General features: G+C 41.1%; 6 protein-coding genes and 1 pseudogene across 13 annotated transcripts; 3 read left to right on the forward strand and 4 right to left on the reverse strand.

The window, feature by feature from the left end:
* Positions 1-9,132: 9,132 nt before the first annotated feature.
* On the reverse strand, positions 9,133-42,959 carry abhd17c (abhydrolase domain containing 17C, depalmitoylase). The gene is made up of 3 exons (XM_078258789.1): positions 42,105-42,959; positions 32,719-32,898; positions 9,133-13,109 (listed from the first exon to the last, which is right to left on the reverse strand). Exons 1-3 carry the CDS (start codon positions 42,587-42,589, stop codon positions 12,890-12,892), a joined length of 885 nt encoding a protein of 294 aa, XP_078114915.1. The 5' UTR covers positions 42,590-42,959; the 3' UTR covers positions 9,133-12,889.
* Positions 42,960-53,982: 11,023 nt separating this feature from the next.
* On the reverse strand, positions 53,983-54,931 carry LOC144521604 (uncharacterized; annotated as a pseudogene).
* Positions 54,932-96,889: 41,958 nt separating this feature from the next.
* cemip (cell migration inducing hyaluronidase 1) lies at positions 96,890-365,989 on the forward strand. Of its 3 annotated transcripts, XM_078258910.1 has the most exons (30): positions 139,600-139,776; positions 170,321-170,493; positions 217,791-217,978; positions 236,176-236,313; positions 239,197-239,335; positions 240,499-240,735; positions 242,803-242,982; positions 248,497-248,567; positions 248,830-248,925; positions 249,594-249,715; positions 253,536-253,683; positions 262,217-262,408; positions 270,992-271,161; positions 279,525-279,734; positions 281,487-281,692; positions 299,696-299,765; positions 301,004-301,132; positions 306,297-306,382; positions 308,204-308,335; positions 311,797-311,832; positions 322,834-322,989; positions 331,044-331,224; positions 332,119-332,334; positions 334,038-334,249; positions 340,503-340,688; positions 342,852-343,047; positions 350,393-350,479; positions 362,303-362,460; positions 363,202-363,302; positions 364,925-365,989. In XM_078258910.1, exons 3-30 carry the CDS (start codon positions 217,894-217,896, stop codon positions 365,050-365,052), a joined length of 4,068 nt encoding a protein of 1,355 aa, XP_078115036.1. In that variant the 5' UTR covers positions 139,600-139,776; positions 170,321-170,493; positions 217,791-217,893; the 3' UTR covers positions 365,053-365,989. The 3 variants fall into 3 exon arrangements, with proteins under 3 accessions (XP_078115115.1, XP_078115036.1, XP_078115193.1); XM_078258989.1 differs by lacking the exons at positions 139,600-139,776; positions 170,321-170,493 and adding an exon at positions 96,890-97,020; XM_078259067.1 differs by lacking the exon at positions 170,321-170,493.
* Positions 365,990-372,895: 6,906 nt separating this feature from the next.
* Positions 372,896-379,641, reverse strand: mesd (mesoderm development LRP chaperone). The gene is made up of 3 exons (XM_078259184.1): positions 379,458-379,641; positions 377,804-378,036; positions 372,896-373,395 (listed from the first exon to the last, which is right to left on the reverse strand). Exons 1-3 carry the CDS (start codon positions 379,611-379,613, stop codon positions 373,125-373,127), a joined length of 660 nt encoding a protein of 219 aa, XP_078115310.1. The 5' UTR covers positions 379,614-379,641; the 3' UTR covers positions 372,896-373,124.
* A 4,955-nt stretch (positions 379,642-384,596) lies between these two features.
* tlnrd1 (talin rod domain containing 1) lies at positions 384,597-388,564 on the forward strand. Its single transcript, XM_078259316.1, has one exon. The coding sequence runs from the start codon at positions 386,313-386,315 to the stop codon at positions 387,375-387,377; it is 1,065 nt and encodes a 354-aa protein (XP_078115442.1). The 5' UTR covers positions 384,597-386,312; the 3' UTR covers positions 387,378-388,564.
* A 21,773-nt stretch (positions 388,565-410,337) lies between these two features.
* il16 (interleukin 16) lies at positions 410,338-488,168 on the forward strand. Of its 3 annotated transcripts, none has more exons than XM_078259445.1 (26): positions 410,338-410,508; positions 422,938-423,193; positions 424,516-424,783; positions 428,958-429,097; positions 430,871-430,988; positions 440,186-440,329; positions 440,628-440,733; positions 442,939-443,087; positions 444,193-444,303; positions 446,437-446,551; positions 447,836-447,909; positions 450,692-450,935; positions 454,255-454,372; positions 455,672-455,804; positions 457,555-457,642; positions 460,481-460,704; positions 460,901-461,038; positions 461,901-462,053; positions 467,273-467,366; positions 468,786-469,912; positions 472,020-472,156; positions 473,135-473,300; positions 475,443-475,589; positions 479,156-479,381; positions 481,858-481,986; positions 484,093-488,168. In XM_078259445.1, the coding sequence occupies exons 1-26, from the start codon at positions 410,496-410,498 to the stop codon at positions 484,257-484,259; spliced, it is 4,785 nt and encodes a 1,594-aa protein (XP_078115571.1). In that variant the 5' UTR covers positions 410,338-410,495; the 3' UTR covers positions 484,260-488,168. The 3 variants fall into 3 exon arrangements, with proteins under 3 accessions (XP_078115571.1, XP_078115659.1, XP_078115748.1); XM_078259533.1 differs by having other exon boundaries at positions 450,695-450,935; XM_078259622.1 differs by having other exon boundaries at positions 410,340-410,508; positions 475,443-475,544.
* A 13,203-nt stretch (positions 488,169-501,371) lies between these two features.
* stard5 (StAR related lipid transfer domain containing 5) lies at positions 501,372-513,660 on the reverse strand. 4 transcript variants are annotated; one of them, XM_078259756.1, is made up of 7 exons: positions 513,125-513,660; positions 511,792-511,841; positions 511,329-511,388; positions 508,473-508,605; positions 506,941-507,058; positions 502,399-502,492; positions 501,372-502,263 (listed from the first exon to the last, which is right to left on the reverse strand). In XM_078259756.1, the coding sequence occupies exons 1-7, from the start codon at positions 513,212-513,214 to the stop codon at positions 502,113-502,115; spliced, it is 696 nt and encodes a 231-aa protein (XP_078115882.1). In that variant the 5' UTR covers positions 513,215-513,660; the 3' UTR covers positions 501,372-502,112. The 4 variants fall into 4 exon arrangements, with proteins under 4 accessions (XP_078115882.1, XP_078115966.1, XP_078116102.1 ...); XM_078259919.1 differs by lacking the exon at positions 501,372-502,263 and adding an exon at positions 505,094-505,194 and having other exon boundaries at positions 502,407-502,492; XM_078259840.1 differs by lacking the exon at positions 511,329-511,388.
* Positions 513,661-515,954: the final 2,294 nt, after the last annotated feature.

Genomic DNA, 515,954 nt, shown 5'->3' on the forward strand with positions numbered 1-515,954 from the left:
GGACGTAGTAAACAAATCAGAATGCAAATTTAAACAGCCGCAACGCATATGCTCGAATGCCATCAATTATGATTTATTTTTTGTAATGGAAATAAAGTACATTTATATATGTACAGTATATATATATATATATATATATATATCACAAAATTATTTATAATTATGGTAGGCCTACAGTGGCTGATATACTTTAAAATAAACCTTTATTATTTAAACCCCATACATGATTGATTTTTGTTTCTTTTTGGGGGGGTGGGGCGCCCAAATTGTTGCTGCATACCCCTCTGACACTGGATAGTTGCGCCCCTGCATGAAGTAGTGCCTTGTTGAGGGAGAGAGAGAGATGGAGGAGGCAAGAAAGGGAAGAAAGGAAAAAATGGCAGAAAACATAAATAAATAAAGAATAATAAAAAGCAATAAATAAAATAAAACCCTGTGGGACCTAACTCCCAAATTGCCCGAACAGAGGGCTCTCAAAACGGAGAACCAGAATTTACACCTAACTATTCCTAAGCTTGTTCTTAGAACTAGAACTAGCAGCAGGATCCCACAAACTGTGTAGCTTCCATATGATATAGACCTAAACCAGCAGTCCTAAGCTGGCAGGGCTCCAGCGTCTGCATACAGTGGGGCAAAAAAGTATTTAGTCAGCCACCAATTGTGCAAGTTCTCCCACTTAAAAAGATGAGCGAGGCCTGTAATTTTCATCATAGGTACACTTCAAGTATGAGAGACAAAATGAAATCCAGAAAATCACATTGTAGGATTTTTAATGAATTTATTTGCAAATTATGGTGGAAAATAAGTATTTGGTCAATAACAAAAGTTAATCTCAATACTTTGTTATATACCCTTTGTTGGCAATGACAGAGGTCAAACGTTTTCAGTAAGTCTTCACAAGGTTTTCACACACTGTTGCTGGTATTTTGGCCCATTCCTCCATGCAGATCTCCTCTAGAGCAGTGATGTTTTGGGGCTGTCGCTGGGCAACACGGACTTTCAACTCCCTCCAAAGATTTTCTATGGGGTTGAGATCTGGAGACTGGCTAGCCCACTCCAGGACCTTGAAATGCTTCTTACGAAGCCACTCCTTCGTTGCCCGGGCGGTGTGTTTGGGATCATTGTCATGCTGAAAGACCCAGCCACGTTTCATCTTCAATGCCCTTGCTGATGGAAGGAGGTTTTCACTCAAAATCTCACGATACATGGCCCCATTCATTCTTTCCTTTACATGGATCAGTCGCCCTGGTCCCTTTGCAGAAAAACAGCCCCAAAGCATGATGTTTCTACCCCCATGCTTCACAGTAGGTATGGTGTTCTTTGGATGCAACTCAGCATTCTTTCCCCTCCAAACATGACGAGTTGAGTTTTTACCAAAAAGTTCTATTTTGGTGTCATCTGACCATATGACATTCTCCCAATCCTCTTCTGGATCATCCAAATGCTCTCTAGCAAACTCCAGACGGGCCTGGACATGTACTGGCTTACAGCGGGGACACATCTGGCACTGCAGGATTTGAGTCCCTGGTGGCGTAGTGTGTTACTGATGGAAGCCTTTGTTACTTTGGTCCCAGCTCTCTGCAGGTCATTCACTAGGTCCCCCTGTGTGGTTCTGGGATTTTTGCTCACCGTTCTTGTGATCATTTTGACCCCACGGGGTGAGATTTTGCGTGAAGCCCCGGATCGAGGAAGATTATTAGTGGTTTTGTATGTCTTCCATTTTCTTAGAATTTCTCCCACAGTTGATTTCTTCACACCAAGCTGCTTACCTATTGCAGATTCAGTCTTCCCAGCCTGGTGCAGGTCTACAATTTTGTTTCTGGTGTCTTGGCCATAGTGGAGTTTGGAGTGTGACTGTTTGAGGTTGTGGACAGGTGTCTTTTATACTGATAACAAGTTCAAACAGGTGCCATTAATACAGGTAACGAGTGGAGGACAGAGGAGCCTCTTAAAGAAGAAGTTACAGGTCTGTGAGAGCCAGAAATCTTGCTTGTTTGTAGGTGACCAAATACTTATTTTCCCGAGGAATTTTCAAATAAATTCATTAAAAATCCTACAATGTGATTTTCTGGATTTTCTTTTCTCATTTTGTCTCTCATAGTTGAAGTGTACCTATGATGAAAATTGCAGGCCTCTCTCATCTTTTTAAGTGGGAGAACTTGCACAATTGGTGGCTGACTAAATACTTTTTTGCCCCACTGTATATGTCTTAACTAAGCACAGCAAAAGGGGAGGGGAGAGAAAAAGAAAAGAAAACGAAACAAATAAGTGGAGGGCAGCTACCCATCCATAACAACCCCTGGATCAGAAAAGAAAAATCTAATAATACTACAAATAGTAAGCATTGAATTGTAACCACCACCCACCCAGACAAAAATCACGAAAAGATGACACAGTAACTAAATCTTTCCAGACTATTCAACAAAATAGTAACAAAATAGACAATAAACCATAAACCAAATAAACATATAAATGCCAACACCATAAACCCATCATACACATCTCTTCCTAGCACAAAGCTTCTTAGGAGACCTCCAGAAAGATTGAATTTGTTTATGTTGCACAATAAAATCAAGACAACAATAACACAAAAAATTCAATAATAAAAAATAAAGATTGTGCAGGTGAGATTAAGAAAACCCCTAGGGGTTTATAGAAGGAATCTCACCTAAGGAAGAGAGGAATAATATAGATAATGAACAATTACAATTCCAAGTGTCCTAAACAAAAAAACAACAAATTGAACACAAGTAAGCTCTGAATTAAAAAAATAAAAAATAAAAGCACAAGGTTGGCTACATAAACATCAAAGGCATAACATATAATAAAGAGTAAGTAAACATTTCTTTCTTTTGAACTTCTTTTTATTTCTTTTGCAATCAAGCAGACAGTACAGTCAACTGTTCAGGGACACAATACAGGCAAAAATGTCTTAGGGGGTCAGTCCAAGATTAAGTAAACATTTCTGATGAAATCTTAGAAATCTTACTGCAAACAAAATGAATATGTTTCTTCCAGCTTAGACTATCATCTATCGGAATTCCAAGGAAACTTGTAGATGAAACCTGGGTAATTGAATCATTTCCAATGTAAAGACAAGAATTATATTTGCGATACTTTTTTATTTTTTGATGTACTGTAAATATGATGAAGTTAGTTTTTGTAACATTAAGGGATAATTTGTTTAACTGAAACCATTTGGAAATATTTCCTAAATCAGAATTTGCTTTGGCCATGAAAATAGAAAATTCAGAATGGGGAAAAAAAATGAATTGGCATCATCAGCAAAAATGATTGGAAACAAGGAGGATACTGCTGCAGACAAGTCATTTATATAAATAAGGAACCAAAGTGGTCCAAGTTCAGGTACTTTCCCCATTTTCTAGTGTAGACATCCAATCTGGCAAACCGTTTTTTCAAACACCACCACCCTAGCCATCTCACAAGCCCACTCCTGAATTGGCGGCACCCCTTCAGTCTTCCATCCTCTATAATAATCTGTCTGGCTATCATTAAACTAGTCTGGACCCTGCTTCTTATGTGCTTATCTATCCCGTTTAGGATTGACCCATCTCCCAGAACAAATAATCTTGGGCTGAATGGAACCTGGGTCCCTGCAATCAGACATGTTATCATGTATCCCAGTCCAAAATTCCTGGTCCTCATCACAGGACCATAGGACAATAAGTAATTGGCTGTCCTCTGTCTTCCATTTCTCCTTTGTTATTCTTATGGATGTTTTTTGTTCTAAGCTCTGCGTCGGACCACATATCATGATCACAATGAGACTGACTAAATAATAAATAAAGAGGAACATTCACCGTATCAAATATCTGTCCGAGCAGTAATTTTGGAGCCTCATCCTCAATCTAACAATCAAACACAATATTTTCACATGGCAGTGTTTGGATTCTGGCTCCTCCCTCACAGACATAGCAGCGGTAGCTGGGACTTGGGGGATTTAATCTACAATTCAAACGAGCAGTGAGAATCAGAAGCAAGATGAATGCTGAAAATAAGCAGAATATATTTCCATTCCTCTGGATTGAGGAGCTTGAAGTGTCAGCAGTCCCATTTCACAGTTGAAGGATTTCATTACAGTCGGTGTTTCAGTCCTCCTGCATCAACACATGCACTAAAGCCAACTTCAGGATTCAGAAGTTATGTGGACATAAACATGACCCTGCTATCATCAGAGTGAAATGTGTTTTCAAGTTGTCTTTCATTTCAACAAATAAACGCAAGAGTCTAGGGAACAGTGATACTGTTAGACACCTTTTTAAGCCAAGGACCCCTTAGTTGAAAGAGAGACAGAGCAGGACCCCTCATTACATATAACGTATAAAATTGGGTTGCATATTAAACTGAGCCTACAATAACATGTAGGGTGGCCTAGAGCCTTCAGATATACCTTTTTATGGTGCATACAATACTATGGTGTTAATAATAACATATTTATACATCATGTTTTAATGTTAAAATGTGGAACAGTAACTGTATCTGTTGATGGCTACCTTACCTATAGGCCAGTAATATGAAGCTAAATCAGGGCCAAATGTTTTGTTAATTTGAAAAAAATATATATAGTTGAAAAACTAAAGCTTGAAATTGAAAATGTAAGTTTTGGTCTAAAACTTGAAAAATAGAACCATGTATTCAAACTAAAAATAAGTGTAAAATTTTTTCTTTCAGTTTGAATAAAATTTAGATAAAATTCTGGAATTATTTTGAATAAATTATTCATTTTCATTTTTCACTTTTATATTTGTTTTCAGTTCCACATTTCATGTTTTCAGATTCAAAACTTATTTTTTTACGGCTTAAAATCTTTTTTTACAGTTTCAGACTTTTGGCCCTGATTTTGCGTAGGGGGCGTGGCTTCAACTCAGAGGGGCGTGGAATTATGAGTGACAGCCTAACAAAGAAGGCAGAAGACTCTCCTCTTAGTGTGGCATATTTTTTTGTCATTAACACATAAAGGGAAAATAGGTGGACAGGTGGACAAAGCTGGAAATGAAGCCTAAAGTTAGCACTAAAGTTAGCATTAACTAATGTTAGCTTTACACTAGCTGGTGCTTTTACACTAATTTCAGTGTCCAGCTCAAGTTTTTTTACTTTAACGTGTAGTGTCTTTGTTAACCTCTGTTTGCCAGAATAACCATAACTCGACAGTGGCTGCGATGCTTCATTTTCGGCTTTGTCCAGTGGTCCACCTATTTTCCCTTTATGTGTTAATGACAAAAAAATGACACTGCAGGGATAATGTCCCAAAGTATCTATTCAAAAATGCTAATATCTTTCACGTCTTACCTGTGCACTGGCGCCAGGGTTGCCTTGGCGGAGCGGACGTCATGCTGACTGCCGAGTGAATACTGTGGCGCACACATTCAAAGTCGTACGTGGAAGTGAGAGAAGTCATTGTTCCTGCTGAACTGCACAATCTGGCACAGTTTATTGCTCTTATAGTGTAATTGGTACAACGTGTTGTCCAAAACAGTTTTGTCACTTTGTCATTGGCATCAGTTTGTTTAGTAAAAATCACATGTATATGGTAGATAGAAAGCATTCAGTCATAGTTCTCGCAGTAACAGAATTTCCTGAAGGCAACATGACTGAGGAGAGTCTTCTGCCTTCTTTGTTAGGCTGTCACTCATAATTCCACGCCCCTCTGAGTTGAAGCCACGCCCCCTACGCAAAATCGGGGCCAAAAGTCTGAAACTGAAAAAAACTGATCTGAAACTGAAAAACAGATCTGAAACTGTAAAAAAAGATTTGAAGCTGTAAAAAAGTTTTGAATCTGAAAACATGAAATGTGGAACTGAAAACAAATGTAAATTGTTGTGAAAAGTGAAAAATGAAAATTAATAATTTATTCAAAATAATTCCAGATTGTTATTTTTAGTTTGAATACATGGTTTTATTTTTCAAGTTTTAGACCAAAACTTAAATTTAAATTTTCAAGATTTAGTTTTTCAACTATATATAGTTTTTTCAAATTAACAAAACATTTGGCCCTGATTTAGCTCCATACAGTAAGCCTATCATCAATGCTGTGTAATTTAAAAAAAAAGATTTATTTATTGACAAATAATATTTTGGATGCAGGTTAATGTATATTTTCAGACTATCAAATTTAAACTATCAAACAATAATTTAGTGCCCCCCCTGCAGCAACCCCCTGTTGAAGATCTCTGATGTAAAAGTTGTTGTTAAAGCGTAACTCTTGCCAAAATGCAACCTAGGGTCTTTTTGTGAATGTACTCGAGTCAAACTTTCGTTTACAAGCATATTTAGGACGGAATCGCCACTTTTAAGATTTACCGTATTTTCATTTTTCGGTCAAATGGCCTTTTGAATGAGAGTCCTAGGGGCACTTTTATGCTAGCCTCAAAATAGCTATTTTTAAAACACTAAGAGGCTCAACACAACATGAAACTTTGCTCGAAGTATGACCAGGGGCTCTACACCTTAAGAAAAGCATTGACAACATTGTTTGTGTACACAGAGTTTACTAAAAAGAAAGGTTTTGAACAACTCACTGTAGCTGTTGTTCTTCCGGTCGCTGTCTATTGAGCCAGTCAAAAATAGTCGAGGGAGGAGAGTAAAGATGGAAAGCTCCAAAAGCTTAGTTCCATATAAATGCACGAATAATTCGTTGTTTTGTCATTAGTGAAACACAATATTGACCTTGTAGTTGAAAAAGGAGCCTCATATAAGAATGCCATTTCCTCCTATGGAGTCTGTTCATTCGCATTCGGAGATCGCCTATTTTTGACTGGGAAAATGGCGGATAGCGTAAACAACAACTGCTAACGTGAGTTGCTCAAAACCTTTCTTTTTAGTAAACTCTGGGTACACAAACAATGTTGTCAATGCTTTCGTTAAGGTGTAGAGCCCCTGGCGATACTTCAAGCAAAGTTTCATGTTACAGTACAGATACAGTAAATCTTAAAAGTGGCGATTGTGTCCTAAACGAAAGTTTGACTTGGTTACATTCACAAAAAGACTCTAGGTTGCATTTTGGCGAGAGTTACGCTTTAATTTCAGATGCTTTACATTAAAAACAGAATACAGTAGGCCACATATTAATGGGTGTATACTAACATGTCCTAATGAGAGAACATTAGGTAAATATGAACAGCTGTGAAAAGTAATTCACTCTCAAATCAGTTGGGAATTTAATTATGCATGGATAAATATAATGTATGTGTATAAGAAACAGTATGTACTGTATAGAAAAGGCAATGAGTCATTTCCCCCACCTGCTGGCAGCAGAAAAAGTGTGGTGGTACTGAATAACTTTTTTATTATTATGCATGACATAAAACATCCTTGGTTGCTGCTGTATTATTTTTCTGCATTTTAGGGATAATGGCTTATACAATAGTTTTAAAACTGTGTTTTAATTGTGATTGGCTTGAAAGGTTGCCGTGTGGGGGTCACCCCGCGCTCACAATTCAAGTGCCCCAATTGTGGGAAAACAATATGCATGCGGCATGAGCGATTGGCCCCCCTAAATTTCATCTCACTCCCCCTAAAATGTATAATAATTTTTTTAACTTAATTTTAGTGTTTCAAGTGAGAGTTTGTGAACTTGTCTGTTAGTGACAGAGGGCAAACAATTACCATTATCAGAAACATAGTGTTGGCCAATCGGAGGTGGTTGTGCCAGACTCCCACCTTTGGTTGAGTCTCTATCTAATCTGTCAGAGGGAGAGCAGGAGTGCGCTTGGGAAGTTTAATGTTAGTAGTTGGTAGTTAGTAGTAATTTCATGGCGCAGATTAGAACCCAAATTGAAACGTAAGCAACTAAAATTGCTGAATGTTAGAACATTCAATTCAATTGGGCGTTATTACTGTGACTTATAAAGTGTCAGATTTAGTTCCAAGTGTTATCAATATATATATGATTTAGCGGGGGGTTTAACACTTTTGCAAGGCACTGTATCCGTGTCACATTCTCATTAGGGGCTGAGCCCCCCTAAAGGTCTGATCCTAGAATCGCCCCTGCCCATGCCCAAAGCCTTTGGCAAGTGGCTGTTAACCAAGTACTGTTTCTTTAAAATAAGATAACTGTAGTCACCATGAATGATGTGGATTATCTTCAACAGCACACATTTGAAGAAATACTTAAGATAACTTACTCAGCAAAATATGGTGGCAAAGACGTAGAAAAAATGGCTTTGCCAGTTGTCTAAGGTCCGGGTATCTTAAGTAATCCGTAATTCATTGGTAATTAGAAAATCAAAAAACTGTAAATTTGATATTTGTTTCAAAATTAAAAAAGGAAAAAACATTTCTGGTGTCAGAATCAAAAAACAATCTAAAATGGACCCTTTTTGTTTTTCCGTGTACACTTTGTTTGAAACTAAAAACGAAAGTCACATGGGTAATGAAATAATGTGGTCTGTTCATTTTTTTTTTTTTAGCAAAAAATGAGAAAACCCAATTTTTTTTTATTCATATCATTTATTCATTGTTCATTTGGGCAAGAGGTCAATTTTTAGACGTTACTGCAATTGAAACCTATGGTGAAAGAGGATCATGTTGTCTTTATAACCCTTGTATTTCTCTACCAATACATCAATGCTGTTCTTTATTCAGAGTAATGAGCATAGGACAACTACGATTTTGGTAGAAAGGTTGGTCCAGCCAATCGGCTGACACTTGGTTTTGGCTTGACTTGGTCACAGACTCTAATCTTACAGATAAACTCTAAAATATGTTTCTGAAAACATTTGAGGAGAGAAATAGGCAATGCAGTAACAGAATCTTGATTCACATTTGACCAGCGCTGACTAGTTTTATCGCAGTTCGCAAGCAGTGAGACCGCGTAAGAGACTCCTTGGCTGTGATTGGTTGTTTTCCTTCGGGCGTGTGCAAATGCCATTGGGAGCACTAGGGAGATGCAAAGGAACTTGATTTTTACTTTTTTTTTTTTTATGTGCCAATGTCAGGATATAGTGACAGTTTGAGCAAATGTGACAAAAAGGATTTCTTTCAAGTACCAGTCAAAAGTTTGGACACACTTTCTAATTCACTTGAAGTGTGTCCAAACTTTTGACTGGTACTGTATATAAGTTACCTACTGAACCTTTAATCTTTCTAACACAGAGAAACACAAGTCAGACAGACACTTCCATGCATCCTTTATTCCGTTATAATCATTAAAACATCCACTGTGCTGCCTTCTTGCAACTACCACATGTATGACAATCTGTTTCACAGCATGTTTAAGGCTTATTTAATCTGCTTTACACATTATTACCAAAGTCTGATTCTACTACCGTCATCTGCCTTTCATTTGCATATTGTGATTCCAGTGTTAAAAGCAATGAGACTAGACTGCCCTGTGTAAGAGCTCATATTTATAGAGAAGATATTGGAGTATACCATTACAGAGGATTATCGTACAAACCAGCCTCAGAGACAGTGTAAATATATCACCATTTAGACTGGAAAACCTTGTAAAAAATGTCAGTATCAAAACAATAATCAAGACTAAAGCAGGGTCTTCATTCCCTTTAAAAAGAGGAGCTAGAGGAAAAAATACTAGAGATGATCGAGGGATCTTTATCCAAAAACATCGGCCCGGCATTAGCTATCATCAGAAAACACTAATACTCAACTGACAAACCACTTTACAGCAATACACGGATTAATCATACGATCATCACAATTTGCTATGCAAATAACCCTCAAACACAACCCTTCTCTGAAAACATGTTCAGCATTTACTTCATTTTTTTTGTGTTTTATCCAAATGTGATTAACTTATTTTTTAGTTTTTTACTAGTTTTTAGCATTTGACTTTGCAAAGGGGGAAAAGAACAAATTATTGAAATACAGTTGACACAAGTTAAAATGTCCACAACTATGAGAGGCGATTTGCATGCGTTGCTTAATTCCACAGCATTCCGTTTCCCCATCTTGGTTCTGTCAGATTGTCTTTGGAGTTTGAGCTGGGATAAGAGCAAAACTATCACAGGGCTCAGCAGAAAACTGTTGGTAGTAGCCCATGGCTGACAAAAGGGGATGAGAGTTGTCAGGCTGAATTTGGTTTCAGTACCTTGCTGTCATTTCAGTCTTCCCCAAACTGTCTGGCTTTCACAGTGATTGACTAGGAGTGTCACGATTTCGATTCAAGATCGAACATTGATCAAATTTCAACTTTTGAAATCAAAAGCAAGATTGGCGATTGCCCCGAGATTTTTTTTCTCTCTCCACCCCTACCTACTCACGCAAATCCAAAAAAACAACAGACACTGTAGCTTACCAGCTGGTAGCATACAGCTAAATACACAGTAGTTCACCGGCTGGTAGCATGCAGCTAAAGACACAGGGTAACGTTAGCTTACCGGCTAATAGCATGCAGCTGAAGACACGGGGTAACGTTAGCTTAGCTGCTGGTAGCATGCAGCTAAATACACAGGGTTACGTTAGCTTAGCGACTGGTAGCATGCAGTTAAAGACACGGGGTAATCTTAGCTTAGCAGTTGCCTGCAGCTGCCCGTGAGGGAGTTATGGAAACAAACGACGACGGTAAAGCATGTGGGCTCCGACCATGGATGTATTATATTAACGGGATACTGGATTGCCTATTCAGTTTAATAGAGTTGCTTGTCTGGCTCATACGCCAAAAAAGTTTCTACGCTTCTGGGTTTACTTCGGTGATCTGCAGCCCACTGAATATGTGCAGTAGTGTTTCTCCTACTAGCCCCGCCCGGCCCATAGACTTTACATTGTAAGAGGGAAGTTTTTCAAATATAAAAAGTCCATGGATTAAAAATTCAAAAAAGAAAGTCATAATCGACCTTGTTTACAGTTCCAGGTGTCCTGGCAGCAGATTTACAGACTCCTCTTTTACAATGGTGGCATATCAGGGAAAATCTATTTTGGGGCTGCAAGGCTGAGCACTGTTCAACGGGGCCTGGCTCTGACGGGAGTCAATGAATCATTTATGTGCACCCTGTTAAACTAATGGTGCATTCAATTATACCTACATAAACTCTGAGAAACTCAAACTGTTGTTGCAAAGTACCCTTCTGTGGCTCTTATTGTGGCACTGCTGCCGTTTCTGTTGGGAAAAAGTCTAAATAAAAAAAACGGGGTTAAGAAAATGTAATTGAATCTTGAATTTGGAGAATCGTGACACCCCTATGATTGACTGATTGATTTCTCTGATGAATAGCAGCAGTTATCAGTCCCCGTGAAGACCACCAAAGCTCTGCTGTAGTCAACAGGACCGGGTGAAATGTTTACGAACATAAGGCTTTATTTGTAGTGTGAAGTAACTAATAACACCCAGCGACAGCACAGTTCTGTGTCTTTTGTCTACAGGTAGATCCAGCACCGTGCTCCATGGCTTCACTTTACAGTACTGAGTCAAATGTGTTTCTTTGAATCAGTTGTCAAGTATTATTACCATATAATCTCCAGTTAACTAAAGTATAGCCCAGATACCTGCTGCTCTCTCTTCTACTGAGGTAAGCTTCTGTATTACCCAACATTGGGGATATTCATTACTGTGTTGCTTAGTGACAAGGTACACACCTGGTGTGATACACTATTTACAGAAACGATAAGTGAGAATTTTGATGCATACACAATGTGCACAAAATGACCACGCTAATTAGACTGTGGGTTATGGGGCAATATATATTTTTTTTTTTCCAACAATGGCTTCACCAGATGTCTAAAGGTTTTTTTTTTATAGTATGCAACACAGGTTGATAAAATCAGTTTACTCAATGACCTGTTAAAGCATTTTACAAATCGTTTGGGTCCTCTGGTAAATTCAGCATTAGATTTTGCATATAAATGTTCCACTAATCACAATTTATTTTAATAAACACTTCAGGTTCACATTGCTGTTTACCGCAGCCTTTCAAAGTGTATCATCTGTGCAATTATTGTGAACAGGCAAAATCTGTAAGTAATGAAAGTGTTGTCTGTATGCTGAATTTACCACTGGCTCCAAAGTATTCAAGGATGATTTCTCAACAAAGTTTGGCATTATTGTCTTCCTGTATGAGAGAGTAGCATGCATGAGGACTAGAAAGATCACAGCTACAAAGGCCAGATGTGCAGGGGTGCACTCTGGTTAACAGCTTCTAAACACACACACACACAGAAAAAAGTTCTACCTGCAATTAAGAAAAACATGGAATGCAGATAAACTTAATCAACATATACATATCCAAACAGAAAAAATCATTACCTGAAAATATCTGCACATTAAAAGTGCAATTGGTTTGTAACCCCTGAATGGTAACTTAAAAATACAGAAAAAGTAAAAAACTTCAAGTGTATCTCAAGGTGCAAAATTGATACTTCTTCACCTGGTATAAAAGAATACAAAAAATCAAGCTTCAACATTGCAGACTTGGTCAAAAGAAAAGCAAGGATTGTGGGCGAAACAGAGAAAAAGGAGGAAATGTGACAGAAGTTGATAGTGAGAGACTCTGGCACAAAAAAGCTCAGGGAGACGGAGTGAGTAGAGGAAGGGAAGGTGAGCTGGAGTTGAGAAATGAATCCAGATTGAGCTGTGAGTGCAAACGCTGCCTAGGCCTTGGCTCATTGGCAAACTGTGTCCTAGTGTAGAAGCACCAGCCAGGTTTTTGGGGACAGTACATGTTAAGCCAAAGCTTCACTCCTGGCCAGTGACGGCCACTGACTCTCAGCTGCACCTCAGCAATCTAAACCCCCCTCCTCTTCCGGTCCACTACACATTTCTACCCTGAAATGGCTCCGAGGACAGGGCAGAACAGTGATCAGCTGACTCTAGGCCTGCCCCTATGCTAAGAGAGGAAGTTAGGAGATGATAAGGAGGCGGCTTTTGTGTTGAGTGTGTTGAGATGAACCCTGGCCTGTGAGTGCTGAGCTCCCCTCAGGAGGTGGGAAGCTCAAAGGAGATGAACTGCTTGAGTCTCTCCAGGTACTGGGCGTACAGTTCAATGTCGTTGTGGCCGGCTCCCTCCACCCACAGGGGCTCGACGGCACGGGGGCAGCGCTCGTACATGGCCAGGCCGTGGGAGAAGTCGATCACCTCGTCTTCCGTGCCGTGGATCACAAGCACCGGGGACGCCACTTTGGACACCTTGTCAATACTATGGAGAGCGAAGAGACAGAAAAAGATTATGGGTATGAATGGGTTAGAAATTATTCCAAGGGACATACATGAAGGGGCACCTGTTATATTCTCAAATAACCTCTGGTCTAGAGGGCGATAGGATGCTCCAGGCATCTCTGGGCATGTCAAACCGAAATAAAAATGTTTAGTAATGGCGCAGCCTCTGGCTTCCCCAGTAGAATGTTCGCCCCATGTAGGCTGAGTCCGCAACGGCCTGGGTTTGAATCTGACCTGCAGCACTTTGCTGCATGTCATCTTTCTCTCCCCTCTTCCTGCCTACCCACTGTCACAATCAAATAAAGGAAAAAGCCCCACAAATAAAATTGTTTAATCATCTTATTCAAGCTGCTCTGTGATTATTTACAATGACACGGCGGCCTTTACAGGCGCTCTAATGATGTTCCTGATGGAGACCTTTTAGTTCCTGACAAATGTTATAGACCAAAATTCAAAATGAATAGAACAACTGGCGAATGGAAACTAGGGGTCGACCGATACTGGTTTTTCAAGGTCGATATCGACACCGATTATTATTACGATATTAAAAAGACAAATACATCTGATTGACAAAGAGCTGTGACACTGTTCACACAAAAAAGCTGGCAAACGTTTCAATCCTGAAAACAGAATAGCATGCATCGAGACTCAGTCAGCTTCTCTGCTGATCACAGATTCTTCCTTTATAAGTAGTTATGCATTTACAGTAAAAATTAAAATTTTTTAGTCAAAATTAACATTTTAAAATGTTACAAACCTCAACACAGAAGTTTGTTTAAATGTTTTAAGCAATTATGTAATTAAACTGAAACTCTAAACATAATACAATGTAGCGGGCATTTAAGTGGCACAGAAATGAGGCACCGAAATCCGTGTTGCTATTCCGTCAGGTAGATACTGGTCGTTTAGGCACCGGTGCCATATTAGCACCAGGTTTTACCTGGAGGTGAACAGAAAAATTGCATTGCCTGTATCTTTTTTATTGCAACCCTCCATAGAGATTTATCAGCCTACTTTAAGTAACAGACAGTAAAAATGTACTTCACACTATTATTATGGTTAAACTTTGCAATTGATCCTAGGTTCACATGCATTCCAAACCGTGAGTGCTGATCCGTCACGGACCACGGATCAACTACGGATCCGTTACACCACTAGAAATTATGGAGCAGAAGTTATCCAGAACATTTTGGCAGAACACTAGTTCTGTATCAGCGGTAGGGCTTTGACTCGAACTTCACTATTCGAATATAATTCGAATATTTAAAAAAATTGTTGATATTCGAACGAATATTAGGCAGCCCTTAATATTCAAACCTGTTATGGGCATTGTTTTTTTTGTAAATGTGTTTGCTTGTAAACGTTTTCAATTCGGATTCGAGGCTTTCATGCATTTCAAAATGTAACTCTCGCTCGGCCGTAGCGTGGTAGCGTTGCATTCCCCCGACTCATTTCCTGGTTCTCCTTCTCCATAAACAACGTGAAATCAAGGAGAGGGTTAACTTTTCCTGCTACAGATTTCCCACCGTGGTCAGAAAGCACAGGGGAGACACTTTGTTTCTCTCACTATGACTCTAGAGTCGCTACTCGCTCTGATGCTACCGGTAATCACCGTCACTCTAACACACCCCCCCCCCGACGCAAACAATGGCGCAAACGTATAAACATCAGACCACTTACGTAGGCTACGGTGAAATATCCGAACTTCCTGTTGAAAGCATACTGTTTGTGTTTAATCCAGGGTCTGACTTTTAATAAAAAAATTGTTGTGGCAATGTGTTTTTCTTCTGAAAACATCATTGCACGCCTATTGACTGATACACTGCCCTCTGGTGGACAGAACATATACGAAGTTTGATACCAATACAAGTCTTACTGAAGGCATTTAATGGTCAAAATATTATTAATAAATATTCAAATATATTTGAATATTAACGTTAATAAACAAACAAACTTCGAATATGATTTTTGGGCAAAAATCAAAGCCCTAATCAGCGGTAGCATGTCAGTCGACTTAGCCTGGTTAGCCGGGTTAGTCAAGCTCAATAGACAACCATTTGTTTTAAACTGTATGCCGACATTGTTCAGCTAAAGTCGGGTCTGTCTGTGGAAATACTTCAAACATTTCATTTACGACATCACCACCCGAATGTGTTGATTAGCGGAACGAAACAAGAACTGACTGACCCCTACCTACTCACGCAAATCCAAAAAAACAACAGACACTGTAGCGTACCAGCTGGTAGCATACAGCTAAATACACAGTAATTCACTGGCTGGTAGCATGCAGCTAAAGACACAGGGTAACGTTAGCTTAGCTGCTGGTAGCATGCAGCTAAATACACAGGGTTACGTTAGCTTAGCGACTGGTAGCATGCAGTTAAAGACACGGGGTAATCTTAGCTTAGCGGTTGCCTGCAGCTGCCCGTGAGGGAGTTATGGAAACAAACAACGAAGGTAAAGCATGTGGGCTCCGACCATGGATGTATTATATTAACTGGATACTGGATTGCCTATTCAGTTTAATAGAGTTGCTTGCCTGGCTCATACGCCAAAAAAGTTTCTATGCTTCTGGGTTTACTTCTGTGATCTGCGGCCCACTGAATATGTGCAGTAGTGTTTCTCCCACTAGCCCCGCCCGGCCCATAGACTTTACATTGTAAGAGGGAAGTTTTTCAAATATAAAAAGTCCATGGATTAAAAATTCAAAAAAGAAAGTCATAATCAACCTTGTTTACAGTTCCAGGTGTCCTGGCAGCAGATTTACAGACTCCTCTTTTACAATGGTGGCATATCAGGTAAAATCTATTTTGGGGCTGCAAGGCTGAGCACTGTTCCTCGGGGCCTGGCTCTGACTTTGTTTCTCTCACTATGACTCTAGAGTCACTACTCGCTCTGATGCTACCGGTAATCACAGTCACTCTCTCACTCTAACACACACTCCCCACACACACACACACACCCACCCACCCACCTCGCAAACACCAGCGCAAACGTATAAACATCAGACCACTTACGTAGGCTACGGTGAAATATCCGAACTTCCTGTTGAACGCATACAGTTTGTGTTTAATCTAGGGTCTGACTTTTAATAAAAAAATTGTTGTGGCAATGTGTTTTTCTTCTGAAAACATCCTTGCACGCCTATTGACTGATACACTGCCCTCTGGTGGACAGAACATATACGAAGTTTGATACCAATACAAGTCTTACTGAAGGCATTTAATGGTCAAAATATTAATAAATATTCAAATATATTTGAATATTAATAAACAAACAGACTTCGAATATGATTTTTGGGCAAAAATCAAAGCCCTAATCAGCGGTAGCATGTCAGTCAACCATTTGTTTTAAACTGTATGCCGACACTGTTCAGCTAAAGTCGGTCTGTCTGTGGAAATACTTCAAACATTTCATTTATGACATCACCACCCGAATGTGTTGATTAGCGGAACGAAACAAGAACTGACTGACATGCTGCGTTCATGCCACCTGGGAATAACAGGGGATGCGTGTTCTTCTTCTGTTATATTGGCGTTTCGCATAACAACTTGTTGCATGACTGCCACCAACGGTAGCCTAGAGCAGTGGTTCCCAACCTGGGGTCCGGGGACCCCTCAGGGGGGCAGCAAAGATTACAGGGGGTGCGCAAGTCTTTATCTAGTTTGAGGTTGAGGTAAAAAAAATATATATATATATATATTTGCATGTTAAACAAATGATGATAATACACTAGAATATATAATGTATACAAAAGTCTGAATAAGAACTATATATTTTTGTTCTCGCTTAAAATTGTAGGCAGGATACTTAGTAGGCCAAACCTCCGGGACCTCTTAACCTGTGACCCTTGCTGTCATCAGGTCAGCTGCTAGCTGCCATCATCCTCATTTTTCCTGCCAGCACAGCATCACTATTTTATGAATGAAACATGGCGGAGAAACGTAAAAGTGCTGATAACTCCTCTGTATCAAAAAAGAAAGTAAGGCTGTATCTCGAGAGTTACCTCAACTTCGGTTTCGGAGGGGGGGGGGGCTCAGCTTTTCTTAGACATAAGTAGGGGGGGGCGCCAAGGAAAAAAGGTTGGGAACCACTGGCCTAGAGCATCAGGAGCGTGAAAACATGGAGGCCACAATAACAAAAGATTTGCTGCTGTTTTCTTATACGAGCATAGAAACAGCACATGGACAGGTGTTTGTTTTATCTGCAGGACAACAAACGGGAAAGGACACAGATAAGGTGTTGTTTTTTTTATACATTGGCCTATTTATGAATAATTTGAAACATGTTATGTCTGTGTATGTTTCTTGGCAGAGGCATTTGTACACAATAAACCGTTTACTGTCATTGAAATATGTTCAGTGAACCAAAGTCGCCTACATCAAACGTCCGTTGTCAACAACGCGTCATCAACTGGGAAACTCGGTTAGCAAAATCTACTGTGTAGTTTCCCACCTCTGATTCTAACCGGAAGGGACGTGAATGATGACGTTTTCACTCGGAAAAATGTTTTTCCGATGTCGAACGCAGCATAAGGTGAGTCCTTCTCCCCACAGTGTTCAGGCAGCCTTCCGCTGCAGATTCAGACTGTGTCGAAGTAATAATAAATGCTATATATTGCTGCGGATATGATGAGAATACTTATTAAAGCATATGGTCAAAGTGCTTGAATGCCTTTTATTCAGTTCAATGTGCCTGCCCAGTTTAGGCATTATCAACAGGTCAGAGGCTTATGATGGAGCATTACTGAAATAAGTGGGGTTTCTTTTTCTTTTTGACAATATGCCACTATGTGAGTGCCTTACACTAAAGCCACTAAATGATTATTTTTATTTTCTGCACTTTTAAAAAAAAATGTTCCCCCTTGTACTGTAACCTGGAGGTTTATGCAAGGAAAAGTGTGCTCTAAAAATGGACCAATAATTTAGTCAGCCTTGTTTGGGGCCTTGAAGCACGTCATGCCTCTGTTCCAAGGCTTGGAACATAGGGTGTCCAGAATAGAAGAAACTAGCTATTCATCCACAGCCTGTTCACCTTGAAAATAATCTCATTCTGAGATAAACTGTAAAATAACAGCAGAAAAACAATAAGTATCACTTGTGAGAGGTCTTAATTCAATGGTATTTGAGTCAACCCTGAAAAACAACCCTGAACAACTCTACAACTGATGTGTAATATACGGAAGAAAAAAAAAAAAGGAGGCCAAACCCCAGCATCCCGCTTGATAGGAGGACTGCTGCTATATGCTGACAGAGGGCTCCTGCTGGTTTCTATAGAGGTCCAGCTGGGAAGCGTTGACACCAGAGATCTTATCTTCCCAGTCACGCATTATAATTCAGAACCAGGAAACCTTGACAAAATAATGAATAACAACAGTAGTTAACATGCAATGGTAAAAGTGGCCCCACCAAAATTAGTTGAGGGTAAATGAAAATTAAGATATTTAATTGGCAAGGACATGCACCCAGTAAGCATTGTTAAAAAATGCTGGATTTCAACGCTTACTTTTTAAAGTGGTTGCCAGGCTTGGCAACCATGCATCAGCTTTTTTGCTTGCCAAAACTCGCAACCGTTACTGTTGAACCCTGGTTGTGCTGCATGTGCCAAGAATGATCACTAATTTATCTTGTTCCTAAATTAGTTATTTTTTTCCTGAAACAAAGATCAGAAAAGTAAACACGGCTAGTTTTCGTTAGAAAAATGTACCAATTTAGCTAACTGTTTACTTGACATTCAATAATAAAAAAACACATACAATTAAAATCTGTCAAGTCTGGCAATAAAAGTCTGGCTGTGACGGTAGTTTTTTTTCTTACCACTGTGAAAAAGCAACGTATCACCACGGCATGGCGGTTAACTGCAACCCCCTTATGAGAGTAGCGTATGTTAGAGCGAGAATGGCAGGGTGCCTTAAAGCGTAACTCTCGCCAAAATGCAACCTAGGGTCTTTTTGTGAATGTACCTGAGTCAAACTTTCATTTAAAAGCACATTTAGAATGGAAGCATCACTTTTAAGATTTACCGTATCTTCGTTTTTCGGTCAAATGGCCTTTTGAATGGGAGTCTTATGGGCACTTTTATGCTAGCCTCAAAATACCTATTTTAAAACACTAAGAAGGCTTGACACAACATGAAACTTTGCTCCAAGTATCACCAGGGTCTCTACACATGAACTCGAGCATTGACAACATTGTTTGCGTACACAGAGTTTACTAAAAAGAAAAGTTTTAAACAACTCACTGTAGCTGTTGTTCTTCCGGTCGCCGTCTATCGAGCCAGTCAAAAATAGTTGAGGGAGGAGAGTAAAGATGGAAAGCTCCTAAACCTTAGTTCCAAATAAATGCACGGATAATTTGTTGTTTTGTCGTTAGTGAAACACAATATTGACCTTGTAGTTGAAAAAGGAGCCTCATATAAGAATGCCATTTCCTCCTATGGAGTTTGTTCATTCGCATTCTGAAATCGCCTATTTTTGACTGGGAAAATGGCAGATAGCGTAAACAACTGCTAACGTGAGTTGCTCTGACTTGCTTTTCGGTCAATCTTAAAAGTGACGCTTCCGTCCTAAATATGCTTTTAAACGAAAGTTCCATCTCGGGTACATTCACAAAAAGACCCAAGGTTGCAATTTCCTCGGCACCTGAGTGTATATAGAGTTGTTCTTCACTCTAGGTCATGGCAGCCAAAATCCATTCACACACAATTACTGTACAAATAGAAATATCAAATTGTAACTTAATCTTACCTTAATACACTGTCTAAAAGAGAAAGACAAGCATCCCTCAGCTGATACTGATTTATTGGCAAACCGATTTAAAGAGCTCATATTATTAGAGATGCACCGATTACAATTTAATTTTTTCTAACCACTTTACAGCACACACAAATATTTATTTTCTATCTTTTCTTTAATAGAAAATTTACCATTTTTCATAGAACATTTTTTGACTAGATAACCGATCACTATAAAATAGAACTATATAAATTACTACTGGTGGGGGAAATTCACACACATCTAAAGTGCAATGTTATGGAAGAACCATTTCCTTCTTTTCACATCCAATATCTAACTACATTTTTTTTTATATATATATTTAGCCAACTAAACTTCTGTATGTATGAAAACAGGGAAAACAGGTAAGGGCAAGAAAATAATATATAAATAACAAATAAAAATAAAATAAATATAGCCTTGCAGTATAAAGATATTTCTGAAAACACACACACACAGGCCTCTTTGAACGTCAACAGTAACGTTACCTGAAAACAGCGTGTAGTTCCTTTTTTAGCAACTTTGCTTTATTTGTCATTGTGCATAAATATGAACAATACCGTTGCTGTCAACAGGCTTATCTGCTGCTAACATTAGCTACCTGCGGTAGGTTTTTAATGTTGGTTTTGAGCGCTATGCACCCCACTAACCTGGAAAGCGTTTTAAACAGTAACGTTAATACAGCGTGTCGGAGGAATACAGCGTCTCTTTCTTTTTTTTTTTTTACACAGTGGCCAGCGGGGTGTCAGAGGCTGAGGCACCACAGTGTTCGCTAACGTTAGCTTCTTGTCTCATCTGGGGTCTGATAAACAGTAAGTTCATCAAAGTCAGCGTGCCCAACGCTATTTTCCGATAAACTGTAGCTGTCATATTTCACGGGACCCGTGTGAGTGCAGTTTTCATGTTCCAGTTCAGCCTCAGAGGGGAGAGAGAGCAGCTGACTGTTCGCCTGAGATCAGTAGAGCAGACGGCTCTGCAGAGCTGTGTATAATTACGACTTTATGACATTTCATAAACAGCTGATTGAGCGGCAGTGCGCTGCTGCTACATGCATATAGCGAAAACCCTGCATGTGCACGTGTGGTGCGGATGTTGCACGATGTAAATCATGTGCCTCCTGAGTGAATTTGACCGGCATAAAATCGACATATGCCAGACTGACCGGCAGGTCGCCGGTCATGGCCGATGACGTGAAAAACGGCCAATTCCGGTCAATCGGTGCATCTCTACATATTATCCTCATTTTCAGGTTCAGATGGTAACTCCATTTGGGGGGGGGACTTTGGGCTTTTTCACTTTGTAAACCTATTACATGCACAAAAAAGATATATATAACACAGGAAAGGGAAAAACGCCGTGGCCGGGTTGGGTCAGTAGGTAGAGCAGGCGCACATAAACTGAGAGGCTCATGCCTCGACGCAGAGGTCCAGGGTTTGAGTCCGACCTGTGACGATTTCCTGCATGTCTTCCCCCTCTCTCTCCCCTTTCTCACCTAGCTGTCCTATCCATTAAAGGCAGAAAAGCCCAAAACATCTTTAAAAAAAAACATCCCTCAGCTGATACTGATTTATTGGCAAACTGATTTAACACCAACGTCAGACAGCGTCTGGTTGTCATGGCTGAGAACATTTGTGTGCCTTAGTTATATAAAAGCCTGACACACCAAGTCGACGGCCGCTGACTACCGCCTCTCGTCGGCCCTCATCGCCTTTGAATGGGCCAAAAATTAGCACTGGAGCACACCACACATACTACAGCCGATTTGCTCTAGCCAGAAGCGGCAGAACCAAACAGAGCCTACGGTCCCCTCTGCTTCACTCCCCACCGGGAAGACAGCGGTATCGGGAGATGGCTCACTGGACTGTGCCTCTCCCCATGAACAAACGCTGTGTCGGGTGGGCAAACTCATGTGATGCACATATTTCTGTTACTCTAGTCCTATTTACTATTTCATTATTTCATCCATGCGTGGCGCAGCGGATCCGTGCGCACTGTCACCTGCTGTGGAGACGCTGGCCTCACTAACCTATCCTCCTCTGAGTCGGATCTCCCTCGCGCTGGACTCCGTTTCACTGAGCATGCTAACACTTAGAAAATAAATAAATTGCATTACATCAGTGAGTTCAAACTGCTTATTCTGCGTAATTTGGACTGACACTGAGATGCATGTTGTTCTGTAACTGGTGTGGCGCTACCACTATTATCTTGATTTCCACTTCGACATTAGAGCAGCTCAAAGACTTGAGACTCGACTTGGACTTCCAAAAAATGACTTGTGAGCATCTCTGCAAGCTAGCTTGCTTGCGATAGGGCTAATTGTTTAGCGGTGCAGAGGGCGCAGAGAGAGGTCTATTACGGTTGTTATATTAAATATCATGGTTTATTAACGTTAGCTTATTTTGTAACTTGAAGGTATATAGAGATCTTTTAAAAGACATGTTATGTTGGAATAAATATGCTTAAACAAGTAGTTATGTACATCTCGTTGTATGCTACTTTGCCTTTTATGGACGTGTACAAAAATAGTTATTCCAATAGTTCGAACCTGTGTTTTCGGAAGGAACATTCGAAAGTAATCTTTGACCCGTTTTGACAGCTCTGTGTATTGGATTGATCAGATTAAATCAAAAATGTAAGGAGCCTTGTGTGCCCGTCACAGTCGTTTGTTTGTTTTCCTCACTCTTGTTTCCAAGCTGAACAGCCAATCAGATGAATTGGCCAAAAACAGGCCGACAGTTGGTCGTTGGCGGCTTGGTGTGTCAGGGCCTTAAGTGCTAACATATTACACCGAAAATACCGTCTTGGTGAACTGTGTGGCACTGGAGCAATAACTGAACTTGATAAGGATCATAAAATAATTATCGCCTCGCTCTCCTCTCACAGCCCTGACAACAGTGGACTGCTTTAACACCACTCTGCACACACACACCTGTAGATCATACACACAGATAGCACGTCCCAATGTGCCGTCCAATCTTACAACACTTTGCGGAAACCTACACTTAATATTCCTCACCATGCTACACTGCAGACTACAAATCTGTGGAGACAGCATACTCATTAAATTTTAACATTGACTGTTGTAATTTGTTCACACAAGCAGTGATCCCTTGTGTGACCAAATGATGAACCCAGTGAGGTGGCATGATATTACCACAACAACACTGTCATAATGGCACTCCTTGGCTCTAAAGTAGCCACCAGTTTTTGGTCAAAACAGAACAGTGGCTCATACTGACACCGCAAGTGTAGCAGTTGGCTTCCTACAGACACCAGGTTGAGCTGTGTGCAAGATTTCTCAACATGTATATACAAGACAAACACTCGCCACTCATTACTTGACTTATCAGTTAGATTACATAAACTGCACTGACATATGACTATAATTAAATTAAGTATACAAGATATGGGCGGAATATTTCCACATCAAGTTGCAGATAAGGAATGCAGCTTTTGTTGAGCTGTTACATGCTGTGTTCCAGTTTGATGCTTGCTTTTTTCACCTACCTAATATTTGTTTGTTAAAGACGGTGTTACTCGACAAGAAAACAACTTTTTAGGTGATTCAACAGCTCCTTCATTGGCATTCAACAAAAAGACTTGCTGAGTTTACAATAACAGCCCCCACTTCGTCACAATTTGTAAACGATCATACTGGTAGTTATATTTAGACAGAGCATATAATACACATAGTATGTAAATAGTCAACAGTCTTTCCCACAGGTTGAGAGTTTAATTGTGGCGGTGCGAGATGTGACGGCACGGCGTGTAATGGCTGCGTTCAGTATTAAACTAGTACAACAAAGGTTTATTAGCCTAATTATATTGAAAACAATGACTACAACATCAACATAATTTAGAAAAAAATAACAAAAAAAACTAGAAGATGATACAGATGAAGTGTAGCTTATAATGTGCTTTGTCAATTAAATCAGGTTGGTTTTTCATAAATGTTATGGTTCATACCGGATTATCCGGAGCCCAAATGTATTAACTTAAAACCATAGCCTACTATGATCCATACAGAAAGTTGCTTACGTGTTATTATAAATCTTTGGGCACGGCATGTCTCCTCCTAACTCCTGTTTAATCATATTACACTAAGGATTACAAACTTAGTTCTTGTTCATTTTGTTTGTTATAGATCATTGTTTTTGAATAGGAAATGAATGTCTAAAATGAAATTTTGTAATGTCGCTTTTTTAGTAGGAGTGTTGTCAAGATCATGATTCGTTTTTGAACGTGTGAGGATCCTAATAAACACGCTGTTTTGTATTATAACGTAATGTGTCCTGTTGCACTGAATATATCATCTTAAAAGATATCCGTCATTCAAAAAACTCTGGATTGTAGTTTAAAACTTTTACAACCAACTTAATAAAATGCTGGATTTTATTTGAGCTTGAGTCTAAAATTAAAGTTAATGGGTACGGGCACAGAGACCAAGCAACGATTAGCTCCGGTTTAGCCGTTAGCTCTGGTTAACTTCATTAGAAAGATCAGCTGGAGCGGAGGAGACTGCTGTGGGGAGGGTGAACAACCAGACACTGAAAAATGACGTTCGGGAAGCTTTCACAGCATTGTGGCCGCGGCGCTTTTACCGTTTATCAGTACAGTCAAGGGCCAGCAGTCGTATAGGACCTGAACATGTGTGTGTATTTCAGGCCTGTGTGTAGAGTGTAAATTGTAATTTCCCCACTGGGGATCAATCAAAATTTAAATAAAATGTTTAGCCAGGATATGAGTGATTCCCTAAGTTAACACTTAACTTAACAAAAGTTGATTAAAATGATAAAATACTTTCACTGATGGTCCTAAAAGCAGGACCAAAAATGTGTCACTCACTGCAATAGCTGTATGAGTGATGGCTGATCCAGGCATTTTGTATGGATCGTATTAGCTATACATTTCATCTCATTCATCTCTCATTCATTTCTGATCCTTTGTTTACTGTAATCTGTTGTGCTCCTGGTTCACCAGTTCCCCCCAAAAAATAGCACCCCAATTCATTCTGTTAAAACACTTCCTAACACACAGCACTGTGAGCGACTGAACCGTGCAGATGGGTAGTAATTGCTGCTTTCCTCCTAAAAAAAAGTGGGGTGAGACATTGATAAAAAAAATTGCTACATTAGGTTGTCGAACACCCATTGTTTTATTATCACTAATTTTACAGATGGTTTAATTGATGTAACTGATTAAAATGATCGATCCATGGCAATATTCTACTTTGAAAACACTTAATATGCAGAAACAGCATGCTCCCTTTGCTGACTCCTAAGCAGTAGCGATAAGACGGGCCATCTGCAGCGAGATAGATTTAATTAAACAGAAGCTCTGTATAAACTCTGTATATTAAAAGCCATTACTTTGAAGCATGTGGGCTGGGAATTCCATGACTGCAAGTTGGTGCCTTTTTTCAGTCAACCCCGAAAAGATTAATCACAAGCCTGCAGTTTGAATAAGGTACAGAGTTATTTAACCTAACACTATGACAAAAGTCTGTTTTTCTGTTATCACAATTGTCACAAACTTGCATGCGTGTAAGGGGTGCATATCAATAACGTTCTGACAAAAGGATAAAGCAGTGCACTTCAAACAAAAGCATGGTGGGTTAGGAAAAATATGAATGAAAGGATAAACAATTGTTCAAAATCTGTCATATCATTGCAAGAAAAGAATCATGCAAGAAAAAAATAACTGAGGATAGAAGACTAAGAAACATGGGGGTAATAACAGAACCAACCCAAGGTGTGTCTCAATTTGGATACTTCCGTTAGTACACTTAAATGTAGCCCACTGGGTACACCGTGTACTCACTGTGTAGTGTGGAAATTTCAACAGGGTAGTGTTGTCTCAAATCACAGGAGGCCGTTGCACTGACTGGAAATTACTCTTATTCATAGGTTAAAATGTAACTGGGCAGAGCGTTTCCCCCACCTATTGGCGCCTGCAAAAAATCTATACAGGCTTGTTTTCTCACTATCCGACTACAGTATAGTGGTACTAATTGAAATAAATTACATTTGTATGGTTCAGTGTTCACTGTTTCAATCGCAACCGCTGCAGCTTCCTCGCCGCCATTTTCACAAGTTAATACATCCTACATCTCCGTGGTCAAACCAGCCTGCCGCTAATAATTGGAGTGCACCTGTTAAGAATAATGAAATAAGTTTTGGGGTAAACTAAAACATCAATAATGCACAAAATATATCACAAATATCAAGCGAAATCGGTATTGAATTGTATCGAATCATGACTCAAAGTGTTGATATTGAATCGCATTGTCACTGTGCGATTACATAACCGCAAAAAGTGTGCGATTTCAGTAAACATACATTGGGGCAAAAAAGTATTTAGTCAGCCACCAATTGTGCAAGTTCTCCCACTTAAAAATATGAGAGAGGCCTGTAATTTTCATCATAGGTACACTTCAACTATGACAGACAAAATGAGAAGAAAAAAAATCCAGAAAATCACATTGTAGGATTTTTAATGAATTTATTTGCAAATTCCTCGGGAAAATAAGTATTTGGTCACCTACAAACAAGCAAGATTTCTGGCTCTCACAGACCTGTAACTTCTTCTTTAAGAGGCTCCTCTGTCCTCCACTCGTTACCTGTATTAATGGCACCTGTTTGAACTTGTTATCAGTATAAAAGACACCTGTCCACAACCTCAAACAGTCACACTCCAAACTCCACTATGGCCAAGACCAAAGAGCTGTCAAAGGACACCAGAAACAAAATTGTAGACCTGCACCAGGCTGGGAAGACTGAATCTGCAATAGGTAAGCAGCTTGGTGTGAAGAAATCAACTGTGGGAGCAATTATAAGAAAATGGAAGACATACAAGACCACTAATAATCTCCCTTGATCCGGGGCTCCACGCAAGATCTCACCCCGTGGGGTCAAAATGATCACAAGAACGGTGAGCAAAAATCCCAGAACCACACGGGGGGACCTAGTGAATGACCTGCAGAGAGCTGGGACCAAAGTAACAAAGGCTACCATCAGTAACACACTACGCCACCAGGGACTCAAATCCTGCAGTGCCAGATGTGTCCCCCTGCTTAAGCCAGTACATGTCCAGGCCCGTCTGGAGTTTGCTAGAGAGCATTTGGATGATCCAGAAGAGGATTGGGAGAATGTCATATGGTCAGATGAAACCAAAATAGAACTTTTTGGTAAAAACTCAACTCGTCGTGTTTGGAGGGGAAAGAATGCTGAGTTGCATCCAAAGAACACCATACCTACTGTGAAGCATGGGGGTGGAAACGTCATGCTTTGGGCCGTTTTTCTGCAAAGGGACCAGGGCGACTGATCCGTGTAAAGTAAAGAATGAATGGGGCCATGTATCGTGAGATTTTGAGTGAAAACCTCCTTCCATCAGCAAGGGCATTGAAGATGAAACGTGGCTGGGTCTTTCAGCATGGCAATGATCCCAAACACACCGCCCGGGCAACCAAGGAGTGGCTTCGTAAGAAGCATTTCAAGGTCCTGGAGTGGCCTAGCCAGTCTCCAGATCTCAACCCAATAGAAAATCTTTGGAGGGAGTTGAAAGTCCGTGTTGCCCAGCGACAGCCCCAAAACATTACTGCTCTAGAGTAGATCTGCATGGAGGAATGGGCCAAAATACCAGCAACAGTGTGTGAAAACCTTGTGAAGACTTAAAGAAAACGTTTGACCTCTGTCATTGCCAATAAAGGGTATATAACAAAGTATTGAGATGAACTTTTGTTATTGACCAAATACTTATTTTCCACCATAATTTGCAAAAAAAATTCAAAAAGAAAAATTCTACAATGTGATTTTCTGGATTTTTTTTTCTCATTTTGTCTCTCATAGTTGAAGTGTACCTATGATGAAAATTACAGGCCTCTCTCATATTTTTAAGTGGGAGAACTTGCACAATTGGTGGCTGACTAAATACTTTTTTGCCCCACTGTAAAAGGTGTACTGTGCGTGTGACACTCTGTGTGCACTGCAGTTTCCATGTTGTAACAGACTTCACTTTACCGACAGTGTTCACAACAGATAAAGCCACCGTGTCTTAAGAAGTTTGTCGTTTACCGTTACTCACTTTACATCGTCTTTGCCATCTCCTTTTCCTCTCGCTTTTTTCCCCTCACACAGCTGCTGCAATACCTCCGACATCGCTCACCAGTGGGCGCTGCCCTTGCTTCACCACTCAGACACTGGAGTTTTCGCTCTCACAAATGTCTCATGCATGGTTATGTGTTGAATCTATGTGAATCTGCCCTAGGGCTGGGCGATATGGCAAAAAATATGATCACGATAATTTTTTCCATATTGATCAATATCGATATTTATCACGATATATAATTTGATAATGCTGCCAGTTTGAAGAGTATCCTGATAATGACGGAAGCCTGAAGAAACCAGAGGGTTCATTAGTTAAACTTTAGAATATAGTTAATTAACATTAAAAAAGAATAACCTAATGTAACATTTAACTGTGCAAACATGGCTTGGTTTAGAATATATTGTGTGATAAAAGAACATATTGAGTAACATCCAAATGTAAACATTTTACTTTGCAAACGTGCTTTATCTGCCTTAACAAAACAGTACAAGTAAGTAATGTAAATGCAAAAGCTGTGACTACTATCACATTCACTTTTCATATGGGGCAATGGTTGCAAAAGACGACACAATTGATTGTTGTTTTTCAGACCCACTAGCGCTGCTAACAGCAGAAGAACCACTAGGATGTTGGACAAAACTTGTGGGCAGACTAATGTTAACATGGGCCCGCATTTTCAAAATCTTGCTGCGTTTGCTGGGACGGTACCTTTTCCAAGTGACAGAAAAGATTGGTTGCGTTTCCCGTCTTGGTCGACACCGACCGGCGGCATATTTTGTGTGTTAATCTGCGCTTCGTCGCTTTTGAGATAACCACTTCCGTATAATTGACGTCGTGTTACCTTTTTTGTCAACAATTTCCTCAGCTTTGGAGGATGACGCAAATTCACTTTCACCGTCGCTTTCGTGCCCATGCCCCTCGGTTCAACTGATTTCTTACATTTTCTTCACTGCCGGTAGCTCAAACAATGCTCTGAGTAGGAAATGGGCGTGTACTTTGATGTGCAATCCAAAAAAACCTCTTCTATTGATGTTTTTCTGACGGTTGGCAAACAACTTTTGGTGTGCATTACCACCACCTTCTGAAATGGAATGGCGTATTTCTGCTGTGCGATAGGCTGTTAGATCTATCCAAATCAAGTAAAATACATCCAAAGTTAATCGTTTCATCGCCCAGCACTAATCTTAAACGCGCCCCTCAAAACAACGTCCACAATAGATATGACCAGTTAGTTTGTTTAGGCAGTAGTGCGTGTGTCGCGTAGTGGGTGTGTCGCGTATGGTCACATGAGTGTAGTATTAGAAGTATAGACCAGGGGTCTTCAACGTTTTTTAAGCCAAGGACCCCTTATCAGAGAAAGACAGAGCAGGGACCCCCTACTACATATATTTCATAAAATTAAGTTGCATATTTAACTGGGCCTACAATAAAAGCCTAAAGCTTTCATACCTTTTTAGTGCATAGAAAACTAAGCTATAAAAAATAATTGTTGATGTGAATTTATAAATCATGTTTTAATGGTAAACATTTAGGATGAACTGTATCTGTGAATGGCCTACCTTAATGACTACCTTACCTCGCCAGTAAGCCTATCATTAATGTGTTTTTTTTCACAAATAGGCTGATTTATATTTGCTAATAATATGTTGGGATAGACATTTTAATTTTTGAAAAACTTGCAGAAGTTGCATATAAACTCCATTTTGCCAGTTAGACGTGGGAGTTTCTCTGCATCCTTTGATCTACTTATCCCCCACGACGTTATAGGTGTGCAAAGTATTTTTCTGTAATGAAAACACTTTAAAAAAATGTACATACTAAGTAGTGTTCAAAGGGATCTAGCCAATTGGTCTGCGCTGCCGGCATCGCTACGGTCCAGGATTTCTGTGGTTAAAATGAACATAGTTCCTCGTGTGAATTTCTTAAGTACAATGATCCCCTTACCCCCACCAATAAATTTCTGGAAGAAACTTGATACCGTAATTCGGGAGTATATTTGGAATAATAAACAACCCAGGCTAAAATACTCTACCCTGCAACGTACCGCAAACATGGGGAGGCCTGGCCCTCCCTAACCTTAAAGTGTACCACAGAGCCTTTCAGCTACGGACCCTCAGAGTGTGGATGGACCCCTCATCTACAGTCCCATGGAGAGAAATAGAGCAAAACCTCACTGGAAGTCTAAGACTGCAAGACCTTGCCTTCACAGGTGTGTATCCAAAAAGGTGTATGCTCGCCTATGGCCCTATTATCACCAACACATTGACCAAATTTAAACAGGTAGAGGAGCAACTACGCTACACCAATAAGTGGCATTTGAACACCCCAATTTGGCACAACATACACTTAATGTCTGGTAACAAACCTTTTGTTTATAACCAGTGGAGTGACAGAGGTATTTATACTCCAGACCAGTTATTCAATGATGAAGGTATAAGTTTTGAAGACCTGAGAGCAAAACAATGGATTGTAAACACAGACGTTTGATGATGTAGGGAAGTTGCGTGGAATTATGGGAGTTTTTATTGCTAAACACTATCGTTGATTAGAATGCTGTTCACGGACGAGTTTACCCATTCAAGTTTATTCACGTTACGTTTAGTAACGTTTATTCATATCATGCTAATAAAATGGCTGCAGTTTCCCCAACATAATTACGTGTTTCTTGATTCAATCTGTATTGGTAGCTAACCAGTTAGCTAGTGAGCCGGCAAGCTAACATTAGCAGCTAACGTTAGCAGGTTTTACCACACTATCACAGTCTATTTCACATGCCAATGTCACCTTTTGGATTTTACTGGGCGGACAGGTTTGTTTTAACGCTAGCTAGCTACTCAACGAGGCTGACAGACAGGTGTGGGTGGGGATTCTCCGCGATGGCGATGATGTTCGATGCCTGTTGTGCAGCAGCAGAACATCTCCCAGCTGCCCGATCTCCCCCTTCACTTTTCGTTTTGGTGCTTAACACACGTGTTGTCGGGTTAATTTAGCTAGCTAACTGTAAAGACAGCTAAACGCGAAGGGGGGAGAAATTCGGCAGGGAGGAGATTTTCGGTACAAACACCGTTAGCGTTTACGGAGACGTAGCTAGCTAGCTAACATTATGGATGGACGATGTTGTGACTTGGATGCCTGGGTCTGATATTCTCTGTTTCCCGACGCTTCATTAAACTAGCGTTATCGCCGTAAGCACCGGCTGGGGTTAACGGTAACTAGCTATTGCTACATGTCCCGGCTGTGTTGTCAGCTATCATCCAGAATGATGTCTCTTTGTGCCGGGGGAATGAGGCAGGCAGAGCGGAGTGTGCTAGCTGGCTAAATTAGCATTAGATTGTCTATCTATACACGTTAACGTTACTAGTGAACTTATTCGTGGGTTAGCGCAGTGCTGCTTTTATCCATGGTCAAAACAATCATACTACTAATAACTTGATGAGAGTGTTGAACGATGTTGTAACCCTATGATGTTATCCACCAAGCATTGTTAGCTACTTGTCAACCAGCACATACATTGTAGTAACATTAAGCTGGATTAATATTGGTATCAATAAATAAGGTTTCAGCTGTATTACTGTGTTGCAAAGTGGAATGTTATTAATCACAAAATTATGCATTTTGGCAGAAAAAGCAGTGTTACCAGTATTTTTTTCTGTGACATTGTATGATTTACAATTACTCTCGAACGTATCATCTGGGTTTTCACGGTAGTTATGAGTAACTAGATGGTGAAAGGTTATGACGCCACTGACAGGCGACTAGCTAAATGAAACATGACGTGTCTGAAAATAGAATAACATTTCTCTGGGTTTGCCATTTGATGGAAACATTTGGGATAGTGTAACTACACAACTCAAAAAATATATATAAGTATGGTCGTTTTTAGACATTTTAATGCAGAAAAGCTACATATTGTCCCTTTAAGATCAGCCCTAAAATGTTATTGAGTACCATGGGGGAAAAGTCTTGAAATGCACCCAATCATTAAATGGCTTGTTGATTCTCCTGTGAGAGGATTATTGTCCGGGATTTATGCTAAACTGATGCAAGTATCCGTAGGAGAACTCCCAATAGTAAACAAATGGGAGCGAGAACTGAGCTCGGAGGGGAACGTAATTAATTGGGAGACAGTTTGGGACAACATTTCCCACTGTTCCAAGAACCCAAATCACCAGCAGATCCACTTCAACATATGCCATAGGACATGTTGGACGCCTCAGAAGAGATACGTCTCTAAAGCCATTCCTACTCCCTATTGCACGTTCTGCCAACCTGAACAAACTGGAACTTTCCTGCACATGGTGTGGGAGTGTGAACAGGTGCATGAGTTCTGGAATAAAACAACATCAATAATATCTGATGCGATTGGATGTCGAATTCCGACTGACCCGATTGTTTTGTTACTTAATGATGACTCTAAATTACACCTACTTGGGAGACAGAAGAAAATTTGGCTAGCCGGATCAACTGCGACCAAAAAAAATTATAGCTCAGCGCAGCCCCCCCCCCCCCTCAACACGCTTTGTGTAAAACAGTGTAACATTTTTTTTTTACAATAATTTGGTTCCCCCCCCCTGCAGTAACTCTGAGGACCCCCTGTTGAAGATCTCTGGTTTAGAGGGTTTCAGAGCATGCAGACGACAAAGGTTGTTGTCTTGTGAACGGTTGCTAGTTGCCCAGGTAACAGGTGTGTGTGTGTGTGTGTGTGTCTCACCTGGGGAAGGCATCAAAGCAGTAGGTTTTGCGTGTATCGGGGAAGGCCACCCGTAGCCCTGACATGAGTGGGGAGTGGAGGATGACAGCAGCACATTCATAGCGAGCAGCCAGGTCAACGGTGGGCACAGTGCCGATACTCTGACCGTACAGGATGATGTTCTCAGGTGGTACACCATACCTGTACAACAACACACAGAAAGGCCAGATTGATTAATAGTGATTTTACATAGAACAAATAAGACAACTTGATACTTAAAAAACCATAAATTAACAACAGAAATACCATTTTTCATTGGTAAGACTAAAAGCGTTTTCACACCTAAGGCCCAAACGCACTGAAAGCGATAATCAACGCGCCTCAATTAAAGCTTCTATGGCGCACTGCAGACATATTTAAAGCGCCAACACCACAGAACCAGCCTGGGCTCTAGCGTGTGACCAATTTGGTCGCAAATGCGACCAAAATTTGTAAGGGTGCGACTAAGATTTTTTCCTAGGTCGCACCGGTGCACCTAACGTCCTCGCATCCGAGTCGTTTATATCGATATGGTTTAATGTTGCGTTACATGACCCATTCCTTCTGTAAAGCCGTGCCTGTGTTTGGATCTTTCCTCCGCGCGGCCCCGCCCCATTGCAACATGGAGAGACACAGCGCTACCGGTCCAAACTGCTGACATTTGTCTACAGTTTTGTTATTAACACAGCTGTATATTGTTAAGTATGAGAGGGAAACCTGTATTGGTACCAGTGTTTCCGCTGGTAACTCTCTGTTATTGCGGCCGCCATGGCGAAAAACACAAAAGTTATTAGATGCAACTAACTTCAGTTCGTTGAGTAGCCTAATAGCGTGTACGACGGAGCCTGCTGGACCTGGGTGAGAGATGTGACCCATGGCCAGAATATCACAGTTCATAAAAATGCAGCGCAGTGATGATACAGACATTTCATAGCCTACACAAGACGTGTGTAACGCCGTTGACCCGCCAAAGTGCATTCGACCCGTGCTGGACCCATTCATAATGAGTCAGCCGTCACTCTGTGTGTAGCATACGCTTCAGTCCATCACACTCCCTCTGCCTTTTTAGATCTCGGCCTTTATTTTGATAGGAAAGCTGAAGACATGAAAGGGGAGAGAGAGGGGGGAATGACATGCAGGAAAGGGCCGCAGGTCGGAATCAAACTTCTATATTTACCAACTGAGCTATCCGGGCGTCCTCTCTCTCTGTTATTGTTGTTGAAAACAAGTCAATGAGCTTTCTCAGAGATATATATATATATATATATATATATATATATATATATATATATATATATATATAGATAGATAGATAGATAGATATATTTTATTTATATATATCCTAGGCTATTTATTTCATGTGTTGCAGCTGTATATTTTCAAACTGGTAAAGGAAACCCTGTCTTTGCATTTTATTTTAACCACAATCTGTTTTAATAAAAGAGCTTGTGAAAAGTGGCTTTGACTTAAAACTGAACATTTAGCCCACTTTGTAAAAAAATACAGAGCTTTATATATTGTGTATCGCCATTCAGCGCTAATGGCGACGCGAGGAAAAATTTGGGTGCACCTACATTTTGTGCTGGTGCACCTAAATAAAAATGTTAGACGCACCAGTGCAACCCAGGCAAAAAGTTAGTCTGGAGCCCTGCCAGCAGTATTTTAGAAAAGGTCACTATATTGCTATATACGCAATGAGTTATGAGCGTGATTCACACGATCGCTAACATCCTCGGCTCACTGTTTCACCGTAAATAGAAGACAGTTTGTAGAGTGCCGTATACACACCACTATCGCGCTGCTCTCACGCCTGGTGTGGCCAGTTTCACTGATTAACAATGAACTCAGTCAGTGAGACAGCGATGAGACAGAGACGGACGTGCAGCGAAAGTGCACAGCAGTTTTGGCCCGCCTGAACAGTAGCGCTGGCAGCAGTAATCGCAATGCATCTAATGACAATGCATAAATACGCACAGGAGCAGCAGCCGACAGTAGCTCTGCTCTGCTTCTGCTCTGTTCACAGTAATACTTTTTTCACATTAATTATACGTTATTTCACCAACAACCCATCCACTATTAATCAGAATGTTCATTTTTATGATCCGATCGATCCATTGATAAACTGGTTGCTGGACACTGAGCATTGCTAAACAAACGGACGAAGCTAGCATGTTGTTTGAATCGTGTGTTACATGCATGGACATAAATATTGCGGTTATGAGGCTTATCCCATTTTTGATCATATTAGGGATATTATGTTTACATGGCACACAGAGAAATATTGTTATTCATATCTCCGTACAGTGTCCCCTCCCTCTCTCATATGATAAAAGTATGCTAGGAGCACTCTCTCATACACATTAAATATTATAAGAAAAGCTGATTTCTGGCGCAGTTTTTGTGCATACTATGAAATAGTATACCCTGCTGGCGCTACTGCGCCTGAATACACATTAATATAAAATTTTGATTCGGATCACATCATTACATAGCGTATTACAGTAACTTTCTCCAAACATGTAGTGCAGCTACATGCTGAAAGACCAAAGCTGAAAAAACAGCTTTGGTCACCCTGGTCCTCATTTTGACGCTCCAAAATCGAAACAAGGTCGGAGTAGACAAAGCAGTTTGACGTCAGACGCTTTCAGTGGGTTTAGGCCTCTATAGTTGGTTTGCTCTGGTCCAAATCAGTTGAGGAGTTTGTAAACTTTGGGAGTGTTTTTCCCCTTTGTTCGGTTTCTTTCCACACAGAGAAAAAATCCAAGTAAACCAAAATGCATCACGACAATTGATGCGAGAATGTTCACTGTGCTTATTGGTCAGGGATGTCATGAGAACCGATAATTTGGTACCAAGAGACAATGCCACAATTCTAAAAACGTGACGCTACTCATTTTTCTACAGTACCACAGGTACTGAGGGATGCAATTCCTCTGGACCTGACGGGTCTGCATATACGCCTACAAGTGGCTAGCACTAGTCTGCCGCTAATGTTCCATGTTTCCACTAGAATTTTTTTTCTGCAGTGGGGTGAAGGGTGTTATGAACGTCAACAGTAACATTACCGAAGTGAAAACGGCGTGTAGTTCCTTTTAGCAACAGTTTGATTCATTTGCAATCGTTTCTCAAAAGCATCGTCTTACAATTACATTCCAGGATATAATGTTAGCGTCCCTTCTCTGTCCTTTCTCACACAGTTTGTGGATCAGAAGAAAATCAGTTTTAGCCTAATTTTACTACTGTGAGTCCATTAATCTTTACAGATATCACACATAGCTAATGAACAATTCCAAATACATAACACATTTTGCAATGCGCATCTCACATCATATTTTCACTCACTATAACCACTACTACTGTCATCATTAAACATACAATAACGTCGCCATCAGTGGGCTTATTCGCTAACGTTAGCTAACGTTACCTCCGAAAAAATCCAGCAAATAGACGGTACCCTAGGATACCGTTACGTTAAACAGTTGATTTAACGTCATCGCTCGTTTTCCACACAGCTTAGCAACAAAACAAAATGCTGAGGGAACATTACTTTGGCTTTTTTTATTGGGGTTTTGAGCGGTATGCAAGTTTTATACAGTAACGTTAGAGGCTTGGGTATACTCGTGCGCGAGCCCCCGTAGATGGTGCGCTGGCTACGAGCATGCACGGCGACGTTTATGCTCAACGCATTGTTCGTTGCAGTATTCTCTGAAACGGGACGTACAAACTAAATAATCTGTGAGTAGTAGAGAAGAAGAGGAGGGCGGAAGTAAAGGAAAGCAGGCTGCCTGGCAACAGTAGTGAATACAGTAATGTTAAAGACTGACGTACCTCCAAACAGATTTATCTTATCTTACATTATTAACGTGGCTGTCGTTCATCTCCAAATCAAAATGACTGTCTGCCTCTAACACCATTAAGAACACTTTTTCTATGAAGCCCTTTTTTTTTTTAGCTTTGACAAAATGATCTCTCATGTTTTTCAACACTCTCTAGCAAAATGATTTGACTAGTGGGTGGGCTGCACACTAATCTCTGTAACAGAGCAAACTAGGTTTGGGCCGGTGTAAACGTTTTTAAACCAGTTTGATTTCAAGCCAAACACCAGACCAGTATACTAAATTTTACCACTAGGTTTCGCACTTGTCTTAGCCACTCCCGAGTGAAACTGATCAAAGAGACCATAATGAGAGGAGAAGTTCACTATATCTGAGCTATTTTTTGATACATCCATGTACACGACATACACGCCCAAGTTTGGCATGATGTCAGTGATCCTCAGCAGTTTTAAGAGATGCACTAAAACTGAAATAATGTGCTTGAGCTTCAGAATGCTCGGGGAAATGTAGCTTGTGTTGAGCTACTGCACTAATTGATCGATAAAAGAGCTAAGCTACTGAAAAGCTATTTGATTCAGAAAAACAGCAGAGCTATTGAGAAGTAGTAACGCTACTGTCCAACACTGCTTGCAATACAAGTTGGATTTAGAGCCGTGACGGCATCGGCACATTGCTTATGTAGGCCACTTTTTAATTTGCCAGAAGGTGTCACAGTGACGAATGCCGGTTCATCTGATTAGCATAAAATCAAACCCAAACACAAATCAAACCAGTTTAGCTTCGAACACAGGATCAGACCGGTGAAACCCGGAAAATGACCCAACTCTAGCAAATATTGATGTACACTTGTATGGAATCTGATCTAAAGGTTACATCATAATTAGGCTTGTGGTGATAGTCAATAAATCAATTAATCGCACGATTAAAAAAAAAAAGAGCTCGATCATTTTTCCGGCCGCGATAATTTCAATTTGCATTCTCTCTCTCTCTCTCTCTCTCTCTCTGAGACTGGAGGACCACTCTCGGTTCCTTAGCGTAGAGAGGAGTGAACCCAGTCGCATGGTCTTTGTGTGGGGCGGGACTCCAGGCGGAGAGACAGAGAAACGCTAGTTGGGAGTTGGAGCAGGTTTTCCCGCAGCACTTTGCAGTTAAGGCGCCGTCAAAAAAAAACAAAAAAATATATGGGCGGTATCCGCCGTGTTACTCTGGGTCCTGTTTTCTCCCTTTCATTCCAAACCACACAGTTGACAACCTGCAGGTGTAGGCGGTGGAGACAGGCTCGGACATACACGCTGTGGACTTGTCTCTCAAGCGGTTTCAGGAAAGTCATCATCATCACCGGTATAAGCCTACAGCTGTCCGCAGACACTGAGTGCGGAAAGTGTGTCAGAGTTGCGCCAGTGTTTGTTTGTGTGTGTGTGTGTGTGTGTGTGTGCCCACCCCCGCGAAGCTCTGGTCTGCAGACAGCAGAAGAAAGTAGCTGCACCTTCGCCAAAATGAAGACTGAAAAACAGAACTATTTTGGTACATTTACTCACCATGTGGCAGATATAAATCGATAATTTATTAATGATATACTATTTAAATTTTATATTTAATAAATAATTGTTAAATGTAGTACAGAGTCTGCAGTCTATCGCACAAACACTCGAGGAATGCTGCATTCAAAGACATATTGTGGATATTTAAAATGTCTTCCAGTTCCAGTGTTGAATATTCTTTGGAAATAAAAGTGTATTGATCTTTGAAAAGGTGTACCTGCATTATTATTCCATTATCATTATATTGGATGGTCTCGGAAGGACAATATTATCGTTTATCGCAATAATTTCTGGGACATTATCGTCCAGCAAAATGTGTTATCGTGACAGGCCTAATCAATCAATTCAGGTTGAGAGTTCACCGTACACAATCAATGTCATAAAATGCAAGACTTCAAGATCACACTGTGGATTGTGTCATTAATAGACAGTCCTCAATGGTAGATATCCTATTTTAATAAAAGGCCAATATCTGTCTAACCATAGAGGCTGCACATGCATTTGCACAGATGACAGAGGAGAGCTCTATGGCAACACCGTGGCAGTCTGCAGGTCGGTATCATAACTAGCAGTAGAAATGTGGAACTAAGGGAAAGACTGGTGTGAGAAATACATAGACATAGACTAGGCTATAGACAGACATTTATCAGACCCATCGGTCTGATAACTGTCTTATAAAGAGAGTGAGGAGTGCAAACGGAGATGACTGTTGTATCACAGTGATGAGACTATTCCGGTGTTAGGATGAAGATGATAGTCCTTGATAATCTGTTCACAGACAGACAGAAAAATAATATAAATTGGAAGACACAGCCCTCACACATGGTTAGACAATATGACAGGTACTTCTTTTGAAGCAAGCAAAGGCCTGGAGGCACATTTAAAAGGATTTGGATAACTTTGTCATGTATTTAGCTTCACGAGTTTTGATCATACAAGCATGACAAAAACATTGACAGAAACCTTTAAATGTACACATTCCAATGTGTAAATTATAAGTGTTGAATAATGTGCCCAGCTCTACTCAGTGTTGGAGTTTACTAATAAAATCTTTAAAATGTTTTGTGCAAATGTATTCATAATATTTATCCATTGCTTAGTGAAACCACTGCATGTTGTAGTTGAGAAGGGAAGTTCAGTAGATTCGAACCGACATCAACTGGGTGCAGCATGCGTTAAAGCTAATAAACAGTCCATGCTCTATTAGAAGACATGAGACGGACCATACTCCATTCAGTACCAAAACTTGCAAAGGAGAATGACTATATCTGAATTCTTTAGAGCGCACTTGGAAAAACACTCTAGAGACCAAGGGGATACCTGGTGTCAGGTATGCACTGGGTGGTCCACTGTAGAGAACCATTTGAAATGTTACCAGACAGTGGTGGGTGGGTAGAGAGAGAGAGACACAGACAGACAGACACACTTTGGGCAGGAGGTGCTGGGCTGTATGTCTTGTGAAGTGATGCCATCATAAGAGCTCTTCAGATAACAGCTTGGGTGTGACCAATCTGTTGGCCTGGACAAATCCTGCCTCTGATAAGCAGCAACTAGGCAGAAGTGAGCAGTCGTCCTGATAGAGGATTATGACCCCACACATGGATGGACAAAGTACCCACTGGCTGCCAGCTGTCTCACAGAACACTGGACTTTGGTGCATCACACTGTTATGTTGTGTATTACTCATGCGACTTCTGATCGCTCAGGGTGAAATATTTCGACTCGCATGGATGCGACCATGACGCAAATTTCACGGCGCAAAAGCACAGTGTGGGCGCTGTGAATACAACATTAGGACAAGAGACTCACTATAAAACTTTGAGGATGAATTATATATATATATATATATATATATATACATACACACCATAACTGGGCATCATGACTGTAAAAGAAAATCTGAAATAGTCAGTGTCAGTTGTTCTGGTAGCAGGAAGCATTAGGACTTGAAAGGGCTGTAGCAAATAGTTTGAAGCTTCATTCATAACGTTGACATTCAAAGTCTCAATTAACATTCAAATGCTTTTTTCCCCCCATGTCTACTAATTCTGTTTAAACACGGTAATTCTACACAGCTGCAGATGAAGATTAGGCTACACTAATATTATTGTACTAATTGTAGAATTTGATTGGCTGTTTAGGATTGTTTTCAACTCCTGTGATCCAAACATTTACAATAACTCCAAAGTGTTGTTTCGGTCATGGCATAATGTTGTTAAGAACCTAAGAGTGCAATTATTGCATCACTATTTTATGCCCTTATTGGATTAGCAAGTATTTATGTTGACAAAACTGATGAGTTATATTCATGAAAGAAAGTTAATTTAATAAAAAAAGACTAACTCATTTAATCAAATGAATCACTATTCAAACTGAGTCATCTTTTAGGGTTGGTGAGGTCATAAAATACCAAAGCTTCTTTCAAGAACCTCAATAGAAGCTTCGAATAAAAAAAAATTAAAAATGTATTCAGTAGAGCCCCCAATCAATCATTACAAAATGTTTACATATGAGAATGAAGTTAAGCCTCAGCTTTATCACCAAATCCATTTATTGTGAGAGACACCACAACATAACAGTTCCACATAATTCTAGCCCTTAACGCAGCATGATTAATTGTATTTAAATGACAATCTAAATTCAGGCCTCTGTTCCTATTTCATTCTCACATGACATTGATTCTGCCACATTTGCTTGCCTTTAACAGGGATCAAACCAAGAATTGCAAATGTCACCCTAAGCTCTGTCCACAAATCTTAAGTGTGCATTAGGCTATGCAACAAACTGTGCATAGAGAGAAGAAGCTTTACAGGAAAAACAAACATTTAACAGAATTAAAAGTATCACAGTGATGGTGATACAGAACAATGCCATTATGAAAGCCCCGTCATGACAAAAAAATCTGCTGTTTGGAACCTTTTTTTGGATTCAAAAGATGTTGACAGGTTAAAACAAGCAAATTTCAAGCAAATATAACCACAAATATGTACAACCACCTGAAATAGCATCAAACATTTTAATAAGATGAAGCTATCAATGCCAGGAAAATCTCTGTGGCCCAACCAACCACACAATCCCCAGCAAGACCACAGAGACTGGGACTGAAGATTGTCACAAATATAGCTCTGGTCCCCGCAAAACAAGGAGTTAATGCTAAAATAGACAAACAGAAAAACTAAATGCCTGAAAAAAGATGAGGGAATGGGGTATGAATCAGCTAAGGTGGCACTAGGGCTACACAATATAGTTTTTTTTTATCGTTATGGCCATATCAACTTGCACAATAAACACATTGCGAAAGGATGCAACATATCATGAAAGACAAAGATTTTTTTTAATTAGTTGAAGGAGAGAATCAGTAGAAAACTACACTTTAACATGTAACTGTCATTTTTTTTAATGATGCTTTTTATGTCCAATTCAATGTTCAATAAAGTATTGTTGGAATTTTTCTTTTCAATTCAACAAGCAATTTGCTGTATCTTAGCACAATACTGAAAGCAGCAGAAAAAAGTACACTTTAATATCAGTTTATGTATCGCAAGTAATATCGTTATCGTGACGTTATCGCATATTTTCCTCTTATCGTGAAGCCCTAGGTGGCACCTATTTTTATGGTTCCGCCTGTTTCTGATTGCAAACGTAATTTTATATTCACTAAACTGTTGGTGCAAAAACAAGGGTTTACTATACTTGCTGAAAGGGTCTACTTCTTTGAGTACTTTTGAAGTTCTTATCACTTATTCTAAAAAAAATTGTTAGCTTTTTTCCCACATGAACATTACCTTCATGTATGTAGTGGGGTTTCCATCAACGTATTTTTATGCGCATTTTGCCCATGTTGACTTTTTAGACCACACAACTGGTTAAAAATGAGAAACCTTTAGCTTATAACTTTCCAAATATGAGCATGTATTGGGGCTAGTGTACTACATGAACACCAAACTGAGGTCATGTGCTGAACCATAATACTGTCATAGCGCATACTCACTTATTTCTCAGGACCTGCCAGGCCGCCTCGATGTCCGCATACAGGTTCTTCTCAGAGGGCTTGCCGGTGCTGACTCCGTAGCCTGAGTAATCGTAGGAGAACACGTTGCAGTTGATCCTGGAGCCGAGGCCGATGTAAAAACTGCACATCTGCCCAAGGTCCACGGCGTTACCGTGGGAAAACAGCAGCGTGTAACGACTGTTCGGGGCGCAACGCACAAACATACACCCGACCCGGTTACCCCGACTGCTTCTGGTGGTAAAAACTTCCACTGCATCGAGCTCTCGCTGAGAGTACTGCCAGTCCGCCCGTTCGGTTAGATGTAAGCTAGTTACCCCGTTAGCATCGGCGTGCACCGAGTACGTGGGCTCCGGTGGGAGGAAAGCTAGCTTGGCCGCGATGCGACTCGGACAAGGCGGACAACAGAACAGCCAGCATAGTTCGCCGAGAGAAAACCCATTCATCCTAGGGCCTTGTTCGGGCATTTAGGAGCGGGTCAATTAACTTCTATTGAAACAAAACGACAGTTCTCTTTTGGTATTAGGTCCTATTTATTTCTCATTAACAGACTCTAACAGTAGCTAGATGACCGATGGCTCGGTCTCTCGGCTTGGCAGCTAACGCGCTAGCGAGCTGGTAGCTAACAGCAAAACTAACGTAACTAACGTTACATATAAATTAGAGACCAACTAAAACGCAACCTTTAAGTTAATGTTATTGTATAGCACAAAACAGTGCAGCGACGAGTCTCGATAGAACAAATCCGCCCTTGAAACACATTAGTTGCTACACATCAAGAGTTGTTGCTAATGTAAGAATGAGAATAGCCATTTCTCTAGAATGGAGACAAGCCGGACTTCCGGTACAACTGGATATCCGGTTTGGCTTTTATTTAGTTGGCTTCTATTTTTTTAATTGTTTAGTTTAGATTACATGATTCCATTTTTGACCTTATTGAATATTTAGTTTTTTCTTATTAATTAAGGCATAATTGCCAAATACTTGTGTCTATCTATACATATATAGACAGTAATTGCAGCACCATCCTGGTGATGTGCTGAGCTTTCTTTTTTAAGATTCTTTTTTTGGGGCATTTTTAGGCCTTTCTTTCTGACAGGACAGCTTAAGACATGAAAAGGGAGCGAGAGGGGGAATGACATGCAGCCAAGGGCCGCAGGTCAGAACTGAACCCGCAGCTGCATTGAGGACTAAGCCTCTGTAGGGCATGCGCTCTACCAGGTAAGCTACCCAGGTGCTCATGTGCTGAGCAGTTTTAACCACCCTCTGTAGAGCCTTACGTTTGAGAGCGGCGCAACTACCATACCAGGCAATAAGTAAGTAAGTAAAGTTTATTTCCAGAGCACATTTAAACACAGTACAAAAAAGCACTAAGGTGCTGTAGAAAGAAAACACAAAAAGAACATGCCATGCAACAACAACAACAACAACAACAACAACAACAAGAAGCAGCAATTCACAAATACAGAATTATAGACATGATAACAGATTAAGAGATCAGTGAGTAAAAATGTGTCTTTAGCCTAGATTTAAAAACAGAAATGGAGGGAGCACTTCTTGATATCTAATGGCAGCTGGTTTCACAGTTATGGAGCAGCAACTGCAAGGGCTCTGTTACCTGGCAGTGATGCAGCCAGTCAGGATACTCTCGATGGTAAGTTTTGACCGTTTGACCGTCATCCGGGTGAGGTTTCACACCTGTAATTTTCGTTCGGATCAAACTGAAAAGTACGAAAGTCCGGATCAAACAAGATAGGTGTGAAAGCCCCCTTAATCCTCATCGTGGACTATACCTGTCCTCTGCACATTCTATATATCCTGAACTTTTGCATATACCGCAACATTTTTGCACATCCTGCACTAATCCATACAGCCTCTTTTTTTTCTCTTTCTTTTTTGTGATTAACAATGTTTTTTTTTTTAACACAACACACAAAACATACAATTTGCAACATGAACATCCCACATCCCCCTCATCATCATCACCACCCACCCAGACAAAAATCAAGAAAAGATGACCAAGGAACTACTCTCCCCAGTTTTTGTTAAACAGTTATATGTACATATTTGTTTCTGTATTAATTGTTTGTTTATTTCATATTAATGTTTAATATGTTTATGTATGCACAAACAACCAAGGCAAATTCCTTGTAAGTGTTACTTACTTGGCAATAAATCCCTATAAATTTAATAAATAAAGTTATCTCAGGACACCGTCGCTTCTTGTAGTCCACAACCAGGTCCTTCGAGATCCATCTCAAACTCTGTTGTCTTGGCACCAAGATGTCAGAGCTCTGACGTCCTCTCTGTAGACCGTCTGTGATCAGGCCGATGGCGGTCGTGTTGTCAGCAAACTTTATGATGGAGCTGTGTGTGGCCACGCAGTTGTGCGTAAACAGGGAGTACAGGAGGGCTAAGCATGCAGCCCTGGGGGGCGCCAATGTTAAGGGTCAGGGTGAAGAATGTGGTGATGCCTATCCACACAGCCTGGGTCTGCCCATCAGGAAGCTCAGGATCCAATCACAGAGAGCAGCTTGGAGGGCACAATGGTGTTAAATGCTGAACTCTAGTCTGTGAACAGCATTCTCACATATTGTTCCTCTTGTCCAGGTGGCAGAGAGCAGTGTGGAGGGCAAGGGAGATGGTGTCATCGATAGATATATTTGGCCTGTGTTAGAAGAGGTCTTTCAGGAACTTTATGTGGTTAGTTTTGATAGGGTCAGTTTTGATATAGTCAGGTAATGCACCCCCCTAACTGCTTGTTTGTTCCCCATCTGTTCGTCCAGATGTGTTGACCTTGGAACATGGCTCTAAGTTGGCTTGCCACCAAGGCGTGGCCCAGATGCAGGTGTTAATTTTTCGGCACTATTGGTGATCCTCCATGAAGGAGGAGGTGGAGTGTTTTTCTCTGTGACACGTGTGTCCAGAACTAGAACAGAAACCAACCCCCGGCTAGCCTCCAAAGACCTCTTCCTGTTCCGAGCCTGGTCGCACATTGCCCATGATTTTGTCATGGGACTACCAATTTCTAAAGGTAACATCTGCATCCTTATCAACAGATTCTCTAAGGCAGTTCACTCTGTCCCATTAATTAATTTGCCCACAGCCAAGGAAACAGCAGAACTAGTAATCACTGTAGGGCTGCAACTAACGCTTATTTTCACTGTTGATTAATCTGTCTATTATTTACTTGATTAAACGTTTAGTTGTCTGGTCTATAAAATGTCAGAAAATTGTGAAAAATGTACATCAGTGTTTCCCAAAGCCCAAGATGACATCCTCGTTTTGTCCACAACTCAAAGATTTTCAGTTTACTGTCAGAGAGGTGGAAAAACTAGAAGGCATTCACATTTAACAAGCTGGAATCAGAGAATAAAAAAAATATAAATAAAAAAATAACTCAAACCGATTAATAGATTATCAAAATAGTTGGCAATTAATTTAATAGTTGACAACTAATCGATTAATCTTTGCAGCTCTAAATCACTCATGTCTTTAAACTTCATGGTTAAACCTGGAGACTTGTAACAGTCTCCAGTGTATTTCACCTCCAAAACGCAAAAGCCTTGACAGGACATTCCTTTAAGTAACATCTGAAAGGAACTGCAGTGAAGTGCGGAAAAAAACAACAACACATACCCGGACTATTTGCACTTCCTCAAATAATGCTCCAAGGTGAAAGATTCTCCCCATCTACCAATCCACTTAGACATTATCAGTCCACTGACTGCCCATTTCCCATTTATGGTACGTTTACACGTAGCCGGCTATTTTCATAAACGGACATTTCAACCTCTCAGTTTTCAAAAATAACATCGTGCACAGCTGTCAGTTTTCAGAAAAGTGTTTGTTTACACGTACCCGTGTATATATGCCGTCAATGCTGTCAAGAGCATGCCAAGCCCACGTTAGCCAATCAGAATCCCGAAAATAGCAACAACAGCAACGAATCACTTCCTCTCTCTTCTCTTCCTCACTTCCTCAGCTGCCTAAACCTCTGTGTGTCTCAGTTTACATGCAAACGTGCAAACAACGTTTTCCAAAATTTCCACTCTGGCCGGAGTTTTTAGAAAGAATCGTTTTCAGAGGCGAATTCTTCGTTTGCGTGTAAACAAAGGGCACAAACGAAGGGAAATGTCTCAGTTTTTCAAAATAACCATGTACATGTAAAAAAAAAAGACAACCAATTTGGAAGAAAACCCCCTTCAGTTGACTTTATCACCAAATCTTCTTGGGAGCCAATGGTCTGCAGCTCTGTGCTACCGCATCTAACAAAGGGTCTGGCTTTCCACCAATCTTCCCCTGAGGGCCTATCCCTTTAGTTGGAACCCAGGTTTGTCAGCCCTTTTTTCCCATATCCAAGCTCATCAATGCCTCCACTGTAAGGCTTTCCCTGCCCCTAACCATGCAACACATTCACCCTGCAAGCATGTTGTACACTGTTGTGTTTGTGTGTACTCAGGAGCAGTGATGCCAGTAACGCGTTACTTAGTCTGTTACTCTAATCTGACCACTTTTTTCAGTAACGAGTAATCTAACGCGTTACTATTTCCAAACCAGTAATCAGATTAAAGTTACTTATCCAAGTCACTGTGCGTTACTATTTTTGTCATTTTCCTTAGTAAAAATATATATTTTTGCTTTCTTCTTGCATCTCGGGGAGTGAAGTAACGTATGCGACAAGTCACGTTTTCAGCATGAGGACAGGTCACGTTTTCAGCATGTGGACAGTTCACTTGTACCACGCAGCAACACAAACGTAAACAACAATGGAGGGAGGAGAGAGAGATGTGCGTTTTCTAGCTGGAAATACAGTCACTATTTTGAGTTTGTGTCAGCTAAAGACGGCAATATTAAGGTTCGTTGTACACTCTGTGCTGGTTGCGACAAAGTGCTATCTAGCTACAAAAACACTACGTCAAATTTGAAGAAACATTTGAAGTCGCAGCACTGCAGTCAAACTTACAGAGCAAGTCCCACCAGGTGGTGCGAAGCAGAGAGCAGGAGGTCCCCCACCACCCAAACAACAAAAGCTGGACCTCGGTGCAAAACCAGTAAGTGGGGGAGAGTTAAAGAAGTTGATCGGGCAGTATGTTGTAGCGGAAATGCTGCCCTTAACATGGTTGACTCGCTCTCTTTCGTGCCATAATAAACAAGATCCCTACTACTGGCAATGCCGAGCTGCCTCACAGTAAACCGGTTGTCTTTTTTATGTTGAGGCTGTGGGGATGTTGTCGGCAGTTGTTCAATGTAACTAATAAAGTAATCTAACTTCGTTACTTTTAAAATCAAGTAATCTGTAAAGTAACTAAGTTACTTTTTCAAAGTAACTGTGGCAACACTGTTCAGGAGCTGCAAACACGCACCTGCAAACAATCACTTGTGCAATCAAGCTGGTTAGGATTCCTATTTTAGCTTCATTCTTCCCCAAGCCTTTGCCAAATTGTGCGTTCATGCCAAGCTCTCAAGCCACTTGTTCGAGCCTTATTTTTGTGACCTGTTAGTGACTTTTTCCCCGTTTTCCAGATCATGAGGATTTAGCCTAGCCCTTGTCTGTTCCTCTGCCTCACTGCCTGACCTTTTAGATTTTTTTACCTCAGCCTGCCCCTGCTTCTGTGTTGTCCATTGTTTTGCTTGCCTTTTTGTGTTTAACACTCAATAAAGAGACTTTTGTGTTGTCTGCTCAAAGAGTCCTCTCAATGGTACCTGACACAAACTCTCCATGTACTTCCACACAAGGCAGAGACCAAGTGCACAGGGCAAACTGACAACAAAGCAAAAAGGGACGCCCTGACCCCCACAGTAATCTAGCCTATACTGTATACTGTGCATGGACATTAGCCTAGAAATCTATGTAATTTGCAGCCAGGGTCAGTCTAGCAACTCTCCGTTGGCTTGCGAGCTGGAAAAACCAAATTCTGGTCAGGCCAATCACATCGTGTTTAATGTCGGTGGGCGGGCTTAACATAAGGACGGCAGAGTTGCGACGGTTCCGCGTGAATTCCCTGCTACTTGAAAACAAAGATGATGGCTGCTACTGCTGGCGAACAGCAGTCTTTCGAATCAGCTTTGGCCGCGACTCTGGAAAACTTGGAGTTAAGCACTGATGTCATTCTTAAAAAAGGAAGATGTGTTCGGAGTTTTGCCGACCGGATACGGCAAAGGTTTAATTTATCAACTAGCATTGCTCTGGTTGGCTATGAGTGCAGAGGGAATTTGAAAGACAACCGTTTATCCCGCCCCTCAGATTGAGCCCTGCCAATGGTGAGTTCCCAGACCCAACATCTTGATGTGGGTCTGGCTTGTCAGGCTACATGGACATTGTAGAGCACATGAAAACTTGCTCTGGAAGACAAACAGAACATACAGAGAAGATGACAAAAGAGCAAAACCTTGTCTGAACAGGTACTGGATGTTAGTTATTAACTTTGGTTTTCACCTGAACATCACCCGGTGATGTTCAAGAAACCACTCATACTTTAAACGTTTTGTAGCATTTTATCGTCCCACCCCATATCACTAAAGCCTGTCAAGTACGTGTGGAATGCCAAAGCCCGGATCTGTTTTTCTCATAAACACAAACTGGCAGCTCTTGGCATCTCTCCTGCTTGGCACTTCCACACCTTTCTTCAGTCTCAGGCTCTTGAACAAACTGGTGGGTGATTTGAAAAGAAATAGTTTCCCACATTCCTTCCTGACATGACATGCACTCTGATTAGCCTCTTAAATTCCCCTCTGACATTTGCTAAGCTCTGCAGCATTCGTGATGGACTGGCAGTTAGGGAAGAGAGGAACATTTCATTCTCAGGATGTCTTCATTCTGCATCGACATGCTGCCGTCGTCTGGCTCCACTCCACATCTCCTGCCTGATTGTCATTAACTGATAACTGCCGCGATCGTGTTTATTTGAAAAAGACCCAACTCAAATGTTGTAAATAGCGTTCGAATGGCATCTGGTCTCTTTCCAGCACCTCGCCTCAGGCCTCAAAACCATCACCGAGACGCTCTGCTGTGCTGTGTGTGTCGGAGTTTGTGTGTGTGAGAGAGATAGTGTTCAATTTGCATAAGCCACTGAGATGTTATGCAGCGAGTGTATGTGTGTATGTGCGCATTGTGGTTGGCGGAGCATAGCTGCATGCTTGTCTGCAGTCAGTGTGTCTCCATGCTGACAGGTCTATCTTAAATCATGCTGCTGTGAATCTCCTCCTAACACAGTGATAACAGCATTCAAACCACAGAGAGAGAAAAACAACCCACTGTGCCCATCAAGCTGCTGCCTGTTTAGCTGCAGGTACACACTTAACACAACTTTATTATTTTTCACCAATCTCCATCCTCCTTTCATATTTCCATCATGTCTGGGTAGCTCTACAGCATCCTTTTAAGGGCTGTTGCAGTTGAGTTTAGCCAGCAAAAGGTGAAATGGCTCTACTTGTCGCCCCGTTGCCCGGGTCAGCTTGCTCTCCGTGCTCCGACACTGGTTAGTCGGTGCTCCATTGACATTTAACAGACGCGGACAATAACATTAACCAGCCTGGTGGCACAGAATTCCGTGAAATGATCATGAATTGTTAACAGCGCATTACGTGGTGGTGGCACGGAATGTGTGAAAAATCCATGTGGCCACCACAGAAAACAATACCAATGTAAAGTAAATGAGAAGATGACACAGCATTAAGAGCGACTACGGTAGCGAGTACTATGTAAGGCCAAAATTCTGCATAAGGAGGTTGGTTGGAGTGGTGGATGGGTCAAACACAGGACTGTCACCCAGGAGACCGGGGTTCGTGTCCCGCATGTCAAGTTTTCTTCTTTTCCATCCCGTTCTTCCCGCATGTCACGGAACCGTAAGCCCACCCATGACCTTTTCCTTAACTTAAGGGCCGTGTTTATTTAACGGAATTCTTCCGTGGGCCCATCACGGAATGTTTTGTGATTCTGTGAAACTGCCACAGATTTTGAGTTAAGGGGCCGTGTTCATTTCACGGAATTCTGTGAGATCAGGTTGCAATATTACAACTTAATGGGGAAAAGGGGATTTGACCGTCCTCTGCCGTGGCTAACATCCTCAAACTCTCCCAAACTTGCAGCTGCTCCCAATCTTCCTCTTAATTACTATCAATGACCTTGTGACTAGGTAAGCCCCTCCTCACCTGCCTGACAGCAATGCAATGCAGAAGATAGTAAGATAGGGTGCCATGACAAGAGGAATGTTTTGATGAAACAATCATTTTAAAGGAATACTTGATTTACACTTTGAACCATATGATCTGAATGACAGAAAGAGTCAGCAGTGGAAAGAAAAAGCCTTACAGCAATAATGGCACCAGAGAACACGTCGATATTTACATGTTAAAAAGAACCCTTCCCAATGCCTGCAAGCTATTAGTGTATATCAACAATGTTTCATTTCTGGGATGGTTCAGGTGCCGCCAGAAATTTCGCCGGAAGCCCCTCACCTTTCTCTTTCTTTGTGTTGGCATTCTGAACGCCGGTGCATTTATGAGGACTATGGTTAAGTAAGAGGTAAGAGTTTTCTGTTGCACGATTAAATCAACCTTTGAACGTACATATGTTCCACCAAAAGTTCCTTCCCGAGGCTATTTTGCAAAAGCACCATTGCTCCGTCAAGCACTTAGCGCCGCCCAAGAAGATTGTGATTGGTTTAAAGAAATGCTAAAAAACATAACACGTTTTTCTCCCATCCAGTAATGCTGTGTGGACTAGCCAGACCCTCCTCTGCAGCACATTGTAGATTAGTCTGGCAATTCGAGACTAGCAAGCTATTATAGCATATACTAGCAAGCTACCTAAAACAGCCCCATTTGAGTGTTTCCTTATAAATCCAATTGCAAGAGAAAGAGAGAGATTTGCATGAACCAGCGGCCACACTGAACTGCAGGCTGCAGACGTGTGTCTCCAGCAAGCGAGAGAGAGAGCGGCGGCGCTGTGAATAAGAGAAATATAACTTTATTTTCTGATTGTTTCACAGTGTAGACAAAAATCTATGTTTTTTAAATGAAACAGGCGCAGCTGCAGAGTGTGTTCAGCAGGCCTCATCATGGTTTGCCTACAGCTGCAGGGGGGAAGAGGTGTGGGGATAGATTGTGAGAGCAGGGCCAGGTGAGTTAATTGACACAACTGGCGCTTGTCTAATTACACTGTCCCTTTACATGCAGTCACACAGCACAGACAGAAGGAAGTGGTTCGGTGAGATATTGTTTATTTGAACTGGGTTAAAAATGCTGAGCAACTGGAGCCGGAAAACCAGAGGTGCGCGGTCAGGAAATGTGTGAACAGTCGTAAAATAAATGTTGTTTGTGGATCGTATGTCTTGGCTGTGGTTTGTGCCAAGGGTGGTAAGAAGGATGGGGAAAAAAAACAACAGCCGACCTGTGGCTTGGTGAAGAGTAACACACACACACACACCCCTGTAGAACGGCTGTAAATACACATGGTTGACCTTTCTTTGGGGGGTGTTGCACTCTTTGACGTAGGAACCTTTTTGACAGCTGAGTCCTTCACTATAGACCATGATTGCTGAAAAAAACTCATTAAATACACAAGAGCTTTACAAACGTCCTCTCATTGTCAGTGTCTTGATACCGAGCAGAGGTTGAGCTGCTTGTCTTCCTGGCACAGTGAGTCAAGCATATTTGTCTCTTCCCTTGCTGTTGATCTAATGCACTCTGATAACAAAGAAACGTTGTTATTGGTGTGTGTGACTGCTGTGAACAAAAACAGCCAGTGATCCTTGCTCTATTGTGATCATAAGCTGCTAAATGCTGAGCTGCCATTTATCTAAAGCTGCTTTTATTGCAGCGTATGGCTAACTTGGCTTTTATCTTATTATGCTTATATAGGAGGCTGTGGTTATAGCAATACACAATTTTGCAACTTTGCAATTTACTCTTATATTTTTGTAGAGTGATTTGGGTTTGAGAGGGGAGTGTCTGAATATGGAGATGGAAGATGACAGGGTTTCCTGCCACACAGCTGTTGACATTGGGGCTTTGATATTGATCAATACCACTATAATAAGATTGATACTTTAGTTTCAGTTTCTCTCCAGTGTGCACTGCTGCGGTTTCGTCAAAGAGGCAACCTGGCTGTCTGCGTCTGTGCTGCTGCTTTAAAGGGGAACTATGCAGTTTTTTTTAGCTTAATTTACCTTAACTGAACAGCTTCGGAGTCATTGGAATGGTTATATGACTTTTTTCAGGTTGAATGGTGGTCGTCTCGCTCCCCCCTAGCGCCTGTGAGCGGAAAAACCACCCTTGCAAATATCAGGAAGTATCGCGTGATATCAGGTCGCAACAACTGTAACAAATTGCTTCACGGCACTGCACACATACACGATGCTACACGCCCCCATCCAGGAACCGGCTAAGGTAGCTATGGAGTTTTTCACACTATCGTCATGGCTGAGCCAGCAAAAAAGAAGCAGAAAGCTAGGAAAGCATTGTCGGAGAAACAGAGAAAGAGGAAACGGCAGACTGACCGAGCGAGGAGTCAGACACGAGTAAACATCGGACCTGCGTTTTCAGAATGGCGAGAACTGAGACAAACAGAAGCCTGCAAATCCCATGCTGACCTGGCCATTGTAGGAAAAAAAAATAATGTTATGGACCCGGGAGAGAAGGGTAATATTCCGAGAAAAACCTCAGTGGACATGGCTCTGTGCGTTCGCCGGCTTCTTTGAAAACAAATGCACATGACCAGAGGGAGAAGATGGGAGGGGGGAGAGTCGCCAATGAGTTTTTACGACAGCGTTGCCAAATATCTATTCCGAAGCTGTAGGTGGAGCTCTATAGAGAAACCTGCGAGCAAAAAGCAGGGAAAACGGCGAAGAAATTGCCAAAACTGCATAGCGCCACTTTAAAGTGGTCAAGTCCTGGGCACCCGAATAGCTCTCTTGGTAGAGAGCAAACAATATATGGAGGTTTACTCCTCAACGCAGCGGGCCCAGGTTTGACTCTGACCTGCGACCTTTTGCTGCATGTCATTCCCCCCTCTCTCTCCCCTTTCTTGTCTTCAGCTAAATAAAATAAATAAAGGCCATGTCACGACGGTGGTTAACAACTAGTTCAATTAACCCAGGGTTTCCCAATCCAGCGGTGCGCGCGTTCACATAAAAGAGGCGGTGTTTGCACAGCACGACCAATCGCAAACATCTACCAGAGTCGCATATTGTATATAATAAGAGCAAATTATAATTCTACATAAACATGAAGAACACAGACACGGTTTTGCAGGCAAAACGCAATAGAGTCGCTGCTTCCTAAAACAGGAGGAAAGCTGGCAAAAAATAGCAGACGCTGTAAATGCGTAAATCACAACGCTTATCAATATCTTCCCCATCAGTCAGGCACAAGATCTGACCATAATTACACTTGTGCTTTCCATAAACTGTCGTTGCTTTAGCCTATTATTTCAGTTGCAACCCTGGCAGTGGAAGCGACCGAGAGAGCAAATAAAATATATAAAAACATAATTCAAACCAATGTGCGCATTGGCAACACACGGCTCAAGATGCCGATAGCCTATGTAATTCCCTCCCATTAAAATCTATATATTTCATAAAAATACCCATCAGGGAATGTTAATGGGGTCAGTCTCTAAATGTTTTAACTTTTATCAATATCAGTATCAGAATAGATCAATGTGATTATCTGATATCAAATCGTTTACTAGTACTGCTTTAGAAGACAGATCTAATATTTAATAGTCCACATCTAATTTTCCTATTCTGTTCTATCGTTGCAGTGGTGGTTATAATTCCAATTAGGTTTTTAAGTAAAACTCCTCTTTTGTTTACCTTTGATTTAACTGATTTGAGTCGGGGGACAGACACCGTGGTTATGGAACTATGAGTGGGTAACTGCTCCAACGAAAGAACAGAGAAGTGCGTAGGTGCAGTGCTAGGCACTCGGTCAGATTTCTTGATATGAGAGCGGCTCCGTCCAAAGTGGGATGAATGCTGTCTCTCCTAATCAGACCAGGCTTTCCCCAGAACGCCCTCCAGTTATCTACGTAGCCCACATCATTAGCTGGGCACCACCCCGACAACCAGCGGTGGAAAGATGACATGTGGCTGTACATCGCTGATCAGGTTTGGCAGGGGTCCAGAGAAAACTACTGAGTCCGACATTGTCTTTGCATATGCACAAAGTGACTTAGCATTAATTTTAGTTATCTCCGATTTGCATAATCGGGTATCATTACCACCTACATTAAGTATGATCTTATTGTATTTACGGGTATCTTTAGCCAGCAGCTTTAGATAGGATTCCACATCACCCGCTCTGGCCCCAGGGACGCCCACGACCCCTGGGGCCGCCAACTTCACGTTCCGCAGTATAGAGCTCCCAATAACCAGAGTTGGCTTCTCAGCGGGTGTGTCACTGAGTGGGGAGAAACTGTTAGAAAGGCGAAGATGTTGGTGGTTAGCCATAGACTCCGGTTTAGAGAGACCGCCGCCATGTGCGCTCCCTGGTTTAGAGCTAGCGCTACGCTTCCTTCGGACAGTCACCCACTCGCCCGGCAGCTCGGGGCCTGCCGGGGGACTGCTAACAGAAGCTACAGTATGTTGGCCCACACCATCTATGGAGCGCTGGCTAGCTACAGAAGTATATGATTTTTATTCCATGGTGCGGAGCAGTGCCTCAAACTCACTAAGCCTGGCCTCCAGCGCAGCAAATAAACTACATTTATTACATGTATCTTTATCACTAAAGGAGGCAGAGGAATAGCTAAACATTTGACACACCGAGCAAGAGAGAGCAGGAGAGGGAGAGGAATTAGCCATTGCTAATGGCTAAGCTAAAGTAGCTAACAGCGTTTTTAACAATTGTGAGATCAGCGAGGCAGTTGCTGTAAGAGAACAGTGTTACAGTTTGCAATTAATTTTGACCCCAGAGGCAGATTCAGACTCAGGCACCATGGATAGGAGGATATAGTTTTATTTTGTCCAAGTACTTGCAAGTGAAGTGAGTGAAACGATAAACAGGTGCAGTGGCTATCCTGGAGGAAGCAGATGGTGTCTGTGGCAGGCAATGGAAGAGGATCAGCAGGGGTGTCTCAGCTTAGGCAGGTGCTGGTAGAGAGGAAACACAGGTGAGGTTAGATTTAGCAGAGTCACAACAACATGTCAAGATCGCGTTCTTCACTGGCGTTAAAGGCTGGGAGAGTTACCATGTTGAGAGCTGACCAATCTGCCAATGAGTGAGTGGAGAGCCGGGTTTCTTATACTGAGCTTGATGGTTAATGGAAGTCAGGTGTGCCTGGTAAGGATTGTAGAGCCACGCCCCTGCTTATGAGCACACACACACACACACAGAGGAGGAGACACAGGGAAAGACAGGGAAACAAACAGGAAACACAGGGGAAGTCCAGAGGTCACAGACCGGGCTGTGACAAAGAGAACTATAAGTGCTTGAGTATAACTAGTGTAGTTTAAATGCAATCCAGGCAATTAAACACTAAATTAAACAATAAATTTTTGCTGGAGCAGCAAACTAGCGTCCGTGACACGGAAGCACCGGAAGTGAGACAATACGCTTACCGAAACCTCAGCACGTCATCCTCCGACCACCAAGGAAATGATGTGGCAGAAAATATCGTGGAGGACAATCAAAGTGCAGGAGTTTGACACCAGAGACTATGGCTCACATCATTGTCCCAGCTGTGGTAAAAAGAAGAGGTTTAATTAGAGCTACTTTGAATGACAATGGTATATATGCGTATATACATATTGCTACTATTACTAAAGACATATTGATCATATATAGTAAAGACCCAGGGTAAAGCCTCTTTAAGTAGCCTAGTTGGGATAGGGTCTAGGGCAGCGGTTTTCAATAGGTGAGGCGCGCCTCCCCTGGGGGGCGCCAAAGAGCCACAGAGGAGGCGCGACACGCAAAGAAAAAATAACTGTATGCAGCTCTATTGATATCGGTAATTGTGCGTGCGTGTATTAGCTTTAAAATGCATTGTTTCCTTGTCCCATGTCAACAGAAGTCAGCATTAAGGAGGAGCCAGGACCGTAGGAAAAAACTTAGGAACTATGATCCTGGGTTAAAGTTTGGTTTCACCTGGTCGGGGTCCGAGGCTGCACCTCTGCCGCAGTGTGACAGAGACTGGGAGAAATGCTGATCACGCGTTTATGGTTGTCTGTGGAGCGCGAGTTCCCCCAGATCTCCACTAAGGCTATATGAAAGTCCTAATCCCCTTCACCTCCACCTACTTGTGTGAGTGTGGGTTTTCCGCACTGACCCTGATTAAAAACAAAAACAGATCAAGGCTGCAGGTGGAGGACGACTTGAGTTTATTTCTCTCTACAGTGCAGCCCCGCATCGAACACCTCTGCGCTTCAAAAATGCGGCCTCACCACTGAATGTAGAGATCCATTTGACCGTGCAACGCTTTTGTCGCGCCCCGCTCTACTCTATTCCTATGGGTGACGTCAAGCGACTTCAACGTGCACGCAAAGCATTCCGGGAAGGCAGCGCTGCATTTGAAAAAATGCTGCGCGTCCAAAAGCTGGCCGATGCCCATCTTTATGCAAATGAATCCGTTGAACGCGACGCGACTATCCAGTAGAAGTAGACGAAAATCTTTTAAACTGACCTTTGGCAATCTGAAATAAAGACAGATTCAGCAACTGTATGGCCTATTTCTCGCTTAAAATGTTTTCAGAAACCTGTTTCAGTGAACTATTTTCGTAAAATACTAGATCGTATTCTCAACGAGCCGCCATGACACTCTGTTGAAATTCTCGAGAAGCCAAACCCAGCAATCAGCTGCCGGTCAAGGGTGTGGAGCATCAACCATGGATGTATGACGTCGCGACACCACGCTTCAGTCGTGTCGGACAAATCGATCTCTACAGTGACACAGACGCGGCGTCAGCTGATTTTGCCGGTGCTTCAGCCCCTAATGTTTTGAGTGTATTCCCGAATGTATTTTGAAAAGTTGACTGACAAATATGAAACTGGACGTCGCTTAGTGTCCACTCTCGCTGTAAAAAGCTGTGCAGCTTCAGGTTTATGGATGCGCTCTGCTGTCGACATGCTGAAGCAGATGTGTCGCGTTTGTGCTCTGTATTTCTGCCGTAGTTTCGGTTTTCCACCTCCGATGTAATGGTGTACAGCCACTTCCCTAAACTTTGTCTCATTCAGAGACCAGAGACCCAAACGGGGCTCTGTGTCTGTCAGAAGGTCTGAGATCTACCGTATCAGCAGAGCAATCATGTATTGCGGAGCAGGCTATGGTGCAGGTAGATTATTTTCTGAAATATAGTGACTTTATTCTTGTAATAGCCTGTTATAACTTTATTTTTCACAAAATATCATGACTCCTCCAAACCTCAGAGAACACAGATGGGATGAGTTATATTTTGAATGTGCACAAAGTTTTGGACATGAGCAGAAATCTTGCTCAAACATCTGAAATATTAAAGTCCAGGGGTTTATTAATAAATTAAAATGAATAATGTATAATTGAGGTGAATAATTGTCATATGCACATTTACGGAGGTTACTTCCCCAACAAAAAATGCAAAAGAGGAGGGAAGAGTAAATTATGCCTAGGCTACATGTGTGCTATATTCCATTATGTTTTTATATTTGGATTGTAACCTGTTTCCCTTTACATAAAAATATTTCCATCATATTAATTCAGAAAAAGGTAGAAATAGGGGCCCCAGACTTCCCACATCATAAGTCGGTTCGAAAGCGGAACCCAAAGCCCGGCGGCGTGGAGGCAAACGTCGGTAAATATCGAGAGGCGCGAGCCGCGACGTCTGCGGTATGTCGTCGTTGCAAACGTAGCGGTCAAAAGTTCACCTGCATGCATATACAGACTACCTTTAACAATTTTCTACAATAAACAAACTTCTTAATCCCCCTGACCGCAGGGGACAGCAGAGAGAAATGAGAGAGTGAACGAGAGGGTGGAGGGGGGGAGGCAGGTGTGGTGGTTAAAGGAGCAGGGGAGGTGGTCAAGTTGTTACAAATGGTGTCATAGGCGCCGATTTATGTTTTCCTCCGTGGATGCTTCGTGGGAAATTAAGAATCAATGACATCAACATAACCAATCACACTATGACAGACGCTCCACTTAGCACCAACTGCAATGTTTAATTGCACGGTATCGGCGCCTATGAATGGTGTTGATTTTGGATTGAAAAAGTGAGAGAAAAGAGTTGCATTTGTCCACTGTGAAGGTTGTAGAAACTTTGTCAGGTGGGTTAAGAAGTTTGTTTATTGTAAAAAAAGTGTGAGCTGCAAGGTCTGTGGTACATTTCCATTGCAAATATGCCATTAACATAGATTGAGTAAAAGGGCCAAAACTCGTCTGTTGATTATAGCGCCCCCTAATGGCCGATCTTCGACAAATTTGGTACAGAGCCTCAGAGCAGCATGCCGAACGAGCACCACAAGTTTCATGTTTTTTCTCAGAAATATGCCCGTTATCTGTTCAATACCACACCACTAGATAAAAGACGAGAATAAAATTGACAGTGCAGTATAAGAAATGAACAATTATTTAAAGAAAGAAATTATTTTTGAAAGAACTGAGAGTTGCGGCAGACCTGCAGTTTTCTGGGAGTTTGTTCCAGATATGTGGAGGATAAAAACTGAACGCTGCTTCCCCCTGTTTAGTTCTGGCTCTGGGGACAACAAGCAGACCTGTCCCAGACAACATGGGTGGTTCATAGTGTTGTAGCAGATCAGAAATGTATTTTGGCCCTAAACCATTTAGTGATTTATAAACCAACAGTATTTTATCTATTCTTTGGGGCACTGGAAGCCAGTGTAAAGACTTCAGAACTGGAGTGATGTGATCCACTTTCTTGGTGTTAGTGAGGACTCGAGCAGCAGCGTTCTGAATCAGCTACAGCTGTCTGATAGATTTTTTTAGGGAGACCTGTAAAGACACCGTTACAGTAGTCCACTGAAGATAAAAGCATGGACAAGTTTTTCCAAATCCTGCTGAGACATAAGTCCTTTAACCCTTGATATATTATTAAGGTGATAATAGTCTTAATGTGGCTGTTAAATTTCAGGTCTGAGTCCATGACTACACCAAGATTTCTGGCTTTGTCTGTTTTTAACATTGTCGTTTGAAGCTGAGTGCTGACTTTTAATCGTTCCTCTTTTGCTCCAAAAACAACCACCTCAGTTTTTTCTTCATTTAATTTAAGAAAGTTCTGGCACATTCAGTCGTTAATTTGTTCAATGCACTTAAGTCAGTTTTTGTATTGGACAATAGTCCCCTGGCAATAAGGTTATGTAAATTTGTGTGTCGCCTGCATAACTATGGTAACTTATTTTGTTGTTTTCCATGACCTGAGCCAAAGGAAGCATGTAGATGTTAAACAGAAGAGGCCCCAGAACGAAGCCTTGGGGAACTCCACACGTCATATTTGTATGTTCAGATGCATAATTACCTATATACACAAAGTAGTCCCTGTTGTCTTCCCGTCAACCTTGAAAAAAAACCCACTTTTTTTCCGACGTTTTTTACAACTTTTTTTCACAGTTTGTTTTTGCTTTTTCCAACGTTTTAAATTGTAAAATTTTTCTTCTACACATTTTCAGCGCTTATTTCTACGTCCCATTTTTTCTGATATAAAACGAAAATTAAAAAACGGACCAATGTGACCCGAAGTCAATACAAGGGTTAAGTAGGATTCAAACCAGTTTAGTACTGAGCCAGAAAAATCTGTTAAAGCTTGCTGACTTTTTGTACACAAGCATACTTATCAGTCTGGGGAGAAGGAGATAGCTCCCGTCCTTGAGGGGGCAGAGGTGCCTGGCGTTTTACTTTCAGTGGTTGAGTCAAAACGGGGTCAGTTTATTGCTGGGGACGAATGATGGGAGAAGGAAGTGGGGCAAACTTGATTCCAGCATCTACCAGCTGCTCCATCCAGTCAGTGAACCCCAACATGTGGCAGGGGGAAAGAGGGAAAAGGGTGAGTGGGAAGAGCGATGGATCCTCAAAGGCATCGGGGTTAGTAAGGGGGTTTGAGGAGTGTTGGACGGGTGAAAAGTGGGGTTGAAATTTCTCATCTCTGCTCTGTGGTCTCCCATGGTCAAATCTTTTCTCAGGTGGGGGCTGTGGTGGATCACTGCCGCACTTTGTTGTGTCTTCCTCTTGTTTTGATTAATGTTGTCTCGTGTCCTTGGCCGAGGGAGCAGATGTGTGGCGCAGAAAGTAAAGGAGGCTAGAGGTGAACAGCTTTACTCCTGGCTTGTTAAGGAAAAGTCCATCTGCTTTAAAAAGATGTCTGCGGTCCCAGAAGATGTTAAAATTGTCATTGAACCACAGAGAATGGACGGTACATGCAGATGAAAGCCATTTGTTCAGTGCCAACAGTCTGCTGAATCTCTCAGCTCCTCTTCTGACTGTTGGTATAGGGCCACTGATAAAACACCTCCGCGTTTAGAGAGTTGACTGTGTTCAGCAGATCCATAAAGTCACGATTCAGCACTTCAGACTGTTGCTTTACAACATCATGTGACCCTATATGCAGTATAATGTTTTTCACAGTTGGGTGTGCTGCCACAATATCTGGGATTCTTTGGGCCAAGTCAGACAACATGTCTTTGGGAAAACAGAGTATTTTGGTATTTTTACTGCTTTTTACATGTTTTACAGCAGTCACCCACAATCAGAGTTTGAGGCCCAGTCGTTAGCTTTCCCTGTAGCTTTTTACTTTTTAAATTGCGCTCAGTCCTTACCCTGCTGTGTGACGATGAGACGCAATCCAGGTCATCAGATGGATGTCCAGGGTCCTGCTGCAGTGGAGCAAATCTGTTATCCACATCGCATACTCGGTTGTTGGGGAGGCATTTTGTTGCTAATTCACATCTAACGTTAAAAACTGACATAATATGTAAAGACTGGGGATCTTGCAGGGTCACAAATTGCAAGACCTAGATTCATTATGAAAAATGTAACCAAGCTAGCTAGCTACCGCTAGCGTTAGCTGTTGACTTCAGGGAATGTTTGCCGATTTTCTGTTCTGCCCTACATGCAGATGAATGTCTTCAGTACCCGGAGGTCACTAGGTGTTTATCTGCTGGTAAATCTCTTGTTGGATGGCGTGCTTCAGAAGGGTTGAAAATCGGCACCTTTCCCTCTTTAGTGTTTAGCTTAACGCGGCGCCATAGCAACCATAAACAACCATGGTTCTAGCCGTTTGCTGTTTGTTTGTTGCTGGAGGGAGCACACACATTGGTTGTTGACAATGTTCACATGATTTAACTTCACTACCAAGACTTCAAACTTAAAATAATATCAAACACGTTTGAATCTGTCTGAACCTTAAGACAGGAAAAAGACTGACTCAGATTGAGTTTTATGACCACCTTACACCAAGCGATGGTGACGACGGGATCGCCCCAACTCAAGACTCTCAGGGTTTCATTCTGATATTGGAAAATAGTCTTCAACAGTTGAATCACTTGAAAAGTTGTTTGGTGTAAGGTCATTAGATAAAGAAATCTTTATCGATAAATCAATAGTGTAGTGAACTTGGGTTTTTGTTGTGTGTAAGGACTGTGATAGTAAGGACTGTGACAACTAATCAAAGACTAATGAGGTCCACCTGAGACTCAGGTAGCTGATAATTCTCAGCTGGACTTGATTGCTGAGACGCTCAACTGAGCAGAGCCGAGCGAGTGGCAGAGTGTTCTGTGGAGCGAAACTTAATGCAGGTTGTCAACTCTTGGTCTACCTGACCAAGCCAGCAGAAGTGCACTCATGGGAGGGGTGGGGCCCATTCAGGGCGGTTAAGACAGACAGAACAGGAATGGCATTTCCTGTGATAGGGCCAACGATGGTGATCGAACTACAGGAGTGCCTTCCCGTCCCCAAGCTCTGTTTTGCGGATGTCTGACATGCTGTCAGATGCTTTATTGTTCCAGTGCTGGACTAGCAGCGCCCCAACTAGCAGCACCCTAACCCAGAGCCCTGAACAGGCTTAAAATATAGGCCCTAGCTCCTGCTCTGGCCCAAAACGCTCAGGCCCTAGCCCGACCCGTGTCAGACAGCTTATCGGAATTCTTGGCCCGAGACTGACTGGAGCCTGTGTTGTTTTTTTCCTCCTCCTCATAACACAGCCTATAGGCTACTATTGCAGCCATGTAGTTATATTTATTTTCGTTTTTTCATTTAGTTAATTTAGAAGAAAAAAAAATTGTAGCATTTTATTTGTTAAATTAATGTTTTTGTGTTTTAAAGTGACGACCAAGCGGCCAGTAGCCAACAGAGTTTAACACGTTTGATCAATTGAGCCTCTCAAATCAACACATGACTTGCCTACAATAAAATCCATAGATATAAAACACTTGAAGCATATTCCAATGTTAGTTTAAACATATCACCAAAAGAGTAAAAAGGCATTTTTTGATGGACAATACAATCTAAAGATTCTAAACAAATCCATGCTACAGCCATCTTCAACAGAGCATCGTGGAAAAAAGTACAACATCCACAGTGGAGGGTATTAGTCCAGTTCCTGCACGTATACACCTGAAATGGAGTATGATCGGGTTAAGTGTGCATGCTCCAACTGTCCCTCCCCACTCCCCTGCAGTGTTTTTTGAACCGGAAAATAATCATACAGGATGTACACGTGTCGTAGTCGTTGCTGTGATACCATACAACAAAACAGCGTTGCCCGAATCAGCGGGCCCTCGGCAGCAAAGAGTCTGCGGCCCATCTGTTTTATTCCCCGCCGAGGCAGCAGCAGACACTGGGAGATGGCTGAACAGATTGTCCATCCCCGGGGCTGTCAAGGGTTAGGGTTGTGTTTGGCAAAAAAGTTGAGGGACCGAACAGCCAGCGCTGCGGCCGCTGACTAACGTTAATGTTAGCTAACGCTAACAAAGTTAGCTTGCTAATTCCAACCGGCACTGATTAGATTTAATGAGCCGAACAAGTTGTCATCTGACAAGAGCACGGTGCTTTCCTACGCTGTGACAAGAGTGTGTTCAAATGCTCATATTGTGCTTTTTGGCTTTTCCCCTTTCCTTTATTGTGTTATATATCTTTTTGTGCACATTATAGGTTTACAAAGTAAAAAAGCCATCCCACCCCAAGTCCACCCCAAAGGGACTTACCATCTTCCAGAGAAAACACTGTTCACAAACTGCTCCAAACAGCTCAATTGTAGTCCAGCCTTTACTTCCGTGACGAATGTGCGTCACTTTGTAACACACGTTATAATGCTCGCTAGCTGCTAGCATGGCACTCCCTCATGCTCTGCAACTGACAAGCTAGCAGTACTTACTGCATATGTGCGACTTCCAACAAAGATGGTACAGAAGTGAGATGTCTCACTCTGTAGCTAAAACAGAGAGCTCAACACACAGGGTGAAAAGAGGAGCTGCAGCAATGTGCAGTACAACAAAAATATGGCGTTTTCTGAAAATGAAACCATATAAATCTATTCTGGTACAACCTCTAAATACAATTATGAACCTGAAAATGAGCATAATATGAGCACTTTAATGAAACATTAAGTTGTTAAATTTTACTAATTTAGTGGTGGTCGGTGTTATTTTTGACATAGGTCAACCGGAGGTAGAGTTACTCTCGTCATTCTTCCCATTCTTCCCTGCTTATGTATACGGGAAGAACTGGAATAACCTTTATTTGTTATTTGTTATTCACTTACTGGTTACTGCTGTGCATGTAAACGCACTGAGTGATAACTTTCAGCTGAGTCTACTAAGACTAGAGTGGAAGAATGCTCATGTAACATTTTTAGCTAGATAGTCATGCGGCTTTGATACTGGTTATTACTTGTCTAAGTTAAGCATCTGGAATTTTCAGTAGCTCCCAATAGCAGACACAAAAGGTGCTGTGCTGTGGCTTATCACGGTCGACTGTGCCGGTCATCATCAGACAAACATGCAATGCCACCTCTTCGTCTTTCCAGACAAGCTTTTGTTGTTCGCTTCAACATGTTTTGGTTTCACGCTAGAAGTAGAAGGAAGGCTCTACGTAGGCGTGCGGCCTTGGTGGTGTTGTGTGGCAGTGCTACCTAGCCGTCTGGCGTGCATACTACATAGAATTTCACACCCTTTTGCGTCACCATATACACTCAGATTTCACCGACCAAAACTCTCGTCTAAACGCGGAATAAAAAGTGACTTTTGCGTTTTCTCTTCAGATCGTTTCTGTCCAAATATATCCTCAATGGCCAGCAGATCAGACTGGTTATAGTGGGCAGCTTTGAGGTATGAATGTGTAACTGTGTAAATGTGATCAGGGTGTTCCTGCAAAAGAGAAGCTTCGTCTCAGTGAACCTTCCCTGAATAAATAAAGGTAAATATAAAAAATAAACCAGCACATCAAATACATCCCAACATCACCATTGTGTAATTGTCACGTTATTTTTAATCTATTGATTGACACGTTTATTTTCGTTTTTTTCGTGGTGGCCAGCACAAAATGGGAACCATCTATTCAGAGGTTGGGTTTCGGAAAAACACAACGGGGAAAGGACGCCTCACACGCCGCGAGGCGGCCGCTGGGGACACGCAACAATAACGGGACGGTTGGGATTAGGAAGACTACGGGGAAAGGACGCCTCACACGCCGGGAGACGGCTTCTGGGGACGCGCCACAATAACGGGACAGTTGCGATTAGGAAGACAATGGGGAAACAAAACACTACATGCGGGATGCGATCCCTGGTCTCCCAGGTGAAAGTCCTGTGTTGTTTGACCCATCCACCACCTCGACCAATCTCCCTACGAGAATTTTCGGCTTTTCATACTACACTCTACCGTTTTCATGCTGTGATCACGAAATATGCTTCCCATTGAAATACATTACTTTACATTTTCGTGCTGGCCATCATGAAAAAAAATGAGAAAAACGTCCCCGTGAACACAAATCAATAGATTAAATAACGTGACCATTTCACGAACTGCCGTGAGACTGGGTTGGGACTCACGACCTATTGAGACATTGTCAGAATAACAAGAAAAACATGAGAAAATGAAATAAATAAAAAAAACAAATGAAATAAATAAGCATGAATGAAATTAAGAATTTAAAATTTAAACAAGCAAATAAAATCCCATCATTCATACCATTGGGAATGAGGGTCGGCAGATCCACCTTAGAAGACAGCTCGCTAGACTTGGCCATCTTCTTGGAGGGAGCACACGCAGCCTCCGCAGCCCAACGCTGCTCCCAACGGGCTGGAGTCAACTGCCCTGAATATGGTAGGCTGTACATGGCATGTAGAGGGCCTCCTTCTGAGAGGGCCTCCATCAGATGCCAGTCGGCAACGGCCGGCCTGGTCCCGAGATGGGCCGACCGACCCAATCAGAGGTTACTTAAATTGGGACGTTCAGTCAAAATCAAGCACGTCGCCTTCAAACGGGATCTCTGTTTGCAGTGTTCAGGCTGTATCGGACCCTCCCCGTGATCATGCTGCACTGGGGGACCGGCTGCGCAGTGAGAAGCCGCTGCTGACGGGCGCAGAGCTCTGCCGGAACTCCGACTGCTGTCTGTCTGCGCGGCCGTCTGACGGCATCAGTATTAAATTGTGACAGTTTCATTACCAGTTAAAAACGTATCGTTATTGCGTTAAGTAGTCTAATTCAGTACAGTTGGTTTTAACGCCTGATGCGAAGTGTAGGCCTATAGGAGTACACATGAAAGCCCTGAACAAGCAGCGTCATTCTGCTCCGTCTTTCTGCTGTGCCCCATTCATGTCGTAGTTTTACATGATGTAGGTTAAACTCTGCAATTAATCCGCGGTTCACATCTATGTATGAACTGTGGTGGTCCGTTACACTGTAGGCTATATTCAACATCACTGATTAAGTAGTCTAAGTCAATTCTACATTTTTCAACTTGGGAGCAAAACATGCTCCCTGGGGAAAAAATGTTACCATAAAGCCCTGTTCATGCTAATTAAACAACTGGACTTTGGGGTCAAGTGTTGTCGTATCTAGCCCATGTCCTGGATGAGAAAGCCCCCTTACTGGACTACTGAACATAATATTCCATTATATTTTGTATTTTGAATTGTTACCTGCCACCAGAATTTTGTGATTTCCTTGCAATAAATATTGACATTTTTACCATAAATTGGAATTGAAGTCTTTTACCCTGAAAATCCCCCCCCCTCCGCTTTATGTGTTCCCCCAAAGACCAATTCTGAGCAAGGAAAAACCCTGAAGTATAATCACAGACAGCAATAAAAAACATTTAAATTGCAGAGTTATAGAGTTAAAAACAGATGAAAAGATGGAGACCCAGACAGACAATATGTACAGTGTCAACAGAGAGAAACACGGACAATTGAACAGACGTGATCTTTAAAAAGTAGTAAGCATTGTTTGCCAGTTACATTAAATGTTTAAAAATCTGTTACATAAAAGGTACTGCTTATATTATTTCACCATCTGTACACAAATGCAATTAGTGAATGCACGTCCGTGGGTGGGGCTGCATGGGTGTGGTAGTGGGCTGGTGTAGCTTAAATTAATTTTCATTGCTGATGAGGCAGGTGATTTAAGGTGTGACGACCTGCAGTGATGGATCACAATACATTTTGCAACTTCCTTAATTCTGCCATTTTTTTTAAAGATGTTATTGATGCTGTGCCTTAGGTAGGGCTATTGTTGCTCTTTCAGCCCACTGGTATTCAGGTCACCCCTCCATCTCCTTCTGTATTTTCTGTCTACTGTATGTTGATTTCATGTATTCAAAATTGAAAAAAAAAAAATTTAAATAAAGAACACATCTTTATGCATTTACATCCCTGAGGAATATGGTCTACAGCTCCTCCCGGGGCCGCTCCTGTGCTTCTTGACCCTCTCCTGCGCCGCTACTCCTCGTGGATCGTTCTGAAGGTCCCAATTCCTTTTGGAAAACCTTGGACAGCCGTGCAAGGTGGGCCAAAACATTAGCCTGTAGATAAAAAGCAGCAACAAATCTGTAGGTGGCATAAAATGTGTACAGCCCTTTGGCCACTGGACACATCGTATGTCTGCCTCGTCTGCAAGCACAGCTGGTAGGTTCTTCTGCAGGTTCTGAATGGCTAGGTGCTGTAACAGAAGTGGAGCCAGTTCAGTTGCAAAATTCTGTTGTGAAGCCTTACCCGCACTCAGGGCCCCAATTACCTCTTTGATTTCCTCTATAGTTAAATCCACATCAAGGAGTTCTCTTTGCTCTTCTGTCAGGGGAAACCTTAGTGGCTCTAGCCCCAGGCTGTTTCATTCAAATGAAATGAGGTTCTCATTCTGATTGCTGTAATATCTCCAAATCTCTCACAACTACTTACTACAGTTCAATTCAACTTACATGGAAGCATGACTCAATTTTCTTGTCCCTCAATCTCCAGCAATTCCCAGATTAAATCCCCCAAAATGTACTACACTTCCTCCTCTTTTACCCTCGGGAATGCCCACAAAATGGACATTATTGTGTCGGGATCGATTTTCAAAATCTTCCATTTTTCCTAAAGCAAATCCACCTCTCTCTCAACTACATCCATTCTGGTGGTTAGGGCTAAGAGTTTTGACTCCATGGAAACAATGGAGCATGGACATTTTCTTTGGAGTTTGATGAGTCAACTTAATTAAGAAAATAAACTTACAGCTCAAGTCCAAAAACAGGCAGAGAACTGATCCAAAACAGAACAGAAACACGGGCAAACCAATCACTAGGAACAGGCAAATTTAAATTTTACAAAAAAATAAGTATTTGTACCTGTTATTCTCTTTCTCCTCTCTTATATTGATATAAATATAAAGAGCCTACATTTATGTAAAGGTAGGATGTGCAGACAAATAAATGTTGGACAATCAACTGATAAAAACATACCTTCCAACAGTGCATTATATAGCGTTTCTGTTTTTTGGACAATTGCCTTGGCCTGGTCAGGGAACGCCACGTCTCTCTCTTTTTAATCATTTTCCAAGCAGAAGTAGGGGTCGCTGACCAAGAACCTTCAGTTTTTCCACCTGTAAGAGTTTATCAAGTACTATTATAGAGTGTGGTCTAGACCTACTCCATCTGTAAAGTGTCTTGAGATAACTCTTATGATTTGATATTATAAATAAAATTGGATTTTATAGAATGTAACTCAACACAGTAATCACAAAGCACAGGTTAACAAAAGTTTGCAGGCCAAGGAGGAACACACTGCTGCCAACATCAAGCCTCAGCCAGGAGGCTAAAAACAGGATGTTATATAGCCAGCCTCCCAATCAGCCAATCTGCAACAGGTGCGTCTGTTGGGAACAAAGATCTTAAAGGAAAACAGAGCTCTCACTCTCCATGGGCCAGACCAGATGTCAGTACCATCTGAGTGGGCAAAACTGTACATAAACTGAATTGTTTATAGGCTCAATCTAAGTATATAAAAGTACAGTAAATTAACATATGATAGACTTTCCACAGGAGCAGCTTTTTTTTTTAAATATTTTTGGGGCATTTTGTTATTTTCAACTATTAGTGCTTTTGCATAATTTCCAAAAACCACACAAACTGCCAATATCATATTAAAAGTGATGCAATCTTAAACCTAAGGCAACTAAAACCCTTATAAAGGTTGTTTGTTGTTATAAAAGCAATGTGTTTGAATCTGCATGTACGTTTTGTTGTTTTTAAATGAAGAAATGCTGTTAAAGTACACCTACTTGAATACTGGTAAAGTAGGTCACTACAGGTGAATGGGCAACATATTTTAACTGATAGATATCATCATGAAACTTCCCCAGTTGATTACTTACAATAACACAATATTTTTTTGAATTACAAGTTTTCAGAAATATTATGTTTAAATATGCAAATGAGGCATTAACTTGTTAAATATGTACTCATTTGCATAAATGTCAAAGACATTTCTGGACATAAAGCCAGGTTCAAAATCTCTTTTTATCAATCAAGAAATGCATTTTCGTCATGTTTTAAGGTATACAACGTTGTATAATTTAGGCTGTGAATGATATGTGAACTAAGCATAATTCCTTTATGAAAAGTCACACAATTTTACTTTACTTTGTAAACACACTATGTAGAACAGCTAAAACACACATTCAGATGACGCTTCGCTGCCTTGTCTCCTCAAATCCCACGTCCTGGTCCTCTCAGCTGCCTTGGGTGGAATACGCCCACAACACGCTTCCTACCTCCGCCACGGGGATGTCTCCTTTCCAGTGGCTATCAACCCCCCTTGTTCTCCTCTCAGGAGAAGGATCTCGCGGTCTCCTCTGACGTGGCAACTCACGTTCCCCGCTGCCATCTGACCTGGCATTGTGCCAGGGCTGCCCTCATGAGGGTCGCCGATCAGTATCAGCTCCAGGCCAACCGTCGCCGTACTCTGCACCCTCTTATGCTGTGGAGGACAAGGTCTGGCTGCCAACCCGGGATCTTCCACTACGGACGGAGTCTAGGAAGCTGAACCCTAAGTACATCGGCCCGTTCATGGTGGAGAGGGTCATCAACCCCGCAGTAGTCCGGCTGAAGTTGCCTAGGTCTCTCAAGGTACATCCCGCCTTTCATGTCTCCTGCCTCAAGCCTGTCCTCCTCAGTCCCTTGCTGCCTCCTCCTTCTCGTCCTCCCCCTCCTCAGATGATCGACGGTGGCCTGGCCTACACGGTGCGTCGCATCATGGACTCCCGACGGCGTGGGCGGGATTCCAGTACCTCTGGGAGGGCTATGGTCCTGAAGAGAGATGCTGGATCCCTCGGCGTCAGATCCTGGACGCTAACCTGCTGCGGGAGTTCTACCATCTCCATCCCAGTGCGCCGGGTGGTCTGCCCGGTGGCATCCGTCAGAGGGGGGGCACTGTCATGAACACACCCCCTTGAGCTTGTTTTCCCTGTTTTTGTCTGTATGGTTTGTTTTTGTGTTTTGTGTGACGTTCCTGAACCCTGTTCCTGTTGCTAGGCAACGTGTGCAAGGTGGGAAATCCAGGATCACCTGAAACTACACTCACCTGTTTCTCGTCAGCAATCTACACACCTGGTCCTGATCATCATCACTACACTATTTAAGCTGTGACCTGACATCCAGTCCTTACCGGATTGTTAGCCAATACTCGTATGTTGTGCTTGCATGTCAGCCTAAATTTTTTGATAGTTAATCTCTGTTGCTTTGTTGCTAAACTGACTCTTGTTCCTCTGTCTGCAGTACCTTCACCCTGGATGTCCCTTCACCCCTGCCTGGCAACCAGAACCATCTACCACATCGTACCATCAAGACTCCTGTTCACCAGCACTCACCAACCAACCCGTTCGTCATCGCCATCAGCATTCCCTCACCTGCACTCACCTGTCCTCACCTGTCTTCACGTCTGGCATTACCTTTTTGTCAATAAATACTCACCTTTTTCACCACCTACGTTGTCCTAGTCCTGCATTTGGGTTCTGAACCTGAGAGTTGCTGACACCAAAAGCATGTAGCCAGGGAGCTCTACCCCTTTATTACTTATTTATCAACTATTTGATCAATCTAATCTAATCTAATATAAAAGCATAATAGAATGAGTTGCAATATTGCACACAATTCAACAAAAATGTTTGCTTTATATCATTCATAATAACATTTTATATTTATACCTTACCTACAGGAATAAAAGAAAAATGATACATCTTACACAAGACTACATTTCTGAATCTTAAACATTATTTTACCTTTTTTTTTAATACAACTGAAATACGGTTACGAAAGCATTTTGTCTACTACAAAATGTTTTTCTATTTCACTGGCAGATGTCGTCCAAGCCTTTGCATCCTGACATAAATGCAAACAAAACGCCAGTTAATTTTGTCATGTAGCTTCTGTCACATTCAGATGTAGCTAAGCTAGCTGTAGCAGTAACACTTTACAGTAACAGTTCACATTATCAAGAGCCATTTTCTGTCCCACTGCACATCCGACACCTCACCTAATTTGTGTGAGAGACTGTAGCCTACATTCTGCTGAATTCTACTGAATGACAAGCCTAAATATGGTCGTGGGTTTATTATGCATTGCAAACGCCCAAATATGCATTCTCAAATGACACTATGCTAGGTAAACTTTGCTAAATGCCTGACTATGGGACTGTTCGTTTTTTATTAAAGGCATACTATGTAACTTTTCCCTCTTCAGTCCCCCTACAGGTTGTCTCATTGGAACTACAGCTTGTGCGTCCCGCCACTTCGGTCCCCCTACAGCTGTAGTTCCAATGAGACAACCTATAGGGGGACCGAAGAGGGAAAAGTTACATAGTATGCCTTTAATGGGGCTACCGGAGGAGTCTTTAGTCTTAGTCTTTAGTCAAAATAGACTTGACCCTCCCTTCGCCATCAATAAATTTTTCTATGACCCTCCAAAAGGATTGGGAAAAAAGGCATGACCCTCCCCAACAATTTATCAACGCCTTCTGTACTGGTTTGCACATGGCAAAGATGTACAGATAACCACTGTTTTTTTACAACCATGACATACACGACTTAACCTCTGCTTTCTCATCTTATACACCACACTCTACTATTATGGTGGCCATTTCAGTAGATTTACTCACTAACATTGTTGTGGAAACACAATAAGCATGGAAACTAAATGCACACTTCCTGCATTACTGCATTACTTCAAATACTAAGTTACTCCTCTAGTAAACTTGTACACTGGGTAATAACCCATACTGACAGCTGGCCCGCCCAATCAGAAATTCCAAGTTAAAACACTAGAGAACTTTTCCCGCTTCGGCCCCCCTACAGGTTGTCTCATTGGAACTACAGATCCCCCTACAGGCTGTCTCATTGGAACTACAACTGGAAACTTTATACATTGTTTGTCTGCTATTTCATTACTAAATTCACTTCTGAGTTTTCCTCCGTGGGTCCTCATGGGGGCACGCCCTTTCAAAGAAAAAGTAGTCAGAACCTTAGGAAATGGACAGCACTGACACGAACACACACACCTATTAACTCGATAATAAAGCCGTAAAGTAGGCTTTCAACCCAGCGCCACTTCTCATAAATACAGATAGGACTGGATTGGACATGAGAAGTTTAACTGACACGTAACCGTGATCAGCGCTCACACGCTCCACTTAGCAACAACTGCAATATTTAATTTTAAATGAATGTAGCCTACTGGCAGTCGGGCACACGTGGATGCTCAGTATTTTCCGTGGGTGCTCCAGCTCGAGGCAACGTGAAACCTTTCAGCTAGTCAGCTTCATTATATTCCATCTTCATGTCAATGACGATATTTTGGCAACAGGTGGCGCAGTTAGCTATAGGATTGCATTCTCAAAGAAAGCAACTCCAAACTCGTGTTGCTGTCATGTTGCGATTTTTGTTGGGTCAGACCCATCTGCTAGCAATGGGGGTCCGAGACCGAGATCTACATGGAAAAGTATGCACCAAACAAGCCACTTTGTAATTTTACTGTTTTCATGAATACAAAAGTTGGGTGACCCTCCCCCCTAGACTTAAAAACGTTGTGTGACCCTCCCCATAACAAAGAATTAAAAGACATGACCCTCCCCTATTTTCCTCCGGTGGTCCATTCCATAAATACCGAACGGTCCCTAAAGATTATTAATTGCACGCTACATGGTAATAAATGGTTTGAAGCAAGAGGAATCGTTAGCCTACCTCATGCACTGACTGCTAACTGTTACTGAGAATGCATTGACCACCGTCGCATCAAAATAAACCATAAACTACTGTTCAATATCTAAAGTAAAGTAACAGCTAGCTGGTGTCAGTTACTTGTAAAATGCAGTGTTTAACACTAAAATCGCAATTTAGCTTGCACCTAAGTTATAACATATTTGAGTTTGCTAACATTAGCAATAACATCAGCTAGTTCGAGGTGTATGCATAGGCTAACCATTACATTAGCAGCACATTTCCCGTATTTGAGAATGATTAAACATGGACTTACCTGCAAGTGATGCACGGGCATCATCTCACATTTTCTTCTTCTTTCTTTTCTCTGCTCCTGACTCCTGCTGTCTTTTCGAGGCCATTTCCAAAAAAGTTGACTTAGCCTACTGTCAAACTTCGTCAGGCGCAATCCAACAGACCACTGAGATAGGCAACACTTGGTGCTCTACGCACAGCGCGTGATGTGCATGGTGGGAGCGGTGGCGCTGACAAAGCCCTGTAAAAAGGGGAGGAATGAAAGTGGAAAGTTTAGTGTATGTACGTGCTACTGAAGTGGAGATTTCTGGCTCAGTCTGATAAATACTCATTTTGAGAACACAGCCTTTAAAGATGTGTATTTTAAAATGCATGAAACTTTCCCAGTTGATTACTTACATAAAGACAATAATTTGTTTGTATTGAAAGTTTTCTGATATTGTTTAAATATTCAAGTTATGCTAACTTTTGGTTAATGTAGGAGAAATCTACGGACACAAAAAGACAAAGTGCAGTAAAAAATTGTTTTTCCACTAATCTGAAAGTTATGTATGCAAAATAGCCCAACAACACAAAATTAAAAAAAACTATGTTTTTGCTGTAGTGTTTCCTCTTAAGCGTCATACTTTTTTTTAATTTTACTTTACATGTATATACTTATTTTACTAAAAATCCACACTGAACTTATCATAAGCAAGTATGAGATAAAACATAGGGTCTGTGACTATGACATCACTTTTTTGGGGCGTGGCAAACCGCATCAACAATAGTGAACCTCGATGGTAAGTAAAATGATACATTGTCATCAGGATAGGTGTGTTTCACACCATTTGCAATCTACTTTCCATTCGGGGGAAATTATTCCAAGATGCAGGTTTAAAGGACCTCTGTGTGGAGTCTGGTGGTGTCACTAAAGGTTAGGTAACTGGTGTGATGAATCACAGAAATTACAACAGAGCAAATGAGGCTGGACAAGCATGCCTATGAAGCATCCATGAGGCTTGCCTGAAAAGGCTTCCTTCTGTGGCTAACGGACAAACATCCAACAGAAGTATTCAACCTAGAAGAAGCCCTGAGGAGCACTGCCAGCTTCCATGATGATGTCAGAGAGATGATCCCTTGGTGTTTTACTTACGACAAGCTCAACCAAGCCCGCTTCCTGTAGTACTGCTATGCCACAATGTAACAACTACCTGTCGATCACCCTGAAGTACATGCCCACTTAATGCAAGGAGGCTTCTCAGTCCCAACTGGCAGTAGAAATTTGGGCGAATTCCTGCTGGTCAGGCCACCGAGGAAACTGTCAACAAGGACACACAAACACCTGGAAGAATAAAAGTCTGGGGCTGTTTTCAAGTACTATTTGACATTGGAGTACCAAAGTGCCTACCTGAGGCAGCTGATGGTGTATCAAGGCATTACTCAGTTCAATCACCCAGACTTACTGCTGCCCAGGATCAGAAGAGATGAGGCTGACATAGACACCATTGTTGATCATGGAAAACTGCTGGGTAAATCTACTTAGTCCAGACCAATATGAGTTTGTTAGATTGTCAACTGCAATGGTTGTCCAGACAGGTGTGCCCAATGGCCTGCTTGATGCCTGGGGGATAGAATGGCCAACTACACAAGCCATGACAAGATGAAAAAGAAGTTAATAACATTCCTAGAGATCCAAAAGAATCTGTGCAGCAAAGGGCCAGGCAAGGAAGTAGTTCTGAAGGTGAATCTGTTTGGCCACATGGTTCTGGTGGCCCAAAGCCGAAAACTAGGCATGAGCGATATGTTGGTTCATTCCCTGGGACCTCTACCATGGGCCCTAACAAGGGATGTCACGATTTTAAACCAAAAATTGATTGAAATTCGCTTTCGATTTTGACCACTGTAATCAAAAGCAGGATCGGCGATTCACCCAGTATTTTTTTTTCTCTCCACAACCTCCTACATGTGCACGTCCAAAGAAAAAAACACTGCCATATGAAAAACTCGACTGGCATTCTCATCAATGACATCATTAATTGAGAAATTTCAAATAGGAATGTGGGTGAGCCATTTTTAGGCAGTTGAGTGCTGTCTGTGGGACAGAAAGCTCCATTTGGAGTGAAATGTTTTTTTTACTTTATACATCTATTACATACACAAAAAAATATACAACAAACAAGAACAAAACAAATTAAGGCTGCAAGCAGCGTTGGACGGGCCCTTGCTCCTCTGCATGCGTCGGGGTTACTGGCGGATGCCGTTCCTTGCGACCGTGGATTTGCGCGGCACTCAGACACTGCAAATCATCACCAATGAAATGGGAACTCTGCTGAGTTCAAGTGATACCTCACACAAGACTCTACGTCATACAGTTCATTAGCTGTGAAAGAGGGCATGGCTACAGCATAGGGGGCGTGGGCCAAACCATGACCAATGAAAATGGAACTCTCTGCTGAGTTCAATGATACCTCACACAAGACTCTACCTTAAATGGGTCACCAGTTATGAAAGGGGGCGTGGCTTAAGCATAGGCGGCGGGCCAAACCATCACCAATGAAGAAGGAACTCTGCTGAGTTCAATGATACCTCACACAAGACTCTACCTTAAATGGTTCAAAAGCCATAAAAGGGGGCGTGACCTGGGCACATGGGCGTGGTTAATGTATAGGGGGCTGCTCAGTATCACATGTAGACCACACATTATAAGTTTCATGTAAATCGGATGATGTTTGTCATATAAGGTGGATTTCCTGTTGCCAGCAGGGGGAGCTATGACCAAAAGTAAATTTTGGCCTGTAGATGTCCTCCGGCCTGGACCCTTGTCAAACCTGAGAAATTTCGGGCAGATATGACAATGTACACTCAAGTTACAACATCGTCTGGGTTTGCAGTATATTTTTTCTCCGGCCAAATCTTTACCCGTCAAATCAGCGAACAGAGGGAGTGGCTGAGAACGATGACGTTGAGGTCGTGCAGCTAGTTTGAGTTGTAGTTCCGTAATGGCGGTGGAGAAAGATGCGAGCGAAGCCATTCGGTTCGTTGTGGCAACGCTGCCGAATATCCAGAAGTTAAAGACCGAGCAAGAACAATCTTTGCTGAGTTTTGTTGGTGGCCATGATGTTGTGGCCCTCCTCCCCACGGGGTTCGGGAAAAGTAATTTTCCAGCTCGCTTCGTTAGTGGTGAAAGAGCTGGCTAAGACGAACGCTAGCGATGCTAAGCCAATAGTTGTTGTTGTCTACATCTCGACCAAACATTAGCGATTGGTTATGGCAGATCCAGAGTGGCTCTGGGCAGATCCAATAGTTTTAAACTTCAACAGAGTACCCGCCAAGGAAGTTAACACTCTCGTACAAATAAAATGTACGAGAGTCTGGTAGGACCAGGCTAGCCAATAAAGCCAATCTGATCAAGTTCTTGGTTGAGGAATGGTAAAGACCCAAGCAAAGGAGATAAACTACAAGACAAAACACTGTATATTACCTGTGAAGAAGTCTGCTTCAAAATCAGCAAGAACCATTGGGAGGAGGTAATACAGCTCAAATGCTCTCAGGAAGTGATGTCGTGAAAACTACCAGAGTGCACATGTCTAAACAATGGCCTAAAGTGCACAAACCTGTGTAAACTGCAAACCTTTGCAAACCAATGCTATGAGGTATGAGACACAGCTGGCAGACTCAGATGTGGATATTGTTGTTAAGCTAGTCGTGGATGGCAAGATACGTGATTATTGAGTAAAATTGAATATGAGTGAAATCAAGTGATTATTGTGTAATTAAATGAGTTGTTAGTAATGATTGTTTTTTTGTTTGTTTTGTTTTACCAGCTAGCACCTAGCCATTGTCCAATGTGCTCCAGGCACTGTGGAGTTTTGATTGGCTTCGTGAGTTTTTCTCTCCCTCTGACCTGCTTTCAGACCCCTTTCTGTGTTCCAAGACCGATATATAAATTACGCACTGAGTATAATAAATAAAAGGTACCAAACTCATACAGTAATGTAATTAATATAATATATAAAAAACGTATTTTATATATCTATTATTTATTTTTATTTTTTTTCTCCACAACCATCTGGTGACCCCCATAAATTACCTTGCTACCTCCTTGGGAATCCGAACCACAGATTGAGAACCACTGGCTTAAATATCCCTGTGTATTAGATAATAATTACTTTAACACTACTTAGGAGATATAGGTGCTATAGTTGTTCAGTAGTCCAGAGACACCCAATGGAGAGGATATATTAAGTGAAAGATGATTTCCTGGGAAGGCATTTTCACGGTTTGGAAGGACAGCAGTCCATTATTTTAAGAAGTGATAACCACTAATAAGCTGCCAGTCAGCAATGTCTATCATATCAAAATATAATCAAGGCATGTATAGCAATTAAAAAAATCACAACTAAAATTTGCCCATCCATATGTTACCGATATGTCAAATTTTGGGTCTTGACCCATGGACTAATCATTCAGGCAGACACAAATCAATGAACGGTACAATACAGAATACGGCGAGGGCCGTAACACAGTAAAATACAGTCACACTTTACACCTTTACAAACTTTGTGATTACATAACCACAAAAAATGTGCGATTTAATTAAACAAAAAGGTGTGCTGTGTGCCTGACACTGTGTGCACTGCCGTTTCCACGTTGTTACACCCTTCACTTTACCGACAGTATTAACAACAGATAAAGCCACCGTGTATTAAAGTGCTCATATTGTGCTTTTTGGCTTTTCCCCTTTCCTTTATTTTGTTATATATCTTTTTGTGCACATTATAGGTTTACAAAGTGAAAAAGCCCAATGTTCACCTCAAAGGGACTTACCATCTTCCAGAGAAAACACTGTTCACAAACTGCTCCAAACAGCTCTATTGTAGTCCAGCCTTTACTTCCGTGATGAACATGCGTCACTTTGTAACACACTTTATAATGCTCGCCTAGCTGCTAGCATGGCACTCCCTCATGCTTTGCAACTTGTACTTGTAGCAGTACTTATTGCGCATGTGCGACTCCCAACAAAGATGGTACAGAAGTGAGATGTCTCACTATGTAGCTAAAACAGAGAGCTCAACACACAGGGTGAAAAGAGGAGCTGCAGCAATGTGCAGTACAAATATGAATCTGAAAATGAGCATAATATGAGCTAAGAAGATTGGTGTTTTTATTGTTCACTTTACATAATCTTTGCTATCTCTTTTTCCTCTTGCTTTTCAACCGCATTCATACACTCTCACTCCGACACAGTTCACCACTCACTCAGGTGCACACAGGAGGCAATGTGGAAAATGGAAGATTGCGAGCAGGTTGACGGTGATGGACTGGCGAAATTCTGGATTCAGGCTCAGCGACATTGAGCACAAAGAGGTACCACTGCATGAAAAGTGAGATTTTCGTCCCTGTAAACGCCTGTAAATCTCCCTAATTTTCGGCAGTTAACGACAATTTACAGGCTGTGAACGTCGCATTCGTCTGTGCCACATATTGTCGGAAACGAACCATGAAGTATGTGGAGAGCTCCCGGGGAGGTGCGAATGGCTCTAATAAGCATATGAATAGCAGCGAAACCTCTCCTGGCCAGAGAGTGTCAGGCCTAATTAGCATATGAATAGCAGTGACAGACTTGAATTTCCTCACTCAGTATTGGCTGAAGCCACTACTTTTAAACAAGAAAAATCACTCCTGATATATATATATATATATATATATATATATATATATATACTATTATGTTGTATATTCATGTCATTGTTATGCTATGGACTATTACCATCAAGGACATGAATTTATTGAGGAAAGAAAAATTTGTCAGGAACGTGATGTTTATTTAAAAAAAGAGCTTTATTAGCACACAACAAACAGCCTACACAACAAATGGTAAACTGGTAAAAAATGTAATGTATATGTATATGGCATTCTGTCTTAATTCGGTCCGTTTTGCAGACGTCTGTGGTGCGTTTCCCTGTACTTCTGCTGGCTGCAAAAAGGACGCACAATCCATCCAGCACACTCTGTCTCGCTTCCAGCAGCTGTAAAAACAACCAATAAAGACAATCAGTACTGCACGATGCACAGTGTATGGACACAACACATCTATTAATTATTAAAAATAGTCACATTGACCAAAACGGATCTAATCTTACCCTCTTTCTTCTCGCTGGACTCCGAGCTGAACTCTTCACAGCTTCCGCCTGCGATGCAAGATCTGGTTGATTCTACCTGAAGCTCCTGCTTACTGTCTCGTAATTACAGGCAGCTGGAAAACAATTAAATGACAGTGGTATGAATAAAAAAAAAACATTTATAAGTCACAGTAAAATTAAACAAGGAATGAGAAAAGTTACTTACACACAATGCCGTCATTGTCAACATCATGTAAGTCTGGACTTGCTCCGAGCAAATATATGTCACGGCCTCGTTATGAGGCGAGGTTAATCTGTGAAAACAAAATGTATGGTTAAGATCGGTCTATTAACGTATCTATTTCCTTATACAGCAGAATGAAAGCATATTCTTTAAATCTTACCCTTGCTCCGGTTCGTAACGCCTACAATTTGTCTCCGAGTTGGGAAGACGGCGTACTGCTTCCTGTAGATTACAAGATCAAAAAAATACACTTTTATAAAGCAACTTACACTGGTCCCTCTTAGCTCTGCCGAATAATGAATTGCGCTGAAAACACAGCTATGCTGCTCGCGTTTACACTTGCATGCATGGTGGGGTTTAAAACATCAATGCCAAAGTCTAAGTTCAATTCAATTTCAATTCAATTTTATTTATAGTATCAAATCATAACAAGAGTGATCTCGAGACACTTCACAGATAGGTCTAGACCACACTCTATAAGTAGCCTGTTTAACATCAAAAGACTGTAAAGATTGTACTTCTCAAGAGTTAATAAACAGTACAGACTAGCTCACCGTTTCATTAATAATCATATACTTATGTTGTATTTTCCTTTTCTGTGGGCGCATCTTTAGCCCCGGAGGTAACATGGAGGAAAAAAATAAAAACGCTCCGTACATCTTGAACAACTCTTGTGTGTTTCCTTTTTAGGTGCGTGGTTGTACTCCCGTGATAAGCAAGTGAAGTTTGACAGAGTGTACAGACAACTCTTTTACCAGTTGACCTGAAATACTCCCATACTTTGGAAGCTTTTGCTCTAACTCTCGGAGGACTCGTCTCCCTCCGCTATTTTTCAAATCAGAGCAGTGAGGGCGGGGGTAGGGGCAGAGTGATAGAGAAAGACAAAGAGGAGATTAACCAGCAGGGGGCGAACAGTGCACAGACTGGTGTGGAGGTGAATTACAGTGAGCTTTAATGGAATACTGGGAAAGTTTAATAACAATAGAGGGTTTTCACCGACACCCACGTTCTGGGCGGTAACCTGGATGCACGGCCATATTGGAGGCACTCGGTGTAAACAACTGAATGGAGTAATGGAGTATTGTGCACTTTGGATACTTTAATACTTTATGTCTAAACAACAGAAAAGCTCATCAAAACGCGTCCAAGTTGCAAAGGCATGGAAGGACTTGGACCACAAAAAAAGGCACGATATTTTGAGAAATTACAGTTTACTGGCGGTGCAGATCCCTACAAGTTGGCTCCCTCTTCTTGGATCCATGGCGACAAACGGTGAGTCTATCTTCAGTTGCATATCCCGATATAGTCAACTACATGGTTTTCTCGCCGAGCCCATACACAGCGGTAGACCTTAAATCCTACAAAAGTTTAGAGGCTTATATCCAGATGGTGTGTGGATGGGTGAGGGAGACGCAGTACCAAGTCATTAACGACTGTTGTGTTGTGAAGGCCAAAGTAAGTAATGCAATAACGTCTTTAATCAACCTAACCTTAACTGTATGATATCATTGTGATACTCAAGGTGTAGCCAAGTGACTCTCAATAGTTTTTTTTTTCAATTCAAAGACCGAACAAGACAGAGTTTTCCCTCGTAGATCCTGGTTGAGCTTTGCCAACCACAAGCGCCTCCTTTCCTCTGATAACTTCTGGCATTCCTCTCCTTGGTTTTTAATAACTTTTGGAAGTCGATAATATTCCAAATGTTTTTCTCAGTCTGACCTATTGGTACAACCTAAAACATGGCAATAATTAACCATTTTCCTTAACGCCGTTGGGGATCTACTTCAATGCCTGTGCTTTGTTGTGATGCGGAGTACCTCCAATATGGCGACTTCGGGTCTGATGACGCGTCTAATGACGCGCCGTGAAAATCCTCTATAGGACAATTGAAGTCCACATTATGAGGCCATTTCAGCAGAGCCAACAGCTTCATATGCCATGGACATGTGAATATGGTGCTGAATTTGCCAGTATTTTAAGAAGACAAATGGTTAGGACTTTGTCATGCAATGACAAAGCTGATATGCTTTATGTGAAGCACAGTGTTTTGGTGTCAGCAGAAAGACCTCTCTTAGAAAACTGTACAGTGGTACCTCTGTCTCCATTTCACCAGACTATCTTGGATGAGCAAGACCAAAGAAAGGTTACTGTAGTCATGCCACTATGCACAGTGGATGAGCTCTAGGAGACTGTGATGTTGTTTGCATGGAATGCACATTTTACCTTTATGGCAAAGCCTGATAAAAACTAATTCTTGAAATAAATTGTTTTGTGTATCTTTTTTACACAACATTGGCCATTGCTAATTACATACACACTAATTAATCTAGCATACATTCATTCATTAAATAAATCAATTCAAGCTAAAATTTAAGAGTCTACAATTAGGCTATACTGAGCCTGATCTATTTATACCAGAGATTTTCTTAAAATGAAGTTAATACCTTTTAGAAAAATGTCACCTGGGGTAAAACTCCCCCTTGCTGCTACCCTGATTTGCATTTGTATAGCTCACAGCATTTTTATTTACGTGTTAAAGCCTCTCCTAGAATTAAGGGGAGGGGGGGTCATGGGGGGACAACTGCCAAGCAAGGCCCACGTCAATTTCCGACAATTCACGGCAGTTTTCGGTGTTGCCTGTAAATTGCTGTTTACAGTCGTAAACCTGAAATTCCACGACAATCTACAGTGCCGCTTACTGACAAAAATGCCACTTTTCATGCAGTGTACTGTGTAAAACATGCATGCAAACAGTAAAAGTCGCCATATCACGTGGCAACATGACAAATTTGTATCAGCCACAACTAGCAACGTTAAAGAGACAACTGAAAGTCGGTTTGAAAGCCAAACAAAACAAAACACAATTACAGATGTGTTTAAGAATGTTACGCCATACAGCAAGGGCTCACAGAGAAAAAACAAAATCACTGACTCCATAACACACTACTTGCCAAGAGACATGGTGCCTAGTGATCGTCAAATGAAGCTTTGCGAACCACTGTCTTTTTTTCTGAGCTCACTAGATGGCACTCTAGAAAAAGGTTAAAGGAATGGCAATTCAGTGTTTTTTCAACCCTTTGTTTAACAGAGAGCACCATCTAGTGAGCTCAGAAAATAAAGACAGTGGTTCGCGAAGCTTCATTTGATTACAACTTAGACAGGAGGCACCAGCTACCCTCGCGGAACAATTTCTCTCAAGTTGCTATCCCCAAGCTTTACAACAAATACTGTGGAGAGGTTCAGGTGGAAATGGCTAATGTGAGGTATTATTCAGCCACTATGGACGGATCTGTGGTCAAGCAGTACGACTGAACCATCAGCCTAACTGCTCACTTTGTCATTGATGACTTTGAACTGAAAAGCTGCTGCTTGCAAACCTCCACTACTCCACTCCAACACTACTGTTCAACATTCCACCATCACCTCTCCTGCCATGCACACCTGCCAGCCATCTACAATCAAGCCCAGTATTTGAACTCCGGATCCACTCACCATCTTCGCTTGATTGTTGTCTCAGCCACTCAGCCATCATCTCCAAACCTCTCTGTTGCCTCCAGTCAGCTGGCCTCACCATTCAGTCCCCTCCTCATGGCTCCCTGCTCCATCCTGCCTCCGCCCCTGCTTCCAGCTTTCCCCTCTCCTACTCCTCTGCTCCCCGGACTTCAGTGCCTCTTCCTCGGTCCCCTCGGCCCCAGTTCCCCCACGCTCCCTGAGCTCCCTCCTTCCCCAGACTCAGCACTCGTGCTCTCGCTCCTGTTCTTGGCGTCCGCCTCCCCACACCTTCTTCCCTCTTATTATTATTATTTAAATAAACCTGTTTTTGTTGAGCCTTGCATTTTGGTCCATTCTGTCTGTAACAAAAGATCAAGCCAACATGGACCCAGCAGGCTCAACCCCCCCTTCCGACCCTTCCAACCCCCTGCCTCAAGATTTGCTTTTTGCTGTGTCCTCCCAGGAAGTGTTGCTCGGCCAGCATTCCACTGCCATTAACTCCATGGCTGAAGCGCTTCGCTCCCTGACTGAGCAGGTCCGGCACCTCGGTGCTCAGCCCCGTCCCCACGACCTGCTTGAGTCCCCCAGTAATCCCTCTCAGTCCGTTTCTCCGCTGCTTACTTCCGCGGTTAATCCCGCTCCACTTGCTGTCGCCTCTCCCCACCTTGAGTCCCCTGTCTAACTCCCCTATGAGGCCATCTTAGATAATCGCCTCCGCGAATCAGAGAGACAGTGCGCGTCCCTTGGCTCCTCCTCTTCCCGGACCTGCCCTCCGCCATCGTGGGTCTCTGCTCCCTTGCCTTCCCAGTTACGCTCGGTAACAACTTTGGCACCCCCTTCCCCGACGTCACCTGAGCCCATGCAACTGGGCTGCGCCCGCCTGTCCCCCAAGGAACGAGAACGCTGCCACCTCGCAGGCGTATGTATTTATTGTGGCAATTCCAGCCACTTCATTTCTAAATGCCCGGTTCTCCCAAAAGACTTGGCTCGTCGGTAGTTATGGGGACTCTGGCGAGCCGTCCCCATCCCCGCCTCCTGCTGGAGGTCATCGTTACATGGCAGGAGGTGATTCTCCCTCTAGGGTGCTGGTCAATTCCGGGGAGGACGACATTTTTTTAGACCTCGAGATTGCCAAATAGCTCTCTATTCCTCAGATTCCCCTCGACACACCCCTTCATGCCACCGGTCTTGATGGCCAGCCCCTGTCCACCATAACCCACTGCACCCCTCCGCTCCGCCTCCTCACCTCCGGTAACCATCATGAATCCCTTTCTTTCATCTCCTCTCCTGCCACCACTGTTGTCCTTGGACTCCCCTGGCTCATTACACACAACCCCAACGTGGACTGGGCGCGGGGAAAGATCAGGAATTGGAGCACCCACTGTCACACGTCCTGTCTTTTGTCCACACGCGCCCCTGGTATGTCCACTCAATCCCTCGTTCCTCCTGTTCCCCCAGATTTGAGTACCATGACCTAGCCCAGGTGTAAGGCTTTGTACTTACCCCCCAACCGCCCCTACGACTGCTCCATAGCTCTCCTCCCGGACGCGCCCCTCCCGTCTAGCCGCCTGTTCAATCTGTCGCGTCCGGAGAGAGAGGCTTTGGAGCAGTACATCCAGCTGCCGGTATTATTCGCTCCTCATCGTCCCCTCTAGGCGCAGGTTTCTTTTTTGTGGCCAAAAAAGATAAGACCCTCCGTCCTTGCATTGACTACCGGGGGCTCAACTCCATAACCATTAAAAATAAGTATCCGCTTCCTCTGATGGATTCTCACCTGGTCCGCCATATTTACTAAGCTTGATCTTAGAAATGCTTACCATCTTGTGCCGATCCGTGAGGGGGACGAATGGAAAACGGTGTTTAACACTCCGTTAGGCCACTACGAATATCTGGTGATGCCTTTTGGCTTTGCCAGCTTCTACCATCGGTTTATCCGCAACTACAGTTCCCTGGCCGCCCCTGTCACCTGCTTCACCTCCGCTTCGGTCCCCTTTGTCTGGTCTCCGGAAGCCGCTGCAGCCTTCTCTCTCTTCAAGTCCCGGTTCACCTCCGCCCCTGTCCTCACCAACCCTGACCCTTCCCTTCAGTTCGTGGTGGAGGTGGATGCCTCGGACATGGGCGATGGGGCCACCCTGTCCTAACGCTCCCCCACTGACCATAAGTTCCATCCCTGTGCCTTCTTCTCCCAGCGCCTGACTCCCACTGAACAAAACTACAGCGTGGGGGACCTGGAGTTGCTGGCTGTAAAACTGTCTCTTGAGGAGTGGAGGCACTGGTTGGAGGGCTCCGAACACCCCTTCCTAGTTTGGACCTCTTCTACATTCAAACTGCCCAGAGACTCAACTCCCGCCAGGCTAGGTGGGCCCTGTTTTTTAACCGGTTTTCCTTCCTTTTAACCCTATCCTACCGCCCATGATCCCTCAACACAAGCCCGATGCCTTGTCCCGTCTCTACTCCCACGATGACCCGGTTCACCAGCAAGACACCATCCTTCCCCATTCCTGCCCGGTCGCCTCCCTGGTCTGGGAGGTGGAATCCGCTGTCCACCCTGCCCAGTCCACGAACCTAGGCCCTGGTACCAGCCCCCCGAATCGCCTCTACGTCCCTCCGAGTGTCCGCTCCCGGGTCTTCCAGTGGGCGCACGCCTCCAAATTCAGCTGTCACCCAGGAGTGGCCAGAACCCTGTTCCTGCTCCGCCAATGGTTCTGGTGGCCCACCATCGAGAAGGAGTGCTGGGACTTTGCGGCAGCTTGCAAGGTGTGTGCCTGTGCCAAGGCGTCCCATCAACCGCCCGCCAGTCTGCTCCGTCCCCGGTTGGCCCTGGTCCCACATCACCTTGGACTTCATCACCGGCCTGCCCAACTCCAACGGAAATACGGCCATTCTCACCGTTGTAGACCGGCTCTACAAGTCCGTCCACTTCATCCCCCTGCCCAAGCTGCCTACATTTATGGAAACTGCCCGACTACTGGTCCACCATGTCTTCCGCCTCGACCTCCCTCTCCAGACCACCTCCAAGAAGCTCACCCCCCTGGATGTCCTGAATCCCACCACCGTCAGACTCTAGCTCCCATCCCATCTGAGGATCCATCCGGTCTTCCATGTCTCCCAGCTCAAACCGGGCCGGTTATGGACCAGAAGAACGCTCTTGGATTCCCGCCAGCCAGATCCTCGACAACACCCTCCTGGAGGACTTCTACAGGGCCCACTCGGACAAGCCTGGCGGTATGTTGAGGAGGGGGTACTGTGATGGTTGGGGTCAACTGGCTGTGAGTTTTGTTTTGTTTTCTAGTTTCCTAGTTCCTATTTTGTTTCCACTGTCAGTTTCTCTGTTGGCCCCGCCTCTCTCTGTGTCTCCTGTGTTTTCCCCCTTCACCTCCTGCCTGCCACTGCCAGCTGACTATGCACACCTGTTCAACATTCCACCATCACCTCTCCCGCCGTGCACACCTGCCAGGCATCTACAATCAAGCCCAGTATTTGAACTGAGTGTTGGTATCTGACGCTGAGAGCCACTGACCAAGTGTCAGTATTTTATGAATTGGGAGTGAGAACAGGTTGGCCCTAATGCCACGTCCATGACTGATAAACCAAGGCCAAGTTGCTGCTGTCGCCTTGCCATCCTCAGTCCCCTGACCTGAGGCAAGACACTTCATTCCTAAACAGTGAAGATCAAAGCTTTGTTGTGATGGCAAAACAGAATGTATTACTACTATTGTACACAACACTGCATCTGAACGTACTGTCAGCAGGCCCAAGTTTGCCCGGTTTACATTCAAGGCTTACTTGACAATTACATTACATAAGTAACATTAATATGTGCCTACACAATTATCATGTCCATACAACTTATCCCACCTTATATTTTTCTTTGCTTGGGCGTGAGTGACACTGCCTTCAATCCCCATCTTCTCCAAAATAATGTGAATGAGGGGAAAAAGCAAAGCAGATAACACAGCTATTAAGATACTCCTTGAACATAATCACACATTGGTTTCTCACCAATCGATAATTATTTGCTAAGTAACTGTATTGTGTTTACTGAGTTATCAACAGTAATGTGTTACATTACTGCATTACACACAAATGTAATCTGATTACAGTGGTCAAATATGATAGAAATAACATGTTTGCGGGACCTTTATTTTTTAGCTTTTATCATCTATTACCAGTCCACTGGCAATATGCTAACATGCTAGCCTCAATAGAGATTCAGCTATCAGCATGCTAGACATATCCGAGTCTCTGTTGAGGATATTAACATGCTAACTTGACAGCTGTGAGTGGTAACGGTAGTCATGCAATGTAATTTTTTTTTAGATAGGGACAGTGCACAATTAAACATTAAGCTTGTATAGAATAAGCATTGTACCAGGTTTTAGCACAACTGCTATTTTCTGCCTGTAGTCCTTGGGCAGGTAGACATGACAATACATGAATAACAGAATGCAATGCAAATAGAATACAAAACACCAGATTTTACAATTACATTACATTCACACCTAATCTTGATAATTAGAAAATATGTGCAAAGTTGCAGAAATACAATTTCCATGGGCTCAGTCATTCCCACATCCTAAAACCAGTCCCCCACACCCCTTCCCATTCACAAATATGTGCAAAGTATGAAGTTAATGTAATAAAACTTGATAGGAACAAAGCCTGCCGAACGGCCTCGGCTACAAGCCCAAAGTGAGCCAGCTCAGAAAACAGTACTAAACTTCAAGTTTTTGAGGTTAATTTGGTTCACATTAGATTCATGCCACTGACTCAACAAGCCACGGCGTTGATTAGGTTACCCCTTTCAGACACAAAGTTGCAAGTCACCTCTACCTTTTCCCATTAGCCCATGTTACAAGTAAAATTCAGGATATATCGTCAGATAAATAACTGGATGTAATTTCATGCATTCTCTGGCATTTAAGCCACTGAAAGTTCGTGACAACAAGCTCCCTTTGCTAGTCAGCTAGTTGATTATAATAATATTAATCAACCGTGTTTGCAGTGTAGCCTGAAATAGAGTTTAAAGGAACGCGCCGACTTATTGGGACTTTCGCTTATTCACCGTAACCCCCAGAGTTAGATATGTCCATACATACCCTTCTCATCTCCATGCGTGTTGTAACTCTGCCACCGGTAGCTTAGCCTAGCACGGATTCTGAAGGTAATCGGTTCCAACTAGCCTACTGCTCCGAATAAGTGACAAAATAACGCCAACATGTTCCTATTTACATGTTGTGATTTGTATAGTCACAGCGTGTACAAATAACAAGGTCACATGAGACACAGCCATCTTCTAACCGTATGTAAACTGGAAACAATATTCTCAGAAAGGCGAAGCAGTGCTACTTCTGCTACTTTGGCGGAGTGATATGCTTGCAGCACCTCAGAAGCCCTGAGCAGAGAGTAGCAATGCTACGCATACATCCGCTAGCCGGGTAAGGTGGCATCCAAAGCGGTGTGCGGAAAAGCGTGATGAGGGCAGGAGTTCCAGCTAGGTGGAAAGCTAACGCTAGCCGGCCACTTGTGCCATCCATCCTGCTTGCAAGTGTTTGCTCATTAGACAAGAAATTGGACAACATCCAACTTCAACGAAACTCCCAACGCGAGTTCAGAGACTGCTGTGTTTTTGTTTTTGTGGAAACATGGCTGAACAACTACTATCCAGCTACCAGGCCTGCTAGCCTTCCGAGCAGATAGAGATGCTGCTGTGTCGCCGGATAAAACTTGTGGAGGTGGGCTGTGTTAACACAGACTGGTGCAGAAATGGGGTGCTTGTATCCAACTAACTGCTCACCGCTGGTGGAGTTTGTGACTGTTAAATGCTGACCATTCTAGCTATTCCACGCAAATTTATACTCTGTGTTTACACCAAGCGCTAATGCAATGCATTAGCTGAACTTTACGGAGCCTATAATGTGTGTGCACTAAATGTAGCCTGTTTCGTATGTCGTTTTTATATAATGTCGTTTTTACATATTTTAAATGTGTAACACCACTTGAGCCACGGTGAAACGTTGTTTCGTGTATATGGTTGAAATGACAATAAAGCACAATTTACTTGACTCAGTTGACTGCCTCTCTGTAAGCGGTAGGCGTGGCTTAGGGGGAGATTCTGGGATTTGGTGTCTTTCATCCACATGAGCAATAAAAGCATTTGCTGGCTTATCTCGGCCTAGAAGGCACCAGTTTCTAAAAAGAAATCACATTTCTACTACATAAGTGACCCAATTTAAAGATATATTCATCTTTCCAGTGGTGAAATATCCCTTTAATGGCATTCCCTTAACAACCAGCCAGAGGGTAAGTCAGATAGATTCAACAGTGTTCTTTCAGTCACTCGTTGGGAACCTGGACAGGTTGTTCAGCATTGGTTCAAGCAGACACCCTGGCGTATCAGCTGAGAACACCACTCTGTATACAGATTTGCTTGATCACTTTAAAGTTCTCAATCCAGAAAACTGGCCTGTTCCCTTACATGCATATATGGTGAAGCTTGCATCAAACAGCTCACACTAAGGTTCAGGCTTGACCAAAGGAAAGTGCTTGAGGAAAGCAGTGGGTCCTGATGGCCTCAGCTCCAGGCTTCTCAAATCCTGTGCAGATCAGTTGTGCGGGATAGTGGGACACATGTTCAACCTGAGCCTGAAGCTAGGGAGGGTGCCACAGCTCTGGAAGACATCCTGCTTGGTGCCTGTGCCAAAGACCCCGCATCCCTAGGATCTCAACAGCTACAAGCCAGTGGCACTGACATCCCACCTGATGAAGACCCTGGAAAGGCTGGTCCTGGTCCATCTCTGCCCCCTGGTGAGCACATCCATGGACCCACTTCAGTTTGCCTATCAACCTGGCACTGGGGTGGATGATGCTATCATATTACTTCTCCACAAATCTCTCTCCCACCTGGAAAAGGCTGGAAGCACTGTGAAAATCATGTTCTATGATTTCTCCAGCGCTTTCAACACCATCCAGCCAACGCTTCTGAGAGAAAAGTTGGAGCAGATGGGGGTGGACCTCCACCTCACTGGATGGATATTGGACTACCTCACCAACCAACCTCAGTTTGTAAGGACACAAGGCTGTGTGTCTGACACAGTTGTCTGCAGCACAGGGGCCCCACAAGGAACTGTTCTGGCCCCATTCCTCTTTACCCTCTACACTGCAGACTTCACCTACCACTCAAGAAACTGCCACCTACAAAAGTTCTCTGATGACTCCGCTGTTGTTGGCCATATCACAGATGGGGACGACAGGGAGTACAGAGAACTTAACCAAGACTTTGTGGACTGGTGCCAGCAGAACCACCTCCAGATCAATGCTGGTAAAATCAAGGAGCTGGTGGTGGATTTCCACAGGAGCAAGCACTCTCCACCTCTGCCGGTGAACATCCTGGGTATGGACATTAATTAAATCATATAAGTACCTGGGTGTTCACCTTAACAATAAACTGGACTGGACTGACAACACCACAGCACTTTACAAAAAAGGCTAGAGCAGACTGTATCTGCTGCTGTCAGACTCTACAATCAGCACTGCTCTCAGTAGACCACATGGACAAAATACACACACCAGGACTGATAAAACATAAGACATACAATAAAACATGTGACTTTGCAGTTACTGTAAATACATTTTACTTTTACTTTTACTTTTACTATTTACTATTTACTGTGCAATTACTGTAAATACATTTTACTATTTTAATATTTATTATTGTTGTGTGTTAACGTGTGTCCTCTACTTTCCTCTTATCTCTTACTGCTGCAACAGTGTGAATTTCCCCATTATTGGATTAATAAAGGATTTTGAATCTTTTTGAGGGCTTTAGGGATTACAAAGACGAATCTAGTGTGATACCTGAAGACTTGTCCCCACTCACGAACATTCTCAGCCTGATCCCTGTGAGCAGTGCAGAATGTGAGCGAGGATTCAGCTTAATGAATATCATTATGTGTCCACTGATATGTAGACTCCTGATCGAAAGTGTCTCATTGTTGATGTTTGTTAACCTGAATGGTCCTCCATTGTGAAAGTGGAACCCAATGGAGTATGTGAAATCTTGGCTGAGAGCTACAGACACACGGACACGCCCCTGCAAGCCATCACCTCAAGTGGACAAAGAGGCACTCTGGGCATTGTTGTGATATTAATTCATTATAGGCAGCTGTACAGGAGATTCAGAGGGAATCTAGCCTGCACCAGGTTGAAGACTTTTCCCTCTACAGGGCTACATACAGTATACCTTCATGTGAGATGTGAGCCCATGTTCAATTCAACATATTGTATTTGTTTATCACCTGTGAGAATGTACTTGAACATTCTGCTAGAAAGACAAAGACAGGAGCATAATGCGATATCATTATGTACAAGTGCATTGCATTGGAAGCCCTGGATATGAGCATCCGTCTCTCTCTCTCTTAAAGGGGTGATAGAATGATTATATAGGGTATTTTACACTGTTCCTTAAGGTCTCCTAATAGGGTATGTAACATTGGTTGGGCTGAAAATTGCCCGAATGCTATTTTATTAGGCCCTTAACTACCCTGTGAGTATGGCTCTATTTGGAACAAGAGCTTTTCTTCCAAATATGGTATGCCCATGAATATTTAGATGAGCTGTGCGCTGATTGGTTTGAGCGAACCACATAGAAACACATTGGAGACGAGACAGCAGGTCTCATATTTCAGACACTGCAAAGTTATACATTGTTTGTCGGGCTATTTCGTTATTAAATTCACTTCTGAGACTTTTTTAAGCGAGGAATCAACTATATAAAGCTCAAATATGGGCCGTTTTACGAAAATGTATGGCTAATTGCAAATTTGGTAAGACATGTTGATGACTTTAGCTAGAAGCTCCACACAGTCTGACGAGAAAGCGGAAACCTCAATACCCAGTGAGAGTCACCATTTCCTTGGGTACTGGACTACTGGAATACCACGGAGCTCCTGGCTGGCTGCCAGCTGCCGGCATAACTAGAGTAGCTATATTTACAGTTTGAATTTCGTCATGCCACTTATATAACATCTACCCCAAGGTCTTATAAAGCTAACAATGCTGTCCGATTTCAATTTAATGAATTTTTGCAAACATTAGGGGTTTCGTTAGCTGCGACTGTCCCTTCAATCCTATGTGTACAGATCGCGGCTAGTTAGCTTAATTTTCGGCGTAATTAGAGTATATTTACAGTTTGAATTTCGTCACGCCACTTATATAACATCTACCCCAAGGTCTTATAAAGCTAACAATGGTATCCGATTTCAATTTAATGCATTTTTGTGAATTTCAGAGGAATTCTAAGAGGAGGCTAGCTAGCTCTCATTGATAGAGCTCCATCCAGCCGCAGGCTCTATCAATGAGACTCGCGGACAAGAGGCGTTTATTTCCCCGATCGTTTGTTTAAATAACTCAACACATTATAATTACACACATTATAAGATTAACTGGAACCTGTGGTAAGAGATTGCTGGCCTAACAAGCTCGCTGACTACACTCTCACTCACACACACCGGCCATTTAGCAGGAAGAGGGGAGCTGCAGGCCCTGGAGCTCTGTCAGGGCAGCGCCGTTTGATAGTCCATTAACCCAAAAAACGGTGACTTTGTGCGGGTATGGAGTGCCGTGGGCTGCCAGCCGTGATGGAGCTCCATCTTCTGTGAAGGAAGGCAGGCCGGCGACGAGGCAGCAACCCCAACACACAGTTGGACAAAATTTGCAATTAGACATCAATTTTCGTAAAACGGCCCATATTTGACCTCTACATAGTTGATTTCTCGCATAAATAAGTCTCAGAAGTGAATTTAGTGGTAAAATAGCAGATTAACAATGTATACAATTTCTGAGATCTACACAACCTATTCAGAAGACTAAGCTGACCTCAGATCAGTGGTGTAGCCTATGTAAATGTTTGGGCGTGACAAAGATAGAGACTAGAGCCAAATGAGGAGGAGCCGCAACTCGGCAGCTCGTTGAGATTTGCCCGTTTTCAGAGGCAGTTTCAAATTGTGAGATTTCCAGAGGTGTCAATGGGATTTTGAGGTTCTATGTATGTCCTAGTTACCCACTAAACTGTCATTATTCAACTATGACAAGGTGAAATCGGTTTTGCATTCTATCACCCCTGTAAAGATTTTTGTTCTCTCTGTTTTGTCATTTAGTAAACTTTATAGATTTCAACCATATTATTCCTTCTTGAATCTTTTTAACAAGAACTTAGATTAATGTATGAATCGAATAGTGATTGTGTGACCTATGAGGGAACAACCACTGATACCCTTGGTACCATCAAATGATAGCCTATAGCGATGTCATCAGGATACACGTACACCGTCGCCCACCTTACCGGTGACCGCGTTGTGGTCCACCTAATCACAGAATTTATAGTTTACCCACCTCTTTTTACCACTACACCCCAGCACACACACACACACACACACACACACACACACACACACACACACACACATACTGTAAATGTGTACAAGTTTGTTGTGATAATATCCAACGTTTTGTCAAGCATGAAAAGGTTTGAAAATGTGTACATGTAAGTAGCTGTGCTAGGAAGTATTCCATTGACTTATGGCCACAAAAGAAAAGGATGATTGCCTAAACAAAGTCTTACGTTTGGGAATATTGCACTTTCCTCTAGTAGCCGACATAGAGTTTTTCTGGTTACCCATTTTTTAAAGGAGGAGCAGCAGCATAATGAATGATTTGAAAGAGTAAGCAAGCGTGCACACACACGCACACACACACACGCATGCACACGCACACACACACACACACACACACACACACACACACACAATGAATGAATGATGAATCCAGACCGGAGGTACTGCCATCCATCGCATGCTACTGCGAGTGGCAACCGATGACGTTCTAAAACCGTATAGCCTGTGGGGTAGAAAGGCAAAGAAGGCCTTCCAGGACCTGACAATCTGCAGGGTTATAACAGGCAGGTGTTATCTTATTATTTACATCAGTATTATGCTTAGCTTGGCTAATAAGAGGTTTTAAATTTGACTTGTAACTTTGCTTCATTTTGACTTCTACTCTAGCGGCCTCCCAGAAAAACTTCTCCGTGCTGACTGCAACAGACGCGGAGGAACCCACAGTGCTCCCCCCCCTCACAATATCCAACAGCCCAGTGTCAAAGGTGGACTCATTCAAGTTTCTAGGCTCCATCATTTCCCAGGACCTGAAGTGGGAGTCCAACATCAACGCCATCCTTTAAAAGGCTCAGCAGTGGATGTACTTCCTACGGCAACTGCGGAAGCATGGCCTACCACAAGAGCTATTGGACATCTTCTACACTGCTGCCATCCTCCTGCCTCGTCCCCTCTGGCAGGCGCTACAGATCCCTGCACACAAAAACAACCAGACACAAGAACAGCTTCTTTCCCACTGCCATCACTATCCTGAACTGCTGATAAGTGGGGTCATCCCCTCTTTGGCCATTCACCTACACATTACATACTTTATCATTCCAATATGCATCTTGCACACTACATTTGCACTTTTACTTTACTCCATGTGTACTTGTATTGATATTATGTCTTATTTGTATAGTTGTATTTTTTTGTATTTTGTGTTATAGGCCTATATGTATATTGTTGTCTCTATTGTACAGTATATGTCTATATGGCCAATAAAACTGATTCTGATTATTATATATATTTTTAAATTTTTGGTACTGGTTGTTAAAGTTTTTTAAAGGTTAGGGAATGTAAAGAAGAATGTTAGGGGAACGTTCCCTAAAAGGTTATAACGTTAGGGGAACATTCTCTAAAGGTTGCAATGTTAGGGGAACATTAGGGGAAAGGAACCATAAAGATTCTGAGAACGTTCGATGTAACCAAACGGTTCTGGGAACGTTAAACCGACTTTCCATTACAACCAAAACCTAACCATAACCTAACCAAACCTAACATTCAGGGAACGTTGCCGCAACCAAAGTTCTGGGAACCAAAAATTGTTAGCTGGGGCACGCACCTACATAATAAGCTTTTTTAAATTTAAAATGTGCTGATGTGACCGAGCCCGACCCAAACCCGAACATCATTTCTAAATATCTGTCCGAACCCGGACAGATATTTTGGCAAATGAAACCTCGCGCTCCAGACATATTTGGAAACTGCTTCATCACTGTGTCTGTGGAAGTGATAAAGGGACATTTTTTTCACATATAAAAGCTAAATTAACCAATGAAATCTTACTAACTCTTATTTTATGTGCAGTCTACAAGAGAAACATATTTTCATTTTGTTTCAAAGTTGCACACAATTTAAACAATATGGCACCACCACCTGGAGGGTGTTCCATCAAGGTGGATAAAGGAAAAGCCTGGCTTATTTTGATAAGTCTCGCTAATTTAAGTGAGAGTTCTGTTCCATTATTGAAGGCTTATGATTCCCTACTTAGTAACCATGGTAACTTATGACTCAGAACTAGCCTGCTGCAGCAGGATAACTGTCAGGCTGCGTCCAAAATTCCATACTAACATGCTATTTAGAAGCTAAAACAATATGTGAGGTTTTTAGTATGTCCGAAACCTTAGTATGAAACCAATAGTACGCAAATTATACTATTTCCAGTAAAATGTTATTTCTCATTTCTCCCCACCAAATTAGGCTAATAAAGTAATGAGTAAAAAAAAAAACAAATGCTTGATCAAGGGCCTGGCCTGGCCCGGCCCGAGGATAGCATCGGGAAATATCAGCCCGTAGGTCGGGTCGGGTCAAGTTCGGGCTTGGGCTCGGGCAGAGAATCTAAACTCTAATGTACTCATTGCAAGAGCACAATACCGCTTATACAAGCCTGGTTAGAGTTGGCGTCAGGGTGTGATTTGTGATAAAAGCAGAGGGGGAGATGCAACACTTATGCACTTCAATATCCAATGGAAAAAACTCAGAAGCCGGAGCTGGGAATGACGTCACACCCGAGTTGAATGTGTTTAATTTACAAGTCAGATTTTTCATTGTGGGGTTAGCTCTAGCCAGGTTAGCCATTGTTAGCAATGTCATTAGATAACAACGCATTACGCTGTTTTTTTATGCATACAAACAGCATAGCAACATGTCCACAGTACAGCAGTACATGACGTTCGTTATTAGTTAAGTTAAAAAAACTCACCGTTTTATTTTATAACTCAACTTTTATTTTCAAACGGGGCATGAATCCCAGTCTCCTAAAGTCCTGTGTTGGCAATGGCTAAGTTGCTAAACGCATCTTGTTGTCATGTAAGGGCCCTGTTCATGTTGCACAGACATTTTAATTGCATTTTGTGTCTTTTAAGAGGCACAAAGGCACTCTTTATCGTATGCCCCATAACTGCCGTTTTAGTTAAGTGGGAGCTCTTGACATTAACATTCTTCACCCACTCCCATTATTCACCGGGAAAAGTATTCTAAACCCAGAGGGATCCCAAAGTTTTAACGTTAACCTACTGTATTGTAAAGTTACGAACAATAAACCTACCACCAAGGAGAAGTATTTTCGTTGGATGAGCTGCCTCTGTGTATAAAATGTAAAAAACCTTGCCTTCTCTGTGTCGTCTGAAGCACAATACCAAACAATAGCCTATATTTTGTCCTTTAATTTGGAGGACTTATTTGGTGACTACAGTATATTATAGCTATTAACTGGTTGCAGAAGATCATATAAGAACAACTTGACTATTGTTAGGCCAACACAATAAATATTTACTATTTCTCCACCTGAATTATTTATGGCAGTGTGAAGAAGGCATTGAAAGCAGTCTTAAATAAAGGAATAAATAAATAGGAAAAAATGGTATATAAGACAAAGACTTATTTTCTTTAGTTTGCTATGCCCCTGCAAGGTTTTCAAGGAATCAATGAAATAGGAACACACACACACACACACACACACACACACACACACACACACACACACACACACACACACACACACACACACACACACACACACACACAGTGGGCGTGTCTTCCCTCCAGCTGGAGCATTGGAGGCGGCGCTGCACCGTGAGTCTGGACCAGGAATGGCCGTGTCTCTGCGCTCAGACACCGGCCGACTCACTGACAGCGCTTCGCTCCATCACTGCACTGCTCCGAGCTGCGCGTCTCTCAGCCTCCACACCGGGGACTAGAAACGGATTACACGCTATAGTTCGGTAGGTCTCCATAGACTCTTTAAACATATTTTTCAGTGGCATGGCTATGTTGTGTGTGTGGTGATATTGTGATGCATACAGAGTGGGTATTAGGGGTCGTAATGTGGCCGCTGTGAGCCACAGGTGTGCTGGAAGACATCCGTGTCGCTGAATGCGGTTACTGCGCGGGTAGCGCGTGCTACTGGGGACGGGAGCACACTTCATTCTGAGAGTGTGCTGTCACACCGCGGACTGAAGAGGGTCGCCGTCCGCACATCTGGTCAGAGTGTGGGTGCGGGCTGAACTGTTGAACGTACGCCGCCTGTCTTGCCACGACTTTAGGGGCAAAGGTAAGTGCACTCCCGGGCAGTGCGCGCTGATAGAACCGCTCTGTTTCCAGCACACCGTCCTTGAATCCCCCGGCTGGCTTTAAAAAAAACAGTTCATCTCGCCGTGCTCGCACCGTGTTTGCAGCTGTAACTGAAATGCAAAAAAACAAACACTGTAGCCTAAAACAAAGTACAGGTTCTGGGTATTTCTGAGGAGCGCAGTCTCCACCAGGATACATTGCGGGCATCGCTGGTGTTCTGTTGATGCTGCCAGAACCGCTTTTATTTGCGGGCAGGGAGATACGCCATGTATAGGCTAAGCTGGAGCACCTTTTAAAAACTAAGTAGAATATGTTGTGATCTGAAATAAAGGAAGATAACTATCTTCTTTTCTTTGAATGGAGCATGTTCAGATAGGAGCTTGCTCAGCAGCTGTTCGCCGCCAGTTTAAAGTAGCCGTGTGCCGGTTTCCGTTCTCCTCCGCTCTGTAAATGCTCCGCGGTAGTTCCGCGCTACTGTTCGGCTCCAGAGGAAACAAGTGCACTGTGCTCTCCAGTCTCCTTCCAACAGGTTAGTGGACATTTTCTCCTTAATATCCGCGTAGAAAATGTTTATCAACTGTGTTGTCTGTGCAGATGTTTATCAACTGTGCTGTCTGTGCAGATGTTTGTTCATCAGGGCTGTAGGCAGAATTTTTAGAAGTAACATGCAGATATAAAGAGTCCAAAGTCCCTCAGTCCAATCCAGACCTTAACCTTTCTTTCTGTCTATAGGCTATACATTTCTTACATAATTGTGTAAATGATGTGTCAAAGCCTTAGACATAATGGAAGCCAGGAATAGGCTATAACTGGAGAAATACTGACATATTTATGTTTTTGAACTTACACAGTCAAATTGTTTTTCAAATTTCAACTTTGAAATATATCAATATCAGGCTTAAAAGCTCAATATGTGTAATGTGTGGAACTTTAATATGATAACTCATACACAAAAATATATTTGTATTTAGTAATAGTTCCTTCCATGCTTTAGAGCATTTTTTTACAAGTACATGCAATTTTCTTCCTAACATCAGAAAATGATTACTGTTTACATATCATTAACTCCGCAGTTGCCCAGCACAGTATGAAAGTGTCTTGATGTCTCTCTTTAGCGTTCTGATTATAAATGTTGAAGTTACTTGGCAGCTCTCCTGCCTATAGTGCCTAACATTCGCTGGTAAACACGACTCATTTTGTCTCCATTTGCAATGCAACTCATCCCTGGTTGAGGCAGCTGACAGGGACTGTGTGTTTGTGACTGCAGAATGTGGGGCTGAAGTGGAATCTGCTTGTGCTGAAGGAATGATCAGCGCTGCCTCCAAGATGTCTGTGGCTGACTGCTGTCTTCATGTGTTCCCTTATCCCCGTCAGCATCCTCCAGAGAGGATGGCATGATGATGAGGAGCAGACTAGCTCTGTAACAAGCAACAGGAGAGGAGCAAGCTGGGAACAAGAGGCAGTTATGATGATGAGGAGGATAGCATTCCTGTGGTATACAATTTGTGTCTGAGTGACCTGCAGAATGAGAGAAAGAGAGAGGGATAGAGACAGAGAGAGAGATCCCAGGCTGTGAAGCTAGGGTTATGCAAGCTGAGGTTTAGTGGCATTGCCTTTCTTCTACAGCTGACTTGCAAATGTACAAGCTGTTGTAGAATTGTTGCAACATGGCATCATGACTTTGCGTAAACATACACGCCACTTTCCTAAAGCCAAATGGCGTGTTATCTGTATGCATTTTGAGCTATCCACGTGTATGTCTACGCTGTATACAGCGGATGTAAACATATATACAGCGGATGTAAACATACACACCACGACGTGACGTCGCCAGAACGTGCCGTACTATCGTGAGAACAACGTCACACGCGTGTAAAAAAGGTTGGGTTTAGGGAAAGAACATTGGGAAAGGCTTTAGTAACACTAAAAAACGACAAAAACACGACGGTGACCAACGTCACACGCTTAGGGAAACAAACGGTTGGGTTTAGGAAAAGAACATTGGGGAAGGCTTTATTAAAAAAAAAAAAAAAAAAAAAAAAAAAAGGGTTAATAAACGCTACACACGATCTTAGCTCTCCTGGGTGAAAGTCCTGTGTTTTACCCATCCGCCGCCCCAACCAACCTCTGTCCTTTCATACTACTCGCTATGATGGTAATTCACATGTAATGTAGGTCAATGGAGGCCAAACGGCGTTGATAAACACGCTAAAATATGATTACACGTCTTGATAACACGCAAAAACGGCATACAAATTGGCGTGTCATACATACGCCACTTTGTGAGATCAGTCTGATTGTTGTATGAGTGTCTGTACAGGGTCTTAAAAAGTCTCAAATTTAAAAATCTAAATTTTAGGCCTTAAAAAGTCTTAAATTCGCTGAAGTATTGTTTTCTGGGTCTTAAATCATTTTAAACAGATCTTAATTTTCCTACATCCATGCAACGCTACTTCTAATGCTTTTTAAAATGTATTTATCCTGTGGTGTATTACGACTACAAATGAGACCAACGTGCAACTTATATTTCAGCCAATCAGCTTTTGTGTTATTGGCGTGAGTCTCTTTTAAATTGTACCACAGACATGAAACACATTTAATTCTTTAGCTATGGGGAAGTGCAAGTTTAGCGATATTTGGCTTGAGAAAAATGAATTTAGGGCTTATGCTTTATGTTGTGATAAAGCTCTTAATTATTATTTATAATGGTCTTAAAACTGTCTTAAATGTCTTATTTGTCTTGGTGAAACCTGCAGAAACTCTGCAGTAAGAGGATAATTACTTTGATTGTCGATGTATCTGTTGATTATTTTCCCGGTTATGGACTAGTTGTTTGGTCTCTAAAATGTCAGAAAATGGTGAGAAATGTCAATCAGTGTTTCCCAAAGCCCAAGATGACTTCCTCAAATGTCATGTTTTGTCCACAACTCAAAGATATTCAGTTTACTGAGTGAAGAAAATATTCACATAGTAAAGTGGGAGATTTTTTGTATAAATGTTTTGCTCCACTGGATTACTGATTGATAGGGCTGTGACGGTATAGTTTTTTGTCTTATTTGACGTATCACAGCAATATGGCGGTTAACCTCTACTCCCCTACGAGTAGCATATGTTAGAGCGAGAATGGCAGGGGTGCATGACGTCAGTGCCCGTGTGGTAGCGCAAGGACAGCGAGCGGTAACGGAGAGTAGCGTATGAGTGCTAGTGTTAATTTTGTCACCTATTTTTTAATTTAGTCTTAGTCTTGTGCCAAATGTCCTTGTTAGTTTTAGTCATATTTAGTCATTCACATACCTTTTTTTTGTTAGTCAAGTTTTAGTCAACTAAAAGTCTTGTCAGTTTAGTCTAGTTTTAGTCAAAAGAGAACTCAAGGTATCTTAGTCAAGTTTTAGTCGACTAAAAGTCTCGACATTTTAGTCTAGTTTTAGTCAAAAGAAAACTCAATATATCTTAGTCAAGTTTTAGTCAAAACATTTTAGTCTTTTTTAAATAACAAATTATTTCTGAGATTATTTCTGATAACCATTTCAGTCAAATACTTATATAAAAATAAATTACATAAAGTTATATAAATATCGAGCCTCTTCCTTATTTCACCAGTAAATTCCTGTTAAACGACAAAAATAACCACTGGATGGGAAATGGGTATTTTACAATAACTTTGAATGCAGCACGAGGCTGGTTAGGCGAGTTTCAAGTGAACGCAACATATGTGTTGTTTTCAGACAACGGCAGCTACAGACTGTCGTACGTCTCGGTGTTGGAATCCTACACAGTGAAATACAAACTTTAAATACAAACTTTACACCGTTTAGCTGTCAGCATTTTAACCGTGTTTAATCCAGCTGCTAGCTAACGGTAGGCTAACGTTACCTGCTACCAAGTGTAGTGTTAACTACCGTCCCGTGCAGCAATGTTTCACTTGCTTCTAACGTCCGTTTAGAAGCATCAGAGAGAAGCGCAGGCATTTAATAAGTGGCACCGAAATCCACGTTGCTATTCGTCCGGTAGATAACGGTCGTTAAGGCACCAGTCGGTGCCGTAATAGCACCGGGTCTCGGTACTCAACCCTAGTAACAGCTGAATATTCTGTCTCATGATGAAAAATTAAAGACAATTGTAGACGAAAATGAAGAGAGATTTTATCTTAGGTTTTATTTTATGCAAAACATTTAGTCTCGTCTTTTTTCGTCAACAATAATGCATGTTAATTTAGTCTTAGTCAGCGTTTTTGGACATTGGCGCAGTCTTGTCATCGTCTCAGTCATGTAAAAAACGGTCGTTGACGAACATATTTAGTTTTGTCTCGTCTGACGAAATTAACACTAATGAGTGCCTCTGTGAGGAAGAGCGAGAGGAATAGGGTTAGATAGCAACGATGATGTAAAGTGAATTAAAAATAAACAATGAAACAACAAGCTTGAGCTTCTCAAGACACAGTGGCTTTATCTGTTGTCAATACTGGTGGTACAGTGAATGGCGTTTCGCCAGCAAAAAGTGAAAAGAAAAAAATGCAGTGATGGCGGTGATGTCATCACCGCGGTAGTGTGATGTCACTGCCGGTATTGTGGTGATGCGGTTTTCGTCGCAGCCCTACTGATTGATAGAACTGACTGGTGATCCAATTTAATCCAGGTCATAAAATAAAAGCTTTGACATAGGACTTTCCCAAACCTACCACAAATTAATGGCGAGGCCACAGCATTTTGTGTCTCTGAATGTTTTTAATTTGGCGGGGTATTTAGTATGACTGATAATTTAAATAAGCAAAGCTGCGGCTGAGTATATTTTAATGCACTGCTGCTAATAAGGCCTGATATTAGGCTGTTAAAGCTGCATCTTTAGTATGTCTGACAGCAATGGCAGACAGAAGAGAGTGTGGAAGTTCTCTGCTGCCAAACCTGAAGTATTGGCTGAAGAAACCAGGAACTGAAATTACACACTTGTCTTCCTGCTAGAAGGAAGGAAGGCTATTGGGGAGAAAATAACAATAAATACTTCTGCCGGCTCAAACTAGAGTATGGCATGAGAGAGCAGCCTGTAAAATGTTGTCACATTCTGCTGCTAATCCTCCTGACTGCCTGCTGCACAGGAGAGGATTCCTTCTTCTTGTTTGTTTAGAATAAGAGCTGTGTAGTTAGCATCAGCAGTGATGATGGAAACAGGGGCTTAACTGACAGATAGAACAGCATCACCTACAAAAACTTAAAGCTGCGTAATGTTAAAGGTGGTGCTTCTAAGGACGAACCCACAGAGCTCACTGTTTAGATTAGATCATATTAGATTCAACGTTCATTTCAACAAAATGCAGTTTGCATTTAACCAGAAGTGCAAAATAGCAGAAAAGTGCAATGTGATATACAAAGTATAGGCAGGTGGTGCATAGGCAGGACAAGAAATATATTGCAGTGTTATAACAGCAGAATAACGTAGCATCGGTGACGTTTGTGGACTGCGGTTTTGAAGCCTTGAGTTTGCATTTTGGCCGTTGCCATCTTGGTGTGTTGAATCCAGAAGTGACCATATTTGGACAAAAATATGGAGCTGGGGAGGATGACGCCTCTAAGCCAGTGTTTTGTATGGTTTTAATGGTGCTGCGCTAAGCTAAACGCTAAAAAGGGAAAGTCACAGATTTTCAAACCTTTACTGGGGGGTAAACGAGGACCTCCGGGTACTTATGCCGTTCGTCAGCATGTACGGTATGACACAGAGCTGGTGGAAAATCGGCTTGGTTGGCTTGGTTGGCAGAATGCTGAACAAGACATTTCTAGGTAAACTTTGGTTTCTAGGCGACCAGTATCACACAGTGAGATAGTCAAAGTTTACTACTAAAGTTTCACTACTGAAACACTCTCACATGAACAACTGGAAGATTATTTGCTCGCACACACTACTAAAAAGCTCTCACACATACAAGTGAAACGCTCTCACACATACAAGTGAAACACTCTTATAAACGCTACTGAAACGCTCTCACACATACAAGTGAAACGCTCTTATATACACTACTGAAAAGCTCTCATACATACAAGTGAAACGCTTTCACACATACAAGTGTAACGCTCTTATAAACGCTACTGAAACGCTCTCACACATACAAGTGAAACGCTCTCACACATACAAATGAAACGCTCTTATAAATGCTACTGAAAAGCTCTCACACATACAAGTGAAACGCTCTTATGTACACTACTGAAAAGCTCTCATACATACAAGGGAAACACTCTCACACATACAAGTGAAACGCTCTTATATACACTACTGAAAAACTCTCACACATACAAGTGAAACGCTCTCACACATACAAGTGAAACGCTCTTATAAATGCTACTGAAAAGCTCTCACACATACAACTGAAAAGCTCTCACACATACAAGTGAAACGCTCTTATAAATGCTACTGAAAAGCTCTCACACATACAAGTGAAACGCTCTCACACATACAAGTGAAACGCTCTCACACATACAAGTGAAACGCTCTCATACATACAAGTGAAACATTCTCACGCGCGACACTGTTGTCACTGTTCTCATAAACGCTACTGAAATCCGTTTCAGTATTGCGTGTGAGAGAATTTCAGTTGAACAGGAAGGCATTTCAGTTGAACAGGAAGGCGTTTCAGTTGAACAGGAAGGCATTTCAGTTGAAGAGGAAGGCGTTTCAGTTGAACAGGAATGCGATTCTGTGTAATTTTCCCAGCCACCTTACTGTTACACCGAATCGCCCTTCTGTTCAACTGAAATCCTCTCACACGCAATACTGAAACGGATTTCAGTGTTGCGCGTGAGAGCGTTTCAGTAGTGTTTATAAGAGCGTTTCACTTGTATGTGTGAGAGCGTTTCACTTGTTTGTGTGAGAGCGTTTCACTTGTATGTGTGAGAGCATTTCAGTGGCGTTTATAAGAGCGTTTCACTTGTATGTGTGAGAGCATTTCACTTGTATGTATGAGAGCTTTTCAGTAGTGTATATAAGAGCGTTTCACGTGTTTGTGAGAGGTAATTCTGAATGATGTCCCTGGCGGCCCCTCATATAAAACTAACATTGAGACCATAAACTTATGAAAATGTTTATTGGGGTAACAAATCAAGTGAGAAGTAGGCTCATTTTCTCGTAGACTTTGATAGAAACGGAAGAAACTTATTTTTGGAGCCAGTGGAGTTGCTCCCAACCAGAAATTAGAAAGAATGCAGGTTTAAGGCATCAGCATTGGCTTCACTTTTCAGACCCAGAAGTTGCTGCTTCGTTCAAATCAGCAGTATGCAGTTGTTTTCAGTGAAAAAGCTCTGATAAACACACTGTACACCACCTACTCAGGAACAAACTGCAGACAGACACAGTAGAGTGGCTGGTGAACATAGCAGAGCATTTAGCATCTTAAGAGCCAGATAGTTCTCTCAGGAGTTGGTGGAGACCAGACCTAAAAGTGTGAATATTGGGCTATAAAACACGACTCCAGATGAAAATGCACATTCAGTGTAATTTAAAATGGTGAAAAATGTTGGTGTTGTGTTATAAGCCAACAAAGTGGCCAACAAATCACATATTGCTACTTTAAACTTCCAAAGAAAGAAAAACATACCACTGTTAACATATGCATGCTGTACAATATTCCTGTTTGAGCCCACATTAAGTAGATACGTTTGTTCTGTTAGTTAGTAAGTGAAATGAAGATAGTGGCATGTGCTCTTGGATTACTTCAAAAAATCTAGTAAGCATTGCAAGTATGGAAAAGCTACTGAGGGACCTTTACATTTCTTAAAATACACACACACACACACACACACACACACACACACACACACACACACACACACTCTAAACCGTTTGGCAGTTCTTGTAATGTCTATTTAAAGCAATCGTTGGCGGAGAAATACCCTTTACTTTCCAGTGTAGGCTGGAGTTTCCACACATACAGTCAGAGGGAAGAACTGTAGAGAGCTGCCACCGTGGATGATTGGGCCGGCAGCCAAAGGCCACAGTTTACTTGAGGAAACCATCAGCTCTCTAGCCTCAAGCCTCAATTGTAAGAGTAAAATGTGTCTCCCCTCTGGCCAGGCCTGCCGGCTGCAGGCTGCTTTCTTCTCTGCTCTGCTTTGGAGAATAAGGGCTCCATATTCGTAGATGAGGTTGCCCAGACGGAATCTAGTACATTTGTATTTACCCATCCATCAACTCCATAATGGACTGTGAAATTGTTTAGAACAGTAGTTCTCCTGCCTGTACTTGCTACCCTGCAACAGAAGTTGCGCGACCTCCACCCAGTCCATGTTCTTAATTAATGAAATAAAATGGCAATGAGGCTTGCATGGATAACTGGGTGTAAATTGAGTCCAGGCACTGCCCTGGCAATACAACAGACAGCTGCTCATACTTTGTGTGTCTGTTGCTTTTGCGGATTGATGTGATCCAGACAGATATCCAGCCCTACCTGCATGTCCATGTGCCACTGCAGGCTTTACTGTAATACAGCAGCTGCGTTAACGCTGACGTTAAAATCACAGGAAGCAGCCACGTGTTTTGTTTGGATCTCAAGTGTCCAATTTAGATCAAAGCACTGAGGGGTGTAGTGTAGCACACACCCATGGAATTCTTCCTTATCCACTTTTTCAGTTTACCACCTTTTGCAGGCTAAGAAAAGACCCATGAGATATAAACAGTGAATGTTTTTAAATCAGCACATTGCCAGAAAGGGAAAAGATGACACGCAGATTATGTTGTAGAACACAAGAAAGAAACATATTTCCTTGCCACAAACGGGCACCTGTTCACCATGTTTTATTTACAGGCAACAACTTTGGTTACTGTTTTTGACATAACCTACTCTGGATTCAACAAGATTGGCAGGTTTCTATGTCAGATATTTCATTTTGTTTTGTGATGTACAGTTGATGATTGGTTATTTGATCTAATGTGCTTTTCTTTGTGTACCAACAAATTAAATTGAAAATACAGTATCAATCAAATTTCAATATTTGTTCTGAATTCACCTTATCAGAAGGACTATAGTTATGATACGGTAACCTGGTTTGGATTGAGTGTTTGATACTCAAAGGTTAGACCATCAGTGGAGTGCTGCTTTTTGAGGCAAAAATAGAAATTCTGTTCCGAAATATGTTTTGCTTTCTTTCTGTCTGGAGGTCATGGCTTCCCATTCCTTTCAGTAAGAGCACTGGCTGCCATTATTTTATGCTCTGAATTCAGTTTCCAGTCGGAGCATTCCTGAGATACATGGAGCCTGTTTGCAGCTGGATATCTTCTCTGTGAATTCTTCGTATTCACGCAGAGCAGACTCGGTACAGAGCAACAGCGAACACTGCCGGAGTTGTTTTGTTGCTTGAAGCGTGCGTGAAGTTGCTGCAGGGCCTTTATGCAACAGGCAAAGAATGCCTCAGCGGTGATTAGTAGTTTTTAAGCAGAATCAGAGCAGACATGGAGCTGTCGACGGCGATAAAAGAGCATGTCTGTGCTCAGGAAACAGCAAATCTCAACATGATACCTCTGCAATGACCCCAATAATAATGACCTAACACACACACACACACACACACACACACACACACACACACACACACACACACACACACACATACACACACACTAGTTACTTGGAAATGCTACTTGTTTATCAAGCCTTTCCTCAAATGTGCCAAGATATGTGTTTGAACAGGCATGTCTCATTATTCATGTCCTCTAAGGTGTGTGTGTGTGTGTGTGTGTGTGTGTGTGGGACTGTGTGTGTGTGTGTGTGTGTGTGTTTTGCATGATTTCAGTGATGTGATATGATTTGCAGCACATACATTACAGCAGGGAACACTGCTCAGGTTAACAAAAATAATTTGATTTGATTTGGAAAAACAAAACATAACACTGCACAGTAATTACATAGAGCAGCATTAAAAAATCACAGAGGATAAAAAACAATAAAGCTTAAAGGAATACTTCACAATTAAGCTTTGTATCAGTAGAAACCTGGTAGTATTTTCGAATGACCGTGCTTCCCTCCTTCATGTCCCCCTTAGACGAGAGATCTCTGTATTGTGTGTCTGGAAAAAACCCTCTGATGACGCAAAAATCGTCATTTTGCGTCATCGGAGGCTTTTTTGGCCAGAGGCATATAGACCACAGCCAGTAGCAGCTAGTTCCACATGTTTTCAACCCGCCCATAGGGGGTAGGACCAAGGGGGTAAGCTTCTCCTCAGACCGCGTATCTCCTATGGCGCTATTTTAATGCTACCAAGCCATCACCTCCTGTTAGCATTCCATTGACTGCCATTCATTTGGGCGCCACTTTGGCAGCGAATAACTTTACATCTGAAGCGTTTAAAGACTCTATTTGTCCATTGTTTATTTCTAAAGAAACATGACAGTATATAAAAGGCTCCATTACCTTGTACCTCACGTTATGGCTCTGTAGCAGGCGTTTTTGTAAAAATAGGCTAACGATTGTGTCATAACCACGTGACTTACTGTCGCACAGTAGAGAAATTACCGTACAGTACAGGAGAAGCGCACAGGCAGTTTTGTCTGTTAGCTGTTTCAGTGTAATTACTAATGTTAACTAGCATTTTAGTTAGCAAAAATTAGCCTGTGCCTATGTTATCCCCTTACATATTCCTACGTTCTCCATCTCTGCAAGATTCAGAATGATTGAGATTTCTCTTGGCACAGCTACCAGAATACTTACAACTTTCAGACAGGTTGCTCACGTCACATTTACGTCTTCGAGCTCAGTTGGAGGCTGCGCAGTAACGCTAGCCATCACCAGAAAAGTGCTTCTAATGGCCTTCATTGGTCTTCGTCCAAAGCAACGGGATCTGTTGGTCCATTATATATATGTCAATGGGTAGGACCTCACTCCCAGAATTCCCAAATAGTGTCAGCCATCTTGAAGCTAAGCTAACAGGCTATTGCTCTGTGGAGAAAGCTGAGTAATAAATTCATACTTCAGTATGCTAGCCTGCTAGCCTTCCGATCAGATAGAGATGCTGCTCTGTCGGGTAAGACTCGTGGAGGTGGGCTGTGCATATATGTTAACACGGACTGGTGCAGAAATGTGGTGCTTGTATTGCTCACCGCTGGTGGAGTTTGTGACAGTTAAATGCCGACCATTCTACATTCCACGTGAATTCACGGCTGTGTTTATACTCAGTGTTTACATCCCACCAAGCGCTAATGCTACCAATGCGTTAGCTGAACTTTACGGAGCTATCAGTGAGCTCCAAAGCGCACATCCAGATGGACTATTTATTGTTGCTGGTGATTTCAACCACGCAAATCTCAAGAAAGTTCTTATATTCTACCTTCACCTTACGGTGACCCTAACTTATAACAATCAGTGCTCTGTTACAAGTCTACTTATGACCTGTCTTTTGTTGTCTGTTGTCTGTCCTGTCCCTTGTCTGTCTTAAATGCTCTACTTTTAAGTAGTAATTGCACTTTATGTATAGTATATATAGTATATAGTCTATAATGTGTGTGCACTAAATGTAGCCTGTCTCGTATACCATTTTTATATAATGTCGGTTTTATATAATGTTGTTTTTATATATTTTAAATGTGTAACACCACTTGAGCCACGGTGAAACGTTGTTTTGTTTCACTATATACAGTGTATGTGGTTAAAATGACATTTAAAACCCACTTGACTTGACTTGACTGCCGGTAGGTGTGGCTTGGGAGTGGCCTCGTAGGGAAGCGAAGCAAGTGCATTCTGGGAGTTGTTGTCTTTCATCCACATGAGCCAGAAATACATTTTCTGGCTTTTCTCGGTCTAGAAGGCACCAACTTCTAAAATTATGTCACATTTCTACTACATAAATGACCCAATTTAAATACATAATCATCTTTCCAGTGGTGAAATATCCCTTTAATTCCATTTGGTTAAACTATTATCATTGTTGACGTGTAATGAAAGGTGCTATACAAATAATATTGACATTGACATTGACTTATCACGCCACAAGACAAAGCAGCACAACATCAAGACAACAAGTGCAGACAATACAATCAACATGTAATAGCAGGTGTCAGACGGCAGGGGTCAACATGCTCTTTCTTTCTTGGTCATAAAAAGTAAAAAATTTGAATTGAAATAGAAAATGGTACTTTGTAACCATTTCTGTAAGGCCACTTTAAACATTCTCAGTGAAACACTCAGTTTCAGATTCGTGGGTAGATTATTCTACTGTAGATGAATGTGTTTTTGCCCATTAGACTATGGAATCCAAAAGGAATTAAAGCTGCAAGCAGCGTTGGAAGGACCCTCATGCCTCTGCGTGTGTCAGGGTTACTGGCGGAAGCCGCTCCTTGCGACCGTGCATTTGCGCGGCACTCAGAAACTGCAAATCATCACCAATGAAAAGGGAACTCCCTGCTGAGTTCAGTGATACCTCACACAAGGCTCTACATCAAACATCATCATAAGTTATACAAAGGGGCATGGCCACAGCATAGGAGGCGGGTCAAACCATCAGCAATGAAGAAGGAACTGCTGAGTTCAATGACACCTCACACAAGACTCTACCTTAAACGGTTCAAATGTTATGAAAGGGGGCGTGGTTAAAGTATAGGGGGCGGCTCAGTATCACATGTAGACCACACATTATAAGTTTCATGTAAATCGGATGATGTTTGTCAAATAAGGCTGATTTCCTGGGCCCTATGACCAAAAGTCAATTTTGGCCTAAAAATTTCCTCAGGCCTGGACTCTTGTCAATTGTGAGAAATTTTGGCCAAAGTGGACAATGTACACTAAAGTTACAACAACTTCTTCGTTCATCGATAAATGCTCAAAATGTCCGCCACACCACGCCCACACCGTTGGACAAAAAGTTTTGCTTTTAATAACTTTTCATTGTTAAGACCGAATTTGAAGTCGATCTGATGGAGTTCGTTAAAGTATAGCACCTTGACTTTTAGGTCTACTTCCTGTTGCCACTAGGGGGCGCTATGACTTTGAGTAAATATCGGCCTTTATATGTCCTCAGGGTTGGACTCTTATGAATCCTGAAAAGTTTTGAACCAATTGGACAATGTACACTCAAGTTACACCCACTTCCTGTTTCGATGGCAAAACGCACAAAATGGCCGCCCCGCCACGGCCATGCCCTATGACGAAAAGTTTTTCTTTTAATAACTTTTCATCTTTAAGGTCTTAAGATGGCACAGACCAAATTTGAAGTTGATCGGATGAAATCTACGAGGAGTTCGTTAAAGTACAACATGTGGAAATGGCCCAAATCACACGTTCAATTAAAAACGTTTTTTAAAGACGTTTTTTGTACGTCTTGACATGCTACATACGTATACCACTTTTCGTTAGTCTACGTTAAACGTACTGCAGGGGCTCAATTATTTAAGTTTTGTAGGGGGCGCTAGTGAGCCATTTTTGTGCGCCTATGCCTGAAACCCTTAAAATATGTAAATTTTCACCAGACTTGATGCAAACGCCAATTTTGGTGAGTTTTTGAGTATGTTAAGCCCCTCAAAAAGGCGATTTATTTGCCGGAAGAAAGAAGGAATAATAATTCCTTCAGTTTCAATAGGGCCTTCGCCGCTGTCGGCACTTGGGCCCTAATAAAATCTGTCAAGCTACTTTTTGTAAAGCTATGGTTTTCTCTTAGTCGTCAAAAATATTGAACTACTTTGGTAGTTCAATATATATTATACAAATATGTTTGTCACAATTTTGTGAGCAGCATCTTCATATAAGTGATTCTCTTTATTCCATGTCAACCAGTTAAGAGTTCTGAAATGAACCGGATGAGATGTGCATGTGAGTAAACTTTTAACCTCTTAATGGTCACTGTACCATGTACGGGACACCTTGTGGCTGTGGCGTCGCTGTAACCACCACTCATATTTTTATAACTTTAAAGTATTAAATCTTCAAAATATACAGCCATGCAACACACCAATTGAAAGCTTAGACTCTCAGGATTCCATTACGCCCACACACAAAGCATAAGATGATTTATAGCAGTTATACAACTGCTACAAAGTTATAGAAAATAAAACGATACAGCGTAAACAGCGCAGCTCGTGTCTAGTGCATTTATACCTTTTTCCTTGTCCCTTTAGCCACTGCTGGGATTTTTTGCCCAATACTTTTTTTTCTTAAATCCCCAAGAGTCCAAGGAAATGGAATATCCAAGCCATTCTATCCAAAACGAGCTGTTCGCCTCACAATCTTGACGTTTCTGGCCGAATCACAACGGAAAATCGCTAAACTGTTTTTCATTTCCGTATTTGTATTGCTTCCTCGCGTCTCTCCTGAGTGTCCTACCAACTTAATGTGGGTGTCACTGTATTCTCTGACGTCTTAGGTTTCCATAGAGACCTGGTATAAGCCAATCGGTGCAGGTTTGCCTGTGATACACCAATGGAAAGCTGAGGACTCCTCTGATGCGATGTGAGCCCACGTGCAAATGATCGACATTTGCTCAGACTAGTTAGATTTAAATGCTATAAAACCCGTCTACATTTTTAGCCAATGAGCAGACAAGTCGATAGATACGAAATATGCCATTGAAATCTTAACCCTGTAATGGCTGGAGCTATGTCAAAGCAAAAACAGGGCCTCCTATAAGCATATGACACCCTGTGCAATGTATAATTACTTATTTCTATGTATTTATGTATATAGTTATTTCAAGATTGTGTATGATTGATGTGGGTGTGTTTGTGTATTTGAGTGTTTTATTTTGTACTTTATTGGCTTTTTTCTTTGCACTTTTCAAATGGAAATCAGAAAAACGCACAGACATACAGTGGGGCAAAAAAGTATTTAGTCAGCCACCAATTGTGCAAGTTCTCCCACTTAAAAAGATGAGAGAGGCCTGTAATTTTCATCATAGGTACACTTCAACTATGAGAGACAAAATGAGAAAAAAAATCCAGAAAATCACATTGTAGGATTTTTAATGAATTGGGTATGTCGTTTAGACCAAAAAGCTTGAAAATGCAGCCGTTTGTTAAGTTAATATAACCCATATCAATTTATTTTGAGATTGTTGGACTAGAGCTCCAGCTTATTGTGTGAGGAATTAGTCTGTCCATAAAGGTGGCTTTTCTGGCTAGCAACCTTATACTTTGATATACCTTGGAGATGGGCTTTTAAAGCCATATTATTACCTGATAAAAACCTGTCTAAGAAAATCAGTGGACCGGATGTTTTACTGCCCTGATACCCAACAAGACAACTCCTCCCTCAAACTCTGCACTTTAGAGGGTGCTAGTCTATATGCATGTTGTTTTATTAGAGTCAAACTGCCTCCATCCACATCATGGACAGCTAGAGAGGTGCACCTTGGGACATCCTGCAAAAGAGGGAAGAACTCTGCTATAAGAGCCTTAAACTCAGATTATCGGAAAATGGATCAGCTTTTCATCAAGTAACTTCAGAGCCTCAGAGTTCCTCAGGCAGAACCTAAGAGTTTCCACTTCTCCACTAACATACTCTTCAGATATATACACAAAATTACGCACTCAGATCAGAGGCCCTCTGTGGCAATAAGGCAAGGACCTGGTCCCCAACTGGAAAACAGCGATCCATGGCCTTCTGATCAAACTGAACTTTAATTTGTTTGCTTGCTGACGATTATCTTTAGCAACCTGACAAGCAGACCACAAATGATCTATAAACTCACAAATATACTGCAGCATAGTTGCACCTGGATTGTGTTAAACAGCTTCAGGGGATCCCTAACCTTATGGCCAAACACAAATTTAAACATTAAACGAAACATTATCTGCATAATGACATCTGAACCCAGATCTTTGCATTTGCATCTGGTATTATGTTTGACATAGTGTTGTATTGCCAGACCTCCACAGCACTGTGGAGTAATGTCTAGCTCCTAAATTAGCTGGATACATCATCATCATCGTCATTTCCTCTTACCAGTGTATCACTGTGTGTACTTCGTCCACAGAAATCCCACCGATCGGTCCTAAAACATCCCAGTTAGAGTAAATATTCTTTGTAAACCTTACAATCATTCCCCGAAATAACCAAGCAGGCCTGCCTTGTTTCACAATCTCAATTTTTTTTTAAACTTGCGTTTTCAGCTTGTACCTTGCTAGCTTGAAGTTTGTTGTTGTTTCCCCAAGAGAACGGAGTTAGACAACTGCAACACACATCGCTGGAACATCCGGCAATTATCCTGGAAATGAACTGTTGTCGATCAAGACTAGGTTTCACATACCCAAAAAGTAATTTGTCATCTCTAATATGCCATCACATTGATCACATCTCAATATGCAAATAAGTTAGATACCACTATGCTTGGTTTGGACCCATAAGATGCAGCAGCTAGTTGGCTTACTACAGCTAAAGGCGCTGACACACCAACCAGATTATCGGCCGTCGGACAGTCTGGCGAGGTCAGTGACTTGAGTCTGTTCGGTGTGTTCCGTGCCGTCATCAGTCGGAGGAGCCGTCGGCCTTCTTTTGGGCCGATTTGACTTGTTGAATTGAAAGGCGGGCAGTCGGACTCAATGACCAATCTGATTGGTGGAGTGCTAAACCAGAAATGACGAGCAGGATAAGCGTGACTAACGCCTCTCAAAATCTGACAAAAATCTATTAAAGTGACCTTTGTCGATCTAAAATGAAGACAGATTCAGCAACTGCATGGCCTATTTCTCGCTTAAAATGTTTTCAGAAACAAGTTTTGGTGAACTATTTTCGTAAAATATGAGATCATATTCCGAACAAGCCGCCATTATGGTCTGGCTTTGAAATTCGGGAGAAGCCAGACCCACGTGACGCGTTCGTCCAGTCAGCTGCCGGTTTTCATTTTTTGGGCGACAATACAGATTGGTGCCGCCTGCTGTTATGGAGGCATCTCATGCAGAACGTAAGTCGGCGTCACTTTGGTGTGTTCCGAAGCGCTTTTTTGACCAACTCGAGGAGGCAGTCAGTCCGACTGCCTTTTCTGCCAACGGTCAGCCGTCGTGTTGGCGTGTCAGAGCCTTAACTGAAAATGTCCATGTTCCTCTCTACCTACAGGCCTTAAACACAGTCTGTGAGTGTGTGACTATCCACACACTCACATCCAAACTAGTATAAAAGGTCCAGCAGTGTGTGTATGAATATACAGTAGACAGGCCATGTGAAGAGCACGTTTGCTGTAAAATTAGTTTCCCCTTTGAACTGGGAATTGTGTTGTGCTTCACTCAGGCAATCTGTAGAGTAGGATTATTGTTGAGGCATCGCTTTGAAGTGTCGCCCTGAAACACACGTCAGATACAAACATTTTACTAAGCATTTATTGTTGAAATGTTTGTGCAGCTAAAGACGGCAGACTTTTAGTGGGGCATTACCATTTGTCAATGGCAGAGAAGATGATGGCTCCGACATTTGACAATGATCTATTTAGGTAGAAGAGCATACAATTTCTTCTCACGTCTCTGTCATAGATTATATTTGTCTGATGCAGACATTTGCCCATTCAAAAGCCAATAGACAGCCATAGGATAATGGCCATCTCAGTGTCGAGCTGCTGCCACCTCTCCTCTCTTAAAGAGTTTTGTCAATAAACTAAAACAGTCAAATGGAGCCCTCAGGTCCCCTGGCTTATAATTCATTCTGATGTCAAATCAATGGCTTTAATGATGTGTATGCAGACTGACATGCAGGGATTTATGTGCATCTGTGTATTATTTATTTATGTAATATAGAAGCTGGTTATAATCCTGTTGTGTGTGTGTGTGTGTGTGTGTGTGTGTGTGTGTGTGTGTGTGTGTGTGTGTGTGTGTGTGAGAACAGTGTAGCTATGTTTTAGCAAATGAGTCAGCTACTTAGATGTTGGAGTTGCTACTCCAGGTGCTCATAGGCCAGGACTCAAAAAGGGTGAGAGACACAAAGTGACAAATGTTTATTATGTTGATGTGTTGATTATGTCAATAGTCTCCATTATCCAATCCTTGTATGTGGTAGAAATTCTGTGCATGCGCACATCTGCCAACACCTAAATCTGGAGTTTTTACTATGCTGTACAGTTGCATAAAAAGATCATTTACAATCCAAGCTGTCTGAAGGGCCTACTTAAAAACTCTGTAAAGCCTCTGTAATTACAGATTAACAGTAGATGAAGTCATCAATCATGTTGTAGGGCTAAGACTGCAGGGACCTGTCAGAGGCTGCTTCTTTAGCTACATTACACACATATATATATATATATATATATATATATATATATATATATCACACACACACACACACACACACACACACACACTGACTGGTGAGCGCCAGAGAGAGGAATATATGCCAATGCAGTGAGGAAAAACAGCTATTTTAGTAATTCCTCCCATATGTCTTGAGTTGAAAAAGTCACTGGCAGCTATCAAACCGTATGCTGTGTGAGTGGGATTGATGTGTTGGTATTAGACTTGATGGTTGGCAGCTGGAAGTAAGTGCATGCATACAAACTGTAGAAACTAGAGTTCCCTGATTGAATCAGAAACATTCTTGTCATAGTTTTTGTATTATTATGCCAAACACAATTGACTCTGGCTAAATGGCTCCATTAAAAACAGCGTTTATTTTCTTTTTTTTTCAGTCAGAGCTATCACATATTGAGCGAGCCTTTAGGTAAACCAATGCTGGGTAGAACACTGTTGACTTGTAAATGTACTAGGTGATGCATTATATGTTCAAATACCGGAAGTAAATTGACCAACAGTTCATCAGGCCTGTGATACAGTGGTTGCCACTGGACAGTAAAGCAGATAGACATCAGTTATGGAGCCAAATGATAAAGCCTGATTTATGGTTCTGTGTTGAATCTGTGCCGTAGGTACGTGCATAGGTACATGTAGATACAGACCCTATGCAGTACCCTGCACCGTAGCCTGATGTGCACCTCCCCAGAACTGTAGCTACACGTCGTGGCAACGTAGACTGCAACAACTGGGATTGGTCCATTTGGCCGTGGCTTGGTAGTGTTGCACATTCCCCACCGTGAATTCCCCCTACTCATTTGCGGGTTCTCCTTCTCCGTGAACAACTTGGAATCAAAAAGACGGGTTAATTTTTCCTGCTGCATCTTTCCAACCATGGTCAGAAAGCACAGGGGAGAAACTTTGTTTCTCCGTCTCCACTCCAAGAGTCGGTACTCTCGCCGAAGCTAATCCCTGTCACTCTCTCATTCGCTCTACCACACACTCCCCACACACACACACACACACACACTATTCGGTGTTGGCCACTTAAGTAGGCTACGGCGTAGGCTCTGCGTAGAGAAGAGTACTATTAAATATCAGCCTTAGCACTGTCTTTATCTTCTATTTTTCTTATTGCCAACAAATATTATGTAAAGACTAGTCTATATCCACGACGTTACACTTCCGGGATTGCTCCTTTGCCGACGAAAATTCCACCGGATTTCACTCATTTAGGCTGGATATCCGTTGCCTTGGGCTTCCTTTGTGTTGGCATTTTAAACTACGGTGGATTTATGAGGACTATGGTTAACTGCTCCTCAGCTCTCTGCAGCGTAAATCCCGACAGCTAGCTAGACTATCTGTCCAATCTGAGTTTTCTGTTGCACGACTAAAACAACTTCCACCAAAACAAGTTCCTTCCTGAGGCTATTTTGCAGAGGCGCTGTTGCTCCGCTGGGCCAAGACGATTGTGATTGGTTTAAAGAAATGCCAATAAACCAAAGCACGTTTTTCCTCCATCCTGGAATGCTGTGTGGACTAGCCAGACCCTCCTCCGCAGCGCTGTGTAAAGACCAAAACCAACGTGTTTACAGTAAATCAGTGGGATTATAAAGCGGACCAGAACTAAAAGGTAACAATGTATACTTTTGTTTCCATTGTCTGAACCAAACTACAGATGTGAAAGTGACCTAAGACATCATTGGGATATCTCTGGATTTCATATGCATTCCATTAATTTCCAGTCAACATTCAGGCATAATGATCAATACAGAAGGTATTGTAAAATTCTGTGTATTCGGCTTAATTATTTCCTACTAGAAAGCAGTTATATCATACAGGTGTCAGGGTGAGCCTGCTAGAGCACTTGCAAGCCTTTACTATTGGCCACTGTTGGTCGGTCAGGCAACACCACAGGTTAGAGATCACAATGAAACTCTGTGTCCCCGGTGTCTGGCTTTCTGTGCTTCCTCAACTCACTTAGAAGAGGAGGCGGATTTACTGTTCTACTAATGGACAATCATTTTTTAAAACCTAGAGGAAGAAAGAACACATCCAGGTAAAGCAAGCTTTTACTCGCTGGGACTTTCAATGAAGAAAAGGAGCTTTAGCTGAGTGTTTGCTGCAGGCCCCCAGACTCTTAAGCACTTACTTATGGCCAAACGATTAGTGCAATTCAATACTTGTCATTGTCATTGACTCATTCATTCTCTCTGTGCTCCATATTAACATATTGTTGTTCACACAATGACTGAAAAAAAGGAGAGAGATGAGTGGAGTGGGAGGCCAGGCCTGATTATAAACAACATTATCTGTAATATCTTACAGTAAAAGGCAACTGTGATTGGATGAGGAGCTCCAACAGGGTTTCTGTGCCTTCTTCCTCGCTGTCAGCTTAAAAAGATAGTCTTTTGTTGCAGTTTCAATAAATCTACCTAACACAAGGATGCCTGGTGAGGCTTTGTTCTCAGATAAATGTACTAACTGCATAATGAATGTGACTTTATGTTAGGTGCATTGATCAAAACATCAGACCACGGGTGAATACAGAAACCAGACTTGTTTGGATGTCTCTCAATATTTTTTATACTTAGATGACATTATGTGCACAGGACAGTTTGCTTATGTGGCCTGATAGAGATTTTCTGCTGATTTCCACACTTTTTCCATTCTAATAGTGAGCATTTTAAAGCCAAAATAAAACAGGAGAATAACTGTGTCAGTGTGTTCTTCAAAGTCTGGTCAGGGTGGGTAAAAACCCTCTGAAACAACATTTAAAAAAGCATTATAGGACACCAAAACTCCCCACTGAATCCCTGATTAATGAGCAACTACATCAATGAAATTACATAAATTAATGTCAGCTGCAGTCAGGTTCCTTTACTACACCCAAAAAAGATCCATCTGTAACAACAGTAGCCTATGACATCACAATCTTCTGAACATAGCCATACTGAGAAATACAGAGAGAGTTGTGTGGTGCTGATAGTCTTATGGTAATTAGCTTTGTAGCAACTCATTTGGCAATGGCTTGAATGTAATGGACGTTCATTAATATCAAAAAGTTACGCACTAAAGCTTTGAGGAAGACCGAAACAAGCTGCAATGTAACATTAATGGACAATTGTGCATTTTCAATTTACATCCACTGAAAGAGCTGTTTTTACCACTGAAAGGCTCAGATTATTATTCTACGTGTTTAACAACATAAGAGAAAGGATCCCTACAGAGATAGACCTTTTGTTAAAGAGTAAGATCCTTTTGTTTAACATGAAACATCCCTGAAAATCGCTTATCGTAGTAGTCAGACACTTCAGTCTGTCAATGGCAAAATCATCCTTTTTGGGGACGGAAATAGACGATGCACAATTACCTATTAATTTACATTGCAGCCAAGTTCACGGCTGCTGGTTACAGTGTTCTTGCTCAATACCGACCAATTTCAAAGATTTTTGTTCACATTAGTCACTTAGACACCAATGCATGGATACCCGACCCGATCCCGACGGATCCCGACGGATCCCGATGCTACCCGACGGGCCGGGCGGAATTGGACAGATATTTAGAAATTATGGTCGGGTGTGGGTCGGGCTCTTTCACATCAGCGCGATAAGGCATTTGTTGTAAAATGGTGCTGCAGCTCCTTTAAGAGAGATCAGTGCGTGTGGGTGTGTGTGTGTGTGTGTGGTAAGTGGGCAGAAGAGAGATAGAGAGCGAGGAAGCAGACGTGTTGTATGCAACCGGAGCAGAGTTGGTGGAATAAGTTTAACTTTGTACACAGTGTGTGCGGTGTCCGAAATAAACCCCAGACTGAAACCCAAGTTCATTCATTTGCTCACCAGAAACGGGATTTTAACCCCAACATTATTCATTTTATAACATCGGCCCTGGAGGTAACGAGTCTCCCCTGGTTTTCTGATCACGGTCGGAAACGAAGCAAGCAGGAAAGGTTAACACATTCAACATTTTAACAGCTTATTAACATGTGCTTGTTGCCCTGTGTGCGCTGATGCGCTCATCTGTTGACATTTCCGAATGCCTTCCTACAGTTGCTTAATAAAAGCGGGCTTTCCACACAAAAACGTAGCCTACGTGTCATTAGTATGAGAAAAAAAATTTGATTTTAACTGTGTCGGGCTTGGACACAAATTTCTTAATGCCTGTCAGGCTCGGGCCGGGTTCGGTCATGGCTCTGTCGGGCGCGGGCTGGGCTCGGACAGAAAATATCCAGAAAAAGGATATGACCCTTTAACGGGGTACTCCAGCAATTTACTGTTACATATTCATAAAGTTGTGGGACACAACAGAGAAGTAGCCGAGGCCGAGATATCCTCACATTTATTCCCTAGTATGGGGCATGCTCCAAAAACCATACTACATTTCTTTTCATTAGACACTTCTGCGTGGTAAACACCCACATCATTTAAACTCCACATCTGCAGTTTGTAACGTAGGAAATCTGTTTATAATCTGTAGTCTCTAAGCCAAGTCATCATATAACTAGTTAAAGGACAATTCCGGTGTAAAACAAACCTAGGGGTTATTAACAGATGTGTATCCACTCTGTCGCTCTCTGGGACATGTTTTCATGCTAATCGAATGTGTTTGTAGCTTGAAAGACCGGACCGCTGATTAGCTTACAGCGCTAGTATTCGGGCACCGGGAAAGTAAAAACAAATCGCTATTTATACCACTAAAAAGGCTCAAAATATCACCACACTTCAACGGTAGCATAATGAGGGTCCCTAAATGTTAACCAAAGCATTGAGAACTTTGTAAGTGTACAGACAGTTTATTAAAAAGATACATTATAAAGACACTGGCGTTCATGCAGTGGCGCAAAAAGTGGGTATGCGCTATATGCGGCGCATAGGGGCGCAGCACCATGGGGGGCGCCAAAGCAATGGTAAAAAAAATATATATATATATATATATATATATATATATATATATATATATATCTTTTTTTGGTATTTTCAATATGTAGCTGCTGTTGTGCGTTTCTAAATCATTTCTACATTTCCTCAATGTTATTATATAACATTTTAGAGGACTAACAGGCTAGAGTTGGCGCCCTGTCTCATAAGATTCCATCGATTGAATGTTGACATAGAAGTCGGAGGGGGAGGGGAGGGGAGGGAGCGGGAGTGTGCAGGTATGAGTGTACGAGTAGTAAGTTGCCGTCTATGGAAAAAGAGCAAAGCAAAACAGCTGTTGGGGCTAAAAATAGAAAAAGAAAGAGGGAAACAGATGACATGTCCAGGGATGCGACAGCAGTTAAATAAGTGGATGGTGAGAGGCAACAGGTAGGATTTAAAGTGTGACGTCTGTGCTTGGAGGCTTGCAAATATTAATGTTAACAGACTAGCTAGCGTTTGCTAACACTGGGAATGTAGCAGCCAAATGGGGGTTTACCATGGAATCATGCATAGATTTGTTACCAAACTTGGAGGCTTGCAAATATTCATGTTAACAGACTGTTGTCAGACTAGCTAGTGTTTGCTAACACTAGCAGCTAAAGTGGGGTTTACAGCTAGCTTAATGCAAACCAATGTTGCTGATAGCTACATTTAGATTTTGATTAAACCCTATGGTACCAATACCATGCATGACATATCTCAATTTTATTAAGGTAAAATAACAACTGGTAAATATAAGGTAGCAAGAACTGACAAGAAGAAAAATAAATATGAAAAAAAAAATATAAATATTTAAAATACAAAATGTGAATGTAATTTCAACAGCAGCACAACCTTACTGCATAATAGTTGTCTTATCGGATGGCATCACTAGGCTGATTTAAGAATTGAATTTAGGCTGCTATATTTAACAGTGAGTTCATTTCATTCAGGTGTGAGGATGGTGGATCAGGAAAGACAGGGGAAGGCAGCAGGTAGGTCTAACATTAGGTGGAAGTGTAGGGGGAGCAACAGATTCATTTCTTAATATTATTGATATGGAAAAACTAATGAAAAATCTATTACATAATTTTTGTTTGACATTATGTCTTAGTGGAGAAGAACACAGGTAAGGAGTGAATGAGACAGACATGAGGTCGGCAATGGCATCAGGTAGAGATGAGACCAGTGATGACATCAGGTAGGAGTTCTATTAGACCACACAAAACTAAATGTCCAGTATGGTTTGAAGTTACACACAGGAAATGTTGTCTGGGCCAGCAGCTTTACGAGCCTTAACCCTTTTAAAGGTTTTACTCATATCAGCCTGTCACCTGTAGATCAACTTCATCAGGTGGACGCTGTGCCACTGGGTCCAAGTTGTGAGCTTCAAAGCGGGCATAAAGCTCGTCCGGGAGGGAGGCAGAGTTGTTGGGCTTAGATTTGCCAATCACCTGCAGCCCGCTCCACACGCGCCACAAGTCACAGCCACTGCAGTTATTCTCCAGTTTGTCTCTTATGCCTTTTAGCGGCTTTGATGGCTCTCTGTAAGTCATATCTGGATTTGTTGTAGCATTCCTTAGATCCTGATTTTAAAAGCAGTGGTGCGTTTCCTCAACCTCAGGTGGATGTTGCTGTTAATCCAGGGCTTTTTGTTTGGGATAGGAGTGAGTAGTCCGTACTGGGATAAAGTTCTCAAAACAGAATCTAATGTAGTCAAGTACATATTCAGCATATTCACCCAAACTCGAGGTTGAATCCTTAAAGACCCGTCTGTAGATTCACAACATCCCTGAAGTTTGGATACATTTTTACTAGTCCAGCACTGTCCTCAGTGGGCTGCGCACACTTCACTTCACGTGGAATAAACCTGTAAGCTCCCTTCATCGTGGAGTAACAGTGGTCAGGTGTCTTATTGCCTCTGGTTGGCCATTTGACATGTTGGTAGTATTTTGGCAGTACAGCTTTCAAGTTAACAATTAAAATGTCCTCAGGGTGCAAGTTCTTCTGCCTGCTAATGGTTCATTCAGTGCCGCTGCAACATGCAGGGGATCTCCCATGGGAGATAGAAATGTCTACACTTTATTGTTAGTTGTTCCAACACTAAGATCATTTCCATGTCAGTGCACTACGAGTTGTTAACATAGAAGCATATGCCATGGATTTACGTGATTTCACGAGATCACGCGAGAATCGCATGGTTCACATTTCACATGAAAATTCGTCTTGTGAGGCTTCAAGTAATGTGTTTGTGTCCGAACCGCGATTGTTCGTTCAAGCAACAATGGCGGACATGATAGACAGATGGTTCATCCAATCACCTGCCAGGTATTTCTTGAAAGTGCCTGCCTTTTTTACAAACAGTTTCTCAGATATATCTGTGTAACAAACCATCATAAATAAATTAAGTTGTTTGAATTTAATTGAATCTGGCTCGTCAGTTTATACACCACCTCCCTTTACCTTGCCAGTAATTGCCTTGGACCGGTCCATGCAGTGTGTATAACCCAATAAGGTATATTAGGGCCCAGCCAAGTCTTCATGTCTTTTGAGAGTGGATTCTGCAATGTAGTTCGTCCTGCTTGGTTTTGAGGGACTGGACGTTGGCCAGCACTATGCTGGGAATCGTCCGCATAGCCTCACAAAGTTGCCACCTTGTTTACATCGCTTTGAACCATGACGTCTGCAGCCATTACTCCATGGTGGTACCTGTTTGTTGTAAACCATCTCTTTCAGTTAGCTTCTAGCTGTTGAGAACATCCAATCTTATGTCCAGTAAAATCTGGACAATCTGTCATACATGATTGTGCAGGACGTATTTTTCATATAAGACATCCCTGAAATATCAATATAATCAAACCGTTTTGTATGAGGAAATGGTCAAAAAAGTTCTCCTGTACTCCTTCGGACGACACTGGCAAATATGTAATAAACATCAAATCACATACAAGTACAGCTCATCATCTTTCTGGACAGAAGTTGTTTTTAAATTAAAAAAAACTTTTGATATTTTTAATCCAGAGGATTTGTCAGATCCCTGAGGCAGAACTGTAGAAGCTGTCAACAAATCTCAACTCTGTAGTTTAGCTCATCATAACTTTTGAGCTACCTCTGGTATTAAAAAATGTATCTACACTATGTGTTTATATATTGACACAATGCCATTCCACTTTTTAAATATATGTATAAAAAGACACACTCTGCAGCATATGGCATGGCATTAACACAAAATACTGCAGACCAAGAAGCATATATAGAAGTGGGCAGGAGAAAGCACAAAGCACTTCTAATTTCAATGATCTGAAACTATATGAAAAAATAGGTCAACAGAAATGCACTGAAATAAATGAGGCAAAGTAGAGTAATATGCATATTATCATGGACAAATAGACAAAAACATTATCAAAGGAAGAATCACATTAAAGACATTGACTAGCAAGAAATTTGTACTGAAACACTAATTAAATCAGCTCACACCTTCACACTTCATTGTTTTAATGTGCAAAACAGGATAAAATAATACAATGTGTCAACTTGATCTCTGCATTCAGCTCACAGCAGTGGAAACTCAGGGTGTCTGAAGGCCTACTGGGAATAATAGAAAGGCAGAGAACAAACACTGGAGCTACAAGCAGTCCCTGTAAAACGAAAGATTCAGGGTCAGCATACAAATGGTTGAGTGTTGTCTCTGGGAACAAAGTGTACAACAGGTGACCACAACAGAGGAAGGCTAATTAAAAACTCTCCACTTTGAAAATGGTTGTGTGCTACACATGTTTTTGCACTCAGAGAAATATTCTTTCAGATAAGAATGCGTATGTGCATGTATGTGAATACATATACACATATATGTTTATATGCACACACATGTATGTGTACCTACGTACATATGTACATATTATCACATGCTGGTAAAGTGCTGGTAAAGTACCAGCATGTGATAATATGAGCATTCAGCAGCATGCTGAGGTGAGATGTTGTAGTTGTTAAAATGAAACCTGTGCTGACTCCGAGACATGAAGCATGTTTGAATATGATCATTTTCTTGAGAGAAGTGAAGCATTATTTGATTGTCTTGGTGGTCAGAAGCACATAATACATGAACATAGCCATTTAAATAATTAGTAACAGCAACATAATGAAGCATAAGCATGCTTGGTGTCCGTAATCTGATTAAATGTCTCATGCTGGGATTAAATGGCTGGTTTCACAGAGATAGACTCTGACTATCGCTCATATCTGATGATAAACAGACTTGAGCTGCCTACTTGTCTGTCGGTCTGTCTGATGCAGGGGTCTCTTAACTCAAATTACCTTGGTCCATACTGTTAATGCTCCAGGTCAACCTTTTTATAGGTATTTTGGTGTAAAATGGTCCAAGTTAAATCCACTTATGGAATGTAACTAAATAAATTTACATAACAGGGTTTTCCCTTCCTATGCACAAAGGAGGGCCTGCCTTGGTTGGAAATTCTGAAAAAACACAAAGGCTTTTTTTTTATGCCCAAACTATTGTGCCTTTCATTTGCAACTGTTTGGAAGCGCTCATACCAAGCACGTGTGTTATGCGCAGCAATCGAGTCAAGAGGCAATTGTGGAAATTTGACGCTGTACACTAAAAGGAGAGCACTGTTGTTCGAAGAAATTGAGTCTTCTATTACTATATGAAATAACGACGAGGTTAAAGGACACACTGTGCTTGGCACAGACAGAAGTACTTAGAGTACGTTCTGCCTCTCCCAGAGCGTGGTGCTCTGAATATCCGAACAGTATATTCCAACAGCGCTCAGATTTCAACCACAGTCCAGTTGGTGCCAGAGTGCCCTCTGGTGCTCAGAGTGACTATTTACGGATGCACCCTTAAGCCGCCTACACACGATCAGCCTTAAAACTACTAGATAGATCGCAGAGCATCGTGCAGACACCTTAAAGGCACATCATTGGTTGCGCTTTGAATGGTCAGCAACAATGTCAAAGTTGAAAGAATTAGAAATTTGAGCGCTCGGTGGCAATTTGAAGCGGGACGCCACGCCAAGGGTAGCGTTTCCTCCTAGTTATCGCCGCTGCCTTTCCCCCCGATGAATTTCCGTTATAGGGTTGAAAAAAATTGTACATCCAGATGAATGTCTCCAGTACCCGGAGGTCTGCGTTTATCTGCCGGTAAAACTCCCGTTGGATGACTCGCTTCAGAAGGGTTGAAAATCGCAACTTTCGCTCTTTAGCGTTTAGCTTTGCCATAGCAAACATAAACAACACTGGCTCTAGCTGTTTTCAGCTTCCTGTTTTGTGCTGGAGGGAGCACACTCATTGGTTGTTGACAATGTTCACATGATTTAACTTCACTACCAAAACTTAAAACTTACGATAATATCAAACACGTTTGATTTTGTCAGAATGTCAAGACGGGAGAAATACTGACTGGGACTGAGTTTTATGACCACAAACAATGGAGACGACGGGAGCGCCCCAACTCTAGCAAGACTCTCAGGATTTTATTCCCAGTTTGGCAATTTGTCTGCATCAGTGGAATCACTTAAAACGTTGATTGGTGGAAGATCAGCAGAAATCAGACTGAAGCTTCATATTAACTAGTTGGAATATATTTTTACACTGAACGTGGACTGTGGATTTAGTCCACTACTTACAATAAAATTGTAAAACCATTACAATTCGGGGCGGCCTCTGGCTCACCCAGTAGAGTGTGCACCCCATGTAGGCTGAGTCCTTCGCAACGGCCATGGTTCCAATCCGACCTGCGACCCTTTGCTGTTTGTCATCCCGTCTCTTTCTTTCCCTCCTTTCCTGTCTATCCATGCTGGCATGACCAGGACTTTGTATATCTGCAAAACAAGAGCATAATAAAATGTTTAGCTTTTAATTATTTCCCTGAGTGAACCTAAAAGCTACATTCCAATTAGCACCCCCACATCCTTCAAAACAATGTGCCAGTGACTACTCGGAGGTTCAGTTTTATTTTTAAGGGTGATATTTGAAGAAGAAAGAAATACTTCATGTAGGGAAAACTGAAAATCTATGTTTTTTATACCAATAGGACTGTTTTATGTGTAAAGTGGAAGGAGGGGAGCACTTCAAGAGTTGTTAGTTGTTAGTACTTTTTATATGTCAAGTGATTCATTCACACAGGTATACAAAACAGGCATTGCCATGTTTCGTATAGACTATTTATTTATTAAATCGACAGAAAACATGTTTTATATCGGTATCGGAAATTAAGATTTTGGCCATTCCAACCAGCCATAAATACCATTCCGTTAAAACCCAAAAGCAAAGACAATTGACCTGCTTAAGTGAACAGCTAATTTGCATTTAAAGAAAGCGCTGGAAGAGTATCATTAGCACACTAAAGAAATGGCTAGCAGTAATAGCCAGTTGAGACATTAGTGATGCCTTGGCGATACATTTAAATTTTACATATATTTCAATGCCATAATGGTGAATAAAACTATTTCTATTTAAAACATTAAAATATCTGGGTGATAAAACTAAAACATGTGTACACTTCCCTTTTACACTTAAAGGTCCAGTGTGTAACGTGTTTAGTTGTTTATTATCAAAATCTGTGTTGCCCGTTCACAAACGTGTCCTTTTTCTTGAATATTTACCAACACCCTCAATTCCAAGTATTCCTTTTGGCTTGAAATTTTACGTTTGCATTCGTATGAACTGGGTTAGACGCTCCATAACATTGACATATATATAATGGACCAACAGATCCCGTTGCTCTGGAGGGAGACCAGTGAAGGACATTAGAAGCCCTTTTCCGGTGATGGCTGAGCGTTACTGCGCAGCCTCCAACTGAGCTCAAAGACGTAAATGTGACGTGAGCAACCTGTCTGAAAGTCTTCTGGTAGCTGTGCCAAGAGAAATCTCAATTTCTCTTATCTTTAGAAATAAACAATGGACAAATAGAGTCTTTAAACGCTTCAGATGTAAAGTTATTCGCTGTCAAAGTGGCGCCAAAATGAATGGCAATCAATGGAATGCTAACGGGAGGTGTTGGCTTGGTAGCATCAATCAGCGATCAGACCGGCTGGAGCAGCCTCGAAACACTACTGGCCCACCGGGAAAATTCCCGACTCTCCCGATTGCCACTCCGCCTCATGCACGTATCGAAAATCCAAGTTTCAGAAACAGGAGTTCTCTTCTTTGCCCAGAAAAAGAAAAAGGATATTGAAAAAAGCAAAAGACCGTCTTTTTGACGCGTGAAGGCTACCATAGCTGTAATACGTAATTTGAACTGCGTGGTGCGAGAGAGTTGATTGCACTATACGATCTCAATGCTAGATGGGAAAAATTCCTACACATTGGACCTTTAAAACCAATGCACCATTTGCATAAGAACAGGTGATTGAGGGCATGAGACAGACAACCTCAGTAAGTTTGAAGACTGATTGAAAAAGAAAAACAGTTCAGAGATTGCAGAATTTAGACTGCCTGAGTCAGCGGCTAGTTGCTGCCTTTATCTTGCATAAAGAAAGTGGTAGAAGGACCTTATACATTGCACTACAGTGCATATGTGGGAAGTCATGGTTCCCATCCAGACAACAGAGATATGGCTGTAAGGCAAACACTGTGCTCACTAAGTCACTCAAAACAATCTGAACCCAAAGGTTGCAGCTGTAGGAGGAGAGTGCAGCAAATGGTGACACACACACACACACACACACACACACACACACACACACACGCCGTCAGCTTTGCACTTTGATAAGCTCTTCTCTTCGACCATGTATAAAATGCTGCCTCCACAGGCTCTGTAAAGTATATTAATAGTTAATTGATAATAACTTAAACTCCAGGCAATACATAATTACTATCCTAAAACCTAGTACTGCAATAGTCTGTTCAAAATGTTTTGGTCTTGCTGTCTTTGATGATGCATTGCAAGCATTGCTCAATCAGATCCCCAACCTGTTGCATTCAGCCACCTCATCGTTTTGCAAATAAAATAAAAATCCATCGTATACAGATCATCAGAAACATTCGTTGGCAACGATAGATTGAGGGACATCCTGCCCACGTTTAGGGACCGATTTCTGTGGACGTAGTACATACTCTGATACACTGGTTAGAGCAAATTATGTGTGCACTATGTATCCAGCTAATTTAAATGGCTCATGTTACTGTATTGTGTGAACACTTCATTTAATATTGTATGTGGTGTTATTTTTTGTGAGCCATTCCAGAGCTTGCCTTCCTACGTGCAAATGTTCCACCAAAACAAGTTTCTCCCCAATACTATTTAGCACTCACCGATTGTAAGACTTGGCACGAAGTGGTTTTGAGTTGTGGTAGAGCAGTCGTTTAGCACTTTCATTGTTGTTTTTTTGTCTGTGTTGTTTCAGGATTCGGCGGCCAATTCAAGGCTGGAGTGGAGTTTTTGTGTGTCCAGTAAAGCAAGTTTATTGTCAATGGAATGGAAATCGCTTGTGTATGTGGAAGATTTTTATTTCTGTTTATTTGGCTGGGGTGTATCAGGAGTCGTATTCATTTAGCATTGGCTGAAGTGGTGATTGATGCATGCTTCTAGGTCTGCTAATTCCTCGTCTGTAAAATCTGCATTCTGATTGGTGTCTAGGTAGGTATCTATCTGTAGATAGATAGATAGATATTGTCCCATGAGTGAGGGAGATTTGTTTTCACAGTCTGTTTCATGCACATGGTAATATACACGGACAGATACATCAGGTAACATAAAGACAGGTATATAGACACATAGAAACAACCACATCTACGACGACACCAGTTCTACACAAAGTCAGTGAGATAGTTTGTTCAGCAGTGCTATGACAAAAGCGACAAAACTTCTGCCAAAGCGAGCCCTTCTATACCTCAGAGTCCTGTATCTGCGGCTAGATGGCAGCAGTGTGAAGCGTGGATATAAAGGGTGATTGGTGTCATTGACAATAGCGAGGGCAAGGTGTGTGATGGCTCCATTGTTCAGGACTGAGATATTGATTAATGTGTTTATTTAGTGTCCAAGGAAGTCCAAAAGTCATTGACCTGTTGTTTCTGTCAGTGACCGGGCGTCTCCATGTTGGATCTCACCTCCTTACGTAACATCTCGCAATACTTAATCATTGCTAACAAATATCTATTATATGTTTATGAATTCTACTTCTGATAATGTCACTGCATCATGCTAATGTCATTACTTGTAATTTAATTACCAAAATTCAGTATGAGTGCATTTTTGGTCAACTGCAAGGACTTTAAGGCCATGATCAATAAGATTGACTTCCAATGCCAATTTTCTATCTGAGGGCATTTCCTGTTAGAGAGAGAACTGGCAGATGGAGTTCTGAGGAAATGCTATAAATGGTGGCTGAAGTTTTCAGCTCCTGCAGAGGGGAGAGGAATAGGAATGAAGAGTGTGGGGGCTTTATTATGGAGCTTCTGTGAAGTGTGCAGTTCATTGCTCTTTGGGAAGATTCCTTAGAATCCCCAGCTCGTCTGCTAGGACTATAATGATCGATGGGTGGAATGGCTGCATATCTGTCAGGGCGGCTGTCAGTGTTAAGTGCATGTGCAAAAAAATGTGAAAAGTACAATCAAGTGTTAAAGTGATGAGGAAAGGAAAAAGGAACGTTCTGAGCCTCTCCGGCGTGAGTTGCCCCCGACGACCCGTGGTACCCAAAGCGCGACGACGGCGAACGCCAACAAATATCGCAAAGCGCAAACTGCAAGGTCTGTAGTAAATTGCCATTGTCCTATTTGTAAAAATGTATTGAATTACAGGCCAATCATAGCGCCCTCTAAGGGCAGATCTTCACCCAATTTGATACAGAGCCTCAGAGTGGCATGTCGAACAATAATCTCAAGTTTCGCGTTGATAGCATGTACTTTGGCCGAAATATGTTAATGTTCGTGTTTGGTAGCTAGCTACAAAATTTACCTTCAGGTCGGTCTGGAGATGCTATGTGCCAAGTTTCGTTCAAATCAGTCACACGGTCTAGGAGAAGAAGAATCTTTGCAATTACAATAGGGTTCTCAGCTCCGCTGGTACTGGAAACCGCATTGCCTTGCATACGCGGGTTCTCAGCCCCCTCGGGCTTGGACCCCTAATCTAGCTTCACTCTGGAAATACAGTATGTAAATATGGAGAGTCTGTAGGTGTAAGGAGGCAGCTGTGCTTTTAAATGCTCTTTTATCTGTCTATGACATTTCCGTCTTTATTCCGTTTGAGACACGTTGTACACCCGGAGGTGACCCCACTCTAACTGTTCTCGTCTCCCTCAGCCAGGGAGAATTTGGTTCACTTTCTTCAGGAATGTTAGGGTTCACCGTGGTTACACTGTGTTGTTGCCAAATTAAAAAGAACTGGCTTCAGGCTACGACCAGAAAGGACAGGATGATTTAAGGGACAATTGGAGTCAAAGATCCCAACTACGTGGCTTGTTTAGTCAGGGGCGCCGCCAGGAACTTTGGGCCCCATGACAAAAAATCTAATTGGGCCCCCTCTGCGCAGCTGTTGTCACCACATCTCTATTTGATGTAAGATTAAAAGCAACCATAACAAATGTGCTGAAGGCCATCTTTTACAGTCTCAATGTATTTTATTGTAAAATTTGACAAAATGGAAAATTCTCTTAACAAAATTATTATTATTATTATTATTATTATTAATTATTATTATAATTATTAATGAAAGACAGAGAAATCCCCACAGACTCCCTGCAATGATGCTAACTGGCATGTCATTGAACACAATGTTGCTCACCTTCTTCACTGGGACAGGGAGGGGCACAGTTAGGGGGAGACTGGGGTGCTGCTGACTCATCTGTTAAGTCTGCTAAAAGGGGCAGGGACAATGATTTAATATGAATATCTTGCTAAATGTTTCCCTGCACTGATTAAATGGTGATTAAATGTAGGCTAACACTAGTCTGTAGCTAGCTAGCTTATTTCACTATGGACATTAAGCCAACAGGTTAATACCATTCACAGACTACTACACAGATAGGCTACCCACCTTTCTTGGTGAAAAACTGGGTTACAGTTTGACACCCTTTCCTTTGTATTTCCTCTCTCTCTTTTCTCTCTTTCCTTTTTTGAAAACCAGATTTTGATTTAACGTTACTTGGTAACATCGTTGTCACTGTAGCTAGTTCTGGCGCATCAACTGACTGCAACTAAACACGTCACTGAGTGTGCTACAGCAGGACCAAACCATTTCATGCAGATACAGGGGGGTGGTCTGTCAATATGGATTTAAGTTTTACTTTTTGGTCAATGGGGATATTTAACTTTTACTGCCAAAAACAAGAAAAACAAAGAGATCATTAATTTTATTATTGTACTTGAAATATATATATATACTGAATGATGATGGTTTAATCATTTTATATTAGTTTTTACCCATTTGTTGGGGCCCCTGTCAGTCATGGGGCCTTGGAATTGTCCTAACTTTTCCCCCCTATACGGCGCCCCTGTGTTTAGCCGTATTACAGTGGTAAAAGAACTATTCAGATCCTTTACTCAGTAAGTACAATTTAAAAACGTAAACGTCCTATATTCAAAATATTACTTAAAGGAGCAGTTCAACACTTTGGGAAATAAACGTATTCACTTTTATTAACAGCATAACATAACCACAGGAGGCAAGGGGATTTTACTGATATATTTTTTAACTATGCATTGTAGTTTAGGTTGTGATTACAGGTATTTAAAATATGAATTAGGTAACTATAACTTAATTAATGTAATAGAGTTAAAAACTACAGTGTAGTAGCAAAATGGAGTGGAATATGAGTTGTACATTGTACATAAGTTGTACAGTACCTGAATCCTTAGTAGCTTCCTATTTAACATTTAATGACTATGTGGGTTATTTCATGTATAGCTGACTTGACTGCCTCATTGAGTATATTTATGTATGTACCTTCAGACTCGGACTCGTGGATGGAAAAATAAGATGATAAGTATATATATATAGGTCCTCATTGTCCTTCAGAATGTCCCTCAGAATACAAATCTCAAAAGAACCTTTAAAACTCATTTAAGTTAGGCCTCAAACTGTTTCTGAGAAACAGAAAGGAAGGATCTTTGTTGTAGATGAAAACAGTTTGTTTAACCCCCAGATAATGTGCTGCTGTCAGCTTTACTGTATCTGTGTAGAAACTGAACAGTATTCTCAGCCAGCGGACCAGTGAGCTGCGCATCCATGAACCCACTTGTTTTCCTTATATTTATCTATCTCTTCTGTCGCCTCCATTTTATTTTCTGATGGTATCGTAAAAGCCAGGCCGTTTTGATCTTTATTCCAAATGACAGATTCCTTTTATTTGCCAAGCACAAGATTGTTTTACAGCAGGAAATCCATCTTTCTCTCCGTCAGACCTGATGGATTTGGCGTGGGACGCCAGAGCTGCTCCAGGGAGTTGCTGGCTCACAGCCTTTATGGCCGTGATTGAAAGTGAATACCTTAAATCGTGGCATTTTGACATCAGCCCAGGATAAGAAGACTGTCTGAGCTGTCCCTTCATGTCTGGTGTCTTCTTCCTGTTTCTCTCTCTCTTCTCTGACACAATTATATCTCTATAATCTGTCTCTCACCTAAATGGAAACTTCTGTATTTTTCCCCTTGGACCCTATTTTTTCATGTTTTTGTGCCTAAGTGACTAACAGAGACAAAACACTCTCTGAAATTGGTCCAGTATTGAGAGAGAGCCCTGCTGTCGGCAGCCGCAAAACAGGCTGCAATGTAATCACCGTCAATGTACGTCCACTCAAAGTGCTGTATTTGCCACTGGAAGGCTTAGATTATTATAATAAGTGTCTGACAACATTATGGAAAGGATCCTACACAGAAAGAAAACATCTTTCTTTACATTTCACTTGATCTGGTCTGTTTGTTATCGTGTCTAACCAGGTCTAGTTCATGGAGAAGTCTTGTTCTGAAATATCGTGAGAGGTGACTTGTTGCCGTAGACAGCAGTACAGAAAGCATAGCTAAGTGTTACCTAAAATATTTTCAATGTCATGGCTGAATATGTAGCTGATTGCCACAATGTAAATGGGTCAAGTCAACACTTCTGAGACTTCAGAATGAGACTTCTCCTGTAAAAGGTTCATATAATGGCTCTAGCGCGATTGTCTATTTGCATCTTTGCATTGACTTTGTATGTGATTGGCCACCGAAAACGCCTCGGCCTGAAGGCACCATCAGACTTTCAATCACACATACAGCAGCCTATAAAACAGCAGTTAGTCAGAGATGTGACATTTCCATTTCTTTCTCCTACATTTTTGCACTGAACCCTGAAATATATATTGCATTTACTCAAGCAACAATTTTCTCGCAGTGCAAGAGCAAGAGTTTTAGCTCAAGAGAAAATAAGTGTCTTCTTCCTGCCTCTCCTTCTTTACCACACTTCTATATCCAGCGTCTGTCTCTCACTTGACTTCACTTACATTAATTTCACTTTAGTCACTCCTGTTTGAAACCCACTTGTGATTGCAGCAATTTGAACATTTAAGGGTACAAAATGAATTACATTCACCACGGAACAATAACGATTAAATTAAGACAAATTACCCACGTGCTAAACATCTAAAACTCCAAAATGCCCCTTGTGTCTTAGGTAGATATGTAAGTATATGCATAATAAAAGGTTCATTTCTTTACACAGACGTGTTATGGAAAAACTCAGCTCGACTCTGGATAGGTGAAGAATGTTCGGGAGACTTTGATGACTGAACTGTCAATCAAGCATTTCAGTTTAACCACAGTGTAGTGTCATGTAGTGCCATCCCAACTCTGAGTGTCTGTGTCTTTCCAAGAGGCATATATCTCCTGCTGAAGCTGCCAAGTTTGGGTTATCCAAAGATGGTGATGGTGCAATAACATAGGCACCGCAAACACAGATGCTCACCCAAATCTTGTTTTGCAAGTTCAGTGTATCCCTCTGGGGAAAAGGCTAAGGTGTGAGGCCCCTTTACCCTGTTTCCACCGACTTTCAAATGGAGACCGTCCCAGAACACAGCGTTCCCTTATCTTGAAGCAGCCTAGACTCGCTCCATCTCTAGAGACACATATTCATAATTGAACAGGTTTAGGGATGGAGTCTGGCCAAATAGAGCTTCTCTTCCCCTGGCCTATGACCCAGGAGTGACCTGATGTTCCTTAAGTCTTCCCCTTGTCTCATCTTACCACAACATGTAATTTCTGGAAATTCCACCACAAAACATACTGTCACACTTGGAACTCAGAAGCCAGTAGAGGCAAAAGACATGATAAACTCTAGAAAAACAAGGCTTAGACTGTAAAGCCCACCAAGGTTGTTGTCCTCTGGCAGCCTGGCCAAACTGGCCAGCTCAAAGCTACTATGCAAGGCGCTGGCCTGGCCCTCGGAAGCAGTTTTGTTCCTGGGGTTTACTCTTCATATTCTAAGATAGAGTATGTAGGCTTTGTTTATTGGCTTTTTAAACAAATACAGTGACATAATACAGTCCTAACAACTAAACATGCATACTCACACGAACATACATAAACGTGTAGACAGATCAACTCAGAAATAATTGCTTTACATACATACATAGCGCAAATCCTGTATACACAAACTACAACATTTCTTATTAGAATATAAGTTAAATAGCTATTAGTTTATTAGCATACAAAAAAACTACAACGCCCATGAATTTTCAAAAACCAATTAACCTAACCCTGAATTAATGATGTTAAGGTTTTGTATCACATTTGAGTAATAAATGACCGAATAGAAGTAAAACCCACTGATCATTTTTTTAGTTTGTAGATTGAGTCAGTTTATAATAATTATTATTCAAGTGCGTTTACTGTCATTGTCATTGCACAAGGAAATGCAGTTGTAGTAATTTATGCTATACACAAAAAATTGTCTATCAACTTGGACTACGTTTGAGCACCAAGCATCAGCGATGCAAATCGACTAGTCCTCCAAACCATACGATGGTATTGGTTGTTTATTCCTACCCCCTAATAGGGCTGCAGCTATCGATTATTTTAGTAATCAAGTAGTCTACCGATTATTCCATTGATGAATCGAGTTATCGGATAAGAAATAATTTTGCTTTTTGCTTTAGTAAACAGCAATAGTAAATTTAAAAAGGAAAGGTTTAATTTCTAGAAAAAACAACAATTGTATTGCCTAAATTTCATACAATAATAGGTATAGCACTGGCAGCATCGCATGGGCCACCAAGCCCATTATTCTGTCAGCAAAAGTACATTTTTGCTGGTCCAAATGTAAATCTTTTTGGCCCTTTCCCCTTCATGCCTCTGGCTCTTTACACTGGATATGCATAAGAGCTGTTCACTAAGCCCAGGTAAATGTGACTGTAACTAGCTTACAGCAGGGCTATACAACTACACTGTACTTGGGGACACATTTTCAGAAGGCTAATACTGAGTGAGGAGAAAGAATGAAGAATGCAGACATCACCAGTATGGTCCGATGACATCATTCACGTGCATATTAAGTAGCCACATGCAGGTGCCGCTGCTAGAGAGAGAGAAGGGCTGGTATGTCTCTGGTAGCAGCTAAGTTTACAAAAATGTGTCCAAATTTCAAGAATCGTTGCAAACTAATAAACAGTTAGACTACAAACCGACAGCTTTCGTTTTAGCTTGTTTATAAAACATCGCTATTTGCAGAGTAGCATGCTGTAGTTGGGTAAAACAGTGCGGTGGACGAGAGCAGCAGACATTAATGTTACCTTGTGTCGGGTTCGTTCCATGGAATGGATGAGTAGACTGGATGGTTTCTACTTGTGATGATGTAGCATTGACACCCTGCTATTGTGGTAAGCTAGTTCGATTTTACAATAGACACACTGTACAGTTTTCATTTTTTTGTAGCAAATGATCCACAGAAGCATCAGTGGCCTCAGCAGTTGTGCATTAGTAATAATCATCATCATCATTGATTTAAACGAAGCTTCGAGGCAAAATAAATTTGGTTTAGATTTTTTAGTAATCAAATTATTCAAGTTACTCGATGACTCGTTTCAGCCCTACCCCCTAATACGACCCACAGGAGCGTTTAGCCTACGGGGCTAACCGTTAGCATGCTAGCACTAGCATGCTAGCTCGTTCTCAATGGCAAAACACTGCTACAACACACAAATTCACCCTAATCTAGATTTTTTTTTATAGAACTACTTACATGTCCCTGTTCTGCAGGTATTCCACACAAAGTTGGAAGTGCGCCCTCATTTAGAAGAAGTCTCTCGGCTAATCCTGCCTTGTGCAGGCCAAAGTTGCAGAAACAGCTAGCTAGCTCATGTAATCCTTACCTAGCTACTGCGCATGTGCGACTGACAACAAAGATGTTACAGAAGTCGCGAGGTCTCACTCTGTAGCTAAAACAGAGACCTGACACAGGGTGAAAAGAGGAGCTGCAGCAATGTGCAGTACAACAAAAATATGGTGTTTTTTGAAAATTAAACCATAAAAACCATAAAAAACAACTTATTTGGCTGTTTTTGGAGGGAGTGGGGGTAGTCTTATGCAAACAGAGTCCGTCTTCCTGTGGCCGGACATCAGCCAGGAGCAGGCTGGGTAGTGGAACAGACCTAGGTCCAAGCTGGGCCAGCCTAGCTCTCTTCTTTCTCCTACCGGGTCAGTCACACTGCCTTCGGTAGAGCTTGGTCCGGCTGCTCTGGCTGGGTGGTCGTAGTATGTGGGAGGTTAGTATTTGTAGGAATAGGGGCAGAGCGTCGGAGAGCCCAGGTGTGTCAGCTTTAAACAGGCTTGGATAGCAGCCCCCGGGGTTTGCTGTGAAGAGCAATGTGTACCTGTTATGCAGTCACACATTCATCCACTGCCTGTTGTTTGTTGTTGGCAGTGAGCGCCCTGTGAATGATGGTTGGACCCCAGAATACGTCCCAGAGGATGCTGAGCTTGTTGCTGCTGGCAGCTAAAACTGTGCATCTCCGAAATGTCAGCTTCTCTGTGATGAAGGAAGTACAGAAGATGACAAACCGGTCTTTCATTACCGTGAATGTGATGTGTGTGTGTAAGCTGTTACTGTGATTTCTGAGTAACAATACTGTCATAATTTACACGGTTCATTTTCTCTGTTTTGGGGGCCAACAGCATTCAGCATTCTGCTGTGTTTAAATGTAACACACACAGACACACACACACACACACACACACACACACACACACATACACACCTCCTCAGAGACATCAAACGAGCCTGGTAAAAGGCTTTTTGTGTCAGAGCTTTGTGCAGTCAGAGATACAGCAGCCCCAGAGATACAGCAGCCCAACAAGGTATTCCCGTCTCAGTTTCCCATCTTCTCCAAAAACACAACCTGCTCCAAACATTCAGCTGCATCTTAAAGCCTTTAAATTTGCTCCTTGAGTCCTCCACTTGCCTCCCTTCCTTGTGTCTTAGGCTTGGTTTACACGTGGGCGGCTATTTTCATAAACGGACATTTCAACCTCTCCGTTTTAAAAAATAACATTGTGCACAGCTGTCAGTTGACAATGAACATTGTGGTAATACGCTGATTGCAATGGCATTACTGAATGTATTAATGGATCAAGGACAATTCCAAAATCATTGAGGTTTGTTACATATGTTTTTTTGGGCTTGTGACTGGAAGGTTCGACCCCTGGTCGTGCCAGATTAAATCTTGGCGGTTGAAGTGAATGGGTGCTTGCACCTTCCTTTGAGCAAGATCCTTAATGCAAGACTGCTTCGGTGTTTAAAGTTGGGCATTTTCAAGTAGGAAAACAAATGGCGTCCGGGTCACAAACCTTCTCAAATTACTAACAGTAAATTGCTAACAGTACACTAAAATGTGTTTCTGAAAACATTTGAGATGGGAAATAGGCAATACAGTAACATAATATTGATTCATATTTGATCTGCACTGCCTAGTTTGACAGTTTGATCTGAATTTTGTATGCTTGGTGCCTTGCTGTTGGTCTAGTCTTGCATTGCCAGACCTTCCTCCACAGCATTGTGGCTAGTCCACATAGCATTCCGGGATGGGAGAAAAACGTGCTCTGGTTTATTGGCATTTCTTTAAACCAATCACAATCTCCCACTTCAATGTCTTCAGCTGTCCTATCTAATAAAGGCCTAAAATGCATCCAAAAAAATCTTTAAAAGAAAAAAAGAATGACCTAGCTAGCGGTCCCTCTGCCACACTCCCCACCACTAGGAGACTACAGTTCGGCAGATGGACCTTCAGTTAGCGGCTGTAACAATTGCCATTCGCACTGCGCGCTCTACCAGGTGAGCTACCCAGGCACCCGCACATCCCATCTCTGCGCCTGATGTTACTGCAGTCAATGCATGCTAAGTGATTCATCTCCCCTATCGATAGACATCGAGGTAAAGGAAACTGATAGAGTTGAGGAGGACTTAGCAGTCCCCCTCTGTCTCTCTCTCTCTCACACATTTAGAGCTCCCTCGCAGACAGTTTGGAGCACTAAATCAATCCGGTGTCACCTTTTATTCTTTGCTCCTGATCGAGAACGGCAGATCGATGTTCACCATGCATTGTTCATTAATCAAAAAGGACGCTGCATTAATTTCTGGGTGTTTATTTGAAGGGCAGGAGAAGGAGTGCATTGTTTGTCCTATCCTGTTGGTCTAGTGTAAGATAAACTCAAGTTCCCCTTCACCCCACCATCTGACTTATCTGTGGGTCTTATCTCTGGCAACTGCGTCATGTCACGGACAAAGAAATAGACTCTCCAGGGGGGAAAAAACCCTGCTGGTGTTTCACTCTGGCAAACAATTTGTCTCGTCTGTCAGACCAGTGTAGGTCAGAGTGTATCAAAGGTAACACCATGTTGTTTTCTTTGCACTGTAATTAAATACAGCACTGGATGTTAGAGCCGTGATTGTTCCATTCTTTAGTGCTGACACAGCCCTACAAGACACACACACACACACACACACACACACACACACACACACACACACACACACACACACACATCAATTATTTCCAGGCCAAGTACTGTTTTTTTACTATATATTTTTCAGCATGTCCCAGCTTGTATAGACTGAGATGAAGCTCTGAATAATGTTATTATGATCACGTTGAAACTCGTGTTTGTGTGTTTGTCAGCACGAGTGTCGACAGGTCAGTGAAATGGGGATTAGACTTGTGAAATGCGGTGGAAGGTATTCGGAGCCTGACTGTATCCCAGTGGCAGGGAGGCAGTGCTTTGGGCTGGGCCAAGTGCAAAGCTGCAGGAGCATAATTACTAGTTCGGCAGGAAAAATGGTTGTTAGGGAACATCTGGATGCTGGTCCACATATGGAGGCAGCAGGTGTGTGGTGGACGACTTTACAGAGCTGCATGAAGCAGGTATTTATGCTTTCTCCTTAGAACCTTTCTACAGTATTACAGGAATGTGTTACAGGTTATGTTATAGCACAGTGGGGGAATTTCTGTAAAAGCACTGTTCATTTTCTGCATAGATTATATGGATTATATGTCAAAAATGGCTCATTCTTTGATTAAAAAAACCTATCAAAGCTATAACCCTGTACGATTGGGTTTATATTTAAAGCTGAAATCATAATTTCTGCAAATTATTTTCATCATCAATTAATCTGCTGATTGTATTGATGTCTTTTCATACTTTCTTTATTGATAATGTTGTCAAAAAGCCAAGTTTGACAGGTCGATAAACACACGCAACCAGACAGATGGATTGTTACAAACGTACAGTTTATGCAGACCTTACACCAAGCGACTTTTCAAGCGATTCCATTGTCGCAGACTAATTTCCAATATCAGAATGAAATCCTGAGAGTCTTGCTAGAGTCGGGGCTCTCTCGTCGTCTCCATCATTTGGTGTAATGTGGCCATAAAACTCAGTCCCAGTCAGTCTTTTTCCCGTCTTGACAGTCAGACAAAATCAAACGTGTTTGATATTATCATAAGTTTTAAGTCTTGGTAGTGAAGTTAAATCATGTGAACATTGTCAACAACCAATGGGTGCGCTCCCTCCAGCATCAAACAGGAAGCAGCAAACAGCTAGAGCCATTGTTGTTTATGGTTGCTATGGCGCAGTGCTAAGCTAAACACTAAAAAGTGAAAGTTGCGATTTTAAACCCTGAAGCAAGTCATCCAATGGGAGTTTTACCAGCAGATAAACGCAGACCTCCGGGTGCTGAAGATATTCATCTGCATGTATGGCCGAACAGAGAATCGGCAAACTTTCGCTTAAGTTGCCAGCTAACGCTAGCGGTAGCTAGCTAGCTTGGTTACATTTTTCAAAACAAATCTAGTTGTAGTCTTGCAATTTCTGTAGTCTTACATATTATGACAGTCTTTAACGTTAGATGTGAGATGTTGTCAGACTTTAGTCTTTTAGGCATTAGATGGAAGAGAAAAATGATTGTCAAACTGTCATCCCAGTTAACCATAGACAGTAAAAGCAATGGACCAACAGATCCCGTTGCTCTGGACGGAGACCAGTGAAGGCTATACACAGCAGGATTCGGAAGTAAAAATACAATGCAATTTCTTCATTGACAAATTGGAGTATAAGCCATAAAATCGTAACCGTCGATGATAGACGTAAAACCAGCATGCCGACATGACTCAGCGATTGTATATGCTCATATAGAGGCCACAAATCATGGGGCATTACCCTTGTTTTGAGATAAATGTCTTTTATTCACAATGTTTGGATAAGTACTTCATTACCCACAATCCTGAACAATTCCACAATCCCACAGTGATGCCTCTGATTGGTGAAACTCATGCTGGTGAGGAGAGGGGGTGTCAGTATCCGATCTGTGCTGCCTGCACGATCCATCATGAGGATTTACGACACTGCACGAATCACGATCTGTTCCACGCTTCTGACGTTAGCCTCTGCCGGGAAGCTAACGTTAGTTTAGCTAACAGCTAATTCGGCTAACCGCTAGCTGACAGCTTGATTCAGTCTAAAATAACGTTAACTTAAACTTAACACTGGGTAAAGCCGTCTACAGCTGACGTAACAGCCGTTATATATGTTAACAGTTATTTTCAGGTTTTATTTTGAGGGTCTTTTAAAGTTATTACATGCTGTCTCAGCTAGTGGTTAGCCGAATTAGGATTAATACGGATTTTTCCAGACGTCAATGGGAGAAATGAATGGGAAATTTACTTCCGAAACCCAAGGTCTCTCAGAGGAGGGGCGGGACTGTTGCGCTCTATTAGAAGCACTTTTCCGGTGAGGGCTGAGCGTTACTGCGCAGCCTCCAACTGAGCTTGAAGACGTAGATGTGACGTGAACAACCTATCTGAAAGTTGTAAGTCTTCTGGTAGCTGTGCCAAGAGAAATCTCAATCATTCCCAATCTTGCAGAGACAGAGAGCGTAGATATATATAAGGAGATAACATAGGCACAGGCTAATTATCGCTAACTAAAATGCTAGTTAACATTAGTAATTAAACTTAAACAGCTAAAGTAAGTCGAAACTGCCTGCAAGCTTCTCCTGTACTATAGAGATACAAGGTAATGGAGCCTTTTATACATTGTTGTGTTTCTTTAGAAATAAACAATGGACAAATAAAGTCTTTAAAGTGGCCATATTATGCTCATTTTCAGGTTCATAATTATATTTTGAGGTTGTACCAGAATAGGTTTACATGGTTTAATTTTCAAAAAACACCATATTTTTGTTGCATTGCACATTGCTGCAGCTCCTCTTTTCACCCTGTCAGGTCTCTGTTTTAGCTACAGAGTGAGACCTAGCAACTTCTGTAACATCTTTGTTGTCAGTCGCACATGCGCAGTAGCTAGGTAAGGATTACATGAGCTAGCTAGCTGTTTCTGCAACTTCGGCCTGTACAAGGCAGGATTAGCCAGGAGACTTCTTCTAAATGAGGGAGCACTTCCAACTTTGTGTGGAATACCTGCAGAACAGTAAGTAGTTTTATACAATTTATTTTGTAGATTAGGGTGAATTTGTGTGTGTTGTAGCAGTGTTTTGCCATTAAGAACAAGCTAGCATGCTAGCGCTAGCATGCTAATGGTTAGCCCCCTAGGCCCCTCGTCTCGGCTAGTTACGTAGAAAGCCGTGCAGATTTTGAACAGCTCACCTGGAGACTGAAGGCAGGACACATTCAGAAACCCGTATCTCACTCAGCATGGATGTTTTTTTTTCAAAGTTTGTATGCGTGTGGAAGCACCAGAGACACAAAATAACACCCCAAATCCCAGAAAAAGTGATTTTGTCATAATATGGGCACTTTAAACGCTTCAGATGTAGTTATTTGCTGTCAAAATGACGTCAAAATAAATGGCAGTCAATGGAATGCTAACGGCGGGTGAGTGCTTGTTAGCATCAAAATGGCGCCATAGGAGGTAGGCGTTGTGGAGAGAGGCTTATCCCCTTGCAGTTAACAGACCCACTTCCTGTTTTCATTTTGGACATACTGTAGCCTACTTACAGTAGTTGTGTTCCCACCCTTTTCATGTACAGTGAGGGATTATTAATGACATTTCAAGTGGGTTCCATTTTCAGTTTTACCTCCAAATAAAGTGGTTTAGAAAATCTGGTTAAACTGGTTTTCAACAGCTCTCAGTGTCTGACTGATCATTTTCTTGCCCCAATGGACCTATTTGTTCCCATATCTTAGTTTGGCAAATACAGTGTAATAACTAAAATAACCAATGGCCCGAGCTGTGAAAAAAAAATCTCAAGTTGTGAGAAATCGTTCTTTCCTTTAAGGAAAAAAGTCAAGTACAACTCCCAAGTAAGTTGCATTTTGGTAAGAAACAACCAATCACAGGGCCTAAAAATCTGTCCTGTGCACAGCTACGAAGAGTTGGATCTAAAGCTTGTGCTTTTTCTTTTTGAAATCTGATGAAACACCTGGTAGTTTAATTAATTTTCTTTTGGATTCTGAGTCAACTTTGGACTAACTGGTGTTTTGGTTCCAACTGTAACAACTGAGTGTCTTGAATAGGCTCTGATTCACACCTGTCTAGCTTCTCCTCCATAGAAACTGCAAGTGAGGGTCATGGGTATTGTGGTATTTAGAGCCATCTGCTATGCCAACTGCGAGAACCGAAAAAAACTTTAAATGAGACAGAGTTAGCCCAGGAGGCGATGTTTTATCCGTTGTTCCCTAGCCAGATGTTAAAAACACACCCTGGAAATGGGTTCCTTAATTAATTTGCAATAATTAAAACTGATGGCCATAGCATAACATAATAACCTATAAGCACATTACTATAATAAATTATCCAAGAAACGTTGCTTTCAGGAACATTGAAGATTTCATTAAATGAAGAGTTTCAAATCCTAATTTGCAGGCAAGAAAAATACTTTGAGAAACGATGACTTCTTCCACTTCAGAACTATATCCACAAAAGGGACATCCTGTTAAAGATTTCTGAGGAAGATTCAAGGCAATATACCTTATGAAAAAAATCCATTTTGTTTAACCAAACACAGCTCCTGGAACGCTATCGTCAAACTCACCAGACTCCATTTAAATAAACAATACTTTTAGCATGTATAGAGCCAGCATATTTACACATGTAAATGGGTGAACTAAGAGTTTATTTCAACCAAACCAGAGTGGTGATTGTTGGAACTGTGGAGAGACGAACCAAGACGGGTTTTGATAGTTTTATTTTCTTTCTGTCAACTTTGAATAAAGTGTATTTAACAATGATACAATTACTGATTATTTAAATGAAGTCTGATGGGTTTGGCAAAAGTGATTACAGGAATGTTATTATGCTACAAGAAAAAGGATCTTACTCTTTAAAGTGCTCATATTATGCTCATTTTCAGGTTCATGATTGTATTTAGAGGTTGTACCAGAATTAGGGTGACCAGATTTCCCGGAACTAAAACCGGGACACTTTGCGCGTGACCGTAGTGCTTGTGCACGCACACTCTTATTACGTGAACATGTGCCAGCCCAGGTCAGATAGACACAGACAGATTAGACACAATTTTGCTAACAGCACACATAGGTCTACTGCTCACAACATAATGGGGTATCTCAGTTAATATTCATTAATTTTCTTGGTATGTAGCCTACATATCTAAGAAATAATAGGCTATTAAAAGACATTGGAGTGAGTTTTGTGTGGGACCAACTTTATTTTTCAGAATTAAAGCATTGTTTTGGAAAATGCACCAACTGAACTTGTGACAAACTTTGTAAAAAGGTATTTTTCATTGCATGGCACTAAACGAATTATTTGGAACTGCTGTCACAGGCTTGAACTAAAGTTATGGTAACACAACATGAATTATGAATTCATGCATGAATTAATTCATGATTTGTGCATTACTTCATTCCTTTATATCTTATGAATCATCAGGAATTGACATGAGTTCATAGCCTCTCATTCATGACCTCATGCATGAACAACACATCAACTAAAGCATTAGGTAAGGTGGGTACATCATTATGCACAAGTTGTGTTCAAATCAGAATTTGCGCAGTGATGAACACATTTTTTTGCAGAAAAATAAATAATCATAAATTATAATTTATAATGATGTGCCCACATACCTAATGCTTTAGTTGTGTTGTTCATGTATGGTCACGAATGACAGACTATGAGCATGTCAATTCCTGATGATTCATTAAGGAATGCAGTAACACATAAATCATTAATCACATAATGCATAATAATACATAGCCTACATCAATTAATTCATGATAATTCATGTACCCTTTACCAGTGTTATTCTAACCAACAACACACACACACAAATGTAATCTCATTTGATAGAGCAGATAGCTTCCCTATTGGAAACATTCATTCTGTAAATTTGTTAGAGGAGTGAATTTGCTCAAGAATCAATTTGTTGGCTGAAAGCCTACTGTGAAATTATGCACAGGTGTCAGCAAAATTGGCCCGTGTGACGAATGTCTGCTTCACATTTTCAGCAGGGCAGCGGAGCGGCTGTGGGTTGACTCTCCACGGTTCTCATGGGCTTTATTTAAGTCCTAACGTGAAAAAGATTAACGTGGTTTAATGTACCTAAACAACGATCAGTGATCACCAAATTTCTCTCTCATATTGCTCCTCATAACCACTGAAAACTGCAAAAAAAAATCTAACCCAAAGTCCAATTATTATAGACGTTATCTGACATTAAGCGTTTCTGCTTCATTCAGGCTATTGTAAAGAAAAAGCTTAACGTGGTTTAATGTACCTAAACAACAATCAATGATCACCAAATTTCTGGTTATCAGAATGAAATGTGGTAATCATTGATCGTTGTTTAGGTACATTAAACCACGTTAAGCTTTTTCACGTTTTAGAATGTCCCCATTTCCACCCAGCGCTCGTCTGCTGACTTTCCAGCGGGCCCGGAGGGACTGGTTAAAACAAGACATATAAGAAGAGGCATTGCAACAATGTTTACAAATATAGCCTACATTGTAACGCTGGCTGCACAGATTGGACAGACACGATTGACTGACACACACACACACACACACACACACACACATTGTTAAAATCATACGCTGGACGCTTTATTAGTCTTTCTACATGGGTTTAGTTAATGATCGGGCTATAATAAGACCACGTCAGCTATGTAATTGCTGACAACCGGGACAATGTCATAATGGTTGGTGTAAACCGGGACATTTTCGCGTCCCGACAGGCTTTTGTCGGGACTCGGGACACGCAATTCAAAATTGGGACTGTCCCAGGTCAAACCGGGACATCTGGTCACCCTAACCAGAATAGGTTTATGTGGTTTAATTTTCAGAAAACACCATATATTTGTTGTACTGCACATTGCTGCAGCTCCTCTTTTCACCCTGTGTGTTGAGCTCTCTGTTTTAGCTACAGAGTGAGACATCTCACTTCTGTACCATCTTTTCTGTACCATCTTTGTTGGGAGTTGCACATGCGCAGTAAGTACTGCTAGCTTGTCAGTTGCAGAGTATGAGGGAGTGCCATGCTAGCAGCTAGGTGAGCATTATAACGTGTTACAAAGTGACGCCCGTTTGTCACGGAAGTAAAGGCTGGACTATAATAGAGCTGCTTGGAGCAGTTTGTGAACAGTGTTTTCTCTGGAAGATGGTAAGTCCCTTTGGGGTGGACTTTGGACTTTTTCACTTTGTAAACCTATAATGTGCACAAAAAGATATATAACACAATAAAGTAATATTGTTTCTCATCAACTGCAATCACATAATGACCCTCCCCCCATAGCTCCTCCCCCCACAGCCTGTCAAATGACTGTACCCCCCATGATACAGAAACGGCTTACTGGACCGATGTCAAAGATTGCTGTTCCCATCAGTCACTTAGACACAAAAACATAGAAAAATAGGGTCCAGGTTGAAAAATAAAAACGTACCCTTTAAACATTAACCAAATAATAAAACACAGAAATAAAATGCAAATATATATATATATATATATTAGGGCTGTCAAAATAACGCGTTAATTTCGATTAATTAATCTGAGAAAAAATAACGGGTCAGAAAAAATAACGTGTCAGAAAAAATAACGCGTCAAAAAAAATAACGCAGATTAATCCATTCCATATTGACGTTTGACCCAGAGCTGTTCTAGCCACCATTCGACTGTAAAATGAAGGAGGGAGACGAGAATGTGCTGCCTGGATCATTAATTGGAACATTTACTTGTAAAAATCTTCTTCCTGCCAAACCCTGGCTACCGATATATGGTGCCACTGACATGTCTGCACTTCTCTCTGATGCTCTGAAACAGACGATACCGGCAACACAAACACCGCTGCACGTGACGCTAGTTAACACTATATTCGACAGCAGCTAACGTTAGCCTACCGCTAGCTAGTAGCTGGATTAAACACGGTTAAAATGCTGACAGCTAACGCTAAACGGTATAAAGTTTGACTGTGTTTCACTGTAGAGGATTCAACACCGGTATGTAACAATCTGCAGCTGCCATCGGAGAAACAACACAGACGGTGCGTTCAATGAAACTGGTAAACTACAGCGTTGTGGTGCATTTGAAGTTATTGTAAATGTCCTTTACCATCTGGTGGTTGTTTTTGTCGTTCAATTTACTAGTGAAATAAGTTATTGTTATTGTTATACATTATTATTAATCATTTCATTTTGACCATATGACCTTAGGAATAAGCAAGCCGTTCTTTAATGTCACCAACTGTTGTTTAGTACCCTTTTTTTTCTTTTTTTTTTTACTTTCTTAAAAAGTATCGGTTCAGGCACCGTTAATTATGTATGCGATTAATTTTGATTAATTAATCACAGAGTATGTAATTAATTAGATAAAAGTTTTTAATCGATTGACAGCCCTAATATATATGCTTTACTGCCATGAAGGTTTCAAGAACAATGTTCCCAAAGCCTCAAAATACAATTTGTCCAAATATTTACAGTACACAATAACAGTATGTTATTCTCTAACTCTCTAGCACACACACACACACACACACACACACACACACACACACACACACACACACACACACACTTGCAATTACTGATTGACTTGACTTGAACAGCCGGACATAGAGGCGTGTGTCTATGTGTGTGTGTGTGTGTGTGTGTGTGTGTGTGTGTGTGTGTGTGTGTGTGTGTGTGTGCACGCCATGGACCGGCCTAGTTTTCTAGTTTTGAGCGAAGAGGTACCTGAGGTTTGCTGGCTGGCTGGAAAGCTGAGCCCAGTTGGCAGCACAGAGACAGCTGAATGAACAGATGTGAGCTCCAGAATACACTGTTGTAATATTCATCAACTCCATCAAATCTGCATGAACTTTCTCTATTGGTAACATGCAGGAGGAAATATTGCTAAAATGAGATTCACACCCAATGAGTTAACTGACAACCCATGAATAACGATTGCTAACACAGCATTAATATTTACAGTTTCTTTCTATTGCTAAACGACAGTGGGCACAACTGAAGCCACAAATTCAAACTACAGTCTGCACAGCAGCAGTTCATGTGGACCTGACTCTTTGAACTTTGTTCAAATGCTAACACACTGCTGTCAAAACTGTTAACCACACATTCAAAACAGAATAGATTTCAGTCTGGTGCCTATCAAACACTGCTGATGACAATTTTAGCTGAAAGCCTAAGCAGGTGTCTTGTTTTAGACTAGTAAGTGAACATATACGGTATTTATATAGAGAAAGCTCAGAAAGCCTTTTTTTGTATACAAACACCAAATAAGAACGAAACAATTATACACTGTACCGTTTGAGAGAAACAGGCAAAAGAGCAAAGATACCAAAATGTCCAGGTAAGATGTCTGAGGTTACATACACAGCTATGAAAAAAAAAGTGAAAAATATATCTTTACTATTGTAAAACAGCGTTCTTACTGTTTTTCATAAAGTAATGGAGGTGAAAGCAATGGAAACACAACATTCATTTGTATTTAGAGATGATGCAGAAGAAAACTTTCCACATGATGCTGGAGAGAGGCAGGATTAGTCACACCGTTCTTTGTTACTGTTATGCACCTTTAGTTTTTTTTCCAGTAGAGACAAAATACTATATTGAAGCAAACTGATGATTTTCATTCCTTCTTGTTTACCTTACTTAAAAATTGGTATATTACATACAACGAGTATGTGTGTGTTCTGAGTGACAGTGTGTGTTATCTCAGTGAGGGTTGTTGTTATGTCTGAAAACGTTCAGTATTGTGTCCTGTTGGACTCTGTTATGTTATGCACTGTGACTGACTTTAGTGACTGTGACTTTAAGGTTTACAGCAGTGATTTACGGCAAGGGTCGTAAATGTAAGGTTTGCGACAGTTCAGTAAACGCAACATGAGCTGAGCTACACGGTGTGGTTATTGAGTCCTACACAAACATAATAGTTGTTCATAGTGTTTGGCTGCACTGAGTCTGTTTTGAGACGTGTGTTAAGAGTTGTGTTGCTTTGAATGAGTTTTGCAGATGTGAACTGTTTAGTTCAGGTGACTGTTGGTAGTGCAGACTGTAGTTAGAGTTTTGCACATGTGGCTTCAGTTGTGCCCAGTGTCATTTAGCAATCGAAAAAAACTAACAGTGGTATCTAGCTGTAACTGATGAGTTTATTTGCTGATTTCTTTAGACATTCTGTGCTGAGACTAATGCTGCCACCCAAATACAAAATGCTCATTGAATTTAAAAAGGTGATTTGAAAATGTAACGCAAACAGCTCTTTCCAGAAAGAATTTTGCAGTTACTCACAGGATATTTCACAGAACACACTGCCACTGTTTTTGTTATATTAGGAACTATTTTCTTTTGAAGGCAGAAAATATTAAAGTGTTGGAGCAGACATGACCTGCAGGTTCCTCACAAAAGCAGTAAATGTCATCATTCACGCAATTTTGTATTGTGTGCATTCTTGCGGGAACTTTTGGGCTAGCTAACCAGTTACGTTCTTCTTTGTGGTTAGAAACCTGTCAGTGTGCATGTGAAAACACCAAATTCTGTTTTGTTTAGACAAGGGCTGGGCAATATATCAATATTATATCGCTATCGTGATATGAGACTAGATATTGCCTTAGATTTTGGTTGATCGTAATATTGGTATATGGCAAGTGTTGTCTTTTCCTGGTTTCAAAGGCTGCATTTCAGTAAAGCAATGTCATTTTATGAACTTACCAGACTGTTCTAGCTGTTCTGTAATTTGTCTTTAACCACTTAGTCATTATATTCACACTTTTAATAATTACTTATCTAAAATCTAATTGTGAAACTATTTTGTGAAATCACCAATTGTCAACCCTACAGTATCGTCGCAATATCAATATTGAGGTATTAGGTCAAGAATATGACTCTGATTTTATATCTGATTTTCTCCATACTGGCCATCCCTAGTTTAGAGTATGTGAGAATATATATTGAAATTCATATACATTTATTTTAAGCGCCTAAAGATTCAATTATCACTAAATATGTCATGCAACAGAGCAATAAAAACAAATGGAATGGCCAAAGTTGTCATATTGACATTTAAGGTATGTTGATTGGTTCATGCTGTCAACTCATGCATTGAGTAACATGCAAGAAAACATCCCACCTTAGAAGTTGCCGGTAGCTGCCAGTAGCTGGGAGAAGTTAGCCTGGCCTTTCTGCCAGAAATCTCCTTAGGTTTAGGAAACAGAACTACTTAGTTAGGTTTAGAAAAAGATTGTGGTTTGGGTTCAAATAGACCTTTCTGGCAGAAAGCCCTGAAGGCCAACTCCTCCCATGTGCTGCACAGAAGCCTTTGAGTGACAGTAAGTTAAATTCATTTGTCTCAGTCCATGGATGTTTGGAATGCGGCTTTATTTGCTCGGTATAAGTATGTAAATGAAATCATTCAAAACACAAACTACTTGAGTTACTACATCCATGGTCCGTGTAACATTTGATCGTATGGTCAGTAGTCGTTGAGTAATCTCGAAACAAGCCACAACTTAACTGTGCACGTGCGTCATTGATGCTTAAGGTACTTAAACAAATTAGACTACAACCCTTCTCAGAGTGTTGGTTTAGAGGGAAAGCAGACTGACCTAGCTGGAGAGTTTTGGTGCTGCGGTTCCTTGCAGCTGTCCGGAGCACTTGCATAAACTCTAACTGAAGACCATGGACATCCAATCACCCAATTATAAAGTGGCAACAGGGTAAACAGAGGACAAAGAGGGTTTTATACAACACCGGCTGGGTGAAAACATGTTGTTACGTGTGTGTGTGTGTGTGTGTGTGTGTGTGTGTGTGTGTGTATGTGTGTGTGTGCGCAAGTTAGTGTGCTGTATCTTTCCCTGGCATCGACAGTGCACATAAATCACAGCGAGGTATTGAGCCCTCGCCTAATGAAGAAGCATGTTGAAGTCAGGTTTTCCTTTTCTAGCATTCTATGTGGGTCAGTGAGACACACTTGGATGGACCTGACACCTCTTTTCTCTATCTGCTGGTAAGATTGCACTCTGTGATGCCTGGTAAAATAGCTTATGGACTTATTCAGGTAAGGCTGTGACTGGCCACAGAGGAGGGCTTATCATATTTGCCAGTGAAATAAATAGAGCCTCATGAAGTGTGAAATGTGTGTGTGTGTGTGTGTGTGTGTGTGTGTGTGTGTGTGTGTGTGTGTGTGTGTGTTTGTGTGTGTGTGTGTGTGTGTTTGTGTGTGTGAGTGTGTTGGTGCCATTGAGGTAGAATCTGACAGTTTTTTTTTTTTTTTTTTTAATCTCTTTTTCCAGGACAGAATCTGACAGTTTCCAGAGGAAACTACTGCTAGTCTCAAGTCTTAAGTCCACATGAAGAAGTATGGTTAAACACTCTTTTAGTCAAGATTTTAAAACCGTACGATCACATTTTCCATCCATCCATTCATCCATCCATCCATCCATCCATCCATCCATCTATCCATCCATCTTTTATCAGCAAATGATATGTGGTCTGATACGAGGAGGCAGCAGACCAAGAAAGACTATACTTAGAAAACTTTAATGTCCCAGAGAGGCAATTTGTTGTACAGCACAGGCATATTGACACATAATTTACAACACAAAAATTTACCAAACATCTACAGCACTATTTATCTAACACATAACATACACACATCAATAAATAGAATACAATAAAAAGGATTATGTTGCACTTCCCTAAAAGGCCTAATATCATAAATAAATGAAACTACTGCACAGTACTTCACATATATTCCTCCTCCAGTCTTACCCCTCCCCACATTTTATTTAATTGGGTTATTGCCATGGGAATGAATGAAGTTTTTGCTCGGTTGGTTCTGACGTTAGGGTATCTATATCTACGACCAGAAGGGAGCACCTTGGACTCCACTGAAAGTGGATGGGTTGTAGCCATGCAAACCTTGTCAACTGGGAGATTTCACACCAGTCAGCTAATTCATGCAACACTGGACCATGTTCAGTTTCATCTCGCTCCAGTAAACTAATCACAGCAGTATCGTCTGCAAATTTATTTATATGACGTCCAGGGTAACTACTGCGACAACAGTCAGTGTACAATATATATAGCAGTGGTGACAAGACACTACATTGTGGTGTCCTAATTGAAGTGAAGCGGACCCCAGATAGTGTGTTCAAAGCAGGTAAAATGTTCATTTAAGTTGTTGGCCAGAGCAAGGGATGCTGTGTCATCCATGAAGTACATTTTTTTCCCTGACTTGAAGGGGGCATTGGCCATCAACTTTATACCAGTCCATGCAGCCCTTGAATTCCCCGCAGCCAGGGTCCTCTGTACCTTGTTCTTGTACTAACACCTGGCCTTATAAATCTCCTTATTGACCTTCCTTTGCAAGTCTTTTCTGTTCTGTAAGCTTCCTGAGGTGAAGACTCTCTTTTTCTCATTTAGTATGTCCTTTAGTTCTTTCGTCACCCACGGTTTATTGTTTGGGTACACCTTTATGGTCTTAGTTGGAATGACCGCACTCACACAAAAGTCTATGTAGCCCGAGATAGCTTCTGTCTGTTCGTACAAGTCAGCTGAAGAGTCCTCGAAGATGGTCCAGGATGGACACTCCAAGCACCCTTACAACCTTTCACACTGTACTCATCCCACACCTGGATCTGCTTTTCCCTAGTCTTAAGCCTTTTCAAAAACCTGTTTGTAGGTGGGTCTTAGAAGGACTGTGTTGTGATCTGAGCCACCCAGGGGGGCCCTAGCACTGCATGAGTATGCCTTGGGGATGGAGCGTAGCATAAGTCGATTATTTAATTTTTTTGTGTTGGACAGGTGACATACCTACGTAGACAGTTTTTTGGAGGGTGCAGTTATTAAATTCCCCATTATAAACTTGGGCGCATCTGGTGAAATTTCATCCAAGTTTTGGGTGATATTAAAAATAAAGGGTCGCATAGAAACTGATAAAAGTTCAATATCAGGAGTGCAGATCTTTTTCTTACCACAGTTGTTTTGCACCATCTGTCATTTATCATGACGCACACGCCCCCTCCGTATTCCTTGCCTGTAGCCTTGCTGCATCGGTCCAAGCGTACGATACCAAATCCGTCCGGACAAACTTTGGAATCTATCATTAAGCCAGGTCTCAGAGAAGGCTAGGACACAGGCTTCCCTGTATTCACGCAGAGTATGCAGTGTTTGCTTGCAACTTCGTCTGCTTTCCTTTCGTCGATTGGACATTTGAAAGAATGATAGTTGAGAGTGGAACTTTGTTTTCCCTCTTCCTGAGGTCTTTGGCGCACTCCTCCCCTCTTCCCTTGTTTTCTCTTGTATTCCTTGTCATTGAAAGTTCTTGTTATCTCCGTGGGTATGTTTACATCGGTATCTACAGCACTATTTATCTAACACATAACATACACACATCAATAAATAGAATACAATAAAAGGATTATAGTTGCACTTCCTAAAAAGGCCTAATATCATAAATAAATGAAACTACTGCACAGTACTTCACATATATTCCTCCTCCAGTCTTACCCCTCCCCACATTTTATTTAATTGGGTTATTGCCATGGGAATGAATGAAGTTTTTGCTCGGTTGGTTCTGACGTTAGGGTATCTATATCTACGACCAGAAGGGAGCACCTTGGACTCCACTGAAAGTGGATGGGTTGTAGCCATGCAAACCTTGTCAACTGGGAGATTTCACACCAGTCAGCTAATTCATGCAACACTGGACCATGTTCAGTTTCATCTCGCTCAGTAAACTAATCACAGCAGTATCGTCTGCAAATTTATTTTATATGACGTCCAGGGTAACTACTGCGACAACAGTCAGTGTACAATACAGTGGTGTGAAAAAAGTGTTTGCCCCCTTCCTCATTTCCTGTTCCTTTGCATGTTTGTCACACTTAAGTGTTTGAACATCAAACCAATTTAAACAATAGTCAAGGACAACACAAGTAAACACAAAATGCAATTTGTAAATGAAGGTGTTAATTATTAAAGGTGAAAAAAAATCCAAACCATCATGGCCCTGTGTGAAAAAGTGATTGCCCCCTAAACCTAATAACTGGTTGGGCCACCCTTAGCAGCAACAACTGCAACCAAGCGTTTGCGATAACGTGCAATGAGGCTTTTACAGCGTCCTGGAGGAATTTTGGCCCACTCATCTTTGCAGAATTGTCCTAATTCAGTTACATTAGAGGGTTTTCGAGCATGAGCGGCCTTTTTAAGGTCATACCACAACATCTCAATAGGATTCAGGTCAGGACTTTGGCTAGGCCACTCCAAAGTCTTCATTTAGTTTTTTCTTCAGCCATTCGGTGGTGGACTTGCTGGTGTGTTTAGGATCATTGTCCTGCTGCAGAACCCAAGTTCGTTTCAGCTTGAGTACACGAACAGATGGTCGGACATTCTCCTTCAGGATCTCTTGGTAGACAGCAGAATTCATAGTTCCTTTTTATCACGGCAAGTCTTCCAGGTCCTGAAGCAGCAAAAACAACCCCAGACCATCACACTACCACCACCATATTTTACAGTTGGTATAATGTTCTTTTTATGAAATGCAGTGTTCCTTCTCATCAGATATACTTGGACACACACCTTCCAAAGAGTTCCACTTTTGTCTCATCGGTCCACAGAATGTTGTCCCAAAAGTCTTGGGGATCATCAAGATGTGTTCTGGAGAAATTGAGACAAGCTTTGATGTTCTTTTTGCTCAGCAGTGGTTTTCTCCTTGGAACTCTGCCATGCAGGCCATTTTTGCCCAGTCTTTTTCCTGATGGTGGAGGCATGAGCGCTGACCTTAACTGAGGCAAGTGAGGCCTGCAGTTCTTTGGACGTTGTTGTGGGGTCTTTTGTGACCTCTTGGATGAGTCGTCGCTGCGCTCTTGGGGGTAATTTTGGGCGGCCGGCCACTCCTGGGAAGGTTCACCACTGTTCCATGTCTTCGCCATTTGTGGATAATGGCTCTCACTGTGGTTCGCTGGATTCCCAAAGCTTTGGAAATGGCTTTATAACCCTTTCCAGACTGATAGATCTCAATTACTTTCTTTCTCAATTGTTCCTGAATTTCTTTGGGTCTCGGCATGATGTGTAGCTTTTAAGGATCTTCTGGTGGACCTTACTGTGTCAAGCAGCTCCTATTTAAGTGATGCCTTGATTGTGAACAGGTGTGGCAATAATCAGGCCTGGGTGTGGCTAGAGAAATTGAACTCAGGTGTGGACAACCACAGTTATAGTATGTTTTAACAAGGGGGGCAATCACTTTTTCACACAGGGCCATGATGGTTTGGATTTTTTTTTCTCCTTTAATAATAAACACCTTCATTTACAAATTGCATTTTGTGTTTACTTGTGTTGTCCTTGACTTTTGTTTAAATTGGTTTGATGTTCGAAACACTTAAGTGTGACAAACATGCAAAGGAACAGGAAATGAGGAAGGGGGCAAACACTTTTTTCACACCACTGTATATATAGCAGTGGTGACAAGACACTACATTGTGGTGTCCTAATTGAAGTGAAGCGGACCCCCAGATAGTGTGTTCAAAGCAGGTAAAATGTTCATTTAAGTTGTTGGCCAGAGCAAGGGATGCTGTGTCATCCATGAAGTACATTTTTTTTCCCTGACTTGAAGGGGGCATTGGCCATCAACTTTATACCAGTCCATGCAGCCCTTGAATTCCCCGCAGCCAGGGTCCTCTGTACCTTGTTCTTGTACTAACACCTGGCCTTATAAATCTCCTTATTGACCTTCCTTTGCAAGTCTTTTCTGTTCTGTAAGCTTCCTGAGGTGAAGACTCTCTTTTTCTCATTTAGTATGTCCTTTAGTTCTTTCGTCACCCACGGTTTATTGTTTGGGTACACCTTTATGGTCTTAGTTGGAATGACCGCACTCACACAAAAGTCTATGTAGCCCGAGATAGCTTCTGTCTGTTCGTACAAGTCAGCTGAAGAGTCCTCGAAGATGGTCCAGGATGGACACTCCAAGCACCCTTACAACCTTTCACACTGTACTCATCCCACACCTGGATCTGCTTTTCCCTAGTCTTAAGCCTTTTCAAAAACCTGTTTGTAGGTGGGTCTTAGAAGGACTGTGTTGTGATCTGAGCCACCCAGGGGGGCCCTAGCACTGCATGAGTATGCCTTGGGGATGGAGCGTAGCATAAGTCGATTATTTAATTTTTTTGTGTTGGACAGGTGACATACCTACGTAGACAGTTTTTTGGAGGGTGCAGTTATTAAATTCCCCATTATAAACGGTTTTGGGTGATATTAAAAATAAAGGGTCGCATAGAAACTGATAAAAGTTCAATATCAGGAGTGCAGATCTTTTTCTTACCACAGTTGTTTTGCACCATCTGTCATTTATCATGACGCACACGCCCCCTCCGTATTCCTTGCCTGTAGCCTTGCTGCATCGGTCCAAGCGTACGATACCAAATCCGTCCGGACAAACTTTGGAATCTATCATTAAGCCAGGTCTCAGAGAAGGCTAGGACACAGGCTTCCCTGTATTCATGCAGGTAACGAGTGTTTGCTTGCAACTCGTCTGCTTTCCTTTTCATCGATTGGACATTTGAAAGAATGATAGTTGGGAGTGGAACTTTTGTTTTCCTCTTCCTGAGTCTTTGGCGCACTCCTCCCCTCTTCCCTTGTTTTCTCTTGTATTCCTTGTCATTGAAAGTTCTTGTTATCTCCGTGGGTATGTTTACATCGGTATGATTCCAATTGCCTGCATAGGCGCTCAGTTGTAGAAGAAAGTCTCTGTTGTAGCGTACATGTGACTCCGCGTTGCTGGCCGGTTCACTTGCTACACTGATAACAAACAATATCAACCCGACTATTAAAACCAGCTCCCATACGCGACTCATAGTGGCTTATGATAATGGTCCGTAAGACAGTGCATCTAATGATGGTTTGTACCGAAAAATTTCGCAACAAACAACTAATTCAAAGTTTAGACACCAAAATAACTAGTTATGATAAGAAAAAATATTGTGGTTGGGATTAAAACATCGGTCCCGTTATGAAGTACTCCTGGAACACAAACACTTGTTTCCTGGGTGAAAGTCTTGTGTTTTTTCCTCTTCCTGGACACCAACTCTGCTCCCCGGCTTGAAAGCCCTTGAAATCCACCCCGATCTCCTCCATACGCCGATCTTCGCGCTCTTAACAGTTAACACAATCAACGGGGTGCATAAAGTCATAATTACGTGGAATACATACAAATTATAGTGCATTACTTTTGCTTAGCTATATGTACGAAAGCTTCATGAGAACAGCCTGCTGTAGTAGGCTTGTGCAGAAAAAGAAAGAATTTTTAAAATGTTGCCATTGAACATTACATTACACATAATTGAAAACAAATCAAAAGTTCTCCAGAATTGTCCAATATTTACGTTGTGTCTGCCGATAGGGTTGATAAAGTCCATGCCTAATGGACAAACCCGAACGTCCACGGTTTACATATCCTCTGCCAGTGAATGCAGGAAGATAACAAGAACTGTACTCCCTGTCCAGGTTGTTGCTATTATTTTTGACATTATGTTTAACGCCTCCTTTTTGCTTAATTATTTCTATTTTTTGGCTGTACAACTTTATGATGACTCAGTTTCTCATCATGGTCAGTAAAGATTAGTTTATGTAAATCAGTATATAATGCAAGCAGTAATTTACAGGAAACAGTCGGTTTTGTGTGATCCTACAGCAGTTTACCTAACATTTAATTTAACACCTTATCATTAGCTCTTGTCCTCTTTTCCCTGCTCTCGTTCTCTTTGTCTGAACTGATTCTTCGTCTTTCTCAGAGAGAAGGGGACAAAGGAAGAATGATTAGGCCAGATAAGTTTAATGAGGTCTGACTGCCCTCACACCACTGATATTTCACACCAGTGCTGTATATGTGAAGTGTGTTTGTGAACACAATGCCTGCTCTGAAAGCACGGTGCAATCAAAGTTAGATGGATTCTGACGTCTTGGTATTTACGTGACATTTACTGGCTAAATTATCTCATAAACCCTTCACTTTCTCTTGTTTCTCTCCACCACATTGTCTTTCAATGGATTTCTTTGCACTTTATTGGATTTCCCGTTTGGTTTTTCTCCTCTGTCCTCTCCGTCTTTGCTCTCTGTCTGTCAGCCCTCTCGGCTACCTGCTCATCACTTAACTTGAACTTCCCCGAACTGCACAAATATGAATCTCTCTCTTACATAGTCTCGCATTGCCAGACCTTCCTTCACAGCGCTGCGGAGGAAGGTCTGGCTAGGCCAGACAGCATTCTGGGATGGGAGAAAAATGTGCTCTGGTTTATTGGCATTTCTTTAAATCAATCATAATCGTCTTCGGCTGCAAAACAGCCTCGGGAAGGAACTTGTTTTGATGGAACATTTGTACGTTCAAAGGTTTGAGTCGTGCAACAGAAAACTCAAATTGGACAGATAGTCTAGCTAGCTGTCTGGAAGGCACTAGGATTAGGCAATGGTTATGGTTACGGTTAAGGTTAGGGTTAGGTGCCTGGAAGTCAACGGTCGCAGCGCTGCCTTGAAGTCAATTAGGCAATGGTTATGGCTATGGTTACGGTTAGGGTGAAGGTTAGAGTTAGGTGCCTTGAAGTCAACGGTCGCAGCGCTGTCTGGAAGGAGCCTTTGGGGGCAAAAAACACCAAAGACCCTTTTACATCTCAGGTTCCTTGCAGTGCATTAGAAAGCCTCTCATGAGGAAGGATTGATAATAATGTATCATACCAAATGGAGTATTTACATCAAGCCAAGCATGCAGGATTGAGAGGCTTGCAGCATACAACATGACACTGAGCAGTTTTCCTTTTTACCAGATATGAAGCTCACAGCACTTTTGTCTAATACAAACTACAAATTCACATACCTGCTTTTGTATTTGCACATTCAGTAAGACCTCAACACACTTAAGGAAACTTGAGCAAATGAATCAAATATCCTCACTACTTTGACAAAACATACACAGCTTTTGGTTAAAAAAAAGCACTACAAATAACAGACAGACAAACAAAAGAAAATGTGAATTAAATTCACCAATTTGACAACCCATTCATGACATAACAGTACATGAAATAGGTAATTATGTTGTTGTATCCAGTCGCTAGTACCAAAGCTTTAAATTGACACCCGCCAACCCGTAATAAGTCTGTTGCTCAAAACAGGAAGTCTCTCTTTAGATGAAGTGTGTGGCTCTTAAAAGAGCCTTTGTTTTGTGATTCAGGATCACAATCTGAAACCGTACAGGGTGCAGCCATACAGGGTGCAGCGTACACTACATCCGTCGTGATCACCATCTTCTTAATGCCATGTTTGGTGACAGCATCACGAATCACTTCCTTCCTTCAGCACAGTCTCTTTATAGATCAGATGGGAGCTGTGCTTCACTCCGCCGCGGTGGATTTTATCACGGAGCACTTTACAGTTTCTGCTAGCCATCCACAAAGCATGAATGTACAACGTTACTGCTCAACGCATTCTCATGAACGTATATCCGTATGATATCCCTACGAAATTAGGAGACCGCCAGCGGGTCACGTGATGACGGCTGGCTGGAGGGAGCGCACCCATTAGTTGTTGAAAATGTTCACATGATTTAACTACACTACCAAGACTTAAAACTTACGATAATATCAAACACGTTTGATTTTTGTCGGAACATCAGAGGGGAAAAAAGACTGACTGGGACTGAGTTATGACCACCTTACACCAAACGATGGAGACGACAGGAGCAGGATTTCATTCCGATATTGAAAATTACATAGTCTGTGACAGTGGAATCACTTGAAAAGTTGTTTGGTGTAAAGTCGGCATAAGACACAGGGTTGCACACACACATACTCTGTGTTTGTAACATAGACAGAGCATATGTGTGATGTCTGGACTGTAGAAGACGGATGAGGAAAGAAGGACATGGATTTTATCTTTGAAGAAATAGACTGAGACAAGCGTCAGGTTTTCACTCAAGCAACCATTCTTGCAAATATGAACACTTACTGCTGTGTGTGTGTGTGTGTGTGTGTGTGTGTGTGTGTGTGTGTGTGTGTGACAGCTGACAGAGAGAATCAGAGCAGCAGAGGGACAGCGGAGCAGCTCGTACAACATAAAGACACTGGGGCTTGTTGAAGCACAGCCAAACATCTCGGCACATTTTCCTTTCAAATGCCACTCCACTAGAGATTTATGTTGTGTCTGCTCACGTGCCTTTTTTCATTCTTTTCATTCTCATAAGATACCTTAAGGAGACAAAAATGTCAGAATGAGTACTGTGGAAAGAAAAGACATCCATCATGTAAAGAGAAGTCTGAACTGTGGATTCACAGTCACAGAGAGGAAAATTGATTAAAGTGTTAAAGCACAAAGAACCTGAATCTGTAACACAGTTTGTTACAAGTATGATGCAGTGTTTCCCATGTAATTGTACAGGCCAGAAAATATTTTTTAATGCCAAACATTCAGCTCTGTAATGTTTTCCATTGTCACTACAAATATATAATATACGTTACACTTCCGGGATTGTTTCGGTGTCACCGGAAAGTCCCTCATTTTCAGCCGGATGTCTGTCACCTTCCGCTTTCATTGTGTTGGCATTCTAAACTCCGGTGGATTTATGAGGACTATGGTTGACTGCTCTTCAGATCTCTGCAGGGTAAATCCAGACAGCTAGCTAGACTCTCTGTCCAATCTGAGTGTTCTGTTGCATGACTAAAACAACCTTTGAACGTACACGTTCCACCAAAACTAGTTCCTTCCCGAGTCTATTTTGCAGCGGCACCGTTGCTCTGTGGCACCCAAGATGTTTGTGATTGGTTTAAAGAAATGCAAATAAACCAGAGCACATTTTTCTCCAATCCCAGAATGCTGTGTGGACTAGCCAGACCTTCCTTCACAGCGCTGTGGAGGAAGGTCTGGCAATGCGATACTACTACAAATATTACATTGAAAGGTCAGTTCATCCCACATAACAAGAAGGCATATGTTTCTCATCGCCCTTAAATGGCTTTTTAGCAATGCTTGGTTGTACTTGCTGTAAACAGTTTTTTTCTGGCAAAGAAATTGTCCCAGTAAAACCTGATGGAAGTGTGGTTTGTGGAGTATCCAGAATGACTAGGATGACTGACTGACTGACTGTCTGATATTGCTGATGATTTATTTTTGAATGTTGTAAATGCTCACAGCATTGAACATTTTAATTATATTCTTCTCCATTGTATTGGGATTGAGGCAGGAATCTCAGACATATAGCCAAACCTGGACAAACCAAACCAGAGCTATGTACATGGCGAGAGTCCACTAGAGACAATTAAGATTGATTTTTGGGAATTTGGGTGAACATACCTTTTAACACCCTTTACACACACAGTGTTATAAAAAGAAAAAATCATGTATATTAGGGACCGTTCGTTATTTATGGAATGGACCACCGGACCAAATAGGGGAGGGTCATGTCTTTTTATTCTTTGTTGAGGGGATTTGTTGGATAACGGCAAAATACGGATTTTTTTCTTAACGTGTCTTAATGTTTTATGGTGTGATTGCGCTTCGTTTCTGAGTTTGGAGAGGCATCTCAACATACTGTAGGTTGAACACTGATTGTTCACTGTTACATTTTAGTTGAATTTAAGTGTTGGGGCATTCCGCCACCGTCTGTCTATTGTGTTCCAAGACAGCCGTGCTGCGATTGGATTTCATAAGGGTGGATTGTTAAATTGTTACAATGTAATTTAAAATCTGCTTTAAAAATGAAGCTATATGTTTTGGAATATAATGTTCAGCTTCGGCAGCTTTACCTATATGCTAAAATATACAATGACTGAGGAAGCCTAGTGACGAGTCGTTGCATTTGTTACCCAGTGTGCTTTGCTTAACGGTCTCAATGTTTTATTTCATGTGAATACTAGTTTACTAGATGAGTAACTTAGTATTTTAAGTAATGCAGTAATGCAGGAAGTGTGCATTTAGTTTCCATGCTTATTGTGTTTCCACAACTGTGTTAGTGAGAAAATCTACTGAAATGGCCACCACACCATAACAGAGGAGTGTGATGTGTAAGATGAGAAAGCAGAGGTTAACTCATGTATGTCACGGCTGTAAGAAATCAAAGGGCATATATACAGTTTAGCCAAGCGCAAAGCAGTACATAAGGCATCAACAAATTGTTGGGGAGGGTCATGCCTCTTTTCCAAATCATTTTGGAGGGTCATAGAAAAATTATTACTGGCGAGGGGAGGGTCAAGTCTATTTTGACTAAAGATCCCAAAACTCCTCCGGTGGCCCCTTAAATAAATAACGAACAGTCCCTTACCTCTATTACTTCCAGTCAGTTTCTCACTGGAAGTATTTCTTTTCATCTTGTCAGTGTATCAAGTGTTCATCTTGATGTTTGCTGGGTGTCTCTAAATGCAGTGTGAGATGGGAAATTGTTCTGTTTTCTCCATTTACTTGTGTTTTTTCAAATGAAAGCTGATACTGAACCACCCTGACATTCTGCACACCACACGACTGGAGGGACGGTAATCTGGCCATTTTCATGCCATTAGCATTTGTTTATGTGACATTTACATTTACACTCAACCGGACTTATTCCCTATTCTTGGACTGGTTTTGGATTGTCTGGATTGTTTTCCGTCGTCTATTGTAAAACTGAGTAACACTCATGAAAAGATAGTTGCGTACATATCTAACTGTAGTGCTCTAAGGACTCTGGCAGCTTTATAAAGGACTGACATGATCCCATTGTTTTCAGAACATTAGTCTGTTCTCTCCAGGCATACAGCGAGTGTTTGGTGACAGCCTCCGCTGTGATTTTCTTTTTGTTTTTTGTTTTTGACTCTTACTTAGCTCTCTAAGTGTGACTTTTCAGCTGATTGGCGCCATTTATTTGACATCTCTGAGGGAGGTGTGAAAGTAACAGCAGGGAAATCAATTATCGGGACCTCGGAGACGTGAGCCGTTAGTCAACATGTGCTCTGCCTCTGCGGATCCTCGTTGGTCACTGCTGTCTATGTAGAGCCATATATACGAGGCTGATACTGGCTGCTAATAACGCTTAGATAAGTGAGTCAGTCAGGACTGATCTTATATTTAATAAAACCCAAGATCCTAACAGACCGCAGCTACTCAATGGCATTCCAGACACAATTTCATTCATTCCCCCCGCCAAGGAGGTCATGCTTCTCGGTCTGTCAGTTTGTTGGTTTGTTCGCAACAGGATTACGGAAAAACTCCTGGCCAGATGTTCACGAAACGTGGTAGAAGGATGTAGCATGAGCCAAGTAAGAACCCTTTAAAGCGTAACTCTCGCCAACATGCAACCTAGGGTCTTTTTGTGAATGTACCCAAGTCAAACTTTCGTTTAAAAGCATATTTAGGACGGAAGCGCCACTTTTAAGATGTACCATATTTTCGTTTTTCGGTCAAATGGCCTATTGAATGGGAGAAATAGGGGCACTTTTATGCTAGCCTCAAAATAGCTATTTTTAAAACACTAAGAAGGCTCGACACAACATGAAACTTTGCTCGAAGTATCACCAGGGACTCTACACATGAACTACACCGGTGCACAAGGGATATACTAAATCTGTGGCTACTTGTTTTGATATCGACTCGTTTTGACTGCCAAGGTGGAGGCGGCCAGAAACAACAAGAGCTACGGTGAGTTGTTCAAAACCTTTCTTTTTAGTAAACTCTGGGAACACAAACAATGTTGTCAATGCTTTCGTTAAGGTGTAGAGCCCTTGGTGATAATCTACCAAACACAAATTTCCTTACTTTTTGTGCTAGTTTTATATATAAAAGAATCATAAAAGCATATTACATGCTTTGAATTCCTTTTAAATATATAGCTATGCAGTGTTCTGAGCAGCTGATACAACACTCGTCAGGAACACGAGAGACTTGAGACATGACTTGGACTCGAGCTCAGAGACTTGTGAGCATCTCTGCTGCCGACTGCTGACTGCTGAGTGAGTTCACCCCGTAATTGGCACCAACTTCAGCCCTGCAGCCGAAAGTCTCCGCTGTGCTAGAGCATTCAATTTCTCTCTCGGAGAAAATATTCTAGGAAATCAGTAACCTATATTAAAAATGTATGTTGTTAAATGACAATGACTTTTGGAATTTGATTATTTTAAATTGGTTTGGAAATTATTAATATATTATGCCTATCTATGATGCAGTTGCCTAAAGAATATAGTTTTGTTGTTTGTGCAGGAGGTGACAACAATACTTTTTATTCTGTAAATTAGTCTTTGCAGCAAACAAACATTATCTGGCTGTACTCGGGACCCCTTCAGATTATTAGGATTAGAGATTCAGAGATTAGGTCTCTCTCTTTTTTATAAATGTATTTATTCAAGTAGGGTTTGGCAACGTTTACTATGGGTCAGTTTTCTGTTGAGTCCAACATTTTGCACCTGTGAAGACCTCTTGTGGGAATGAAAGAAAACCTAAATCAATGACAAAATATTTGTTCAGGGTTGGAAGAGAGCACTAAAAGAGACTTCTGATTCAAAATATCTCCATGTAACAGGCTACCTTAATCTGGACACTCTCTGAGCAAGTGGCCCTTATTGTCTCCTAGCAGACATGCCTGAAGGAAGAAGGAAGAGGTGGCATTTACATGGCCATGACTAGCCATTCATTCAGCTCTAACCATGGCCACTGGCTGCAGGTTCTTTATATTTCATTACACTGACTGAATCACTTAATGAGGGTTCACAGGATGATGGAGATGCAAAAGGAGAATGACTAATGCCTCAAAAGAGAGAAGTGAAGAATCTCTCCTGTCTGTCTCTGTGCCTCCACCATTCCACTGTGATGGCTTCATTGTCTGTGATTAAGGGACCATTTGAGAGTGATGAAGCCATCAAAGGATCTTCTATCTTCTCTCAGCCTCGTTGTCTCTCTCCACTTTCCCTCGCTCTCTCGCCTCTCTCCCAGGGCTCAGAGAAGAATGTCTGACAGATTGCAGCCGGTGAGCGGCAGATAGCAGTCAGTCTGACACCTTTACCATGCACAGGAAACTCTGTAAAGCTCTCCTCTTCCCTTCGGTGTGTGCTTTCACTGACACAAGTATTTTGCTGCTGGTACCAGCGATAATGATTTACCTGTAGTGATTATTGATCCCAAGTATCCCTGCCTTTTTTGACACTTTAACCCTAGTCTGAATCAACGTAAGTACATGACCAGGATAAACCTGACACCCCCCAGCGTGGCACACCACAGATACCTTCTGGGATAGGAGAGAAAAAAAACTGGGTTGTTTGCCTTTCTTTAAAGGGTAACTACCGTTTTTTTCAACCTGGAGCCTATTTTTCTATGTTTTTGTGTCTAAGTGACTGATGGGAACAACAATCTTTGACATTGGTCCAGTATTAAGCAAGATCGCTGCAGAAAGCAGCGGTGAAACAAGCTAAAATGTAAGTTAATAGGGCAATTGTCCAGCTATTGACAGGCTCAAATTATATTAAGTGTTTGACAACATTATGGAAAGGATCCCTTCAGAGATAGACCTTTTTAAAACCGCTTTAAGACCTTTCTGTTTAACCAGAGACAGCTCTGAAGTCGTTAGCGCTAAACCCACCAGATACACCAGCTTGTATAGAGCCAATTTCACATGTAAATCGGTAAACTATATGTTTATTTCAACCAAAACTAGTTGTGACAGTTGGAAAAGTGGAAAGATGACCCAAAGATGACGTTTTTATGTTTTAAAAAAGGATCTTACTCTTTAACAGAAAGGTTGACCGCCTTAGAAATCCTTTCCATAATGTTGTCAGACACTTAGAATATTAATCTGAGCCTGTCAGTGGCTAAACGAGCACTTTTGTGAAGGTAAAAAACAAGCTGAACAATTGCCCTATTAACTTACGTTGTAGCTTGTTTCGCCGCTGCCAACTGCAGCGATCTTGCTTAATACTGGACCAATTTCAAAGATTGTTGTTCCCATCAGTCACTTAGACACAAAAACATAGAAAAATAGGGTCCAGGTTGAAAAAAACTGTAGTTACCCTTTAAACCAATCGCAATCGTCTTGGGCGGCGCTAAGCTCCGGACTCAGCGACAGTGGCTCTGCTAAGTAGTCTCAGGAAGGAACTTGTTTTGGTTGAACATTTGCACCCCGCAAAAGAAAACACCACATACAATATTAAATGAAGTTAACTGTTGACACAATACAGTAACGTGAGCTATTTAAATTAGCTGGCTACACGGTTAAACCTCATTAGCTCTTACCAGTGTATCACCGTGTGTACTTCGTCCGCAACAACCACCAATCGGTCCCAATACGTCCCAGTTAGAGAGTAAATGCGATAAACATATTCTTTGTCAATCTTTACAACCATTCCCTGAAAGAACCAAGCAGGCCTGCCTTGTCGCATTATCCAAATATTCTTCAAAACTTGCCATTTGCAGCATGTAGCTTCCTAGCTCAAAGTTTGTTGTTTCCCAAAGAGTTTGAGAACAGCAACACACAGCAAAACACACAGAGAACAGAAGGCGAGGGGATGTCAGGCAATTATTTTGGAAATGTACTTGCTGTACTGTTGATCCAGACTAGTTATGCTGTATGTTGATCCTAAAACCAAGGTATTGGATAAATGTCTGTACGGAATTCATCCAACAGCTGTTGAAACATTTCATTCAAAAAAAAAAATATGTTAACTAATCCATGGTGACAGAGGGAAACATGGGAACCATGAATGTTTCCACCCAATTTGGTGCTGCTAATACATCTAGTAGACATGAAGATCATGGATGTCACTGGATGAGACAAAAGTCAGGAGATCACTGAATCTATCATGAATATCTGAACCATACTTTGTTCCAATCCATGCAATAGTTGTGAAGACATTTCAGTCTGGACCAAAGTGGTGAACTTTAGACCAACCAAGTGAACTGTCTGATGTATGGAAGCATCAGTCCAAATCCCAACTGAAGCACTCTAAACACATCAATCTGACGTTTCAGACATTACACACAAATTGCTACTCATACATGCTCTTCTGTCAGTTGTTGGACACTGCTACGGAGGTAAATTGCTGTTAAAATACCGCCCTCTGCCCCCACCTGCCCACCCTCTCCACCTCCACCCCCACAGCTTAGACTTTTTAGGGCACTTTAACGGAGCCCTAGTCTGAGTGGAAAGAGCCTAAAGTGGGCCGAATCTTCCATTCTGGCCATTGCGGTGCGATCAGCGACAGACATGCTGACCTTCTTGCTGTTTTAAGACATCAGGCTGTTACATTGCTAGTCCTCTCTTAGTGGACGCTCCAGCACAGTTATTTTTTTGGGGCATTTTCGGCCTTCATCTCTGACAGGACAGCTGAAGACATGACAGGGGAGAGAGAGGGGGGAATGACATGCAGCAAAGGGCCGCAGGTCGGCGCAGAACCTGGGCCTGCTGCATCGAGGAGTAAACCCCTACATATGGGTGCGCACTCCACCAACTGAACTATCCAGGCGCCCACTTTAGCAATAATTTGTGTTTGCCTGTGTGGGTGGGTGACAGAGTGAGTGAGAGAACAAGAGAAAAACATAACTCAGGCACTAAAGAAAACACGTTTCTATTCATCACTATTCATTCGTCTTTTTTCCCTCATCTCTACCTTTTTATTAAAAAATTCAGAAGCACTATTGCAGAGGAATGAAGTGTTACAGATATTTCAAACAAAGTTTTTGTTGAGTTTCCTGTTCTTCCTTTTAGGATCTCATTATTGCCTATTTAATGTGATAGTTAAAGCTAGGGAAGGCCCACCATAGTACATTTCTGAAATTACCTTAGAGACACCAACTATTTCAGATATTCTTAGAATGAAATATCTTTCCACAAACCCGTGTCATGCCTATTACCTGTGTTTTTGACTGAGCATGTGTGTGTGTGTGTGTGTGTGTGTGTGTGTGTGTGTGTGTGTGTGTGTGTGTGTACTCTGGCACGTGTGCTTAGCTGGGTTCAGAACATGGCGTTTCTGTGGCCTCACATTTCCTTTCCTGTCCTCCCAGGTGGTTGTCAGTCTCTCATGCTGTTTATCACATAACTTTAGAGTCTGGTGTCTTCAGAGTTTGACACAATACCAAAGAAACCCGAGAATGAACAGGAGACACTCTCTAATGTCCTGGAGGCAGATTATTGGCATGGGAAACATTACAAACCCCCTCATCCTGTCTCTTGTTCTGTTTCTCCTGGGGATAACTGATCTCCTGGCTGTGGTTCCATCAGTGGTGGAATGTGACTAAGTACATTTACTCAAGTACTGTACTTAAGTACAAAACTGAGGTACTTGCACTTTAGTCTTTTCTTTTTATGCCGCTTTCTACTTCTACTCTGCTACATTTCAGAGAGAAATATTATACTTTTTACTCTACTACATTCATCTGACAGCTTTAGTTACTAGTTACTTTACATATTAAGATGTTTGCACACAAAACACATGAAGTTTATAAAATCTGATATTTTATTATAAATGAAAGTAGCCAACAATATAACGGCTTACAAGTCCAGCTGAAATGATTAGACCAGAGGTCTTCAACATTTTCTGAGAGAGAGAAACTAAGCAGGGACCCCCTACTACACATGTTGTATAAAATGAAATTGCATATTAAACTGGTCCTATAATAACATGTAGGGCGGCCTATAACTTTTATATATACTGTTTTTTCATAGAATACTAAGCTATTAAAATACCCTAATAATTGTTGGCATCATTTTATAAATAATCTTTTAATTTTCTGTATCTGTAGATGGCTATTTTAGTGACTACCTTACCTGTAGGCCAGAAAGCCTATCATCAGTGGGGATGTATATTTGCTAATGTTGGGAATTGGGAAGTTACAGATTAAATTATTAGCAATTTATCAAAGATGTTTTATCAATATTAATAAAGTTATGAATAACTTTATCAAGTTCATAAACAATCAAAACGGGGCACCACCCTGAATTCAGGGGCCAATAACTGAACTGTGAAAACAGTCTCAAATATGGTGTTCTCTTTAAAATACAGGTCTTAATTAATTTGATTAATTTATCTCATATCTATACAACGAACAAAGAAGGGTGAAAATCGAGCACTGACCTGTATAACCAGCTGTTATTAAAACATGTACACAAATAACGACACCAACTTCTTGTTAAAGTCTAAGGATTTATTTAACTTCAAAAATACTGATCGCCAATCAATAATTCTTCAATCATCAAACTCTATCGACTTGTTACAATTCTAGCAAAACAAAACAGGGCCGCGTGATTTGAGGCTATTTGTAGTTTTAGTAGAAAGGCACAAAATGGCTACTCCTAGCGCTGAAATGGCGGGGAATCCAGCAAGAGTTCAACACGTATTACAGACAAAAAGGAACACACCCCGGAGCGTTATTATGATGCCAAAATGGCGGTTGTGAAGCTCTGTTACGCTCTCATGTGACTAGGACAACTGGCAAGGCCAGCGTGTGCGTGTGTGTATGTGCGTGTGTGTTAGATTTGGATTGGGAGATAAAGAAACAGGATGGAAACACAAATGAAAAGAAGAACAATCACTTGAAATCTTGATCCTTGTGGAAGTGATAATAACCACTCTCCTCGTTCACTCAGGACTCTGACCTAACGTAAAGTTATGGCAGAGGTCTGATAATTTGTCTAACGTGGGGAGTGTTTATTTCTCTGCCTCTGGTGAGCTAACAGCTGACTCCTTGCGGCGATAATAACCAAACCTTTCATCTAACACAGGGCTATGATACAGTATAACGGTCTCGTTACGTCGCAGTGCCGTGGTTTGAGTGACGAACGGAAGGTTTATTACCTCGCTTCTACAGTAACTAACTCCTCCGCGGCGGGAGGTAACAGTGTAGCAATTACAGTTTCAACACAAAAAGTATCGTGATCAAAGATACCTTCACAGCAATAAATTAGACACGGCAGTCCCAATCACATTAATAGTAAGATAGTTGCAGCAGTAGCACTTACTGATTAATAAAACACACTGTTCTACATCTGCCCATAACTATAAGCCCCTTACTTTGTGTGTTGCAGTCCGTTGGTTCGTCCGGCGGATTATCCACGATGAACAGAAAACGGGGTTAATCACTCGCCAGTGATTAACGAAACAGTTCCTTCCAGGGCAGTGGAGTGGAACAGTTCAGTCGACTTTGAAGAAAAGAAAAGTGTGATGTCCTTCCTCGAAAAAGGGGTTGATTGCAGATTCGGTAAGACACTGACTTTCAGTGGCTCGGCAGGATCCCTTGTATCACGAAGGATACAGAAACAGCTCACTCGACCAGCGAAATGATACTATTTATTCTCGTACAAACGTTTGACGACGTGCCTTCATGCAATCGAAAACACAGAGGAGAGCACCCTTTAGCAGCTTTCACGTGCAGTGGGTGACAATGAGAAGTGGCTGACCAGAGTATTTATATCCCCGGTCACCTGGGCATGGACCCCTGCTGCGTTCAAGGGAACCCGGCCAATAGGGAATCCAGGGCTCTCAAGTGTCACGCATTGAGCGTGACAGTCACTCATTTCGGTCTTTTGTCACGCACTCCCGCCACACATTGTATTTCTCACGCGGAAAAACTATTTATAATATATTTAATATGCTGCAGCGCCCCAAATTTCTCTGGCGCGCCGCTCTCATATCTATCAGCGCGTCTCCCCTGAAGTTCTTAGTTGAGCCTGCCACTTATCAGCCAATCAAAAAAAAAGAAAGGGGCTACACAATAGCCAGAAAATAGCACTATTGTATCTGGGTAAGATTTAACGCAACAACCAATAAAAAAAAAAGCATAGAGCAGCGTACAGACACTTCCCTAAACGTTCGCTCATTCAGAGACCAGAGACCCAAACGGGGCTCTGTGTCTGTCAGAAGGTCTGATCTACTGTATCAGCAGAGCAATCACGTAATGCACAGCAGACTATGGTGCAGGTAGATTATTTTCTGAAATATAGTGACTATTATAACTTTATTTTTCTCAAAATATCACGACTCCTCCAAATCTCAGAGAACACATATATTTTGAATGTGCACAAAGTTTGAACATGAACATGAACAGAAATCTTGCTCAAACTTAACAATATTACAGTCCAGGGGTTTATTAGTAAATTAAAATGAATTAATGTATCATTGAGGTGAATAATTGTCATATGCACATTTAAGGAGGTTACTTCCTCAACAAAAGATGCAAAAGAGAAGGGAAGAGTAAATGATGCCTAGGCGACGTGTGTGCTGACTCAGATATAATTAGAAAAGTCGATCTACAGGAGAATAAATAGATGAAAGCAATACAGAATGCCTGAGAGCCTTATTGCAATATATTCCATTATGTTTTTATATTTGGATTGTAATCTGTTACCCTTTACATAAAGATATTTCCAGCATAAATTGATTTAGAAAAAGGTAGAAATAAGTGCATACAAATTCACCAGAACGCAGGAAATTAAGTGTTTAATGCTCATAATTTTCTGGGGGAGGACCACCAGAACGCCCCGCATCATTAGTTACCATGCGGATAGAATGTCACTCTTGCCTGTCTTCAAAACTTGAGAGCCCTGGGAATCAGAGTTCTTGAAGGTAACATGTAGGTATGAACTACAACTATGTAGTTTGGAGGTGTGACTTGTAGGCTTTTACAGTTGCATGGAGGCTCTCTGCATGGAGATTCTCTTTGTTTGAAAATGGCGCTCAGGCCGCATGTGGGACATGTGGTTTCCTTTGTCTCAGAGGTCACATGCTCTGAAATCTTTGTTTAAAAGATAGTGTTTAACCACACTGCTCAGTTCCCAACACTAATAATATGTTAGATTCATGTTTTTTTTGAAACTTCAAAAATTAACAATAATTTGGAGGCCCCCCTGCATTGACTCTGAGGACCCCCTGTTGAAGGTCCCTGGATTAGACCATTAAAGACACACCTGTTTGGATAATTTCCAGTTTCTAAAATGGGAGGATTTTTCTTTACTTTTAATACTTTAAGTTCATGTTCCTGATGATACTTACATACTTTTACTTAAGTTACATTTTCAATGCAGGACTTTTACTTGTAACATAGTATTTTTAAAGGGTGGTATTAGTACTTTTACTTAAGTAAAGGATCTGAATACTTCTTCCACCACTGGGCTCCATGTGACTGCAGACTGCTGTAACCATGACAAATCGATGTACATGTGAAGATTTATGTAAGACCTTTGTGTTTGGTATTGCATGATAGACTGGTGGCCTAGTTAAAACAACAGCCCAGAGGTTCAGAGTCGAGCGTCTGGAATGCTACTATCAGCTAACATAAACACATCCCTCTCTGTACTGGACTCACAACGATTACAAAAAAAGATTACGATTTCTCACTAAGTCTGGCACTTCCAAAATTCTGGACAGTTTCTTTAAGTCTCCCGTCATGGGAACCCTAACCCACCTAAAATAATACTTAACGCTCTGAGGTCTAAGAGCATTTTCACATATTTTAAAGGTATAACTGATCCCCATGTGTGTCCACATCAAAATCTTCACAACAAACTCCGCTTTCCGTATAATGATGCCCACATTTTTTCTAGAACAATGTGTAAGGAGATAATTTGGAGCTAAAGCTGAAACCTTGATGTTCGCTTTTTGAAATTCCTCAAATCTCTTTTGAAAACAAACCTTAACTTATGATGTCTTGTACGAATTGTTTCGGTGCTTGAAATGAGTTTACCAAAGTTTTAGTGTTATATGATTAAACTAGTAAATAAATGTCTGAAATGAAATTTTGTAATATTGCTTTTTGAGTAGGAGTGTTGTTCAACATCGTTACATACGGTGCATCTTTCGTCCTCAGAGGGTTAATAACTCTTAAATCTGGTTTATTGGAAGTATGTCTTTTGAAAAAATCTAAAATTTGCTAAAGCTACAACTTACTAACATAAACGTGAAGCTAAGTAAGCCCTTTAAAAACATTTTGTGTCTCCAATCACACCGTTTATTCTCAGTTGTATTCAGTCAAGTCAGGTTACGCAAAGATTATGCAACAGATTTTCACTCCCATCCCGTCAGAAAGCGACGCTTGGTCAGGTGCCTTTGGGTTGTTGGTTTGTTATTGATGCAAAAAGTCTCCTTTGGCGTCATATTTAGACGCGCTTGGTCAGGACGTACATTTCACTGAAATGCAGCACAAGAACGGGATAAACGGGTTATGGAAAAGATCGTGGGTGGGGTTACAAAATGTACGTTTCAGTGACACGCGGGACAAGAACAGGACACGACCCCCGGTCTCCTGGGTGAAAGTCCTGTGTTGTTTGACCCATCCACCACCCCAACCAGCCTCCCTATTCAGATTTTCGGTCTTTTATACTACTCGCTACCTTTGTCTCTCTTCATACTACGTCATCTTCAAGCGACACGTAGCTTCTGCTCTGCCCAGTGCGTCCCATACAGATGCTAAAGAGAGACTTTTGCGTCGTATCTGATGCTGAGAGACACTGACCAAGGGTTAGTATTTTACCAGTTGGTAGTGACACTCTTATAACTTCAGACCTCATGATTGTGATGTTTAGATGGCAGCACCAGAGATTTTCCTTTGATGGTGCTATGTGGTTGCTTGACTTCTTTTCCCGTGAGGGGGTTTTCTGAACTGCAGGGTTTCCCATTAATGTGCTGGTTGCCAAGGTTTAATTTCTACTGCAACACCCCTGACACATAGACACACAAGCACATACGATGTACCTGCTCCGCAAAAGTTACAATGTCATTGTGTGTTCAGATATTCAGCTCAAGAGATACAGATGTAGCCTGCCTATGTAAGCACACCTCTGAATATTTAACATTTCACAGAAATATGCTACAGACAGGTCTAGCACACAAGCAGCAAGCAACAGACACATGATCAGCCTCAGCTTCTGAGATAAGATTTGTAAAAGGCAAGATAGAAAAATACCATGCACTTACCATCAGACCTCTTTATAACAAAACAATGCTAATATCATCTACAGCAGTGGTTCTCAACCTTTTTACACTGCGTACCACTTCAGAAAATATTACTTCGATTCTCCACTGGGCGCGTCTGTGCTGCGTACTGGCTTCATTCCGGTTTTGTTCCATCCTCCATCGCGCGCTATACCACACCAGGAGCGTCTTAGAAGCGGAGCATCTTGCCTGCCCAACTCATAGATTATATTGTCTTTACTTTTTTTAAATTGTGTTTGTTGTTTTTAAGTACTTTACAGAACAATTGCGTGTTTGTTAAGCTAGTATCTACCTTCCACTCCAAGAACTCCTGCAATTAAACTCCATGCCTTCTCTTTTCTGGCGTTGTCCTGATAAAAAGGATCTGTGATGCCTCCAAGATGAATCTCTCGTCGTCCGTGGTGTTGTAAAGGAGACATATTTAGGGTGTTTTGGTAAATTGACTGGATACTCTCACTGTTTCACTTTCTGCCCGGCTGTGTGAACGCCCTGCGGCTCGCGTGAAAATAGACCTGACGCTTATCTTTAGCGGAGCGGAGAGCCGCTTCACGCACACTTCTGGGACCAACGTGGCGCAATATGGTGGAATATCAAGCATTGACTTGTATGGCAGCGATTGCTCGTGGGGTCCGCAGCGCCTCCGGAACACAGCGCAGACAAGCCCGGTGGAAAATAAGGCTCTCTGAGTACAACCATTATGGCCCACGTTAAAATAGAGTAACAGCTACAGATAGTTCAGGCAGGAGGCAGGTTTATTTCTAAAAACATTATTTATTGTTCACAGCCGCTGAACTTCCTCCTTCCTGCTCCAACTGAAGCCAAATGTGAGGTCACTCAGGTCATATCTCCTTACTGTTTTGCTGCTAGCAGGTGCTGTGGAGACTTCACCGCCGCTGCTTATGTAGCGACTAACGTTAGCACTTGTCCTCGTCCATATATAGTTTCAACAGGGCTGCTCGAAATATTCTCTTCCTCATCCACACTTCTCTTCCAAATAGTTCCTGTTTGGAGTAGACCTGTTCGAGTCGTGATTCACTCAGATCTTTAACCTGAGTCTTTAAATTGACTAACAAATCGCAAGTCTCTAGTATCATTAACCCGGTTCAGTTGAGTCCTACTACAATTCAATCTAATTGAAATAGCGCCACACACAAACCTCTTGCAACATTAGCTTCTACTATGCTAGCCATCTTAGCTGCAAAAAGCTTTATAACTTACAATTTCGTAGGCAACAGCAACTCCACAAGTCAACTCAAGCGCCTGAGTGAGCAGAGAGACCCACCCACAGACTCAGAGCCGGAAGCTCGCAGACCATGGGATTCACTCGAGAACTCACGAGTCAACGAGGACTCGTGAGTTGTCGGTGATTCATGAGTTGTCGGGTGATTCATGAGTTGTCGATGATTCATGAGTTGTCGGTGATTCATGAGTTCTCGCGCGAATATGAGTGGATCTGATTCAGACGAGCGAGCGAAGTCTCTCCTCGAGCTCAGGGTAAAGCAAATTCACAACAAAAGCCATTCTTTCACTTCTGAAATGACATAAAATGTTCTGCACGTAGCCTAGCTAACCCTACACTAGGTTTTGGTGTATAAATGTAGTATGTTAAATGCAATTAGGTCGAGCAGACAGTCCGAAATATTACAAGCTCGCCTCAGCTCGGCTCGGCTCGCAGACAACTCATGAGTTGCCGACAACTCACGAGTCCTCGATGACTTCTGAGTTGTTGATGACTCGTGAGTTCTCGATTCAGCCAAATCAGCCGGCTACGTTGTTATGAGTGAATCTGATTCAGATGAGCGAGCATAGCGAGTGAGTGAAGTCTCTCCTCGAGCTCAGGGTAAAGCAAATCAACAACAAAAGCCATTCTTTCACTTCTGAAATAACATACAAATGTTCTGCACGTAGCCTAGCTATGCCCTACTGTAGGTTTTGGTGTATAAATGTAGTATGTTAAATGCAATTAGGTCGAGCAGACAGTCCGAAATATTACAAGCTCGCCTCAGCTCGGCTCGGCTCGCAGACAACTCATGAGTTGCCGACAACTCACGAGTCCTCGATGACTTCTGAGTTGTTGATGACTCGTGAGTTCTCGATTCAGCCAAATCAGCCGGCTACGTTGTTATGAGTGAATCTGATTCAGATGAGCGAGCATAGCGAGTGAGTGAAGTCTCTCCTCGAGCTCAGGGTAAAGCAAATCAACAACAAAAGCCATTCTTTCACTTCTGAAATAACATACAATGTTCTCCACGTAGCCTAGCTATGCGTACTGTAGGTTTGGTGTATAAATGTAGTATATTAAAATGCAATTAGGGCGAGCAGACAGTCTGTAAGCTCACCTCGCCAACAACTCATGTTTTTTTTGTCTTCAAAAAACTATATTATTCAAGTACAGATACACATACACATTGAAAACATTAAATGCATACATACATATATACATACAGTGGGGGAAAAAAGTATTTAGTCAGCCACCAATTGTGCAAGTTGTCCCACTTAAAAAGATGAGAGAGGCCTGTAATTTTCATCATAGGTACACTTCAACTATGAGAGACAAAATGAGAAAAATAAATCCAGAACATCACATTGTAGGATTTTTAATGAATTTATTTGCAAATTATGGTGGAAAATAAGTATTTGGTCAATAACAAAAGTTCATCTCAGTACTTTGTTATATACCCTTTGTTGGCAATGACAGAGGTCAAACGTTTGCTGTAAGTCTTCACAAGGTTTTCACACACTGTTGCTGGTATTTTGGCCCATTCCTCCATGCAGATCTCCTCTACAGCAGTGATGTTTTGGGGCTGTCGCTGGGCAACATGGACTTTCAACTCCCTCCAAAGATTTTCTGTGGGGTTGAGATCTGGAGACTGGCTAGGCCACTCCAGGACCTTGAAATGCTTCTTACAAAGCCACTCCTTCGTTGCCCGGACAGTGTGTTTGGGATTATTGTCATGCCCTTGCTGATGGAAGGAGGTTTTCACTCAAAATCTCACGATACATGGCCCCATTCATTCATTCTTTCCTTTACACGGATCAGTCGTCCTGGTCCCTTTGCAGAAAAACATCCCCAAAGCATGATGTTTCCACCCCCATGCTTCACAGTAGGTATGGTGTTCTTTGGATGCAACTCAGCATTCTTTCCCCTCCAAACACGACGAGTTGAGTTTTTACCAAAAAGTTCTATTTTGGTTTCATCTGACCATATGACATTCTCCCAATCCTCTTCTGGATCATCCAAATGCTCTCTAGCAAACTCCAGATGGGCCTGGACATGTACTGGCTTAAGCAGGGGGACACGTCTGGCACTGCAGGATTTGAGTCCCTGGCAGTGTGTTACTGATGGTAGCCTTTGTTACTTTGGTCCCAGCTCTCTGCAGGTCATTCACTAGGTCCCCCCGTGTGGTTCTGGGATTTTGGCTCACCGTTCTTGTGATCATTTTGACCCCACGTGGTGAGATCTTGCGTGGAGCCCCGGATCAAGGGAGATTATTAGTGGTCTTGTATGTCTTTCATTTTCTTATAATTGCTCCCACAGTTGATTTCCTCACACCAAGCTGCTTACCTATTGCAGATTCAGTCTTCCCAGCCTGGTGCAGGTCTACAATTTTGTTTCTGGTGTCCTTTGACAGCTCTTTGGTCTTGGCCATAGTGGAGTTTGGTGTGTGACTGTTTGAGGTTTTGGATAGGTGTCTTTTATACTGATAACAAGTTCAAACAGGTGCCATTAATACGGGTAACGAGTGGAGGACAGAGGAGCCTCTTAAAGAAGAAGTTACAGGTCTGTGAGAGCCAGAAATCTTGCTTGTTTGTAGGTGACCAAATACTTATTTTCCCGAGGAATTTGCAAATAAATTCATTAAAAATCCTACAATGTGATTTTCTGGATTTTTTTTCTCATTTTGTCTCTCATAGTTGAAGTGTACCTATGATGAAAATTACAGGCCTCTCTCATCTTTTTAAGTGGGAGAACTTGCACAATTGGTGGCTGACTAAATACTTTTTTGCCCCACTGTACATGAAAAAGGGGCGCATGGAATTTACATTAAAGAGGTTATAAGTCATTGTGAATGTTCAGAGTCCGGATGGCTTTCTTATTTGTCAGTTCTATTAAAGTTTCAAAATATAATTTCATGTCATTTTTAAATGAATATTCGGTTTTCTTCCAGACCATTTACATTTATGGATATAACGTTTTCCAAATAAAATTAAAAGATTCTAAATGAAAGCATGGCATTTTATCCAAATCAGAAGCTCGCCTTGGATGTAGCATACAATACTGACTAAAGTGACTCGCACAACCCGGATAAGTTTAGTGATTGACTCAGAATAACCCGAATCCTGAAAAGGAATCGAGTTTGCCAGGCCTAGTTTGGAGCCACAATTGCAGTGTTTTTGAACCATTCATTTTACCTCTGCTTACTATCTTGCCATCACAGCTCGTAACTAATTACAGATGTATGCAAACTCCGTCCATGAATATAACTATGTAGCAAGCTGATATCGAAACAATAAAATATGACACTTAAACAAACACTTATTTTTTATTTCTTTTAACTGATCATAGTTCAAATGTTATTGGAAATGTTGTAGTATTTTGTATAGTATTATACTTCTATATATACTTATAGTAAAATATATCATATATTCCATCTGCTTATCACTAGAGGGAGCCCGTGTGCCACCAGTGGTGCTTGTACCACAGTTTGAGACCAAGTGATTGACAGCGTGGCTAGCATCCTCAGCAGCAATCACAGGCAGCATGTCCTCTTCCTCATCTCCATCCTCCAGCTTTTCTTGGTCCTGATCAGAGACTACTTGTGTTGTGTCAACACCTTCATGAGGCATATTACCATCAGCTGAATTAGCCCGTTTGGGTTCACAATCACTTTGTAAAACACCAGAATTTCCCCAAGGAAAATATAAAAAATATCAGCTGAAAGCCCTGCAGAAGAAGTCTTCCTTCAGATCATATGTCAGAAACAGGATCTTACATATATTTTTCAAAAAGAGAACAACAATAAACCATAGCAGCTCTTATTCTTCTTCTGGAGTGTGCTGTAGGTTCTGTGTTTATTAAAATCCATAAATAATTATGTTTTCTGTATTTCGACTGCTGGCACTGGTTGGACTTAGAGATCCGCAATATTTATTGCATGCAAGTAGTCGTTTTTGTAAAAGACAGGAGATAATAATAATAATAATAATTTTTCTCAGGAAGTCATACATAAAGTTCTGCACTGTGTGGTTAATATGTAACTACGAAACAGTGGCAATGATGTATAGCGTGTGAACTGATGTTTTATGAGTTTAAGTTAAACATCTGGTTCAGAGCTGGAATGCTAACTGGAAGGATGGTTGTTGCACCCTGCCAAGGAGAGATTGCAGTGATTAAGTGCGATGTTGAAAGGATAATTTCTAATGTCATTCATGTCTTGATGCGTTATGTTGTCATAAATACTCTCCCTCTGACAGACAAGAAGCTTCTCCTGCCTCCTAACATCTGCACTTTAAAAGGTAATTTAATTTTTTTTTATCATCCTGGACCGTATTTTCCCATGCATTGGTGTTTAAGTGGCATGACTAAGTATAGGACAAATGTGCATCTTCAGTTTGCATCCACTAAAAGTGCTGTTTTTTCCGCTGACAGGCTCAGATTATTATTCTAAGTGTCTGACAACATGGAAAGGATCGCTACAGAGATAGACCTTTTTGTTAAAGAGTAAGATCCTTTTTAAATAACCAGAAACAGCTTTAAAAGTCGTAATCACCAAACTCACCAGACTCCCTTCAAATAAGCAATATTTTCAGCGTGTATAGAGCCATCATATTTCCACATTTAAAAGGGTGAATAAAGGGTTTATGTCAACCAAACCAGAGTGGTGATTGTTGGAACAGTGGAAAGACAAACCAAGACAGCTTTTGATAATTTTATTTAGTTTCTGCCAATTTTGAATGAAGCATGTTTTACGATTATAAAATTACTGTTTATTTAAAGGGGAACAATGCAGTTTTTTTTAGCTTAATTTACCTTAACTGAACAACTTCGGAGTCATTGGAATGGTTATATGGCTTTTTTCGGGTTGAATGGTGGTCGTCTCGCTCCCCCCTAGCGCCTGTGAGCAGAAAAACCACCCTTGCAACTTTCGGCCAGCAAGCCGCCAGCCTCAGCATCAGGAAGTATTGCGTGATATCAGCTCTCGCGATGTAACAAATTGCTTCACGGCACTGCACACATACGACCATTCAGGAACCGGCTAGCAAGGTAGCGATGGAGTTTTTCACACTATTGTTATGGCTGAGCCGGCTAAAAAGAAGCAGACAGCTAGGAAAGCATTGTCGGAGGAACAGAGAAGGAGGAAACGGCAGACTGACCGAGCAAGGAGTCAGACACAAGTAAACATAGGAGCTGCCAAATGTCTATTCCGAAGCTGTAGGGAGAGCTCTATAGAGAAACTTGCAAAGAAATGGCCAAAACTGCATAGCGCCTCTTTAAATTGAGTCTGGTGAGTTTGGTGATGGCGATTTCAGAGCTGTTTCATATTAAACAAAAATTATCATACTCTAACCAAAAGGTCTATCTCTGTAGGGATCCTTTTCATAATGTGTCAGACACACGGAAATGTGACTTCAAGACACTGTACCAATTTTAAAGATTGTTGTTACCATCAGTCACTTAGCCACAAAAAACAGGAAAAAAGGGTCCAGTGTGTCAGACACAAACAGTGTACACACAGACGGGAACTGACAGTATCTCTCGGTTTTGCGTGTCCTTAGATGTAAGGCTGTAAATGTAATGGCGTGCAGGTTTTATGGGTGGTGTTTTCTGTGAAAATCCGCTTTGCCCTGCCACCTGCCTCAGCCCTGCGACTGCTATCTGCCTGATTTTGAAGGAGCATAGCTCTGTTATCCTTCACACACACACACACACACACACACACACACACACACACATACACACACACACACATACACACACAGGTCCACAGAAGCTTATGAGCTTCATGGATATACACATTATGTGCATGCAGTCTAGCCCCAGTTTGTGCCTTTCATGTGATCAGCGGTTCTACATTTTACACATTTTCCTTCATGATCACATTCCAGTCTCAGAAATAAAGCAAGGTCACTAAGCAGATCCAGTGGAAATATATATATATATATATATATATATATATATATATATATATATATATATATATATATATACTTTTTCAAGGTTTTTCTGTGTGTGTGTGTGTGTGTGTGTGTGTGTGTGTGTGTGTGTGTGTGTGTGTGTTTTATGAAATGTACAAGCCTGGCAGATAATAGATTGGAATGTGTGTACTGCACAGTACTGCAGGAAGAGTTTTCATGAAGCAGGTATATTTTCATAAGATGCAGTGCTCTTCAGATATGTTTCATTTAAGACTTCTGTGACTCGCTAAGAAAATATAATAAATGTGATAGTTAAGATATCCTCTGCTGCATGTGGGAAATGGATGTGTTTACTACCCACACAGTGGAAGACAACCCTGATGTACTGTATATGTCATGGTGGAAGGTAAATCTATGGATTAGCATAGTCATTGGTTATGTACATTTATCATAGGGAAGTTCTTGATCCAAAAGTTAAACTTAATTGTTAGATAGCGGTGTAGTGATGGTCATACCTAATTATGCTAAATCAAACACATTCATTCTTAGTTTCACTTGTTTTCATTTCGCCACCCTTCTAGCCCCACCCCTGATGATAATCCAGGCTGTTCTCATGTCCCATTCATACAGTAGCTACATATAGCAAGAAAAGTAGTAGTAATTCGTAAATATTGCACGTATTTATCGCTATTTATAGACTGCTGCTGCTAAGATCGCTATGGTCCGTGTTGGAATTGGGTCGGGGTGAAGTAGTAAGCGAGCATCCAGAAAGCGTACCTCCTATGGGGAGATTCTGAGGCTAACAGGCTATCACCTTCCGCTAGCATTCCATTGACTCCCATTCATTTTGGCGTCACTTTGACAGCGAATAACTTTACATCTGAAGCGTTTAAAGACTGTATTTTTCCATTGTTTATTTCTAAAGAAACACAACAATGTATAAAAGGCTCCATTACCTTGTATCTCACGTTATGGCCCCGTAGCAGCCGTTTTTGTAAAAATAGTTTAACGATTGTGTCACAACCACGCGACTTTCTGTTGCACAGTAGAGACATTACCGTATAGTCAGGAGAAGCTCGCAGGCAATCGGGGGGGACGTGGAGGCATATAGTCAAGGGAAAAGCCCATAGAGAGTCCATGAAAGCATCGGACAAAATATTTCAGCAAAGTTTTGATGAATTGGAAATACTTTGGTATGTGGCAATTTAATTCATATGAAGTAACATCCACGAACAAACAGATTTCTCTTGGCACAGCTACCAGAAGACTTACAACTTACAACCCTTCCTCCACACAGTTGCTAGTAGCCAAGGAGGACACGAAGGATAAAAAAAAAAAACATGATGGACTCTTCAGAAGAGGTAATTATCTTCACTCTAGTTTCTGCGCGGGAAAGTCGCTGGACGACACAATCTTCTGAACATAGCCATACTGAGAAATACAGAGATAGTTGGAACTGATAGTCTTAATTAGCTTTGTAGCAACTCATTTGGCAATGGCTTGAATGTAACGGACATTCATTAATATCAACTGTAAAGACCGATAAACTTAACTGTTATGTGACCGGTTGTCACGTGACCACAATGTCTCCGGATATTTATTTTTTATACGATATCATACGAACCCATACATGAGAATGCGTTGAACAATAATATACTTTATTAATCCTGCAAGGGGAAATTCACTTTAATGTTTTGAATATAGCCATGTTTGCACCATTGCTCTAAGTATGGAAGTCTCAGACAGTCCACCACGTTGCTCCAGACTGAGATGTCATGCAACTGTTTCATGGATTGCAATGGAATTTGGTACAGACATTCATGTTGCCAAGAGGATGAAATCCTTGAACCTTTCTCCTGGTGCCACCAGCAGGTCAAAGTTTTTCCTGATTCAGTGAAAACTACATCTACCGCATGGGTTAGCAAACAAATGTGTTCAGACATGGCTCTCTAGTCCCACCATGAGGTAAACATGTTAGATTGTAGGGTGTCACACAACTATTGCATGGATTGCAATGAATTGTGCTACATACATCTACTACGTTCCCCTAACAATGACTTGGTGATTGATTGACTTTGGTGATCCTTTGACTTCTGACATCTGGACTTCTGACATCTGGCGGTATCATCATGTCAAAATTCCAATTTCTCCAATACTTTTATTTACGACAAATAACTGCAAAACTAATGACATTCCCATGAGCTGGACTTAGACATGCTGACATTGATTGCAGCAGTGACAATGGGTAACATAATTCCCTTAGCAGCTGTCAGCCAGTTTTGATAACAGACCTGCCTCAACACACATGCTAACAGACAGGAGGGGGGTGGTATGTGTGTTGTGTAAAGTGCTACTTACACCAAACTAATAGTATGGCTACACAGAAGTTACACGTTTTCTTGGGTCGTCCATCTCTCACTACTATTCTAATCTAAACCTATACAACACATAACACATTGTAGCTTGTGCTTTTTTTGTTGGGGAAGCTACTATGGAAGAAAAGAGATTTAGGATATACAATATACAGTTTTATTTATTTATTTATTTGTTATCTAATGGTGTGTGCATCCTCTATGATGGACTTCACAGATGTTTCTTTTGGGGCTGGTACAGTGAAGTATAAGAGTGGAACCCTCCCTGCACATATTTCAGATACAGCTGTAAGCATTATAGAAACTGGAGTCATGTTCTCATTTCTACTTGCATGGCAGCCTGCATTTATATTCATCCCACACTCTGACATCTCAAATAGTAATTTGTGATAGAAAAACTCTCTTGTAGTGTTGAGTGAATTGCAGCCAGTTGTGTATCTGGCTAAAATGCAGAGCCTGACAGTGGTGGTAAAGGATGTGAAGCAGCAATACTCGATAAGCAAATAGATGTAACAGGTTCGCTAGTTTAGATACCATTCAGCTAGGTTTCTTATTGGGTAGTCTATATCCATGATGGTGTTGCCGGAAATTCTGCCGGATGTCCCTCTTTTAGGCCGGATGTCCGTTACTTTCCGCTTTCTTTGTGTTGTAATTTTAAACTCCGGTGGATTTATGAGGACTCGCTATTGAAGTTCGGCAAAATTTAGAGGTTAGTAGGCTATAGCGAACATTATCGTTGAAATGTTATGTAGCCTAAATGAAGAATGTAAGAATCACTTAAGGCCTACAACAATAATAAATGGCATTTGAAATAATTTTTTTTTTATTTTTTATTTCCATATAACTTTTTGTCCAGGCCACAAGGAGCCACTATAGATAGGCTAACAGCAGAAACACACTGCACGGGGAAGCACCATGAATAGCCATAAAGCATAGATTCGTGACTGATTGAGCACCTGGCAGTTCATACCAGACGTGCATTTCTCCATGCCGGTCACAAAGTGATACTTCTCATCTCACGGCTCTGTCTCTCTCCCCTCGTGTTCAGAGGTGTATAAAGTACTAGAGACCTATACTTGAGTAAAAGTACAAGTGCTCTATCAAAAAAGTGACTTGAGTAGAAGTAGAAGTGCTCTTTAAGCACAACACTTAAGTAGAAGTACTACAGTATTCAACATTTTCAACAAGTATTGCAAGTAGTTTATTTTAAAATGTACTGAAAATAAAAGTACAAGTATTGTGTTATTTAGTTATTCAAGAAAGCAGTCAAAAGTTTGAATATCATATTGTTTATATTATGTCAAATGTTTAGCCAGGCTGTAGCCAAAGGAATTAACAAATAAAAAATAACAAATATTAACAAATACTGAAATAAAATGTACAATTATCACACTGTGCAAGTAAAATAAACATCCTCTCCAGCACAGTAACTATTAAAGCCCCCAAAAAAGTTATCACACACTAGCTAATAACGTGTGATGAACAGGAAAGTTAGCAAGCTAGCAAAGTACAGATAAACTAGCAGCTTCACTTCACAGGGTCAAACGGTTAACATTCAGGACTCACTGCAGACTCAAACAACTCAGGAATAGCTTAATCTGCTGCAACAATAGCTAAATAGAAAAAGAGTACAAATTTACATCGTCTCTGACTTCTGAACGGGCAACCGTAATGAAAAGAAACATGACGCGATCTCGGGGATTTCTTACGTAAATTACGTAATTAGCGTACGTAACTAACGTACACACACTAATCTACACAGTCTCTGTGGCGTCTCAGTAACGAGTAACGATCCAGCACATAAAAAATCTATCGGAGTAAAAGTATTAAACTCAATCGAAAATATGTACTCAAGTAAAAGTGGAAGTATGAGAAAAAAAATAATACTCCAGTAGAGTACAGATACAGCCTTTTAGTACTTAAGTAGAGTAATGAGTAGTTCTACTTCGTTACTATACAGCTCTGCTCGTGTTTGTGTGTGTGTGTGTGTGTGTGTGTGTGTGTGTGTGTGTGTGTGCATCCGTCGGTCTTTCTCTCCGTGTGCCTGATTGCATGTCTCACTGTGGACCAGCTGAGAAGCCAAAATCACCTCACCATAGACCTGGGTGTTTTATTTTGAAATTTGTTTTGTTTTGTAAAGTATCCAGCTGCACTCTGGCTTTCCTGTATATGATTACCTACCTGGCTTGACACATTTGCTCGCGGCTCGCAGAAGAAATAGAGGAGACGCCGAGACGATCGCTCCTCGCCTGATCAGAATCAGAATCAGTTTTATTGGCCAAGTATACTTACATACACAAGGAATTTGACTTTGGTAGGTCAACATAATATACAAAAATACAAATATCCAAATAAGACTGATCGCAGCCTGATCGTGGCCGGACAGATTGGAAAACATGGGCACCGAAATGAAAATAGCTCCGCTTCACAGCGGCTTTTCGCGGCGCTTCAGCGTGTGGTGTGTTTCTGGCGTAAAGAGCCGCACTTTGCCTACCTCTGGGTTCGGGTACCCATGCTTAGAAATGATCTCTGATTATTGTGATAACACCTGTCACTGCTTTCTCTCTCTCTCTCTCTCTCTCTCTGCCCAGCACCTGACATGTAGTGCTGTTTGGACATGTTGCCATGACATTTCTGTGAATTGCCTCATAATGGTTGACAGTTTGATGGGCCGTGCTATTGGCTGACCACCCAGATAATAGGTTCAATAATGGGGATAGTTGGAGGAGGCCAAGGCCATATTCAGTGTATTACTTGAGGGCACACATTTTAATACTGTCATCCTGCCTTCCTCAAACTCTGTACTGCTTGGACCAGATCTTTCCAATTGTTAAAGCTCCCATAGTGAAGCTGTAGACCAGGTTAGCTTTTATTTAATGACATCCAGCAGGGCTCGGTTGTTTTTAACAACCGACTGAAGCTCATCAGATTAAAGCCCGGCATCACCCTGTGTTTAAGTCTAGTGAACGACATCTAATTTAAGACATTACACACTAACACACTGCTCCTCTGAGGATCAAATGGGATTAAATTATTACGCTTCCAAGGATCACTCCCTACACGGGCATTAAAGCTAGAGTCTTAGAAGAATCCTGAACAAGAAAGGCAGTTTGAACCGAACAAAAAAGGCAGTCATGTACACAACAAGAAAGGCAGTCATGTACACAACAAGAAAGATAGTTATGTACAGAACAAGACATGTGGTTATAACAGAACAAGAAAGGTAAATATGGGAAAAACTATCACTGGATTCTTAAAGGGTAACTTCGGTATTTTTCAACCTGGACCCACCTTCAGTTTGCGTCCACTAAAAGTTCTGTTTTTGCCGCTGAAAGGCTCAGATTATTATTCTAAGTGACAACATTATGAAAATGATCCCTACAGAGATAGACCTTTTTGCTAAAGAGTAAGATCCTCTTAAACATGAAACATCCCCGAAATCACCAAACTCACCAGACTCCATGTAAATAAACTGTAATTTTACTATCGCCAAACAAACTTCATTCAAAGTCGAGAGTAACAAAATCGTGGTTCGTCTCTCCACTGTTCCAACAATCACCACTCTGGTTTGGTTGAAATAAACCCTTAATTCACCCATTTACATGTGGACTTATGCTGGCTCTATACACGCTAAAAGTGTTGTTTATTTACATGGAGTCTGGTGAGTCTGGCGATGGTGAGTGGGAGCTGTTTCATGTTAACCTTAAAGGATCTCACTCTTTAATAAAAATGTCTGTCCCTGTATGGATCCTTACTGACACTTAGAATAATAATCTGAGCCTGACAGTGGTAAAACAGCACTTTAAGTGGACGGAAATTGACATGCACAAATGCCTTGAGTGGTTACATTGCAGCCTTTATCACGGCTGGTGGCTGCAACAGTCTTGCTTAATACTTCATAGGGTCCATAGGGTCCAGATTGAAAAATACCGAAGTTATCCTGTAAGGAATTCATATATAACTGCATCACTGCAAATTGCACTCATGTCAGTATGTGCATATGTGTTTGGCTTCATGGATTCATGTCCCTGTCATGTCCCTGCAGCCTCCGTAGCAGCTCGGCTGTGGTTGTGTAGGTAGGCTTTAGAATATGTTATACATCATGGATGTGATGTGGCGGGGCAGCCACATTACAGCTTTAAAGATCAACAAACCTGTCAAGCACAGGGGATTTAGCCAGATTAATAGGAGAGAGAACGTTCTATCTCCTGCTCATGACAGCCCAGCTCAACGCACCAACCATCTCTACCTCACCTTCACACGTTAGACTTGCTAATATAGGGTGGTTTGGTATTGCTGACTGTTTAAGTGAGTATGCATGTTTTTTGGGTGTTTTTTTAAACCTTTCCCTCATTTGACTTTCAAATATTGGACCATTTGGCAAGGCCCCCATAGAAACATGACACATTGAACTAAGGTGATCCTATTAATTATTAACACAATGTTTCATGCTACAATTAATGTATCTACTAAGCTGTGTGTGTGTGTGTGTGTGTGTGTGTGTGTGTGTGTGTGTGTGTGTGTGTGTGTGTGTGTGTGTGTGTGTGATTGTCTATATCTTATTCCTCTGTGACATAAAGCTCCATCGTTGTCAAAAAAAATATTAAATAGACATCAATGAGCCACTCTGTTGCACTGGCTGCACATCCCTTCATTACCATAAATACACACACACTGCAGTTTATTTTGACTCAGTCCCACACACACTGCCCCGCTGCTGGAAATCACACTAATGCACCAAATATATATTCATCTGCTTCTGTAAATAATCCCCAACAAATGCAATATATCCTCCCGTTTGAGTTTAGTGTCCAGCTGGTTTAGGAAAATACTGGGCCTTGTTTGTTTTTTTAAATGAAGCCATATATTTATAAGATGTTTTCTTCAGTAGAAAACAATGGACTTGGAGCTGAGAGCCACTTACAGGGTAGGGAAGTCAGAAAGTGTTGAGAGATGGACTAACACATTGTTGGTTTTGGTCTTTTCATGGGATTTGTTGACAGTAAGGAAAAAAATACTTTACTTCTACAGGTTTTCTCAATCGATTTGGCACATTTCCTGAAACAAACTTATTGTCAAAACTCTAAGTACAAGCCTCACACCGCGTGGTACATTCAGCACATCACTCCATGTGACCTGAAAAAGGTGATAACTCAATCAAAAGAATTACTTCCTGTTTCAAATGTAAATAAATCCATCAATGAATAAATCATTGCCATCAAAGCCAATAGGTTCCTTTATCATTGCTTAGACCAAGACAGTCAAAATGCAAAGACATTTTGTCAAATAACAGCATACTCTGAAAGGGTAATAGTTACCCACTCTGTAATATTGTCCAATTGCTACAGTAACATTGTATATTGAGGCAGCTGAATAGTATTGATGTCAGCCATGGCACACACTATACTTTTAGCAAAACATTTATTTCTCATTGTATGGGCACACCAGCCAACTGTAAATACAGAAAAAAAGCGTGTACAGAAAAAAAGATATACAACAGCAAAAAGTATCACAAACTACTGGACAATATGTGGAAGAAAAAAGAAAATATCCTGCAAATGTATCAACCTCATGGGTCATCCAATCTCTCACTCTCTCAATATGATTCAATAGCAAATTAATGCAAACTATTTTGATCTGCAAGGCTTACTCAGTGCATTTTGGACCAAAGCAATTATAAGTGACCAACTACTAATGACAAAACTACTGACCTAATGTTCATATAAATAGTAAAATAGTTTTCAAATTTTTATAGTCATTCGACCATTGTGTCAAAGCGATTGAGGAAAAACTGTTGGCAGTACACATTTCTTGATTATATCTGGCAAGGTAAAAAGATTTGCCTCATCAAGGGGCACGGCAGCCGTTTTCTCACTATATCATGAGATTTGCCAGGTATTTTTTTAAAAGTGCTACGCGCTGTAGCGGCTTCCCTAGCAGGCTGAACTGGGCTCCCCCCTTCTGTCTGACACCTGGATGTGTGACGGAAAAAGGGGACACGCCATATCTGTAGATGAGCCACAGCCAAGCTGCGCCTGATTGAACCGCGCTCATAGTTAGATAAAGTAATAAAAAAAATACTGGGAACCAACAATCAGCCCATTATGTACAGGCCCATGCTCCTAACGGGTTAGTACAATAGATCGTATGTTTTCACCGATCAATTGACAGATCTGGAGATTATACACCCCATTCCCTCCTTCTTTATAGAAACTAGAGCTTATACAATAATAAGTAGAGATGGTCTGATACCATTTTTTGCTTCCCAATACCGATTCCGATACCTGAACTTGCGTATCAGCCGATACTGAGTACCGATCCGATACCAGTGTGTCATATATTTTATTATGTTTTAAGAACTGTATACTACTATCCCTGTATGGATGATATGGTGTATAACAGCTGTATACTACTATCCCTGTATGGATGACATGATGTATAACAGCTGTATACTACTATCCCTGTGTGGATGTGATATTTCTATCTTTGTTGTCGGTCTGGTTCAGGTTAAACTCTTTGTGAAACATGAATGCCACAGAACTTTCTTTTATTCTGCAGTTTGACAGTCAGTTATAACGGAAAAAGAACATAAATAAACTACTTTAACGTATTTTTTCTTTAGGGCTTTATTCCGTGGTATCAGATCGGTGCATAAACTCCAGTACTTCCCGATACCGATACCAGCGTTTTAGGCAGTATCAGAGCTGATACCAATACTGATATCGGTATCGGAACATCTCTAGTAATAAGTACTGACTGGGGTTCCAGTGTCCCCTCACTGTGTGACAGACACAGGTATGCAGGCAGGCAGGCAGGCAGGCAGGCAGACAGGCAGACAGACGCAGGCAGGCAGGCAGACAGAGAGATGCAGGCAGACAGACAGGCAGGCAGACAGACAGACGCAGGAAGACAGACAGACAGACCGACATGAAAGGCAGGCAGGCAGGCAGGCAGCCAGGCAGGCAGGCAGACAGACAGACAGACAGACATTGTGTCAGGGTTAAACTGTGCGAGCAGCTCTGGCAGTTTCCAAGTGTTGCTGGGCCAGTGGAATTGGAGTTTGTCATTCCAGTGGACAGGGGGCATTGTGGCAGAGGGCAGGGCAGCATCATCATTACATCAACATCTGTCAGTCCTCATTCCATCCTGGCATCACTTCACTGCGGTCACTGTTCTACATTTTCAACAGCTGTCTTTTCGTTTTTGCATCCAAAACAAATCTGTCTATTGGTGATGTGCCGCAAGCAATATGCACAGCAAGACAAGTGTTAGTGTGAGCCATGCATTGCTAACTTGACTGGTTTGCACAACTTTTTGCTGTTGAGAGAAAAATCATGGCCACTTCCACAAATATTGGTCCACTTTGCTTCATTAATATTTTGACCTAAGTCTTCCTCCCATTCCCCCTTAATTTTGAGTTCTGTGTATCCTCTAATACAGCAAATACCAGAATATGTATGTGAAATAAAGAGTGTTTTTTAATGATACACTGCTTTGTCGGAAATGGCACATGAATTGACCACTAGGAGAAACAAGCACTGCCTATTCTGTCAGAAATGCAGAATGGAACGTATTGAATGGCTATTTGTTAAGAACATCCAACCTAATAGCAGACGTCCTTTAAATTCAGGACTTTGTTTTGATGTGTGCATGTGTCGTAGTTCATGGCTCTTCAAAGTGAGTCTGTCGCCTGTTGTTGGGGAACATGCTTGGGGACTCTGTCCTAGTTAGCAGTGAAGCAGCACACTGGTTGTAAATCTGTCTGCCTGCCTGTCACGGCACAGCAGGTCTCTCTCTTTGAACCGACGAGACTGTCAACTTTATGACCCTCTCTCACTCTGCCGCCTCTCCTGCTCTCAGCATGGATGCAGTGCCTCACCAGGAGGAAACTCTTAATTGGAAGAAGTAATTAAAACAAGTGTCATATATTTATTTAGCACATCAGTAGAGAGCTGTTGGCTGTGTGCTCTATCGCCCAGACAGAAGTGTTTGGCTGGGAACATCTCTGAGGCATCACCAGACCCCCAAATTGAACGTTGCGGCCAAACAGTGGAATTACAACACCCGGGCTGTCATGTGATGCCCTCTGGCCCACAAAGACTTTTCCCTATTGACTTACATGGCGAAAGAGATGTCTGTAAATCAGTGGATACTTTTTTTTGGAGCATCACAACCTCTGTGAAACGATCAATTCAGATCAGAGTTTGATCCATTCGGTCCAATAACATTTTGAAAGTCTAGAAGAGCCGCACAATCAAATAATTTAATCCCCATTCAAGTTAGCGTAGCGCTAAACAGGAAGTAGCCAGCTTGGTCAGCGAAGGTCTGTAGTGCTCCTGCTCTATGGGCCACAGAGTGAGGAAACAGCGCTGATCATCCGGGTCATTTTTGATTCCATGATGGCTTCATGCGCCACTGAGCAACTCTCATAGGAATGAACTGGGCTCTGCTCCGAACGCTGTATCCAGGGTTTTTTTATACATCCATGGTTATCCATAGTCTAAAGAGGTCATGGTCATTACACGTATTTCTATCAGATCAGGCTGGAAATGAGAGAAGGTGCTGGTTATGGAAAAACAGGAAGTTCGGGTTCACATGGCTGGAAAGCAAAGGCATCGACATCATTGGCAAAGTGGGTAGGGAAGATCAGGTGATCAGGGGCGAAGCACTACGTTTTGCATAGCATAATAAACATTCTGGGTTAAACCAAACCTATACTGTGGGCATGCTTCCCCGTGGAGATTTCTTCGCATTTCCGGCAGCTATATGTAGTATTTTTCAAGCCATTTGATATAATATTAAGCTTAGGGACCCCAGTATGCAGAAATATTCAAATACACCATTTGAAGAATAGGCGAAAATAACACATTTGCACTGCGTGATAAAAACTAACCAAACATCATTGGATAAGCCAAAAATGGGCTTGTCTGTAGAGGGGAGACTCGTGGGTACCCATAGAACTTTTCTATCCCAAATTTCCATTCAGATATCTTGAGGTGAGAGGTCAAGGGACCCCTTTGAAAATGGCCATGCCAGTTTTTCCCTTACCAAACTTTTCCCTAACTTTGGAGTGTTATTCAGACCCCTCCATGATACCGATATCTTCACTTGCATTGAAACGGACCGCTCAGAAAGACAGTAAAGTCGCCCTAAAAGATTGAATGTACTGTAGATCATAGGTGTGGAATTGTCCAATATGGACAAAACTCTACATTGCGGGATGTCACTGAGCACTTCCTCCTGTCTGTCTTTAGGTGAGCTCATCAGTGCAGTCAGCTTTTTCTGTGTAGTCTCTCAGGCCTCCGTGGTGTTCCTGTCCATCCCTGACTGAGTGTGATTATGTCTTTGTTTGTTGTCCTTGATGGGGTCTGCGCTGTGATGGGCCGTGATGACTAAAATGCAAGGCAAAGCCATTATATTGCTCAAAACCAGTGTTGAATACTTCACTACAACAAAATAATGTCCCCTTCCCACCCATACACTTCTTTTGATTCCCTGTATTGCTTTTGATCTTCTTGCATTATTCCTCTCCCCACTCGGAATCCTGACAGCAACACTGACATGGTGAAGTGAAGGTACTTTCAAACAGTCAAGAGAAAGAATAAAAAGAAAAGAAAAAACACCCACCCACCGTTAATGTCAAGTTTCATCAGTTGCAGCGTGAGTGTTTCAATTTCATCACGCTTACATTCACAGCCGCTGTAATCTGTAGGCTGTGCAGGGATCACACAGTGTGACTGCAGGGCTCGCCCAGAACGGCTCTCCGCACTGTTGGTGATGCTTCCGCCAACTTTAATGAGGGCATTTCTCGCCTCCCTCCTCTTTAATGTAACTTAAAGATTTCATCATTTCATCGCAGTGACAGAGGGATTAAAGCAAGACAGGAAGCTAAAACAAGAGCATGTTGGCCCGTCAGTCAGCCTCACATCACCTTGCTGCCTCTGCTCCTCCACTGTAGCCAGCGGCTGTCAAAATGAAGCTCCTTGATGTGTTCCACACACTAAAATTATACTTATTTCCATGTATTCCAATGCAACAGTCTCTTTTGATATAGACAAACCACCTATTCAAAATGTGTGTCTTTAATGATATTGGGTCACATTAATATTATTTTTTTTTTTAGAAAAAAGAACATCAGGTTGAGTGTGCGCTGCATATACTAAGGCTCAGGCTTTTGCTGCATGTCATTCCCCTTTCCTGTCTTCAGCTGTCCTATCAAATAAAGGCCAAAATGGCCAAAACTAATCTTTAAACAAAAAAAGAATACAAATACAGCATTAGAATTTGCCGAAGCAGTCCATGGTCAAAAAGTAGATAACAACTGTGTCTTGTCACAGGTCACATTATTTAATCAAGTAATCTCAATTAGATCATTTTCAAGAGGAAACCTTCAGACAACCACAAAACAAGCATTAAAAGAAACAAGAGACTGTCCCCACTAGGAACATGAGCTAGAGCATCACTCCTTTCAGCAAATGCCCAAAAATACAAGTCCTCCAAACCATACAACAATACAGGTTGTTCATTCCTACCCTATAAAACCACCCATAGGAGCGTTTTCCATCGATCTGAGAACGTAATAATGTATACATTAAGTCCTGCTGAATATTGCATTTCTATTGTGTTAAGGATTATTTAGGTAGCTTTGCAGGACATATTATTCTAATAAATTATTTTAAACATACAGAACATGTTAAACTTGTGACATCACCACCAACACCAGACCTCGTGTTCTGTGTTGTCTGTTTGTATGCGTGTGTGTGTGTGTGTGTGTGTGTGTGTGTGTGTGTGTGTGTGTGTGTGTGTGTGTGTGTGTGTGTGTGTGTGTGCATGCTCCACTATGTGGCCTATAGGCCTATATTGTTGTGTGTGGAAAGCAGCCGGCATGACAGGCAGTACATCCAGTGAGGTGCCCCTGTTCATGTGTGTGAGTGTGTGTGTGTGTGTGTGTGTGTGTGTTTGTGTGCATTCTTGTGTGACAGACTACATTCATTTGTGTCTCGCCACATGTTTTCATGCTCACGCTAACCTTGTTAGGTGTACATCGATCAGGAGGACAGCATGTTCAGAATGTGACCATGTTATTTCCCTGGAATCAAATCCAGACGGCTTTTCAGGAAAATACACACACACACACACACACACACACACACACACACACACACACACACACACACACCCTCCTGCCTGTTAGCATGTGTGTTGAGGCAGGTCTGTTACTAAAACTGGCTGACTGCTGCTCAGTGAATCATATTACGCATTGTCACTGCAGGCCTCAGGACGTTGCTAATGATATACATATTTTTAGCTCTGTGGGCAGAGCTGCATTGCATGTGTCTGTGTATGTGTAATATATGAGGTTACTTTGGGTCTTTTTCATGCATCAAACAGAATAGCTTTGAGAGCAAAGTTTTCCACACTGCAATCAAAAGTGTTTTATTGCAAGTAAATTAAATGTGTGATTAAACATGAATCACATTAATGCGAATCAAAAAGTTTTGTTTGCAAATCCGAAATGTATGATACTGAATGGATTATAATAGCATGCTATGAGTCCTTACTACATTTGATTGTTAAGGTGAGCATAATGTGTCATAAGCCCCATCAGTCAACCTCTAGTTAAAGTGTAATTTAGTTTTTTTTCAACCTGGACCCTATTTTCCCATGCATTAGTGTCTGACGTAAATTAAAAACTTTAAGCATAGTCTATTTTTGCCGTTGACAGGCTCAGATTATTATTTATTATTATACGTGTCTGACAACATTATGCAAAGGATCCCTACAGAGATAGACCTTTTTGGTAAACAGTTAGATTATTTTTTTTTAACCAGAAAAAGCTCTGAAATCACCAACGCCAAACTCACCAGACTCCATATCAATAAACAGTACTTTTAGCGTGTATAGAGCCAGCATATTTCCACATGTAAATGGGTGAATTAAAAGTTTATTTCAACCACACCAGCGTGGTGATTGATGGAACAGTGGAAAGATGAACCAAGAGGGCTTTTGATAGCTTTATTTAGTTTCTGTCGACTTTGAATGAAGTGTATTTTACGATGATAAAAGTACTGTTTATCTAAATGGAGTCTGGTAGGTTTGGCAATAGTGATTTCAGAGCTGTTTTACATTAAAAAGGATCTTACTCTTTAACAAAAAGGTCTATCTCTGTAGGGATCCTTTCCATAATGTTGTCAGACACTTAGAATAATAATCTGAGCTTGTCAGCGGTAAAAACAGCACTTTTAGTGGATGGAAATTGAAGGTCCACAATTGCCCAATAACTTATGTAGCTTGTTTTGCTGCTGCCGACTGCTGCAGTCTTGCTCAATACTGGACCAATTTCAAAGATTGATGATCCTATCAGTCACTTAGACACAGAAACATAGGAAAATAGGGTCCGTGTTGAAAAAACCCGAAGTTACCCTTCAATAACTGGTCAAGAGCACCCACAGGACACTTGAACCATAAATCATTATAAGTCACATCTAAATGTTTTATGACTGTCGATATAGTGCATCAGAAAGCATAATGTGTGGTAATGAGTGTAGACATGAAGCATTATTAATGCATTATAATTCACTACGAATGCCTTCATAATGCACTATACTGCAGTCGTGGCCCCAGAAACACTGACAGGCCAATAACATGAGTCATTGAACCAATAACATGAGTCATTGATCCTCAAAGGAAGACATTGAATAACATATTAGTTATCATGGTTTCTAGACAGTAATAATGGTAGTATAACAAAACAATGAGTAAAAATGCTTTAGGGTTGATAGATGTACATTTCTGCATTGACAATGCACTAACGCTGTTGAAAATCATTCAAATCATTCAAGTTCAATCAATCAATTAGTTTCCCTGACAGAGAGCTCATACATTATGACCATTATGATGTTATAGTTGCATGTTACCTACAAAGAAACTACACTGCCTTATCATTGATTGCTTTTTAATTCAAGTGTCTTTTCATACGAACATTCACTGTCAATAATAACAGAGATTTAATGTTTATTTACTTGAAAATACATGCAGAGGAGTTAGTGGTAACCTTTTTTACCGCTAAATAATGACTACAGTCTGCAGGCACATACAACCTCCACCGATAGGGCAGCCTGTATGAAGTCAGAGGCAAAATCCAGGGTAAATAAAAGCCTGTACATACTTTTACATTTGTTACAAGTAAAAGTCCTGCATGTAAAATGTTACTTAAGTAAAAGTATGCAAGTATCATCAGGAAAATGTACTTAAAGTATTAAAAGTAAAAGTACTCAATGCAGAAGAAATCCTCCCATTTTAGAAATTGGAAACGATCCAAACTGTTTAATGGTCTAATCATTTCAGATATACTTTGTTGGGTAGTTTAGTTCTTAATGAAACATCAGATTTTATAAACTACATGTATTATGTTTTGTGTGCAAAAATCTTAATATGTAAAGTAGTAACTAAAGCTGTCAGATGAATGTAATGGAGTAAAAAGTACAATATTTCTCTCTGAAATGTAGCGGAGTAGAAGTAGAAAGTGGCATGAAAGAAGAGACTCAAGTAAAGTACAAGTACCACAAATTTAAGTAAATGTACTCAGTTACATTCCACCATTGGATTTGACCCAGGTTGCAGTGGAAAGATTTAGCTCTGCTGTAATAAAGCTGAACACAGCACAAGGAAATAGAGAAGTCAATGATGCACTGTTGTGTTGTTGATAATTGCTACTTGTCAAACCGTTGCTAAGATATCTGCTTATTGTCCTGCATGCTTTAGTCTCAGTTTCATTCCCTTGAAAGGAATGATGGATCAGCCCCTGTCAGACTTGATATGCTGACCCATCCAACCTGCTCTCACTCCGAACTCGTAAAATACGGACGCTTGGGTAGTGGCTGTCAGCGTCAGATACGACGCAAAAATCCCCCTTCAGCGTGTGTGTAGAACGCACCGGGCAGAGCAGCAGCTACACGGCGCTTGAACATGACGTAGTATTAAGAGAGACAACGGTAGCGAGTAGTATGAAAGCCCAAATCATATCAAACAACACAGGACTTTCACCCCGGAGACCAGGTTTGTGTTCCGCGTCACTTTTCCTAAACCCAACTGTTGCTTTCTACTTTTCCTAAACCCAACTCTCCCGTTCTTGTCCCGTGTGTCACGGAAACGTACCTTTTTTAAGCTCACCCACGATCTGATCCTTAACCTAACTGCGTCAAAAGTGACGCCAATAGCCTCGACCAATTAGATGTGATGACTTTTAGCGTCAATAACAACGCCAAAGGCACCTGACCAAGTGTCCGTATTTTACACGATGGGAGTGAGAATGTGTTGACCCATCACTGATCACTCATTGATGACATATGGGTAAGTGATGCATCTCACATTTTTAAACTGGCAGTTGAGGTAATTTTGTTTGTGGAGATGGTCCCACTTTAGGGGGAACAACATGTTCTTCACCATGATTGGTTTCTTTGTTGAAAATGCTCTAAAGTGTTGTAACTGTTTTGCTGTTGTTTTTTTTTAAACCTTCCAAAGAGAACCTACAGTAAGCAATTGTGTGTTTAAATGCTCTCACTCCAGCAATAAGTATCAAGTTGTACGCTTTCAGTTCAGTCTGGTTATAGCCAGGGCCTTTGAGCTGTTTCTCCAATGTCTTAGCTCCTGTTGATCTGCTCGTGCCTTCCACCCAAAAGGCTGTAAGAGATTACTGTTGAGTCGCTCTCTTATCCCAGCCAGCACAAAACTGTGCCACAATGAGGCTTTAGCAATGGTTGACTGCTGTTTGGAGAGGAACACAGCGGCAGAAGTCTCCTCTAGAGGAACAATGCCAGTGCATTCAAATCCAAAGCCAATTTAAAAAAAAATTGTATTGTTGTTGTTTACATCCCTTTTCCCTGCTGTCTTCCCTGCCTTCCGCCAGTGGAATGCTACATTTCTTAAGACCAGTTCAGAGTTCTGAAGACTCACGACAAGACGAAACCACTATAGAACATCACAGGGAAAAGTTGTCACCTCTTTCAACAGCCAGTAGAGAAGTCAGCTGGTGAAGTCAGCTATAAACTATAGAAATAAAATGATATCTTTTTTATTTTTATGTTACAAACAGCTGGTCGAAATGGCAGAGTTTTAGACAGTCTCAACGACCGCCCAAAAGCACGGTAACGCCTGAGTGACTGAAGAGTGGGAGCGCCCAGTGGCGTTAGAACAAATTCATCACTTGAAATGTAACTGTAGCTAGCATCTCAATATCAACTAACGTTATCCACAATCATATTTAGACGAAACAAATGCTATAATTAGCTACAAAAAGCCTGGAAGTCTGAAGTTAGAATGGAAGTACAGAGAGGCGTTGCTATGGAGATGATACACCGTCTCGTGTCGTTGCTTTGGTGTGAACTGGCAGGTTTTAGAACGCTGCAGACCAGCTTATTGCAAGAAGTTGCAAGTTTCAACTCGTCTTGTCGCAAATCTTTGGTCTGAACTGGGCTTTAGTGTGCTACAGCCACCTGTAGATAGAAATTGTCAGCAGTAATGTTTATTACATCACCGTTATTATGGGGACTCCCTCATAAAAACATTGCTCTGAAGCAAAACGTAAGGTCAAAACCTCCACAGGGAACCTTGAAGAGGACATATTATAGATAGATAGATAGATATATAGATAGATAGATAGATTTTTATTGATCCCAAAAAAATGGTTTTCCAGTGTTGCAGCAGCAATTAGGAATTGCGGCAGGAGAGCGGACAGAACAGAGGAGGTTATGGTCTGGGTGGAACCTGCCCCAAAAACACAGACAACAACACCCTGGGAATTTCACCCAGAGAATGATTTTACTTCCTAATTGCAATGTTATTGATACAATTAAGGACACACAGGTTTGTATACAATTCAGCCAGAGACGAGGTTAAATTTTAAAAGGAACAACAAATTTTATTTCAATAATTTTAAAACATTCATACCTTATGGAGGGGAAAAAAAGGGGAAAATTATAATTGCTGCTGAGGCTTACCAGTGGAGGAGAAGGGGGTCACGAGGGCAGTGAGGGATCCCAGGGAGCGTCACCCGTGAACACACACAACATTAAACACAGCAAAGAAAACGGGGTAGACAACACAGCACACAGGAAGGGGACACTACCACCCGGACACCAGCACCACCACCTTCGGCTCTCAGCAACTGAAACAGGGACAAAAACGGGACACACACACACAGAAAGAGAATCAATATATGAAATTATGATGAAAAGAACAAACTGAAAGAAACTTATCACAATATAAACACAATATAAACTGCCAGAACCACCAGTGGTTCCAGGAAGGCAGTGCAAAACAAAATAATATAAATTCAAAAGAAAACACTTGTCAATAAACCAAGACCAACAAAATACTAAGTATGATAAGAACCCAATGAGAACTTAACCAAAGAAACTCAATATTTTAGATAGAAAACTAAACTCACTAATAAGAAAACCAAACAAAACGTAAATGCAACTTTTAACTAAATTGAAAACAAAATAACAAAAAGGAAAAGAAACAACTTAAATCAACCAAATTATAATGTAGGGAGCCAACCCCTTCAGCTACATTAAAACATTTTAGAACACTGGGCCACATATAACAGGTGGCTCACACATTTGACCGTATGGCTGTAGTTGCCCAATGGCCATGACGGCAGGACAGGCATGCAGCAATCTGTTGAAGTTGCTGGTACAATATTCAGAACATGCACTTTAAGGCAAACAGCAGCCCAGGAAAAACAGCAGCCAGTGGGTGAACGCTATGTGGCTAAGACGATCTCCAGCTGAACCAGCCGGGTTCCTGTTATTTATAGAAAATGGTAGTAACACCAAATAATTAAAATATAAATCTTACACCATTTAGCCTACATACCAATCAAGCAGCGTTTGTGTCAACCCGAAGGAGGCAGCTCAAAGCGTGCAAACAGCACAGCAAACAGATAGATAGATAGATAGATAGATAGATAGATAGATAGATAGATATTTATTGTCATTGCATAAACACTATTCATCCAGCGGAGATTTACCGACGGGTAAATGCAGACAGCACCTGTCATCTTCATGCACAGTACACAGAGCTGGTTGAAAAACCACAGCTTTTTTTTTTTAAGTTACCAGCTAACGCTAGAGCTAGCTAGTTGGCAAGGTTTACCAAGCCCTGAACAAGACATTTTTAGGCAATAACACACAGTGGGGGTCAAAGTTTAAGACTTAAACAGCTATTTTAATGTCCACAGTGTTAGCGTGGTTAGCATTGCTAAGCCTTCACCATAATTAACAGGTCGCCATGCCCTAAAGCATTTCGTCTTTTAAAATAAGACCATAATTTACAAAATGAACGTCATGCTGTATTGAAGAAGACTGCAAACTAGTGATTGAGACCATAAACTGATTATGAAAATGTTTACTGAGGTAATAAGTGAAAGAAGTGGAGTCCTGAAACACCATGGCCATGGAAACTACAGCCCATCAGCTGCAATATGAGACCTTCCCACTTCAAATGGAATGCAGTACAAGCTTATCAAAATCTACAACGGTGGTGTGATATTTTTGAGACTGTGGGATTGGCTTCCTGGAGCCGAGACAGAGCAAAACATTTATTCAGACATAAATGTGCTCGGAAAAAGTTAAGCGTGTGTGTGTGTGTGTGTGTGTGTGTGTGTGTGTGTGTGTGTGTGTGTGTGTGTGTGTGTGTGTGTGTGTAGTCAGCAGATTTTCTTTACCTCCATATGGCCATGGAGTTTAGTAAGACCTCAAACAGAGCAGCTGCTAATACAAGTGACAGAGCTCCACCCGACACTTTGTAATTCCCCAGAGGTATATTTTTACGTACTATTCATGGACTTAATGCATGTCTTTGCAAGAGATTAATTGTACGTTTTTGTTACTGTGGAAGTCATAAAGACATCCTTGAAAGTGTCCTCCACCCTCACTTACTGCTTGTAGTGCTGTGTCACTGTATGTGTGGCAGGCACTGCAGTTCAGCAGGGAAAGTGGCAATTTTTCTCAGAAGTTAATGTTTTAGGAAGTGTGTGTGAGTGTTGTCAGAGCAGCGCCAGCTTGTGTTTGAAATTACACAGTCGCTCTGAGCTCATAATAACCAGCAGGGCCTAGAAGCAAATAAGCTACCGTATGGCTTCAGCTCTGCGTGCTGCCTCTCACATAAAGCTCAATTTACAATGGATATCCTAGTGTGTACAGTAATGTGAGCTATTTAAATTAGCTGGATGCATGGTTAAATTTAATTAGCTCTTACCAGTGTATCTCCGTGTGTACTTCGTCCACAGCAATACCACCAATCAGTCCCAAAATGTCCCAGTTAGAGAGGAAATGCCGTAAACATATTCTTTGTAAATCTTTACAATCATTCCCCGAAAAAAACAAGCAGGCCTGCCTTGTTGCGCGATCCAAATTATTTTCTTCAAAAGTTGCCATTTTCAGCGTGTAGCGTGCTAGCTCGAAGTTTGTTGTTGTTTCCCGAAGCAAGAACGGCAACACACAGAGAGCGGAAGGTGAGTAACATCTGTAATTATCCTGGAAATGTACTTCCGTTGATCCAGACTACTGGGCTGGGGTCATCCGTCCCTACCGTGGATTGGAGCTGGGAGACCTAGAAGCAGATATTGTCTACCTCAGGAAAGCCAATGTCATGATTAAAGGCTGTTATCCACTGCCTTTGAAACTGCATGTGAAACAGGATTTCATCCCTGCTATTTTCCAACACTGAGAATCAATCACTGAAATACCAGAATTTGAAAAAAATATCTTCTTTTGTAGTATGGCTGCCAGCAGGAGTGTGTTCTAATGGATAGACTTGGCCAGAGATAACAGAACCTCTATTCTGTTATCTGTGACTCTATGATTACTTATTTGTACACATTAATTATCTTTCTGTTTCTGGTTTCAGAGGATAAAACAGATATTTGATTAAGGCTAAAATATGCCCTAAGCTAACTAAAGCTAATGGTAATTCCTGTTCAGATGAAGTGAGTCCTTTGATAAAATCTAATTTATACTCTTACACTCAAATAGTCTGACAGTATTAACATACATATAATTCAATGATGGAAGATGTACTTTGTAATCAACTATATTAGCATACAGACCACAGAGAAAGTTACAGGGTTCTCAAGCCTCACGCATTGACCGTGAGACACACGTATTTCAAGCAATTCACACGCTCACGCTGAGAAGGTAACACCCACAAAGTTCTCCCACTACATTGTCCCGGTAACGTTGTACATATTATGGCGATTGGATTGTGCCACGGATAACCTACCACAGAAGACTGTCGTGTGACGTGTGCGTATAGACTACACCGTCGCCAGTGCACATCGTAGTAGATAAGTTCGCTGCCACATCTAGGCGTCGTCGTCGCCAGAGATGACCCCCCCCAAATATATTGAGTGAATTCAAGTCAATCAATATACAGTAGACCTATAGCCTATAGGTTAAAATGTCTTTCAATTCATTCAACATAAACATATTCCAGGCCCTTTATCCATTATAAAAGTTGCTCTAAAAGTACTGTGAGTATCAAAATAATACGATAAATTAAATTGTAGTACATCATCAGTTTATGTGTCCTGCACTGTTGGAAGAATGCATTGTGACTCAACATTGATTGAACATTGGCGCCATCTACTGGATCATTTGCACTAATTGCCTTACTGTTTATAAGCTTCATAGATCTGTTTACATGTAACTTGAAGTACGTATGTGTATGCATATGCATGTATACACTTTATTATATATATATACAACTTATATCTGTACATAGTAGTAAACGTTTATGTTTAACGTTACCTTGTTCATCTTTGTTTTTAGCCGTAACGTTATGTCTGTTTCTGTGTTGAAAGCAACACAAAGCCGGACTCAAATTCCCTTGTGTTTACACTTACTTGGCCAATAAAGCAGTTTCTGATAAAAAAACCAAAACGAAATAGAAGTTCTTTATTTATTACGTATCTTTGCAGATACCCCCAATTAAAAAAAAAATCAGATTTGAGTCATAGGTACCACAGTCTCACTGTGTGTTCTTTAGCTAGTTGGCAATAACCCCTGCAAAGCTATGAAAACCAGCCAAATCACAGAATTATTTATTCTGTAATGGGTAAATGTCACTCAAGCACCTTCATATATGTTTTAACGTTAGTAGAATACCATTAGTAGTTGATTTGTTTGTATTTTTTGAGTGAATTGAGGTTCATTTTGGGTAACGTGAACGCAACTGACACTAAGGCTAGCAAGCTCCCCAGCTATATAAGCTGTTATTTTTATGATTTTGATCATATATCTTGTGACTATACTAGTGATGGGACAACCGGGTCTTTTACGCGAGTCGGTTCAACCAGACGGTCGTTGGTTGGCCTACCGAGTTAACAGATTTGGTCACCAGTTCGTGTGTCCGGGGGGAGAACGAGACATAAAGGCTTCTGGGATAATAACTCAAACTTGCCGAGAACCTAGACGCACGTTTGATTACGTTAGACTCGAGCGGTTGCACGGTTACATTCGGTCTCGTTCAGTAGCGCGGTCTCTCTCCTCAGCCTACCTACCATGCAGCCTGCAACATTCACTTCTCTAACATTTAACTTAACATAACTACCAAGATAACATGACGTGTATTTGTATGTGATGTACTTCCCTATCGATAATGTGTGAATTGCCATGAATACAATCATCTAAGATGCACTAGAAACAAGGCTTGGTAGGAGAACCAAGACACCGCTTGATTACATTAGACTCGAGCAGTTGCAAGGTTACAGTCGGTGTCGTTCAGTAGCCTGGTGCGCGGTCTCCAATCTACAACTCTTCAACAACTCTTTCGGTCCAATCGTGCTGCTCGAAGTAGCCCATTTCCTGATTGATTCTACCACCACTCCAGTGGAGGCGCTAATGAGGTAAAAAAACAGGAGTGAGTCGGTTCATTGACATATGGCACTCAATTCTTCCGGTTCAGTGACACGACTCGGGTTAATTAACTGGCTCTTCGGTCAGTTCGTCAACACTAGACTATACCTTCGTTAAGGTCCTAAGGCGTAAGACAGTTGATGATTGTTGTTGATTTTGTTTGAATATGCCAAATTGCTATTTTATTTATGATTGTTGTTCGGACGGCTGAGCTAAGATAGCTAATGCTGGCGGCATCGGTCTCTTATTGCCTTAGAGGCATTCAGAAAAAACATTCCGAGTGTTCATTCATCATTTTAATACTTTTTTATAAGCATGATATATTATTAGCCACACATTAATTAGTAATACATAAGCACCAGAAAGTAAGCAAAAGAACACTAACAAAATGTGAATCTAAACGATGAGAACATATGTACTGTACTCTAGTTATCAATAAAGTTAGGGGAAAAGTCACACTGACGACGTACTTAGTTCATACATCTTTAGATAGTGAAGACCTATGTTTCACACGTTTGTAAGGCGAAGTACTTAGTTTAGACGTCTTTAGTAGGCGTACATTTGTATGGGAATTCTAACATACGCCATCGCCGTCATTAAATGTTTCTAAAAGCAGTTACACACTGGGCCAATAATCGGCCGTTGGACAGTCTGGCGAGGTCAGTGACTCGAGTCTGTGTTCCGAGCCGTCGTCCGTTGGAGGAGCTGTCGATCTGAAATGAAGACAACAACTGCATGGCCTATTTCTCACTTAAAATTTTTTCAGAAACACATTTTGGTCATGAAACTATTTTAGTACAATATGAGATCGTATTCTGAATGAGTCGCCAGTAATGGCTGGTTGAAAAATACAAAATCCGGAAGCAGCAGCCAGACCCATGTGACACGTTTGTACAATCAGCTGCTGGTTTAAATTTTTTGGGTGACAATACAGATACAGATAACTGCTGTTATGGAGACGTATTACGTCTCGTCGCTTTGGTGTGTTCCGAGGCACTTTTTTGACCAACTCGGGGAGACTGATCAGTCCAACTTTTCTGCCAACGGTTGGCCATCTGGTTGGTGTGTAACTGCCTTTACATGCACTCGCCGCTTAGTCGCCGCTGGTCTCTCGTCTGCAATCCCTATTAAATCAATTCAAAAATCCACACGGTCTGGCGGCGACGGGGAGGGTAGCCTGCTCCTCCTCCTTCTCCTGGGTATCATTTGAATGACACAATCCACTTACCATTGTACATTATGGACGAGGCGCAGACAGAAGTTTCCTACCACCAGAACGTATCGTTTGTCTCTTTGTTAAACAGTCTCGGCCACCATAAATTAGTTACTAGGCAACATAGACGCGTGAACACACAGAACAGTCTCGGCCAGCGTACGTTCGTTACTAAGTAAGCAACATAGACGCGTGAACACACGGAGAAGGTGAGTTGGAAGAAAGCTTGTCTAATATTTTTAATATTTACTCAAGAGAGTCCAGAACATTTGGTAATATAGACCATTTGTGGCTAAATTATTATCTGCTTTGCAACCACAAGCTTTGGCTCAGTTTGGCTGGCTTACGTTATCTGAAACTTATGGAAATGTTGGAGGGTATACTGTATTAATAGTCTTTTTAGTTACATTAAGACTACATTTATTAAAGCAGAGTACTCTGGATATTATTTCAATAATGTTTAATATCCTGTCAAAACATAGGCCTACATTAATCATGGCATTTTTCTGTTTCAAAGATGTCAAGGAAGAAGCAAAAGAATATTTTTTCGGCACCAAAGGGTAAGCCCCCTAAAAAGGTTGCCAGATCAGAGGAGAAGAGCATACAGGAGACAGTGGAAGAATCAGTGGACAAGACAGGGAAGAGGAAAGCTTTAAGTGGAGCAGCCACTTATAGGTGTACTTTCAAAAATGAGTGGTCAACCAAATGGCCATTTATCACCAAAGGCATTACCAGCTCCTATTACTGGTACTCTGTTTGCAGACATGAGAATTAATGTGCCGATCAAGGTGTGACTGATGTTGTTAAAAGCAAAGGGCATCAGGCCAAAGAACAGGCACTTAAGTCAGCAAGTGGGATTGCAAAGTTTTATGCTTCAGCTTCTGTTGGTGGCATAACAGAACAAGCGACCAAGGTACATGGTACATATAAAAACCAAAAGACTGGTGGTAATGTTGCACTGCCATTTATCAGATTCACCAAGTGTTATCATTTCTATTTGTGCTGGTTAATTATCAACAGTGGGTAAAGTTGGCTCAATGCTGTTTTAAGCCTCCAATGTCGCCTTCCAGGCAGCTAACCCTCACCTTAACCCTAAACATAACCATTGCCGCGCTGCCTGGATGGCAACGTTGGGGGCTAAAAACATGAAACACCGTAAAATTGAACTTCTAGCAAAAAGCATGAGGGGGGGGACCACTGCTGCAAATATTGGGATCGCTCCTTCCCTAACGCATGTAATCTCACTCCAAACTTTTGCTCAATCTTGAGAACCCTGAAAGTAGAAGGGGGCAGAAAACCTTAAAACAAGACTGTGTTTTGTTTTAAAGAGCAAACTACGCATTCTTCCAAGTTAAACAGTTAATTTAGTTATAAGACAGAACCTTGTTAAATTCATTACAATAGGGGTTTTGCATATTCTCACTCCCAGCGCGTCAAAAAGCTTGGTCAGGTGCCTTTGGCGTTTGTTACTGATGCAAAAAGTCCCCTTTAGCGTCTCTGATGCGGTGGGGCAACTAATTGGTGCTTGGTCGGGACTTTTGCCGTCACTTTTTGACGCTGTGGATCGGGACGTACATTTAACTGACACGCGGCGCAAGAACGAGACAGATAGATTTCTGAATAGATTGTGGGTGGGGTTACAAAATGTATGTTTCAGTGACACACGGGACAAGAACTGGACACAAACCCCGGTCTCCTGGGTGAAAGTGCTGTGTTGTTTGCCAAATTGAAAGCCAAAACAGAGAAAAAATTCATTTTAAAATTCATATGCAGTAGCAATGTGGCCTTAGACAGGGAGACCACCAGACACACACTCTGTATGTGGTTCACAAACAAACACAACCTTCTTTCTAGTTGACTGTCTCACAGACATAAGTCTTAAGAGAAAGTCTGCTGGTACTGCTGTGCTGGCACCTTTACCTCTTTAGCATTTAGCTTAGCGCAGCGCCATTGCAACGATCATGTTAACAGGCCTACTGAGAAATCACAAGCGTGGCTGCACGGCTTACTGCCTGGCTACCAATGCTGCACTAGAACTAGCTTAGAAACACTTTTTTTTTTCATTTCACCTTTATTTTTACAGGCAAGTCGTTAAAAACAGGTTCTTATTTACAATGGCGGCCACTTAGGGGACGGAAAGGAGGGCTAGGAAATAATGTACTTTAGACATGCATTCAATTGTAAAATGACATAAAGTAGAATTTAAAAATACAACACAGACAACAGTTAACATGTACATGGGTGAGTAAGAAAGGGCGAAACCATACTATGTTTAGCTGGGAAATTATGATGTGGAAAAGCAACAGCATATGTCGGTGAACAAGATGAGATTTAGGTTTTGATGGATGAAATGGAAATGAGTTTGTCCAGTTTAAGAATCTTTTGCAGAGCATTCCAGTTGCGAGCTGTGGCAGATTAAAAAGATGCAAGACCAGAGGCAGAGTTGGATTTGCGAATACTTAGTTGATTATGAAGTGAAGACCGGGTAATGTAAGTATTTAAATTTCCAGTGAAGCGGAAGTTGGAGCGTCTTTAGCTTCTGTACTGTGATCTATTTCCTAGTGAAATTGAATATTTGAGCGGTAAAATAAATACTTTGCATTTGATTGGATTGCTAAAAAATTGGGCAGGCTTAGAGTTTAGCTCAGTACTGAGGACCGTTGGCTCCACACAAACGTCCCTCACCTGTTGTTGCTGTCAGATCAGGAGTTGGATAAAGATGAAAGAAAACTTAACTGATTTTCACTGTGGCGCTGGCAGTAACGTTACATGCAGATTTATTGCGCCTCCGTCCATTCCGCCAGCTCACTCTGCCGCCGTCAACCAGCAGCAGCAACGTTTATCTGCATGTAGCGTGTAGCATGCCAATGCTGCTTTGGCACAGAGCCAGTAACATCAGCAAAGTTTTCCTCGATTGAATTAGACCTCAGCCACATTGTTAGCAGCTGCGACAGCGTGTGTCTGGAATAGTCTGTCTGTGTCTGTCTGCCTGTGTGTCAACGCTGTCATAACCACCAATCAACAAATCTGTAGTACTGATGTAGCGATGCTTGGTCAAGTGTCTTTGGTGTTTGCTGGTGACGCAAAAAGTCTCCTTTAGTGTCTCAGTCAGATGCAGTGGGGCTTTCAACTAATTTGAGCTTGATCGGGACTCACTTTTTGATGCTCTGGGTCCAGACCGATTTAGCGTCAGTTTTCAACGTGCAGGGCAACACCACTTAGTTAGGGTTAGGAAAAGATAGTGGGTGGAGTTACAAAATGCACATTTTAGCGACATACAGGACAAGAACGGGTTGCACTGACAGTGTACAATTAAGGAACCCCTCTTTCTAACAGAGAAAGGTAGCAAGCTATTCCTGCAGCGTATATTTGGTTAATGGTAATGGGCGAGGGACATAAATACTTGATAAAACATTTTCATTGGACATAAAATTTGTAAACGGCCACGAGTGCAGGATGAGTCATCAAACATTTAAAACCATTTCACATGAAGAGAACAGACAGTGATTATGATGGGAAAATAATCAATTTTAAACATATATTTAGCATAGAACAAGAGATAAATGAATGACAATTAACATAGGGAAAGAGGATTTACCCTGGGCATTTTTCACTTCATGGGGCCTTTAAGAAAGTCAAGACAGAACCAGTTTTTATCAATAATGCATGAATGCCTCCCTTAAGTGGCTCCTGCCTTTGTTCACGTTTGTGTGATCTGCGAGAATGCATTTGATCGGCAGATGAAACACTTAACATTCTTTTTGAACATGAGTATTTGGAAACTCTAGTGTCATTTGCACTCGTCTCCACCATACAGACTCAGCATTCACCTCATGAAAAGGTCAGGTATGGGCAATTCAAACAGTGTGGTAAAGGAGGGCTTTTTGTCATTGATAAATACAGAAAAAAACTTTGGCTTAAATCAAAAACATTCTTCCCAGCTGAAAAGCTCTTGGCATGAGTTTGGAATGGAACCTGTTAGTGTTGAAGTTAAATGCATCTGATCATCCACCACCCAAAGCTACACAGCTCCTTTCCTTCCGCCCTGCTTTAATGGGAATGTGCTGATTCTTGTCATGAATCCTTTATGAAATCCCCTCCTAGTGGGGGAACACATTTCTCTCATGCAGGGAACATCAATGGCTATGTTAAAATGCACACCAGTAATCCAGTGACAATGTAATTAAGGCAGTAATATGAGTAAGGTTGAGCCCATGTCAACAACATACTTTGATTAATACAGTTCTGCTCTGTAGTAAGCAAAACTGTATTCATTTGTTCGTATGAACTTAATCCAATCTAATTTTTTTCCACTGCATTTGACACAAACACGTGTAATCCAACTGCTTGATGATGCATTTCAAAGATGTTTCGCTGCTAGAGTGCTTCCCATGGGGTCTTCCATTGTTTCCTTCTATAGGCTTGTGCAGTACTAATGGCTATTTCCAGAGAGGCATGTCTCTATGTAAACTGATATGCTGAAAGTAGCAGCTGTGACATAAAGATCAGGTTTGCGATTGAATACTGCAAAGATACTATAACGTAGTGAGCAAGGGACATATTAATGTAGCTTAGAAATATTAATGGAGTAAACAACCCATCCATTTATCTATTAGTCCATCCAATTAGCCCATACATCCACATGTTGCAGTTACATACATCAGTAAACCCAATCTGACAATTGGCATCATGTTGGCACAACACAAATTGGATATCTGAAGTTTGTTCTTTTTCTTGTAGCATCACCTTGCAGGATGCTGCTGTTTGGTTGCCATACAGTACGGATGAGTATCCTAACTGTGTCCTATTTCATTCATTAATTAATTAGGAAACTGAGAAAATTAGCGTTTTTTTGTCTGTTTAGATTTTGTAGTTGGCAGCCATGTTTTCAATAGAAGAAACAATGATGCACAAGAATGTTTGAATGCCTCTTATCTTGTTTTTCACATTATAAACAGTAAGCTAGTGTGTTACAGTTTTACTACAACTTGGGTGGTCAGACAGTCACACAGGTGGGAAACAAACCCACAGTTAGACAAACTTATTTGGAAGAGAAAATGAAGGTCGACGATAAAATTATCACCCAAACTGTCCGTTATAAACATCCATCACAATTTACAGAGCCACCCCCCTGTTATTGCCGTACAGTTTTCCTAGTCATTGAGGGATTATGCTCATGCTAACACCCCATAATGAAACTGAAAGGCAGCATTCACCATATTTTCTATGGAGCGAAGTGGAGCAGAGTAATTATAGAATGCTGCCACTTACAGTCTCTGGTCTCAGGCGTCTACAGTCGTCTCAGTCTCAGTTTCAGTTTCTTCAGCCGAATATTGGGCATTTTGACAGGGTTTGGTTTCTGCCGAACCTTAGAATTTTTTTCCACTGAACCGAACCCTACACTTGCACTACGTGCATTACGCTTGTCGATGTAATGACGCCGCAATTTATTACGGGAAGGTGTTTACGTAGGTGGACCGTTCAATGCAGTAGGCTGTGAGAAATTGAAAATGGAACTCGTGAGTAAAAAAAGTGTTGTTTGGCAGTACTTTCAGTCAAAAGAAGGTGATTCAAGTCAAGCTACATGTTCAGATTGCAATGCTGATTTGTCTCGTGGTGGCAAGGATCCTAAACAATACACAACATTTCCGCTGTTAAAATATTTGCGTATTAACATCCGAAAGAATACGAGTTGTGCATGAAGGAATCTACAGACAGTAGCCAAAATGCAGCAACTTCAGGTACGGCAAAGGAAGGACAGTCACAGCTAAAAACTTGTGTTAACCAGACAGTGCCTCTCCTGGGCTGTCAGCCTCTCGGCAAATGAGTCGCCCTTCAATGGGAGCGGGGCGACTGAACGGCCAGTTGCTGCTCGTTAGCTAACGTTAGCTTTCTAATTTCACCCACCCAACATGCCTTCATCATACACTGGTTAGCGGAAATTTACCAAACAAAATTGTCACTCATCTGGCAATAACGATGTGCTTTCCTACGATGTGAAAAGAGTGTGTGAATTCAACATTAAGTTGTTACATTTAACTATTTAAGAGGCTGTGGACGTTGTTTACTTCATTAATGTGTTTACTGTGTTAATGGACTGAGGATGGGAGTAGGATTCGGTATTCGGTTTCGGATTCGGCAGAATCTTAACCAGTGGATTCGGTATTCGGCTGAACCCCAAAAATCTGAATTCGGTGCATCCCTACTGAAAACCAGACAGCAAAAATCTTTCTACAATCTCTAAATGGGATTATTGATAAAAAAAAATGATTGTGAAAATACTCTTTGTTGTCCTGGAGACTTACTGCAGGACCCAAACTGCTCTCCACCACCGAAGATTAGAAAGAAGATTAAATAAACACAGTGATTTATATATGGCAATTTCATTTATTGACTCTGCAGTAACTGCGACAACCACAATTCACATATTTGCTGAAACAGACACTTTGCCAGCAAGAGTACAATTGAGTCTTTCATTTTCTTTTGTTGGCGATGCAGCTCAGGGATTAATCTGCTGATCGACCACATAATCATATGATTCATATTAATATGCAGAGGAGGTTACCTGGGAGAAATGTTTACCAGTGATTACTATACAACTGTGACCCGTGAGTGTGCACATACTGTACATGTACATATATACACACAGCCAGATCAGCTGCAGGAGCATATGCACACACTTGCATTAATAGATAACATACATCTAGACAGAGATGGAAGTGTGCAAGACTTATAGAGTCGAGGGACAGGCAGCATTAGCAGCATAATGTCGAGCAAACAAACTAAATGAAAGATACTGTGTAAGGCTGTGTCTGGCTCATTTAAGGGTAACTTCGTTTTTTTCAACCTTATTTTCCTATGTTTTTGTGTCTAAGTGACTGATGGGAAAAACAATCTTTGACATTGGTCCAGTATTAAGCAAGAACGCTGCAGTCAGCAGCGGCAAAACAAGCTACAATGTAAGTTATTGGGCAATTGCGCACCTTCAATTTCCATCCACTTAAAGTTCTGTTTTTTGCCGCTGACAGGCTCAGATTAATATTCTACTGTGTTTGACAACATTATGGAAAGGATCCCTACAGAGATAGACCTTTTTGTTAAAGAGTAAGATCCTTTTTGTTTAACATGACTGCTATTATTATCTATTCTCTATACTTAACAGTGCATTTATGTATTCATCATTTATTGAATTTTTAATGAAACTGAAAAATTGCTATCGGCAAACCCACCAGACTCCATTTTATCATCGTAAAAGACACTTCATTCAAAGTCGTCAGAAAAAAATTTAAACTATCAAAAGCTGTCTTGATTTGTCTCTCCACTGTTCCAACAAACACCACTCTGGTTTGGTTGAAATAAAACCTTAAATCTGTCTCTGTAGAGATATTTTCCATAATGTTGTCAGACACTTAAAATAATAATCTGAGCCTGTCAGTGGCAAAAACAGAACTTTAAGTGGACAGAACATTTGTTAAATAGCAGAAATATTCAACAGGGGGTCTATGACTCCTAAGGGGTCCTCAGAGTTAATGCAATGGGGTCGCCAAAGTTTCTTTCTTCTTTCTTTTTTTCAAAAATTAAAATATGTCTGAAATTTTCATAGTGAAGATAAATTGGCCTATTTGCGGAAAAAAAAACAAAAAAACATTTAATTTACACATTGAAGATAAGCTTACAATAGGTAAGGTAGCCACTATGGTAACCTAACAGTTAAAGGTCCTATTACATGCTGCTTTTTGGATGCTTTTATATAGGCCTTAGTGGTCCCTTAATACTGTATGTCTCTTTCCCGAAATTCAGCCTTCGTGCAGAATTACAGCCACTAGTGCCAGTCCCACAATGAGCTTTCCTTAGGACGTGCCATTTCTGTGTCTGTAGCTTTAAATGCTATTGAGGAGGAGAGAGGCGGGGCAAGGTGGAGGGTGGGGGTGTGGCCTTGACCAACTGCCATGCTTCGCTTGTTTGCAAGCCATGATGTCTCTCTTTTTCTCATGGGCGGGAAAAGCAGAGAAAGGGGAGGTAACTTTTCCCCTTATGACATCATAAAGGGAAGATTCCAGATTGGCCGATCTGAGCTTTCATTTTCTCAAAGGCAGAGCAGGATACCCAGGGTGTGGTTTACACCTATTGCCATTTCTAGCCACTGGGGGACCATAGGTAGGCTGGGGGAACTCATATTAATGTTAAAAAACCTCATAAAGTGAAATTTTCATGCCATGAGACCTTTAAGGATTCACCGCCATTCATTTTCATCCATCCGGCCCAGTTTAATGCAAATTAATTTCATACTGAACATGTAGTAGGCGGTTCATACTCCATCTCTCTTTTAGCTAAAGGGTCCATGGCCTTAAATAGTTGAAGACCCCTGTCCTATGTTACATTGCAGCCTGGTTGGCAGCTGTCGGTTACAGTTCTTGGTCAATATTGGACCAATTCAAACAATTTTCCAGGGTCCAGCTTAAAAAAAAAACTAAATGAGCCTTTAAGACAGCACTAATGTGAACAGTGTGTCTACATGCAGGCATAGTACAGCTGAGCGCACAGACAAACTCACACTAACTCTGTCAGCAGTAGTCAAACAGTGAGCTAATTGCATGATAAAATATAAAAAAATGATGATTAATTATTATCGCGTTTCCTTTATGCCCACAGCATCTTACTGAGCTCTCTACATTGCAGCTAATTAAATATAATCAAGATTAGGCCTGTTTTGTGGAGGTCATGCAATGGTTGGAGAATCTTCACAAGGCAGATTCTCCCGCTACCTTTTGCTGAATTCATTTGCAGTAAACATTGTTCAGTCATTAAATGAGTAATTAATAATTACTAAATGGCATGGCATGCTTTACAGATTTTTATTTTTTTATGGAGCTGCAGTCAGGAAGAACGGCTGCAACTTGGCAGTGAGACTTTAACATTGTGATAATACCATATCGTGGGGCCTCCAGTGATTCCCACCCCTAATTGCTACAAATGTAAGATGGTATTACAAATGAATATGGAAAAGCAGACATTTCCAAAATGCAGTATCAATAACTTTATGCAATTTTTACTAAAGGCTGACAAGCACTTTTTTCATGAAAATGGCTCTTTTTCTGAATGATTTTACTGATGATGATGCTGTGATATTCCTAGAGCAGAACTCCTAAGCTCACAATAGATTGACAGACTTTTTTATTTTTCAGCAATTATTTTGTAGGGGTGCTGAGATCAAGTTCAGGGTGGCTTCAGCTTTTGGACAATGGAGAACAATGTGACGTAGAGTATATGTGTTGTGTTTGTTAAACTGCAGATGCACATACTGTACACTTGTTCTGTTTGTTTATTTGTCCAAAAATGTCTGAAGATCACAGTGTTTCCTATGCACAGTGCAGTGTGTAGAAGTGTTATCGAAGTAGCACAGGACATGTGTGACAACTGGTAGTGGTTGTTTTGGGAAGCCTTGGAAAAGCTTCAACCTCCTCAGAGCCTGGTGCATGGCTGCAGGGCTGCAGTCAACACCACCTAGTGTTACGTGTTGAGTCAGATCCATTCAGTAGTCTTCATCCTGTTATCTTACTGCTGCTCACACTAGCTATTTTTCCATCCACTTGACAATCAAATTAACTGAAGTTTGCTAAAAACATTCATGCGAATAAAGCCGGTGAAAGGGTGTTTCCATCCAATGGCTTTAAAGCAAATAAAAACCTGTGCGTAATGATATCACATGCTGTTTTGCGGTCAAATTGGTATATGGATTAGATTTGAGGCAGTTTTAAGGCGTTTTCATTCATTTTCGCACCGAATCGCACAACATTCAAACTAACATTTGCGGACAAAGTTTGCTAGCCAAGATGGATCGTGCCGTCTACCTACAAATGATTAATACTGGACAAGTTGTAACAATGCTTATGTGTCAGCTGATAGCGACATGTCAAGCTTTAATAAGACAACAACAATGCTATTATAACATGGCTATGATGATGCAGATGCACGTAAATGCCAAACAACGATTTTTGCTATCTAAAATAGCTCTTTATTTTTCGCTCGTAAATTAAATTTAAAAAGGCTCTCGTCTCCTCGTCTGTCCACTTATATCCGTCTTTGTTGACACCCACCATGTCTGCAAAGAAAGCGGAAATACGTGGTGGAAATGACCTAAGACTTCTTCTTCTTTGTTTTATGGCTGGTTACAACCAAAAAATGATCTAAAACATATTCGCAATTCATTATTTATTTGGTAAATAATGTTTTCATCAGTGTTTATCACATTTATCACGTTTACCGATTATGAGAAAATCCGATAAGATCCAACGTACAAATTTTGTGTCCATATTCATGAAATTCAATCAAATTTTACGTGTGTGCACATACATATGTATACACACACATCCAGATCTACTGCAGAGCATATGCACACACTTGCATTAATAGACATCTAGACAGAGATGAATGTGTGCCGGCAAGACTTAAAGAGTAGAAGGACAGGCAGCATTAGCAGCATAACGTCGAGCAAACAAACTGAATGAAAGATACTGTGTAAGGTTGTGTCTGGCTCATTAAAGGGTAACTTTGATTTTTCAACCTGGACCCTATTTTCCTATGTTTTTGTGTCTATGCAACTAATGGGAACAACAATCTTTGAAATTGGTCCAGTATTAAGCATGACCACTGCAGTCGACAGCAGTGAAACAAGTTGTAATGTAAATTTAGAAGGCAATTGTGCACCTTCAATTTCCGTCCACTAAAAGTGCTGTTTGTGCCACTGACAGGCTTAGATTTGTAAGTGTCTGACAACATTATGGAAATGATCCCTACAGAGACATACAATGACCTAAAAGGTAATAGCAATTCATTATTTATTTGGCAAATAACGTTTTCCATCAACATTTATCACATAAGCCGTTTACCGATTACAAGAAAATCTGATGAGATTGAACGTACAAACTTTGTGTCCATATTCATAAAATTCAATCAAATTTTACTGTTTCCATAAGGCATTTGTCATTTGATATCACTTAATTCACTTGAAATGTGTGGATGGAAACACAGCGAGTGATGCTGTTAACATCTTTTGCTAAAGTTGTGGTTACAACTCAAAATAAAATAACTTTACAAAGGAAATACTCATGTTCAGTGTTACAAGCTAAATATGAAAGTGTAATACCTTTCCACACATTAGTGCATATACAGTGGGTACACATCTAGGATGACCATGATCTGTTGTTACTGTACATGGCAAAGACCAACTATGGAAGATTAACCTTAGTTGTGCAGAACAGTGACTGACAACAGAGCTGCCTCTCCAGTATGCTAAGAGACTGGGAAATAAAGTTAAAGAAAAGCTAACTTGACTTGGTTATGACCAAAGACTGTAACTGACTGAACTTTGAGAACTTTCAGCAGCGAGGGGTAAAATCAGAGCAGGACTCAAGTAGAGCTTTAACCATTAGTCGACTAATCGGTCCATAGAAAAATAATCGCCAACTATTTTGATAATTGATTAATCGTTCAATTTTCATGCAAAAATGGCCGAAAATGTCTCTCAAATATGGATATTTCCTGCTGTTTTCTGCTTTATATAATATTAAACTGAATATCTTTGGGTTTTGGACATTTAAAGACATCACCTTGGACTTTAAGAAACTGGGATGGACATTTTTCACAATTTTCTGACATTTTATAAATGATTAATCGACGAATCAAGAAAATAATCAGCAGATTAATCGACAATGAAAGTAATCATTAGTTGCAGTCCTAGGTTCAAGGCAACACTGTTCACCATCTGCACTGTGTCCATAGAAAAATAGCTCAAAGTTTCTGCTGTCAATTAAAGCTGGTGTATTGAAAGACTAGTAATGTGACAGTCCTCCTACCATGCTATACTCCAGGGAGTCCCCTATTTGTACATGTCTTGCTGAGCCTTCTGCATTTCAATGTGATTTCCTAGGTGCCTTTGGTGGCCTCCCACTGTGAACTCGGCATACCCACCGTGGAATCCCGTCTGACGCCCATTGGGAGGTCTGAAGCAACCTTTGAAGGTCTCAGGTGAGATGTTGGTCCGCAGCGGGCTGAGAGAGATGAAGACATGTGCCACCATGTTTCTGGCAGTTCTGCTGCTCCCCAGCATCCAAGCAGGTCAGTTACGGACATGTTTCTTTTTATCTTTACCAGTCGTGACAGTGTGTGTGTGTGTGTGTGTGTGTGTGTGTGTGTGTTAGCATGGCAAGCTGTGGTTCTGGAGAAAGCTACTTTGGCGGGAACTACCATAGAAGAGGATTTGAGTACTTTGCCAGGTGTTTATATGTCTGTCTGTCTGTCTGTCTGTGGTCTCGCATTGCCAGCTCTATCTCCACCATGCTGTGGAGTAAGGTCTGGCTACACCACACATACATTCTGGTATAGGAGAAAAAACACTCTGCGTTGTATGCATTTCTTTAAACCAATCACAATCGTCTTGGGCGGCGCTAAGCTCCGGGCGCAGGGACGGTGGCACTACAATGTAGTCTCGGGAAGGAACTTGTTTTGGTGACCCACAAAAGAAAACGCCACATACAATGTTAAATGAAGTTAATTGTTCACGCAATACAGTAACATGAGCTATTTAGATTAGCTGGATACATGGTTAAACCTCATTAGCTCTTACTAGTGTATCTCTGTGTGTACTTATGATGATTGGTTTGAAGAAATGCCAATAAACCAGAGCACGTTTTTCTCCCATCCTGAATTGCTGTGGGGACTCGCCAGACTCTCCTCCGCAGCACTGTGGAAGAAGGTCTGGCAAAGCAAGACTTATGCTACTCTATTTTGACGTGGGCCAAAATGGTGGTACTTAGAGAGCCTAATATTTGCTGAAGTGGTACGTGGTGTAAAAAGTTTGAGAACCACTGCTCTAAAGTGTAGTCTGTTATACATGCGACTGAGTCAGTGATAAGATAGCACTACCTTTAGCAGACCACTGAACTTCTCTCTGCTCTGCAGTCAGCTCTCTGTTGCCTTTATCACTTTATCCTGACTGGTTACATTGTGTGTGACTCATCACTGTACATTATGTCAGTCCCTGAGACACTGAATGCAGCATGGCGTGATGCTGAAGCCATAGCCCTGCAGCCTTCACACAAATTCTTTTAGCTACAGTACCCATAGCTATGCTCATGTGTGTGATATTCTATTGGTAACGGATAAGGAATTATAAATAACCTGGTAATAAAGGGTTGGTTTGCCAATAACCATGTATCATGGAGCAAAGCTAAGACCTTGCGAGAGAAAGAACAAATCATTTTGATGTGGTAATTCTTCCATCGTCGCCTCGCAATGCTTTCAAGACACCAAACTGGTTTGATACCGATATACACCCTTGAGCTTATGTATGAGATGCACCAGGCTTTCAACTGTTAACCCATTGGTGGTTTGTGTCTTTTGCATCATTTTAGTTATGTTACAAATGTACTTCTTTTAACCCCAATCACAATCTTTCCCTAAACCTAACTAAGAAGAAGACAATCATGACCAGTGAAGACGAGTCTTAAAATGTAAGTGCAACGTAACAACGTACCTGTCATGGTGGTTGTTGCCGAGAAAGTCAACCGATGTAGCCCGCCCCCCGGCTGCTCCTCTGGTCAGTAAAGTTAGCAGTTAGCGTGTGTTAGCATGGCGGCGTTAGCCAGCACCAATCGGTATAACTTCACCGGCTGTGTGTGTCAATGTTTTGCCAGTAACTAACGCGAGTAACGTTACTCTATATTAATTTAACGAGAGTACTCGAATGTTTAAATTACTTAAAATGCAATACCCAACTAACGTTGGTATACGTTAAAAGTGAAGCTAGATGCTTACCTGTTCAGAAGGAAATTAGCCAACTCGGTATCGGTCTTAAAGTCCTTTTGGTCTCTAAGCTGTCTCCATCTTTCAAATGCATCTCCAATATTTACCCGTGTTTTATTACGCCTCTGGTCATGCAACTGTTTAGAAACATGGCGAGATTTTTTAGGTTGTGTAGAAGCCATCTCTGTTGACCCCGTTCGTTTGTATGCTGCGTCCATGGCTGTACTACAGCAGTAGCGTGCTGAATAAAACTACGTTTCTACAGGTATATCTGGCAACCTGGCCTGGCTGTCAAACTGGGCAGTTGATAACAACACATAGGCCAAAACATAAACATAAATTCCGTCACGGAATGTAAATTTCAAAAAGAAAAAATACTGACATTAGCATTGTTGTCAGAAAAGATAGTATTTCAGCTTAACATGTTTCCTTAATATCTGATGAGGCATTGGTGTCATTTTTGGATTTATTACAGTACATATATTACATATTGGACCTTTAAGTTAGCAGAGTACTAAACAGGAAGTAGTGGGCTCGGCCGGCAGAGGTCTCTAGTGCGCCTGCTCTATGGGCCCTGTGGTGGGGAAGTAGTGCTGATCATCCGGGGTATATTATACATGGAAATTAAACTTTTTTGGCCTCATGCGCCACTGAGCAACTCTCATAGGAATAAAGGGCTCCGCCTTGAATGCTATATTCAGGTTTTATTATCCCTGAGGTGTACCCAGTGCAGTGATAAGTGACGCAAATGGCAAAGCTTGAGTATGTGACGAGTTGGGATGAGAGTGTGTGGCAGTGCAGAAACACAGCAACAGTGACCAACAGAACCAATGCTCCAACACAATTAGTTTGCCCAACCTTTTGTCTGACCATGCAAGAACTCTAAAGTGTTTATAGTTGTTTTGAACAGCCACACACAACATATGAATGTTGGATGGTTGGTTTGAGAAACTTGCAGAAATGGTCATACACTGATTTGCTTTGGAATTAAATTGAATCATCTGTTATCTGGAAACTGGGACATTCAAAGCGAAACAGCAAAATAATACATCAAAGACTAATGATAAAAGCAAATAAGGATGATAGTGGATATAGAGACAGTCCTCATAGTCAGACACATTAAGTAAGAAATATGTAAATGGTTATGTGCATACTGTGTGAAAAATATAAGCACTACGCAGGCTGCAGCACATTAGCAAATGTGTTGTTAAGATGGATTTATTTTGTTGTGACAGTTCCATCAGTTCATTTCCTCTCCATTTCACTCAAGCTTCACCACAGTGTACTTGCAGAAACACATTTTGCCTGAACACAAATACAGCACTGCTCAGACTTCCAATTTCAAATCTTAATGTTGCAAAGCCTTTCTTTCTTTCTTTCTTTCTTTCTTTCTTTCTTTCTTTCTTTCTTTCTTTCTTTCTTTCTTTCTTTCCTTTTTGCTTTTTGCCTTAGAATGGGTGACCAAGAATGCATGACTTTGATTGTAAATACACTGCATGTTTAATAGAGAGAGATGTGTTCCATTGTTCACCGATTTCGAATAATTAATACATTTTTGTGATCTTAGCAGGCATCTAAAAACTTTCTTCATATACTGTCTTTAAAAACAGAGTTTACAAAGTGCTTTGACAAACAAAGCAAGCCAAAAGCAGGATATCCAGAGGTCGATATAACAACAGAGAGCTAAACACTAGGGCCAAACAATAGAAAGACAAAATTTGGGTGAGTAAAAACAAGAAGACAAAAGATGCAACACATAGAAGAAAGACAAAATGAAAAACAATAAAAATGTGACAAATTAAAATATGCAAATAAAAAGGGTAAAAGCAAAAAAATCTATACGTATATAAATAAATATGTATACATAAAGAGCAATAAAAAGAGCAATAAAAGAGACTTCACATGAAAGCAAATCTATAAAAATGGGTTTTAAGAAGCATTTACATATAAGTAATAGAGTTTACTGATTCTTCCTCAGGCAGGTTGTAACAAAGTTGAGGGGCCCTGATGGCAAAACACGGTCACCGTTAGATTCAAGTCCGACTTTGGAACGGCCAAAATGGCCCCACCTGAGGATCTAAGGCTGCCAACTGGCTCATATGGGGTCAGCATCTCCACTATGTAGCTTGTAGATCTGATAGATATGTAGATCTGAAATCTTAAAATCAATTCTAAATCAAACAGGGAGCCAATGGAGAGAAGCCAGAGCCAGGAATTGGGTGAAGTGATGTCTGTTAAAACTAGTGAGAAGACAAACTGCTGCATTCTGAACTAGTTGGAGGCGAGAGAATGACCTTTGGTTAATGACAGAAAGGAGGGAGTTACAGTAGTCAAGTCGTGAGAAGATAAAGCATGAGTGACTTTTACCAGGTTAGAGTTTAAAAGCATGTGTTTGATTCTGAGGATAGTTCTTATTTTAAGGAAACGTTTTGATGTGTGGTTGAAAGGTTAGATCTGAATCAAATACTACCCCCAAACTTCTGGCAGTGAGCTTCACATTGGCAGACAGGACAGCATTATTTTGGATTCTGAGTTATTAAGTTGAAGAAAGTTTTGCGCCATCCAACAGTTGACATCTAAAACTCCAGCTAGGCTTTCTGGGTCATCAGGTCTTGGAGGAAGGTATATCTGTTGTGTGTTGTCTGCGTAGTAAAAAGAGACGTCATACTGACGGTTTGGCCAAGTGGCAGCATGTAGATATTAATATAATATTAATATCGGGCCTAAAATTGTATCTTGTGGAACACCACAGGTAATGTGAGTGGTAGAGGATGAGTAATTACTAGGGCTGTCAAACGATTAATTTTTTTTAATCACGATTAATCGCTGAAGTTCTATAGTTAATCGCGATTAATCGCATATTTTATCACATGATTAAAATTCTATTATTTTGCATTTCAGAACAGTTTTTAAGTACATATTAACAATCAAAAGCATTTTTTACCAGTGTATCTTGATTGGGAAAAAATGAATGCAAAGAAAGTTACTTTATTAACTTGATTTTAAGATTTGTAATTATTTATTTACTGTAAACAAAAGAAAAATGTGTGAATCTGTCATTATTGCACAATTCCTCCAAGTACCTAAAAACTAAAAATCCCTATCCTTACTAGAGTCAATATAGTGTTTAGTAACTCCTAAATAATGTTGATTACTCACTGACGTCCAGTGGTCACCGGTTAATGAGCAGCTCATTTCTGCACAAGTCCGTATTAACGCAGCCCATCTCCGCTCTTACCCGGCGACAGAGAAACAGGCTGGATAGTCCGATACACTGTTGTTTCCACAACAACAAAAACACAGCAATCTCTGAACTCGCGTTGGGAGTTTCGTTGAAGTTGGACGTAGTCCAGTTTTTGTCTAATGAGCGGACACTTGCAAGCAGGATTGATGGAACAGGTGGCCAGCTAGCGTTAGCTTTCCACCTAGCTAGGCTATACTCCAGCCCCCATTGGCGTTTCACCGCTGAGGATGTCCCCCCGTGATCGCCCGCTCCGGCCGCTGCCCGCTCCGGCCGCTGCCCGCTCTGGCCGCTGCAGCTGCTCGCTCCGGCCGCCGCAGCTGCTGCTGCCCGACCCGACCACCGCTGCTGCCTGCTCCGGTCACCGCTGCTGCCCGCTCCAACCACCGCTGCTGCCCACTCCGGCCACCGCTGCAGCCCGCTCCAGCCACCGCTGGTGCCCGCTCCAATCATCGCTGCTGCCCGCTGGTCAAACTAACCTATACGGCAGGCCACAGCAACCTCTTATTTCCGAACATTCATCTCTCCGAGGGCCGGTGGTTAGCATCACGTTAACTGTACTACTATGCTTAGCTCCGTAGGTGGTAGCTCAAGCTTGACGTGCTTCGGTGATATTTTAATTCGGCTTCACACAATGTGCATATGGCTTTCGACTTGTCTACGAGCCATCCGGGAGTTTTGGAAAATAAAAAGCGCATTCAGGATTCCATTGCTGCTGTCTTTCTCCATCATGCCTGGAGCCAGGCCTGCACCCTGCAGCAGCAGGATGTGTTACGAGGAAGTGGCAGCTTGATGATAAGTAACAGTGCTGCAAAGGGTGAAAATAGTAGCCTATTAGGCACGACGCAAAGCCAAGTGAAGTGTAAAATAAATTAATAAATGCCGGCATGCAATTAATGCGATTAAAAAAAATGAATCGCGTCGCGTCGACCCTTAATCGCATCACGATTAACGCGTTAGCGCTGATAGCCCTAGTAATTACCTATGGTGACTGAGGAGGTTCTTTCTAAAAGGTAAGAATAAAACATAATAATAATAATAATAATAATAATAAGAATCAAAAGTGAGGTGTCCTTGATGCCAACCCAGGATTCAAGAAAGTCAATTAAAATGGTGCTAGATCATGCTGAACTTGGAGTTGCGGCCCAGAGCAGAGGTTGAAGATGCAAGATGCAGAAGCAACAGGCTGAACTGGAAAATCAACAGCACTGTTGTTTACAAGAAGGGGACGAGCAGACTCTATTTTCTGAGGAAGCTGAGATCCTTCAACGTGTGCAGCAGAATGTTGGAGATGTTCTACCAGTCTGTTGTGGCCAGCACTCTGTTCCCCCCACCCATCTGCTGGGGCAGCACCAGAGCCAGTGACACAAACAGACTAAACAAACTGATCAGGAAGGCTGGCTCCGTTAATAGCTGCAAACAGGAGACACTTGAGGCTGTGTCGGAGAACAAACTGTTATCTATCATGGATAACCCTGACCAACCTCTCCACCCCACACTGGTACAATAGAGGAGCACCTTCTCTTAGAGGCTATGACAGCTTCGATGTTGCAATGACCGCTAAAACTTTGTAAGACTTCATCACTGTTAGATAAGACTCATATACATCACAATACTGCACTATACTGTAGTGCAACTTGCACAAACATAGGTTTCAGTTACTTTAATAATATTTAAGTAGTTGTAAATTTTTATTCCCAACTTGTATATACATTTGTACATTCTCCACTTTGTATTTTTTATCTTCATTTTTTAAATATTGGTTCTTGTATTCTATCCTATTTATTATTTCATGTAGATTCTGTATGGGTGCTGTGTGTCTGTGTTTTGCTGCTGGAGCACCGTAATTTCCCATTTTGGGATCAATACAAATCTATCTATCTATCTATCTATCTATCTATCTATCTATCTATCTATCTATCTATCTATCTATCTATCTATCTATCTATCTAACTATCTATCTATCTAACTATCTATCTATCCACTTATTAGACATCCATGACAAGTTGGGAAAGTAAAAACAACCCATTCCATACAAAGCGTTCAAAGCAGACTAAAACCTGGGCTTTTGTCTTGCAGGGAGCATTTTTACATACATTCAACTCAAGTTTCGGAACTTTATTTAACATGGACATCTGACTTCATAACAGCATGTAAATAAGAGAAAATCACAAAAAGTATAATAATAGTTTAAGAGCATTTACAGTAAGATTTGAGCATTTGAGACATTTCGTGGTTTTTACCCTTATCTTTTATTCCAAAATGTTACCCTTAGCAGTTTGATATATACATGGCCAGTCCTTTGACAGAGAAAAAGCTGCACAGTGGTGTTTTGACATCTCCAGCCTGCAATGTGTGAGTATCTGTGATTGGAATTGCGTGACTGCCTTCAATTCCATCTTCCTCTCAACAATGAAAATCTTTTGGAAGCTTGGTTTTTGCCACTTTCTGGCCTGTTAAACTGTCTCCTAATCTTCTTATTCACTCTGATGAAACAATACATTTAAATATTTTAAGTACTTGCTGTGCTGTTAATGATTTACGTCCTTAAGGATTTAGCACCCAGATCAGCTCGTTAGAGTTGAGTATTTTGTTATGTTACAATATTGAATTACTTTTACTGGAGCCATTTTTGATGATTTCTAATATTTCTACTTTTCTTAAGTCTTTTATCGTTTGTTTCGGCTCCACTGGTGTCAGTGCACCAAACCAACAATATGAAGCTACAGTAGGCTGTTTGCTTTTGAGTGTATTGCCAGATGGTCAAATTAGAAGCTACACTGTGAGCTCTGGTGTTTTTGGACTGGTCTACCGTGAACAAAACAAGTACATGCTCACGGCAGTAAACAGCGATGGCTCAAGACAATAATACAGCTCTCTCTTTTTTTAGGCATTTTATGCTTTTTATTTTTAGATAGTGACAGAGAAAAGTAGAGAGAGACAGGAAGACCTGCAGCAAAGGCGGCTCTCTTGATGGATAAATCATTGCGATGTTACAGTCAGTTATTATCCTTTCCTCGCCTGTAATTAGAGCTGTAAAGAAACCATGTAAGTCTCTACTTCTCCTAATTTCTTTTGTGGTATAATTCTCCCTGACTCACCTGTTGATGGTTTTCTGACGGACAGGCACAGTTCTTTATGTTGTTGGATTAAGAAAAGAATTTCACGCAAAGCAAAGGAGCAGGTTCAGCATTTTTACTCACAGCTGTCAAACACTCAAGCAAGTGGCAGCCTCAGATCTCCATGGGCTGACTTCAGACGCTCACTCCAAAATGTGTGTGTGAACAGCTGCTGCTGAGCAACTTTTTAATGTATGCTGTAGAGTTTTGTTTTTGGTTTATATATATATATATATATATATATATATATATATATATATATATATATATATATATATATATATATATATATATATGACGTGAATTGTCCTAAAGTGGGACACTGCCTAATGTGGGACACTTAAGATCTAGTGTTTGGAGGTCCCCCATAAACACGTTAGCCAAAACTGTGGTGTCATGTTATCAAAATCACATGACTTATAAAATGTCCAGTCATATATGAGGGTGCAGCAATTATCAAACAGGAAGCACCTTGTGTGAAGACCAGTCAAAGACCAGTGACATAGAGTTTTGACAAACTTGATATTAAGGACTATACATTCATTTATTTATTTTTTGATTATTATTATTTGGGCATTTTAGGCCTTTATTATATAGGACAGCTGAAGATGTGAAAGGGGAGAGAGAGGGGGGAATGACATGCAGCAAAGGGCCACAGCGACAAGGACTGAGCCTTTGCACATGGGGCACAAGCTCTACCAGGTGAGCTATCCAGGCGCCCCTATAAAAATTAATTTTTAACAAAACAGTCCTGCTATTTGTTGGCCTTATGTCGTATGAAATGTTTGTCCATCAAAAAATAGTAAAACTTTGTATGTATAAACTATATATTTAATATTTTTATAAAACATTCCTAGTGTCCTACTTTAGGAAATGTGGTTTCGAAAACAATATGATTAGCCTAATGTGGGACAGTGGTAAAGTCAGTCAAAAGGGTAAAAACATTGTTATTAACAGGTTTTTATTGTTGTTATGCTATATAAGAATGCTGTTACTACAGATGTTTAAAGCCATCGGAAAGTTTTAGTCTTTGGGGGATGGCGGTTTGAAGGCTTTTTGAGGTTGTGTGCATGTGTGTGTGTGTGTGTGTGTGTGTGTGTGTGTGTGTGTGTGTGTGTGTGTGTGTGTGTGTGTGTGTGTGTAAATAAAGCCATTCCACGTTATTTTATGCATCCAATGATTGATTCAATGAAATGTATTTCAGATCACAATGGCAAAGGGGAGAAAGACAGGGAAAGATTGTTGATGCAAAGTGAGAGGATGAATTAGGGAAAGGATAAGAGAAAGAAACTGAATCAGAGGAGGCAGGACAGGATGAAAGGAGCCATAGAGGAGTATCGGCAGATCATCCCTCAGGGAAAACTGTTGGCCGGGCCAAAACGTCCCTAAATCAACTCTCCAGATCAGGATGAAAGGCAATGGCCACTTTCACCAAGATAAGTGGACACCATGTCTGATGATGTTTAATTATCTATGTTTCACCCATCCATAACCTAGAGAATTACTAACAAACTTAATTATTTTTTTACTACATGAATCAAGGTGATTTGGGCCTTTTATCATAGACTTTTCATGTGTCCCAGATTAGGGACACAAGTGTCCCACATTAGGAAGATTTTCTCAGACAACTTTTGCTAAGAGCACTAATATCATTCTGATCAAATCTGCATTTCTCTTTTGATTTGATTTGGGCACATCCTGGTTTTTTTTAAATGGTATTGGATGTGGATTTAATGTATTGGTTTCACATTGCAATATGTCACAGAATTCTGAAATGCAAAAAATTTCCCACTTTAGGACAATTTGCCTGTCTGTATGAGTAAGTCCACTTATTTCCAAATAAGAGCAGCACAGGGTAGACAAGAAGGAAAAACAAGGCGAGGCAAGCTAGTTGAGTGGCCACAAATTAACTTGAAGAAACTTGAATGTAAAGTTAAAGGTGCAGTAAGCGATGTTGCCAGAAGATTGTTGATATTTGAACTCAACTGCCAAACAAATACAACCACCACTTTACGAATCTCTGCCCCCCAGATTTATGGACGTGCATTGCCATAGCAACCCCTTCTGTTAGTGTCTCTGCTGACTAAACGATATATGGCAGAGTCGATGTTAGCCCATGTTAGGTTGTAGATTAGCAAACTGTCGCTACAGTTGGGAGCAGCCATCACAAACAGTAGCAAACGGACAAGGTTAAACTGACCTGTTGAAAACAGAAAACAGCAAACAGTGAAACAGAGAAGCTAATGTTACTCACTTAAAGGACAATTCCGGCGAAAAACGAACATAGGGGTTATTAACAGATGTGTACCCACTCTGTCACTCTCTGGGACATGTTTTCATGCTAATTTAATGAGTTTGTAGCTTGAAAGACGCTAGCGCGGACCGCTGATTAGCTTACAACACTAGTATTTGGGGCACAGGGAACGTAAAAACAAATCGCTATTTATACCACTAAAATTGCTCAAAATATCACCACACTTCAACGGTAGCATAATGAGGGTCCCTAAATGTTAACCGAAGCATTGAGAACTTTGTAAGTGTACAGACAGTTTATTGAAAAGATAAATTATAAAGACACTTGCGTTCATGTTTACATGCCGCCGCCGTCTTGGAAACCAGTCATGACTTACAGCTGGCGATGCAAACTAAAATCAAAAGCAATTTGCTCAATATATCTGAAATAATCGCACTCTGCATAACTTGTCTAGTGTTAGCTTACTCAGTGGATAACTGTCCATCTGGTCCCTCCGGTCTGGGTCACTGAAAAAGTTTCAAGTACAGCCCTGTTCATCAGAGAGGGGAAATCTTCAGACTGTACAAAACACTATGTCTCTTGGGCATCGCGACGCAACAGGTCCTACTCCTTGCAACACAGACACTCCTGTTCGGTGGCCATAGCTTCACAATGTCTGCAGGTACACCACCAGTTTCCCGAAGTACGAGGCTGTGTTGCGGCATTGACTACCGGTAGCTCTCTCTCTCTCGTAGCCCTTTCACGGACCTCCCGCAGCTCTTCGCTCAATAAACTGTCTGTACACTTACAAAGTTCTCAATGCTTCGGTTAACATGTTGGGACCCTCATTATGCTACTGTTGAAGTTTGGTGATATTTTGAGCCTTTTTAGTGGTATAAATAGCGATTTGTTTTTACATTCCCTGTGACCCGAATACTAGCGTTGTAAGCTAATCAGCGGTCCGCACTAGCGTCTTTCAAGCTCCAAACTCATTCGATTAGCATGAAAGCATGTCAGAGAGAGCGACAGAGTGGGTACACATCTGTTAATAACCCCTAGGTTCGTTTTGCGCCGGAATTGTCCTTTAACGATAAGAGCCCTCGTCAGCTTTCATTCTGTTGAAATCCCAGAGGTTTCTGCAGCGTTAAAATGCCTCACCGATGTTAACTGAAGTCTCTTAGCGCCAGGGAGTGAGGCAGTTGGACCAGGGTGTGTAGCTGGCTAACTTAGCATTGTATTAGTTAACTACCTGTAACTGTAACTATGTAATGTTACAAAGCAAATTTAATCTTGGGTTAGCCCAGCGCTGTTAACTGTGGTCAAAACAATCACACAAAAAATATCTATGAGTGTTTTGAATGTTGTAACCTTAAAACGTTACCATATGGCTTAGCCACCAAGCATGAGTATGAGCATGAGCTACTTGTCAACGTAGCACATTGTAGTAAGCTGAATCAATATTGAAATATCAACTCAATAAATAAAAATAAATTGTTGACATCCATCAACACCACACTCAAAAAAATGATAATCATTTAAAAAAATATATTGTAAAAAATTATTTTAGTCAATATCGAAATCACAATTATTTAACACGATTATTCATTGACATTTGGAAATTTGTTGCCTTCATTGAACTTAAAAACAGTGAAAACCCCTTGAACTGTGAAATTTCCCCTTAACCTGTACCCTATTTCCCTATGTTTTTGTGTCTAAGTGACTGATGGGAACAACAATCTTTGACATTGGTCCAGTGTTAAGCAAGATCGCTGCAGTCGGCAGCACCGAAACAAGCTATGTAAGTTAATAGGGCAATTGTCCAGCTGGTTTTTACCTTCACAAAAGTGCTTGTTTTGCCACTGACAGGCTCAGATTAAGTGTCTGACACCATTATGGAAAGGATCCCTTCAGAGATAGACCTTTAAAACCTCATTGAGACCTTTATATTTAAACAGAAACAGCTCTGAAGTCGCTGGCGCTAAACCCACCAGACTCTATTTAAAAAAGAAATACTTTTAGCGTGTATAGAGCCAACACATTTTCACGTTAATCGGTAAATTATGTGTTCATTTTAACCAAAACTAAAGTTGTGATGGTTGGAAAAGTGGAAAGATGAACCAAAACAGCTTGTCATAGTTTTATTTAGTTTCTGTCGATTTTGAATTATGTGTATTTTACATGGAGTCTGGTGGGTTTTTTTTCAATTTCGCAGATGTTTTTATGTTTAAAAAAAGGATCTTACTCTTTAACAGAAAGGTCGACCTCCTTAGAAATCATTTCCATAATGTTATCTGACACTTAGAATATTAATAGGAGCCTGTCAGTGGCAAAACGAGCACTTTAGTGAAGGTAAATACAAGCTGGACAATTGCCCTATTAACTTATATTGTAGCTTGTTTCGCCGCTGCCGACTGCAGACACAAAAGCATAGGAAAATAGGGTCTAGGTTGAAAAAAACGGTAGTTACCCTTTAATACTTTTCCCGTTGAACTTTTTAAATTCCCCTTCAGAGCAATAGACACAATAAGAGCTTACTTGCAGATGTAGTGTGCAAAAATAACCGTTTTACTCAATAACATTGTTTTTGTCATCGTTAGGAGCCAGAATCGAAATCGTTATCAAAATTCAATGAAATGCACAGCCCTATTTTTCATTTCCAAGATCAAGAATGAACCTTGACATTCACAGGAGTATGCAACTGGGACACAATACTAGTTTCCCCAGACTCAAACATGCTAAGATGGATAGTTTATTGATATACTTGAGAAGGGTAGGGAATAGTGTCTGAGAGTCACAGCATGGCGGCAGACAAACACCTCCACAGACACTTAGAGTCCTCCAGAGCCAAACAGCCGTCACTCACACAGCAGAAGACGGCTGATTGCACGTCACCACCTATCAATGTGTGTTAGCCCTCTGGGAAATCTACTTGACAACCAGGTCCCTGGCCAGGCAATGCCATTGGCGGATCCATTGGGTGGCAGGGAGATAAGGTTACCACCACACACACACACACACACACACACACACACACACACACACACACACACACACACACACACACACACACACACACACACACACACACACACACACACACACACACACACACACACACACACACACACACACACACTACAGAGCAATAGATTGGAACTCTATTGGGCACACTGGACAGTTACACACAGTGTCTCAGTGCTATGCTGACAATAACAGACACAAACTAAATGGGTTCATTAGTCCCTCTTACTCTTGAGTGAACAATCCAATAGCCTTGTGTGCTATTTTAAGCCCAATTAAATATTAGGGGAGCTGAGAACGTTACAGACAAGTAATGAGAGAACTCATTGACAAACTGAGCTACTAATGCTGCTGATCTTATCAATATGTGATGTGTTGTAACTTACATACAGTCATGTGAAAAAATTAGGAGACCCATGCTAAAGTTGACTAAAAAGAGGAATAAAAAAATCATCTTTTGGAAATTGATCTTAATGCCTTAATTCAAAAAATGAGGAAAAATCCAACCTTTAAGGACACCAATTGTGTTTGTGGATGAATAATGTATCGTAAATAAATAAATGTTCGTCCTTAAAATACAGGGGGCATAAGTAAGTACACCCCTATGTTAAATTCCCATAGAGGCAGGCAGCAGATTTTTATTTTTAAAGGCCAGTTATTTCATGGATCCAGGATACTGTGCATCCTGATAAAGTTCCCTTGGTCTTTGGAATTAAAATAGCCCCACATCATCACATACCCTTCACCATACCTAGAGATTGGCATGGTTTTAGTTCAGTTAGCCTAATAGCTGGTTTGATTTGCATTGAGAGATGATTTTATGGAAAGTACCCTATGCCAATCTCTAGGTATGGTGAAGGGTATGTGAAGCCTCAGGAAGAAGTATGTTTTTTCATTGCGAGGGACTGACACAAACCAGATTTTTGTACCCTGATGCCTATTTATAGTTGGTTTTCCCCTTAAAAACATGTCCAAGTGTTTTGTATTTCAGATTTTTCCTGTTACACCCTGCTACACTCTGCAGTGCCCTGCTACGTCCTGCTATGCTCTGCAACGCCCTGCTACGTACTGCTATGCTCTGCCGTGCCCTGCTACGTCCTGTAACGCCCTGCAGTGCCCTGCTATGCCATGAACTACTACATTTCTAGTCATTGTTCCATTATCTTTATTGTGACTATTATTGCCACTGTTCATCACACCCCCAACTGGCACCGTCAGACACCACCTACCAAGAGCCTGGGTCTGTCCGAGGTTTCTCCCTAAAAGGAATTTTTTCTCACAACCGAGGTTTCTTCCTAAAAGGGAGTTTTTCCTCGCTACTAAATGCTTGCTCTTGGGGGAATTACTGGAATCGTTGGGTCTTTGTAAATTATAGAGTGTGGTCTAGACCTTCTCTATCTGTAAAGTGTCTTGAGATAACGCTTGTTATGATTCGATACTATTTATAAAATTGAATTGAACTGAATTGTGAAAAAGTAATTTTTCCAGTTGTAAAAAATATCGACAAGGCGACAACAGCACGCTTTCCTTTTCTTTAAAAGTAGCTGATTGTTTTCTATAGTTTGCCCTGTGCCCAACCCATTTCCCTATTCGGGACGAGGAGATGCAGCTCCTTCTTCGACAATACATTGGTGTTTTTGTGTGATTCTGGCAAAACAATTACATACAAAGTCAATGCAAAGACGCAAATAGATGCACATTTGCGGCGGAAATGATGTGAATGCGCAAAATCCATTGGAATTCGTTCGAGAAATATTTCTTGAAATATTTCAACGCAAGTGAGAAATTCTATCAGTGTCCCAAAGGGTCAGTGTTTAGATCCTCCTGATGTTGCATTTGCATAAAGTGTATTTGTCCACTTCTATGTTGATAAGAGTATTAAATATCGCTTTAAGGTACATTTTGAACAGATAAAAGAATGTGCGTTTAATATGTGATTAATCGCGATAAAATGTTTCGATTGATCGATTGACAGCCCTAATTTTAACCGAATGAGGGATTTTAGTCTTTGGACGTCTGGATCTCAAGTTTTTAGAGAAAGAAGTTGCGCAAACAGCCCCTCCTGTATCCTGTGTCCACCAGACAGCGCCGAAGGAACTAATTGTTAACGTGAAACAGATCTATTCAGTGATTTTACTGGTTTCGATTACCTGGTCTGTTTGTTTTGGAGAGGAGGAGACCAGAAGAAGCAGACTGCAATGATGGCAATGGTGGTGAAGACAACTGCTGTGTCTTAAATCGCGCACTTCTGTACTCAGTACTCTGGAACAGGGGACTCTACTCGATCAAAACAGTTGCCATGTTTGCTTCTGGTCAGTGCATAACTAGTCTATATCCACGACCTTCCACTTCCGGGATTGCTCCGTTGCTGCCAAAGCCAAATGTCCGTCTTTGCGGCCGGATGTCTGAATTTTAAACTCCGGCCGATTTATGAGGACTATGGTTAATTGCTAGCCAGACCTTCCTCTGCAGCGCTGTGAAGGAAGGTCTAGCAATGCAAGACTAATGCATATTGCGATTTGAGACAACACTACCTTGTCGCAATTTGAGTACATAGTGTACACAGTGTACTACGTGTGAGTGACCTCACAGAAGTATCCGAATTGAGACACACCTAACAACTCCCATTATTCCACACTACTTCACGACTATTGTTTTATTTGAGAAAATGACATATTGTCCGTTTAGGTAAAAGTACCAATACCAACATATAAAATCTAATCTAAAATATCCAACATTCGAAATCCTAGTGAAATAACAGAAGTATTATCGGCAAAAATGGACTTAGAACAACAAAAATAAAAGCATTTGTTTTGCAAAAAAATCATATGTGCGTTTCCACATGTTATTATATATTTAATAATAAATTGTTAATCCATCCATCCATCCATCTTCATCGGATAAATTGTTAATACGATGCATTAATGCATAAGTTAAATTTTACTGTTGTAGCTGCAAGGTGGAGCTTCTGTAGTTGTACTGGCTTTATATACTTAAGTGGTTCTCATCCGATAAGGTTGGCCCCTATCAAATCTGGGGGGGTGTGAGTGGATTAATGGAATAGGAAAGATGAAAGAACGAACTTCTACACACATTTGTATGTTTTGATTTGATGACTGATATTTTTTGGGAACTAAAGTACAGTATCATTTTACCTCTTTGGGCCTCAAGCTGTTATTTAAATGAAACCATTTTAGAAGTTGAGAGTAGAGAGGGGAAATGTTTCTTTGGTGTAATCGTGAACAATTCAGACATCTGCAAGGTTTCTTTATATGAGGAGTCACAAGCCAAAATGTTTGGGAACCACTGGTTTAATCCTAAACAATGTATTTTATAAGATTGTCACATGTCATTTTATGTAGAATCTTAATCTCAAAAGTAACCAGTAACTATAGCTGTAAAATCTATGTTGTGTGGTAAAAAGAACATTATTTCCCACTGAAATGTAGCACATAAGTATCAAGTAGCATACAATGTAAATATTCAAGTAAAGTAATTGTACTTAAAGGAGAAATCTGGCCGATTTTTACCTAAATCTTGATCGCTAGATGTATCCGAGTACTGTCAATAGTAAAACAAAAAGACCAAAATCGGTGCTAGCAAACTGGAGTTGCTGCAACTAATGGCCAGAGCTCCCAGTTAACTAAAATGCCAGTTGTTGGGGCATGTTCCAAAGAGTGCCTTTGTGCCTCTTAAAAGACACAAAATGCAATTAAAATTTCTGTGCAACATGAACAGGGCCCTTACGTGACAACAAGATGCGTTTTCAACTCAGACATGGTCAAGAAACCGTTTAAATTCAAAGTTTGTACTGTCACCTACCTCTTTTTCCATCGGTCGCTTCACCGAAAGCCAAGCTGAGTCGATCACAGAGGTCATGCCTTCGCGACGAAAACTTGAAGTTTATTTCCCCCTCAAAAATAGGTAATTGAGCACTGTAGTGGTTATGACCATATCAGTCACCACCATGTAACTACATGGAAACGGTCCAAATGATGCCTGTGGCTTGCACAGTAATAGCGTTACTGAAGGCTAGCTCTAGTCTCGCGCTGAAGTCCCGTGGGAATTCAGTTGTTGCAGGAAACGAAGGCATGACCTCCGTGATCGACTCTTCTGGGCTTTCGGTGAAGCGACCGATGGAAAAGACTACTAACTTTGAATTTAAACGGTTTCTTCACAATGTCTGAGTTTAAAGCGCATCTTGTTGTCACGTAAGGGCCCTGTTCATGTTGCACATACATTTTAATTGCATTTGGTGTCTGTTAAGAGGCACAAAGGCACTCTTTAGAACATGCCCCCACAACTGGCATTTTAGCTAACTGGGAGCTCTGGCCATTAGCTGCAGCAACTCCAGTTTGCTAGCACCGATTTTGGTCTTTTTTTTCTCATATCAACAGTACTCTGATACATCTAGCGATAAAGATTCAGGTAAAAATCGGCCGGATTTCTCCTTTAAGTACTGTAGGCTTTTAGCAAATGTACTTAGTTACTTTCCACCACTGATTAGTTGTATGTGTCTTTAGAAGGTAATTGTTTGTGTATGATGTACATCCCCCCCGCCCCCCCCCACTCAACGCGCACTGTGATTATACACTCCCCCCCCACACCTCCCCACACGAACATGTGATCTGTGTATTATTGTGGGACTGCAATCATGACAATCATAATTATTACATGTTTGGATTTGATGTGTGTGTGTGTGTGTGTGTGTGTGTGTGTGTGTGTGTGTGTGTGTGTGTGTGTGTGTGTCGGAAAGGTGTGTAAGATGTTTGTTGGGTGACGTTATCTGTTGATCGTTGGAGCAGATGATGCAACACAATGTTCTGTGTGAACAGACAATGAAGTTTTATCTTATCTTATTTTATATGATTTTGTCTGATGATTTTTGTCTCTGCAGTGTGTCCGGATAAGGAGCCAGGACTGCAGCCATGGATGCCAGGACACAGTGAAGACCACCGCGTTACGATTGGCTACGGCAGGAAGGTCCTCCTCACAACTTCAGCTACGGTCCACTCCATTGAGATTCTTAATGGAGGTAAGCTAGACTTATCCATCTTATGTTGGTTTTTCTATAAAAGTCACAGTGAAATGGTAATTAAAGTTTCTTTATCTTATGTGATGTGACAATACAGTTTTTCTACAGTCAGGTCCATAAATATTGGGACATCGACACAATTCTAATCTTTTTGGCTCTATACACCACCACAATGGAGTTGAAATGAAACGAACAAGATGTGCTTTAACTGCAGACTTTCAGCTTTAATTTGAGGGTATTTACATCCAAATCAGGTGAACGGTGTAGGAATTACAACAGTTTGTATATGTGCCTCCCACTTTTTAAGGGACCAAAAGTAATGGGACAATTGGCTGCTCAGCTGTTCCATGGCCAGGTGTGTGTTATTCCGTCATTATCCCATTTACAAGGAGCAGATAAAAGGTCCAGAGTTCATTTCAAGTGTGCTATTTACATTTGGAATCTGTTGCTGTCAACTCTCAATATGAGATCCAAAGAGCTGTCACTATTAGTGAAGCAAGCCATCATTAGGCTGAAAAATCTAAACAAACCCATCAGAGAGATAGCAAAAACATTAGGTGTGGCCAAATCAACTGTTTGGAACATTCTTAAAAAGAAAGAACCGATGACCGAAGAATACTTTCCCTGGTGAAGAAAACACCCTTCACAACAGTTGGCCAGATCAAGAACACTCTCCAGGAGGTAGGTGTATGTGTGTCAAAGTCAACAATCAAGAGAAGACTTCACCAGAGTGAATACAGAGGGTTCACTACAAGATGTAAACCATTGGTGAGCCTCAAAAACAGGAAGGCCAGATTAGAGTTTGCCAAACAACATCTAAAAAAGCCTTCACATTTCTGGAACAACATCCTATGGACAGATGAGACAAAGATCAACTTGTACCAGAGTGATGGGAAGAGAAGAGTATGGAGAAGGAAAGGAACTGCTCATGATCCAAAGCATACCACCTCATCAGTGAAGTATGGTGGTGGTAGTGTCATGGCGTGGGCATGTATGGCTGCCAATGGAACTGGTTCTCTTGTATTTATTGATGATGTGACTGCTGACAAAAGCAGCAGGATGAATTCTGAAGTGTTTCGGGCAATATTATCTGCTCATATTCAGCCAAATGCTTCAGAACTCATTGGACGGCGCTTCACAGTGCAGATGGACAATGACCCGAAGCATACTGCGAAAGCAACCAAAGAGTTTTTTTAAGGGAAAGAAGTGGAATGTTATGCAATGGCCAAGTCAATCACCTGACCTGAATCCGATTGAGCATGCATTTCACTTGCTGAAGACAAAACTGAAGGGAAAATGCCCCAAGAACAAGCAGGAACTGAAGACAGTTGCAGTAGAGGCCTGGCAGAGCATCACCAGGGATGAAACCCAGCGTCTGGTGATGTCTATGCGTTCCAGACTTCAGGCTGTAATTGAATGCAAAGGATTTGCAACCAAGTATTAAAAAGTGAAAGTTTGATTTATGATTGTTAATCTGTCCCATTACTTTTGGTCCCTTAAAAAGTGGGAGGCACATATACAAACTGTTGTAATTCCTACACCGTTCACCTGATTTGGATGTGAATACCCTCAAATTAAAGCTGAAAGTCTGCAGTTAAAACACATCTTGTTTGTTTCATTTCAACTCCATTGTGGTGGTGTATAGAGCCAAAAAGATTAGAATTGTGTCGATGTCCCAATATTTATGGACCTGACTGTATATGTGAAACAGAATATGTTGGTGGGCTCTAGTTATGGAGGGATTTAAATCAAATCCTTTAAATGTGATTGGGTTCCTTAAATGTGGGCGTGGCTTGGGGGCACCTGGGTAGCCCACGTGGTGGAGCGTGCTCCCCATGTACAGAGGCTCAGTCCTTGCCGAGTTAGTGCAAGTCTACTGGAGAATGTAGAACAAAGCTGCTGCGGTTACTTGCAACCGCCCGCCCAGCTAAAAAGGCAAAGAAAAGAGACTGAAGATGAAAAAGCGGTGACTAAAAAGGCTGCGGATAGAGCTAGGCGGAGCCCCGAGGGCAAGGGGAGGGGTGCAGCATGGTGGTCCAAGGGTTAGCACTGTGGCCTCAAAGCAAGAAGGTACAGGGGCTTGAACCCAGGCTGTCTCGGACCTGTGTGGAGTGTATATGTTCTCCTAATGTCTGCATGGGGTTTTCTCCGGGTGCTCCGGTTTCCACCACTTAAAAAAACATGTTCCCCTCCCTCTCCCTTAACTGGAAGTCGCTTTGGATAAAAGCCATTGGCGATTTTAGACCCTTTTAAGGGGGATCACCCCTAAATTTCATCTCAGCCCCCCTAAAAATTAAATTAAAAAAAATAAAAACTTGTCTTACTAGCTTTTTAAACAATACCAACCCTGCCTTTAAGTGTTCAACGGCGCACCCAGTGAAGTCACACTCACATCAGCTGATCGCCCGTCCATCCGTGGCTCATTGATGCATCATCTGTTTGGCTAGCAGCTCATTAGAAACATTCAAACCTCATTCAAGTGAGCCAGGCTGCCTGAACATTCAGAAAACACCAGTACATTCAGGAGATGATGTGTGAAGTTACAATAGCTAAGTACTCACCACTTCACTACTGAACTGGAATCATTGCACTGCAGACCTGCTAACACAGGTGTGTGTGTGTGTGTGTGTGTGTGTGTGTGTGTGTGTGTGTGTGTGTGTGTGTGTGTGTGTGTGTGTGCGTGTGCGTACGTGCCTGCATGCGTGTGTGTGCGCGTGTGTGCTCAGGGCCTTAAATGGTAGAAAGAGCAGTGTGAGGGCAGTGGGGCGTGACAAAGCTGTCAGCAGGCTTCATCACCACCCATCCTCCCTCTCTCTCTCTCTCTCTCTCTCTCTCTCTCTCTCTCTCTCTCTCTCTCTCTCTCTCTCCCTCCCTCCCCTTTAGGGAAGCTGGTGATTGCTGACACTAACCGGGCCATACTGCTTCGAACAAAACACATTCTGATCGGGAACAAAGGGGAGATGCACATTGGAAGCCCAGACTGTCCTTATAAAGGCAACCTCACCATCTCCCTTTTTGGAAGGTATAGTTGTATGAAGTTTAGCATGAAAACACAGTGATGGGCAATTGCAGCGATGTGTTTTCAAAAAGTGGTGCTAATCAACATATTAACACAGGTTATAGTCAACTACTCAAATCAACCAATTATGTGTTATCTGATATTCTGAACCCAGGGTCCGAAATTAACACTCGCCAAGCACCAAATGTTTGTAGATTTTCTGTTTGGCAAGCAAATCTTGGAGGGCTATCTGCCACATGGCGGGTAAATGTTTGTACCAAAATAAGTCTTCATTTTGGTGAAGCTGCAGCTACGTTCTGTCTGCACATCGAAGCTTCACACACACAAACGTTCACTGACGCAAACACGCACGCACACACACACACACACACACACACACACACACACACACACACACACACACACACACAACGGAACGCCAGCCACCACGTCACTTCTGTTTACTAGTTAGCGTTTCCCTCAGGCTAGTTAATTAGCCATTATGTGGTGATCTTTGGCAGGAGTTAGCCAGCCTTCCAAAACAAAGCATTATGAAAACCAGCAGGACTTACAGCCCAAACCAGAAAGTTTTATGTTACAAACCCCCAGCAATTTAATATTTTGTCCGGTAAAAAATATGCTTTGGCCGGTGGATTTTTTCATCCATCCGCCAACTCAGCTGGTGAGTCAACAAAGTTAACTCTGGATCCTGTCGGAACCTATATTGGCCTGTCATTAAAAGTCAGTTTTGTCAATGTGGTCCTTCTCTGATATGATCAATGCAATATAGTTTGATGGATTACATATTTAATGCAAAAGAGATTCATATTAAGCTGGATGTCTATGAAATGCCAGAAATATTTACTGGCGCACCAAATGTGGATTCATCTGCCTCTGAAAATAGTCCCCAACAAATCCACTATTTCCTCCTGTATAAGTAATATTTGCTAAAAAGCTACAGTGGAAAGCTGTTTAAAAAAAAATTAAATGGTCTTTTCATGGGATGCCTTTTTGCCATTATTTGGAAAATCCTCTAAAGGATAAAAATCCCTTTTAAATATAGTGACATGTGATGTCTACATGAGGGTCAGAAACACGGACACTAAAGCATACTTTCTTGCCTCAAGTGTTATTAGCAGAAAAGACATATTATTAAAATGTTTCAAATTATCCCACACTGTTCTCAGATTGGATGACAGTGATGAGGAACACAGCTACTTTGGGAGGAAATACATTGGCGTGGGGACAGGAGGGACACTAGAGATCCACGGAAAGAAGAAGCTGTCATGGACATTCCTCAACAAGACCCTCCAGCCCGGAGAGAGCAACCAGAACAACTACCTGTTCCAGAGAAGCTGGGGAAGCCGAGGCATCATTATCCACGCCATCGACCCCAAGACTGGAGAGGTGCTGCACGATGACAGGTCAGGGTCACCTCACAGTAGAGGCTGCGTCCTGGCGGCTGAAAAATCATGAGACTCTTAATTAAAGCAGTAATGATGTGCTTTGCTGATATCCTATAATCTGTCTAAGCACAGGGTTGTAATGAAGGAGACAAATATGGGTGTCAAACTCAATTTCACAAAGGAACTGGAAAATGAGAATCACATCAGGGACCAGACATGTACAGTTTATTTGCATGATTTTATTTAATCGGAAAAAGTAAAATATTTTTGACTGTATTATTAAATGTCTCATATAAGTCAGCAAAAAAAAGAAGTTCCTCAGTTGTCATAGAATCTAGCAAAACAATGCATTCTGATTACATATTCAAAAGTAGGCTACCACACAGCCGACTCACAACAACCTGTTTCACAGCCTGAATATGAAAACTCTATGCTTCTTAGGGAATTTCTCAAAGAGTCTCAAAGTCAACAAATCTGCCAAAGTCGTCTTTGAGTGACGCGTAATTTCGGTTTGCAAACATTTTCCCGTCTTTTTGGTTTGGCGCACAACTAGGCGGGCCCAAATTTATTCTGAACCTAAATTGATTGGATCAAAATTTGCGAGGGGCCGGATTTGGCCCGCGGGCCTTGAGTTTAATACGTGTGCTCTAAAGGCTCTAACATTGTTTCAAGCAGGGATATTAAATGTAGGAATTGATATCATCCTTAATATCCGTTCTTGCTTAATTAACCATCATATTTTTTACACCAAATGCAGGGCAGATTATTTGTTATACAGATTGTATTGTGGTAATTAGATGATTGTAATTTTTCAAGCAGGAAAGCAAGGCATTGGACTGCATCCAGTCTCCTCTAATTGACTGTCATTAGACTTTGTCTTATTAAAGGTGACAGCCATAAAATGCACTTAATAAATGGTTAAAATCAGTTAATATGCAGAGAGTTATAATAATTATAAATCTATAGACAGCAAATACTGCTTTATAGTGGGATATTGTTTTACTAATGGGTGCCATCAGTTGTTCAACTTATATTTGATGATGTTGTTTTGCTCTTGCGCTCATGAAGGGTTATTTTAGATTTCATATTTCATGAAGCTACACTCTATTTATTCAATTCAATGTAATTATAGCCCAATATCACAAATCACACATTTGCCTCAGAGGACTTTACAATCATTACAGCATACAAAAGCCTCTGTCCTTTGTCCCTCGCATCTGACAAGGAAATATTCCCCAAAAAAAACCTTTAAAGGGGAAAAATGGTAGAAACATCAGGGAGACCTACTCCCTCTCATACTTGATATAGAGTTGTGTGTACAGAACAGACCAGCATAATTACAGTATAAACAATCCATATGACAAAATGATACATAGAAATTGAGAGAGGAGAGAGAGAGAGAGAGAAAGAGAGAGATGCACAGCAGCAACAACAATAACAATCCTAACAACTATAATAATAATAATAATAATAATAATAATAATAATAATAATAATAATAATAATAATAACAATGATGAATGATAAAGGCAGCAGTTGGTGTCAAGCAGGATCGTGGCTCAGGTGCAACCACAATCCAAGGAAACCTGCAAGACGAGAAAGCACAAGGACTCCGTGGAAGAAGCTAACTTAGTAACATGCATTACTGGGACATGAATGCACACAGATGGAGAGAGAGAGCTCAGTGTGTCATAGGAAGTCCCCCGGCAGTCAAACTATAGCACCATAACTAAGAGCTGGTCCAAGGCACACCTGAGCCAGCCTATACTGGCACATTTAACGGTGTATTGATAATTCTCCTTTCAGTAACACCTATACAGGATGCAAATGAATGTAAATAGAAATGAGGATTTCTGACCCACAGATCACTGGTCTTGGCAGGTACCAAATGATGAAGTTCTTAAATATGGGAATTGGGTTTTTCACTTACAACACAATATTATCATTATTTATGTTTAGGTTGATACCCTGTTTACAAGTGGCGTGGTTTTCAAAATGCATTTTCTGGCCCGTTTTTGTTTTAGAATGAAAGGAAGACACAATATTGAGTTTGTTTCAATCCCCTGTTCCTCCCTTCACTCCACAGGTTTGACACATATCGTAGTAAGGATGAGAGTCGCCGCCTTGCAAAGTATGTGGATGGAGTGGAGGCGGGGGTCATATTGGCCATGGTGGTCAATGACGAGGGCTCCAACAACTTGGAAGACTCAGCCAAAAAGAGCCTCTTCAGGCTGGGCAGCCGTCACATCAACAGTCTGGGATTTCGGTGAGCTTCTGATATATTGTTTTTGACATTAAATAACATCACCTGCAAACAAACACAAAACTAATGATCAAAAATAAAAATAAAAAAGAATTTTAGATTAATAAATATGACACAATTTGTAAGTTACAGCCTGCATAGTCTCGCATTGCCAGACCTTCCTCCACAGCGCTGCCAAGGAGGGTCTGACTAGTCCACACAGGATGGGAGAAAAACATGCTCTGGTTTATTGGCATTTCTTTAAACCAATCAAAATCGTCATGGGCGGTGCTAAGCCCCGGACAGAGCAACGGTGCCGCTGCAAAATAGCCTCAGGAAGGAACTTGTTTTGGTTGAACGTGTATGTTCAAAAGTTGCTTTAGTTGTGCAACAGAAAACTCAGATTGGACAGATAGTCTAGCTAGCTGTCTGGATTTACCCTGTAGAGATCTGAGGAGCAGTTAACCATAGTCCTCCACCGGAGTTAAAAATGCCCACACAAAGAAAGCGGAAGGTGAGGGACATCCAGAAAAATTTCCGGTGACACCTGAACAATTCCGGAAATTAAACGCATCAATGTAGAATACACCCTGCAGATCCGAACTATAAGCTAGCCTTGGGCAATCCTTTCTATTTTCATATCGACCAATCATAGTTACTCAAGTAGACAATCTGATCAGCAGTCTGACAGGCAGGCTACATTCAACACTACACTTACACTTTCATCAATGAAACTAGCTACCTGTCATGACTCCAGCTTAGCTGACGTGCAGTGGTAAGCATGTTTCCTCATTTCCGGTTGATGACAATTTGTGTTGCTGATAGCATATTGTGTCGGTAGATCAACCCAGTTGATTTTCTCATATTCTTCATTACAGCGGCAAATTATCAGCTTTACATTTAAACCTACATTCCAGCGCTCAGCTCGTTCCTTTTTTTAACAACGTTAATCCTCTCGCTAATCCCACAGTTGTTTACACGCTATTAAGTGTTAGCTACTTTGGTTTAGCAGTTATTGATGGTTTCTCCCTCTCCTGCTCTCTGTTGATTGGCATGTCAAATGTTTAGCTATTCCTCTACCTCCTTTAGAGATACTTGTACATGTACAATGATAATAACTGTAGTTTATTTGCCGTGTGGGAGGCGAGGCTCCGCACCAGGGAGACTCAAGCCCCCAGTAGTAACTGCTAACCTGATGTAGCTCCTGTTAGCCATCCTCTTTCAGCAGCTGGGAAGCCAGGGAGGCTGGATGACGAGAAGAAGCATAGCCCATCAAGTGTCAGATCTATGGAAAAGAGACAGGAAACTGGTTTGAAATTAAGGATTTAAAATTCACTCGTCACTCATGCTGATTAACTGAGCTCAGCGGGCGGATATGCCGCTCCACCAGAATCATCTGTAAATGCACAGTAGGGCATTGATAGATTATTTTTTATAACATCTTAGTTCTGTTAGTATGTTAGACTAGTTAATACCACCTTAATATCGGTGTGGGAAAATGTCGATGACATACAATCTGATCGCCGATCGGCACAAGCCTACTATCTGCTCAGTTCTTCCAATTCAAACTCATACAGTAGGTATTCAGCTGCATCTCACACAATGTCGGGAAAGAAAATGTGTGTTGTTGAAGCCTCTAGCACTTTATTGTCTGGAGCATTCTTTTTATTGATCGCTGTGAATTAATGAGACAATGTTACAATGTCGGGTGAGACCCAGGGTATAGTTGTCTGTTTCTAATTAATCCCTGCAGCTTTTGGGGACCTTTTGGTACTTTTGGATTTCCAAAACACTATCTCCTATCTACACCTGTACAATCTATTGGAATTCAATACAACAGCTCTGCCATTAATTCTACCTTTTCTGAGGTTTATACTCTTGGAAATGTGTAAATTCAGTAATATGTTTATTATAGAGGTCATAGTTAAAGGTGGTGTTGTACTGGCCTGCATTGAATATACATGAGTGGGGCAGGAAATTAGAAACACCTCTCAATATAATGCAGTCCAGTAAAAAACCATCACCTGATGAATTTACTTTAAGTCCAATATTTACTCTCCTTTTAGCTCTGGTTTGGTCACCACCAACCCCTGACAAAAATGTCTGGCTCTGTTCACCTGCCAGTCTCTAACTATGTCTGTATGCTGCATAGACTGTATAAATAATGGACGGAGCTTCCAGGTCTGAAAACTGACGCCAATGCGGAGTACCTGTATTCTTCCAGCATAGGGTGACTCCACTGGCTCCAAAAAGAAGTTGGTTTCTTTAGATGTCTATAAGAAAATAGTCTATATACACAACGTTCCACTTCCGGGATTGCTCCGGGATTTGGGCCGGATGTCCATTACCTTCATAGCCTGACAAGCCAGACCCATATCAAGATGTTGGGTCTGGGAACTAACCATTGGCAGGGCTCAATCCGAGGGGCGGGATAAACGGTTGTCTTTCAAATTCCCTCTGCACTCATTGCCAACCAGAGCAACGCTAGTTGATAGATTAAACTTTTGCCGTATCCGGTCGGCAAAACTCCGAACACATCTTCCTTTTTTAAGAATGACATCAGTACTTAACTCCAAGTCTTCCAGAGTCACGACCAAAGCCGATTCGAAAGACCGCTGTTCGCCAGCAGCAGCAGCCATCGTCTTTGTTTTCAAGTAGCAGGGAATTCATGCGGAACCGTCGGAACTCTGCCGTCCTTATGTTAAGCCTGCCCACCGACTCTATACACGATGTGATTGGCCTGACCAGAATCTGGTTTTTCCAGCTTGCAAGCCAACGGAGAGTTGCTAGACTGACCCCGGGCTAGGGTGCATCTAGATTTCTAGGCTATTACTTTCAGCTTTCTTTGTGTTGGCGTTCTAAACTCCGGTGGATTTATGAGGACTATGGTTAACTGCTCCTCAGATCTCTGCAGGGTAAATCCAGACAGCTAGCTAGACTATCTGTCCAATCTGAGTTTTCTGTTGCACGAATAAAACAACTTTTGAAAGTACGCAAAACCAGTTCCTTCTCGAGGCTATTTTGCAGAGGCACCGTTGCTCCGTACGTGTGATTGTGATTGGTTTAAAGAAATGCCAATAAATCAGAGCACCTTTTTTTCCCATCCCAGAATGCTGTGTGGACTAGCCAGACCTTACTTAATTTATTACCTCAGTAAACATTTTCATAATGAGTTTAAGGTCTCAATCGCTACTTTTAAATCTGCCTTAATAGAGCATGATGTTCATTTAGTAAATTATGGTCCTATTTATTTTAAAATAGGGTTACTTACTGTTAAGTGTACTGTAAGTCTGTGCTACCAACATTGCCATCTTGAGTTCAGCTTGCATCACGTTTTCTGCCTCTGTCTGTCCTTTCATGATGAAGGATGAAATCGCCTGTGTGCCCTTATGTGCCTCTTCTGCGCGATGGTGCCGCTGTGTTTTAATGTGCTGCGTAATGTCATTTTTCCCGCCGTGCGCTACATTAAAATCAATGCGACACATTGATTTTAATCTGTCGATATGACTAGATATAAGTAAGATGTAAGATGCATGTAAATTGTTGCGCCCAACACTGAAATTTACAGCTATATTTTGATTTCTTTGCGGGAACACCGCCTTCACCTGCCATTTTTATCTGCTCGCTTTCGGGTCTGAACTTTCCGCGAAGCTTGCGCAGAGATCAACTGCGCAACTGGGTTATAGGTTGCCAAGTTGAGGTGACAAACAGGTTGAAAATTGTATATGGTGTGTGGATTGTGTAACTAGGATGTGGTTCATACAAGATCTGGCAAATGGTCAACATTAGACCAACATATTGGCCTGAGTATTTATAAAGGAGTTTGGGCCATGCAAATTACGGGAGTTTCCCCGGAGAAATAACAAACCGGGAGATAGGGCTAAAAAACGGGAGAAACCCGAGAAAAACGGGAGTGTTGGCAGCTATGATGTAGACATAAAAATTAAGCCAGGCCTTGATACACTCACAAAGGTGGATATATGTCATTTAACATGTATAAATAATGTATATATATACATTACATGTATATATGATAGTACATAAGGACTATCGGAGAAGAAACAGTACACTGACACATTCCTCAAACAAGACCTAACTGTGCTCTTCTGTTTTTCAGAAAAAATAATGCAGAACTGTTGGATAGAAGACTTTGCATAGTAAACCCACAAGCTTGTGTGAATGTGTTTTGTTTTGCAAAGTGCTAATCAGCTACAATGTGCCAAGCCCTTGTTGTGGGCTGAGAAAAGATGCTGGTGAATCTTGGTAAGGTTGGCAATGTGGTAAGCCTCCAAGCCTGGCGGTCTTATGAAACCTAATGCTGCTGAGGAGACCGCAGGGAACACTGAGAGGGTTACATAAACAAGACGAGGACACAGCTCAAGTTAATTTTCCATTTCCCAATTTGCACTTTGCTCCATGGTTGTGGATGCTGTAGAGGATAGAGTAAGTGGATGGGAGCGATGGTGAGGCGACAGAGGGATTCCTGCCTAACGACTCTTGTCGCCTTCTCTCCACACTGTTGCCAAACAGGCCAACACTTTTTTCATCAGGCGACAGAGGCTGTGCAATTTGTGGCGCACCCAGAGACATTTTAATAAGCTGGAATTTATGAAACAGTGTAGACTGCAATACATTCTCAGTTATGTAATTTGCATATGTTTACTGCAGCACCTCAGTAAAAATGAATTGAAGGTACCTAGCAGAATTTCAGGAGCAGGGCCACACCTCAACTGTGCCTCCTCCGGCATTCCTATAAATCCCCTCCTAAGTGTGCATGCACACACACAATGTGTCGGTCCTCAGACTGTCCAACGAAAACGCAGGTCTTTTCATTAACTTTGAATGGGGGCAGTGATGAGCAGACCCAAAAGAAATCTGCGGTTGTTTTCAGCGGTTACCCAGAATTTGGAGACTTTTGGAGATTTTTTTCTGCTTGAGGTGGAGATGTGTTCATTTTTTTGAGTTGTTTAAAATCGTCGAAAAATTCTGTGGAAAATTCAGCAAAAATGTCAGCGTCTACAGAGTTCGTGTGGCCCTGGTGATGAGTGTTGTGTTTTAGCAGAGATTTACAGTGCACTGTCTACTCAACATCTTTATCTCCATCTCCCCTTCACTAGTCAGACCTGTAACACACATGCACAGCCAGCATGTCATTATCTGAGTGATGCATGCTGGGATACCTCATTTAATTACCCAGATTCCCTACTTGTGGATGTCAGCTGCTCCCTCCTTATGTTCATTATTATAAATGTAGTGTGTGTTTGTGTTTGTGTGTGTGTGTGTGCGTGTGTGTGTGTGCGTGTGTGTGTGTGTGTGCGTGTGTGTGTGTGTGTATGTTCCTCACATTTTACCTGCTGTTTCTATCTGTATGTATTCTTTTCAAAGTTCTGGATTTACTTACTCTGCCTTTCCTTCTCTGTCTTCTTCCTTCTTTTTTCTCCATTCTATGTCCTTCCTCATCTCTCCTTTCCTCTATCCAATCCAATCACCTCGTTTCTCTTCCCCCTGCTTTATCTCTCCCCTCTGTATCTGTTACAGGCATCCCTGGACCTTTATAGTGGCAAAAGGAGACGCTTCTTCTGCTGTGGAGGGTCATGCTGTCTACCAAGGTAGAAATCCATTTTTGCTACCAACCTGATCTTATGGCTACGGAAGAGGATTAGGGCCACATATGAAAAAAATTATTTGAGTTCTGAGAAAAAAGTCAGAATTCTGAGAACTTTAATCTCAAAATATAAATATATTTTTTCACATGTGGCCATTATCCTCTTCCCTATACTGTAGTTAAAACACACACGTGTTCTAAGTGATATGTGTGTGTGTGTGTGTGTGTGTGTGTGTGTGTGTGTGTGTGTGTGTGTGTGTGGTCAGGAACCAAAGCCTCCTCAGAGGCCCGGAGCTCTCGTGTTTTTCAGTCGAGTCTTGGGGACCATTTCACCGTCACCATCAGCAGCCAGTGGGTGCAAGGTAAGTCTTCTCACACACACAGAAACCAAACTCAATGTTATCTCACTTTTATATCACTTTAAATTCCTCCTGAGCTGTAATTGATCAGCTTTGGTTTGGTTTGATATCATCACCAAGTCATGTTCTCATCAATAACAAACCCAGCTGTCTGGTATGCTGCTGTTATTGACCCCTCCTTTAACATCAGTCAAAGCAGATTCCAATTAGATGTTTCTCATCTCCCATCAGATAGCAGCTATTTAAATCAAACTGCCATATTCCAGCATGCAGATACACATGGTGGAAAAGGCTGTGAGACGTACGGTCGAGCATTGTTTGTGTGTGTGTGTGTGTGTATGCCTGCATGTCGAGCTTCAGATTGAAATTCAAGCCCACAGTCAAATCCACATCCCCCAACGTAGCAGCCAGACAGAAAACATAATGGGAGGAGAGAGCCCTTCAATTACTCTGCTACAAATGCTCTCCGACAGCCCAAATGGACTATAAGTCAAAGCCTTGACGTAGATTAGTCTAATATCCAACGCTTGGCTGTCTGACCACTGAACTGGGAGCTTCTGGTTTGTGTGTGTGTGTGTGTGTGTGTGTGTGTGTGTGTGTGTGTGTGTGTGTGTGTGTGTGTGTGTGTGTGTGTGTGTGTGTGTGTGTGCATGCGTGTGTATGTCTCACAGAGGCAGAGTGGACAGAATGGTTTGACAGGGATGATGAGAGGGGATCTGGAGACTGGGAGAAAGTGGCTGACCTGCACGAGGCCTACCCAGACAGACTGTGCAGTAGTCCACTTGACATCCAGGTAAATCTCTCCTTCCTTCATCAAACACACACACACACACACACACACACACACACACACACACACACTCCAGCCACAGAGAGGATAGCTGCTGATGCTGGCAACAGGGTCATTCTCATATTCTTCAGAAGTGACATCTCAGCGAAACCCCATTGATGGTTATCAGCACAAATTCTTCAACTTTAATATTGTGCCAAGGTAATATTTTTTTTCAGTCACGTACCTGTGGCGATCTGATGTCTTAAAATGTAAACAACAGCTGTGCGTAGGCCTACAGTACGTCCCAGTGCTGTTCACAAGCCCACATTTAAAGGGAACATTCCAACACTTTGGGAAAATGTGCTTGTTTGTTGCCTTACTCAGATTCCGTCACTGTGCTTTCAGAATGCACATTTCTTTCCACTTTTAGCAAGTTAACACAGGTTGAGGAATAGTTTGTCCAGCAATGCAGGGCGCTCATGAGATAGAGAGACAAACTAAGTAATAGTTCTGCAAGTCAAATAAAAAATCTGAAGTCTTGGCTATAAAGTCCAGAGTCAGACCAACAAGCATGGCAATGTTTTGGAAATAGACATACAATCCTATTGGTTAGACAGTTTGATAGGTCCAAGAAAACATCTAATTTGATAGAAGCCCATCGGTCTCCCAGCTTGTTTTTCACACCATCACAACCAAGAGTGAATAGTGGCAATTAAGTCCACAGTTAGCCTATAAAGACTTTAATATGTTGTTACTTAACAGTAGATTTTTCTTGATGTAAAATAGCTTCAATGTATTATAGACACCTTTTCTGTTTTTTAGTAGTGCAGCTCGCTACTTTCAACAAAAGTGAAATATTTTTGCTGTAGCTTAACTACTTCTAATGAAGAGTAGCTTGTAGCTATAATTGAAGAAGCTTCCTCAACACTGTGCATCCAATTCTATTCACTGTATATATATAGTGTCAAATCATAACAACACTTATCTCAGGACACTTTACAGATAGAGTAGGTCTTGACCACACTCTACTGTATAACTTACAGAGACCCAACAATTCCCCCCAAGAGCAATTGCATGTCCTTTAACAGGCAGAAACCTCAGACAGAACTTTGCTCTTGGTGGGCGGCCATCTAGTCTATATCGACGACGTTTCATTTCCGGGATTGTTCCGGTGCTACGGGATGTCTCTCATTTTCGGCCGGATGTCCGTTACCTTCAGCTTTTTTGTGTTGGCATTCTGAACTCCAGTGGATTTATGAGGACTATGGTTAACTGCTCCTCTCTGCAGTGTAAATCCAGACAGCTAGCTAGACGATGGCTCAATCCCAAAGTCAGCCCTGAGGACTAAGGACTAAAGACTCACAGACTTAATTGATCTCAGGTGCTAAGTGAGTGAGTGTGTGAGGCCACATGGGCTCAGATAGGTATAAATGGGATTGGGACAGCACTTCACGAGATCACATGTTACCTTGGCGACGTTTAATAACAAAGATGTTGCTGACATTTGCCGGTTTGGGAATTTTCATTTTAAGTTTGTTGCTTTCCACACGGCCAAGGCACAGGAGACGGCTGCCTGATTCCAAATTTTTTCAAACTCTTGTTTTACAAGCTGGACAACAGGTTGGTCTGTGTTCCGTGGTCGTGTGTTGTGTCGTTGTTTACCTTTAGAATTTCCGGATTTCCCTATGGCCTCCGCGGTAAACGTCACAATGCTTTGAACTGTGGGTAATGTCTGTGGTCATCGATGCAGACTCACGGAAAGGGCTAAGTTGCTCGTACAACTGTTGGCTACGTACAACGTGTGTGGTATCGATTGCAAGCTACGCTGAAAAAACGGAGAAGACGAATGGAATGGAGCCAAATAAACCAGAGGAGCTGAAATTAAATGTTAGTTAGGGAAAAATAAAATTAAAAAACATGTGGCTAATGGAAAATCTGATTGACTGGTGACTTTAAAAATCTATTAGTCATGTTGGCTGCTGATCAAAAAAGTTAATTTAAATCCCTGGTTATCAATGAAATAAAATTACTCTGGATTACATGCTGCCTTGTTGCACATGAAGGCAATTTAAATGTAACACGGTAATGGCAGACTCTGTATTGCAGAAACAAATTATGACCATAATATCAAAACTTTGATTTCATTTAATAACAAGCTGTAGAATTGTAATGTTGGAATAAGGGGTGGGTCTGTCCATCCAGTCTGCTGATCAGCAGCACGGAGCCAACCTGCCATTACTGTGCTGCTGGGACATGACATGGCAGCAGCCAGTGCATGTGGATCCAGCCTGGCACCACCGAGCGGCAGCTGTTAGCCTTCCATGAAGATAAGCAGTAGTGCCGGGGCTGCCCATACTGCCTCCAACACCCATACCATTACCATACAAACTAGCTCACCATTACCACACAAATAGCTCATGTAGGCTCCAGCTGCTCCTCTTTTTGGCTGCTGTGCAACAGTATAACTCCATAATAATAATTTGCTCCATTGTTTCTACTTTTCAACTCGCTTGTAAACTGGCCTTTTATGTTCTGTTGTTTTCTTTGCTGACGTGTCCTTTTTTGCTGTTTGATAAAAATCAAAAATAAATCCAAATGTATTGTTGGCATAAAATAATCTCCAAAAATGTACTAATCTTAATTTCCTATTTTTTTTTAATCTGTTTTACCATGTAGTATGTTGCTGCAATCATTGCATTATTACTAACATCCAGTAAGAACTGCCATGTTCTCTCTAGGTTAGTCTCACATTGCCAGACCTATTGCCACAGCGGGGCAAAATTGCAGGGATATATTTTGAAGCGTTATCCCTTCTATACAGAGCCAGAGCCATGAGGAAAGCCAAATCTATCCTTGCTGACCCAAGTCACCCCTTGTCTTATGAATACAGGCTGCTGCCATCTGGTCGCAGGTTTGTACTAAGGTGTAAGACCAAGAGATTTAAGAGCTCATTTGTCCCTGCTACCATTGGTCTCATTACTATAATACCTTGATGTGATTTGTCCTGTAGGAATATAAATGTATGATGTGTTGTGTATGAACTGCTGTCTTTTATTATCTGCTGTCTGTGAAACAATTGCCCCACTCGGGGATAGTGAAGTTAACTTAACCTTAACAGTGCTGTGGAGTAAGGTCTGGCCACACCACACATATGTTCTAGGATAGGAGAGAAAAAAACGCTCTGGGTTGTTCGCATTGAAAACCAATCACAATCGTCTTGGGCGGCGTTAAGCTCCGGACACAGCAACGGTGGCTCTCCACAGTAGTCTCGGGAAGGAACTTGTTTTGGTGGAACATTTGCACCCTGCAAAAGAAAACATCACATACAATATTAAATGAAGTTAACTGTTCACACAATACAGTAACGTGAGCTATTTAAATAAGCTTGATACATGGTTAAACCTCATTAGCTCTTACCAGTGTATCGCGGTGTGTACTTCGTCCACAGCAATCCCACCAATCTCTCCCAAAACGTCCCAGTTAGAGAGTAAATGCCATAAACATATTATTTGTAAATCATTCCCAGAAAGATCCAAGCAGGCCTGCCTTGTTGCACGATCCAAATAGTCTTCAAAATATTTTCAGCGTGTAGCTTCCTAGCTCAAAGTTTGTTGTTGTTTCCGGAAGAGAACGGAGTTTAAGAAGGGCAACACACAGAGAGTGGAAGGTGAGGAAAGTCTTGACAACAAGGCAATTATCCTAGAAACTGTGCGGAAACTGAACACTGTCACCTATAATACCATTGGTTTGTCCGAAAATGTAACAATAATATTTTTGTGTTTTTGCAAATAGTACCCCTAAGCCTCCATCCATTTTTGTCATGCATCTTTCCCTTGTGCAGGCTGAAACCCATGATGGCATAGCAGCCAACCAGACTGGAGATGTGATCCACAAAAATGACAAGGACTATGGCTTTGTCTGCCTCAACCAGGACCAGGCTCATGGCCTCTGTCGCAACTACAGGGTCCGCTTCCTCTGTGGAAAACTGGGTACATTCATCACTTCCTCTCAGTGTCTGTGTGCGTGTTGTATGTTTGTGAGTACAATTCAATTGTATTTATAGAGCAGGTCTAGACCTCACTATAATTTTCAGAGACCCAAAATTCCCCCATGAGCAAGCACTACTGTACAGTATGTGTATGAGTTTCTGCATGATGTTTTTTTCTATGCTTTTTTTGAAAAATAGTATAAAGTAAACCTTGATACTCTTCAACGTGGATAAAGAGCTTAAGCTGATAATTTGTTGTAAATATACAGACTCCAACACTCTGGCTGTGCTCCAGAGATTGTGTTGTGTATAAACTGCTATGGTTGGAATGCATGGAGCCCACATGAGGAAAGCACTGGCACCCAGCCAGCTCAGGGTTCACAGGAACTGCTCCACCCACACTGAGATATCACAGACCTCGGTCTGGCTTGCTTCGCTGCTTGTCTGTGTGTGTACTTGTGTGTTACGTGGAGTATGGTAGGGCGTGTTGCCGTGAACTTTTGACATGGTTGACACTGGGTACAACTAGGGGTTGCATGACTTTTTTTTTAACTTTTTCTGTCATTGGCCTGATATAATCACAGGAGTAGTGAATGCTTTGCATTCTATACCTGTATTTTATCACCCTTTAATATCAACCCTTGGAATGATTTTTTTATATATGTTTATTGCAGATCAACATTGGGTACAGACTGCAAGCAACATTGTTTTTCCATTTTCTTATTCATACAATAACATAAATAAGCAGCAACCAAGAACATATAATTGTAATTATTTGGCAGATTCTGAATACATTATGGTGAGGCACCGTAGCAAATATCAAGACTTAGTTAAGAGACCAAAAAGCAAACCAGGAGTCAAAAGAGAGAAGACAAATTCCCTATGAAACCACTACTACCACACTACTATTACATTATCAATATATGTGACCTCTCATCACACAGCTTCTTCCCTCAGACCCCTTAAGTGTTTCAAAACTCTTGAAACTCCTGTTCCTCCCTGTATTCGTGAATCAGCTTCTCCATCAGTCCTCCATTCGCTTCTCCAGATGGAGGACTTCGCCAAGCTCTCTTAACCACATCTCAAATGAAGGCACAACATCGGATTTCCATAATCACAATATGTTTTTTAGCCAGTACAATACCCTGATACACTGGCCATTTGTCCCTGCCAGAGTTCAAAGCAGTGTTATTTGTAGACCCCAGAATGGCCACAAAGGGGTTGGGTTTCTGCTGCTTGTTAAAGGCTTTTGAGTAGAAATCAAATGCAGAACACCAGAATGAGTGGAGGTTAGGGCACGTTCAAAATTGGTGTGTGAGGGTGCACTCTTGGTTCTTGCATTTATTACATGATGCTGATACACTGGGATACATCTTGCTTACTTTTACTTTTGAGTAATGCAACCTGTGTATTACTTTAAATTGTATTAGATTATGCATTATTATTATTGCATTCACTGAGGACCTATGAATGTTCACAAGACATGATTCCCAGAATTCCTCAGTGAGGGCCACCCCCAATTCTGTCTCCCGCTCAGTTCTTGACCTATCTGTGCTGATTGGTTCATGGCTGATCAGTGTCTGGTATAAGATTGCCACTGCTCTTTTTTGAGTGTGTAATGCCGTGGTATGTCTGCAAATGTAGACAAGCAAGACTTTATAAAAGCCCAGATTTGCAGGTATCGGAAAAGGTGTGAGGCTAGGAGGCTATTTTTGTTCATTAATTGCTCAAAGGACATGGAGTGACACACACCGGTCCCGGTAATTATATTATAATATTCCATGATAGTCAAATCAAAAGTTTGCCGTAAACAAACACTGTGTGCAAAGTCTATTGTCCGTCCTCGTTGGCAACCAGTGCATTGTGTTTATGACTAGTTATGTGTGCAAATTAAATGTACAATTTAAATGGCCATTAAAGTGTAGCACTACTCATACCTCCTACGTTGGGCTCTGTGCGATAATCCAGTGATCCAAAACTGGACAGCCTGTAACGTTAGCATTAGCACCTCAGCTCCTGCGTGTCTTTACACCAACAGCTGGATGTAAACGTCCTTTAGCGTAGCAGAAATCAAAACAGCTACATGGCAGCCCTCCTCACCCTCTCACGCCATCCCCAAATGTCCCTAACGTTCCTTGGCTTTCAAACAAAGTTTTTTTTTTTGACTGATTTTGCCAGTGACAGTGCTACAGATATATGTTGTTAGTGACAAAACCACATGATCAGCGACTAGTCAACTTTAAGCTCAAAACGTCATTGTGGAGGAGTAAAGTTGACTAGTCGTCCCCTAGGTACAACCCATTTGCAACACTAATAACAATAAAGCAGTTGAAGGAAGACTCATTAGTCTTTCACCTTTTTAGTAGCAGACATCTAATAAGCCATCACATAATTTCACTTGCGTTTCACGTGCTTCAAGCATCACTAGTCCAAAACCCTTCTGGCCACTGTCCATTAAACCAACTCTGATTACTCAGTGAAACTTTAATTGATTTGTAGACTTTTCTATGGCAGTGCTGCCGCTGCTCTGCATATTGAGAAGTGATGACATACATTATGAGGCCGCCCTAACAACCAGACTTATTTTAATGTTTTATATTATTCTTTAATTCTGTAACTAGGCAGCCTCTCACAAATTCTGTTTGTGCATGTCCAAATATTGTGCCTCAAGATATCAACCCCACCCCTTTCTCTTTAGTCTTACATAAAAACAGATGATAACATAGAGACAGAGCAATAATATCAATTATGGTTAATGTGTTTAATGTTTAAAAAGAAAAGAAAAGCATATTAAATAAGTTCTTCCGGATTACACTGACTGAAGATACCAATTATAGGGGTATCGCATTGCTGGAAAGGAGACTCCAGACCATCCGATTGGGGTTGAACAGTGAGTACGTTTACATGCACTTAATGTTCCGGTTTTGCCCTTATTCTGAAAAAGACGATATTCCGACTAAGCTATGAAACACGGCTTATGAAAGTGAATATTCCACTAATATTCCCGTTTACATGTAGCCATGCAAAATACGATTTTTTCAAAGTTTTCCAGTGGTGGCGGACTTGTTGGACCGTGCAAACACAGCATCCCTCTTTCATTCCTTTAACCAGCTACTATAAAAGGTTGGCGTAGCGATGTTTGCGCATATCCAAAAACCTGTTGATATCCAAGTCTTTGATAATGTTTAAAAGTAGCTGTGTTTCTCCTTTTTATCGAGTCTGCAGCCCTGCAAACGGTTGGTTTGTGTACAGTAACCATAGCAACGCACAGAGCTGACTATAAGCCGTAAACAGGCAAGAGGCCATAAACTGTCCGTAAACTGCGGTAAAAACACAGATTGAATATTCCGATAGCGCTGTATATATGTCCAAAGAATGCCTCTAAAACCCGAATAACACCGGAATATCCCACGTCTTAAACGGAAAATGCTATATTCGGAAAAAAAAGGCCTTATTTGGAATATCCAACCGGAATATGCTGTTTACATGACCTGTATCAAATTCGGAATATTGTCATATTCGGAATAATAGTGTAATATTGGTGTGCATGTAAACGTACTCAATGGGGATTCTTTACATCCCTACCCTTGCAAGGACACTGGAGGATTAGTTGTAGTTTTCCAGTGGTGTCTGCCCAAGTTTTGTGGAGAAGGCCCCTAAAGCCCAGTTCAGACCCAAGATTTGCGACGAGACGAAACTGTTTTAGAACGTCACAGAGAAAGGTTGCAGCAGTCTGAACCAGCCCATCTCAGCTCGACTCAAACCAGCTGATGGTGTGGCTGCGACTTAGCTGGTCGAGTCTCCAGAGGCTGGTTTTAGAACGTAAGCGACGTCAACTGTTTCAACAGCCAATAGAGAAGTCATCTTGTAGAATCAGCTATAAACTATAGAAATAAAGCGCCCAGCAGCGTTAGAACAAAGCAGTGAATCAGAGAAATAAAATGTGTTTTCGCTGATTAATCACTAGAAATGTAACTGTAGCAAGCATCTCACTATCACTAACGTTAGCCACATTCATATTTAGACAAATGATATATCCAGCAAAAAAAGCCTAAAAGTCGGAAGTTAGGAGGGAAGTACAAAGAGTGGTTGCTATGGAGATGATACACCGTTTTGTCTTGTCGCATTGGTGTGAACTGGCATATTTCAGAACGCTGCAAACTGGCTTGTTGCAAGAAGTTGCAAATTTCAACTCGTCTCGTCGCGATTCTTTAGTCTGAACTGGGCTTAACAATATGTTGCTGGGGATGGAAAAAATGTGGTGGCCATGGTTGTCTTCCAGAAATGACTGATTTCTCAGGTACTCCCAGTAGGGGCTGAGAGTTTGCGACTGGCAGTCGCTGCTGCAAGTCAGGGTAAGATATAGAGCATAATTGACAGGCAGATTAGTGCTGTGTCAGCAGTATTGAGTTTGTTATAATGAACTATTTTGGTGAATAGGGCCCTGAAGGTTCCCTCTTGATTTGCCAGTCGAACAATTTGTATCAAATTTGTTTAGTAGGATAAACTCCTTGAGATGTATCATCTTGTTTTCGAGGGGGTCCCAACATTTAGTACAGTCACTACATAACAACAGAGGAGAAAAAAAAAAAAAATAGAAAAAATATACATACATTAAATTACAACCTCTGGGTGGCCAAATAATAGATGAGCAGTAAAGTGTGAGTGGATCACCAAAACAGTAGGTATGAACAGTTTTGAACAATTTTTTAATTCAAGATTTATTGTATATTATTATTATTATATTTATGATTTAAATACACAAAACAGTGTGTAAGCCCTTATACGTGTGAGGAAAATGAAAATAAATTGTTGCAAAGTGATAAGGGTCTTTGTAGATACAGCAATGAAACCACAAGGTTAAAAAAACATATGAAAAAATATATATATATAAATATATATATATATAAATATATATATATATATAAAATAATAATAATAATAATAATAATAATAATAATAATAATAAATAACAGCAGTGACAAAGATGATGAAAATGGTACTAAACGATATATGGACATACTCAAAGAAAACGAATGAATCAAAGCAAATAAATAAATATGGAGAGTCACAAAGTCAGTACTTTAACATATTGAGATTTTCCGCTTTTTCAACGCTTGTCTATGGTCACGAATTTTGGGCCATAACTGAGAGTATCCAGATTGTGCATACAAGCAGTGAAATGAGTTTCCCTGTCAGGATGTCTGGGCTCACTCTAAAGAACAGAGTAAGGAGCGCAGGCATCCAGATGGAGCTGAGAGCAGTACCACTGCTGCCGGTTGTGACAGATCAGGGATCAAATAAGGATTCCTTCTCTGTGGAGAGGCTTTCTGAGCACTTTCAATTGAAAGGAGACCCTGGGGACAGACCTGGAACACATTAGAGGGATTATATACATCCCATTTCGCTTGGAAAGTCCTTGGGATTCCCCAGGAAAGGCTGGAGGATGTGGATGGGGTTGGGGAGAAAGACATTCAGGCCACCTTGCTTTACCTGTACGCGCATAAGTGGTGGAAGATGGATGGATGGCTAGATGACTGATGAAAGAGCATACACACATGCATTCTTATTTTAAAAGGAAGAAAATCACAACCCTACATCACACTGCGGTGGCCAGTCATGTAACCGGAGACCAGACTTGTCAATGTGTTTTGAGGCGGTGTGAGAGTCCTGGACAGGAAACATGAAACATCACTGCCTTTATCACTGCTACAAGAAAGTAGCAGTGAGGGTTAAAAAAGAAACACAAGCACTGAACTGCCCGGGAGTTTGTGTAATAACTGAATGTTTCCTGCAACAACAAAGCACTCGCTATGTCTCGCTCGTCTCTTTTCTTTCTCTCTCTAATTAAAAACAGTAATTGTGAAATATAAAGACTACTTGTGTTTTGTTGGGGGGAGGTTTAAGAACACAACAGGTCATCACACAAATTAAATTTTATTGACACTCCCCCCCGCCGCAAGCCTATTCAGCCAGGTAGTCAAGTTGTGCTGCCACACTCAAGTATGAATATGGTTAGTCAAAAGAGATTGAGTCAAAAGTCTTAACAAATACTCTCTGCTGAGTTCAATGATATCTCACACAAGACTCTACGTCATATAGTTCTTTAGCTGTGAAAGGGGGCGTGGCTAAAGCATAGGGGGCAGGCCAAACCATGACCAATAAAAACGGAACTCTCTGCTGAGTTCAATGATACGTCATACAATAGTGTACATCAAACGGGTCATTAGTTATAAAAGGGGGCGTGGCTAAATCATAGGGGGTGGGTCAAACCATGACCAATGACAAAGGAACTCTCTGCTGAGTTCAATGATATCTCACACAAGACTCTACTTTAAACGCTTCAAAGAAAGTTATGCAAGGGGGCGTGGCATGAGTACATTGGCGTGGTTAAAGTATAGGGTTATCCCATGTAGACCACACATTATAAGTTTCATGTAAATCGGATGATTTTTGTCATATAAGGCTGATTTCCTGTTGCCAGCAGGGGGCGCTATGCACAAAAGTCAATATTGGCCTGTAGATGACCTCAGGCCTGGACTCTTGTTGATCATGGGAATTTTCAAGCAGAATGGACAATGTACACTTTAGTTACAGCCACTTTCTCATTCATCGCTAAACACTCAAAATGGCTGCCATGCAACGCCCACACTGTTTGACGGAAAGCTTTGCTTTTAATAACTTTTCATCTTTAAGGTGTTGAGATGGCACACACCAAATTTGAAGTCCATCGGATGGAGTTCGCTAAAGTATAGCACCTATAATTTTGGGACTACTTCCTGTTGCCACTAGGGGGCGCTATGAATTTGAGTCAATATCGGCCTTGAGATGTCCTCAGGGTTGGACTCCTATGAATCATGAAAATTTTTGAGCCAATTGGACAATGTACACTCAAGTTACACCGACTTCCTGTTTCGATGGCGAAATGCACAAAATGGCCACCCCGCCACGGCCATGCCGTACGACAAAAAGTTTTTCTTTTAATAAAGTTTCATCTCTAAGGTCTTAAGATGGCACAGACCAAATTTGAAGTAGATCAGATGAAATCTCTAGGAGGAGTTTGTTAAAGTACGACATGTGTAATTGGCCAAAATCACACTAATTTCAAACCTTCAATTCAAAATGGCAGACTTCCTGTTGGGTTTAGGGTAAGGCTCCAATGAGCGTTTTTGTACGTCTTGACATGCTACATATGTGTACCATGTTTCGTGAGTCTACGGTAAATGCACTGCAGGGGCTCAATTTTAGAAATTTTGTAGGGGGCGCTAGCGAGCCATTTTTGTGCGTCTATTCCCAAAACCCTTAAAATATGTACATTTTCACCAGGCTTGATGCGACCGCCAATTTTTGTGAGTTTTTGAGTATGATAAGCCCCTCAAAAAGGTGATTAATTTGCTGGAAGAAAGAAGGAATAATAATACCTTCAGTTTCAATAGGGACTTCGCTGCTGTCGGCGCTCGGGCCCTAACTAGCCAACAATATAACGGCCTACAAGTCCAGCTGAAATGATTAGGCTATCAAACACACAACTGTTTGGATCCTTTCCAGTTTCTAAAATGGGAGGATTTTTCTGCATTCAATACTTTTAATAATTTAAGTATGTTTTCCTGACGATACGTACAGCACATACTTTTACTTTAGTAACATTTTTAATGCCGGGCTTTTACTTGTACAGTGCATTTTGCTTTTACAGTGTGGTATAATTACTATTACTTAAGTAAAGGATCTGAATACTTCTTCCACCACTGATTAATGGTCTATAAAACAAAGAAACTCTACCCATCACAGTTTTCTAGAGTTCAATGTGTGGTTGAGATTGGGCAATCACGAGAAATGCCAACACTTTAATTGGCATTTGTTTGTTTGGGTCACCTTTGTAATATTTTCTTTTCCAAATGTCAAGATCATCAAATAATTAGTGTATTACAGTTACTTCTTAGGATGTTGTGTTGTCCGTGTTGTCATGTGTGTCCTTCTTTTGTGTCCTAGGATGCTTTGTTGATCTTATGTTGTTTATGTTTATATGTTGATTTTTTATTTTATGTTGATTTTAGAATGTGTTTTTCTGTTACATGTTTGTGCTGTGAAGCAACAGATTGTAGCACTACGTATGTCCAAGACAAATTTCCCCTCGGGGACCATAAGGTGTATTCTATTCTATTCTATTCTATTCTATTCTATTCTATCAGCTGACGACTAACACCCAGTCAGTTGGAGTATCCCTAATAAACAAATATCTACTGTATCCTGATTAAGCAGCCCAAAAAGCCTTTTTGGATGTATTTAAATTGAGTACCCCAAGCTTGTTAAATAAAGTACATTTTCCTGATGATACTTATATACTTTTACTTACGTAACATTTTGAATGCATGACTTTTACTTGTAACAGAGTATTTTTTTACAGTGTGGTATTAGTACTTTTGGTTAAGTAAAGGATCTGAATACTTCTTCCACCACTGGTGTAGGCCTGTGTGACTGTATGTGTGTGTCAGCTTTGCTGCATTCTGTTTAACTCTCACCATGTCCCCCTGTAGTTCGCCCACAGGCCTCCATCTCCATCGACATGTTGTCCAACAGCAGCATCCTGGAGCTGGCCGACCAACCAGAGGGCTGGGGGCCCAGGGATCGGGTAGTGGTGGCCAGTACTGATTACTCCATGCACCAGGCCGAAGAGTTTACCCTGCTGCCCTGCCCTACCTGCACATCCAACCAGGTCAAGGTCCAAGGTGAGAGAACCAGTGACCTACAGTATGGTGCCATGCAGGCCTGTAATGAAAGGAGATGTCTGTGAAGGTTCTCAGTCATCCAGGTCATGGTAGTTCTCTGTGAAAAGCAAAGGTAATCAGACTTGCTAGATAAGTCTTGAAGATGTTTCGTCCTCTCTTCAACTTCCAGAACTGAAGAAGCCTTTTGGATGAGAGGTGAAACGTCTCCAAGACTAATCTAGCAAGTCCAGTTGCCTTTATTTATCACAGAGAATGAAAGGTGATGTTGCTCGGAAAACAAACAAATGTTTTCTCATAATTTAAAATTTGTGTAATTTGCCCTCAGTCCCTCTGACTGGACCGGTAAATCAATGGAGCAAAAAAAGTTCTATTACTGGGGAAATATCAACATTCATTCTGAGAACTCTACTAAATATAGATTTCAAGATCAGTTACGTCACGCCCAATTCCTACCCTACCTATGTTATGTACTATAAAAAATAGTAACATCCAAGAATTCTTGCCCATTTTTAGGCATCTGGAGTGAAAATGAGTCATCCTCAACATTAGCTGTGTTCTGCTCCAGAATGATGACAGTTAAGCCCAGTTTAGACCAAAGATTTGCAACGAAACAAAACCGTTTTAGAACGTCGCAGACAAAAGTTGCAGCAGTCTGAACCAGCCCGTCTCAGCTCGACTCAAACCAGCTGATGGTGTCGCTGTGACTCAGCTGGTCAAGTCTCCAGATGCTGGTTTTAGAATGTTAGAGACGGCGCCTGTTTCAACAGCCAATAGAGAAGTCATCTTGTAAAGTCAGCTACAATAAAATGATCCATAATCCATTTTATTTCTGTTACAAATTGTTAACGGATGCTCAACGACCACCCGCAAGCACGTACGGTGGAGCGAGCTAGAGAGTGACTGAAGAGAGGGAGCGCCTAGGACAAAGCAGAGAATCTGAAAAATAAACTGTATTTTTGCCGATTCATCACTAGAAATGTAACTGCAAGCATCTCACTAGCACTAAGATTCATATTTAGCTACAAAAAGCCTGGAAGTTGGAAGAACAGAAGTACAAAGAGTCGTTGCTATGGAGATGATACCATCTCGTCTTGCCTCGTTGGTGTGACCTGGCAGGTTTTAGAACCCTGCAGACCAGTGCATCGCAAGTCTTTGGTCTGAACTGGGCTTTAGAGAACAATTAGACGCAAAACAGGATGTCGGCTCTACAGGATTCTTTTTCTCGGCAACTATCAAGTTTTTCCCAAATGATGTACAGATTTTTAGGCATTCTATTATGAAATTGCTTGAAAAATAGTGCCTATAGCCACCGTAAATTGAGGATGCCCTCAGACCCCACCAAGGTTTGGGCAAGAGCTGCAAAGATTAATCAATTAGTTGTCACCTATTAAATTAACTGCCAAATATTTTGACAATCAATAAAATCGTGTGAGCCAGTCATATTTAAAGACATTTGAGGACGTCATCTTGGGCTTTGGGAAACACTGATCCACATTTTTCACAATTTTAGAGACCAAACAACTAATCCATTCATCCAGGAAATAATCATTAATCAACGATGGAAATAATGGTTAGTTGCAGCCCTAGGTTTGAGCTGAGTCCCGAATGTTTACAACGTCGGGCTCCACCCCTGTTGGTGACATTACATTCTTTATTTATTTATTTGGGCATTTTAAGTCTTTATTTCCGACAGGACAGCTTAGACTTGAAAGGGGAGAGAGAGGGGAAATGACATGCAGCAAAGGGCCGCAGGTCGGAGTTGAACCCGCGGCCGCTGCGTCGAGGACTAAGCCTCTTTATATGGGCGCACGCTCTACCAGGTAAGCTACCCAGTTGCCCTGGTGACATAACATTATTATTATAGCAAGTTTTGCTAGCTAATATTATAAAGGTTGTTGTTTTGTCCCAGATCGGATAATCAAACTTTTAAGCTGATGTTACTCCAATACTGTTTTAAAGTGTTTAAAACACATAGTACCTTGGTACAAAGTGTTCCACAAGGTTAAAAGCAAAAGGTGACATAACAAGAAACAAGCTTGACTAATGGAAATAGATCAAGCAGTGGAAAATACATCAGCCACACAGAGAGGTAAAACTGTGTCTTGAATCAATTTCTTAAAATGGCAATGCATGCTGGTAACCTTTAACAGCCACAGTTTAGATGCTGGAATAATAAAAACCTAATCACACAATCATTAGTTTGAGCCAGACTTTACAATCATGCAAGCGGTACATTAGGGAAAAAAAAGATGTGGAAGTAATTGCTCAGAATAATCATTTTACATCAATTCATAAGTCTAAAGAGAATATTTACATCACCTTAATAAATTAGCATTTAAATTAGCACTGTGAAAATATACAATTACTGTAACACAAAAAATGTCTCAAACATTGTGGATAGAGTCTGCTTATTCTAATTCTAGTTCTGTTGAAAAACTGACTGTTTTGCAATAATTTAAATAGTTCTGATAATAAAAGCAGGCTATGAGTAAAAATGGGTGTCAGGTGATCATTACATGAACTCAACTTTGAATTTTTGCTTTCTCTACACAAACATAGGCAGGAAATCCTTGGAAAGTTAGTTTCAGTAGTTTTACATGTTAGCCAAACAAACAATACATATTCACAGATTGATTTTATGATGCTTTTTGTTAAAGGGTATTTTCCTATGTTTCTGTGTCTAAGTGACTTATGGGAACAACAATCTTTGACATTGGTCCAGTATTAAGCAAGATTGCTGCAGTCGGCAGTGGCGAAACAAGCTACAATATAAGTTAATAGGGCAATTGTCCAGCTTGAATTTACCTTCACAAAAGTGCTCATTTTGTCACTGACAGGCTCAGATTAATATTCTGTGTGGAGGAAGGTCTGGCAATGTGAGACTATACATACCCTAATGCATTTGTTTTTTTTTCTGCTATATGGAACTCACACCGAACCGTGACTTCTAAGCCAGGATATAACCTTTTTCTTTTTTTTTTTAAACCCGTCCACCAGTCACCCATTCAAAAAGCATTTAAATCTTTATTTAATGGATTATACATTGGCTTTTTAATAATACCTGGCTTTATTGCTATCTTTGCAGACATTTATTTTCATGAGATGAGATGAGGTGATTTTTATTTATTGAATACAGTAAGTGAGTGAATGTGTTTCTCTTTTAGATGCAGCCTGTCGTGATTTGGAATGGAAACCTTGTTTAACTATGGCATTTATATCTGCCCAAACAGATTAAAATCACACACTGAAACCATCTTTATTGCTAGGAAGCCTTCCGTTAGAGGTAAGGCGGGGTGTGTGTGTGTGTGTGTGTGTGTGTGTGTGTGTGTGTGTGTACGCCAGTCAGATGGATGCCAGGTTTAGACAGCCCAGAGCAGTGTGTAGGAGTCAGTGGAAGGTGTTTGGTCTGATTCTGGGCCAAGGGAAAGTCTCAGCCTGCATCCTGGAGCACTGTGTGTTCCTGACTGAGCCCATTCACGCTGACACACATGCCAGCATGGACACATACACACACACGCAGACACTTGTTTTCTTTCTTTCTTTCTTTCTTACTGCATCACGCACACATTTCTGCAGAGTTTCTTGGGGTCAGCGTTGTCAGCCCTCGCTGTTCTCCTGTATGATTTAAATAGCCTTTGTCTTTGCCTCTTGAAAAAAAAAATCATGAGCGCCTGCAGAGGCTAAAAGTCAGCATTAACGTGACATGACGTGTCCTCTCATAGCTGTCGCTCCTGCACACCGATTCACACACCAAAAAAGTCAAGTTTGTTTTTCTTCTGCAGCGGATTTAGGACTCCAGGATTTATCTTCAAATCTCTGCCTGAGCTCCTGCCCGGCTGCATCAGAAGATCAGTCCATTAAACCCCCACCACCTTCCCCTTTTCCTCTCTGTTTTTCCTCGGCTCTCTCACGTCACCGGGGATTCGGCCATCCAAAGTGGAAATCCTATTTTGTTTTTGTTTTTTAGCCCAAGGCTGCTCCTCAGAGTTCACGTCAATCTCCTCCCGACTGTAATGTGTTTCATTAATTCCTTCCCACGTGCCACTTTGCAGCACCGTCTTTTTTTAACAAGCGGCGCTAATCAAGTGTATTCCCCAGCTAAGGTTATGCACAGACAGGGGAGGGGGGGGGGGGGGGGGGGGGGGGTGTTGTCGTTGCCAGCTGAGACCTGGCTGAGAAAGACACAGAGACAGATTGCCCAGGGCTACTTATCATTCTGAGTCCAATAGCTTGTGCTGGGTTTTACATGATGAACCTTTGACAGTTCTAAATGGCATAAATGATGACAAGTGTAGAAAATACATGGTGTGGATCAGTGGCCTATAGCAGTGGTGAAGGATTTAACAGTATTTCTATTTTTGTCCTGACATTTACCTAGCTTGGCAGAGCTGCATCTCACCATGTGAGATTTAGGTGTGGAAGACATTTACTGACAACTGATCATCCCCAGAAAATAAATAACAGATCCATCGAAACTCTGGAGTTTTTACATGATGACCACTCTCAAAACTCACAACCTCCGTTGGCATATATCAAAACCCAAAGTAAATTTGACCCATTTTCAAAATGTCTACATCAGAAAAATGGGTTTCTTTTTAGCTACCCAATTTTAATTACCCAAAAATAACATGGATGAACAAAAGATCGGATCTCTACTTTCATTGAACTTTGGGTGTTTCATTAAATTTATTTGCATTTGAAAAAAAAATCACAGTATCCCCACTGAATGCTGACATATACCCTTTTGGGATAATCCTTCCTTTAATATTAGTCTAAATAATTCATAATTTCTGCTTTTTTAACTCAAGGATTAGGTATAAATATCGTATAAATGAGGGTTATGACCATGAATTCTAAAAATAATAGTAAAACTGGTGGTAATAAGTTGGTGTTAGTAGTTTTGTTGATCAAATTTCCAGAAATAACAGGAAAATGCATAGCGTTCTGTCATATAAGCTAATAGACTCACTGACTTTACTGTAAGTGGATCGATCATGCTTACTGCCGTACGCCTCAAATCACGGCTCAAATCATGATTATTTTTTAAGATAATTTTTGGGGCATTTTAGGCCTTTATTTTGACAGGACAGCTGAAGACATGAAAGGGGGGAGAGAGAGGGGGAATGACATGCAGCAAAGGGCCGCAGGTCGGAGTCAAACCTGCAGCCGCTGCGTCAAGGAGTAAACCTCTACAGTATATATGGGTGCGCGCTCTACCAACTGAGCTACCTAGGCGCCCAAACCAATACTTTGATATAAAAGCATTTTGCATCAGTTTCAGGGAATTTCAGTCTTAATCAGAAGTGAAAATACTGTATTACATATTATGCCTACCATATACTATAAGACTTTGAACATACTTTGAACAGACTAAAGTCTGACACCATCTCACATCTAAAGACATTCATCTCACATCTAACGTTAAAGACATAATATGTAAAGAAAAAAGGGGATTTTGCAGGGTCACACATTGCAAGACTAAACTAGATTCATTTTGAAAAATGTAACCAAGCTAGCTAGCTACCGCTAGCGTTAGCTGGTAATTTAAGGTAAGTTTTACCAATTTTCTGTTCTGTCTACATGCAGAGGAACGTCTTCAGTACCCTGCAACTTTCCCTCTTTAGCGTTTAGCCAGGGACCGTTTAGTATAAAGGATCTTTGGTTTAGCTTAGCCATAGCAACCATAAACAACAATGGTTCTAGCCGTTTGCTGTTTCTTGTTTGTTGCTGTAGGGAGCGCACCCATTGGTTGTTGACAATGTTCACATGATTTAACTTCACTACCAAGACTTAAAACTTACGATAATATCAAACATATTTGATTATGTCTGAACATCAAGAGGAGAAAAAGACTGACTCAGACTGAGTTGTATGACCACCTTACACCAAACGATGGAGACGACGGGAGCGCCCCGACTAGCAAGACTCTCAGGGTTTCATTCTGATATTGGAAATTAGTCTGCCGCAGTGGAATCACTTGAAAAGTTGTTTTGACGGTTCAGTACCAGCAGCATTTTGGAACTATTCATCCATACATGAACAACCAATCACTCTGAAAATAAAGTGAATTTTTGCATGAGAGGTAAAAAGAATGAACAAGGCTGGTTACTAATTCCCATAAAAGCACATATCAGCCTTGGGAAAAAACGGATGGACTTATCGGCACTACTGTAGTAGTTAACGGTAGTAAATTGAGATCTAAAATTGTCTTTTAAGCCGGCCTCACAATGTTTTCAATCTGAGCTGGAAAGATAGTGTTCATTTGTACTTTCTGAGTCCCGACTGTGCTGGTGGAGGGAGTAGGGAGCAGAAAAGGAGATTAAACGTGGGGATGTGTGATCTCCTGTCTCTCAGATTTCACATTTCTTTGATTTTATTCTTTCCCCCTGGCATCACTTTGTTTTTCCTAATCAGCACATTTCTGAATGTGTAGGAGTGGAGGACACGTGGAACAGAGCTGTAATCGTTTCTGCACCGTTCTTCCACTTACTGTATGATTCTGCTGTCCGTCCCTGCCTATTATGGGCTCTTTGTTCTCCTCAGACTCACTATCATTTGAGGCGTTAATTGGCCTTCTAAGGAGCTACACTACGCAAAATGCAAAATAAACTGTAGCTTTCAACCATGCTGAGGGTTAGAGGTGGAAGTTGAGAACTGAAATGTTTCTAAATGTCTCAGTATGCTTCAAACTAACTATATCCTTTTGTCACAGAAGCAATTGCGATTAACAATATAATTGTCTCTTTTGGTCAAATTTAAAAATATTTATTTATGCATTACTTTTTTTAAACAAATTCAAGTTTGGAATCATTTCTTTTGGTTATATATCACTGTCATGTGACCCAAAAAATGTAATAACACAAACACACAGCCTATGAAGTAAACCACGCCTCTTTATTATCATAAAACATCTTTTCTAACTGTAGCCGTCCCTTGTCATTTTTGTGCCAACAACTAACAATTGAAATAATAATTTAAACATACTGTATAGTCCGACCAATAATCACTTATATAATTACAATTTGGAATATCTAAACATATCTAAACAAGTCATACGCCTTAAGACCTTAGCTAATGTTAGCAATTAATTGCGGTTAAACAATGAAACCGTGATTATGTTTATCCAAAGATTTCTACCTGTTTCTACCTGAATCAATCAGAAGCTGTCAAAATTGCTGTGTCATTTCTGTTTCTTAATCCGTGTACTTTGGCAGTCCATTACTTCCTTTAAAAAGTGTGTGACATAGCCAACCCACAGTGGTATTTCTGCACAACATGCCTTGGTTTGGTCCTGTCTCTACCTGTCTGTCAGCATTCATAATATGGGGTCGATTTGCGGTCTTAAATATTACTTAGTTATTTGTTAATGTGCTTTTTGTGTCACCAGATCACAAATGAAGCATCACAGCTCTTGTGAGCCACTAGAAGTGTTTGGTGGTATCTATATCTGCAGTATTTTACAGTGCAGGTTTGTGGGATCTTAGTCTACATCCTTGACATTCCACTTCCGGGATTACTCCGGTGCTGCAGGAAATTCCGCCTGATGCAATGTATCCATTTCCTTCCGCTTTCTTTGTGTTGGAATTTTAAATTCGGTGGATTTATGAGGACTATTGTTAACTGCTCCTCAGATCTTTGCAGGGTAAATCCAGACAGCTAGCTAGAGTATCTGTCACAACTATTTTACAGCGGCTCTGTGCGGAGCTTAGCACCACCCATGACGATTGTGATTGGGTTAAAGAAATAAACCAAAGCACGCATCTCGGAATGCTGTATGGACTAGCCAGACCCTCCTTTGCAGCACTGTGGAGGAAGGTCTGGCAAAGCGAGACTAGTGGGATGGTACTGCAGGTTGGACTGTGGGTTGGCTGGAAGGAGTGGTTGGGTTTCTAACTTTGGTCAACTCAGGGTGAACTCCTCTTTCTCTCTCTATTACACACACACACACACACACACACACACACACACACACACACACACACACACACACATACACACACAGAGCTCTACATAAATCAAAGTTTGAAATTGTACTAAAATATGAAGATATTCTAACACATTGAAACAAACACAATGTCAGCAACAAGTAGTGGAGTTACAGCGTGCGTGTGTGTGTGTGTGTGTGTGTGTGTGTGTGTGTGTGTGTGTATATGTGTGTGTGTGTGTACGTGTGTTACGTCAATGTGTATATGAGTACCTCTTGCTGTTCACCATAATTATAAGTGCTGCCTGCCCATTCTCCTTTAAAATAGAAAAAAATGGTGCTACAAACAGACTGAGTTTCACTGTAATGTCCTCCATTGCAATTATCTGAAACATCTGTTCAGCCACACGCATACACACACAGCAAAAAATTACTTCTCTCAGTCTCTGGTGAGAATGGACATCTGTTTACACTGTGCTCAGCTCTGTTGAATGGGCCGTTTGGTAGAAACAGTGAATCTTCTAACAGCACTGTTAGCAGATCCACACAGCAGTTTGAATTTGTTGTAATATTTAAATGTTGAGTGTGTGTGTGTGTGTGTGTGTGTGTGTGTGTGTGTGTGTGTGTGTGTGTGTGTGTGTGTGTGTTTGTGTGTGCAGGTAAGGCCCAGTTCACCCACATGGGGGAGGAAGTGGACGGGGTGGACATGAGGGCGGAGGTAGGCCTGCTGAGCCGTAACATCCTGCTCCGTGGAGAGATGGAGCCCGGCTGCTATGGCAACGAGGCCTGCAAATTCTTCGACTTTGACACTTTTGGCGGACATTTGAAGGTACACTGGTGTCCTAACCTTGTCATTCACGGAGCCAAGGGCATAGCTTTGAGTTCAACATTGGGGGGGTTGAGATTGTGTGATAAAGTGACAAAAACATCTAAACAAATTTCTAAAAAAATCAAAAAAAGCGACTAAAACTCTGAAAAACAGCCCCCCCCCCCCCCATATATTACGCCTTTTCACAAGGCAGACGAGCAGGTGATTGACATTTGAACCAGTTTATACCAGCCTGCTATAAAGTTAGTTGTGTGGATTGTTGATACATTAGACGTTAGATTGTTACATACCATGTGCCAGTTAACACCTTCACTGAAGTGGTGTTTTCAACAACATTAAGGCTTCATCTTGGTTTAGATAATTTTTATTTGTGGGGGATTAGAATTATTGGCAGTTGTTATTTAGAAAGACACTTGTTAATTACAACAACAAAAAACTAGTTGGGGGGGGGGTCTTTCGAACCACCCAAACCCTCTACAGTCCAGAATAATTTGCCTCGTCACTGTTCTTTTAGTGTATGACAACATGTCATAACCCAAAGGTCAAAGGTCATAAGCCTTGCCCTAACCTAGTTAGTGTAGTAGTTAGTGTTTAAAAACACATTTCTGTGTTTTTATTTTATAAGGTGATTTCATTCTTTCAACACAAAATATGGCACTGTCTAATTTAAATACTTATTCTTCTTCTCATCAGTGAATACATTAACCTTCCATATTCAGTGTGCATAATGGGAAAAAACAAAGCCAACACTAAAATATTTGTTGTATACAAGATGAAAGGATTGTACGGCCCCTGGATGTGCAAAGCCCCACCTGGCCATTCACATTTATACAAGTTTCCACATTGGGCCAATGACAATTATGCTTTGATGTACAATTAAAAGTGAAATCAGAGCAGAGCAGGTAAAGCCTGATATCTCAGCCTGACGGACTGTCAACAGGAGGAAACTTCACAGCGGAGAGAGACATGGAGAGACAGGAAAGGACAGAAGAACACAGAGGGGGAGAGGGAGGGAGGGAGAGAGGGGGAGAGGGAGGAAGAGATATAGAGAGAGGGAGGGAGGGAGTGAGAGAGAGAGAGAGAGAGAGAGAGAGAGAGAGATCCCTTCTTCCCCAGGGCAAGCTATCATATCCTATTATAAATTTCCATCACAGGCTCATGTCACATATTTCTCATGCATGCATCACACACACTGAAGCCCTTCAGAATGAGCGCCTCAGAGCATACTCCCCTCTTGACAGTTGTGTTATTACTGTTGTGTTAAAAGCTTGTATCTCCACTGATATCAGCTGTTCACGAGCTGAAAGGAGCAGCCTTTGTTTCTGCTTCTGTTGTTTGAATGCTTGACAGCAGGGGGTTGTAGCTTTTTCTCAAGCACTGTAATCTTTCAGCTGCAGTTTCCAGTGGAACCAGCAGCAGTGTTCTGCGCTGCGGCACAGAGTCACTCTGCTCTCTAATGTCTGTTATACAGCATTCTCCAGATCCACTCCCCTGTCATGTTAACTACCTCTTACACATACTTTCTCTCTCTAATTCATCCCTTTTTCCTCTATTCTTTCTTTTCATTTCTTCATCTTTGTTATATCCTTTTTCATTTCAATTCAAAATGCTTTATTGGAATGAATGTCGTGAAACAATGCTGCCAAAGCATCAATGATAAAACAATTCAATAATAAGATAAGAAAAAAGATACAATAATATACAATTCATTGAGTAAACTAAAATATATAAATAAATAAATAAATCATAGACACGTGTGTGTGTGTGTGTGCGTGTGTGTGTGTGTGTCAATAAAGAAACAACAGTACAGTATATTAATCCAAAATCAATTTGTGTCAAATAAAAAAAATAATTTCTCCTCTATTTCTTGCGCTATACGCGAGTGTATTTATACACATTACATTACACACACACACACACACACGGCCACCTATAGGCTACAATTACCAAAGTTTACCCAATCCTGTCTCTTTCTATCTGAGAGAGAGAGAGAGAGAGAGAGAGAGACGTGATGAATGGCCAGGCAATATATATGGAATATGTGCATTAGTGTATTACCCCCGGCCCATAAACCCCTTTCCCCCCCTTTTTCAAAAATTGACAGTAACGGATTTTTTTTAAACTTTTTTTTTACTTTTTATTTAAACGTACAATATGTAACTTTCTGCCACTAGGGGTCTCTCAACCAAAACAATGGATTGTAAACACAGACGTTTGATGATGTAGGGAAGTTGCGTGAAATTATGGGAGTTCTTATTGCTAAACACTTGTTGATTAGAAGGCATCTGTTCACGGATGAGTTTACCCATTCAAGTTTATTCACGTTACGTTTAGTAACGTTTATTCATGTCAGGCTAATAAAATAGCTGCAGTTTCCCCAACATAATTACATTTTTCTTTATTTAATCTGTATTGGTAGCTGGCTGACCAGTTAGCTAGTGAGCCAGCAAGCTAACATTAGCGGCTAACGTTAGCAGGTTTTACCACACTATCACAGTATATTTCACATGCCAATGTCACCTTTTGGATTTTACTTTGTTTGTTGTAACGCTAGCTAGCTACTCAACGAGGCTGAGAGACGGGTGTGGGAGGGGATTGCAGGGGGAATCTCTGCGATGATGTTCGATGCCTGCTGTGCAGCAGCAGAACATCTCCCAGCTTAGCATCACTAACTTTATGAGCGTGATGAACGATGTTGTAACCCTATGATGTTATCCACCAAGCAATAGCTAGCATGAATGTTAACTACTTGTCAACCAGCACATACATTGTAGTAACATTAGGCTGGATTAATATTGATATGTATCAATAAATGAGGTTTTTGATGTATTATGGTGTTGCAAAGTAGAATGTAATTATTCACAAAATGATGCATTTTGGCAGAAAAAGCAGTGTTACCAGTATTTTTTTCTGTGACATTGTATGATTTACAATTACTCTCGAACGTAGCATCTGGGTGCCCGTGTTTTGCCGGAAGTAACGAGTAACTAGATGGTGAAAGGTTATATGACGCCACTAACGGGCGACTAAATGAAACGTGACGTGTCTGAAAATAAAATAACAGATTTCTCTGGGTTTGCCATTTGGTGCAACTCAAAAAAATATATAACATAGGTATGGTCGTTTGACATTTTAATGTAGAAAAGTTACATATTGTACCTTACTTGAATAAAATGTCTTTTTTTTTTTTTTTTTACTTTTTATCGTCCTGCTTTCTTCCTCTCTGCATCACATTTTTCCATCCTTCCTTCCTGACTTTCTCCACCTATGGACTCTAACCTCCCTCGTCTTCTTTTTGCAGCCCTCCCCTCTTACACCTTTCTTTTCCTCCCTCCTTTCATCCTCCCTCCCCCTCTCATTCTTTCCTTTCTCCTCAATACCTCTTTCCCTTCATGCTCCTTCCTCTCTACATCCTCATACTGTATCTTTCCATTCTTTTCTTGTTTCCTTTCTTCATCTTCATTCTATCTTTGCCATCCTCCCTCCTTCCCGTCTTTTGTTTTATCCCTCCCCACCATCCTCCCCCTGTCATTACTCTTTTTTTTCAGTACTTCTGTTCTTCCTTTCAGTCTTCCTCCCTCTTTTCCTCCTTGCTCCTTGTATTTGTCTGCTCTCTCTCGCTCTTTCTCTCCTTCACCCTTGCTCTTTCGCTTCTTATTTTTGCCACTCCTTCCTTTTCAGTATTACTCATTAGTGGGAATGCTGATTCAGCAGCATTCCCACTATTGTTATTCTGTTCTTTATTTATTATTATTCCGTATGTTTTTTGGCTCTACGTAACTTCTGCATACCTTCAGCTATTAAAACCATTCAACTTTTAAAATGTTCAGCTTTTTCAGCTAATGATGGGACTTCTTCAACTTTTTTTCTACTATTTATACTTTTTTAAATATTAAGCTCTTAAACATTTTATTTTAACATTAAACTCAATGAGAGCATGCTTCAAATCCTTCAAATCCTCTTCCACTGCCAAAGTTTTCAGCTCTTTCATTCTTTCACCTACAGACGTGATTCAAACTTTAAACCATTCACAAAAACTTCAGGTATTAGGCTACTGCTTTTCAGTTTGATATCTTTTACATATTGTGATAAAGCTGTTTAAGTTTAGTGATCATTTCAGGAAATGTTATCGATTAAACAGAGTGTGTATTGCGTGAGCTAGAGTGGATGATGTCATCGCCAGAGCACAGAGCCTTAAAAAAAATATCTTTGTCCCTTCTCTATAAATTGCTCTCACACCCACAATATTTACTTGTCATGCATAATTTATACATCAAAACGTAGGTATTTTTGTCTAGCTTCAGGCAATTTTCTCAGTTATGCGATATGACTTATACTTTTGGCTCGGTGAGCTTCCAAATGACAAGAGTTCCACATCTTCCTCCATTCGCTGCCCTGTTTAACATTCGCCACATTTCTGAGCTAAACGCAGAGCGAACCACGTTTTTAAATCGCTGATATGCCCACATTTTTAAGTTTATCAACATACATTTTATATGGATACGTTCACAAAGGCCTTGTGGTGGTCACAAGTACATCATTTGACTGACACCCCTTATCGTTTTAGCAGTCTGAGCCTTTATTTGAGAGCTTGCTCTCAGTGTCTTTGAATAGCTGCAGTTTGGCACAGGTGACAGTTTCAGCAGGTGACACGGTCGTTAACTGATTAAAGATCAAAAGAATCTCAATACATACATCAAAGCGTTCCATACTGTGTTTAAAAACATGGTAACCATGGCATTAGTACCCTTGACAGACTGAACTACAGACAGTTTAATATGAACATAACAGAACATCTCACACACACACAGACCCACACTCACACACACACACACACACACACACACACACACGCACACACACACACACACACACATATGCAGACACACACACAGCCACACACACACACACACACACACACACACACACACACACACACACACACACACACACACACACACAGACACACACACACACACACACACACACACAACACACACACACGCACACACACAGACACACACTGACACACACACACACACACACACACACACACACACACACATATGCAGACACACATACACACACACACACACACACCAGGGGGTCCGTTTCAAGAAGGAGGTTTAACAAACTCTGAGTGTAACACTGATGTCTGAGTTGATTTACCCTGAGATGGGAAACTCTGAGTTTTCAGTTCCAGAACAGCTGGTATGAGTTGGTTCAATCAACTCAGAGTAGGTTCACGCGCGTGCACCACCACAATAAAAAGGCAGTATGAATGGAGCCATGATACTACGATTCACCATGGTAACAACCACAAACAAGTGGGTCGGCGGAAATACGCATGCGCACAAACAACGAAGTTTGAACATGTATTTCCTTAAAAAAGCAAGACAGCGGTTGCTGCTGCAACAGAGAGAGAATTGGTGTGGGAGAAAATTGCTGTGTCGTAAACATTAACAGTGTATTAATTTCATATTTAATCACAGTTAACTTATAATATTACTGGTGAAACACCTATAATTTCATTTGGGTGCTATTACAGTATGATCCGCATCACCAATAAAGAAAACTGCCGTTTGCAAAAACGTAATGCGACACAAAGAATCTGCTGGGATGTTGCAGCATGTCCACGATGGTGGATGTTAGTGATATGAGGACAGATAAGGTATCTACATATCTGATGGACTGTGAAAAAAATGTGGAAATGAAAATACATTTAGTCGGGACTCAATATCATCTCCGACGTAAACTCTCTGTGAAGTAATACAGCTTTTTCATCAACGGGATCATCGACAAAAGGACATGACATGTTTGAGAAAAAAACTTTTATAATCTGCCTAACAATAAGTTTTATTTATTAAGTTTGTATTCATGCAGATAACAAACTGCATTAAAATGTGCCTGATACAGACTGAATGAATGAATGAGGAAATGATCTCTCATTTCCTCGCTCATTCATTCAGAAAAAACTTGAGTTTCCTCCCTCTGACACAGGGAGGAGACTGAGAGAAACTCGAGGTTTCTTGAAGAAAACCTGCTCCCGACCAGGTTAGGTTCACAGACTCAGTTACCATAGTAACTGACTCTGAGGTGAAGTTACCTCTCTTTCTGAAACAGAAAACCCAGAGTTTCCCTCATCTCAGGGTTAACAAACTCAGAGTTTTCACTAAACCTGCTTTCTGAAAGCGGACCCCAGGGCTTTAGAGTGCGACCAAAATTTGTAAGGGTGCGAATAAGATTTTTCCTAGGTCGCACCGGTGCACCTAACGTGCCTCTCCACGAACGAAGTGATGTCGTTTATATCGATATGGTTTAATGTTGCGTTACATGACCCATTCCTTCTGTAAAGTCGTGCCTGTGTTTGGATCTCTCCTCTGCGCAGCCCCGCTCCCATTCACTCACACGACTCACCTGCAACATGGAGAGACACAGCGCTGCCGGTCCAAACTGCTGACATTTGTCTACAGTTTTAATTGTTATTAACACAGCTGTATATTGTATATAAGTATGAGAGGGAAACCTGTATTGGTACCAGTGTTTCCGCTGGTAACTCTCTGTTATTGCGGCCACCACGGCAAAAAACACATTAGAAGTTATTAAATGCAACTAACTTCAGTTCGTTGAGTAATAGCGTGAGACGGAGCCTGCTGGACCTAGGCGAGAGATGTGATCCATGGCCAGAATATCATAGTTCATAAAAAATGCAGCGCAGGGACGATACAGACATTTCATAGCCTACACAAGACGTGTATAACGCCGCTGACCCGCCAAACCGCATTCGACCCGTGCTGGACCCATTCATAATGAGTCAGCCGTCACTCTCTTTGCATTTTATTTTAATCACAATCTGTGAAAAGTGGCTTTGACTTAAAACTGAACATTTAGCCCACTTTGTAAAAAAATACAAAGCTATATATTGTGTATCGCCATTCAGCGTTGCAGGCGACGCAAGGAAAAATTTGGGTGCACCTAAATTTTGTGCTGGTGCACCTAAATAAAAAAGTTATGTGCACCAGTGCAACCAAGGCAAAAAGTTAGTCTGGAGCCCTGCACACACACACAAACACACACACACACACACACACACACACACACACACACACACACACACACACACACACAGACACACACACACACACACATATATGCAGACACACACACATACACACACACACACACACACACACACACACACACACACACACACACACACACACACAGACACACACACTGGGTCTCACTCATTGGCAGGTGTGGTAATTACAGATCAAAGAAAGGCTTTATTAGAGCTGAACGATAACCTGCCATCTATTGGGTGTTGATAACACAGTGGATATGACACCTTTGGTGTGGGAGACCTGGGTTTGAATCCCACTGTCATACATCAATCTATGTGTCTCTTGTTCAGCCCCCTTCTTTTCACGCAATATATTTCACTTCTCATATCAGCTAGATTGATGCTTTTTCGATCTATGCAGTGTATACGTATGATAATAATACAAAGTATTACTTCTTTCAGCCTTTTCAAACAATTCATTCCAACCTTCATCTTTGACAGTATTACAGTTCAGCTTCAAGCTTCACTTAGGTAATGCAGTTTCACTTCCAACTCTGACAATTTTCCCGATTTTTCAGCAGTGCAGTGCAATGCATTTGAGCTGTAAGATTTTTCATACAATTTACATACATACATATTTCTGCATTTGTGAGTTCAGTTAGAAAATATACTCAGACCTCAGAATGTTCTACATCTTTTGTCATTATTCAACTTTTAAAGCCAACAGTTCAGTTTAGCAAGCTTTTAACTTTTTAAGGAAATTCATACTTATTAAAACGATTTAAACTTTTTCAACTATTTTCACTACTTCAACTTCTTCTTACGGATTTAAGCTATTCACCTAGTTTAGCTTTAGCAATTCAGCTATCCAGCAATCCCACGCATTTTCTGCAGAGAATGCATTTTCTAGTTTTGCCTTCATCCCTCCTTCTCTTCTTTTAATTTGATGATTTTTTTTTACATTTTTATTCGCCACTTGTATATACGTTTGTACATTCTTTTCGTTTGTGTTGTTTGTCTTTATTTTTGAATAGTTTTTGTATTCCATCCTGTTTCTTATTTCTTGTATATTCTGTATGTGTGCTGTGTGTCTGATATTTGGCTGCAGTAGCAATGAAATTTCCCAATTTGGGATCAATAAAGTCTATCTAATCTAAATTCCAAAACGCCTGAAAAAGCCATTACATCATTGCATTTCAATCCCTCTATTTGCTTTTTGTTTATGCTGGGGCCAATGCTTCCCGTTCTATCCGTGTTATGTTTGAGTGATGGTATGTGAAATGTCTGCTGTCTCTCTCAGGTGGAGCGGGGCTTCAGGGCTGTTCATATATCTGGGCTGGAGCTGCAGCACATGGGCCAGCAGACCATGGGACACTACCCGGTCCACTTCCATATGAACGGAGACGTGGATGCAAGTGGAGGCTACGATCCCCCCACCGCTGTCAGCGGCCTGTCCATCCACCACTCCTTCTCCCGCTGCGTAACCATCCACAGCTCCAACGGACTGCTGGTCAGTTTATGTACAATACCTACTAGAGTTTAGTTTTTTTTATTCTGTTTCTACTTGATGTATTTGTAAGAGTGATCTGTAGTTAAAGCTTTAGTGCGTAACTTTTTTATATTAATAATTGTCTGTTACATTCAAGCCAAAGCCAAATGAGTTGCTACAAAGCTAATTAAGACTATCAGCTCCACACAACTCTCTCTGTATTTCTCAATATGGCTATGTTCAGAAGATTGTGTTGTCCAGTGACTTTCGCTCGCAGAAACTAGAGTGAAGATAATTACCTCTTCTGAAGAGTCCATCATGTATTTTTAATCCTCCGTGTCCTCCTTGGCTACTAGCCACTGTGTGGAGGAGCGATCACGGAAGGCTTGTATGATGTGGACGCGCCGACAGTTTTCTTGTCATTACTTAGAATTCCTCATGGGGGAGACAGAAACTACGAACTATTGCTTTAAAGAAAATGTTTGCCATTTGGGGAAACTGATACTGATACTCCGGTACCTGAACATGCGTATCGGCTGATACCGAGTACCAATCCGATACCAGTGTGTAATTTATTTTATTATGTTTTAACTGCTGTATATTATTATCCCTGTATGGATGTGATATGATTTATATCTTTGCTGGCTTGGGTTAAACTCTTTGTGAAACATGAACAAAAAACACAAACAATGACTGCCATATAACTTTCTTTCATTATGCAATTTGACAGTCAGTCATAACGGAAAAAAACATTTTCTTCGGGGCAAAATTAAGTGGTATGACATCAGTGCATAAACTCCAGTAATTTCCCATACCAGTATATAAAGATGGACGCGTCTGGATTATGAAACAAGTGGCAAAGGTTCTGTTTGGGTGGGGTGGGGTGACATAATGCATGATGAGATGATACAGCCAGATGAGTCTCTACAAAAAAGTCTTCTCCATCGAGGTCTGCTCAGCTGAAAATATATAAATAAAAAGTACATAAAATGTTAAAAATACTACTGAAGTATATTGTTGGATTACTGGGAGCCTTGCAGAACATGTTTGCTATCATTTAATGTGTTGTACGCCAACAGTTCAGATCAGCAGTAGCTTCAGAATAGAAAAGAATGCTGTATGGTTTTGTGCAGGGTGTGCTTAAATATTGATCAGATGATATATAGATATATATATATATATATATATATATATATATATATATATATATATATATATAATATGTGCAGTGGTCAGGGATAACAGTCCAGGATATGCATTAATGCAACATGTAGTGGCTAAAGGTGGGCGTCCGGGGCCTTGATAATGAGGCTGACTGTAGAGGGGAAGAAACTGTTTTTGAGGTTTTGGTCCTGATGGAGTGCAGCCTCTTGCCAGAGGGGAGAGGTTCATGCAAGCCAAGCAAGGACTCTATGGAGCCAAACATTCTGAAGCATCATTTTGTTTTTCAGCAAATGCTCTCGGAGAGAATGTTTGTAGGGGGCCTCCCGTTTTGGTTTGGAATCTGCAGTTGTGTTGCAGTCTCAACGGCCGCAAACGGAGACCTTTGGCAACACCGACACTTACGCCATTGTTTCTCCCCCCGTTAAATAATGGTGCATTTAACAGAAAGTGGTGCAAAAATGAGGAATTAGGCTTTGGAAAGTTGATAGTTTCACAGCCAATGGCGCTCTTTGCTGGCCATTATTTACCCAGTCAGCTCTGTGACCGAAACTAGTGTGACGTACTGTCAGCTTGTTATCAGTAAAATGCAACGTGTCTACTCCCTCCCAGGTAAAGGATGTGGTGGGCTATGACGTGCTGGGGCACTGTTACTTCACGGAGGATGGTCCAGAAGAGAGGAATACGTTCTACCACTGTCTGGGCCTGATGGTGAGAGCCGGGACCCTGCTGCCTTCAGACAGAGACAGCAAAATGTGCCGCGTCATCACTGACGGAGCCTATCCAGGATACGTGGCCAACCCACGGCAAGACTGCAGGTAAGACACACACACATACACTGTACTGAGGAACCTTCAATTTGATTTCATTCTATGGGAACCTTACAATACAAAACAAAAGTCGTCCGTCCAAAATTGATACAGAGGCCAGCAGGATACAGTGGGGCTCGAAAGTTTGGGCACCCTGGTAAAAATTTGTATTAATGTGCATAAAGAAGCCAAGAAAAGATGGAAAAATCTCCAAAAGGCATCAAATGACAGATTAGACATTCTTATAATATGTCAAAAAAAGTTAGATTTTATTTCCATCATTTACACTTTCAAAATAACAGAAAACAAAAACTGGCATCTGCAAAAGTTTGGGCACCCTGCAGAGTTAATACCTTGTACTGCCCCCTTTGGCAAGTATCACAGCTTGTAAACGCTTTTTGTAGCCAGCCAACAGTCTTTCAATTCTTGTTGGAGGTATCTTCGCCTATTCTTCCTTACAAAAGTCTTCCAGTTCTTTGAGATTTCTGGGCTGTCTGTCACGCACTGCTCTTTTAAGGTCTATCCATAGATTTTCAATTATGTTGAGGTCAGGAGACTGTGAAGGCCATGGCAAAACCTTCAGTTTACACCTCTTGATGTAATCCAACGTGGATTTTGAGGTGTGTTTAGGATCATTATCCATTTGTAGAAGCCATCCTCTCTTCAACTTCAGCTTTTTCACAGATGGCATCAAGTTAGCGTCCAAAATTTGCTGAAATTTTATTGAATCCATTTTTCCTTCTACTCGTGAAATGTTCCCTGTGCCACTGGCTGCAATACAACCTCAAAGCATGATTGATCCACCCCCATGCTTAACAGTTGGACAGAGGTTCTTTTCATTACATTCTGTGCCCTTTCTTCTCCAAACGTGCCTTTGCACATTCCGGCCAAAAAGTTCTATTTTAACCTCATCGGTCCACAGAACTTGTTTCCACAATGCATCAGGCTTGTCTATATGTTCATTTGCAAACTTCAAACGCTGATTTTTGTGGTGAGGACGTAGAAGAGGTTTTCTTCTGATGACTCTTCTATGAAGACCATATTTGTTCAAGTATCTCTTTATAGTGGAATGGTGTACCACAACTCCAGTGTCTGCCAGATCTTTCTGGATGGATTGTGCAGTCAAACGTGGGTTTTGACTTGCTTTTCTCACAATCCTGTGAGCTGTTCTGTCTGATATTTTTCTTGGTCTTCCAGATCTTGCTTTAACTTCCACTGTTCCTAATGACTGCCATTTCTTAATTACATTCCGAATAGAGGATATTGGCATCTGAAAACGCTTTGCTATCTTCTTATAGCCTTCTCCTGCTTTGTGAGCGTCAACTATTTTCAGTTTCAGTTTTCTAGACAACTGCTTAGAAGAACCCATGGTGCTGATTGTTGGGGCAAGGTCAGATGAGTCTGGGCATTTAAAACCTTTGAGATTGACATCACCTGGTCTTTCCAGACGATGATTGAACAATCCATGACACTGTCAGGTCTCAGCTTTTCAAAGGGGGCGGTGCATGCTATAAACTCTGCAGGGTGCCCAAACTTTTGCAGACGCCATTTTTTGTTTTCTGTTATTTTGAAAGTGTAAATGATGGAAATAAAATCTAACTTTTTTTGACATATTATAAGAATGTCTAATCTGTCATTTGATGCCTTTTGGAGATTTTTCCATCTTTTCTTGGCTTCTTTATGCACCTTAATACAAATTTTTACCAGGGGTTCCCAAACTTTCGAGCCCCACTGTAATAGGCATACAGCAGCTCTCTCTGACAAAGATCTTTGACAGACAAATTTTGTAGAAGGCACGGTCAAGCTTGTCAAGCTCTGACTTACCCACTCTTGAAGGAATTCATTCCTCTGCACTCTGGGCGAGATATAAGCTCCCTAGAGCAACAATCGGGTACAGATTTTCTTTTGTTCCTTGTGAAATTAAAGCTGTTAACTTGCATAACTCTTGAATGCACAGTTTTTATTAGTGTCACTTTTGGCCTTCTCAGGGAGACCTTTAGAAATGTTGTTTTTTGTACCTCCAACTGCTAATCAAATTTCTCCTTGAGAGACAATAAAGAACTCTGAACTTCATGCATCTGCCAGGTTGAGAGCCCAACATTCCCAAAGATCCTAAAAAAATCAGGCTGGACTTGATAATGATGCACACGACTTCTGGAATATTTCCATTTGATGGAATGGTGAAGCAATAATAAATGTGGTGTTTGTTTGTCATGGCTTGTCTGATGCAAACCAATCAAAGTTTCCTCCTGTATCTCGCGCTCCCCCACTGAATAGCTTTATTAAAAGATGTCTGTGTGAATGGTGGAAGGTCCTGCAGTTGTGTGGCAATGACTGTGTCGTAATGATCCCTAAGTATGTTAATGTTATTGTGCATCCATGTGTCTGTGTTGAGTTTAACCAGTTCTAATGTATTATTGTTAGTTGAAGAGGGTTTGATGAAAGATGTAAGCCTATTAATTTGTCCCATCTTTCCCTGTGGGAAGGTGCCTATGTGTAGTGTTTTATTGAGTGGTGGATGGCCTGTAGAAGTTTGAAATATGTTTTTGGTGTGGCGGTAATTATGGTGGACTGTAATGTTTCGAGGCTGGCTGTTGACCCCCGGGGGAAAGGCAGAAGAGGATCGATGGTTTGCCACCCTCTCAGCCAAACCCCCTGGGGCCAACGCCAGCGGTGTGAACGTGTTTTGTAATGTTATTAGCATAGTTGCCACAAAACTGCAGGACAGTCCCAGTCTACAAAAACCCCTCCACAGAACATGTAAAATGGCCGACCAGATAATAAAAAGCCTGTTCACATAGGCCCAATAAACCTTCAGTAAAAGAAAATACAGAGGAATAAAAAGAGAGGGGGATTAAGAAAGGTAAAAGAAAGGTAGGCTCCTTAAAGCTGTGGAGTAAAAGGTTACAGTGAGGTTAAAAAAACTTAAAACTCACAGTTTTGGAGACCTTGTGGGTGCTAAGGCCGTTGCCCGAAAGAAAGGGGCCCTCTTTGGGTACCCCCTGGGTCCACACAGTCTCCAAGTTATTAAAAGAGGATAAAAAGCTGCAGTAAGAGTTGATAAAAAGCCATCCTCTATAGGTGGTGAGTTTTGTAGTCTTCAGTTTGCACACACAATAAGTTCAGCTGACTCACCCCTCAGGTTTCCTGGCTGGCTGGCTTGTTAAAACCATCCTCCATTAAAATGAGCTGTTGCAGGTTAAAGGACATACAGCGGAATTTCAGGCAGCAACGGAGCAATCCCGGAAGTAGAAGGTCGAAGATATAGACTAAGTGCAGGATAACACTTGCCTGGTGTCACACAGGTGTCATATGTGTTTCCCAGGATGGTGTTTCTTTGTTGAACTGCAGTGGAGAGATAAGTGCAAAGCTGTAGGTCTTGGGCGCACGGACTGTGTGCAGCAAGGCGTGAACTCTGCAGCCAGAGGCTTGAATGAACCTTCCACCTGTTCACACCTCTCCTCCCACATGGGCATTAAAATACCACACAGAATTTCAACGTCGGGAAAATACAAAACTGTTGGAGCGCTGCTTGCACTGGCCATTGCAAAGCACAAATATAGGGCCCAAAGTGGGAATTTTGTACTAAAAAGACTGTAGCTATGTGTCTGTCAGCAGAGGCAGCCTGTATCCCCCGCTGTTAGAGACCCATTATAGCTGAAGCATAAAGATGCATCTCAGAATATAAAGCGGTTTAATCCAGGTCACATGACTCTTTTTTTTTTTTATCTCGCCACACTGCCTCTGCCTTCAGCAGCAGAGCATAACGGCCAAGTTTAGAGATGCATAATGGCACTGGCTCCCACTGATATGGAGTCATCCACCTGCTCTCCAACATACTGGAAGGATATGCTGTTTCTAACCCTCCACTTTTCTTTCTTTTTTTTCTTCTTCTTTCCTCTGTCCTCTCCTAATTTATCCAATTATAATAGCTAGTTAAAACACAATGCCCTGTACTCCTAATGAGACTTTTTGTCCAATTTGTCTGGAGCATTGTATTCTGTAATGCTTTCCAAATCCCAGTGTATTTATTACTGAGGTTTAAAAGTTCTTATTGAATCAAACATGATTGCACTAACAGTGCAATCACCCCCCGTACCCCCAACCGACCCCTGTAAGATTTGTGATGATTAATTTCCAGTCATCTTTGTGCACTCCCTCTGGCTCCTTCTGTCTCTTCCCCCATCAATTGTTGAGATGTGTATGTGTTGAATTTAAAACATCAATACATTTTAGTCAAAAATATGCAGGAACAGGAGGCATGTGGGCTGCATGAGGAGGAAGAAACTGTCATTTAATCTGTGCCTGATGAATGTGCTCGGCCTGAGCGTTTCGCTTATTTAACACATGTGAGTGTGTGTGTATGTGTGTGTGTGTGTGTGTGTGTGTGTGTGTGTGTGTGTGTGTGAGACTGCGTGCCTGTGTGTGTTGCATTTGACAAAAGAAATTATCCATCCAAGTCATCTCCTTCAGAGAAAACAACAGGACATGGCAGTAAGTTGTTTTTAAGCATTTATTCCCTCAGTGGACATGTTTCCTTTCAGACACAGTCAAACACACACACACACACACACACACACACACACACACACAAGTTGTTGTTTTACAAGTCCCAGCAAACCAGCTCTCGCACATCAACCTCATTTCAACAAACAGCAGTTTGCTTTTTAAGCTGAGGCTACCATCACACTGCTATTCATCTTAAGCAGGGTTTTGTGACCTTCCTCCACAGCGCTGCGGAGGAGGGTCTGGCTAGTCCACACATTAAACGTTGCATGCCGGTGACAACTGCTATGACACAGGGCTGCTCTGGGGGATGCAAATATAGGGACGCTACACACGGTAGACGGTGACAACAACGGCCGCCGGGACACGATCCACGGTCTCTGGGGGATGCAACAACGGGGAAATTAAATGCCACACGCCGGCGACAACAACAGCGACAACAACGGCGACAACAACGGCGACAACAACGGGACGCGCTACAACAACGGGACGGTTGTGGTTAGGAAAAGAAAGATGGGGAAAGGTTGTGGTTAGGAGAAGAAAAACGCGAAAAGGAACTACCACACGCGGGACGCGATCCCCGGTCTTCGGGGTGAAAGTCCTGTGTTTTTGAAATTAAACGCCACACGCCAGCGACAATAATGCCGACAACAACACCGACAACAACGGGACGCACTACAACAACGGGACGCACTACAACAACGGGACGGTTGTGGTTAGGAAAAGAAAGTCGAGGAAAGGTTGTGGTTAGGAGAAGAAAAACGCGAAAAGGAACTACCACACGCGGGACACGATCCCCAGTCTCCGGGGTGAAAGTCCTGTGTTTTTGAAATTAAACACCACACGCCGGCGACAACAACGGCGACAACAACGGGACGCGCTACAACAACGGGACGGTTGTGGTTAGGAAAAGAAAGATGGGGAAAGGTTGTGGTTAGGAGAAGAAAAACGCGAAAAGGAACTACCACACGCGGGACGCGATCCCCGGTCTTCGGGGTGAAAGTCCTGTGTTTTTGAAATTAAACGCCACACGCCAGCGACAATAATGCCGACAACAACACCGACAACAACGGGACGCACTACAACAACGGGACGCACTACAACAACGGGACGGTTGTGGTTAGGAAAAGAAAGTCGAGGAAAGGTTGTGGTTAGGGAGAAGAAGAACGCGAAAAGGAACTACCACACGCGGGACGCGATCCCCGGCCTCCCGGGGTGAAAGTCTTGTGTTTTTTTCGCGGATTTTCGGCTTTTCAATACTCATCACTACCATAATCGTGCTGTTATCACGTAATATGCTTCCCATTCAAATACATTAGTTTGAAATTCGTGCTCACCAACACGATAAAACACAGAAAAACGTGTCCCTGTACACGAATCAATAGATTAAATAACGTCACCATTTCACGAACTGCCATGAGACTAGGCTGAGCGTAAACGTAGCAAGAGATATTTGTTTTTTTAAAACAAAAACATAGCAGTGTAGATGTAGCCTAACTGCTAACATTTAGCTAAATTTAGCTAAATGCAACAGTGTGTGTACTTGTGCATATGTTTATGTGCAGGGCATGACGTTAACTTTTTTGACCACCAGCCAGGTAGGTGGATTTTTAAATCCACCTGCCACAGTGACTTTTTACCAGCCAGTTTTTTTTTTTGCCTCATAAAAGTGAAAAACAGGAATTGCTGTGTCTCTATGATCCTATCCTGTCCTATTGATGGTAGCCTACTCGTGGACATTGCGTCGTCATCACGTGCTCTAGTAGGGGGGCCCACCTTGATTGACTATTAATTAATTACTCTGGGCTGAGATTTCCTAGAAACCTTACCAAAAAGGTCAGGATGCTGCAAATGTTGGTATAATATGAAAATGGCTGGTGGATTTAAGACACAAAATAATAATTTATTGAATGAATCAAATATGAACATATCTGTCATTGTCAGTGGCTTGTTGATCTTTACATTGTTAGTTAATTTCCTATCCTGGGCTGGGACACATATTCATACGATTTAATAAAGTACTTATTGGACTTTAACTTATCATTGCACTTACAATAACGAGCGTAGCTGTCCTCAATTTAGGTCATCCTGTACGTCTCATCTGCGTTTCTTCCTGCATCCACCGTGTGTGATTGTGTGTGTTTGTGTGTGTGTGCGCGCGCGTCAGTCGCGGGGGAAAAGGAGCAACAGCCCCGCCCGCTGCAGAGAGCCGGCAAGATTGAAACAGCTTTCAGCTTTCATTCAGTTTTTTCGTTACAGCGTACATTGTATATTATTATTATGAATGTTAAAATGTTTACAGGTCGGCAGGACAGTCTGAAATGTTTTGCATGGTCTTTCGCTGTACGTTTTCTTGGTAAATGTGAGATGTTCGAGACACACACGTCTCGTCTTCATAACAGAAACAAGGAAATGAATTTGACCCGTTCTCACTCCTGCTTGGTCAGTGGATGCACGTGGGACTGCTGGGATTGTGTGAGTATTGAAAATGTGATAGGGGGCCCCGGCTGTCAATCAATGTCTTCCAGTGATGAGGGCCCCTGATTGGACCAGGCCCGTAAGCAACCGCGTACCCTGCTTACCGATAGTTAGGCGTCTGAATCACTCAATTCTCATTGGCTACCTGCCAATGTGGCAGGTAGATTGACAGTGTTACCCGCCAATAGCAAAATTCACCCGCATTTTGCGGGTGGTCGGGTGTTAATTCCATGCCCTGTTTATGTGTGTTATAATGGTTATAGAATATTGAAACTAGTGCTGTCAGTTAAAGGCGTTTAACTGCGTTAACGCAAACCCATTTTAACGGCATCCATTTTTTTATCGCAAGATTACCGTTCTTTTTGGCCTAGCAAACTTTGTAGTTTTTTTCACATGCTGTTGCAACAACTAGTAATGTTAGAAAAACTTACAACACCACACTGGATCTAGCTAGAACAGAAACAAAACAACAGGTACGCCACAAACTTGCGAGCCGGCCAAAGAATAGTAGGCTAACGTTACGTTTTGAGAGGATGGTGAGCATGAGACGCCGAAATGGATGCCAATAAGATTCTGAATGGAAAGTTTACTTTTAAAAAGTTGCCAAATGGTTCCATTGACAAGACCAAAGTGATCTGTGTGTTTTGTCGTTGTGAACTGAGCTATCATCGCAGCACGTTCAGTCTGAAATACCTTGATGGCCAAGCACACAGCTGATGCGAATTCTCCGCCCCCTCATCAAAGCCAGGTGACAATGGATGACTTCAGACAGAAGCACATTTGCACAAAGCAAGCCGATCCACTTTTCCATGTTGATAAGAGCATTAAAATGAGAAAAATAATGGGACAAAAAGAAATCAAGGGACATTTAGAATAAATAAAAATGTTTGATTAATTGCGATTAAATATTTGAATCGTTTGATAGCACTAATTGAAACGTTTGGCTATGATACAGGCAGTGATAGAGAAGTATGTAACTTACCCCGATTCTCCACTAGGCGCGTCTGTGCTGAGTTCCGTCTGCGTTCCGGTTTTGTGGATGGATTGCTATGGAATTTTGTACTTTGGTGATCCCATGACTTTTCCTCTAGCACGACCATAAGGTTGATGTTTTTTATTAAAACATCTTGACAACTATTGGCTGTTTTGAAATTTGGTACAGACATCTATGGTCCCCAGAGGATTCATTGTAATCACTTTGATCCCCTTTTTATCTGGTGCAATCATCAAATTTCTGTTTGTCCAATACCAAATACCTGCAAAAATAATGATTCATTCCCATTAGCGTCAGCTGCACTTTGCGTAAAGTGTTTGGTCTGAATTGAAGTTCATAAATAAGTGTTTTGGCATGGTTGGCCGAGTGGTACTATATCCATGGTATTGGAAGTGGGATTTATTTGCATGTTTGGTTTTGTTATGCATGACAACTCTGCATGATAAGCTCTCGTATTTTTGCAGCACAAATACCTTCATAGTTATGTTACTTGATTCTGCTCTGCATAAAAACAGAATTTCTATCTTTATCAGTAAAATTCTGGCTATTAAGTTAATATATAAAGGTGTTGGGTACTCGTAGGTGTACAGATCGAATTAATGGCAAATTATCAAAGATGTTTTATCAACATTAATGAAGTTATGAATATGGTTATTAATAAATCGACAAACAATCAAAACGGGGCACCACCCTGGAATATCAGGGACCAATAATCAACTGTTAACAGTCCATTTCTGTAGTATTCCTTTTAAAATACAGATCTTAATTACTTTGATTAATCTATCTGGTATATTCTAAAGGAACAAAAGGAATCATGAATTCGAGCACTACTCGAACTAGCCGTTAGCTCATTGAAGCTAGGCTATGTGTTAGCTGCACAAAAGCTATTTAGCCTCAAGAGGGCGGCAGTGAGCTGCATTGCAGGCTCCACGTGGCTAGGCTAGCCAGTTAGCTCTCAAACTAACGTGTTGCAGACAAAAGGACACACTATACACTATATATATATATGTGTGTGTGTGTGTGTGTGTGTGTGTGTGTGTGTGTGTGAGAGGTTAGTGAAAGAGGAAAGAAAGAGATATATACTTAGATCTTGGTTATCGGTAATGACCAGTCCTCTCAGTCACTCAGGTCTGGACTAACGTGAAGTTAGGGCAGACTCTGAGGATTTTGGTCTGAATGAGGGGATGTTCATTATACAATCTAGGACTGTAGTCAGACGGACCAACAGAGTTTACTTCTCGCTGACAGTAACTAAACTCCTCCACAGCGGGGGAATAGCAACGTAGCATTTACAGTTTTACCAAGCTACAGTTCAAACACAACATAATAACAGTATCGTGATCAAATGATACAGTCACAGAAAATAATAGGACGCGGTGGTCACCCTCAGATTAATAAATCAAAACGTGCAGCAATAGCACTGTATTCATCAGATCACATTCATGGTAACACAAAATAGCAGCAATAGCAAATTACTCATTAATAAAACACACCGTGTTCTAATCTGCCCAGAACACTATGAAGCTTCTTACTTTCGGTGTGCAGTTCGCTTAGGTTGTTCGGCGGATTTCCACAGAAAAACAGAACGAGTCCGTGTCGCTTGTCAGCGGATCACAGAGGAAACTTGTCTCTCTTCACGGGCAGTGAAAGACAAGCTAGGTCGACTCGATGAAGGAAAAAGCGGTGTCCGTGTGGTCCGATTTCCTTCTAGAGAACGTGTTGTTCTCTCTGCAGTGTTGAAACACAACGTGTGTTTCCAGGATCCAGTAGTGTTCTTCAGAACACCGATAGATAAATCCACTTTCTCCAGAAAGTAGAAGTTTTAGCACAAGCTTGTGTGCTTCCTGCAGCAGCGTGAGCCACCAGCGGAAGACAATGAAAAAAGGTGTGTCCAAAGGTTTTATAGGCCCTGAGCGCATGCTGTGTTCAGGGTCCGTTAAGCCAATGGGGATCCAGAGATCTCTGAAAAGGTGTGAACTACACCTTTGTAGTTCTTAGAGTTTTTACCACTTTGGCCACTCCTTCGTGGTCATTCGGACATTTTGTGATCTTTTCCCTTGGGGTGACCTGTGGGAGTTTGGTGACAAGGCTGTGGAATTTACATGTAGGCCGAAATCCTTTGTTTGAAAGACCACATGGTCTCTGAGTCTTTTGTCTCTGAGTAACGGTTGGCCACATGTGTTCTTTTGTACAAGATCAGTTTATGCACATTTGTTTGGATCCAACAAAGGATATACCATCCCGTTATTACAAATGGGTGAACCTGTAACAACAGTTTGGAAGGGTTTAGGAGAAAGGCAGAGGGGAACAAAGACCTAGACAAAAGCAAAGAAAGAGAGCAGGGGCGGGAGGGAGGGGGGGTGGTGCAGAAAGGAGAGGTTTAAGGTGTAGTGGTGCCATGTGCTAATCTGCGGTGGAGCTAAATTGCATGTCTGCCATTTCTATTCATATTCATTACCCTAAGCTGCTTTTTCTGACACACCTGAAAATGGAACTATAATGATTTTCTTATTTTGCCTGATGCATGTATGAAAGGGGTTTTCTGAGAAACACACAAGAATTTGCACATTTCTGAAAAAATAAAAAATGTAGGAGAAATGTCTGTGCTATAAGAAAAGGTCCTATACGAATGTAAGTTAAAAAATAAATCCAACAATAACCGACACACTTAGGTTGCTTTCAATCCTGAGCAGTTTGGTTCTGTTTTAATCGAACCCTGGAGCGTTTGGTCTGATAGTCCGGTTGGTTTGGGGCAGTGTGAAAGCTCATTTGAACTCTGGTGCAGATCAAACAAACAAACTCTGGTCCACTTGAAAACAGGGGTCTTGGTTATCTTCAAAGTGCACTAAAGTCAGGGCGCTTTCACACCTATATTTCGGTGGACTCGATGCGATTCGGGGGTAAAGCTGCAACATTGTTGCATTTTTCATTGGTTGGGTTTGCTTTCACACCGCACTTTGTCAAAGGAACCAAGACTGTAAACAAATGTCACGCGATCAATACGGTCGCTTGTTTATTGGACAGAATATCTGAAACTCACCGACACTTCTGGTCTCAGAAATAATGGAGCAACACCACATTTATAACGTCTTGGGTTTTCTGGTTCTGCTTTAGTGTTTCTAATATTTTAGAAGAAAGCAAACAATATGATCAGCTGACATATAGCGAGTGAAGGAGAGAGAGAGAGAGAGAGAGAGAGAGAGAGAAAGAGATGATGATATCACACAAACTGATGATGTCACAAAGATGACCAGAGATGTGTGGTCACAATAAGTTATGGTTCTGAAAGTTATCATCATATAAAAGTCCGTAAATTCTGTGCAAGGTTATAACTACAGGCTAGTAAATACTTAGTTTTTGGTTCACTGTATTTGGGTCGCATCGCATTCTCACCTAAAGTGAACAGAACTCTAGTTCACTTGGAAGTGAACCGAGACCCCTGTTTGAAGCGGACCAGAGTCAGTTGTTTGATCTGCACCGGAGTTCGGATGAGCTTTCACACCATCAGGTGAGAACGCGATCTGACCCAAATATAGGACGTGAACTAAAAAACATTGCATTTACAAGCCTGCAATTTATATTAATTCAACCCAGCACACAATGTATGGACATCTACATGATTTAAGGGAAGATAACTTTCAAATCCATAACTTATTCTGAGCACACATCGCTCGTCGTCTGTGTGACAACACATCGTCATCTCTCTCTCTCATCAGGGCATTTGACAAATTGCGGTGTGAATGACATACATACAGACAAACTGAGTGTCAGTGTCCACACTCTGTGTACACACTTTAAAGATGGCTAATGCCTATCATACACTAGAAGACTTTGAAAAGACTAAAGTCTGACACCATCTCACATCTAAAGACAATCATCTCACATCTAACGTTAAAGACTGTCATAATATGTAAAGACTGGGGATTTTGCAGGGTCACACATTGCAAGACTACGACTAGATTCGTTTAGAAAAATGTAACCAAGGGGGCTAGCTACCGCTAGCGTTAGCTGGTAACTTAAAGGGAAAGTTTGCCAGAGGTCTGTGTTTATCTGCAAGTAAAACTCCCGTTGGCGCTTCAGAAAGGTTGAAAATCGGCAACTATCCCTCTTTAGTGTTTAGCTTAGTGTGGCGCCATAGCAACCATGAACAACACTGGCTCTAGCCGTTTGCTGCTTCCTGTTTGATGCTGGAGGGAGCGCACCCATTGGTTGTTGACAATGTTCACATGATTTAACTTCACTACCAAGACTTCAAACATATGATAATATCAAACACGTTTGATTTCGTCTGAACGTCAAGACAGGAAAAAGACTGACTGGGACTGAGTTTTATGACCACATTACACCAAACGATGGAGACAACGGGAGCGCCCGACACTAGCAGACTCTCAGGATTTCATTCTGATATTGGAAGTTAGTCTGCGACAGTGGAATCACTAGAAAAGTTGTTTGGTGTAAGGTCATCATAACAAGGTTCAGTTGTGAACTCTAGGTATGTGGCTTATTGTGCACCCCTATACTAGACTGAGCTGCTGCATGCGAGCGTCCAGGCCTGGATCCTCTCCAATAGCCAGCAGTCACAACATTGTGTAATTTGAGGCTGCGGCTTTTGTCTGGAAATGTCTGAGTCATTTAAACATGTGAGGATGAAACATGCAGGTTTGGGGGGAAAATGAAGCGCACTGACAGCTATAGGGGAACTAAACTGATCACTGTCATGTTTAGTGTCTGGTGTGTGTTTGTGCCCTATTCTCAGGGTCACCCAAATTCCACAAAAAACATTTTCCCTTTAGTGATTTTAGTTTTGAGATATACAGTATGTCTCTGAGATATCTGCCTTCACCACACTGTATTAGAGGAGAATGGAATTTATTACTCGCGATCAGTGTGCAAGTGTGCTTAGTTTGCACGAGGTAGATAACATAAAGCATTTCGGAATATAAACATTTATCACAAAATCACAAAAATCAAGGCAGTGTGCTCTTTCCCAGGAATAATATTTAATTAAGCTGCCAGTAGTCTTCTTCAGAACTGCTTGTCGCATAAGGCCCGGTTGGCTCAGTGGTAGAGCAAATGCACATAACCTGAAAGGTTTATGCCTCGACACAGAGGTCCAGGGTTCAAATCAGACTTGTGACAATTTCCTGCATGTCTTCCCCCTTTCTCATCTAGCTGTTGTGTCAAAAATTTAAGGCGCAAAAGCCCAACAAAATAATCAAAACAGCTTGCTGCATGATCGAATAGCTGTGGAGCTCTAAAATACAGCAATATTTGGTGCCACTGTTTTTCTCCTGTATAAATGAATATTTTCCTGTATATGTTTTTCAGATGTGGTGTTTCTGTCCTATATTTGTAGGGTGTTGACACAATTTGATGCATAAGGATAGCATAGCTCCTTAAAGGGTAACTACCGTTGTTTTTTCAACCTGGATATTTTCCGATGCTTTTGTGTGTAAGGGACTGTTCGTTATTTATTTAAGGGGCCACCGGAGGAGTCTTGGGACCTTTAGCCAAAAAAAGACATGACCCTCCCCTCGCCAGTAAAAAAGTTTCTATGACCCTCCAAAACAATTTTGAAAAGAAGGCATGACCCTCCCCCAGCAATTTATCGATAACTTCTGTACTGGTTTGCGCTTGGCAAATATACAGATTCCCATTGTTTTTTTTTTACAGCCATGACATATGTGACTAAACCTCTGCATTCTCATCTGACACATCACACTCCTCTGTTATGGTGTGGTGGCCATTTCAGTAGATTTACTCACTAACATTGTTGTGGAAACACAATAAGCATGGAAACTAATTGCACACTTCCTGCATTACTGCATTACTTCAAATACTAAGTTACTCCTCTAGTAAACTAGTATTCACATGAAATAAAACAATAAAATATTGAGACCATTCAGCAAAGCACTCTGGGTAACATTCAACCTACAAACTGGTTGCTATGGACTCGTCACTAGGCTTCCTCCACTTCGCCATTTAAACAAAGTGGAATAAACATATAAAAGTCAAAATCTACACAAAACCCGCAATCAGTTAATAAGCTGACATCAAATGTAGCATTTAGGAAACCTTTATTGCAACCTTGGCATGGTAAGATGTCCAGTCATTTTCGTTTTTTACGTCCTGCTGCTCCCATCGTCAGCCAGAAAATACTTTGAGTATTTGCATATGCAGTATATGAAATCTGATATATTACCTACCACCAGTTAATTGTTTTGTGTTATTTAAGATATTTATAAAATATATGATACATTATGCAACATTATGGAAAGGATCCTTTCCATAATGTTGTCAAACACTTGTCTGTCAGTGGCACTTTTGTGAAGGTAAATTCAAGCTGGACAATTGCCTTACTAACTTACATTGTAGCTTGTTTTGCCGCTGCCGACTGCAGAGATCTTGTTAAAGGGATACTTCACTGATTTAGCATTAAGCTTTGTATCAGCAGAAACACTAGTATTTTTTCGATGGCAGTGCTTCCCTCCCTCATGTCCGCCTGAGACGAGAGAGCTCTGTATTGTGGTTCTGGAAAAAATCTTCCGATGACGTAAAACGACGATTTTTGCATCATCGGAAGATTTTTTGCCCAGAGGCAATGGACCCAGTAGTAGGAGCTACTTCTGCATGTTTTTAACCCGCCCATCGTCTTTACCCGAGGATTGCCGAAGCAAAACGAGTGTCAGCCATCTTGAATCTTTGCTACTGGCTTCTCAGCAGAAAACTTTTAGATAGATATATAGATAGATTTATTCATCCCGAACCAAATTTTAGAACAACAATCATGTGCATTCAAACTACTGCACACGTGTACCACCGGGATACATTGGTACAGATCGGGGAATATGCAGGACACTTTATTACAGACGGAATACTCGACACACTACGCGAGCTTCGGCCGCCTGCTATGGAGTCCAGCGGTGTTGCTCGATGCCTCTGGCCGGTAAAGGGACATCATCAGCGGGGAACGTTGAACGAGTGTGCTGGTGGAAACCTAACGCTAGCCGGCCACCTGTTCCATCAATCCTGCTTGCAAGTATCCGCTCATTAGACAACAAACTGGACTACATCCAACTTCAACGAAACTCCCAACGCGAGTTCAGAGACTGCTGTGTTTTTGTTGTTGTGAAAACATTGCTGAAAAACATCTTAACTTTCGCTGCGGCAAAATGCTCATATTTTGTGGACTAAATTGAACCATAATCTCCGCCAAAACAGGCGCCAACTCGCTGTGCTCTATACACGGCTCAAAGTCACCCATTTTCGGCTGCCACTGATACAACCAAGCTGTGACGGAGGTCTGTAGCCCATATCGCAAAGCACTGTAGCGGCTTAAACAACCACCAATTGCCACTCTGCGTCATGGAGCTCGTAACCAGCCGGCGTCACTTGACCAGTTGGCGGTCTTCTAATTTCCTAGTAGAGATGTACCGATTTTATGCCGGTCAAATCTCGGGCGCCGCATGACTTACATCGCGCAACATCAGCACTACACGTGCACATGCAGGGTTTCCGCTATATGCATGTAGCAGTGGCAGCATTGCCGCTCAATCAGCTGTTTATGAAATGTCATAAAGTCCTAATTATACACGGCTAGGCAGAGCCGTCTGCTCTACTGATCTCAGGCGAACAGTCAGCTGCTCTCTCTCCCCTCTGAGGCTGAAAAACTGGAACATGAAAACCGCACTCACGCGGGTCCTGTGAAATATGACAAGCTACAGTTTATCGGAAAATAGCGTTGGGCACACTGACTTTGATGAATTTACTGTTTATCAGACCCCAGATGAGACAAGAAGCTAACGTTAGCAAACGCTGTGGTCCCTCTGCCTCTTACGCCCCGCTGGCCGCTGTAGGAGACAAAAAAGAAAACAAAGACGCTGTATTCCTCCAACACGCTGTACTAACGTTACTGTTTAAACCGCTTTAAACTGTTTAAAAAGGTTAGTGGGGATGCATACCGCTCAAAACAAACATTAAAAACGTAGTAATCTTCCCTCGGTGTTTAGTTTTGTTGCTAAACTGTGTGTAAAATGAGCGGTGACGTTAAATCATCTGTTTCAGGTAACGGCACTCTAGGGTACCGTCTATTTGCTGGATTGTTCCAAGGTAACTGTCGGTAGCTAACGTTAGCAGACAAGCCCGTTGACAGCAACGGTAGTGTTCATCTTTATGCACAATGACACATAAAGCAAACTTGCTAAAAAAAAGGAAATACACGCTGTTTTCAGGCAACGTTACTGTTGACGTTCAAACAGGCCTGTGTGTGTGTTTTGAGAAATATCTCTATACTGCAAGGCTATATTTATTTTACTTTTATTTGTTAAAAAAAATAACTCCACCCCCTGCTGGACGTTAGATAGATTGCAGGTTTAAGGCACTTCCACATTGGCTTCACTTTTCAGACCCAGAAGCTTTGTCCATTATTTTTTACAGTCTATGGGGCTAATCATCACTTTCAGTCTGACAACAGGCTTTTCTATTGCAGCAATCATCTGTACACCATTACTGTCAACCGATCAAACAAACATGGCTCCTCTAAAAGAGACAAATGTGTCGCTCTCTCCTTCTCTGTCTGTGTTAGACGGTCCTCCCTCTCATCCTGTCTGACAGAGAACAGATGAGACACAGCCTGAGGGACTGAACTTTGATTAGGGCTGGCTCAGACCTTGATTACACCAGAGCTAATTCCTTTCTCCTCCAAACTGAGCTGCTGCAGGGGCTGATGGGTAGAGTAGTGTATATCCAGGATTGGGCATTGAGAACCGGTTCCAACGTGGAATCGTTTCAATAATTACGATTCCAGTGGAATCGTTTCTTTATTAGAATCGTTTGGAAAATTTGGTTTTGAATCTGATCATCAGTTCCAAATTTAACATGCGCAAGTTCTGGTTTCTGTAGGGGCCTGGTGCTTGTGTTGCAGCCATGGAGCGCAGTAAGCGGCGTTCTAAAGTGTGGATGAAAAAAATCGGGTAAAACTTTAAATCACAATTGTAACAAAATAAAATGATCCTCTTATCTGTGAAATAAGCCGTTAACGTTACCCGTTAACTCCACCCATCAAACAATCGGAATCCAGAATCAATAAGAACCGGAATCGAAAGGAAGAATCGGATTGGAATCAGAATTGTTTAAAATCAAAACAATGCCCAACCCTACGTATATCCTTAATAAGGGGATAATTTGCTGTTTTTCAACCAACTTTGTATCAAAATAATGTTGGTAGTATGTATAAATGAACTACTGTATGTTAAACTTCCCTCCGTCTTACCAGCACCCAGATCTCCTTTTTGCTGGCACTAGGGCTGTACAGTAGCTGTCACTACAGACTGTAATCTGGCATACGTACAGGGATTTATTATCTATAACCACCGTGTATTGTATGGACACTCAAAAGCTTTCTCTTGACCAATCAAGAAATTTGAAAAAATAGGCAAGAAATTGAAGTAGTTCAATTTTGCTGTGCTATAAAGTGTTGATTTGTGTTATAACGTTAAAGACGCAGGACATGAATTGTTTTGTGTGTGTACTGAAAAATATTAGAGTGTGCGTTGGAAAAGGAAATAACATCTTGAAAAATGATAATTTCATTTACTTTTCCTTTTAGATTTTGATCTACAACTAATTTGTCATGTGACAGTGTATCTAAATAAAATGATATATAATATTTAAAAATGTCATTCATTTACTTGATTGCACCTTACTGGACTGAATTCATACAAAAAGTAAAAGATCTGAGGTACCAGTAATAAGGAAAAGCAATGAAATGAAAACCGTTTAGATTTGATATCAAGAACAAATATCCTCCCTAGATGACATAACATGATACATGGTCCATTTGTGGACCAAACAGCACTGTTGTCAGTGAAAAACTTATAAGTCATTTTCTCTCCCTCAGTTTCTGTGTTTTCAGGGGCAGTGTTCACCCTATTTCTTTATTTTCCACTACATTACTGGTTCATATTATTTGTGTAAAATCCAATAACCAAACTCCTTTTCTCTTTTTCCTTCCCCAACATTCTCCATCTACGCAGCGCCACTTCAACTTTCTGGATCGCCAACCCCAATAACAACCTCATCAACTGTGCTGCTGCAGGCTCAGAGGTGAGTTTCTCACTTCCCCTCCCCATCCCCCCATGTCTCTCCAGGTGGAGGTCTGTCTCATTATCGCATTGCCAGGTCAGATTAATGGCTGTGTACTCCTATTAACTTGAGAACAAACGCAGGCTCTGCCGCACGTTCCCTATGATAGAGTGCCAATTATAATGGTACTTCTGGGATCTTACAAGGATACGTCAGGCGGAATGGAGTCTCATTTTTCCTCGCCAATGTAATAACTTTTCTCATTTGCATAGCTGCGAAGAACAACTGAAAACAGACAGGCTGACATGCAGAGTGGCAAATCCGAGGACGTAGTGGTGTGTGTGTGTGTGTGTGTGTGTGTGTGTGAGTGAATGAATAGTTTTATTTCGAACAACATTTAAAAAAACTAAACAAAAAACTTAAAATCCAAGACACAAAGTATTTCACATCACAACAAGGGCCACAAACATGTATAGTTTATTGACATGCTTTTGTTTCATCGGAAAAGTAAAATATAAAGTATTACTGCATGTCGCTTTTTTGACAGCTTTGTAGCTTTTTCGTCACTTTTTTTTTTTTTGTGACTTTATTATGGCTTTCTCAGACATTTTTGTGAACATAAAGCCCTACAAAAGTCAACAGAAAAGTTCCTTAGCCATAATAGAATTTAGCAAATCAAGCAAAACAATGATCACATTTTTACAACAACCTGTTTCACCGCCTGAATATGAAAAGTCTCTGCTTCTTACAGTCGGCAAAGTTCTGTTTTGAGTGTCACGTAACTCCAGTTTGAAAAACACTTTCCCTTGTTTTTGGTTTGGCGCACAACTAGGTGGGCCAAAATCTATTGTGAACCTAAATTGATATGCAGGCCGGATCAAAATCTGCGGGTGCATGTGCGGGCTGCACGTTTGACACGTGTGGAGTAGGAAGAAGCTAAATGCTTTTCGGGTCTGGACGTTTTTTAAATGTCCATACCCTTATCAAAGTGTTTTTAATCTATTGTTTTTCAATAAACAACCATACAACCCTTTAACCAAACACCTCCTCAAAATTCAAAAAACATTTGCAGATCAATTAATCAATCAAGTGACTATTGTTATATTCCTGTCTTATTACTTGTCATATATTCAATACTATATGTGTGTGGGAGTGTACAAAAATCTCTCTAGAGTGGGTTCTTTGCTGTTCTACATTTATAGTAACTGATAAAAACCTAAGTGTTGACAGCCTGTGTATGTTTGTGTGTGATCCCTCAGGAGACAGGTTTCTGGTTCATCTTTCACCATGTGCCCACGGGCCCCTCAGAGGGGCTGTACTCCCCCGGACACACTGAACACACACCTATGGGCCAGTTCACCAACAACAGAGCCCATTCCAACTACAGGGTGAGTCAGAGGATGGACTGTGCTGGGAGGGGTGGGGTGGGGAAAAGGCTCTGGGATTAGCCTGCTAGGAATGACGTCACACCCGAGTTGAATGCACTGCATTTACAAGTCGGATTTTCATTGTTAGTCATTGTTAGCAGTGCCAGTTTATAACAACACATTACGCTGTTTTTTGTGTGCCTACAAACAGCGTAGCAACATGTCCACAGATAGAAGTTGGACAGGACTGTGTGTACGACTGATTTAGTGATACACAAATAAGACAGAAGTGCTAATAAACTGAATGTTACTACAGCTTTCACTACTGTTGAAGCACGGAGCAGCCATGTTGGATTTTTAGTTCAGGTTACTCGGGGGTTGTCTGAGTTCCAAACTCGGAAATCCGAGGTCAGGGGGCATGTCTCCGACTTTGACCTCGGAAAATCCGACTTCCGAGTACAAATGGAACGCACTATTACGACTAGCCAGATGTGCCAATATAAAAGTGTTCAAACTACAATTGCATTTTACGAACACTGAACCATGTACTCGGCGAAAGCATTACCAACAAATACACTTTAAAATACCATTGTCATACAGACATAGGTGTAGATTTCAGAGGGTATGCAGGGGATATGCCCCCCCCTACTAATATTTAGAAGATGTAGATTTGTCCTCCTCAAAAAATATGAAAGAACCCACACCGTAAAAGAGAGGAAAATAACCGTTCAGGGGGCTCAAAACACGAATATTTATATATTCTTCTTACCTGTGAATATATTTTTATATGCCTATACTAACGATTTTAGACACCCCTACAGTGGACCATACCATCGAAACCTCGCTCACTTGACTCAGAAATGAAGAAATTGACGGAAAACAGGAACTATGTCTACTTGTGCTACACAAATTGTTGCATAAAAAATCCCCAGAATAAAGGAAATTGTTTAAAGGAAAGTGTTTGATGCTCAAAGTTTTTTCCTAGTTATAATGTGTCTCTCTTTAGTCGTGCAACAGAAAACTCAGATTGGACAGATAGTCTAGCTAGCTGTCTGGATTTACCCTGCAGAGATCTGAGGAGCAGTTAACCATAGTCCTCATAAATCCACCGGAGTTTAGAACCCCAACACAAAGGAATCCCAACAGAACAGATATCCGGCCTAAATGAGTGAAATCCGGTGGAATTTCCCGGAATCCCGGCAATCCTGGAAGTGGAACGTCGTGGATATAGACTAGGTGTTCCCATACCAGACAGTGATGCCTGTAGTGAGAATGCTCTCTCTGGTCCTTTTATAGGCCTGGTTGGGGCAACGACTCAGTCCTGCTTTCCTGAGCAGCCTGATGAAGTACAGCTGCCTTTTTCACTGTGACATTTGTGTTCAAGGTCCAGCTTAGGTCAGATGTTACATCAGAAAATGGACGTACTCTCACCGGGAAACTGCTCAGCGCCACACTTGCATACAGAATGGGGGCCACTGCGGTGTCTTTTTATACATGCTTGGCTGCTGGGCTTGGGCAGTCGCTCATATTTTCAAATCATCCAATCGTGGTTGCTCGAGATCGCCAGTCTGACAGGCCGGCTACATTCAACACCTAATTAAACATAACATATAATGCACACAGAGCAGCTTCCACTATTATCAATGAAACTGGCTACACTGACTTGGCTGTCCTGCCTCCTGATTGGCTGATGTGTTGCAGTAAGCTGATAGCGTCTTGCTTCGGTAGCTTGACACAGTTTATTTTGTCGGATTCTTCATTGCAACAGCTGATTATCTGCTTTGCATTTTAACCTATACTAGCTCACTCAAGTACTCATACCGATCTCCATCTTTCAGCGACTTTTTCGCTAATCCCACAGTTGTTTACATGCTATTCAGTTCGGTTAGCTTAGCAGTTAGTAATGGTTTCTCCCTCAGTGATAGTTCCTGCCTCCTTTAGAGATATATGTGTATAATGATAATAACTGTAGTTTATTTGTCGTGTTGGAGGCGAGACTCCACACCAGGGAGACTTGATCATTTTCGTTAGCTGCTATAACTACTTGCTGCTTGCTGCTAACCTAAACTCAACGATTCACTCCCATCCCAGAATGCTGTGTGGACTAGCCAGACTTTCCTCTGAAGCACTGTGGAGGAAGGTCTGGCAATGCGAGACTATTATCGGGGTAATTTTGACAGCTCTACTACTGTAAAAGCACAACATCACTAAGAGCCAAGGAGAGACAAAAAAGAGTTTGGGATGTGACATGTTAAGTAACAAATAGAAGACAAGCAATAGGCGAAGGGTGAGAATAACAAAATCGAGCACAGACAAGAGAAAGAGAAGAAAGCGAGCCAGAAGAGAGGTTAGGATGGAGAGGACAGGGCGCCTGAGGCACGGAGCGCAGCACAGCAGCACTCGAGCAGAGAGAGATTTATGAGGCACTGCTGGAGAGGAAGTGTTATTGTTATCGCCCTGCTTTCACTCCGCGCCCAACAGTGAGTTCTTTCCCCTACCATCTCACTTTCTTTTCCTTTTTCACTTTTAATTTGGATCATCCTAATGGGAGCATAACTCATGTCAGGCTGCCACCCCAGGATGTTCAGGGAGAGGAGAGGTTGTGTCAGGCTGCAGGCTGGCCGTTCACAGCAGCAACACACTGCTTCTCTTTGTTTTTGCAAACTGGCTGAGGATGGGGTTTTTTATCATTTAGAAAGTTTGTAATTTTTGTCAGGAGACAGAGAGCATAGCGCTTGAAGAGCTCTGAAACAACTAGAGCTAGCCTGTTTGTTAGCTTTGGTGCTTAGATGCAAGTTGCATCGAATGTTTCCAGCCGGGTTATAGGAAAAGCTCCACTAAGCGAGATTTGGTGCATTTTATCCTTGATTTAAAGTCCGTAATGTATCCCCGTTGCCTCAAAATGGGATGTGTCACCCTGCCTTCTATTAACCCTTTGAACGCTTTAATAGAAATGGTCTGCCAACCTATGCCTACATTGGTGGTTTTGCTTATTGTGATGTCATTTCTTGTAATATCTCCAACTGCTTCATATCCCTAAAATCAGTACAACCTAAGCTAAAAGGTTCTGTATGTCAATAAACCATAATAATTAACAAAAGTATCGACATTATGTCATAAAGTAGAAAAAGAAATGAACATGTTAAATCTACTACAGACTCTAGCAGTGTTGAAAACCGTTCACTCATTCACTCACTCACTATTCCCTACATGGCGTTTATTAAATAGTGAACTACGTATGTAGGGAATGTCCTAACGAACTCTACACTCTCTATTTCGGACACTACACATATTACACTACAAATTTTTAACATCGTGGCATCAGTATGTGCTCCGGTTATTTGTGTGACGAAGGCGGGCGCGCCCAGCATCATGTAAACAAATCCAATCAAAAGGGTTCTATGTCCCTGAAACAAAGCGAGCACTCAGAAGGAGAGTAAAAGGTTGTATATTATATATGTTGCATGTTAAATTTCCACTGTTTAGAAACGAAAGCCTGCTCCATTTTTCCTTTTCAGTTTCAACAGGTGCTTCTGCTTCGTCATCTCCTCCAGGAAAACACGACAGCGTTGCATTGTGGTATACGGGAGTAAAATGTAGGGTACATCCTATCAGAGACGGTTTAGAACCGAGACGCCCCAACTTAAATTAGTTTCTTGTCTCTGTGTCACGTGGGCTCTGCTACTGCCACGCCTCTTTAGGAGACTGGCAGCAGGTCCTGAGTGTGTTGATTCCAACTGGAGAAGTGAACGTAAACACAGATTATGACCAAGTCTTTCGCCCCATAGTCACCAAAGTAAATATTAGACCCATTCTTCACAAGCCACATACAGTATCTCCAGAACATTCTGACACTAACATTCTAGCATTCTGTCTCAGAAACAAACTCTCACAGGATCTGGCAACACACATAAGCTAACGTCAACTAACGTTCGTGAATGCCCAAACAAAACTAATCTCCGTGTGCTAAATATGTCTTTTAGCTCTGTATATATCGTTAACGTATATATACACGTTATATATAACGTTGGCAAAAGAAAATATTAATAGATTATACAAATGTAACTTTTCATCCATCCACACAACGTTCAGTACACTTTCAAACGAAGCCATGCCCCTTTAGGAGACAGGAAGTGTGTACCAGTTCATATCATTGGCGCTGCCTGAAATGCTTTAGTATAGAGGATCTTTGATCTTATGTATGCTCAAATTAGCTGTGCATTGTGGGTATTTTATAGTGGACTATATAGTGAATAAAATTAACCGGGGAGAATTGGAACACCACTACAAAATGGCGAACACACTATATAGTGCACTATGTCCGTGTTAGGGAATGGTTTCAAACACAGCTACTGTCAGGACCACAGCAGTTAGCAGATGATATAAATGAGAGCAGCTGCAGCTAATTTAATCTTGCTGCTCTACTGCTAATTAAGACTTGATTCGGGGCTGTTCAACATGTGTCTAGAAAGGACTGCAAAAGAAAAGTTCATGTCCTTCGCTACTGAACCTGATTTATTGGGGGAAGAAGCCAATAAACATGCTTCACTACGTAAAGCTGCAATAATAACCAGAGTGCAGCTGGAGTTGGAAGAATATTACATTCAGAATTATTTCAAATGGAGACAATATTTTGTTGTAGCCCAATAGAAGACATGAACCAATACAGTCTGACTTGTGTCTAAACGTCCCCGCAAGCCCTTAAAGCTATAGTGCGTAGTTTCTGTCGGCCCCATGAGGAACTCTAAGTAATGACAACACCACTGCTGTTGCATCCACTTGATACAAGCCTAAACGTAATCGCGCACGTGCCCCCCCCCCACACACACACAGTTGCTTGTACCAAAGGAGGACACACAGGTTTAAATAAACATGATGAACCCTTCAGAAGAGGTAATTATCTTCATTCTAGTTTCTGCACGGGAAAGTCATCGGACGACACAATCTTCTGAACATAGCCATAGTGAGAAATACAGAGAGAGTTGTGTGGAGCTTTGTAGCAACTCATTTGGCAATGGATTGAATGTAACGGACGTTCATTAATATAAATAAAGTTACGCAGTAAAGCTTTAATTAATCAACCTGTGTGTGTCTATCACATAGACAACTTACTTCAACATTACTTTATGCAGTGTTCGGTGTCTTCTACCATTTGACCACGCAGTTTCTCTTCTCTCTGTTCCAGGCTGGAATGATCCTTGATAACGGAGTAAAGACCACCCAGGCAAATGACAAGGACAAGAGACCCTTCTTGTCTCTGATTGGAGCCAGGTCAGACCCCTCCCCTCTCCACCCCAGTCATAAACACCCTGCATGCAAGCTGAAGTCCCATCACACCCAGTATACTTCGGCATGATGGATGTGCACTCTGTAATGCTCATGTTTCCTGTTGATGTTCTCTAACTGGCGAATGTTGGTGTTTGGTATAAAAGACATAGAAAAGTAGAACAGCAAGTCTGTGTAACAGTTGGTCCCATGTGGTGAGTGTGATCGTACCAATGTGTCATCCTGACCTCATCGCTTCAATATGAATACACCCTACATACACACACACACCACTCCTTATTCAGTTCAGGGATGCTCTTCAAAGTGTGAAAAATCCCTGGAAGGAAGCTTTCTCACACAGTGCCTCGCCTGAAAAAAGCTCACAAACAACTGGTAATGGAAAGAGATCCTGACTGCTGTTATTCTGTCCTGCTCAGAGTAAACAGATAGCCTTTATTGTCATTGTACATGGTCACATACAATGAAATTTGGAGAGCTCTTGGTTTAGTTTATTGGTTTACACATATACAAATACTAAAGATTAATATGCACAATCAAAAGATGTGATGGAGAGATGCAAAAAACCCTCAGAGGGGCTTAATCTGGGCACTCTTCAATGCATAATCCATTTAAAATAGAAATAAACTAAAATACTGAAAAGAAAGGAGAAAAAAAGCCCCAAGCCCTCAAATAACACATTGGATCATATGCTGGGTGTTTGTTGTGTTGGACGTTGACTGTCATCACTATAACAATGTGACTAGATGAGTCCGGTTAGCCCAGTTAGCTTGGTTCTGTGAACAGAAACACCAGTGAGTCCTCTTCTGCTGTAGAGCAGCTGTTGATCAAGTTTTTGCGGTTACATGTATCGTTTTAAACTTGAACTCTGGGACCTGTATTATTAAAACCAACAGTAACCATCAAATCAACCGGCACTGAACTTTGAAGGATTATCGTTAGGCTATGGTTCAAACCCAGCACACAGAGAATAGAACCACGGACTCAGAGTGTAGATAAACAAAAGTGATTTTAATTAAAGTAACGAAAAAATGAAAATACTAAGTAGGTCGGCTCTGGATTGGAGAGGGACTGAGGCGGGCAGGCAGTGGAATATCCAGACGTTTCTTTTGCAGGAATCCAAACAAGGTGGTGGAAAACTGGAGGTGAAAGAGCTGGAGACACAGAACACCACGGCAGCAGGTTGAGTGGTGTGGGTCTGAGTGGAGCAAAAATAAAGCACGTTAGCAGGAGCAAGAGATACTAACAAGGAGACAAAACAAACACGTTAGCTAACTGCAACTTGGGGGTCCTAGCTACCGCACCGGTAGGTGCAACAATCTGGCACCGATGGAGAGCCATGTCCAGGAATAAATACTGCCAGGTTGATAGTGGAATTAGATGCAGCTGCGCAGGTAAGAATCAGTGGAAGCGCCCACAGATGTACAGAGAGGTAGATCTTCCAGCCACGCCCCTTGACCTACTTTCAGGCGAATCTGCCATACACACCGGCAGACACCACAAACACAGTGGGGACACACACGCATACAGACACCACCGACAAAGTGGGGGCAAAACAAGGGAGGAAAGGGACACAGAATAGGGAGAGAACAGCTGTCCACATAACAATTATAACTTCAGCTGAGAGTAGACCTCTCTCTGGACATACAAATATCATACAAAAGTTGAAATACTGTAAGAGATTTTGTAACTACTCCGCAGGCTGCAGCCCTGCATATACAGAAGTATACAATACATTTAATACCACTAAATCATGAACTAAACCCTGTCTTTCTCCACTCTGCATGTATGTGGTGTTGAATTGTTTAGGTATGGCCCCCACCAGGATGCAGACCCCTTCAAACCCAGAGTCCCAGCTCTGATCCACCATTTCGTGGCCTATAAGAACCAGGACCACGGGGCCTGGCTGAGAGGAGGGGATGTCTGGCTGGACGACTGCCAGTGAGTACCCCATACATGCAATGATATTGTGACATTGATATTACAGTTTTTTGGGCACTTGGGCACACCATTGGCACAAGTGCTCTCATGCTGTGCAGTGCTGAGCATTTGATGAAGGCCACTGATCAGAAACCATGGCAGCGAGTCAGCAGTACACGCACTCCTTTACCCAGTCCAAAAACACCAGAGTGTGAACTGTGGTAGTTAGTCTTTCTCCTTTTGTTTTTACTGCACCACCACTGACCTAAAAAATGACAGAAAGGTCACATATCTGCAAAATGGATACTGCCTTTCTCAACTGGAGTTTACTTGAACATCCAGGCATGGTTATTTGAAGTATGGTTAAACTATTGTTAAAGCTTTAGTGCGTAAATTTTTTTATATTAATGAGCGTCCGTTACATTCAAGCCATTGCCAAATGAGTTGCTACAAAGCTAATTAAGATTATCAGCTACACACAACTCTCTGTATTTCTCAGTATGGCTATGTTCAGAAGATTGTGACGTCCAGCGACTTTCGCACGTAGAAACTCAAGTGAAGATAATTACCTCTTCTGAAGAGTCCATGTTTTTTTAATCCTCTGTGTCCTCCACTATAGCTTTAAAGTGTAACTTTCATATTTTTCAACCTGGACCCTTTTTTCCTATGTTTCTAAATGACTGATGGGAACAACAATTTCTGAAATTGGTTACAAATACAGTTTTTGTTTCAATTGCTAACATGCATTGGTCAAAACTGAAGTCACTTTGTCAAAACTCTTCACACAGTCAGCCAAACAGAAGTCTATGTGGACCAAACTGTGGATAATCATTGCTTTCACACAAAATGCATTCATTGACCACATTTTCTCATTCACTCCACCACCTGCAAAGCACGATATATCTGCAGCACATTATTCAAGTGCTAACACTGTTTTTCACATTTGTTACTGTAAAAACACATTCGAAACATAATGATGGAAGAGTTTGTGCATTTCTGCCGTAACCATATTGAAAACATAAAACAAAACTAGCAGAATCTTTACAATAAAATGAAGTAATAATCATTCCAAAAAGCTGATTTCAGCTGAAAGAGAAGACCTGAGATGTTCATTTAAACTTGTGGCCAAATGCAGCAGAGAGGGAGGAACCCTCACAGTGCTGAACAGTAGGGCCCTATCTTGTACCCGGAACAGCACAGCGCAAAGCCCAACGCAAGTGTCTTTGCTAGTTTAAGATCGACGCGGTTGTCAATTTCCCATCCAGTGCCCACGTCGTTTAAATAGCAAATGCACCTGCGCCCATGGGCGTTCTGGTCTTATAGGGAGGTATGTTCAGGTGCATTCTTGGTGTATTGCTATCTTGAGGCAGTGGAAAGTGATCTCGCCATTGACCAACAAAAAGCTGGTTTAAAGTCAATAAGGTAGAATTTCATTGTTATTTTAACAGCGCATTAGATGCAAAAGATTAAAAATATTACAATGTGAATAGTATACGATATGATCTGCTCGCGCGCTTTCACTTCACACACGAGCAGATCAGTTTCTTTTCCTGAAAATCTCTCCTTCCTGCTTAGCAAATGAGCCATCATAATAGCAGATGCGCCAAGGTACAAACGCGCCTGGCTTTAAAAGGGAATGGGAGATGACACTCTGATTGGTTCACTGCATGTTACGCCCAAAACCAACCCGGTCTCATGCCAGTTCGTAAATAGTCACATTATTTTTATTCATTGATTTGTGTACAGGTCACGATTTTCTCGTTTATTTCGTGTACAGGTCACAATTTTCGAACGTTACCATTTCACGAACTACCATGACACTGGGCTGCTCGGGGGGACGCAACAACGGAGAAATTAAACGCCACACGCCGGCGACAACGGGGTGGACCGCCACACGGGGACGTGATCCCCGGGCGCAGGGACACGATCGGCGGTCTCTGTGGCACGCAACAACGGGGACATGAAACGCCACAACAACGGGACGGTTGAGGTTAAACGCACCTGCGCCAGGCACTTCACGCCGTGCGCTTAGATTGTTAAAATAGGGCCCCACGAGTCATTATACTTCAGCCTACATGTTGGTGATGTTTTTTTGTAATTATTACAGGTGAAACTCGGATAATTAGAATATCGTGCAAAAGTTCATTTATTTCAGTTATTCAACTTAAGGTGAAACTATTATATAGACTCATTACATGCAAAGCGAGATATTTCAAGCCTTTATTTGTTATAATTTTGATGATTATGGCTTACAGCTTATGAAAACCTCCAAACTCCAAATTCAAAATCTCAGAAATTTAGAATATTGTGAAAAGGTTTAATATTGTAGGCTCAAAGTGTCACACTCTAAAGAGCTAATTAATCCAAAACGCCAGCAAAGGGTTCCTGAGCCTTAAAATGGTCTCTCAGTCTGGTTCAGTAGAATTCACAATCATGGGGAAGACTGCTGACCTGACAGTTGTGCAGTTCTCAAAATGCTGTATCAAAGCACATTAATAGAAAGTTAGGTGGAAGGGAAAAGTGTGGAAGAAAAAGGTGCACAAGCAGCAGGGATGACCACAGCCTGGGGAGGATTGTCAGGAAAAGGCCATTCAAAAGTGTGCCAAAAGTGGGCGCATTGAGGCAGCAATTCATGTAAAAAGGGGCCCAAACCAAGTACTGAGTACATATGCATGATTATATTTTTCAGAGGGCTGGCATTTCTGTATTTAAAATCCTTTTTTTTTTTTTTATGATTTCATGTAATGTTCTAATTTTCAGAGAATTTGAATTTGGGGTTTTAATAAGCTCTAAGCCATAATCATCAAAATTATAAAAAAATAAAGGCTTGAAATATCTTGCTTTGCATGTAATGAGTCTACATAATATATTAGTTTCACCTTTTAAGTTGAATTACTGATATAAAGGAACTTTTGCAAGAAATTCTAATTATCCGAGTTTCACCTGTATTGGAGCTCTGGAATTTCAGGTATTATTTAAGTAAATAACATATCTGGACTATATGCCCAGATATGGAAAACATAAAAGACATTGAAGCAAATTTTGGATTCATTCTTATTCCATATACTTTATTACAGTCAAAGTGCAAAGTTATTATACTGAGTTTTGGAGGTGAGATGAACTGTTTGGCTAAGATGCAAGGTGATAATGCAGACTGTATGAAGAGTTTTGAAAAAGTGGTTTTAGTATTGCCTGATGCTTGTTGGCAATCGGGGAAAAAACAACTATAAATAAATAAATAAGTGAGTGAATATAATTGCGTCTGAGTGAAGTTTGTCAACTTTCAGTGCAACTGAAAGTTCTTGGAAACCCTCATAAGTTTTAGGTAGCACAGGTCGTTTTTATCACATTTGATGAAAGTGGGAAATTCATCCCTATCCCTTTCAGACTGTCTGTGTGTGTGTGTGTGTTCCCTGGAGATCTTGAACTTCTGCTGTGCTCACAGTGATAATATTCTTATATTCTCTCTCTTTCTTGTTTAGATTTGCTGATAATGGCATTGGCCTCACTCTGGCGAGGTAAGACCCCCCCCACACACACACACTTTTCATATTTCTAGGATGAATAGAAATAATGGGAGGTCCCTCTTTCCCTCTCTCTCCCTCTCTCTGTGTCTATAAGAGTAATTGGAAAACACCTTATAAGGAGTCTGTTTAGGATGCATTGAGAAACAGAGTGCTTTGATGCCATGTGAAAAGAAATTTAGGGGTGCGATGGTCACAGAGGTGGGAATTGGTGAGAAGTTTCCAACTGACTTTACAAAGTAGGGTGCCTACAGGTGCACACAGTACGTCTACACCAAATATGTCTGTCTATATATTTTTCTCTCTCCGTTTAAACCCTCCATCAAAACAGTGTTTCTGTCTCCAAAGTGTATACATCTTGGTGTTTCAGTGTATACAGGGTGAACAGAGCTGTGGAAAAATGATGGCATAAGGCAGGCCATTGAGGGTCGGGGGGCTGTGTTTCGGCAATTGATCGAAATTAGTCAAAGGAAAAAAACAAACAGACACAGCGTAGGTAACATGCAGCTAAAGACACAGGGTAACGTTAGCTTACCGGCTGGTAGCATGCAGCTAAAGACACAGGGTAACATTAGCTTACCGGCTTGTAGCATGCAGCTAAAGACACAGGGTAACATTAGCTTAGCGGTAGCCTGCAGCTGCCCTTTTTCCAGCCACTGTTCAAACTGTGGAATCAGAGATAACGGAGAAACAAGAGAACTGCAAAACCCTCCTGCTTGAGGGAGGACTGGCTGAATAGTGTTTGAGGTTTAATCCTGCATTGCTGAGCATGATATGAATAGCAGTGGGGAATACTAAGTAGTAAGTACACAAAGTACATACAGTAAATAACTGGCAATGCAGACACACAGGAGCCGATCAAGGCTGCTGTTCTACCTCACTTTGCATTTGACGTGTTGGTTCAGCCAAACTTCTAAAAAACATTTATTGAACACAATACAGATAAATGTTGCACAGGGAGAAGATCTATATAGGGCATCTAGCTGAAGCTAACTAATAGCTTAATAGTTTTAGCTTCAGCTAAAATGCAGTGTAACTTGTTGGTAGATGGACTACTGTTCCGCCCCACACTACAACACACACAAAGGAACACGGAAAAATACTGTAATGTAGTGTGCTCATTATTCAAAATGGTTTCAGCTTTCTCATTTTCACGTTCAGCAACTGCTGAGGAAAGAATATAGAACTACCACTGGAGCAATATACAGCGTGTGATTTATCATTTATACTGTAATCTACTTGATTATCACAAAAAATATTTATCAGTCTACTTTTAATATAGGGACATCCTAATGTGGAACTTTCTGCACCTACAATAATAATCTTTTGCAGTGTCAATCATCTTGTCTCTGGGACTTTTGGCCTCAGGTCATGAACAGGTGACAGGTATCTGACCTGATGTCCATCTACAGGTACTGGACTTCACACATGGTTATGAACTGCCTTCTTTAGTCTGTTTAATCAGCGTTTCCATGCACAGCAGTAACCGGGATATGGTCTTACCCTGGGTTATTCCAGTTCTCCACGGGGAGGAATGGGAAGTGATGGGAGTAGGACTGGGTATCGTTCAAAAATGTTCGATACAGGTGCCGATACCAATACTGGTTGCTAAACATTTTCTTCGATACAGATTTTATAAAACAAAATTAAAACATTAGGGACTGTTCGTTATTTATTTTAGGGGCCACCGGAGGAGTTTTGTGACCTTTAGCTAAAAATAAAAAATATCTGAGACGTAATTATTCCACTCATTTTTTAAACAATGCAATTATCCGTTTCAGCCACCAGGGGGCAGCTCCCCCTGCCCCACAGCAAACTCGTAATACATCCATGGGTCAGACCCATCTGGTAGCGAAGGAGGGCCGAGACTAAGAGCTTCATGGAAAAATATGCACCAAACAAGCCACTTTGAAATGTTGCTGTTTCATGAATACAAAAGTTGGGTGACCCCCCCCCGGACTGAAAAATGTTGGATGACCCTCCCCTCAGCAAAGAATAAAAAGACATGACCCTCCCCTATTTCCCTCCGGTGGTCCATTCCATCAATACCGAACAGTCCCTTATGGCACAAATCTTTGTTTATTTTTCAGCTCCTACTACGTGAGTCGTCTGTGTAACGTAGAGTTTTTCCTGTGTGTCTCTACGACGTGTAATGTTAGACAACCAATCACAAACATTAGATCTTGGTAAAAGAATGCTGCATGCTGATTGGCTCACTGATGCTTTACTCCTTAGGTATTGAAATTGGGTATTGAATGACGAGGCATTTTTCGATACTCTGTACTTCGGATGCAATACAGTCGGGGGCCTAAAAAGTATTAAATTAAAAGGAGACTTTTAGTAACAAGCCCTTTAATAACTAGGCACATGCCTAAGCGTCCGTATTTTACGCGATGGAAGTGAGAATGTGTTGCAAAATCACAACAACTATGAAAGCGGGGCGAACATGGCGGACACTGTAACTTTCTAACTTGCCATAGCTCATGTTGTTCCTACTGCTCTCTTCTACGTATTTCCGGGTCAAAAACCATGGCAGCTGAGTGGGGAGGGGCAGTTAGAACCTATGGAGCATGTGCAGACGTGTAACCTGAGCTTACCCAGGTTAATGCATATACATACACGAATACCCCGGTTACTAAAGGAGTTCTCTAGATATGTTAACCGGGGTATGGGAACTCTGATTTTAGCTGGGGTAAGGTGTTTACATGGCGTTTGAGAAACAGGGGTATTAAGTCAGAAGTGAAATGAGGAAGCAGTGATAACTTAATTAATCTTTAAGAATGAGTTTGAAACCTCATAAGATCCTACATGGTGAAAGGTTGGAACTTTTCAAATGAATAAAGTAGTCTGGGCCTTGTTTTGCCTAAAACATCTTACAGTAATGTTAAAATAATTGTAAAATCCATCTTACAAACCTTCCTAAGCTTGAACGATGCTCTGGTCATAAACCATGGACTACTTCTTACCCACTCATAGAAGGCTAAGAGCTTCTTAAAATTACATATTACAGGCTTTTTATTGTTTTTGCTTATTCAGTGCAACATCTATACTGTTACCATGATCACTGATGCTGTCTTTAAGTGATGTTAGAATGAAAGGAACACAAAACACACACACGATACAGAAATGAATTAAACAGGCGATGTGCTGCGTATCCACTGACAGAATGGATTACTTTGTCTTATGTGTAGTATGTCTGTATTTATTTTTATCTTTGGCCTCTATAAAGTTTGACAGCACAGCCATAACTCTAATGGCTTTTGTGGCTTGATATCACCTCAGTTAACTCATCAACGCTGCTTTTTAGTCTCAGGGCATTTTCACAGCTGTAGTTCGTTTGCTTTGGTCCGAATCAGTTGGTGAGGTAGTAAACTTGAAGTGATTTGCCCTCGGTCGGTTTGGTTTCACACCTGGAAAAATCCAGGCGTACCAAAATACGTCATTACAAATCAGGCAAGAACGTCCAGCCCTCTTATTGGTCGGATATGTCTGTGGGGCGGGAGCAAGAAAGTAAATACAGGAAGAACGTCCTGTGTTCTGGTCTAGTGGCCAAACCAGCTCATTTTATTAAAATTATCAGACATTGTTTCACAAGAGATGTGACTATGTCTGCTCTGGTCACCAAGACTTTGCGCTGCTCTGCCGGCAGCTGGTTTGACCACGGAGATACGACTGACGGACGGCAAGCTTTACCGCAGTCTACTTCTGATAGAAACACTGCAAGCTGCTACAGTTTGCTGCCCTGACACACACCTGACTACAGGAGACACTAGCTCAGACTTGCGGAGTACATATAGTTGCAGTTCGAGTACAGATCACATTCTCATCACAAATGAACCGCTCCAGAGTACGAATGAAAGCGTACCGAGACCACCTCTTCCAGCAGGTCTCGGGTACGCTTGTTTGGTCCGCACCAGAGTTCGATTGCCGTGTTCTCACCTGCCCAAACGAACCAGCGGGGCAAACAAACAGAAAAGCAGGCTCTCTTTACTCGTGGTGTAATTATTCACATCACTGAATCACACACACACACACACACACACAGTTGTCAACAACAATGGACCAGAATCAGATTGCAGTGAAAATCCACTAAGGTGGGTGCTTTCTTTTTCTTTCTACAGCAAAGTAAGGAGTGCAGCGGTGTATCTCCCTCGTGGCGTGGCTGGTGTGCAGGGTTGGGTTAGGTCTTGGGGAATTCAGCTAGGTAGGCGAGATGCAGTAGAGGGGCTCACCGGTGAAGTTGTGCAAGGAGGGGACAGGAGACCTTGAGTTCCAGTGAAGATTGATGGGTTATTTGGCTCCAGTCTTCCGTTTACGAGCTTTCTGGGTGCAGGAAACAGCGCAGTGGTTAGCTTGAGTGGCAAACACAGACTCACTTGCCTTGGTCGGCGCGGCTCCTTTTGTCCTGGCCTGACGAGGGCAAATGAGAGGCAGCTGGAGGCGGTGATTAGTGGTTGCCAGCCGTGCCATGTTGTAGGCTGGCTTCTTGGCTATGTGCTTGTTTTGACAAACACAATGGGAGACTTTTGAAGGCATGTACCTGGCATGGCAACAACTCAGGGGCCATTTGGCCACATTACCGGCTGTGTTCAGTTTGCGAGATGGGTAAAGGACTGGGTGTTCTTCCCCTTCATGCTCCTGTGACATCACTGGCCCCAGGCCGACGTCAGATACATCTGAGCAGAGCCGGAAAGGCTTAGAGAAGTCTGGGGCCCAGAGAACAGGCTCACGTGTTAGGGCTTCCTTAAGAGGTCATTTTTACAGTTCATTGTCCGTCTGGTTTTATTTTCTAAAAAAGCTTGTAAAACATCAACCCTGTTGTCTACAGTCAATTCATGAACATCATTTTTTTTCGGGAAAAACTGGGCTATTAGAATATTTGTGCTGCAGTGAGGTCACTTGAATGTAAAAAAGGTTGTATGACCTTAAAGACAAATAAATAAATAAAACGGAACATGAATCTCACAGATATGTATTGATATCACACACAGATCAATAAAAGCTAAGCCAATCTCCTGTCTAAATTAGTTCCCATATGTATTAGGAGTCACACTGTGACGAAATAAACATTATAACTTATACAGTTGACAAAATATATACATTTTTTCAAAAAAAGTCCAGAAGCTTTTGCCCTCATGACATTCACTTATTAGTGACTACATTACACAACAAATTATCTAAATATTAATCAGAGGTACCGTTTCGTACGGTACCGTATCGTGGATGATCCCTTAGGGCTCTTAGGGTTAAGTCGGACAAATGCAGCTTCCTCAGCAGGACTCCAGCTCACTTTTTGGTCAGATCTGAGAGAACGGCAGCTGTAGAGGAGAAGGAAGGGATAAAGCAATGATAATACCCCGCCAACCCCAAAAATGCTCGTACCTGGCGTTTGGTGGTGGGACGGGGAAATTCCCATACCGCAGTTACCTTTGTTTCTTTGGGCTTGATTAGATCTCGGCCTATCAAATATCCCAGCTAGCGGGCTTCAGTGAGGCCAAGGTGGCACTTGGAGGGATTGGCAGTTAGGCTCGCTTGGCAGAGGGCAGCAAGGACCTTCCTGAGCCTGGTGTTGTGTTCGGACCAGTCCTCTGCATGGATGACCACATCATCCAAGTAAGCAGCTGCGTAGTCTCAGTGTGGTGCCAGGATCTGTTCCATCATCCTGACAACTAGGGGTGCTAAAAGCAGTCTTCTGTTTGGCCTCCGGGCTCAAGGGTACTTGCCAATAACCCTTGGTCAAATCCAGAGTGGATATGAACCTTGCTCGGCCTAACCGTTCCACCAGCTCGTCGACATAGGGAAGCTTGAAACTTTGTTCAGTCGGCGGAAATCATTGCAGAATCTCCAGGAGCCATCTGGCTTCGGAACCAGCACTATGGGATTGGACCAGGGGCTGTGAGATGACTCAATCACCCCAAGGTGGAGCTTTTTCTGGACTTCGTCATCCACCGCTTGTCGTCTGGCTTCAGGGATTCGGTAGGACTGTTGCCGAACAAGGGTCCTAGGATGAAGTCCAAATCTCATCCTGCCTGGGTTGGAGGAAAAAACATCCCGGTGTTGGTCGATCAGCTCCTGGAGCTCCTGCAGTTGGCCAGGACTAAGCCGCTCACCACAGTGGGTTGGTCAGCCTGAGCGCAGGCCGTCAGCAGAGGAACAGGCTCAATCCATCGTTTGAGTAAGTTGATGTGGTATGTCTGGACCAGATGTCGACAACCTGGTTGCTGGACTTGGTAGTTGACAGGCCCTAGACGTTCCACCATGGTGTAGGGACCCTGCCAGGTAGCGAGGAACTTACAAGATGTGGAGGGGATGAGGACCAATACACGATCGCCCAACTGGAACTCCCGGGGTTGTGCTGGACAATTGAAGGTCTGCTGTTGGGCCTGCTGGGCCTCCTCCATGTGGGAATGTACAAGCGGAATTACCCTCTCAATCCGGTCTTGCATCGCCTTAACATGCTCAATGGTGACAGCTGCTGTTCCCAGGCCTCCTGGGCCACATCCAGAAGGCCCCTAGGCTGCCGGCCATACAGCAACTCGAAAGGGCTAAAGCCAGTTGACGCCTGTGGAACCTCACAGATGGCAAAGAGAAAATAAGGGAGGAGAAGGTCCCAGTTGCGTCCATCCTCATCCACCACTCGGTGGAGCATTCTTTTCAATGTTTGGTTGAAGCGCTCCACAAGCCCATCTGTCTGGGGGTGGTAGACAGAGGTGTGGAGGTAATGGACCTTCAGAAGAGCACACAGGGCTTTTGTCAAACGAGACATGAATGGGGTACCTTGGTCAGTACCGTTGAAGGCATGTACCCGGCATGGCAACTATTCAGGGGCCATTTGGCCACAATACATACATACATACAGTGGTGTGAAAAAGTGTTTGCCCCTCTTCCTCATTTCCTGTTCCTTTGCATGTTTGTCACACTTAAGTGTTTCTGAACATCAAACCAATTTAAACAAAAGTCAAGGACAACACAAGTAAACACAAAATGCAATTTGTAAATGAAGGTGTTTATTATTAAAGGAGAAAAAAAATCCAAACCATCATGGCCCTGTGTGAAAAAGTGATTGCCCCCTTGTTAAAACATACTATAACTGTGGTTGTCCACACCTGAGTTCAATTTCTCTAGCCACACCCAGGCCTGATTATTGCCACACCTGTTCACAATCAAGGCATCACTTAAATAGGAGCTGCTTGACACAGTAAGGTCCACCAGAAGATCCTTAAAAGCTACACATCATGCCGAGACCCAAAGAAATTCAGGAACAATTGAGAAAGAAAGTAATTGAGATCTATCAGTCTGGAAAGGGTTATAAAGCCATTTCCAAAGCTTTGGGAATCCAGCGAACCACAGTGAGAGCCATTATCCACAAATGGCGAAGACATGGAACAGTGGTGAACCTTCCCAGGAGTGGCCGGCCGCCCAAAATTACCCCCAAGAGCGCAGCGACGACTCATCCAAGAGGTCACAAAAGACCCCACAACAACGTCCAAAGAACTGCAGGCCTCACTTGCCTCAGTTAAGGTCAGCGCTCATGCCTCCACCATCAGGAAAAGACTGGGCAAAAATGGCCTGCATGGCAGAGTTCCAAGGAGAAAACCACTGCTGAGCAAAAAAGAACATCAAAGCTTGTCTCACTTTCTCCAGAACACATCTTGATGATCCCCAAGACTTTTGGGACAACATTCTGTGGACCGATGAGACAAAAGTGGAACTCTTTGGAAGGTGTGTGTCCAAGTATATCTGGCGAGAAGGAACACTGCATTTCATAAAAAAGAACATTATACCAACTGTAAAATATGGTGGTGGTAGTGTGATGGTCTGGGGCTGTTTTGCTGCTTCAGGACCTGGAAGACTTGCCGTGATAAAAGGAACTATGAATTCTGCTGTCTACCAAGAGATCCTGAAGGAGAATGTCCGACCATCTGTTCGTGTACTCAAGCTGAAACGAACTTGGGTTCTGCAGCAGGACAATGATCCTAAACACACCAGCAAGTCCACCACCGAATGGCTGAAGAAAAACTAAATGAAGACTTTGGAGTGGCCTAGCCAAAGTCCTGACCTGAATCCTATTGAGATGTTGTGGTATGACCTTAAAAAGGCCGCTCATGCTCGAAAAACCCTCTAATGTAACTGAATTAGGACAATTCTGCAAAGATGAGTGGGCCAAAATTCCTCCAGGACGCTGTAAAAGCCTCATTGCACGCTATCGCAAACGCTTGGTTGCAGTTGTTGCTGCTAAGGGTGGCCCAACCAGTTATTAGGTTTAGGGGGCAATCACTTTTTCACACAGGGCCATGATGGTTTGGATTTTTTTTCACCTTTAATAATTAACACCTTCATTTACAAATTGCATTTTGTGTTTACTTGTGTTGTCCTTGACTATTGTTTAAATTGATTTGATGTTCCGAAACACTTAAGTGTGACAAACATGCAAAGGAACAGGAAATGAGGAAGGGGGCAAACACTTTTTCACACCACTGTACATACATACATACAAACATACATGTGCTGGTCATATAATTAGAATATCATGAAAAAGTTGATGTGAAATTTGTATATTATATCCATTCATCACACACATGATATATTTCAAATGTTCATTTCTTTTAATTGTGATGATTATAACTGACAACTAATGAAAATCCCAAATTCAGTATCTCCGAAAATTTGAATATTACTTAAGACCAATACAAAAAATGATTTTTAGAAATGTTGACCAACTGAAAAGTATGAACATGAAAAGTATGAGCATGTACAGCACTCAATACTTAGTTGGGGCTCCTTTTGCCTGAATTACTGCAGCAATGCGGCGTGGCATGGAGTCGATCAGTCTGTGGCACTGCTCAGGTGTTATGAGAGCCCAGGTTGCTCTGATAGTGGCCTTCAGCTCTTCTGCATTGTTGGGTCTGGCGTATCGCATCTTCCTTTTCACAATACCCCATAGATTTTCTATAGGGTTAAGGTCAGGCGAGTTTGCTGGCCAATTAAGAACAGGGATACCATGGTCCTTAAACCAGGTACTGGTAGCTTTGGCACTGTGTGCAGGTGCCAAGTCCTGTTTGAAAATGAAATCTGCATCTCCATAAAGTTGGTCAGCAGCAGGAAGCATGAAGTGCTCTAAAACTTCCTGGTAGACGGCTGCGTTGACCCTGGACCTCAGAAAACACAGTGGACCAACACCAGCAGATGACGTGGCACCCCAAACCATCACTGACTGTGGAAACTTTACACTGGACTTCAAGCAATGTGGATTCTGTGCCTCTCCTCTCTTCCTCCAGACTCTGGGACCTTGATTTCCAAAGGAAATGCCAAATTTACTTTCATCAGAGAACATAACTTTGGACCACTCAGCAGCAGTCCAGTCATTTTTGTCTTTAGCCCAGGTGAGATGCTTCTGACGCTGTGTCTTGTTCAGGAGTGGCTTGACACAGGAATGCGACAGCTGAAACCCATGTCTTGCATACGTCTGTGCGTGGTGGTTCTTGAAGCAGTGACTCCAGCTGCAGTCACTCTTTGTGAATCTCCCCAACATTTTTGAATGGGTTTTGTTTCACAATCCCTATTGCTTGTACACTTTTTTCTACCACATCTTTTCCTTCCCTTCGCCTCTCTATTAATGTGCTTGGACACAGAGCTCTGTGAACAGCCAGCCTCTTTAGCAATGACCTTTTGTGTCTTGCCCTCCTTGTGCAAGGTGTCAATGGTCGTCTTTTGGACAGCTGTCAAGTCAGCAGTCTTCCCCATGATTGTGTAGCCTACATAACTAGACTGAGAGACCATTTAAAGGCCTTTGCAGGTGTTTTGAGTTAATTAGTTGATTAGAGTGTGTCTTCAATATTGTCACAATATTCTAATTTTCTGAGATACTGAATTTGGGGTTTTCATTAGTTGTCAGTTATAATCATCAAAATTAAAAGAAATAAACACTTGAAATATATCAGTCTGCGTGGAATGAGTGTATACATTATACAAGTTTCACTTTTTGAATGGAATTACTGAAATAAATCAACTTTTTCATGATATTCTAATTATATGACCAGCACCTGTACGTACCTACATTCATTCATACATACATTCATTCATACATGCATACATATATCCACCTGCATTTTGTATATTGGGTGATTCATATTTACTTGGTATAGAGCTATTTTTACTCAAAGAAAAACAATTGCAACAATCAGTTTGAAATCCCCTGAATAATGTCTTGATCATGATGTTTGAATAATTAACGGCATTCTCACTCTGGGATAAATGAAACAGTACTGATTTACTGCTGCTACACTTCCTGCTGCTGCTGGCCCGTCCACACTTTTAAGCGTGATTCATGCTTCTGCATTAAATCCACGCCGTGGCTACGTATGTAGGTACGTGGAGATGCCGACCCTACGCCATAGCCTGACGTGCACCTCTCAAAAAATGTAACTACACGTCGCAGCGACGCACGACGCTTGCCTGTGGCTTGGTAGCGTTGCATTTCACCCGACGCATGTCCTGGTTCTCCCTCTCCATAAACAACATGAAATCAAGGAGAGGGTTAACTGCTACAGATTTCCCACCGTAGTCAGAAAGCACATGGGAGACACTTTGTCTCTCTCACTATGACTCTAAATCCGAAGCTAATCCCCGTCACTCTCTCACTCGCTCTACCACACACTCCCCACACACACACACGCCGACCCTGCTATTCTTTTGAAGAGATTGACGCACACACCAACGCACAAGTATAAACTTCAGGCCACTTACGTAGGCTACAGTGAAAGTTCTGCGTGGAGCCTCCGCAGAACCATAAATCACGCTCTAACTGCAGATAACAGCCAGAACAGGTTGATGCTTTTGCACTGTTATTGTTGCCCTTGTGATCGCTGCAATATTTATTGTATTATTTTTTTATGGCTGCAGCATGGGTTAAGTACCCAAGACAAATTGTCCCACCTTGTGGGACAATAAAGTTAATCTTTAATCTTAAATCTCTCCCTGTCTGTGTGTGTGCAGCGGAGGCACGTTTCCAGATGATGACGGCTCGCGTCAGCAGGTGAAGAACTCGCTCTTTGTGGGTGAAAGTGAAAATCGAGGGATGCCTCTCCCTGACAACAGGATCTGGGGCCCCGGGGGTTCTGACCTCACTGGCAGGACCCTGCCACGCGGCATGTAAGTGACAATTATGGCCTGTTTTAGTATGTTGTATTGGTTTGACAGCTCACAGACTCTGCTCTCATCAAATGAAAGCCACACCCATAATATGATAAATGATTTAATGATCATTGACACACTAAAATGGAAAAAAAGAACTGACACTGGTAATGCAAAGGATGCATTGTTTTGCTGCTCTCGTCTTTCATTAACCGTGAATCAATGGCAAATAGTAAATGGACTGCATTTATATACAACCATTCAAAGCACTTTACTACAAATGGCAGATGAATGATTGAAAAATATTCCTTTATTTAACAACAGATGTGTCCTCTTATCAAAAGTGCAACTGAAATTGTATTTTATCTTACAGTTTTCTTCGATTACTAAACGACAGGTGATACAGCTGGAGTCAAATGTGCAAAACTCTAACCACAGTATGTACAGCAGCAGTTTGTTGGTTTTTTTTTCATTGCTTGAACACAGTTTTCAAAACTCTACACACTTATCCCATGGCTTTACTTCAATTCAATTCAATTTCATTTATAGTATCAAATCATAACAAGGGTTATCTCAAGACATTTTACAGATAGAGTAGGTCTAGACCACACTCTACCCTAATCCAAGGAAACTGCGAGGTGAAAAAACTATAAGTACTCCAGGGAATAAGTTAGTAACAAGCATTTCTGGGACATGAATGTACGCTTTAACCACATCCTGCACAACACTGTGAATCTACAGCACTTTGTTCAAATGCTAACACACTGCTGTCAAAACTGTTAACCTCACATTCAAAACAGAATGGATTTCAGCCCGGTGCATTTCAAACACTGCTGATTGTAATTTCAGCTGAAAGCCTAAGCAGGAGTCTTGTTTTAGACTTGTTAGTGACCACATACTGTATATATACTGTGTATAGGGAAAGCTTAGAAAGCCTTTTTTTGAAAATAAAGAAACACCAAATAAGAATGAAGCAGTTCTACATTGTACCGTTTGAGAGAAACAGTGAACAGGTAAAAGAGCAAAGATACCAACATGTCCAGGTAAGATGTCTGAGATTACATACACAGTTACAAAACGTGAAAAACACTTTTACTATAGTAAAACTGCACACTTCCTTTTTTCAGAAAGTAATGGAGGTGGAAGCAATAGAAACACCACATGCATTTGTATTTATAGATGATGCAGGTGCCTGGCAAGAGAGGACATCCATTGTGATGATGAAAACTTGATGCTGCTGAGAGGCAGGATAAGCCCCTCAATGCTTTGTTACTATTATGTACCTTTAGTTTGTAATTTTTTGCCAAGTAATTACGTAAATTACTACAGACAAATAAAAAATATCTATTGGAGCAAACTGCTGATTTTATAATAAAATAAAAAATTCACTCTTCTTTAAAGAAAATATTGAGTGGTGTGAAGTCACTTCAAACTGTAAAGATCAAAAGTGTTTTAATTTCTGTATTGGTGTTTGATGCTAGTGTTTTTACTCTCAGTGCGTTCTGAGTGACGGTGTGTGTTGTCTCGGTGAAGATTGTTCATATTGTTTGGCTGCACTGAGTCTGTTTTGAGACGTGTGAATAGTTGTGTTGTTAGGAATGAGTTTTGCAGGTGATGTTAACTGTTTAGCTCAGGTGACTGTTGGTAATGCAGACTGTAGTTAGAGTTTTGCACATGTGGCTTCAGTTGTGACCACTGTTGTTTAGCAATTGGAAAAAAAAACTGTAAATAAGAAAAATTTAATAAAAAATATATTATTAGAGTTCTAAAACAAATCCCACATCAAAATAACTGAATGAAAAAAAATGTTTTCAAACAAATAAATTAAGAAGACGTAGTGACGTCTGAAGTCAAACAAGTGAAATCTAAAGTAGATTACGCCCAAGGCCACTTAAAAATTGCATCGATTAATTTTTTTTCTCAACCGCTTGTAATCTTTGCACATTTTCAACTCTGTTTACTCAGGATATGGAGTCAAAGACACAACTGCAGATTAAGGCTGCACGATGAATCTTTGCAGATCGAAATCGCAATTTGAAAGAATGCGATTAGCTAATCGTGAAGACCACGATTAATCAAATGTGAATATTTAGTTGAATGTTTGGTGTAACATTTGGTTTAACATTTTTTATTCCTCTTTTTATTATTATATTTACTGATAAATTTATTTAAGATAAATGCTAGAATAATTTTATTTTATTTTTATGACTTCATTTAAAGTGCTCATATTATGCTTTTTGCTTTGTAAACCTATTACATGCACAAAAAAGATCTTTTTTGTGCATGTAATAGGTTTACAAAGTGAAAAAGCACAAAGTCCACCCCAAAGGGAGTTACCATCTCACAAACTGCTGCAAACAACTCTTTGTAGTCCAGCCTTTACTTCTGTGACAAACTCGTGTCATTTAGCATCACTTTGTAACACACGTTATAATGCTCGCCTAGCTGTGAGTGTGGCGTGCCCTCAAACCAAGCTAGTGAGAGCGGAGGCCCGAAGAGTTCAGATTGTTGTATCAACATGTCCAAGAGTGCAGAATTAAAACGTTACGTATGAAAGATTAATTTGTTAACATTTAACTAACTTACCACTCTGAAACGTCTTGCTCCAGTCGAAGTTGCAAAGCTGGTTTGGGTTGTTCTGCCTGTGTTTCGGGATCAGATTTGGGTTTGAACACAGCTGAGCCGTGGCCATGGTTACCAGCTGAAGCTGGTTTGTTTTGGATCACACTAGCTTGCTTGTCAGGCCCCACCCTACTCTGCTTCTGACTGGCTAGTAGTCCTTACCTAGGTACTGCGCATGTGCGACTCCCAACAAAGATGGAACAGAAGTGAGATGCCTCACTCAGTAGCTACAACTGATAGCTCATCACACAGGGTGAAAAGAGGAGCTGCAGCAATGTGCAATATGACAACAAATATGGTGTTTGTGGAAGATTAAACCACGTAAACGTATTCTGGTATAACCTCTAAATACAATTATGAACATGAAAATGAGCATAATATGAGCTCTTTAACATGATGATAGAAGGTGCAATATATAGATGCTGCTGTTGAACTGAGGCGAATCAGAAATTTCAGTTTACAGGAAAGTAGTGATTTTTATTGGAATTTCTTTTTGTCATAACTTTAGCTTTTGTGATACATTTTCTGTGTTTGACTGTTCAATGTTCCATGCTTATTAAAAGAAAAACACTAATTGCTGGTGATTCATATCTATGTTCTCATCCTTTCATAAGAATATAGAGCAGTTTTGATGGTGTCTCATGTTATAATGCTTCATGACATGTTTTATCTGTTATACAGTAAATATTGAACTTTTTTTTTTATAATTGCAAATCGAATCGAAATCGCAATATCTGGCAGAAAAAAAGTTTAGCCCTACTGCAAATGGTCATAAACCTGGTTAGTGACAGAATCATGTACATACGCCTCAAAACCAGCTTAGTATGGAATTGGGTACCCAGCCTTAGTCGTGCTCTATGTAAACTGTGAATTGGAACATACTGAGCATCTACTGTATCGATAGACAGCGGAGGAGAAGGAATAGTAGGACAGGACATTTCTCTGCCATGAAAACGTTTTACCACTGTTGATCCTTTAGAACTGACATGAACTCACACCGACCATAGCTGCTGTTTTTCATCAAGTAGCCATGTGAGAACATTTGACAGCCACTTTTAAAGCCAAAGTGTTTAATACCCCAAAGATAGATTTGAGGTGGAGTAGCACTTTAATAAAGACTGGTATGTGTGAGAGCCAGACATGGTATGCTAGAAATCAGTCCAGCCCCGGCCCAGTTGGCAGAACACAGAGGGAATGTCTCAACTGCAGTATTATCACAGATTCCTTTACTGTGTGGGAAAAAAAGACAACTCTGCTCAACTACGCTGCTTTGATGCAACCAGCTGAACTTGGGCACACCATTGGCACAAGTGATCTCACGCTGTGCAGTGAGTGCTGAGCATTTGATGAAGGCCACTGGTTAGAAACCATGGCAGCGAGTCAGCTGTACACACATTCTTTTACCCAGTCCAAAAACACCAGAGTTGTGAACTGTTCCTTTTGTTTTTACTATACCACCACTAACCGGTAGGGGTGTGACCAGACACACAGCTCACGAGATGAGACACAAGATTGTGTTTACGAGAATGAGACAAGATTTTAACACTATTTAAAAAAAAAAAAAAAAAAACTTCAATTAAGAAATATGACTGGAAAGATAGTCTTTACTCAGAGAACCAAGCGTTTCATTGCAGCAGTAAACAAGGAAGTAGGATGCTCTTGCAGTGTTTCCCACAGATTAGAAAGCAGTTTGTGGCGGGGGGGGTACTTTTCAATACTTATCTGGATTGAAGCAGCAAACATTCAGTGTAAGAGTAAAAAATGACATAACATTACGTTTATTAACTGCATTTTACCGCAAACTTGCGACCAGTTCACTTTCTAAAGCAGGCACAATCGCTTCTTTGCTAAGAGTTGGGTCGGGACTCCAACATTAACACACTGACAACATTGTATTCAGAATATAAAATATTTTATAGCACTTTTTAATGTGTGATTGTGTAAAGGTGCACGAGATAGATACCTACCAACCTTTTGTGAACTTGTGAATTTCGCCAGCTGTCTTCTCTCCCTTATGGAGACAGACGCTGTATGCACAGTGGGCTCGATAGTGTTTTAAGCCTCCAACGTCGCCTTCCAGGCAGCTAGCTAACCCTCACCTTAACCCTAAACATAACTATTGCCGCGCTACGTTGGGAGCTAAAAACACCAAACACTGCACGGTGAGAGGAGCTGTGTGTGTACGTGTGTGCGTGTGTATGTGAGCGAAACACAAGTGACAGAAAGACGGAGGAGAGCAGGGAAAGGAACGTTGTTGCAGCTAAACGTGTTTTAAATAGCGTTTAAAAAAAAAATGTAATAACGAAACGCAATGTGGGCGGCCGGTGTTGACATTAGTCTATGTGTGAGAAACACTGCTCTTGTATTGATTTATGACTATTTTAAGACGAGAGGAGAACATTTATCTTTGTTTAATATCATTAAAAGTAAAGTTAGGTTTTGCTTTCTATTTTCGACTCATTTAAAAAAGACAAAGAAAGAGAGCGATCTGTGTGTGTCAGCGCCATACTGAACTGCACGCTGCAGTCCGTGTGTGTGTGTGTGTCGGGCACGAGAAAGAGAAGCTGTTATGCATATGCATCCTTGGAAATTCTCCGAAAGAAGGACTCAGTCCTTGGTGGAATTCGTAGGGTCCTCGACATTGGAACAGTCCTTCGACGGACTTCGATGACGTAGCATCGTCGAAATTCAGCCGTTGAAGGATCCTTCCTTGAAACTGCTAGAGAAAGCGGCCCTATCCTCTAAAGTTCTAACGCTGTGTTTTACCGGCATTTTTTTACAACTGCAACTCCGCTGCAAAAGTGAACTCATAATCAACTTTGGCGAACGGGCAGGGGATCTTCTATGCTGATTTAGAGGTCCAAGCCAGACTCATCTTCAAAGCCAGATGTATTTTAAGACCAATCAGGTCAGACTGGCTGCTGCTCTGCACTTGCGACCGATATCGCGAGACAATTTATAGCTCAAAGAAAAGCCTCGTCACATTTTAATCTCGTGGGACACCTCTATTGTGTGTATGTCTAACCTTAAACATATCAGGCAGAATGGTCACATTGTACATATGTGAAAGATGGACACTGCCTTCGTCAATTGGAGTTTACTTGAACATCCAGGCATGGTTATCTGAAGTATGGTTAAACTATAGTTGAAGGGTAACTTCGGTATTTTTCAACCTGGACCCTATTTTCCTATGTTTTTATGTCTATGTGACTGATGGGAACAACAATTTCTGAAATTGGTCAAGTATCAAGCAAGGATGACCAGGTGGCTCAGTGGTTAGCACTGCTGCCTCACAGCAAGTAGGCACTGCAGAGTTTGATCCCCGCCTTTCTGTGTGGAGTTTGCACCGTGTTTGCGTAGGTTTCCTCTAGTTTGTGTATGATCAGAGGTGGTTAGAGTAGCCAAAAATTGTACTCAAGTAAAAGTACTGTTACTTCAGAATAATATGTAATTAAGTAAAAGTAAAAAGTAGTCATCCAAATAATTACTTGAGTAAGAGTAAAAAAGTGCTTAGTGAAAAAAAAACTGTTGAGTAACGTCTGATTTATTTTTTAACACAAGCATTCAATCAGACAAACAAAAATACAAAATAATCATCTTTAGGCAAAATAAATTAAAATTAATTAATTAATTACAAAATAGCTTAAATTAAAATAATCCAGGTAAATTCAAGTACTTAAAAATTTTAAAACTTAAAATCAATAAAATAATAATAAATAAGCACAAGTAACACAAATTTCCAAACCTTCATACTTTTTTTACCAGGTTCTGCAGGCAGAACTAGAACAAGGCAGCCCATAAACTCTCATAAAGTGTGTGTGTGTGTGTGTGTGTGTGTGTGTGTGTGTGTGTGTGTGTGTGTGTGTGTGTGTGTGTGTGTGTGGGTGTGTGTGTGTAAACATGCAGAAACAAAGCAGTGAGAAATCATTTCTGTGGTTCTCTAGTAAGTCTGATAAAAACAAAAAATCTGTGAGGCTACAGGGAGATCAAGACATTAAAAGAGACTTATCACATCGAATTTGGATGGATATATAGATATACATATACATAGGAAATGTTTAAAACATATGTAGCTAACCTAAAAGACAAACATTTGCCTATCCCCAGCAAAAAAAATAAACGAAGTTAGGAAACTTAGTTAGATGTTGAGTTTTTGAATGCTGAAATGTCCGTTTGTTTTGGTAGACACAGAAGACACCGCAAAATGTAGCTGCTGTTTCCCACTTTTACTAAGGTAAACATGCTTTCAATATGAGGCCAGGGGTGTTCCTCCTCGTCTGTGTCTGCATTGCCGACGGTTGATTCTGACATTTTTGTTTTGCTACGACTGTAAAGCTAACCCATCCCGCCGCTGAGATTGAGTATGGTCACGTGACGAGACTGCACAACTACGTTTGATTGGTGAAACACAGTCACGTGGTAGAGCTTTAGCGGAAGTCTCTCTCTCTGTCAAAATAAAACATAGAAATGAGGCGTACGCGGGGGGGATAAAAACAATGACACGTAGAATACCAAAGAGGTAAAAAGAAAAGTAACAAGCTCATTGTAGCCTAATGTAGCGGAGTAAGAGTACAGTTTCTTCTTCACAAATCTACTCAAGTAAAAGTAAAAAGTATAGTGACTATAGTGATAGTGAAACTACTCCTAGAAGTATAATTTTTTCAAAAACTTACTCAAGTAAATGTAACGGAGTAAATGTAACTCGTTACTACCCACCTCTGTGTATGATGTATGATTGTGTGTGACAAAGATTTCTTCTTAGGAAATACATAGGAAATATGCTGGCTCTATACGCATACACTAAAAGTACTGTTTATTTAAATGGAGTCTGGTGGGTTTGGTGATGGTGATTTCAGGGCTGTTTCATATTAAACAAAAATTATCTTACTCTTTTGTACAACAAAAAGGTCTGTCTCTGTATGGATCCTTTCCATAATGTTGTCAGACACTTCGAATAATAATCTGAGCCTGTCAGTGGCAAAAACAGCACTTTTAGTGGACAGAAATTGACGAGGGTTACATTGCAGACCGATTCTCAGCTGCCGGTTACAGCTTTTTCGCTTAATACTGGATCAATTTCAAAGTTTTTTGTTCACATTAGTCCCTTAAGACACTTAGTCCAGGTTGGAAAATGCCGAAATTACCCTTTAAAGTTGTTCTAATCAATAATTGTAACTAACTATAAAGCATGGAATCTCTGTCTGTGTGGCTGTGTAATGTTCAGGTAAATAATAATAGTATAAGATGGGACTTGAACCTTGGTGTTAAAGCATGAAACATCTACTAACTGTACACTGCATATATCAAAATCAACATCCAAATTGCTGATGGGTTGTGTGTGTGTGTGTGTGTGTGTGTGTGTGTGTGTGTGTGTGTGTGTGTGTGTGTGTGTGTGTGTGTGTGTGTGTGTGTGTGTGTGTGTGTATCTCTGTATCTCTGTTTCCCTGCAGTGATTTTCCTATCCGAGGCATGCAGATCTATGATGGGCCCATCAACATGCAGAACTGTACATTCCGGAAATACACAGCACTGGATGGACGGCACACCAGTGCCTTTGGCTTCAGACTCAACAACTCATGGCAGAGCTGCCCCAACAACAACGTCACCGACATAATCTTTGACCACGTACCTGTGAGTCGGCTTCTGTGTGAAATTCACAGAACATCTGCACTGATGAAACCGGAGACATTGGTGGAACACAGAAGTTGTGGAAGTTTAAGCATCTTTAGCTTCTGTACTTTGACAAATTTCCCAGTTCCCATAGTTGGAAATCGGGGGGGGTTGAAGAACTACCCCATCTGAGGGTTGTGCCCCCCTAAAAATATCATTTAAAAACCACGCGTATTGTAAATATAATGATATATACTTAAAATAATTGTGTAAGTAGAAAACAATACTTTAACTTACAATAACAATAACTTTCACCCAGGAAACGGGTGTGTGCGTCGTGTTTGTTTTCTGTGTGATTTCATTGTTAGTGGGTTAAACCTGAAAGTATTCATCCAACGCATTTTCCCAACATCTACATTTTAAAATCCAGACTGTTGCTATAGCGCCACCGTTACAAAATTGATTCCACTATTTAGTCAGCTCCTTTTTGGACCACTGGGCCATGTTTGGTTTCATTTTCATTCATGGGAAGGACGACACTTTTTGAAAAGTGAAAAACAGTAGAAAATGATGACAAAAACTCTGGAAATGGACTGGAGAAAGTCACTGGAAAAAATCTGAAAATAATCAAACTTACACTTATTGTATAAGTGTGAAACATATTTATAATTGAATTGGTTTTAAAAAAAACTTTCTGTGTAAAAGAAGTTCTCATGCATACCATAGTTCCCATTGACGTGGTTCAAAAGTCTTGTTTTTTTAACGATACCCAGCGCTTTGTTTCAGAGGCCTCTTCACCTCGATGAGAGAAAGAAGTGGAGAAGTACAGTACATTTGGAAGCTTGAGAGTTTTGGATATGATCATGGAGTAAAATAGCCACTCTGAACAGCTGACTCTCTCTCTCTCTACTGTAGATCACGTCTCGGGTGTTCTTTGGGGAGCCGGGGCCCTGGTTTAATAAGATGCAGATGGACGGGGACAAGACGACCATCTTCCATGACATTGACGGCTCGGTCAGTGAGTATCCCGGAGCCTTCCTGGTCAAAGAGGACAACTGGCTGCTCCGGCACCCCGACTGCATCGACGTGCCCGACTGGAAGGCTGCTATCTGCAGCGGCCGCTACGCACAGGTGGCTTACACATCCATCATCACAAACACTCAGCTAGAGCTGTAACAATTCCAAATGTTGCTGTAAAATTAATTGTCTCAGAAATAATTGCAATTAATATAATTGTCTCTTTCAGTCCAATTAAAAAATATTTATGTATTACTTTTTAAAACAAATTAAAGTTTTGAATAATTTCCAGGATAGATCTTTTGGTTACCGGTATATATAACTGTCATGTGACCCAGAAAACGTAATAACACAAACACACAGCCTTATCATCAGCTTATTATCATAAAACATTTTTCTAACTGTAGTTGCAGTGTGTGTAATGAATCATAGAAATGTATCGGTATGTAAAAGTATCAACGCTAAAAGAAACCCTGAAAAAAAAACTACACAAAAGATTATCTATTGTTTATGCAATTTTTCACAAATGTTTTTTTATAACAGTCAGTGTATTGAATGTGTTTTGTGAAATGTGCATGTTTTTTTAACCAGAGTATTATATCAATTGTATCTCTGTGTCCAGTACACAAATGAACATGGACATGTTCCACTTAGCATGAAATCCTCTTTTTTTAAAATACATAGGTAGCATAACAGTAGCTCAAGTAGAAGATGGAGCTGGTTTATGTTTAGGGTTAGGGATTAGTGTTAGGGTTAGGGATTAGGGTTAGGGTAAAGCTGCTCGTACCAGACCAGGGAGAACTGTAGAAGTGAAACCACTGAGTGATTTGAACTGGATAAGGGTGTTGTATTGCTCATGAATTCAACAGTTCATTAGTAAAATAGACTTTTGTGTTATTTCCTCTTTAAAATGTTTCATACCTGCCAACATTGGGCTGTGAAAAAGAGAGATTTTCTGGGGTATCTGTTGGAATGGCTTACTTTCAACATCTCTGCCCCCATTTTACCATACACCACAAACTAATACAATAAATACAATGATGTACACTTACTTACTGACTTTTAATGAGCCTTAAAGGGATACTTCACTGATTTAGCATTAAGCTTTGTATCAGTAGAAACCCGGTAGTATTTTTGAATGACCGTGCTTCCCTCCCTCATGTCCCCCTGAGACGAGAGATCTCTGTATTGTGGGTCTGGAAAAAAGCCTCTTATGACACAAAAATTGTCATTTTGCGTTATAAGAGGCATTTTTGCCCAGAGGCTATGGACTAAAGCCAGTAGTATGTAGTAGTAAGTAGTAACCCAAAACGGCTTTTCATAGTTTTATTTTGTTTCTGTCGACGTTGAATGAAGTGTATTTAATGATGCTAAAATTTATTTACATGGAGTCTGGTGGCTTTAGCAAATGCTATTTCACAGATGTTTTTATGTTAAAAAAAACCTTTTTAACAGAAAGGTCAACCTCCTTAGAAATCCTTTCCACAATGTTGTCAGACACTTAGAATATTAATCTGAGCCTGGCAGCGGCAAAATGAGCTCTTCTAGTAAATACAAGCTGCACAATTGCCTTACATTGTACAAAGTAGCTTGTTTCGCTGACTGCCGACTGCAGCGGTCTTGCTTAATACTGACCAATGTCAAAGACTGTTGTTACCAACAGTCACTTAGACACAAAAACATAGCAAAATGGGGTCCAGGTTGAAAAAAAAAAACGGGAGTTACCCTTGAGACGAAATTATATTGATATTGGATAAGACTTTTTTTTGTCCAAATATTTGAATCAGCCTTCTAACTCTGTGGTGGGTTTTCTTCAGATCTACGTCCAGACCCGTAACCCTGCCAACCTGAACATGCACATAGTGAAGGACGAGTACCCGGACCAGCCCCTGACACTGGAGGGCGCCCTGGGGAAGAAGAAGCACTACCAACAGTTCCAGCCGGTGATCACACTGGCCAAAGGCTACACGGTCCACTGGGACCAGGCAGCACCGGCCGAGGTCACCATCTGGCTCATCAACTTCAACAAGTCAGTGCACACATGAGCCACACACCGCCTACACACAGAATGCATGTTTACTGCAGGTACTGTGGTCTGGGTTGTTTTAAAGAGGTGAGAATCATTCATGGACTAAATTAACATCCAGTACAGGAGCCAGTGGTGGATGAAGTATTCAGATCTTTTACTTAAGTAAAAGTACTAATACCTAACTGCAAAAATAATCTGTTACAAGTAAAAGTCCTGCATTGAAAATGTTACTTAAGTAAAAGTCTGTAAGTATCATCCGGAAAATGTACTTAAAGTAAAGAAAAATCCTCCCATTTTAGAAACTGGAAAGGATCCAAACAGTTGTGTGTTTAATAGTTTAATCATTTCAGCTGGACTTGTAGGTCGTTATATTGTTGGCTAGTTTCATTTATAATAAAACATCAGATTTTATAAACTACATGTGTTTTGTGTGCAAAAATCTTAAAGGTCCTATGACATGCTGTTTTTTGGATGCTTTTATATAGGCCTTAGTGGTCCCCTAATACTGTATCTGAAGTCTCTTTTCCGAAATTCAGCCTTGGTGCAGAATTACAGCCCCTACGAGCCAGTCCCACAATGAGCTGCCATTTCTGTGTCTGTACTTTAAATGCTATTGAGGAGGAGAGAGGCGGGGCAAGGTGGAGGGTGGGGTTGTGGCCTTGACCAACTGCCATGCTTCGCTCGTTTGCAAGCCATGATGTCTCTCTCTTTCTCATGGGCGGGCCAAATTCTCTGGGCAGGTAAAGTAGAGAAAGGGGAGGTAACATTTCCCCTTATGATGTCATAAAGGGAAGATTCCAGATTGGCCCGTCTGAGCTTTCATTTTCTCAAAGGCAGAGCAAGATACCCAGGGCTTGGTTTACACCTATTGCCATGTCTAGCCACTGGGGGAACATAGACAGGCTAGGGGAACTAATATTAATGTTAAAAAACCTCATAAAGTGAAATTTCCATGCCATGGGACCTTTAATGTGTAAAGTAACTAGTTACTAAAGCTGTCAGATGAATGTAGTGGAGTAAAAAGTACAATATTTCTCTCTGAAATGTAGCAGAGTAGAAGAAGAAAGTGACATGAAAAGAAAAGACTCAAGTAAAGTACCTCAACATTTGTACTTAAGTACAGTACTGGAGTAAATGTACTTAATTACTTTTTAACACTTGAGTGGGGGGAGAAGGCGACACTCCAACAACAATCCATTTGCCGCTCACCAGTTGCTCAGCTCACATGCTCAGCTCACATGCTCAGGTTTGTACAGTGTCCAACATCTTCTAAATACACAAGTCTTTATACCTGTTCTGAAAGGCCACACCTGAAGGTGGGGCAACATTTGAAAGAGAAGTTCAAACCATGCCTTCGCTCACACCTGGCCATATCACTGCGCAATGTGGACAGTTGGTTCCAGAATGTTGTATCCATCTTGATGACCTAACCCTTCAGGAAGTGTTGAAGGTTGAACTGCCATTCAGCTATAGAAAGAATTTAGAAAGACAGATGGACGACATTAACGGAACTGTGTCCACACACTTTTTGGCTAATCTTCTATCACATTATCCGTTCAAATACGAATATAAACATCTTGTTATGTTTTCAGTTCATTGAAAATGCTCATATTATGCTATTCTACTTTTTCCCTTTCCTTCATTGTGTTATATATCTTTTTTATTCATGTTATAAGTGAAAAAGCCCAAAAGTCCACCTCAAAGTAGTTACCATCTCCCACAGAAAACATTGTTCACGAACTGCTGCAAACAGCTCTATTGTAGTCCAGCCTTTACTTCCGTGACAAACGCGCTTCATTTAGCGTCACATTGTAACACACGTTATAATGCTTGCCTAGCTGCTAGTGTGGCGAGCCCTCAAACCAAGCTAGTTAGAGCGGAGGCCCGAAGAGTCCAGATAGTTGTATCAGCATGTCCAGGAGACAGTGTATGAAAAATGTATTTAACATTTAAATAACTTACCAGTCTGAAACATCTTGCTCCAGTCGAGGTTGCGAAGTTGGTTCGGGTTGTTCTGCCTGTGTTTCGGGATCAGATTTGGGTTCGAACACGGCTGAGCTGTAGCCATGGTTTCCGGCTGAAGCTGGTTTGTTTTGGATCACACTAGCTTGCTTGTCAGGCACCGCCCTACTCTGCTTCTGACTGGCTAGTAGTCCTTACCTTGGTACTGCGCATATACAAACAAAGATGGAACAGAAGTGAGATGCCTCACTCAGTAGCTAAAACTGATAGCTCATCACACAGGGTGAAAAGAGGAGCTGCAGCAAAGTGCAATATGACAAAAATATGGTGTTTTTGGAAAATTAAACCATGTAAACCTATTCTGGTACAACCTCTAAATTCAATTATGAACCTGAAAATGAGCATAATATGAGGTATTTAAGGGTGTCAAACTAAAATATAACTTCTCAGCTTTCTAACGGATTTTACAAGAGTAATGCAACAGGTAGCTAACACCGATGAATTAGCCGTGTGCTACCCTTGGCCATACTTGGACCCCCCTATATCCCCGCTGTAAACAGTCACTGGGCACTGCTGGATTTTCAGGGGTGAAAATGTGTTCATTTACACTTTGAATGTAAAGTCATACCGCCACCTGAGCGTTGCCCAAGGGTTCTTAATGCTTTCTCTCATCAAAGTCACTTTCGCACACTAATTAGACATGTGAATGTCCATGTACATATATGGAGGTGTCCGGATATGGCCAATAGCTGCGAATGGTGTCCGAACAGGGACACAGTGACGTTACGGTTAAACATCAATACATGTTGTGAATGATGACACTGGATGCTGGCTGACAGGGTTAACACCCTGATCCCTCCACACTCTGTAAATGACAGGGCAGCTCCCAAACGTCATGGTGAGTGAAGTAAAGTGATCATTCCTTCACTCCTGCTATTGACCAAGATTCACCACAGAAATGGGGAGAGCCTCACTTTGTGTTCCTCCCTTCCAGTGGTGGAATGTAACTAAGTACATTTACTCAAGTACAGTACTTGAGTACAAATGTTGAGGTACTTGTACTTTACTTGAATCTTTTCTTTTCATGCCACTTTCTACTTCGACTTCGCTACATTTCAGAGTCCAGCTGAAATGATTAGACCATTAAACACAGAACTGTTTGGATTGTTTCCAGTTTCTAAAATACATTTAAGAAAAATAAGAAAAACTGCATTGTCTGTCAGGAGTTACAGAAATGTGTCTTTGACAGGGCAGGCTCAAATGACATAAAATACATATAAGAACATAAAGATACATATAGAAACCGTGTAAAAACGTTAACCGTACAAACGTGCAAAATGCAGAACTAGTGCCAAAAAGAAGCCTGAATGGAGCTGCTGGATGTTGTCTATGTGTATGGCTGTTCAGTGTGGTGATGGCAGTGGGGATGAAGGATTTTTTATATAAATATATATATATATATATATATATATATATATATATATATATATATATGTTCACTTTTAATACTTTAAGTACACTTTCCTGGTGATACTTAAATAATTTTACTCAAGTAACATTTTCCTTGCAGGACTTTTACTTGTAACAGAGTATTTATACAGTGTGGTATTGCTACTTTTACTTAAATAAAGGATCTGATTACTTCTTCCACCGCTGCTCCCTTCAGACAGTGTTTACAGTGTGGCCTTCAGCTATTTAAACTGCATAAAATCTGGCTGTCATTTCAAGCATGTAAGCTTTTCCCCATGGCCTGAGTTCACCCTGACAGTTTAGAGCCCAAACAGGATGTTTCCATTGACGGTGCATACACTGTATGGTGTACTCTGCACTATTTACTCTCAACTTAACTGCACTGCTCAAGTGGTCATCATTATCCATACGTAGACTTTTGCACTAATTCCCCCAAGAGCAAGCATTTAGTGCAACAGTGGCGAGGAAAAACTCGACCCAGGCTCTTGGTGGGTAGTTGTCTGACGGTGCCGGTTGGGGGTGTGATGAACAGTGGCAGTTATAGTCCCAATAAAGATATTGGAACTATGACTAGAAATAGTAGTTGTAGTAGTTCATGGCGTAGCAGGGTACTGGACGGTGTAGCAGAGTGTAGCAGGGCACTGCAGGGTGTAGCAGAGTGTAGCAGGGCACTGCAGGGCGTGACAGGGCTAAGCAGGGCGTGGCAGGGCACTGCAGGGTGTAGCAGGGCACGGCAGGGCCTTACAGGGCTAAGCAAAGCATAGCAGGGCACTGCAGGGTGTAGCAGGGCGTAGCAGGGCGCTGAGCAGGACCACGGGAACAGTTGTAACCATGATTTAGGTGCCACACTAATCCAAGGAAAACTGGGAAGCGAGAAAACACATGAACTCTGGGGAATAAGCTCCCCAGAGCTAAGTTAGTAATAAGCATTTCTGGGACATGAGTGCACACAGATGAAAGAGATGAGAGAAGAGCTCAGTGTGTGATAGGAAGTCCCCCGGCAGTCTAAAACAGCACAACTAAGAGCTGTTCCAAGGCAAACCTGAGCCAGCTCTATAAGGGTTGGTAGATGAATCTGACGACTATGAAGAGAAGCAGAGAAGAGAGTACAGAGCTTGGCAAAACGGCTTTCTCTTTTTCTGCCCCCTTAACCTGGAATAAACTTCAGCAGGATCTAAAGCTTTCCAGCAGGTGTGTTGGGTTTTAAATTCCTTTTAAGGGCACTGGAAAAAACATCTTTGGAATCTTGTTCTTGTTTTTAGTATTTTAGTGTTCAACCCTTGTCTTCCCGTCGAACCTGCACTTGTTGTCAAGATGACAGATACTATAAATTTGAAGAAAACACTCAAAATTGAAAGTAGTGATCATTAATTGTACTTGCAAAGAGCGTTATATGGAACCATCCATGTTATTTTGGGGCTATTTGGTTCAAAGAAACCGATATTCTGAAATAGAAACTTTTGAAAACGGATCAAATTTGACTCAAGGACAACAGGAGGGTTAACCCTCTGAGGACAAAAGACACACCGGCGAGTCCAAGCGATGTTTGACAACACTCCTACTCAAAAAGCAACATTATAAAATTTCATTTTAGACATTCATTTCCTATGTTATTCATATATTACGCTACTTTTGTGAACCCAAGACTTTTGTAAACTCATTTCAAGCACCAAAACAATGGAGTGTAGGTTTGTTTTCACAAGAGATTTGAGAAATAGTTCTGCTTTAGTGCCAAATTATCTCTTTATACATTGCTCTGGAACAATTTTGGGCATTACTATACAGAAAGCTGAGTTTGTTCTGAACATTTTCATTTGAAACACATGGGGATCAGGTTAATGCAAAAACCCTAAAAAGGAGAATTCAAGAACATATCTAAAAGTGCCCTCAGACATCAGTGGGTTAAGTCTACTTGGCACTTTCGTTTAAATATTGTATTTACTATTTGGTAAATCTTGTATACTATTGTAATCTGTTTGTCTCTCTGTAACTGATGTTGTGTATTCTTCCAAACAGGTCTCTCTTGAGACCCTGTGTCTCATTGACATTACCTGTATAAATAAAGGTTAAATAAAAATACACCAACGGCCCCATCTACAGTTCACAGAGGAGTACTGCAAGTGATGCTGTTTCTCTGCAGAAATAGCTGAAATATGACTTGTTTTTATTACATGATTTAAGACAACAGCAGCTGCTGTGTGTGTTTTAATGGGCCATTATTCCCTGCCTTGTATAGTATGATATATTAAAATGCAGCTTCCTGCTGCTCTTCTGAAGCTTTGATGAAGGAGCTTGTAGCAGTAAAAAGCTGTTGAGCTAAATACATGATGGTCTTTTAAATTCCCTGTCTTGTTAATGAATTGTTGACTCTGGGGCAGTTTATATAGTAGATTTGAATTTTAATAATTTTGAATGGTTCTGTTTGATCCTGATTCAGCTTATTTTAGAACATAATTGTGGGCTTCATATTTTTATAATCAATTACTTGTTTAGTTATTTTTTACTACTACTTGATTATTCTTTTGGTCTATAAAATGTCAAATTAGTGGGAACATGTCCATCACAGATTTCGAGATTTTTATATATATATATTAGTATCAGTATCAGTATTAGTATATTAGTATTCATCAAAACTGTTAACAGTTAGTTTTCGGTCTTATCTATTAATGAACTCATTTGTTCAGCTCTATTCACAGTTCCTGTGATATTCACCCGATTAGATAAAGGTAGAAAAGAATCCTGTGTGCTGTTACTGTGGATGTGAGAACAGGGTCTGCTGTGAGATTAAGGTATCTACGTTGCTCTGTTTATTGTGTTTCAGAAATGACTGGATCAACGTGGGCCTCTGCTACCCACAAGGCACCACTTTCACTGTCATCTCCGACATCCACAACCGCCTGACCAAGCAGACCCGCAAAACCGGTGTCTTCATCTGGACCTCGCAGAGGGACAAGATCCAGCACTCACACCTGGCCAGAGGATACTACTACTGGGAGGAAGACACCGGGTCAGACACGCACACATACACACACACACACACATACACACACACACACACACACACACACATACACACACACACACACACAAACACACACACGCGCATGCACACACACACTCTCTCTCACACACACACACACACACACACACACACACACACACACACACACACACACACACACACGAACACACACGCGCATGCACACACACACACGTGCACGTGCACACACACACATGCACACATACACACACACACACACACACACACACACACACACACACACAACTCCGGGTCAGACACACACACAAATAAGCATGCATGCATGCAAGCACACACACACACACACACACACACACACACACACACACACACACAGACACTCACACACAAACACATACTCACACAGACACTCATGTACACACAAACGCACGCACACATACACACACAAACACACACACACACACACTCAAATATAAAATATAAAGAGCAAAGGAGAGATCAAAAGGGAATATATGATAGAGGGAGCAAAGAAAGAGTTGTGACTTACTATCTCACAACTACGACAACAGGTAATACACCATATTCTGTGATCCATTCTATTTTGTCAATAAATAAGAATTTCAGCTATACTGCTACTGCAAATGTTACTTTAGTGAACGCTTTATTTTGATAGCTGTTACTAAATTATAATAAAGTATTTAAATAGATGATAACTTGCTTGCATTTTAGATGCATGACTTTGTATCCATGAAGCATCCAGTACTGGTTCAGTTGCTCCTGAAGGAACAGGTTGACTTTGTTATGATCAATTCAATTCAATTAAATTTTATTCATAGTATCAAATCATAACAAGAGTTATCTCAAGACACTTTACAGATATAGTAGGTCTAGACCACACTCTGTAATTAACAAATACCCAACAATTCCAGTAATTCCCCCAAGAGCAAGCATTTAGTGCGACAGTAGTGAGGAAAAACTCCCTTTTAGGGAGAATCCTCGGGTGGTGAGGAAAACTTCCCTTTAGGGAGAAACCTTGGACAGACCCAGGCTCTTGGTAGGCAGTGTCTGACCGTGCCGGTTGGTGTGATGAACAGTGGCAATAATAGTCACAATAAAGATAATGAAACTATGACTAGAGATAGTAGTTCATGGCGTAGCAGGGCACTGCAGGGCATAGCAGGGCGCGGAGCAGGACCACAGCGACAGCTGCAACCATCAAAGTGTGCTTTCGCCTAAACGTCTGCTCAATGTCGACATACTTATTGATATGCCTATCGTGTTGTCACTCTTAGTGTGTGATACATAAACTCTGATGACAACGTGCACGTAATTGCTGTTTAAGTTACACTACTGCAGAGCCTGTTTTACATGCCTGTTGGGAACGAGCAGATTGTTGGCCTGTGCTTTTGCTGATTACAGCTTTCTCCAGAACCGCTCATCCAAACAATTTCATATTTCAGACACTGCGCTTCCTTTGGTCGTCAGTTCAATTCAGTTTCAATTCAATTTTATTTATAGTGTCAAATCACAAAAGAAGTTATCTCAGGACTCTTTACATATTTAGAGTAAGACCAGAGTCTAGACCACACTATAAATTACAGAGACCCAACAATTCTCAGAGAGAGAGAGAGAGAGAGAGAATAATACCTACTACTACAATAAATGCAGAAATATGACTCAAAAATTACAGCAGTGGGTATAATGGAATGACATGAACAGTTGCAATTACAGTAACAGTTAATATTATGACTAATAATAATAATAATAGTAGCAGTGCAGGGCGTAGCAGGGCGTCGAGCAGGACCACGGCAACAGCTGCAACCACAATCTACAGTAGGTGCTACCACAATCAGGGTTATCATGTCTGCGTCTTCTCAAATAGGAATGACTGATAACCAGCTCGACCCTTTCTCATCAGGAGATCATCATTTAAGAATAACGAAACAATCTCATAATTATGACATAGTTTTCATCTAATTATGAGATATTTGCTTGTAATTAGATAGCAAGTCATCATTTTGAGAGAAGTTATAATTATATGACAAGGCCTCCATTTTCTTTGTCTTTGGTGAATGCCATGCACTTAGGCAGTTGAACTAAAAGGTGAGCAGGTTCAAAGTACTGAATGTGTATGTGTGTATGGTGTCTAACGTGTACTGTGTGTTGCAGGCTGCTCTTCCTGAAGGTGAAGGCCCATAACGACAGAGAACAGTTTGCCTTCTGCTCTGCCAAGGGCTGTGAGAGGGTGAAGATCACAGCCGTCATCCCTAAAGGCAGCCCCCCCAGCAATTGCATGGCCCAGGCCTACCCCCGGCACTCTGAGATGCCTGTGGTGGATGTACCCATGCCCAGAAAGATACCTAATGTAAGGCCGATGGGGAAGGGCATTAAATGTATTTAAAAAAATGTTCAAACCAGGCATTATTCTCTTCATAGCTGTTGTAGTGACACTGTTCACACTGTAAGTATAGTAGGGCTGTCCCAAACGATTATTTTTTAAACGATTAATCTAACAATTCATTTTTCAATTAGCAATTATTTTCCCATTGCTCAATTATTAACAATTTACACAAAACAAATTTCAATAATGTTCAAGTCTCTATTTATTAAAATTGTTTAACACTGCACTGTTCAAGTAAAATTAATTTGTAGTGCAACCTGCAGCCAGATTCCAACAACAAAATAAAGTCACTTTCAGGAGGAATACAAAAATAAAAACTTAAAGTAAACAGAGCAAGTGCAAAAAGAGTAGCCTGTATTTGCTTTTTTTAACAGTAATAGGTAAAATAATGAATAAGCTCTTGTCCCTGTAATCTTACAGTAAAAAAAGTGCAATTTTAGCAACATATGAAATCAGATGTATCAAATAAATCCAACATAAGGCAAATTGCAGAGTGTCTAATATAACAGTCTGTAATCGATTGGGTCACTCATGATGATGGTAAACCAAAAAAATAACTGCCGACTGACAGCGTTTGATGATGCTTAATGTTAAGTCATAGCGGGGCATTAAAATGAATTAACGGACTAACGTACCAGTGGGAACACGTTCCGTGTCACTTTGTTGATAATCGCACATTCCGTGTCACTTTGTTGATAATCGCACACGTCTACAGTGCACGTTGTGTCCGAGCCCGGCCCGGCCCGACACTATAACTGGAATTATGAGCCCGAGCCCAATTTAAATCCGACAATTTTTTAATACGTGGTCCGTTATAACTGACGTTACAAAGGTGGGAGATCACGTGACCGACGATCGCATGGCTGCTCGCAGTTGAGGCTCCTCGCCCACTTCCGCATTTTCATTAAAAACCAGGTCTGTTCTTTTTTATTCGACGTCAACCATTTCATTTGTTACCACGGTGACTTAGTGGAATGCCTGCAGGAGCGAAAAAACAGGTCTCCCTGCCGTTTACCCGAGCACAGAACTCTGCCAACTCTGCCAACATGGCGACGGCTACCAAGGATTCTGATGCTAACATGGACTTACGCATGGAGGAGGTTATGACCCAGGTCCTGGAAAAACAACAAAGTGGGCTTCAATCAGCGGTCCGCTTCGCAGTGAAGGAAGCGTTAGCAGAAATTGACACCTCGCTACAACACATCAGGACAGAGCTTGAGAGGCAGGGAACTACAGTAAAAGACCTAATATGGCGACTAGACGAGGCGCAGAAGGACAGCAGACAGACGATGAGATACACGGTGAAAGCCTGCATTAATGACCAGAAGAAATTTGAGTTGAAGTTAGCCGAACTGGAGGACAGATCGAGAAGAAACAATGTGCGCATTATTGGACTGAAAGAGGGCAGCGAAAAAGATGACCCAGTTGGATTTCTGCAAAATCAGTTGCCAAAATGGATCCCCTCCTTACGGAACAGGGCTACCATCGAAATTGACAGGGCGCACAGAATCTACAGCAAGGGTACAACGACGCACACACTGATTCTCAGGTGTCTGAGATACCAGGACCGTCAAGCAATTATCCAGGGGGCGAAACAAGTACAGCAGTAAGGCCCAATTCGTAATTCCAATGCAACGCTGCGCTTTAAGCCTGACTACAGTGCTTTCACTGTCCAACGGCGCCAGGGCAGTGTAAGCTGCTTGCTAAAGGCATCCCAAACTTTCTTATTTATCCGGCAACTCTGAGAGTAACCCACAGAGGGAGAACGCTTACATTCACTGCACCCAAGGAAGCGGACAGGTTCTGTCAGGATCTGGATATGGAGGAGGACGTGACACCCGCGGCAGCCGCTTTGCGACCGGACCGGGAGCTGTCATCGGACTCAGAGGACGCCGTGGGGACCCGGCGACTGTGGATTAGCGTATCTGGAACACTGTGCAAGTTTAACTCGAGGACACTGCATGTAAGTTTAGCAAAAAGGAATGTTTAATTAGGCTGAAAACATGATGGACACGGACTGCTCACTTTACTCACATACTATGATCCAACCAGCTGGTTGGATCATAGTATGTGAGTTTGGGAGCCAGGCCGTAAAGAAATATTTGATTAGACTGAAAGAGCATGATTAACACTTATCTTATAATCTATATGTACTACTCTTACATGGTTTGTTTCCACACAACCTATTTCAGAGCTTAATAGCTGGTTGAAACATAATATATGAGCTTGGGAGCCAAGTTATAAGGAGCATTTGATTAGACTGCATCTTATAATCTATGTTTACTACTCCTACATGGCTGGTTTGTTTTTCACACAGTTTATTTCAGAACCTAATAGATGGTTGGGACTTAGTTTTAAGGTTTTTTGTAACATTGTTCATGTTTAACATAGGAAAGCACTACACCTGTTTCAGTTAACCTGTGACTTTAGACAGGAGGGGCAGTTTTGAGCTGGAGTTTTTGTGCAAGCTGCGTTTGATGCAGCCACGTATCTTACAGAGAGGGAAGGGGGTCTGCGGTTTTGGAGGGCTAGGGGATTTATTTTATTTTTTATGTTTTCACCACACTTTGCTTAGATCTAACAGCTCATCCTTTGCTACAAATTTATCAGTGGATTCCGGTAGGGTACTCGAGACATGTATACGTGTCAATTTTGAAGATGGCTGAACTTTCAATCCTTTCAGTTAACATCAGGGGGCTAAACAGACCGATCAAACAAGCTAAATTCCTGGACTATTTAAGAAGGAAGAACATAGACGTGGCACGTACTCTTCTAGTCTCAAATCGAGCAGAGCTAAATGATCTGCTAAGAAGGAGAGCTAAATTCATAATGCAAAGAGTGAGGCAAAATTACTATTTTAATGGTTGCAATTGCAAACCAAGAAAATTGCTGGCTCTGAAATTAAAACAAAGCGAGTCCAGAGCTGCTATCAACAGCATCCACACGGACAGAGGTATCTCAACGAACCCTAAAGATATCACCGCCACTTTCCAATCCTTTTATTCAAAGTTGTATGAATCCTCCTGCAATCTGGATCCGACGCAGTGCCAAAAGTTCCTGAAAGAGCTAAATCTGCCGCTTCTTGATCCAGAGGAGGCAGGTGAACTGGGTCAACCTACAACGTTAGAGGAAAAACAGCTAAGAAAGGGAAAATACCAGGGTTGGAATGGAATTTCATCAAAACTTTTACTACGCTACTTTGACATACTAGGACCTATCATTTTACAAACTTTAATCTCGGCCATAGAGAGGGGCACCTTTCATCAACAAACCAACACTGCACTAATTTCGGTCATACACAAAAAGGGCAAAGATCCTACGGAGTGCTCAAACTACAGGCCCATCAGCCTCATTGGGACTGATATTGAGCTATATTCCAAAGTCTTGGCACTACGCCTAGAACGCTTTATTGAGAAGTTATTCCACCCCGACCAATCAGGGTTTATACCAAAGCGTCACGCTGCAGACAATATACACAGATTATTCCATGTAATAGAAGAAGCCAAAAACCTTCCAACAACGGCAGCAGTTTTATCACTGGACGCGGAAAAGACTTTTGACCGCCTAGAGTGGAACTACTTGTGGCAAGTAATGAAGAAGCTTGGTTTGGGAGCCAAATTCATTGACATGGTACGTACTTTATATGCGAATCCCACGGCCATAGTCTCAACCAATGGCCTGCATTCACAGCCATTCCCCATCGCACGGGGCTCGCGACAGGGATGTCCGCTCTCTCCCATGCTATTTGCGATCTCTCTTGAACCGTTAGCCCAAGCCATAAGGCAAAATAAAATATGTAATGTCCAGATTAAACCCAATAACAACTCTATATCATTATTTGCAGATGATATTTTGCTGTACATCTCTGACCTTGAGGACTCTGTTCCAAAAATTCTTAAGATCTTTAACGAATTTGGCTCAATCTCCGGCTATAAAATCAATAGGAATAAGTCTAATCTTCTTCTGTTGAACAACAGACAGGTGACATCAGCTATTAGTGATACAATGCCAACCCAAAGCAAAATTACATATTTGGGCATCACCATTCACGCATCGCTACAGCGAGTGGTCCAGGACAACTATGAAACTATACTAAGTAGTGTTCAAAGGGATCTGGCCAATTGGTCTGCGCTGCCGGCATTGCTACGGTCCAGGATTGCTGTTGTTAAAATGAACATAGTTCCTCGTGTGAATTTCTTGAGTACAATGATCCCCTTATCCCCACCAATACATTTCTGGAAGAAACTTGATACCATAATTCGGCAGTATATTTGGAATAATAAACAACCTAGGCTAAAATACTCTACCCTGCAACATACCACAAACACGGGAGGCCTGGCCCTCCCTAACCTTAAAGTGTACCACAGAGCCTTTCAGCTACGGGCCCTCAGAGTGTGGATGAACCCCTCATCTACAGTCCCATGGAGAGAAATAGAGCAAAACCTCACTGGGAGTCTAAGACTGCAAGACCTTGCTTTTGCAGTTGTGTGCCCAAGAAAGTGTGCCCAAAAAAGTGGCCTATGGCCCTATTATCACCAACACTCTGACCAACTTTACGATACACCAATAAGTGGCATTTGAATACCCCAATATGGCACAATGCACACCCCTAATGTCTGGTAACAAACCCTTTACTTGTAACCAGTGAAGTGACAGAGGTATTTATACTTTAGACCAGCTACTCAATGAGGAAGGTATGTTACGTTTTGAAGACCTGAGAGCTAGCTTCGAGGTCCCTTGGACATCCTTCTTCCTTTATCTTCGCTTAAGGTCAGCCCTAAAATGTTATGGAGTGCCATGGGGGAACAGTCTTGAGGCACACCCAATAATTAAATGGCTTGTTGATTCTCCTGTGAAAGGATTAGTGTCCAAGATGTATGCTAAACTGATGCAAGTATCCCTAGGAGAACTCCCAATAGTAAAGAAATAGGAGCGAGAGCTGAGCCCTGAGGGGAATGTAATTAATTGGGAGACAGTTTGGGACATTTCCCACTGTTCCAAGAACCCAAATCACCAGCAGATCCACTTCAACATATGCCATAGGACATATTGGACTCCTCAGAAGAGATACGTCTCAAAGTTATTCCTACTCCCTATTGCACGTTCTGTCAACCTGAACAAACTGGAACTTTCCTGCACATGGTCTGGGAGTGTGAACAGGTGCATGAGTTTTGGAATAAAACAATATCAATAAAATCTGATGTGATAGGATGTCGAATTCCTACTGACCCGATTGTTTTGTTACTTAATGATGACTCTAAATTACACCTGCCTGGGAGACAGAAGAAAATTTGGCTAGCCGGCTCAACCGCAACCAAGAAAATGATAGCTCAACGCTGGCTCCCCCTCCCCCACTCGTTTTGTATAAAACAGTGGTTGGCGTACTTCCTAGACATAGTTATGCTTGAGCTCTCTACAGCAAGGTTTAACAAAGCCAAGTCGACTATAGATCTATGGAAAAAGGCAGCAGCACAAGTATCAGTCCTAATGACCTCAACACCACAAGAATTAGAGGAGAGCGACTAGGCAAGGTGTGATTTTTGTTTTCTTGTATATTGGTTTGTTTTGTTTTCCTCGAGACCGCAGAGGGTGGGGGTGGGAGAGGGTTTTGGTTCTTGTTTGATTGTATTTGTTTGTTCTGTATGTTGTATGTTCAAAAATATAAAAAGAATAAAAAATGTATCATATAAAGGACTCATGAGATATCTGAAACAATCTGGCCTGTTTGCGCAATTATTGAAGACAGTGCTACAGATGGGGGAGACACGATTTTAGCACAGTTTACCTCACACTCAAGTCAGTGCAGGACATATACCCAGAGCTACAGGAGAAGCTGCAGAGGCATAGCTTTCTCCCCACCCAATTAGTAATGATTAAAAAAACACAAATACTTAATGAAGGGCCCGGCCTGAGGATAGTGGCAGGACATATGGGCCTGACCCGGCCCGTGGGTCAAGTTCGGGCTCGGGCAGAGAATCTAAACTCTACTTGGGAGGGAAAGGGACAAAAAGGTGAGCAGAACTTACGGTGTGTTGCTGCTGTTATCCTAACTCAGGGATGTATTTTACAAAGTCTACAGACTACCACGTTGTTGTTGGCATTAAGAGTAAAATACTCCCACACTTTAGAAGACTGTGTGTGAGCCTTTTTCTCAACGTGTTGTTGAACTTGCGAGGAATCCATACTTGCGCTGTTGCTGGAGGCAGACAGTTATTTATAGATTTCTATGTGTGACATGTCAACGCAAATTATTTGTGTCGACGCATTTACGTAGTCACTTCCGGTTATGCATGTGACACAGAGTTGACGAACCTCCGTTTGTTCCAGTCTCCTGGGTGAAGGACCTGTGTGTGTGAAGGCAGAATTCAGGCTCTTGGTGGGTGGGCATCTGCCAGTGCCGGTTGGGACACAGAGACACTGATACAGATATACAGATATAGAGAAATATGATTCATAATAATTATAGCAGTTGGTATGATGAACAGTGGCAATTATAGATTATTAAAGATAATGGAACTATGACTAGGCATAATAGTTATAGCAGTTCAGAGCATAGTATGGCCTAGCAGGGTGTAGTAGGGCGCTGAGCAGGACCACAGCGGCAGCTGCAACCATGATTTAGGTGCCACCCCAATCCAAGGAAAACTGAATACTGTTAGTGTTTCTATCGTTCAATCAATCGCTCTGACTGAAAGTGATCCCAACGATATCGTTCGCCACTGTCATTGTCGTTACCGTTGTGGTGTGGACTCCATCATACACTGGATTAAGAACCATTTTTTAAAAACTATATATTCCATAGTTATCGTTTTAGTCATCGTTCTTGGTGTGGACGGCCCTTAATACATGCATTACAGTTGAAGGTCATTTTCAGATATGTTCATACTGAATACATTTACTAGGTTTGTATATTTTCACAAGGTGTGTTTTTAATATCTCTAACACAGCTTGTATACATACATGCACTCATGTTTTAAACTTTGTAGGCATGTACCTTGTTTCTAACAAAAATACTCCATCAAATGAATGCCCCATTTTATTCTATCCTTATTCACACTCTTGGTCGACTTTCCGCCTCTTTCTTGGCTCTATCCTGTTTCCTTTTACTGCTGCTGAAATTAATTTACCCACAGCAGTCATTAGAAATATAATATCTTTCTTATGTCAAAGTGACATTTTGCAGCTGTGATTCTTTAATGTAATTTTTTTAGCTCTGTGATTGTGGTGAGTGAAAACTGACTTTAAATTACTTCTGTGCAATGACAAATATTGTGTATTCATCTGTGTTTATTTGCTTGTTTCCTCTTAGCACTCAGCAGAACACTTCCTGGAAGTCAGACTGGAGTCCTACAACACTCGGTTCTTCCACATCAAGGAGGACTTTGCCTTCACTGAGGTATCTGTGTGGCATACACACAGGAGAATACAAGGTGTACAAATTATTATAACATACAGTATTGAGAAAGTATCATTCAGAAACACAATACAGGTTTCACTTCTACACCGATGAGTTGTACAGTTATACGTCATTTAGTGTCGCTTTGCCAGACCTTCCTTCACAGCGCTGCGGAGGAATGTCTGGCTAGTCCACATAGCATTCTGGGATGGGAGTAAAACGTGCTCTGGTTTATTGGCATTTCTTTAAACTAATCACAATCGTCTTGGGCGGTGATAAGCTCCGGACGGAGCCATGGTGCCTCTGCAAAATAGGCTCAGGAAGGAACTTGTTTTGGTGGAACGTGTACTTTCAAAAGTAGTTTCAGTCGTGCAACAGAAAACTCAGATTGGACAGATAGTCTAGCTAGCTGTCTGGATTTACCCTGCAGAAATCTGAGGAGCAGTTAACCATAGTCCTCATAAGTAGTATTAATATGCACTTGAAATGGCCACCGTGGGCATGGCCGGAAGTGGGCGTGGTTGGAAACCGGAAGCGGAAACTAAAAATTTTGTCGGCAAAACCAAAATTCCCCACCCTCCCTACTATGATGTAATCCACAGGGTTCTGGGGTTAAACCAGTTTAGCGGGTTGGTTTCTTGATTTGAATGATATTAAAAAAACTAGTTAAACTAGGTGTTTTCAAACTTTAAGACAGTGGGTCATCCCCTCAGACAAAGCAACATCAGTGCGAAGATTTTTGGGACCCCCGCCCTCCCTACTATGATGTAATCCACAGGGTGTTGGGCTTAAACCAGTCTAGTGGGTTGGTTTCTTGATTTGAATGATATTAAAAAAACTAGTTAAACTAGGTGTTTTCAAACTTTAAGACAGTGGGTCATCCCCTCAGACAAAGCAACATCAGTGCAAAGTTTTTGGGAGTCCTATAGCATTAGTTTTCAACCATATGCGCTATTATAGCCTAATAATAATGTTGTTTGATGTAACTTTACATAAGAAAAAACGTCCGTCCTCAGACATTTTTTAGTTTCTGACTCTGGGAAAAATGGGGAGAAGCAGTACTGTAGGAGCCAAAAAGTAGTTTTTGTTTATATTTTAAGAACAATAGTTATTTTAAGACTTACTTAAAGACTTTGTTTATAGTTCTAATCCACTGATTTTGATTGACAGCTAGGCCACTGATTGACAAATAGGCTGCACCATAGTAATTATGAATGTGGTATAATTAATGTAATAAAGGGAAGTTGGAAACATGTGTGCGAGTTGAGACCAGTTTTTTTTTTTTAACCATCTAGTCATCCTGTTCATCTAATTTGATTTTTACCAAAAATACTGTAATCTCTGATCTATCTCTTCATACACTGTAGGCTATTCTATAAGATCTTTTATTGATAACTTATGCAATAACTAATGTAATAATTATTCACTTCCATTCACTGGTCCTCCCCTGAAACAGTTTGTTTCCTTGGGGAGCCCCTCCTGTGTCTTGATTTGAAGGGTGTAAAAAACTAGTTAAACGTGTTAAACCATCCTACAAGGGGGTGTCTTGATTTGAAGGGTATAAGGGTCTGTGTTCTGACAGTCTTTGTGAGGTAGACTGCTTTGTTTCAAGGAACCAACTTTTATTTCTTTTCTTCATTTATTTTTTGTTTTAACTTTTTAAAGTACATAAGTACTACATGTACAATATGTAGCAATGAGGTAGAAATGATTATAAAGTGAAGATCAAAATCTTAAGCAGTTCTCAACTAAATGTAATTACAGAAATAGTGAGTCTTTGTATAAAAGTGATTCAAGTGGCTAAGTTGGCATCCCTGTGAGACTCGATGTGCTTATCATAGGTTCAGCTCATGGGTTGGTTGTGACTGTGACCTTTCATCACATCTCTCAATAACGAATAACTTTTTTAATTATAACATCTAAAGCATGTGAAATATACACCCTATCTGAATATCTGTCATTTATTTTCCTTATATCAGGTCTGTCTGTATGGCGTTTTACTCTCTAGCTGTAATGCAAATAAAAAAACAAAACAAATATAACTTCTTAACCAAATGCCAAGTACTACTTAATTTGAGTGGAACATTTCCCCTTTTTAACATGCATTACTCATGAATAGTTGCCCTCTTAAACTTGTGAAATCTGTGCTTGTTAATGGCACTAAGGGATTCTTATCGCCTTCTTGTCAAAAACCTTGCAATGACTATAACTACTTCTTAAAATTAGCAATCATGGAGAAACAATTATATTACAGTGTGACATTTTCTGCTAATAGCTATCTACGTTGTATTTTTTCTTTTAAAGATAAACAAATTAGCCATGTTTCTATTTTTACTGGTGAATAAACTCAAACAGGATAAAACTGAAAAAACTTCAAATGTGTTACAAAACTCATATCTCTTGAAAATATTTGACATACCGTGATACAGCAACTTAATGCCCAGTGAGAGTACTATAAAATCGAATCAAATATTCACAGCTCACACTGACATTAAGGTCACTGATATTCACAACTTCTTCAAACAAATCATCATATTCAAAAGAAAGCGGTTTTACTTTGGCTTCAAGGAAGTTTTCAACCAATAAACACCACAAAGTGCAGTAACAAATAACAGAAATGTAAGTGGTTTTTTAATATTGGTCTAATTTTCTTGTGTAACTACATACTTTTCATGTTTAAAGTTTCCAAAAGGACATTGGAAGAGTGACTTGACTTTTTTTTTTGCTGGATACTTTCATGTGTAAACAAATTTGGCTATTGACCCCCTGGATGGGGTGTGTGAGCGTCCGGTTGTACTAAAAGACAGATAGAGACAGCTGCTCATTTATCCTTGTAAGTACATTTTCTTTTAAGTCTGTTTTTCGCTAGCCAAAATTAATAACCAATTAATATTACAGTTAACCTGAATTACATATGCACCTTGCTAACCATGCTAGCTAGCCATCAGGTCCTTATTGCAAAACTGGCTTATTTAATGTCTCCCCGTTAGCAACAAAATGGACTAAGTCGTATCTGACTGGTAGAGAACAATATGTTTCTGTAAGCGGTTATCGTTAATCAGCTCTTGGCTTATGCACAGGGTTACCACAAGGATCGATACTTGACCGCTTTTGTTTAGTTTATATATTAATGATTTGCCGTTTGTTTGCCCTTAAGGCCAAACACTAATGTATGCAGACTACAGCGTAGTATATGTGCATGCCAAGACAAAACATCTGGCTGCTGCCAAACTTACCACAGCCATGGATCAGATCACCGATTGGCTAAATCGTTCCTACCTTCATCTTAATGTAAATAAAACTGTAGGAATGTTTTTCACAAAAAGACAATGTAACATTGTGTCAAATATAACCATCTCAGGGCAAAACATTATGATTGTGTCACCATTTAAGTATCTGGGGATTATTATCAACTCTAATCTTGCTTTTAAAGCACATATTAAGAAAGTGTTCAATAGGATCAAGTTTAGCCTAGCAAATTTTAAATATATTAGTAATACCCTAACTTTTAATACTGCCAAATTATTTATGGATGCCATGATTATGTCACATCTAACATATTGTCTGACAAGCTGGGGACAAACTAACAGCTCATCATTAAAGCCACTAGCTACTCTTTGCAAGAAAACACTCAAAGTTTTGGACCAGAAGACGAACAGCTCTCATCACTGTATTATCCTAAATAACCGTAAACTGTTGAGCTGGGAAGATGTAATTAAATACAAAAACATCTGTCTGGTGTACAAAATTCTGCATAACACTGCTCCTACTCATTTGAACTCTTTCATAACACAACGTAACAACAGCAGTCAAATCACTAGAAGCACCGCACGAGGTGACCTTCTAATTCCATTCAGGAAAAGTACATTTGGTCAATTATCATTTTCTGTTACGTCATTACAAAACTGGAATTCATTGCCCACTGCAATCAAAGATATACGTACACATTCCACCTTTACAACACACCTTAACCCTTGTGTTGTCTTCCCAGTTGACCACGAACAAGTCTTTCAGGGTCAAATTTAAAAAAAATCATGGTCAATAAACCTATTTTATATGACCTTATACCAAATATCTTTAGTTAAAAAAAAGCAGAACTTATGGATTACTTGGATGAATAGTAAAGATCAGAGGATGTTTAGTGGCTCAATTATCTGAGCTTGTTTGTTTGTGTCCCACTTCTTTGTATGTTTAACCTTTTTTGCTTAGGACTGCTGTTACTATAGATGTAATGAAACTTCATTTTAATATGTTAACCATTGTATTTTATGATGCCTATTGTCAGCTGGAAATTAGCTGTTGAGGCTAAAGTTGCTCCTTTTCCTGTATAGTTAATTTAGGGGGACTGTCCACGACATTATAAACTAATAAACTAAACTAGCTAGCGCTAGCTGATTACTTAGCTCCACCCCTCTCGTACAAATATGGTCACTTCTACTCCAAAAAAAACAAAAAACAAGATAGTGACTCCAAAAATGCCAAATTATAGCCTTCAAACTTCCACTTCTTTCATACAGCCTGTGATTATATGTTGAATGTTTCGAATATAACAATTGAAATGATCCCATTTCTAAGTAATCAAATTGTGTGGGGTTGCGTTAACATTTTCACCAATGACTGAACCTTGTGTGCATTTAAAGAAAACTGTCACCCATCTTATGACTGGAGTACATATTTATAAATATATAACACAGATAATGTGAAACTACAACAAGATATTATTGTTGACAAGCTTGCTAGCTTTCTCGGCTGCTACATAGTTTCTCTGCTATTGTCTGGATGCTCAAAAGAACAGGTAAAACACGTGCAATAGAAAAAAACATAAAGAGACCTCCTTTGAAAAACAAATACAAGGTCCTTTAGTGCCCCTGCAGTATTATACACCTACACATACAGTGATTTCTACTTCAGTGGCCTTTTTCAATGTGAGACTGCTTTGCTTTCCATACTGCTCAGAGGAGGTAATACATTCAATAACATTTTAACTTGCCAATTCAGCTGTCAGTCCTGCTCTTTCATTGCAGAAAACACTATGGAACTACTGGTTAATGGCTGCAAGTAGTGATTAATAAACGCAAAAGTTTAAATGTAAAAATTACAACACAAAGTAAAAATAACAGTTTTGTGTACAGTGAGACTAGCCTTCAAGACATGTTCTTAAAAAAGGAATGCCACTCAATTCATGAATGTTACAGTTATGACCTAAGACAGACAAACTATTTCTTCTGTAAACTTTATATTAAAATAATGTCATTTGTTTCAAGCCAAAGAATGCGTACCAAACATCACTATGAATGTTGTTACATTTAGATTTTATATTTGACATCAAAGATTCAGGGGCCAAACAAGCACTGGCAACAACATCCGCAGTTAGCTAATACACACCAATTTGTCCTAAGGCAATCCCAAACCTGATGTTCATTGGTATTCCCCGTGTTCTGACAGTCTTTGTGAGGTAGACTGCTTTCTTTCAAGGGGCCAACTTTTTTTTCTTTTCTTCATTTAGTTTTTGTTTTAACTTTTTAAAGTACATAAGTACTACATGTATACAATATGTAGCAATGAGGTAGAAATGATTATAAAGAATACCAGATATAAAAAACTATGTATCAAATACTTATGTCATGCAATAAAATGCAAATGAATTACTTAAAAATCATAAATCATACAATGTGATTTTCTGGATTTTTGTTTTAGATTCCGTCACTCACAGTTGAAGAGTACCTATGATAAAAATGTCAGACTTCTACATGCTTTGTAAGTGGGAAAACTTGCAAAATCTATATCAAATACTTGTTCTCCCCACTGTATCAGGTCTGTCTGCATGGCGTTTTACTCTCTAGCTGTAATGCAAATTTAAAAAAAAGACACAAATATAACTTCTTATCCAAATATAACTTCTTATCCATATGCCAGTTACACTGTGCTCTATTGCACCTTTCGGGAGACAAAAAAAAAAGAAGAAGCAAATACGTGATAAGATTTGTTGTTGTTGGAGTTATTACAAATACTATTTCATTTGAGTGGAACATTACCCCTTTTTAACATACATTTCTCATGAATAATTGCCCTCTTAATCTTGTGAAATCTGCGCTTGTTAATGGCACTTAGGGCCCCAAAAATAAAATAAATAAATAAAGAAAACACTGAACTTTCCCACTGCTACTAAAATGTTGATCACCACATCGCAAAGTTAAACAAGTACAGCTACTACCCAACACTGCAATAAAAGTTAGATATAGCTTTGTGACAAATTTTAAGAAGTAGTTATAGTCATTGCAAGGTTTTTGACAAGTAGGCGATAATAATCCCTTAGTGCCATTAACAAGCACAGATTTTAAGTTTAAGAGGGCAATTATTCATGATTACTCATGAATAATGTATGTTAAAAAGGGGAAATGTTCCACTCAAATTAAGTAGTACTTGTAATAACTCCGACAACAGATCTTGTCATGTATTTGCTTCTTCCTTTTTTTGTCTCCCTAAAGGTGCAATAGAGCACAGTGTAACACAAGGCATTTGGATAAGAAGTTATATTTGTGTTTTTTTTTAATTTGCATTACAGCTAGAGAGTAAAACGCCATACAGACAGACCTGATATAAGGAAAATAAATGACAGATATTCAGATAGGGTGTATATTTCACATGCTTTAGATGTTGTAATTAAAAAAGTTATTCGTTATTGAGAGATGTGATGAAAGGTCACAGTCACAACCAACCCATGAGCTGAACCTATGATAAGCACATTGAGTCTCACAGGGATGCCAACTTAGCCACTTGAATCACTTTTATTCAAAGACTTTTATTCACTATTTCTGTAATTACATTTAGTTGAGAACTGCTTAAGATTTTGATCTTCACTTTATAACCATTTCTACCTCATTGCTACATATTGTACATGTAGTACTTATGTACTTTAAAAAGTTAAAACAAAAAAGAAATGAAGAAAAGAAATAAAAGTTGGTTCCTTGAAACAAAGCAGTCTACCTCACAAAGACTGTCAGAACACAGACCCTTATACCCTTCAAATCAAGACACCCCCCTGTAGGATGGTTTAACACGTTTAACTAGTTTTTTACACCCTTCAAATCAAGACACAGGCGGGGCTCCCCAGGGAAACTGAAACTGTTTCAGGGGAGGACCAGTGAATGGAAGTGAACAATTATTACATTAGTTATTACATAAGTTATCAATAAAAGATCTTATAGAATAGCATACAATGTATGAAGAGATAGATCAGAGATTACAGTATTTTTGGTAAAAATCAAATTAGATGAACAGGATGACTAGATGGTTAAAAAAAAAAAAACAGTTTGGTCTCAACTAAAGCTAGGACCCCCAAAACTATGCACTCATGTTTCCAACTTCCCTTTATTACATTAATTACAGTGGGGAAAAAAAGTATTTAGTCAGCCACCAATTGTGCAAGTTCTCCCACTTAAAAAGATGAGAGAGGCCTGTAATTTTCAACATAGGTACACTTCAACTATGAGAGACAAAATGAGAAAAAAAATCCAGAAAATCACATTGTATGATTTTTAATGAATTTATTTGCAAATTATGGTGGAAAATAAGTATTTGGTCAATAACAAAAGTTCATCTCAATACTTTGTTATATACCCTTTGTTGGCAATGACAGAGGTCAAACGTTTTCTGTAAGTCTTCACAAGGTTTTCACACACTGTTGCTGGTATTTTGGCCCATTCCTCCATGCAGATCTCCTCTAGAGCAGTGATGTTTTGGGGCTGTCGCTGGGCAACACGGACTTTCAACTCCCTCCAAAGATTTTCTATGGGGTTGAAGATCTGGAGACTGGCTAGGCCACTCCAGGACCTTGAAATGCTTCTTGCGAAGCCACTCCTTCGTTACCTGGGCGGTGTGTTTGGGATCATTGTCATGCTGAAAGACCCAGCCACGTTTCATCTTCAATGCCCTTGCTGATGGAAGGAGGTTTTCACTCAAAATCTCACAATACATGGCCCCATTCATTCTTTCCTTTACACGGGTCAGTCGTCCTGGTCCCTTTGCAGAAAAACAGCCCCAAAGCATGATGTTTCCACCCCCATGCTTCACAGTAGGTATGGTGTTCTTTGGATGCAACTCAGCATTCTTTCCCCTCCAAACACGACGAGTTGAGTTTTTACCAAAAAGTCCTATTTTTGTTTCATCTGACCATATGACATTCTCCCAATCCTCTTCTGGATCATCCAAATGCTCTCTAGCAAACTCCAGATGGGCCTGGACATGTACTGGCTTAAGCAGGGGGACACGTCTGGCACTGCAGGATTTGAGTCCCTGGCGGCGTAGTGTGTTACTGATGGTAACCTTTGTTACTTTGGTCCCAGCTCTCTGCAGGTCATTCACTAGGTCCCCCCGTGTGGTTCTGGGATTTTTTCTCACCGTTCTTGTGATCATTTTGACCCCACGGGGTGAGATCTTGCGTGGAGCCCCGGATCGAGGGAGATTATTAGTGGTCTTGTATGTCTTCCATTTTCTTATAATTGTTCCCACAGTTGATTTCTTCACACCAAGCTGCTTACCTATTGCAGATTCAGTCTTCCCAGCCTAGTGCAGGTCTACAATTTAGTTTCTGGTGTCCTTTGACAGCTCTTTGGTCTTGGCCATAGTGCTTTCATAGAGTTTGGAGTGTGACTGTTTGAGGTTGTGGACAGGTGTCTTTTATACTGATAACAAGTTCAAACAGGTGCCATTAATACAGGTAATGAGTGGAGGACAGAGGAACCTCTTAAAGAAGAAGTTACAGGTCTGTGAGAGCCAGAAATCTTGCTTGTTTGTAGGTGACCAAATACTTATTTTCCCGAGGAATTTGCAAATAAATTCATTAAAAATCCTACAATGTGATTTTCTGGATTTTTTTTTCTCATCTTGTCTCTCATAGTTGAAGTGTAACTATGATGAAAATTACAGGCCTCTCTCATCTTTTTAAGTGGGAGAACTTGCACAATTGGTGGCTGACTAAATACTTTTTTGCCCCACTGTATACCACATTCATAATTACTATGGTGCAGCCTGTTTGTCAATCAGTGGCCCTAGCTGTCAATCAATATCAGTGGATCAGAACTATAAACAAAATATGGTAAGTCTTAAAATAAGAACTATTGTTCTTAAAATATAAACAAAAAGCTACTTTTTGGCTCCTACAGTACTGTTTCTCCCCATTTTTCCCAGAGTCAGAAACTAAAAAATGTCTGAGGACAGACCTTTTTTTATGTATTTATTTGTAAAGTTACATCAAACAACATTATTATTAGGCTATAATAGCGCAGATGGTTGAAAACTAATGCTAGGACTCCCAAAAACTTTGCACTGATGTTGTTTTGTCTGAGGGGATGACCCACTGTCTTAGGGTTTGAAAACACCTAGTTTAACTAGTTTTTTAATACCATTCAAATCAAGATACCAACCCACTAAACTGGTTTAACCCCAGCACCCTGTGGATTACATCATAGTAGGGTGGCCCACAGCGGCCAGTTTAAGTGCATATTAATACTACTCTCATAAAACCACTGGAGTTTAGAACGCCAACACAATAAAAAGAGGAAGGTAACGGACATCCGGCCAAAAAGACGAACGTCGTGGATATAGACTATACGTCATTAGGGTTTTGTATTGGTGCCAGACTTTGGTGTCAGTTCTATTGAAGTTAATGGGGCAGGCATGGCAGGTGCCACTATAACCCATCATATCTGTGTTGTTTCACCTTTGACTGAAAAATGCTTCCACAAAATTAAAGAAAAAACATGGCTCTGAATGTTTACAACATGTGGCTCCATCCCTGATCATGGCTTTGTCCATCAATCAATCAATCAATCAATCAAGCTTTATTTGTCATTGAAAAAATCCAGTGTATTAAAACAACGAAATTCAGGGTGCCTCTCCAGATCAGTGCTTTTAAAAAGATAAATAATAAAATATGTAAAATATGTAGAGACCAGACAAACCGCATTTTCTCCAAAGGTCACGGTGATCATTTGTGACATAAATTGAAGGCAGTGTCGCAAAACGGTTGGCTTCATAGCTTAAGTCCGACAACACGGAAAAAACAGCCAAATCAAATAATATTAGTTTGAATTTACATACCAGTTTATTTAATATTGAAAACACCACATCTGTGCTACTCACTATTTGGGTTTTGGAATTGTTCGCAGAGAGTTTGAGAAACCGTTTGATGAGATCCGTCCAGAAATGCTTAAAGCTCTGGGTGTGGAGGAGTTGTCTTGGTTGACACGCCTCTTCAACATTGCATGGAAGTCTTCCCGGTAAGGTCTACTCCAAGGTGCTGGAAAGGAGGGTTCGGTCGATAGTCGAACCTCAGGTTGAAGAGGAACAATGCGGATTCCGTCCTGGTCGTGGAACAACGGACCAGATCTTTACTCTCGCAAGGATCCTGGAGGGAGCCTGGGAGTATGCCCAACCGGTCTACATGTGTTTTGTGGATCTGGAGAAGGCGTATGACCGGGTGCCCCGGGAGATACTGTGGGAGGTGCTGCGGGAGTACGGGGTGAGGGGGTCCCTTCTCAGGGCCATCCAATCTCTGTACGACCAAAGCGAGAGCTGTGTCCGGGTTCTCGGCAGTAAGTCGGACTCGTTTCAGGTGAGAGGTGGCCTCCGCCAGGGCTGCGCTTTGTCACCAATCCTGTTTGTAGTATTTATGGACAGGATATCGAGGCGTAGTTGGGGTGGAGAGGGGTTGCAGTTCGGTGGGCTGGGGATCTCATCGCTGCTTTTTGCAGATGATGTGGTCCTGATGGCATCATTGGCCTGTGACCTTCAGCACTCACTGGATCGGTTCGCAGAAAGTGTGAAGCGGCTGGGATGAGGATCAGCACCTCTAAATCGGAGGCCATGGTTCTCAGCAGGAAACCGATGGAGTGCCTTATCCAGGTAGGGAATGAGTCCTTACCCCAAGTGAAGGAGTTCAAGTACTTTGGGGTCTTGTTCGCGAGTGAGGGGACAATGGAGCGGGAGATTGGTCGGAGAATTGGCGCAGCGGGTGCAGTATTACATTCAATTTATCACACCGTTGTGACGAAAAGAGAGCTGAGCCAGAAGGCAAAGCTCTCAATCTACCAGTCAGTTTTTGTTCCTACCCTCACCTATGGTCATGAAGGCTGGGTTATGACCGAAAGAACAAGATCCAGGGTACAAGCGGCCAAAATGGGTTTCCTCAGGAGGGTAGCTGGCGTCTCCCTTAGAGATAAGGTGAGAAGCTCAGTCATCCGTGAGGAGCCACTGCTCCTTCGCGGTTCGGTTCGACTGGTAAGGATGCCCCCTGGGCGCCTCCCTAGGGAGTTTAGCTGGGAGGAGGCCTAAGGGAAGACCCAAGACTAGGTGGAGGGATTATATATCCAACCTGGCCTGGGAACGCCTCGGGATCCCCCAGTCGGAGCTGGTTAATGTGGCTCGGGAAAGGGAAGTTTGGGGTCCCCTGCTGGAGCTGCTACCCCCGCGACCCGATACCGGATAAGCGGACGAAGATGGATGGATGGAGTTTGAGAAACACAGTTTTGACTTTTAAATGACTAAATCTCTCTTTGAGACGGTTATGATTTGACACTATGAGTACAATTGAATTGACTTTGAGGAATACTGCCTTATTCTTCTATTTTGATAAAGCAAATTGAACCCCATTTTGTCTTAAAAGTGCTATATAAAGTGATTGTAGTTTTTTCTGACATGTTATATATGGCCTGTGTTATTTGATGTCAGTGCTGCTGAATTAGTGACAGTATTGCAGTGTTCAGTGCCGGCATTTTATAGATCCCAGAACTGTAGTGTGATTGGCCAGCTCTGTTGTGACAGGTGAACGGCAGGAAGTTGTACCAACCAGAAGACGGGGTGCAGCTGACAGTGCTCGACGGGCATGATGGGAAGGTGGTGGAGAACAAAGGCTTCAGGAACTCCATCTTACAGGGCATCCCTGCACAGATCGACAACTACGTCAGTGGACTGAGAGACGGGTAAACGCTGCTCATTTCCTGTCCAACTATACTAAAAACTAGAGCTGTCAATCGATTCAAATATTTAATCATAATTAATCGCATGATTGTTAACTTGCGGTTGCTCGCAAATTAATCACACATTTTTTATCTGTTCTAAATGTTCTTTAAACAGGATATTTTCGCCTACTTACGGTATATTCAAATCAACTCAGAGGTGTAAGTGTGGGGGACATAAGTCTTGTGGAGAGAACCATCTGGAAGGGCTTTGGAAATGAACCTGCCATTTTCTTTATCCATTTTTGCTCAAGGAGCTTTATTTCTGCTAGCCGCCCACAATGTTACAGCTGTATCGCTTTCTGATTTCCCAAATTACGGAGCGGCCCTAATCACAGAATAGAAATGAGTGACGTTAAAACGAATTTGAGTTAACTCGTTATTATGTGCTCATTTTGACAGCCCTACTAAAAATCCTTCAACAGCTTGCTCTACCAATCTGTTTAAGATACTTCATTGTGATTTACCATCATGTTGTGACAACTCTTTTCCTTTTTGGGGGATTTTGGATGTGTGGGCCTCCAAAAGAACTGAATTGAATTGCCACAAAGTGTTAACACACTGAGCCAAATGCTTTCATGATCATTCCAGTGTCAAACTAGAGTCTCAGGCTCCAGTATAACACACAGCTTAAGAGACACATGCAGCTACTTTCAGCTACATGTGAATACTAAAATGATGCGCTGTCTCTCACTCTGTCTGTAGTTCCATTGTCCTCATTACGTCTAAGGGCCGTCTGGTTACCAGAGGATCCTGGACTAAAGTCCTGGAAAGACTTGGAGCCGACAAAAGCATCAAATTGAAAGGTAACTAACTCTAGGTCTGCTGAGATCAATGTGCTCACAGTGGGTATACTGTTCTTGGAATGCATTGGACAAAACACTGCATTTTCAACAGAAGTGCACTGGATGGAGCTGTTGCTTCATTGGTTGCATTTTACCCAGGTCACAGTGTGACAAGAATGTCCAAATACTGCCATTTGGACATTGCAGAACAGAAAAACATAAGCAACAGACAACAATCAGGTTGCAACTACATTTCTCTGATCAACGATTAGACATTAGGGTAATATGTAAATATAAATTACATAGGAAAATCAAAAAGAAAAGACAAAAAAAAGTCTATGGCTAATCTCTTGGTGCATGTGCATGTGCGTGTGTGTGTGTGTGTGTGTGTGTGTGTGTGCGTGCATGTGCGTGTGTGTGTGTGTGCGTGCATGTGCGAGTGTGTGTGTTGTGTGTCTTGTATATCTTGGCATTTGTATACTCTTCACTGATTGTTTTTGCACTTGTTTTATTATAATTGTCTTTTGTATGTAAAGCACAAAATGTTAAAGGAACACGCCAACTTATTGGGACTTTAGCTTATTCACCGTAACCCCCAGAGTTAGATAAGTCCATACTAGAGATGGTCCGATACCATTTTTTGCTTCCCGATACCAATTCCTGAACTTGCGTATCCGAGTATACCGAGTACCGATCAGATACTAGTGTGTCATATATTTTATTATGTTTTAAGAACTGTATACTATCCCTGTATGGATGTGATATGATTTCTATCTTTGTTGTCAATCTGGCTCAGGTTAAACTCTTTGTGAAACATGAATGCCACAGAACGTTCTTTTATTATCCAGTTTGCAATCAGTTATAACGGAAAAAGAACATAAACTACTTTAATGTATTTTTTCTTTAGGGCTTTATTACGTGGTATCGGATCGGTGCATAAACTCCAGTACTTCCCGATACCGATACCAGCGTTTTAGGCAGTATCGGAGCTAATACCGATACTGGTATCGGTATCGGAACATCTCTAGTCCATACATACCCTTCTCATCTCCGTGCGTGTTGTAACTCTGTCAGACGGCTCCACCGGTAGCTTAGCCTAGCACGGATCCTGAAGGTAATCGGTTCCAACTAGCCTACTGCTCCGAATAAGTGACAAAATAACGCCAACATGTTCCTATTTACATGTTGTGATTTTTATAGTCACAGCGTGTACAAAAAACAAGGTCACATGAGACACAGCCATCTTCTAACCGTATAACCGAAGGGTATGTATGGACTTATCTAACTCTGGGGGTTACGGTGAATAAGCTAAGGTCCCAATAAGTCGGCATGTTCCTTTAAGAGCATTTGTGTTTGACTATGTGTTGTATAAATAAAGTTGATTTGAGTTGACATGAGTCACAAATGTTAACGGAAGTTTAAATTGGAAAACTATTGGAAAAGCAGCAACATTCTTACATTAACCAGCCTTATGACTTTACTTGGTGTCATACAATTATTATGAATCACAGCCCCTTGCTTCCACTGACTAGAACAGGAGGCTCCTGTTCAGAATTGGCTGTTCAGAAGTGAATGTGAGGCTGAAAAACACCCTGGTGCTCTGATTATTTCAATAATGTTAATGTGATGTGGTCTCCCTGCAGATAAGCTGGCATTTGTGGGCTTCAAGGGCTCCTTTCACCCTGACTGGATCCATCTGGAGGTGGACACCGACCGGGCCAAGATCCACCAGGTCCTGCCTGTCCCTGTGGTCCACAAAATGAAGCTATGAGAGAGAGAGGCAGGCAGGCAGAGTGGGGAGGACAGCCAAGAGACTTTGTAGCCCCTGAGATACTGACACACATTACCCCCCGCCCCACCCCACCCTGACAAAAAATGCAATGACACACACGTACACATGCATACTGCCAGCACTGCAGAGTCAGCTGCTCCAAGCCATTGTCCAGGATCAGAGGAGTTTTCTCTAGGTTTGGCGGTGAGAACGAATTATGGGATTTTGTGTGTTGGAAAAAAAAGGGAAGACCCTCTCCCAGAGCCATCACTGCCCACAATGAACTCTCGATGTGTAGGTAATCCCATCAGTAGAGGTTTTAAGGCTGCGTTCAGATTAGATCAGGTAGTCCGGCTACCCTGCAGCGGTGTGGGAGTGTCACTTCAGTTCAATACATATTTTTCTCTTACCCATAGTGATACTCATCAGTCTAGATCAGAGGTCTTCAACAGGGGGTCCGGGACCCCTAGGCGGTCCTTAGAGTCACTGCAGGGGGGCCACCAAAGTATTATTAATTTTTTGAAAGTAAAAAAAATAAATGAAAATGTCTTAACATGAATCCAACATATTATTAGCAAATATAAATCAGCCAATTTGTGAAAAAAACACATTAATGATAAGGTAAGGTAGTCACTAAGATCCACAGATACAGTTCATTCGAAGGATTCACTGTGCCACATGTATGTTTAACATTAACACATTATTTATAAAATCATGGCAACAATTATTTAATAGCTTAGTATTCTGTACACTAAAAAGGTACAGCATGTATAAAGGCTTTAGGCCGCCATACACGTTATTGTAGGCCCAGTTTAATATGAAACTCCATTTTATACAACATATGTAGTAGGGGGTCCCTGCTCCGTCTCTCAGATAAGGGGTCCTTGGCTTAAAAAACGTAGAAGACCCCTGCTCTAGACTGATAAATAGCACTACAGGTATAGCACATTTACTTTATGCAGTCTGACTTCAGTTCACCACCTCTCCATCTGTGTCACCAATTCCCATTGTCTCCAAAATGTGCGTACGCATGGGTCAGAGTTTGCATGGAGGACCGCACATTCTCCCGTCAAGTTTGTTTTTTATAAATCACAACCTTTGCGTGGGAAGTGGCGTACGCACATTTTCAGCCCTGTTTTGTGCGTACGCCACGTCTATAAATGAGATCCCAGGCCACTTACTAGGCTACGGTGAAAGCTCTGCATGGAGCCTCCGCAGAACCATAAATCAAGCTTTAGCCCACTACCCCCATTCAGATGAATGGGAGGACTTTTGTTTTTGCTGGAGCCCCTGGTCTAGTGTGAATATGGCCTTAAGGTGACAACACATCCTCTGGCAGCCATATTGGAGGCAACAGTGGCTCAGAACAGCCAATGGTGTTTGCAGATATGTGGCTGCCTCCACAGACATTAATAGACATTATTGATATTGTCACTGTCATTGTGTCACTAACATTATTGGTATGTTTACATAATGTTAGCCATAGTAACCATACATGAAAACATCCGTTTTGTGCACCAGCTAATATGGATATTAACTTTGTTTCATGTGAACATTAACATTGGCCTGTTGAATATTCGATAGGCTTGTTAGTTCTCTGACCATGCCAAAAACATCAACTGACTACTCTCAAGGCAACATGACATCATGACTTCACGTAAACATACACGGCCACTTTCTTAAGCCTGTTATCTGTCCGCATTTTGAGCTATCCACGTGTATGTCTACGCTACGTAAACATACACACCACTTTCTAAAGCCAAGTGGCGTGTTATCTGTACGCATTTTGAGCGCCGTATACAGCAGACGGGTTGGGTTTAGGAAAAGAAGAACAGGGTTGGGTTTAGGAAACGTAACAAGCGGGACATGAAGGAAACGTGACATGGGGGACACGATCCCCGGTCTCCTGGGTGAAAGTCCTGTGTTTGACCCAGCCAACCTCCCTATGCAGATTTTCACCCTTTCATACTAGCTACGGCGTTCACACGCAATCGCAAGGTAATGTAAGTCAATGGAGGCCAAACGGCGTTAACACACTAAAAAGCGAGTATGCGTCTTGATAACAAGCCAATAATGGCATATGAATGGCATAAAAATATGAAACGCCACTTCATGAGCTCAGTCTGCTCAAGGTACACTGATTAAAGCTTTGGCAGAGAAACCAGTGCTGAAGTTAAAATATTGAAGTTAAACTTTCAATATTTTGTATATGGTCTGTCCTGTAACGGACTTCGCTACTGGTTTACCCCCAGCACTCTGACATCTGGACTTTTGGATGACACTGTTAGAAAGAGCTGTTTGAGCATGTTGTTAAGGTTGAGCTATACACTTTTGGGTCAGTTTCTCCTCAGCGACATTCCTGGTCTTGAACTTGTTTGTCACTCAGAGGATCACAAAGAATTTTGAATTACTCTAATTTACCTCCTACAAAAGACAATTATACACAAGTATTTTTTTACAACAGAAGACATGGTGTCACCCAGATTAAGTTTTAATTAACAAATGTGCAAAATATTCTGGAAGGGGAAGATTGTGATCACGATCATGATCGGGTCACTGAACAGGCATACCAAGCCCAGGATCCCAAAGGGGTCAGGGAGCTGCAAAACAGCTACAAAGAAATGCTAAATGAAAACAAAGAGATGAAGAGTGGCTACAAAGAGACACATAAACGCTACGAACAACTTCTTAGTCATCTGAGTCACTTTTGTGTCTTTGAGAGTCCTGGTTCACCTTTCCAAACAGTCTAGTTCCTCTGATAGCTGTCTAAACAAACTATACCAAATGGGCAAATCCACAAGAGTTTGTTTGAACTATTAGCAAGAAACATAAATACTATTACCAGTCCCTCCAGGATTTTGCGATGTCGCAATCACGTCAATTCACGCAAATTCAACCAATCATAGTGACTTTGGTGCGACTCGCAATTTTGACCAATCACTGCAACTTTTCTGCAAATTTGACCAATAACCGGAGTTTCCCACGACTTCAACCAATCCCAGCAGTCCCACGTGCCAGACTTTACGTCTGAGTGCCACTGACCAAGCGGGAGTGAGAGAGAGCTTGTTTCCGATATGAAGACGAGACTCGAACATCTCACATTTACCAACAAAACGTACAGTGAAAGACCGTGCAAAACATTTCAGACCGTCCTGCCAAACCATATACATTTTAACATCAATGTACGCTGTAACGATTTTTCACTCTAAAGTCAGCGGCTGCTGTTTCAATCCTGTCGGCGCTCATACAGTTCCCCACGCTACTGACGCGCACACACAAACACACACGGTGGATGCAGGACAGCTACTCTCGTTATTGTAAGTGCAATGATAAGTTAAAGTCCAATAAGTGCTTTATCAAACTGAATGTGTGTCCCAGGCCAGGATAGGAAATTAACTAACAATGTAAAGATCAACAAGACACATATGTTCACATTTGATTCATTCAATAAATTATTATTTTTTATCTTAAATCCACCAGCCATTTTCATATTATACCAACATTTGCAGCATCCTGAGCCTTTTTGGTAAGGTTACTAGGAAAACTCAGCCCAGAGTAGTTTTATTCTCCCCGAAACAAGTTTCCTTTTTATTTTTAAAGAACTATACAAAAAAACTTATGTTGTATGTTTGTTGCAACTTAATTGCAACAAACATACAAAAGACATCGCAACTTTTATCACAATTTTTTACAAAAGCTCCCGCAAAATCAGGCATTTTGGGCCACAACAATCTATAAAAAAGGCCGCGAAATCCTGGAAGGACTTATTACAAAGAGTTGTGTATGACTGAGGTTGGTAGGAGACTGGGTTTATTCACTTTTATGTTGATCGTTTTACAACAATCATTTCCAAGAGTTTCTTTTTCCAGCCTGGTTGTTTGATATTTGTATAACTACCGGCCAATTCTCCAATGGATCGTCAGCCGATGGTTGCTAGGTGAATTATGCTGCAAAAGCAATGCCTGTATATGAACAGAGGGTGCAAATACTAAGACCGTGTGAGTCAGCTAATCAAACGCATGTATAATGTGCGTGCTGCATCACCGAGCGTCCTTTCCATGCAGGTCCCTGTGGTATGTAACACATGTAGACGTCAAGTGGTTTCTTGGTTATATGCTTGCTTTGTTTGAATAAACTGTTTAAAAAGAGAACAGAGAAGAAGAAGAAACAAAAAGAGAAACATTCCTTGTTTTGCATCCAGACCAGTGGTTGTAAACCCGCTCTGTACCGAGCATTCGCTCACTTGATATTGTGATGTTTTCCTCCAATGTTTATTTTATTTTTTTTCATATCAGTGTTTGTGATATCCATCTGCCTGTGTTTTTTGGAGTGAACCAGCAAGAAGCCCATAAGAATATAAAATTAAAAGTAAATTGGCCATTGAATGTTAAATCAGGGACGTTTTAAATGTGCAATTTCCCCCATTTCAAAAATAATAATTAAAGAAAATCGTTTCAATCTGGCGAGAAAAAGGATTCCCCTCCCTTCACCGAAATAGCTGGTCTTTTTTCGGAGGTTGTAGCAGTAATTTAGTGTTTTGTATGTTTGTGTTTTTAAAAAATCCACAGATTGCTAAGAGATATATTTTATACTAATTTATTGTACAGACAGTTTATCCAAATGTACAAGGGCCATTTTTTGAGTTGTATTGTATTACTGTCCGGTATGTACTGTATACTGTATGTCAGAGACCATTATTGCTCCATTTTAAAAGATTTGTATCATCTGTACATGCATATGACTCTCGGTATAGTTGGATTGTTTTAACTGTACACCAAATGGATGTGTTGTATATGTGGCTTGGACTTGTAAAGTAAGCTCCATGACTTTGAATTTCTTTGAGGACTTTTGTACAGAAATAAATGATGATGACCAGTTTGTCTGAATGTTCAACATTGGGGGGGGGGGGGGTTTGAGATCTCCAACTATCGGTATCGGATCAGTACTCGGTATCGGCCAACTTGCGTATCTGCCGATACCGAGTACCGATCCGATACCAGTGTGTCATATATTTTATTATGTTTTAACAACTGTATACTACTATCCCTGTATGGATGTGATATGATTTCTATCTTTGTTGTCAGTCTGGCTCAGGTTAAACTCTTTGTAAAACATGAACAATGAATGCCAGAGAACTTTCTTTTATTATGCAGTTTGACAGTCAGTTATAACGGAAAAAGAACATAAATAAACTACTTTAACGTAGATTTTCTTTAGGGATTTATTACGTGGTATCGGATCGTTGCATAAACTCCAGTACTTCCCGATACCGATCCCAGCGTTTTAGGCAGTATCGGAGCCGATACCGGTATCGGAACATCTGTAGTCCTGGGACATGTATGCATGTATTTTAAAAAAGGCGACAGAAACGAAAAAATTGTCGAAAACAAACTCGGGGAAAAAGAGAGACAAAAACGTCTAAAACAAAAAAAAGGGGACAAAACTGTAACTGTTGCTTCTACCTGAAACTTTTGTTTGCATATCTTCTGGAGACACAAAGAATCATACTCCAAATATATTATCTGTAAAGTTATAGATAAATAAACGATAAATGTGATTCTGTCAATAGTTCCCAGCTTTATCTGCATTCCACTCTCATTTAAATATACTACATGAGCAAAGGTATGTGGTCACCCAGACATTTGACTCATATCTGATACGTGTGATTGGGACACCATGGGCATCACTGTGCTGGTCTGACAGCCTCCACTCTTCAGTTTTCAGGCTTTTCACCAGATGTTGTAACCTGTCTGAAGGCTAGACAAGTTCCTCCACATCAAACTGGAAAAACTATTTCCTTATGGACCTGGCTTTGTCATGTTGAAACAGGAAAAGGAGAAACGCAAAACCAGACGCTGACAGACACACTCAGTGCATGTACATGACAGCAGTAACTGGTTGAGTGATTAACCGGGTTATGCCAGTTCTCCCCGAATACATGAGCAGGGAAGAATGGGAAGAATGGGAAGAATGACAGGAGTAACTCCACCTCCGGTACAGTAGGTGGCACTCTGCCAACGTACAACTGGCTTTTTCGTCCGGTTGACCTGTCAAAAATTTAATTTTTTACAACATTAACACACTCTTGTCACAGCGTAGGAAAGCACCGTGCTCACGCCAATCTTAAAGATTTCCTTTAGTTGTAGCTAAGAGCCCAGGCCCAAACTAGACAGGCATCGAGATACTTTTGACCATATAATTGATTTAGTCTGTATTGTCCAATTACATCTGCATGTTGTCAGCCACTCCAGTACAGAACGCTGTAACCGACAGCCGCAAACAGACTTGCAATGTAATTTTATAGGGCAAATGTGCATTATCAATATCTGTCCACTTAAAGTTATGTCTTTGCCACTGACAGGCTCAGATTATTATTCTGAGTGTCTGACAATATTATGGAAAGGATTTCTACAGAGACAGACCTTTTTGTTAAAGAGTAAGATCCTTTTTGTTTAACAAATCACCATCACCAAACTGTAACGTACAAACAAAATGTATTTAACAAAAAGATCTCTCTGTAGGGATTCTTTCCATAATGTTGTCAGACACTTAGAATAATAATCTGAGCATGTCAGCGGCAAAAACAGAACTTTAAGTGGACAAAAATGTAAGATGAACATTTTCCCATTAACGTTACATTGCAGCTTGTTTTGCCGCTGTCTTGCTTAATACTGTACCAATTTCAAAGACTGTTGTTCCCATCAGATATAAAGACAAGGGGAAAAAGGGTCCAGGTTGAAAAACAACCATTATAATTTAAAACCAGCAGGATAAGAAGTGCAAACTCCTCACACTGGAGTACCATATGTGATTCAACCCTCAGCAATGATAGACATCTCATATGATTGTATAAAAAAGATTTATTTTCATATTCAGTGAAAAATCAAAGAGAAAATGTGGGTGCTACTTTTGTATCAAATCTTGAAGTGCTGCTGGATGTGAACAAGGACCTGAACATACCAGGACTGGACCAGTTTGATGAATGACTCAATGTCTGTACCAGTAACATTTCATTTGGTGATAATCTTAACAACAAAAACAGAACTACGGATTTTACTTGACAACATGAGCTTGTTACCACCCCGTGACAAAATGATGACTTCAAAACTGTAATGTACTTGAATTTTAAAATCGCGATTACGATTTTGTCTCCCGACAGTCGCAAAAACCACACTTCACGTTTTTTCAAGTAAACTAATAGTTTGTCCTGTGTTCTAAATGAAAAATAAAAAGTTCAAATGGGAAACGTATTAAACAAATGAACAGTGAAAACACCTTCAACTGTGAAATTTCCCTTAACTGTTTCACTGTTTAAGTTTAATAATCATCTTTCCAAAAGTCAACGAAGTTGTCTGTTAAATAATTGTGATTTCGATATTGACCAAAAATAATGGTGATAATTATTTGTTTTTGCTATCGAGCGGCCCTACGTTCCAGTGAGAGAGGTGGAGAAAAAGACAACAAGCCTCTGAGTTATGACAGCAGTTGAGCAGTTCATGTTAACGGGCCCAGTAGGGCTAGGGCTGGGTACAGAATTTAATACTTTTTTAGGCACCGACTGAATAGCCTCTAAAGTATTGAGTATCAAAAAAAGATGCCTCAGCATTCAATACCCAAATTCAATACCTCCGGAGTAAATCTCATCAGCGTCAATGAGCCAATAGGCATGCAACATGCTTGCAGCTACCAAGATCTAATAATGTCTGTGATTGGCTGTCTAACGTTACGTAGAGGCAGGCAGGAAAAACTATGTTACACACAGAGATGGGGCTCACGTAGTAGGTGCTGAAAAGATTTGTGCCGTAATATTGTCATTTCTTTTTGTTTTGTAATCGAAAAAAGTATCGTTTAGGAACCGGTATCGTTTAGGAACCAGTATCGAAGTCACGGTATTGGTATCGAAAATCTTTAAATGATCCACCAACCCTAAGCAGGACTTATTACTTCACTCATATCACTGACTCTGAAGCTCTGCGTCTTCACATGTTCCTGCAGCCCCTTGCCACAGTTTGGTGGTCAGAATAACCCCCCCCCAAAGGCCAGAGGTAAAGAGCCCTGGGAATGTTCCTCCGTCACAGCTCGTGTTTCAGATGGCTGGCACTGTTCCCCTCCAGGTCCGGCTTCTTGCTCTCCGTCTTCCTCTTGCTCTTCTTCTTGGCGTCGCCTTCACTCTGCTGCTTGTGCTTGGCGTCGTCCTGCTTCTTGGCAGCCGTCCCGGGGAACACCTGTCCCTCCACGGTGACATCGGCGCAGCGCTGCTGGCTCACCAGGAAGTCTTTGACCTCCCAGGCCAGACTGCCGTCCCGCAGCATGAAGATGGCCCTGTTGGAGCCCACCACGAACCTGCGGGGGGACAGGGCGCATCAGACCAGCTACGCTTCACTACTGGACATTAGCCTCCGTTTAGGGCTGCAAAACAGTTAAATTGTCATCGCAATATCAACTGCCGCAATAAACACATCGCGAAAGGCTGCGCCATATCATGCAAGACGCTCATATTTTGTGTTAGTTGAAAGAAAATACCGGTAGAAAACTGCACATTAAAATTTAACTGTCGTTTAAGTGATGCCTTTTAAATTCAATTCAATGTTCAATTTGTTCAATATAATGTTGGAAATGATTTCCTTTCATTTGTTTTAAATTCAACAAGCAACAACAAAATTCAAACATTTGTTGTATTTGCAGAATACTGAAAGCAGCATAACTGAGTAGGCCTACACATTAATATCTGTGTATTTATCGCAAGTAATATTGTTTTTCGCAATATTCAACAATGTTATTGCATATTTCCCTCATATTGTGCGGCCCTACCTCTGTTGTTTTTAGTGACTTTATAAAACAGCTGGATTACTAGGGCTGGGTACCTAATTCAATACTTAGAAACACCTCTAAAGTATTGAGTATCGAAAAATGCCTCGTCATTCAATACCCAATTTCAATACCTAAGGAATAAAAGAAGCAGCATGCTTCTTCTAATAATGCGGATGATTGGCTGTCTAGGAAAAACTCTACATTACACAGAGACGGGACTCACGTAGGAGCTGAAAAATAAATAAAAAGATTTGTGCCTTAATGAGTAATGTTTCATTTCTTTTTGTTTTATAAAATCTGTATAGAAAAAAAGTATCGTTTAGGAACCAGTATCTAAATCACGTATTGGTACCGATAAACATTTTTGAACGATACCCAGCCCTATAGATTAATAAAATGAGCTTAATTTGATGTTCAAGTGACATGCAATGTTGGAATAAGAAGAGAGGAGAATAAATGTGAAATATGATGAGGTAAATTAGAGCTGCAAAGATTCATCGATTAGTTGTCAATTATTAAGTTAATCACTGACTATTTTGATCATTAATTAAAAGGTTAGTCATTTTTAATGGAAAAGAAGTCTCTGATTCCAGCTTCTTAAATATGAGCATATAATATTAGGAAATACTGTATTTCCTAATGTCTTCACTCCTCTGTGACTATCTTTGAGTTGTGGTCAAAACAAGACATTTGAGGATGTCATCTTGGACTTTGGGAAACACTGATCCACAACAACTAATCCATTCATCCAGGAAATAATCCACACATAATGAAAATAATCGTTAAGCTGCAGCCCTAGTTTGGTACTAGTTAAGGTAAGTATAATAGATCATCACAAAAACAACACTGCAGACAACTAAGCAAACTCCATCCACTATAACCCTTGAGATGAAGTTGAAAGCTCTGGAGAAAAACTAGTAAGGACCTTGAACATAAAAATGTAGCCCTCTTACACATCATTGGCGGAATGTAACTTAGAACACTTACTCCAGTACTGTACTTAAGTACAAATCTTGAGGTACAGGTACTTTACTTGAGTCTTTTCTTTTCATGCCACCTTCTACTTCTACTCCGCTACATTTCAGAGAAATATTGTACTTTTTACTCCACTACATTCATTTGACAGCTTTAGTTACTAGTTACTTTACACATTAGGATTTCTGCACACAAAACATGTTTCTAAAAGCTGTTTTATTATAAATGAAACTAGCCATTGCAGTTTATAAAATGTGAGGATTTTACTTTAAATCCTTTAAGTACACTTCCCTGATGATCCTTACAGACTTTTACTTAAGTAACATTTTCAATGCAGGACTTTTACAGTGTGGTATTTGTACTTTAACTTAAGTAAAGGATCTGAAAACTTCTTCCACCGCTGATCATTGGGCTTGAGTCTCCAACATGAAGTAGTGTCAGTGCTTGGCCTCCAGTCTGTAACAGCTTGCAGCTATCCCATCTGCAAACCACCAGGTGGCCATGTACTCACTGCTCCGAAACTTCACATCTTTCTACAGCACACACAGGAACAAAGCCCTAAAGCTTCGTCAGGCTTCGTACCAAGTTTATTTCTAAGGTTAATAGCAGGGGTTAAATTCCTAATTGTTTAATTGGCTAGTCCAACTGACAGGGCTGCAGCTTAACGATTATTTCCATTGTCCATTAATGTGTGGATGTTCTGGATGAAGGGATTAGTTGTTTGGTCTCTAAAATGTCAGAAAATGGTGAAAAATGTGGATCAAGATGACGTCCTCAAAAGTCTTGTTTTGTCCACAACTCAAAGATATTCAGTTTACGGTCCCAGAGGAGAGAAGAAACTAGAACATTAACATTTAACAAGCTGACAGAGAAGTTGTACTTTTTTTCTCATAAAAACAATGACTCAAATTTCTTGATTAATTGATTGTCAAAAAATAGTGGTGTTTTAAGCCCCCCCAAGTCGACGTTGGAGGCTTAAAACACAATCGAGCAAAAATAGTTAGGGATTAATTTAATAGCTGACAACTAATCCATTAATGTTTGCAGCTCTGTTGACAGAAACATCAACAATCATTTATTGCAGACCAAGTTGACTAGGAGGAAAAAAATAAAAAAAACGATTCACGTATCATCGTTTTTTGCGACAATTTTTAAAATCAATTCCTTTCCCAATCAATTTTTTTTATTTATTTATTTTACCAATGACCACCTAAATATGTTCCGTTTCTACGGTACCACCGACGGCGACTACATTATATCAGTTCTTCTTTATAAATGAAATAAACGTCAGACTGACTGACTTGTGATGTGCATTCTTCTTAGAAAACAACTAGTTTTTAGAAATGTCTCATGATATATTGTCTCAAGAAGTGCATTATTCAACTTTGATAAACAAAAATGTCTCATGCTTGAGCAAATTAACAATCACTGGTTAATAGTAATAATAATAATAATAATAATAATAAACTGAGATTAGCATATTCAAGTTTTCTGCTTGTTCAACAGTTTTTTGGTAAATTGCTAACACATTTCGCTAAAACACATTTAGAGAGGATTTGAAGTGCTATTTTTATTCTCAATTCTTGTCATTTTAGTGCTGATGATTTTCCTTTGGGCCTCTATCTATCTACCTACACTAACAGTCAAGTTTGGAGTCACTAGGAGTAGGTAGGTAGGTAGTTAGGTATGTACACTACCGGTCAAAGGTTTGGGGTCACTTAGACATTTCCATTCCACTCCATTACAGACAGAATACCAGCTGAGCTCAGTAACATTATGTGCTTACATAATTGCAAAAGGGTTCTTGACTGTTATAGAAAGAAGTGGCTGATCTTTAATGCAATATCTACATTGCCCATTATCAGCAACCACTCATCCAGTGTTCCAAAGGCACATTCTGTTTACTAATCTGATATCATTTTAAAAGGCTAACTGAGAAAACATTGGAGAACCTGTTTGCAATTATGTAAGCACATAATGTAATCTGAAAACTGCTGCCCTGGTTAAAAAAAAAACAATGCAACTGATGTCAGCTGGTATTCTGTCTATAATGGAGTGGAATGGAAATGTCTAAGTGACCCCAAACCTTTGACCGGTAGTGTACCCAACTACCTACCTAAACTAAGCACAAAAAGTAAGGAAATTTGTGTTTGGTAGATTATTTCTCTGTGGTAACAATGCTTTTTGGCAATAATCTTATACCGTTGGAAAGCCTGTTAAGTTCCCTTTCAAATGGTGCCCCATTTGTAAGGAACATGCATTTGTGGGATGAGCAGAAGCGCTGAGTATGTGATGATCAAGTATCAAGATGACAATGCTCGCCCCCACAGGGCGGGGTTTATCAGAGACTACCTCCAGAATGTGGGAGTGTAGGGGTTGGAATGGCCTGCCAGCAGTCCTGACCTCAACCCCATTGAACACTTGTGGGATCAGCCTGGGCGTGCTGTTCGTGCCGGAGTGACCAACACAACCACGTTGGCTGACTTGCGACAAATGCTGGTTGAAGAATGGGATGCCATCCCACAGCAGTGTGTGACCAGGCTGGTGAAGAGCATGAGGAAGAGGTGCCAGGCTGTTGTGGCTGTGTATGGTTCTTCCACATGCTACTGAGGCTCCTGTTTGTGAAATTAATAAATTGTTAAATTGCCAATATGTCTTGTTTCTTCAAACTTCAATCATCCAATCCACCAAACGAGTCAATGGCAGAATAAGCTGTTTGGCATTGACAGAGAAGATTTGGCAAATTTTTCATGGGCGCAACCCACATACTCAGTGCTGCTGTTCATCCCACAAATGCATGTTCCTTACAAATGGGGCACCATTTGAAAGGGAACTAAACAGGCTTTCCAACGGTATAAGATGTATTGCCAAAAAGCATTGTTACCACAGAGAAATAATCTACCAAACACAAATTTCCTTACTTTTTGTGCTACGTTTATATAGGTCTACCTACCTACCTACCTACCTCTGGATATCGTAGTTGGCGTTGAAGAGGCTGCCCTGCCACAGGCCTGTGATCTCCTCTGTCTCTTTCTCCGTGGGATCCCCCGACACGGTAGCAAAAACCATCAGAGTCTTGCCCTTCTTGGACATCTTGAGCAGCTCTTCGGGCTTGGAGGGGTCCACCTTGGCGAAGTCGATGGGGGGGGGAGACCTCTTGTGCTCTGGGAGGTCCCCTTCCTCAATCTCATCGTCCTCCTGTGGAACACACACAGGGAGTCCCGAGGTTAAGATTCTTACAAATAAATTGGCGCTAAAAACTAAGAAATTAGTTCGAAAAAAGACAATGTTGTGCACATCAATTGCTGGTGAAGGACAATAAAGTGAATGTTCAAATAAGGTAAAGTATTCTTTCCGCAGCATTAAGCTGTTGTGCGGACCTTCTTTGGACAAAAACTATGAAATGAAAATTTTAGTTACATTTTGTTTGCTTTTTACAGTTCTATTTTTACAACTGGTTACACAATTCACAGCTAACCATTAAGAGTTTAACAGTTAGTCATATAAAAAGGTAAAAAAAAAAAAAAACTTTTACCAGTAAAACAGCAACTGTACTAGGTCCACACTATATGATAAAAATTAGGGATATGCAATAACGTTGAATATCACTTGCGATAAACAGTGTACTCAGTTCTGCTGCTTTCAGTATTCTGGTAAAATACAACAAACTGCTTGGGAAATTTAAAAACAAAGGCACTGCTAAAAAAAGTTTTATTTTATTTTTTTACATTTCAACCAGTGTTTCCTCTATGTTGATTTTGTAGTGGCGACCCAACATGGCCCCATGTTCCTGTCCCATGACCTGCTCCCACTGCTAAAAAATAATCCTAAAGGAAACACTGATTTCACACATAAAGAATTTTACATTTTGCCGTTTTCTACTGATATTTTCTTTCAACTAACACAAAAAAATACTGAGTGTCTTTTGCGATATGTTTATTGTGCCAGTTGAGCCCTGAAGTGTACATACAAATTACATTATAACTCATATCTTCACAGTTTAAAATGCACTGTTCTTTAATTCTCTTTATGTAGGCTACATTTCAGGGTTTCCCCAGTGTATTGCAGGCCTAGTAGGGGGCAGGCCTGCAATACACTGGGAATTATGGGCGACTCGGTGGGACATTGTCATATTTTCAAATCTCCAGTTAGCTTTTAGCACCGAGTTAATGAAGGGCGCTGTGGAATCTGTGTTATATCTGTTTCTTAAATTCCCGATTCCTTCATTGATTCTATTATCACAGAAACTTTTGGGGTCTACATTAATGCAGCCATTTTTCTGTTACTGACACCAGCCGGGCCCTTGTCGGAAAAAAAGACACTTTCCACCGAGCTAAACAAGGTTTGTGCGGCAAACCCTAAGGTTACATATCATCCATCTATAAATCCTGTACACTTTACTGATAGATTAATCTCTGGTACTACAGTACCACACTCGTTTCTGGACTCATCTCTCCCTGGTTAGCAACTAATACAAACATGGGGCTAATGCTTAGAGTTACAGTAACGTTAACGTTAGATACTAAGGAGTTGCATTTTCCTGATGATGCATACTAACGCAACGATACATGCCTAGCTAACGGCTAGGCTAGTTGCTAGCTAATGACTGACTCCGTTACCTCCCATTGTTCCAGGAGCCGTGCCATATCTGCGTCATTGTAGTCTCGGATATCCTTCTTTTTCTTGGGCTTATTTTGGCTATCAGTCGCTAATATACAAAGCAAATATGTGCACAGAAGGAGCAACACACATTTCCACCTGAAGTCAGACGCCATATTTACAGATGGTGTGTTCTCATTGGCTCTGGAGTCTGCCGGTCACAAGACGGGTGGGGCGTGTCAGAGATATAAAGCCGACCGGAGGCACGCACACCATAGAAAGGAATTTCAAAATAAAGCCAGTATTATTAAAAATGTTGTCTTAAAGTGGTTATATTTATTGTTAAACCCTCAAAAGTTTTGTGTAGGTCCTGGGCATGTGTGTGTAGTTCAGGCCTGTGTGTAATGTGTGTAACAACAGAGTGTAAACAAAAAAAAAATGTTATTTACCCCTTGGGGGATTAATAAAATATGTATTCTTCTTCTTCTTCTTCTTCTTCTTCTTCTTCTTCTTCTTCTTCTTCTTCTTCTTCTTCTTCTCGGCTATGGCAAGCCGTTTTAACATTTAATCGAACTACACTGCTATGTCTGTAATAACATTTTAGATATCCATATTAGCATTTCTCCTAGTCAACATTAATTATATGTCAAATATATCCACAATAACATTCTTACCAGTATACATTTTATTTCAACTTTGATTGTACTAGGCTACTAGTAAAAAACTAAATGTAAGATATCTTCAAATCCTTAAAAAGTATTAGTGGCCGTTTTAACATTTAATAGCTTTAATTATTCCTAGTCAAACAGAACATTTCAGATATCCACAATGACATTCTTCTTATCCACAATTGTGATTTCAAATATCTACAATGTCATTCTTCCTAGGACAAATTATGTCACTTTGCTATTCATGTGTATTGGGCTTTCGGTTTCAGATATCCACCATGTCCAGTCTAGATATTATCTGCAATTGAATTGTTAGTATGAAGAACTACATTTTTTTTCAATTAGTTTTTTCAAACACCACACCAAAATGACAAGAATTGAGAATAAAAATAGCAATTTAAATCCTGTCCGAATGTGTTAAATAGCAATTTACCAAACAAGTGTTGAACAAGCAGAACATGAACTTGAATATGAGCACCAATCTCATTTTATCTCCAGAGTTGGGATGTACCGGACTCTCCCTGTGATTTTAGCGTTAGTATTTAAATATGAATAATATTTTTTTAACAAGTTTTGTTAATTGGGGTTTCATTTGCTTAAGCATAATTAAGCAAAATATTCTGTTTACCAAATTGTCAGAAATAACAGGAAAATGCATAAATTTCTGTTAAATAAGGTAACATAGACTCATTTTTGTCTTTACTGAACGTTGACCGATCATGCTTACTGCCGTGCGTAGTCGCCACCCAAAGGCCCATTCTGAGTCAGGAAAAACCCTTTGCTCCGTGATGTAGTCTACGTGACACGCAGGTATACACATTATACCCCCTAAGAAAGCTCCAGGATTTCCATATACTCACTTAAAAATGCACAATGACTTGTAACAACATACTTTCCATTATATTTTTGATATATTTTGAATTGTCATCTGTGTTTTCCTTCACATAGGCTAAATAAAGGTATTTTCACAGTAAATTGGTGCATTAAAGTGTATCAGAATGCAGGAAATGAAGTCTTTGACGCACAAAATTTCCCTGGATGAGGACAACAGGGCCCTCCACTTTGTTATGTCCATTCTGGTCCATATATTTATATAGTACAGTATACCCGCTAAAATACATTAGACTACACCACTGCCTGTACTATCCACAACTTTTGCTAATGAAACACCAAAAAAGAGCGAGTCGAGTTCAGTAGAGCCGTGCCGTACCGTACCATGCAGTGGAAATGGGGCAAAACAAACCTTAAGTACACTCTCAGAAATATCAACATCTGTTGTATGACTGTATATTTGAACAGAAATTCTCCATAGAATAGAGAAGTTATATTTCTGTTTATTTACATTTATAATTCCATTATGGGACATTTATCTGTGCTCCGACAACTAATGTAGTGAGCTATATACAACACCAAATTTCTTAAATTTAAATACCCAAAAGCCCTAAAAAAGTGTTTAAAGTGTTGAAAAAAAGTGGTGAGAAGCATTAACAAATCAGCAAAGTGTCAAAGCATCAAAAAAGCGTCAAAGAAGTTTCATAAACACTAAATTCTGAGCTTTACACTTTGCCTAGACCATCCACATGCTGCAGAGCAGAGGAGGGTCTGGCTAGTCGGGATGGGAGAAAAACGTGCACTGGTTTATTGGCATTACTTTAAACCAATCACAATCGTCTTGGGCGATGTAAAATAGTCTTGCAACAGAAAACTCAGATTGGACAGATAGCTAGCTGTCTGGAATAACACTGCAGAGAGCTGAGTAGTATTGTACTTATTTGAGGTACTTGTACTTTATTGAGTATTTTCTTTTCATGCCACTTTCTACTTCTACTCTACTACATCTCAGAGAGAAATATTGTACTTTTTACTCCACTACATTCATCTGACAGCTTTAGTTACTAGTTACTTTACACATTAGGATTTCGGCACACAAAACACATGTAGTTTATAAAATCTGATGTTTTATTATAAATGAAACTAGCCAACAATATATCGGCCTACAAGTCCAGCTGAAATAATTAGACCATTAAACACACAACTGTTTGGATCGTTTCCAGTTTCTAAAATGGGAGGATTTTGCAGCTCAGAGATCAGCCTAGCTGACAGAAAGTGTAGAGCTGTTTCCTCTCTGGCTGACTCCACCCAATGGCACTGTGCCCTGGCTGTGCAGCTGCAAATATCACCGACAGTCCCAACACTCACATTCACTCAGTGTGTTCATCCCAACCTCCTACCAAGAAAAAAAGAGGGTTTGTTACCAAGCAGCATATCTGGGTTTTATCATTCCGGCTGTCCAAAACATAGTCTTAGTCGGAAATTGTTTGTTGTTTGTTTTGGAAGAAAATTATGTCAATTTTTTTGGAACAAAATGATTCAAACATTTACTTTATTATCTATAATTCTATATCAGACAGACAAGATGGTCAGTAAATAACACTTTCAGAGAGGGCAGTGAACAAAGTCTGCTTTTCAGCCTGCTCCATTTCATTCTGCAGATCAATGGTCTGAAACCCAAAGAGATTTTTTCATTTTTTTTCCTTCATTTTAGGCCTTTATTTGATATAACAGCTTAGACTTGAAAGGGGAGAGAGAGGGAGCATGACATGCAAAGCGCTGCAGGTCAGAATTGAACCCACGGCCGCTGCGGTGAGGACTGAACCTCTGAACATGGGGCACACGCTCTACAAGGTGAGGGACCCAGGCGCCCGCTGAAACCCAAAGAGATCTGGTTTACAATGATATAACACATGGGTGTCCGAACCGCCGAACGCCTGGCCAACCCATTGGCCAGGTGTCCATGCTTACGCAAGGTAATGGAACCCGATTTGTTCAGGTCCTATGCCCTGACCAGTCGGCTATCCTAACCTTAACTACTCAAGGTCAATGCCTAACCCCAACCAATCGGGCTGCTTCGTATAGGGCGGGACTTGCTATAAGTTGCGTGGGATCCATTATAACGCGTCAGAACCATTGTATGTGGGTGGGACGAGACCCACACACTTTTTGGGACCCACTCATTTTTCTGTCTTTAATTCAGTGCAACTGTCTGTTTACTTTTCAGAGCGCCGTCAGTCAAATCCATTCAACCTGAGGAATGCCCAAATACATTAAACTCCATTCCGTGTTCTAGCTACAGCCTTGACCTTTACGCTACTGCATCTTAGCATATCTGCTGCTCAGGTGGCTCTGGCTGTGTACTGTCACTAATGGCGCTTTTCCATTACATGGTACCTGCTCGACTCGCCTCGACTCTACTCGCCTTTTTTGGTTTTCCATTACGAAAAAAAGTACCTGGTACCTGCTAACAGGTAATTTTTTTAGTACCACCTCAGTCGAGGTTCCAAGCGAGCTGAGCCGATACCAAAAGGTGAGGTGAAAGCGACAGACGGGTGTCCTGAACAAACCCGCTATTTTTAAACAGTTTAACTAGCTGTTGTTTTTTTTTGCTGCCTCCAGCTTCATTTGAAACTAAATGTGTCTTCTGGCTGTGGCAACAACAACACACCTTCCACGTTCTATGTGTGTGTCACGTTAGGTCACGGCAGTTTACTGCGGCGCCGCTTGTTTTACAGTTCTGTGGAGGCTCCAGGCAGAGCTTTCGCCGTAGCCTACGAACACACACACATGCTGGCTTGACGCACACGCCAGCGCACAAGTATAAACATCAGGCCACTTTTACATAGGCTACGGCGAAAGCTCTGCGTGGAGCCTCCACAAAACTGTAAAACAAGCTCAAGTGGCCTGATGTTTATACTTGTGCGCTGGTGTGTGCGTCGAGCCGGCATATAAGACGACCAGCCACGCTGAGGCGGTACTAAAATCTGCAATAGAAAACGGACGCACAGTGTGTCGAATCGAGTCGAGGCAAGTAGAGTCGAGGCGAGTCAAGCAGGTACCATGTAATGGAAAAACGCCATAAATAAACTGGGAGTTAAGTGAATGTTCATTATTTGTTCGTATGTTGCTTTTAAAGGCATGATGTAGTATTTGTTGCAGCACTGAATTACAATACACTTTCACATGTTATAATGTTAACAGTTTCACATGTTAATAACTGTTAACGTTGATGCTTTTGCTAGGCTAGCTAGCTAGCTAGCTACAGTAATGTTAACATCAGTCAACTAGTGATAGCAGCTCTTTAAATCTTGGTCAAGTAGAGAAGATAGTTGTTGTACCAGTGCTTTGTGTTGATATTAAAGCCAAGGTGCTACTGTATGCATCATTTATACTAAGACAGAGCACTAAAAATACTGTTTCCAATGTATGCAACTTCTATTACGCTTTATTTCCATACATGCTCCACAATGTTTTAAGTGTAGTATAATTTAAACTCTGATTCAGGTTCCTAAAACCCCCAAAGTTCCAGAAAGAATATCGAGGACATGGCCTCAGGGACCTAGCTCCGGCCCTGGCTGCAAGCTAATACATTGGGGAAAAAAACTCTGCTTTTATTTTGAATTCACAAGCTTCCGGTGTTATTTTAGCCTGCTAGGCTAGCGGCTTGACGTAACATGGTCTCATGGCAGATTAACAGCCAGTCCTGAAAGTAAAAGCAGTCGCAAAAATTCTTTGGGGCTCGATGGCTACCGTGCAACTACAATATTCCCTCGCGACGTCGTTAACGTGAGACAACAACCAGTTCACAGACAGGGTAGGAAGTTAATTTCAAGCGAAGAGGCTACTTGTGCTGTTCTGTTTCTACAACTTTGCTCAGTTCAGCAGCCGCTCAGCCGCGACCACACCCTCCCTGCTTCCTCATAGTACTGTAGCGGGAGCGCGCAGCACGACTTTGAGTCTCTGGGAATAACGGCCACTTCTTCCAGCTACGTTTACAGTTTCGTGACCGTGGAACCTCCGAAGACAAGTGAGTTAAATCTTCAAAGACCACCGACTGGTATGGATATAAAAAACGAGTCCCCACAGAAGATATGCGGGAGTACACAATCTCTGGTCCCGAGTTAAGACGCGGAGGAGGTGGAGGGCGGACACACGGACGATGCATATGGAGTCGAAGCGACCGGAGCAACTGCTAGCGTCTAACCCAGGGCTCTGTTTGAAAAAGAAGAGATTGAAAGTGGATTGAGGGGGGTTTGTCTTGTTGGAAAGTCGCCCTCGTGGTGGAGTTTACTTGGGAAAATTCATGGAATGATGGTGCTGGAGGGAAACACAAGTCTTCCCGCTGTCCAGAAGAGCTGCCCAGGTGCCCCGTGTGTATCCAGCATGAGTCCGCCAGGCCGGTCACACTCAGTGGGAACAAGTCGGACAAGATCTCGGTGCTGTTTCAGGCTACTTGCTCTGATGCGAGTGGACACAAAATGATATCCTATTGATTGTAGTCACACAAAAAAAGACATTGAAGCCATCGACTAAATGTTGAGGTGCTATTTGCTTGGCTATAGTCATCAAAAGACCCCAAGAAAAGGCATCAAACGTTAAAAACCTAGCACAGAGTCAGTTCAGCAGATGTAATTCCAATTGGGAACGTGTTCTTGTCTCAAACGATTAAGGAGCTTTTTGACATATTATTCTCAATCTGCACTTTGCCTTTTTAGAAGGCACCTTGGTGGCACTGCAGTTTGTGTGTGATTTCTTTTTTCTTTTCATTTTCAACATCCTGTGAATTCTTTTGTTCCATGAAAAAACCTGGGACTACAATGACAATATTTACTTTTGGATTATGTTGTTCAGGGCATTTTAAATTAATGTGTTAAGATAAGAGCATATAGCTTATTACACTGATCACTCTGACGTCGTGGGTTTTTTAATTTTAATTTTTTTAAATTTTTTTTTTACTAATAACTGTGGCAGGTAACTGGGAATATGCCAGATCATAGTTTAGACTTGTATTATAGTGTATACGACACATGAATTAATAATGGGGATGTTATTCAAACATACGTAGATGCAGTTATTGAGTTATGCTCTTTCAACATGTTTACATTGAGAATACATGTCCTGTGTGTCTGCATACAATGTACAGTGGGTTACTTATACTCTGAAGGAATTTAAGGAAGACTGTTTGGCCAGTTGTTATTTTAAGAGTTTGTAAAAAAAAAAAAAAAAAAAAGAAAAAACAGCAGGGAGGTGAGGCTTATCTCGGAAATGTCTTAAACAGGACAATGCAGTGTACCGCAGCAGAAAACTATAAATAACCGAACTCCTCCAGAAGAGCAGTTTGACCCTCACCCCCCTATCCCCTCCCTCCTTATTATGGCTAGTGGTGGCTCGGGCAAATCGGCCAGCGAGGGATCAAGCAGCGCGCCCTGTGTCAGTGTGCAGCAGCGGAAGCGTCTCTCCTCCATTTGTGACACGTGTAAGGGCAAGATGCAGCTGGTGGCTGACCTGCTGCTGCTGTGCAGCGAGACGCGGCCCGTCATGACGTCGGAGGGCTTGGCGGTGGCGGACACCTTCGACCAGTGCCGCGACACGGTCATCGCCCGGACCAAGGAGCTGTCCATCCTTACCCACGACATCCAGAGCCAGCTCAACATGGGCCGCTTCACAGAGGTGGGCGACCGTCTCCTGGAGATGGCCGACCTGGTGGTGTCTCTGACCGAGTGCTCGGCCCACGCCGCCTACCTGGCGGCCGTGGAGACACCCGGCGCCCAGCCCTGCCTGCCGGGCCTGGTGGACCGCTACAAGGTGACCCGCTGCCGGCACGAGGTGGACCAGAGCTGCGGCGTGCTGCGGGTCACGCCGCTGCCGGACCTCACCCCGCAGCTCCTCCTCGAGCTCTCGCAGAACATCTCCACCAGCCTCAAGAACCTGACGGACATCTCGTCGCTTGCCAGTGAGCGCTCCCGGGACCGCTTTGCCAAGGAGCAGTTCAAGCTGAGCGTGAAGAGCATGAGCACTAGCGGCACGGCCTTCCTGGCGTGCGTCAAGGAGGTGAAGACGCAGCCCAGCGAGCTGACGCGGAACCGCTGCGTGCTGTTCAGCGCTGCGCTGGTCCAGGCCGTCAGCGCGCTGGTCGGCTTCGCCACGGAGCCGCAGTTCCTGGGCCGAGCGGCGAGCATCTCGGCCGAAGGGAAGGGGGTACAGACTGCAGTGTTAGGAGGGGCCATGAGTGTGGTGTCTGCCTGTGTCCTCCTCACTCAGGGCCTCCGGGACGTGGCACAGCATCCCGAGAGCAGCTCCAAAATGGCAGACTACCGCGAGCGTCTGCGAAACTCGGCGTGCGCCGTGTCGGACGGCTGCACTCTGCTCACTCAGGCACTCAGAGAACGCTCTTCTCCCAGGACTCTGCCGCCAGTCAACTCTCATTCTGTGAATTAGTTTAGGAAGGGGCCGCAGTGCCCTCTGTCCTATTCTGACGTACCAAAGAGACTCACTTGGGTTCTCCCTGTTCATCAGGTTTAGAGTCAGAGTTAGGGCTGGGTACCGAATTCAATACTTTTTAGGCACAGACTGATTTGCCACCTTTTGTATTGAGTAACGGAAAATGCTTCAATACCAAATTTCAATTCCTAAGGAGTAAATCTCAGTGTCAGTGACCCAATCAGGAAGCAGCATGCTTCTACCAATATCAAATAAAGATTGGCTGTCAAACATTACACGTCGTAGAGACACGCAGGAAAAACTTGTATGTTGTTACACAGGCTCACGTGGTAGGAGCTAAAAAAATAAATAAAATTGTTCTGTAATTTATTTTTTGTTAAAATGGATTTTTATAAAATTGGTATTCATTCAGGGACCGGCAGGGTTCAAAATTCTCCATTCTCCGTCCACCAGTCAAATGGCTAGCGAATGTTTAAATTTTTACCAGCCACTTAATACATTACCATTGTTTATTTTTGGCTGGTGAGTGAAGCCAATCTACCAGCCTCTTGCATATTTTTACCAGCATTTGGCTTGTGATTGGTGCCAATTTTGAAACCTAGTCACGGTATCGGTACCGGAATCGCCGATTTCTGACCGATACCCAGCCCTAATCAGAGTGACATCAGAAAAAGGCTGTCTGTGGGTCTGTTTTAATGTGGTTGAAGTGTGTTTTTAAAATGCAGATGAGCGTTTAAACGCGCTGCAGGGTTTTGTGTCGCGCTGGATGTGGCTCAAACCTTTTGTTTCAAAACGGACCCCCTGAGCATCCCGGGCCCCGCTGCAGGTTCAGCCGCTCTCACCAGCAGACAGCAGCCTTCAAACCTGGAACGTTTACCTCAGTTTTCAGCTCCGGTGAAAACAATAGCCTTGATGATGGATGTAGCCTCGCTGTGTGAACCTACGGTTGGCTGACCTACTCGACTTACATGTGCTTTGTGAGATTGGAAAAAGAGTGTTCTGAGTGTCTCAATGCTTTTTTTTTTTTTTTTCCAACGTGTGAATTCTAAATTGGTAAAAAGCTGCTGTGTGTGTGTGTGCCATAGGTTTTACACTATTTACCAGACTTCCCATAGTATTTTAAAGTGTTTTGATCATGCATGTAATGGAGTATTTATTTCAACTATTAAAAATGTTGTTTCTGATATGCTGTTGTTGGGTTAATGTGCCTCGCAAAGACAGCTTGTTTTTAAAAGGCTTTATTCTAGGGCTTTATCTAACGGTTATTTTCATTGTCGATTAATCTGTGGATTATTTTCTGGATTAATGGATTAGTTGTTGGCTCCCTAAAATTGTGAAAAATGTGGATCAGTTTTTCCCAAAGCCATCGACTAAATGTTGAGGTGATGTTTGCTTGGCTATAGTCATCACAAAACCCCAAGAAAAGGCATCTAACGTTACAAACCTAGCAGAATCAGTTCAGCAGATGTAATTCCATCTGCGTGTTCCTGTCTCAAACGATTAACTCAAATGACTTTTTGACATATTATTCTCAATCTGCACTTTGCCTTTTAAGAAGGCACCTTGGTGGCACTGCAGTTTGTGTGATTTTTCTGTTCTTTTCTTCTTTTTCAACATCCTGTGAAGTCTTTTGTTCCATGAAAAAAACCTGGGACAACAATTTCAATATTTACGTTTTGGATTATGTTGTTCAGGGCATTTTAAATGAACTTGTCAATTTAAAAGCATATAGTTTATTACACTGATCAAGCTAAAGTTGTGGGGTGGGGGGGGGTTGATTTGACTGTGTTACACACACAAAAATTACTAATATAACCGTGGCAGGTAACTGGGGATATGCCAGATTATAGTTTAGACTTTTTCACATTTCTCTTGAGTAATGATTTTCAAATTGATTTTCAAAGGCTCTTTTCTAGGGCTTCATCTAACGGTTATTTTCATCGTCGATTATTTTCTGGATTAATGGATTAGTTGTTTAGTCTATAAAATGGTGAAAAATGTGGATCAGTGTTTCCCAAAGCCCAAGATGATGTCCTCAAATGTCTTTTGTCCACAACCCAAAGATATTCAATTTACTGAGGAGAGAAGAAACTATAAAATATTCACATTTAACGAGCTGACATCAGAGAATTTGAATACAAACCAATTAATCAATTGTCAAAATATTTGGCAATTCATTTAATAGTTGACAACAAAATGAAAAAAGCATATTCTAATGGTATATGTCCATGCTGATAGTTACATTTTATTTGTCCAGGTTTGGAATAATCTCACTTCTTCCATCCAAACATAATGGAGGTATAAACTTTGCTTGTAGTATTCATAGCAATACAAAGACATTTCAGAAACCCACTTTCTAATAAGGCACCCTGTATAAAGTCTTATGAATGTCTTCTAACTGATGTAATAAAGCATGAATAAATGATGTATTTACAACTCATAAACCCTTTATACGGGTGCCTTAGAAGAAAGTGCTACCAACAGTTAGACAGCAACATGTCTTTAATACACAATACAATTCTGGAACGTTATTAATTTTTTTAAATCTAAAATCATCTATGAGGATTTGGGGGGGGGGGCTCTGTACTCTCCAGAAACTGCCTAGCCGCTGTCAGCATATTTATATTTCTTCCATTACAACTAGTTCTAATGAGAACTAGGCCGTGGCAGTGGTGGCCTAATGGTTAAAATGTATGCATGTGACCGGGAGGTCACCGGTTCATTCCCCAGACCGACAGGATAAAATCTGGGTGGGGAAAGTGAAATAGCAGTGCTTGTCCCTCCCCCATTACCACCACTGTGGTGCCATTGAGCAAGGCCTTTAACACCAACGGCTTCAGTGGCCAGCAGATCAGACTATGTACCAGACAGCTTCCAGGTGTGAATGTGACAGGTCATCGTTGCAAATGAGAATTTGTTCTCAATCGACTTACCTGGATAAATACAGGAGCTGGTGATTCACCCCTACTTTATTGGTGTGGAGGTACAAATCTCAGAGACAGATATATCTTAAAACCTGAACAAATACAACCAAACATATATGCATGGCTTGATCCCACTGGAGGGAAGAGAGTAAATATGTAGTTTGTAGTTTGGGTGAACCAACCCCTGAAGTGACAATAGGACATACATATTAGGTCAGTTTTGTTAATTTTATTGTTCAATGTCTATTTGACATTGGTCCAGTATTAGGCAAGATTGCTGCAGTAGGCAGCAGTGAAACAAGCTACAATGGAAGGTAATAGGGCAATTGTCCAGCTTGTATTTACCTTCACAGAAGTGCTTGTTTTGCCACTAACAGGCTCAGATTAATATTTTAAGTGTCTGACAACATTATGGAAAAGATTTCTAAGGCGGTCAACCCTTCTGTTAAAGAGCCTTTTTTGAAACAAAAACATCCATGAAATTTAATTTGCTAAACCCACCAGACTCCATGTAAACAAACAGTAATTTTAGCATCGTAAAATACACTTCATTCAAAATTGAAAGAAACAAAATTAAACTATGAAAAGCCATTTTGGGTTGTCTTTCCACTTTGGGTCTTTTTTCTCTATTTTCTGTTGAAATAAACACATAGTTTACCGATTTACATGTGAAAATATGTTGGCTCTATATACACTAAAAGTACTGCTTATTTTAAATGGAGTCTGGTGGGTTTAGCGCTAGCGACTTCGGAGCTGTTTCTGGTTAAACAGAAAGGTCTCAAAGAGGTTTTAAAGGTCTATCTCTGAAGGGATCTTTTCCATAATGTTTTCAGACACTTTGTGTTGTGGGCGAGACAGTAAGTCAGACTCAGTGTGGTCTATAGTTACGATGCTCCACTTCCGGGATTGATCCCATGCTGCAGGAAATTCCATGTATTTTCGCCGATGTCCGTCTCTTTCTGCTTTCTTTGTGTTGGAATTCTAAACTCCGGTGGATTTATGAGGACTATGGTTAACTGCTCCTCAAATCTCTGCAGGGTACATCCAGACAGCTAGCTAGACTATTTGTCCAATCTGAGTTTTCTGTTGCATGACTAAAACAACTTTTGAACGTACACGTTCCACAAAAACAAGTTCCTTCCCGAGGCTATTTTGCGGAGCTTAGCGATTGTGATTGGTTTAAAGAAATGCCAATAAACCAGAGCACGTTTTTCTCCCATCCCAGAATGCTGTGTGGACTAGCCAGACCTTCCTCCGCAGCGTCTGGTAAAGCGAGACTAGACTCAATGGTGAGTGAAACTGAAGCAGAGGGACAGACACAGTGCTGTAGCGGAGCCAAAGTAGCACACTTTCTAATTCATTAACTTTATTGGTTATCAGGCAAATAAAACGCTGATACAGATAATCTGCAAACTACTGAAAAAACCTACTCTGAAATGTAGACGAATAGAAGTATAAAGTATTGTAAAATGGAAATAGTCAAGTAAAGTACAACTACATTGACAATGTACAGTGCTATAGCACATCACAGTGCCATTGGCATCTACACTAGTGCCGAAACAAGTGGTTGATCAATTAAGTTGATCAACAGAAAATGTATTGACAATTTGGATAATCAATGAATTTTCGAACAAAATGCTTAACATTTGTCGGTTTCAGCTTCTCAAATGTGAAGATTTACTATGTCACTCTGTTTTATATCTTTGTGAATTGAAATTTTTCACTGTTGATCGGACAAAAGCAGGCATTTGAAGACATCACCTTGGACTCGGCACTGATAAAAAAAGTGTGCGCCCCATGTACAGAGGCTCAGTCCTTGTCGCAGTGGCCACTGGTTTAGTTCTGGCCTACGGCCCTTTGCTGCATGTCATTCCCCTCTCTCTCACACTATTCTGTCTTAATAAAGGCAATAAAAGGCAAAAAAATAATCTTAAAAAAAAAAAATACCGACTAATATATTCTGTTAATTTTCTGTAATGAATTTCACAGGTGTTTTTCTATGTTTTGATTTTTGGATTAACAGGAATGTCTGTTAAAGGTACAGAGGATATACTGTAAATCTACAGAATTTTCCGTTTTCCGTTGTCAGAAATGTCCGTGAATTTAACGGAAAAGGTACTGGTAAATTTCTGCCAGGACATTATCCGTTTTTCTAGGGATTGTTTTCTTACAGTGTGGGAAATACCCATTTTATAACTATTTTCTGAGACTAACAATCAACTGATTAAACAAACAAAACCAAAACCAATAGAGGTTGTTAGATAATAAAAAACAATAATTTGTTCCTGGCCTAGTCAACTCTACACATTCTGGTGGTTATGTGTTTTAGACCTGGGTTCATGCTCCTGTGTCAGCAGACACCTAGCTCAAGTGCTGCTTAGCAACACACTGAATCCAGACCAGCTCCAGCCAGTCACTCTGTAGCTGAGCCTGACCTTTGACCCCCTGCAGACATAGGTGGAGTCAAAGATCCTTTATACTAAAGATAGCGCATTTAAAGCAGTGCCAATGGTATGAACTGGTCCACACTTCCTGTCTCCTAAAGTGGCGTGGCCTCATTTGTTAGTGTAGTGAACATCTTGTGGATGGATGAAAAGTTATATTTGTAAAATTGATTAATATTTTCTTATGCTAACGTTAGAAAATACATATTTAGCATCACAGAGATTAGATTTGTTTGGGCGTTCACGAACGTCAGTTGACGTTAGCTTATCTGTTGCGAGATCTCGCAAGCGTTTGTTCCGGAGACAGAAACAGGTCTCAAACAAAGTTAATTTTCTCCTAATGTGTCCGTCTAAAAATAAATAGACGGTATAGACTCGGGCCCATGTGACACATTGACAGGAAGTTACTCCAAGAAAATTTAAAATCGAATACCTACCCAACAAACGAATATCCGTACAGTTCGATATTCGGATCCAGCCCTACTTCTTACCAGTAAATGTATGTTTTAAAACTATTTCAGACACAGGAAATTAAGTGTTTGAGGCTCGTAAAGTTTTTGGTGAGGACCCCCGGGTTATAATAGATCCCCCCCCCCAATGTTGAAACAAAACCTACGCCCGTGCCTGCAGACGAGGGGGAAATGGAACAGTGAAGTATCACAGGAAAACGAAAAGGATCTTACTCTTTAACAAAAAGGTCTATCTCTGTAGAGATCCTTTCCATAATGTTGTCAGACAATTAGAATATTAATCTGAGCCTGTCAGTGGCAAAAACAATTACATTTTATTTATAGTGTCAAATCATACCAAGATTTATCTCAAGACACTTTACAGATAGAACATAACAGCACTTTTAGTGGACGGAAATTGATGGTGCGCAATTGCCCATTAACATTACATTGCAGCTTGTTGACTGCTGCGGTCTTGCTTAATACTGGATCAATTACAAAGATTGTTGTTCCCATCAGTCACTTAGACACAAAAACATAAGAAAATAGGGTCCAGGTTGTAAAAAAACGAAGTTACCTTTTAAGTTGTCTTGTGACGTGAACACTTGCATGTCGTAAAATGGGAATCTTTCCCATGGCTACCTCACATCCTACATGATGTGAAGGCAACACTAGTCTTGCCCTCCCAAATCATTACTTGGAGCAGCATCTTGTTTTCTCCAGTTCAGCCGGTCACACTGTCTTCTGGAGTAAAGCTGTCATGAGATCTGGGTTGTGCTTATCTCACAGAACCCAAATCCTCTTTTAATGAAATGTATTATGGAGGGATGTCCTCCAGGTTGCATTTGAAGTTGGATCTGAGCTGAATCCTTTTTTTTATAACAGTGCCCTATAACCCTGGTATGACTATATAACTATTGCCAAGTTCGGCATCCTGGCTGTTTTTTTTTTCTCACAGAAATGGCTTGACTTTGAGGGTGACTGTCAGCTCAAAATGGAAACGCTGTTCAATCCAGCTCTCAAGGGAAAGAAATCTCAATAATTCACCACTTATTTTTTGGTCGATGAGCTCTGATGAACTTATAGTTGATTTATACAGGCAGCAAAGGCCTGACAAGAGAGATCAAGAAATGGTAGGCTTACACTATGGGCCTAAGAATAAAAAAGTACATATACATACAAATAAAATAAGGAATAATTGGAGGAAAGGAAGAATAAGGGCACCAAAATAAACAGAGCAGTGCCTTGTCAATAATTATATAACTGAAAATTACCAGGAAAAAACAGGCTTCAACAGGAGAGCAAAGCAATACATTGGCCTATTCAAATGACAGCCAGGATTCATTGGACATCGTGAGTTAAATTTATTTATTTATTTATTTGTAAAGTCAAATATCTGGGCACCATAATATCTCAGGGGAACAGTTAAGTTTGAAGACGTTACTAAAATATGTTAAGACAGAAAGAACACATCTATAGTGAAACACTATCAGAATATTGATATGTGACCCTTTGTGCTGCATTCATGTGATGTCAGAATAATCAGAATAATGAGTCCTGAGCACCCCTCTGGCATCATTTGGAATTAAAAACAAACACCATATGAATACTAAATCAGTCTGAACTGAGAGGAAACTGCAAACAATCCTCCTGTCAGTGATGGAGTACTAGAGTCCTGGACTGGGATTTGAGTCGCTAGTCTCTCGACTCGTGACTTGACTTGGACTTACAAGCAGATGACTTGGACTTGGACTCAAGGATTTATGAAATCGGACTCAAGCATTCATGAAAAAGGACTCGGAAGTTGGATGAAGTTTGGGACTACTTATATGTGTGATAGGAAGTAATGGAGTACTCAAGTCCTGGACTATGACTTGAGTCCTGGACTCAGGTCCGACTCAAGTCGCTATTCTCTGGACTCGTGACTCAAGTCTGACTCAAACTCAGGCAACGGTGACTCGACTGGAACTCTTCTTTGGGGACTCGGACCCGGATTCGATCACTGGGGACTCGAGACTTGACTCAGACTCGACAGTTGGTGACTTGACTACAACACTGCCTCCTGTCACAAATTGATCGAATTACTTAAAACAACAAAATGAAAGTGGTGTTTTTCTTTGAGTCACACAACTTATAATCAACAGACCAAAACTGGAGTTTCAACTGAAATTGACAAATACTCCCTCCTACATGCAGTTAGTATATTACAGTGCATATGACCCTACATGTGACTATGTGACAGTGAATTAAAGCTTGTAAATTCAGTGCATCAGCCTTTTTGTGGCCTGATACAAACATGAAACCTTTTAGTGCTTCTTGACCCAGCATTTTTCAGCCTCCCTGACAGCACTAGGTAAAGCCACTGTTGGCCCACAACAGGAAACCTATAGCCTGTGCTATCAGGAGTGGCTTCCTTCACACAACAAAATGCTGCAGTCCTAATTTCGGGCAAGGTTTCGCCCATTTCCTGCTGCAGGAGGGAAACACTTGCCTATCCTTTTCCCCCGGGGGAGCTCTCATCCCTGCAGGCGCTGACGACACCCGTCTTTCACACACACACACACACACACACACACACACACACACACACACACACACACACACACACACACACACACACACACACACACACAGAGACATGCTGTCCTGCTCTGGCTGCCAGCTGTATTTGGTGGGAGCAGTTTTGGATAGATAAATTATTCTGGGATATTCTGTTTAATGTTCAGGTATTTCAATGTGGGATTTTATTTTTTGATTTTTCAGTTTGGCACTTTACAAGGTGGATGCCATTCCCGTTTGCCAGGCAGGCTAGCATATTAGGTTTCCAGGTGTATTGTAGTAACCTGAGAGGAGAAAACCGATCCAGGCTGCATTATTGAAGTGTTTGGCCACTTAAATGACAGGGCTACTACGCTGACACAGGAGAGGGTTACTAAGACAGAATGTCTTGTAAAACTAATGTTTTTATACAAAATCTGTATTTTCTTTCCAAAAAAGGATGGCAATAGGGCCATAAGTACTTAAAGGAGAATTCCGGTCAATTCCAACACGTAGCTCTGTTGTTTTTAAATTTGGAGTGCTGTCAGTAGCGAGAAAAATGAAAACAATCGGTGCTGCCTACACTGTGTTATCCTCCTGCTAGCGTTAGCACCCAACAGGCTTAAACAGGGCAAGTTTTAAACTTGTTTTTAGCCTCTTAACATGTTCAAAATGTAATTAAAAGTGCCTACCCATGTGAAGTGATTCCTTCCGAATGAACACAGTGAATCTGACTGCAGTAGACCGATACCGTGGGACCGTACTGATACCGTGGGTGCTCCGGGGCTCGAGCACCCACGGAGAATACCGAGCACCCACTGAGCACCCACGTGTGCCAGACTGCCAGTAGGCTACATACATTTTAAAAATAAACATTGCAGTTGGTGCTAAGTGGAGCGTCTGTCATAGTGTAATTTGTTATGTCGCTGTCAGTCCCCTGCTCCATATCCTATCCACCAATCACAGCGTCTCTTTAGTGACCCCGCTCCATCCCCCCACTATACAGTGCGTGTATGAGCGTTCAATAGCATAGTGGCGGTCCGCCACGGTAAAATTTCCAGCGCCACGGTATCAGAATTAGGGCAGACGCACAACAGGGTTTCCGCTATGTACACCGCGCACCACCGCTCCTTCAGCTGTTTATGACCGCTGACGAACTCAAGCGAACTGTCATCCGCTCTCTCTCCCCCTATGGTGAGCAAAGCAACTAGAACAGTGACAGAACGTCATCACTCGCGAAGTTATGGCAACCAAATAAACAACAGGGCGAGTATTACTTCACTCAATAAGTGATAAACAGCAACGAAAGCTGCGACATGAAATCCGCACTCACGCCCGTGAAATATGACAGCTACAGTTTATTGGAAAATAGCATTGTGGACACTGAAGTTGATGAATTTACTGTTTATCAGACCCCAGATGAGACAAGAAGCTAACGTTAGCCACACTGCTGTGACGGCCCCTCTGCCTCTGACCCGCCGCTGCAGGAGACTGTGTGTATTCCTCCGACACGCTGTAGTAACGTTACTGATTTAAAACCGTTTTCCAGGTTAGTGGGGGTGCATACCACTCAAAACCAACATGAAAAATGTAGCTAGTAATGTTCACTCAGCGTTTTGTTTTGTTGTTAAACTGTGTGTAAAATGAGCGGTGACATTAAATCACCCTATGGTACCGTCTATTTTCTGGATGGTTTCAATGTCACGGTCGGTAGCTTACATTAGCAGATAAGCCCATACTCCGTCCAACACCCATGCATGCATTTCTTTCACATCTACTGCAGTCAAATTCACTGTGTTCACTCGGAAGGAATCACGTCACATGGGTAGGCACTTTTATGACATTTTGAACATGTTAAGAGGCTAAAAACAAGTTTAAAACTTTGCCCTGTTTAAGCCTGTTGAGTGCTAACGCTAGCAGGAGGATAACACAGTGTAGGCAGCACCGATTGTTTTCATTTTTCTTGCTACTGACAGCACTCCAAATTTATAAACAACAGAGCTATGTGTTGAAATCGACCGGAATTCTCCTTTAAGTTAGTGAGCCTGAGCTGTTGCTGTTAGCTAGCTTCGTGGCTAACCCCTTCACTTTCTTTAACCAGCAGCAGCTAGCGAACAAGACACAGGAACTTAGCTTAGGTCTTGAGGAGTTGTAGCATTTATTCACCGACAGATAAACTGTACACACACTGCACTGCTACGTTCACAGCTATAAAATTACGGCCAACTTTATACTCACCGACACACACACACACACACACACACACACACACACACACACACACACACACACACACACACACACACACACACACACACACACACACACACACACACACACCTCCCTCTCTCTCTTTTCTCTCTCTCTTCACTGCACACTGGCTTATGTGTGGGCTGCTGCTGCTGCTGCTGTTTGTGTTTAGGCTGCTAATACTGATATGATTGCAAATATATTGTGCATCCCTAATTACTATGATAGATTAAAACAGTATGAATTAAAGACAAATATGAGTTATGGTAGAAAAATGTGAAATATTAATACTTAAAGGTGACATTGTTCCCTGTGTCTAGAGACCCCAAAGTGTGAGAAAAGACCACCCTCTTTCTTTTTCTCCTGCTACATCTATCATAAAGCGTGTGTAACAAGGAGTGAGTCAGATTTGCTGCTGGACATGACTTCATATGGGCTTTGTGTGCAAGGCGACCATCCCCACCTGCAGGCAGGAGGTTCGTTCTCTAAGGGTTAACTACTTTTAACAACTTGGACTGAACTTTTTCTGTGCATAAACCATACCTGACACAAATTATTCTTCAAAGCAGAGTAATAGTTGTAGCAGTTCAGGGCCTAGTGGGGCGTAGCAGGGGGTAGCAGGGTGTTGGGAGGCGTAGCAGTGCGTCGCTGGGCATAGTAGGGCATGGCAGGACGTAGTAGGGCACCACAGGGCATCGAGCAGGACCACAGTGGCAGCTGCAACCAGGATTTAGGTGCCAACCCAATCCAAGGAAAACTGCAAGGTGAGAAAACATCAGGACTTCAGGGAATAAGCTCCCTGGAGATACGTTAGTAACAAGCATTTCTGGGAGATGAATGCACGCAGATGAGAGGAGATCAGTGTGTCAAAGGAAGGCCCCTGGCAGTCTAGACCTATAGCAGCATAACTAAGAGCTGGTCCAAGGCAAACCTGAGCCAGCTCCATAAGGGTTGGTAGATGAATCGAATGACTATGAAGAGAAGCAGAGAAGATCATTGAGTATTTTAATATGTCCTAAAACATGTCTGGAGGGGGTCTTTAACATATAGGCAGATGTGTTGAGAGGCTTAACAGGCTGAGGCTATGTCACCTTCTATGTACAAAAATAGACTTAGAAATGCCCTGCTGTCTAAACTGTGTGATTTTGGGGGAAACAAGATAACTCTTGGAAACTGTTGTTATTACTACAAATATGCCAATTTTTTCTGTTTCTCATTTGTATGAATTTTTTGCACACTATCACTTAAAATGTAACCTATTTTTTTTATTTTGTGCCTCTACATTTGTGCATCTCCTTTGGTTGTGGTTTTTATATAAGCCGTTACAGGTTTCTACCACACCCTCACATGTATTTTTACCAAACTAAACTGAACATCTTTCCCATAATGCATTAAGTGGAGGCATTCAGATGGCAGCTCCCAGCAGAGCTGCTTGTGAACGGTGATGGGAGGTAATCCTCTGCTGTTATTGCAGGTGATGGAACTAAACAGTTGTTCCCCAGCCTTGACATCTGCTCTATTTTACTGAAAACACCCTGGGTTCACATCCAGCCGCAGAATGTGGAAAATTGGCTGTCTGTCAAGTCCCTTTTTAATTCCAGGCCCTGCCTTTCTTTGGCTCCCATCGCTATACAGGACTGACTTCACCTTAGCCTTGTTGAGACCCTCTCTTTCTCTTTTGGAAGAAATGGTTCAGCCGGACGCGTTCACACCCACACACTGACCTCTGAGCTGCAATTGTTCCGGGATCTTTTTTTGGATTCAAAGTAGTTGGGAGAGATTCCTCATGATGAGCAGAAGGTGTACACATTGTTACACAGAGCCACTCACAATGCACACTTAATATCCTGTCGCTGCCCCGCCCTGCTCCCTATTGTCCTCACTCTCACACACACACACACACACACACACACACACACACACACACACACACACACACACACACACACACACACACACACACACACACACACACACACATCTACACAGTCAACCTCTGCAGTCACTGCTCTGACTTCATCACTCCGTACTGGGGGAGAGTGTGTGTGATGTGAGCACTGTTCACATTTCCTGTTTCTGTTTTTTATCCTGACATCCTCTTGTCTTAAGGCCAGGGGGAGCGTGGCTGATATCCATGCCATTAGGGTGTGGGAACAAGATAGCAGCTCTTACCGCTTTTCCTGCTTGCTGCTAAAGATCCATGACTATGCTAGCAGCTATACTTAAGCCCACGGGATTAGTATTACCTGGTGACCTCTAGGGTTGGGTATCGTTTTGTTTTTGTTTTTTTTATAATACCGGTGCTAAAACGATACTTTTAAAATGGTGCCGGTGCCTAAACAGTACCTGAACTGATACTTTAAAAAAATAGATTAAAAAAAGGAAGAGCAAGTAATGACAGTTGGCTTCATTAAATAACGGCTTGTTTATTGCTAAGGCCATATGGTCAAAATGAAATGATTTATTAAAAATGTATTAACATTAACTTATAACAATAACTTATTTCACCAGTACATTGCTGTTAAAACAACAAAACAACCACCAGATGGGAAAAGGGTATTTTACAATAACTTTGAATGCACCACAAGGCTTACCAGTTTCAAGTGAACGCACCGTCTGTGTTGTTTTTCCGACAACGGCAGCTGCAGACTGTTAATGTCCAGGTGTTGGAATCCTCTACAGTATAATAAAGTCACACTTTACACCGTTTAACGTCAGCTGTCTGCATTTTAACCATGTTTAATGCAGTTACTAGCTAACGGTAGGCTAAGGTTACCTGAGGTCAAGTGTAAGGTAAGTGTTAACTAGTGCCACGTGCAGCGATGTTTCTGTTGCCTCTAACGTCCGTTTCGGAACATCAAAGAGCAGCGCAGGCATTTAAGTGGCACCGAAATGAGGCAACGAAATCAGCGCTGCTATTCCGTCCAGTAGATACCGATCGTTTAGGCACTGGTGCCATATTAGCACCGGGTTTCGGTACCCAACCCTGGTGACCTCTAGTGGTTTTTAATTATTACGGAGGTTATCTGTGATCTTAATCCCGTGCAATCAACCATGTGTATAATTTGTCAAGTAAAAACTGCCCCGCAAATGACCTATCATATTTCACCGAACACCGAGGTCCTGGAATAATATGCGACTCGACATGTCTGTGATTTGGCGGGGTTGTATGTCATTTTTTTTAAGGTTAAACTTCAAATCAAAACTTTAATAATATGTTTTAAATACTATAATATTTTGTATTTGCCAAAGATATTTACTCACACGTGAAAGGTATGCTTTGCATTTAACCCATCCTAACTAATTAGGAACAGTGGGCAGCCATAGTCTGGCACTTGGGGACCAACTCCGGTTGTAATGCCAGTGCCTAAACATACATGTCTTTGCGGTGTGAGGAAACCCGGAGGAAACCCATGTGAACATCATGCAAACATCACAAAAAAAGGCCATTCCCAGACAGTGGATTGAACCCAGCACTCAGCCGACTTGCTGTGAGGTAGCAGTGCTAACCACTGAGCTACTGTGCCGCCTATTTCAACTCAGAGTTCCACTAACTTTCTGTACTGATTAGGGCTGAACGATTTGGGGGGAAAAAATTGAATTGCAATTTTTCTGCCAGATATTGCGATTACAAATTGGATTTGCGTTTTTTTGTTAAAGTTTAGCTTGAGTTCAATATTCACATAAAACATGTCATGCAGCATTATAACATGAGACACCAACCAAACTGCTCTATATTCTTATGCAAGGATGAGAACATAGATATGAATTGCCAGCAATAAGTGTTTTTCTTTTAATAAGCATGGAACATTGAGTAGTCAAACACAGAAAATGTATCACAAAAGCTAGTTATAATAATATTAAAATATGTAATATGTCAGTAAAATATTATTATGTAATAAAAAAGGAATAAAAAATGTTAAACCAAATGTTCAACTAAATAATTGCACATTCAACTAAACCCTTATTTGCTGATAACCTCTATTTATAACAAATTCTGCTACTATAGGATGAAGTGCAGTGGTCATGAAAAGTGCACAACCAAAAGAGTACTTTACTCAAGAATTGTTTCCAAGAAAACCAGCATGTACTGATTTGATAATCCTTTCACCCCACACATGGGGGAGCTCACCCATTGGTTGTTGGCAATGTTCACAAGATTTAACTTCACTACCAAGACTGAAATTTACGATAATATCAAACACGTTTAATTATGTTTGAACGTCAAGAGGGGAAAAAGACTGACTGGGACTGAGTTTTATGACCACCTTACACAAAACGATTGGAGCAGACAAACAGACGATTTGAGCGTGCCCCAACTCTCGCAAGACTCAGGATTTCTTTACGATATTGGAAAAAGTCTGCGACAGTGTAATTGCTTGAAAAGTCGTTTAGTGTAAGGTTGGCAAAGCTATCATTTTGACAGCAGAGGGGCACAGTGAGCACAAAATCATCTGTGGTCATCAAGAGATTTACACAAAGTCACCATTAATGACCAATCCAAGTTATTTATATGGTTTAATCAGTGTTATATAACAAACATAAAGATAAAGACAAAAAGATATTTAAAGTGTAGTGTATCTGACTGACTTCTTCAGAGAGAACCATATATTAAAAGAATATGATGGAAAGTCATGTGACAGAAAAAGTGCAATATAGAAATTGGTAAGTAACTTGAATGAATGGCAATAGAGCTTTATAATAAATGCAGCGATCTGGGGAAGTTAACCTGACGCGCACAGAACCATCTGAGAAGCCGTCATTGGAAAATGTTTGAGAAAGGTCAATTAAACACAACTTTTTAAATGGCAGAGTGTGTGACTAAAGTAGAAAACTTACCAAATTGTTTGTGATAGGGCAGATAGAAACACCAACAACAAATTGTCTGCAAAACGTGTACACTGTTGGCATCATGTTGTGATGACACAGTTCTGCTTGGAATCCGCTGTGTGTGACCGATACAGCGGAGTAGCAGTTGAAAAAAGCTGCCTGTGGAAAGCCAGCGTAAGGACAAATGGATGGGTCAAACAGCACACTTTTACTCAGTGTCCATGTCCCGTGTATGTGCACATTTTGTAACCCCACCCTCAAGCTTTTCCTAACCCTAACTGTCCCGTTCTTGTCCTGTGTGTCAGTTAAACGTACATTTTAAGTATTCTGCACATTGACAAATGAAGCCGAGGGTCCCAACACAGAGCGTCAAAAAGTGACACTAAGGGGTCCCGCCCTATGTTTGGGGTGTTGCGCGTTGAAAAAGGACGCCAAAGGGGTACCCAGAGCGTCAAATATCATTGCAGATGGGATTGTACTGGAATTAGTTGAATGACCCCTGCGTCTGACTGAGAGGCTTAAAGGAGACTTTTTGTGCCAAAAGCACCTGACCAAGCATCGTTTTTTGATGAGCTGCGAGTGTTGGTCACACACGCTTAAACCACGGCAGTAGCTCCTCACCAGACGCTGATTGGTTCGGTTCACCGCTGTTCACACACAAACGCATTAGTTGACAGCCTAACAAGATGGATTTTCGTGTGATATGTTGTCCCGCTATTCTCGCGAGAATCCTGCTGCTGTTCAAGATAAGTGGGAATGTGACTAGAAGTAGCGACAGAGTGGCAGAATGCAACGCAGTCTCACTCCAGCCGCGTCAAAAAACAACGCTTGGTCAGATGCCTTTGGCGTTTGTTACTGACACAAAAAGTCTCCTTTAGCGTCTCAGTCAGACGCAGTGGGGCTTTCAACTAATTTGTGCTTGGTCGGGACCATTGACTGTTAATGGTCGGGACACTTGGTGTTACTTTTTGACGCTCTCTGGACTCGCGTCTAGCCCTTTGGCGTCATATTTAGATGTGCCTGGTCGGGACTCTTGGCGTTACTTTTTGACGCTCTGGGTCAGGGTGTACGTTTATCTGACATGCGGCACAAGAGTGGGACAGTTAGGCTTAGGAAAAGATCATGGGTGGGGTTACAAAATGTACGTTTCAGTGACAAATGGGATAAGAATGGGACACAAACCCCGTTCTCCTGGGTGAAACTGCTGTGGTGTTTCACCCATCTACAACCCCAACCAATCTCCTTATAAAGATTTTCAGTCTTTCATACCATTGATGCTACTAATACTACGTCATCTTACAGCGCTGTGGTCAAGCTGCTGCTCTGATTTTTGCATCGGTATCCAATGCTGAGAGCCACTAACAAAGCGTATTTTACGATTATTTTCCACACAACTGAGGAAGCAGTCATGACAAAGAAATGCCTTTCTGACCCTTGGACAGATGTACAAAGTAAGTCTACTGTGTTCTATCTGAGTTTATCGAGTAGGAGGGGAGTGGACTACTGTTTAAATATAGGCCCAACTGTGCCCAGCCCTTCAGTGTCTGCCGGCTCAGCACAAAGATGGAAGTCAAACACTGTCAGGTCGGGGCCAGAGAGAACAGAGAGAGTGTTTCCTGCTCTCAGGCTGTTTACTGAGGATGTTTTTTACCCTCTTTTCCCTCTGAGGTGTGGTCCATTTCCTTACACACAGTACAGTACAGAAGCAGAGCCTGTCTACTGTGTGCTATTAGATCAGTGTTTCTGAGTTCATTTCGCAACTGAGACTTCCAGCATAGAAAGAAACAAGATGCATCTACTCTTACATCATAGTACACAGTTTAACATTTACAAGGCACATGTTTTACACATCAAACTTTACAATAAAGTTAATCACAGAAGATTACATGTCAGACTGCATTTTAACCCAGGTAGAAGTGGAAAACAAAAGTGGATTTCTCTTTCATTGTGTCCAAGTTTGTTCCAGATCTTGCGTCGAATTCAATAGGAAGTTTAATAATATCTTGAATTTGTTCATTTAAAGTGCCCATATTATGAAAAAAACACATTTTCTGGGATTTGGGGTGTTCTTTTGTGTCTCTGGTGCTTCCACACGCATACCAACTTTGAAAAAAATCCATCCATGCTGTTTTGAGTGAGATACGGTTTCTGAATGTGTCCTGCCTTCAGTCTCTGGGTGAGCTGTTCTCTTGTGACGTCACAAGCCGAAACGTGCTGGCTAACCGCAACCGTTAGCTCGTAGCGTTAGCATGCTAACGCTAGCATGCTACCTCGTTCTCAATAGCAAAGCACTGCTACAACACACACAAGTTCACCATAATCTACAAAAGAACTACTTACATGTGCACCCTCATTTAGAAGTCTCCCAGCTAATCCTGCCTTGTAACTGACCGAAGTTGGAGAAACGGCCTTTCTTTTACGGTCTATGGAGCTAGCTAGCTGACATGATCTACATCTGAGCTACTGCATGTGCGAGTGCAATCAAAGATAGTACAGAAGAAGAAGAAGAAGAAAAGAGGTCTCACTCTGTAGCTAAACAGAGACCAGGTGAAAAGAGGATCTGCAGCAGTGAGAGAGAGCTGTGCAGTACAACAAAAATATGGTGTTTTCTGAAAATTAAACCATGTAAACCTATTCTGGTACAACCTTAAAATACAATTATGAACCTGAAAATGAGCATAATATGGGCGCTTTAATGTTCATACACAGTACTCTTGGGTCCTCATGTCCTTCACTCATACAGAGTATTGGTATCAGTAGATGTGTAGTAAGCTAATAGTAGTGTTGCTAATATTTCATAATTATTTTACAAAAATAGCTACACTCCGTAGGCTACATGAACACCTGTAAATATTTCATCCATACTGAATTCATTGTTGTAGTTGAGCCGTCCAACTACAATGACACAGGTGAGCCACCAGAGGGAGGCAGAACAAAATACATGGCACACACCCCACAGAGCATATCTGACTCATTTAGCAAAAGGACACAGATATTTGTATGAAACATTATGTTACATGTGTTTGTACACATAGACGTAAAATGAATGGTTCAAAAACACTCCATTGTTTCTCCAAACTTTAACTACTAGGAAAAGAATGTGGATGAGGAGGAGAATATTTCGAGCTGTTGAAACTATATATGGGCAGGCGTAGTGCTAGTCGCTACTTAAGCATCAGTGGTGAAGTCTCCACAGCGCCTGCTAGCAGCAAACAATGCAAAACAGTAAGGAGACATGACCCAAGTTACCTCAAATTTTGAGTCAGAGCGGGACGGAGGAAGTACAGTGTGGCTGTGGCTGTCAACAATAAATAATGTTTTTAGGAATAAACCTGCCTTCTGCGTGAACTGTCCGTAGCTGAATAGGGTAGGCCTATGCAAGTCTACTTTAACGTGGGCCATAATGGTGGTACTTAGAGAGCCTAATATTTTCTGAAGTGGTATATAGTGTAAAAACTTTGAGAACCATTGCTCTAGATGACCTTGCAATGCGTTTTGAATGGATTGAAGGTGATCGAGGGAAGACATACTGAGTGCAGAGAGCAGTGAGCTGCAGTGGTCAATGTGGGAGGAGATAAAGGCATGTATGAGCATATCTAGTTCAGCAGTAGAAACTACAGATATCAGTTTACTAATATTTCTCAGGTCACTAGGTGCAGCTCGGTGAGCCAGCTGTGAATGTGAGGCATGATGTCTCTTTCCCTTGATAAATAAATAGGCCATGTGAATGTTTACAGGACCGATTGCAAGATGAATGTTTTTGATGCTTGCAAGAATCTTTTCACAAATGTCTGGGGGAAACAAGTCAATGACTGATCTGGCATTTTAACTTGCCTTCCAACAACTCCACTGCATCTTATCAGTGGTGGAATGTACTAAGCACATTTACTCCAGTACTGTACTTAAGTACAAATGTTGAGGTACTTTACTTGAGTCTTTTCTTTTCATGCCACGTTCTACTTGTACTCCGCTACATTTCAGAGAGAAATATTGTACTTTTTACTCCAATACATTCATCTGACAGATTTAGTTACTAGTTACTTTACACATTAAGATGTTTGCACACAAAACACATAGTTCATAAAATATGCTTTATTATAAATTAAACTACTCACCAATTGATCATTTCCAGTTTCTAAAATGTTTAAAAAAAAACTAAAAAAAACTGCATTGAGTACTTTAACTTTTAATACTTAAAGTGCCCATATTATGAAAAAAACACATTTTCTGGGATTTGGGGTGTTCTTTTGTGTCTCTGGTGCTTCCACACGCATACCAACTTTGAAAAAAATCCATCCATGCTGTTTTGAGTGAGATACGGTTTCTGAATGTGTCCTGCCTTCAGTCTCTGGGTGAGCTGTTCAAAATCGGCACGGCTTGTGACGTCACAAGCCGAAACGTGCTGGCTAACCGCAACCGTTAGCTCGTAGCGTTAGCATGCTAACGCTAGCATGCTACCTCGTTCTCAATAGCAAAGCACTGCTACAACACACACAAGTTCACCATAATCTACAAAAGAACTACTTACATGTGCACCCTCATTTAGAAGTCTCCCAGCTAATCCTGCCTTGTAACTGACCGAAGTTGGAGAAACGGCCTTTCTTTTACGGTCTATGGAGCTAGCTAGCTGACATGATCTACATCTGAGCTACTGCATGTGCAAGTGCAATCAAAGATAGTACAGAAGAAGAAGAAGAAAAGAGGTCTCACTCTGTAGCTAAAACAGAGACCAGGTGAAAAGAGGATCTGCAGCAGTGAGAGAGAGCTGTGCAGTACAACAAAAATATGGTGTTTTCTGAAAATTAAACCATGTAAACCTATTCTGGTACAACCTTAAAATACAATTATGAACCTGAAAATGAGCATAATATGGGCGCTTTAAAGTACATTTTCCTGATGATACTTATATACTGTTACTTATGTAAAATGTTCAATGCCGGACTTTTACTTGTTACAGAGTAATTATTACATTTTTACAGTGTGGTATTAGTACTTTTACTTAAGTAAAGGATCTGAATACTTCTTCCACCCCCGGGAAAAACATGATAGTTGCCAAGGAAAAGAATCATCCTGTAGAGCCGACATCCTGTTTTGTATCTAACTGTTCTCCAACTGTCATCATTCTGAAACCAGAACACAATAAATATTGAATGACATGAATGAGTCATTTTCACTCCTGCCACCTAAAAAGGGGCACAAAATGTCTGATGTTACTTTTTTTAAGGAATTTGTCATAACCAGCATTACTAATCCCTAGACAACACTTTGCACTAATTGTACTCTGACTCTTTACTACATCTCAGCATTTATACAGACTGTCTATTCTTGCATATTGTATTATTACTGATATTGACTCTTTACTACATTTCAGCATTCATATAATCTGTCTATTCTTGTATACTGTGTTATCACTGATCTTCATCACCACCTAGACCACACTTTGCACTAATTGTACATTGACTCTTTACTACATCTCAACATTCATACAGACTGTCTATTCTTGCATACTGTATTATTACTGATATACATCACTACCTAGACCACCATTTGCACTAATTGTGTATTGTCTCTTCTCTACATTCACGATTTATATAGATTGATTGCTGCTTACTGTGTTATTAGTGATCTACATTACTTAATAGACCGCAACTTGCACTAACTGTAGATTGACTCTTCACTACACCTCAGCATTTAGCATCTAGACTGTCTATTCATATACATTGTGTTATAACTGATCTACCTCACTAACTAGACCACTAGACTAATTGTTTACTGACTCTTTACACCATCAACTCTTTACACCATCTCAGCAGTGATAGACTCTCTGTTCATGTATACTGCATATCCATCAACTTATTGCACCTCACTACGTGCCGGCATTTGTAATTGCCCACTTATTCTGCACTTTATGTAGCATATTGTAATTTGTGTTCTTGTACTGTATTGAATGTGAAACTATTTGTTGTCTTGCACGCCTATGTTTGTCTTGGCCAGGTCGCCATTGCAAATGAGAACCTGTTCTCAACGGCCTACCTGGTTAAATAAAGGTTAAATAAAATAAAAATCTTGAAACCTATTATTAGTAAGGTTCACAGAATGAATGTTGATATTTCCCCAGTAAAACTCTTGATCCATTGATTTCCTGGTCCAGTCAGTGGGGAAATGACCCAAAGTTGAAGTTCTTTTAAAACCCTAAAAGATGTTGTGCTTTTGAGATAACATTCGGGGCTGGAGTGCCAGAAGGGATAGGAGAAAAACGTGCTCTGGTTTATTGGCATTTCTTTAAACCAATCACAATCGTCTTTGGCACCGCTACGCACCGGACGGAGCCCTGGTGCCTCTGCAAAATAGCCTCGGGAAGGAACTTGTTTTGGTGGAACTTGTGTACGTTCAAAAGTTGCTTTAGTCGTGCAATAGAAAACTCAGATTGGACAGATAGTCTAGCTAGCTGTCTGGATTTACCCTGCAGGGATCTGAGGAGCAGTTAACCATAGTCCTCATAAATCCACTGGAGTTTAGAACGCCAACACAAAGAAATGAGGGACATCCGGCAGGATTTCCAGCGGCACTGGAGCAATCCCAGAAATGACACGTCGTCGATATAGACTAGCATTTTGCTTACACGTTAGCCACCACCAGGTAACAAGATCAGTTTATGTCAAATTTTTTACAGCTTTTTTACTGCTCCATGAAAGACATGGATACATTTGTGCGCACATTTACACATTCAGAGTGGTGACAATGTTTCAGTCTCACCATTCTCTTCCCTACACTTGTTTGTGGCTGACGTGACCCTAAATCGTTTAAAAATAGCCCACATTTAATCCGCCTCCATGTCCTAAACTACATACCAAACCCAGTAAAGGCCTCACCTCCAACCAGAGCCCATCTAAAACAAACTTCAGGGATTCTCTCCATCCACAGCCTCCACCAAAACCAACCCACATCTGTATATTTACTGGCCAGTGCTGAAGTTCAAACAACACTGATCCAGACTGAAAACTAAGTTAATACACACACACACACACACACACACACACACACACACACACACACACACACACACACACACACACACACACACACACACACACACACACACACACACACACACACACACACACACACACAACTTTGTGGCCCACTACAGTTTATACATAAACACATCAAATGAGGAGTGTGTGTTTATGTATGAACTGTAGTGGGCCACAGAGAAAGTATTCATCCTAGTATGTACCCACACACACACTGTGGGCACACACACACACACACACACACACACACACACACACACACACACACACACACACAGAGAACCTTGTAAAAGGCCGTGTAGGTGTGAGGTCAGGCCCAGCTAAGTACGGAGTGTTTCCCTCTCTGGAGCTGGCTCACAGGAAAGGGGCAGTGATTTTGGGGAGCCGTGCCTTACTGAGACACACTGTTGTGTTCTCCAGACAGAGGGGGAGGAAAAGGAGGGAGGAGGAGGACGAAGGAGGAGAAGAGGTACAGGCACATTAGCCCAGATGAATCCCAGTGAGGAAGCCGTGCTCTGAGTGATGCGTCTGGTTTTTGACCTGATGTTCAGTCTGGACTTCTGCCTGTCTGCCTGGAGGGAATCCGTCCTTTGAATCCCCTGTTGGCATCTTCGGTAGAAGCTGTAGATACTGGCTGAAGGACAACATGATCGGCTACGGTGAGTAGGACTTACACTCCAAATGCTGAAGGCTTTTTAACAGGGAGGTTAATCAGTGCAAGTTCATCAGTATTGGAACGGTGTGTGTCTCTCAGACTGGTATCCAAGGTAATATTAATGACTATAAAGATTATATGACAGGAAAGTAAGAGAGAAAATTATTTTCTGAGATCTGTCTCTGAGTATTGTGTAACTATCAAAATTAGTTGCAGAAAAGGGAAGTTAAATGGTGCATTTATTGGCCTGAGGACTGGATGAGTGTTTGTGTGTGTGTGTGTGTGTGTGTGTGTGTGTGTGTGTGTGTGTGTGTGCATGTGGGTGTGTGCGTGCGTCTGTGTTTGTGTGTGTGTGTGTGTGTCTCACTTGCACACAGAGGTCCTTTATGAAAACACAAATTACGTAACATTGCGTATGTCCATTCCAAGGCGACCTTTTAAAGCACAAATAGCTGAGTGAGGCCACAGCCACGCAGAAGCACACTGGGCCAGGCTACGATACGACCACATGGCTTCACACAGCATGCCGTTGTCATTCCACACTGACACAACAGAGGCCAGTGTAGCCGAGCTTCCCTGGAGAGTGTGAGATCATCTGCGTATCAAGAATTCAAGATCAGTCGTGTCCCCTTATAAACCTGTAAATAATCTCTGGGATTGTAGCAGTGGTGGAAGATTCAGATCCTTTACTTAAGTAAAAGTACTAATACCACACTGTAAAAATACTCTGTTACAAGTAAAAGTCCTGCATTGAAAATCTCTTGGCTGTCCTCTATCGGCCTTGCTCCGTCTCACAGACTGGAAAAAATCCCCAGTAAAAAGTCCAAACAACACACACGTTGTTCAGTGGCACAGCCGTCCCGCCCTCTGCTTTCCCTCAATCGGGTTCTGTTAGGCTGAAGCCTCTGCCCTGCTAATGCTACAGGCAAAAAGTATGCTTTCTGTGAGGACATGTACACTTACACACACACACACACACACACACACACACACACACACACACACACACACACAGATATGAATATGCAAACACATTATTTTCACATTTAGTCAACCTTTCAACGTGACCCGCACTACTCACTCTCCTCTTTCCCGATTTTTCCTCTTGATCCAAGTTTTCACACTAAACACTGTTACTGCTGTGTGCCATTACATCAGCAGAATAGAGGCAGTGTGTCTGAGGAAACTTTGACTCTCTCTGTACTTCTGCTGACATCACAGGAGGCAGTCAACATCTTCACATCTGTGGAGGAAGGTCGGGCAATGTGAGATTAGTTGCTGTCTGACCTGGCTTTATCCAAATTCACATTTGCATTCACATTCATCTCATACTGCGAATGAATATGATGTTTGAATGGTTGATTTAGAGACAGTAGCTGAGATTGATTTCCGTCCTACTGCTCTAAGTGTTCCCACTGTGCTGGCATCCATCCAGGAGTGTGTGTATGAGCCAATAAAAAGAGAAGGAAGAGGGAGAGATGGAGACTATGAGGCTTAAAGGCCTCCAGCATAGAGATCCATGTCTCTGTTTCCTCTCTATCTGGCCAACACAACAAGCACACTAATGCTCCTTAATTGCTAACACACTTCCAGGATCAGAGCTACTGATTCACCAGAAAAGGAAGCCTTTCTTCCATACTCATTCACTGGGACCTGGGGGATATTGCTGATTTATTTATTTTAGTATTCAGATGATTAACTATTTGAATGGATAAACAGTCATTTCAATGCATTCCTTTGTTTAGTAAAGTCCAGAATTAACTTTTTAATATCTGTTATGTATTATAATACATATGCTGGAGGCCTTTAAGCCTCGTAGTCTCCATCTCTCCGCTACTTTAATTTCCTTAGGCCTATTTATTTTAGTGTTATGCCTACCATACACTAGAAGACTTTGAACAGACTTTGAAAAGACTATAGTCTGACGCCATCTCACACTTAAAGACAATCATCTCCCATCTAACGTTAAAGACTGTCATAATGTGTAAAGACTGAAGATCTTGCAAGGTCACACATTACAGGACTAGATTTGTTATGAAAAATGTAACCAAGCTAGCTAGCTACTGCTAGCATTAGCTGGTAACTTAAGAGAAAGTTTGCAGAGTTTCTGTTCTGTACATGTAGACGAATAGCGGCAGAACCCAGAGGTCTGGGTTTATCTGCCGGTAAAAATCCCGTTGGATGACGCGCTTTAGAAGGGTTGAAAATCGGCAACTTTCCCTCTTTAGCGTTTAGCTTACCATAGCCATAGCAACCATAAACAACACTGGCTATAGCCGTTTGCTGCTTCCTGTTTGGTGCTGGAGGGAGCTCATCCATTGGTTATTGACAATGTTCACATGATTTAACTTCACTACCAAGACTTCAAACTTATGATAATATCAAACACGTTTGATTTTGTCAGAACGTCAAGACAGGAAAAAAGACTGAGAAACGACTTTTGAAGCGATTCCACTGTCGCGGACAATTTTCCAATATCGGAATGAAATCCTGAGAGTCCTGCTAGAGTTGGGGCACTCCCGTCGTCTCAATCGTTTGGTGCAAGGTGGTCATAAAACTCAGTTCGAGTCAGTCTTTTTCCTGTTTTGACGTTAGATGTGCGATGGTGTCAGACTTTTGTCTTTTCACAGTCTTAAGTTGAAGATAAAAGTGAGACTCCAAGTCGCTGCCTCGTGATCAGCACATTTTATACAGTCGCCTATTGACTGTTTGAAGAGCTCTGTTATATTCCAACTGCATGCTGTAATATTCACAGCACAGAGAGGCATTTGTCAGCATACTGGCTGTCACAGAGCAACAAAAAATAGCTGCACTGATATAAGTTCTCAGGTCTTTACATGCATACAGACATTCATTCACCAAGAGCTCCAACCAAAAACACGAGTCTCTTCTACTAGTAAACTGGCTGAGATTTAGAGGTGAATTGAACTCAGACTGCAGAAACTAAATGTGGGAATAACGATTACTCATTATTAATTGCAAGTATTGATGCGCACACGCACATTTTTTCACTCCATATCATCCACATTATCAGAAGATTAAATCCAGCAGTGTTATTTGCGCTTGTACGGAGGGATAATTGTTCCATAAACACCTTGTAAAATCCAACTCAAATCTTGAATAAAATTTGTTCTTAAAATGTATTGCCGCTGTCTCACCGTCACATTGTCCGTTACGGAGCGCAGGAGGAAGAGATGGCCCGACTGCATGGAATACAGGATAACATCAAATACCCAAGCATTAGATAACGGCAGAACACAGTGTAGCCTAAATAACTAAATATTTGTCTTTAATACTGTGCATATCTCATCAAATGTCAAAGTCTGGAAATACAGCCGTTAAGCTCTCGCGCAATCGTTACACTCTTGGTGTAAAACCATGACAAAACATGGCATGAAGAAAAGTGTTTGCCTATTAGATTGTCATCTTCAAATTGTATCTTGGGGTGGGGGGTACCACTAATTGATGCTGTGATTTTGTCAAGGTGTTAACAATCACAAATTGTTGTAAACATATAAATACTGCAGTGACCCCCGTGCGTAATGCTGCATGATGGCACTGCTGGCAGTGCAGGAGGACTACGCCAATAGAAGAATCAGGAGAGAAAGAGACTTCAGGGACCATGACTATGACCGGCTAAAATGCCGATTTAAATTCCCTGAAGCTGTGCTCTTGGATCTATGTCCTGAATTGGGTCCGGCAGAGAGGGCAATGCGCCGTAACCGTGCCATCCCGGTACAAATACAGGTCCTCGCCACTCAGGGGTCAACCGGCTGTTTCCAGAGGGAAATGGCAGACAGCTTTATCACTAAGGCTTGTTTGAATATAATATATAGTTCTGTTAAATGTTATCATATAGGTAACAATAATAATAATAATAAGTTATTACAGTATTACATTCAGTACTCCATTCATACAGTAAATATGTCCATTCTCTACTCCCAATTTTAAATAGTGCATTCTCAGATGGTACTTGAAAGAGACTTTGCTATTCATTTTACTTATATTCAGTGGGCAATTATTCAAATGATTGATGGCGCGATAAATAACTCTCTTTAAAGCATTTGATTTTGGGCGTGGTAACATCTGGCCATCATCAGCTGACCTAGTCAAATGAGAATGAACCTGATCACACCTAACAATTTGGTTATAAAAGAAAACGGGTTGAGAAGAAAAGACAGTGTTTCTGAAAAATGTAGTTGTATTGAAAACCAGCCTGTTCTCTACCGTTAACCATGAGAGTCGATGGTGCATACTGATAGTGTTTGTTCTTATGGGACAATGTAATACTAACCTGGCAGCTCTGTTTTGGGCAGTTTGTAATTTTTTTAGTTGACCTTTAGATGCAGATGACCACACAGGTGCACAATAATCCAGGTGACATAAAATTAAAGATTTAGCCACCTGTCCCACGATGTGTGTAGGGACATAAGAAAGACATTTCCTCACCATAGAGATACCACAACCAATCTTCTTCACTATGGTATAAATATGTTCTGCCCATGACAGCTTACTATCTATTATTGTGCCAAGCAATTTTACTTTATCTACCTGTTCTATAAGTTCCCCAGACAAGTTCAAACTCATCTTTGGTGTAGATGACAGTTTATGACTCGATCCCAAGATAATTGATTTGGTTTTCGAGATGTTAAGTACCAACTTATTTTGTTTTATCCATGTTGCAGACGCAGTTAATGCCACAGCCTCAGAGGTCGGACCGTGGCCCAAATTACAAAAGAAATTGTCCGATATTATTGAGGAATTTTAGTTTTCCTGGTAATTGCTATAATATTATGGTCACTAAAACCCACAGATTGAGAAACTGGTTTAGTGCAGCATTCAGGAATATTTGTGTAAATATGGTCTATGCAAGTGGCAGAAATATGGCCAGCACTGTTAGTAACGACTCTGGTTGGTTGAGAGATCATCTGAGACAGATTACAAGCATCGATCAATGAAACTATCTTTTGTTTCATTGGACATTGATTTGCAAACCAGTCTATGTTCATATGCCCAAGTAAAAAAATATCACCATTCACATCTGTAACTCTGTCAATTAACACACATAAATCATTCAGATATTGCACATCAGTCCCGGGAGGTCTATAGCAGCAGCCGATCAGCACTGGCTTAAGGTGAGGAAGATGCACTTTGACCCATAGAGATTCTAAACTATCTGAGATAAACTCAGAGCACAGTGTAGCCGGAAAGTTATTTCTGATATATAATACTATGCCACCCCCATGTTTGTTCCTGCCCCTTCTATAAATATTATAGCCATCAATGGAAATCTCTGTCAAGAACAGTAGCATCCAGATGAGTCTCCGATACGGCCAATATATGAATAGTGTTTTCTGTAATCAGATAGTTAAGTTCATGTACCTTATTTCTGATGCTGCAGACATTCAAATGGGCCATAACAAGACCCTTTGAAACAGGAAGGAGATGCTTATCATCAATGGGCCTACTATCCATAAAAAATGTAGTTCAGTTCAGTCTATATGAGCTCAAGTTAAGGAAACCAGAGAACTAGTCTCTAGCTCCAGCTCCTGGCTCCAGCTCCAGCTCTTGGCCATTGTTGCCTTTCTAATCCTTGGGATGGACAATAAGCTTGTCATGTTGGATGTAGGCTATGTCACCTCGTTCTCTGGCAGCTTTCATGGCTGAAATGAGTTCCTTACGCTTTTGCCTGACAGCTTCAGTGTAGTCCTCATTCACATAGATGTTGGTGCCTTTCAGAGCCTTTCCCAGAACAGCGATTTTATCTTTGTACAGTGGAGAGAACAAGTATTTGATACACTGCTGATTTTGCAGATTTTTCTACTTACAAAGCATGTAGAGGTCTGTAATTTTTATCATAGGTACTCTTCATCTGTGAGCGACGGAATCTAAAACAAAAATCCAGAAAATCACATTGTAAGATTTTTAAATAATTAATTTGTATTTTATTGCATGACATAAGTATTTGATCACCTACCAACCAGTAAGAATTCCGGCTCTCACAGACCTGTTAGTTTTTCTTTAAGAAGCCCTCCTGTTTTCCACTCATTACCTGTATTAACTGCACCTGTTTGAACTCGTTACCTGTATAAAAGACACCTGTCCACACACTCAATCAAACAGACTCCAACCTCTCCACAATGGCCAAGACCAGAGAGCTGTGTAAGGACATTGGGGATAAAATTGTAGACCTGCACAAGGCTGGGATGGGCTACAGGACAATAGGTAAGCAGCTTGGTGAGAAGGCAACAACTGTTGGCGCAATTATTACAAAATGGAAGAAGTTCAAGATGACGGTCAATCTCCCTCGGTCTGGGGCTCCATGCAAGATCTCACCTCATGGGGCATCAATGATCATGAGGAAGGTGATGGATCAGCCCAGAACTACACAGCAGGACCTGGTCAATGACCTGAAGATAGCTGGGATCACAGTCTCAAAGAAAACCATTAGTAACACACTACACCGTCATGGATTAAAATCCTGCAGCGCACGCAAGGTCCCCCTGCTCAAGCCAGTGCATGTCCAGGCCTGTCTGAAGTTTGCCAATGGCCATCTGGATGATCCAGAGGAGGAATGGGATAAGGTCATGTGGTCTGATGAGACAAAAATAGAGCTTTTTGGTCTAAACTCCACTCGCCGTGTTTGGAGGAAGAAGGATGAGTACAACCTAAAGAACACCATCCCAACCGTGAAGCATGGAGGTGGAAACATCATTCTTTGGGGATGCTTTTCTGCAAAGGGGACAGGACCACTGCACCGAATTGAGGGGAGGATGGATGGGGCCATGTATCGCGAGATCTTGGCCAACAACCTCCTTCTTTCAGTAAGAGCATTGAAGATGGGTCGTGGCTGGGTCTTCCAGCATGACAACGACCCGAAACACACAGCCAGGGCAACTAAGGAGTGGCTCCGTAAGAAGCATCTCAAGGTCCTGGAGTGGCCTAGCCAGTCTCCAGACCTGAACCCAATAGAAAATCTTTGGAGCGAGCAGCGACAGCCCCGAAACCTGAAGGATCTGGAGAAGGTCTATATGGAGGAGTGGGCCAAAATCCCTGCTGCAGTGTGTGCAAACCTGGTCAAGAACTACAGGAAACATATGATCTCTGTAATTGCAAACAAAGGTTTCTGTACCAAATATTAAGTTCTGCTTTTCTGATGTATCAAATACTTATGTCATGCAATACAATGCAAATTATTAATTAATTTAATATAAATTGTGATTTTCTGGATTTTTGTTTTGTTTCACAGTTGAAGAGTACCTATGATAAAAATTACAGACTTCTACATGCTTTGTAAGTGGGAAAACCTGCAAAATCAGCAGTGTATCAAATACTTGTTCTCCCCACTGTATCTGAGGACTTTGATTATGATAGGCCTATGTCTCTTTCCAGAATATCCAGATGGATTGCCAGTCCTATGTGCACGTTCAATCACCATCTGGCTACTGTCCAGGTGAAGTTTCACACACACCTGACTTTGTCCTCAGTCTCCTTCCAGCTTTCATTCTGGGCCTCAGGAATGCCACCCACAACAAGGTTATTCCTTCTTGTTTGACCCTCCAAGTAGTCCACTTTCTCAGTCATCTCTGCCAATTTCCCCTGCATTGTTTTGGTTTCAGCACAATCAATTGTTCTCTTTGACTCAATTTTCTCATTTTTCTTTGTTAGATCATCAATGTCCTTCTGGGAGAATTGCAGGTTGCTTCTCAGCTCCTGTGTCTCCCTGGTCAATTTGTCAATCCGGATGTTCACATTGTTCACAAGTTGCTTTCTTGCTGCTGCAGAAGTTGCATGAACAGATCCTTTTGTTGACTCATTAGAGCTCGTACCTGTGAAAGTGACACCAACTCCTCTCCATTACTTTGGTTGCTGCTTTGGTCCTTCTTGGGTGGCATAGTGTGCTGAGAGTCTCTGCTAGGGAATCCTCAGGCTTCAGCAGGCCGAGATAGTATGCACCAAAAGTCTCAACATATGAAGATCATCCACCAATTTTCACTAGGTTTCTTATAAAATATAGTCTCAGAGTGGATATTTAAAAAAATGGAAGTTCTTAAATTGAGATAAAACAATTTAAAACACTTTAAAAGTATCAGTATCAGGAGTGAATGTGTTAACAGCCATGTGTCGGCATGACACCGGCACGGCGTGGTTTCTCCAAGCGCTCCTCTGTAACACTGGGCCCAAAACAGCACAGAGATCCAACAGGACAGCTCGAAGTAGTCAGAACTGGCTCTGAGGCCACTCGTCCTTGTTTGCCAGCAAGTCTTCTTGCTGTCGGTCTCCATTTGCCACATCTCCCAACAGTGCAAAGCCAGCCATTGTGCGTCATTACGCATGGCATGCCTTTTTCTACCCTTTTTCTGCCTTTTTCTAAAAAGCTAAAGTTGTCGGAATTTATTTAATTGTAAATGACAAATAGTTCTGCGCAAGCAGCATGTAATTAGTAAAACGTTCTACAGTATTGCACCTTTCACAATAGTTAAAACATGCTTTAGATCTACAATAAAAACAAACATTTAAAATAAAAATAAAACGATCTAAAGCCATAAAAAACACTGTATAAAACACTATGATACTGTATATGATGACCATATTAAAATGACGAAAACAGCATCAGTGTAAACATTATTTGTCCTGTTTATCTATTATTCATGAGAATAAAATTTTCACAAATATATCTTCATTTGAGTTTACGATAGTATCTTGTTTTATTTTGTCTGTTTTTCACCACAGATCGATCAAACAGGTGTTTGTGTAGGATATTAATTGTAAGAATGGCTTTGTGAATTCTTCAAATCATCATTGAGAGGCAATATTTTGATTTATTTTACACAATGGTCTCAGTTTCACGGGTTTCATACATCTGCCGTCTGCGAGTCACCAAGTGTCGTTTTGTGCTCTTCTTTTTTTTTTTAAGTATCGGTTCAGGCCCTGTTTAGGCACTGTTTTAAAAGTATGTTTTTTAGCATTGGTATCAGCAACAACAAAAAAACCTGACTTAAGCCAATTGGTACTGCCAAATTTGTCATACGAACCAAACCCGGGACCCAAGACAATAGTTTGTCTTTCATTTTATTTATTTATTATTATTATTATTATTATTTATTTCATCAAGTATTGACTCATTAAACCAAAGCAACACTACAGCAGTGGCTCTTATAGTGGGTGTCGCAGTGCGGTGCCTTGAGGACGGACCAAGATTAGAAGAAGTAAAGTTTTCAGCGACTTACTTGAATATTTCCGAGTAAGTCAAGTCTCACAGCAGTCCAAGTCAAGCCTCAAGTCCTCATTTTTGTGACTTAAGTCTAACTGCTGTCCAAGTCAAAATCTTAAGTTTGCTTCTGTAGGTCTAATGTCGAGATCAGACAACACAATATAAGCCTGATAACGGCCAGACCTGACAGACATGGAAACTTCATCATCTTCATCATCTAGAGTAAAAGACTAGCAGGTCAGGATTTGTTTAGCTTTTCTTGCCTAGTTTGACAATTTCTACAACATGTTTCTTGACATTCAACAATAGGAGCACAGAACACTTTTCTATGCACAACTGTTAATATGCTGGAGCAAAAGAAAATTTCATTTAATTCAATTCAATTTTATTTATAGAATAAAGAGTTATCTTAAGACACTTTACGGATAGAGTAGGTCTAGACCACACTCTATTATTTACAAAGACCCAACAATTCCAATAATTCCCCCATAAGCAAGCATTTAGTGCAACATGGGTGAGGAAAACTTCCTTTTAGGGAGAAACCTCGGACAAACCTAGGCTCTTTGTGGGCGGGCATCTGCCGCTGCCATTTGGGGGTGTGATAAACAGTGGCAATTAAAGTAACAATAAAGATAATGGAACTATGACTAGAAATAGTAGTTGTAGCAGTTCCGGGCATAGCAGGACATAGCAGGGCACTGCAGGGCATAGTGGGGTGTAGCAGGGCGTAGCAGGACCACAGCGGCAGCTGCAACCATGATTAAGGTGCTACCCTAATCCAATGAAAACTGCGAGGTGAGAAAACAAGAGCTCTTTAAGATATGATGGTGCCTGACCATTAAGACCATCCGCGATTAGACTTGTTTAGCTTAGCACAAAGACTGGAAGCAGTGGGAGACTGTTTGTAAACCTTTGATAGTTCACCCTTTTTTTGAGGGGCCTATTACACATAATCACCAAAAAACTAAAGCTATGGCGGCACAAAGGTTAAGCTCATTAGTTTTCAGTTGGGCTGGGTATTGCCAATGATAGTCCGAATTTATTCGAGTCAAATTCACAAGGTCCTGATTCGATTACATTTCAGATTCAATATCAATAAGGTTAGGGAAATTTCAGTTACAATACCAATTTTGCTGGGATACTAAATTGATTATCAGAGAAATTCCGCTTTAAATTGTACAAGCAAGAAGCAGCCCCATGAAATTGAACATAGTGGTCAAACAGTAAAAATACAACTCACGGCCGGTCACGGGATGCCATACAGCCATGGTGAAAAAGCATATTAAAAGAATGATTTTATTGATCTATATCAGATCACTCAAACAAAGTTATTTTAACCCAGTCTTAGTATTCAGTCAATGTGAAATAATCCCAACTAACACAGTGGGAATGTTGTAGATCAGAGATCTTCAACTAAAATGTCTTGAATCCAACATATTATTAGCAAATATAAATTAGCCTATTTGTGAAAAAGAAACATTGATAATAGGCTGACTGGCCTATAGGTAAGGTAGTCAGTAAGGTAGCCATCCACAGATATAGTAAATCCTAAGGGTTTACTGTGCCACATGTATTTTTAACATTAAAACATGATTTATAAATCACAACAAAAATTATTTTAATAGCTTAGTATTCTATGCACTAAAAAAGTATGTATAAAGGCTTTAGGTCGCCCTATACAGTATCGTAGGCCCAGTTTAATATGAAACTTAATTTTATACAATATATGCAGGGTCTGCTCTGTCTCTCTTTCAGTTTAGGGGTCCTTGGCTTAAAAAACGTTGAAGACCCCTGGTCTAGGGCAATGGATGCATCCACACGCAGCATAAGATAAGATAAACTTTATTGTCCCAAAGGAAATTTGTCTTGGGCAAAGAGAAGCGCTGGCAACAGCTGCATACACACACATACACCAGACATTAAGTACAAAACAATATATAACAAGACAACAATGTGCTCTAGGACGAGCAAAAAATAAAAAGGATCATATTGCACAGGCCCTGACATGTTAAAATATTGCACTGCCCCATAATAGAGTTAGTTACGCGTATACAGGATATTCCCAAACAAAGGATGCAAAGTGTGGATATAGGAATTGCACATAGTGAGTAAACATACACAGGTTACATTGGTTAAGGCCAACAAATTATTATAGTTATGAGAAAAGGACTGGTTGTTTGTTCTGTTCTCTTAATACATCCATGGTTCTGTAGTGCTATCGATGTAGGGACAATTAAAAGCTTGAGGTGGTTGCTTTTGCACCTACTGGCTCTATAGCGTCTGCCAGATGGAAGGAGTTTGTATTCTTTGAAGAGAATTGTGAAGGATCTTTCAGGATCCTGTGTGCATGTGTGATTACGGTTGACTCAAAGATTATTTAGTATGCAGCTGGAGAACTGCTCCAACCCTCTGAGCCAGTCAGGCCCTGGCTGTGAGGGGGCTGGGAGAGAAGGTAGCAGGAGTATGATGTCATCAGACAGGCATTATGGGTTTCCTTAAAGAGCCTGTGCACATTGTTTACTAAGTGTTCATGGCAAATGTAAGAGACCATCTGCACTAACATGTATAATGCATTTTAGGGTCATCCTAGTGCTCTCCGGAGCGTAAAGCGTGCAGACCATCATTCACTCCCGCTCATTAATGGGACCAGGACACCATTATCTGTTTTCACTAGAGCTGCAAAGATGAATCAAATAATCGATTAGTTGTCAACTATTCAATTAATTGCCAACTAGTTTGATAATCAATTAATCCGTTTGAGTCCATTTTTACTGAAAAAAGTAAAACTTATCTGATCGCAGCTTGTTAAATGTGAATATGTTCTAGTTTCTTCTCTCCTCTGTGATAGTAAACTGAATATATTTGAGATGTGGACAAAACAAGACATTTGAGGACGTCATTTTGGGCTTTGGGAAACTCTGATCCACATTTTTCACAATTTTCTGACATTTTAGAGACCAAACAACTAATCCACTCATCCAGAAAATAATTGACAGATTAATCGACTATGCTGTTTTTGTGTTTGTGTGTGTGTGTTCGTGTCAGCGGTCTGCAGTCATGAGGACTGAGAAAAAGTTTGCCTTTTTTTTTTCAAATTAGGCAAAAGAAAAGCGCTTTTATCTCCACTGGCCTCCACATTTGCAGCAGCAGTTTCTCAGAACACTTACACACACGGATGCAGTCAGACTGTGCTAACTGAGTTTTCTAATTGCCTTCCAGAGCGTCCCTCTCCATTAGCCTTCGGGCCGGCTGGGAGGAGTGGGATGGTTCCCGAGCTCCCGGTGCACACAAACACACACACACACATGCTGACAGCCATGCCTCAGAGATACTCCCACCAGAGGAGGAAAGCCAGCACAGCGGCTGCTCGGAGGATGGAAAGGAGACGCAGGGAGCAGGGGAAAAGCAGCAACAACAACAACAACCCAACCAGCAGCCACAGCCACCGCTCCAAGAAGCTGGCCATGCTCTCCAGGTACCTGCACCACTCAAAGGCTTACAACTAGGGCTGCACAGGAAGCTCCAGACACTTCACTTAGGTTACTCACCTTTGTATTGGCAGAAATAGCATATAACCTTTTGCAATCTTCACCATGTCATTATCCCCGAAGGGAAGTTTGTGTGTGTGTGTGTGTGTGTGTGTGTGTGTGTGTGTGTGTGTGTGTGTGTGTGTGTGTGTGTGTGTGTGTGTGTGTGGGCTTGGCCAGGCTCATGTGCTGTGGTGATAGCTATGCGAGTGATGGCTAGTTATTGTAATGTAATTTCATTTAGTTTTGCCTTATGATGACCAGAGATAATAGTTTGAGTACTTTTTTTATTTCAGTTTTCAGTTCTGATTAGAGATGATCTGATCCAATTTTTTTCTTACCGATGCTGATTCTGATACCTGAACTTGAGTATCAGCCAATATTGAGTACAAATCCAATACCAGTGCTTTTAGAAAAGAAAAAGAAAAATATATACTGTATATTATTTTATAACAGGTGTATACTAACCCGTTGTTGTATGGCCTGGCTCAGGTTAAACCCTTTGTAGTCTATATCGACGTTGCACTTCCGAGATTGCTCTGGTGTCGCCGGAAATTCCGCTGGATGTTGCTCTTTTTGGCCGGATGTCCGTTACCTTCCGCTTTCTTTGTGTTGGGCGTTCTAAACTCCGGTGGATTAATGAGGACTATGGTTAACTGCTCCTCAGATCTCTGCAGGGTAAATCTAGACAGCTAGCTAGACTATCTGTCTAATCTGAGTTTTCTGTTGCATGACTAAAACAACTTTTGAACGTACACATGTTCCACCAAAACAAGTTCCTTCCTGAGGCTATTTTGCAGAGGCACCGTTGCTCCGTCTGGCGTTCAGCACTGCCCAAGACGATTGTGATTGGTTTAAAGAAATGCCAATAAACCAGAGCACGTTTTTCTCCCGTCCTAGAATGCTGTGTGGACTAGCCAGACCCTCCTCCGCAGCGCTGTGGAGGAAGGTCTGGCAAAGCGAAACTAAACCCTTTGTGAAACATAGACAAATACATACAGAGAATGAATGCCATAGAACTTTCTCTCATTATCTAGTTTGACAGTCAGTCATAATGGCTAAATTATATGGTATTGGATCGTTGCATAGACTTGCATACTCGTTGATATCGATACCAGTATTCTAGGCGGTATTAGAGGCTTTTCTGATATTGGTATCGGTATCAGAACGCATGTACTTGCTTCAATTTATGGCTGCTATTCTCCAGTTTTACAGTCTTGCTATTTATGTCATTTAATGTCTGAAACTGACTTCTTCCCTGACTGTCCAGGTCCCTGATCCTGTGTCACTCTAAGACTAATGATGACTGTCCAGAAGCGAGGCATGCTGGGGAAGTGTCAGATGGGTGCAGGACCTGGGGCCCTGGCTGCAGGACAGACGGGCCCGCTGGGGATCAAACCCGGTACAAAGATACAGAGAATGGACACTGGAGGACAACCCAGCACTCAGCCTTGGAGAGAAGAGGAGGCGCTGAGGCGGATCATCCCAACACACTCAGGGAGAACAAACGAAGCATACGGAGGTCCTTCAGCATCAAGGTACGCCTGCAGGGCAGGGAAGGGGCTAGAAGGGGGGCACAGGGTGGGTTGTTTTATTCTAACTGTCATGATTATTAACAATGTCTCTTCAAATTAAAATAACTTAATGTGGACCCATGCTGGCTATTCTACCTGTTGTTCTTTACATAGCTAATAGCTGACATTGTGATATGTAGGCTACTTTAGAACCCTCGTAATCTGGATTTCGTAATATTGAAAAGTTGATCCAATCCAATTTTCTTTGAAAAACTGGCACACAAGTAACATGGATTACCTGATCCTGGATAGCAAAACATGGGATTTCCAGATCTGGGTCATTCTTATCCAGATTAAACTTTTTGAACAACTGGGCCCTGGGCACTGGAATTGTGACAGACTGAGCCTATAGAAAACATGTATTGTATTCAGATATACAATTTGTTTAAAATGAAAACAGATAAAGCTAATAGTAAATGTCATGTTTTATTTAGCAGAATTACAGTGTGTTGTTCTATCCTATCCAATATTTCCTATATTTCTAAGCAGATTTTCTATGCTGTATTCTGATCAATTGCCCCCAGACTGATTATTGATGTTGATATTTGTAAAACATTGTGTTATATACATTTGGTCTCTAGATAGTAATTAACTTAATTCAATTCATGAGACTTTTGTGTTCATATCAAGCAGCCTCTGACTTCATTTCATTATTTTTCTTACAAAAGCTGTGGGTTCCAGACATTGTGTTGTGGTTCGCTTGCAACAACAAAAAATAATAAACATAATTATTATTATTATCATCATAAATAAAGGTGCAACATATAACAATAATTAAATTGTTAGAATTAAATGCTAAGTTAAAAGTTACTGAGAAAAGCTACTCTATAGCCCTATGGGAATATTAACCTTCAGTGGTGGAATGTAACTAAGTACATTATCTCCAGTACTGTACTTAAGTACAAATGTTGAGGTACTTGTACTTTACTCTAGTCTTTCCTTTTCATGCCACTTTCTACTTCTACTATGCTACATTTCAGAGAGAGATATTGTACGTTTTACTCCACTACATTCATCTGACAGCTTTAGTTACTAGTTACTTACTAAGATGTCTGCACATAAAACACATGTAGTTTATAAAATCTGATGTTTTATTATAAATGAAACTGGCCAACAATATAACGGCCTACAAGTCCAGCTGAAATGATTAGACAATTAACTAAGAGCCCTAAGGGATCATCCACGATACGGTACCGTACGAAACGGCACCTCTGATTAATATTTAGATAATTTGATAACGGTTTAATTTAGCCACTTACCGATTTTTCCTGCTAAAAGCTAAGGAGTTCACGGGGGTGTCTTTGGTGTCTTTGTAGCCTTTACAGAAGGTTTTCTATCCAGCCTGGAAGTTGTGCCTCTTTTCGGAGTTGTTTAACGCTTATATCCAAGATTTATCCACTTGATGTCCATAATTTATCAATTTTCCGTCATTTTTGCCACTAGCTCGATGCTAAATGCCATTTTGAATATCCCATGATGCTTTGTGAGATTGTGTTGACGTCTTTCAACCAATGGGAAGGCAGGTCCGTCATACAAAGAGTTTATGGAGTGGAAAGATGGATCACTCCAGAAAATCCGAGCGAGAACAAAGGCTATAGAGTGGCAAGATAGGTCACTCCAGTCTATTACCGTTCTACAGAGAAGAATGTTTTGAGATGTGGCACACATTTGGGCCTTTTTTGAAGAAATGTAAATAGTTTGTCCTTTTACATGAGTTATAATGTTTATTATGTTTATTTTTGCACTGCATGACTCCAAATATATAGGAGAACTGTTTTAGAACATTGCTGTGTGTGTGATTTCAATAAATATGACATTATTATTTGATTATTGGCATAAGTGAATGTCATGAGGGCAAAAGCGTCTGGACTTTTTTTGAAAAAATGTATATATTTTGTCAAATGTATAAGATATAATGTTTATTTCTTCACAGTGTGACTCCTAATACATATGGGAACTGATTTAGACAGGAGATTGGCTTAGCTTTTATTGATATGTGTGTGATATCAATACATATCTGTGAGATTCATGTTCCGTTTTATTTATTTATTTGTCTTTAAGGTCATAAAACCTTTTTTTACATTCAAGTGACCTCACTGCAGCACAAATATTCTAATAGCCCAGTTTTTCCTGAAAAAAATGATGTTCATAAATTGACTAGACAACAGGGTTGATGTTTTACAAGCTTTTTTAGAAAAAACTGTAAAAATGACCTTAGGTATCGGAGCGTTAAACACACAACTTTTTAGATCCTTTCTAGTTTCTAAAATGGGAGGATGTTTCTGCATTGAGTACATTTACTTTTAATACTTTGAGTACATTTTCCTGATGATACTTACATACTTTTACTTAAGTAACATTTTCAATGCATGACGTTTATTTGTAACAGAGTATTTTTACAGTGTGTTGTATTAGTACTTTTACCTAAGTTAATGATCTGAATACTTCTTCCACCGCTGGTAACTATCAACAGAGAATGCATGCCAGTCATAGTGAAGACTTTACAGCTGCTGAACAACCCTGGCCTGCGCTGAGCTCAGTCATTTAATTGAGCCGTGTTTCCCTCTGGGGATAATTCATGCCACATTGAACATCACTCATTCTTAATCACCTAGCAGACAGAAACCATGTCAAACAGTAGCCATTTCATTTGGCTTTTATGTTGATACTAAATCTTTTACAGTCCAACAAAAGTTTATCAATGAATAGAGCCTTGTTTTGTCTCATCAGTTATTGAATTTCTTTGTTTCACATGATAACATGTTCACCTGGGTAATTGCTCCATATTTAAGGAAATTGACATAAGGGAAATACCTAAGTAGCCATTAAAAGAACACAACCATTGTGTCTGTATTATATCATTTAATAATCCCGTCACATACTGTCCCCAGTCATTTTATAATATACATGCAGTGGTAGGATAAACTACTTTTACTTCAGTATTCAAGGCAGGGTTGGTAACTATTTCCAATATACAGTTTTTTATATTTTGTTTGAAATTGTCTTTAAACCCCGACAGCAATAAATAACTTCTGGGCTCTGAAAAAGAAGTGAAAAAGATCCATAATTTGAAAGTGCTGTAATCCTGTAAAAACGCCCACCAATCACTGCCTCGCGGTCCGCTTGGAAAGAGCCAATGAAATTCCTCCTTGCCCCGCTGTGCATACGTTACCCCTCCCATGTGAGAGCCTGAGCTCAAAGCGCATCATCACTGCCAGAGTTAGTGCAAGTCTACTTTAGATTGGAGGAGAAAACTCTGCCAGCCACCGCCGCGGTTACTTAGTAATGTCGTTTTGATGAGTGAAATTACGGTCCTTTCCCCGCTCTGCTCTGAGAGTGTGTGGGCGGAGCCCTGAGGGCAGGGGGAGAGGTTAGACCGACTCCCGAGGAGATGCTTCTTTTAAATCTTGCTTTTCAACATTACCAACCCTGCCTTTAAGCTACCCAGCAGTACAGTGGCACCGGCAGCCATAATCCTGTACACACTGTGCGTAATTTATTTTTCTGTGAGACATGCAACGCATCTAATGATACAACAGCTCTGTTCTGCTCTCTGCTCTGTTCACAGTACTAATTTTCTCATTAATTATACGTTATTTCATCAACAACCTATCCACTATTAATCAGAATGTTCATTTTTATGACTCGATCTGTAGATAAACAAACAGACAAAGCTAGCATGTTGTTTGAATCATGTGTGTTAACATGGACATGAATATTGCGGTTATGAGCCTTATCCCGTTTTTGACCATATTCGAGATATGATGTTTACATGGCACACATAAATGTAGAATTGTTATATAGCAGTATGTATATTGTTACTTTAACTCAAGTAAAAGCTCTGAACACTACTTTATACATGGCTTTGCCTCCTAAACTGAAACTCCAAAGACTATGGCCCATTTCATTCACTATTAAAGAAAAAGAACACAGCAGTAATGTTTGACTGTCACCTCACTCAGCCAGATGGTTGATATGCTCATAAAGCTTGCTTTCTACCTCCAAGTATAGAGGTTCCCTTATACCTGTTCACTGTGTGTGTGTGTGTGTGTGTGTGTGTGTGTGTGTGTGTGTGTGTGTGTGTGTGTGTGTGTGTGTGTGTGTGTGTGTGTGTGTGTGTGTGTGTGTGTCGCTGTAGGAGAGTAGTATCTGGAGGATGTGTGTAGCCACAGGGCCCGCTGAGGAGCTGTATGGACCACAAATGGCTGATAACAGCGTCCAGACAGAGGACAAAGACAGTAATGTGGAGCCAGGGAGGAATGGAGGGAACCTAAACAGGTAATAAGACATAGTACACATCACAACTCTAAGCGCTTTATTTCTCAGGAATGTGTTGAAATAAAAATGGTGCACTTATCAGGCTAAATGAGAACGTGTGGCAGCAGAAGAAAAGCATCACTAAGACAGAAAGCATTGACTCATACTATATAGATGAAGAAATGCTGGTGTTTGACATGTTTTACCCAATTTTCACCTGGGATTGCAGTTGAAAATGCACATAGTACGGTCTGCAATCCCAATGGCCAGACCTCATCTAAAAGGTTTAAGTTTAAAAGGATTAGACCTAACCAAACTGTGACCGTTATGTTTAGATATGATGACAGAAACCTCTACTGTGGGTTGTATGATCTGCGACCTCTAGGGACACTAATTTATGAAACGCTCCTATGGGTCATATTAGAGGGTAGGAATAAACGACGAGTTGTATGGTTTAAAGGAGTATGGTTTGGAGGAGTTGTTCATCTGTTCACAATGTGGGCAGAATGGAGATAACAAGAACCTGTATTACTCCCATTTTCCACTGGGCACATCTGTGCTGCATTCCGGTTTAGTTCCGTCCTCCCCCATGCACCATACCACACCGGGAGCGTCTCAGAAGCGGAGCGTCTTGCCTGCCTGACTCGCATATTATATTGCCTCTACTTTGTACTTTACAGAACAATCACGTGTTTATTAAGCTAGTATCTACCTTCCATTCTAAGCACTCCTCAAGTTGAACTCCATGCTTCTCTTTTCTGGCGTTGTCCTGATAAAAAGGATCTGTGATGTCTTATTATGTTTTTCCAACTCCAAGATGAATCTCTTTTCATCGAGGAGACATATACGACATGTGGGTTGGGGGGTTGGTGGATTATCAAGCATTGACTTGAATGGCTGTGATTGCTCGCGGGTGCCGCGCCACATCAAGAACACAGCGCAGACTCACCCGGAACGCAGCGCAGACGCACCTGGTGGAAAATAGGGCTAACTATCTGGTGTAAAGCAAAGGCCAGTGGTCAGATTTCATTATCCAGATTACATATCCAGATGCAGATTACAGTGTTAACCAAGTGGAAATGAGTCATAGTGGGTCAAGTATTCAGATCCCTAACTTCACTAAGGGTTAAGAGTACTAATACCACACTGTAAAAAAAACTCTTTTTATAAGTTAAAGTCCTGCATTGAAAATGCTACTTAAGTAAAAGTATGTAAGTATCATCAGGAAAATGTACTTAAAGTATTACAAATAAAAATACTCAATGCAGAATGTATTTTAGAAACTGCCTAGTTTTAGGGTTTTCCATCAAAAAACAATGTGTGTATCAGTGAGGTCTAATAATTGTTTGAGTGCATTTCCTTTCTCATAAAGATCTTTTAAAGCCGATTTTTTCGTCAGTTTCATTTTGCGCATTATTTAAATGTATCTTTACTAGCTTGCATTCTTGCAGGACATTGCTGTGTTTCTTTGCACATTACCGCCACCAACTGTTGATTGGTAGAAAAACAAGAAGCGTTGTAAACACACCCACTTGTAAAAGCTTTGCTCCATAGCATTACTAGTGGTGAAAAACTTCACAGGGTACCTTTAATTTAATATCTCAGTGAAAGGACCTTTCGTGTTCCTCCAACATTAAATGTGAAATACAAAATACTGTATATTTGACTTTTAGATAGCTATGGCATGAAAAAGGACTTCTAAATCCCATATCAGCCTAACTAATAATATGATGTCATGCATTAAGGTTTGTGCTTGAAGACTTGATTTTCAGCTGTCTCTGTGTTTCTCTTCAGAGGCTGCAGCTTCCTGAGCCCAGACAAGCTGGCACCCTTTAACGGACAGTTTGTAAATGGCAGCACTTGGATTGCAGGGGAGGGGATGAGGAGCATTCACATTAAGGCCTACAGTGAGGTAAGAGCTGCCAACACATTAAATGGACTCTAGTGTGACATGTGTTTTTTTTTATGAAAATCCTACTGTAACCCAGTGTTTACAGGAAGTTACTCAGGAAGTGTAATATGTTACTCTTTACATAGTGTATATCCAGGGCGTTCCACTTCCAGGATTGTTCAGATGCCCCCGGAAATTCTGCCACTCCCTCATTTTGGCCAGCTGTCCATCACCTTCTATTCTAAACTCCGCTGGATTTATGAGGACTATGGTTCTGCTCCTTAGATCTTGACAGTTTTATTAGTTTATTATTAGATAGTTATTTGACAGATAGTCTAGCTAGCTGTCTGGATTTACCAGACAGCTAGCTAGACTATCTGTCAAATCTGAGTTTTTTGTTGCACGACTAAAACAACCTTTGAATGTACACATTCCACCAAAACAAGTTCCTTCCCGAGGCTATTTTGAAGCGGCACCGTGGCTCCATCCGGCACTTAGCGCCACCAAAGTCAATTGTGATTGGTTTAAAGAAATGCCAATAAACCAAATCACATTTTTCTCCCATCCTGGAATGCTGTGTGGACTAGCCAGACCTTCTTCTGCAGCGCTGTGGAGGAAGGTCTGGCAATGCGAGACTACTCTTTACTTATAACTTTAAAAAAAGTAATAATATTACTTTACTTATTCAAAAGTATCAAAAGTAATTATTAACATTACTCATTATATGATTAAATTACTTTCGCCCCCCTCCCAACCGCAATAAACTGCAAACATTCTGCATTCAGGCTGTTACTGTATGTTATTAAGACTATTGTACATTTACATAGGCCTATTAAGGCTATGTTTAGACAGAAACGATCTGAAGAGAAAACGCAAAAGTGGCATTGCGTTCTCACTTTTTATTCCGCGTTTAGACGAGCGTTTTGGGGGGGAAGTCTGCGTGCATATGGTGACGCAAAAGTGTGTGAAATTCGATGTAGTATGCACACCAGGCGGCTAGGTGGTACTGTGAAGCACTGCCACACAACACCACCAAGTCCGCGCGCCTGCGTAGAACCTTCCTTCTACTTCTCTCCCTAGTAGCGCGAAACCAAAACATGGCAAAGAGAACAACAAAAGGTGACCATTTTGTCTGGACCGATGAGGAGGTGGAGTTGTTGCTCCAAACAATCTTATATTACAAAGCCACAAAGGCACAACAGGGCATGGACTGGGAGTCCTCGCAGTCAAAATATATAGACATATGGACCGAATTTCTTCAGCAGTATCCTTTACCTGGAGGGACGTCATATCCACACGAGAAATACGCTATCTGTAAAAGTCAGATATCATCAAAGCTGAAAGCCATCCGGACCAAGTATAGGCAGGCTGTGGATACCCAACCGCGGAGTGGCCATGGGCAAGTAATCACTCTATATTTTGATTTATGTAACGAAATATGGGGTGGGCGTACACAACGAGAGCCACCGTGAGCAGATCGGAGCAGACTCTTTTTTGCATTTTTAAGCCCCAAAAACGGCGTCACCGTCTAAACGAAAGGCACATCTGATAAAATATTTTGTTGTTTTCACCCGTGAGCGTTGTCGTGTAAACAGGGCCTACGTTTTTTGTCTAGTTTCACATAGGCTTACATTATGAAAGGACCTGGCAACGCAGATTTCTATTGTAATCCCTTACGCTACTCATTACTGTGGAAAGTAATAATATTACAGTAATATATTACAAGTAATGTGTTACTGCCCAACACTGCTGTCTTCAGTCCAATAAACAAAATACTACCATAACAATTAATCAGCAGATACAGTGCTTTGTGCACATATGTCTTTGACCTGTTGATGCAAATGGTTTCATGTTGTGTGCATACTGTTAATGTCTTACATGTTGGTAAATGTATCTTGAATTTCACTTTGTCATAATGCAACCTCTACAAACCCATATCCTCCACCTAATTTTGCTTACATTTTGGGGCACATAATGTTCAACACCTCTCATTTGCTCTATTCTTATCAATATTGTTTTTTTATGAGCAATGTTCCAAATTATAAAAAGTAAAGTCTCTCATTGCCAGACGTATCTCCACAGTGCTGTGGAGTAAGGTCTGGCTACACCACAAATACATTCTGGGATTCTGGCATTTCTTTAAACCAATCACAATTGTCTTGGGTGGCGCTTATCTCCGGACACAGCAACGTTGGGTGGTGCCTCTGCAAAATAGTCTCAAGAAGGAACTTGTTTTGGTGGAACATTTGCACCCCGCAAAAGACGAAAAAATATTATTTTTGGGGCATTTTCGGCCTTTATTTTTGACAGGACAGATGAAGACATGAAAGGGGAAAGAGAGGGGGACTGACATGCAGCAAAGGGCCACGGGTCCTAGTCAAACCCAGGCCCGCTGCATCAAGGAGTAAACCTCCTCCTCCTCTACACATGAGCACCTGCTCTACCAACTGAGCTATCTGGGCACCCTTGACTTTTGAGGGGCAAGATTCAAAAAGGTCAGAAAAAGTATTGTGTAATAATAACTCAACAAAAATACCATACGATTTTAGAAATATGTATTCACAATGTATTCAACAATAACACCAGTACATAAAATGTACATATGATGAGCACAAATATGTAAACAGTCTACACAAGATGCCACAGTAAGTGCAAAATGTGTAAGTGACGTGTGCCAGGAAAAAACCTAAATAGCCAATAGACTTAAGAAGACATACGTACATGAACAGGTGTTTTTAACTTTGGTTTGAGTAAAGTGGCAAACTTTTTGAAGTCAATCGACTCACACAGTTGTGTAGACATCCCAGTATCAATACACATATTAACACACGCTTCCTCCCGCTTTTGGTGTTCCTGCGTATTTACTAACCAGCAGCTATCGGGTCGCCGGTGAAAGCACGCCTGTAGCGTTCTCTGTCCTAAGGTTGTCTCCGTCATGCTGCCTGGCCCTGTATCCATACATCCATGCTCTGTACCGGTGTTAGCTTTTGTTTCAGGGAAAGGGGGCTTTGCATTCTCCTTTACCTTGTTAAGGTAAGCTAGGTTAGCCTCTTTGTGCGCGCTTCTCAAATGTACTTTCAAATTCGTGGGATTTTTCCCTTTAATATATTGTCCACATATTTTACCACCTTTCACTGCAAGGCACTTGCTTTTATCTGACACAGTCATAATCAAATAGGACTCAGCCGCTTTCTTCTGTCTTTTGGTCCCGCCATTAGGCCAGGCGAGGGGCATGGACTATGTTGTGTTCAATTTGACATGGAATGTCGGAATTTCTGGGTTCCCAGTCAGAAACTATGGGCCCTATCTTGCACCCAGCGCAATTGACTTTGCACACTGACGCATGTATCATTCCTATTTTGCACCCGACGTACAGCGGACTTTTCCCTCAACAGACTCATGTTGGTAAATTAGGGAATGAACTTGCGCTCCAGGGGGCGGTTCAGCAAAAAAAGGAGGCGTGTTTTGGCGCAAACGTTCCCTAGTGCTATTTTGCAGTTTCAGAAAACAGTTCCGCCACAGACCAGGAAAAACCTTGTCTAAAGTCAGTGGTGCGTTATTCTATTTTAAGGGCGCATGCTTGGCCATAATGTAGAGTGTGCACACCGCGCATACACTTTGCTTCTCTCATCTCACGGACCCAGCAGTTCCCATTTTTGCAAACAATAGGTAAATACAAGGAAAAATATGACCTTGTTTTACACAACATTTCCATGAATCATGGATGTGTTGATGACATAAATGAGTAAATATTAGAGGACTTAAGGAGATGTGATGTTGAACTGCATGTGCTGATGCCAAAATGCCCCAGCAGCAGCACGGGAGAGGAGAGACAGAAGAGCTGCATCGTCTTTAGTGAGGTAATCTCGGTCTAATGTTAGACTACATTGCAAAAATATCACCATGCATTCATAACCTCGTGCTTCAGTGAGAGTGAGCCCAAAACATCGGAAAGTATGTTTTTGTGACATTTCTTTATTTACATTTTGACAAAAAGAAAAATCAATAGCAAACATCAGTCTCCTCGGCTGTAAGCCGCTCCTGGCGTGCGCCCATGGATATATTAAGAGCGTGCGCCTAGCAAATCCGCCATTATAATACCAATCCGCCATGGAACAAGCGCGCCTGCTTTTAGAGGGAATGTGAGATAACGCTCTGATTGGTTTATTGCACGTTACGCCCAAACCACACCTATGAGTAATGTAGCTACTTCAGATCAACCCATTTTAGATTTGCGTCAGGAGCAAGAGTCATTTATCTCACCAGTATAATAGCAACAGCACCTGAGATCCGCCCACAAAGCTACTTGCGTTTGGCGTTTGATACTTGCATTTCAGATCGTTAAAATAGGGCCCTATATGGCTATGGCATAGACTGTATAAAACAGGTCTATGGTCTGAAATGTCAACTCTGAAAGATGTAATGTTATTTGCTCTATGAAAGACATTGACAAAGACGAAAACTAAGGACATTTACTCGATCAATTTATTTTATTTTAGTTAGTTTTGCAAAGCTTTAGTTAGTTATGTTTTTTTTTGTAATGCCTCGTTTTTATTTTTATTTCACTTAACTACAATGTTTTTTCCCACCTAGTTTTCGTTATTTCGTTCGTTTTCGTTAACGATTATAACCTTGATCCTGAGTTGAATTTGAATATATAGATACACATATCAAAATACAATTCTACAGTGGGGCAAAAAAGTATTTAGTCAGCCACCAATTGTGCAAGTTCTCCCACTTAAAAAGATGAGAGAGGCCTGTAATTTTCATCATAGGTACACTTCAACTATGAGAGACAAAATGAGAAAAAAAAACCAGAAAATCACATTGTATGATTTTTAATGAATTTATTATGGTGAAAAATAAGTATTTGGTCAATAACAAAAGTTCATCTCAATACTTTGTTATATACCCTTTGTTGGCAATGACAAAGGTCAAACGTTTTCTGTAAGTCTTCACAAGGTTTTCACACACTGTTGCTGGTATTTTGGCCCATTCCTCCATGCAGATCTCCTCTAGAGCAGTGATGTTTTGGGGCTGTCGCTGGGCAACACGGACTTTCAACTCCCTCCAAAGATTTTCTATGGAGTTGAGATCTGGAGACTGGCTAGGCCACTCCAGGACCTTGAAATGCTTCTTACGAAGCCACTCCTTCGTTGCCCGGGCGGTGTGTTTGGGATCATTGTCATGCTGAAAGACCCAGCCACGTTTCATCTTCAATGCCCTTGCTGATGGAAGGAGGTTTGAGGTTTCACTCAAAATCTCACGATACATGGCCCCATTCATTCTTTCCTTTACACGGATCAGTCGTCCTGGTCCCTTTGCAGAAAAATAGCCCCAAAGCATGATGTTTCCACCCCCATGCTTCACAGTAGGTATGGTGTTCTTTGGATGCAACTCAGCATTCTTTCCCCTCCAAACACGACGAGTTGAGTTTTTACCAAAAAGTTCTATTTTGGTTTCATCTGACCATATGACATTCTCCCAATCCTTTTCTGGATCATCCAAATGCTCTCTAGCAAACTCCAGATGGGCCTGGACATGTACTGGCTTAAGCAGGGGGACACGTCTGGCACTGCAGGATTTGAGTCCCTGGCGGTGTAGTGTGTTACTGATGGTAGCCTTTGTTACTTTGGTCCCAGCTCTCTGCAGGTCATTCACTAGGTCCCCCCGTGTGGTTCTGGGATTTTTGCTCACCGTTCTTATGATCATTTTGACCTCACGGGGGGAGATCTTGCGTGGAGCCTCTGATCGAAGGAGATTATTAGTGGTCTTGTATGTCTTCCATTTTCTTATAATTGCTCCCACAGTTGATTTCTTCACACTAAGCTGCTTACCTATTGCAGATTCAGTCTTCCCAGCCTGGTGCAGGTCTACAATTTTGTTTGACAGCTCTTTGGTCTTGGCTATAGTGGAGTTTGGAGTGTGACTGTTTGAGGTTGTGGACAGGTGTCTTTTATACTGATAACAAGTTCAAACAGGTGCCATTAATACAGGTAATGAGTGGAGGACAGAGGAGCCTCTTAAAGAAGAAGTTACAGGTCTGTGAGAGCAAGAAATCTTGCTTGTTTGTAGGTGACCAAATACTTATTTTCCCAAGGAATTTGCAAATAAATTCATTAAAAATCCTACAATGTGATTTTCTGGATTTGTTTTTCTCATTTTGTCTCTCATAGTTGAAGTGTACCTATGATGAAAATTACAGGCCTCTCTCATCTTTTTAAGTGGGAGAACTTGCACAATTGGTGGCTGACTAAATACTTTTTTGCCCCACTGTAAATGATCAGATACATGCTCCGCATGGATAGACAGAGCATCTGCACACTGTGGATGGGTTGAAAGTGACTGACAACCAACTATTTCTGTGTGGGCATGGCATGTTTCTCGTTCTGCAATCTTCCCACACTTGCAGACACAAGGCTCTATAGAGTTCAGTCAGAAATGGTAACACACACAAAGGAATTTAAGGAATTTGAACAAAAAGAGTAATGTGAGAAGAATAATAATTCAGTAACATTTATATGATTTGTAGGCTTCACGGTGATGGTGGAATTTCTGGAAAACACACAGTCTAGACAAGGTCTATTGCAGACTGGCACAGTCAAGGAATTTGATACATTATGACATAATGACAAAGCAGGAAGAGCACAGTTTGGGAATCTCACCAGCTAGTCATAGAAAGTCAGGGTCCTCTGTAAAATCTTAAAAATGTGAGAAAACAAATTTAGTTAAGTAATAACTTAAATTATATATAGTGAGTGTATTACCGTTACACAAGGACCTGCATACACAAGAATGAGCAGTGTATACTCATGTATGGATGTGTCATTTTGGAGCAGAGGTGTTAGAACCAAAGCCAACATGGTGTGTTGCATTGCTCCTGAGCAGCCATAGAGGCAGTATATAAGTTTTATTTCTTCCAGGTTTTAGTATTTTTGTTGCTGTGGGAGCTTTCCTGCTGGGTAGCACAACGCCTTGTCTGGCTGCCAAGTCTATTTGAGTCACTTTTTAGAGGCTGTGGAAACCTGAACAGCAGAATGAAGGAGAAATGGAGAAAAGGAGCAGGAGGAAAGAATGTCTAATATGTGACGACTGGGCTCAGCTGATTGTTTTCAATACTGTCTCTGTTAGATTTTTTTCCTCCCATAATGGCTCCCTTCAGCAATAAAATGCCCCCTGACACGTGGTTCCAAATACTAATTTATTCTAAATTCTACAGAGGATTAGAGAATTAGAATTGACTTAAAATTGTCAGTTATAAAGCAACATCTAGACAAAGTTTGCTACCGTACAGTAAGCTACTAGTTATACCAGGCCAAGTAAGTGTATACCATACTGTACACTATACTGTACTCTACTACCTATAATATATAATATAAATTCAAACTATAGAGCTCAACAGTGACCGCCCACCTTTTTAACGGCTCTGGTTCTGGAAGTGTTTTTCCCCATGTAATTGTTCCATTGACGTTTCAACAATTGCTTATATAAAGATTTTGAAGTCTGGAACCAAGCCAACTAGCTATGAGAGGAGTCAGAACCATAAAACATTTGATCTGGCGCAAAAAAAAACATTTCGTAAACCGCAAAAAGGCAAGAAGGTAAAGAAACTATTAGGGGTGGGAATCACCAGAGGCCTCACAATACGATATCATCACGATACAATATCATCACGGTACGATATCATCACGATACAATATCATCACGATACGATATCATCACGATACTTATTTCTAATACTGACATTATTGCAATTTTAAACATATTGCAACATTCTGCATGTATTTCAATTTATTACCTCTTTTCTAACTTTAAGTTTTTTCCCAATTTTAAATTATGTCCCCCAAAGGAAACTTTGTCAACATGTTGACAAAGCCATGGGACATGGGGCATGGGGGCATCAACTGTTTTATCTAAAAAGACAAATTTGTTCATCTCACTTCAATTTTATTGCTGCTAAACTGTCAAGCAGACGGACTGACCAACACGATATAATAATCGATCGATACATACATACATGTATCGATACAGTACTGCCACGGAAAATATCGCAACACTTCAATGGTAGAAGCTCGTTCTAGCCATTAACAAATTCGGTTAACATTTCCATGGTAACAGCGACTTGGAGACATCGCTGTTACGCTTAGGATTGTGGGTAGTGTAGTATTTCTCCATAAGATCACGAATAAAACGTGTTTTCCTTAAAAACCAGGTTGATTTCATACAGACTTCTAGCTTCTACAGGAGCAGAAACGTTTGTTTCACAACCTCATAGCTTGTGGTCAGTCTACCTTGGATGATTTAGTGTATACAAGTGCATAGAATAATAAGTTATTAAAATAATTGTTGGTATGATTTTATAAATCAGGTTTTTATGTATGACAGTGAATCCTTAGGATGAACTGTATCTGTGGATGGCTATCTTAGTGACTACCTTACCTCGTCAGTCATCAATTTTTTATTTATTTTTTGCTAATAACTTGTTGGATTCATGTTAAGACATTTTAATTTTTTAAAGATCTCTGTTGCAAAGAAACAAGTAAGGCAATGTGTGGGAGTTTCTTAGCAACTTTTGATTTACTAATCCTCCTCTGACGCACCTGTCTCACATTATAGCTGTCAAAGTATTTGTCTGTAATGAAAAACTTTCAAAAAAATTAACAATAATTTGGCGGCCCGCCTGCAGTAACCCCCTAGGGGCCCCAGACCCCCTGTTGAAGATCTCTGGTTTAGACATTATGGCTGATAATCAAAATCCTTATGAAGAAAATGAATGGGATTTTTACTTTCGGAACCACACTGTTATGCTAGCAGTGTGGTTAGCTATGAAAGCCCCGCCCACCGGAGGTGAAAACAATCGGTACCACAATTTTTCGGGTCGGCAGATTATATAAACTTAGTTATGAGTTATTTACATTGTTGGTAGTGCATCCCATCAGGCAGCAGTGAAAATGACGAAATATGGAGATACAAGGTTTCTGCCTGACAGCGATGATATTATACTACTAAGACACTTTTCCTGATCCTGTATGCAGGGTTTAGAACCACAGACAGTAACGATTTTGTGTGATGTTTTGTACATCAGAATTAGTACACATAGGACCATGTGAACTGATAAATCGTTGAAGGAAACTTTAAAGGTACATTCCGCCATTCGCTAGCCTCGTGTTGGGCAACAGTTGAAATGTTTCTATTCACTGGTGTTTTGTGTTTTTTAGGACATGTCCACATGTGAAGACACTCTCCATTCACGCAGTCTGACTACAAACTCAGAGCACCCGGCCGTTATTTCCCCAGCTGACCCTCTGTCATTGCCTGGATACACAGATGAAAAACTTATAGCCAACATCAACCACCTCAAGGTAAACTAATCTTTCATCAAAGTGTATTTTGATCCACTATTCAATTTATAATGCTGTCATCATCAAGGGTGACATATGCTTTTGTGATGATTGGATCTTCAACTTTTAAAAAAAATATGAATTTCAATGGGATTATGCAAAATGAGAATATTCTATTTCCTCACGTGGAAAAAAAATGGCTCAGGCAGCACTACACCCATGGTCATGGTTAAAAAATGTAATCTCACACTGTGTCTCTTTGACATAAATCAAGTCAAAATGTGTGTGTGTGTGTGTGTGTGTGTGTGTGCGTGTGTAGTTACCCATCCCAGAGGTGAATGAGGAGAGTTGCTGGGACACGGAGAAGATTGAGCAGAGCCCACCAGGACAGATGGGCAGCAATAGAACACGCTCCAATTCAACCAGTGTGTATCATACAGGTTTCACTCAGTAGTAAAATTACCAATCATCTATCATCTACATCTTTTAACTCTGCTGCTTTTCACTTTGCATGCCAGTGGGTCAGATGTGTGTAGAAAGCTGCACAGAGAGATGCAGGCTATTGTCGGTTCTGCTCAGATGGACAGCTAAAGCTTTTAGAGTGTATAGTAATGACAGGTGATAGAATGAGAGAAGCAGGGATGGGAATATTGGTTGTAATATGTTTATTGTCTTCAGGGAGGTGTGAGGCCAGGGGGTAATATCCTTTCAGCAGCGGGAAGCCACACCGCTTATGGGAAATTAGGTCCTAATTGTAAGAAACGCTGCGCTTACAGTTTCAATGGTGTGAGATTGAACTGAACAGTTTGTCAGTGTATATTTATAATGATGCAAAGTATGGCAGCTAGCTTGACTGAGAGAGATACTCACAGTGATTAGGAAAACAGTAACTCCTGTACATTGTTATCCAAGCCAATACATCGCTTCACTTTGATTGGCCACACAACCGCAGTCAGTAGAATTTGTTTTCATCACAGCATGGAGAAAAGCATTCTGTACACAGTGACCGCTAGGATTGGGCATCGAGAACTGGTTCCAACTTGGAATTGTTTCAAATATAATATATATATATATATATATATATATATTAGGGCTGTCAAACAATTACATTTTCTTAATCGCGATTAATTGTTGAATTTCTATAGTTAATCGCGATTAATCGCATGTTTTATCACATGATTAAAATTCTATTATTTTGCATTTCAGAACATTTTTTAAGTACATATTAACAATGGAAAGCAATTCTTACCAGTGTATCTTGATTGGGAATCAAATGAATGCAAAGAAAATGACTTTATGAACTTGATTTTAAGATTTGAATTTGTTTATTATATATTTAATCTAGTCACACATTTGAATCTAGAGTCAATTGGGCATGGGTTGGGTATTGTTTGGTTTGGATACCGGTGCTAAAGCGGTACTTTTAAAATGGTACCGGTGCCTTAACGGTGCCTGAACCGATACTTTTTAAGAAAGTTAAAAAAAGAAGTGTACTAAACAACAGTTGGCGACTAAAGAATGGCTTGTTTATTGCTAAGGCCATATCGTCAAAATTAAATGTTTAATAATAATGTAATCACTATAACAATAACTTATTTCACTAGTAAATAGCTGTTGAATTACAAGAAGGGAAAGGGAAAAGGGAATTTAACAACAACTTTGAATGCACCACGAGAGTGTAAATTACCAGTTTCATTGAACGCACCGTCTGTGTTTTTTTTCCGACAACAGCAGCTGCAGATTGTTGCATCCCGGTGTCAGAATCCTCTACAGTGAAATACAGACAAACTTTACACCATTTAGCGTTAGCTGTCAGCATTGTAACCGTGTTTAATCCAGCTACTAGCTAGCGGTAGGCTAACGTTAGCTGCTGTCGAGTATAGTGTTCACTAGCGTCACGTGCAGCAATGTTTCTGTTGCCTATAACGTTTCAGAGCATCAGAGAGAAGTGCAGGCATATCAGTGGCACAAGAATGAGGCACCAAAATCCGCGTTGCTATTCCTGCAGCAGCAGGATGTGTTACGAGGAAGTACGGCAAAATAGTAGCCTGTTAGGCCCGACGCAAAGCCGAGTGAAGTGAAAATAAAATTAATAAATGGCGGCATGCGATTAATACGATTAAAAAAAATTAAGCTCTGCCCTTAATCGCATCGCGATTAACGCGTTAATGCTGACAGCCCTAATATAATATATATTATTAATATATATATATATATATATATATATATATATATATATATATATATATATATTAATAACAATAACAAATAATCTTTGCCCTTTTGGTCATGAATTTGCTGACCATTGATCCAATTGATGGTGGAGCCTATAGTATGTGAGCTGCTGTACCAGACACATTTTCTTTTTTTATCAGAAATTGAATATAATAATATTACAAATTAAAGGAAAACTCCTTTGAGCATTATAATACAAAAATGTATGCCAACACACAAAACATGTTTCTATTTTGCTGGTCCCTCTGTGCATGATCAAATATAGAATCAGAGTTTATTAAACTATATTTCATGGGTTTTGCTTCCCCCTGATGGTCTGAATGCTGGCTCTGGGTCTGTCTTCTACCATGTAATGGAAGAACAGCTCATTGTGATGACACTGTGTGTATCAGCAGGTGTCCATCCTTACTGGATCGGGGATCTGGACAGCATCATCATGAAGACCCCAGAGCTGTATAGCAGTCATCCTCAAGGGAATGGTGGTTTCTATGGAAACAGGAAGTCTCTGTCCCAGCAGCTGGAGTTTCCTCACACCACTACACAAGTACTTGATTTGTCTGATATTACAAACAGAATACATTAAAGATCATAGCTGGTGCCACACGTCATTCATTAATTATTGAAGTAATCATTGAAATGAAGGCAAATACAATAAACCATAATAATACATTTTCAATTTATTATTATTATTATTATTATTATTATTATTATTAATAATAAACTGACACCAGTTTTATCTGTAGGTCCATTTGAGTGTTGTCAAATAAAAACACTTGACAGGCTGGAGCTGATTTATTCTCTGCTGGAAGTCAAAAGTGTAACATCGGGTCTCCACCAGATATTTCTGACACCCCTGGTGACCCAACTGGGATGTTTGATGTAGTCTGAAAAGTTCAACAAACTTGATGTTCACAGACTTGACTTCAGTAAAGCTGATTCTTCACAGGACTACCAACTTGTCAAAGTGAGCAACTGCTCCAAAACCCCAGGGACCCAAAAGCCTCAGGTTTAATGTGCCACCACTAGAGCACAATCAATTACACGATCAGGTCATTGAAGTGGGCCCTGTTTATTTTGCTTAATTGTTGAATGTTCTTAAATTAATTGGTATTTAATCAAATGACAGCAGCCAATCTGCCTGTAACTGACTGGGGACAGTTAACTAACTTGTGGTAAACAGTGAAATTAACGTATTAGAAAAGATAAAGTGGTCAAACATGGCACTGAACCACAGTCTCCATTATTAAAAAAAAACAGTCATGGCACTTTGAAAATACTGCTTACATTTGTTCAAACTGACAACAACATGAAGCCCCACTAATGCCATTAGTGCAGCCAAAATCATATGTCTAAAAATGCCCTCAGACCTCAGGGGGTTAATAGGGGCCCAGCAGCATATGTTTTGCTTTGGGGCCCCCCAGCAGATGAATCCAGCCATAATTGGAGCAAGAAACTCACAGGAGTCAGTCTGATCTATACCAGAGAACAGTCAGCAGCCTGGCAGTTCTCTAAATCATTAAGGCCAATCTGTGGTTCTTACAGTTAGTTTAGGTAAAACAAAGGTCAAAATGTTATTACTGACTGGTAGTAAATAATTCAATCATGATATAATTAATAATGAATGTGTGTCACATGTTGCTCCTCTCCAGCCTGTTCCCCGTCCCTCTCGCTCTCTCAGCTCTGCCCAGCTGCTACACTCCTGCAACAACGTGCAAGCCTTCATCATCTGTAATGTTGTGCTGATGAAGGGCCACGGCAAGGTAGGAACCACACACCACCACCAAAACTGTTGCTTTTATTCCTTTAAATTTTCTCTAGTATCATATTGTGAGCAACTGTGACAACAGGTATTCTATCCCTGCTGCTCTTCAACAAGTGTAATATCTTTATTTCATGCTGCTCAAGGTGCTGACACACTAGGCAGAGGGTAAAGAACTAGTGGCGGTGAAGGCAGACTATGGCGCTGCCTCATGTCTGCTCACGTTGCCTGTGTCTTGGCAAAAAGTTGCACTTCAACTAGCCACGGCCAACTAGCACATTCTGCGCCTTTGTTAGAGGAAATAACTCTTCATACCAGCAGGCGGCGGTAATGTATTCGTCAATCAGAACAGGGAAACCAGATATACAATCTGCTATGATACAACAAGACAGCGTTTGACTGAATCAGCCACGTGTCGACGTAGTTAGGTTTAGGCGTGAGGAGTGGAGATTGGTCAGGGTAAGCTAATCAGAGGCAAAATACAGAGGGACAGGAGGCACGTCCTTTTATGTCGTCAAATATTTTCATGCTATGCTGGTTACAGGAAATGAGCCGAACAAAGTTGTCACTCAACTGGCGATAGCAATGTGCTTTCCTATGCCGTGATAAGAGTGTGTGAAAGAAACATACATTTTTGTTAAATTTGACTAATTTAGTGGTCAGCTGGCTGGCTAGTTAGCTAGTGTGAGTAACGTTACATTCCGGTACGATACACACAGACATCGTAGCTTCAGCGAGACGTAATCCATACGACTTTGAAGTGTGTACAGTCTTATACTTCAACAGTTTAACGATAAACCGAGACCTTCTTGACTTACAAAATTATCTTTGAAACTGAAGAACATCATATGTGTAATCCATGGCTTAATTTAAAAGGGATCAAAAAATAATGTCTTTCCCCATTTACCACCATTCATATTTTTTCCGAATTAAGGTCCCATGGCGGTCCACCGGAATGGAAGGGACTTCGCCTCTCTAGTATACATCCATGACTAATTTTCTTAAGCTGAACGGCCAATAACAGTGATCCTCTCACCCACAGCTCTGACACCTATTCAACAATACACTTTTGTTGATATTATGATGTATGGGGTGTAAATAGTGCCTCTAGTTTTTTTGTTTTTTTTCGTTTTTTATACTTTATTAGTAGCTGCTCATAATGCATAACATTCTAGTTCAAAGAATGATCTTGACACACTGGTAATTGGGCCACTTGTTAGCTTTTTCCAGAGCTTTCAACTGCATTTCAAGTTCTTCATCAGCAAATGGAGTTTGCTCAGTGTCAGCCGGAACAACTTCAATATCTTTTCACTGGGTGTGAGCAAACTCCATCAGCTTCTGCTCTTTACATAAACTACTCTTTCCCAGGTCAAGAATGAACTTTGACACTAAACTAGTGCCAGTCTTACTTCTCCTCTCTGTACCAATTATGTACATACCAGTGTTAGCCAAAATGTAAAACTGTTCCTTTAATTATGATAATGATAGATAAGCTCCAGGAATGTTGGGCCGGGATACATGATAAACTATGTCAGATTCCAGGTTCCATTCAGCCCAAGATTATTTATTCTGGGAGATGGGTCAGTTCTAAGCGGGATGGATAAGCACATAAGAAGCTGGGTCCAGATTAGTTTAATGATAGCCAGACAGATTATTTTAAGAGGAAGGAAGAATGAAGAGGTGCCATCAATCCAGGAGTGGGCATGTGAGATGGCTAGGTAAATGGTTGCCAGGTAGGATGTCTGTACTAGAAAATGGGGAAAGTATCTGAACTTTCTGGAGGGCTCCTAAGAAGCTTTGTGCTCGGGAGAGATTAACATATGTAAATGACAACACCATAAACCCATCAAACCCATCGTTTATGGCGTTGTCATTTACATATGTTAATTTGGTTTATTGTCTATTATATTACTATTTTGTTGAATGGTCATGAATATTGTAGTTAGTGTCATCTTTTCTTGATTTATGTCTGGGTGGGTGGTGATGACGAATAAGGGGGGTGTTCATTTTGCAAATTGTATGTTTTTTATGTTGTTAGAAAAAAAATGTTAATCACAAAAAAGGTTGTGATTGTATTGTTGTTGATGTTAATCAGTGATAATGCTATTAATAATAATTGTGCTGCTGTTCCCAGGGCCTGGGCTTCAGTATAGTGGGCGGGAGGGACAGCATGTATGGACCAATGGGGATCTATGTGAAGACCATCTTCCCTGGAGGGGCAGCGGCTGCTGATGGACGGCTGCAGGAGGGTGAGGGACATGTGTGTTTGAGTCAGGGATGTCCCGATCACTATAAAGTGGCTATATGTAACTTTCAGTTTGTGTTGATTGTAGCGGCCACTTTGGACAAAAGTGTTTTTACCACACCTGCTGTCGTAAAGGTCTTTTCTTTACGGTGCTTTATTGCCTACTGTATATTACTGAGTTAGCGTTACCGGGAGGTCATATAGTTGCGATGAATATTTTGCTCGGACAGAATCATTCATTTACAATAAGAGAATACGTTAGAATACGTTAATAGGTGTTGCACATGGTAACTTAGCCTACTTTGGATGTATCGTGAGCAAAACCGGGTATCACTGTCACTGTGTCACGAGCCAAAGCATTAAGAGATTTTTGTAGCAACCAACGTAATAATAACTTAGATTAATATAGCGCATTTCATGAAACACAAGGGCGCTTTACACAAGTAACGTTACAGGGGGACAAGGGGAAAGAAAATAGTTGACCAACACAAACACTGACTAAAAGGAATAAAACCTCTGCGCTAAATGGAAGGGGGGCGTAATTTAATGTAGGTTACTGGCAACCACATTGTGCATTTTAAAGATACTTTATGAATGAAATAGACTTATTACATACCTGAGGGCCAATTCGGGTGGGTTTTGAATCATTTACAATCCCATAATTATTTGCCCGTAGTCTTTCACTTTCCCTTTCAGCTTTTAGTTGTTCTTCCTTTAATTTCCTTCTTTCCTGTGATGGCCCTGCCCCAGTATCAGCCATAACTACAACATCATCTAAAATTAAATTAAAATACAATAAGGCCTATATAAAGAAATCTCCTGCTACCTTTTACCTGGCTGGATACAATAATGCAGGCTTTTCTGGTGTTACACCGAAATCTGTGACCCGTGAGAATGTGTGCTCTGTAGCGCTGTCTACCTGCCGTAAATCATTTTGGGCAGAGACATTAATAAAAACTACTGTAAAAATAGCGTTCTTTTCACTGTTAGTCTTGCTTGCTGTAACAGGTCATTTATTATCATCAGATGAAGTCAAGCATGCTAAAATCGTCCCATATTTGAATGCAGTGTTAATGGACACTATTTTCCCTCAATATTATCATATTGAGATGAAGACATTTAAATGATGTGGTTATGAAGTTTTACAGAGTGTAAATGTGATAGAAATGATGGAAACTCTTTACCAGTCTTATCCATATCAGATTTCTACATTGTGTCAGCTGATATGTCACAGAGTATAGATACAGCCTTTAATGCTCTCAGATCTTCTGTTTCTGTGTCTGCATAGGTGATGAGATCCTGGAGCTGAATGGAGAGTCACTACATGGTCTGACTCATGATGAAGCCCTGCACAAGTTCAAAGTATGGCAACTACATTATGATCCTACTGGTCTCGCATTGCCAGACCTTCCTCCACAGCACTGTGGAGGAAGGTCTGGCTTGGTCTGGGATGGGAGAAAAACATGTTCTGGTTTATTGGCATTTCTTTCCTTGCCTCTGCAAAATAGCCTCGGGAAGGAACTTGTTTCGGTGGAACATGTGTACATTCAAAAGTTGTTTTAGTCGTGCAACAGAAAACTCAGATTGGACAGATAGTCTAGCTAGCTGTCTTGATTTATCTTGCAGAGATCTGAGGAGCAATTAACTATACTGTAGTCCTCGTAAATCCACCGGAGTTTAGAATACCAACACAAAGAAAGCGGAAGATAATGGACATCTGGCCTAAATGAGGGTATTCTGGCGGAATTCCCGGCGGCAACGGAGCAATCCTGGAAATGAAACGTCGTTGATATAGACTATGATCCTACTAACAGTATTCCTCTCAGCGCAGGGTTTTCTATGATCAAAATAAAGCGCCATAAAGTGTCAAATCATAACAGAAGTTATCTCAAGAAACTTTTCATATAGAGCAAGTCTAGACCAAACTGTATAATTTACAGAGACCCAACATTTCCCCAGGAGTGGCGGGAATACTAAAATGACTTAGTTTTTTTAGGTAGACACACTAAAAGTAATATAATTAATAATAAATAAATATATAATAGTATTCAATTCAAATGCAATTCTTACAGATTAGGGACCGTTCGGTTTTTATGGAATGGACCACCGGAGGAAAATAGGGGAGGGTCATGTCTTTTTATTCTTTGTTGAGGGGAGGGTCATCCAATTTAGTCTAGGGGGAGGGTCACCCAACTTTTGTATTCATGAGAACAGCAACATTTCAAAGTGGCTTGTTTGGTGCATATTTATCCATGTAGCTCCATGTAGCTCTCTCAGTCTCGGCCCCTATCGCTAGCAGATGGGTCCCTCACTATTTATTCTATTCTATACTATTTAGTCAGCCAGACAATTTGAAATGTAGCTTTACAGACTGTGGGATTTCCCAAACTGAATAAATCCCGCTCGCACATATAAACACAAAACTGCTTTGCTAGCTCCATCTAGCTGTCATGTTGTAACTAAGACATCTGATGAAAAAAATATTTTATTCATTAGCATGATTGCTGTACTGTTTAGTTCAAAAACATCCAAAACACTGTACGAAAACATAACGGATCAGACGCAAGCTTTTATTTTGAAAAGTCAAAGCTCGCGGACTGCACCAAGCCGGAAGGGCATGAGACGGAAGGTCTCAGGCTGCAGCCATACCCGACTCAAATATCCTTTCGGTCCCAGTGATATTATATATATATATATAAACGACAGCCTTTTCAAGGCATTTGAGAAGGAAGGAGTGGTAGAATGCAAGCTCCCAAATTGACGCTTGTCTGAGGAATGGAGTTTTTGATAATGTTCAGCTTTGGCAGCTTTACCTATATGCTAAAATATCCAATGACTGAGGAAGCCTAGTGACGAGTCCATAGCAACCAGTGTTTAATGTGTTATTACCCAGTGTGCTTTGCTGAATGGTCTCAATGTTTTATTGTTTTATTTCATGTGAATACTAGTTTACTAGATGAGTAACTTAGTATTTGAAGTAATGCAGTAATGCAGGAAGTGTGCATATAGTTTCCATGCTTATTGTGTTTCCACAACAATGTTAGTGAGTAAATTTACTGAAATGGCCCCCCACACCATAACAGAGGAGTGTGATGCGTAAGATGAGAATGCAGAGGTTTAGTCACATATGTCATGGCTGTTAAAAAAACAATGGCTATTTGTAAGTCTTTGCCAAGCACAAACCAGTACAGAAGGCATCAATAAATTGTTGGGCAGGGTCAACTGTTTTTTCCATATCATTTTGGAGGGTCATCCAAAATGTATTGCTGGTGAAGGGAGTGTCATGGCTGTTTTGAATGAAGATACCAAAACTCCTCCGGTGGGCCCTGAAATAAATAATGAACAGTCCCTTACATCATCAACATCATATTTAGTTTTGGGTGGGGGTGTTAATAGGGGCCCAAAGCTCATTTGTGCATCACATCTTCAACAAAGGATCAACCCCATTTAAAACAAAAACAAGCAGCCAGCCAACCTTTTTCTGCAGGTGTTCTGACCTCGCTGAAGTAAATTAAGAAAGAGTTTGGTTTTTTAACATAATTGTGTGTGCAGCAGTGTCCACTTTAGGCTAACCAGCAGCAGTAGCTTTAGTTTAAGTTTCACTTTCAGTTGTAAATTTCCATCAGAAGTCAATTGATTGTGCTGCAGAGCAGAGTGCCAGTGCTGTTTTCTCCTGCTGCATTTTCTCATCCTACATTGTTGCCTTGGACACTGTACTTGTACTGTATATATTACTAAAAAATGTTAAAAGGAATTGTACTTATTTAACATATAAATTATATAGCATATCTGTTGTTCATTGGAGTTTTCTAATGTCAAATCACTAAATTGATAGTTAGTATGGCTTTTAGTTATGACTCAGCATTTTCTGTTGCTATAAGTTGTGGATTTGCACTATACTTTGGGTATCTGTATTGGTTTCATCTCATTTCTGTCTGTCTTTTGCTCTTTGTTACAGTTTTACAGTATAAAACAATAAGGAAAGTAAAGTTTCTTTGTCGAACCCCAAGAAAAGTTATGCCTTGTGTTTTTGGGAGAACTTTACACTTTCAGCTAACTGTCAAGCTTTGAAGAAACAACTCATTGCAAGGACAGTATGGCAGGTATTTAGCATTAATTTGAAATATTAAATGTCTCTGTGCAGCAGATCAGAAAGGGCCTGCTGACGGTGGTGGTGAGGACCAGCCTGCGTGTGGGTGCCCTGAGGGGCCCGGCGCAGGCCGCACAGCTGTGCAGGTCCCGCTCCCTCAGCTCCACTACGGGCATGGCCCGGGCCAGCGCCGACATGGGAGACTACAACTACCTTAACAACACGCCAAGTGTCCCGGGCCATCCTGGGCCTGCTAAGCCCAGAGACCGCATCATGATGGAGATCATCCTGCAGAAAGGTCAGCCACGGTGGACAGTAGAGTTCAGAATCTGAATCTGAATCAGGTTTATTGCCAAGCAAGTAACACTTAACAAGGAATTTGCTTTGGTGGTTGGTTCATACATAAACAAACATATTAAACATATATAAACTTAACACAAAAACTAAGGACATTTGTGTTTGGTAGATTATTTCTCTGTGGTAACAATGCTTTTTGGCAATAAATCTTATACCGTTGGAAAGCCTGTTTAGTTCCCTTCAAATGGTTCCCCATTTGTAAGGAACATGCATTTGGGGGATGAGCAGCAAGTGCTGAGTTGGGTTGCGCCCATGAAAAATTTGCCAAATCTTCTCTGCCAATGCCAATGATAGACTACAGACTCTGTACTACTAAAGCAAAGTGCTGCGGGAAACCCTGATATAATATGTGCAAAGGGCAGGTGTGTAGTCCAGGATGTAGGTAGTATAGTGTCTAGTGGGGGATCTGGTTTAATCAGTGTCAGGGGGGGTCCGGGGCCTTGTTAATGAGGCTGACTGCAGAGGGGAAGTTTTTATGGTATGAGGTTTTGCACCTCGTTGACCGCACCCTCTTGCCAAAGGGGAGGGGTTCAGAGTGTTTTCACAATGTGACCGATTCTGCTCTGTTCTGGTCTGGCCCCAATGGCCAGATTCGATCTGACTACAATTTTGGTCACTTCACCCTGCACCTTTAAGTTTAATAATATATATATATATATATATATATATTAGGGCTGTCAATCGAAATTAATCGCATACATAATTAACTGCCTGAACCGATACTTTTTAAGAAAGTAAAAAAAGAAAAGAAAAAAAAATGTACTAAACACAGTTAGTGTCATTAAAGAACGGCTTGTTTATTGCTAAGGCCATATGGTCAAAATTAAATGAACAATAACAATAACTAATTTCAGTAGTAAATTGCTGTTGAACCATCAAATGCACCACGAGGCTGTAGTTTACCAGTTTCATTGAACGCACGCGTCTGTGTTGTTTTTCTGACGGCAGCTGCAGATTGTTACATACTGGTGTTGAATCCTCTACAGTAAAACACAGTCACACTTTACACCGTTTAGTGTTAGCTGTCAGCATTTTAACCGTGTTTAATCGGTAGGCTAACGTTAGCTGCTGTCGAGTATAGTGTTAACTAGCATCATGTGCAGCGGTGTTTGTGTTTCAGAGCATCAGAGAGAAGCGCAGACATATCAGTGGCACCAGATTTCGGTAGCCAAGGTTGGCAGGAAGAAGATTTTTACAAGTAAATGTTCCAATAGAATAGGGTTAGGTACCGGTGCCTTAACGACCTGTATCTACCGGACCGAATAGCAACGTGGATTTCGGTGCCTCATTTCGGTGCCACTGATATGTCTGAGCTTCTCTCGGATTCTCTGAAACATACATTACAGGCAACAGAAACATCGCTGCACGTGACGCTAGTTAACACTATACTCGACAGCAGCTAATGTTAGCCTACCGCTAGCTAGTAGCTGGATTAAACACGGTTAAAATGCTGACAGCTAACGCTAAACGGTGTAAAGTTTGACTGTATTTCACTGTAGAGGATTCCAACACCGGGATGTAACAGTCTGCAGCTGCCGTTGTCTGAAAAACACAGACGGTGCGTTCAATGAAACTGGTAACCTACAGCCTCGTGGTGCATTCAAAGTTATTGTTAAATGCCCTTTTCCCATCTGGTAGTTGTTTTTGTCGTTCAACAGCAATTTACTAATGAAATAAGTAGTTGTTATAGTTATTACATTATTATTAAATCATTTAATTTTGACCATATGGCCTTAGCAATAAACAAGCCGAAAATAATAATAAAAAGAGTTTTTTTTTTTTTTTTTTACTTTGTCACTAATGCTGATTATTCATTGATTCATTTGAATTGAAATATTTAAAATACTTTCACAGCAAAAATTACGTATGCAATTAATTTAGATTAATTAATCACAGAGTATGTAATTATTAGATTACATTTTTCAATCGATTGACAGCTCTAATATATATATATATGTATGGTTCAGAACTCTTTCAAGACTGTCTCACCCTCAACACAGTCTCTCCAGGTGACTTCTTTTGTGGTAATTTATCATTTAAAATACCAAAAAGTTTCTCCAACGGACATGCTTGCTTTTCTGAGTTGCATCTGATTATAAATAGAATATTAGATAGGTTTATTACAGTTTTTTGTTTTGGTTACTGTTGACAAAATAAGCAATTTTCACAAGAGAGATTTTGGTCAAAAGATGGATCCTAATTTTCTCATAATGCAGCCGATAGACTCTTTTGGCTATAGAGCTCAACAGCGTCGTTCGGGAAGTAAAAAAATCTTTGATTTCATCCGAGGTAGACTGACCACGAGCTCTGAGGTTATGAAACAAAGGTTTCTGCTCCTGTAGAAGCTAGATGTCCGTATAAAATCAACCTGGTTTTAAGAAAAACATGTTTTATTTGCTATCTTATGGAGAAATACTACCCACCATTCTAAGTGTAACAGCGACGTCCCTGATTGGTCTAACTCGCTGTTACAGTGAAAGTGTTTACAGTACCCACTCGAACGGCTAGAGCGAGCTTCTACCATTGGAGTCTATGATGGTTTCTGTACACAGTATTGTACCTTTGCCTTTTTTGCTGTTTTCAAAATGTTCTTTTGCGCCACATCAAATGCTTGGTTCCAGGTTTAAAACTCTTTATCTTTATATAATGAAATGTCAACAGAGATATTTAACACCAGGGAAACCTGGGAACCTGGGAAAACACCAGAGCCGTTCAAAAGGGGGGGGAGTCAGGGTGCCCGGGTAGCTCAGTTGGTAAAGCGTGCATCCATATAAAGAGGTTTATTCCTCGACCCAGAGGCCCAAGGTTCGAATCGGATTTGCGGCTGTTTCCTGCATGTCTTACCCCTCTCTCTCCCCTTTCATGGCTGTCCTGGTGATTAAAGGCGGAAATGCCCAAAAAAAAAACAATAAAATAAAACAGGGCAGTCACTGTTGTGCTCTATTAGATAGATAGATAACAACATTATGTCACTGGGACATCTGATTGGTTATTCACCTGTTACCCACATTCTTTATCTTCAAACTCTTCACTCGATAATGCAGGCTTTCTGCTGTAAATTTGTTTACGAGCCATGAATCAGTCTTCACAAAGGTGGTTATGGGGCCTTGCCTCACACTCCCCACCACTAGTAAACTGACAGGTAGTCTGTGTGTAGAATCTTTAGAAATCAAACAAGCCAATTTAGCAAATTTAATGCTAGACAGTATCATAACAAATCCTATCCTAATAAACCTTTATATGCTTGTGTCATTTCCCAGAGGTCAGTGTTGGTCTGGGTATTGGACTGTGCTGTGTTCCATCTGGTGACGGCTGCCCTGGGATCTACATCCACACCCTCTCTCCTGGGTCAGTCGCACACATGGACGGCAGACTGCGGTGAGGATCACTAACTACAGGGCTGTATACATGGTTGGAAAGATGCCTACTGTACTAAAATGCAACAGTACAGTAAGGTATAGCAGGCATCCACATCATTATCTATAAGAGGGATTTAGAAAAAAAAAGTCTATATATATAAATAAAAAATAAAAAATTTATATAAAATCAAAAAAGTTAGACTTTTTTAATAGACATATCAAATTACATTTACTGTCTGTCAGCTTTGCAAAATGTTATTGGCTTTGAATCTTGCTAGCGTAGCGTTAGCTTTCTGGCTCATAGCTGTCTGAGCTGAGCTATAAACTATAAACTATAAATAGCTCCCGTTGCTAAGCGTGGCAAGTCAAATCTAAGGTCCGTCCTATTTACTGGAACAGTGAACAATGTTTGCATTGCCTAAGAACCCTATAGGATGGAAATGATTGTTCCAGGTATTAGTCAAACCCTCAGGTGTAACCAGGGAAAGAGAGTTATTGTTTGGAAAAGGTTTAGATTTTGATTGCAAAACGCATAAAAAATATAAATTAATGGTTGTAAAAAAAGTTATTTGGTAAGTGACCGTAGTATAAGCGGTTTAATGCCCTTTAGCACCTCGTCGGGCATTAACTCTTACATATATATGCCTATATACGTATATATATATATATATCATTTGCCTAACACAGTGGTTCCCAACCTTTTTTCCTTGGAGCCCCCCCCTACTTATGTCCAAGAAAAGCTGAGCCCCCCTGAAACCAAAGTTGAGGTAACTCTTGAGATAGAGCCTTACTTTCTTTTTTGATACAGAGGAGTTATCAGCACTTTTACGTTTCTCCGCCGTAAATTATGTTTCATTCATAAAATAGTGATGCTGTGGCGGCAGGAAAAACGAGGATGATAGCAGCTAGCAGCTGACCTGATGACAGCAAGGGCCACACGTTAAGAGGTCCCGGAGGTTTGGCCTACTAAGTAGCCTGCCTACAATTTTAAGCGAGAACAAAAGTACATAGTTTTTATACAGACTTTTGTATACATTATATATTCTAGTGTATTATCATAATTTGTTTAACATGTGCAAATTTTTTTTTTTTACCTCAACCTCAAACCAGATAAAGACTTGCGCACCCCCTCTGATCTCTGCCTCCCCCCTGAGGGGTCCCCGGACCCCAGGTTGGGAACCACTGGCCTAACAGACCCTTGTTCCTCAGGTTATTACTATTCATACTCTGGCACAACCTTATGTTTCTCTCCTCGGTGTTCTTTCTTTCGTTCTATCTTTCCATCACCGTTTCCTGAACATGCCCTCCCTACCTTTAGGTGTGGGGATGAGATCATGGAGATCAACGACACTGTGGTTTACAACATGGCGCTGAATGATGTCTACACAGTGCTGAGCCAGTGTGCACCAGGTCCAGTCCACATCATCATCAGTCGACACCACAACCCCAAAGTATGCAACGCCTCCCTCCTCACTTACCTTAACCAGTCCAACGCCTAGGCTGGCTCAGTGTTAATGCTGCGGGCCACGGACTCCCTTTGGCTTTCAACTTGGTGTTCTGGCTCCAACAAGTTGGATGGAGATTCTGTGTGTGTGTGTGTGTGTGTGTGTGTGTGTGTGTGTGTGTGTGTGTGTGTGTGTGTGTGTGTGTGTGTGTGCTGCGGGCCATGGACTCCCTTTGGCTTTCAACTTGGTGTTCTGGCTCCAACAAGTTGGATGGAGATTCTGTGTGTGTGTGTGTGTGTGTGTGTGTGTGTGTGTGTGTGTGTGTGTGTGTGTGTGTGTGTGTGTGTGTGTGTGTGTGTGTGCTGCGGGCCATGGACCCCCATTTGGCTTTCAACTTGGTGTTCTGGCTCCAACAAGTTGGATGGAGATTCTGTGTGTGTGTGTGTGTGTGTGTGTGTGTGTGTGTGTGTGTGTGTGTGTGTGTGTGTGTGTGTTAGCTATTTGATACTGGTGACCTGTTTTCCTTAAAATGTTTCTGGGACTTCCTCCCAGTACATGCTCCTTGTAAAGCTGAGGGGGATTAAGCAGAACATGATGATGACTGAATCTGTAGGGCCTCAATAACAGGCATGATGATGATGCCCGTGAGCAAGTTATGTAACACCCATTCCCCCTGGAGCTGTTCAGTGGCCATACCTGGAGGTTTAGGGTTAAATAAAGGTAAAAAAAAAAGAAGGTGACTGTGAGCAAGCTACAGGCACTGCCAGATGACGGTCCTTTCAGGGGCCATGGTAAGTGGAGTTTAGCCAGAAAAAGTGAGTGTCATGCGGCGATGACAGTTAAGTCTAGGCACCTAACGGCTAGTTAAATTTAGCGAAGTGAACTCCGCTCTCCGGCTTGAAAACATTGTGTTTTATGTTGACACCACGTTGTGCTATTTTCATATATTTCATTATTTTCCGGTGAATATTGAAGTTAATAAATAAGTGTTTTGGCATGGCTGGCTGAGTGGCACTATATCCATGGTATTGGAAGAGGGATTTCATTCTTGCATCTCTTGTTTTGTTGTGCATGATCAAAAAACATCCCCCCGTCTGCTTTTTTCACAAAGCGCACCCTGCATACGACCACATAGGTTGATTATTCCTACTCTCTAATGCGATCCAAAAGAGCGTTGAAAAATGGGGTCTTGACCAAGCGTCAGTGTTTGGCGAGTTAGGAGTGAGAATGTGTTGCCCCTACCCCCTGTCTGTGGCTCTGAGGCTCCAAGTCCATTGGCTCCTACAGAAGATGCAAAATCTTTAAAAATGAGTCACAAATATGTAGTTTCACCTTAAAAAGAACTTCAGTTTTAACAAACTTTACTCAAACAAAATGACATAGTGGATTTGCTGGGGAAAGTTTTTTTAGCAGCAGGTAAATTCACATTTGGCTCTGTAGTGTGTGTTCTGGGCAGCATGAGCGAATCCAAATGAACTACAATGTGTTTGTCCATCAAGGAACATGCCATCCACTGCAACAATCTGGTCACTGATATGATTTTCATTTTTATTTTGACTTTGGATACACAAACTATCCTAGTTCAAAGAATGTTGGGTTGGTATTTTGGTGGCAATTGTTGGTAATAATAAACGTATAGAATTATTTTTTGACATTAAACAATATTTGTTAATTGCCCTGCTCACCAATACTTTTAATCATCCTGACCTATGCATTCCTATTGACAGTCCCATCTTTTGCACTCTGTGTGTCTCAGGTATCAGAGCAGCAGCTGAATGATGCTATCGCTCAGGCAGTGGAAAACAGCAAACTGAGAAAGGATAAGAGCCAGTGGAGTATCGATGGTGAAATATGTTTTTGTTCATTATTCATTTTCTACAGTCACATATTACTGTTCAGGGTCATGGTTGTTTGTCTAAACTCAAGCTGTCATATGCAGCTTTCTTCCATGTCCTTTTTTGCTTAACTGTGATTAAAAATTGTTTATGCTATGTAAAGTTCACAAACCAATACATGCTGAATTTTATGTAATTTTTTGCATTTGTACAACATTTTTAAAAGATTCACTAAAAAACATTTTTAATAATGTATCTCCTACAGCTTAAATGCTACCAAGATGATTCATATATACATACAGTGCTTCTTTGTAGATGGGTGTGTTTATTTGTACTGGATTTTGGGTTGCACTTCCATAATGTTGGGGGACTCACAATAGACAGATTATATATGGTCAAAATAGATCCAGCAGAGGCCAAGATATGGTGACTTTTAGTTCCAAGTAGGGTCTACGCTCCAAAATAGGTCCTTCACTTCCCATAATGTCTTTTTAAAGAAAAGACCATGCCTTGTTAATGCCCATGTCTTTTAAAACACCTCAGTTTGTAACTAAGACATCCTTTAATACTTTAATTTATAAATCTCTCTCCAGGACCAATCCAATGTTACCTTGATGGCATCATCAAAGTTAGTTTCTTAGACTCCCTCCAAAAGTGCAACAAAATACAAAGTACTACTGCTCGTGTGATCCTCATGTGTAAAATCAGTGCAGTGCTCCTTAAGTTTTCAAAATATTCCCATAGGGATCCATTGTACATATTTCTCAGTGAATGTGCAGTACACATTCCATTCATATTTCAAATGGTATATACAGTGGGGCTCGAAAGTTTGGGCACCCCAGGTAAAAATTTGTATTAATGTGCATAAAGAAGCCAAGAAAAGATGGAAAATTCTCCATAAGGCATTAAATGATAGATTAGACATTCTTATAATATGTCAAAAAGAAGTTAGATTTTATTTCCATCATTTACACTTTCAAAATAACAGAAAACAAAAAATGGTGTCTGCAAAAGTTTGGGCACCCTGCAGAGTTAATACCTTGTACTGCCCCCTTTGGAAAGCTGAGACCTGACAGTGTCATGGATTGTTCTCAATCATCGTCTGGAAAGACCAGGTGATGTCAATCTCAAAGGTTTTAAATGCCCAGACTCATCTGACCTTGCCCCAACAATCAGCACCATGGGTTCTTCTAAGCAGTTGTCTAGAAAACTGAAACTGAAAATAGTTGACGCTCACAAAGCAGGAGAAGGCTATAAGAAGATAGCAAAGTGTTTTCAGATGCCAATATCCTCTGTTTGGAATGTAATTAAGAAATGGCAGTCATCAGGAACAGTGGAAGTTAAAGCAAGATCTGGAAGACCAAGAAAAATATCAGACATAACAGCTCACAGGATTGTGAGAAAAGCAAGTCAAAACCCACATTTGACTACACAATCCATCCAGAAAGATCTGGCAGACACTGGAGTTGTGGTACACCATTCCACTATAAAGAGATACTTGAACAAATATGGTCTTCATGGAAGAGTCATCAGAAGAAAACCTCTTCTACGTCCTCACCACAAAAATCAGCGTTTGAAGTTTGCAAATGAACATATAGACAATCCTGATGCATTGTGGAAACAAGTTCTGTGGACCGATGAGGTTAAAATAGAACTTTTTGGCCAGAATGTGCAAAGGCACGTTTGGAGAAGAAAGGGTCAGAATGTAATGAAAAGAACCTCTGTCCAACTATTAAGCATGGGGGTGGATCAGTCATGCTTTGGGGTTGTATTGCAGCCAGTGGCACAGGGAACATTTCACGAGTAGAAGGAAAAATGGATTCAATAAAATTTCAGCAAATTTTGGATGCTAACTTGATGCCATCTGTGAAAAAGCTGAAGTTAAAGAGAGGATGGCTGCTACAAATGGATAATGATCCTAAACACACCTCAAAATCCACGGTGGATTACATCAAGAGGCGTAAACTGAAGGTTTTGCCATGGCCTTCACAGTCTCCTGACCTCAACATAATTGAAAATCTATGGATAGACCTTAAAAGAGCAGTGCGTGACAGACAGCCCAGAAATCTCAAAGAACTGGAAGACTTTTGTAAGGAAGAATGGGCGAAGATACCTCCAACAAGAATTGAAAGACTCTTGGCTGGCTACAAAAAGCATTTACAAGCTGTGATACTTGCCAAAGGGGGCAGTACAAGGTATTAACTCTGCAGGGTGCCCAAACTTTTGCAGATGCCATTTTTAGTTTTCTGTTATTTTGAAAGTGTAAATGATGGAAATAAAATCTAACTTTTTTTGACATATTATAAGAATGTCTAATCTGTCATTTGATGCCTTATGGAGATTTTTCCATCTTTTCTTGGCTTCTTTATGCACATTAATACAATTTTTTACCTGGGGTGCCCAAACTTTCGAGCCCCACTGTACAAGTTATTTAGTTATTTAGAGTTGCACAAAACTTAAAAGTCTATCGAGGCGCATGTATTTAAAACTAGGCAGCAGTATACAGTATAAACACCATTTAAATTCCAAATGCTCACTGTTGCACATTGATCAAGTGTGAATTATCTTACTAGGATGACATGTACAGTGTATGGGATGCATACCTAATGCAGAGGTGTGTTAAAGCCTCCATTCACTCCCATTACTCTCTATTTCAGCCACTGCATTAAGGTCAGTGAGTTTTCATGTGATTATAAAGTCATCCACAAATCACACTAACACTAATCACATTTATCAATATCAAGCGCAAAGCAATTACATACATTTTCCTCAGGAAATGCGTCTTTTTTATCATTATTTCATTATTATACAGTAATTTTCGGTATAATAAGTTTTTTTCGGCCCCAGGGCTACGCAGACTGGACCACAGCTCTCACAGCCGGCAGAGATGTGAACGCTGTCTGGAGAGGAGTTTTAGTCAGCTGACGGTTCGACGAGCACAGAAGGCAATGACACGCTCCTGCAGCGATAACACCACCAGCCAGCAGCACAACCACTGCCTCACCATACACAACCTCCACAATGCACACCACAACCCATCCGCCCGCGTCCACAGCTTGGACACTCCCAATGTAAGCAAACATGCGTCAGGTTGTATGAGATGGGCTAAAATGTTCATGCAAGGTTCAAAATACAGTTTCTGGGATCAGATGGGAGACTTTTGTTTCTGGGATTTCATTATTGAAAATATATCCAAGTCCAAGTAATGTCCTCTTTTGATGTGTATTAGTGTGTCTTATCTTATCTCGTCCCATTCCTGTTGTGTAGTCAATGAGAGAGACATGGTCTGACAACAGATTGTCGGTGCCAGTGTATCCTGATGAAGACTATAACGTCCCGTACAACTCTGCTGCTGCCAACCTGTCCGGTCAGCAGGCCTTGGATCTGGCCCTCAGGGGCGAAAAGGTACCATAACTATCCATCCATCCATGGATACATCTATCTATTAATTCATCCATTTATCCATCCATTCCTCCATTCATCCGACCATCCATCCGATACATTTATTTATCCATACATCCATCCATCCTCCCTCCTGGATGTTAGTGTGGTGTGGCATTAATGATGAATGATTTATTTATTTATTCTTACATCTATTAAGTCCATGAGATGAAGTAAACTTAGTCCATCCATCTATTCTCTACAGCCATGTATCATGTTCAGAGTCAGTGGGGGATGTACCCCATCCCATTGTCCATTGGGCAAGAGACAGGGTACAGCAGGGACCAGTCTATCACAGGTCTGCTCCAGAAACAATATACATATCTTGGGAGGATAAGGATGACAGGAAAACTGTATTTTAAATTATATATAGAAACAGAAAAATAAGTGTAATTTATGATAGTGTTATTGAAGAAGAAAGTTTCATATCCACTGGTCCTGTCTCTGTCTACACATCCTTTGACTTCACTGCAGACTGCAGTTGGCCGAAGAGAAGCATTTTTAATATAGGGACGTATTCTTATTTTAATGATAGCTGATTCTCTGCTCAAAACCATATCTGTTCTCATGAATAATTAATTATGTGTCCATACAGCAGTTAAATAAAGTACAATGTTCCACTATATTCATATGACACACGTGTCACATAATTTACGACCCAATTTCACACAAGGTTTAATGGATACAACAACCAAGCTAACGGACATCTGGCTTCCATTAAGACAATCAATAATCCTGTCTTAATTATAACCCTGTGTGTTGCTGTGTGTGTGTGTGTGTGTGTGTGTGTGTGTGTGTGTGTGTGTGTGTGTGTGTGTGTGTGTAGTCTACCTGCAGAGTGCGTGCTGCTCCACGGCAACACTGCTGGCCTCAGGATGTGACCAGTGAGGAGGGTTATAATGGAGACTCCAGTGGCTCAAGCAGAGGATCCCCAGTCAGAGATGGAGGACTGGAGTCGTCATCACACACCAGCTGCCAGGTAGCTCCACCACACTGAACAACACAGGGAATGCTTATAGTTATAGTAGCTGCAAAAGGGGTTCACTTCTGTTGACTTAGTGCACCTTTGCACATTTGCTAGTATTTGCTCTTGATGAATATATTTTTATAAAGCTTTTACTGTTCTATGATTATACACAATATCTTCTATGCCACACAAGAGAGGAGGCCTTTTTTAATTGTCCTTTGGCCACACAGGCAATGACTTTGAGGGTACCCTTTGGTAATTTGATAAAATTAGTTTTCATCCATGTTTGCTAACTAGCAACTAGGCTTTTTTGCTGGTGCATTGCTACATTTCTTGCCACAGACTGTTGATCAGTGGGGATTGCAACACGTGCATGGATGCAGACATCAGGCAAAGATAGGGACAGAAAAAAAGGAACTAAATATTACATTTGAAATTAAGCAAACCAAGCCTGAGGTTTTACACAACAAAATGGCCCAAACCCAACCCAGAACTATATACTTTGTCAGGATCTGTCAGGTTTTTGTCAGATAGCAGAAGTGTTCTAGAAGTTTGCCATTTCTGTGCAAAGATGTGTCAGAAAAAACTAAAGAAAATACACATCACAATCAAATTGTGCAATGCATCTATTGGATTGGAGAGCTCCTTAGGATGCCGACTAAGAAGTGGTCCTACGTGTCATACATAAAAAAAGACACATGAGGGCGCCAGCTGCAGCCAAAACAACCTTGCACATACTGAGAGATGCTTTATCAAACAGTATCTAAATTCAGTGGCCATATAAGGATGTTGAAAGTATGTCTGAGACCATAGAAGTTGTCAACTTCAGCATCACAGTCTGTTTTTCACTTCCACTCTGAGAGACTGCTACTTTCTCAATGTACTGATTACATTAATCATGTTTCCCTCAATGTACGAGTCATGCTTCTTCTGAAAAGAGTAACACCCTCCTCTCCTTCCACCGCTGCAGTTCTTCAGCAGTATGTACAAGGCCTTGCGAAAGATCCTGAGGTTACTCTTCAGGAATGTATGTGAAGTGTTGTGGTTTGCAGTGTTTTGCTGGTGAAAGCATGCTCAACTCCTTTGGCTTTTTATGATTTATTAAAACATGAAGCTGTCAGCCTAGTCATAGACATTTCAATCAGGAGAGAGTTCTTTGCAGATATGCAAAAGTTTATTGTACATAAGCATAGTGAAATATGCAGAGTCTTTGGCGATTAGACTCCATCGTATAAATACAATTTAAAAGGGGTAGAAGAAACAGGACATATCCCCCGATGTAGTCTAGACACTGGTGATGGTGGAGAAGGAACCCAAAGACCGACCGAAGGAGCTGTCTGCCGGAAGGGGACTCCGGGTGCCTTAGTTGACGAGACCGGAGGTGGAAGGGGAGGAGGAGGGTTGTGCGTTTGCCTGAAAAGACAGCTGACAGCAATGGAGAGAAAACATTTAAAGCAGGATTACATGCTGTGATTGGATCATGACTTTCGTGGCCAGTTCTGATTGGTTTACTGAAAAGTGAACACCTCTAACCAGCTGAAAAGTTTTAGGAAGAGAGAGAGGTGATTGAAGTTAATGAAGTCTTCCTGAAAGAATTTACGCTTAGCTTCATTACAGAGAACAGGGTGATTGTTGTAATTAAAATACAGTATTTAACTGCTTTACTGGTACTAGTCTAAAACCCCTTTTAGGGGTTAATATGTTGTAACAAATAGCTTTATTAAGAGTTCATGCTTTATAAATCAGTAATAAGCCATTTGGACAATTTATTATCTTGTGGAAAGCCATCCAAGTGGAGGCTGGTATAGCAGCAGATTATTGCCCATGGTTTTCAAATTAAATGTTCAACAATTACACTTGATGGTACAATCCTATCACTAGACATTTGTATACCTAATAATAACTCACTAATAAATAGTAAATTGTTAGTTAATTAAACTTCCAATTAATAGTTCTTTAACTAATAGTTAACTCTTAACAAACAATGACATGATGATTTATAATATTTACTAATTATTAGCAATGTTATAATTGATGTTATTTCATCATTAGTTAAGTGTAAAATAAAATAATTAGTTTATAACTTTAATAAATGGTTTATAAAGCATCAAGTAACATTAATGTGGCCCCATTAAACACTTTTGTGATCTATAAAAGATCTATAAATGATTATTTATTTGATTACTGGTGATATCTAAATAGTGTAATATGGTGATGTCTAAGTAGTACTGTTTAAAGATGCTTTCCAAAGAATTTAATAACCATTTACAAGGTTATATAATCATTAGTTGAAACTTTATAGCCATCCAAATAATGTTTATTAACGGTTTACAAACGATTTCTTAAAGGTTTACAAATCATTTGGTAATCATTAACAACTACTTTATATAATATGTAAAGTGTTATCAACTGTTAAAATACCCCAAATTATAGCATTACTAAACATTAGTAAACATTATTGCTTATCATTTCAATGTTTGTTAACATTAAAATTAACTAAAGTTTAATAACTGTCAATTAACCATCTATAAATGATGGTTATTATAAAGTGTTACCCAAGGGTTCTTACAATTCCTTATTTCTACAATCTGTGCTTAAGAACAACGGTATTGTTACTGTTTAGGAAGGACTGTAGTTACATAAGAGGCAAACTACTTTGGCGGCAGTCGCCACTTAATCGGAACGTTGGTGGTTTGATCCCTGGCCCTGCAGTCAGATGCCGAAGTGTCCTTGGGCAAGACACTGTCCCCCAAATTGCTCCCAATGATGTGCCATCAGAATCTGAATGTGTGTGAGTGTTTATCTGAAGAGCAGGTGGCACCTTGTTTGGTAGCCTCAGCCACAGTGTATGAATGTGTGTGAATGGTTCCTGTACTATGTTAAAGTGCTTTGAGTACTTGTTAAGACTAGAAAAGCGCTATATAAATACAGTCCATTTACATATACATTTACTTGACTGTAAGGGTGTCAGGATTTCGATTTTAATTTGAAATCAACCGAAATTAAGTCACAATCTCAAACTTCGAATAAAAAAATGGAATCGTCGGTGCTGCCATGCCCCCATGTCACGTCCAGTTGGCTTGCCAAGCGGAAAAAAACACACGTGTTGAAGTGCTGTGAGTCAACCTCCTCCTTAGCTACAGCCAGTCAAAAGATAGCTAACTGCAAATGCAGGAGACCCATTGACAGAACTTGAACCCTCTCCTCTTTCACTCTTTCGCCGGTGTGGAAGTATTTTGGATTTCCAGTGAGTTATGTTGATAACATTCACAATGTTGACAAAAAAGCCACAGTTTGCAAGCTCTGCTATGAGCGTGTACCATATTCTTCCACTGGCAGCACGACTAACGTGGCAGCTGTATTCTCTGTAACGTGACAATCTGCAAGAAACAGGTTTGGTTATAAATCACTAAAATAGCAGTGACAGCACCGTTTGGCTTAGTTATCCATGCCGTTAGCATCGTGGCTAACACTTTTGTTACTTTATTTTTTGACACATCTTTTCGGCTGTGCTTTCTAACATGATGTCATTGTGCTAACCAAGCACCGTTAGCCTTTACAACAGAGCTGCTTCAATACACTTGTTAGATAATGTTTCATTACAGAGTTCTCTGTTGATTTGTGTTTGTTGCCATGTGCTCATGGTGGAAAAGGAAAGTAAACAGAGAGTGCCGTGTCGGAAATGCAAAGTGCTGTGACGTAGATCCCCTTCAAGGCCAGGCTGATGTTGGAAGTCCCTCTAGTGGACAGAATGTGTAACAACAACCACATACTTGTAGTGGCATTGACAAAGCATAAGCCTGAGTAGTGTAGTACATATTAATAACAGGCTGCATTTGAGAATTCAATCTTCAAATATTATTTGAATAATGGCATAGCAACCTGTGCTTTAAAAAAAAAAATGTAAAAATGGAGAATAGAATTGAACCGTGACTGTGTGTGTGTGTGTGTGTGTGTGTGTGTGTGTGTGTGTGTGTGTGTGTGTGTGTGTGTGTGTGTGGATGGCCTCAAAATGAATGAATAGTGCATATGCCTAATATGGTGCTTACAATACCCATGCCATGTTCCAATAGTGCTTATTCTGCATGCTTTGACACATATCTGTGTTTGTGTGCATGTCAGCATGAAAGCATGTGCCCGTATGTAATCAAAATTACAGGGCTTCACCCTAGTGGTATCCTGCATTTAGATAGTTAGATTTGATTTGAGATATATGTCGCCTAAATTTTACTGAGACAATGGAGGTGAATGGAATTTAGTTTGTGGTACAGCTTTTTTTTTATTTTATTCTACAGCAGCATCTCTTTTCCAGAAATAGTGCCATTGTTCAATGGACAAGTGGACAATCTACAGAACACAATTTTTTTTAAAGATATTTTTTAGGACTTTTTTCTTTATTTTAGCAGTTTTTAACTTTCTACTGAAGAAAAACCCTATCAAAACCTGTACCCGACCCCCAATCTCATTAAACAAGACAAGGCAGCTTTATTTGTATAGCACATTTCAGCAACACGATACATTCAAAATGCTTTACATAAAACATTAAAGAGCAGTTAAAAACAATTAAAAATATTTGTTAAAGAGAATATCAAAAACGGCTAAAATACAATAAGACCGGTATGAAATAAAAGAATAAACGTTACAGTGTAGTGTAAGAAATGAACAATTACTTGATTTCTATTATTAATCCCTCTGTCGTTGTCTGTTGTGTTGTTCAAAAAGTAAATTGGGGACAAGAAACATAATTTTGACTGGAATGTCATAAAGTTCCGTAACATCTGTTGTCCAGTCAAAATGTCAATAAAAAAAGAAAAAGAAGTGAACAATTCTGGGTGCCTGGATAGCTTAGTTGGTAGAGCAGGTGCCCATATATAGATGTTTACTCCTTGATGCAGCGGGCCTGGGTTCGACTCTGACCTGTGGCCTTTTGCTGCATGTCTCTCTTGTCTTCAGCTGTCATGTCGAATAAAGGCCTAAAAATACCCAAAATATTATCTTTAAAAAAAAGAAAAAAAGAAAAGAACTATTCCTTAAAAAAACATGGACTCCCTCTTCTGACTAATCCAGTTTGCACGCTGCCTGTACTGTATGCATCTGGCTTGCTGCTGGTTAGCTTCTGGGCCTGTTACTGACTGACTGAATGTCTGAGCGGAAGCAGGGTGCATGATTGCACCTCTCTGTGGTCGGTACGATAGAAGCTGTCGACACAATACTTCCTGTTTGTGTCGCAGGAAGGAGAACGAATAAGAGAACAGTCAGAGGGGACCGGAGAAGATTTGACACATCCAGACACTGCAGCCTGCACGAGCGACAGACTACACACAGGTAAGACACAAGTACTATTATCTTACAGTCAAGCACCTGAATGCAACTTCAGAACCAGCTGGTTAATCAGGCAGTTGATTCAGCAATGTGACAGCAGGCTGATCCCGGTGCTGTGGTTATCAGTAATTCAGTGGAAAGTAACAGAAGTTATATTTCCTGTTTGAGGCAGGGTTTTTATGTCAGTGAATAGAGTTCAGTCAGATGATGGAGTCCAACTGGGGCTGCAGCAACGTGGATGGCCACCTGCTTTAGTTATACCAAGATTGTCATAATCTTGGCTTATTATGCTTTTCCGTATTTCCTGTCATATCTATAATGTCATAATGTTGGATTTTCATGTTAAACGTGGCCAAAACAATGAGGTAAACGTATTTCAGAGAAATGAGCTAAAACGTTCAGATTTCCATCTGTTCTGAACACTACGGTTTCAACAGTTTTTTCTACTCTTGGCTAAGTGTTACACAACTCCAAGCTGCCCTTCTATGATTGGTCATCTGCTCCAGGCAGGAACTACTGGAGTGTTTTTTTATTTTTAAACCTATTAACATGTCTGTTTACATTGTCGCATGTAGCTGCATGCTAACGGCAGTAAAAGATGTAATCTTGGCTGCCAATGTTGTTAATTTCTCTCATATTCCGGGTCGCATTACTGCTGAAACATGTCTGATTCGGTAGTGTTTGGTTCAGAAGTCTTTATCTGCGATATCTGACATGAACATGTTTGAAATAGGCCCCCAGGAAGTGTGTCAGGCTTTAAGTCAAATTGAACGTTGCGGCCAAACAGTAGAATTACATCCCCCTCTAGCCCAAAAATACTTTTTCCCTCAGACTTACATGCCGAAAGACACGTCTGTAAATCAGTGGATACATTTGTGAATGTGAAATGGCTTGTTTCAGCGTTATTATGGATCCAACTGCAGTTCTAGGCAAGACCCCGTCCTACGAAGCAGCCCGATTGGTTGGGGTTAAGCACTGACCTCGAGTAGTTAAGGTAAGGATAGCCGATTAGTCAGGGGATAGGACTTGAACAAATTGGGTTCCGTTACCTCCAAAACTGCAGTTAGATCCATAATAACGCTTCGTTTCACTATCATAATTTGATCCATTCAGTCCGATAACATTTGGTCTAGAAGTCTAGAAGAGCCGCACGATTAAATAATATAATCCCCATTCAAGTTAGCGGAGCAATAAACAGGAAGTAGTCGGCTCAGTCGGAGTGCACCTGCTCCATTGGCCACAAAGTACGGAAGCAACCCAGCGACAACCCCCATGATGGCTTCATGCGCCAATAAGCAACTCTCGTAGAAATGAATGGGGCTCCGCCTCGAACACTGTATCCAGGTCTTATTATACATCCATGGTTTGAAACACAGGGCCCCCTCTCAAACTGTTCTGCTTCCCTGTGTGTTGTGTTGACAGGTGATCAATCCGCTGTGCTCTGCTCCCAGCCGAAGAGAGGAGCCCTGAGGAGACAGGCTCGTGTTGACCAACAAACCCGAGAACAGCTTCAGGAGGATCCCTGGGTTCGCCTGTCAGACAGCTCGCCTGAAGAGCTGCCCGAGATCCACCGCCACTCCCGCCCCGACGCGGAAGACAGAACACAGCCGACTAACATCCACAGCAAGCCCACTGCCATGACTGACCAAGACAACATGCCCGAGCTCAACGGCACAAACGGGACTTTAGATCCTCCTTCTGACACCACTCCCGAAAACACATTTGAAACTCCTCCGGGGGCAAAGATGGCGCCACCGGTGGCACCCAAGCCTATCTGGTTCCGCCAGAGTCTGAGGAAACTTCGTGACGAGCAGGGCCAGAAGAAGCAAGCTAAAGCCGCAGAGCAGAGGCCTGCTGTGGTCTTCAACAGAAGCTCCGCAGTCAGATCGGCCTCATCTGCAGCAAACCTGTCCATCAAGCAGAAGATCCACTCGTTTGAGACTTTTTCCAGTCCAGAGGGTCCAGAGAAGGGGGGAAACAGGAGGCCTGTGGCCCCTTCCGCCTCTCTCCCTCTGGAGAAGGAGTCCGGGAGTCCCCCTTTCTCACTTGGAGATTGTGGGAAGGGCAAACATAAAATCCCAGAAGAGATCCAGGCATCTGTTAGGGAGACAGACAGCACACATGTCTCTGCTATCACCTCCTCCACTTCTGAAGTATTTAGTCAAACAACAGCCAAGAAAACTGAAGATGAACCTCCGTCTATCCAATCCCCCACAGATCTCCCACTTTCTGAAACCATCAGCGAGGAACTGGACTCAGGGATACATGATTCTCATTCAGCTCCAGTCCATGATGACAGGAATGTCTTTCCATCTAAACAGGAGTGTGAGCTAGAGAGAGAGCATCTTACCGGGTCCACGGAGTGTGAAGTCCTCCCCCCTGTGACATTTGTGAGATCCAGTGAAGCTGAAGGGGAAAGTCCTCCAGAGGGGACGGAGGAAGATGGAGCGCAGAGCCAGGGAAAGCTGCAGACTCCAGCTACAGACAGTAACGCCCCGAGAGGCCTGGAGGGAGAGAGTTTAGAGAGAATCCTTGCCTTCAGTAACCAGGTAATCTGTCCCATGAGGAACTATGGCAGTGTACTTTATTTGTAATGCAATAAAGACAGCACTCCAATTAATAATTTGTATTGCCACATGGACGTTTCAAACCCTTCTTCAGCGTTTCTCAGACAGTCTCAGTGTGTTTTTAGGCAATCTCAGGTATTAACTGGAACGCTGTCCTAATTGCTTATTGCATATTATTATTCACATCACAGTCTTCAAAGTTTAAACTTTTTAGTGTACTTTATTTGTCATGTGAGCATTATTTAAAGGGAAATTCCTCATACACTTTGTGATTTTGAGCTCAACTTTTTTGCCGCAATCATGAAAAACAAACAGAAAGACCAGCTGTCTGATGAGTGATGACCGACACAGTGTGTGAATGAATGTTCAGCCAGCCATCTCCTCACTAGAGCATTAGCGTTATGAACAGCTGTACTATCTTTACCTTTATTAAAGCCTGAAGATGACACCAGGCTGTTACAGTATAATCATACAGACCTTTACAAACATCAGACTGCTTGCTGTAATAGCATTTCTCCATTCTTGGCTGAGATGGACGACATAGCGTGAATATTTGAATATTCGGATCCAGCCCTACAGATTTTGATCTGAATTTGAATAGACCCATTTCACAAATGAATCTGCAAAATTCCTGTTATCACACAGTGTATTGGGCATTTAATTAAATTCAATTCAACTTTATTTATATTATTATAGTGTCATATCATTACAGAAGTTATATCAGGACACTTTACAGATAGAGTAGGTCTAGAGCATACTCTATAATTAACAGAGATCCAACAATTTCCCCTAAGGGCAAGCATTTGCTGCGACAGTGGCGAGGAAAAACTTTAAACAGACAGAAACCTCAGACAGACCCTGGCTCTTGGTGGGCGGCCATCTGCCTCTGCCCGTTTGGACATAGAGACACAGATACAGAAATATAATTTCATAATAATTATAGCAGTTAGCATGATGCATAGTAGCATGAACAATAAAGATAATAGAACTATGATATGATGATGAATGACTATGACTATGATGAAATAGTAGTTGTAACAGTGCAGGGCGTAGCAGGGCCTAGCAAGACGTAACAGGGCCTAGCACAGCCTAGCAGGGTATAGCAGGGCCTAGCAAGGCGTAACAGGGCCTAGCACGGCCAAGCAGAGCGTAGTAGGGCGTAGCAGGGTTTCGAGCATTTAGGTACAGTTCAAAATGGAAGCAGGAAGTCGCTCTGTTAACTGTGATAGATGTTTGCAGCGGACAGTTTACCTTTATTTGAATTAACGTGATAAGTACAATGTTAACATTGCTGATGGAAATGATAACTCAAACTACAAAAATAAGACTTAAAGCTATAATAAACCAGAATCCAGATTCATTCTTTAATAAGGTGAATAGTTTTCACAACTCACGCTCCATGTGCCTTAATGCTTTCTCCCATATAGCTTGAATTGTCAACACACATTTGTCACATTGCATGAATGACTTCAATTTTTTTCTATTTTACCAAATTCTTTGCAATTCATTCAACACATTTCCCTTGATACATTTATATTTCAATTTTTCTTCTTTCTCTCAGTATGTTTTGCTGGTATTTGTACATCTATATGATTATTTTTTTCTCTCGTTATTTTCAAAACACTAATGTGCTAATGTGTTCTTACTTTGTTATATTTGTATTTCTAATCTGTCACAAGAATAACCTGATTTTAATTGTATCTTAATCTATTTTGGAGCAGAAAAGACAAATCGATTAGTTGTCAACTATGAAATTTATCGCCAACTATTTTGGTAATCGATTTAATCGGGTTGAGTCATTTTAATAGACAAAAAGGTCAGAATTCTGTGATGTCAGTTTGTTAAATGTGAATATGTTCTAGTTTTGTCTCTCCTCTGTGACAGTCAACTGAAAATCTTTGAGTTGTGGACAAAACAAGACATTTTGAGGACGTCATCTTGGACTTTGGGAAACACTGATCCACATTTTCTGACTTTTTACAGACCAGACAATCAATCCATTCATCCAGAAAATAAAACACAGTAATCAATAATGAGAATAATGGTTAGTTGCAGGTCTATTCTATTTTTATGTTGTTTTTTGTTCCAGGTTTCCCAAGCATTGATGCGCTCCCTACCCATGTACCAGTGCCATGATAACCCTCACACCCCAGACCTGCAGTACCCCTCCGCGGAGGATTTCAACGACCCCGGCCCGGACAGCAGCGACAGAGGCTTCTCTGTCAGGTAAGAGGTTTGGGTCTTATTGTTAATAAATTAACACAGAGATCAATGTTAAAAAAGCAACGTTTTTCTCACTTTTTCAACAGTTTTGTCGCTATGTTGACATTTTTTAAGCTTTTTTTTTTCAGTTTTAGGGATGTTGTTTTTGGAGGCTTTTGTTGTTTTTGACATTTTTGTCATTTGTTTTGGTAACTTTTTTCAACAGTTTTGTCGATTTGTTGACGTTTTTGACACTCCCTTCACTGGTTTTGTCATTTTTTTGTTGTTTTTTTACAATTTCTTTATTGATTTTTTGCACTCACTACATTACAACTTTGGTTTAACAAGCCCCCCTCCCCCTGACCCAACCCACAACAAAGTTTATCTCTCAACATCTGTTACACTATAAGAGCTTAAAAAAAGAAAAACAGAAAGCAAATGATATGACAGTATCACATGTACAGAACAATGGCTCCTCCAGCAAAGCTATGAAACACATACAGTAAATACACAAAAATACAAAATTGCACCTTTTCTATCACCCTCCAAGACATGCCTCGGTCCTTGCCCCTTTAATTGGGAATTTTTAGTTTTTCTTTTTATGTCGACTGTAATGTGTCATGTATGTTTTAAATGTGCTGAGTCATGTTTCATGTATGTTTTTAAATGCAGACCCCGGGGTAGAGTAGCTGTGTGTTACAGGGCACAGCTAATGGGGACCATATAATAAACCAAACGTAACTAAACATGACTTTATTATATTAACAGGGGCTCACCCTTTAGAAAGTATGCTGTGTCTGTTTTATATTCATGAGGAAGTGGTTTAGGTCGGAAAAGAAATTCACTTCCTGTTTTAGCAGAGAAGCAGTGGCAAGTTTTTAATGAGTGAGAACAGATGTTAAATACAGCCGAGTTCTACGCTACTGACATACACAATGCTCAGAGGTGTGTAAGTGAGATTACATCCTCATCTCTAATGTGTTTTTGTCTTTTTACACACAGCCTGGCCACGCTGAGGGAGTGTACCATTGAGCGAGGGGAGGGGGGGTCTCACGACCAGGCAGCACTCACTTCTGCTTGTGCTCACTCGCTCATCTCAGCCATCCCCTCACAGGAAATACAGAGGATGATCCAGGAAGTCCAAGATCTGGATGAAGAGACGCTGAAGGTAGACTTTCACTTGGTATAACACAGTTTCAATGATTGTCTAGACCAGGGGTCTTCAACCTTTCTTTATCTGAGGGCTACTTAAAAAACAAACAAAAAAAAAACAAAAGTGGCCAAGAGCTACTGGCATCACATCACTTACATTTATCTACATAACACACAGAAGCTGAATGAAGCTACTGTTTATACATTACTATTTATTTACATTGTGATGTACTGCAAACAGACTACATGTACAATCTCTTACATCAGGGGTGTTCAACGTTTTTAGGCCAAGTACCCCTTTAGCTGAAAGAGAGATGGAGCAGGGACATACATATATTGTATAAAATGAAGTTGCATATTAAACTAGGCTATTGAAGAAAGTAAATGGATATTAATATATTATTTATACATCATGTTTTAATGTTTAACATAGATGTGGAGGGCACAGTGACTCCTTAAGTTTAACTCTATAGCTACCATAATGGCTTAGCCTGACAAGCCAGACCCACATCAAGATGTTGAGTCTGAGAACTTACCATTGGCAGGGCTCAATCCGAGGGGCGGGATAAATGGTTGTCTTTCAAATTCCCTCTGCACTCATAGCCAACCAGAGTAACGCTAGTTGATAGATTAAACTTTTGCCGTATCCGGTCAGCAAAACTCCGCACACATCTTCCTTTTTTAAGAATGACTTCAGTGCTTATCTCCAAGTCTTCCAGAGTCACGGCCAAAGCTGATTCGAAAGACCGCTGTTCGCCAGCAGCAGCCATCTTCTTTGTTTTCAAGTAGCAGGGAATTCACACGGAACCGTCGCAACTCTGCCGTCTTCAGTGTGTAAATTAAATGGTTTTTTTTTTTAATTAAATGTTTCTTTGCTATTATTTATATGTTGGATTCATATTATTGTATATTTCAGAAATTTCCTTAATACTCAGGCCATGAGTCTAACCAGGGGTGTCAGACTCATTTTAGTTCATGGGTCACATACCCCTAATTTGATTAATCAAGTGGGACAGACCAGCAAACCACTACAGAAAGATCAGAAACGTTTATCGTCACAGCTTGATGTTGGCAAACGCAAGTTGCTTCTGCCACGACAGCGTTCTAAGGCCGTTGCAGGAGAAAAAATTATGTTACAGACCCGGGAGAGGGGTTATATTCCGAGAAAGAAATTCAAATTTATAAGATTAAAGTCGTAAATTTACGTTAATTTTTTGGGATATTTTCTGAAATTAAAATGGTAAATTTGATATATATATATATATATTTATTAAAATATTGAACTATTCCTTTAACTATTACAGCAAAGTTTCCTAATTTCAGTTCCTATATTTAAGAGGAACATAATATGGGTTGAAATGTTGAAATGTTTTCATCAGTTCATGGTCAGATGATGGATGGATTACAGTCAGCACATTGGTTTGATGCAGCACACTGAACCCTGCTGAACCATATCTTTACATAATGAAATGCTAATGTAGTTACTGTAAACATGTATACTGTACAGGCCATACTGCTACTGTCTCTGATTACTGAAAACCAAAGAGGCCAATGCGACTTTATGATAGATGACGTGCATGCGTGTGTGTATGTGTGTGCATGTGTGTGTTTTGGCATATTGGTCAAATTGTGTTGTCATTTAGGCAAGACCTATTCATCTTTAATAAGTGTAAACATTTAAAATTATTAAATTAATAAATAATTGTGATAAATAATAAATAAATAACGTTTTTCTTTTGTGTTTTTTGAACTGAATTCAATTTGAATTGCTTTTTGCACTGCTCACAATAACCACAATGACCTGTCAAGTGTCAGTTGGGTTGTGGTTTGCACACGGTGCATAGGTCTGCTGCCCTTATATGGGTTTCCCTATGCTAATTAAATATTACCTGGCAAACGTAATTCATCGACATACTCGGCCATCTGGGAGGCATCATGGATCTGCACTGTGTTCCATGTATAACAACCCTAACAGGATTTCACATAATAAACTCATGACCATCATCTTTACCTTTTAGATTTAGATGTAGTGAAATGTTCACACACAGTATCGCCTTGGTGATGTGAACAATGCCTGCTGGTAACAAGCCAGTTAATCTGAGCTAATCACATAAAGAAGAAACAAACTGAAGTAGTTACTCTGCCTTTTTGTCCACAGCAACTGGTGGACATCCATGTTGTGAGTCTGCATAAAGAGGAGGGAGCTGGGCTGGGCTTCAGCATCGCGGGAGGCTCGGACCTGGAGAGCAAAGCTCCGACAGTAAGCAGCGCTCTACACACTCACAGTGAGCACAGGAGAACAAGGGTAAAGCGTGATTTATAGTTCTGCAGAGGCTCCACGCAGAGCTTTCACCTTAGCCTACATAAATGGCCTGACATTTATACTGTACGTATATGTGCGTTGATGTGTGCGTCGATCTCTGTAAGAGAATAGCAGGGTCTGCATGTGTGTGGTGTGTGTGTTTGTGTGTGTGTGTGTGTGTGTGTAATCCTCTCCTTGATTTCATGTTGTTTATGGAGAAGGAGAACCAGGAAATGAGTCGGGGGAAATGCAACGCTACCAAGCCACAGCCGAGCGACGTGTAGTTACATTTTTCGAGAGGTGCACGTCAGGCTACGGTGTAGGGTACGGCGTAGGGTACGGCGTAGGGTACGGCGTAGGGTCGGTGTCTCCACGTACATATCTACGGCATGGATTTAACGCAGAAGCATAAATCAGCCTTTACCTTGGGTTTATTCCTTAACCCAGGAGGAATTATTTTCCTCATGGAAGTGAAAATGTATGATAATCAGCTACATGATCAGATGTACAGTGGGGCAAAAAAGTATTTAGTCAGCCACCAATTGTGCAAGTTCTCCCACTTAAAAAGATGAGAGAGGCCTGTAATTTTCATCATACGTACACTTCAGCTATGAGAGACAAAATGAGAAAAACAAATCCAGAAAATCACATTGTAGGATTTTTTATGAATTTATTTGCAAATTATGGTGGAAAATAAGTATTTGGTCAATAACAAAAGTTCATCTCAATACTTTGTTATAGACCCTTTGTTGGCTATGACAGAGGTCAAACGTTTTCTGTAAGTCTTCACAAGGTTTTCACACACTGTTGCTGGTATTTTGGCCCATTCCTCCATGCAGATCTCCTCTAGAGCAGTGATGTTTTGGGGCTGTCGCTGGGTAACACGGACTTTCAACTCCCTCCAAAGATTTTCTATGGAGTTGAGATCTGGAGACTGGCTAGGCCACTCCAGGACCTTGAAATGCTTCTTACGAAACCATTCCTTCGTTGCCCGGGCGGTGTGTTTGGGATCATTGTCATGCTGAAAGACCCAGCCATGTTTCATCTTCAATGCCCTTGCTGATGGAAGGAGGTTTCACTCAAAATCTCACGATACATGGCCCCATTCATTCTTTCCTTTACACAGATCAGTCGTCCTGGTCCCAAAGCATGATGTTTCCACCCCCATGCTTCACAGTAGGTATGGTGTTCTTTGGCTGCAACTCAGCATTCTTTCCCCTCCAAACACGACGAGTTGAGTTTTTACCAAAAAGTTCTATTTTGGTTTCATCTGACCATATGACAGTCTCCCAATCCTCTTCTGGATCATCCAAATGCTCTCTAGCAAACTCCAGATGGGCCTGGACATGTACTGGCTTAAGCAGGGGGACACGTCTGGCACTGCAGGATTTGAGTCCCTGGCGGCGTAGTGTGTTACTGATGGTAGCCTTTGTTACTTTGGTCCCAGCTCTCTGCAGGTCATTCACTAGGTCCCCCTGTGTGTGATCAGCGTTCTTGTGATCATTTTGACCTCACGGGGGGAGATCTTGCGTTTAGCCCCGGATTAAGGGAGATTATTAGTGGTCTTGTATGTCTTCCATTTTCTTATAATTTCTCCCACAGTTGATTTCTTCACACCAAGCTGCTTACCTATTGCAGATTCAGTCTTCCCAGCCTGGTGCAGGTCTACAATTTTGTTTCTGGTGTCCTTCGACAGCTCTTTGGTCTTGGCCATAGTGGAGTTTGGAGTGTGACTGTTTGAGGTTGTGGACAGGTGTGTTTTATACTGATAACAAGTTCAAACAGGTGCCATTAATACAGGTAACGAGTGGAGGACAGAGGAGCCTCTTAAAGAAGAAGTTACAGGGCTGTGAGAGCAAGAAATCTTGCTTGTTTGTAGGTGACCAAATACTTTTTTTCCCGAGGAATTTGCAAATAAATTCATTAAAAATGCTACAATGTGATTTTCTGGATTTTGTTTTCTCATTTTGTCTCTCATAGTTGAAGTGTACCTATGATGAAAATTACAGGCCTCTCGCATCTTTTTAAGTGGGAGAACTTGCACAATTGGTGGCTGACTAAATACTTTTTTGCCCCACTGTATCTCTTGGAAACAGTGCTGGACATATCTGCAGAAGATTGCAAAGGAAAAAACAATTCTGTCACAGTGTGTTGCAAGAGAGAACATAAGGTAGAGGAAAACTTGTAGCCAAATGCAAAAGACAGGGTTGACTAGCACGGTTGTATTTCTATATCTGTAGCTGTCCTATACATGTATAGTGAGGATGTAGTTGTGTATGGTATTACCGGAATTACTTTTAATTGTGTACACTTAGAGTTACCCTCTCTAAAAATGGCAGATGAAAAAGGCCTACTGAACCATATTACAGCATTTCTGATTAATGCTGGGAGGGAGCACAAACCATGCAATAAAGAAGAGCCTTTTTTTAGAGTACTTTTCTGCCTGTTCTGTTAAAGTGGCAGACTGAGCCTGGAGAAAATGTGTATTGGATTCGGATATACAATTTGTTTAAAATGAAAACAAGGGAAAATCCTAACCAATATTTACTATTTCCTAGGCAGATTTTCTATGCTGTATTCTGATCAAATGCCCCCTTTTACCTGTCCTTTTTACAGATCCATTCATGGTGAAAAGGCATATATTAAGTAGTGCTGTCAAACGATTAAAATATTTAATCGCGATAATTGCGCATTTTTATCTATTCTAAATGTCCCTTGATTTCTTTTTGTCCCATTATTTTTTTTCTCATTCTAATGGTCTTATCAACATGGAAAAGGCCTACATGCAGTAGCCACCCATTTAGCTATGGTTGCAGTAAGTTTGTTCTTAGTTGTGGTATCCATGTGCTTCTGTCTGAAGCATAGACTGTTAATATTAATATACAGTCTATGGTCTGAAGTCATCCATTGTCGCCTGGCTTTGACAAGGGGGCGGAGAATTCGCATCAGCTGTGTGCTTGGCCATCAAGTGGTATTTCAGACTGGACGTGCTGCGATGATAGCTCAGTTCAGAACGACAAAACACACAGATCACTTTGGTCTTGTCAATAGAACCATTTGGCAACTTTTTAAAAGTAAACTTTCCATTCAGAATCTTATTGGCATCCATTTCGGCGTCTCGCACTCGCCATCCACTCAAAACGTAACGTTTGCCTATTACTAAGTTGTTTTGTTTCTGGTCTAGCTAGATCCGGTGTGGTGTTGTAGTTTTTCTAACGTTACTAGTTGTTGCAACAGCATGTGAAAAAAACTACAAAGTTTGCTAGGCCAAAAAGAACGTTAATCTCGCGATAAAAAAATTGACGCCGTCAAAATGGGTTTGGGTTAACGCCGTTAATAACGCGTTTAACTGACAGCACTAATATTAAGATTTCGGGATTGTATTAATCGATATCAGATAACTCAAACAAAGATTGATTGTAATTGGATAATCAATTATTTTAACTTAGCCCTACTGTCAGCCAATGGCACATACACACTCTCTGAATGTGTGTGCGTGCGTGTGTGTGTGTGTGTGTGTGTGTGTGTGTGTTTGTGCGTGCGTGCGTGTGTGTCTGTCTTCCGCCCAGGTGCACAGAGTGTTTCCCAGCGGCCTGGCGGCTCAGGAGGGCACCATCCAGAAAGGAGATGAGGTGTTGTCTATAAATGGACAAACACTGCGCGGTGTGACACACTCCGACGCCACTGCCGCCCTGCGCCAGGCCCGCAGTCTCAAGCTGGCCGTGGTGGTCGTCTGCAAGAGGGCCGAGGAAGGAAGAGAGGAAGGCTGCAGGAGTGAAGAGCCCCACCCTGAAGGTGATTCATGCAACACACACATGGGTGTAGTCGGAACACATCGAGTGTTTGAGCCTCTCCAGATTCCCAATGCTTTTCTAACAACAGGGGTATCAATGTATGCAGAACATGAGCCCGAAAAGTTTTCACATTCTGTACTACAGTACAGAGCTGCAAAGATTAATCGATTAGTTAACTATTAAAGAGCCCCTATTATATTCCTTCTCAGCGTCATATTTGTACTCTACTCGGGTCTACTAGAATGGGTTAACATGCTTTGATGTTCAAAACAGATATTATGTTTCTCATACTGCCCATTGCTGCAGCTTCTCTGCCGGAAACACCAACCAATTTGAAAATCTCTGTTATCGTTACACATATACAGTAACGCCATATACAAATACTAGCGCCTCAGCCCCCAGCTGGCGCGCAGCCCAGATCGCGTCTCGTCAAATTCCTCAGTTTTAGAACGAAAGAAGAAGTGCTCAAACTTGCATGGCAAAAGAAAGGCTTCACATGGAATAATGGCAAAATTAGCCTCAACCACGACTATGAACCAGTCATTCTGGCCAGATGGAGGGAATACGCAGAGGCACGGAGGGTCCTGAAGGAAAACAACGTAAGATTTCAAACCCTGTTCCCAGCCCGGCTCAATCTTTTCTTCGAGGACGGCACTAAAACCTACGAGACGGTGGCGGAGGCAACGTCAGACCTAGCAGCGCGGGGATTGCTGGTGAAAGTAATTATGGAACCTAAATCGCTTCTGGAGAAGATCCAGCGGTGGTCATGGCAGAACTCGGCGCACACCTCGGAGCAGCGAAGCAAGTTACAGGGAAAAGTTTTCAGACGTGAACAAATATATACATATATATATGTATATATATATATATATATATTTGTTCATGTCTGAAAAACTTGAATAGTGATGGGAACCCTTTTTACCTATATATATATATATATATATATAGGTAAAAAGGGTTCCCATCAAGGCTGAGGGCCCTCTAGTCCACTTAGGATACAGAGGTTATCCCTCAGACTCAGACAGGTCTATGAAGAGACCTCACCGTTGGAAGTATGGTGGAAAGTCGTCTTGTTTAATGTTCAAGATTTTCCTTGTTGTAGTTCTGGTTACTGGTTTTGTTTTTTTGATGGAGAAGGGATTACTAACTGCTTATTATGAAGGGAAGAGTGATCATTTATTTCAGTTAAAACAAAATGCACAATGGACCTGTGAAAATAATTTCATTTAACGTTAATGGAGTGGCCATCCTTATATCAAGTACACTTAACTACGAGCATCTTTCAGAGACTAAGGACAAAGAGGGGAGATTTGTTAGCATCACAGGGAGAATAGAGGGGACTGAAATAACATTATTGAATGTGTATGCCCCACCAGGAAGTGAATGGTTATTCTATAGACGTATCTTCGACTTAATGGTCAACTCTCAGGGGGTGGTAATCTGTGGAGGGGATTTTAATATCAGGCTAAACCCAGCATTATATTCGTCAGGAGCAGCTATTCAGAATAGGCCCCTGATTAAGAAAGTGAAATCACTTATGGACGAGCTGGGCATTATAGATGTGTGGAGGGAACTATACCCCTCCAGTAGAGACTATACACATTACTCTTTTCCACATTCAGTCTACTTGAGGATAGACTACTTCTTCATGTTTAGTAAAGATAGATTTAAGATAAAGGACTGTAATATTGCAACGATTGACCTTTCAGACCATAGCCCGATTTCTATGTCATTAATTCTGGAAAAGCAAATAAGAAATACGCAGTGGAAATTAAACTCAAACATTCTTAATGACCTAAAAATACTGGAGAAACTTAAAGAAGACATTAAAGAGTATTTAGAATTTAATGATTCAGGAGAAGTAACACCAACAATTGTGTGGGACACATTGAAAGCCGTAATGAGAAGGAAAGTTATTTTTATTACCACATATCAGAAGAAACTTAGAGGTCAAAGATTAGCGAACCTGCAGGGAAAACTAAAACAGTTACAAATTTCTGATAGCAATAGAGGTAATCTTAACCACAAAGGAGAATTTCAAACAGGAATGTGGGGGCGAGGCATTTCAAACAGGACAGAAGCTCCATTTGGAGTGAAAGGTGTTTTTTGTACGGTAAAATTCCATAAAAGCGGCTCCAGCTTGTTAAATGTGAATACTTTCTAGTTTCTTCTCTCCTCTGTGACAGTAAACTCAATATCTTTGAGTTGTGGACAGAATAAGACATTTGAGGACGTCATCTTGGGCTTTAGGAAACACGTTTTTCACAATTATCTGACATTTTGGAGACCAAACAACTAATCCATTCATCCAGAAAATAATGGACAGATTAATCGACTGGGAAAATAACCGTTAGTTGCAGCTTTACTACAGTATGAGATAAATTACTGTACACCTATTGATTGAAAGTTTCAGCTGTACAATGAAGGTACGGCAGGCTACATTGGCCCTGTTTGGTTATTGTGTTGTTGTGTTGCAGAGGAGCAGCAGGGAGCTCCGGTGAGTGTGGAGCTGGAAAAAACAGCTGGAGGAGTTGGCTTCACTCTGGAGGGAGGAAAAGGCTCCATCCATGGAGACAGACCTTTAGTCATCAACAGGATCTTTACAGGTATGGGGGGTTCTTGTGCGTACTATGAAATGGAATCCATACGAATGTCCTGTGTAGAAGGGCACACTCCCCCAAACAGTAGGCTACACGTCATATTGAATAAGAACATCTGATTCTAGACCTGTAAACGGCTTCAGCGTCGATAATCACTGCTCCCCCTGGTGGATAGATAAACCATTGCAACTGGTTTTCCACACACAGCGCTTAGGGGCGTTACTAGGGTTGGGTATCGTTTGGATTTTTTCCGATACCGGTGCTAAAGTGATACTTTTAAAAGGTTGCCGGTGCCAAAACAGCACCTGAACCAATACTTTTTAAATAAGATTTTTTTTTAAATTAGAAGAGCACAAAATGACATTAAATAATGGCTTGTTTATTGCTAAGGCTATATGGTCAAAATTAAATGATTCATTAAAAATGTATAAACAATAACTTATAACAATAATGGCTTGTTTATTGCTAAGGCTATATGGTCAAAATTAAATGATTCATTAAAAATGTATAAACAATAACTTATAACAATAACTAATTTCACTAGTAATTGCTAGTAAATTGCTGTTAAATGACTAAAACAACCACCAGATGGGAAAAGGGTATTTTACAATAACTTTGAATGCACCACGAGGCTTACCAGTTTCAACTGAAGTCTGTATCGTTTTTCCGATAACAGCAGCAACATTCCAGACTGTTAACATCCTGGTGTTGGAATCCTCAGTGAAATACAGTTACACTTCACACCGTTTAAGCTGTCTGCATTTTAACCATGTTTAATCCAGCTACTAGCTAACAGTAGGCTAACGTTACCTGCTGTCAAGTGTAGTGTTAAGTAGTGTGACATGCAGCAATGTTTCTGTTGTCTCTAATGTCTGTTTCGGACCATCAGAGAGAAGCGCAGACATTTATGAGGCACCGAAATCCTCGTTGCTGTTCGGTCCGGTAGATACCAGTCGTTTAGGCACCGGTGCCATATTAGCACTGGGTTTCGGTACCCAACCCTAGGCATTATCAGTCGGCTCCACACCTGCACTACGTGATCGCAGGGGATTTTTTTCCAGCCTGGGCAAGGCCAGGGACCCATCACGTACCTGCCGGTGCCCCAGCACGGAGGGACAGGAAATTATCTGTGGCTTCACCTGTACACTCATGATGCTGACATTATAGCATTTGATTTACAGTTACAATGAAACAGTTTCCAATAATTTAAAAGTAACCAGCACTAATGAACCATCAGGGAAAGAAAGTTAATTTCTCAGAGTACTGTGAATGAATCAATGGCATAAAAAGGAGAGACAATTCAGATATCTCGGTTCATAAAGCAGGAGAAGATGGGATTCATTCCTGGTGTGTAATCATTTTCAAACTGGAAATGGAGCCTGGGGAATGAAAGCTGTAACTACTGAAATAAATGCTTGGTCGCAGTTTTCTCTCTGGTTTATTTGGCTCTTTGTGAAAGTAGTGCAGGGCCCGCTCATCCAAACAGCTTTCACACTCAACACTGCGCTTCCTTTGGTCCTGAGCAACACACCTGCTATCACGTAGTGACGTAGGGTTGCGTCACACACCCACATACTCACGGTCAGAAACACCGGTGAAATACACAAACATTTGCAATTTATACAACAGTTTGGATCTGAAATGGTGTAGAATGAGAATTACTATTGAAACATTTATTTTAGTTATTGAATATATTGTATCAGTGAAAAGTAGGGTAGCTAGGTGGGCAACCTCGGGCCCCAAATTATGATGTTTAGATATGAGAAATATTAAATATTTTACTATTCAAACTCTTTTTAACCCGAAATAACTTACAGAAGGCCCCCAAAGCACTTAACAAATCTTCACTTGGTCACTGTCGGCCACAAACCTTGTATCTCCATATTTCATTGACTTTGTTTCCAAAATCAATGCTATTGGTCACCCTTTATGTCAAATACTTTAACAGTGACAAAATGATTGTGTCTAAAAAATGTTTAGCTCAGTAAAATGTTTTAAAATGAGTCTTTGTCATTTTGTGTGTGTGTGTGTGTGTGTGTGTGTGTGTGTGTGTGTGTGTGTGTGTGTGTGTGTGTGTGTGTGTGTGTGTGTGTGTGTGTGTGTGTGTTTCAGGCGGAGCAGCAGAGCAGATTGGTCTGCAGCGTGGAGACGAGCTGCTGCAGGTCCAGGGAGTCAGCCTGCAGGACATGACTCGCTTCGAGGCCTGGAACATGATCAAGGCTTTACCTGAAGGAGCCATCACCGCGGTGATCCGGAGGAAGCAGGGGGGGGCCGAATGACACACACACAGCTGTTTGGAGCCTCTTACAGATGAATGAATCCGAAAAGAAAAAGAAAAAGAAAAGAGAAAAAAACAACAGCACACAGATGTTGGCCTTTTACTACCAGTCTCATAAACTTGGAAACAAATCCTGCACTCAATTTTCAAAAAATGTTTTGGTCCCAGGGCTCCTTTACAGAAAATAGTCCGGAGGGACCGAAACATTAGTATTTTGTAAATAAACTGTGATGCTAAAGCACAAGCAGAATGCGGGATTTGTTCCTTTATTTCCAAGTTGATGTTATTTTCCAACGCACCTGCACAGAAGAATTTTTAGATGTGCGAGTTGTTTCTTCAAAAAATGACCAGTCTCATAGAAATCAGGTATCAGCCAACTTCTGAATACATTTCTAGTATTTTTATATCATATTTCTGATTAGATATTGAAGTTTATTAAATGGTCAGTTCACCTATAATCCACTTATACTGGTAACTCGCCATTTGTCCCAGTTCCTGTGAATAAGTCTCAGGTCTGTGGGTTATCCTGCATACTGCTGTTTTGTTTACATTGAAATTAGTTGTGAGTTGTTGAATACAGAGCCCGGCCACTGTCAAAACAAATGTATGCACACAAATACATGAGTCATGCTCTCAAATTAATAAATTGCGCGTCCAAATGAATGCATGTTGTCCTCAAATTACTGAATTTGTACTCTTGTATTAAGGGATCACACAACAGGCAAAATAGTCTCCACAGCGCTGTGGAGTAAGCAGAGACAGTTGCTCTGCAAAATAGTCTAGTGAAGGAAGTTTTTTTGGTGGAACATTTGCACCCCACAAAAGAAAACGCCACATACAATATTAAATGAAGTTAACTGTTCACACATTACAGTAACGTGAGCTATTTGAATTAGCTGGATACATGGTTAAATCATCATTAGCTCTTACCAGTGTATCGCTGTGTGATACTTCGTCCACAGCAATCCCATCAATCGGTCCCAGAGGAAATGCCGTAAACATATTCTTTGTAAATCTTTACAATCATTCCCTGAAAGAACTGAGCAGGCCTGCGTGGTTGCACCATCCAAATTGTCTTCAAAACTTTCAAAAGCCATTTTCAGCGTGTAGCTTGCTAGCTCAAAGTTTGTTGTTTCCCAAAGAGAACGGAGTTTGAGAATGGCAACACACAGAGAGCGGAAGGGGCTTGATATCCGGCGAATGAGCCAGGCTTTATCCTGGAAATAAGACAGATTTAAATTGAGTGCATATATCTGCATCAAAATTAACACAAAACTGCATGAAATCCAAGCGGCTCATTTAGATCAGATTGTTCATGGTCTGACAACTGCCCCTGTTAATTCTGCCAGCATTAGGCTACACAGTGGTGTGACCAGTATTACTGAAACAATATCCAATGTACTAGCATCACAATAGTACAAAACGTGTTGAGGGGACAGGGGCTAATGTAACAAATGTGGTGACCAAAAAGACATTAATATAAAGGAATATATTCACAGCTGCTAGCCAGCTGTTAGCACTCTGGATGCCCGTCAGTAACTGATTGGAGTATACACAACACACTGTAACTTCACTTCCCACTGCTACATGTCTTATTATTGGCAGATTAGATTGTCAGGTCATGGGCAATTTATCTGCTTAGATTTAATGCAGTTTTGTTAATTTGCTATTATGTTTAATGCGATGTTCTGTTAAAGCTATAGTGCGTAGTTTCTGTCTTAGCTTTGTATCAACTAATTTGGCAATGGCTTGAATGTAATGAATGCTCATTAATATAAAATAATCACTCATCTAATTTGTGCACATGAATTAAGTAATTTGAGAGGATGAAATATTCATTTGTGTGTTGTGTATTTGTAACTTAAATAGCCCAATTGTGCAAACTATTTAGTTTTCTTTTCCTGCATGACAACCGCCACCTCTTTTGGTCTCATTGGAAAGCTGTTCTTTGTTCACTATGTCTAGAATGACGTGTTGAATACATGTTTCTTAAAATATTTCCTTAAAAGTTTATATTTGCCAAAACTTTGGCTAAATAAGAGGCTTTTCATTTAAAATGTAGGCCAGAAAAATGTGTACCAAGCAGTTTTATCCGCTCTATCCGTCACAGTATGAAAACAGAAAGCAACTAATCAGGCCACGTGAGTCCCATGACATATCATGAAAAACTGATTTTAGCTAATGTGAGTCAGGTGGTCTGTTTTCTCTCCCCTCGCTACAACAGCTGCCTTACTAATCAGTCTCCAAGTCTGTATAATGGCTCAGTCTGACTAGGGCTGGGTACCGAATTCAATACTTTTTTAGGCACCACCCGAGTGCCTCCTTAGTGTCGAGTATCAATAAAAATGCCTCGTCATTCAATACCCAATTTTAAAATCTAAGGAGTAAATCTTATCAGCGAGAGTGAGCCAATAAGCATGCAGCATGCTTCTACCAGGATCTACTAATGCTGCTGATTGGCTGACGTTACAAAACTCTACTTTACGCACAGAGACTGGGCTCACGTAGTAGAAGCTGAAAAAAATGAAAAAAGATATGGGCCGTAATGTTGTAATTTCTTTTTGTTAAAATAGATTTTATAATATTGGTATTGAAAAAAGTATTGTTTAGGAACCGGTATTGAAGTCAGGGAATTGGTATCGGTATTGAATTTTTTTTTTAATGATACCCTGCCCTTAGTCTGACTCGGTTCAGACAGCTCGATGGTGTTTTTTGCCTCCAACGGCGCCTTCCAGGCAGCTAACCCTAACCTTAACCCTAAACATAACCATTGCCGCGCTGCCTAGGAGGAGATGTCAAGGGGAAAAAACACCAAAGACCGTTCAGACATTTTCACAAATCTGAAGGAGGGGCACCAGGATAGCACACCTGGTAGAGTGCGCGCCCATATATAGAGGCTCATTCCTTGACGCAGCGGCCCAGGGTACGACTCTGACCCTTTGCTGCATGTCAATTCCCCTCTCTCTCCACTTTCATGTCTTCAGCTGTCCTATACAAATAAAGGCCTCAAAAATAAAAAAAAATAAACAAATCTGAAGGAGAAGGGAAGGGCTAAAGGAGATCAGTCACAATAATGCAACACCTGTACAGAACAATGCAACCCATTAAAACAGCCCAGTAACACATCTGTGCTGCCGTTGTACTGGATTGATCCACATTGTGAAATGTTTGAGGTACAGGTGTTCAATAGGTGTCGGTTTTTAATGCTCCTGTGTGTTTAGTCTGTATGGTATGAAAAACTAAATATGCAGTCACGTGTCCAAGAACAGAAGTATATATATATAAGAGTAAACATCTATTTTTCTCAGCAGTGGTACTGTATGTATAGGAATCAAAAGATCAGTGTTAAGCACTTTTGTTGACTCGCTAGCTTTCAGTTTGACCCTCCTGCAACCTCAGTCTGTATCTTAACTGGAATGTTATGGAGTTGTATTTGTGTTTCAATTCTGAGCCTGCAATGGGACATCTTGAGCATAGAAAAAAGTGCAAGTATATACATTCACTTTTGTAGAGAAATGATCACTCATTCTGTCCTGTGCTCAATAAATGTCATATTTATATTATCCACAACCATAACTGTAAGCAAGGACTTTGATGCAGGGAAAATGTGCATTTTGTACACTTACATTTTTAAACAAGCACAGAACAGATAGTAGCAGACTGTGTGGTAATACTTTCTCTACAAAATTGAACTTGTGTGTTCAATCTTTTTGTGCTCAAATTATCCCATTGTGCACTCAGGATTAAGATATAATACCATAGAATGTCTTTGTATGCAACCACAAACAAACAAAAAAAGTTTTCTATTACGGTAGCCTAAAATATATAAATTTACAAAACAGATAGAGTCACTTACATCTGGTGTAAGAATAAATAAAAAAATACTTGTATAAAAACTGTTCAAACCTGAGCCAGTCTGTGTGATGTTTCTTTCTCCCAAGTTTGCAGGTGGCTTGAAAATAGTTATGAGAAATGTTTCTGTTACAGTACAGGCCTGGAGTCTCATTTATAAAACTGTGCGTAGGATCCTTACTAAAAGTGTACATACGCCCAAAAGCCAAAAATGGCATACGCCCCCGAAAAAAAATCTATTTATAAAACCGTGCGTACGCACATCTGTAAGCAATGTTCCCTTTATAAATCACTGATTATTAAGTGTGCGTACGTGAATCAGCCTCTTATCCAGCCTGTACATGCCCATTTTTAACCATAAATAGTCAATGCAAAGCACCTCATGAATGCTGATCAGTATGTTAATGACCCTGGCAGTTGTTCTTTCGTTACATTGAATCATGACGTCTGAAAAAAAGCAAAAAACTTCTCAGACTCTCCAGAATTGCTGTAAATTGAATTATAATTTCGGCCTGTTCTCGCAGTGTAGGGAAACCTGATCTATAGACTACCTATATTAATAATACTGTCCAAAACGGCAGGCATTTCGGCACTCGGGGACAGCTTCGATATACAAGACCTATATGATAAGATTGGACTGGGATGGCACGGTTCCGGCGCGTTGCCCTCTCTACTGGACCCAATTCAGTACATAGATCCAAGAGCACAGCTTTAGGGAATTTAAATCGGTATGTTAGCCAGTCATTGTCATGGTCCCTGAAGCCTCTTTCTCTCCTGTTTCTTCCATTGGCGTAGTCCTCCTGCAGTGCCAGCAGTGCCATCATGCAGCATTACACACAGGGGTCACCGAAGTATTTATATGTTTACAACAATTTGTGATTGTTAACACCTTGCCAAAATCACAGCATCAACTAGTGGTATCCTCAACCCCGAGATACAATTTAAAGACTAAAGTGTAATAGGCAAACACACTTTTCTTCATGCAGGTTTTGTCATGAACAGTATTAAAGTTCGGACTGATAACGAGGACATTAAGTGTAATGATTGCGCGAGAGCTTATGCACCATAATAAAGACAGATATTTAGTTATTTACACTGTGTTCTGCCGTTATCTAATGCTAGGGTATTTGATGCTATCCTGTATTCCATGGAGTCGGGCCATCTCCTCCTCCTGCGCTCCGTAGCGGACAATGTGACGGTGAGACAGCGCCGATTAAACATAAAGAACGAATTTTTATTAAAGATTTGAGTTGGATTTTACAAGGTGTTTATGGAACAATTCTAACTCAGTACAAGCACAAATAACACTGCTGGATTTAATCTTCATGATAATGTGGATGATATGGAGTGAAAAAATGTGCGTGAGGCATCAATACTTGAAAATATTACGAGTAATCGTTTTTGCAGTCTGACTTCAGTTCACCACCTCAACATCTGCTTCGCCAATTCCCATTGTCTCCAAAATGTGCGTACGCATGGGTCAGAGTTTGCGTGGAGGACCCACATTCTGCCGCAAGTTTGTTTTTTATAAATCACAACCTTTGCGTGGAAAGTGGAGTACGCACATTTTCAGCCCCGTTTTGTGCGTCTGCCACGTTTATAAATGAGACACCATGGGACCCTTTTTCGGAAAGAAATATATGTGGTAGTGAACGTGGAGAGATAATTTGTTTTGATCTGGTTTGAATGAATTACACATATGTTCCTCCATTCAAAAGATTATTTTGCAAGTGAAGAAAATCTCAGTTTGTTGTAGTATCACTTAGTTTTGTGTGAAACCGCTCTGTGAACTACATATCTTGTCTCACACAATATAACTCAGCAAAAAAAGAAACGCCCCTTTTTCAGGACACTGTATTTTAAAGATACTTTTGTAAAAATCTAAATAACTTTAGAGATCTTAATTGTAAAAGGTTTAAACAATGTTTTCCATGCTTGTTCAATGAACCATAAACAATTAATGAACATGCACCTGTTTGAACGGTCGAAAAGACAATAACAGCTTGCAGGCGGTAGGCAATTAAAGTCACAGTTAAAAGAAAATTAAGAAAGTAAAGAGACCTTTCTACTGACTACACCAAAAGAAAGATGCCCAGGGTCCCTGCTAATCTGCATGAACGTGCCTTAGGCATGGTGCAAGGAGACATGAGGACAGCAGATGTGGCCAGGGCAATACATTGCAATGTCCCTACTGTAAGACGCCTAAGACACTGCAGGGAGACAGGAAGCACAGCTGATCGTCCTCGCAGTGGCAGACCACGTGTAACAACACCTGCATAGGATCAGTACATCCAAATATCACACCTGCGGGACAGGTACAGGATGGCAACAACAACCGCAAAAACTGGCCAGTCTGGTGCAGTACATGAGGAGGAGATGCACTGCAGTACTTAGTGCAGCTGGTGGCCACACCAGATACTGAGGGCTACTTTTGATTTTGACAATTTATTAATTAATTTTTTTGGTCAGAAGTATTTTTCGATTTCTAAAGAGTGTGTGAAAGTCAGTGTATCTAATCTTATATTGCCTTGATCACCGTCCTCTTGGCTAAAATATCGTACCATTTTAAAAGATGTGACCATCGCTTAGCAAGTGCTAGCCAGTCCTGAGGTAAACGCAACACAGCGGGGCTAGTTGTGACGCGGTGTTACAACTAAGCCGTACCAATAATTAGACTACAAAAGGAGCAATTTTTAACTCACAGTCTTTTATTTGCATTAATGTTTCAAAACCAATATTTTGAAAGTATTAAAGTACAGCGTGAGCAACTACATGTTGCATTTCTTTTGTCCACAGAATGAGAAATCGCAGGAGAAGCAAAGCTAGGGGGGTTTCTAGGGGTTGCAGCGGGTTCCTATGGCGTCTGCCATGTCACCATACAACGATTTGTTAGCAAAAAAAAAAAAGGATGCAGGAGCCAACCATGGGTTATTCAAGCCACAGGAAGGTTTTTCAACAGAGGATGAGGAGAAGTTGAGAGACTACTTAATTAAAGCGTCAGGAATGTGCTACGGGCTGAGCCCAAGAGAGGTAGGCCTAATGCTCTGACCTTAAAGGTCCCATGGCATGAAAATTTCACTTTATGAGATTTTTTAACCCTCCTAAAATTTGCTGAGATTGTTTTGGCTGAAATTGAGGTCACTTTCACATGCAGGTTGTTGCAATTTCACAATCTTCAATTCCCCTCCCCCCACCCCACACACACACACACACACACACACACACACACGCACCCACCTTCTGTGAGGGAGGGAAAATATTGTTCCCCGCACTCTGAGGGAGGGAAAATATGGTTCCCTCACTCTGAAAGAGGGAAAATATTGTCCCCGCACTCAGAGAGGGAAAATATGGTTCCCGCACTCTGAGAGAGGGAAAATATGGTTCTCACAGGGGTGGTTTGCATCACGATACACAGGGGATGGGCAATCATAAAAGCTCACACGCAGGCACCGCAGCCTTCTAAACCATTTTTTTTTTGGTGCTCGATTTGCTCTCTCTCACTCACTCTCATTTGAAAATGGCCTGCAAGAAAAGGTTTTCTATCAGCGAAGTTTTGTCACAGCTCTTTGACAGTGAAAGTGACATAGAGGAGAATGTGTCAGAGACTGAGGATATTGTTGAGGAGGACCCTGATTAGGATGCATCCTCCTCTGAAGAAAATGAGACTCTTGGGGTTGACCCTTCTGTTGTCTCTCAACCACCAGTAGACACATTACCTTCCAAAAATGGAAAATGATTATGGTCCCTCTCCCCACATTTTTTTTCCAGTTTAGGCTGTCAATATTTTCCAGTTGACAGTTTTGGCTATCAACATAAAAAATTGGTAAACGTTTTTTAATTACCAACATTTTCTGGAGGTTTCAAATCCTGGAGTCAAATTGACCCCAAGGATAACAGATGTTAGTAAATTTGAGGATAACAGGAGGGTTAACATTAATGTGAGTTCCCCTAGCCTGCCTATGGTCCCCCAGTGGCTAGAAATGGCAATAGATGTAAACCAAGCTCTGGGTATCCTGCTCTGCCTTTGAGAAAATTAAAGCTCAGAAAAGCTGTGGCCAAGCCCAGAAAGCGGGTAGTAAGTAGATAGATTAGGAGATAAAATCCCAAAACACAGCATTCAACAATACCAAAAAAAGCTGCAGTGGGAAAAAAAATTACCGCAAGTATCTCTAATGATGATTGTGTTGTCTGTGGAGAACATTTCACCACCTCTGCCCCAGGGGAGAAATGGGTAAAGTGTGTGTTCTGTGATGGGTGGTCCCATGAGCTATGTACGGAAGGGAATGAGTACTATGTGTGTCACATGTGTGATGAGGAATAATGTGGTGGACGTTTTCGGTACAGCAGGTGTAGATGTTTTAAAAAAGGAAGGTGAAACAAAATAAGGACAGTCGAAGACTAAACCAAGTTAGGTTTTTTTATTTTATTATAAACTTGCAAGTTTACAAGGAAGCACACAGTTCACAAAAGGCACGCAGCGCTTAAGTGAAAGGTCTGTTCCACGAATAAGAAAAAGCACAAAGTATATATGCATCTCCAGTGAGATAGAAAGACATGCCCCCCCTTTCTAAACATGACTCAACATTTCTTACAATCAAACATAGTCAGACATTCAGGAGCCACTTCACTTCTTCCCCTCTGTAGCACTTTCTACCCCAAGGTTTAGACATCCCGTTTATCTTAACTATGTGAGAAGTCTCAACTATCCAGGGAGAAATAACAGATAGTTCAGGGTGACCTTGTAGCCCCTATCTGTTCAGCGTACACATTATGTTCCCAGACTTTGTGGCTCTTACTTTCAACATGTGAGAATAAGAAAAACTCCCTTCCAGTATTGTGAGAGAAACAGTAAAATAAATTATACAAATAATATAGAGAATCATGCTTAAATGTAAATTTGCCATCACAATAATCACACACGTGACTCTGAGTTCTTAAATGTTTTAAAAAGATGAGTAGCCTACACACAGTTTTTTTTTAAATGGTTAAATGTTTTAAAGAAATGAGTACACACTGGTCTAATGGAAACCTTTTTAATGAAAGAATGTATAAGGTTTTAAATGTTTTAAAGAAATTGGTACATATTGGCCTAACCGAAACCTTATTAATGAAAGTGAGTTTAATGTTTAACTTTGGTATCTTCAAAATGAGTGTATGCACACAGTAACCATTTTAATTAAAAGTTTACACATGGAGCCTATAGGCTACATAAAGGTTTAAATGTCTTGCTGAATAAAAAAATAAAGAAAAATATATTTACACATTTTAACAATGTTTGTTAAAGTTAGTTTTTTACAAATCAGAGTGCAAATTAACAAATATTTTCACACACAAGGGTAATGTGTTTTAATAGATCCATAAATTAAACTATTATATTATGCAGAGTTTAGTAAGGAAGTGTTTTATAGAGTTTTATTAGGTGTATATATATAATGTATATTGAATTATTTGTGTTAAATCCAACTTTTTAACAAGTGTTACAACTAACCGTTGTGATATAACCCGTATATGGGGCAGGTTGTAACATTGCCACTCTCGGTGGAATTGTTCAAGAACGGTAGGTCCTACAAACAAACTTCCAGTGCACGCTTGTAGCAGAGATATGTATGTTGCTTGTATAAAAATATGAGCAGTAAAACTCGAATGGTTTTAGAAATATTTAGCCGAAACCAAAAAGTGTTACTTTGTGCCCTGTGCTCCCCTACTAAACGTCACCATCACATGTGTTCTGTACAGAATAAGCCTTTAAATCAGACAAATAGCAATTAAAATCCATCCAATTCAAAAACAATAAAAAGTTTATATAAAACGTCATCATGATGAGTCGATGCTGAATCAATCAGATCAGTTAGATCAGAATCAGAATCAGAATCAGAAAAGCTTTATTGCCAAGTACGTTTTTTACACATACAAGGAATTTGTTTTGGTGTTGTAGGTGCATATCACACATTCTCTAAAATAAGTTAAACAAACAGGTTAAACAGAACAAACAATATAAGTATAAATATATGTGTATATATATATATACACACACACACACACAGAATGTATTAAAAATAAGAGAATAAGAATTAAGATAAAAAGAGCAGATTAAGTACAGTGGCATGTAGAGCCAGAGGTGGGGTGTGGAGAGTCAGGGTGGTTTCCAGGCCTTGTTAATAAGGCTAGTGGCAGAGGGGAAAAAACTGTCCTTGTGACATGAGGTTTTGGTCCTAATGTTCAGCTCCCACTTGAGGTCCTAGGAGATGATAGTTCCCAGGAAGCGAAAAGACTCCACAATGTTAATTGTGGAGTCACAGAGGGTGATGGGGGCAGGTGGGGCTGAATTCTTCAGTCCACAACCATCTCCACTGTCTTTAGAGCATTGAGCTCTAGATTGTTTTGCTTGCACCACTTCACCAGGTGGTCAGCCTCCCACCTGTAGGCGGACTTGTCACCATCAGAGATGAGTCTGATGAGGGAGGTGTCGTCCGCGAACTTCAGAAGCTTGACAAACTGGTGACTGGAAGTGCAGCTGTTGGTGTACAGGGAGAAGAGCAGAGAAGAAAGAACACAGCCGCCTGCAGGGGGTCCAGGAGGGGGTCAGTGATGGCTTTGTGGTGAGAAAGCACAAGGCGCTCAAAAGACTTCATAACCACAGAGGTCAGGGCGACGGGTCTGAAGTCATTAAGTCCTGTGGTCCTTGGCTTCTTGGGAACAGGCTGGCACGTGACATGTCTCCAGTGAGGTGTTGAAAATGTCTGTGAACACTGGAGACAGCTGGTCAGCGCAGTGCTTCAAGCAGGATGGGGAGACAGCATCCGGTCCAGCAGCTTTCCTGGGGTTCTGTCTCCTGAACAGTCTGTTGAAGTCTTCCTCATTGATGGAGAGAGTCGTCACTGAGGTGGGTGGGGAGGTGGAGGGGGGGGACCTTTAAGGTGGGGGAGGTGGAGATGATGCACTGTAGCTGGAGCTGTTGGGAGGTGTCGCGGGGGATGGTATCAGGGAAGACCCTTTGTTGGGAGGTGTTGAGGGGGATGGTCACAGGACTGACCCATTGTCCATCAAAGCGACAGTAGAACTCGTTAAGGTCATTGGCTAGGCGTCGGTCGTTGGTGGAGTGGGAGACTTTGGGCTTGAAGCTGGTGATCGGCTTGAGCCCTCTCCAGACAGAAGCAGAGTCGTTCGCTGAGAACTGGTTTTGGAGTTTCTCAGAGTACCGTTGTTTAGCCTCTTTCACCGCCTTGCTAAACTTGTACTTTGCTTCTTTAAGTCTGTCTTTGTCCCCACTCCTGAATGCCTCTGCCTTATCCAACCTTAACCTTCTGAGTTTGGCTGTGAACCAGGGTTTGTCATTGTTGAAACTCACCCTGGTGCATGATGGAACACAGCAGTCCTCACAGAAGCTGATGTATGACGTCACAGCCTCTGTGTACTCATCCAGACTGTTGGTAGCAGTCCTGAACACATCCCAGTCAGTAGAGTCCAAATACGTCTGTAGATGCTCCACAGCTACACTGGTCCACTTCCTTGATGTCCTTACTACAGGTTTGCAGAGCTTAAGTTTCTTCCTGTAGGCGGGGATCAGGTGGACCAGAGACCTAGATCAGCTGAGAGCCAGACGTTTCCCAGCATGCCCTGGGTCCATCCAAAATAAGATGCCATAGTGGATCACCGGTAGGGGAGGGGTTTCACCTCTCTCTGACATGAACGACATGTTTCCTCGGAACGGTGTGAATTGGTGTGCAGCGGCTTTGAGTTATGTTTTCTATCGTTTGGTGGCTGTGTCTCTCATTTATTGGCTGTGTCACAGGTGATACCCAATCAGCAGAGACGTGTTTGTAAACTCGTAGTAATAAAAAGGCAGAGCGCTTGTGCACACAACAGGGTGTTCAATGCATCCCCGTTTCATTTTAAAAAATGTGTTGCTACGTATTTTTCAGGACTGAACGTGACCATGGACCAAATTACCATCCGTGACATTGCGCTAACAAAAAAATCACTTTCAGGTAGACAACTACCCGTTGATCTGAATTGCGGAGACGTGAAATTGGAAAGCAAGTTTATTTCTGTTGTCATTTTCAGCCATAACTGTAACGTTTAAAGATACATAGTAGTGATGGCGAGATGAAGCCTCATGAAGCATTGAAGCTTTCCAGCAAATTGGTTCGCAAAAGGGTTCATTTGCTCACCTGTGGTCAACAGGCAGATATATTACAGATGATCCATGTGATCTGTGATACACTGTATTTTGCGTCATAAAGACTTAGAAATTACAGTGAAGAAAACATTTTATTTCCACGTAATCCATTTATATGCATGTACTGTGTATGTTATGATGGTATAATAATTGAATAACATAAATTTATAATAAACAGATTGTCTTTAGAGGAATGTGGCTATCAAATGTGTGTAAATCAATCCTTTTGGTCATTATATATTAATGGAAGGAGGGGCAATATTAGTATTTTAAAACTGGAAAGTGGCAATAGTTTAACTTGGCAGAGGGCAGTGAATGTGCTTGTGTAGATCATGGATGTGTAATAAAACTGGTGTAGAATCGAACCACTTCCTAAACCGGTCACGTGGTATGGACGGGCAGCGAGGCTTCGGATGTCATTTGTCTAAAACGATACAAGCCTCGATACGCGGTTTACGGAAAAGTTTCGGGATTCCTCGACACAGAACGTTACATCACTAATATCTAGTTAAACACAGGGGTCCGACCGATCTGTGGTCTCTGCTGTGTTTATTTTCTGTCCTGTGTTGCTTTGCTAGCGTCTTTGATAAACCAAATATAGCGTTACGAACAGCAACATGTCGGACTGTTACGTTTTTTTTTGTCATTTTCTTTAGTCTGTGGCCCAACAGGTGAATTAGCTCTCCAAGCTAACGTTAGTCAAAGTGTTGACATGTGAAAGCATCAAACATGAATGTTAGATGGAGATGAGATTATCGCCAGTTGTTCCTCGTCCCCGTTTGCTCAGCGCCGTTAAATTGTATGTACGGGAAGCAGGAGGTTTCTACCTGGAAGTTATTGTGAATAAATAATGTGATTGGGTCTATATACTGCTAAAGAAAAAGAGCAGTGGTGGACAATACGTTTTTATTAATCATTTTAATGCTGGTGAAATAGAAAAACATCTGGGTGCAAAACAGTACAAGATAAACAGTTTCATGTGTTCTGACTGGACATTTAAAACTCATGGAAAAATGTAAACACAGGAATAAATAAACATCTGACATTTATCATTTTACATATATTCTGTTAGGCCAGTCATTACATTACCCAAGACAGTGTGTACTCAGGACAACCTGCAACTAGTGTACCACAGGAGACACGAAATGTCTGAACTGATTGTTGGAGCACAAGAGTCAGAACAATGCACAGAAAGAAACTTTGGATTGGTATGTGACCCTCAGTCACAAAACACAGATTTAACGCTTGGTATTTGGTCTCATTTAGTGGTCCAAAAGTCCATCACAGTCACAATCTAATACTTAAAGGGTTTAAGTGAGACTGGTTCTGACATAGTTTACATGCTCTTTGACCCCCTTGTCATTCTGGATACAGCCAGATGCTTGGTGGTCAAAGTTCACTGAGGTCAGATAAATCAATGCGGAACCACATGCTTGAATGAGGATGGATCAAAATAGGTTTAGAAACGAATAGACGTTTGATTGGAAAAGCTGCTGGTGATTCGGCAGATACGTCACAACTTTTTGTCCAAACAGGGACATCCCAGCAGAACCCATTTCCATCTAGTATTAACATGTTATCTGTATCTGGATGGGGGTGGGGGGGAGAAGTGCATTGGGCTTTGAAGCCAATTTGTATAAAATGTATACAACACTGTCGGCTACAGGGTGTTAATCAGGAAAATAGGGGTGAGAATATTTTCTTTCTCGACATTTTGGGAGTTTAAATTTTTGTTTATTTACTAAAGAAGCTAAGAGAGCTTGTGGAATATTGCTAACTTCTTTAAACCAATCACAACCATCCTGGGCGGCGCAAAGCCCTGATAGCGGAGAAAGTGAGAAGGGAGAAAGCCTGACTTCCCACGGATGTTGGGCTTTATACCAGCAATGTCTATCTGTTGAGCCAGACTAGGCTGATGGTGGCCAGTTGGAGTATTTTCAACATATCGCTTAAAGGGTAACTACTGTTTTTTTCTGGACCCTATTTTCCTATGTTTTGTGTCTACGTGACTGATGGGAACAACAATCTTTGACATTGGTCCAGCATTAAGCAAGATCACTGCAGTCGGCAACGGCGAAACAAGCTACAATGTAAGTTAATAGGGCAATCGTCCAGTTTGTATTTACCTTCACAAAAGTGCTTGTTTTGCCACGGACAGGCTCAGATTAATATTCTAAGTGTCTGACAACATTATGGAAAGGATTTCTGAGGAGGTCTTTTCACCGCTGGAGGAGAGTCTGGCTACTCCACATAGCATTTGGGGATGGGAGGAAAACGTGTTTCAGTTTATTGGCATTTCTTTAAACCAACCACAATCGTCTCGCCCGGTGCTAAGCAACGGAGAAAAGCTGCGGTGCCGCTGCAAAATAGGCTCGGAAGGAACTTGTTTTGGTGGAACGTGTACGTTTAAAAGTTGTTTTACTCATGCAACAGAAAACTCATATTGGACAAATAGTCTAGCTAGCTGTCTGGATTTACCCTGCAGAGATCTGAGAAAAGGTTAACCATAGTCCTCTTAAATCGACTGGAGTTTAATGCCAACATAAATGAGTGAAATTCGTCGAATTTTCCGGCGGCAAGAGAGCAATCCCGGAAGTGGTACGTCAAGGAAATAGACTACTTAGACATAAAAACATAGGAAAATAGGGTCCAGGTTGAAAAAAAAAATGGCAGTTACCCTTTAACCCTACTGGCAAATTTACGTCGAATATTTACTCTATTTATAGCTCTGTTTTTGGTCTCAACCAACTCCTGGGGGAAATATCTGGCTCTTAAGATGCTGAATACTTCACTTTGATCACCAGGTAGTAACTGTGTCCGTCTGCCATATAGGGCTGAGCAAGTAGTGCAAGTAAAGCCGAAGGAAGCTGCAGATTTGATTATAATTCTCAGTAGTTTTATCACAACGAGCAAACCCCTTTTACATGGTCATTTGATGCATTGTTATTGCAGACATTAACGACTATAGCAGCTTTAATCTGAGACATATTGTAACATGTTTTTTATTAAGTCCGCCAATTCCACCTTTTGGAATGACAGCCGATCATGATGCTGGCAGAACAGATATTGAGAACACTCATTAATAGTAGGTGTAAATGCAGAGGCCTGTAATCAGATACAGATCACATGGTAACACCTGATAGAGATTGATGGTTTGGTTTCCATTCACTTTGTATTCAACTATGTAGTCGTGTTTTTCTTCTATTTTTAGCATCTACCTGTATGTACATTGAGATAATTTCACAAAAAAAAAAAAAACACGGCTGGCTCCACACAACACACACATTAAAATGCCTTTAGATCCACATGCAAACAATAACATCTCAAGCACACATGACATGAAAATGGTGGAATGCAATTAAGATTACTTGCTACACCAAGGTAAAAACATGTTACAGGTAAAGAGACAAACTTTAAAAAAAGGAATCTTGATATTCCTAAACAAAGACTGTGTCTTGTCACCCAATACAGTATAGCAGATTATACACATGGAGGCTCTGGAGAAAGGGGGATCACCAACAGTTCGCTACTATTCATTCAGTTCATACTGAGGGATCCATAAGTTATCATTAAGGAACTGTCCACGCCAACCTTAATACAGAGAGAATCAAGGGAAGGGTTAACCCTGACCTGTGGTCTCTTTTCAAACCACCCAGATGTAGCATTTTCTTATTTCCCCAACCAAAGTCAGTCTCAGCCTATGAGGAATAAAATGAGTCCAGTACATTTGTAGTGATGTCTATTTTCTTTCCGAATACCTAAAAGATGATTCTGGCAGTTGTGGAATAACTTACACTTGTATATTTTGTATATATTATCTACGTAAATATAATGCAGTAGCAACTTTTATATTGTTACGTTATTAAATACAGTACCACAGAAATTAGAGTCTATTTGTGATGGGGTTTTTTTTTTACGTTAAATAACAAGACAACATGATATACTGTAAATAAAGCAGTTGGTCAGTGTGGATGGACTACACAAGAATTATAATAAGAATTAACAAGTGGAAATAGTGTCATTAAGTTCCACGAATACATTTCCCATTAATTTATCGCCTGTACAGAACCATCATTGACTACAATGTGTAGACAGTAGGGTGGCCTTCTGAGAAACTGGACTTGTGTATATACTGGAACTGGCCTTTGCCCTTTCTACCATGAACTATTGCCAATAAAAAAGGCTTCTAAACCAAAAACTTCACAATTGAAAATGTTACAGCAGTAATGTGATCTGAAATTGGGGAGTCTTTTTTTATTTTTAACAATTTAAATAAACAATCTGGGGCAAATTCACAAAAGGATTGGACAAAAAAAACATCACATCATTCTGAAAAAGCCCCCACAAAGGGTGAAACACACCCTTAACTGTGCTGCCAACTCTGTCACCTTTAAATTCCTTGTCTGAAGTTTTGAGGAATGCCTCTGCAACTTGGCAGACCTGTACTCTTGTCATTGTACTGCCTACTGTGTTCTTTGCGCAAAGGCAAAATGTATACTTTGCCACATTAATACTTGTAATCGGAGGCAAAAAAGGGAAAATTGCAATAAGCTGCAAAACTTTACAGAGTTTGCGCTGTAATATCATTAGTGCGATAGTGGTCCTAAGTGATGCACAATTCATGGTGCTATCAGCAGCCACAATCCATTCTTTGTGAATTTGCCCGTTTTCTTTCCCTTTTTTTTTTTTGCTAAGTGCCCGAGCTATCGGAGCATTATTGCACTCTTAAGGTGTTTAGACACATTACATAAAGGCACCTTGCGGTGCATTTTAGTATTTTTTACACTTTAACAGTGTCTCCAGTAAAGCTCTCTAGCTTTGCCAGGTTACTTTTAACTTATAAATGTTGAGTCTTGACTCCTTGCATTGCTTATTATTATGCATTGGAACGGTTTCATCTTAGTGATAGGAAAACCATCTTTCTAGTATTCACTTTTACAATATAAGCTACTGTAAATATCTATATCAAAAGGTTTGGACACACTTTCCCAGAATGAGAAAGTGTGTCCAAACTTTTGATTGGTACTATATGTATATGTGTATGTATGTATGTATGTATGTATGTATGTATGTATGTGTGTGTGTGTGTGTGTGTGGGAAGACACATTTCTGCTCAATAAAGCAGCACATAACATATCCTATTTTAAAGGAGTTAAAAAAAAAAAAGAAGAAAAAAAACTGCCTTCGTTTAAAAAGGCCACCAATGTCATCCCACCTGTGCTTCAGTGTAGCTGATTAAAGAGGCAGAAATTCATGGCTTACAGGTGAGCTGGAGATGAGCAAATGGCAGTTCAAATACAACACAGACGACTAAATATGAGGTATGAGTCAGTATTCTAAACCAACAACCTGACACCAGCATAGGGTAAATATATGGTCCATGCAACATGCATGTTCACTGTACACACTGAAGTATGCAATCATAAGAAGAGGGAATGTCTAGTGACTCATCAAAGTGGTAAAATGTAAAGATGTTCTGTACTTTTAGCACATATACAAATATAGATGTTACATCTATTTTCATTCTTCAGATTGGAGGAAATAAATTCATCCCTTAGTAAAGAGACTGGAGTTTGAGATGCAGGTTCTGACAAATGCAAGACCTCATTCTTATTTTGGGACTTGGATCCCTCCTGCAGTAACAGAGGAATATAGGAATGCTAATTAAACACAAATTGTGGATTGGAGAGATTTGAAATAAGCGGTTAATAGTGAAAGTGTACCGATAGCTGCTGAGTTTGAATGGTTTAAAATGGAATAAACCAACAGGCCTGACCAGTCAGTAGGCCTCAGATTTGAAGGCAGATCTCTGAACTCTTGGTGTCAAAGGCCCTTGAGGGACTTGACAGCCTTGCTCAGGTTGCTGTAGAACTCCGCCATGCTGGATGGGAAGAATGAGTCGACCACGGAGCGAGGGAGAAAGCCACCCAGGTCCGTCTGGAAGAAGCTGAACACCTGGGTTTTGTTGGGCTCTCTGGAAGAATTGAGAAAAAGAGAGAAAAAAAAAAAAAAAAAAAGTACTACAGTGATGTAGATGAACTTGAACTCTTGCCAGAATATCCTCTCCAAACACACACTGTAAGTGTTTAGTGTGTGTTAGCATACTCACCCTGCGATAGGAACACAGACGCAACCACATGGATGATTGAATCCTCTCACATAGCCAGACTGGGGAGGACAGCCCGAGTGACTCACATTGGTGGCTGTTTGACACGACACAAACACACATGCACGTTTGTCTACATTATAAAGCTTCAATTTATGTCCACTAAAAGTGTTTTTACCACTCAAGTCATTATTAATTTAGTGTCTGACAACATTATGGAAAGGATACATACAGAGATAGACCTTTTTGGTAAAGAGTAAGATCCTTTTTGTTTAACATGAAACAGCCTCGAAATCACCATCACCAAGCCCACGATGTAAACAAACAGTCATTTTATCATCGTAAAACACACTTCATTCAAAGTCGACAGAAACAAGAAAATAAAACTGATCAAAAGCCATCTTGGTTCGTCTTCCCACTGTTCCAACAATCACCACTCTGGTTTGGTTGAAATAAACCCTTACGTCACCCATTTACATGAGAAAATATGCTGGCTTTATACACGCTTAAAGTATGGTTTATTTAAATGGAGTCTGGTGAGTTTGGCAATGGCGATTATGGGGTTGTTTCATGTTAAACAAAAAAGGATCTTACTCTTTAGAAAGGTCCCATGGCATGAAAATTTCACATTGAGTTTTTTTTAACATTAATATAAGTTCCCCTAGCCTGCCTAGGGTCCCCCAGTGGCTAAAAATGCCGATAGGTGTAAACCAAGCCCTGGGTGCGATTTTTTTGTTGTTGCAGGATGATAGGGGAAGAACCCGCCCTACTCTCCCTCTGAATGGCTAGTACTCGTTGCCTGCTCTGGTGGGATTGGTTATGGTTAGGGTAAGAATGTCAGGGTTAGCCGATCAGGGATGAGTTCCCTAATGAATATTCATGAGTCTTCCGCTACCATCCTGGATATCCTGCTCTGCCTTTGAGAAAATGAAAGCTTTGATGGGCCAATCTGGAATCTTCCCTTTATGACATCATATGGGGAAAGGTTACCTCCCCTTTCTCTGCTTTGCCCACCCAGAGAATTTGGCCCACCCATGAGAAAGAGAGAGACATCATGGCTTTCCAACAAGCAAAGCATGGCAGTTGGTCAAGGCCACACCCCCACCTCTCTCCTCCTCAATAGCATTTAAAGCTACAGACACAGAAATGGCACGTCCTAAGGAAAGCTCATTGTGGGACTGGCTCGCCTGAGTAGATCTTAAGCAGAGTCAGTTCACTGCAACAAAGTCCAATAGGGCAAGAAACACGAGTAGTCAGACCATAAATCAGGCTGTAAACAGGCCAGCAGTTAGTAAAGACATACTTCCTGGTAGGAATCGTATTTTGAACTGTGATGGATATAACAGGTAACTATTTTATACATTAATTTTCTGTCTTCTCTTTAAAATAAGTTTGGTTCACCCACCCTTTCTCATCAGCTTATTATTTATAAATTTTTCCAAAGATCTTGCATTTTAACTCTAAACCAGCGTTCCCAATGAATTCATTGGCTACACAGCCAACTGTGACTGCAGGGTTTTAACATATACAGCTCATCAGGGTTTTAGTCGTTGCATCATAAAATGTGATCCAGTGGTTAATAATTATCAACCTTTATGGGAAATTGTATATTGTCATCATTTTTCAAAAGTTAGGCCTAAAGCATGATTTATGCTTCTGCGTTAAATCTACAGTGTGGCTACGTACGTAGGTACGTGGAGACACGGACCCTATGCCGTAGCCTGACGTGCATCTCTCGAAAAATGTAACTACACATCGCGGCGACGCACGTCGCTCGGCCATGGCTCGATAGCGTTGCATTTCCTGATTCTCCTTTTCCATAAACATGAACTCAAGTAGGGTTAACTTTTCCTGCTGCAGATTTCCCACTGTGGTCAGAAAGCACAGGGGAGACACTTGGTTTCTCTCACTATGACTCTAGAGCCGATACTCGCTCCGAAGCTAATCCCCGTACCTCTCACTCGCTCTTACCTCACAATCCCCACACACGCTATTCTCTTGCAGAGATCGATGCACACACCAACGCACAAGTATAAACTTCAGGCCACTTATGTAGGCTACGGCGAAAGCTCTTTGTGGAGCCTCTGCAGAACCATAAATCACACTTAAGTTGCAGCTGTTCTACAGAACAGATGATCTTGTAATGTGTGACGCTCCCAGCTTATGGTCCACTTCTTAGGTGGATGTTTTAGGAATCCCAGGTGGCGTAGATGAAAAAGCCCTCCCCACCACCAAATTCTACCCGTTGGCCAAGTGCTCCATCAAACACAGCTGTCAGTGTCTGTGGATGGGAAGCTGGTGAGGGATCATGTCCTCGTAGCTCCTGCCGGTTCTTTGCCATTTGCTGTGACTTGTTGTCGGAACATGCTACTGCTTTTTTTTCCTAACAGCTGTTATCTGTGTTTAAAATGGCAGCTGTAAACAAACACCATCTCTTAAACAGATCTGGGGCATTTAGTACTGCAAACATCAGACCTATAGTTACTGGCCCATCAATACTGGAAACTACAACTTTAACTGGATTTCTGCAGTGGAAATGCAGGTTCAATTCTAAGTTCACATTAGTCTCTTTGATAGCTAATTTTTCAGACATATTTGATTGAAGTCAAATCTGCACTAGTCTTTTGTTGTGGGGTAGTAAACCACTGAAAGATGGAAAATTAATGTGTGACATTTGAGCTATTTAGTTTGTTCAGACCTGTAGTGTATCCGCAGCACAGTTAAATCTCAGACAGCCTTTCATCCAAATCACTCCCACAAGTAAGAACAGTCCAGCCCCTACTGCATGGCACAGTGAATCTTAGAAAGTACAAAAGAAACAAGCACAGGAAGTATGGTGGGGCAGTTAAGCATAACAACTTTGAATTTTGCGATAGAAGCAACACATTTGGCACAGATGTAGATTTATATGTTATGAAAAGATATAGATATCAGGGCAAATTTTGACAGCCATTTTTCAAAATGGCCACCAAATATGCACTAAATATACCTGAATGTTGCCGAAAACAATGTTTTGACTCTTGATTGCCAAGGTGTGTTCAAGCTGATCAGATCAGATTCATTCATTCATTCATTTTAAGGGTGCTCTTTAAAAGCTTTTAACTTGAGAAAAACGCAAAAATATCACGGTTTCACGGTATTGCAATGACAGTTATAAATGTATCATTTTTTAAATGTCTGGGTAAAAAACAACAATTTTCTTTCCATTGATCTGTTAGTTATGCTTTTTTCTCTCTCTATTCACTCACATTGCTAGCGAAATAGGTCTCTGAATCGCACTTTTTGCGCATGTACGAACATTAACGAAGCCGATTCTACCAACATGTACAATAACGACTTCTGTTGCATATGTTTGATCGCTTATTTACAATTATTGGTAAAGGACCTATTTTCCTACCAAAGAGGTTTATGCCGTTATATGCAAGCCACCGCTCCAGGATGTGTCCTCTGTCTCCATGCAGCCATGAGGAGGCTGATAGGATCTGTTACACCACTCACGGCCATCACACGATATTGATTTGTACTGTCGATTTAGATGTTGTGCTCGCTGTTTCTCAAAGAAGGTACCGAACTTTGGCTAGCATTTGGAACATGCAAACATTTCAGATACATTGCAGCACATATTTCAAAGATCTGAAGGCATGTGCACTCCCAATGTTCCGTGCTCACACTAGGTGTGCAGTGTCCAGTTTTGTTGGTCATGACACACAAAAGACCTGGAGGATTCTGCCACAGCTCACAGAAGGCCTGGTTGACATTGACGCCCATGGCACCAAACAAGATACCTCCGAATGTAATACACAGCATTGAGAGGTCTGTGATCTTGCTCTAGGACAGAACAGATTCCACCAGTGCCCATCTGGAACAACATAAGGAGGTTAACTTTGCAGGCACCTATGTGTGGGGATAAGCACTACTACATTACCTTCACCAACTAGATGGGGGTGGACTCAATAGACCATCAAAAGCCTGCTATCAGCTTGTAGCATGCAAAGGTTGCTTAGGCGCTGTGAGTGCAAAGTGGCAACACTTGCTTGCACAGCTCTGTGACTGTGTGAAGGGAAGTGTGAAAAAGTGTAAACAATGCTGGAGTATGCCTTTTGTTACTAGTTATAGTTCTTTTAATTGGATTACTTTGGGTCAAACTTTGCCCACAGCACGTATCCTGGCCACCATTTTCTGTATTATACAACTATATATACACGTGTTTTTATTATATATATATATATAAAAAAATGCCATTGCATATAAAAACCCTTATCCTATTGGAGTTTGCACCTTGCCATGGTGGATTAGCTTGTGTGTCTTGGTGACATCATCAACAATCATAAAATCTGTTTTCTGCAACATTCAGCCATAGTGAGCGTCTATTTGCTGGCCATTTTGATAAGATGGCCCTTAGCGCCCCAATATCTTTTTTTTTTTATAACATATACATCTAAAGCTGTACCAAATGCGTTGGTTTCATCACAAAATGCACAATTGTAATGAAAATTTTAACCTAGCCGCCCCACTAGCAGAGGAGAAAAGAAAGACGTTACGCACCATTTGATGAAATGGTGCCATCCTCGTATTGCTTGACTAAAATAACATCTACAAAGTCTCGTGGAGCTATGATGCCCATAGCTGCTGAGGGCGTGACTGTTCGGCAGATAGAGATGTCCTGTGCAAGAGTGGGAGACAAGGGAATTTACTTAAAAAGACTCGAAGAGCCAAACAAAGCAAAAGCAAAAATGAATATCACCTCTGGTATTACATGTATACATTTAAAGCTGCACCGGGCCATATTTTCTTTTAAAAACAAATGTATGTGGATTTTTTCACACCACCAGAAGAGATAAGTTAGATGTTATGTATGCAAAATATACACTGTACAAATATTTTGCCTCCCGTCTTTCTTTAGTGTTGTTTAAATGAAGCCTCAATGACCAGTTGGGTTACTAACAGGCATTTTTAGATATCTTCTTGAATTCTCCTTTTAAGGGTATTTGCATTTAACCTGATACCAATGTGTTTCATATCAAAATGTTCAAAACAAACTCAGCTTTTTTTAAGTGATGGCCAAATTTGTTCCAGAACAATGTATACAGAGATAATTTCACTCTGAAGCCAAAAATTGTTGATGTTCGCTTTCTGAAATTTCTCAAATCTCTTGTGAAAACATACCTACACTCAATTGTTTTGGTGCTTGAAATGAGTTTACAAAAGACTTGGGTTCACAAAAGTAGCGTAATATATGAATAAAATAATAAATAAATGTTTAAAACGATATTTTGTACTATAGCTTTTTGAGTGTTGTCAAACATCGCTCGGATTTGCCGATGCGTCTTTTGTCCTCAGAGGTTTAAACAACAGGGATGAAAACTGATAACTGGAGTGACAAAGATGCGGTCTGGGCTCCCTGGCGAAGATTTTTTTTTTCCCCTTTATAAATCAGTTTTAAAATGGGGACTTCTGTTGATTTTAGCATGATGATACAGGGGAAAAAAACATGTATTTTATCCACGTGCACCTATCCATGTGTTTACTATACGTGATCCACGTGCTTATCCGCATATCCGTTTTCAGGGCACAAAGTAAAAAAGATCAAGTTCTCGGCTCTGTCGTCGCCGCGGCGTCGCCAGCGCATACTTGAGCACACCTCGGACACATCGCCATGACATGTGGTGTCTAAAGTCGCCGTGACATTGCCTGTATTCTCCGTCAACACAATCAAAACTGAAGGACTTTTGTTTTCACCAGGCGCAGGCATACGTACTGTAGATACTCAGTTCTACTCTCAGTTAGTTTAGTAATCCAGTTCTGTGTCAGTCACCCAGAAAAACAAGCGGATCCATCTCACAAACGCAGAGCAAAGCTGTATGGCATTATTACTATTTTGTGTGACATATTTGCCCAGTACTCTGTCCTAACTGACCTAACCTTACACCAGGTGCAGCTTTAAAATAATTCAGACAATCTTTGATGGAAATCAAAAGCAATGTTGACTACTATATGGAGTGAAAACTGGGTTAACGTGTACAGAATGATCAGGACAAAACATCCTCTAATCAAAAGAGAGAAATAAATTAACACACCTCCGTGATTTGTTCCAAAAGCTCGAACCTTTTGACATTGTTGTCCCACTTGACTCTGAGCCCACTGGGTACTGGTTTCAGACACTCCCACACTTTCTCCGGGCTGCCGCTGACAATCCCCTCGCCCTTATAACTGAAGAGGAAGTCAGACGACAGAACACGGTCAGGGGAGCAGATCAATAAGGCCCGACTGCTGTAAATTACATTCATACGTAGACCTGTAACAATTAAAAATTTTGCTGGGCAATTAATTGTCTCAGAAATAATTGTGATTAATGACATAATTGTCTCTTTCAGTCACATTTAAAAAAATATTTGTTCATTACTTTTTTAAATAAATTAAAGTTCTGAATGAATCCCAGGATACATCTTTTGGTTATATATCACTGTCAAGTGACCCAGATAATGTAATAACATAAATACACAGCCTATGAAGTAAACCATGCCTCTTTATTATCATAAAACTAACTGTCACAGCCGGTTAAAGGAAGTTTTTCCTCGCTGCCATGGCACTAAGTGCACATGCCCTTGGGGGAATTGTTGGGTCTCTGTAACTTATAGTGTGGTCAGGACCAGTGGTTCTCAAACTTTTTTCAATAATGTCCCCCCCTTTGAAATATTTTTTTGAGCCAAGTACAGCGCAAAACATTTTACGTAAAAAAAATAAAAGCCAACATAAGAGAGGCACAACACAGCCCTGCGCCATCAGTGTCTGACACATCAACTTGTGACTGAAACACAATTAAATGTAGGGCTGAACAATGAATCGTTTTCAAATCAAAATTGCGATTCGAAAGAATCAAATGTGAATATTTTGTAAGCCGTTTTGATAGTGTCTCATGTTATAATGCTCCATGACATGTTTTATCTGTTACACTGAACTTTAGTTATACTTTTTTTTTTTTTTGTAAATCGAGAATCGAAATATCTGGTAGAAATATCGCAGATTTTTTTCCCCGAATCGTTCAGCCCTACCTAAATGCTACTTCAAATACTTATAATCCATTACTTAATTCATTCATCATTATAGCATTATTATAGTATAATTATTTTATGTCAATGTCGAATGTATTTATATAGCATATTTAAACAACTGTGTTTGACAGAATATCAAATACAAAAATGATCACAAAAAAATAGTTACAAATAAGATGAAACAACAAAACACAGTAAAAAAAAGACATTTGATGTATGCCTGTACGTTTGACGTAGGAAGTATGCATTAAAAAAAATGTAATCTCACATGCCCCCTGCAGTACTCCAAAGTACCCCTAGCGGTACTAGTACCTCCGTTTGAGAAACACTGGTCTAGAGCTAACTCTCTGTAAAGTGTCCTGAGATCACTTCTGTTAAGATTTGACACTATAAATTAAATTTGACTGTGCAAGGCATCACACATTTAAAAAAAAAAAAAAAAAATGACATTATAAATCCTGATTTAGTCTGATGCCATGAATACACGAGCATGGGTGCTGTAACTTTCATTTGACTACCTGTCTGCAATCTGTATACAAAACCTAATTCTAGCACTTTTCCATGACTGAAAAGCTGCACAAAATTCAAAACTTGAATAGTAGACCTAAGTACAGTCTGTCCCCTATTATTTTTTTGTTTTTGTTTATTTTTTATAATTGCTAAGCAAAGTGACTTTCATACACATCCTGTGTTCAACCTATATCCTGAGGTCATCGCTATTCACACCAACAAAGCAGAGAATTTCTATGGTCTGGGGTTTCCGTTTCAGGAAGGAGGTTAAACAAACTCTGAGTCTAACCCTGATGTCTGAGTTGATTTACCCTGAAATGGGAAACGAGTTTTCAGTTCCAGAACAGCTGATTTGAGTTGGTTCAATCAACTCGGAGTAGGTTTACTCAGAGTTAAAGGAGAATTCCGGCCAATTTTTACGTTAATCTTGATCGCTATAGCTACGCGAGTACTTTTGATAGAAAAAAACCCGACCCGAATCAGTGCAGGTAACACGGAGAAGCTGCAGCTACGTACTACAAGCGTCCCCTGAGCTAAAACGGCAGTGGTCGGGGCAAGTTTTAGAGTGCCTTTGTGCCTCTTAACAGACACAAAATGCAATTAATATGTCTGTGCCACATGAACAGGGCCCTTACGTGTCAACAAGATACGTTTTCAACTCAGACATTGTTTAAATTCACCTACCCTGGTCCTTGTATCGATCCTGCCGGTAGCTAGCTTGCCCTGCTAGCTGATAGCCGTTAGCTGCTAGCTGCCGTCCAGTGAGTGTATTCAGACAGGCTTCTGTAATAATCATCCCAATAACAATCCATGGAGCGGCGGTGGTGTGGCTATGTCCTCCTGAGGACGTTTCAGAGCAAGGCACACTTTTCTGACGGCTCTGCATACAGTGGCTTTACTAATATGATCTGCATCACCAATGTTGTAAAGAAAACTGCCGGTTGCAAAAAACAATGCGAATGGTGGATGTTAGTGATACGAGGACGGATAAGGTATCTACATATCTGATCGACTGTGAAGAAAAATACCTCTCAAATCGGTTATCTGGAAATGAAAATACATCTAGTCGGGACTCAATATCATCTCCCGACGTAAACTCTCTGAAGTAATACAGCTTTTTCATCACGGGATCGTCGACAAAAGGACATGCAATGTTTGAGAAAAAAAAACATTTTATAATCTACCTAACATAAATAACATAAAACTAAAATGCGCCTGATACAGACTGAATGAATGAATGAGGAAATGAAAGCGCGCTGTGTCAGAGGGAGGAGACAGAGAGAAAGTCGAGGTTTCTTGAAGAAAACCTGCTCCCGACCAGGTTAGGTTCACAGACTCAGTTACCATAGTAACTGACTCTGAGGTTGTTACCTCTCTTTCTGAAATGGGCTGGAGTTACCCCTCTCTCTCAGGTTTGATTGACCTCCCTTTCTGAAACAGAAAACCCAGAGTTTCCCTCATCTCAGGGTTAACAAACTTCACTAAACCTGCTTTCTGAAACGGAACTCTGGTGTAACTTCAGACTTTATTTTGTTAGCGTGGCCATTTTATGAAAGGCTAATGCAAGGAAGTGCACTTCAGTCATATCTAATCTAAGTATCTTGAAAAGTGGTATACGTGTACCTGCAGGTAGCAGCTAATAACAGCTAATAATATATTTTTTAAAAACCATGTAAAAATAAATAAAAATAATAGTTGCAAGTAGAGCTCTTACTGTTATCATTATCCTTATCCTTGTGTTATCCATACACAACTGCAAAGTGCTTGTCTGAAATTTGACCTACAGATTACATCCATTGAGAAAAAAAAGAAAAGAAAAGTTGAGCTTTCTCACACATTCCCAGGGAACTCAGACGAGGGACGCCAAGACACAACCACGTCATTCTGCCAAAGAAAACACATTTACAGTCAGCGACATTTGCCTGAGTGTAATGAGTGGCCCTGGTAAATGCTGTTCACTCCAGACACACTACTCAGTGTTTTCCCTAGGTCTGCGGAAGACTAGGTGCACGTATGTGGCGAGGGGTTAAGGGGTCCTTTCTTAAAGAAAATGTGAAGTTTGTCAAAAAAGAAATTGTAATTTGACATCATTTTTGGACCATAATTATTACCATATCTGTGTCTACAAAGTTGGAAAAGCTAGATCAGATGATAAATAAATAACACTCAAAAAGCTTAAAAGACAAAACTTGCTAAAGAAGTTCACTGGGCTTTTAGTTAGTTTTGATGCTCACATTGATTTTACATTAATTCCGCTTGGGTGCTACACCTAAGCTTTACAATGGTAGGGGAAACCCTTTTACTTATTTCCAACCAACAATCATAACTTGTGTTTTTCTGCACTCTTACTTGAGGAGCATGTGTGACAGATCAGTTGATAGACCAAGCTGACAGTCAGCCATCATTGAGCACCAGTGGCTAACATAGCTTTTGCAGTGTATTCAGCATCTTTGGCACTGCACTTATTAGAATATTAACTGTTCAGCCAAATAAGAATATTGAGTTTTGATTAAGTGCTACATGTCGCTGAAAGTGTTCTAACAAAGACATGTACGAAGGCAGATTGAATTTGAATATTCTGGTTAATAAACTTCATGCTCAAAGATCATCTTTTACAACAATAAGGGTCAATACAAGTGAAATGCAGCCTATAAGACATGCACGTTCTGTTTTTGCCAATGTATAATGCTCCAATGTCTGTGCCAAGCAATATTGTCAGATTATGTCAGCTCCCCAACATAAAATTGTGATGGTGAGATCAGATATATTTTAAGAGTTTCATATGACTAACTTGCTGAATACTTATGATCTAAACAAATCAAACATTACATATTGTACCTTTTTGTAAACTAAAATTATGAATGTCAGTTAGGACGAACAACAAACAAAGAGTAACACTTGCTTGGTGCATTGAGTGCAAAATTAATAGTTGAGCCTCAAGTTGCATTGAAGTTATTTAACACGGTTTTGTCCCGTCAAGTAAGCTAACGTTGACGTGTCGGTGAGCAAGGCCACATCAAGAAGCCTAACATTTATCAATGAAGGTAACGTTAGACGTTTGTTTTCTAACGTTATAATATTGACGTTACAGTACAGCATGTCACAGGGCCAATGTGGAGAAATATCGTACAATTTCATATCACACGATAATGACGGCAAATATTTACCGATTTCTTGCAGACTTTCCACCCGGCCTCATCCCTCTTGTAGCTTAGCAAGCAGTCACCCACTGCCTTCGCTTTATGTTCATAATCCATAATAAATAGTAAAAGAATAACGTTACGTTAACCCTGGCGTTAATTCACTTTGCAGACTAGCTGACGTTACAGTGGCTGAATGGTTGACACACGATATTGTTATCGTCTAATTCAATTAATCAAAGTCACAATGTAGCTGGGTTTTGTAACGCAAATACAGCAGCGACAAGTTACTTAACGTTAGCGAGTACAACCGCCGCTACAGAGCTAGCCTTAGCCAAAATGAATGAAACCTATGCAATGCCCACATCGTTTACGAACAAGCAGCTAGCTCGCGGGTCTGAGGTATGTAACAACTCTGTCAATTACTGTTCATGGTAAAGCCTTTCTGGCCGCGCGACAGCCCACACCCGTCTCACGCAGAATGTTAAAATCCCAAAATATTTGAATGAATTTCCTGAAATACAAGGAGAATCGGTAGCAGAGGTGGTATCAAATCATCTAGGAAAAATGCACTTCCGTTTACAGCTTTCAAAAGAAAATCGTACGTAAGCGTTTATGAAAATGTACCATTTGCTATAATAGTTTTCAGTATACTTTAAACAATATTCAGTGATATAATCACGTATTTGCTATTGGTATGTGCAGAGCAAAACATGTAATCAAGCGAAAAGGTTCCATGTATCTTATTTTGAAGGCAAACGCGCCACACCGGCGCCCTCTATTATGTTGGTGTCACGCACCTGCGACTGGAGTCCACGCTATTTGCAGCATTGCAAGCTGGGAATTGTAGTGGTCACTTCTTTCCATCTGAAATGCTGCTTAATAGTGTTGTGCGATACTGCAAGATGTGGTATCGATCCGATACCAAGTAAATACAGGGCCAGTATCACCGATACCGATACTTAATTCATCATCAAATTGCAAAATCTGAATTAATTTTCATGACCTTTAAGTGTTTTTGTGATTTTGCCTTTGGATTATTAATAAGTTAAAACCCAGGACATAATTTTCATGTAACAGGGTTTATATATTATGCCATTCAACTTGCCATTATTGTTATTTAATATCATTGTAGAATTATTGGCTCAAGGGCGCCCTCTCTCTGCAGTAGTTAAATGCCACTGGCAGTTGCGTATTCATTGCCAGTTATGAGAGACGTGCCCAAGGTGAGTTGCCGAGTACAGCACGGAGTACAAATATTGTGTATGTATTTATGTCTGTATATTCATATGAACATATGTGCACTGTGATTTATGAACATATTAATAATAAGAGTTACAAGTGGATTGTTGTACCTTTTCAAGTGCCAGAATGTTAAAATAGCAGCATAATGCTCTTTCTAGCTAGCCTGGCTCCGCCCTCTTACGTACTTCCGCTCAATTTTCATTTTCCTTCAGTACTCTGTCGGGGTTTGTAGTATATTCTTGGGTTTTCTCCGGTCAAATATTTACCGGTCCAATCAGCGAACAGAGGGAGTGGCTGAGAACGATGACGTCGAGGTCGTGCGCTAGTTTGAGTTGTAGTTCCATAATGGCGGCGGAGAAAGATGCAAGCGAAGCCATTCGGTGTGTTGTGGCAACGCTGCCGAATATCCAGAAGTTAAAGCCCGAGCAAGAACAATCTTTGCTGAGTTTTGTTGGTGGCCATGATGTTGTGGCCCTCCTCCCCATGGGTTTGGGAAAAGTTTGATTTTCCAGCTCGCTCTGTTAGTGGTGAAGGAGTTGGCTAAAGCGAACACTAGCGCTGCTAAGCGGACGTCACGACCAAATATTAGCGATTTGTTATGGCAGATCCATAGTGGCTCTGGGCAGAGCAAATAGTAACAGAGTAACCAAAGTTAACACTTATCAATGGAGAGTGGCTAGACTCTCTGTACAAATGAAATGTACGAGAGTCTGGTAGGACCAGGCTACTTTCTAGCTAGCCTCTTTGCTAAAATAACATGCTATTCTTTTGTAGTGTGCTGCGTGTAAGCTATTGTGAGCCAACTGTATGACTGGCAAGTACGTACTCTGTTCCTATATAGGTACATATTTTCACATTATTGTATTTGTTGTGATTTTTGTATGGCTGTTGCGTATTCATTGCCAGTTATGAGAGACATGCCAAAGTGTGCTGCGTGTAAGCTACTGTGAGCCAACTGAGTGACTGACCAGTACATACTCTGTTCCTATTCAGATAATAAACGACAAAGATCGAGTCTCCCGCTCGTCATTCGTCATTCTACACACAACGCAGAGTCGAGGGGTTGCTCAAACCAGCCAGCCAGAGAAGTGTGACTGAGCGTGGTTACACTTGTATACATTCGTTAGGGTTAACACTGTATTTTTACAGCCTTTTTACAAATTTTACAGCTTGCCGTTGTTTCATTTTTTGGCCTGAAAATATAGCCACACATTTTGCTCTCTGCCATTCTTCTGCTCCGTCTCTGTCCTGCTTGTGTGTGTGTGTGTGTGTGTGTGTGTGTGTGGTGCTGGCCGCTGCCGGGCCTGGCTGGTTGCTTGCTTGTTTGCCTGGCGCTGCTGAGTCATGTGACGGTACAACATCAAATCAGAAGAGTGGGGAAGAGGAGCAAAGTGTGCATGCTCTGCACTGTGACAGGAGCAGCACTTGAAAGCAGCAGCACAGACACCGACAGCCATGTCGCCTCTTTGATGAATCTTTGCGCCCATGGGCGTGCTGGTCTTACAGGAGGGTGTATTCAGGTGAATTCTTGGCATATTACTATCTTGAGGCAGCGGAAAGTGATCGTGCCATTGACCAACAAAAACCTGGTCCAAAGTCAATAGCGCAGCAT

The sequence above is a fragment of the Sander vitreus genome, chromosome 1, assembly GCF_031162955.1.
Source record: "Sander vitreus isolate 19-12246 chromosome 1, sanVit1, whole genome shotgun sequence".
NCBI lineage: Eukaryota > Metazoa > Chordata > Actinopteri > Perciformes > Percidae > Sander > Sander vitreus.

What these genes read in the sequence shown, in the direction of transcription:
- mesd (XM_078259184.1), bottom strand. Translation starts at nt 379,613, where the DNA reads ATGGCGTCTGACTTCAGGTGGAAATGTGTGTTGCTCCTTCTGTGCACA. An exon ending in GGCTCCTGGAACAATGGGAG is followed by an intron (nt 378,037 to 379,457) that starts GTAACGGAGTCA and finishes TGTGTTCCACAG; the next exon opens with GAGGACGATGAGATTGAGGA. An exon ending in GCCAACTACGATATCCAGAG is followed by an intron (nt 373,396 to 377,803) that starts GTAGGTAGGTAG and finishes GTCCCCCCGCAG; the next exon opens with GTTCGTGGTGGGCTCCAACA.
- cemip (XM_078258989.1), top strand. Translation starts at nt 217,894, where the DNA reads ATGTTGGTCCGCAGCGGGCTGAGAGAGATGAAGACATGTGCCACCATG. An exon ending in GAGGTGCTGCACGATGACAG is followed by an intron (nt 240,736 to 242,802) that starts GTCAGGGTCACC and finishes TTCACTCCACAG; the next exon opens with GTTTGACACATATCGTAGTA. An exon ending in CTTCCTCTGTGGAAAACTGG is followed by an intron (nt 253,684 to 262,216) that starts GTACATTCATCA and finishes GTCCCCCTGTAG; the next exon opens with TTCGCCCACAGGCCTCCATC.
- tlnrd1 (XM_078259316.1), top strand. Translation starts at nt 386,313, where the DNA reads ATGGCTAGTGGTGGCTCGGGCAAATCGGCCAGCGAGGGATCAAGCAGC.
- il16 (XM_078259445.1), top strand. An exon ending in CACATGGACGGCAGACTGCG is followed by an intron (nt 454,373 to 455,671) that starts GTGAGGATCACT and finishes CCCTACCTTTAG; the next exon opens with GTGTGGGGATGAGATCATGG. An exon ending in GACAGAGGCTTCTCTGTCAG is followed by an intron (nt 472,157 to 473,134) that starts GTAAGAGGTTTG and finishes TTTTACACACAG; the next exon opens with CCTGGCCACGCTGAGGGAGT.
- stard5 (XM_078259756.1), bottom strand. Translation starts at nt 513,214, where the DNA reads ATGGATTATGAACATAAAGCGAAGGCAGTGGGTGACTGCTTGCTAAGC. An exon ending in AGCCCATTTCAGAAAGAGAG is followed by an intron (nt 508,606 to 511,328) that starts GTAACAACCTCA and finishes CTTCCTCTTCAG; the next exon opens with TTATAAGGGCGAGGGGATTG. An exon ending in TGGCACCATTTCATCAAATG is followed by an intron (nt 502,493 to 506,940) that starts GTGCGTAACGTC and finishes CGTGTCAAACAG; the next exon opens with CCACCAATGTGAGTCACTCG.
- abhd17c (XM_078258789.1), bottom strand. Translation starts at nt 42,589, where the DNA reads ATGCCCGAACAAGGCCCTAGGATGAATGGGTTTTCTCTCGGCGAACTA. An exon ending in TGGCAGGTCCTGAGAAATAA is followed by an intron (nt 32,899 to 42,104) that starts GTGAGTATGCGC and finishes GTTGTTGTACAG; the next exon opens with GTATGGTGTACCACCTGAGA. An exon ending in TGCTTTGATGCCTTCCCCAG is followed by an intron (nt 13,110 to 32,718) that starts GTGAGACACACA and finishes CGCTCTCCATAG; the next exon opens with TATTGACAAGGTGTCCAAAG.